This window comes from Hemiscyllium ocellatum, chromosome 21 (assembly GCF_020745735.1).
Source record: "Hemiscyllium ocellatum isolate sHemOce1 chromosome 21, sHemOce1.pat.X.cur, whole genome shotgun sequence".
Lineage (NCBI taxonomy): Eukaryota > Metazoa > Chordata > Chondrichthyes > Orectolobiformes > Hemiscylliidae > Hemiscyllium > Hemiscyllium ocellatum.
The window spans coordinates 37,639,322-38,216,037 of record NC_083421.1 but is presented as its reverse complement, the minus strand read 5'-3'; the positions used below and the strand labels follow the sequence as shown (position 1 = coordinate 38,216,037).

The window sequence follows — 576,716 nt, the reverse complement described above, 5'->3', positions numbered from 1 at the left end:
GATGCACACAGAAGTGGGGGAGGGGGCAGTATTGGACAGGGTTAGGGGCGGGCGGGTGAGAAGATGGTGGTTGGCGGTGTGTTGGATGGGGTTGGGGCAGGCAGTGTTGTACATGGTTGGGGGATGGGGGTGCGGTGTTGGTTGGGGCGGGGCGATAGTGTTGGGGGCGGTGTTGTACAGGGTTGGGGTGGGGGGGCAATGTTGGATTTTGTTGGGGCGGGCGGTGTTGTACAGGGGTTGGAGGGAGATGTTGGATGGGGTGAGGGGCGGTGTTGTACAGGGGTGGGGGACGGTGTTGTACAGGGTAGGGGGATGAGGGACAGTGTTGTACAGGGTTGGGGGGGGCGGTGTTGTACAGGCTAGGGAGGTGGGGGGGCGGTGTTGTACAGGGTTGTGGGCAGGCGGCAAGGCAGTTTTGGGGGGGCCGAGCAGTGTTGTACGGGTTTGGGGAGTGAGGGAGATGTTGGATGGTGTTGGGGGCGGGCAGGCGGATGGTGTTGGGAGGGAGCGGTGTTGTACAGGGGTGTGGATGCAATGTTGCACGGGGTTGGGGGGTGGAGGCGGTGTTGTACTGGGTTGGGGTGGGGAATGATGTTGGATGGGGTTGGGGGATGAGAACGGTGTTGTATGGTGTTGGGGGGAGCAGTGTTTTACAGGCTGGGGTGCAATGTTGTATGGGGTTGGGGGGTGTGGGTGGTGTTGTACAGGGTTGGGGCGGGGGGTAATGTTGGATGGGGTTGGGGGATGAGAACGATCTGGGATGGGGTTGGGGACAGTGTTGGATGGTGTGGGCAGAGCAGTGTTGTACAGGGCTGGGGTGCAATGTATGGGGTTGGGGGGTGTGGGCGGTGTTGTACAGGGTTGGGAGTTGGGGACGGTGTTGTACGGTGTTGGGGGGTGGGAGCGGTGTTGGATGGGGATGGAGTGGGCGGGGGGGATGGTGTTGGGGGTGGTGTTGGATGGTGTGGGGGGGAGCAGTGTTGTACAGGGCTGGTGTGCAATGTCGTATGGGGATGGGGGATGGGGGATGGGGCGGTGTTGTACGGGATTGGGGGGTGGGGGCGATGTTGGATGGGGTTGGGGCGGGTGGGGGGGATGGTGTTGGGGCGGTATTGGATGGGGTTGGGGCGGGCAGTGATGTTGGATGGGGTTGGGGACAGGCAGCGAGGCAGTTTTGAGGGCGAGCTGGGGGGGCGGTGTTGTACGGGTTTGGGGTATGGGTGATATTGGGTTGGGTTGGGGGTGGGCAGTGAGGCAGTGTTGAGGGCGAGTAGGGGGGCGGTGTTGTATGGGGATGGGGCGGGGAATGATGTTGGATGGGGGTGGGGTGGGGCAGGGGCTCTCGCGCATTGTGTGCTACTGCCTCATCTCCTGAACGGGGAGCAGACTTTAAAACTCCAGGCCCCAGAGGAAACGCATTTAATTGATTAACCGAATAATCAATTATCCGAACGAAATAGTGCCCACCCATCTTGTTCAGATAATTGAGATTTCCCTGAATATAATTTCTGTTACATTACACTGTAAACTTTTGCTATAAATTCTATGTCTTACCATCTTACTCCACAACCGCCTGATGAAGGAGCAGTGCTCTGAAAGCTAGTGCTTCCAAATAAACCTGTTGAACTATAACCTGGTGTTGTGTGGTTTTTAACTATCTACTTGGGAAGTGTGTGAGGGACTCCTGTGACAAAATACCATTAGGCGAGGATCGTCTTAAATCAGATCCAGTTTTTAATGCAATCTGAAGAATCTTCCTTAGGTGTGGTTCTACAGAGATTTACTAAACTCTGGTGTTTTTTCCACAATGGGTCAGTAATGCTCCTTTCAATTGAGACACTTAATTAGTCTTGGATTAACAAGAGGTATATCTTGTTATCTGTTCACAAAATACTTTTTTGGAGCTTACTGAAACCAAAAAGAGTTGAGGACATTGTAATCAATCATTGAATTTTCTGCCAGATATCAGTGGCTGTGTAAGATGAATCAGTGAATGAATTATTAACTACACGATGCATCTCTGAGATCGGAGTCACCTGCACTCTCACTGCACTTGAGATGATTGTGACAAAAAATGATTAAGGATTATGGCAAAAGCTGTTAACAGTGTTACATCCAGCCCAGACAACATGTTTTGAGTTTCTTTCCACTGTCTGTTAAACTAGGTTTTCTGCACTCAAGTGGATGTGATTCAGGAATGCTAAATGGACTATGAAGAAATCAGAAACATCTTTAATTCAGGTTGCACAACTTAAGAAGCAACAATGGATTTAAGGTAAAACCAACCTCTTTTATATGAAGTTGCTAGTTTGTGCTTTCCCTGCTGGCACTTTAAATCAGTATCATCACAACATCACTATCCTCAAATTTTGACATCAAGGGTGGGTTTATTTGATTAATCATCACGGCACGGTGGCTCAGTGGTAATCACTGCTGCCTCACAATGCACATTCCTGGGTTCAATTCCCACCTTGGGCAACTGTCTGTGTGGAATTTGCACATTCTCCCCGTGTCTGCGTGGGTTTCCTCCAGGTGCTCTGGTTTCCTCCCACAGTCCAAAGATGTGCAGGTTAGGTGAGTTGGCCATATTAAATTGCCTGTAGTGTTAGGTGGATTAGTCAGGGGTAAATGTAGGGGAATGGGTCTGGGTGGGTTGCTCTTCGGAGGGTCGGTGTGGACTTGTTGGACTGAAGGGCCTGTTTCCACACTGTAGGGAATCTAATCTAATCATTACTTTATTTGGTGACGTGATCAAGTGAATATGATAAGTTGGTAGGGATTTATTTGTAAAAAATATTCATAACATCTGTAAATGTATATTACATTTTCACCATTTACCATATTCCACACTGAGTTGCCTCAGTATGATTTCAACACTCTTGACGTTCATAACATTCGCAATGTATATTCCTTGTCAAGCATACAGACGGAGGAGGGAGTTCCACATAGTTTCCAGCCCTTCACTGTGCTCTGGCTTAAAGCGTTGATGTAGCATTCTATCCCTAGTGTGCCTCTGCAGGGCTGACCCAAGCTTTGTACTTCCATCAGCGCATAGTCCTGGGCCTTGGAATGTGCCAATGTGCAACAGAGGGTCAAAGGCCACTCTTTCCACTGGAAACTCGACGGTAGACCAAAGGACATCTTCCACCAAGTTGATGATCCTCCAGCCGCAGTTAATGTTGTCATTGAATCATATAATCAGTACATGAACCAGAATCCTTTCAGCCTGTGAGAGGTATATTGTCAATAATAGACTTTGCTGCGCTAGGCCCATAGCTATCAATGTTATGAAACTTCCAAGTACTACTTAAAGTTTGCAAAGTTACTCGCCTCCCAGACATTGCATCCCCCACCCCCCACCCCCAACCCTCTGGATGAAAATTATTTTCCTCAAATCCTGCTAAACATCCTGCCTTTTGCTTTAAAACTGGGTCCCATTGCTCTTGACCTTCAACTAAGGGGGACAGCTACTTTCTGTTCATCCCTCCATGCCCCTCATAATCTTCTACACCTCTACCGCGATCCCCCTCAATCATCTCCATTCCAAAGAAAGCATCCCGAGTTTACCCAGCCACTCTTCCCAGCCGAAATGCACCTACCTGGGAACATCCTGGTTAACCTCCTCTGCCTCCAGTGCAATCACATCCACTCTAGTGTGCTGAGCAGAATTGCACAGTCCTCCAGTTGTAGCCTAACCAAGGTCTATAAAGGTCCAACATGACCTCCCTCCTCTTACTATCTGGGCCTTGACTGACAAACGTAAGCATCCCGTATGCTGCCTTAACTAGCCTGTCAACCTGTCCAGCCACCCTGGCAAGCACTGCAAGATCCTTCTGTTTCTGATCTTCCTCATGTCCTGCCATTTATCCCAGGCTACCTCTGTGAATGCATAGAACACAAGAGTCCCTGTGACGTGGAACTGCTTGGGTTGCACTTGACAGAAGTCTTCTTTCTAGCCTGTCTTTGCAAAGACACATTCCAGACAGAGGTGAGCAGCAATCTCTTTCCTATCATGGTCACTTCAAGGACGTTATGAGGAGGGCATGAGGCTCCTGGGGTATAGGAAGTATCTGATTAGAGGGACTATTCTCACCTGTAGCCAAGCCGAAGTATTCTGTGATGTAAGTCATCTTAAGGGCAAAATGGTAAATAACAGGTTATGTTGGTGAGATTGATGTTCCCTCACTATCACTGGGTCAAACCAGCAATACCCACATCCTGTGAACAAAGAAGTAAAATTTGAGGCATATTGCTTCATATTCAATGCTATTAATTGGTGGAAGATTGCAGAACTTAGTCTAATTTCAAATCTGTGCAATAAAATTAATTTCTTATCTTAATACATTGTTAAATTTTGTGTACCCACAGTAAGTTGCTGTACTCAGCCTTATGCGGCTACACTCTGAGGGGTTAATGTCATTGTTCAATTGCACGGACATTATACGTCTCATTAAATGAATTAAAAATTGTTAGTAATTTTGACTCTTATCAATGTTGTAATATAGGCAGTATTAGATCAACGACTTGTTAAAACTCTCACACTATTTTTCATTGTATTGAAATCACCATGTCTTGTTGCCAGTATTTAATACTAAAATTGAATCTGTGTTCTGGAACATTCTAACCCCAAAGAGGTGCAGGGTGGTTCGATTATATGGTTTTCCTGAGATGGGAGAGACAAGGAGGAGGATGGCTGTGTAAGGCTGATTGGCTTGTGAGTACATTGTGATAGCCGCAAATCTATTTTTTGCACTCAACTCAAAAGCGAGTTGGGAACAGGAGAGCGTAAGCAATACAAACAAGAGTATACCTTTCAGCCCATCACATGTACTCTGCCATTGAATAAAGTCACGGTAGATCTGCTCAACTCCTTTCTTATGCCAGCTCCTCAAAGCCCTCATCCACTGATATTTCAAGAATCTACCCGAGCTCCATGTTGAACACTTCCCATGATCTCGTCTCCACAGGGGTAAAGAATACCAGATATTCAATACTGTCTGGGAGAAAGAAAATTCTTAGTATTTCAGTTTTAAATGAATGCCTCTCTATTCTGTAACAATGACCCCTGTTTCAAGATTTCTCCCATTAGTGGGAACACCTTCTGAATATTGATCTTGTCAAACCCCCTGAGAATGTTGTATGTTTTAATAAGGTCACCCCTCATTCTTCTAACCTCTTGAGTAAATGCCTAACCTGTTCAGCTCTTCTTGATGTGTCAGTCGCTTCATCGCAGGAATCAGCAAGTGAATCACACTCGCCGAGTCCTGAATGCCAGTATTTTCTCTTTTAACTTTAGGAATCAAAACTGAACCCAGTATTCCAGATGCAATCATACCAGCACCCTATATAGTTGCAGCGTGAATTCTGTATTTCTAAACCCCAACTCCCTAGCAATAAAAGCCAAATGAAGAGAGGCACAAGGTAAAACTGCAGTGAGCTGGGCTGGATGAATTCTCCAATGCAGTCCTGCCAGAAAGACACCTTACCAATGGAGGGACTAGATGTCGAGAGGCCTTTTATCAAGACTGTATTAGGGGTCATGTTGTATTGAGTCAACATTTTGCCTTGGACTTGAACGGCACATAGAACATCAGTCATAAGCTTAAACAATGTATATTTGTCACATGCAGCAATGTTCTGATTCCTGTTATAGTGAGGATCAAGGTTATTTCTGAATGTTTTTTATTCTGAAGTTTTTTTTTGGTAAAGTCTGATCATTTTCATGGAGTACAGGTAGGAACATGGTCCTGCAGCCCTTGGTTTAATGGACAGACAATCCCCAAACTTTATTCCGTGCTAAAAAGCATTTAAGAAGGAGGTCTTATGGCACAGCAGACAGTGGCATCCTGCTGCTGAGCTACAAAGCCCTCTGGGTTAAAGTCCTCCCCCAGGAATTGATGTCCAGGGCACTTACATTCATCGCATGACCATACAATTGGAGTATTACAAATGCATCCAGCACACATCCGTTGCAGATGGTCACTCAAGAGCTGAAAAGAAATTGGAGCTTTTATCAGTATTATCCTTGACTCAGAATCACAAATGCATATAAAAATACACAACGCTATAGCAATAGCTGATCCTTTTTGGGGGAGGCTAGATGGTTGGAGTGGATCAGATTGGGTCCACCAGTATTTGGTTTGATCCCTTCTCCATCTTGTCCTGCCCATAATGGGGATCACAGCACTGAGAGTCAGATCTATCTCTGGACAGAGAACAGAAGAAGCCCCAGCCCATTATATATTGTAACCCTGACAGGAGTTCATTTCCTGTCTTTTACAACTTTTGATGACCTGTCATTTTTGGGGAAATATATGCCCTCCTTGAATGTTGAGTTTAATAATGGCAGGAGAAGATTGATTTGATGTGCTTTGTTTAGTGACATGATAAACACCTGTTTTATAAATCAGTCAATATCTTTCTTGCAAATAGTACACAGAGGAATTCTTATCCCACTGTTTGTTTAAATAAAAACTTTCCCTCAACTGGTGGAGTGCCATAAATATAATGTACAATGATAATGTGATGTGGAGTTGTGGGCAGAATGGCTAAAGATACCGCAGGAGTAAGAGCCAACAACTGTTCCCCTTCAAAGTGTCTGTAATGATGGCCATCATACTAAAGTTTCCTGAAGAAGGGCTCATGCCCGAAACATCGATTCTTCTGCTCCTTGGATGCTGCCTGACCTGCTGCGCTTTTCCAGCAACACATTTTCAGCTATCATACTGAAGTAACAAATTGTTAATAGGCAGTAAGCCATATCTTACTAGCTCTTCTATTTAGAGTTAACAAGCAACTCTTCTATTTTGATCAGGAAGTGGTTTTCCTCTGCTTAAACAAAAAACAGAAATTGCTGGAAAAGCTCAGCAGGTCTGGCAGCATCTGTGAAGTGAAATCAGAGTTAACATTTCGGGTCCAGTGACTCTTCGCCAGTTCTGCGGAAAGGTCACTGGACCCAAAACGTTAACTCTGATTTCTCTGCACAGATGCTGCCAGACCTGCTGAGCTTTTCCACAATTTCCATTATTTTTGTTTCTGATTTGCAACGTCCTCAGTTCTTTTGGCTTTTATTGAGTTGTTTTCATCTACCAGGCAGGCCCTGCAGTTTCCTATGCCAAAACAGAATAATACCTGCAATCTCCATGAGCAGCAGCTCAGACAGCGTGGTGAGCTGGCATTTCCATACCACAGTAACAGACTGGCATCGTGCCACAGTAGGTTAACACTTGGTTTGAAGGCTGTGCTGTGATATCACAATTTGAGAGCTATACAAAGTTGTTCATCCAGTGATGATCTGTTTCATTTGTCGCGTACAATCGTTTGAAAATGACTCACTTCAATCTGACGGTCACTGACGATATCATGAGACTGGAACCACTGGAGTCTTTATAATGTTGTCAACATGTGACTGGGCAAACAGAGGGTTATAGTATCTATGGGACCTTATGGTACAGCTGGTTTTATACAGCTGTTAAAAACAGGACAGAGTCTTGTGCTTTTGTACAGTTCTTTGTCCCCTGGCTGCAGTGTAAACCGTTTCGGACTGTTTCCTATAACTAGTAGAGAAATAAAGCAGAATGGAGAAATTTCAAGCAATTAATCCATTCTCATTAGATACATAATATAATCTGATTTATTTCGTGAGATTTAGAATCGCGCAGAAGTAAACAGTTTACTAATGTAACTGTACATTCTTAAAAAACAAATTCATGTTATCTGTCATGTCCTTTAAATGGTTTTTACACAAATAGTAGTGTCATAAAGTCATAGAGATGTACAACACAGAAACAGACCCTCAGTCCAACTCGTCTATGTCAAATGGATACCCTAACCTAATCTAGGCCCATTTGCTGGCACCTGGCCCACATCCCTCTCAACCTTTCCAATTTATATACCTATCCAAATGCCTTTTAAATGTTGTAATTGTACTAGCCTCCACCACTTCCTCCGGCAGCTCTTTAAGTGCATGCACCACCTTCTGTGTGAAAAAGTTGCCCCTTATGTCCCCTCTCACCCTAAACCTATGCCCTCTAGTTCTGAACTCCCGCACACCAGGGAAAAGACTTTGTCTATTTATCCTATCCATGCCCCTCATGATTTTATAAGCCATTATAAGGTCACCCCTCAGCTTCCAACACTCCAGGGAAAACAGCCTCAGCCTATTAATCTCTCCCTATAGCTCAAACCCTCCAACCCTGGCAATATCCTTGTAACTCTTTTCTGAACCCTTTCAAGTTTCACAACATCCACCCGATAGAAAGGAGACGAGAATTACATGCAATATTCCAACAGTGCTCTGGTTTCCTCCCACAGTCCAAAGATGTGCGGGTCAGGTGAATTGGCCATGCTAAATTGCCCGTATTGTTAGGTACGGGGTAAAAGTAAGGGTATGGGTGGGTTGCGCTTCGGCGGGTCGGTGTGGACTTGTTGGGCCGAAGGGCCTGTTTCCACACTGTAAGTAATCTAATCAGTGGTCTAACCAATGTCCTGGAAAACAGCAACATGACCTCCCAACTTCTATACTCAGTGCTCTGCCCAGGAAAAGAAAACATAGCAAACTCTTTCATCACTATCCCATCTACCTGTAACTCTACCTTCAAGGGACTATGAACCTGCACTCCAAGGTCTCTTTGTTCTGCAACGCTCCTCATGGCCTTAGCATTATGATTAGATTCCCTACAGTGTAGAAACATGCCCTTTGGCCCACCAAGTCCATACCAACCCTCCGAAGAGTAACCCACCCAGACCCATTTCTCTCCCCTATACTAATGCACCTAACACTATGGGCAGTTTAGCATGGCCAATTCACCTGACCAGCACATCTTTGGCATGTGGGAGGAAACTGGAGCACCCAGAGGAAACCCACGTAGACACTGCAAAAATGTGCAAACTCCACACAGACAGTCAACTGAGGCTGGAATCAAACCCGGGCCCTGACACTGTGAGGCAGCAGTGCTAACTACTGAGCCCCGTGCCACCATTAAATGTATAAGTCCTGCTCTGATTTGCTTTTCCAAAATGCAACACCTCACACTTTTCTAAATTCAACTCCATCTGCCACTCCTCAGCTCATTTGCCCACCTGATCAAGATCTAGTTATACTCGGAGGTAACCTTCTTTGCTCTCCACTACTCCTCCAATTTTCGTGTCATCTGCAAACGTACAAACTATACCTCCTATATTCACATCCAAATCCTTTATCTAAATGACAAAAAGTAGTGAACCCAGCACCGATCATTGTGGCACTCCACTGGTCACAGGCCTCCAGTCTGAAAAGCAACCTTCCACCAACACCAGCCACTTTCTTCTGCTTCGAGCCAGTTCTGTATCCAAATGGCTGGTTCTCCCTATATTCCATGAGATCTAACCTTGCTAACCAGTTTCCCATGAGGAATCTTGTCAAACGGCTTACTGAGGTCCATATAGATCATGCCTACCTCTCTGCCCTCATTATTTCTTCAAAAAAACTCAATCAAGTTCATGAGTCATGATTTCCCACATATGTTAACTATTCCAGCAATCACTTCCCTAGCTTCCCACAGAGTTTGAGGGTACACCTGATCAGGTCCTGGGGATTTATCCACTTTAATGCTTTTCAAGACATTGAGCACTTCTTCCTCTGTAATATGGACATTTTCAAGATGCCACCATCTATTTCCCCACATTTTATATCTATCATGTCCTTCTCCACAGGAAATGCTGATGCAAAATATTTGTTTAGAATCTTCCCCCATCTCCTGCAGCTCCACACAAAGGCTGCCTTGTTGATCTTTGAGGGGCCCTAATTCTATCCCTAGTTACCCTTTTGTCCTTAATGTATTTATAAAAACTCTTTGGATTCTCCTTAAACCTATTTGCCAAAGCTGTCTTATGTCCCCCTTTTTACCCTTCTGATTTCCCTCATAAGTATTCTCCTACTACCTTTATACTCTTATGAGGATTCACTGACCTGACATATACTTCCTTCTTTTTCTTAACCAAGCCCTCAATTTCTTTAGTCATCCAGCATTCCCTACACCTCCCAGCCTTTCCTTTCACCCTAACAGGAATATTCCTTCTCTGGATTCTCGTTATCTCATTTCTGAAGCCTTCCCATTTTCCAGCCTTTATCTGCAATCATCTGCCTCCAATCAGCTTTTGAAAGTTCCTGCCTAACACCGTCAATATTAGTATTCCTCCAATTTAGAACATCAACTTTTAGATCTGGTCTATCCTTTTCCATCACTATTTTAAAACTAATAGAATTATGTTTGCTGGCCCCAAAGTGGTCCCCCACTGACACCTCAGTCATCTGCCCTGCCTTATTTCCCAAGAGTAGGTCAAGTTTTGCACCTTCTCTAGTAGGTACATCCACATACTGAATCAGAAAATTTTTTTTGTACACACTTAACAAATTCTTCTCCATCTAAACACTTAACACTATGACAGTCCCAGTCTATATTTGGAAAGTTAAAAATCCCCTACCATAACCACTCTATTATTCTTACAGATAACTGAGATCTCCTTATAAATTTGTTTCTCAGTTTCCTGCTGACTATTAGTGAATGAAAGGGAAATAAATTGCGCTGCTTCAGTTTCATGTTGATCTGGGCCTGATAAGTGCCAACCCTACATGGCTTTTAAGGTTTTGAGAACGTGGATGGTTTTGCCCCAGGTACCTGGAGAGGACCTCTGTCTGTAACTACAGAACTGTGCTTGAAATCCCTTCAAACAGCAAACATATGATTCCCAGCCAAGCAGTGAAACTGCCCTTGCCATTTCCAAGTCAAGCAGTCCAGCTCAGAGATTGTTAACATTGGACAGTGGACACAGATGGATCAGAAGGTTATAGTTCATCCAAAGGGCAATTTGAACTCTTAATCTGGACAAACAGTTCAGTGTAATGTTCAGAAAATTGAAGCATTCTTTGAGGTGAATGAGGCAGATGGCCAAGACCCCAAGCTTCAGACTGAAATATTCAGCCCGAAATAATTTCAGATTGTTGGACAGTTATGCAAAGTAATTTTCAGTCCAGCTGAATCCAGTGTAAACCTCTTCTGCTTCACGTCCCTTGACAGACTGGAATCTTTATAAAGCTGAGCAACAAGATTGCAGATGGATCGATTTTCCCTTGTTCTGACAATAAGCTGTTATAAATTGAAGGCACTGAGCCTTGCATTCTGATCCGACAAGTAGAGGAGGAATCCTGATATATCTGATTTAGTCAATCTGTTATTCTGATAAAAACCTGCTTCTATAAAATGCCCCTTTGGGAAGCCCTGAGTAAATACTGTTAAGGTCCCGGATTGAACACTGTGTCAAGACCTGCACAGTTGTAGGTTGGTCCAATTACACTGAGTGAGAAACAGCTTTCAGCAATACTGTGCATTCAAGAAGAGACATGATAAGAGAAAGTGGTGCAATACCTCCTGCAGGCGACTTTGTGCTAGTTTCCCACCCACCGGATCCACACTCGGGCTCTATACTTATCTTCAGTGATCACATGGCGATATTTCTTTTGGCCTGCTGAGCATTCCTCATGACCGGTTGCAGCAATTTGCCTGGAAGCGATCTAGAATGTTGAGGATGAACATTTCCAGTCTGGCAAATCTCAGTGCTCCAACTTTTCCACATTTCACTTAATGTATGTCATTAATCATGCTCAATGTGCACTTTTTAGTTCAGTATTTTGCAGAAAACATATTTAGAGTGAGTACCCTGTAAAGGGTGACTTCAGAAGTCCCCACAGGATCTATTGTACTTATTGCACCACTCGGTTCAATCATGGCTGATCTTCACTTCCACTCTGCCTTCCTTCCCACTCCCCAAGTCCCTGATTTTCTGAGGGATCAAAGACAATTTATCCAAAATATATTCAATAATGGAGAATTACAGAACCCGGACAGGTGGCATATACCAACATTTCACAGCTATTTCAGTGAAGAAGTTACTCCTTGTGTGAATGATTGTCCCTTATCCTGAGGCTGCAAACCAGTCCCCCTCCTCCTCCAACACCACCACCATCTCCCCCCCTATCCTGGAACATGGAAACAGGTTCTCGTTGTTTATTCTATCAAGCCACTTCAGATCCCCGCAGGTTTCAGTAAGGTCTTCTCTCAATCTGCTAAACTGATGAGAATATAGGCCGGATCTACTCAACTCTCCCACCCCAGGGACTAATCTAGCACACCTTCGCAGCACTACGTTTAATACAAGCATTCAGCACTTTGTGTCATGAAGTGTCTCACCACAGTATGCAAGTTCCTCAATCTATGAACATGTAGAGAGATCTTCAGAATTGCAGAATCACAGAGTGGATTAGTGCAGAGCAGGCCATTTGGCCCATTCTGCTATTACCTGCTCTCCAAATGAGCATTATCATTTAGTGCCATTCTCCTAGCTTTTCTGGTATGTTCCACATTGTTTCTGTTCAAATAATCATCTCACTGTCTTTGAATGCCTTAATTGAACCTGTCCACCACACTTCGAGGCATTCCAGATCCAAGTCACTTGTGTGAAGGAAGTTTTTTTCACATCGCATTTGCTCTCTTTGCAAATCACAGCACACCTGCACTGCCTCATTCTCGATCCTTTAATGAGTGGGAGCAGTTTCTTCCTATCTATTGTTATGGTTCTGTTCACTGAGCTGGGAATTTGTGTTGCAGACGTTTCGTCCCCTGTCTAGGTGACATCCTCAGTGCTTGGGAGCCTCCTGTGAAGTGCTTCTGTGATTCCTCCGGCATTTGTAGTGGTTTGAATCTGCCGCTTCCAGTTGTCAGTTCCAGCTGTCCGTTGCAGTGGTCGGTATATTGGGTCCAGGTCAATATGCTTATTGATTGAATCTGTGGATGAGTGCCATGCCTCTAGGAATTCCCTGGCTGTTCTCTGTTTGGCTTGTTCTATAATAGTAGTGTTGTCCCAGTCGAATTCATGTTGCTTGTCATCTGCGTGTGTGGCTACTAAGGATAGCTGGTCGTGTCGTTTCGTGGCCAGTTGGTGTTCATGAATGCGGATCATTAGCTGTCTTCCTGTTTGTCCTATGTAGTGTTTTGTGCAGTCCTTGCATGGGATTTAGTACACACTACGTTGGTTTTGCTCATGTTTGGTATTGGGCCCTTTGTCCTGGTGAGTTGTTGTCTGAGAGTGGCTGTTGGTTTGTGTACTGTTATGAGTCCTAGTGGTCGCAGTAGTCTGGCTGTCAGTTCGGAAATGCTCTTGATGTGGCTAGTCCTTTGGGTTGCGGCATGTCCTCATTCCATGGAATCCAGAGTTGTGCATTTTCCTTTGTGTTCAGAAATGTTATAAATAACTATTGAGAACTCGCATCAAGCTCCCCCTCTCTCTCTCTCTGGAATGCTCTGCTTGTTATAATAACTCCCCCATGTTAGGCCCAATGCCCATCTTGAAATGCATTCTGTTGCATTAGTTTTGTTTTTAAATAGTACACATTTTAACTCCGCTCCACATCTCCTGTCATCGATTAAAGCTTTGAAATACAAACAGAGGAAACGGAAACTCTGTTTCTGTCAGCTTGACAACCCATAAGCAGTATGAGTCATTTTCCTGCCTAGTAATTTAGTTCCCTGAAGCATCGTCTGTCTGTATGTTTGGTGAGCCTTGTGGCTTAGTTTCAGTTTTCCCATCTGGTCATATTTATGACCAAGTCCCTTTTCAAGTTTGTGCAACTTTGATCTCCCTGCCCTGTCAGAACACTCTGCTTATTGCATCCTGTTCTGTGAGGAGGTGCAGGCAGGCGCGTTGACATTTCTCTGTGCCTTCTCTCCATCCCTTTGACAGTGGGGAACAGTCAAAACGTCTTTGTTTCAAACTCTGGGTTGGGGAGTGGCGGGGGAAGACTCTATTCCCTGCGCTTCCCTGCTGTGCAGTGATGGGCTTGCCTCCTTTGTGGCATTTCATGCTGGAATTATGCCAGAGAGGGTGTGTGTATGTGTGTGCATTAGACTGGAGCCATCCCATCCTCTCCCTGTTACACTGCACACCTTCAGGGCCGAGAAAGCACCCACAAGGTGAATGTTCCTAATGTGAAGACAGCAAGTACTGACCACACTGAAGTGCAAACCAAGCTGACAACTGCATCCTGTGTACAATCGATTTTAGAGGCAAGTGTACTAAATGCCATTTTAGTTTCTTTAGGATCAGGATGAAACTCTGCTTTTTAGCTGTGATTTGTTTTTCAGGACCGTTTCCATGATATTGTGTCTGTGGGGTTTTCCCACTGTTTGTAGAGTTGCATTTAGTTTAACACTGTGAGATTGAGCGTGGTTACAGTAAAGCTGATTACTGATGCGATAGAGACTGGGGAAGCAGCACAGATTGATCCAGCTCTTTGCCAACAAGCTCAGGTCCACTGAAACTAACCCAGATGAATACTCTGATTAACACTGTCGTTCTGGGTTAAGTGAATGTACATGTGGCCTTAAAAACTTGACAATTCTGCCTGCTGGAGGAAACCCTGTGCTGCTTGGTGACGGCTTTGTATTTTCTGTGGTTACTAAGCTACCTCCCACTTCAAGTTATACAATAAAGCCTGCTGGATATTCTGAGGCCCTAAAATTAACCCTGCTTGTTCTGGCTGCAGTATTCTGCAGAAAGGATGAGATTCTCATTCAATTAGCTTTACCTCATTCAGTTTTACAATAATATATGTTAAATGTCAGTTAAGAATAAATTTACCTCTTTGGGGTTCATGCTATCTGAAAATAATTTTGTCTCCTGATTATTGGCAATAACTTCAAGCTTTAGAACAAAGAATCAGTGATTTCCTTTCTCCTCTTTTCTTTACCTCAGGAAAAAGTTATTCACTTGTAAAACTGCCTTTGTACATATGATTTAATTCCTCTCACTCTTATGAGCACATACGTATTCCTGATTATTTGGTTTATACAGTGCTACTATTTAAACGGGATATTTTACTGATTAATTCTATTGAGGTACAAAGCACATTCGGACTGCACGTGACCAATTCTGCTTCAATTCCCTTTCAGTTATTAGGCATTGGTTACATAGAAAAGGCTTACCTTTTACTATTTTATTTTACACGGAATTGGTAAATAGTCTATTATATTTTAAAAGTAGACTTTCCTTTCTTTTTGAAGCAAAGTCTTTTTTTTGTTGCAGGGAATGGGTTCATAAGTACCACATAGTGGTCTCACTCAGTGTGCGTTCGGTTGTTAATAAATCAGGACTATTGTTGATGAACTCAATCACATCCCCGCCCAAAAGTCAGACAAGTTTATGTCCAGCTGGCTGCCACCAGCCAATGAAAAGGCACAACAATGATGATTAAAGCTCCTCCCCCATCATCAGTTCAACATCTTCAACGTCACTGAAACAAGTTGTACTGCCTCTCCCATTGCCATGGCAGGGAACAACAAAGTCAGCGTGGGCTAGGACTTAAATTCTTAGTGCGTAGAATTCATCAGCTCAGCAGGTAAACTGAAGTTTCTTTCTCAATATGTCCATTTTCTGAGGATTTATGTTTTTGTCCCAAGGAAGAGAACCAAATTTACTGATAGAAATACTGAAACAGCAGACTCTCTGACACTGATGGAGGGCAGCCATAAAGGCTACTGCATGACTGGAGGAGCCCAACTCAGCCTCTTCCAGGCAATAGTTTAACCCTGTAAATAACAGCCTAGGAACTCTTGTGCCTCAAGACAGATACCTCCAGGTTCAAGTACCTCAGAAGTAGCCTTCATGATGTGGTTCATGAAAACTCCATACAGGCTGGTATCCCATCACCAAATCACCCTTTATTTACTCGTGGGAAGTCCTTGGCACTAATCAAGCTTCCTCAGAGCCAGCTCTCAGGGTGAACAGAGCCTCTGACACTCCTGTTTATATCTGTCAGCCAGGGCTCCTGATTGGACCAGATGAGCAGCCCCAATCAGGGAACTCATATTCTGTGAGGTCCGCTTGGCTGACTTCGTTACAATCTCTACATCCCTTACTGTCTGAGTTCAAGGACATAGACTGGTTCTTTATTTTGTAGCTCCTCCGGGGATGTTTTAGCATTACGTCAGGTTTCATCAGCTCTGCCTCACTCTGACACTGATAGCATATAACACACAGTAGCTCGCCTCTTACACACGGAACGCGTGTTTTGTTACAGGCTTGTTCTGCGACCACAGAAACGGTCACACCATATTGACCTCTATGGGATCTGGGTGACCATTTAACCACGTGTTTCTTTTAATTGGTTCTGATTTAGATGTTGCAAAGCAATATAATTTGACATTGTACAGGACATTGGTGAGGCCTCTTCTGGAGTACTGTATGCACTTCTGGTCACCCTGCTACAAGACTGATATTATTAAATTGGAGAGGGTGCAGAAAAAAATTAGCAGGAGGTTGCAGGGGAGTGGAGGGTCTGAGTTATAAAATAGACTGGGACTTTTTTTCATCAGTGTAGGATGTTGAGGGCTGACTTTATAGAGGTTTATAAAATCATGAGGAGCATAAATAGGTGAATAGCAAGGGTCTTTTCCTTAGGGTGGGGGAGTTCAAAACTCTGGCTTATATTGTCAAGGTGAGAGAAGATTTCAAAAAGGACATGAGGTACGATGTTTTTCCTCAGGGAATGTTCGTGTGTGGAATGTACTGCCAGAGGAAATGATAATGCTGGTAAAATTACAACATTTAAAAGACATTTGGATAAGGTCATGAATAGGAAAGGTTTGGAGGAATAAGGGCCAAATACAGGCAGGTGGGACTAGTTTAGTTTGGAAACACGGTTGGCGTGGACTGGTTGGAGCAAAGGGTCTGTTTCCGTGTCTATGACTCTATAACTGTTCCAAAGCAGGTGTGATGTGCTTTCTAGGATGTGTACTCGCCTGACTACCAGCCTATAAGTTCTCTTACTCAATTTTAATCGAATGGGACTCTTACGCTGTATCAAATCCGCACCCAGCAGCAACTACAATAGCTTGCCGGCACAAATCCTGAAGAAAATTTTAACAATCTGGTTGAGGCTTGGCTTTGCTTTAGGGTTTTTCTGTGGGCTGACCAAGAGTCCCTCTGTTCAGTATATGTCCTGAATGAGGTTATGCAATTGTCTTCACTCAAGTGGTGTTTCTCAAGCACAATCGTCCTGGTGACGGTGTTCTCTTTCATCAGAACAGCCTGCAACCCATATGCTCTGCTTGCCACATTTTCCATTGAGAAAGCTAATTGTAGTGCCTGTTTGAAATGTTTGGCTTCAGCTAGTAGGCGCTTTTGCATGATCACATCATTAATCCCATGTATCAAATGGTCTTTCAGCATCTCATTAAGGGTTAAACCAAAATCACATGCTTCTGTCAGTCAGCTTAATCTCGTCAAAAGTCCCGATATGAATTCCCTTAGTTCTTGATTTGCCAAATATTAATGATAGTGACTCAGTACTAGAGGAGGATTGGAGTTCGTAATATTCCTGAACAAAATAAGTCAACTCTTGAAACTTTTGAGTATCTGGTGCCTTGGGGGAAGTTAGGCTCCTAATAACCAAAAAAGCTGCGGGTCCACAAGCTGTCAGGAGAATTACTCATTGCTTTTCGACTGCTCCGATGTCATTTGTCTGGAGGGAATAAGGAATTTGTCCACTTACTGGGCCCAGTCTTTAACAGGAGGATCAAATAACAACTTAAAGACAATTGAGGAAGTGAGGACTACAGATGCTGGAGATCAGAGCTGAAAAATGTGTTGCTGGAAAAGCGCAGCAGGTCAGGCAGCAGCCAAGGAGCAGGAGAATCATCCTTCGTCATTTCCGCCACGTCCAAACAGAACCCACCATCAGGGATATATTTCCCTCCCCTCCCCCATCAGCATTCCGGAAAGACCACTCCCTCCGCGACTCCCTCATCAGGTCCACACACCCCACCAACCCAACCTCCACTGCCAGCACCTTCCCCTGCAACAGCAAGAAATGCAAAACTTGCGCCGACACCTCCTCCCTTACTTCCCTCCAAGGCCCCAAGGGATCCTTCCATATCCACCGCAAATTCACCTGCACCTCCACACACATCATTTACTGCATCTGCTGCACCCGATGTGACCTCCTCTATATTGGGGAGACAGGCCGTCTACTTGCGGAACATTTCAGAGAACACCTTTGGGACACCCGCACCAACCAACCCAACCACCCTGTGACTGAACACTTTAACTCCCCCTCCCACTCCACCAAGGACATGCAGGTCCTTGGCCTCCTCCATTGCCAGACCATGGCAACATGACGCCTGGAGGAAGAACGCCTCATCTTCTGCCTAGGAACCCTCCAACCACAAGGGATGAATGCAGATTTCTCCAGCTTCCTCATTTCCCCTTCCTCCACCTTATCTCAGTCCCAACCCTTGGACTCAGCACCACCTTCTTGACCTGCAATTTTCTTCCCGACCTCTCCACTTCCTCCCCCCACCCCCACCCTCTCTCCGGCCTATCACCCTCACCTTAACCTCCTTCCACCTATCGCATTCCCAACGCCCCTTCCCCAAGTCCCTCTTCGCTACCTTTTATCTTAGCCTGCTTGGCACACCCTCCTCATTCCTGAAGAAGAGTTTATGCCCGAAACGTCGATTCTCCTGCTGTTTGGATGCTGCCTGACCTGCTGCGCTTTTCCAGCAGCACATTTTTCAGTTAAAGACAATTGATGTAAGCAAACTAGGGAGAGAATAGGGCCCCTCAAAAATCAGCAAGGCGGCCTTTGTGTGGAGCCACAGAAAATGGGGGAGATACTAAATGAATATTTTGCATCAGTATTTACTGTGGAAAAGGATGTGGAAGATATAAACTGTAGGGAAATAGATGGTGACAGCTTGCAAAATGTCCAGATTACAGAGGAGGAAGTGCTGGATGTCTTGAAACGGTTAAAGGTAGATAAATCCCCAGGACCTGATCAGGTATACCCGAGAATTCTGTGGGAAGTCAGAGAAGTAATTGCTGGGCCTCTTGCTGAGGTATTTGCATCATCGATAGTCACAGGTAAGGTGCCGGAAGACTGGAGGTTGGCAAATGTGGTGCTACTGTTTAAGAGGGCTGGTGAAGACAAGCCAGGGAAGTATAGACCAGTGAGCCTGACCTCGGTAGTGAGCAAGTTGTTGGAGTGAATCCTGAGGGACAGGATGTACATGTATTTGGAAAGGCAAGGACTGATTCGGGATAGTCAACATGGCTTTGTGCGTGAGAAATCATGTCTCACAAACTTGATTGAGTTTTTTGAAGAAGTAACAAAGAAGATTGATGAGGGCAGAGCAGTAGATGTGATCTATCTGGCCTTCAGTAAGGTGTTCGACAAGGTTCCCCATGGGAGACAGATTAACAAGGTTAGATCTCATGGAATACAGGGAGAACTAGCCATTTGGATACAGAACTGGCTCAAAGGTAGAAGACGAGGGTGGTGGTAGAGGGTTGTTTTTCTGACTGGAGGTCTGTGACCAGTGGAGTGCCACAAGGATCAGGGCTGGGCCCTCAACTTTTTGTCATTTACATAAATGATTTGGATGCGAGCATAAGAGGTACAGTTAGTAAGTTTGCAGGTGACGCCAAAATTGGAGGTGTAGTGGACAGCGAAGAGGGTTACCTCAGATTACAACAGGATCTGGACCAGGTGGGCCAATGGGCTGAGAAGTGGCAGATGGAGTTTAATTCAGATAAATGCGAGGTACTGCATTTTGGGATAGCAAATCTTAGGAGGACGTATACACTTAATGGTAAGGTGCTAGGGAGTGTTGCTGTACAAACAGACCTTGGAGTGCAGGTTCATAGTTCCTTGAAAGTGGTGTCGCAGGTAGATAGGATAGTGAAGAAGGCATTTGGTATGCTTTCCTTTATTGGTCAGAATATTGAGTACAGGAGTTGGGAGGTCATGTTGCGGCTGTACAGGACATTGGGTAGGCCACTTGGAATATTGTGTGCAATTCTGGTCTCCTTCCTATCGGAAAGATGTTGTGAAACTTGAAAGGGTTCAGAAAAGATTTACAAGGATGTTGCCAGGGTTGGAGGATCTGAGCTACAGGGAGAGGCGAACAGGCTAGGGCTGTTTTCCCTGGAGTGTCGGAGGCTGAGGGGTGACCTTATAGAAGTTTACAAAATTATGAGGGGCACGGATATGATAAATTGACAAAGTCTTTTCCCTGGAGTTGGGGAGTCCAGAACTAGAGGGCATAGGTTTGAGGTGAGAGGAGAAATATATAAAAGAGACCTAAGGGGCAACCTTTTCACACAGAGGGTGGTACGTATATGGAATGAGCTGCCAGAGGATGTGGTGGAGGCTGGTACAATTGCAACATTTAAGAGGCATTTGGATGGGCATATGAATAGGAAGGGTTTGGAGGGATATGGGCTGGGTGCTGGCAGGTGGGACTAGATTGGGTTGGAATATCTGTTCGGCATGGACGGGTAGAATTGAAGGGTCTGTTTCCATGCTGTACATCTCTGTGACTCTAAATTTCTTCAGGAGCATGTCTTTACCTTGTCACCACTGAAATAACTCCACAGAGGCCAGTATCCCATCACCAAGTCATCCTTTATTTACACATGGAGATGCCTTGACTTTGGTCCCGCTTCCTCAGAGCCAGCTCTGAGTGAACAGAACCCTTGCCACTCCTGTTCTTCCCAGATTAACAGCCCCAATTAGAGAACTCACATTTTGTGAGGTCACTAAGTTGACCTCATTACAATCACTACAGTTCAGTGCGCTGGTAATCAATCAGGGAATCCTACCATCAGTTACCCAGTATGCCTGGTCTTCCTACAAGCTATCGTGTTCTCTGAACTCCTCCTCCATATTACTTCAATTTATTTTGCTGCACCATTGGTATCTATGTTTTCAGAGCTAGGTCCTCTCTTAGATATGTTCCCTGTCTGTCTTCATGCAAACTCATCTGTTTGCCAAAACTTTGGATCATTTGTTTTAACACTTATTTATGTGGTTTGATGTCAATGTGTATGTGCGAACATTTCTATGAAATGTTTTACTCCTGCTCGTTTACCAATGCAGTTGTTGTTGCAGCCTGCTGTGCTGTGGAGTTGACTGACTCTGTATGTGTATCGTTGTACCCATAATGTTGAAGGTTTGTGTGGTTCAGCAATAAATAAGTTAATTGCTGTGCAGGATCCCTGTGGGGAAGGAAGGCAAATTCATCGAACATGGTAAGGATATTGAGATTGTGATGTCTTTGCAAGTGCCTGAAAAGCTTCATCACAGATTGGCCCTGTGCCATTTTGGGTCTGCCTCTGAAAGGGTAATTAAACTGCCTGTTTGTATCATTGGAGAATGTAAACTGAAGAATCAGAGATTTAGATGACTTGATGTTTATATAGAGCAGGTTCTGTGGAAGGCAGATGAAAGAGTTGCATGCAGATGAGCACAGCTAATCCAGTGCTGTCTTCCATTTTACAGGTAGCTTTGTACTCCCATTTCCTTTGGGGAAGACTTTGTCACAACAATTACCTTCTCATTTCATCTTCTTTTTGAATTGAAGTATAGATACTATGCACATTAACTAGGAAAAACTTCTTAGAGTAATAGATTCATACAGCATGGAAACAGGCCCTTCGGCCCAATTCATCCATGTCGACCGAGTTTCCTAAACTGAACTAGTCCCCTTTCCCTGTGTTTGGCCCATATCCCTCTAAACATCTCCAGCCCATGTACCCGTCCAAATGTGTTTTAAATGTTATAATTGTACCCACCTCTGCCACTTTCTCTGGCAGCTCATTCTATGTACTCACCACCCTCTGTGCGAAAACGTTGCCCATTTGGTCCCTTTTAACTCTTTCCCCTCTCACCTTCAACCCATATGTCCTCTAGTGTTGGACTCCCCTACCTGGAAGAGAGCCAAAACTCTAAGTGAAGGTATGTTTTAACTCCTGTTGCTCTGCTGTTCAATGTAAATGAACAAATAATGTTTTAGTTTTGTCAACTGTAAACCATACAGTTGGTTAGGTAGCAGCAGAGCCAGAGACTCCTGGTTACAGGCACAGGAGGCCCTGAGCAGGGTCTCCTGGTTATCACCAAGGCATCGGCTGCAGCTCCTGATGGATGTTGGCTAAAAGCTTGAACTCCTGATTAATAGTAAGGTGGCAGTTGGGTTGGGAATCCTGGTTATCGATGAGGTGAGGTGGCAGTGGGGCTGTGAGTCCTGGTTATCGGTGACGTGGAGTGGCAGTGGGGCTGGGAGTCCTGGTTATCGGTGAGGTGGCAGTGGGGCTCGGAGTCCTGGTTATTGGTGAGGTGAGGTGGCAGTGGGGCTGTGAGTCCTGGTTATCGGTGACGTGGAGTGGCAGTGGGGCTGGGAGTCCTGGTTATCGGTGAGGTGGCAGTGGGGCTCGGAGTCCTGGTTATCGGTGAGGTGGGGTGACAATGGGGCTGGGACTCCTGATTGGAGTCACAGAAGGTCTAGAGGGAGCAATCCTGGTTATCAACATGGCGGCAACTGCAGGTTGTGGTAGTCCTAGAGCTGGGGATTCCTGGTTATCAGCAAGGATGGCAGTGGAGCTGGGGCCTCCTGATTGTGGGGCAAGTGTGGGTTCAGCACAGGGCTCAGCATCAGCTTTGGTGAGATGGTGCCTGCTCTGAGGAGATGGTGCCTAAAGAGGGGTGTCCAAGGCAGGCAACTGTGGAGGTAAAGGTGTCGTGTTACTTGGTGAGCTGACAGGACTCATGGTGGAGGAAGCAGAATTAAGATAGACTATCATTTTGCGATTTTTAAAAAAAATCCTTAAACTATTCAAAATGATGCCAGATTGTGGCAACAGTTGAAGCTTTTCACTGCGAAATACAAGTGACAATAAATCATTCAATTTAATTCATATTTAGTATTCTCCCCCGATCTACCTTGTCAGGATCTTATAAATAGCTTATTACATTCTTTTCCTGTACCCAGTGGTAAACAATGGAGCCAAGCGTTTGTAAATGAGATGTCTGGTAAACCCCAAGGTACTGAGAACGTGTCTAGATTTCAATCTGTTGCTTGGTTAGCTATTCTGCCGTGCGCAATCTTTGACATTCAATCATCTCTCGGTGTACCTTGCATTTTAACGTGGTAACTAACTGCCAGTTTGGAGAATTATTCCAATCACGGCACACTGGAGGTAGGTGGAACACCAGCTCGTTGATTTTGTTCTGATGTTGCTATAGTCACCTCAGAAGATTTCACTTGGAATGTTTGGCAAGCCTGCAGTGTTAAAACTGTATGGTGCTCAGTCTGGTTTCTGTATGTTTGAGGGATGGGTTTTAAGTAATGAAAACCAGTCACTGTGAAGCAGGTCAGCTGAGTCTGGAACATTACAAATAAATAGTTCTGGAGATGCAGTGAGAAACTGGGGATTTGAGATAAATTATAGTGAAGAGAAATTTGTTTTAGTATAATGGAATGTGTCAGTGATTAAACACAAGTGCCCAAGTTTTATTTAGTTCGTGTTGTAGGCTTTTTGTAGACTCTGATCCTTGATCTTTGGTGGGCGGCATGGTGGCACAGTGGTTAGCACTGCTGCCTCACAGCACCAGAGACCCAGGTTCAATTCCTGCCTTGGGTGACTGTCTGTGTGGAGTTTGCATATTCTCCCCGTGTCTGCGTGGGTTTCCTCCGTGTGCTCCGGTTTCCTCCCACAGTCCAAAGATGTGCGGGTCAGGTGAATTGGCCATGCTAAATTGCCCGTAGTGTTAGGTAAGGGATAAATGTAGGGGTATGGGTGGGTTGCGCTTCAGCGGGTCGGTGTGGACTTGTTGGGCCGAAGGGCCTGTTTCCACACTGTAAGTAATCTAATTTATAAACGTAAATTGCTTTGCACTTTTCTTCCTCTCGTGATATAATTTAATTTCTGTGCGTTTCCAACACCCAAATAAATGAAGCTACACACCTGACAAACCCGGGTAGAGAAGAACTGATGTCCTTTTAGGTGTGCAATACTTGGTCACAGGAGGCAATATTGTTTCTCACATTTTAAAGGGGCCGCTATTGACTTTATAAGAAGCTTTTTCTGAAGTCGTACGGACTGTAGCGAAGAATTATGTGGTGATGTCATTAGGGCAATGAATGTTGCTGCGAAGTACACCTTAGTTTTTGAAAGAGAAGTTTAAAAACTGTTTCACGTATGTTGTAAAGGTTTGTAAAAATTACAGCAGATCCAGTCCTCAATGCAACATTTTTGGCTGGGTCACCAGGGCGGTTTACAGAGCAGGCTAATTCTGGCTCTTTCAGGAACTCAGCTTAACCACAGATTGCTTAATCCAGCAGTCTTCAGGAGGGTGGTGTACCATAAGTAAGGAATATTATTTGGCAGCCTTCACTTCCAAAAAGTAAAGCAATCAGCAAACCTTGGCTTTATGCCTGGCATGATGAGTTGAGTTTGCTATTCTGGCTAAGACTGCATTGTAGCCATGACTAGTGCTGGTGGTTAGATGAGGGGGGTGGCTCAATTTAACAACAATATTAAATAAACGCAGGATGTTAATGTATAAAAGTTGCACTCTTTCACTCCAACTGTAAAGTCTACCTCCCCTAAGACCCAGTTCTCCTCTTTCTTCCTTCCACTGACTCCCATTTCCCAATTTCCCTTTCCACAGATCCCAATCCCAATTCCAATTTGTATTTCCATCTCTCCCCAACCTTGCACCTTTCAAAGCCAGTCTTACATTCTTCCATAAGTCTCATTCCCCAATCTTCTCACTCCCAGTGGTCTCCGACCTTTCACTCCCCCAACTCCGTCTCCTTGGTACTCTGAGCCATAACCCTGCACCCACCCCATCCTCCACTGCCTCTCTTGAATCCCTCAGCCTGCCACTTTCCCCTCAATTTCTAAATTTTTAATTCCTATCCATGTCCTGACTTCCTCTGGCCCTCAGCACATTAGTGAGTTCCAGTTCTCTGTGGCCGCAAGTGATATTACTGGGGGAGAGTTAGCAGTTAGTGATACTCCAAGGTGGGGGAAGGGACAACAGGGCACTGGAGTAATAGTTCCTGGGAGACCTCTACCTAATTGGATGATTCATGTGCACACAGCAACCTTACAGTGCCTTTTGCATTGGTTTTGGCATGTTATAATCCACCTTCACCACATCCTTTTGCCCCATTTATGTGCCTATCCTCCCCAATGTGACAGGAGATCTACATATTTTCAATGTGCTTGTTGAAATAGCTCTACAGAGGCCAATGTCACATCACCACGTCATCCTTTATTTACACATGGAGAATCCTTGACGCTGGTCTGGCTCCCTCAAGAGCCAGCTCTCAGAGTGAACAGGATGTCTGACATGCCAGTTCTTTTTTTTTCTTTATTTTTCTTATTTTTTACAGAAGAAACAAAAAACTTCAGAATAAACTCCTCCTTAATGCAAGAGAAGTGCCTGTTCATTTTTTTTCTTTTTTTCTCCTTTTTTTTGTTTCTTTCGTTCTTTCTTTATTTTTTCCCCAGCACCCATGTTGTGTGTGTGCAGGTGTGAGACACCGTGAAAGACACAAGGTGCACAAATCTTTATTCAAATTTCCACCACCAGGAAGAAAGGAAACACCCGAGTGGCCAGTGGCAAGCAGTTCCCTTCACCTCAAAGGGCAATGCTGTGTGATCAAACAGTGAAGGGGAGGGCAGGGACTAAATCAAAATAGAGTTGGAGGGGGAAATAATGCACTCCACTCCCTGCGGCGCCCACCTCTCCCTGAACAACTCCAAGATGTTGGTGGACACCGCGTGCTCCTTTTCCAGAGACACACGGGCTCTAATGTAACCACGGAAGATTGGCAGGCAATTGGCCATAATGACCCCCTCCACGGCCCGCTGTCTGGACCTGTTTATGACCAGCAGACCCACGAGGAGGTCTTCAGACCTGCCCTCCCTCCTCCGTACCGGGTGCCCGAAGATCAGGAGCGTGGGACTGAAGTGCAACCAAAAGCAGAGGAGGAGGTTTTTAAGAAAATCAAAAAGGGAGTGCAAAAGCCCACACCCAATATACACATGGTCCACAGACTCCACAGCACCACAGAACAAGCAGTTGGGCTGGGAGTCCATGGGCCACCGCAGTCTGCGGTTACAGGGGACCTCTACGTGCTGCACCCTCCACCTCAGATCCCCGAAAGAAAGGAGGACTCCCACATAGAGAGCCCTCCACTGGGGATCTCCACCGCCTGGTGGCAAATGGGCACGCCAAGGCATGTCCGGACGGTGGACGAGGGAGAAGAGGTGGGCGGTGGATGAGGGAGAAGAGGTGGGTGGTGGATGAGGGAGAAGAGGTGGACGGTGTGCACAGCAGTCGATACAGGGCCTGCCTTTTTACATCCAGAAAAGGGACAAAATTAAAATTCCGGAGGCGGCTCAGGTTGTGGGGCACAGGTTCCCAGGGGAAAAGTGCCTGTTCATTTTTTGTTTCCCCAGCACCCATGGTGTGTGTGTGTGCAGGTGTGAGACACAGTGAAAACACAAAGTGTACAAATCTTAAAGTGCCTATTCATATCTGTCAGCCACACCTCCATGATTGAACCAGGTTAACAGCCCAAGTCAGGGAACTCATATTCTATGCTGTCCACCTGGCTGACCATGTTACAATCACTACAGTTGTGTTCACTCCCATTGAGTTAACTGTGTTGGGTGTAAAATGGGAGCATGTGTTCACTGCAACATTTTATTTTAATTGCTCTCTGAGAGCTTGTGACCATTTGCTCCCTACTAAATGCACCCCTCCACCTCATCCCATGGCATTCCTGCTTGCAGATATTCACACATTGAAGTCCAAACTCCATCCTTTCTCTCAGAATCTTCCTCGATTTCATTTCCTGAGTTTTTAAGAATGTGTTCTTTCCTGAGATGAAGGTGTTGCTCGCTTGACCAGCACATTTATCCCCCATCCCTAACTGCCCTTGAGAAATTGGTGGTGAGCTGCTTTTTAAAATTGCTGCAGTGAATGGAGTGTAGTGATGCCCACAGTGCTCCTCGGGAGGGATTTCCAGGATTTGACTTAGCCCAAAGTGAAGGAGTGGTGATATAGTCTAGATGATGTGTGATGTGGAGAAGCAAGTGATACTGTGTTCTGAGTCTGCTGCCTTTACCCTTGTGGAGGTACAATTCATGGGTTAGAACGTGTTATTGAAGAGGGTAAAAACAATGACTGCAGATGCTGGAAACCAGATTCTGGATTAGTGGTGCTGGAAGAGCACAGCAGTTCAGGCAGCATCCGAGGAGCAGTAAAATCGACATTTCGGGCAAAAGCCCTTCATCAGGAATAAAGGCAGAGAACCTGAAGGGTGGAGAGATAAGCTAGAAGAGGGTGGGGGTGGGGGTGGGGAGAAGGTAGCATAGAGTTCAATAGGGGAGTGGGGGAGGGGATGAAGGTGACAGGTCAGGGAGGAGGGTGGAATGGATAGGTGGAAAAGAAGATAGACAGGTAGGACAAGTCATGGGGACAGTGCTGAGCTGGAAGTTTGGAACTAGGGTGAGGTGGGGGAAGGGGAAATGAGGAAACTGTTAAAGTCCACATTGATGCCCTGGGGTTGAAGTGTTCCAAGGCGGAAGATGAGGCGTTCTTCCTCCAGGCGTCTGGTGGCGAGGGAGCGGCGGTGAAGGAGGCCCAGGACCTCCATGTCCTCGGCTGAGTGGGAGAGGGAGTTGAAATGTTGGGCCATGGGGCGGTTTGGTTGATTGGTGCGGGTGTCCCGGAGATGATCCCAAAAGCGCTCTGCTAGGTGGCGTCCAGTCTCCCCAGTGTAGAGGAGCCTTATCGAGAGCACCGGATATAATAAATGATATTAGTGGATGTGTAGGTAAAACTTTGATGGATGTGGAAGGCTCCTTTAGGGCATTGGATGGAGGTGTGGGTGCAGGTTTTGCAGTTCCTGCGGTGGCAGGGGAAGGTGCCAGGATGGGAGGGTGGGTTGTAGGGGGACGTGGACCTGACCAGGTAGAGACGAAGGGAATGGTCTTTACGGAAGGCGGAGAGGGGTGGGGAGGGAAATATATCCTTGGTGGTGGCGTCTTTTTGGAGGTGGCGGGAAATGTCGGCGGATGATTTGGTTTATGCGAAGGTTGGTAGGGTGGAAGGTGAGCACCAGAGGCGTTCTGTCCTTGTTATGGTTGGAGTCTGAGGGCGGAGGTGCGGGATGTGGACGAGATGCATTGGAGGGCATCTTTAACCATGTGGGAAGGGAAATTGCGGTCTCTAAAGAAGGAGGCCATCATGTGTGTTCTCTGGTGGAACTGGTCCTCCTGGGGGCAGATACGGCGGAGGCAGAGGAATTGGGAATACAGGATGGCATTTTTGCAAGAGGTAGGGTGAGAAGAGGTGTAATCCAGGTAGCTGTGTCAGGGTCAAGTCGGTCGTCATTAATGGAGATGGAGAGGTCCAGGAAGGGGAGGGAGGTGTCAGAGATGGTCCAGGTAAATTTAAGGTCAGGGTGGAATGTGTTGGTATTATTGAAGAAGCTATTGCAATGTATCCAATATATTCTGCCACTATGATAAGTAATAATAATTCCAAAGGAATCTTTTTGAACCACAAATCACCCCAATTCCTTGCAAGAATTGACCTACTGCTCCTCACTTGAGAGCCTCAGGATCAACCTCCTGTTATATTCAATACTTTATCATGTCATTCCTGCCAACACCTCCAACTGTTGAATGGATCAGATCAACAACTTCATCCTGTAGTTGCACTCTGGCTTCTTCATTACGTCTGCATGTCACACAAGAAATATGTTGTAACTAATCTACAAAAATATGCTGGGTACTTAGACTTCAGCTCTTTCCTCCTTCAGCTCAATGGTGGTTCTTCAACGTTTTTTTTAAAAGAATTATTGCAGTTCTGCAAATGAATGCATTAATATTTAAATACACTGTGTAAGCATACTGTGTCCATTTTGTAAAATAGAACAAGTTTCCACTTTATTTTGTGAGCTGATTTACTGACTGCATCAGAGATTGAGAAGTATGCGTCTAATGAACTGTGTCACTTGCAATACTTGTCAGATATTATCCCAGTCAGGCAATAGTGAATCAATTTACCAGCGATATAGAATTACACATTCTTTCAACTTTTAGAAACTAGACATAATACTGGTAGTTATAAAAATGCTAGGAATCTGTTAGTATCTTTAGCTTGTGCTTCTCTCAGTAGAGATGTAACTTTTCTTCCTATAAGTATTTGCAATCTATCTTTTCACTATGAAATGTCAACAGTTTAGCTTTGTGTATCTTCACATAGCCTTTCCTATTTCTAGCTGCATGGAATTTTTCCACCTGTTGTTTTTACTTCTGTTGGTGAATAGATAATGTTTAACTTCTGAATAATTAAATTTGGTGCCTGATAAATAGTAAATAGCACAGATTGCTAGAAACTTTGGTCATTTCATGTCTGTGGACCTAGGCTGTGGTTCTGTTCGCCGAACTGGGAATTTGTGTTGCAGACGTTTCGTCCCGTCTAGGTGAGATCTTCAGTGCTTGGGAGCCTCCTGTGAAGTGCTTCTGTGATCTTTCCTCCGGCATTTGTAGTGGTTTCAATCTGCCGCTTCCGGTTGTCAGTTCCAGCTGTCTGTTGCAGTGGCCGGTATATTGGGTCCAGGTCGATGTGCTTATTGATTGAATCTGTGGATGAGTGCCATACCTCTAGGAATTCCCTGGCTGTTCTCTGTTTGGCTTGTCCTATAATAGTAGTGTTGTCCCAGTCGAATTCATGTTGCTTGTCATCTGCGTGTGTAGCTACTAAGGGTAGCTGGTCATGTCATTTCATGGCTAGTTGGTGTTCATGGATGCAGATCGTTAGCTATCTTCCTGTTTGTCCTATGTAATGTTTTGTGCCGTCCTTGCATGGGATTTTGTACACTACATTGGTTTTGCTCATGCTGGGTATCAGGTCATTCATTCTGGTGAGTTGTTATCTGAGAGTGGCTGTTGGTTTGTGTGCTGTTATGAGTCCTAGTAATCTGGCTGTCAGTTCAGAAATGCTCCTGATGTATGGTAGTGTGGCTAGTCCTTTGGGTTGCGGCATGTCCTCGTTCCATTGTCTTTCCCTTAGGCATCTGTTGATGAAATTGCGCGGGTATCCTTTTTTGGCGAATACATTGTATAGGTGTTCTTCTTCCTCTTTTTGCAGTTCTGGTGTACTGCAGTGTGTTGTGATCCTTTTGAATAGTGTCTTAATGCAACTTCTTTTGTGTGTGTTGGGGTGGTTGCTTTTGTAGTTCAGGACTTGGTCTGTGTGTGTGGCTTTCCTGTATACCTTTGTGGTGAATTCTCCATTCGGTGTTCTCTGTACCATCACGTCTAGGAATGGGAGTTGATTGTCCTTTTCTTCCTCTCTAGTGAATCAGATTCCTGTGAGTGTGGCGTTGATGATCCAGTGTGTGTTCTGTGGATCTTTGAATGCTATTTGAGGTTTTGCTAATTTTTGCATGTTCGTCAGATTCTGAAATACAGCCTATGGAATAGTTCAGTGAATGAGCTGGTCACTCTGTGTGACTGACGCCCCCCCCCCCCCCCCCCCCCCCCCAGGTGATTGTAAAATCAATTAGATTTAATCAATTCAGGGGAAAATTGGATGGATTTCTTCCAGAAAATAATATTTTACAGTACCTGAATCATTTGAGACAGGAAAAGTGATAAGGGCAGCATGTTTGGCAAGAAAATGGTCTGTTGTAGGATTTACAGAACTTCATTGCAATGATTATCATTGCATTGTACCACTAACAGAACACAAACTAGAAGAACCTTAGCCTTTTCTTACATTCCTTTAACATATTGGAATTTATGTAGTTGATAGGGTGTGAGACGTGTTTTGGAACTGCATACAATTTACTTTTGGAAAAATGTATTATTTGATGCATTGACATTAGTTGTCCTGCTTTCAAGCAGGATAACAGAATATTAGTGAGGTGCTTAAAGATGGTCAGACCTCCATTCTAAGCTTTGAAGCCAAAAAATGAAGACACCAAAAACGTGACTTGAACACATAGCGTGAATTTATGAGTTAATGAACCTGGCAGTGGTTGGTTAATTTACAAAAGTCTCTTTGTCACTGCAATCCATGTTATTGGTGAGATTATAATCTGTAGGTGCAGCACTTTCTATCACTTTCTATTGAAGTGGAATCCCTGCAGTGTGGAAACAGGCCCTTCTGCCCAACAAGTCCACACCAACTCTCCGAAGAGTATCGCATCCAAACCCATTCCCCATTACTCTACACTTACTCCTGACTAATGCACCTAATCTATGCATCCCTGAACACATTCACCCAACGTGCACTTCTTTGGATTATGAGAGGAAACCGGAGCACACAGAGGAAATCCAAGCAGACACTGGGAGAATATGCAAACTCCATGCAGACAGTCGCCTGAGGCTGGAATCAAACCCGGGTCCCTGGCGCTGTGAGGCAGCAGTGCTGACCACTGAGCCACCGTGCCACCTCTACACACCCTACAATAGAACCAGAAATGAAAAGAGGAAAATCAGAGGTCATCATTTTCCTGCCAAACATGTTGCCCTTATCATTTGTCCTGTCTCAAATTATTCAGATACTGTGATAGAAGTTCAGCAGCACAGTTGTTTAGAAGGTTAACAGATTGCAATATCTGTCTTTTACCGTAGAAATGATCAAACTGTTAACAACAAGTGAATGACTGAGCATTCAAGTCCCACTCCAGAAACTTCAGTACAAAGTTTAGGCTGATGTTTCCGTGCAGCAACGAGGGAGAATTTAACTTTTGAATGTGATGTCCAAACCAAGGCTTGGTCTGCTCTCTCAGGTGGACCTTAAAGACCTTTATGGCACTATTCCAAAGAAAAGCAGGAAAGTATTCTTCCCTGTCTTACCCAATAATTATCCTTCGTCCAAAATCACTGCAACAAGTTACCTGCTCATTTAATCTCCCTGATGTTTGGAGATTGGTTACTGTACTTCCCATGTTACAGTAGTAACTCCACTTGAAGTCTTTCAGCAGCTAGAAAACATCTTATGACATTATGAAAGACACTATACAAATACAAATTCTTTCTATTTTAAGGGAGACTAGACCCTTGTTGCCAATATGTGACATTATGACTTCCTATTTAATAGCAACCAGTGCCAGATTTTTAATCAAAAGTGATTATCTATAGTATGTCATGATAAAGCATTCAATGATATCTGAAGCAAAATACATGTAATGCAGTCCTGCACAATAAAATAGCATAGTCAATCCTAGATAAGTCTAACACGGTTACATTGCAGTTAATCAATTATCTAAATATTTATTTGACCTCTATCACCTATTTAAAAACAATTTGTTCAAAGTATCTTTTACTAAAATTTCAATCGATTTGAGGAAAGACCATCTCATTGTAAACTTTAATTATCTGTATGGAGTCAGACAGCAGTGAATCAACTTGGGACAGGAGCATATTTTTAGGCCATATTTCTGATTACAGGCAAGATTGGAATGAACCTTTTAAGATAATGAAAGAGCATAAAAGTAATCTGCCTGAGATAGTCTGAGAAATGCTTTTGTACAATTGTAGTTCCATTCACTGAACACTGTTTTGAGTTTCCCAGAGTCACATTTACACATGATGAAGACATCTTCAAGAAAGGTGGTGTCTGTTTCTCAAATTAATGCTGTTTGACTTTGAAAATTGGAAACGAACCAGATAATTCAATTATTAAGACAATAGCAATTTTGTCTGGATTGCTAATTATTCTGTTACATAATGACATCTTTTCAAACTTCGAACACTTGAATCCTTATTGTGTGTTTTATTTTACAGTTTGCTTCTGTGAAAACCAGCCCTTCATGTTCAATTGTTGACAAATAGTAGATAGTTGTTGGCATGTATCCAAACATTAGCAATAATGAAACTTGCTTTGTTTCATGTTCTTTGATGTCTTTGAGCAGTGAAAAGAATTATAGATCTTAACTGAGAAACAATCACTTGGACCAGTCTCCTTTACTGTGGTGAGAATTTCGAGATTTTCACCACCGGACTCTGAGAAAAACGTAATTAATTTTGTTTGGAGAGAAAGCTAATGAAAACCTCTAAACACTCGCCACTGTGTAGGCGACTGGGTCAACTGATTGTTTCTCAGGTTTCATTCCTAAAGTGGCCTGGCTGCAACCTTAGTATAGTCCTACCTTTTAATTTATTTTCCTTTCCCAGAAAACAATGCTTCTCTCTTATCTAACCAATTGAATTTTTATGATTTTAAAATCCTGAACTGGATTGTCCCTCAACCATCCAAACCTAGCTGCATACAAAGTTTACACAATTTGTCTTTACAATTTAATTCTCTTAAGATTGTGCATCATTTTAGCAATTTTATGCAGTCCCCCTCCCAATTTATGCCAACACAGTTTGGCTGAGGTGCAGATGATCACTCCTCTCCCTGTTTCTAAGGAAGGAGGGAGCTTTGTATTACTGAGGGACGTTCCGATCAGAGCTGCTTCAGAATTGCAGAGCCATACTTCCATCCTGATGGTTCTTTCACAGTGTAGAACTGACAGCCAAAGGTAAACAATGCCCACTTTTCACAGCAGTTAGCTGCCGCAGTCTGAAATTTAAAGGGCTGGACAGCCACTTTGACAGCTCCTGTCAAACAATAACCAGATATGCCAAGTGTGATGCTGGAAGCGCAAGGTGCCAGTTGAATAAGGTTGGATAGGGTGCTGGGTAAGTGGGGTGTCAGAGTGCCATGTAAGAAGGTTGCCATCTGGGAGGTGTGTAAGTTGCCAGGTAAGTATGGTACCAGCTGTGTAGGGTATCAGGTAGGTAGGGTTTTAGGGAGCCAGCTGTGTAATGCCAAGTGGTTTGGGACAGTTTGCAGATGGGCGGAATACCAAGTGGAATGAGTGCCACGGTAATAGTTGCCAAGGAGACCTGGTAAGTGCTGCCATGTTGATGGTGGGTCAGGCTGGGTGGGAGAAATTTGGTCAGATGTGGAGCTGGGAGGGTGGGTATTGGAGTAGGGGGCAGGGACCAGCTGCAGTGTGAAGGGGGTACTGTCAGGGGCCGGGACAGGAGTGCTGGAGGTGGCAGCTGCATATGGACAGCACCAGGAAGGATGGGGTCAGGGGTCACATCCAGCGGCAGCATGGGATGTTTTGGGTCTGCTGCAGGGGGTCCAACTGCGAAGTGAGGAAAGGGAGAAATGGGTCCGGCAGTGGGAGCATGATCATCGGATGCAGGGCAGGGTGAGGTGTAAAGGGGCATGGGGGAGGTGTAGTTATCTAGATGTGGGTTAAGTATGGGGTCATTTGAATAGTTACTGAGGGGATAAGACAATATATTAAATCATCTACCTGTTCCTGAGCTTCCTCAATTTCATTGGAACACACCAAGCTCTCCTCTTTAAGTGGAAAAAGGATTCCACTCATGGAGGGATTATCCAGCAGAAATTTCAACGTCCCAGGCAATTCCTTTGGAGTCTGCTGGGTTGGAGATCCCACATTCCTTCATGTGCAGTTCCCATCTACACTGGAATAATGACTGTGTGTCTGGCCACTGGACATCTTGAGTTTTGTATTCCAGTGTATTTTGTTTCTCCTCATTTGCTGCATGATTTGGTAATTGGGAGAATAAGATCGATGTACAGTCAGCGAGACCCAAGACACCCAGGTCCTTTTACATGACTGGCTGGGATTCTGCATTGAGTGACACATGAAGGTCTGAGTCTTCTGTGCATTGTTGTGTTGGTGAGTCACCATTCCATATGTACCTCACTTTTGATCTTGCCTTAAAATGCACTTTTGCTCATTTCAGTTTTCGGAACTGCATATCTGCCTAAAATTTATTGGCAACGTATTTCAATCTGAAGTATATCTAAATTTCCTTTTACTTAACAAAAGTGAAATGTGCAATGGTGCTGCAACAAAATATTCTCCTGTTTTGATTAGGTATTGATTCTCACAAACTTTGAGGTCTTGATACAATTAGTCCTGGCATCTGTGCCCTTGCTTTATGGTGCTTGTCGTCTATATTAAATATGGTAAAGTGTGGAAACGGGGAAAGCTAACACAATAGAAACCTCTTAAATCTGTTAACAATTCACAACTCCACATACAGATTAGTTTGCTGTTGGGAATTTATGTTCATAAGCACAGCCACCAGTGGAATTGCTATACTCTGCTTTTCACATTTGGAGAATGTAAATATGCTTTTAACAGTGTGATAGTATAGAACAAGGGCAGCATTGTCAACCCCCTCCCCACAGCCCTTTGGAATGGAATAAGGGTCTTTTTTCTAAGTTATAATTGCTACCAGCAAATGTTATTACAGCAGACTGAACCATTTATTTGCTCAAGATGTTTTGCTTGATGAAGAGAAATGTTACCCTCCAAGGTCTTTTTTGATGAAGTCTTGGCATCAAATGAAGATGAAATGATAGAGACAAATCTTTCATTAAACTTGGGCCTATTTCCTAGTGACTGTGTTCAGCTGTGGCAGCTTGTAAGTATAAATGCAACTACCTCAATGTGAAACATTTTGGGATTACCTGAGGCACAAAAGGGCAACAATATTCCCGTGAAATTGATAAAATATTTTATACAGTGCTGAATCAACTTGACCAGTGGAGTTCTGCGTTAAAAATCACACAACACCAGGTTATAGCCCAACAGGTTTAATTGGAAGCACTAGCTTTCGGAGTGACGCTCCTTCATCAGGTGGTTGTGGAGTACACAGTTGTAAGACACAGAATGTTCAAACAGATGAGATTTGGTATTCTTGCCTTGACTGGTCAGTGCATTGATTATAGGAGTTGGGTGGTCGTGTCGTGGCTGTACAGGACATTGGTTAGGTGACTTTTGGAATACTGTGTGCAATTCTAGTCTCCAGCTATATTGTTTAACTTGAAAGGGTTCAGAAAAAAATTACTAAAATGTTGTCAGGAGTGGAGAGTTGGAACTATAGAGAGAGGCTGAATAGGCCGGGGCTGTTTTCCCTGAACTGTCGGAGGTTGACGGGTGACCTTATAGAGGTTTATAAAACCAAGAGGCATGTGGATAGGGTGAATAGCCAAGGTCTGTTCCCTAGGCTATAGGAGTCCAAAACTAGACGATACAATTTGAGGTGAGAGGGGAAAGATATAAAAGAGATTTAAGGAACAACATTTTTACGCAGCAGGTGGTGCATGTATGGAATGGGCTGCCAGAGAAAGTGGTGAAGGCTGGTACAATTACAGCATTTAAGAGGCATCTGGGATAGGTATATGAATAAGAAGGATTGAGAGGGATATGGTCCAAATGCTGGCAAATGGGACTGGATTAATTTAAGATATTTGGTCGGCATGGATAAGTTGGACCCAAGGGTTTGTTTCCATGTTCTACACCCCTATGACTGTATGACTCTAGCTTTTAAGATCGAGCCCAACTTCTGCAAACCACTTCACGGGGCCAGCTTTCACCAGATGGTGTTGGTAACTTAGACTGATACAAATAAGAAATACTGGTGCAGTAAATCTAGCCAAGGCACCTCATATACAGGGCTGGCTCAACTATGCTGAGTACGAAAATAATTCCCTTCGACGTCTTTACTGTCAGACTAATGCTGCATCTCATGAAATATTTTATTAATAATAATACATAAATGTACTGTAATAATTGACACTTTAGGAAAATTATACGTGCAATATTGTTGTGAATAAGTTAACAAGGTGGGTTTACATTAACAGTTACTGCTAACGGCATACAGAGTTCCCAAGCTAGTCGGAGACCTCTGGGCACCTTTACGTTGCTAGGCAGGAGCTACAGGTGCCAAACTGATGCTTGGTTACTGCTCGCCAGATCTGGAAGAAATGGAAGAAACCCAAATATAGTTTTAAGTAGACAACTGTTAAGCACTAGATGTTTTTTCCACTTGCATTAATGAGGGAGGACCCGAGACTGTATATTTCTTGTCTTCACTTAATAATTTCTATCTTATCTCCATTGAATGATTTCTATCCATCTGACATTATAATAGGTCAATTAATAGATTATTATACTTCAGTAACTACTATAAGCAAGACCACTTTACAATAGTAGAATTAAACTTATGTAACCATTAGAGTTGTTGAAATATAATTGTCATATTTCATTGGCACCTCATTTAGATTTTTTTTCATCCTCAGTGGGTTTTATTTTCTCCCATACATAAACGTTTTTATAGCACAAAGCCATCTGTGACTTGACAGAAGGCAAAGAGCTGCTCCCAGAGATGTGAAAAATGCACTGTTATTAAACGGCAGGAATCGTGCGGCACGCTGACATTTGGGTTATGTTTCCGATAATCCCTGAGGGGATGTTCCTGGGGAAACCAAAGCTTTGAGTCTGTACCTCAGAGTCACATCAAAACATGACAACATAGCGACCTGTTGAACTGCAAAGCCACTTTAGAATTAATTCTGTTGACTACAAAAAGTAAAGTGAACCATTCGCGACACAATGACCAATGAGTTAAGAACAAATTTTAACTTTTAAATTTGGTGATTACTGTACAACTTAAAGGCAATGAACCATAATTGTGACTTACTAACATGATAACAAGTGATATCAGAATGAAAGACAGGTAATGATAGCAACCTTGGAAATTATGATTACTGGAGAGTCAACATCACATAGATCATATTTAAAACCCTTTAAAAAGCGAAAATGGCATACTTTTCCTAAGTCTTCCTTGTGTTCTTCAATTTGATTCAAAGGCCTTCCTAATCTGGAAGGTTTAATTCAATACGCTATCCTATTGTCTGCATGATGTGTATGTGGTCTGGGCTTCAGGTGTCTCCTGAGCAGGACATATCTTTACAGGTGTGAGATTTCGGAAACCTGGCATCACCACTTGGACCAAGGAGAAGAATTCCATCTGCAGCACCTGAGATCTGTTTGCAATGTCAGATGCCAGGACAAAATTCCCAAAATAGAGTCAAAATTCCCAAAACTGATGATGTTGCAAAGAGCTTTCTCCCTGACCATGAGAGCATGCTGATCAGCATTCAGCTTTGCTGGGTCGGTCACATTGTTGACATGGACAATTGCTAAATTTTACAGCCAGCTGAGCATGGGAACCTGCACCACAGGGCCTCCCAGACTCCAAAGGAAAGACATTGAGGAGGTGATGGCCAAATGGTATGATGGCCAGATAATCCAGAGACCCAGTAATATTCTGGAGACCTGAGTTCACATCCTTGCCAGGGCAGATGATGGAATTTGAATTCTATATGTAGAAAAGGGTCTGCAGTTGAGAGGCTTAACAATGACCATGAAGTAGTTGTCACTTGTTGGAAAATCCCATCTGATTCACTAATCCCCTTTAGGGAAGGAAATCTGTCATCTTTACCTGACCCCATTCTATAATGAGGGGTATAGAAAGGGTTAATGGTAGTTGTCTTTTCCCTAGGATGGGGGAACTCAAGACTAGAGGACACAGTTTTAAGGTGAGAGGAGAGAGATTGGAGAAAAAAAAATGAGATAAATGTTTTACACAGAGGGTGGTTTGTGTATGGAATGAACTTCTTGAGAAAGTGGTGAATGTGAGTACAGTAACAACATTTAAAATACATTTGGATAAATATATGAATGGGAAAAGTTTGAAGGATATAGGTCAGGAGCAGGCAGGTGGGATTAGTTTATTTTGGGATTAAGTTTGGATGGACTGGTTGGACAGAAGGATCTGTTTCATTGCACTATGACTATGACTCCATGACTTTTAATTGCTCTTCAGGAGTGGGCACTAAATGATAAATAAATAATGTGGGCAACAGTGTCCACATTTTATAAATGAATAAGAATAAATCTGGAAACCAAATTCAGAGCTTGCAAGTTGAACCAGAGTATAGAGGGAAAAGCAACTCTGGGCAAACCCCAATAGAGAAGTATCTGTGATCAAAAGATTTTGATATGTGAGGAGAGAACTGAGTCAAGTGCCTTCTGAGCAAGTGATCATGGTACAAAGCCAATGCCTTTATCCACCCCTCTAACTCTGACTTTGCAATTGGGATTTAGTATAAGGACATGAGACAATATTAACCTAGACTGTAAAACAGTTTTTACCTTCTTTTGCTCAACACTACGGGAGTGACAGGAGAATCAATCTTCATCAATACCATTCACCCAGTTTTATTTTCACCTCTAATAGTCCAGAACTGAAAGATCAGCTATTGTGAAAATACTTGGGCTGAAATTTAAACTTGCAAAATAGATACGTCCAATTTCATGGCCGGCTGTTTGTCTCCCCTCTAAATATCTTTCTTCATCATGGTCACGAAGGAATAGGACCATTCACATTCAGTTACTGTCAACAAATCTATCACCTTCTTCAGTGTAATCCTGAAGCGATGCTGCAGTGTTATGGTAACTATTCCAGACATGGGATTTGTTTGAAAATTTGATTTTGTTTTCTCAAGGACAAACAGCTAACGTTTCGTTATTTCATATGAGCCACATTTCCAAGTCCTGTATTGATAATGTTGCACTGTCAGTCCTCATCCCTTCTGACTGCTTCACGGAATTTGACATGCTTGACCACATCATCCAACTGTCCACTGTTGTCTGAATAACTAGGTTCTGGGTTCAAGTCCTGATCCAGAGTTTGGACACAAAAGTCAAGGCTGACACTTCAGTGCTGTAAGAATGTTGCAAATGTAGAGGTCCCATCTTTTGTAAATTAACATTACATAAGCCTGTAAAAGTTCCCATTGCATATATTATCCCCAAACAACATCACAAAAAAAATTAACCAGCCATTAGCACATAATTTGCAGGACTGCTGAAAATCCTACATTACAGCAGTGACTATACTTAAGTGTTTCTTCATTGGCTGTAAAGAGCTTTTAGATGTCTGGTGGTCATAAACCACTTAATATAAATTATTATGATCTCAGCTGACGGTAAACCAATCAAATTAAATCCCACATCAGCTCTAATGAAGAATCATCTAGACTCAAAACATTAGCCTGCTCTCTCTCCATGGATGCTGCCTGACCCACTGTGTTCTCCAGCATTTGTTGTTTTCAATACAGATTTCAGCATCTGCTCCTAGTAGTTTGTTCACAGAACGAAACCTAGCTTGATAGACCGATACGTTTTACATTTCCAGTTGGTTTCTATGATCGTCAGTCATTGAACATTTTCACGAGAGGCTGCCAATGTACTTTTAACTGAAGAGCACGAAAATTTATTGTGCACCTAAGGGGGAAAACACTCCCTTTTATTATTTCTCAGAATGTTAGGAGAGCATTCAGGATTAGGTTTGGCTCATATAATATATTGACATTGCAAACAATCTACAATTTTGGACTAAATAAAAACCGAAAGCACTGCAGATGTTGTAAATCAGAATCCAAAACAGAAATTGCTGGAAAAGCTCAGCTGGTGTAGCAGCATCTGTGGAGAGAAATCAAAGTTAACGTTTCGAGTCGAGTGACTCTTCCTCACAGCATTGGGCTGTTGGCTTGTAACAAGGTGTTCAATGGCACAGGGAGACAGAGACAGAAACATGTTCTTTCAGAAAGACAGAATCATCCAGAAGCTCAATAAGCGTGCAGGTTTCTGTCAGAGACCTGGTCTCTATGGCAACAAAGGTGCTGCTAGCTTAGCAGTCTCCAAATCAGTTTGGGTGGAAAAGAAGTCTTGAGTAACTTAGCGCCAGCAAAAGAAAGCTCCAGAAATAAAAGGCTGTGGCAGAGGAGTTTAAGAAATGCATGTTAAGAATTAAGTGAGCTGTATTAGCTTTTTCTTTAAGGGTGTCAGGAAAAGACATTAACTGAAGAAGGAGCATTAGGTGAATGTGGTCATTGCTGGAAAGAAACCTAAACATGTGTCAACAAAGAAGGAATTTTAAAATGGAAATAGGGTGACTCATCAAAAAGTTTAAAATATCTATTAGGTTGTTGTTGAGGGTAAAAGGGTTGATTTTTTTAAAGATTTGCAATATGATAGTTTCAACTAGTTCTTAGAAATTATGAAAAGGAGTGTTCTTCCCCTTAGGTGCACAAAAAAGTTTTGTGCTCTTCTGTTAAAAATAATTTGGCAGCCTCAATGACTGACCATCATAGAAACCAACTGGAAACGTAAAATATATAGGTCTATCAAGCTAGGTTTCGTTCTGTGAACAAACTACTAGGAGCAGATGCTGAAATCTGTACTGAAAATAACAAATGCTGCAGAGCACAGTGGGTCAGCTGAAAATGTGTTGCTGGTTAAAGCACAGCAGGTCAGGCAGCATCCTAGGAACAGGAAATTCGATGTTTCGGGCATAAGCCCTTCATCAGGAACACAGTGGGTCAGGCAGCCTCCATGGAGAGAGAGCAGGCTAATGTTTTGAGTCTAGATAATTCTTCCTTAGAGCTGATGTGGGATTTAATTTGATTGGTATTACCATCAGCTGAGATCATAATAATTTATATTACATATTTTATGACCACCAGACATCTAAAAGCTCTTTACAGCCAAGGAAGAAACATTGAAGTATAGTCAGTGCAGTAATGTCGGATTTTCAGCAGTCAATTTGCATACTTCAAACCCCTGCAAATTATGTGTAAAAGGCCATTTAATTTTTTTTGTGTGATGTTGTTTGGGGGTAATTTATACCATGGGAACTTTTACAGGCTGATATAATGTTAATTTACAAAAGATAGGACCTCTATATGTGCAACATTCTTATAGTACTGAAGTGTCAGCCTTGACTTTTGTGTCCAAACTCTGGATCAGGAATTGAACTCAGAACCTAGTGATTCAGACAACAGCAGACAGTTGGATGATGTGGTCAAGCATGTCAAATTCCGTGAAGCAGTCAAGAAGGATGAGGACTGACAGTGTACCATTATCAATACTGCCATCTCTGTGATATTACCTTTTTACCCCTGCTCAGATTATGCATTGCTCAACTGTGTTTTTTTTTCCCTTCTAGACTTTACTACCACAATACTATACTAATCATTTTCCCATTTTCCTATCATCTAAAAAATCCATTCTGACACGCACCAAGCTTCTCTCAACTATGTTAAGAACCTGGACTTTTGTATACAATAAATATAATACAGGACGGTTGGCGACTAATGTCATGGAAAATCAATTACAAAGTTGGTTAAAAGAAGCACAGGCCATCTCACAGAATAAGTGCTTGGCTACTCCGTACTGGAAACTGTCAGGGATAACGGAAGTTGTTTTACCTTGAATGATAATAAAGACATTTCCTATACCGTGGGCTATGTAGGTCACCAAAGAAGAAAAATTATGTTCTTTTTTCCATTGAAGTATCAATTATTTACAGTTTGCATCTATCGGGGTCCTCCTTCAATTTCTGCTTCTTTTCAGTGTAACAGTTTCCAGCATGTGAGGTGTGGTGAAAGAGTTGGAATTGGAATTTAGTTAGGGATGGGGAGCAAATGTTGACACAGCCAGTGACACCCACATTCCATAACCCCGCAGACCCACATGTCCTTTGTAAACAGTTCATACTTAAAATATGAACAAAAAAAAAATTTCTTCTTGAGGAATTTAGACCACAATTCCAGCAACCTTGAACTGGAGTTGGGGCCCATGACTTATGGATCGACAAGTATTATGCTGCGTCCATCTGGGAGTCATAGGCCTCACAACATTGGGAATCTCTGAATCAATCTTATTTTTCCTCCTCCTCCCATATCATGCCACCTTTACAGATGAGAACTGGAAACTCTCAGGAGATATGGGCCGTTTCTCAATCCATGAATTCCCCTTCCTGCATCTGGGACAATCAAATTTCTTCTGTTTCCAGTTCTCATCTGTAAAGGTTACATCTTATCTGCACCAATGGGGCATGGATTTTCATTCTCAGAATGCATTTATGGAGATTTGTAAACCCAGTGTATAAAGCTAGAATTATTTTAAGACGTTTACATTCATTTCCTAAGAGCTATTGCTTATTCGTACAATCCCATAATATACCATTTGCATTTGTGAAGCTCAACCCAAAGAAAACAAACAAAAGATCAGATTGGCTCAGTTTTTATATTGATTTTTGCCCCACTTGGGAAATCTTAGATTTCAAGTTCAAGGATTATTTCAAATGAAGCAAAATAATTGTCGCTGTCAGAATATGTAGTTATTTGAGGTTTGGCACCATCTTCATGGCTCTGATTAAACAGCTTTCCCAATATTAATCTAGTCCAATAGCAGTTGGCTGCCTGGTCTTCAGGGATCTGCCTTAGACCCTTTACTCAGCTAATTACTCAGCATATGGTTCAGGGGATTATACATGGGCAGGTGAACACATAAATGAGTATGCTGAGAGCTTTCACAACCCTAGAGCACCTTTTTTGCTTATTGTTTATTCTGATTGATGTGTTTTTGATGAGGAGTTCTCTTTGTGGGTTTCTGCATGGCTACATAAAATATAATTATATAATTTTGCAATGTTGCTCCCAAGCCTCTGCAGCCTCTGCTGTGCCCCACTCCATTTCTTAGTCCAACCATTGCCACAGCCCCAATCCCCACCTTGCTACCATCCTCACTTTAAGTGTCACTCTTACATTTAAAAATCAGTGTCATGTTTTACTACTCCATCACAATCAGAGTCCATGATCTCACAATTAGGCTAGCAATGATGCAAGAGCAGCAGTCCTGCCCACTCACTCCACTCCCAAACAACAACACTCAGCAACAGCTCACTTGCATAAGGTAAGGATTTCTTATTAGGGAAGGTGGGCTCAGAAAATTTACACTGGTTTTCTTTATTGATGATGTTGCCAGGTAATGAGTTGCAGATTTGGAAGTATATGCACACTTGTCTTGTTGTTAAACCCAATCCCACCTCCTCCCAGCACATCTTTATAGGCTTCAGTTTGGAGTACTATTGACCAAGATTATCAGGTAACAAGCACTTGAAAAGAATGCCCATTGATTACCTGTAGCAAAAAGAATTACTGGTTACAAAAAAAAGTCAAATGATTATTATTGACCATTGAACTTGTTAGAGAGCGACGCCATGATCACATGATTACTATTGATCAACAAGCTGGCTAAAAGTAAGATTTGCTTGTTTTTTTACTGTTGATAAGAGATTCCCATCTCCGATGGCCGGGCACACTAAAACTCAGGTGATCTCCAGCACCACCACTTCTGTAGCTCCCATAATGGAAACAAAAGCGGAAATTACTGGAAACGTTTAGCAGGTCTGGCAGTATCAGTGGAAAGGTCACCCTGATTTCTCTTCACAGATGCTACCAGACCTGCTGAGCTTTTCCAGCAATTTCTGTTTTTGCTTCTGATTTGCAGCATCAGCAGTTCTTTTGGTTTTTGTTGCACACTTCTCCTGCAACAATGGTGAGAAAGGAACAATGAGCTAGAGTAATAGAATGTATTGTGTAGATGAACAGATGAATAGTCATTATGAAGGGTCCATATGTGAGGGATGGGTAAGATATTGCATGAAATGTGAGGCTAAGTGTCAGGGAAGTGTAGTGAGATGTCTAGCCAGAGAGAGATGGGGATAGACTCAAAAGGTGTTAATTTTGGGGAATAATGTGTAACAGTAGGCAGAAAGGCAGGATCGAGTTAGAGAATGGACCATGCCACTCACTGAATTGATTAAATATCTTTGGATCATGCATCCAACAACACGTATCCTGCTGTTAACTGCCATTGATATTTTCAGCTTTGCTTCATGCCCCCTGCATCAGTCCTGTCCATGCTGTTACCAGGGGAATGAACCTTCCAGTGGGCCCTGACATCTCCAGGAAGAGAAGCACAATGCTGTCCTACAGAGTTGCAATTTGTTTGCTGTTATTTCTTGCTCTGCAAAAACACTTGAACAATCCTAAACCTAGAAACTTCGCTTTTTGACTACCACTTCTCAAAATGGTACATGCAGATTGGTTTGATGGGAAAACCAGCTGTCAGATGGTAATTTGCCGGCTGGTTTTGTTTGTAGGTCTGAAAAGATTAATACAAAAGAGTGCAATTTAGTACCATCCACTAAGTATGTACTCGAGTAATAGTCAAATTTTTGACTAATTTTTTAAGGTTAAATTTATGGGGTCAACTATTACATGGATACTACTTTTGAAATTCATGGCCGCCAAAATTCCTACTGTATCCTTAGCAGAAGCCCAATTGATCTCTAAACAAATAAAGAAAGAAAACGATGATTTATGGTAATTCTGAAAACCTGGAGCAGAGCACGACAGCTGGTGGACTGGAAACCTGGAGCGGAGTGCGACGACTGACATGCTGACTCATAAATGTTCATCTGTTAGCTGTGAAGAACTAGGGTTGACTTTGATATGAGATGTATGGAAAATTCCAGATTTTTTGGCCAAAAATAGGAGGTCAACTTTTACATGAGATCGACTATTACTCTAGTTTGCATGGTGTGTGCTTGTGAGATGTAAGACATATCATCCAGGCCCTTCTTTTGTAGTCTCTGTGACAATGTCTATCATATCAATGTAATCTTTTTGTCTCCATACAAGAGAGCCTCTTTGAGCTAGACCAGTCAGTTGTTTTCCTTTATCATACGAGACAAAACCGACTCTGTAGATCCATATACTGGTTAAATAGCATATACAATATGGTGGCAGCAGTGAAGGTCTGAATTTTTTTTTAGCATATCCAAGTTCGGGTGCACCTTAGTTACTTATGAGTGTCAACAGCAGGAAAGGACTAAACAGATAAGTATTTTACAGAAGAAACATCATAGCAAGGTTCAGCAAGAGAGAATGTACAGTCAATGTTAAAATTTCAGACTCACTAAGTGACACACTGGAGCAGGAGGAAAGCTAGGAATTGCCTAAAGAAGACTTATTTACTTTGAAGGAGATACAGACTGCATCATACGGTGATGGTCTACAGGAGCAGTCCTGAGACAGGTATTCAGCTGGAAAACAAGTGGATATTACAGACTCCATGAGTAAAGTGAAAATCCCTGAAAACTTTTTTAAAAATGGTGCCATATTACAAACTGGTAAAACAAAAAACACTTGCAGTTTAAACCGAGTGTCTCTGCCAGAGTAAAAAGGCAGAATGAAACATAGCTACAACAAGGGAATTCAAGGGGCACAAAAGCACCTTAAAGTGTATTGGCCGGGCCAGTATTTAAGCCGGTATTTGTAAGATCTGAAGCAGACTGGAATGATGGAAGAATAACTTAGGAGACTTTCTTAAGGTCACAGAAAAGATGGGGGAGTCCTTCGTTAAAACCACATTGAATACAGGAAGCATTTATTTAAAGGCTGCATTTGAGGTCAGTGCTTCCACTAGATGGAGAATTGTTTGCAAATATGCAGAGCTAAAATTTCATGAGAATGCAAGATTAGAACTACCAACCAAGGAAGCTTCTCTCAGTGAATTGACTGTGTTCCGGTTCCAGTCTGGTATTTACGATGCTTATCAATCCACAAATGGACAGATTTGTCAAATTTACAAATTTAATTGTCCCATGATCACTCCATTGTGAAGTTGGGCATTGAGCACTTTTGGATGTAAGTTTGCTCGCTGAGCTGGAAGGTTCATTTTCAGACATTTGGTCACCATACTCGGTAACATCATCAGTGAGCCTCCGATGAAGCACTGGTGTTATGACCTACTTTCTATTTGTGTGTTTAGGTTTCCTTGAGTTGGTGATGTCATTTCCTGTGGTGATGTCATTTCCTGTTCTTTTCTCAGAGGGTGGTAAATGGGTTCCAAATCGATGTGTTTATTGATGGAGTTTCAGTTGGAATGTCATGCTTCTAGGAATTCTCATGCGTGTCTCTGTTTGGTTTGTCCTAGGATGGATGTGTTGTCCCAGTCGTAGTGGTGTCCTTTCACGTCCGTATGTAAGGATACCAGTGAGAGCGGGACATGTCGTTTTGCGGCTAGTTGATGTTCATGTATCCTGGTGGCGAGTTTCTCCCTGCTTGTCCAATGTACTATTTGTTACAGTTCTTGCAAGGTAGTTTGTAAATGACATTCGTTTTGGTTGTTGTCTGTATGGGGTCTTTTAAGTTCACTAGCTGCTGTATTACTGTATTGGTGGGTCTGTGGGCTACAATGATGCCAACAAGTCTGAGTAGTCTGGCAGTCATTTCTGAGATGTCTTTGATGTAGGAGAGACTAGCTAAGGTTTCTGGGTGCATTTTGTCTGCTTGTTTGGGTTTGTTGCTGAGAAATTGGCGGACTGTGTTCATTGGGTACCCTTTTTTTAATGTGCTGTACAGGTGATTTTCCTCAGCTCTTTGTTGTAGTCTCTCTATGCTGCAGTATGTGTTGGCTCATTGAAATAATGTTCTAATGCAGTTCATTTGTGGGTGTTGGGATGATTGCTTCCATAGTTCAGTATTTGGTCCTTTTGTGTAGTTTTCCTGTAGACACTTGTTTGAAGTTCCCTATTGGCCAGACTACTGGGGGGGGGGGGGGGGGGAATTTGGAAACTCATCCCAAGCCCAGCCCTCCATCTCCACCTCACCCCCTTAACCTGACCCTACTTGTCCATCTTCCTTCCGACGTACCAGCTCTACCCTTCCCACTGATCAATGCACCTTCTACCTGCATCCTCCTATTGCCATCCCACCTTCCTTTCCCCCAGCCCGACACCCCCATTTCTCAGCTCCCTTCCCCTCCCCCAGTCCTGATGAAAGGTTCTGACCTAAAACGTCGACTTCCCTCCTCCTCTGATGCTGCCTGACCTGCTGTGCTTTTTCCAGCTCCACTCACTCTCCAGCATCTGCAGTTCCAAGTAGGATGAAAGGATTATTTGTGAGGAAAGGTTGAGCAGATTGAGTCTATACTCTACGGGATTTAGGAGAGTGAGAGATGATCTAGTTGAAGCATATAACTCTGAGAGGGCTTGACGGTGAAAATGTTGACAGGACTAGGGATGCAAGCTGAGTATAAGAGGTCTTTCATTTAACAGTGAAATCAGGAAAAATGTTTTCTCCCAAAGATTTGTTAGTATTTGGAATTGTCTTCCACAGAGAATAATAGAGGTTGGGCCATTGAATATATTCACCTGTCAATTAGATAGTTTTCTGATCGACCAAGGAATCAAGGAACATGGGTATCTTGGATGGAGCGAGCAGACAGGAAAGTGGAGTTACGGCCACTTTCAGATTGGCCGTGATCCTGTTGAACAGTGGAGCAGGCTTGGTGAACCAAAATGGCCCACTCCTACACCAATTTCTTATGCTGAAACAGACATTGCTGGGTGATATTTCTCTGCTTCTTAAAGGGGCTGCACAGAAATGGAAGAAAAATGATAGCTACTTATTCCAGGTCATTTTAATGATCAGAATTTCCATTTTTGCGTGGGTTTCCTCTGGATGCTCCGGTTTCCTCCCACATTCTCAAGATGTGCAGGTTAGGTGAATTGGCAATTCTAAACTGCCCATAGTTTTCAGGGATGTGCAGGTTAGGCGCATTAGTTAGTGGTAAATGAAGAGTAATACGGTTGGGGAATGGGCCTGGTAAGGTTGCTCTTTGGAGGGTCAGTGTGGACTTGCTGGACCAAATGGCCTTTGTCTACACTGTAGGGATTCTATAACTCAACAATGTGACATTTAGATTGGTCACTTGAACACTATTGGCACTGTTTGGTGTCTAGAATGGTATCTATGGGCTATGTAGACACTTTTGGGGTTGAGTAATAGTGAACACCATATTAGTGAGGGGTTAATATGCTAAATGTACAGAGAATAGGCAGATCATTGCATCAGTCGGTATGTAATACTGATATGCTGCCAAGTTTGTCATTTTGGAGCTCAACAGTCCAGGAGAAGCCCTCCCTTAAGCTCACAGAGATGAGCACACCTTCAGCAGTGAGAAGGAGCACTCCCTGTCCTATCAATGCACTATTTAAAGGAATGGTCAATTGGGTAGGTTACAGGTTTTTTTTCTTCTGGCTGTATTCAAGGACTTTTAGAATTAACCTAACTTCCATGGTTGTCTCAAATGGCAAAAGTCTTCAGGGAGTGATGTGGCAGGTGCTCAGGGAGCTTTCGCTGACTTTAAAGGCTTCCGCAGAAACCAGTTGGTCGAGGTACACCAGTAGACATTCTCCATAGCCGTGCACTCAATACAGGCTGTTGAAACCTACATAGCATTCCCTGCACCCTGGAGCTATCAGTCTCAGCCTCCAGGTATTTTCCTACCCCCTCTTTCTTTTTGGTCTTAACATGTAAATGCTTTAATTTGTAATATTATAAATTTCCAGTCATTAGAGACTGACAAGCCATGATCCCATCCTCCATCCTGACTGAATACTATTTCCAGCCACTTACTGGCATTAGCAGCATTTTTAGCGTGCGCGTGTGTGCTTAGTGCTATTTGCATTCCAGGGATTCATCATTGTGCAAAAGTAACATCTTTATTAGGCTAATTTGAGGGTTTTCAGCTTGGCAATGACCAGTAAATGCACCATTATATTCATATATTTTGTTGCACTGAAAGATTAAATTATGTTTTTGGCACATTCACTGTGACTGCCTTATCACTGCAAGCAACATTTCTGCACACTGAATCTTTTGTTCTTGAAGACAAATCTTGTTCCCTTTTAAATTATGTTAAATACAGTCTTCGTGAAATCTTAACAAAGGCAGAAATTTCACAAGGATATGGTATTATATGTTTCCATGGTGAAACTTTTTTTAAAAATGTGCTTTACTCTTCAATTACTGTCGGAATTGAATACTGATGACATTTACATTTCAGTATATACGTCTGTAAGGGGGTACATATAAACATTTTCACAGTAGGAGACTGCCTACAACTTCCAATTATCTCATTTTAGACAGCAAGTCGAGTGTGTATGTTAGCTCAAAATAACATCATGTATGATTGAATTTGAACAAACAAAATAGATCAGGCTTTTCTCGACAAGCCTGCCCTTGGAGAAACTATACAAGGAGCACAAAGAATTTGATATAATCACTCCAAAGTTTGTGAGAAGATTTGTAGCTCGGGTGCTCATTGTTGTGGTTCTGTTCGCCCGAGCTGGGAATTTGTGTTGCAGACGTTTCGTCCCCTGTCTAGGTGACATCCTCAGTGCTTGGGGGCCTCCTGTGAAGCGCTTCTGTGATGTTTCCTCCGGAATTTACAATCACTCCAATGTAGCTTAAATATTAGTGGAGCTGAAATTGAACACGGATGGGTCTGAAAAGCTGCTGGAACCCCTATTTGGTGACCATTATATGCATGTCTTATATTCAGTTCTGTTGAAATCAGTGGGTTAGAGTAAAGGGTGGCCTAAATAACAGGTGCCCAAATTTGCATCTCCACCCATACTTCATTTCATTTATGTTCTTTCTGGGACAGTTGTATCCACAAGAAAGGGAGAAGGGTGGGTACTGCTTCATATGCATCAATTCACTTTTACATGAGTTGGGAATAAAAAGTAACTGTGTGGCAGTTGGAAAACTGTTAGCAGGGAATGCCCACATAGTTTCCTGTTAACACGTGCTCACTTGGTTAAATTAACCAGAAGCGACAAACTGACAAAATAGATCAGTCTTCATTGGTTTGCATACTTTTGCTCGTAAGGCTTGAAATGTTCTATTATTTTTCCATTTTTGCAGACAAGCGTGCTGAGTTACTGAGAGGCAGCAAAACAAGTGAAGAGTGAAGCCCTTGGTAATCCTAATTGGAGACACAATGAGACCGCGCATTCACTCTGCCCTGAGCTCTCGCAGTTCCTCTGCTGTCATTGTGTAGCATGTTCAGCCAAAGAAGAATTATGGCAGTTGTCGAAACACAGGCGGTCAATTCAGACCTGGATCCTGATGAGGATTTGGAAGAACAGGATGAAGATATTTTCAATCAGATGGATGAGAATGGCATCATTGGATTGGATGAAATCAATGAGTATTACCAGCAGTACCATCCACGACTGGAGGATGGCTTGGAAACTGTGGAGGAGGATGGAGAGATGACTGATCACAATAAATTGAGTAGCCTGGTCTGCCCCCAAGATTCTTTGGATGATGAAAGTTTTAATATCAGTGAATACCAGGATTCAGACCCTGTTCCCTTGTCCATGTCTGCAGAAGAGGATGAAAGTCTAAGTCATTTAATTTGTAAGTAATTCACTGATATCTACATTGCTGAAATAATTTACACTGCAGCTGTTCACCTACACTTAAAGTTCATTATTGTGAATGGTCCCATCTAATCACAGGGGCATGACCACAGAGGCACTGATTAAATTTAGTGTTCATTCTCAAGAGGCTGCAGCTGGAGAATAACATGTTTTCCTTTTTGGGGGGCTTCAAATCAAATACAGAATGCAGAATCTGAAAAATAAATCAACATTTCTGTTAAAATAGTAATTAAAGGAACTTCCTAGCGTTCCTTCAAGTGTTGATGTATTAATCGCTATATGTAGTTATGAGGCAATGCACTCTTTTTAAACAAAAACTGCCCTTGTAGTGAAGGGTTGCATATGCTCAGTGATTAAAATTAAGAAGATGAAAGAAATGGACATCTGATGACCTCCAGGTGGTTGACCTCAAACCTTTGCACAGTTAGTTGAAATAATGTCACAAACTGAAGACAAGGTGAGCAGGACATACATGGCCAGAAAAGAAATGCAAATTCAAACAGTTGGGAAAGGCTGCTGTTACTGTCCTCCTGGACGTAAAGGTTCCGAAGCTTTAACTGTGTTTAATTTACTGTACTTTTGAGAAATATTTCAAAATGTACTAATCACTGGCATGTGTTTGGGGATGGAATAATCTATTGATACCGAAAGATCCAAGAAATAAATTGCATTCAAATTTTTTTGACTGTGATGTGGAGGTGCCAGTGTTGGACTGGAGTGGACAAAGTCAGAAGTCACATGGCACCAGGTTGTAGTCCAACAGGTTCAGTTTAAATCGCACCCTTTTGGAGTGCTGCCCCTTCGCTGGGTGAATTCATTTCACCTGACAAAGGGGCGGGGTGGGGGCAGTGCTCCAAAAGTTTGTGATTTCAAATAAATCTGTTGGACTATTACCTGGTGTCATGTAATTGCAAACTTTTTAACTGACTGAAAGAAGGAGTAGCTGAACCTTTATTCCTGATGAAGGGCTTTTGCCCGAAACATTGATTTTGCTGCTCGTTGGATGCTGCCTGAATTGCTGTGCTCTTCCAGCACCACTGATCCAGTAGCTGAACCTCAAGCTCTGTTGAATAATAAGAGTGACTTGGCAATTATATACCACTTTGCATGACTTGAGGACATTCCAAAACATTTTCCAAACAAGGAAGAATGTTTCAAAGCGCAGTTATTCTGATTCAACAAAAGTGATAGCCAATTTGTGCACAACAAGCATCCAGCCACAGCAACATCACAATGAGCAGATATTATGGTTTTTAATGATGTTGACAGGGAGGCTATGTAATGGCCAGGACAACAGAGAGGGACCCTTTCTGCTGTTCTTCACAATATTGCTACAAGATCTTTCCCTTTCATGGACGTTGATGGACACACAATCTATTGTCTCATCTGAAAATGACATCTCTGCCATTGCAGCAGTCAGTGTCATCGAGATGAATGGCATGGAAGCAGATTTTTGGTCCAACCTGTCCATGTCAACCAGATATCCTAAATTAATCTAGTTCCATCTGCCAGCATTTGGCCCACTTCCCTCTAAACCCTTCCTATTTATATACCCATCCAGATGTCTTTTAAATGTTGTAACTGTACCAGTCCTGACCACTTCCTCTGTCAGCTCATTCCAAGCGCACATGACCCTCTGTGTGAAAAAGTTACCCTTTTGATCCTGTGTTAATCTTTCCCCTCTCATCTTAAACCTAACCTGTGCCCTGTAGTTCTGGATTCCCTTAGCCTGGGAAAAAGACCTTGTTTACTTACCCTATTCAAGCCCTTCATGATTTTAAAAACTAACATAAGTTTGCCCTTCAGCCTGTTATCCTCCAGAGAAAACAGCCCCTGTCTATTCAGAGTCTTTGAGGAGAAAGTGAGGTCTGCAGATGCTGGAGATCAGAGCTGAAAATGTGTTGCTGGAAAAGCGCAGCAGGTCAGGCAGCATCCAAGGAACAGGAAATTCGACGTTTCGGGCATAAGCCCTTCCTGAGGGCTTATGCCTGAAATGTCGAATCTCCTGTTCCTTGGATGCTGCCTGACCTGCTGCGCTTTTCCAGCAACACATTTTCTATTCAGAGTCTTTGTCTAGCTCAAACCCACCAACTCTGGCAACCTCCTTGTAAATCTTTTTTGAACCCTTTCAAGTTAAACAACACCTTTTCTACAGCAGGGAGACCAGAATTGAACTGCCTCAGTACTGGAATGGAGTGCAGCCTGGAGTTTTGAACTCTGGATTCTAGGGTTAAAAGTTGTTAGTTGACTAGAAAAGGTTAGAGTTTACAAGTTTCCAAAACTGATCAGCAAGCGTAATCCTCAGATTAGTTTGTTTCCTCGGGTTGCTGGTTAGCCCAACTGGCTCAACATCAATTGTGTGTTCAGAATATTGTTAGCAGCCCTGAGTTCACTCCCTACTTCTTTTTTTTCTTGTATTCATTCATAGGATGTGAGTGTTGTCGGCTAGGCCAATATATATTATTGCCCATCGCGAATTGGCCTGTAGAAAATGGTGGTGTGCTGTTTTCTGGAACCACTGAATTCCTTGGGGTGTACCCACATTGCTAATTGGAAGGGATTGCCAGGACTTTGACTCAGCAATAGTAAAAGATTGGCAGCATAGTTCCAAGATGGTCCAACTGAGGACACAATCCTGAGGAAACTAATTGACCTCCAAATTATATAATTGACCACCAAATTAGCACATTGTCTTTCTTTCTGCTAGTTATGGCTTTAATCAGCGGAGAACTCTCCTCCCATAATCCACTCCCCTCCCATAATCCACTCCCTTCCCATAAAGAGATCAGCAGCCAGATGATCTCAAAGCCAAACTGAGCATCAATGAGCAGGTTATTTCTGTGCAAGTGCAACGTGGAAGCACTTTTGACAAAACCTTCCATCACTTTGTTAATCAAGAATAGATTGATTGGCTGGTAATTAGCCAGTTTGGGTTTGTCCTGCTTTTTGTGGACAGGACGTACCTGGGTCATTGTTGTGTAGGTGCTGAGTTGTAGCTGAGATAGACTTTGTATCTGCCTTCTCACCCTCTCCATAGTAACATCCCAGCACAAGCTGTGATTCAGTGATTCTTGACCAATTTAAAGGTGCTGTGATGTGGAGAAGTGAATCCAGAAGCTGAATTTGTCCGGATCCATTCTGCCTTAACTCTCACCATTTTAAATTGGTGTAAAAAAGGAGCAATATGATGTTTGCATTGAACTATTAACAATTCAAATCATTTACTTAATGCGAATGAATGCATTCGTATTAAATACTCTGAATAAAGAAACAGATATGTTCCAAGTTTTATAGCTTATATAATCATTTAATCATGAAAAATTAGTGTTTAATATCATACAGCAGGATGGCTGCCAGCCATTCAATCATTATTGAACAAATAAAAGTCACATCTATGTCTGATAGCAGCCCTCCATCTTTTACTAACTTATTTTGTGGTATAGAATGGAAGGACAGCTTAACTCTTTTCCCCTCCTCCCACCCACTGCCACCATCCTCCTGGCTAATACTGAATGGAAATTCATCATCTGCATACTTCAGAGCTGGCCAAGAGCTGGCTCTGATGTACTAAGTAGTTGCATCAACAAGCTGCCAGTCTCTAAGACACCTTTCCCAGACTGACTGCATGCAGATGTAACTTCTGACTAATGTGGAGAACACGTCAGTACCAAAAACTTAAAACTCTTATCTGGTATAATCTCGTTTCACCTGAAATTATTATTTTTCTGGATTAGTGGTGCTGGAAGAGCACAGCAGTTCAGGCAGCATCCGAGGAGCAGTAAAATCGACGTTTCGGGCAAAAGCCCTTCATCAGGAATAAAGGCAGTGAGCCTGAAGGGTGGAGAGATAAATGAGAGGAGGGTGGGGATGGGGAGAAAGTAGCATAGAGTACAATAGGTGAGTGGGAAGGGGATGAAGGTGATAGGTCAGGGAGGAGGGTGGAGTGGATAGGTGGAAAGGAAGATAGGCAGGTAGGACAAGTTATGGGAACAGTGCTGAGCTGGAAGTTTGGAACTGAGGTGAGGTGGGGGAAGGGGTAATGAGGAAACTGTTGAAGTCCACATTGATACCCTGGGTTTGAAGTGTTCTGAGGTGGAAGATGAGGCGTTCTTCCTCCAGGCGTCGGGTGATGAGGGAGCGGTGGTGAAGGAGGCCCAGGAACTCCATGTCCTCGGCTGAGTGGGAGGGGAAGTTGAAATGTTGGGCCACAGGGCGGTGTGATTGATTGGTGCGGGTGTCCCAGAGATGTTCCCTAAAGCGCTCTGCTAGGAGGCACCCAGTCTCCCCAATTTAGAGGAGACCGCATCGGGAGCAACGGATGCAATAAATGATATTGGTGGATGTGCAAGTAAAACTTTGGATATGGAAGGCTCCTTTAGGGCCTTGGATGGAGGTGAGGGAGGAGGTGTGGGCACAGGTTTTGCAATTCCTGCAATTACACTGGCACCACTCCCCACCTCTTCCTCCGCTACATTGATGACTGCATTGGCACTACCTCATGCTCCCACGAGGAGGTTAAGCAATTCATCAACTTCACCAATGCATTCCACCCGACCTTAAATTTACCTGGACCATCTCTGACGCCTCCCTCCCCTTCCTGGACCTCTCCATCTCCATTAATGACGACCGACTTGACACCAACATTTTTTTACAAACCCACCGACTCCCACAGCTACCTGGATTACACCTCTTCCCACCCTACCTCCTGCAAAAATGCCATCCCGTATTCCCAATTCCTCCGCCTCCGCCGTATCTGCTCCCAGGCGGACCAGTTCCACCATAGAACAAACATGATGGCCTCCTTCTTTAGAGGCTGCAATTTCCCTTCCCACGTGGTTAAAGATGCCCTCCAAAGCATCTCGTCCACATCCCGCACCTCCGCCCTCAGACCCCATCCCTCCAACCGTAACTAGGACAGAACGCCCCTGGTGCTCACCTTCGACCCTACCAACCTTCGCATAAACCAAATCATCCGCCGGCATTTCTGCCACCTCCAAACGGACCCCATCACCAGAGAATATTTCCCTCCCCACCCCTTTCTGCCTTCTGCAAAGACCGTTCCCCCTACAACCCACCCTCCTATCCTGGCACTTTCCCCTGCCACCGCAGGAATTGCAAAACCTGTGCCCACACCTCCTCCCTTACCTCCATCCAAGGCCCTAAAGGAGACTTCCACATCCATCAAAGCTTTACCTGCACATCCACCAATATCATTTATCGTATCCGATGCTCCCGTTGTGGTCTACTCTACATTGGGGAGACTGGATGCCTCCTAGCAGAGCGCTTTAGGGAACATCTCTGGGACACCCGCACCAATCAACCACACCGCCCTGTGGCCCAACATTTCAACTCCCCCTCCCACTCTGCTGAGGACATGGAGGTACTGGGCCTCCTTCACCACCAGACGCCTGGAGGAAGAGCGCCTCATCTTCCGCCTCGGAACACTTCAACCCCAGGGCATCAATGTGGACTTCAACAGTTTCCTCATTTCCCCTTCCCCCACCTCACTCCAGTTCCAAACTTCCAGCTCCACACTGTCCCCATGACTTGTCCTAAAAGCCTATCTTCCTTTCCACCTATCCACTCCACCCTCCTCCCTGACCTATCACCTTCATCCCCTCCCCCACTCACCTATTGTCCTCTATGCTACTTTCTCCCCACCCCCACCCTCCTCTCATTTATCTCTCCACCCTTCATGCACTCTGCCTGTATTCCTGATGAAGGGCTTTTGCCCGAAATGTCGATTTTACTGCTTCTCGGATGCTGCCTGAACTGTGTGCTTTTCCAGCAGCACTAATCCAGAATCTGGTTTCCAGCATCTGCAGTCATTGTTTTTACCTGAAATTATTATCTGACTAGCTCTCGACCAATTTATAGTAAGATACTGTAAGTGCAAACCTGACCAACGGTTGATATTTTTAAAACCTGAAACAGAATATAAGGTACAGTGAAGGTACAGAATTTCGGTCTTACGCTGTTGGAAATTGGTTCTCGTTTTGAGATAAATGCAGAATTGTCAAAATATTCTGCATTTGTACTATAGGGAAGCTTTTGCAGTAGAAAATACTTAATTAAGTAGAGTACCTGTGTATTAGACTGTTTAAATCTGATTTGTGGATAACATATGTATGATCAGATTCTATCAAGGTAGCCTGATGTCTCAGGGTGAATAAGCAAGATTTGCAGGGAGGCTGGACCTTCTTTTGAAGTCCATTGCTTGTCTGTATTTCTGGCTGCATTTAGGTTGCTTAGTTTTTGCATCAAACCAATAAAACACCACCAGAAATTCAAAATGGAACAGAAAAAAGTAATATTCTGCTGAACAACTGACATGAAAAACAAAAAAAAGGGCTTATGCTCGAAACGTCGAATTCTCTATTCCTGAGATGCTGCCTGGCCTGCTGTGCTTTGACCAGCAACACATTTGCAGCTGTGATCTCCAGCATCTGCAGACCTCATTTTTTACTAAAAAAAATTGGAAATCAAGCCAAACACTATCTTTGGGAAGAGATCTGTCAGAAACTGGACATAAATGTGAATCAAGACCTCTTGGAAATACAAGGTAACTGCCTGGGAACTTAAAATGCCAATGATCAACTACCTCTCATTGCGATCGTTTTAAGAAAGTCCCGACCAATAGTTAGAGACCAAGTCTTTGGAAGATTCTGAATAACTTACCTTTATAGTTAATTAGGAAATTACTGGGTTTTTTTTAAATTATTGAATCATGAGATGAGGGCATCACTGGCTAGGCCATAATTTATTGCCCATCCTTAATTGCCCAGAGGGCAGTTAAGAGTCAATCACATTGCTATGGGTCTGGAGTCACATATTGGCCAGAACAGGTAAGGATGGCATTTCCTTCCCTAAAGGGAATTGGTGAACCAGATGTGTTTTTCCTGACAATAGGCAATTGTTTCATGGTCATCATTAAATTCTTAATTCTCCATTTTTATTGAATTCAAATTCCACCATCTGCTGTGGCCGGATTTGAATCCATGCTCCAAGAATGTTACCTGGATTTCTAGTCTAGCAGTAACACCACTAGGTCATCACCTTTCCCCAGCTCTAACATTCAACTTATTCAAGCTGACCCTACCTCAAATACACAACTCAATGCCTATGCCCATATCCGAACATCAAACATGACATCACCCTTCCCCTAAGTAGACAGCTGCCAAAGCCAAGCCTTCAAAAGTGGCGGGCAACCCTTCTCCCACTCTGGTACATGACCTGACCAACGCCCCCACTCCACCTCACAATGAACACCTAACCTTTGGCGAATCCTCCCCCAGAGCACCCAACCCAGAAGCATCGACATGCCCACCCATACCCTAATGGAATATGACCATCCCCCTCTGCCCGCCAAATGACCCAGCTCACCCTCCAATGTCCTTACCCATCTTTACCACCTCACCCTCCTGCCACACTACTCCTTCACCCAACTCGTCGCTGTTCTTCTGAGGTGGTTTCTTAAGCGAGGATGAGTGTCTCCCACTCTGGGGAGGATGAGTACAGATAGGCTGATTAAGGATGCCCGCTGCAGCGGGGGACTTGAATTGTGGGTGGAATGCTCGAATGTGTGCGAGAAGCCTCTGCAGGGACCTTCTTCTGATTCTTCTCCAGTTCGGACAAGAGTTTCCAACAAGTCGGTGGGTGTGTTGCATTAATTCAGGGAGGCTTTGATGTTATCCCTGAACCTTTCTTGCCCCTGCTGGGAACCATTTGCTGTGATGGTGCTGAAGCTCATTCTGAGGTGGGCAGATGTTACAGCCTGCCCAATACAGCTGCTTGGCATTCCCTGTGCCTCAATGCTGCGCATGTTGTCCTGAGAAAGGACAAAACTATAAGAGCACCTCACTTACTATTGTATTTGCAGAATTTTGTGAAGTTTTGCTGGTGCTATTTCTCTGGGAATGTCAGATATCATCTGCCGTATGTCATGGCTCTGACACATACAGATGGACAGGTAACACAATTACCCTTTGGACAATTAGTTGGCACTGACCAGCCTCCCCACCTACTCACCTACCTGACACCCATCCCCTTAGTTACCTTACACACTTACTTTGCCAGCTATAGACTGACAATATTAATGGGCTCTGTAAATATATATTCCCACTTTTCTGAGTTTTTCCAATGAAATATACTCAAAGTACACTACGAAAGAAACCTGCAAAAATCACACCCATACAAATGCTTACAGTCCCAAGTGAACCCTGCCTTAAGGATCAAACCAAACCAGGTGATCAGCCTGCTCTGTCCCAGCCTCTGAATACTGATCAGGTAACTCCTTTTGAACGAACCATCATGCTCGGAAGCAAACATTCTTTATACGGATAAATTGTGGGGGTAAAAAGTGAGGTCTGCAGATGCTGGAGATCAGAGCTGAAAATGTGTTGCTGGTTAAAGCACAGCAGGTTAGGCAGCGTCCAAGGAACAGGAAATTCGACGTTTCGGGCCAGAGCCCTTCATCAGGAAGGGCTCTGGCCCGAAACGTCGAATTTCCTGTTCCTTGGATGCTGCCTAACCTGCTGTGCTTTAACCAGCAACGGATAAATTGTGGTCAATTTTATACGTCCAGTCTCCTGCAAATGGTCTGTTTGACCACTGGTAAACCACTGTCAGCTACCCTAGCTAGTTTGACTAATTGCTGTTTAAGGTTTGTTTGTGTCTCCCTGGAAAGAAGTTTATCTTTTACATTTAATGAACTTTGACCTCAGGCCAGTTTGTTCAGGCTGCTCACCATCTTTATGTTGCCCAATAAATGATACGATATTCACGCACTACAGTCCGATGACAGTCAGTTTAGGTGATAGTCGACATTACCATATCTAATTCAGTGTGTCTGTTTTAATCAGAACTTCAGTCTTTCAGAGTGATAATTCAGTTAGTTACTCTGAGTAATAGCATTTAATATTGACACACGTACATTCTATTAGCAAAAACAGAAACACATTAAAACCAGTGATCTTTCTAGTCATTCAGGGTCATTGTTAACCCAGCAAATGTTCAGTTAATATTGACAACCCTTTTGAACACTTTTACTTAGAATTAAAAGTCTGCTATTGCTGTAAAAAGGAAGTGTGATTTCTACAAGATATATTCTGGTACTGCGTGGTGATTTGCTTTGGTTATGAGGGATCTTGCGTTGGGTATCTGGCTGGAAAAGCCCTCGAAAGGTAAGTGGGCATTTGTTTTTGTTTGATCTAGGGTAAGAATTAGGAATTTCAGCCCAGATCTGAATGTGGGTCATAACAGGCAGAATGTTCCCTGTACCAGAATGATGTGGACATTGGCGACTCCATTGGATACATAGGATGAGATCAGGCTCAGAAATTAGGCTCTTGACAGCAACAAGAAAATGTCTGATGATCCAACCAAATGTTGAACAGTGAGACAGGAATCTCGCTAGTGCATGGCAAGGGGGTTATTTGCATAGTATTATTGCTGAGTTTGCTCTAAGCTGCAGGTGTTTGGCATGCTTGCCTTTATTGGTCAATGCATTGAATGTAGAAGTTAGGATGTCATGTTGCGGCTGTACAGAACATTGATTTGGTGACTTTTGGAATATTGCATGCAATCTGGTCTCCCTCCTGTTGGAAGCATGTTCTAAAACTTGAAGGGTTCAGAAAGGATTTACAAGAATGTTGCAAGGGTTGGAGGGTTTGAGCTATAGGGAGAGGTTGAATAGGCCAGGGCTATTTCCTCTGGGGCATCGGAGGCTGAGGGATGATGTTGTGGAGGTTTATAACATCATCAGGGGCATGGATAGGGTAAATAGGCAAGGTCTTTCCCCCGGGTTGGTTGTCCAAATTGAAGGGCATAGGTTTAAGATCTAAGGGGAAAGATATAAAAGGGACCTGAGGGGCAACCTTTTCACGCAGAGGGTGGCGTGTGTATGGAATGAGCTGCCAGAGGAAGTGGTGGAGACTGGTACAATTGCAACATTTAAAAGACATCTGGATGGGTACATGAACAGAAAGGGTTTGGAGGGACATGCGCCAAGTGCTGGCAATTGGGACTAGAATTATTTAGGATATCTGGAATGGAATATTCTTTAGAATAGAATAACTTTTATTGTTATGTGTACTTCAGTACAGTAGTACAGTGAAAAGTTTTGACAATAGCTGCTTCGAATGGCACCAGCTGAAATACAAGGACCTAGACACAAATCTTAGAAGTTAAAGAGGAATAAAAGGAAAAGTAGGAGCATTACTTAGTGTCTTAACAAATAACCTAGAAGTAAGATAGTTAAAACATAATTAAAGGATTGACATTGCATTCTGGTAAAGAATTTCAGATCAACATTATACTGCAGCAGCTTAGTGAACACGTGATCTGACCACCCAAACCAGCACCCAGCCCAACAACAGTCCCACTGTGCTCCAAACCTCCAGTCTGCCCACCAGAGACTCAGCTGTACCAAGCTAAGTTGCCCTACTCAGGGATTCCTTTTTCCTCTCACAGATCTCCAGGACACTCCTCCCCCTCGTACTGCTCTGGAACTCATTTCCACTCGTGCTACCCCAGGGCTCATTCCCCTCATGCTGCTCTGGGGCATGCTTGCCCTCTCGCTCCTCTGGGGACCACTTGCCCAAATGCTGCTGCAGAGCACACTTGCCCTCACACTGCTCTGGGGACTACTTGCGACTGCTGCTCAAGGACACACTTATCCAAACGCTGCTCCGGGGACTACTTACCCAAATGCTGCTCTGGGGACTACTTGCCCGAATACTGCTCAAGGATACGCTTACCTGAACGCTGCTCCGGGACACCTTGCCTGAACGTTGCTTCAGGATTGCTCTGGTCAGCATGTATGGATTGGACCGAATGGTCAGTTTCTGTGCTGTATATCTTTATGACTCTGTATAGCCACTGCAAGGTCAATGCCATCCACACCTTTGACTTCTAGTTGTGGAAGTCATTGCTGCTCATGGACGTCAGAACTCCACACATTTGAAATAAAATTATGAGGAACACTGATGATTATCTAATCCCACTTCATTGAACTACAGATTCCCATTCTCCCACTCGCTGGATAGAAATGAGATGGTGACAATGCCTGAAAGTCAGAGCAGACACTTGGTGACCCCAGCTCACCACTTGTTCCTCCAGGCCTCCAGCTTGGACAGCTGTCCCCATCATTCTGGGGTTTCTATATTATGGAACAGAGATTTTTAGGGTACATGATTCTTTGAAATGTGCACCATAGGTAAACAGGGTGATTGGATTAGATTACTAGATTAGTATGGAAACAGGCCGTTTGGCCCAATAAGTCCACACCGACCCGCTGAAGCGCAACTCATTCTGCGCTTCACCAGACCCATTCCCCTACATTTACCCCTTCACGTAACGCGTAGGGGAATTTGGCATGGCCAATTCATCTAATCTGCATATTTTTGGACAATGGGAGGAAACCGGAGCACCCGGAGGAAACCCACGCAAACACAGGGAGAATATGCAAACTCCACACAGTCACCTGAGACAGGAATTGAACCCAGGTCTCTGGCGCTGTGAGGCAGCCGTGCTAACCGCTGTGCCACCCAATTTTAGCACACGTATCTTCACTGCTCAGACCTTTGAATATAGAAGTTGGGATGTCATGTTGAGGTTATACAAGATGTTAGTGTGACCTCTTCTTGAATAGTCTATGCAGTTCTGGTCACTCTGCTATAGGAAGGATATTATTAAACTGGAGAGGATTCAAAAAAACAATTACCAGGATGTTACCAGGAATGGAGGGATTCAGTTTATAAAAATAGTCTGGAAAGGCTAAGACTACTTTTATTGGAGGTTGAGGGGTGACCTTATGGAGGCGGCACGGTGGCACAGTGGTTAGCACTGCTGCCTCACAGCGCCTGAGACCCGGGTTCAATTCCCAACTCGGGCGACTGACTGTGTGGAGTTTACACATTCTCCCCGTGTCTGCGTGGGTTTCCTCCGGGTACTCCGGTTTCCTCCCACAGTCCAAAGATGTGCAGGTCAGGTGAATTGGCCATGCTAAATTGCCCGTAGTGTTAGGTAAGGGGTAAATGTAGGGTTATGGGTGGGTTGCGCTTCGGCGGGTCGGTGTGGACTTGTAGGGCCGAAGGGCCTGTTTCCACACTGTAAGTAATCTAATCTAATAACATTATGTGGGCATAGATAAGGTGAATAACAAGTGTCTTTTCCCTAGAACTAGGGAGTTCAAAACTAGAGAGATATTTTTAAGGTGAGGGGAGAAAAATTTAAAAAGGACATGAGGGGCAACTTCTTTACACAGAGTGGTTCTTGTGTAGAATGAACAGCCAGAGAAAGTAATGGATGCAGGTATAATTACAATGCTTAAGAGCTATTTGAATAAGTTCATGAATAGGAAAGGTTTGGAGGGATATTGGCTGCGAGCAGGCAGATGGGGTAAGTTAAATTTGGAACATTGCCTGCGTGGACTGGTTTGACCAAAGGGTCTGTTTCTGTGCTGTGTGACTTTATTACAATTTGTAGTTCAGTGGAACTTTGAATTATAGCAGATTTGTTTCTTCTGCTATTGTTTGGCTGAGATCAAAATCAAAGAATGGTGAGATGTGATCATTTGAATTTCTGAACTAGACCAAATTACAGAGATAATCAAATATTCCACTTCACCTACCTGATCAATTAGATCAATGTTTTTTGGACTGGCAAAAATAATGCTAATTATCCTCCAGCATCTATTGCTCATTGCTTAAGATCATAATTCACTTTCACTTCATGACTTCACTTGGCGGCAAACACAAAAGTTACCCTTCATCTTTTTGTTTCAAAACCGTTTCCTAGCACCCTAATGCCGGCTAACTCATTAAATCAGTGGGAGAGCTTTGCTCGCACCTTTTTAATCAGATGACTAACAGCAATGTGGCTTTCTTAAGAAAAGTTTCCCAGGGAAGCCTTCATTTTAATCCTGCAAACTACAAGAGTTTAAAGTGATTTACTGATGTGCATCTGTGTCACTGCATAGTTTGTGCATATATTTATGATATTAAAATAAACAAGGCTTTAGCCCAAACATTTCGATATTTTCATTTATTTAATGTCTATACAGCATAGGTGGTTTTGTTTTAAACAATCCATATAGCCATGCAAGTAGTTTTTTTCTTCTATTCCTGGTCTAATTTGCTTTTGAGTTCTGGATGGAGTAGCAGAGAAGCCCTTGAGGTATTCTCCGTCAACAGTTAATCAGTTAAAACAGATGTCAGAAATAGTTGTGGCAAGACAGAACTGATTTGATTCTAAAGTGGCACAATTGGATCAGCATTGGCTGTTTCTGGCCAACAGGGATTACATTCTGGAGTAATTCTGCTTGACTTAACACCTTGTAGTAACAGGCCAGGCATTTTGTTTGGGAGGAGCTCGAGATTGTAAGTCTGGATGAAGAATTGGACCTTACAAAAGCTGCTAGCCTGTTTTCCAAATTTGAACAAAGTTAAAGTGAAGGATATGCCATGAAAGGGCCAGTCATTACTCGGCTTAAATTAGACCCTAGTGACAGATGATTTAAAAAAAGCAACAGAAAACATTTTGTCCAAAACTTTGTCAAAAATAAGTAACTCAAATAACCATTTGGCTCCAAAAGCATGATTAAAATTCTTACTATAATTTTAACTGGGGCAATCAACAACAAATAACTCAAAATGCATTAGATATCTTTGTTTTCAAAGTCCTCCATTTTTCTATATCTTCATAATCTCTTCCCAATCTACACATCTCTGAGATACATGCACTCCTCAGACCTTTTTAGCTTAATTGCTCTATCATTGGTAACCATGTCCCAGAATTCCCTTGGATAATCGTCTGCATTGCTCAGTCACTTTTTCGTCCTTTAAGGCATTCCTTAAAATTTTTGTCTCTAACCAAGCTTTTGACATTTGGCTATATTAACTCAGTGTCAACTTATGTTAGAAACCACTCCTGTGAAGCTGCTTCGAGTGTTTTACTACATTAAAGGTGCTATTTAAGTGCAATTTTGTTTTATTCCATTTATCAATTTAACACACCTCAATTAAACATTTGCTTGACTGACAAGAAATGAAGCTATTTTATTTGATCAGTATCAAACTGAAGTATATGAGCTTGAAATTTAATTTATGGTGTGAATACGCCGAGAAAACCCTATCTCCATATCCCTGAATATCATATGTATAATCTTATGATTTTTGTCTTGAATGTGCTCAATGATTACCTTCCTCACCTCTCTGAAGTAAAATTTTCCCAAGATTCACACCCCTCTGTTTGAAGAAATATCTTTTCACCTCAGTCTTCTATAGTCTGGCTTTTATTCTGAGACTACGTTCACTTGTTCTAGACTGACTAACCATGGGAAGCCTTCTATCTACATACAGCCTGTCATGCGCTGTGCTAAGTTTTAATAATTTTTGCTAAGATCATCTATGAGTCTTTGAAACTCTTGAGACTGCAGGTCCATTTGCCTCAAACTCTCCTCATAAAACAATTCTGTCATCTTGGAGGTTATCCTGATGAACCTCTATTGCACTGTCTCTATGAGCAGTATTTTCTTCCTTAAATTATGAAACTAAAACTGTGTATAATACTACAGATAGTCTCAACAAGGTACAGTAAGACCTTTTCTCCCCTATACTCAAATCTTGCGACGAAGGCCATCATTATTATTTGCCTTCTCAATTGCTTGCTGTGCCTATGTGCTAATGTTGTGACTCATGATTAAAGACACACAGGTCCCTTTAGTCATCAAAACTTCCTAATCTGTCTGACTATCTTGTTTTTTTTTACCTGTCTCATTATGTTCATGTTGTTGCCCATTCACATGGCCTGTCCAAATCCCATCGAGCCTGTTTGCGTGCTCCTGATAACTTACATTCCTACTTAGATTTGTGTCATGAGCAAACTTGGAAATGTTAAGCATGGCCAATCCACCTAACATGCACATCTTTGGACTATGGGAGGAAACCGGAGAACCTGGAGCAAACCCATGCAGACATGGGGAGAATGTGCAAACGCCACACAGTCACCTGAGGGTGGATTAAAACCCAGGTCCCTGACGCTGTGAAGCAGTGGTGCTGACCACTGAGCCATCGTGCCACCTTACACTGCATCTGCTGATTCTCCTTTATTAATGATATAAGTAACTTCAACCAATTTCCAGTGTCTAGTTATTACATTCTCTATTATAGATTCTAACAATTTCCCAGCTATTGGTCTGTAGTTTTCCAATTCCATAGTACCATCCTTCTTAAAGTAGGACTACATTTTGCAGTCCTACTTTACAGTCTGTGAGACCTATTCAGAATCAATCATTACTATTTAATAAGCAATTGTTAAACCAAACTAGGGATAAAATGTGCTCTCAGAAACTTTTAAATCTTTGAGTGAGTACAATAACAACAGAAATCTCTTGCAATTAATGGGAGAACAAATATGTTTCATTTGCCTCAAATTCTTAGAACCTAACTTTTGCTCGGCGAACTGAGTCCTGGTTGCTTTGAATTAAGATTCTACTACTCAGATTTTCTCATATTGCAATTGCAAAATGTTTCTCTATAAAGAGGGCAAATTGTTCTTGATCATTTGATTTATCAAGTATAGGGAGCAGTTAGTTCCTCAGCATTACCAATGCCATGAATATCACGAGAACAAGCTATTTTCAGTTGAGAATACATTCACATACCATCGTCATCATCATAAAATCCCTACAGTGTGGAAACAAGCCATTTGGTCCAAGTCCACACCGACCTTCCGAAAACCCATTCCCCTCCCCTTTTACTCTACATTTACCCCTGACTAATGCACCTAACCCACGCATCCATGAACACTGTGGGCAATTTAGCATGGCCGATATCCTTCAGTATTATGTACAGCACTCTTTGTTATGTTATTTGACAATGTTTCCTTTCTAAGTAATTAACCTGTGTAACAGTATAAGAAAAAAAATCAAAAAAGAGCTGATTAGTATCTGATCAACATTGAAACTATGGGCACAAGGTCAAAAAGACAATACAATGCTAGTTAATGTCTTCAGTCCTTCAGGAATTAAACTTATAGAACTGTCAAGAATGAACAATCAACCTGCCAAGCTTAAACTACCAAGATGTAAATAAGTACAGGCAATCTTTGTCAGGTCAGAGAAAATATTGCAGCAATTATGTAAAAACAAACAAATAAATGAGATGGAACCCATGATGGAATTATTTATGTTTGACTGGTGGAAGAAACAAGCTTGAAGGCCTGGAGCAACCTTTTGGATTCCCATTTTCTTAATGTCCTTAATGGTCCTGTTCACTACCCGTTCTTTAACAAAAACTTATAATAACTACAAACCAGTCTATTATTTACAATTGAAGAATGCCATTGGACTTGTATTAATTTTTAAAGGGCTCAGTTGTGTTCGGCAGTATTGCAGTGCGTAAAAATTAAAGAACAGTGCAACTTAGCAGCTGCACCAAAACGGAATTGCAAAATGTCGTCAGATGAGACAGGTGAAATAACTTGCTTGACCCCTTTCAAAAGGATGAACAAGGTGTAGATGCAGTATGAGGAAGATGAGTGATTTAAATTCTTTCCTCCTGCCTGCTAAAATAGATTTTGTAATCGTAATAGCATGTGCAAATGGGTGTTGTAACATTGCAATAATCGATACATGAATTGCCGTGATTTCGGAGGTTGATTCACAGCTAAAGTATTTATGTAAATGTTGGCCTAGCCAGCCATGCCCTTATCCATTGCATGATTATATTTAAAAACAGATACAGGGAAACAGATAGAAAGTTCATTCGATCTGGCAAAGTCAACTGCACAAGCGGTGCTATGAACTCAAACTAAAACAGAAATTGCAGACTCTTAGGTCTGAGCCAGTTGGAGCTGATCTCTCTCCTCTCAGTTTAGCAACAAACTGCTATTTACAACCAATCCAACCCTTGTTGCTTGAAAATAACTTTGTCATACAAAGATACCTGCTACTAATGCATCCCACAGGTATCAAAACCAGCTTTTACAAAAAAGTATGCTTGTGTGTTAACCCAACGTGTAACTACATTGTATCACTTTCCTTCAAGTTTATTTTAAATCTGGATCATACTTTGCATCAGAATGGTCCAACCTACCATTTTTCCTGGTTTATATTTCGAAATAAAATAACTGTAGTCCTTCAACTCATTAAGGAGCTCATTGGGAGGCCTGTTGGTTCAAGACTCAAATGTTTCCATGTTATTGCAGTCCAATGTACATATTGGGGGTGTGTACGTGTGAGGCTTGCCACAGCTAATGTTCAATTACTTTGTATTTGTTTTTAACTTTAATCTTTCAGTCCAACAAATGTCGACATGGACATTGCCCCATTCTTCTTGCCCAGGGCTAACTCTCCTCCATGTGTGCCACCTTGTGAAGCTGCCTGTTTTAATCAACAAAACAGTGGCAGTCCACAACATGGCTGCCGCCTACCTTTGTCAATGACATAGGCAGGCAGATCCCACTTACTTGAAACTTGAGCTTGACGTCTTAAATTGAAACTTATCCCTGAGCCGACTCAGCCATTTTCAGTTAAAATTGGCACCCAATAGCAACATAGCTCAGGCTTAGGGTTGGCACACAGAATTCATCCAGGTGCAGCCTATTTGAAAATTTAACCCCCTGAAGTGCCATTTTCCATGAATTCCATTGGGAGAGGGGGCTCTTGCACTTTTTATCAACTTGAGATTAGAAGTCCAGGTAGTTGCAAATGCATTTCTAACCTCAAATGTGCTGTATTGCTGAAGCAAGTTTCACAATATTTGCAACTAAATTCTCTGGGCTCAATGTTGTGGTAAAGGAGGCAGTTTGGGATGTGTAGTCCACTACCCCCACTCTGTTCCCATGTGATTTCAGCATCGAGCTGCCCAGCTGGCATGCTAAAGATCAGCCTGTGCGCCCATTGGGCATCTCTGGTGGGATGTTGAGTAAGAGAAGAGTTAGGCCATGAATTGGAAGTCACTTCTAGCCATCAATAAGAAGATGGCCTTCAGTCTCCCTGTTGCTTTGAATTATTATATCAACCAATTTAAAAACTGAACCATTAACATCTACCAGTAGCCAAACACTGCCACTTTTAGCAACAAATGCTGAAGCTACATGCAACCAAACTCCTGTTTGCAGATCTTTTAATCTGTCCTTTTGCTGTTCTTTGCTAGCGTAACTCAGCATCAACGTTCTTCTGTAGAAAAGAATGGATTGAATAATTGGAGCTACTTGGCTTTTTAAGATGCTCAATAGTTTATTGTTTCCTTGTGAAGGAAGATCAGGCTTTTGATTTCAGTCACTTACCTTCCAATGGGATGAGGTTTGGCTGCCATCTTGGTGTCTACTCGTCATATTTTACCCCAGTCCAGGTCAGAGGGAGGGTGTGGCCTTCCCAATTTGCAACTGTAAAATCCAGCCCTACGTTTTTAAAACATAATCCAGCACTTAAACGTTGTTTCATTTGACACAGTGCACAATACTTCTGAATAATTTAGAAAAATACCGATGAAAATCTTTGCTGGCAATCACAAAGATAACTCATTTTTTGCTCAGTTGATGCTGTAAAAAGGCACGATGTCAGTTCACTATTAGCCAAACACCTCTCCGGATATTTGCTTCCACTGAGGAATTTAACAGGTGATGGAGCTGATCAAATGGGCAATTTGTATTCAATGAAAATCTGGAATTAAGAGTCTAAGAAACCATTATTCCACTGTAGATTGTTGGGAAAACCCATCTGGTTCACTAATGTCCTTTAGGGAAGGAAGCTTCCATCCTTACCTGGTCTGACCTACACATAGCTCCAGATCCACAGCAATGTGGTTGACTCATAACTGTCATCTGGGCAGTTAGGGATGGGCAATAAATGCTGCCTTGCCAGTAACGCACTCATCCCATGAATGAATTCTAAAAAAAATTAAAATAGTGCATGTTCTTGCACAGAGTTGAAATGAGCCACAAATCAATGTTTTGGTTTACTTTGACTAACTATTTGCTTTTTCACGTGCTAGATGAATCTGAGCCACAGGACGAGGATGGGATTCTCAATCGTCAGGTTTCAACATCTCACTGGCATCCTGTAGGGGACAATCAGCTTGACATGACTGAAGATGAAAAGGAGCAGGCTAGCTTTCGACTTCCAAAAGATGTAGGTACCAGCAAGGAGGAGGACAGTTTTGAGGAGTACTCTGACTTGCCATATGACGAGCAAATTGAGGAAACTAATCCCCGCCCGATGAGAGACCCATGGCGCAGATATGAAGTCTATAACAAAGCACAAAGTATATTGGATCGTGGGGATGATTTTTCTGTGCCAAGTATACGGGACCATGCAGATAAACTTTCGGATCAGTCTGATGAAAACATCAACAACTCAAAAACTCAGGGTAAAGACTCCAGTGTATCAGCACAGGATTTTTATTCCGAGGACTTTGAAGTAACCTATTCCAATAGTGTAGATGTTTTGGATTTGTCACATGATAGCAAAACAGTAGGATCTGATGATGAGGTTAGAAAGGAGAGGCAAGACAACTCATCATTTAATTACTCAATATTGCATTTTAATCAGGAGTTGTTGGGACACCTATCAGTTGAAGATCTAGCAAGCAGCCCAGGTCTTGAGGCAGAGACCATTCCGGAATCTTCATGTGCAGACAGTGTTGAAGAGCCAATGGGTAGGTTTTCAAACAAAGGAAAGGGTCTGGGTAAAGCCAGTCAAGATCCTGGTTCTGGTAAGGAAAAGCAAAAAGATAAAAGCAGCAAATCTGAGCTCAACAAAGCTGCATCTCATAAACAAGTCAAAGTAGCTAAACAAGAAAACCATCCTCATCCCCTCAGTAAACCATTTATTTTAAAGGATAACACTGGTCTGAACTCTAAAGCAAACAGACAAGTAAAAACACTGACTCCACACAGGACAGCCATTAATCTAAGATCTTCAAGAAATAATTCATCCAAGCCGTTATCGAGAAAGATCACTTCAGAAACTTCAATGTACGGCCGAGGTCAACTTAATTACCCACTACCCGATTTCTCAAAAGTGGAGCCACGAGTGAAATTTCCGAAGGACATGCAAGTTTATCAGAAGCCCAGGAGTAAGAATGTCAACATGCAGTGTAAGAGAAGTGACCCTCAGTTTCTCCTCCACTCTCCAGCAGAGATAGTCCGCCAAGTGCTGCAAAGTAGCAATGAATGTTCACTGATCACTCCGACCCCATCAGGGGTAAAGGTTTTGGGAGAATTCAAGTCATCGCAGCAAGCGACAGAAATGGTTTATCAACTACAGGTAAGGAGACCGGACATATAACACCCAATCTGGAGCTATGTAGAGTGAGTCAGGTTAATGGTAGGAGAATTCATGGAAGGACATTAGTTAAACTGGTTCTGATTAATTGATGAGTTGGATCAGAGTGAAGTGGTTAAGTGGCTGGATTCCTGAGGCTTAATTTTCACTCTGTCAGGGAAAGATAAAAGAAAGACCTGCATTTATATAGCGCCTTTGCCAACCTCAGGATGAACCAAGTTGCTTTACGAATATTGAAAGATTTACGAAATATTGCCCTGTTGGATTAGATTCCCTACAGTGTCGGCCCAACAAATCCACACCGATCTTCCTAAGAGTAACCCACCCACACCCATCTCTCTCTGACTAATGCACCTAACACTACAGTAATTTAGCATGACCAATCCACCTGATCTGCACATCTTTGGACCGTGGGAGGAAACCGAAGCACGCGGAAGAAATCCACACAGACACAGGGAGAATGTGAAAATGCAGACAGACAGTCACCCGAGGCTGGAATCAAACCCAGGTCCCTGGTGCTGTGAGGCTGCAGTGGTAACACTGAGCCATTGTGTCGCCCAGACTGCAGTTAGACTGTAAGATAATGTTATAACAATATAATAACCAGATAATTTGTTGTTAGTCACTGGTTGAGGAATAAATATTAGCCAAAATATTTGAGAAAAATGCCCCACTCTTCTTCACGACAAAACTATAAGATTTTTGCATCCCGCTGAGAAGCCAGATGGGGTCTTGATTCATTGCAGCATTCCCTCAGTGTAGCACTATCTCCCTGCTGACCCTCAACAGTGCAGCACTCCCTCCTTACTAACGCTCAACAGTGCAGCTTTCCCTCCTTACTAACGCTCAACAGTGCAGCAGTCCCTCCTTATTGACCCTTGACAGTGCAGCATTCCCTCCTTACTGACCCTCAACAGTATAGCATTCCCTCCTCACTGACCCTCGACAGTGCAGCAGTCCCTCCTTATTGACCCTCGACAGTGCAGCATTCCCTCCCTATTGACCCTCGACAGTGCAACACTCCCTTAGTACTGACCATCGACAATGCAGCAGTCCCTCCTTATTGACCCTCGACAGTACAGCATTCCCTCCTTACTTACCCTCGACAGTGCAACACTCCCTCAGTACTGACACTCGACAGTATGGCATTCCCTCCTCACTGACTCTGGACAGTGCAGCACTCCGTCCTTACTGACCCTCGATAGTGCAGCATTCCCTCCTCACTGACCCTGGACAGTGCACCACTCCCTCCCTATTGACCTTCGACAATGCAACACTCCCTCAGTACTGACCCTCGACAGTAGAGCATTCCCTCCTCACCGACCCTCGACAGTGCAACACTCCCTCAGTACTGACCGTCGACAGTGCAGCATTCCCTCCTCACTGACCCTCAACAGTGCAGCATTCCCTCCTTACAGACCCTCGACAGTATAGCATTCCCTCCTCACTGACCCTCAACAGTGCAGCACTTCCTCCCTATTGACCCTCGACAGTGCAACACTCCCTCAGTACTGATGCTCGACAGTATAGCATTCCCTCCCTACTGACCCGCGACATTGCAGCATTCCGTCCCTACTGACCCTCGACAGTGCAGCACTCCCTCAGTACTGACCCTGATAGTGCAGCACTGACCCTATGATAGTGCAGCCCTCCCTCCCTGATGACCCTAGACCATGCAGCGCTCCCTCCCAGCTGACTCTCTACAATGCAGCACTCACTAAGGACAGCACTGCAATAGATAAATAATTCCTGGAAATATTCCAAATAGATTCATAGAGATGTGCAATTCAGAAAGAAACCCTTCGCTCCAATTCATCCATTCTCACCAGGTATCCTAAACTAATCTAGCATCATTTGCCAGCACTTGGCCCATATCCCTCTAAACCCTTACGCATATACCCATCCAGATGCCTTTTAAACGCTGCAATTGTCCCAGCCTCCACCACTTCCTCTGGCAGCTCATTCCATACACTCATGACCCTCTGCATGAAAAAGTTGCCCTTTAGGTCCCTTTTAACTTTTTCTCTCTCACCCTAAACCTTTGCCCTCTAGCTCTGGACTCCTCCATCCCAGGGACAAGACCTCTCCCTGTCGCTCAAATCCTCCAACCCTGGGAACATCCTTGTAAATCTTTTCTGAACTCTTTCAAGTTCCATTAATTCACCATTTTCCAGTTGAAAAACTTGAAGAGCAATTTAGGAGTAATAATTTTGTACTGTGAAACCATCAATGAATATTTGTTATGTTAGGAATCAAATACTTTACCTGTTCAGAAAGTATAAATGTTTTTGCAGTTTTAGCAGGAGAGCTACATATTTAGTAACAGATGCTAAATTGATAGGCGGCAGAATGAGTCAAGGACAGTTTGTGTACTTTTCCATTCATTTCAATAATAAGCCCCTCATTGACAAATTGTTGTATACTCATGTTATTCCTTAATGATGCCCTTGCTGAAGTTATTAGCCATGTCTTATCAGTGCTGCCCGTTTTATTTTGTTTGCCAGAAATCAGCTCAAAAAGCATCAACATGAGTTTTTCTGAAATATTGACAGAAATTTAAGGCCTGTAGTCTCCAATGACCTGTACGTACCTCTGCACTTGATGAGAAAGGCAATCACAGAGCATCAGTGAGCCCCAATCACTTGAACTTTTCTTATTAACAGGAGGATTATCGCCGGCTCCTAACCAAGTATGCTGAAGCAGAAAATACAATTGATCGATTGCGGATTGGGGCTAAGGTAGGGAGATACTCATACCGAATGAAACAAAGCAAGATTCGGATGTTTGTGATGGTTTACGTGACCACCAAGGTGCTTTTCAGTTCTTGAATACATTTTGAAGTGTAGTTGCTGTTGTGATTTTGGGAATGCAGCAACCAATTTGTATGCAGCGAACAGTGATAATAATGATCAAACATTATGTTCTTTTCTGGCGTTGATTGAAGTATGAACATTGACCAGAGCACCAGGAATAACTGCCTGGCTTTTCTTTGAAATACTTCCATGGGTTATTTCACATTGCCAAGCAGACAGATCGAACATCTGCTTAGTATCTCCTGTAAAAGGATCGTGTGACACTCCCCCATAACTGTATTGGTGAGCCCGCCTTGATTTTAGTGCCTAAGTCTTGGAATGAAACGTAATTTCAGATTGTGATTCAGATGTAAAAGCACTTCCAAATGATCCACAATAAATGTGCTAATGTGTGAAGAAAATACTTTAATTTAGAAATTATGGCTTGCAAGTCAGAAATTTTGACCAGCTTTGCTAATGATGTCTGGTTGCCAAAATGGCCAGTGTAGTGGCCGCTGGTGTGTGCACAGGCAAGGAATGGTGATATTAGTTGGCTGTGGATGGGAACACTCTGCATTTCCTGTTCAGTGTGTCACAATATTATGGCTTTAAGAGGTCATTTTGTCCTTATTTTTGAAAGAGAGGTTTTAAAGCTGAGATAGTGGGCAGTCGAAAAGCTTGTGAGGCCTTGGGTTCTTCTAAAAAGATGGAACAATGGAAGCAGCCTGAATGGGTGGGGTCAAGCTCCTACAAAACCAGAATTTTTAGTTTCAGTTTTCAATAGTTGCTGTTGGGGTCTTGGAAAAAGTGGTAGTTATTTTTTCTCTCGGTTACACTCAAAAGCCGGCGGTTTCTTCCTGGTGCTGGAGTCACATGTGAGACGATCTGTTTTCTGAATTTGCCTTTTTTGCCAAGGCATGTGTTGATGGGATGTTACTATATTGGAACAGTTAATTAGTAATAGTTGTTGTATCTATTACTCTGTTAAGCTTTCCAGTAGAGTTAGATTATTCCAATTCCTTCTTTCTTTTGTTGTATTTTAACTGTAGTGGGTGAACAGAGTATGTTTTGCTTTAAATCATGGACATTGATTCTCTTATTCATCAATGATAGTTTGACCAATCAAATTGCATCTGTTACGCAACACCTTACAACTACCTTTTAAAGTTGTAATGTTACAGTCTGGACTGTCTTCGGAATATTTTGAGTGGGTTTGGTTTGGTGGTACCAGTGCATTCACACACTGCTTCTCCTATGTTTCACAGTCATTTGTTTTCAGAGCAACTGCAAAAGTTGAATCAGTAAATGATCAAATCACTTGATTGTCTCAGATTCCCTTTATTGCTCTAATATGATGAGTGTTACCACATTACTGGAGGAAATCATTCTTACAGGCTGCAGTGAAATTACACACTCTTTGATTTTCCTGCATGAGGAAGAAAATGTTGCCCCTGCAGGTGACTAAAATAAACAGCAGCAGCTCGTGTACAGTGTTAAATCTGATCCATTCTCAGCAGCTTTTGGCAATGTGATGTCTTCTGTAGTCAGCAGATGAAGGTCTACAGAGTTGAAAGCTAGCCTCAAGACAACTATATAGCAACTGCAAATTGTTTTGAAACTCCTCTGGTGCTTTGATGTCCTTTAAGAAATGAAATGTGCCATCATTACCAGCTCTGGCCTACATGGGACTCCAGACCAATTGCAATGTGGATAACTCCTATTGGCCCTCTGAGACAGACTAGCAATCCATTCAGTTCTTGGGTAATTAGGGATGGATGAAAATTGCTGGCCTTGCACATCCTATCAATGAGTTGGTTCTGCTGGGACTTGTTGCAGTAACTTGACTGAAGCAGGACTTTTCATGTCCATCTCTTCCATCGTCTCTTGGTCCCAGAACTTGTTCTCGCATCCAGTTTGTTTGCTGCTGGAGTTGAGCATTCCAGATAGCAGCTTTGAAATTATCCCTTTCCTTTTTGTTTGCTCAATTCCTGCTAGACAAAACGTGTTGCAAACTGTGCCGCTGTGTTGCTGGATGGTGATATCACATTGCAGGACCATGCTGCTCGATGTGCACACTCCTCACTCCACTTGGTGGCAGCACTTGCAAGAAGCACAACTTTTTGTTTTGACGACTGTGTATTATAACCGAAAGCCAAACGGATGAACAAATCCAATAGAGAATTCAAGAGAAGCTTCCTAACCAAATATACAATAAGAATTCAGAACCTGCTGACAGAAGGAGTGGTTGTATCAAACAGCACAAAGAAATTTAAATGAAAATCAAATAAATAGGATAAAATGAATAGCAGAATATACTGAGAAACTTACATGGAGAGGAATGGGAAAAGGATGTTGCCTGGTCTGGAGGGAAGGTTTTATGAGGAACGGATGAGAGACTTGGATCTGTTTTCATTGGAAAGAACAAGGCTGAGAGGGGATTTGATGGAGACATACAAGATGGTCAGAGGATTAGATCGGGTAGACAATGAAAGTCTTTTTCCTAGGATGATGATGTCAGCTTGTACGAAGGGGCATGACTACAAATTGAGGTGTGATAGATTTAAGACAGATGTCAGAGGCAGGTTCTTTTACTCAGGGAGTGGTAAGGGCGTGGAATGCCCTACCTGCCAATGTAGTTAACTTAGCCACATCAGAGAGATTTAAACAATAAGCACATGGATGATGATAGGATAGTGTAGCGGGACGAGCTGAGAATAGTTCACAGGTCGGCGCAACATTGAGGGCTGAAGGGCCTGTTCTGCGCTGTATTGTTCTGTGTTCTATGTTTGTTTGACCATAATTGCTGACATACCCCAGGCCAAATACTGAGTTGAGCTATATGTTCCATGTAACATGAAATAAATATATTTGACTCCCCTGTATATAGAGTTTGGTGGCATTCTGTATAATAATTTGAAATGAATTTCCAAGCTGAAATGCAGTGAAACGTTCACCTACTCTCCGGAGTAGTTTGGGATACATTTCTGTCACAGGAATAGACAGTAATTCTGCTGGATTTGGTCAATAAGGTCTTTATTTCACAGCAGCCTCTTGATGAGGAAGATTTTCGACACATGGACACCTGTGTTCCACCTGGGAACTGGGACGTCTTGCAAGTAAATATTGAGCTACAGATTTGAGGCAAATACAAGGTGGTTAAGACCACGCTCCATTGTTTCACTTGGGAATATTGTGTAGCAAAGAGAGACCTCTTCTCAGGGCTAGTTTCATTATTTGGGTCAGGACTGGATAGTGATCAAATTCCACAAGGGATTATTTGTCAAAGCTTTGGGAATGTTAACTGATGGATAGCAAGAAATCTTTCGAGAGGAACTTATCATGTTTTGCATTTTTTTGGCGGGGAGGAATCTCTCCACTCCTGCCAGGATGGACAAAAGTCGTAAATTATTGTTTCCAAAGAGGTGATTATTCATGATTGTTCAAGGGGACATGAGCAACACAATTTATCTGCTTTGTTTATTGCACTGAGTGTTTCAGTGTTAGCATGATTGGCAATGACTTTATCTTGTTACACTGTTCCATAATCTGAGTTATACCTGGTTGGCATGTTAGCCAATTGAAATGATAGAGTGCAGGAGGGGATCATTCAGCCCATATTATCCATGCTGATCCAAAGACATTGAGATGCCCTTTCTAATCCCATCTTGCTGCACAGGGCCCATAGCGCTATAATTTACAACACTCAAAGTGCAGAACCAGGTTTTGTTTTAAGCGTGTATGGCCTCTGCCTCAACCACTGGTTCAAGCAGCAAATTCCAGGCACCCACCTCCCTCAGTGTTAAAACAAATTTTCTTCATGTCCCCTCTAATCCTTTTCCCAATTAGCTTGAATCGATGACCTCTGTTCTTTGAACTCACTGCCAAGTGAGACATGTTGTTCCTGTCTCCTCTATCCCTCCCCCTCACAATTTTGTTTACCTTAGCCATGTCACCCCCTCAGCCTTCCCTGTTTGAAGGAAAACAACCCTAATCTCTCGGGTGTTGTTTGCCATTCTCACCACAGTCAGAAAGAGATTTTGCCTAGGCCCTTTCTCATGTTATATTTAATCATCAACATTGATGCCTTCTCAACTGTATTCTCAGTCCTGTTTAAAGAATTACAAGCCTTTGTCTCCTTTTGTTCCCAACCTAATGGAAGAATTGCTTGGAAGCCCCATTCTCTGACATTGACCTCCAACACCTTCGACAGTCAGGGCAGCAACTCCTGCATATACTATTGCATGTGTTTTTGAATCCTTTTTGTCTCCTGTGACACAATCAGTGTAAATTCTTACCTGCTGCTCGAATAGCCCCCATTATCTGGTGGATGGTGGTGGTTTATAGCCAGCTGGAAGGGGGTGAATGTATTAAGTTGTCGTTTCAACCTGCAGCAGGGCGCTAACAGACTGTGGCAAGGTGGTGTCGGAGCTGTTGGAACTGCTTAGGAGCTCCATAAATGATCATGTCACCATAAAAGCTGTGAGAATCTATCCCAGTCAGTGTTCAGTTATCTGCATTTGGCAGCTTATTTGGGCTGATTCCTGTCAAAAATATGATTGAGCCAAGACTGAGAGAAAGGTGATTGCTCTAGGTGCTCAATGGTATTTCCTCATCGCTGCTTGAACTGATATGTAGATTATTTTCCTCCATTGGCCCTTCGTTTATTAGATACCTCGTTATAACATCTGCTGCCGTTGGATGGAAAGTTTGTAACTAATGCTGGGTATATCATAAATTTTATTGAGTCAGTTTTATATTTGCATTGGCGCAAGTGAGCAGCTCCTGGGGATTATGAGGAATTGTTTTAGCATCTTAGCAGAGCCAACAGCACACCTTATTGTTCTCCTTTTGGGAATGTTCTGTTATGGAGCAATGTATGTTTGTCAGATAAGGTATAATATAGCTTGTGACTACAAGTCTATTGTGGGTGGGTGGGTGTGTGTTTAAGACTGCCTAAGTATCTTAATTATTGAAACAGTTCTTTTATCAGGCGCACCTAGTGTAAACATTCACTGAGGTAAAATCCAGGCAGGTTATTAACCTGAATCACACATGCTACAGGATTGTAATTGAAGTGACTCAAAGTAACACTGCACAAATGTTACCCATTGCTCCAGGAAATCCAACAGTTTTTACCTGAGAACTGCCTTCATCAATATCAAGGAAAAGTAGCTGTATCAGTTTGTTACAATGTTTTTTTGCATTGTAGTGATGTGTTTTGGCACAGGATTTGTTTGTGTGTGGATATAATACATGTGCGCGTGTGTTTGTGTTTAGGAAATAAATGCCAAAAATCTCAAATATAACTTTCATAAAGACATTGTAAAGGCCTTGTAGGAGCAAATGACTCGATGCTGGAATCTGAACTGAAATGCTAGAGATCGCAGCAGGTCAGGCAGCATTGTAAAGGCCTTGTAACTTTGCTAAGGAGTAATTTTTTTTTACATTGTAGCAACTTCAGTCACATTGTATTATGGTGCAGCAGTCTCTGACATCATACACCAAGGCTGATTTTTGCAACAGGGCAATGCTTATATAATATGATGAATAATCATTTGAAAAAGCCTGTCAGTAATGTTGTGTAGGTGATGGCACTTATTTAGGCTATTCAAATTTCCATTCTTTCTAAATGATGATGGTACTTTTCAAAACTCCATCCTCTGGCAGACTGTGGGACTAACATAATGCAGCAGAAACACAGAGAATGGTTTAGGCACAGAACCATTTCATTGGGAATTTGAACTAATGATGTCCCCAGTGCAAATCATTCTTGATTGATCTGATTGAGCTCAGATTTTCTGAAGCAGTAACAAGAGAATTGGTGAAAAGGATAATAATATATAATCCAACTTAACTCGATTTGATTTGATTTCTTGTCATGTATTATAAAATACAGTGAAAAATGTTGCTACTCCTCAGTGACATCTTAAAGCACAGAAAAATAAACCAAAATGTAGAATATTAAGGCAGAAAAATAAAATAATAAGTTCAACCTTACAGCCCTTCTTGTTAGGTGCTCTGTCATGGGCCATGGGCATGTGAACAATGAATTGTATTTTCTAATATCAAAATATAGATTTCCTTGCCAGAATTATTCCAAGTGTGCTGAAATGTAGCCAATTCTTTCTCTGTATTGTGGAATGTAACCCATAGTTACTCAGCAATCACAAACGTGCATGAACGACTGGAAGTGACATCTCAGAACAGCTTAATCAAAATTATTTCATAATTGGCTCTTCAGTCTCCACTTTTCATCGAAATATTTGAATTCTATGGCTCAGGTGAATTTTATGCTTCTGCAGGTGCACATCCAGAATGTGCTCAGAGCACTGTAAGAAATACAACACCATTCAATACTGTGGGGATATTGTACTCAATCAGAGTGGAGATGAGGAAGTTATTCAGATCCTATGGAGTCTGAAATAAAGTCGATGTTATAAGGTGTGAAGGAGCATGCAGAAAGGGTACATATTACATTTGTTATGGGGATGTGGAGGAAAACATTGAAGTCAGATGCGCAGGAGAATGACAACATCTCAGACATGATGAAATTGTATAATTAATTATGTTTTGTAATGATTGGGAGGTTCCTGAGAAAAAAAGGTGTGGGATCTTATAATGTGGCTGTAATGTTTGCAGTGAGTTCCTCTGTCACCGCTGTGAACTCCCCACCAACAAGCTGTGGAAGCTATTTGGCAAATAGTTGGGAATGGTGGCATGTCTGAACTTGAATGGATGCATATGGTGTTAAACTATTGCTAATACTGATGGTTTGTTTATTTCACATTAGCTCAGGGTTTCATAGCAACTAAGTAACCTTATGAAGAATTGTAAAAATCCTGTTACAGGTGAGATTATGCTGAGACTAAGATTTTGCTTTTTCCTCATTGTCAGGAAAATTGCGAGTCAGATTTTCTTCTACAATTCACAAATAGAATTAGAAACAATTGGCAAAAGGTTATGCTCTTATTTGGAGAAACAGAGGATTGGTGGTGGATGAAAAGCGTCCTTGAAAATTAGTTGTTGTTTGTTTTACAGTGTAGGAAAAATTTATGGTGTGTTTAACTCATGCTGTTCCTAACTTGTGGCACTCCCATGTTGGAATGAGAAAGTATTTCATTCTTTTATTATCCTCCAGACAAATCAACATTAGCCCCAAGCGATGAGGGGGAAATATCCCCGGGTTTCTCTTGTTTAAAAACATGAACCAAGATAGTTCTTCCCGACCTTGGTGGTGTGTGGAGGGTCATTCCCTGCTTATAAAATACAGAATCTTCAGTATGTTGCAACCAATCACAGTTTAGGACCATTTCCAAGCCATAACTCTGTCTTGCTGACAATGTTCCAATTATTAACTAACTGTTTTGCTATCCAATAGCAGGTTTGGGGGCTATAGATCCAGTCAAGAATGTAAAGATTTACAAGGATGTTGCCAGGGTTGGAAGGTTTGAACAATAGGGAGAGGCTGAATAGGCTGGAGCTATTTTCCCTGGAGTGTTAGAAGCTGAAGAGTGACCTTATAGAGATTTATAAAATCGTGAAGGGCATGGATAAGCTAAGTAGACAAAGTGTTTTCCCTGGGGTGGGGGAGTACAGAACTAGATGGCATAGGTTTAGGGTGAGAAGGTAAAAATTTAAAAGGGTACTAAGAGGCAACTTTTTCACGGAGAGGGTGGTGCATGTATGGAATGAGCTGCCAGAGGATGTGATAGAGGCTGGTGTGATTACAACGTTCAAGGGCATCTGAATGGGTACATGAATAGAAAGGGTTTCATGGGATATAGACCAAGTACTGGCAAACGGGATTAGATTAATTTAGGATATCTGTTCGGCACGGACAAGTTCACCAAAGGGTTTGTTTCCAAGCTGTACATCTCTATGACCCAATATAATCACTGGCAAGCCACCTCCAGATCTCAATTGGACGTAACCATGCTAAGGGACTACGATTCCGATACTGGAGAGGTAAACATTCCCATTCCACCTTGCCACTGACCAGACTCAGCAGGACTCATTAGCTGTGACCTGGCACTTACCAAACCTCCTTCCGGCTACTTTTGTGGTCAAAGGCACCTCAAAAGAAGACTCTATCCACAATGGCAATTTGGTCAAGGTGCAGGACAGGAGCTTCTCCTATATTGTTATTTTCTGAATAAATCCCAGTGCTAAACCTGAAATTTAACTGAGAAAACCAACTGGAAGAAAATCGAACATTCTGGCTAAAGAATGGTAGTATTTGGATTGTAATTTTGATCCAAGTGGCTTATCTGTGGAACAGCGAAAAGCATTATCTTTTTTAAATTCAGCCTGAATCATTTTTCTCATTTAGAGTCATAGAGATGTACAGTATGGAAACAGACCCTTTGGTCCAACTCGTCCATGCCAACCAGATATCCTAACTATCCCATCTACCTGTGACTGCACTTTCAAGGAGCTATGAACGTGCACTCCAAGATCTCTTTGTTCAGCAACACTCCCTAGGACCTTAGCGTAAAGTGTATAAGTCCTGCTAAGATTTGCTTTCCCAAAATGCAACACCTCACATTTATCTAAATTAAACTCCATCTGCCACTTCTCAGCCCATTGGCCTATCTGATCAAGATCTCATTGTAATCTGAGGTAACTTCCTTCGCTGTCCACTACACCTCCAATTTTGGTGTCATCAGCAAACTTACTAACTATACCTCTTATGCTCACATCCAAATCATTTATATGAATAATGAAAAGCAGTGGACCCAGCCCTGATCCTTGTGGCATTCCACTGATCACACATCTCCAGTCTGGATAACAACCCTCCACTGCCACCCTGTATCTTCTACCTTTGAGACAATTCTGTAAGCAAATGGCTAGTTCTCCCTGTATTCCATGAGATTTAAGCTTGTTCACCAGTCTTCTATGGGGAACCTTGTCGAACACCTTACTGAAGTATATATAGATCACATCTACCACTCTGCCCTCATCAATCCTTTGTTACTTCTTCAAAAAATCTCCATCAAGTTTGTGAGACATGATTTCCCATGCATAAAGCCATGTTGACTATTCCTAATCAACTTTTGCCTTTCCAAATACATGTACATCCTATCCCTCAGGATTCCCTCCAACAACTTGCCCATCATTGATGTCCGGCTCACTGGTCTATAGTTCCCTGGTTTGTCCATACCACCTTTATAACAATGGCACCACGTTAGCCAACCTTCAGTCTTCTGGCACCTCACCTGTGACTATCAATAATACAAATAACTCAGCAAGAGGCCCAGCAATCATTTGCCTAGCTTCCCACAGATTTCTAGGGTACACCTGATCAGGTCCTGGGGGTTTATCTACTTATATGTGTTTCAAGATACCCAGCACATCCTCCTCTGTAATATGGACATTTTTCAAGGTGTCACTATCTATTTCCCTACATTCTTCGCGAAAGAGAAGTTGAAATGAAAAATAAATTGGCCACTGCACATTTCTCAGCATTTGATATTTAATCAGTGGGTGGACTAACATGCAACTCTTGAAGTTAGCACCAGCCCTATCTCCTAAGTTGGTTTTTCTGCTTTCCTGGGAAAATCCTCAGTGATCCTTTTTGATCCCATCACTATACAATCTGCTCTGGAAGTCTGGCTGTTTCCAAAGCTTTTCTTCTTTGTGTTTGATATTTTACTTGAGGCTGAAGATGGAGCTTGAATTATTCCCCATGGAATTTAAGCACTGGAAAACTGGAGAAAGTGAAATCTTGGCAGGGGCCTCCAATCGGAAGGGCTCCTACTGTGAAAACTGAGCAATGTGCCTACTGAGTACAGAGACGTGTCAACATTAACAACATCCCTACAGCTAATGCTTGAGTAGCAGTTCTGTAAATTAAGCTACTTACAGTAAAAAAAAGTGTTTTGTAAAGTTGTGTTATGGACCAAACTAAATTCCCTCCAAATATATTAAGAAGATAGCCTAGACCTAGGGCTTTTGTTTTTACTTTAAAGGTGAGTGTAAGGTGTGGCGTTCCAGATGCAATTCAGTTGGTCAAACTTTTTGATTTTAAGCAAACACACTTTATTTTTACATGACAGTTAAAATACAGAGTCTAGATTAGAGAGGTGCTGGAAAAGCACAGCAGTTCAGGCAGCATCCAAGGAGCAGTAAAATCGACTTTTCAGGCAAAAGCCCTTCATCAGGAATACAGGCAGAGAGGTCTCCTCTACATTGGGGAGACTGGACGCTTCCTAGCAGAGCACTTTAGGGAACATCTCTGGGACACCCGCATCAATTAACCACACAGCCCTGTGGCCCAACATTTCAACTCCCCCTCCCACTCTGCCGAGGACATGGAAGTCCTGGGCCTCCTTCACCATCGCTCCCTCACCACCCGACGCCTGAAGGAAGAACGCCTCATCTTCCGCCTCGGAACATTTCAACCCCAGGGCATCAATGTGGACTTCAACAGTTTCCTCATTTCCCCTTCCCCCACCTCACCTCAGCTCCAAACTTCCAGCTCAGCACTATCCCCATGACTTGTCCTTCCTTCCTATCTTCCTTTCCACGTATCCACTCCACCCTCCTCTCTGACTTATCACCTTCATCCCCTCCCCCACTCACCTATTGTACTCTATGCTACTTTCTCCCCACCTCCACCCTCCTCTCATTTATTATCTCTCCATCCTTCAGGCTCTCTGCCTTTATTCCTGATGAAGGGCTTTTGCCCGAAACGTCGATTTTACTGCTCCTCGGATGCTGCCTGAGCTGCTGTGCTTTTCCAGCACCACTAATCCAGAATCTGGTTTCCAGCATCTGCAGTCCTTGTCTCCCCACCTAACAGAAACAACAGACACTTGACAAATTTGTTCCTATTGCAGAAAATCCTCACAAGTATGATAACAAGTTTGTCTCTCCCTTGCTTTTTTTTCCAGACATTTCTCTGCTGAGCACCATGTGCGTGTAAATGAGTACAGACTCATTTGAATTGAGGCTTTGCACCTTTTTTGTGTACAGTGCCATCACTCAGAAAATATTACCCGAGAAATGTGACATTCAATTAAGCTGATATGTTTATCACATTATCGACCCATTTATTATTAGTAACTGTAAAATCAAGTCAATTTATTTATTATCTGCTAGCACGTTACTTCTAACTCCTTAGTCTCCGAATATATTTTTGTATTACATCACCAATACAGGCTCCAAAATACTGAGCATTTTTAACACAGCTGCACCAACTCATATCCTTTCCGTTCATTGTGAGGGATGAAATGGATTGTAAATACTGGCAAAAATGCAGAGACAGAACAGAGACCTTTTCACATTTTAGGGAAACACTTGTTCCATTCATTCGTATTATCTTTGATAGCTTGGTCTGCTCTGCATTAATCAAACACAAAATATAAATAGCACTGAAAAATATTCCAGAAGATTCTATGGTTTACACAGTGGTCCCACAGTCAGCCCTAGTCCATGGAATAAGATCTGTCCTTTCCGGTCTGGTCCAGTTTTCCTGGTTCTGTCTTTTTCTTGAATCAGCGTACTAAATTTCATCTTTCGATGCATCCAATAAGCTAGAATTAGCTGTCTCCATGCTTCAAGTAGATGCACAAAACTCTAAGCTGCTCTGCACAGATTATCATAATTCCTTCAAAGTATCACTCCCTGTAAAATTGATAACCATTATCATTTTGGACCTGGCTGACTATTATTTGCAATAATTCATTTATGTAAATCATTTTTATGGCACATCTTAAGCTTCTCATTAATTGCGTCATTGTTGTTGCATGTTAATCTTTGTATCATGGAGACTGTGTGTGTGTTTTATCACACTGTCATCAGTGTGTTTTGTATGTGAGATATGATTCTTTCTACCCTTTGAACGATTAATTGAATTTAAATCATCCCAGCAGCAAGATTTTTGAGTTTTTGAAATAAAGAAAGTTATTTTTTGATATATGCAAGTTCCAGAGAATGCAAGCTGACATATATTCACAGTCACACTAAAGATTACTACAGATGAGAAAAACAATGCAATTACAATGTGTGGTTGCCTTAATCTGTTTCATGGAATGTTTTTAGTTTCTTAGATGAGTGGGTGCTTGAGTAGAAGTAACAGTCTTATAAAATAGAGAATTCTGAGCAAAATGTGAGGCTCCTTGTAGTCAGGTTTCTAGGAGGTTCATTCTCAAGTGAAAGTCAGATTGGAACAGATTAAAGAGAGTCCTTCTCCCAATATCAAGGTATTGCTGTTTGTTTCAATGGCTGCTTAGTTGCCTTGATAGTTTGATGGCCTTCTAATGGAGCTCTGTCATCCCTAGTTGTTCTTGAGAAGGTGACTCTGAGCTGCCTTCTTGACCCGCTGTAATTCATCTGTTGTAGGTTGATCCACATCACCCTTCGGGAGGGAATTCCAGAATTTTGACCCAGCAAAGCTGAAAGCACAGTTATACATTTCCAAATCAGCATGGTAAATGGCTTAGAGGATGTTCCAATGTATCAGCGCCACCTTCTTCTAGAGAGGAGCAGTTGTGGATTTGAAAGTTGTATCAGGAACCTTGGTGAATTTCTGTAGCCCTATTAGCATTGGTAGTGGAGGCACTGAATATTTGGGAAAGTGATGCCAATAAAGTGGGCTGCTTCGTCTTGATGTCAAGTTTCTTTAGTGTTGTTGGAGCTGTAGTCATTCATCACATTCCTGACTTTTACTTTGTAGATGATGGATGGCTTTTGGGAGTCAGGAAGTGAGTTACTTGCTGTATGCTTCCCAGCTTCTGCGCTGCTCTTGTAGTCACAGTACTTAATGGCTAGTCTAATTCAGTTTTTCTCGATGATAAGCTGATGAGTGAAAGATTCAGTGATGGTAGGTGTCATTGAATGTGAAAGAATGATGGTTAGTTTCTGTCTTGGTCGAGATGGTCATTAGCCCATCATTTGTGTGGTGTGAACAATGCTTGCCACTTGTCAGCCCACTCTTGGATATTATCCAGGTCTTGCTGCATTTGGACACACACTGCCTTAATATCTGAGGGGTCGCAAATGGCACAATCATCTGCGAAAATCACACCTTCTGAACTTAAGATGGAGGGAAAGTCATTGATGAAGCAGCTGAAGATGGTCGGGCCTAAGACTCAGCCCTGAGGAACTCCTGTAGAAATGTCCTGGAGCTGAGATGATTGAACACCGACCAACCACAACCATCTTCCTATATGCCAGATATGACTCCAACCAGCTAAGAGTTTGCTCCTGAGATCCATTGTTTTCATTTTTTCTAGAGCTTCTTGATGCCGCTCTCAGTCAAATGTGGCCTTGATGTCAAGGGCTGTCACTCTCGCCTCACCTCTGGAATTTAGCTCCTTTGTCCATGTTTGACCCAAGGCTGTAATGAGGTCAGGAGCTGAGTGACTCTGGTGAAACTAAAACTGGGCATCACTGAGCAGGTTAGTGCTGAGCAGGTGCTGCTTGATAGCACTGTTGATGACACCTTCCATCACTTTACTGATGAGTGAGAGTAGACTGATGGGGTAGTAATTGGCTGGGTTGGACTTGTCCTGATTTTTGTGTACAGAACATAGCTGGGCAGTTTTCCACATTGTCGGGTAGATGCCAGTGTTAGAGCTTGGCTAGGGTAGCAGATAGTTCTGGAGCACAAGCCTTCAGTAAAATTGCCGAGTGGTTGTCGAGACCTATAGCCTTTGCAGTGCATTCAACAATTTCTTGATATCACATGGCGTGAATGAAATTGGCTGAAGACTGCTATCTGTAATGCTGGGGACCACTGGAAGAGGCTGCGATGGATCATCCGCTGAGCACTTCTGGCTGAAAATTGTTGCGAACACTTCAGCCTTGTCTTTTGTCCTGATGTTTTGGGCTCTTCCGTCATGGAGAGTAGGAATATTTGAAATCCTCCACTTCCCTGGGGCCCAGGTCACTCGACAATCTTGGGAATTTGGTATATGTTCTTTCAGTGATAGCCACAGCCTCCCAGTGGTGCTACTAAGCACAGGCTCTGAGTGACCAGCAGCTCTCAGTAGGTGAGACACCTGGCCGCAGGGTCTTGATTCCAGGGGAAGGCCCACCAGTGACCTCAGCACTGCCTGATTACTTCTTGTTCAGCGGATCATCCCGTATAGAGGCAGTGTTGGTGTTTTGCTGATTCTCCAGGATCCCAATATCTAAACAAGACTCTACATCAAGTCATTACCTAAAGAATCCAAGGGAAATTACTTTTATACAAAACAATTTAGTTCCACTGTGATTCCACCGTTCTGGAGGTTGAAAGTAGTGAGGTCAGAAATATGGTTTCAAGGTCGCAAGAGTTCACCAGCAAGTAGGAAGGTGGTTTGAAGTGTGCCTACTTCAATGCTAGGAGCATCTGGAATAAAGTGGGTCAACTTGCAGCACTGGTTGATACCTGGGACTTCGATGTTGTGGCTGTTTCAGAGACATGGATAGAGCAGGGACAGAAATGGTTGTTGCAGGTTCCGGGATGTAGATGCTTCAGTTAGAACAGAAAAGATGGTAAAAGAGGGGGAGGTGTGGCATTGTTAGTCAAGAACAGTATTACGGTGACAGAAAGGACATTTGAGGACTCGTCTACTGAGATAGGGCTGAGATTAGAACCAGGAAAGGAGAGATCACCCTGTTGGGAGTTTTCCATAGGCCTCCGAATAGTTCCAGAGATGTAGAGGAAAGGATAGAAAAGATCATTTTGAATAGGAGCGAGAGTAATAGAGTAGTTTGTTATGGGGGACTTCAACTTTTCAAAATTGACTGGAAATACAATAATTTGAGTACGTTAAATGGGTCAGTTTTTGTCCATTGTGTGCAGAATGGTTTCCTAACACAGTATGTAAACAAGCCAACAAGGGACGAGGCCACATTGGCTTTGGTACTACGTAATGAACCAGGCCAGGTGTCATACTTAGAGGTAGGTGAACACTTTGGTGATAGCAACCACAATTCGGTCATGTTTACTTTATCAATAGAAAGGGATAGGTATATAACACAGGGTGAGAGTTATTGTTGGGGAAAGGCAATTATGATGCGATTAGGCAAGATTTAGGATGTATAGGATTGGGAAGGAAACTGCAGGGGATGGGCACAATTGAAATGTGGAGCTTATTAAAGGAACAGCTACTGTATGACCTTGATAGGTATGTACCGGTCAGGCAGAGAGGAAGTAGTCGAGTGAGGGAGCTGTGGTTTATTAAAGAAATTGAATCTCTTGTCAAGAAGAATACTTATGTTAGGATGAGACATAATGGGTCAGTTATAGCGCTTGAGAGTTACAAGTTAGCCAGGAAAGACCTAAAGAGAGAGCTAAGAAGAGCCAGGAGGGGACATGAAAAGTTGTTGGCAGGTAGAATCAAGGAAAACCCTGAAGCTTTCTATAGGTATGTCAGGAATAAAAGAATGACTAGAGAAAGATTAGTGGCAATCAAAGACAGTAGTGGGAAGTTGTGTGTGGAGTCCAAGGAGATAGGACAAGTGCTAAATGAATGTTTTTCATCAGTGTTCACGTTGTCTTTCTCCAATGTTGTCAAGGAGAATACTGAGATACAGGCTACTAGACTAGACAGGATTGAGGTTCAAAAGGAGGAGGTGTTAGCAATTCTGGAAGATGTGAAAATGCTTGAGTCTCCTAGGATCCCCTGAGAGGACAAGGAGGAGATTGCAGAGTCTTTGGCTTTGATCTTTATGTCTTCATTGTTTAGAAGAAGAATAGTGTTAAAAGACTGGAGCATAGCAAATGTTGTCCCCTTGTTCAAGAAGGGGAGTAGAGACAACCCTGGTAATTATAGACCAGTGAGCCTTACTTCAGTTGTGGGTAAATTGTTGGAAAAGGTTATAAAAGATAGGATTTGTCATCATCTAGAGAGGAATAAAAGTTGATTAGGGATATTCAACATAGTTTTGTGAAAGGAAGGTCATGCCTCTCAAACCTTATTGAGTTCTTTGAGATGATGACTAAACACGTGGATGAGAGTACAGCGGTTGATGAGGTGTATGGATTTCAGTAAGACATTTCAAAAGATTCTGCACGGTAGGCTACTTCACATAATACAGGGGCATGGGATTGAGGGTGATTTTAGCAGTTTGGGTCAGAAATTGGCAAGCTGAAAGAAGACAGGGGGTGGTGGTTGATGAGAAATGTTCATCCTGGAGTTCAGTTACTAGTGGTGTACCACAAGAATGTGTTTTGAGGCCACTGCTGTTGGTCATTTTTATAAACGACCAAGGTGATGGCATAGAAGGATGGCTTAGTAAATATGTGGATGACATTTAAGGTCGGTGGAGCTGTGGATAGTGCTGAAGGGTGTTGCAGGTTACAGAGAGACATAAATAAACTGCAGAGCTCGGCTGAGAGGTGGCAAATTGAGTTTAATATGGAAAAGTATGACGTGATTCACTTTTGGAGGAACAACAGGAATAAAGAGTACTGGACTAATGGTAGGATTCTTGGTCATGAAGATGAGCAGAAAGATCCCTGTGTCCATATACGTAGATCTCTGAAAGTTGCCACCCAGTTTGATAGGGTTGTTAAGAAGGCATACAGTGTGTTAGCTTTTATTGGTAGAGGGATTGAGTTTCGGATCCATGAGGTCATGCTGCAGCTGTACAAAACTCTAGTGCGGCCGCACTTGGAGTATTGCGTAGTTATGGTCACCGCATTATCGGAAGGATGTGGAAGCATTGGAAAGGGTGCAGAGGAGATTTACTAGAATGTTGCCTGGTATGGAAGGAAGGTCTTATGAGGAATGGCTGAGGAACTTGAGGCTGTTTTCGTTAGAAGAAGGTTGAGAGGTGACTTAATTGAGACATATAAGATAATCAGAGGGTTAGATAGGGTGGACAGTGAGAGCTTGTTTCCTCGGATGGTGATGGCTAGCACGAGGGGACATAGCTTTAAATTGAGGGGTGGTAGATATAGGGCAGATGTCAGAGATAGTTACTTTACTCAGAGGTTAGTAGGGGCATGGAGTGCATTGCCTGCAACAGTAATAGACTTGCCAACTTTAAGGGCATTTAAATGGTCATTGGATAAACATATGGATGGAAATGGAATAGTTCAGGATAGATGGGCTTCCGTTTGGTTCCACAGGTCAATGCAACATCGAGGGCCGAAGGGCCTGTACAGCACTGTAATTTTCTATGTTCTAAACAGGATTTAGTAGTTAGGATTTGGAATGCACTGCCTGGTGAAGTGATAGAAACAGATTCAGTGTGAATCCCACTACTTCTCTGCCGTAAATTTCCTTGAGCAAACCTTTGCAAATTTGAACACTAAATTCTCCATTTATTTAAATGGAAGCATGTAAGAATAAGAATGGTGTTTTTATGTTTAGTGGGTTTTCTTCCCTCAGGGAAATATTACCCTTGTCCTGCTAAGGTTCAGAAGTGAAATCCCAACTCTTCCTTAGAGTCACTTGTATACAGCTGCCTCAGTAACATTACATGCTTTGACTAAAGGATTAATGTATTTTCTTTTGCATGTAATGTTGAGACCAGACAATGGGCATAATTGATCAGTTGTAGCGTTTTTCAAGAATTAAGACTCTAATAATAACCATGAATCCATTGTCGATTGTCAGAAAAAAATCATCTGGTTCACTAACGTCCTTTAGGGAAGGAAATCTGTCATCCTTACCTGGTCTGGCCTACATGTGAGTCCAGATCCACAGCAATGTGGTTGACTCTTAACTGCCTTCTGGACAATTAGGGATGCGCAATAAATGCTGCTTGGCCAGTGACACCCTCATCCCATGAATGAAAAAAGAAAAATATGTTACCAGCTGGGGAAATAAAGGATGAAGAGTGGAGTAATTCAGCAGTTGGAACAAAAGGAATCAACTACTGGGCAATAATTCAGTTCCTTTACTCGGTGGCAGGTGGACTTTGTGATTATGGTGCAGTGCTACCTTGCCTTTGGTAAACATAAGGTGTTCAGATGGGTGTTTAACTCCTCGCTCACCACATTACTGCCTGTGATGAAGGTGCAATCTGTGAATTTTTGAAAGGTTATTTCTGGGCTTACACAATAGTCCCACACTGACCCCTAGAGATGATCTGCGTCATAATACACTATTGGCATTAGAAGGTGGAAGGAATTTTGATCAATCAGTTTTTATTTGGTAAATGTCAAGGAAGAATAAAGAATATGCAGTACAGGTACTGTGGAAAATAACATCTTATTAGCCATTGTTTGCATTGTCTTTGATAAACGCAATAGTTTTGTACAATGCAGTGCCAAGACTTTGGGAATGGGTCACTTCAAAGCCCATTTGTTCATGCCTGAGATATATATATTTGAGGGAATTGTTTCCAACATGGAAAATACCTCAGATACTATTGAATCCCAACTGTTTTAGTGATGTTTTATGGCAGTAGCACATATCGTGTTATGTGGCCATAGGCTATTTGAAAGATGTTTGCATCCACAGAAACTCATCTGTTAATAGAAATGTAACTTGACTATTTTATAAATTTGTCTGTACAATTCAAACGAAAAGTTTTTCAAATCTGAGAAATGTTCGTTTCCTGACCCTAACCAATCATTCCTGGGTTGTAGTGAGTTGAGGGCCTCCTCCATTTTTAGTAATATCCTGGCACCGATTCTTTCACTAACCTTTGGAGTCAACCATTCTTGTGCTTTTTAAGTGAACCTCCACTGCAAACGGATCCAGTTTTTCTCATTACTTCAACAAAGAGTAGAATATTATAATAATGTGCTGTTGGATTACTTTCCACTCTTGGTATTGATAATCACACTGTGTTATTTTGTGTTAACACAATCAATTAAATTCAGCACTCCCTACATGTAGTAACACTAATATAAATCCCTGTTCTGGCAATGAATATGCAAAATTGATTTTTAAATGCTGAAGTAATAGCATCTGGGTGGAAGAATCCTTCCATCCTTATTGATGTATTTAAAGTTTAGACCAATATCGCACACATTTTTCAGAGCCAGCCTGTGAGCTATAGGCACTTAGAGATGATGTGTATCTGTTTTACAACTGCAAGGCATGCTCGAAAGTAAAATATACTGTGCAACACTATCATCTGAAGCTAAAAGTCTATAGATGGAAAGATTATTCTGGCTGGAAATTGTTGAGGTCCTCAGGAAGTTTTCTTTTCGGTTTTTGGTTTTAGCCACTTGCTTTCCAACAAAAGAATTACTCTGCTGAGAATGAGTGAAATAAGGCATTGTATTCTTAGATCATAAGAACAAAACAAATATGAGTAGGCCGTGTGTTCACTGAAGCCAACTTAAATCATAAATCATTTTAACTGTAATGTTAATATCCCATCTGATCCCCATGTCCAAAAGTCTGAAAATATATTAATCTCAGCCTTGAATATATTCATCAACTGAGCATCAATTGAGCATCAATAGGTCTGTAGGATACAGCAATCCAAAGATGATGTTGCATGGTTGTATTACTGCTAAGTTTGTAATCCAGACATCAAGGCTAAAGGTTATGAAGACTGTGGTTCAAATCCCACCACAAATACCTGGAATTAAAAAGTTAGTCTTAGCATTGGTGAATGTGAAATTGCTATTGGTCATGGGGTCCAAAGAACTTGCTGATATCAATCCTATTAATTTTTCTGGATTTTCTTTATTAATGTTAGTTACTTTTAAGTTAATCATTTGAGACAGATCCATGTTTTAATGCTGTTTTTGATATGTTTCTATTTGCTTCCACCATGGAGATGCATAGAAAAAGCATTAAAACACAATTATTCTTTATATTTTCTTACTCCCCATTTTCATTTCTCTGGTTGTCAGCTTTTAAGGACCAATATTTACTTTTGTTATTCTTTTCCTTATTACTACTCAAGAAGCTTTTACAGTTTTTGTATCTCTTGTAGGAAGTGATGACAATTACCATAGAATTCCTACAGTGTGGAAGCAGGCCATTCGGCCCATCAAGTTTACACTGACCCTCCAAATAGCTTCCCATTCAGACCCACCCTTAGCCCTGTAATTCTGCATTTCCTACGGCCAATCCACCTAGCGTTGGATCATGGGAGGAAACGCACACAGACACAGGGAGAATGTGCAAACTCCACACAGAGAGTCATCCAAGGCTGGAATTGAATCCAGGTCCCTGGCGCTGTGAGGCAGCAGTGCTAACCACTGAGCCACCGTGCCGCAATGTCACACAATATCATATTTAACTTTGCAGCAACACAAAATTAACAAGGCCAGAACTGGGTAGATATTGAAAATAAAATTCATACATAATATATTAAGCATTTAGTTTCATAGTCATCATCTCCCCTGGTGAGAATTGTATTAATTGTTGTTGGACATACACAGTTGAGGGAGATTGAAACAAAAGGGAAGAGACCCAAAGGGAGCAATTTTCATACGAATGTCTATTTTTTGCAATATTCATTCTCATTATTAATTGCTGTGAAAGAAGTTATTGAAAAGATTTGCAGATTCTAGATAATTTCCTCATTTTGAACCAAGTGGGACTAAAACACTACTTGCACAGCATGAATAAAAGGAAGAGAGAAGCAATCATTATATATTTTACATGTATGCATTCATGTATATGTGCATATAAAGAGAAACATGTGGTAAAAAGAGACAGAGACATAATTATGAGAAAGTGAGGACTGCAGATGCTGGAGATCAGAGCTTAAAAATATGTTGCTGGAAAAGCGCAGCAGGTCAGGCAGCATCAAAGGAACAGGAGAATCGACGTTTCGGGCATAAGCCCTTCTTCAGGAATGATCCTGAAGAAGGGCTTATGCCCGAAACGTCGATTCTCCTGTTCCTTTGTTGCTGCCTGACCTTCTGCGCTTTTCCAGAGACATAATTATACCTATTCGTATATATCATAAATGAGACTATTTGGCAAGTGTATGAGGCAGATTTTCTTTGATAACACCTCCCAATACAGAACACATGGGTGGAATGCGTGTTTTAAAAAAAATCATATGGGGATGACAGCATGGTCATAAATTGAATGTTCTGACACATAGACAACTTATCATAATTTTTATCAAAGAAATCAAGAAGATGCAGCAAGATGACTGCTTCAACAAGATTTACCTGCCTCACAGAGGCATAATATCCTATGAAATGTACCTACATGTCAAAGTAAGTTTAAGCACGATGCAGAAGATTTGTTCCATTTTCTCAGAGTTCGATAAACTGAAGCAAGGTTTTTATTTCTCATTGTTTCAAGAGTCTGGGCATTCTCATCCAAAACAGAATTCCAAATATTTCCACCAGAAGTAGAGATCCATTCATATTGTTTTCCATCCGTGTATCATCCTGGAACTTCCACTCTCTGTCTAACTGTAACACCACACTACAGTGGCTACATAAGTACATGGCTTTCTCAAGAATAGTTTCTCCAGTGAATAATTCTATTTCAAAGCTTACGATGGATATGCTCAGAGATTTCATTTTCACTGTAAGCTGCAAAAGATGTTCTATGCCTCAAGATTAATCCCTTACACTGCTCTGAATGTGCCAGTTGATTTGGAATTTGCACATTCAATTGCACAGAATTTTTATTTGTTTTAATTCAAGGCAAATAATTATTTTCAGTTCTGGGCACAGTGCACCTCTTGAAGAATATATTTGCCTTGGAGGTAGTACAATATGGACTCATATTGATCCATTGTCCAATATTATACTGAATATAGAAGAGTAACTGCTGGTCTAATTGAGTTAGTTAAAATAATTGAAGTATTTGATTAGTCGAGAGAGAGTGAAATGATCTGCTCTGGCAAGGGTATCAAAAATATGGGCAAAATCTTAAGACCGGACTCTGTAGTTCCTGGGTAACATCAGGAAGCACTTCCTCGAATAAAGGTTAGGAAAGATATGTAACTTTATCATCTAAAAACACTGCTGAGGAAAATTTAGAAAGTCAAAATTGGAATTTTTTTTTCAAATAACATGATGGATGTGGAATTAAGGTGAGTAAATGGAGTGAAGCTGCAATTAGCCATTAAAATTTAGAAGAATGAGGAGAGTTTTTATCGAAACATGTAAAATTATGAAGAACATAGAATAGGTGGAAGCAGGGAGTTTGTTTCCAATGGTGAATGAAATGAGAACTCTGGGCACAGCCTCAAAATAAGGAGAAGCAGATTTAGGATTGAGTTGAGGAGGAAATTCTTCATCCAAACGGTTGTGAATCTGTGGAATTCCCTGCCCAATGAAGCAGTTGAGGCTACCTTGTTGAATGTTTTTAAGACAAAGATAGATATATTTTTGAACATTAAAGGAATGAAGGTTATGGTGGGCAAGCAGGTAAATGGAACTGAGAGCACAAAAAGATCAGCCATGAGTAGGCTTGAGGGGCCAGATGGCCTACTCCTGCTCCTATTTGTTATGTTCTTATGAACAGAGAAGCGCAGCAGGTCAGGCAGCATCCAAAGAGCAGGAGAATCGACGTTTTGGGCATGAGCCCTTCTTTAGGAAACGTCGATTCTCTTGCTCTTTGGATGCTGACTGACCTGCTGCGCTTTTCCAGCAATACATTTTCAGCTCTGATCTCCAACATCTGCAGTCCTCACTTTCTCCTTATGAAAAGAGAAGTAAATCTCAAGGAACTAACCTATTCCTGTTTCTAGGTCCCCTACAAAATGTTGAAAAATGTGGTGCTGGAAAAACACAGCAGGCCAGGCAGCATCCGAAGAGCAGGAGAATCGACATTTTGGGCATAAGTCCTTCCTCATTCCTGAAGAAGGGTTTATGCCCGAAACGTCAATTCTCCTGCTCCTCGGACACTGCCTGGCCTGCTGTGTTTTTCCAGCACCACATTTTTCAACTCTGGTACTCCAGCATCTGCAGTCCTCACTTTCTCCTACAAAATGTGACACTGTTGTTTTGTGTGTTGGCATCAGGGGTCATAGGTTGGCTTTCACTGCGTTGACCATTCTTCCATCAACTGTGCATGATTTGAAATATGCCTGCAAGAAAATTGTTGTTTGATTTCTCCAGTTTCTGAATTCCATTTTTCTTCCTGTACGATAGCTAAGCTTTCTTTCGTAAGTATCATCCCTTCTTCTGGAGGTTATTGAGCTTCATTTCCTTAATCTGCTGCATGCATTCTCTCAGAGATTGCTGTGGCTGTCCCCTTCTGAGGCTGCATTTTCCCACATTCATACTCACCTCACACTTTCAAATGATTGACTGAAAAATGATAAATATTCTACACTGTTGCTTGATCAACTTAAAAATGACTCCACACATTGTAGGTCCCACTTGAGAATTCTACGTTAAGGAAGGGGGAAATGGGAGAGAAATGGAAACCAGCAAACATTATGAACAGGAAACGTTGGAAATTTTTAAAATACTTGCCATGGAGGTAAAGTCTTGATAGCAATGTGATACAGAGGAAGGCAGACTCTACAATCCTCACGTCTGCCATATTCAATGAGATGATCCTTAAAAGATTCATTTTCATCTTAATAAATGATCAGATATGGAAACTAAGTTTTGGTGACCTTTGTCTTATTATAGATGTGTATAGTTTATATCTGCCATCTGATCTGATTTTAGTACCTGCTAAATTAGATTAGATTAGACTTACAGTGTGGAAACAGGCCCTTCGGCCCAACAAGTCCACACCGACCCGCCGAAGCGAAACCCACCCATACCCCTACACCTAACACTACGGGCAATTTAGCATGGCCAATTCACCTGACCCGCACATCTTTGGACTGTGGGAGGAAACCGGAGCACCCGGAGGAAACCCACGCAGACACGGGGAGAACGTGCAAACTCCACACAGTCAGTCGCCTGAGTCGGGAAATGAACCCGGGTCTCAGGCGCTGTGAGGCAGCAGTGCTAACCACTGTGCCACCGTGCCGCCCACAAATGGAGAATGATCAGAGAATTCTTGGCCTCAGCTATGGTGTATGCATCAAAAATGGGTTTATCTTCCTCAATATCTCCTAACAAAATAGTTTTCTTGGTATTACTAATTCTGCACACCAGAATCCAAAGAGTGGTCTGTATAACCAAGGAAGCTGAAAGTGGAGTTGTAGGTAGACAGGGCGGTGAAGAAGGCGTTTGGCAAGCTCACCTTTATTGGTCATAACATTGAATATGGGAGTTGGGATGTCATATTATGGCTGTACAGACATTGATGAGGCCACTTTTGAAATACTGTGTACAGTGCTGGTCACCCTTCTGTGGAAGGATTAAACTTGAGAAGGTGCAAAAAAGATTTACAAGGATGTTGCCGGGACTGGAGGGTTTGAGCTATAGGGAGAGGCAGAATAGGCTGGGGCTATTTTCCCTGGAGAGTCGGAGGCTGAGGGGGTGACCTTATCAAGGTTTATAAAATCACGAGGGCATGGATAGGTTAAGTAGACAAGATCTTTTTCATGGGTGGGGGAGTCCAAAACTAGAAGGCATAGGATGAGAGTGAGAGGGGAAAGATATAAAAAGGATCTGAAGGGTAACTTTTTCAAGGAAAGTGTGGTGCATGTATAGAACGAGCTGCTAGAGAAAGTGGCGGAGGCATTTACAATTACAACACTTTAAGCTATCTAGATGGGTTTATGAATAGGAAGGATTCTGGCAAATGCTGGCAAGGTCAGATTGGGATGTTTGATTGGCGTGGATGAATTAGATCGAAGGGTCTGTTTCCGTGCTGTTTGACTCCATTGCTCTAGCAGGTCTATTATATCATTCAGGAAAAATGCATCCTGCTCCTGAGCACACAATAATGCTTGATCATTTCCAGACTGTTATAGTCTGTGTTTTAATCTTCTGTGCTGCTTTGCAGCTCTAGAATGGTCATCTTCTGGCATTCAAGACCCTCTTTCGGATTGGACAGGCTGGGATCCTTAGTGGTGCTAACCACGTTTTGCTTCTTCTTCCTGCACTTTCCACTGACAGATATTCCAAGTGTACCATGTTTCCCACCTCGTTAAAAGCCTTTGATTTACAACAATCTGGTTCTCACTTGGGGACAACTGGTTGTTCAGCAGCTTTTAGGGCACTTTGCCAGCATTGTGTAGGCTTTGTAGTATTTCCCGATGCACAGACTGGGGCTCAGGTTAGCCTTGAAGTCCTTCACTTCCAGCACTGTGTTGTTGCTGGCTTTCACCTAAGGTGCTCCTAGTTTCATGTAAAAAGTGAGCTCTGCAGATGCTGGAGATCAGAGCTGAAAATGTGTTGCTGGTTAAAGCGCAGTAGGTCAGGCAGCATCCAAGGAACAGGAAATTCGACGTTTCGGGCTAAAGCCCTTCATCAGGAATGATGAAGGGCTTTAGCCCGAAACGTCGAATTTCCTGTTCCTTGGATGCTGCCTGACCTGCTGCGCTTTAACCAGCAACACATTTTCAGCTCCTAGTTTCACGCCTCAGTTTCTTTGAGTTTTGTCACCATGTATTGTCATGTCAGAAGTTCTGGTCTACACTTCAATATCTGAACTTATGACAGGCTGTATTAAGCATAACCATATAGAAATGTTGGTAAGAGAGGACAACTCTGGAACCCTAGGATCCAATGTAGAGTGCCACAACACATTGTCAGTGTAGAGAAGCATGAACACATGCAGCAGCAGGTTCAAGAGCAGCTTCTTCCCTGCCATAATTAGGCTGATGAATGGACTGTCTAACTTTACATAATGCTGATCTTGTTAATGTTGATCTTGCCTAGCACACGCCCTGTTTTTCACTCTATGATCTTTAAGTCCTTGCTAACTATAATCTGCCTGTACTGCTCGCAGACAAAGGTTTTCACTGTAATTAGGTACACATGACAATAAATCAAATCAAATCAAGTGAAATCCTAAGTGAATTTCCAGAAGAAATGTTGATCATTTTGGTAAAATCTCAACATAGTGTTGCAACTTAGGGTAAACCCCTTTGCTAATTTAAACCCAATACACAGAGAAGCTTACCTCATGCCGTAATCGGTTAAATTTTGAGAGGCAAAGAACTATTCAAGAGGTCACTATTTAATGTAAAAAATAATGATTTTCTTAACAACTATATACAACTCCTTTCTCTTAAACCTATCCTTTACCTCCCCACTCTACAATACAAGTCTGATTAAAAACCCCAATTAAATTTTTAAAAAATTCAGATTTCCAAGCCAACCAGCTGTCTAACCTTCTCTTTGTACCTTCCTCTGTAGATTTTCCTCTGTTGTTTTTTCTTCAGTATTCTGCTTCACGGATCTGTTATTTGAACAAGTACCTTTCAGAGAGCTATTTGGCTCGCAGTCTATATTTATTGGTTTTCTTGGCAGTTCTCCCTCCAACTGTTCAAAATGTCTGATGTTATATTCCGAAATATCAGATCATTTCATTGGTTTGATGTTATCAAAATACTAAATTCAAATTTGATTGGATTTTGGATCTGGAGCGTAATTTAAACTGATTTGCTGAATTTGAATTTATATTTGTATCATGGCTACACAGCTCCAGCTATTTGTTTCATTCACTGTTACATTTTAAAATCTTTCAAAACACTTTGTGCCAATCAGAAATTTCAGCTCCCTTAAAGGTGCAGTACATGTCTACAACTTCATAACAATAGTTCCCCAGAAAGTCCCCTGTAGTGTTTCAGAGTTCAAATCTAAACCTCCAGCAACACATGAGCAGTGAAAGATAATGTATCTTTAGGTAGCACTAGAAACCTTCAACAATGGTTTGCTTTCCCCCAGTCAACTGGTTGTTGACAGGAGAGACCATTAAGATAAGTATTAAATACTGACATGTCATGCAGTCTCATTAATGAAAATAAATGTGTTTCATTAATGAATATTGGCGAGCAATTTAATTGGTATTCAGTTATTTAATAATGCTTTGGTTAGGCGTTTCTGGTGCACTGTTCAACTACTTTACCAAGATGGCAGCTTGCCCTAAATGTGGATTAAATCAGCATTTAAAATACCCCATTTTGGCCGTCTCATTGGGTGGCACGGTGGCTCAGTGGTTAGCACTGCTGCCTCGCAGTGGTTAGCACTGCTGCCTCGCAGTGCCAGGGACCTGAGTTCGATTCTAGCCTCTGGCGACTGTCAATGTGGAGTTTGCACATTCTCCCCGTGTCTGCATGGGTTTCCTCCGGGTGCTCTGGTTTCCTCCCACAGTCTGAAAATGTGCAGTTCAGGTGAATTAGCCATGCTAAATTGCCCATAGTGATAGGTGCATTAGTAGGGGAATGGATCTGGGTGGGTTACTCTTCAGAGCATCGGTGTAGACTTGTTGAGCTGAAGGGAATGTTTCCGCACTGTAGGGAATCTAATCTAATCTCTATCTCGCAGATCCCACAGACATGAAGGTACCTTTTGAAAATCAGTCTGACATTGTCTTATAAATTTTGTTTGGGAGAAAAATATAGGTGTGAAATTGGAGAAAACTTCTCTTCCCAAAATAGTCCCCTGGAATCTCCTCCATCCACCTGAAATGGAGGAGCAGACTCAGTTTAACATCTTATTTGCAACATTCATATCTCCAACTGTACAGCGGTCCTTCAGTACTGCACTGAAGTATAGAGGCCAGGGTATGCGCCACATACTTACTGTAATATTTGTGGTTTTGCTCATGAATGGAACAGGTAAAAAGAAATGTCAATTGCAGCAAGTTGATTTTAGTTATTCTGTTTTTATCTTTCGTTGTATTAGTTGAAGCGAAAAAAAATCACAAAGGTCTATTCTCATTCACACTTCATTTGTTTTTTTGCAGGTGAACCTCTATGCTGACCCTCCAAAACCAAGTCAGAGTGTCCAAATGGCATCACTTAGCCAGGGTTCAAAGGTTATGACATTTACCATCCCCCATGCACAAAGAGCTGAAATTGGCCCACCTTTGAACTCTAGTGAACAAGCAGGTAACTAATAAAACATTTAAAACCATCGGAGGAAAATAATCTGGATAATATCAAAACACAAAGGAAGGTGGAGATTTTTAACTTCTAGTGCACTCTGAATTGTCCGATGTTGTTTGTTGCTATGATCTTGTGTTTCTGTCGTTGTTCACGAAAGCTCCTTGTTGACACTGAGTTCCTTTTGAATACTGAAGCAAAAACAGGAATTGTGGGGAAAACTCAGCAGGTCTGGCAGCATCTGTGGAGAGAAGTAGACCAGCAGAAGGCTGGAAGAACATGGCAGGAGGTGGCAAAGTCAGCGTTTCAGGAAGGAAGCAGAATTAAACAGGGAACCATTCTGAAGAAGGGTATCTACTTTCTATCCACAAATGCTGCCAGACCTCCTGCATTTTCTCTGCAATTTCAGTGTTTGTTTCTCATTTCCAGCATCAAAAATTGGATTTTTTTTTGTTTAGAATACTGAAAGTCTGGTTTGGGAGGTTTTGACATTCATTGTGTAGAAAATTGTATAGAATCTTTTTGGCAAGTGGGTGGGGCAGTAGGCTGAGCACTGCCTTTAAATCTTTGGGATTTCGGTTGAAATTGGTGTTTAAGGTTACAGTTTTGAAGCGGTCAATGTTCATGTTACGTTGCTTTACCCATTCGACAGATGTCTCACACAGCCTGCTGGTGGTGACAAAGTAATCTACTCTAGTTTTTGGAGGACGCAGATATATCTTTATCAGTTCCCTAATAATTAATTACACCCATCCAAGTAGTTGTACTTACTATTATCATGCAACAAGCATTCTTGTTATGTTAAAACAGTGCCTCTTCTGTAATCGTGCCTTCACGACCACCATTAGCTAAATAGACTCAAGACAAAGGAGGATACAGGCAAACTACTTCAAATAGCACTTACCCAATACAACATACTGTTGGAACTTGCAAATGCTACAAGGTACAAGGTGTAGAAATCTGGGCAAATGTCGCAAAAAAAATCAGGATCACGGTTAAAAGGATCACCTTTGTTATGTCTGAAAAGGACTTAATGAATCTTAGTTCACAACAAGACAAAAGCATTCCAAACTGGTACCTTGAACGAATTGGCGATATCACCTTGACAGGATGAGAGTACGGGCAAAGGAAGGTATTGCCACATTGGTATATTGTAAGGGATATTCTTCTGCGATTATGGCAGAGTGAAGGAAGCACGACTTTACATCTGATTGTGTGGCTTGTTGTTGACATTGGACATCTGAAATGGGAAATATTCTGTTCTCTGTCCAGCACTACCATCCTTCAGATGCATGCAAAAAGTTAAATCTTTTGATCTAGAAGTTTCATTTTGTTCCCTTTCGTTTTCAGTTCAATATTTCTGCATCTATGGCACTGTTTTAATGTGGAGATTATATTGCCGTTTCTAAGGGATGGTTAACCCGTGCCAGCAGAAATATGTTATGAACAAGTAGAGATAATGGACAGGAATACTTTGGCTTATCCCATGAAATTGTGAGTTACAGGCAGTCCTTCCCCACCCTCCACAACTTTTCACAACTCCATTCCAAGAAAGCTTTTTAAAAAAAACAAATAAAGCTCAGGATAGTTTGAGCAAAAAATCTGGAAAATTTGATTTTAACCCATTTCACTGATTAAACTAGTCTAGGAGACACTGTCAAAGGATGTCTATCCCTTGCAAGAGGAGATCTTCACCCTAGCCAGAATGCAGTCACTTCCTATGCAATATGGGGAGCTCTTCGATAAAACAATGATAGCGTTCCTGTGCGACCCCCCCCCCCCACCCCCCCATTATAGAAGAATCACGCTTTAGAAACAGCGCTTAAAGTGTTGGTGATGTAATCACGTTACAGCCAACACATGTTTTAAAAGTTCACACTTTAGAAACAGTGTCCCCAATTTGACAATTGCGTTACAATGATTTGCATTAACAAAACGCGCATAACAGCAGTTCACCTGTACCGCAAATCTGAAGTCACAGCATGAACATGTGACCAGCTTTATAGCTCCATGTCTCTCTGGGAAAGGAAAACTGTCTGCCATCCTGTCTATAATTTTGCCCCTAACCACATAGAGAGTGTGAGGGTGCCCGATGGGCCCCCATAAACACGTCTAAGCTCAGCAGTTTTTAAATAAAAATCTTATTGCTCCTCTTCTTCAGTTTCCTAAAGTATACAGATCCAGTTAAATCAAGTTGCTTTAAACTCAGGATTACTCTTGAGATGCTCTGATGCACCTTTTCCAAAGCCTAAGCTATCTTCCCAATGTGAGGAGACCAAAACAATTCTGGAGCAAAGTCTCCTACAATGAGGAGAGAGTTCTCTGTGCACTGCATGGGGTGAAACAATGAGAGCAGCTCTGTTCCACAAGACCCAAACATTATAATGATGAAGACAAGGTCATCATCTCCAGGTGCATAGAAGATTGCAGAAAAAGCAGATCATCAACCAGATTGACAGCTGGGAAATAGCTATCCCCTACCTGCCACCTCGTTAAAAAAGACCTAGCCTGGCTTATATGTGTTTCCAGACCTACAGTAATGGGATAGATTTTTTCAGGGCTATTAATGATAAATAAGTGCTGGCCTAGCCAATGACGATCACATTCTATGAATGAACAAAAAAATGCATCCCTTTGGAAATTCCATCAGAAGTTACACCCTGTTCAATTGAACGTAACTGGGTTTTTAATCAGTGATTAGTGTATTGACTATTACTGACCTTAATCCTGGAAAAACATAGATTTATAGTTCTTGAATGCTTTTAGACTAATTTTCTTGGCATTTTTTCACCATTTCTGCTCTACCACCATCCATGTGTGTACGAAAAACTTTGTTTGCTTCGTGTTGAATGTTTTAAAAAATCAAATTGATTTTAATGCCACTCTGTCACTGGCTGTGAGAATTCTTTGATGTGATTAGCTGAGTGTGGACAACATAGATGGTATCATCTACAGCTCCAAGCTGAAAGTCCCCATTAAAGATCACTGCAATCAATTACATATTGAGAGCGATAAAGTTTTCACAATAGAGCTTGCTGGATCTCTCGGCAAGGGGTCCTTCAAGATCAGCAGCAAGTGTCCTTGCCTACATTCTTCATTCGAGGTACTCTGCTTATCTTTAATGAGTGGAGGCGTGACTGGGGCTAAAAAGGCAGTCCTAAGGTGCTTGAAGTGCTAAAGTTGATTGGAAATCTGTTTCATTTTGCTGCTTTGCTCTCCATAGAAATTTACAGCATTTAACTTCTCGCTAAGAGGTGTAGAAAATCTGATTGGCAACATCATTGTGATATGTTGCCTGAGGAAAAGAAAAAAATCATAGAAGCCCAACAGTGTGGAAACAGGCCTTTTGGCCCAACACTTCAAAGGGTAATCCACGTAGACCCATTCCCCTACTACTACTCCATTTAACCGAAACTAATGCACCTAACCTACACATCCCTGAACACTGTGGGCAATTTAGTATGACCAATTCACCTAACCTACACATCCCTGAACACTGTGGGCAATTTAGTATGACCAATTCACCTAACCTACACATCCCTGAACACTATGGGCAATTTAGCATGACCAATTCACCTAACATGCACATCTTTGGATTGTGGGAAGAAACCAAAGCACCAGGAGGAAACCCACACAGGAGAATTGCAAACTCCACACAGACAGTCACCCGAAGCTGAACTTGAACCTGGGTCCATGGCGCTGTGAGGCAGCAGTGCAAGGCACTATGCCACCCCAAATGATTATACAGTTTGGCACTGATGTTTGTTTTAGAAGTGCAAACATTGCCTTTACACAAAGAGTAATTTCGTTACGAAGAATAAGAACCTGTTACACTGCTTTGTGTAAATTTGTTTTCCACTCAATACACAACTCTTAGCTACAGACCTTGATGTTCCCCTCTGTTAAGACAGTGAACATTTGAGACTGATGGATACTGAGGTCCTGTTTCAATGATGATTGGTGTCAGGGACAGGAGCAGAACTCATGGATTCTGTGCTGCTCTTGGCCTGGTTCCCTGGTCTCCACGCCAACCAGAGCAGCCCACTCATAGCCCTGGGTCCCAATTATTGGGCTCCGAGTCATAGACTCATAAAGATGTGCAGCACAGAAGCAGACCCTTTGGTCCAACTCGCCCATGCCGAACAGATATGCTGTATAAATCTAGTCCTTTTTGCCAGCACTAGGTCTATATCCCTCTCGCACCTTCCTATTCATATCCCCATCCAGATGCCTTTTAATTGTTGTAATTGTACCAGCCTCCACCACTTCCTCTGGCAGCTCATCCATACACGCACCACCCTCTGTGTGGAAAAGTTGCCCCTTCGGTCCCTTTTAAATCTTTCCGCTCTCACCCTAAACCTATGCCATCCAGTTTTGGAGTCCCCCACACCCCCTGGCCGTTAACCATGCTGAAGTCATGGTTTAACCCACACCACATCTGAAACTAAGCCCACATTGTTGCATAGACATGTTTTGTACCATTCCTGTAATCTGATCAATTTGAAAAGGACCCATAGCAAATGGAAGCCCTGGAGAAAGCTTTACAGTACCGTTTCGATATACAGCATTTAACTTTTAATGTGTACCTCAGCAACGTGTCACCTCACATCAAGCTCTAGCTTTGTGATTGCCCTTATTACGTTCAAATCTTACCAACCATGATAGGACGTGACCTTACAGCATTAGTTCAGAAACATTACCATTATGCCATTGTCTTTCTCCAGCTGTCAATTGCTGAACCTACACCATTTCCTGGAAAGAGTCTCCTAAACCAGTGTGGCTAGAACACCATTTTTCTTTATGTTAAAGATCACACAACACCAGGTTATAGTCCAACCAGTTTATTTGGAAACACTAGCTATCAGAGCACTGCTCTTTTGTCAGCTACCTGAATGGTAGTACTTCCAATTAAACCTGTTAGACTATAACCTCGTGTTGTGTCATTTTATTTGATGTAACTGTTGCTGTTAAAGGAATTAATATAGGGGTATTAAGTTACAGTAGTTCTTTGTCTGAATTCTGTTTTCAGAATGTTCCTCAGTAATAGAAAAGGGTGAAGTAATAGAAGTTGCCAGTACATCAGGTACCACTTTGACCCAAAGTCCCTCCATTGTGGAGCCCACAGCAGGGGAGTGTCTGACATGGGCCTTAGCCCAGCAGGCAGAGGCACTGCAAAAGCAGGTGAGTGCAAAAGATCTCATGAAGATTGTTGTTACTTTTCCAAAGGTGTCATGACAATAATCTTTTCACTTACATTAAACATTAAACTTGCCAACGTTCTACCATTAATTAACATATTTGAACCCATGATGCCTGTGCTGTATCTGTTCCTTTTTGACTTTGAGTGACCCTTTCATTAAAAGAATTCCCATTGAAAGCAGACTACTGATTTTATTTTTAAATAACCATCTTACAGTAGATGAACATATTTGAAGTAACTTTTAGAAAGCACAGGTGTTTCAAGAAGCAGAAATAAGGGAAGAAGAAACACCTGCATTTACATCCTGCTTTTTATGATTTCTGGTTATCTCAAAAATACAGAAAATAGGAGCAGAAAGAGGCCATTCACCCCTTAGTGTCTGCTCTATCTTTCCAACTGATCATGGCTGATCATCCAACTCATTACCCTGTTTCTAATTTCATCCGAACCCTTCGATTCCTTCAGCCCTAAGAAGTATATCTAACGCCTTCTTGAAAATACTTAATTTTTTGGCCTAAACGTATTTGTGTGACAGATATTTCCACACACTCAACCTGGTCTTGGTGAAGAAATTTAGCCTCATCTCAGTCCTAAATGGACTACGCAGTACACTTAAACTGTGATCCCTGGTTCTGGACTCCCTGGTCATTGGAAACATCTCTCCTGCCTTTACCCTGTCAAGTCCCATTAGCATTTTATAGGTTTCTATGAGACACCCAAGATTCTTCTAAACTCCTGTGACTGTAGTCCTAACTGCTGAATCTCTCTTCATAACCTGTTCTGCCAACCCTGGAATCAGTCTGGTAAACCTTTATTGGATTCCTTCCCGGAGAGTAAAGCTGCACGGCGTATTCCAGGTGAAGCAAGGCACTGTACAATTACAGCAAAACAGCCCTGCTCCTGTTTTCGAATCCTTTCACCATGAAGGCCAACATGCTGTTTGTTACCTTCACTACCTGCTTCAGCTGCAGGCTTGCATTCAACAACTGCGGTCAAAAGACGTCCCAAGTCTCATTGCACCTCCCCCTTTCTCAATTTATTCGGCATTCAAATGAAAATGTGCCTTCTTGTTTTTGCTGCCAAAGTGGATAGTCATTATGCTTCAAACTCAAATCCAAATTACACTGAAACATCTCTGCATCCTCCTCACAAATTGAGCTCCCACCCAGCATTGGGTCATCTGCAGTTATTACCTTTACCTAAATCATTAATATTTAGGTCCCACTACGTGCCACTGAATCTTGAAAAAGGGTCACTGGACTCAAAATGTTAACTGTCTTTTCTCTCCACAGATGCTGCCACGTTTGCTGAGTTTCTCCAGCAATACATGTTCTTGTGTATTTCATATGTTCAGCATCCACAATTCTTCGTTATATTCCATTCCTTATTTTCTGTCTTTTAAACCTTTCTCTATGTCAGTACATCACCCCCAATCCCAAGTGCTTTAATTTTACATGCTAACTTCTTATGTGGGAGTTTATGGAAAGTAAAAAATGAGGTCTGCAGATGCTGGAGATCACAGCTGCAAATGTGTTGCTGGTCAAAGCACAGCAGGTTAGGCAGCATCTCAGGAATAGAGAATTCGACGTTTCGAGCATAAGCCCTTCATCAGGAATAAGAGAGAGAGCCAAGCAGGCTGAGATAAAAGGTAGGGAGGAGGGACTAGGGGGAGGGGCGATGGAGGTGGGATAGGTGGAAGGAGGTCAAGGTGAGGGTGATAGGCCGGAGTGGGGTGGGGGCGGAGAGGTCAGGAAGAGGATTGCAGGTTAGGAGGGCGGTGCTGAGTTGAGGGAACCGACTGAGACAAGGTGGGGGGAGGGGAAATGAGGAAACTGGAGAAATCTGAATTCATACCTTGTGGTTGGAGGGTTCCCAGGCGGAAGATGAGGCGCTCCTCCTCCAGCCGTCGTGTAGTTGTGTTCTGCCGGTGGAGGAGTCCAAGGACCTGCATGTCCTCGGTGGAGTGGGAGGGGGAGTTAAAGTGTTGAGCCACGGGGTGATTGGGTTGGTTGGTTCGGGCGGCCCAGAGGTGTTCTCTGAAGCGTTCCGCAAGTAAGCGGCCTGTCTCACCAATATAGAGGAGGCCACATCGGGTGCAGCGGATGCAATAGATGATGTGTGTGGAGGTACAGGTGAACTTGTGGCGGATATGGAAGGATCCCTTGGGGCCTTGGAGGGAAGTGAGTGTGGAGGTGTGGGCGCAAGTTTTACATTTCCTGCGGTTGCAGGGGAAGGTGCCGGGGGTGGAGGTTGGGTTGGTGGGGGGTGTGGATCTGACGAGGGAGTCACGAAGGGAGTGGTCCTTGCGGAACGCTGATAGGGGAGGGGAGGGAAATATATCCTTGGTGGTGGGGTCCGTTTGGAGGTGGCGGAAATGGCGGCGGATAATACGTTGTATGCGCAGGTTGGTGGGGTGGTAGGTGAGAACCAGTGGGGTTCTGTCTTGGTGGCGGTTGGAGGAGCGGGGCTCAAGGGCGGAGGAGCGGGAAGTAGAGGAGATGCGGTGGAGTTTATGGAAAGCCTACTGAAAGTCCAAATAAACCACATGCACTGACTTCCCCTTATCAACTCCACTAGTTACATCCTCATAAAATTCCAGTAGATTTGTCAAGCATGATTTTCCTTCCATAAAACTGTGCTGACTATCCCCAATCCTGCTACTGTTTGTTGAGTGCTCTGCTATTAATGCATTCATAATGGACTCGAGTGTTTTGCTTTCTACTGAGTCAGACTAACCTATTCTCAAAGTCATGTACAGCAAATGAAGTACTTATGAAATGAAGTCACATTGTGGACATTGAACTAGAGCTCCATCACTTTTAGAACATAGTGGGTAACCAGCGAATCATGTGCTCATTTACAGAACCTTTCCTATTTTCAATTTTATTTGGAAGTGGAGGTGAAACTAGACAGGTTCTGCCTCTTCTGGCTTCACCAGTTCCTTGTCCAGCTGGTGAAACTGAATACGAAGCCCAAGGACAGTATTTCAGGGAATATCTGCAACTTGAAAGCTTCCCTTCACTGCTCACATTCAGGGTCCCAGGAGAAAGAAATCTGACCATCAGCAAAGTCTTTGACAAACCACTCAGTTCAAGAGTAATTGGGAATGGATGACAGATAGCGAAAGAGTTTAAAAAATGCAACCATCCAGAGTTGGATACTGAAGAGGAAGAGGGTATCTTTTGTTAGATCGTGCCCTGTTAAAATTGATGACCATCTTATGACAACCACCTTGTCTTTATTTATCTTGTATATTTCAATTAATCTGTCCAAATGACCTGTGGATTTGTGATTTCTTTCCTCCCATCAGATGGATGGATTCGAAGGGTTGCTTAAAGCAAGGAAGATAGCACCAGGTGCCCAACAAAAGGTAAGTGGCCGAGGAGCCTGAACTAAGTGTTGTACAATTTCACAGGAACTACATTCAGTACTTCCAACAATCAGGTGAGTTTTGAAACAGAAACAGAATTGACAGCTACACTCTGTTGTTGAGTGTAAATACCTGCAGAATGGGGGGGTTACTGAATGGCAATATTAAAGTGATGTGAACAGCAAAGACAGTTGTTAATGGGTGAAATATAATGGGTGGATAAATAGGTTATAGACAAATTTTCATTACAAAGCAAACGGTTTTGTGATATTGAACATGTTTGGATGTAAAAATGTTTATACAACATAGATACTGTGTACTAGAGACACCACACATTCGTTGTCAATGAGCAATATTATTTTGAATTCCTAAAGGTTAGATCTCTCCAGACTAAAAGAAGTGAAGATTTGCATCCGCACAGCACTTTTATGACCACAAGGAGTCTCAAAACAAATCGCAGTCAGTGAAGCACTGTTAGAGCAACTGTTGTAATGCAGGAAACACAGCAAACTCCCTCAATTTGCATGTGAACATGATGATATTTTGGTGTGTTGTTGATTAAGGTATAAATATTGGCCAGGACGTCAAGTATAGTTCCCCTGTAGTTATTCCAAACAGTGACGTAGATTCTTTTACAGTCACCTGAGGGGGGAGATATGGTCTGGGATAAATATCTCTTCTGTAAGATTACACCTCCTTCAATTCGATAGTTTTGAGTGTCAGACTTGATTTTTATGCTTAACTCTTGAAATGGAACTTGGACCCTGGACCCTTCTGACTCAGCAGTGAGTGTACTTCCAACTGAACCTGGTTGATTATTGGCTGAGTCAAGAAAGATTATTGCCTTTGACAGCTCATAAGTGAAAATATGCTTCAGAATTTTAGTTTAAGGAGCAATATTAATAAATTGAGGCCATGAAGTAAATGTCAACACTTTCCAAATCAAGAAGCAATCTATTGTAACTTTCTATCCTGTTTGTTGGCCATGACAATATAATCAATAGTTTAAATTTAGCCAATCGATAGTTTAATTTTAGAGACTAATGGCTCTAAAACTAAAAAGAATCTGAAGAGTCTCATATTGCATTCGCCTGAGCTCTATTGATTGTAGATAATGTCACAGAGAGGTTTGACTTGATGAAAGACCGAAGAGAGTCAAGGATGGAACCTTGGAGCATATCCAGAAGTGACTGTGCATATGGAAGGAGAAATCATTACAGGGACTGGCTGCATTGGAGCAAAACAAACAGAGCAAATGAAAGACCAGGGTGGACCCATGAGGAGAGCAGATTGTCATGTGTCACCTGCAAAGATACACAAAGTTGAAGAGAAGCCTATACAATCTGTTGGTCACTTGGCCTGTGGTGATCTTGGTGCTGTGGATGGAATAGAAACCCCTTAATCAGATGAGGAAGGATGAATTTCAGGGATTAATTCCTGCAATGGAAATTTTGGTTCTTTTTAGCACAAGTCTGTTACCTCTTTCCATTTGATATGTTGCTAACTAATTTCTGCTGCAGGATAAAGAAGCCAACCACCATGTTTTATGAAACACAGATACAAAGATAAAAAGGGAAGGGTGTCCCATTTCAAAGGCAGATACAGTTTAGAGTCTGAAGTATCTTTTGAGGTGTATGGTTTTAACCTGCGACCACAGTTGTTTTATTGATGTCTTAGACCATTACCAGTTATAAATATTTCAGCCATTGTTTGAGTTCTGTGTTCTGACGCTTCTTTTTATTCTGTGTTTCTGCATAATTGAGAGGCTCCAGCTGGTTTTGATACTACACTCAAAAATCCATCTTCCTCTCTCTACCAGAAGCAGCTATTTGAAATACAAGCTTCTTTGTTTATTTCTATATCTGAGTCATTGTCTCCACGCTTCATTACCACAGGTCATGTTTTCATCACCAACCTAGGAACAGTCTCAAAGGTGAAAATAAACTTCGAAGATGAGGGACTTTACCGTCCTTTTGGGGGGTTGGGCTGGATGGTCCTCGCTGTCTGCTCTATTGCCTTTGGATAAAATGTTCATTTTCTCTCAACTCATGTTGTCTAATCCCCATATTGACATGTGGTCAGATAATGCATGTGACCAATTGAAGTCAATGTTTTGTTTCCTTTTTTAAAACCATGCTTGTCTCAGGTATTACATCACATGACGGAATCCAAAACTAAGTAGTCCATGTTGTATATCAGTGTGACAAAGCAGATGTGAGGGCTTAGAGCAGATAGTGATATAAGAGGTAAGCAGGGAATGGAGTGGTGCCAGAATCTCGGAACTAAGGGACGTTGAAGATCTGCGATAGTTGGAGAGAGTGAAAGAGTTGAAGGTGTAAGCAGTGATGTGATGGAAGTGGCTCTGAAAAGTCGGACCTGTAACTGAGGAGAGAGTGCAGCTGATAGTGTTGATAAGTATTACGCAGAGAAGGGGAACTGAATGTTTAGAACATAGAACAGTACAGCACAGTACAGGTCCTGCAGCCCATGATGTTGTGCCGAACATTTATCTTAATCTAAGATCAGCCTAACCTACACACCCCTCAATTTACAGCCATCCATGTGCTTGTGCAGCAGTTGCTTAAATGCCCCCAACATCTCTGCCTCTACTACCATCGCTGGCAGTGTGTTCCATGCACCCACCACTCTCTGCATAAAGAACCTACCTCTGACATCTCCCCCTCACCTTCCTGCACTCACCTTAAAATTTCTGCCCTGGGGGGAAATGTCTCTGGCTATCCACTCTATTTATGCCTCTCATTACCTTGTACCCCTCTATCAAGTCACCTCTCTTCCTTCCTCTCTCCAGTGTGAAAAGCCCTAACTCACTCAACCTCTCTTCATTAGACAAGCCCTCCAATCCAGGCAGCATCATGGTAAATCTCCTCTGCACCCTCTTTAAAGCATCTACATCCTTCTATAATGAGGCAACCAGAACTGGACACAATATTCCAAGTCTGGTCTAACCAGGGTTTTATAGAGCTGCAGCAAAACCTCACAGCTCTTAAACTCAGTGCCCCTGTTAATGAAGGCCAAAACACCATACAACTTCTTAGCTACCCTATCAACTTCGGTGGCGACTTTGAGGGATCTATGTACATGGACCCCAAGATCCCGCTGTTCCTCCACACTGCCAAGAATCCTGTCTTTAAACCTGTATTCAGCATTCAAATTTGACCTTCCAAAATAAATCACTTCTCATTTATCCAGGTTGAACTCCATCTGCCAGTTTTCAGCCCAGCTCTGCATCCTGTCAATGTCCTGTTGTAGCCTGCAACAGCCTTCGACATTATCTACAACACCACCGACCTTTGTGTCATCGGCAAACTTACTAATCCACCTTCTCCTTCTTCATCCAGGTCATTTATAAAAACTACAAAGAGCAGAGGCCCCAGAACAGAACCCTGTGGGACACCACTGCTGACCAACCTCCTGGTGGAATACTTTCCTTCCACTCCCACTCACTGCCTTCTATTGGCCAACCAATTCTGTATCCACACAGTCAAATTTCCCTGTGTCCCATTCCTCCAAACTCTGATTGAGCCTACCATAAGGAATCTTAACAAATGCCTTACTGAAATCCATATACACCACATTCACTGCTCGACCTTCGTCAACTTGTCTCATCTCATCCTCAAAGAATCAATAAGGATTGTGAGGCAAGACCTGCCCCTCATAAAGCCAAGCTGGCTATCTTTAATCAAACTGTGTTTTCCCAAATAGTCATAAATCCTATCTCTCAGAATCCTTTCCAGTACCTTGCTTACCACAGACATAAGACTGGCTGTTCTGTAATTCCCAGAAATTTCCCTTTTCCTTTTCTTGAACAGAGGAACAGCATTCTCTTCCCTCCAATCATGCGGTACTACTCCTGTGGAAAGTGAGTATGCAAAGATCTCACCAGAGGCACAGCAATCTCATTCCTTACTCCCCATAGTAACCTTGGATATATCTGGTCCAGCCCTGGGGACCTATCTATCTTGATGCTTCCCAGAATTTCCACTTTCTCAATATCAAAAGCTGAAGATGTTTCCTGGAGACTGCTGGCAGTTTTACAAACACTGGCAACAATGTGATTTTAAGCATCAAAACAGTTCAGATCTGACCTCTGAGGTTAAAGAGAGCTTTCTTATTTGAGGTAACGATTGTGTGATTTTTTAAAAAAATGATTCAGGTGAGGTTTGCTGTTGAGTTGTGAAGACTACTTTTCTTTTCAGAAGTTGCTTATGAGGAGTTGCAGGGGGTGGCATTCATGGTAACTAACTGAGGTTGAATATTTTCAAATATACCTCCTGTGGTAAATTACCTGAACAAATGAGTAACAATAAGATTACATATAATGCATATACAAGCTCCCTCCCTAGGTTAATTGACTACTTACTGCACATGAACTGCAGCAGTTCAAAAAGAAAGCTCATCACCACCTTGTCAAGGGCACCCAGGGACCAGCAATAAATGCTGGGCCATGCAGTGATGCAAGAGAATTATAAAATAAATTACAATTTTAAAATGTATTTCAGAGTCCAGTCTCTTGGGATTAACACATTGTGTTTAACTAAACTGGACTAATCTCAGTATTTTTATTTACTTATTTAACTACAATTCACTCAAAATGCAGATAATCATGAGAATGGCATTTATGACAATTGTTAGATTCAAATCTATCAGATGTCTGAAGATATTGCATAGGAGGGGGTTGGTAGTAAGCAATTAATCTTCTCTTTTCCACTTCTGTTCCTTATTTCAGACACTACAGAGGTTGAAGGATGGCCAGGATGCACTGGAAAGGGGATATTTACAGGCCCGAGAAGAGCATCGTGGGCTCCAACTCAAGGATGCCAGTAACAACTCTTATATTGTTGGGGAGTTTGATCCTAACAGGTAAATGTGCCAATTTCAGTTCAAAACCATTAAGGTAAATATCATCTTAATACAGGATTTTATTTCTCAGCCCATAATATGTCTTCCTCATTCCTGATGAAGGGCTTATGCCCGAAACATCGATTCTCCTGTTCTTTGGATGCTGCCTGACCTCATGTGCTCTTCCAGCATCATCTCGACTCTGATCTACGGCATCTGCAGTTTTCACTTTCTCATAATATGTCAGAGGTTTAGAATATCCTTCAGTATTCTGAGCAGGAGCACAGATCTGTTATATCAGCTCATTTTCCTGATTTTGGGAGTCAGACCTGTAGCACCATTTAATGATACCATGCCCAAACTAGCCTGTGGCTCTTGAGAGATACAAATCAAACTCTATGTTGCAATGGGATTTTGATCAGTGTGAATTTAATGCACAGAATGGTGACCAGCCTTTTGTTTTCATTTTTATGGCTGTATTTGTCATTAGGGAAGTGGGATCTTGCAAGGAAACAGTAATTGCAAACACTTTTCCAGTGCGTATCGTTGCAGATACTGCATCCAGATTAATCTCCTGTCTGACTACCCTCCGTGTCATTGTACATCCATGTAGCAACAATAGAAATTCCAGGTTTTGATCATAATCCCCTTATCTGGTTGCAATATTGCATTTAATAATAAGGTTTAGATGGCTGACAAAAATCATCTTTATTTGGTCCAAAGAAGAATGTTTCTTTATCTGAAGTAGAAACTTTGGGGTAAAAGCTAATATTATACAGAAGGACTGTGTGATTACAGGACTGTAATTCCCTGTATTTACACTTTAGATACAGTGTAACTCTAAATGTAGCCCCAGAGCAACTAATAAGTCCATAATCTATGTGGAACATTAACTTTCAAAATGGCGCAAAAGCAGCTATGATTGTGGCATTGGTGAATTTCTTGATAATATTGAGTTGGTTCTATTCCTAAAAGCCATGAATAGAGTTCCAGTCACTGAAGAACATGATTGTGCAAACTGTTAGGCAAAGTTCTGCACTCAATTTTAGTTACGAGGTGAAGAGTTTAATATGGATGAAGGTAATTGCAAGATATAATTTCAAACTAATTGTCGATCAGTCTTGAAATAATGATGTGAGATGATAGAAGACAAAGTAAATAAATAGGATATTTACAAATAAATAAATACAAATTATGATAAGAATATGATATTAAGATATTTGTTTCCTTTGAAAAGAAGCCTAAGTAAGGTGTTCAATGCTATTTAAATGGAGTTTTGGCTGATATTCAACTTTGTAAAATGAGAACTCTTACTAAAAAAAGGCAGCCTATTAGGAATTTTCATTGGATTAGTGAATGCATATTTTCAAATTGAACAATATTTCTATGATTATGTAACTACCCATATGTTTTCAATCTAACTAGCGCTTTTAGAGCATTTCAAGGCTTTGCAAAAGAGTTTGGGAATATATTCTTTGACAGGGCCATCAAGGCAAGCCTAATGAATCGATTCTTGTTGAGTTCCAGGCAGCATATTGTTCATTCTGACCTTTCAATCTTGTGCTGTCTAGTCCTCTACCTCTCTAGCATTAATAACTGTACAAAGAAAATAACCTTTAAAGGATTAGAACTGCAGTTTGGCAGAAAATCTTTCCAATCCATCAAATGTTCCCCAAACACAAGAATAGGATTTGTGAGATGGTTGTAAATGTGCTTTCACTTAGAGACTGGAGATTTGCACATACTATGGTAAAATTTTAAAAATATATCAATACTTCATCAAGAGCTATTAGATTCTATTTTTAAAATCTCAGGAATCTTCAATGGATGCCTTTTGTTTCAACTGCAGCACATTCCAATTTGTTCAGCATGGATAGTATGTAAATTGAGCACTAAGTGCAGCATAATTTTTGACTGGCTAAGTATTGAGGCTATATCAGAACTTCTGTTGCAAAAATGGTTCTCAAATTAATGCTGAAGGCAAGCATTTCAAAGTGTAATATTCAATCAATTGTTGGACATATACATTGCTTCCTAGGGAAGTGGAAGGGAACATTTTTCGGCTTGGAATGCACTTGGAGGATCTGAATGAACAAATTGGCCAGCATCCAGAGAACCACTCCTTGAACAACCATCGATCTGATATGTCCCTAACATCCAGCTCATGGGTAATACCCGTCCCTGCACTCCAGACTCCAATACCAACCCCGTTATCGATGGCTCAGACTCCAACACCAACCCAGCACAGGGCCGCAGACATGGTCCAGAATCCCAAACCTGAGGTAAGATTCATATCGTTACCCTAATGAGGTGAGGTGTTTGGCTTGTATTTCCATATTAAGTTGAAAGACTTTTATTCAATCCTTTCCACATAATGAACATTGAAGACTCTTGGCACAGCTCAAATTGCAATTAGTTATGCTCCCCTTGTCTGAATCTCAAGTTGGAAGCATGTTCCTCAATGCAGTGTATTTCCACCCCTCTGCCCCTAGCTATCAATGACATTACTTTGAATTGTATAGCACCTTCAACATAGAAAAGCAACCCAACACACAGGATAAGGAAAAGAAAATGAACACAGGGCCAAAGAAAGATACCAAGAAAGGTACCCAATGAAACAGAGGGAGTTCAGAGAGGGCCTTGAAGGAAGAGAGAAAGCTGAACAAGAGGAGATATTTTGGGAAGAAATTATGAAGTGTAGGGAATCTAAGTTCCCAGTGATCAGAGGAATGGAGGGGAGAATGTGCAGCAAACCAAAGTTTGATAAATGTAGAATAAGTGGGCAGTTTCCTGTTGGGTAATGTTATTGGGAAAGAGAGACTCCAGCAGCATTGAAATGCAAGGATATGGGGTTTAATTCTGAGAGTTAGTGAGACCAGAAGCAAATTACAGCTAACTAACAGTAGGCCGATGGTCACATGGTTCTTTTGGAGCAGACTAGGAGTTAAGTATCATTTTTCCATGAACTGAAGTGAAAAGATGCCGGAGGATCTCCAGCTATCCAGGGTTATTTGGCTGTGCTTTTTTAATCTATATTGTTGTTGATGATGTGAATACTCCTGAAGAAAGGTGAAATATCCAATATTTTAGAGCTAAAATATTATTTGAAAATGTTTAGCCCACTCTATTTCATTCATTGTTAACTGTGCTGCCCGTTCCAGAACAAAATTAGACAGTAGTGGATAGCGAAGAAGGTTACCTCCGAGTACAATGGGATCTTGATCAGATGGGCCAATGGGCTGAGGAGTGGCAGATGGAGTTTAATTCAGATAAATGCAAGCTGCTGCATTTTGAAAAAGCAAATCTTAGCAGGACTTATACACTTAATGGTAAGGTCCTACGGAGTGTTGTTGAACAGAGAGGCCTTGGAGTGCAGGTTCATAGTTCCTTGAAAGTAAAGTCCCGGGTAGATAGGATAGTGAAGGAAGTGCTTGGTATGCTTTCCTTTATTGGTCAGAGTATTGAGTATAGGAGTTGGGAGGTCATGCTGCAGCTGTACAGGACATTGGTTAGGCCACTTCTGAAATATTGCTTGCAATCCTGATCTCCTTCCTATTGGCAGGATGTTGGGAAACTTGAAAGGGTTCAGAAAAGATTTTCAAGGATGTTGCCAGAGTTGGAGGATTTGAGCTACAGGGAGAGGCTGAATAGGCTGGGGCTGTTTTCCCTGGAACATTAGAGGCTGAGGGGTGACTTTATAAAGGTTTATAAAATCATGAGGGGCATGGATAGGATAAATAGACAAGATCTTTTCCCTGGGGTGAGTGAACTAGAGGACATAGGTTTAGGGTGAGAGAGGAAAGATATAAAAGGGACCTAAGGGCAAACTTTTCACACAGAGGGTGGTACGTGTATGGAATGAGCTGCCAGAGGTTGGTACAATTACAGCATTTAAAAGACTTTCTGGATGTGCATATGACTAGGAAGGGTTTCGAGGGATATGAGCCAAATGGTGGCACATGGGACTAGATTAATTTGGGAAATCTGGCTAGTATGGACGAGTTGGATAGAAGAGTCAGTTTCCGTGCTGTACGTCTCTATGACTCTAATATAGCTTCCTCTAAGGAGATCTGTTCCAAAGGATTTGATATGTTAGTCTGCTGAACATTAAACAAAGATCTCATTTGCATTCTCAGCTACATTCCAAGCACTAATTAAACAAAAACAGAGACTTTCTCATTGACCTGGCCATCATTTATTCCTAAATCTATGGCTCATTTGCTCATTCATCTTACTGTTTGTGTGACATTGTTCTGCACAAACTAGTTGCAGTTTTGCCAACACTACATTTCCAGAAGTACTTCATGTTGTGATGCCTTGGGAAGTGTTCTTCAAGTATGATAAATGCTCTGTAATAGTCTTTCCTATGGATTTTCTTAGCTGTTTTAAGATCCGTCATATCACTGTCCAAAATCATCTAAACAACATGCTGTGTTGAATTGAGGAGTTTCAAGACTATTCTTTTTCTGGGTTCTGCAGAGCATAGTTCCAAGTGCAGCACTCCAACATGGAACGGTGGATGTGGAGGTGAGCTCCGTGAGTGGAGAAAGTGAGGTTGGAGATGCCATTCCCGAAAGCCTGAAGCACAAGACAATGCAACTGAAGGATAATTTTGATCAACTGTTGGAGCAGTGAGTGCAGTTAAGATTTTCTCGTTTCATTGCTTGATTAGTCTCTCCTTCCAGATCATGTCAGTGTTCCAAATCGTGGAACATCACACTGTCAACCCTCAGGAAATTCCAGCTAAGAATTCATGTCTCAACTGCATCCCTTTCTTCATAATGTAGTGATCAATCCTGGTGCAAACTCATATGCTTCAAACGATTTATCCTTCTCATGTCAGTCAACCAACTGGCACAGCTCTGCTCCGGGTTTAAAGGAAGTTCTACTCCCAATGTCTGAGGGCTCTTGTGGAGCAATGCCTGAGCAAAGGAAGCAGACATTTCCTGATCATAACACATTCGAATATCGAATCGTTCTAGTTGATTCAAGTCCCACATGTGTACCTACATCTCTGAGTAGCTCAATTAGAAAATATCTTCCCAGTTACCAGAGAAAGTGACCAACAAGAGCATTCATACAACCTTAGATTGTCAACAACAGTTTTTTTGATATTATGTTTTTCTGCTCAATAAATACCCAGAGATAATTCTCATCAAGCAGTTTCACAGTTCTCTTATGCTGGATTTCAAAGTATGTGAAGGAGAGCTTATCAAAGAAATGAATACTAAAACCATGCTGATTTCTCATGACTTATTTCTTATTGTTTTGCTTGTATTTCTTTTTCAATAATTGTCAGTCTTTCAGATCAGAAGACTCCTAATCTGCATATTAGCAGAAAATACAGATTCACAGAATCTTAATTTGTGGAGTTACCAGCTACCAGATGTCGGCTAAGTGTCATGTTGTCATGTTTCATGGACGGTTCCTCTCTGCAAGGTCTAGCAAGTTTTCCTGGGCTGTAGTCTGCATTAACTCGGGACCACACACATCTATGGCATCCGGCTGGTTCTGTGCTAGCCCAGTTTCTCCCACGCACCAGAAACAGAAGTATTTACTGCTGCTGGGATATCCCAGAATTCCTAGCAGTCACACCATATTAAAAAGCCCTTTGTGCACATGGTCAAGTGGTTGGTAGCCCAGAGCTCGATACATTGGCTCCAAACAGGGCAGACAAAGAGAGACTGGCACCATGTTTTGTGGACAAAGACTTGAAGGTCTGGGGGGGGATGTGGTGGTACAGTGGAAGGCTGTCCTCTTTCACCTGGGACTGACAGAGAAGGCCACAGCATCAGACCTTGCCAGCTTGATCTGAGGTGCCACTCAGGTCAGCGCAATGTCAACCATGCAGCAGTGCTGCACGGAGGTCATTGAACCACCCTGTCTCCGCCAGGATAAGTGCCACCATCTCCTCTCTGCTACCTCACACTCACACTGACTGCACCCACCTCCCACCAAGACTCTACCACCCTCGCTATTGCACACCGCTTCCTCCCTCACTCACTGTCATCCATCCCAACGTCTCATCCATCTGCCTGCACATGCACTGCCTACTTACTCACTCGGGATGCTTCACCCACTTTTCCCAGTCTGCACCTTCACTAACAGTGGTTTCATCCACTCCCATCTCACTCTGTTTCCTCCTTCCCTCTCATTCCAGGAGAGGACGTCCTATCAGAGGGCCGAAAGTGTCAGGATGAGGTAGGTGGGGGCGCACCTTCCTGTCCCCCTATGAAGAGAGGATCTTGACCATCGCTGGTCGGAACTAGGAAGGCTCCCATGGAGACACAGAAACATCAATGTCTTGGCAACCGAGTAAGAAGCCTTGTCCACTTCTGTGCCACTCTCCCATCACACCACTGGGCGTGAATTCCTAATGGGCCACTTGTTCATGACACATTCTCTCCTGCTGGTATGAGTGGCATTTCCACAGTCTCCAGTGGAGAGGGTGGCACTGCTAGACATGGTTTCCTCCATGCCTGAGGAAGGGAGTATAGATATCTCTGGGAGCCAAGACTGCCTCCTGCATTCACCCCTCAACCCACCACCCCCACCCCAGCAGCCTAGAAGGGGACACCTCGAGGTATAAGGTACTGAGATTAGAGTCAGGCACATGCTGGTGTCTGCAGCTAGCAGAGAGGACTGGCATTGACCAGCAACCTGCTCCAGCCCAGACAGGAGAGGACTGCTGTGGTGTCAGCCATTAGTGATTATGTATGAATTCCCCACACGTTGACCCAGGTGCAGCAGGCACCTTCGTGGGGGGAGCATTGACCACCTGGCACAACGGCTGCAACGGGGCAGTTGGGACCCTGTTGCCTCAGCCCTGCATTCAGTGTCTGCCGTGGAGAGCCAGCTCCACCCAGTCTCAGGGACTGCCGGAATACAGACGGACCTGTGTTCCATTGCTCTAGCACCAGCAGCAAGGGAACAACGCAATGGTGGACCTTGAGCTCATTCCAGCTGGCCCTTCCTCATTAGGAGACAGGGCATCGAGCCAGAAGGGGAACCACATTCAGGACTGCCTGTGGTCAAAGGTACATGGGGGCCAGGACCTGGGCTGCACCCAGGAGGTTAATGCCAAGGGTTCATTTGGTACATAGTGCTGGTAGGTGTCACCATTTCGACAGTGTTATATTGCCTCAAGTTGAAGCCCCTTCCCTCTCAGAACAAAATACTTCCCTGCCCACTCAGTTGTGCTCATAGCCATTATCATCTCCATTACACACGTGTTATTTCCAACATGATGGGATGACAGCACTCTTTTCGGTGAATCTCAGGCTCAGCCTTTTGCTCTTGGTAACACCTTAAATGTACATATTTCCCGCTTGGCTGCCCTCCCCATTAACCCCTTAGGCTCTGAACTCGCCCAAATCCCCACCCAACCCACCGATCTAAACCTTCATCTTCCCACTTTAACTCCCTTCCCAGGCCCAGGCGTATTGAATGTAGATGTGCCCCCATAAACTGCTAATCAGTCCAGGAACCTTACTACCTCTTCTGCTGTATTACCCAAAGGGGAAGAATTTAAGTGAGAATATATTTTAAGAAAAGAATTAGAATTTTTCAGTTGTGTCTAAAATTTTCAAAACGAACACTTTATATTGATTGGATAATTTTAAAAATATTATGTTAGAGATTGGTATTCTTGAAGTATCTTTACCATTCTAAGCCACTAAAAGTAGTGACCTGACGAGTCGCTGTAGTATGTTGTGGAGATTGTAGATACAGATGCTGGTTGTAATGTTCTATGTATAACACAGATGGACATGTTCTGTTAAGTCAGATATTTTGAAGGTGACTTGTACCACTATTTACAAGACTGTAACATCACAGACTTCAGCCCATTGCCTGTCTGGATTCTGGGAGAACTATTATTACTGCATTCTTACCAACACTATACTGACTCCATTACACAGAGTTTGACTGAAGGCGGGTACTCATAAATTGTGATGTTGTGTCTTGTCTGGACTGGAATCTTTGCCGTAGCACAACAGATACCAAGTTACATAAAGAAACGGTGGTGGTCAACCCCTGGTGCTCAGATAAAATTCACTCACTTGTGGTTTCCTGCTGTTCAATGTTCTGAGTCTCTAAATTTAACTTGAGGCTTTGCAATTTTGTCCTCCCCATAAACAAAGTGTTTGCTTCCTGCTTTCCAGATATAAAAATGTCAAGGATTTACCTCTGTCGCTCGGTCTTGAGAGGTCAAGGGAAATCCCTGAGACTCCTCAGTCACCCCCAACTGCACATGCTCAGGAGATTAGAATGATGGACCTAATCCAAAATGGAGGGATAAAGACTCCTAAAGACCATCTGGACAAATGCAGCAGTAAAACATCAGAACCGTGAGTAGGAGCCATTTTGAATAGGTTAATACCCACACTTTTTTATTCAGAAATACTCTTACACACACCTGAATCACCCATAGTATTTCTTATCACTCATTAACCACCCCAGCTAATCACCCATGATTTGAATTGAGTAATTTATGTTTAAAACCCGTTCCAGTCAATGAAAACCATCATAGGTGAGGGAGAAGGATAGGGGGGTAAATCAAAATGGAGTTGGTGGGGGGAGATAAAGCACTACAACCACCCACCACCACCCCACCCCGTGGTATCCATCACCCTCTAAAGGCAGCGAAAGCAATTAGCCACTTCTTCACAACAACCATTTTCTTGGAATTTGATGCAATAACTGTCCTGTTTAATACAGCGTCGTTAATATTGAGTGTTTTATATCTCATTGTTGTTGATTTTTCCTAAGCTTCAATCGGATAGTGATGTTTTCTTCATTTACAAAAGGAACAAAGCAATAAAATGGGAAACCACGCTCGGTGATGCTTTTAAGGATGGCTATGGGCCAGTACTGGAACCAGATGAGTTGTTACCCACAGAAACCAAAACCGGACTACGCAGCAGGTCTCCCACCTCGAATGGAATGCCCCTTTCGGAAAAGAAGGACCTTTTGTCTCGAAAAGGTCTAAGTTATGTGGACGGAATTGCTTCTCCTGAGAACACCTCTCGCAAAGCTCTGCACCAAACCACGTTAATCCCTCTGGAGGTAAGTGCAACCACTTACAATGTGATGCACCTCAAAGGTTTGGTTATTTGGGGAAGGGAATATGGATTTGATACCAAATCTTCAGCCATTAGATATTTGTAAGCATATGGAAAATAAAACAGGTAACCATGGCCAGTCGAGAGTTAAAACATAAGAAACACGAGTCATCCACCAAAACGTGAAAACACACAGCAGGGTTCTGAATAGAAAACAAAAGGCTTCCACTTCAGGTATAGGTGTTATCCAAATGCCATTTCCATATACACCTGCATTTCACATTTTCTATCAATGACTGTTTCTGGCAACTGGGAAAGTCAGAGTTACTTGCCCAGCCTCAAAGCTGAGATTTAATGTTTGTTGCTACAAGGTAAAATAGCACAGTGCATGGGTCTACAGAAGTTCCTCAATGTCCAGACAATAAGTACCACGCATAGATGTGCAAGTCATTAGTGATTGCACACGTAAAACCGTTTTGAAAACCTCAGAGTGTATTTCAATAAACACTTTCCTTTTATTTATTGACTGAGTTCCAAGCCAGCATCTTGTTTCTGGGTAATATTGGTTGCTCTCGGTTTCACAAAGGGATACAGTTTACAGTGCTGATGGTTTTAGATTTTGCCTCCGTTTACATGGTGCCCTCCAGTGGCCATTTTGCATGAACCCATCAGCAGCCGCAATTGAAAATCAACCCAAACACTCAGGGGACGTTCTGCTCCACGTCCAACATTGCCATGTGCAGAAATTGTGATACACACTAAAGGAACAGTGTTACTGTCCATATCCTAGTATTGAGCTGGGAGCTGTTTGAAATTTCTATCACAGAGTAACTGCAAGGCAAACTCTGAAGTCTGCCACGTATCCACTGTCTTCCATACTTCATGGGGAAACACAACATGAGAAAGGATCAAACTCTCTTTGAATTCTGCTTTGAATTAGATACTGAAAGTTGGAGAGCGGTGAATGGTTTTTGGCTGTGCATTTATTTTCTAATCAACCCATTCAGAGTCATAGAGGTCCATGGCAAAGAGAAAGGCCCTTTGACCCATCAAGCCTATGCCAGTCAAAACCAAGGACCTAATTATTCTCATCACATATTCCATCACATGGTCATAGCTCTGTTCTGAGGCATTATGAAACACCTCTGGTACAAGTAGGACTCGAACATTGGTTTCCTGGCTCAGAGATAGGGACACTACCACTGCAGTATAAGATCCCTACTATACATGATCTATATATTATCTTGGCACACCATCAGTGGGTGGTTTAAGTCAGATAGTAATTTTAATCAGGTTGCGGAGTGTGTGAGTGCCCAATATTTAGTTTTGATTTGGAAGAAATCTCAAATTCATCTGCACTCCCAATCTTGCACCCTTTTCCTCCACCAGCTTTTACTATGGGTCAGGAACGTCTAGCATAATGCTCCTGCTGAGATCAAGTTAGTCATTTTGAAGTGAGGGCTGAAAGCCATTTTGGTGTGGAGCTGCGGGCTTTTGGAAGTCTCTGAAAAGTACATGAGGTTTGATGATCACTTCAGGGCCTACTCCCACGTGGGCCACAATTGTTTTAGGTCCAGCTGCATCAAGAAAGAGTTGATTCACACACTGGATCACTGGTGGGAGCAGGCTGAGAGGACAAGGTGAATCTATCGATCTGTGCACAACCAAGAGACTGGGAGTAAGGCAGAGAGGTGGCTCCTGAGAACCAACCCACAACGCTTGCTTTCAACCCCCTTGGTCTGCCTCCCCTCACCCCTTTACCTTAGGGAGATGGTGCCACAATGGTACTGTCACTGCACTATGCATCCAGAGACTGTCTAATGCCCTGGCACGTACGTTCAAATCTCACCATGGTGGCTGGTGGAATTTAAAGTAAATTAACTAATACATCGGGATTATGAAGCTAATGGCATTACTGGTGGTTGTGAGGAATATCATAAATTGTTGTAAAAAAGCACTTCGCTGTTGTCCTTTCCAGAAAGAAATCTGTTCCCCTTATCTAGTGTGGCCTATATGTGACCACAGACCTGTAGCAACGTTGTTAACAGTTGACTACTCTCTTAAAAAGCTAACAGTCAAGGGCAATTAGGAATGAGCAGCAAATGCCAGCCTTGCCAGTGAGACCCACATTGCATGACATAAATAAAAATCCTTACTTCCCCTTCCCCTAAACAGCAGCTACCTTTTCCATGGGTGATCCTCTATCCTAGGAGTGGAGGAGCTGTTGTATCAGCAGCAAATATGGCCGCCACCTTAGCAATGCCAAGTTCTGGAGCTGCTAGTCATTGATTGGCCAACACAGCAGCCCCAGCTTCATCATTCCATCATTAATAAGAGTCAAAATCCGACCGGCAACTCATCCACTGCCTGATTGCTAGGAAATCCAGTCAGCTTTCACATCCTGAACGAAGGTTTGCATGTTCATATTCATTTAGGGGAGGTTGGTTTTGCTGACTGGGCCCAAATTTATTACCAATCTCTACTTGCCCTGGAGACAGCAGTAGAGAGCTGCCTTCCTGAATCACTGGGGTTTGTTTGGTGAAGCTGCATGCACCAAGATGTTAGAGAAGTTGGCAAAGATGCTAAGGAGACAAGAAGGAAGGGCAAATAAAGCTGAGCATTGAGTATGTTTTGAAAAGGGATTGATGTCAAAAAGACAAAGTAAAGGATAGCCTACCTGAATGCATGAGCATTCACAACAAGGTGGACAATATAAAGGCACTACTAGAGATGTATAGGTATGATCTAATTGCCATTACATAAGTATGCCTGCATGGTGATCAGGACTTGCAATGTCTCAAGGATATTTGTTGGTAAAGAAGGACAGGCAAAGAGAAAAAGGACGTGGGGTTGCACTGTTAAGCGACGGGTTCGGTCTATTAGTAAGAGAGGATCTCCGATCAGAAGAAGAATGTGTGGATACTAAACAAAAAACCCAAAGAACTGTGGGTGCTGGAAATCGGAAACACCAACACAGAAATTACTGGAAAAACTCAGCAGGTCTGGCAGCATCTATGGGGAGAAAGTAGAGTTAATGTTTCAGGTCCAGTGACCTTTCTTCAAACTGGACCTGAAACGTTAACTCTAGCAAAACTAATGAAATATTTTGAAGACGTTACTGAAAACTTTAGTAAAATTGATAAAGGAGAGCTGATGGATATGGTCTACTTAGATTTTCCTACAAGAGGCTAGTTAAAAAGATTAAAGCAGAAAGGATAGGAAGTAATGTACTGGCATTTAAGATTGCCAAAACAGACAAAAACAGGTGGAATAAATGGGTTAATCTCATATTGGTTGGCTGTAACTTGTGAGGAACCATATGGATCAGTGCTTGGGCCCCAGATGTCTACAATATATATTGACAGGATCCTGACCTCTCCGCCCCCACCCCACTCCAGCCTATCACCCTCACCTTGACCTCCTTCCCCCTATCGCATCTCCATCGGCCCTTCTCCAAGTCCCTCCTCCCTACCTTTTATCTTAGCCTGCTGGACACACTTTCCTCATTCCTGAAGAAGGGCTTATGCCCAAAACATCGAATCTCCTGTTCCTTGGATGCTGCCTGACCTGCTGCGCTTTTCCAGCAACACATTTTCAGCAATATATATTGACAATTTGGATCAAATGGAATATTTCCACATTTGCAGGTGTGACATGGCTAAATGGGAATGTGTGTTTTGAGATTGATGTGAAGCAGCTTCAGGAAGGTTTGGACAGAAAGAATGTGCAAGAACAAGGCAAGTGGAACAAAATGTGGAAGAATGTGAGGTTATCCAGTTTGGTCAGAGATACAGATGTGCAGTGCATTTCTTAAATGGTAAGAGGTTGGAGAGTGCAAAGATGTACAAAGGGTCATAGGTGTCCTTATTAATAAGTCAATGAAGGCAGACATGCATATACAGCAAGTTGTGTGGATGGGTAAGGGAATGTTAGCCTTTAATACAAGAGGATTTGAGTACAGAAATAATGACTATGTGCAGAATTAACATACAATTCCAGCACCGTGGAAATTGTGATGGCCATGCACACAGAGGTCTACAAAATGGAACTCCTACCACCCTTCAATGTTACATGCATTAAACAAGATAGCTCCATTGGAGAAGATGCCCTGACATCTTTAACAGAACTAGTTAATCAAGATGAACCAAAAGAGACAGAACTTGTCTACAACAATAGACATTCTATTTGACTTTGTGCTTGATAGAGGTCTGGTTATCATGGCTGAAGAACCAGATAATACAGCCTAAAATGATTAACCTATGTGGTAAAGATGGAATAACACACAGAAGCATAAGGAGTGCTATTGGTTACACTATAGCACAACACACAGAAGAGAGTTGAAAATGTATACATTGTCCACAATGATCCAACTTCCCTTTTGAGTTTGCATGCACTTCTCAAACCAACTTCATCAGAAGAGTTGGAGGAGATTGACTATGTCCAAGAGTACAATTGATCTAGAGATGAATGGCTGTCCAAACACTGGTCCAGGAACTAGTCATTATTCACCAACCAATCAAGGGCTAACCAGGAGATAACTTCATTGGACCTCTCAGGCTCCTGGCAGAACCCAATAGGAGAAACAACCAAGTGAGGTCACTTGTATTAACATAAAAGAGCTGTTTAACACTATCAACATAGAGGACACCTCAGATCTAACAGGAAAGGTGAAAATGTCAATGCTTTGTCTTCTAAAACAGCACGGTCAATGCCAGTGACAGAGAGGGCCATGTGAGTAGCAATCCTTCATTGGCATGACTGAGAGTACATTAGCTACCATAATGGGCAACTGAAGTAACAGAGCAGCTTTCTTGCATGATGGACGTTCACAAGATTCAAGTTTCCCAGCTAATGTTGTCAGGCAACTACCTGAGTCAGATAAGATAATGGACCAAAATTGTCCTGTTGAAGTAATGCACCAAAAGCAATATCTACAAAGAACAACATCCTCTGCAATGGATATCCCAGGAGTAAAAAATCCTTCAGCCTAGAAGTGATCCACAGATCAGAATCAGGGTTAACAGTCCTCAAGCAAGAGATTGACCAAGCGACCATGTCTGAAGAGAGTGTATTCTGAGGGAGGTGTAACATGCCCGAGCCACCTGCATTTATGAAGTCAGAGACGTGGGATGGAGTTGAGGTGTTAATGGTAAACATAATATAGTTGTAAACGTTGTTGGATAAGGGTTAACCATGGGGGATGGGGGGACAGCTTTCAGGGAGATGGTGTATAAGGGATTCATGCAATAAGCATTCTTGTTATCTCACAAATATCTCTTGTGTAGATATTCTACAGTGGTCTATCTTCCACTACTAATCACTCCAAAGCAAACAAATAGGAGAGTTGGTGACTGTGAGAATCTCAAAGAACTTGTTTCGGTAGGTTAGAATACAATAGACGACAGATTCCACAAGGTACCAGAACTGGTCATCAGGAAAAATATCACATGGAGCACTTGAATGATGACACACTCCAGCCTCTTTAGTATGTGCACCTCTATTATTCAGTCCCATAGCACATTATATTTTAGCTTGTTGTTGACACGAGAATAAATGTTACGTTGAGTGTCTTCACAATAAGCCTGATCAAAATGCTGCACTAACAATAACAATAATTTGATATGCATTTGTACCTCAGTGACTCATTAGCATTACAGATTATATCTGCTTTAAAAATCACTAACTGGCTATTAACTGAACCATCTTTAGTTCAGCCTTGTCCTGATTGATTGAGTGATGAAGTGTTTTATATACAGTCCCAATATTTAGTAAACCAGGTACAAGAGAGCTGAAAATATGAACATGCCTTAAATCCTCTTAGAAATTCTTATGATAGCCTTCTACTGAATCTACCAATGAATCAACATTATGATTCAAAAATAAGACAATTTAAATACTGCAGTGGATTAGTTCCAAGAGGATTTCTGTCAGCAGATTTATGTATCGAGAGTAATTGCTGCCTGGGATTTACTGAAAGGAGTGTGAGTAAAACAGAGCGGTGAACTCCAATTTCAAAGTGTTTAATTGGTCAGTTCTTTTCATTTAACATTTTAAAAATTAATTGTTTCAGTGATTCCCAGTTGTCAGCAGCTTCCCATCTGCTGTGAGCTCCTGTAACTTCAGAAAGCTACACCAGATGGCAGCAGAGATGCTGCAGGCCCACTGCCTCAACCCTCTGATCCCATTGTACGTCATCAGCATTTATTCATGCTGACAATTTATCGCCTGTTGCAACAATACACCTGACTAAAGGTGTGAAGATGAAGGAAGAACAGCCTCTCTCTGTCTCCAGTGGAATTATTTTAAGCTGGTTCATTGCAATTTGTGTGATTTGTATGGGATAGCAAAAACATTTATAGGTGAGACAGTTGAATTTTCACGATAAGTTGTGACTAGCATGAATATGGGTTAGAAAGTGACATGAGAGTTAACTTTAGACACCAGTCACAGATTTCAAAATTTGGAAGTTTCCAAAGATGACGCTTTTCACATCAAGCCCATTGATCTACACAGAGACAAGAAATGAGTAAAGAGCAATTTAGGGGAACCAATAGCTGCTAATGGGGACCATTAGAGGTTGACGCTAATGGGGCATTTGTACTAGGAGCCCATGTGATGACAAGGCCTGATGAGTGGGTCTTGGGATAAGGACCTGGACGAAGGTGCTCAGGTTCTAAAGTTACTAAACTTGATATTGAGTCCTGAAGGCTGTAGGGTCCCCGAGTGCGGAAATAAGGTGTTGCTCTTCCAGCTTTGTGCTGAGCCTTGCAGGAGCACTGCAACAAGCCTGAGACAGAGATGTTGGCCAGGGAACAGGGTGGGGTTTTGGAGTAGCAAGCAACAGGAAGCTTGATCATATTTGCAGACACAACATGGGGTGATCTGCAGGAGAGCGTCCAGTTTGCGTTTTGTCTCCCCGGTGTAAAGGATGAGAGAGGGAAGTATAATCGATTATATCACCGATTTACTGGAGAAGGAGTTGTGGGTAGGGACTGGAATAGGACTGGAACAAGGAATATTCCACACACCCCATGAAGAGACTGGAATAGCTAGTGCCTGTTTGGGTACTCAGGGCCATCCCTCTGACCTGAAGAAAGTGAGAGGAGATAAAGAGAAGTTGTTCAGGGTGAGGACAAGCTTGGCCAGGAGGTGGAGGGTGGTGATCGATGGGGATGGTTCAGGCATTTATTTCCAGGAAGAAGCGAAGAGCCCTGAGACCATCCTGGGGTGCGGAAGGGGGGTGGGAATGGTCATGTAAAGGGATTGCAGATCCATGGTAAAGAGGTGGCGGCTGGAGCCTGTGAACCAGAAAGTCTGAAACTGATGTAAAGCATCAGAGGAATCATAGATGCAAGTGGGAAGGGACTGGACAAAGAGAAAAAGATTGATTTGAGACGGGAAGAGATGAGTTTTGTAGAGCAGGAGCAGGCCAGAAACAAATGGGTCTGCCTATGCAGTCCTGTTTGTGGATTTTGGGAAGGAGATAGAAGTGTGCTGTGTGGGGTTGGGAGACTGAGAGTTTGAAGGCAATGGGTAGGAAATGACCAGATGAAATGAGATTAGTGACAGTCGTGGCTATCTTTGTTTTCATTTCTGCATCCACTATAAACCCACCAACTCCCATAGTTACCATAACTATATACATCCTGCCTCCTGTAAAGACTGTATTCCATTCTCCCAGTTCCTCTATCTCCGTCACATCTATTCTGATTATCCCAACTTCAACAAAGAGGCCTCTGAAATGTCCACTTTCTTCCTCAGCTGAGGATTCCTAACTACCATGGCTGACAGGGCCCTCGGCCCAGCCCGATCCAGCTCCCGCACTTTGGCCCTCACCCCCTCTCTTCCCTCCCACAATACTGGTAGGGTCACCTATCATCCCACCTGCATCCACATCCAGTCAGTCATTAACGACCATTTCCAGTGGGATCCACTGCCAGACCCATATTCCCCTCCCCTCCCCTCTCAGCCTTGTGCAGGGACCATTCACTCCAGAACACCCTGGTTCACTTTTCCCCCACTTCCAACTCCTCCCCCCACAACCCTATGGCACCTTCCCCTGCAACCGCAGAAGCTGTACCACCTACCCATTTACTCCCTCTTCAGTATCCAAAGGCCCAAACACACGTTCCAGGTGAAGCACTACTTTACCTGCACTACGCTCAGTCTAGTCTATTGCATTCACTGCTCACAACGTGTCACCTCTGCACCGGGGACTCAAAGTGAAAACTGGGCAACCACTTTGCTACGTTCCACCCACAACAATAACCCTGAGCTTCTTGATGCCTGCCTTTTGAGTACACCCATGTTTCTTGACCACCGTCTCTGTACCCGGCTTGCTGCAAGTGCTCCAGCAAAGCTCAGTGCAAGCTGGAAGAACAGCACCTCATTTTCCACTTGGGGACCCTGTAGCCTTCAGGACTCCTTATCAAGTTCAATAATTTTATGGCCTGAACATCTCCTTCCATGTCTGTCCCCAGGGCCCAGACAGCAGACCTTGTCATCATATGGACTACTGGCACAGACATCCCATTGTCAGCCTCTAATGGTCCCCATTAGCAGCTACAGATTCCCTCAGGCTGACCTTTACCCATTCCTTTGCCCAACTGCTGTTCTCTTTCCCGCCATCATTGATGACATTCCCCCCCCCCGATTCCTGATGAAGGGCTTATGCCCGAAACGTCGAATTTCCTGTTCCTTGGATGCTGCCTAACCTGCTGTGCTTTAACCAGCAACACATTTTCAGCTGTGATCTCCAGCATCTGCAGACCTCATTTTTATCCCCCCCCACCCCATTTTCAGCATCACCCTTTCCCAAGGTACAATCAGTTCTGAAGAAGAGTCGGCCCAAAACATTAACTCTGCTTTCTTTCCACAGATGCTACCAGACCTGCTGAGTCTCTCTGGCAATTTCTGTTTTTTGTGAGAAACAAGAGTTATTGTTCGATGAGGGACAGAGCTGATCTAAAAGTGTGATTGGTTTTGTGAAAGTGATACTGGATAACAAACATTTATTTACCTTGAACACCTTTTACTGCAAGAAAACCTCTGACAGTGTTTACAGAAACATAATCAGAATAAAGTGGTTGTCAAATAAGGAAGGTAATAATAGGGGGTGCGACGTAACTTAAAGTGCACTCAAAGAAATGAGATATGCAGTAAGGAAGGTTTTAAAGAGCTGATGGAATATGATTGTCTATACTGATAGAGTTCATCTATCGCCAAAATTTGTCTCAGATAACACGTGTGTAAGTTTGATTTTGTAGCAATTAAGATGTTCCAATATTATATGAAGAATGGAACTGTGTAAGTTTAGAATTTTTCAATGTAAAAATAATTGATTTCTGGGAAATGTCAATTTTTTTTCTCAATCACCTCTGTTTTATTTGAAAAATATACTTTATTCATAAAAATATCTAGTCGCTGAGGCAGCTCGGTTCTGTACAGTAACATATGAAGGAACAAAACAAACATTAGAGTTTGAATCTATCCAGCAAACAAACCAAAGGCATTTCTTACTCATACAAGACTATATTTACATACATTTGAGGACCAGGAGGGTCCGATAACCCTGTTGAACTTTGGCAGAAAGACCTTAGATGTTGGTCTCTCTCCACTGCCCCATGGTAACAGATGCCTCAAGTTTTAGTGCGTCTGATACTGAAGCAAGGAATGCTGAGCGAGCTGGAAGGAACAGCTCCTGCCCTTAGATTCCACAGTCACGGGGAGACACGTGCTCTGCCAGAGTGCAGTCGACTGCAGTGAGGATTCTCTTTCTCCCACTCCGAAGAAATGTCTGGGCAGCTTCTGTTGTTCTGAAAATGAACTCGACCTTGTAGGTAAATAAAGAGCCTTTTGCTGAGCGTGCAATATTGAAGGGGCTGTTCTGCTTTTCCAGGAACGCATTGTTTCTCCAGAGACTGACAGTGGGTTTGTGGGCTCTGACAGCAGCAGACTCACACCAGCCATTCAGACTCCAGAGCATCAACCCACTCAGAGCAGGTACAATACTGATTCCTCACTCCGTGCAATGGTAATGTTGTATATTAATAAAGTGGACTTACTGTCATGTTCTATGTAGATGTCAGTCTGTTCTGAGCCTTTCATCTTTAACCCATATTTATGTAGTGATACATTTTACAATATTTACATTTAGTATCAATACTAAATGTTCGAAAGTGTTTAGCACTGCTGCCTCACATCACCAGGAGCCCGGGTTTGGTTCCACCCTCGGGTGACTGTCTGTGTGGAGTTTGTACATTCTCCCCGTGTCTGTATGGGTTTCCTCCGGTAGCTCTGGTCCAGAGATGTGCAGATTAGGTGGATTAGCCATGCTGAATTGCCCATAGTGTCCAGAGATGTGCAGATTAGGTGGATTAGCCATGCTGAATTGCCCATAGTGTCCAGAGATGTGCAGATTAGGTGGATTAGCTATGCTGAATTGCCCATAGTGTCCAGGGATGTGCAGGTTAGGTGGATTAGCCATGCTGAATTGCCCATAGTGTCCAGAGATGTGCAGGTTAGGTGGATTAGCTATGCTGAATTGCCCATAGTGTCCAGAGATGTGCAGATTAGGTGGATTGGCCATGCTGAATTGCCCATAGTGTCCAGGGATGTGCAGATTAGGTGGATTAGCCATGCTGAATTGCCCATAGTGTCCAGAGATGTGCAGATTAGGTGGATTGGCCATGCTGAATTGCCCATAGTGTTCAGGGATGTGCAGGTTAGGTGGATTGGCCATGCTGAATTGCCCATAGTGTTCAGGGATGTGCAGGTTAGGTGGATTAGCCATGGGAAATGAAGGGTTATGGGATAGGAATGGGAGGGTCAGTATGGACCCGGTGGGCCAAATGGCCTGCCTCTGCCCTGCAGGGATTCTACACTATGTTGCACTGTTCTTTGACTCAATTAGTGTAATATCAGGCTATGAGGAGGGCTCCTAACAGCCTGTGAAAGAGCTGGTGTTGGTGCTGTTAATCTAGCAACAGCAGCGTGTAAATGTTGTTCATTATTGTGTGATTCCCCTAATTGGCTTGCAACTCCTGAGCCTTGTCCAAGAAGAATAACGAGAGGCCACTGTCCTTGATTTGTTGCGATTCCCTATGTTCACACATACAAGCTGAGTGCAACAGTCCCTTCTGAAAAGTAGTTAACTTTCGGTCTTTACTTTCCTCTGATCACAGACTTCAAAACCAAAGGGCAACTTCACTGAAATCGCTGTGTCAGGATGAAAAAGCTGCTCTGCGAAGGCAACAGTCTCAGGAAACCCAGCATCAAGGTGCTGCTGAACGTGAGCGCTCTCCAACAGCACGACTGAATGATGTCATGAGGAAGGACAGCGTTCTACAAGCAGATGCTTCCCGTACTACCTCACCTCAGCAGTGGACAGGCAGCGTAATGAGTGAGTTTGAACAGGAGACCTTTGTTAGTAAGTAGAACTGTTTTAGCATTGTACCAAGGGCAGTTGACAAGGTTCCAGCTGCTGGTTGGGCTTGGAACCTTCACCAATTAGAAGGATGCAGCTTCTGACTTTTGTACTTTGACTCTTAGTGTGACTTTGATTGCACATTGGCTTCCAAAATTGAGATGCTTGGTGACAGGAACAAAACAATGAGGGTCAGCAGCCCGACTCTACTTTGCATTAAAGACATCTGAAGTCTAGAATTAAAAGTACCTGTCAGCTCTCTTTTGAGGAAATAGTGCACAGTTTAGGGAATGGAAAGGTTATAGGGAGGCACATTGAAATAGCTGGGATCTGCAGTGAAACAGTAATGACTCACTGTCCTGGCAAACTATGTGCTCACTAGTTCTAACAATCCCAAAAATCTCAACAACCAATTTAGCCTTTGACCACAGACACCTGGGGTCAAATCCAATCTAAATCCATGAAAATCTCTCATTTCCATATCTCTAACTGTCTCATATCTCAGTCTTTTTTTAATGCTATCACAGGGTAGGGGCATGACTGGCAAGGCCTGTATTTGTTACCCATTCCTGATTGCCCTTGAACTGAGTCGTTTGCTCAGCCACATCAGAGGGCACTTAAAGAGTTAACCAGATTGCTGTGGGTCTGGCATCACATGTAGGCCAGATCAAGCAAGGATAGCAGAATTCCTTTCCTGAAGGACATTACTGAACCAGATGGGCTTTTAACGACAATTCACAATGGTTTTTGGTTGCCATTACTGAAACTAGCTGTTATTCCAGTTTAGTTTCCAATAATTGAAGCCAAATTCGACCAAGGTGGGATTCGAACTCATGGACCCAGTACTTTAGCCCGACCCTCTGGACAAAGAGGCCAGTGACTTTACCACTACACTGTACTTCCTCCTGTCTCTCCTAACTGTCTTTCTGTCTCTTCCATAATTGCCCTAATTGAAATAGCCTTAAGTTGGTCTCAGTCAAATTCAGTGCAATGGGGTGTATACAGCGGAAAATGGCCGAAATTCATGGAAGTCAATGATCTTGTCCAGACAAGGCCTAACGATGACTGCCAGAGGAAGAAAATGCTCCAATCTGGTGCAAAAAAGGATATTGTCACAATGAATCTGTTAAACTGCATGGCTAGTGCAATAAGAATACGTTTGAAGCTGCAATTTCTCACATTTTTAGTCAATATTGCACTAGTCTTTTTTAATTGTCATTCCTTTGGAGAAATAAAGTGAGCCTGCAAAACTGTGTCCTTACTTTGTTTAAGGTCGCACAGAGTCTGAACCCGATGTTCAAAGTGGCCTCAGTGCCTATGCCAAGCAGAAACGTCATCGCTCATCTCTGAACTCATCACCATTAACTTTCCATCCGAAAGTCCATTACAGTTCCAGTCCTTTGAGTGTTCACTCAGCGAGAGAGTGAGTATTGATCAGAATCTATAAAATATATAAGTAGGACTTCTGTGGAATTAAATGTAAGTCAATTAATAATCTAAAGTGCCCGTAGACACCCCTACACAGGCATAAACTCCAGCTTAAATAACTAACATTCAGTTTGGCATTTGGAATAGGTTTGCAGTTTAACTAGTTGCTGCTTGGGTAACCTGTTGGTCCAGGAGAAAGTGAGGACTGCAAATGCTGGAGATCAGAGCTGAAAATGTGTTGCTGGAAATGTCCATCAGGTCAGGCAGCATCCAAGGAGCAGGAGAATCGATGTTTCGGGCATAAGCCCTTCTTCAGGAAGAAGGGCTTATGCCCGAAACGTCGATTCTCCTGTTCGTTGGATGCTGCCTGACCTGCTGCGCATTTCCAGCAACACATTAACCTGTTGGTCCAGAAAATTACCTAAATGGTATCAGTCCGCTGAAGTTAATTTTTGTATTGCAAAACCTTTGTGAATGAGTTATTAGAGTAATAGAGATCTACAGCACGGAAACAGATCTTCAGTCCATGCCGATCAGATATCCGCAACTAATCTAGTCCCACCTGCCTGCACCCGGACCGTATCCCCCCAAACCCTTCCTGTTTATATACCCATCCAGATGTATTTTAAATATAATTGTACCAGCCTCCAACACCTCCTCTGGCAGCTCATTCCATGCCATGCACCACCTTCTGTGTGAAAAAGTTGTCCCTTAGGTCCCTTTTACAGCTTTCCCCTCTCACCTTCAACCTATGCCCTCAAGTTCTGGACTGCCCTAGACCCAGTCTTTTACCCTATTCATGCCGCTCTTGATTTTATAAACCTCTATAAGGTCATCCCTCAGTCTCCGACGCTCCAGGGGGAGCAGCCCTAGCCTGTTCAGCCTCTCCCTATGGATCAAATCTTCTAACCCTGGTAACATCATTGTAAATCTTTCCTGAACCCCTTCAAGTTTCACAACATTCTTCCGATAGGAAGGAGACCAGAATTGTATGCCATATTCTAAACGTTGCCTAACCAATGTCCTGTACAGCCGCAACATGATCTCCCAACTTCAGTACTCAATACTCTGACCAATAAAGGAAAGTATACCAAACGCCTTCTTCACTATCCTATCTACCTGCAACTTTACTTTCAAGGAACTATGGACCTGCACTTCAAGGTCTCTTTATTCAGCAACACTCCCTAGGATCTTACCATTAAGTGTAACGGTGGCACAGTGGTTAGCACTGCTGTCTCACAGCGCCTGAGACCCAGGTTCAATTCCCGACTCAGGCGACTGACTGTATGGAGTTTGCACGTTCTCCCCGTGCCTGCGTGGGTTTCCTCCGGGTGCTCCGGTTTCTTCCCACAGTCCAAAGATGTGCGGGTCAGTTGAATTGGCCATGCTAAATTGCCCATAGTATTAGATAAGGGGTAAATGTAGGGGTATGGGTGGGTTGCGCTTCGGCGGGTCGGTGTGGACTTGTTGGGCCGAAAGGCCTGTTTCCACACTGTAAGTAATTTAATCTAATCTAAAAGTCCTGGTCTGATTGGCCCATCTGATCAAGATCCCTTTGCAATCCAAGGCAACCTTCTTTGCAGTCCACTACACCTCCAATTTTGATGTCATCTACAAACTTACTAACTATACCTCTTATGCTCACATCCAATTCACTTAAGAAATGACAAAAAGTAGTGGACCCAGTACTGATCTTTGTGGTACTCCACCTGTCGCAGGTCTCCAGTCTGAAAAGCAATCGACTACCCTCTGTCTTCTACCTTTTGAGCCAGTTCTGTATCCAAATGGCTAGTTCTCCATGTATTCCATGAGATCGAACCTTGCTAAGCAGTCTTCCATGGGGAACCTTGTCGAATGCCTTACTGTTGTCCATATAGATCACATCTTCTGCTCTGTCCTCATCAATCTTCTTTGTTATTTCTTCAAAAAGCTCAATCAAGTTCGTGTGACATGATTTTCCCATGCACAAAGCCATGCTGACTATTGCGAATCAGTCCTTGCCTTTCCAAATACATGTCCATCCTTTCCCTCAGGATTCCCTCCAACAACTTGCCCATCGCTGACGTCAGGCTCACAAGTGTATAGTTCCCTGGCTTTTCCTTCCCACTCTGCTTAAACAGTGGCACTTACATTAGCCAACCTCCAGTCATCTGGCACTTCACCTGTGACAAATATCTCAGCAAGAGGCCCAGCAATCACTTCCCTAGCTTCGAGTGTACACCTGATCAGGCCCTGGGGATTTATCCACTTTTATGCATTTCAAGACATCCAGCACTTCCTCCTCTGTAATATAGACATTTTTCAAGACGTCACAATCTATTTCCCTACATTTTATATCTTCCATTTCCTTTTCCACAGTAAACATTGATGAAAAATACTTGTTTAGTATCTCCCCCATCTCCACACAAAGGCCTCCTTGCTGATCTTTGAGGGGCCCTATTCTCTCCATAGTTACCCTTTTGTTCTTGATGTATTTGTAAAATCAAAATCCCCTTGGATTCTCCTTAATTCTATTTGCCAAAGCTATCTCATGTCCCCTTTTTGCCCTCCTGATTTCCCTCTTAGCTATACTTCTACTGCCTCTTCTAAGGATTCACTCGATCTATCTATACCTGACATATGCTTCCTTCTTTTTCTCAACCAAATCCCCAATTTCTTTAGTCATCCCACATTCCCTGTACCTGCTAGCCTTTCCTTTCACCCTGACAGGAATATACTGTCTCTGGACTCTTGTTATCTCATTTCTGAAGGCTTCCCATTTTCCAGCCGTCTCTTCACCTGTGAACATCTGCCCCCAATCAGCTTTTGAAAGTTCTTGCCTAAAACCATCAAAATTGGCCTTTCTCCAAATTAGAACTTTGACTTTTAGATCTGGTCTATTCTTTTTCCATTACTATTTTAAAATTAATTGAATTATGGCCACTGGCCCCCACTGACACCTCAGTCACCTGCCCTACCTTATTTCCCAAAAATAAGTAAAGTTTTGCACCTTCTCTAGTAGGTACATCCACATAGTCAAACAGAAAATTTTCTTGGACAGGCCTAACAAATTCCTGTCCATCTGAACCCTTAACACTATGGCAGTCCCAGGTCTATGTTTGGAAAGTCATAATCCCGTACCATAACCACCCTATTATTCTTACAGATAGCTGAGATCTCCTGACAAATTTGTTTCTCAATTTCCCTCTGACTATTAGGAGGTCTATAATACTATCTCAATAAGGTGATCATCCCTTTCTTATTTCTCAGTTCAACCCAAATAACTTCCCTGGATGTATTTCCAGGAATACCCTCCCTCAGTGCAGCTGTAATGCTATCCCTTATCAAAAATGCCATTCCCCCTCCTCTCTTGCCTTCCTTTCTGTCCTGCCTGTAGCATTTGGATCCTAGAACATTAAGCTGCCAGTCCTGCCCATCCCTGAGCCATGTTTCCGTAATTGCTATGATATCCCAGTCCCATGTTCCTAAACATGCCCTGAGTTCATCTCCCTTCCCTGTTAGGCCCCTTGCATTGAAGTAAATGTAGGAGAAAGTGAGGACTGTAGATGCTGGAGATCAGAGCTGAAAAATGTGTTGCTGGAAAAGCGCAGCAGGTCAGGCAGCATCCAAGGAGCAGGAGAATCGACGTTTCGGGCATAAGCCCTTCTTCAGGAAATAAATGTAGTTTAATTTGAGTCCTGCCTTGCTGTCTGCTTTGTCCCTGCCTGCCCTGACTGTTTGACTTGCTTCTGCTCTCAACTGTACCAGTCTCAGATTGATCTCTTTCCTCACTGTCTCCCTGGGTCCCACCCCCTCCACCTTACTAGTTTAAATCCTCCCAAGCAGTTCTAGCAAATTTCCCTGCCAGTATATTAGTCCCCTTCCAATTCAAGTGCAATCCGTCCTTCTTGTACAGGTCACTTCTACCCCAGAAGAGATTCCAATGGTCCAAAAATGTGAATCCCTCTCCCATACGTCAGCTCCTCAGCCATGCATTCATCTGCTCTATCCTCCTATTTCTACCCTCACTAGCTCATGGCACTGGTAGAAATCCATATATTACTATTCTCAAAGACCTTTTTAAATTCCTGCTTAACTTTCTATATTCTCCCTTCAGAATTTCATTCTTATCCCTTCCTATGTCATTGGTTCCAATGTGGACAATGACCTCCTGCTGGCCCCTCTCCCCCTTGAGAACATTCTGCACCCTATTTGACACATCCTTGATCCTGGTACCAGGGAGGCAACACAACATTCTGATTTTTCGCTGCTGGCCACAGAAACGCCTGTCTGTGCTTCAGACTAGTCAATCTCCTGACACAATCGATCTCTTGGAACCCAACATACCCCTCATTGCATTAGGGCCAGTCTCAATATCAGAAACTTGGCTGTTCGTGCTACGTTCCCCTGAGAATCCATCATCCCTTGTATTTTCCAAAACAGCATACTTGTTTGAAATGGGGATAGCCACAGAAGAGTCCTGCACTACTTGCCTACCTCTCTTACCTTTCCTAGAGTTAACCCATCTATGTGACTGTATCAGCGACTTTTCCCTCTTCCTATAACTGCCATCATCACACCCCCTTACTCTTGTAAATTCCTCATTGCCTCTAACTGTTGCTCCATTCAATCTGATAGAATTCTTAACCAATGGCACTTATTGCAGATATAATCCTCAGTAACACATTAACTCTCTCTAAACTCCCTCATCTGACAAGAAGAGCATATCACTCTACTAAAGACCATTTTTGCTTCCTCAATCTGCAGACCCAGATAATAGCACCATCTTATTGCTCTACAAAACACTGCTCCAGGTTAACTTAATGCTTGTGGCTTATACTTTTAAGTTTAATCAAGAGTTATATCTCAATAAAACATATAATCAAGAAAGCACCCACTCTACTCATGACTGTAAACTTATACCTAGGCTACAATTCAAAATATTTACTTATCTTTTTCAGTGCTGTGACCTCTCCCAAACAGGTTCCTCCAAGGTCAGTTGTGAATTATGTTAATTTTCAATTTGATGTTTTCTTTACATCTTTAACCTTTTGTATTTGATGTTATATTTTCAGTGAGGTGATTCAGGCTTTGCAAATGGAGGTCTCCCAACTCAGACAGCGTTTGGAGGAGACACTGCATAAGCCCCGAGGAGATTCTGAAAGGAATCCATCAACCAGACCTCAAGGCCGTATGGATAAGCAGCATTCCCCAAGGAAAGCGGCAAGGTACATTGTCTGTAATAGTGCTACAACAATCGAGATATTCTGTTTGTCATCAATATCCATTGCACCCTTTTTAAGAAAGGTGACAGAAATTGAGAAAAAAAACTCCAATGAGATGCTAAACCTAGGAACCATCTACTCTCTAAGGTGAACATCAAAGAATCTGTGGGATTGTTTAAAAAAAAGCAGTCATTTTACCCCATTATCCTGGATGCAAATTATTTCTCACCTAATTCCACTAAAACATTCATAAACTCATTGCTGTTTCAAGCGACTGTGCTGTGAGCAATTTGACAGTCACATTTCACTTCAGAACTTCATTGGTTGCAGAGCACTTTGGTATGCCTGGAAGTTGTTTCCCTCCTCCCCCCCCCCCCCCCCCCCCCCCCGCCCACTACATTTACTGAATTTTACCAGTCAAAGTGAGTCAGTTTTATTCAAATGTGTTTGCTTCAGAAAACTTGCTTCCAAACTCTGTATTGCCATTAGTTTCTTCAATATTTTTGTGAAAGCAAGCCACATGGAGCAATGTTGGATGAGATGACAAAAAAAGACTGCAAAATGAGGAATGTTTCAAGGAGTGTCTTAAAAGAGAAAAGTCAGGTTGAGTCACAGGATTGTTTGAGCATAGGAGGTTGCTGTTGAGCCTATAAAATTTTCCCTGTCTCTCTGGACGAACAATTCATTGAGTACCATCCTATGCCTCATCCCCATAGCCCTGCGTATTCATATGCAGATAATGATCCAATTCCCCCTTGAATGCCTCAATTGGACTTGCCTCCACCAAACTCTCAGGTGGTACATTCCAGATTTGAACTATTTGCTTTGCAATAAATACCTTTCCTCACGTTGTCACAAATTACTTTTCAATTTATGCTTTCTGGTTCTTGTACCTTCCACTAATGAGATCAGTTTGTCCACATCTACCTTCATGGTTCGGAATACCTCCGCCAAATCTCCTCTCAGCCTTCTCTGAGGAAAAGAGCTTCAATTTCCCAACTATCCCCATGAGTGTCCCCTGAAAACATTCTCTTAGATCTTTTCAGCACTCTCCCTTTAATGTCCTCACATCCTTCCTGTCGTGTAGAATCTGGAATGCATACAATTTGAATAGCGTGCATGTTAGATCTCAACTTGCAAAGTGGTCTTTATTTTCAAGTACCATTCTCATTTTTTGTTGGAAGGAAACACACACAGGAGCATCAGGAAAAGATGGAGGGCCAGGCTTGGAACAAATCCTCAGCAAGTCATAGCAATTCCAAATTGTTCCCACAACACAAGTCGGACCTAGAAATAAGTAAGTGTGCACAAAAGGTTTTTACAAGACAATTGAATTGGCCAGTTCGTTGTGATTACTGATTCCTGATTGTAATGTTTTCATGTTACAACTCTCACCTTTACACCAGCCACAGTCTATACATGTTAGTCACCTGTATTGGGCAAATATAAGTGAACACTTACCTGCACCATCGGTGACAAAATGCAACTTAATACTATGTTGCGCATTAATAAGCTTTATCCACTTTATTATCATACCTGTATTTAAATTGCTCTGTGGATCACTATGTGATTTTTGTCTGTTTTATATTCTGAATCTCAATGAGTTTAATTAAATGAAGTTTGGTAGTTGCTCTGATTATAAAGTTAACACATCAACCATTGGATACACCTGATTGCAGCCAAACAGAGTGTTACTTAGGCTGGGGGGATGTCTCGCTTTCTGTAAAGGGAGACCCCTCTTGTGGCAAAACTCTGTTCACCTCATTGGCTCATGTTGGCATGCTTATATTATTACATGTGAAGTCACTGCTGGCCGCAAGAGTCAGTATGTGTGTCCCATAGCAGGGAAAATAGATGTTACACTGGTGCCAGAGACTGAGATTGAAGAATATGAACAGTGCATTTCTTGAAATCTTAGACTGAGGCACTGGTGTAAGTGTGCTGATTATCCGCTCAAATAAAAGTGAGGATATTTCTGAACAATCGACTTGTGCCGCTTTTCATTGTAAAATCAAATTTACTCACTCCTTTATATCGATGTAGTGAAACATCTGGAATGCAATGTGGGAAAGTGTGAGGTCATGCACTTTGATAGGAAGAATAGAGGCATGAGCTATTTTCTAAATGGGGAGAACATTCAGAATTCAAAAGTGCAGAGGGTTGGGAGTTCTAGTCCACGATTCTCTCAAGGTACACTTGCAGGTTGAGTCAGTCGTTTGGAAGGCAAACACAATGATGGCACTTATTTTTGAGGAATTGAATATGAAAGAGGGACATACTTTTGAGGCTCTATAAGGCTCTGGTCAGACCATATTTAGAGTATTATGTGCTGGTTTGGGCCCCATACCTTAGGAAGGATGTACTGACCCTAAAGCATGTTCAGAGGAGGTTCACGAGAATGGTCCCAGGAATGAAAAGCTTAACATTTGAGGAACGTTTGAGGACTCTGGGTTTATACTCAATGGAGTTTAGAGGGATAAGGGGGGAATCTAATTGAAACTTATAAAACTGTGGATTACCTGGACAGAGTAGGTATTGGGAAGATTGGTAGGAGAGACTAGGACCCCAGGGCAGTTATCAACGTACAAATTAGATAGATAGGAAAGTAAAATTTCTCTTGATTTTAATTAAGTGATGGTCTTGGAGAATAGATGGGATTTAGCTTTGCCTGGCCTTTGAAAACATTTAAACTATGTAGATAAGTCATTTGTTTTATTTTATGTTTTAAACTTTTGTGTAAGAATCTTCTGTGTTATTGTCAACTTAAACTGCAACTGGACATACTTATGTCTCAGTGAAAGATCACAATTTTTAAATTCCCAAAATGGCATCTGATCCAGTGCCTGTTTGGAGGCAGATGGGGAAACTCATGTGGGGATATCAGGTTCCCAATGTTGATCAGCTAAGACACAATTAATTCAGTCTTTAGTCCAGGTTCCTGGCTATAAAAGCCAGTATGTGGAACTGTGTGAATCTCATCAGGGGCAACTCAATGACAGCACAGTGGGAATTCACTGCTGGGTGGTATTTGAAGGTTGAGAAACCTTGAAAGAGTGAAACTGCCTAACTACATCCTGAGCTATGGGTGAGGCTTGTCTTCACAACTCTTGTTATGAGTATGCTTTCACTGCTGTACAGGTGGTTTCCAAACTTATGAGTTATTTCAGTTATCTTGGTCTTGGATCGACATTCCATTCTGCCAGTCTTCATTTTAGCATGGAAGCAGCTTATAGTGTTTTACCCTGAAGCTCCAGCACAGGAACAACATTAATATCAACATCACTTTCCTTTAAAGCTGCATGCCATTCCAGAAGACACAGGAGCAAGATAGGTTTCTCCTGCTCAAAAGGAAGCAATATGTTCAGTAATGGGACCAAATGCTAAGGAAAAGCTTCTCAACATGATGAAACATCGGCATGTGAGGAGAGCTGAAGATTTTGTATCAGGTCAACTGGACCAAGATTCCTTTCTGAAGGGGTCAAGTCCGCAGGTTTTGCCAGTCGCTATTAATAACAGGACATTCTTAAACGTCTTCACCTCCAGTTCCTTCCAGGGATCTGCTTGATGACACGTGCAGAACTCCCCAACCTTTTACCTTCAGTGTATCTCCTGGGTGACCAAAGCCACGTTTCCATGAGGAGCTTCTCATGCCTGTTGATGCGCTGTATTTTGTACATCGTATCTTGGAAGCTGCCAGGATGTCTTCATTCTCCACCAGTCACATCGTCCATGCAGAGGTGAGTGAGTGAGTGAGTGATTCTCTGGAGGCAAAGACTGTTGTTTGAAGACTGGCTGATGATACTTGTAAAAAGTCCTAATGATGCAGAGTAGAGGTGCAAGAAGAACCCCATAAGAACATGGGACAAACCACTGGGTTTTCTGAAGAAGAAGTTCAGCTCTTCAATACATCCCTGCAATAATGTTTCGAATAATACACATCGCTGTGTTTTTGCACCTTCATACTGCAGACAGTACTGGAGCGGAAGAAAGGTGCTTTACATTGAGAGAGGAAGAACAGGCAGAATGAGGAGGAACCCAATGTGATCCCTCATCTGAATGCAAGAGAAGCTCATGATGGGAAACCCCCGAAGCCTTAAGGTAAAACATCCATTGTTGCCAACTCCCTCCAACACAAGATCAGAAATCCTAGCCCCTGCTCACCTTTCCCCCTCAGCATGGAACCACACTTTGTGGAGTATCACTGTAGGGGTTGGGTGTGAAATGATACATGAGGGTGAATGTTGACTCTTTAGATGGAGTCCTTCGGAGGTGCATGGAGAGAGGAATGAGTGACCCTGCAAGATGTCTGGCGCTGAGAATCATTGTCGGGAAAGTCTGTCTGGCACCTGCCAACTTAAAGGGCGGTAGAATCCACATTCCTGACCTCAGTGAACCTCAGGGTGCCCAACTGTAGCTGCTGACATACCTGGCCACACCCGGCTGGCAGCCTGGTTGGTTGATAAGGCTGGCTTCCTCCTTTGGTCTGTGGTGAACAGTATTTCCCTGTGGGCTATCGCAGTCTACAGCAGGGTGTCCCTGGGGCAGCCTTGCCCATTGCACTCTCGCAGCCTCCTCCTTTCTGAAGTCTCTGCCTGTGATGGAGAATACAGTCAATCTGACCTCCGCTGGGGTCAGCTTCAGCAGAAATCCTTTTGGTTGACAGGTATGGACTGTTGTCATCTCCAGACTTGATTGATTTAAAAGGCTTGAATGCAGAATGCTGACTCTGCAGCTGATTTAAACCAGTCGTCTCTGCTCAATGGGTTCCCAGTTCGCCCCCGGCATACCTGCCACCAGGTTAATTAGAACAGCCTCATCCCATCATTCTCTCCGGGCAACAGTACTGGATACCCCTGATAGTCTTTTGAGCATTTCACATTCAGGAGACTCCTGTCTTTCAATTTTTCCAAAAGTAAACAGAAGTGCTGTGGCCACAATCGATTTGGACTTAATTGGGCTGCTTAAATGGTACATGCATTTACAGAATAACAAATGCAAGCAAGTTTCCCCTTACCCACTGTGTCTTCAATTGTCTTTCAGTTCCTAGATGTTGGAAGTATCCACACTTTACGCCTGGAAAGTTCAGAATGCTAATTCCACTTTACCATTTTGCCCGAGTTCATAAGCCTATGTCGCGTTACACAACAGCTGACTCTCCACTGAAGCTGTGAATGTTGCCCACTGCGACACAATTGGTTCCTGGTTAATTAGTTCACAACGCTTTACAGACAAAACAGCAACAGCAAAATACTGACTCAACGTACTGCAGAAGATTCTAAAACATTCCTCACTATTGCTAGTAATGAGCTTGGAAAAGTTACTCGCAGGCTGCTGAAACCTGTGGCTATGATATTTGAGGCAGTATTTGTGAAAAACAGAGGCCAGAAAATTGAAAGTTAAGCACCAACCAGTCTTCAGGAGTTTAAGCTATTATTTTAGAGAGAATTGTTGGGCAGTTGGATTACCTGGTAAGAAGCTGAAATCACAGACATTCCTTGTTTAGATATTTGTCTCAGTGTTGATGGATCTCAGCATGTGGGTTTATTGGACACAAGAAATCGTCTTAGCTGGTCTGTTTTGGGGAAATCAGAGTTCTCACTGATCAGGAACAAAGACAGCGTCTGTGCAGAGAGACCCAGAGTTAATGTTTCTAGCCCAGTGCCCCTTCAGAGCCTTCTGTCTGACCTGAATCAGCTTTGGCACTTCTTAAAGTTGAATAAGGTGCCAACATTGCCAATTGAACTCATACCTATGGAATAAATGTGGAGAAGCAACTTGTGTACAGCTAAAGTCTGTGGGACTGCATTCCAGAGAGGCTTCGCTGCCCGTAGGACATGGGGAAACAATTGACCAGGACAAGGATTATTTTTGCAAAAAGAAGCTGCTCCTGAATCATCTGAAAATAGCGAAAACACACGATTTATAAAGTTAAAAATCACACGGCACCAGATTATAGTCCAACAGGTTTATTTAGACATACAAGGTTTCGGAGCGCTGCTCCTTTGTCAGGTTGCTGGGGGGGGGGGCAGGATCATAGGACACAGAATTTAAAGTAAAAGATCAAAGTGTCATACAACTGATGCAATGTATTGAGCAAACCTAGATTGCTGTTAAGTCTTCAAAGGGGATGGGGATGCAGGTTTTGATTGATTGATATGTAAACCCCAGAACTTCTTTCAAGTCACAGCCTCAGGATAACTTGAGGTTTATATAAATGGGTGACATCTCCGCTCAGGCAGTGCATTAAAAGTGTGAGGTTAGAATTTTTCTGTATCCCTATCTGGAGTCAGACTGGCTCTATTTTCAAAGTAGAAATTTATAAAATGTCACATTGACTGACTGCCTACAGATTGTATGCTTTTTGAACAAAATAGAAAATATCTGCAAATGCAAATTCACTCCATAGACGTGTGTGTGTGTGTGTGTGTGTGTGTGTGTGTGGTGGCGGGGGGGGGATGGAAAGATAGAGCAAGAGAGTGTCTGAGTATGTGTGTTTGTGTGTGTGCGCTGATAAGAGTGTATGCCCAAGTGTGATAGAGTATATGCCTGTGAGAGGGTGTGCGCGTGAGTGTGAGAGTAACTGCGTGTTTGTGTATGACAGACGGTCTGTGTGAGTGTGATTATGTTTGAGAGCGTGTGTGAGAGAGTGCGTAGTGTAGTGGGGTCACCTGTAGTGTGACATAGACCCAAGACCCTGGTTGAGGCCATCCCCACAGGTATCGAACTTGGCTAACAGCATCTGCTCAACAACTCTGCGTTGTTGCATATCCCAAAGTCCACCTTTGACGACAGTCACCCGAAGATCCGAGGCCAAATAACCTTAACTGCTGAAGTGTACCCCCGCTGAGAGGGAACATTCCTGCCTGGTGATTGTTGTGCAGTTTCCATTCATTTGTTGTATGTTGGCGAAACCAATCAAATGCTCTGGCAACAAATGCTTGCACCATATCCACCCTGTCTTTCCCCAGAAATAACCCCTCATCCCTCCCCCCACCAGCCACCATGGGCAGCCTTTTGCTTTTCAGGTTTCCGTCAAACTGGGTCCCAGCTCAACACGAGGTGACAAACAGCAGCAGCAGAATGGACTCTTATACGAGCGTTTATTGGATGTGAGCAGGACAGAGGCTGGGAGGTAGAGGGTTTCCTACCTGTCAACATGGCTCAGTAATTAGCACTGTTGTCTCACAGCACCAGGGTCCCAGGTTCGATTCTAGCCTTGGGTGACCTTGTGTGTGGAGTTTGCACATTATCTCCGTGTCTGTGTGGATTGCCTCCCACATTCCAAAGCTGTGCAGATCAGGTGAATTGATCATGCTAAATTGTCCATAGTTGTTAGGCGTGGGTTACTCTTCAGAACATTGGTGTGGACTTGTTGGGCCAAAGGGCCTGTTTCTACACTGTAGGGAGTCTAATCTAATCTTAACAAAAAGTGCTGAATTATACCTTGCCCTCCCCATGACCAAACTCGCCCTGGGGACGGCAGGAATGCCTACTCTATGGAACTTGCTTATATTGAACATAATGACCCAGCATTATATTGGCTTGCAAGTATTAAGTGGTATCTCATTTGTCTTGTGATACTGTTTACTGTTGTGTGTAATCTCTGCAATGGAACGAACACGTTTTCTTTGGTTGTACTGAGCCAACAGCACAAACGTTTGCTTTCAGTGTTGCCAGTAATCTAGGAACCTTTGAGGCAGGGAAGTTCATTTGTTGGTTATATGCATTTTGAACGAATGTTCAACAGTTGAGTTTTAATTAACTAAACCCTGGCTTAGTAGAATAGGAACTCTGTTAAAAACGAGCATCGCAGTGACTAGCGTAAGGCTTTGAAAGGTCAAAATGTCGCACACCTTTTAATGTCAAATATTTTGTTACTAACACAGAAAGGCCCTCTTCACATCATCTTCATCATCATCCTATTCAACGCCTCAGTCAGAAAACAGAGCAAGAGATCAAAACAAAGTTAGCCCCAGAAAGGAGAATGCAAGACAGCATGAAATGCATGACATTCAAAAATGAAGAAGCACACTGTGGTTCAGCACCAAGGCAGGAAGATGCGGTGGGGGGAGGGAACCGAAAACCTCACTATTCAGAAAGCTCCTTATATTCAGACAAAAGTAGTCTTAATCTTCGTTGGGAGATCGTGGAGGAACAAAGGAGAAACAATAAGTTATTGGAAGAACTCATTGAAGTACACAGTGATATTAAAACATACTTCCAGAAAATCAGCAACTCATTAGGGGTCATTGCACCAAGCTTTTTGCTGAACAGGAATCACAAGTCTGAATATTCTTACATTTGATGTTAATCGACTGATTTAATCGTGCGGTAACTCAAAATTGCCCACCTATGAGCTCAAGTCAATAATCAGTACAACCCTCCCCCAAACTACCACCCATCCCCACCCACAGGCACGTGTAATCACACAAACACGCACACAGACTCTAATCCACAAATCTGCAATCATTAGCATTGCTTCCAGGATATATTCTGTGAAAAATTGGATCCTGCTTTTTCTCAGCCATCAGCTGCATTCTTGTCAGTCAGTGTATTCTGCCAACTGGTACCAAATGCAGTTAAACCAGTAACAATGCACCATTGAGTCAATAAACTGCTCCTGCTACAAGCTGCATCGTCAGTAGATCTATAGCCATGATTACTTTCATTGTCTGCTTCAAAATGCTCCTCTTCTGTACAATCAGCCTTTGTAAAGATGAATCATAATTGCAGTGCTGGGTGTTGTCAGTTGGAATGAACACCCATAATCACACTCCACCAAAACAATGATAGTGACACTGAGGAACTCCCTGCAAAAGCACTGCCAATGTTTTGATGACCCTGATGGTGAGCACTAACTATAGAATGTGCTTGTAGATGGTCCACTGTCAGAACAGACAGCTTCTTTCCCACTGTGCTAAAGGGTACAGAATTTTGTCTTTACATTTAGCGGTTCGTCATGATAATAAAGTTCATGTAACACCCTGCATTAATGTGTTATGTTTCATTGTTAGGAAAACTCATCAATAAATTGAGTTTTCAACTTGCCAAATAACATTTCCTCAACCCTACTTGTTAGCTGACAATAGTTCATGATTCACCTTGCTGTCTGAATATGCCATCAAGTTTTAATTTTGTTTGAATTGAAATGCCTGCTCAGTCATAATAGAAGGGCTGTTATTGGAACAAAATTGCAGCCAACATGAGGCATTAGTAATGAAGGCATGTGAGCATTTTAAGAGGAATACTTATTTAAAGGAACTTCATGTCTGAAGAAATGGCATTTTCTAAATACTTTTCAAGTTTACATAATTGGATGAATGTTGACCTGCAGTCCCTACTTCTGTGTAATGTGCAGAATGTGAAAGGCAAGTTTGGAACTGTGGGGATTGTTCAGGGGCACCTGACGACCAAAGGCTGGTGGAGGAAGGTAAATAAGAAAAGCTCTTGTAGAGACTCAAGGATAAAGCAAAAATATAGGCAGACAACAGGCAAATCAATCTACCATCGGGACTTGCCATTAGTGAGAATCAATTTTGAAAATGTCTACAAACATACAACTTCTCATGGTCAACATTGAGTTCACAAACCAGTCCACAATAAGCTATGTTGAGAAATAATGGGCAATAATTAATTTAATGAAGAATAGCTATTATCCACCTTGTTTCTGTACTTTCCAGCAAATAGAAGGAAATATGTAAAAATAAAGGTAAATTTTATGCTACAGTGTTCCCTGTGTGGAATCACTCAAGACAGTTTATTAGATTAATGCCAATGAGCCTGATTCAGAATAGACAATTTATTGGTATTAAAACTAGGTGACAAAAATATTTGGACTGTTTACATTGTCTTTTAGTGAATGACAACTATCAAAAAAGTAGAAAAGGCATAAGGAACTGCATCAGGCCATTCAGGCTCTTGAGTTTATTCTGTCATTCAATTGGATCATGAATGATCTAGATCTCTGATCCATTTACCTGGCATTCACCCACTCAGACCTGTAACTATGAAAAACTGGAAATAGAGAATTTATTTCTGCTCTTCCCTGATCCCTTACAGTAGTCAGCAAAGTTACAAACATTCTGACTGCCTCCATAGTCAATGTTCCCATCTCCTCAATCTCATCAGCTCCTATGGTGTCCCATTAAATATTTATCTTCCTCGATAAACCTCAATCCTATTCAAGCCAACATGGTCCCATCCCTATCCAACTCCTTTTTAACAAAGTTTATACCTTTCTTTTAATCACCAGTACTTTTCCCTTCCCCGTTTCTTCCTGTTGGTCAGTTCTATCTTAGTCAAGTGACCTCCTCAATATTAATTGTTTCAGGGTAATTGATAGTGAGGGTCAGTGGCTTTTTATTCATTGGGAGAAAATAGTCCATGCCCCTATCTCAATTCTAATATGCCAGATTTAAAAAGCTGAAATGCAAGTCAGTATTATTAGCTTTCTTCAGTCAGGAAATTAAGTCAAGCTATTTCACCCTTACCAGTACTCTCTCTGACACCCACTAGTGCAGAAGAACTTGCCCATTATAACAAATGGCACAACAACATTTGAACAGTGGTTAGCACTGCTGTCTCACAGCACCTGAGACCCGGGTTCAATTCCCGACTCAGGCGACTGACTGTGTGGAGTTTGCACGTTCTCCCCGTGTCTGCCTGGGTTTCCTCCGGGTGCTCCGGTTTCCTCCCACAGTCCAAAGATGTGCGGATCAGGTGAATTGGCCATGTTAAATTGCCCGTAGTGTTAGGTAAGGGGTAAATGTAGGGGTATGGGTGGGTTGTGCTTCGGCGGATCGGTGTGGACTTGTTGGGCCGAAGGGCCTGTTTCCACACTGTAAGTAATCTAACAATTTCCACACATCCACTCTTCTGTGAGGAATATCAAATCTTTTTAGTGTCACACTTGGCTGTAAGAGGTTATTTTGTCCTGTTTTGTTGAAAGGCAGAGGCTCTGAGCTGTCTACCAAAGCCACTAAGAGTAAAACGCTTGTGAGGCCTTGGGGTTTTTTAAAAGGTTGGAACAATAGAAGCAGCTTGGCTGGGTGTGGCCAGTTCTCAAAGACCATGATTTCTTTTTCTTTATATATAATTTTTAGGTTTAACTTTAAGCAGTTGCTGCTGTGGTTTCTTTTTTACCCCTCTCTCAATTACAACCAAAAGCTGGGGGGTTCTCTTCCTCAGCTGCCAGATTGCATGAGACAAAGTCTGTTTTTCTGAATTTGCCTTTTTACCAAAGGTGTGTTTATCGGATGTTACTACATTAGGATAGTTAATTAGTAATAGTTACTGTATCTAATATTCTGTTAAGTTTTCCAATAGGGTTATTTTAAATTCCTCTTTCTTTGCTTGTATTTAACTATAGTGGTTAAATCAATAGTGTTTTTCTTAACCTCGAGTGGTTTGACCAGTCACATTTCATCTGGAACATAGCCTTGACCCCAAATATAAAGTGCCATCTTACAATATTTTTCAACCTGTAACTTCCACTTACAAATAGTCAATCCAATCAGGTTACTTAACATCTGTATCATTGTATACCTTCTTGTGTTTTAAAGCCCAGGACAACAAGACCTGTCAACCTGTTCTCTCTATTGAAAGCAAACACAAGTTACTTCTAACCTTAAACCTCTAAAATTCCATGAAGGCTAATCAGCTCCAAACTTATTATGAAGGCATTTGATAAGGTAGAGATTAAGATATTTCCACTTGTGACAGAGTGGAATCTCAGAATCATAAATTTATGAAAATCTGGTATAAAATTCAGGAGAATTAATCAAAGAGTACTTTAAATAATGAATGTTGGCATCACAGGGAGTACAGAGGAACCTCAATTATCCGAAGGACATAGGCGGGCAGTATTTTCTTCGGTTAATCGAATTCTGGATATTCGAATGTCAGATCACATATTTTAGCCAAACATCTGAGCTGTGCCGGATAATCCGATATTTGGATAATCGAATGCTGGATAATCGAGGTTTTTTTGTATTTGAGGGAAATAGTTCAAATGTGATTAAAGAGGGCTCAGTACCACATGAAGGAAGACGAATAGAAAGGATATGTTGTTAGGATTAGAAATATAATGAATGGAGGCTAGTGCTGTATAAATCTCAGCATGAATCAATTGTGTTATATGTTTGTGTACTGTGTCTGTTACTGTATATTTTATATGATTCTGTGTAATCCAAGGTGGGGCCATTCTACAAAGCCTTTCGGTTATCAATTTGAATGAACTGCTGAATACAGTTAAACACATAAAAACACCATCTGTTGCAAACTTATCCAAACATTGTCAGTCAATGTACTCCAGCAATCCAATTGATAAACGGAAGTTTACTTCAGCTGGCTGTGCAGTATAAACTGCTGAACACCAGAACCTCAAATAAATATTTTTTTCTTGTACCTGACATTCTAACTTGTTGGCAGAATTACTTTATTAGAGGAGAGGTGCTTATTACTGTATTATTGCATGTTGCCTGGCCTTAACTATTTTGCAGACATAGAACAATACAGTGCAGAACAGGTCCTTCGGTCCTCGATGATGCGCCGACCTGTGAACTAATCTAAGCCCATCCCCCAACACTATCCCATAATCATCCATGTGCTTATCCAAGGATTGTTTAAATGCCCCTAATGTGGCTGAGTTAACTACATTGGTAGGTAGCGCATTCCATGCCCTTACCACTCTCTGAGTAAAGAACTTGCCTCTGACATCTGTCTTAAATCTATCACCCCTCTATTTGCAGCTATTCCCCCTCACACAAGCTGACATCATCATCCTAGGAAAAAACTGTCTACCCTGTCTAATCCTCTGATCATCTTGTATGTCTGTATCAAATCCCCTCTCAGCTGCCTTCTCTCCAATGACAACAGACCAAAATCTCTCAGCCTTACCTCATAAGACCTTCCCTCTAGATTGGGAACATCCCTGTAAGTTTCCTCTGCACCCTTTCCAATGCTTCCACATCCTCCCTGTAATGGGACGACCAGAACTGTGCACAGTACTCAAAGTGCAACCACACTAGCGTTTTGTATAGTTGCAGCGAATAAAACCTAACCGTATGCCTTCTTAACAGCACTATCAACCTGGATAGCAACTTTCAGGGATCTATGTACATGGACTCCAAGATCCCTCTGCACATCCACCTTACCAAGAATCTTTCCATTGACCCAGTATTCTGCCTTCCTGTTATTCGTCCCAAAATGAATCACCTCACATTTAGCTGCATTGAGCTCCATTTGCCACCTCTCAACCCAATTCTGCAGTTTACCCAGGTCCCCCTGCAACCTGCAGCATTCATTTGCACTGTCCACCACTCTACCGACTTTAGTGTCATCTGCAAACTTACTAACCCACCCACCTATGCCTGCATACAAATCATTTACAAAAGTGACAAACAGCATTGCTCTCAAAACAGATCCTTGTGGCACACCACAACACAGTGACCAATTCCAGACTCAATATTTTCCATTAACCACCACTCGCTGCCTTCTTACAGAAAGCCAGTTTCTAATCCAAATTGCTGAATCACCCTAAATCCTATGCTTTTAGACACTTTCAGTAATTCTCATTAACAACAGAGGGTCGTGGGTAGAAGACAAGCTAAAAATATTTAGAATTGAAAAGTGTGGCACTGGAAAAGCATAGCAGGTCAGGTAGCATCCGAGAAGCAGGAGACTTGATTCTCTTGCTCCTCAGATGTTGCCTGACCTACTGTGCTTTTCAAATGCCACACTTTTTTTGACTCTAACTCCCCAGCATCTGCAGTCCTCACTTTCTCCTAAAATATTGAGAAGTACATGGAAATACGAAGTGTCACAAGAGATCTGCTTGTGTAGATGATGCATTTATAGTGTGTCACAATCTATTATCAGTAAAGTATCCCATACAGTCTGCACCAAGGTGTTATCTGAATAAGTTACAGTCATGTGTCAACAATCTTTACCATTAACTATTGCACCCTCATTGTCTGCCATTTCCCCACTGGGCGACTTATCTAATTTGCTGCATTCTTCTCCAAGAATGAGGCAATGAGGAGAGATCAATAGGTTTATGCGTTGGGTACTCTGTGATGTATTGTTGTTTCAGCACTGCAGAAATAATTGTCACAAGTAAGTCCCATATCATGAAGGATTTTTTTTTTTAAAAACTTGAACAGGATAAGATTAACTGAGAGGAGAGAGGTAAAAAGGATATGGAAATTGTTGAATAATTTTTTTTGTCCTCATTAATGTTGTGTTAATTGCGATTCTTCCAGGTACTGAGTCAGATGCATCTTCATGTATCATTCAACCTGTTTCGGTTAATCAGACAAGCAAGAGATGGTCTTCTCATGAGGGACAAAAGCACAAGCCTGTTAAAGTCAAAGGACCATACACAGGTACAAGGGAATTGTATTCCAAACTAAAAAATGATTTTACAAAGAAACTTAATTTTGTAAAGAATTACAATTGATTGAGTTTGGTAATGCTTCTCTGAAGTTCAAGCTATCACACAATGGTATAATGTTTCCCTGAGGCCAGATGCCTTCCTATCTCCTCCTCACCTCTGACTAGATTGTTAAAGGATAAGCATGTTCTCACCCTAACGCAGCTCCCACTGGAATATCATGGAGCGCAGCCTCCTGATCCATTTAGACAGTGAATAATTGGACAGATGCCATTCCATCAAATTGCCAGGGATAAAAACCTGTGCGAGGTAAAAACAATGACTGCAGACGCTGGAAACCAGATTCTGGATCAGCGGTACTGGAAGAGCACAGCAGTTCAGGCAGCATCCAATGAGCAGCAAAATCACGTTTCAGGCAAAAGCCCTTCCTGATGAAGGACTTTTGCCCGAAACGTCGATTTCGCTGCTCGTTGGATGCTGCCTGAACTGCTGTGCTCTTCCAGCACCACTGCTCCATAAAAACCTATGCTTCTAGGCACGTACATTTTGCTGATCTCAGACTAAGTGACTGCATATTCTGTAGTGGCAACTTTAATTTGTCTCTCAATGAGAAGGAGACAGGAGACCTGTTCAAACTTAATATCCTGCTCCACTTCTGCTGACCTACTTTAACTGGTCTTGTCAGGGTTTAGAGACTCGAGTAGAAGTATCAATCCAGAACCTAATAATTTCTGTTGCATTTCAACTGAGATCAAACCAGGCTGAACCAAGCCTACAATCTGTGGGACAGATGCCAATGGCTTCAACAGTGAGCGTAAAACTTCCTTAGTGGAGCTAGGAGGAGGGAATGTGTTAGTCTGGGTCCCCATGAAGAACGTCAAGGCTTGCTAAGCCCTGGATTCCACCTTCAATGTCTTCTGAGATCTGTACAGAGATTCCAACCTCCTTTGTATTAAATCCACCCCTTGCTTTCCTTTTCCTTCATATGATCATTTGATCACCAGTTGATCTATTGGTGATTGAAGGTTTTTACAAAGCATGGCCCCATCCCCAATGCTTTTCTTAAAGATGGAATCAAAGTGCCATCACGTGCACATTATCTTGTTTTTCCCTAAGAGATGGTTACTGGTAATAATTGTTTTCTAGGCACTGATTACAGTTTATTTGTGCCACCGAGCTCTGTGGAGGGACTTGCAGCCGGAGGAACATCCTGCCCTTACTGCAGCCAAACCCGAGCACAGACGACTGGTGAGTGCAATGTTCAAGCCTGTTTTAAACTTGCTGTGATAAGGCTTCCCCAGATTAAATTGCAAGCAATGAATGAATGAGAGTGAAGTCAAGGGAACCCCGAGTAACAGAAAGCTTAATGATCCTATTTTGTCAGCATCTGTTTTTCTTTTAAAGAAAATGAAAATGTATTAATTGACAGAAAAGAAGAATTACAGTCAATTTAAGTAGTTACCTCACTTTCTGCTCCTCTGGTATTTTTCAAAACTGGGACAAGAATCAGCAGGATAATTTACACTCTAATACACTGTTCTGCTGCAAAGCAAAACTCTAACGTAGTTCAGCTTTAATTCGGGTCATTCTGCTCCAGCTATTCTCACACAGTATTGCTATTTCTTTGCATTAAAAGTGAAGACTTGACATCTTCTTCAGGTAATATAGCTTCATGTGAGGGGGTTTCATTTATTATTTGGCATTTCAGTAGTACTCACATTCTAATGGATGGTGAGACTGTCTTTTATTTCTTTAGCAAATGCCCCATCAAGGAGTAGCCTCAAAAGGAATTCCTGCCCTGTATGTAAAGGATCTGGAACACGCATAGACCAAACATCGGAAGGGAAAGCAGAGCATGGTAAGTAGATTTCAGCGAGAGACAAAAAGATTATGATGTCTATGTCAGTGTTCAGATTTGGTTTGTGTGATTATGGATAATGTTATACGGATCAAATACTTTCACATTCAGAACTTTCTATTGCCATCTCAACTGGGAATTTTGTTTAGTTTCCTTTAATAGTATCTACACCTGATAAACACTTCTCTTGATTTGCCTTCGTCCATTTGAATGGCTGATACAGAGTTGAGAGTGTGTTGCTAGAAAAGCACAGCAGGTCAGGCAACATCCGAGGAGCAGGAAAATCGACGTTTTGGGCCGGATCCCTTCATGAGGACATTCCTGATGAAGGTCTCAGCCTGAAATGTCGATTCTCCTGCTCCTCGGATATTGCCTGACCTGCTGTGCTTTTCCAGCACCACACTCTCAACTCTGATCTCCAGCACCTGCAGACCTCACTGGCTCCTCCTGATACACAGAGCAATTCTGTTTCAGTGACACTAACAGGAGGCCCGATGCTATTTAAGTGCTGTCTAGCACATAGCTGGCCAGTGTAAGACTTTCCAAGATATTGAATCTCCCTGAGGTTGGAATACCTGCTCTTGGGAGCTGCTGGTCCATTGGAGATCACCAGCTCTTTATTGCCAGTGGCTGCTGCCGTTAATGCTGAGAGGTCTTCACCGGGGATTGATGCTGGATCAATGGAGACAATGACTGAGGACCTAAAAGGGTTAGTAGGCAAGGAGTAGGTCACCGTTATGATGGGGGTGGTGAGTGTCTGATGTAAGAACAGATAAGTGGGTTTTTAATGCAAAAAGTGATCTCAGTCCCTTATATCAGGAACGAAGTACCTGAAAATGGATGACCCTCTCCTCTTCCACATTGGTGGAGACAAACAGATAACGCAGAGTAAACCAGTGTCAGTGCATTGAATCCTTGATCCACCATTAAATCCTGGTAGGCTGGGAGGGTGATAATTGCTTTTAACTTGCTTGTCAATGAATCTAATTGACATCAAGTGTGGAGGGCTAGGTCTGCGTTGTCTAGCAAAGTATGATTTCAGGATTACAATTGGGTCCATTTAAATCATGAAAGGTTTAGACTTGGTCCGTGTGACTACACTGTTTGATCAGATAGCTACGGGGGAATGAGGTGACATGCGTATAAGTTATGTGAAAATAAAAGAACATTAGATATTGAGAGACATACCTCAGTTCACACAGTGCATTACGGACTGCAGAACAAGTTGCCAGCTTGTGCAGTGAGTTCACATTCAGTGCAGATGTTCAGAAGGAAGTATGATGAATTGTGTAATACAAAAGGCAGGTAAGGCACTGGGCAATGTGTCTCCTGATCACTGTGGTCTCCCAAGGTCAGGGAGGGATTTCCCAGATTCTTTACCACCTTAAATTAGCATTCTGTTTCCTCTGGATGGTGATGGGTGTAGTCTCATGAGGGGCAGGATTGTATGGTTTTGTATTCATTCATGGGATGTGGGTGTTGCTGGCTAAGCCATCCATAAGTGCCCAGACAGCATTGCTGTGGATCTGGAGCCACACAGGCCAGGCCACCTAAGGATGGCAATTTCTGTTCCTAAAGGACACTCGTGAACCAGAACAATGGAATATATGTTATTAGGCCAGCTCTCTGTTCCATCATTTATTGAATTCAAACTTGACCGTCCACCATGATGAGGACATCGTCTTGTTCTGGATTTACTGGTCCAGTGATATTGGGACAATGCCACTGCCCATGCCCCGCATCCCCAACCACAAAGTTGCATCATGACAGGATAGATTTAATGGACCAACTGATCACTTCTGTTTCCAAAAATGCCCAGGCACTCAAGAACCCCACACAGAAGATTTGTTTTTGGCGCTGGTATGACACCTTCAGTGTGCCCATTACAATCCTTTGGAAGCAAGACCGACACATACTTTTGACTTCATGGATATGTCAGTTTAGGAATTCCTAAATTGAGCTCAGTCAATTTATTTTGGAAAATATATTTAGAAAATGGGACCCAGACAGAGGAGAGCATTTGTGGATTGAATATGCAGCAGTATCTCAATTTCCTGTGAGAGATTAATCCTATATTTAATTTTTGCAAAGAGATGTATCAGCCCTAAAAGTATAGCCACATTCCTTAATCTCTTCATTGCTCTCTCTACTCATAACAAAGCTTAGCTAAAGATTTGCAATGTGCTGAACAGCCCAGCTATCACAGAGCAAGACCAGAACTGGAGTACATGGAAGGAATTTACATTTTCTGTGCCATCAATTGTGTTGGAAGCCTTCTTTAAATTATTACAGAAAGTCAGGGCCAATCCTCGCAAATTAGTTGCTATATTGCTTAGTAAAAATAGTTTTTATAGATGATACTCACAATGTAAAATTCTCACGTATAGAGAATAACAGAATTGTTAAATGTCAACTTTATAAATATAAAATTCAATAATAGTCAATGCGTAGTACCAATGAATACAACTGCACTGTAGGTTTCAAGCTCTTTGAGTTTGAGTCAGGTAAAGTTACACATTTGCTTTGATACCAAAGGCAGTGTGCTTAATCTGCCATTATTGTTGGAGTCACAGTAAGTTCCATTCTTCACTGGCCTCATTAGGTTGCAAATCATTTCCAATTTTCTTCAGTCAGAATCATTTAACAAGATGGATTTTAATCTCCTGGAACATTACATTGATGACAGAAGATTGCAGAGTACTTGAAAGGAAACAGTAAGATAGTTAGCCCGAAGCATTCAGATTCAGAACTGTACATGCTGTTAAAACCAGGGATTCCTTTGTTACCTTCTAGATTGTGATTGCTGGGGTATGCATAGCCTTAAACGAACATGGTGCACAATGCAATTATCAGTACGCTACAGAGAGGTGCATCTTTATAGAAATCAAATTTCCAACGATTGTTTAAAAAAAAGCTCTTGGAGAAATGATTCCAGTGTTCTGTTCTCTCAAGCATTGTGTTTTTTGTAACATTGCTGTTGTGGGAGGAGGATAAAGATTAAAAGGTATTCAAATTGAAATCTTCACCATCAACAGTAAAAACCAACTAGTCCCCCAGTGACAGGGCAGTACACGCTTGGCAGCAGATGCAGTCTAACCACAAATCCCACTGTGCCCACCCCCCCACCCCCAGGTATTCGAGAGGTGGTGCCATAGCCATCCTCCCTCATCAATGGAAGCAACTGGTAACACTGCTGATGGAGTGTCTGCTAGACACCTTCCAGTGGAAAAGAATGAACACAGTAAGTTGGGAATAAGACCATTGACCAGCATGACTCAGCTCATGATTAGATTTCAAATGTTGACTTAAAGTGGAATGTGCCATAACTAGAGGTTTACTCAGTGTATAAGCTGCGTTTGGTTTAAATAGCCTTGAACGTGGGGTTGTCCATCTGCTATCAAATATTGTCTCAGGTCTCTCCCTTTTGTATTGGCAGCTGCTAAAGAGGAACTCCCCAAAAGCTCAGGACGGAGCCATAAGACCAGGAAGCAGCATGGTGTCCATATCGTTGAGCCTCCCCGTGTGTTCAGCTACATTCCATTGGCTCACTCTGTGCCTTATTCTTCACAAGCGTAGTGAGTATTACAAAACCATACTTCACTTCGGTGGATCTGAGGGCCAGAACTTTCAGGCTGCCATGTTGTGGGATGCTCCAAAAGAGGATCTTGGGAATATCATAATCATTTTTGTTTATTTTGATTTTTTCTGCGAATCATGTCAAAATCTGTTAGATTGATCTGTAACAATTTCCAAGCTGCTCAGCTCATTTCAATTTCCTTAGAACTGGATGTTTTTCTATTGCCGCCGACCAGACCTGCAAAAGGTTTTACTTGGTCAATCCTAGAGATGAAATCACTACCTCAGGAAGGGGCGGCACGGTGGCTCAGTGTTTAGCACTGCTGCCTCACAGCGCCAGGGACCCAGGTTCAATTCCCACCTTGGAGGACTGTCTGCGTGGAGTTTGCACATTCTCCCCGTGTCCCACAGTCCAAAGATGTGTAGGTCAGGTGAATTGGCCATGTTAAATTGCCCTTAGTGTTAGATGCATTAGTCGGGGGGAATGTGTCTGGCTGGGTGTTGACTGGTTGGGCCATAGGGCCTGTTTCCACACTGTAAATAATCTAATCTTAAGGAAAAAAAGCACCGGGGCTGGTGGAGTCTAGGAATCGGCTTTGTTTTCCCTCTTGGCAACATTTTCAGAAACCACTTAACAGAAATCTGCCCTCAAATTTGCCCACAGATGCTTGGGGTTCTTTCTGCTGCCTTTAATTTTTTGTTTTCTCTATTTGTCATATTACTAGCAATATTCCTGATTCAGCAGCCTTGTAGTAATGGGCTTCCTCTTCCTGAAGTAACTCCTGTTTGTAGGCCCATGGTTCATTGTGAATAGTCTCAATCCAGGAACACAGGCCAAGGTACCAAAACATTCTTATGTCGATTTTCCCTCCATCCTTATCCAAACCAGTCAAACTTGCCCCAGAGAAATACCCATGGTAGTTCTAACAGAATGCAAAAAGAATAACAAGCTGGTTGTGTTGCTCATTATTTCAGTACATTTGCTCAGTCTCTGATATGTTACCTTGAATTATTTGAATAGTTATTCTACACCAGCCTACACGTACGCATCACCCATACAGTCACGTTTCTACTGTTCTCCCGGATACAAAGTGAGAGAGTCAACCCCAGCATCTGCACGAAAGAGATCAAAAAGCTTCCATCAGCGATCCTCCACAACAGATGACATTTCCAATGTTAATGGTGAAGCATTTGCGGTAAGAGGAATGTTTACATTCTCTGGTTCTCTCTTTTTGGAGCACCAATCAAGGTGAATCATTAATGTTGGAAATTTGTGCTGCCCGAGTGTATAGCATTCCTCTGGCTTCCTAAACCTGTGAAATAACTCTTCAGAGGCCAACATCCAATCACCAACACCATCCCCCTTTATTTACAAATGCAGAGCCTTTGTCTCTCACTGAGTCAGACATTCACAGGGCTAATTATTTCTCACATTCACCCTTTTATGTCAGCCAGGACCAGATGAACTGCCTCAATCAGGGAACTCATATTCTATGAGGTCCAGTGGGCTGGCCTCATCACAATCATTACATCCTGTGCGTTTTATAAGTACAACTGAAATCAGCAGTGACATTTCAGAAGGTGGTGGTAAAATGTACTGCAAGAGGCTAAACTCAATCAATGATCAACAATCTTAATTAGTCAGACATTTTCTGGCATACGATTACTAACTATTGGTCACATGACATTCTGACCATGTGATGCCAGATCACATAACTATTACACCAAGGGAAAGTCACCAAAGTCTTACCACACCCACAGGGCTGCTCTCGTACTGGAGAAAGAGAAAGAGCTGGCAGTGGTTTAAGACCATAAGAAATAGCAGTAGAAGCAAGGCCATTCGGCCCATCGAGTCTACTCCGTCATTTAATCATGGCTGATGGGTGTTTCAATTCCACTTCCTTGCACTCTTCCCGTAGTCCTTAATTCCTTGCGAGATCAAGAATTTATCAATCTCTGCTTTGAAGACACCCAATGTCCCGGCCTCCACTGTGCTCCATGGCAATGAATTCCACAGGCCCACTACTCTCTGACTGGGTGGCACGGTGGCACAGTGGTTAGCACTGCTGCGTCACAGCGCCAGATACCTGGGTTCAATTCCCGCCTCAGGCAACTGACTGTGTGGAGTTTGCACGTTCTCCCTGTGTCTGCGTGGGTTTCCTCCGGGTGCTCCAGTTCCTCCTACAGTCCAAAGATGTGCGGGTCAGGTGAATTGGCCATGCTAAATTGCCCGTAGTGTTAGGTAAGAGGCAAATGTAGGGGTATGGGTGGGTTGCGCTTCGGCAGGTTGGTGTGGACTTGTTGGGCCGAAGGGCCTGTTTCCACACTGTAAGTAATCTAATCTAAATGTCTCTTCATTTCCACTCTAAATTGACCCCCTCTAATTTTAAGGCTATGCCCATGGGTCCAAGTATCCCTGCCTAACAGAAACAACTTCTCAGCGTCCACCCTTTCTAAGCCATGCATTATCTTGTAAGTTTCTGTTGGATCTCCCCTCAACCTTCTAAACTCTAATGAATACAAGTTCAGGATCTTCAACTGATCATAATATGTTAGGCCTACCATTTCAGGGATCATCTGTGTGAATCTCTGCTGGACACGCTCCAATGCCGGTATGTCCTTCCTGAGATGTGGGGCCCAAAATTAGACACAGTATTCTAAATGGGGCCTAACCAGAGCTTCATAAAGTCTCAGAAGCACATTGCTGCTTTTATATTCCAACCCTCTTGAGATAAATGACAACATTACATTTGCTTTCTAAATCACAGACTCAATCTGCAAATCAACCTTTAGAGACTCCTGGACTAGCATTCCCAGATCCCTTTGTACTTTGGCTTCATGAATTTTTTCACCATTTCAAAAATAGTCCATGTCTGTATTCTTTTTACCAAAGTGCAAGACCTCGCACTTGCTCACATTGAATTTCATCAGCCATTTCCTGGACCACTCTCCTAAACTGTCTAAATCTTTCTGCAGCCTCCCCACCTCCTCAGTGCTACCTGCCTGTCCACATAACTTTGTATCATTGGCGCACTTTGCCAGAATGCTCCCAGTCTCCTCATCCAGATCATTAATATATAAAGTGAACAGTTGTAGCTCCAACACTGAACTCACTTGTCACCAACTGCCATTCCAAAAAAGAACCTTTTATCTCAACACTTGGCCTTCTGTCAGACAGCCAATCCTCAATCCATGCCATGGGCCCTCACCTTACTCAGCAGCCTCCCGTGAGGCACCTTATTAAAGGCCTTTTGGAAGTCTAGATAGATGATATCCACTGGTTTCCCTGGTCTAACCTACTTGTTTCCTCTTAAAAGAATTCTAACAGGTTTGTCAGGCACGACCTCTCTTTACTAAATCCATGCTGACATGTTCTAATCTGATCCTGCACTTCCAAGAATTTAAAAATCTTATCTTTAACGATGGATTCTAGAATTTTACCTACAACTGAGATTAGGCTAATCGGCCTATAATTTTCCATCTTTTGTCTTGATCCTTTCTTGAACAAGGGAGTTACAACAGCAATTTTCCAATCAGCTGGGACCTTCCCTGATGTCAGTGATTTTTCAAAGATCACAGTCAGCCCCTCCGCTATTTCCTCAGCCACCTCTCTCAGAACTCCCTAATTGTCCTTAATTGTTGGGATATTATTCATGTCTCCCACTGTGAAGACTGACACAAAGTACTTATTAAGTTCTTCAGCTATTTCCTTAGCTCCTAGCAGTAGCCTTCCAGCATCAATTTGGAGCAGCCCAATTTCTACATTTGCCACTCGTTTGTTTCTTATGTATTGAAAGAAACTTTTACTATCATTTCTAATATTACTGGCTAGCTTATCTTCATATTTGATCCTCTGCTTCCTTATTTCTTTCTTTGTTATCCTGTTTGTTTTTGTAGTCTTCCCAATATTCTGATTTCCCAGTGCTCTTGGCCATTTTATAGGCTTTCTCTTTCTCTTTGATACATTTCCTGACTTTCTTTGTCAGCTATGGGTGTCTATCCCCTCCCCGGATAATCTTTCTTTTGTTTGGGATGAACCTCTGTGCTGTGTCTTCAATTACACCCAGAAACTCCTGCCATTGTTGCTCTACTGTCTTCCCCGCTAGACTCTGCTTCCAGTCGATTTACGTCAGTTCCTCTCTCATGCCCCTGTAATTACTTTTGTTTAATTGTAACACCATTACATCCAATTTTGCCTTCTCTTTTAAACTGCAGACTGAACTCTACCATATTATGATCACTACCTCCTAAGTGTTCCCTTACTTTAAGATCTTTTATAAAGTCTGGCTCATTACACTGCACTAAGTCCAGGATAAGCTGCTCCCTTGTGGGATCCATCACAAGCTGATCCAAAAAGCCATTCTGTAAGCATTCCATGATTTCCCTTTCATTGCAGTCCACCTGCATATGACATCTCCCATGATCACCGCGAGCTTGCCTTTCTGACATGCCCTATCTATCTCCTGAAACATTTTGCATCTCTGTTCCTGACCACTGTTGAGAAGTACATAATTCCCATTACGTTTTTCTTTTACCTTTGTGGTACAGTCTCCACATCATCTGACCCTGTGTCATTCAGTGCCATAGATTTAATTTCATTCTTAACTAACAAGGCAAACTCCCCCCTCTGCCCACCTCCCTGCCTTTTCGATAACTTGTAAATCCTTGAATGTTTAACTGCCAGTCTTGAACCCCCTGCAACCACGTCTCTGTGATTTCTACCACATCATAATCATTCACGATGAGTTGCGCCGTTAATTCATCTGCTTTATTACGAAAACTACAAGCATTTAGATAAAGTGCCTTAATGCTAAATTTTCTTATCTTAATGATTTCCAACATCTCTAGTAATATGTCCTAAGTTATCATTCCTTTTTGCTTTGTTCTTAGTCTGTCTTAAACTTAAACCCTGCACACACGTTAACCTGCTGCTCACCTTTCTACTTGACTCCATGCTCCCTATTGCTTTTGCTTTCCCCGACGCCTGAGGTAAGTTTTTTAAATGGTCTTACTCACCTTCCTAGCAGTCCTCTGCTCCTCCCTCTCACCTCTCGACAAATGGGTTTAAACTGAAAGTCAACATGACTCAGGTGAGGGGAGAGATAGAGCAGGAAAGTCCATCATGGGGACCTCAGATTGCTCAGCAATTGAACCCACACTGTTGGCATCATTCTGCACCACAAACCAGCTGTCCCACCAACCCCACATAATCTGTATTTACCTTCTAAAGATCAGGTGGGAGCCACAGGTCATTCCATGTACAGGAAAAAGACAGAAATGGTGATGGAGAAGGAGGTGAAATATAAGACCCCATCTTAAGCTTCAGTTCCTCATTTACCATCCTCCATTCTGAGATCAGAATCCAATTGTTGACTCTCAAGCCCCCTCCCAGCTGCAGTCCATCTGATCACAGCTATCTGGGGAAACAGTCAGATAATATCATCAAGCTGAAGAAACAAACCAAAGACCCGAAGATGCTGGAAATCAGAAACAAAAACAAAAAATTGCTGGAGGAATTCAGCAGCTCCAGCAGCATATGTGGAGAGAAAGCAGAGTCAGCGTTTTGAGCCCAGTAAGCCTTTCTTCAGAACTAGTTTTAGCTTGGAAAAAATTGGTGTATATGCTAGAGAAGGGGTGGGAATGAACAATCATTAGAGATGGAGCCCAGAGAGAGAAAGAGAGCAGCATTTAGGCAGAAATGGAATGGGTAGAGGTCAGCCTGGGAGAATCAATGACTGCTAATGGCGACTGTTTGTGGCTGACAGTGGGTTGGCTGGGGGAGCAGCCTATGTGATGAGAAGGTCTAGGGTTGGGATAAGGACATGGGAGAAGTTGTTCTGTCCACACAAGTAACCCTGAGCGTCTGGTTGCCTGCTACTTCAGCACACCACAATGTTCTCTAGCCAACATCTCTGTCTCAGGCTTCCTGCAGTGCTCCAGCAAAGTTCGACACAAGCTGGAAGAACAGCACCTCATTTTCCATTGGAGACCCTGCAGGCTTCTGGACTAAATATCGAGTTCGGGAACTTTAGAGACTCAGCACCTTCTCCCCTGTCCTTAAAGCCCTCCCTCGAAGCCTTGTCATGACATAGACTGCTATCATAAACAACCCACCGTCAGCCCCTAGCAGGCCCCATTAACAGGCTGACCTTTACCCAGGCCTTTGTCTGCCCAACCGCTTTTCCCTCTCTCTTGGCTCCATCGCGAATTACGGTTTACTCCTCCCACCCCCACCCTTCCCTACCATCCACCAATCTTTTCTGAGCTAAAGTCAGTTCTGAAGGGTCACTGTACCTGAAATGGTGACTCTGCTTTCTCTGTGCAGCTGCTGCCAAACCTGCTGCCTTTCTCCAGCAATTTCTGCTTTTGTCACCAAATTAACACAGCAGCCAGTGATATCCCAGCAGGATATTTAAATCATAGATCACCCAAATCATCTGAGGTCATGATCGGGGGAAGTATACTTGAGTACCAGGAAAGTGTTGGTCCTTCTGAAAGGTTTTCTTTTTGTTTTTTAATGGGACGAGAGCCTCATTTCAAAAGCTAGAGATTGTTTCTCATCCCTAATTTCCCAATACCTGGTCCTGTAATGTACTCAAACAACTTATTTTGCTACTTGGGGAAGAATACTCAATTTGAAAGGAATAATCTATAGGGACTTACCTGTTACCAGAGAAAAAAAATGCAAGTAGATTTCATCGAGTGATTGAGGAACCTAAAGTACATGTCTTTTTTTTGTGTGTGTTTTCTTTTCCGAAGCTGTCGGATCTCAATTGCTCCCTAGACCAGGCCATCAATGCAGCCAGGACTATCAAAAGGACCACAAAGAAAATGGTGAGGTCACTCTCATCAGACCTCTACAAGGCCAAAGCCATCCAAGAATGTCACCAGTTATTAAGCCACTGACATCAAAGTATTGTGTTCTGTTTGTGAGATATTCCAGTATAATTTAAATACTCTTGTAATTATCTTAAGGGCATCGCATACATGCATTTGTTGATGCAGTACTTTGTGTTTGATAAGCCAGCGTGTGAATTATTTTTGTACACAGTTCCTTTCTGCTTGCCACTTTATGGTACGTGTTGAAAGCTGACCTCAAGCAGCCGGCTCACAAACAAATGATTCATGGTTCCTGGGAAATGACGTACGTACATTGCAGATGGCACAGAAAGTAGCGAACGTAATGTTCACTGTGCATCACTCACATTGCAAACTCACTGATTACTTTTAAACTATATGAAGGAAGCTTAGCCTTAAGAGTCACCAACCAAATATTGCTAAATAGTACTCTGAATTCAGTTGTTTAGATTCGCATTACATTAGACAGATACAGAATTGCCAATAGGAAATGAGGGCAATTCACAGGTTATTTCTTGAAGATTTAACTCATGAGTCTTGGCATTGTGGGTTATTTTCCAAATCAGTATGTTTATTTTGTTGTCATTTGTTTGCATAATAATTCAGTATCTCCTTCGTAGCTGTAAAATGTAGCAGGTTGTTAATTCTCCGTTCATCATGACTTGCAAACATGTGGCAAGATTTGCAATACTTCAAATTGAGTTCAGTTGTAAGGAACCCATTGCATGTGGGGATATAATGCAAGAGTTCACTCAGAAAGTACCTGCCCTCTGTGTTGTTACAGACTGGTGAAAATGAGTTACTTCTGTCTGAAATAAGGTGTGAATGTGTCGATAGGTGACACTTGAAGGATGGGTTTGGGTTGTTACAACAGACAAAATCCATTAACAGCAAGGGAGAAATTTCTAAGCTCCCATTGAGAAACGGGTGATCCTAATATGCCACATGGTACCCAAGTGGGCCAACAGAGATGTTATTATCTTGTACACATTTTAGGGTTGTTTGAAAAGTTGTTGTTTTAAATCATGATCCAAAAAGTTTTTTTTACCTCAAGTGCCATGTAAATATTCTGAAGAAACTCTGGTACTAACCTACTATGGTTTTTAGTGACCTTAGAAATAAACATGCACTGACACAATAGCTTGTATCATACCATTTTTACTTTTCCTGTTAACAAGGTCTTATACTCTATTAGCTGGTTGGACACATTACATAACTCTGCAATGTTCTGTTAGTTATTAATCTCAGGATAACGTGCTACATCCAAAATAACAACCTTAATTCCATGCCAGCTTCATCTATTTTCAATGATTAGTCTACTTTTGTTTCATTTAATAATTAAAATTGACAGGATTGGAGGTTACTAGATGAAATGTAACCCGTAAAGTCCTCTGTGTGTGATATACGTCAAAAGAGATTGCTAATCAAATGATTTCTTGCCAATGATTTGAATTCTCTAATTAACTGGATGAAGTATGTTTAAGGATTGATAGTCCAGCAATGGGGTATTAAACTTCTACAATCAAAAATCAATATTGTATCAACAGAGTCGAACTGTACTGAATCAAACTTGGTTTGGGCATTATTTATTACTAGTTAATTGAGTTTAGGTTAACTCTATGTTGTAAATCTGTCTCATGCATGGACCCACTAATGGAAATTAAATTTAGTTCTGATGGAGATGAGCTTCACAATCTGAGTTGAATCAAAGTCAACATTTGACTGTCATAAAAATCCAAACCACCCTGTGGAGATTGGAAAATCCAGACAGATTTAAGCAAGTTTCCAAACAAAGCAATACAAGCTTAATTTTTGACTCTAGTTTTTACAACATTAGAAATGGTTATCCGAGGTAAAATTTTACGCATTTTCATATTTCATGTTTCCCTGTAAGGATTCTGAATTTTTTTCATTCAGTCTCTATGTCTCTTTAATGCACTTTCAAAGATTTAAAATCATTACTTCTCAGGCAAATGCCTTTCTCAACTTTGCTTAAGAATATGTCGGTTTATATGTCAGAGAATGGTTTGAATGTCAGAGACCAGTTAACACCGTTAGCAGTGGTTGGTCATAAATTTGTGAAATATTAAGTGAGCTCTGTCATTATATCAGACCTTAAATGTTTGACTTTCATGTTATTGTTTGCTGCATACACTCCACTAAATGGTTATGAAAAGAATCTCTTTGTTGCTATTCACTGGGTCAAGGCATTGCTGAAAAGCCTGCACTTTTGTTCATTAACTCACCCCCAACAGCTTTGCTGTTTTGCACAACCAATTTATACAGGTTTACAGTACTTCTAGATAATGTTTGTGCAGAAATATCTGTGTTACCTTCAAGGGACCAACTTGTATGCAGCCAGTGCAGGAACTTTTGGTTTGTTGTGCACTTGGAAAGCAAAAAGGATATATTTTTACTATTCATAATTGCCCTGGGAAGATGCTGATTAGCTGCCATTGTGAAAGCTGTGGATGGCATTCTAAGTAATTTCAGAAGGCAGTTAAGAGTCAGTCAGATTGATGTATGTCTGACATATAGGAGCTGGTCAAATGATCAATTAATTCCTGGATCAGCGATTCAGATGGGTTTTTACAACAATATGGTAGTTACATAGCTTTTTAAACTCAGATTTATTTAATTAACAGGATCTATTCCTGTCATTGTGGGATTTGAAATTACATCTCTAGATTTCTCATCTCATAAAATAACCACTGTGCTCCCGTTTCTTATTACACCTCTGGAAGAGTTATATTCATATGACTATAGAATCCTGCAGTGTGGAAGCTGACTCTCCAAAAGGCATCTCACCCAGACCCACCCCTTGCCTCTTACCCCATAACCCTGCATTTCCCACGGCTATCCCACCTAACTTGCACATCATAGGGTTGTGGGAGGAAACCCACACAGACCTGGGGAGAGTGTGCAAACTCCACACGGACAGTCACTCAAGGGTGGAATTTGAATACAGGTCACTGGCACTGTGAGGCAGCAATGCTAACCATCGAATCACCGTACCACCCAGTGGCTCTATGGCAATAATTTAGCCAGACCCTTCATCTCGAGTTTAGGTGTGTTTGAGTTGTGTTATGGAGGTTCAGGTGCATGAATTGAATGAAAGTTGAAGCATCATGTAACTCCAGTGTTGTCTTTTAAAGCACTTGAATTGGTTCACAAAAAGAGCAAAATGGACTGAATGGCTGACAGATTGCCTGAGAAGCATTTGATGTTCTTTGACAACCTTTTTATTTTGAATAACTTACCAACCACTTCGGAAGAGGAACACCTCTGAACTTTGCACGGTTGAGAGAATTGTCATTTATAAAGATTTTTTTTCACAGTTGAATACATGTGTGTGATTTAAAAAGTCTTGAAGTTTATGTATGAATGTTCAGAGTCACAAATCAAAAGAGGCGTGTGTTTTAACTTAAGGATGTAACTAGTTGCATGTTTCCCATTACGACTTTGAATGCTTGGCAGTTTTGAGGAATCTTTTTTGGTTGTTGCAATTTTATTGTATTTTTAGGTGTACACAATATCATTGTTAACAACATGTTATATGAATTACTGGATTCATATGTCAACTTCCCATTAACTCACCTTTATATTCATCAAGTCTATGAAAGGAATGTAGTTCCAGCTTTCATGGGAGTTTAAGGATTAATATCCACTTGAAACCATAAAGTCAGATCAGGGGGTGTCAGAGACGAGGCTGTCCGATTTGAAATTATGCTTTTCAAAGCATTTCGGAAATTACTCCCACTGATTTTAAATTTTGTCAAGCGTGACTTGTAAAATTGCAGGAGATGCTGCAGCCATTGGATGGGGCCAGATAAACAGACGTTTTTCTAGACTCTATACAGTATGATTTAAATGCCGTTCATTTCAGTTTCTCACTGTTTAATATGGACCACACATCAGAGCACACGATGGTGGAACATTATGTTCATGAGAATGGAAGCTTGCCTTAGATATTATGAATGGAGCTTTATCCATTTTATGCATGCATTCCACTTCTGGCAAATTGAATGATTAATTGTTCATTTACAGAAGTGAATGATGCTTTAAATTCTATCATAGCTGACAGTGGTCGTAATGCAAAGTGAAGGAACCACTATCAAGTATGGTTTTATTTATAGATGCAGATGTGGTATTAATCCAAACATATCAAATTGACAGACAGTAGAAGACCATCTGGTCCATTGAGCTTTCGCCATAGATCAGAATACATAGAATGGGCCACTAATACATGGCAAACGATTTTTCTCCAACCCCCTCAGCTGATTTGAACTGGTCCAGGAGATCACATGGACCAAATGTTATCCATAAAGGCACTTGCCTTCTACTGGATGTGACCTCTGCCACAGTCAAGGAATGGTCCAATTCCTTTTTGAAGGCATTAAGAACTTTGCAACTAATATTGGAAGTATTCTTTCCATTCTTCCCTAAGTTCAAACACATTAGTGTTCTAAATTAAAGAACAATTAGATTCAGCCAGTTGTGGTTCAGGTCTACATTTCTACCATAGACTTTGTGGACATTTATTGTTTAAGAAAACATTTTTGCAGATGTTTCAAATTTTACAGATGTTGTTTCTTTTAGTTTGTATGCAGGATGCAGCATAGAAGCAGTGCATGGTATCTGTGTAAAGTTATGATTTGAAATCCAGCCTCTTCAGGCAAAGCTGCTACTCTGTCCTTTTAAAGATTGTCTTTCAAGTCCTGTTTTATCACAAGTTAATTTTTATCTCTGTATAGTAACTGTGGATCTACTTGTTTTGTAGAATCATCCTGAAATGTGAATGAGTTAGTTACAAAATTAAATAAGTATTTCTTTTTTAATAATGAACACAAGCAATAAAGAATGTTACCTGATCTTGGGAAAAAAGTATTTTTTTAAATATTTATTATAAATTTTGTAATAAATGTGTTTTTAATTAGTACTATTTGGCCACCCATGCTTTTTTACCATGTTTTTATCCTGTAAGAAATGATTTTTTTATCAGAATAAATTGATCTTTTGGTTATTGCAATTTTGTTGTATTTTTATTTTCTTTTTCTCTGTAAGTGATCACTGCAAGTGTTTAAAGAGAATGTGGATAGATGTTTAAAAACCCAGGAAATTGAAAGCTTTGAGGAGCAGCCATGAAAGAAGAGTTGTGGTCTGGGCTGTGGTGCTATCGATTGGTATGGTGGAGTTGAGGGGCTGAATAGCCTACACCCACTCCTGTTTCTTATGTTCTTAGAAGGCTGGTGCCTTTCCCTGGGCACAAAGTAGCCCAGCGGCAATCCTACAATGCAAGGTGTCAGTGAGCCCCAGTGTGCAGCTGAACTGTGAATCCCACATGTGCCCTGATGATGTGATAAGGGCTGGTGCTTTGCCAATGCAAACTTCCGTGAATGGAGGCTGCAGGCAGTTGCTGCCCATGGAGTGTGCCCACAGGTTTTGCAAATGCTAGCCAAGATGGATACCCAGAGCAGCAAGCTCTGATCAAACTGATACCATCAGGTATCCATTTAGATTTTCATGTCAGAAATGACCACCATCTAATTTCTTTCTGTTACCTGGGAAAACAGAAAACTGTGTATAAATCAAGTGAGATCAAATAATAATGAGATGTCGATACTAGCAAATCGACCTTTTGCCTCTCATTAGTGAGATTCTCGTCATTAAAACCTGTGAAAGATCAGCCATTTTCCTCTTTTTTTTATTCTCACTGTATTTCATCAACTGACTCATCAGTGCCTACATTGTTCAAGAGCTGGGAAGAATCTTATCCATTTTTGCTCAATTTTGTCAGACCTTCTGTACACTTTTAAAATTTTACTTTTCAGTTATCTATATAGTTTTTCTTAGAAGCCACTATTGAGTTCTTCTGTTACCACAGTGTCCAGTAGAATATCCATGTCTTACCACAATTGAGCAGAAAATGCATCTCACGATGTTGTCCTTCATTCTTGTGCCAGAGACCAGAGTTTAGCACAACTTATTGTGAAAACATTTCTCCGTTTTGTCTAAAGCTCTCACAATTGTGAACACCTCGATCATCTTTCTTATCTTCCCTGCTCTTATGAAGAAAGCCCCAGTTGACCAAGACTTTAATGATTGTAACTACAAAATTAAAGTTATAACAAGAACCCAACATTGCAACTTCTATATTAAATCTGTACATTGATAAAATAGCGATTGCTGTGAATGGAATGCTGATTTTGATTGCATGCACTATGAGTCTCACTGTACCTTCTGATCTTCAATCAGCATTATTATAGACTGCCTTTTAGTCTGTATGCGATCTTGCATTATCTGCTGTTAAGTAAATTATGTGTGGATATGAGGAGTTTTAGAACTGAAAGATAATTTTCCATAAGTCAAAATCCCCACAACATGAAAGCAGGCCATTTAGAGTCATGGAGATGTACAGATGGAAACGGACCCTTCGGTCCAACCCGTCCATGCCGACCAGATATCCCAACCCAATCTAGTCCCACCTGCCAGCATCCGGCCCATATCCCTCAAAACCCTTCCTATTCATATACCTATCCAAATGCCTCTTAAATGTCACAATTGTACCAGCCTCCACCACTTTCTCTGGCACCTCATTCCACACACGTACCACCCTCTGTGTGAAAAAGTTGCCCCTTAGGTCTTTTTTAAATCTTTTCCCCTCTCACCCTAAACCTATGCCCTCTAGTTCTGGACTCCCCAACCCCAGGGAAAAGACTTTGTCTATTTATCCTATCGATGCCCCCCATAATTTTGTAAACCTCTATAAGGTCACCCCTCAGCCTCCAATGCTTCAGGGAAAACAGCCCCAGCCTGTTCAGCCTCTCCCTATAGCTCAAATCCTCCAACCCTGGCAACATCCTTGTAAATTTTTTTCTGAACTCTTTCAAGTTTCACAACATCTTTCCGATAGGAAGATCAGAATTGCACGCAATATTCCAACAGTGGCCTAATCAATGTCCTGTATAGCCGCAACACGACCTCCTAAGTCCTGTACTCTGACCAATAAAGGAAAGCATACCAAACGCTGCTTTCATTATCCTATCTACCTACGACACCACTTTCAAGGAGCTATGAACCTGCACTCCAAGGTCTCTTTGTTCAGCAACACTCCCTAGGACCTTACCATGAAGTTATACGTCCTGCTAAGATTTGCTTTCCCAAAATGCAGCACCTCGCATTTATCTGAATTAAACTCCATCTCCCACTTCTCAGCCCATTGGCCCATCTGGTCAAGATCCTGTTGTAATCTGAGGTAACCTTCTTTGCTATCCACTACACCTCCAATTTTGGTGTCATCTACAAACTTAATAACTGTACCTCTTATGCTCACATCCAAATCATTTATGTAAATGACAAAAAGTAGAGGACCCAGCACCGAACCTTGTGGCACCCCACTGGTCACAGGTCTCCGGTCTGAAAAACAACCCTCCACCACCACCCTCTGTATTCTGCCTTTGAGCCAATTCTGTATCCATATGGCTAGTTCTCCCTGTATTCCGTGAGATCTAACCTTGCTAATCAGTATTCCATGGGAACTTTGTTAAACACCTTACTGAAGTCTATATAGATCACATCTACCGCTGTTTGTTATTTCTTCAAAAAACTCAATCAAGTTTGATCCAACAGGTCAACACCAACTCTCTGGAGATCATGCTATCCACTCCTACTCTCCTACCTGCATTTCCCATGGCTAACCGACCCAGCCTACGCATCCCAGGACATAATAGGCAATTTAACATGGTCAATCTTTGGACTGTGGGAGGAATCTGGAGCATCTAGAGGAAACACAGACAGACACAGAAAGAACGTGCAAACTCCACATAGACAGTTGCATGGGTGTGGAATCAAACTGGGACCCTGATGATGTGAGGCAGCAGTGCTAACTACTGAGCCAATGCACTGCCCCTTATTCTATTGCAGAGAATGAGGGCACAGGGAGAATTGAACTGCAGGGTAACCTCTCGATTATCTGAACAACACGGACGGGGAGTATTTTGTTCAGATAATCAAATGTTTGGATAAAGTTTACCCAAGCATTGGCAGTTTGAGATCTTGTTAGGATAATCTGAAATTTAGATAATTGGTGTTTGAATAACGAAAGTAATATTGTGTTTTTTTTATGTTAAACCCATTGTGACATTTAACATTCCAACTGTGGGATATTTTGTGTTTCACCCAAAAAAAAAAGTCAGATCCATGAGATTCTCATCAACTTGTTCAGAGACATTCACACAGGTGGGATTTGAACCTAGACCTCATGCCTCAGAAGTAGGGACACGGCCACTTCACCATAGAATCACCGAATCCCGACAGTGTGGAAGCAGGCCATTCTGCACCGACCCTCTGAAGAGCACCCCACCCAAAGTCACCCTCCTACCCTATCCCTGTTAACCCTACAAGAGACTATTTGAAGGGATACTTTTGTTACTCAAATGTAGATACATTAAATTAACATGTTCAGCTGTGTTGTGGCATGTCTCTGAAGCAGATAGGGACTTTAACATGGACCTCTTGAAGTACGTGCACCACAATGACCCTAACTAATTGGTTTAGCCTTTTCTTTTCCTCTTAGTTTGACCATAAATTGGGATCAGAATGTAGAGTCATTTGGACAATTACAGAGCAATTAGTCTGGATTTGTTAACTAATTTGGTTGCGTTTATCTGATCAGGTAGTGGAGGGGATCTAGCAGGGTTTCTGTTTGGAGAATGTAAGTGGCTGCTGTGCGTAAGTGACAGGGTCTGCTGTCAGTGTGGACCCAGGCAGCAGGGATGGCTGAGCACAGGACCCAGGCTTGGAGGCTGCTGGAGGGGGTAGAAGGAGGTGGCTGCATACAGAGGAGATAAAGGAGGCTCAGGCTTCAACTGCAACAGGAAGAGAAGAATGAGGCTGAAGAGGAAAGGCAGAAAGTGAGCCTACTATCCTGGAATACTCAACTACCTGGGAGTCAGGAAAACTTGAAGTCACTGAGATAATTAATTCTTTGAAAATGAATGTGCTTATCTCTAGCATGCATACAATTGTGAGCTACTATTGGCGAAGAAAATATGGTATTGCAAAAGCACAGTGAATTGTTTCATTAAAATCTGCCTTTGGGGTCTGAGATGCAGTAAATAGGGTAGTAACTGTCTACAAAGAATCCTGCATTGTGTGCATGCAGTAGGAGTTCATTGGTTGTGATCTCACCAGTTTTTGGCAGTGTGTTTAGGATGATGGATTTTAACTCTGTAGAAGTGTTGCTAACTTATGTCAATTGTCTTGTACCAATTTAAATATCATAGGGTCTAGGAATTTAATGCTTCTCTCATGTGTTATGACTTTATAATGTAACAGAGTATTGATAATTGAGACTATTAATGGATTTTTAAAATTCTGGTTCTGTGTGGGTTTATTATGTCAACTGAAATGTTGAAGATATTTCAATTACATGACCATATCACCTATAAAAGTGTTGGTATGAATGAAAAATGGGCCTGAAAATGAGATCATAGCTGCCAAAAATATAAATTATCCCTCAGTAACTTGGACCTTCCTGCCCAGAACGGGGTCTTTTGAAGATTTGCATAATGTACTGACAAGTTACTCCAGGGTGATTGATATTGTAGGAGCTGCTCATTGACACTGTGCTATTTGAGAAAACTAGAGAAACATTATATTGACCGATTCTACAAGCAATCTCATCAGATTCAATTTATTTGTCCGTTTCAGTACCATAAAGTACAGTTTGTGCTTGAACACTTTGAATGCAGAATCCGATTTATTTTAAAGAGACATGGGATCAAGACAGACTAAATTCTCAGATAAATAACTTCAATATAAATATGACTTGACACAGTGATCGTATACAACAGCAAAATAAGCTTTTTGCATCACAAAGCAGTCAGTGCATCACACAGCCTTTGCTCTGGTAACTGAACAAGCAGAGACTGGTAGATTATATGCTTTTCAACAAATGGAAGATGTAGCAATGCCCAGAAGGGAAAAAAAATCCTCAATAACCACAAACAAGCTTAACACAACAACACAGATACAGGGCATAGACGCTCATAAATTAAAGGAGGCTACTTCACATTTTCACCAGTGGACTACACAGTAACAAAATGGCATACACACTACACATTTCAGTGCATAATGTTCTCTGTTGATACTAACCAATGAAACGGCATTTTACTAAATACAATACTGAAATACCATTGGCCCTTTTTGCAAGCATGACTTTGACACTACACATTAAAGATGAGGAATACTTCAGTTTGAAAATTAGTGGAGGAATGTGTTCAAAAAATTTTGATTCAAATTCCATCTTTAACAGAAAGTTTTCTCAATGATCTCACACCACTTTGTCAAACATAATTTCGGTAAGCCTTGGTCCAAAGCAAACTGGGATGAACTCTGTTGTACCCCTGGGAGGTAGAAGTCTCCAAAAGGTAGCATTGCACTGAATATTAAACAATCAATCTCATGCTGTGTGGTTAAAGACTATTAAACAAAATATTTCTCATTCATAGTCTCACCAATTCTAACTCAGCTTGAACGGTTTATTAATTGAAAATCAACCTCATGCAACTTGTTCCTCCACTAATAAAAATGTACACTAAATAAACAAACATAACTCTACCATTTACACATGTCCTAGCAGTACTCAGAGCATCCTTATAAGATTTGGTAATTACAGTATTATGTAGCTTTTTTAATTGTTTCAAAACGTTGCATCCATTGTTAAACAGGTTTAGCTAAGTTCACTAGCTTTATTTTTAGCTCAATGCATACATGTTGAATTACAAAGGTTGCAACACCAAAACTTCACAGATAATAATATTCTCCTCACTGGGAAGGAAACATTTGTGAATAAGAATTTGTGAACGTCTTGATGTATAGCTTCAGTCTTAACTGCTAGCTTCTTCATCTGGCTTATTCATTTTCTTTAACGAGTTAAGTAACTTCTGGGGAGTGAGAATGTGTGTGGATCCTGCAGTTTTGAGACATAATGTAGTTTAGATTGGTGGAAAATGCAACTTATATTTATAAACCATATTAAGGTAACTTTTTAATTTCTTAAAAATGCAGTACCTCTTCTCCTGGAGTTTCACATTCAACAATCCATTTTACTTATGGAAACTGACTTGGTACTTGCGAAAGCTTTGAATATTTTTATATCATCTAAATAGTGTCTTGTCTAGATAAAACAGTCAGTGATACAGCAAGTACTTCTGATGATAGCATTAATATGAGGCAAAGGGATACTGCAGATTTAATAGCATTGCCATAAAATCACTAGAAATCGCAAATTTATTTTTTCCAAAAAAAACTTTGAAGCTGTTAAAATCTAAGGGCTACACTTTTAACAGGAAGAAAATGTTTCATAAGATTATTTTTATGAAAAGGAAGATTTTTTAAACAAGCAACTTGCATTAACCCTTTGCAGTAGCATTTCTCTGCAGAAATATGCATTTTAAAATTTATTTTGTGAGTTTGATTTTTTTAAATCAATAATAGTCCTATCAAAATTTTGTCCCTGCATGATGTCAGGAGCTGCATTTTGTATGCAAGAAAAATGCCTGAACCATCTTAAAAGCATTCAAAGGGTTAAGTAGAAAAGTTGTAACTGTAAAGAAGTTATATTTATCAATAACAATTTAAATCTTGTTCTTGTTTAAGCCCTTCTGCTTTAAAAGTTACAAGTTGTACAGACAGTTCATTACACAATTTTAAAAAAAAATAGAAAAATGCAGTTGTGAAAGAAAAGGTTTGGTAGAGTGAACAAAGAAAACCCTTCAAAAGAGAAGGGTTTCTTTTTTGATGTTTTACTTTTTATTTGCCTTTTTCACTCCTCTTTGGGAGCCTGATCCTCAAATGTAACCCTAGAAGACTCCCTGAAGTCCGGGTGTCTCAGATCCATGAGAAATTTTGTAGGAGTGATAATGTGGGTAGAACCTGTGAGAGAACAGAGGCCAGCTAACACCCTTACAACATGCCCATTTATACCCAAGTTAACTTTCCTGGGAAGAGAAGACAAGTGTGGGATAAGTATACATGCAAATTTACACAAGGTTTGCGTCTTTCTGTTCTCACTGGGTTTCCTCCCCACGCTGAAGTCACCGTGAGGAATTCGAATGAACTCTGCCTTGAAGCCCTGGAGTGGGCCACAACTGTGTTAAGCCAGGGCTTCCAGACAGATGACCCAGAAGCAAAGGAAGGACTCAAACAAGCTTGCACATAGCCACAGAACAACCGTTGCTAGTGAGAGCAGAAAACATTTGTGGTTAATGGACAACCGGTCTATTAAAGTATAGACATAGCAACAAAATAAGCATGTGAAATGATATTCAAAAGAAAAGCGAAGCTAAACACTACTAGTTAGACAGATAATATTTAGCATCTATTTTAGTTTTACAGCTAAAAGTTCAGTGTATTTCAGCAAATGAGAGGTTTTAATAATTAATTGGATTACATGAAATAATACTTGGTAAGAAAATGAACTTAGACTGACTTACCACAGTTAAATCAAGTGACGGTTGATGCTTTGCTATGCTTACCTATTAGCACCTCCCACTTTCCATTGGCCTGTGTGACCTCATAAGCACAGCGCATCTCAGAGCATGAGGTCCCTCCAATGATGAAGATGATGAGACGTGGCCCTGTTCTGTACTCTCCCGGTGTTTTATTTTTATGCCAGTGGCCATATCGGGCACTACATAAAAAGCAGTCACAATAATGTCATCAAGTGTAATATTCATTATAATCATCAGCCACATGCTCAAACATGTTCACCTCCATCATATTAATATTACAAACCTATTACAACACCATATTCTTAAACGTTGACCTATAGTTCCAGAATTCTTGGGTTCAGTGTTTTAATTTAGCCACATGTTCAGCTCAATATGCCATATTAGTCTTTGCAAGTTGTTTGAGTCATTATTTGAGTGCAGTGAACATTAAAAGATGTCTTATTGGCAAAACAGCAATATGAGTACCTAATTGAAACATAGTACAGAGACAATACCTGACTGCAGTGGCACTGAAAGAGGCAGTAGAACGGGCAGAAATGTATGGGTAATGTTTAGTGTCCAATTTGTCATCAATGGCATCCTGGAGAGGAAACATTCAGAATGAATATTAATCATTGCACATTACACGTCACACATTCTCTTTCTGCTTTGTTATATAATTACTCTGAAGAAACAGTACTATACATCATTGAGCTACTTTATTTAAAATCTCACCTAATTCCACAATTGCAGTTTGTCTTCCTTTCATATATTATGTGTATGTTCTTTTTTCACAGGTGAACCCCGATAATAAATCGCTGTTAACCTGTGTTATATCTTCTAGCTCATTAACAGAATCAAAAATCTTTATAAAAAGATCAGTATTGCCTACTAATTAAATCATTCTGTGATATCACCCGCCTCAACCCCCATCATTGCTTTATTTGTAAAGGCAGGGTGCAGTATAAGACCAGTGCAGAACATCTCAGATGTAGCTCCAATTTGGTGCTGAATTAATTGCTCTCAACATGATCAGGACTGGGGAGGAAATGGCCACCAAGTTTGGACACCTTTGCAACTGAGTGGCATAAAGATTGACAAATGGCCACTCAAAACTACCCTGATATTCATATAGAACCCCTACAGTAAAGAAACAGGTCATTCAGCCCAAAGAGTCCACACTAACCCACACCTCATACCTAGCTCTGTAACCCTGCATTTCTCGTAGCTAATTCACCTAACCTGCACATCCCTGTACACAGCCAATTGACTTAATCTGCACAGCTTTGGAGTGTGGAAGGAAACTGGAGCACCCAGAGGAAACCCATGCAGGTACAGGGAGAATGTGCAAATTCCACACAGGCAGTCACCCAAAGGTGGAATTGAATCCAGGTCCTTGGCACTGTGAGGCAGCATCAATAACCACTGGGCCACCTTGCTGGCCTATGAAGCACTGGATTTAAGATTTTAACCTGATCCTACTATAATCCTAATAAAAGGAAGGACCAAATAGAGACAAAATCTGTGGGAACAGGAGAAAAGCCTTATAAAAACAGCACTAAGTTAAATGCCTGTGCTACTAACTTAATTGGTCAAGGCTTTAGTGAGTGTGCAGAGTCTGGATGGCTATGAATGTAATGGGGATAATCTCACCCATTGCTTTACCCTGAGAGTTAAGTACCAGGTTGGCTACACAGTACGCAGTTGCAGCAGCTTGCAGTCCAATTGCACAACTGTCATTGCCTGGCTCTTCGAAAGCTGTACTTTAGTGGAATTGGACATAAATTATCAAGGCAAATTTCGTTAGGTAATTTTCTAGGGATATTCAAAACAATTCCATTAAATTCTCCAATATTCCGAATTATTACTGTTGTCTAAGGGCTTTAGGACCTTAAAGCAAGCATACGGTAATATTCTGGATCTGCTCAACACTGGAGCAGTAAAGCAATAGAAATAATCTCTCAACAAAAATATCCTGCAGAGGAACCACCAAACCAGTAATAAGGAAAACAAGCTCTCAAAGCAGTTCTTGCAAAAACAGCACATTAGCAAGCAAGAGGATAAATCCAATTCAGGCGTTCATGAAAAGACGTCAATGATTGTGAGAAAAGGAAAAACTTTTTCCGACCTGAAAAACTAATTAAAGGCTTCTAATGTTGATTTAGTTAAAAATCACACAACACCAGGTTATAGTCCGACAGGTTTAATTGGAAGCACACTAGCTTTTGGAACGACGCTCTTTCATCAGGTGATAGTGGAGGGCTCAATCCTAACACACAGAATTTATAGCAAAAATTTACAATGTTATGTAACTGAAATTATACATTGAAAAATTGATTGTCTGTTAAGCCTTTCATCTGTTAGAATACCATGATAGTTTCACTTCTTTCATATGTAAATCACAAAAGCTTTTTTTAAAACGTTGCATTCTCAGGTTAGCTGTTAACAATGGTGATAGCTAGACAATATGTTGAAGGTGTTGGCCCACTGTGTTCTCTGTCTATGCCATGATGTTTAGATTGATTCTAATCTAAAAAGTGAGATAACGGAATTTTACATGAATGCATGCAGTTTTTCAGCAAAGTACAATGTAACCCCGCAAGTACAAATTCACCCCACAAAATATATGTGTGCATGTGGGTCTTTGTCTGTCTGTGTGTGTGTCTGTCTGGGTTGGGGGATGTGAGTGTGAGAAAGTATGTGTGTGTGTGTGTGTGTGTGTAGTGAGTGCATGTGTGAGTGTGGGAGTGTGTGTGTCTGTAAGGGTGTGTGTGTGTGTGTGTGTGTGTGCGTGTGTGCGCGTGTGTGTGTGTAGTGCAATGGTGGTCACCTGTAATGTGACATGAACCCAAGGTCCCAGTTGAGGCCCTCCCTATGCGTACCGAACTTACTTACTTAACTCACTTTTTAGATTAGAATCAATCTAAACATCATGGCATAGACAGAGAACACAGTGGGCCAACACCTTCAACATACTGTCTAGCTATCACCATTGTTAACAGCTAACCTGAGTATGCAACTTTTTAAAAAAAGGTTTTGTGGTTTACACATGAAAGAAGTGAAACTATCATGGTATTCTAACAGATGAAAGGCTTAACAGACAATCAATTTTTCAATGTATAATTTCAGTTACATAACACTGTAAATTTTTGCTATAAATTCTGTGTTTTAGGATTGAGCCCTCCACTATCACCTGATGAAGGAGCAACTCTCCGAAAGCTAGTGTGCTTCCAATTAAACCTTTTGGACTATAACCTGGCGTTGTGTGATTTTTAACTTTGTACACCCCAGTCCGGCATCTCCAAATGTTGATTTAGCAATTTTAAAACTATTCACTTGACCAATAAAGTTAACAAATAAGTCAAGAAAATTCTTCAGAAACAAGCTTAGAGTCAATCAACGGGGGGGACAAAATTGGGAATAAAAATTGTGTATTGGAATTTGAAGTTTCAGAACCCTATCAGTGAAGTTAATTAAATCTTTATTATTTCAACAGTTTGAGAGAGAAGTATAAGTTTAATTCATTAACAAACAGGTTTTATCGATTTTAATCACAAAGAAAACAAATCAACGATGAAGAAGTGTGACGTTGAATTCAATGCAAAAATATGTCCAATGCAGAAAAAATCAGCATAAATAATTTCACAGCAGCCATATTTGATACAGACAAACTAGCATTATGTTATATTGATTGACGTCATTTTGAGAAAGTTGCCACTGACAAGCATTTTAGAAATCCTACATCAATCTTAGAAAAGGAATATTTCCATTCATCTCTATGTCACATTAGTAAAGCAAGATGAAACGTTACGTTTTAAAAAGCAATTAAAGTACCAGAAACTTTACCACATTCAATTACTGAGTCAACCAAAGGCCACCAACCTCCATGATGTCCTTGATGAGTGGTGTCCATCGAGACAGCTGATAGGTCTGTTCACTGATACGCTCTTTACGCTCTGGCTTGTTCCTGCGACGTAGGGTTGACTGAGCATCAAGAACAGAATGTGAATCCTCTTTTACTAACATTGGCAAAGTGTACACCTTTTTGACAATTTTGTAAATGCTTTAGTGCTGCTGATTTGAATGTTTCTGTATATATCTCAATCTGAGAAGCTTATCAACTTATCAACTAGGCCATTAGACTTCAACGCAATAATTCGAGTAAAGCTGAAGGCTTGATTTTAATACTAATGTCTAAATGTTCAAGTAGATCTCTAGATGTTGGGTCTGATAGATTAACTTTCAAAACATCTGTAGACAAAATAGCATTAGCTTATGAACCTATTCCTAGCTCACATTGAATTTTAGACCACAGGAACATGTTATTTAGCATGACTTGTGCGAAATGAAGCCCCTCTCACTTTAACTGCTCTAACTCTGTCAACATATCCTCCTACTTCTGTTCGAAATTGAGGTATTCATTTTCCTACTTTCCTTTTGCTGTTAATAAATTTAGCTGAAACAGCTTTAAGCCTTTCTCTATATGTCCAAAGATAAACAATCTGTAACAAACAAGGACAAAAGGGAAGTTCGCACTTTGAAAATTACCAAACTGCTGGCACTTGGTACCCTCAAGGAAAAACAGGAAGGACTGGACTTACAAAATGTAAGCTGACCTCAAGCTGGGAGGGGGTAAGGGGGAATGGTTTTTGTAACTTTGTGAGTAGTTGTTCATTGGATGGAAGGATTCAAATGGATGACAGACATTGGGTTTCTCAACAAGTCCTCATCAGGTGACAGGCTTGCTGGACAGCTGCCTCTTTCAGATGGAATAAAATCAGTTAAATGCTGGAAAAATTCAGAAGTTAGGATTGAAACAAAGTTGACATTTCCAGTCCAGTTTGACTCCTTTTCAAATGGAAGATGAACTGGGAAAGGGCAAGAAAAGCCAACGAGCCCTTCAGCTGAAGATATCTCCACCACTTCAATCTGTTCAGGGTCAAATTCTGTTTTTTGTCTAATTAATAATTGTATCATATCTAAATTGTTGTCTCTTAGCAAACTTATACCAATATCTGAATTTTTTTTAAAAATGGGCAACTGTCTTCATTGAGTAGACTCATACAGCATCAAAACAGACCCTTCGATCCAACATGTCCTTGCAGACCAAGTTTCCCAAAGTAAACTAGTCACATTTGAGTGTGTTTGGCCCATATCCCTCTAAACCTTTCCTATTCATGTACGTGTCCGAATGTCTTTTAAATGTTACAACTGTACCTGCATCTGACACTTCCTCTGGCTGGTCATTCCACATACAAACCACCCTCTGTGTGAAAATAATGCCCCTCGGGTCCGGTTTAAATCTTTTTCCTCTCACTGTAAAATGATGCACTGTAGGGAAAAGACCTTTGCTATTCACCTTGTATATGCCTCTCATGATTTTGTAATCTCTATAGGGTCACCCCTCAACCTCCTATGCTCCATTGAAAATGTTCTTCACCCTCTCCAATTTAATAATATTCTTCCTATAGCAGGATGACCAAAAGTGTACACAATACTCCAAAAGTGGCCTCATCGACATCCTGTGCAACCACAACATGATATCTCACCTCCATACTCAATGGTCTGAGCAATGAAGGCAAGTGTGCGGAGTACCTTCTTAGCCATCTGTTTACCTGAGACACAACTTTCAAAGAACTATGGACCTGAACCCCTAACTCTCTATTTGACAACATTCCCCAGGACCCTATCAGTAACTGTATGTCTTACCTTTGTTTACTTTAACAAAATGCAGACAGGCACTTCACATTCATCCAGATTAAACTCCATCTGTCAGTTCTCAGCCCATTGGCCCAATTAATCAAAATCCCTTTGTAATCTTAAGTAACCTTCTTCACTGTCCATGATACTACCAAATTTAGTGTCATCCACAAACTTACTAATCATATCCCCTCAATTCTCATCCAAATCATTTACATAATTGACAAACAAAAGTGGATCCAGCTCCCATCGCTGAAGAACATTACTGGTCACAGACCTTCAGTCTGAAAAAGCAACTCTCCCTCTGTCTCCCACCATCAAGCCAATTTTGTATCCAAATGGCAAGGTCTTCCTGAATCCCATGTAATCTAACTTTACTAACCTGTCTACCATGTGGGACCATGTCAAAGGTTTTACTAAAGTCCATGTAGATGTCGATCGTTCTGCCTACATTCATTTTGGTTATGCCCTCGAAAAAAGTCAACTTTGTGAGACATTATTTCACATGTTGAAAGCCACTCTGACTATCCCTAAACAGTCCCTGCCTCTCCATGCACGTAAATCCTATCTCTCAAAAACCCATCCAACAACTTACCCACCACCTATATCAGACTCACTGGTCTATGGTTCCCAGGCTTCTCTTTCAGCCTTTCTTCAATAAAGGCACAACATTAGCCAACTTCCAGCCCTCTGGTATATCACCCATGGCTGTAGATGATACAAATATCCCTGATGGTTTTTCCTCTGTAATTTCTTCCCTAACTTCCCACAACATCCTGGGATACACTTGATCAGATCCGAGAGATTTATCCATTTTTACTTTAAGACCTCCTTCTTCTGTGATGTGGACTGTTTTCAAGACATCAATACTTATTTCCCAGAGTTCCTAGTGTCCATTTCTTTTTCCACAGTAAAACCTAACACAAAATATTTGTTTATTATCTCTTCCATTTACTGTGGTTCCACACTTACATGACCTTGTTGATCTTTAATGTCCCTGTTCTCTCCCTGGTTGCTCTTTTGCTCTTAATGTATTTGTAAAATCTCTTTGGATTATCCTTAACCTTATTTGCTGAGACTATCGAATATTCCCTTTATGTCCTTCAGATCTCCGTCTTAAGTATGCCCCTACACCCTTATACTCTTTAAGAGATTCACTTGATCCCAGTTGTCTATACCTAATATATTTCTCCTTTTCATTCTTGACCAGAGCCTCAATATTCTTATTCATCCATTGTTCCCTACTCCCACCAGCTTTATCCCTCACTCTAATTACAAACATATTGCCTCTGAACTCTCGTTATCTCATTTTTGAAAGATTCCCACTTGTGAGTCATCCCTTTACCCACTCCCCCATTAACACTTCAGTCATTTACCCTGCCTTACTATCCAAGCCCTTAACACTCGAGCAGTCCCAGTCCAAGTTTGGAAAGTTGAGATCCCCTACTATTGCAATCCTATTACTTTTACACATATCTAAGCTCTCTCTACATAATTGCTCCTCAATTTCCTATTAGGGGGGCCTATTGTACAATCCCATCAAGGTGAGCATCCCCTTCTTATTTCTGAGTTCCAGCCATATAGCTTTACTGGCAATCCCTCAGAATATCCTCTCGAAGTACAGCAGTAATGTTTTCCTTTATCAAAAACACTAATGCCCCTTCTCACCTGCCTCCCTTTCTATCTTTCCGATAGCATATATACCTTGGAACATTAAGCTGACAGTCCTATCCATCCCTGAACCATGTTTCTGTAATAGTGATGATATCCCAGTCCCATGTTCCCATACCTGAGTTCATCTGCCTTACCTGTGGGACCTCTTGCATTGAAATAAATTCAATTTAATTCTTCAGAGTTACCTCATTTTCTGACATGCCCTTGTCAGCCTTTTCCATTAAAACTGATTTTTTAAAATTCAGACCATCCTCATCTGGCTTTCTATTCTCACTACAACTGAGGATCCCCCTACACCCCCTCCCTACTAGTTTAAATGCTCCTGAATAGAACTAGCTAATCTCCTTGCCAGGATATTGGTCCCGCTCCTGTTCAGGGGAAATCTGTCCCTTTTGAACAGACATTTTCTGTCCCAGATGAAATCCCAATGATCCAAAAATCTGAATCCTTACCCACTGCACCATCTCCTCAACCATCGAGTTATATGATTCCCAACCTCCAAACTCTAACAGGTGGTGTAAGAAGTGAGATCCACAGGACAAAAGGTTTATTTAGCTTTCGATTGAATTTAGATTAAATTTAAACACATATGAAATAGTCCTTAAGTGAAAACAGAAGCTACAATGGCATTGGCATATGTTCAGAAACAGCTGAGAGAGTTTGACTACAAAAACTGGGCAGTTGGATCAAGATGTACTTTGGGCGTCACATGACGGAGATTCTGACTCTAGCTTTGTTTAACTGTCTAAGGAGTTTCAGAAGGCTAAGATCAAGTTAATAATAGTCTGGAAGAGGCAGTCCAACAGCACCCATAAACTGCCTTATAGCTAAATGAAAAAAAAATAAAATTCAAGAAAACAAGTTTACGAGTGGAAAGTGACAGGATAGCCATTTGGATGGAATGGTGACTGAGGCACCTGTCAAGCCACACTATACAAAGACACAGAGGTCAAAAAGAATCTAACAACACAGTTGCGATCTGAGAATCCAGATTGAGGGGAGACCTAACAGATGCAAGGGTAGCTGTGAGAGTTCATTCGACCACAGAACTATAACAGATCACGGAATGTCATAACCCAAAATCAGGTAACTTCAGACAAATCTGACAACAATGATCAGTAACATCTCCCTTCATTTTTTTTCTATCTAACTGCTCATTAGGACCATATTGTTTTGTTTGTGCTCAAAACATCTATGTGCTGCATTGTATGATTGTGTGCAATGTTTTAATGACAACGGAGCTTATATTATTTAAGAAAGCTCAATTGCTTTTCTCACACGAGAAACCTTCACGATGCTACATCTTGTATCATAACACTACATTCTGATGGAGTCTTAATATTGGATCATCATAAACACTTTTTAATATTAAGCTTTTTGTAAAAAGATTGTGATACAGGTCTACTTCTGAATGAATTGTAATTTTGAGGGTAAAATGTCTCACAAAAGTTGAGACACTAGCAACAAAGAAGTGTTTCCAAGCTGTCTGTTCTACACACAATAAGTGCAAAGTTAATTAAACAGAGTAACATACGTCTGTAATGATGGGAATTCCCAAGTGAGCCATGTTGTTAATGATCTCACTGTCCTCGGGTGGGATCTGAGCATGTTGAATCAGTTTGTTCAGATTCTCCTCAGTGATTCCTAATTTAGAACGAGAAAGAAAGAGATGGTTTCACTTCAAATCATTATTCTTTTATCAGGCAAGTCCAGCATTACTGCAACGACTCCCCAGCAATCACACATGTTCCAGTTGCAATATATTCTTATTAATATGGGGAAGTATCAATTCCCAATTTCAGTTGTGCCACCAAAAAGATATTCTTAGCAGGAACCAGGTGCATCCATGAAAGAAAGCACAACTATTCCCAGGGCATACTCCCTCCCACTCCAGCATCAAAGGAAGTCTCCAAAATAATCTTCAGTCTGACAAAAGTAGGTAGTGGAGAATGGCTTTTGAAAAAGGAGCTACTAGTAAAAATAATTTAAGAATAGTGTTCTTGGTGCCCAGATCTGTACATGTTTGCACAGCAACTAGCCACAGTCGAGCAGAGCATATTAGAGGTGGAGTATCTTTTCTTTATGTTAGGTCCACCAGCCCTTTCAATTCCAATTCCATGTCTTTCTGCCACTTAAGTTAACACCAGCAACTAGGCTCATTTCACCCAAAAAGACCAAGTATGGGTTGCGATCAGAAAATATGAATATAATAAGGCTGCTTCTCTCAGTTCTTAGAGGATATATTGACAGTGGATGTAAATGTAATCTCCCTTGATTTTAATTTCCATTGCTTTGGTGTAAATGAAATCAGGAGAGGGGTATAATTGGCAGCTGATCCAGCGTCATTCATCTTACACTATTTCACAAAGTCAAAATTACTCCATGCTAAGTTGTACATGGAGTAATTGAAATAATTTTATCTATCAACCCATTTCTTCCACTCCTTTTGCCAGAAAAGGGACCAAACAAGTTCTGATATATCTTTCACCCAGTCATGCAATTTTCTCTTGCATTATCACTGACATCTTTCAGTGAACTATAGGACATCTCACTAAGCAGCCTGATAGAAAACAAGTGAAATGTATGTGTGACATTGGCAGTGTGGGTAGTACTTTATCCTGTGAGGATAGCAGTGCTTGCAGTAACCTCAAATGTTAAGGCTTCAGCCACACAGGCTGCATTTCTGATGTTAACCTTTCTTACTCACCATTTTTAAGGAAAATGTAGAGAAGGATGATGCGAATTTTATCATAAGTGGAGACATTATTGTCCAGCAGAATGGGAACAATGGCCCTCATTGGATCCTTGATCTTCTCTCCCTCAGCATCAGTCCCCATGGCCAGATCCTAAAAAAATAACATTTGCAGCATTTTTAGGATACTTCATTTTGCAAACTTTGCTTGTAATTGCTCAGAATTTGTAAATGACTAAAGTTTCTCCCAAATGGCAGTACCACTGGTCACTTGTCAGATGTTAAATCTGACTGAATGTCAAACATTGCGTAATAGATCTGCTGGACTTAAAAGTGTGTCATTGGATGTTGCTGGTCTGTATTGCAATACATTTTTCACTTTGGCTGCTCTATGTATGATGGGATGATGCTAGAATAATTGTAGGAATGGAATTAGAAACTTCACACTGTTTTTTTGAAACTTCAATTCTCGCCACAAATAAACTTTTTAAAAATTAAAAAAAAGTTTTGTGGAATTACATCAGGTCATTTCACTCCTGAACTCATTTGTCAGAAAGACTATCCATCATCATCATGTTAGTCCTGTAATATGGTGTTCGTATGGGAACAGGAAAAGGGTTTGTTTTAGTGCCTTCACTGGTTTGCTGACATTCGCACTGTCTCTATTCACATCTGAAGAATAATTCACAAAACAATAACTCTTTAAAATATTCTACCCTGGAGGGCAGCATTGACTCAGCGAGTATGTTCAAGACTGAAATTGATAGATATCTAGATACTGATGCCATCAAGATCGCGTAAGGCAGATGATAGTGAATTGGCAGCCTTTTTACTTCTTTCCCAACTTTTATTTATTAACAAATGAACTGATTTGCTATTACATGCATCACAATAATGCACAAAGTCATGAACCACCTCAGTTTATTTAGGAGATGGGGATATGAACATTGGTGGGCTGGAGGGCAAAGAATAGGATGTGTCCAGGAGTCCTCGATTTCATGAATGTTTGACTGACAAATGTGATCCCATAAAGGAGTGTAATTTTAAAGATCCAACATGCAAATATTTCCTGTACTTTTCTGTACTTACGAACAGTTACATTATATTGTCTTGCATGTGGTCCACATTGCATATCAATCGACTTGCAAACAGATGCAGGAATGGAACCTATTTGCAACCTGGGGATTGTCTGTACTTAGAGTTACTGGGGCACACTCGAGGGAGTCACTGAGCCTCATAATGAAGGACGCTGGAATTTTACATTTTCTAACTTAAAAATATCAGCTGTATTTAGCTTAGCAATGTTGATGTGACCTTAAAAACATTAATGCATCCTATATAAAGAGTTATAGTGATATTCTTGTTGAATATTTCATTATTATTAGGAATGTTAACATAGCAAAACTTCATTCCTTCCTGTTAAGAACATGAAGAGAAGCCTATCTTCATTATTCCTGAAATTGATCAAATGGATCCTACATATTCACGAATCTGCTCCAAAATATTTCTGTCCATGTACAGATTTATGTGGTTAATGTATTTCAGTAGGGTCTATCACAATAAGGTGTCAAACAACAGGCGGGGCAAAGACATTAACTCTTAGTCTTGCCTGATGGTTGCCAGATATCCCACAGGTGATCTGCTGTGTGTTTCTTTCTCTCTCTTTCTTTCTTCCTATGGCAACAGCACCCGACCTTTCCAAGTATGTCCTCATGAAAATGGTGAACTACAAGGATGTCACACCGTGCCTATGTAGGAATGTTTACCTTGAAAGCAAATTCCAGAAGGTGTAGACCTTGATTCTGTGCTTATGACGAGAGTGTCAAGTCCTACCAAATAGTTAATGCTGGCAGTGGGGGCAAACGTTCAGCTTGGACTAGCAGATGGGCACAAAATGGGTAGTCAAAGGGGCAAGACCACTTTAAGGTTCAAATCCCAGTAACACTGGGGGCAATGTTTAATTACCTTGGGTAGTGACAAAACTGGTAGCATCAGTTACAATGTTATTCTTGCTACCCTCCACATTTTATTCTCCATCAAAATCATGGACAGGAATATGGAGGGCAGCGTAAAACAGGGATTCGGTCAGATCCCATAGGTTTTCCACCTTTTGGAGTTGATCAAATGGGCTCTGTTTTTGTGGTGAGCTGTGGACATTCTATTTTCGGGTTTCATCAGATTGGAAGATAAGGCCAGTTATGCAGGGGTGAGGAGAAGGTGCCAGGGCCAATGAGAAATGGTCATCAGTGAGCCAAGTGGTTTTAGCAGGGCTCCAAGGTACATTCAACTCTCTGCTAAGGACTGGGAGATTGGCAGTTGAAGATCTTCCCATGTGTAAATAAAGCTGTTGGGAATCTCCGAATCGCCTCCTACTCAACATGAATTAACAATCCCCAGCGTGTTTAATCTCTCACCTGTTCAACTCGGCACAATTTATCCACAGTGCCTTGATAATGTTTCATACAATCCTCAGCAAGATGAAGGTGGGTGGAATACTGCAAAACAAATAAAGGAAATTAAGCATCACATGTAAAACTAACACACTAATACAATTTCAGTTTATATTTAGGGAGGTGACAGCCTAGCGGTATTACCAGGGGGGTGTTAATCCAGACACTGGGTAATGGTCTGGGGACCTGAGTTTGAATCCTGCCATGGTGGATGGTGAAATTTGAATTCAATAAATACTGTATTGAATGATGATCCTGAAATTAAATAATGATGACCATAAAATCATGATCAATTATCAGAGAAACCATCTGGTTCACTAATGTCCTTTAGGGAAGGAAACTGCTGTCCTTATCTGGTCTGGCCTTCATGTGACTCCAGACTCACAGCAATGTGGTTGACACTTAACTGCCCTCTGTGCAATTAGGGATTGGCAATAAATGTTGGCCTGTGAGTAAAGAAAAAATATTTCTTTGTACTATGCATATACTTCTATCATTAGCCTGTGTGCTCTAAGGTGAGGAAATCCAAACTACTTACCCTCTTGTCTATAGAAGTAATTTTTCAGAATTATAATACCTTGCTTAGTTCCTTCTGATATTGTGGCATCTTCTTCAGCATCTGAGACAAATCCCTCATGGTTGTCTGAATGAGGACAGCATGTAATTACTATTCTTACACTGGATGGTACAGATGTCACTGGTTCACAACTTAGCTGTTGACATAGTACACAGACATTCCATTCTACTCATTTCACACAAAGCACATAGTGAACAAAATACTTCCATGCATCCCTGTGCAATGACCATCAAAGCATTATTTCAGCTTGATACAAACAGCTTGCTTGATCGGAATATTTTTCTCAACAAAACTGAAACTTCTCAATCAACGTGTTCCAAAGTCCAACTTCACAGAAGTAGATATGAGAGCTACATACAAAAATACAATTTTTATTTGTTTAATGCTGAAGGTGTCTATAAACACCCATGTCTGTTATTCGTAAAGAAAGTGATTGTGCTAACTGGAGTTAAATTATCTCACACCCGCAGCTGCGATGTGAAATGACCGCATATTTTGTCACTCTGCCTTGATCCCATTGTTACATTTTGCACTGACTCCTGTTGAGTTGATGTCAACACTACCTGCTTTGCATTTGGTTTCTTTTCAGAGTTCTTGAATGAAACAAAGTAAAAGCTGCAGACACAGTAGTATATTAGACTGCTGCAATGGAGCACATAAAGTTTGTTTCCATTAGAACCACAAAAGCACTGGTCACCAAACCCTCTCAATTTTCCATATTGTGGTCATGCTTCTTCCTTCCTAATGTTCAAACTATCTTAAAATTTATAGGAAGTGATGTTATCTGCAGATGAGAGAGGTTGTGAGTGCAAACGCCATATAAATGCCTAGCCCATGAAATGAAAGAATTATCGGAAAATTTTAACAAGGTGTAATGTTTTTCAGAGCCACTGTCACATCAGAATCTGAAAAGCTCAGGGAATATTTGAGGAGCGAAAGTAACGGGTTGGTTTGTAAGAATCAGTGACTTCCTAACTGTTGATATTTTTCAAAATATTTCTGCTTCTGTCTTCCATGAATTTTCTATTGTGTTTTGTTATTAGTTTATGAACAGAAAATGATTCACACACAATAGAGAACAATTTTCAAAGGTACCATGACAATAGTTAAAACTTCAACATGCATTTCCAAAGGACTGGTTCAAACAAGAAAATATGAAGAATTCAATTCAAAGAAACGTTGGAAAGGTCTAAGTCAGTTTAAGAGACAATCGCTTGTATTCAGAGTCACAAAGTAGATCAGATAAATGCATTTCTTCAAGTAATCTACATTATCCTTATAAAATGTCAGTGATAGTCACAACCCAGTGAGCATTTTAATTTTGAAGTGAATCCAGCATACTGGCATGATCCAGGGAAATCACTTGTTGATTACTGTGTTCATATTTCTCCCAAATTTTTATGTCCACACTCCTTAACCTTTGTTACCTCGACTGCCCTGCCAAATCTGTAAATATTGCTTTAGGCTGAAGTTCCCAATTTCATTAGTTATCATGGTACCTCTATAACAGTCCCCCTGAAACAGCTAACTGAGAATCAAATACATCAGCACTGCTCAGGCACGACGTATTTACATCTTAACTGGACTTTAGTTCCCAAATCATCTGAGGAAGCTGTATGAGGTGTCACTAATCAATCTGTTTTAATTCATTTCAATCAAATGGAAGTGATATTTCCTTGCTAGCTTGATGGATATTTGAACTGTACAGCATTGAGCTAGACAGGCCAGTATTAGTTTTCAAACCTTATCAAACTGATCTCTGTAGGGCAGTAGGTTTGGATGTTATTATTCTTTGTGCCTTTGAGCTAATGCAGGAAATGAATAAGCTAGGGTGTTCATTCCTGATCGCTATCCATCAGGTATTACTGGAAAGTTTAGGGTGGATGTCATGTGAAGACAATGTTAGTTTTCCAAATGAATGATATCTGCTTTGACAAGGTGCCAGAGAGCTGTTGATTTTATTTCCCAACAAGGCTTTTCAGGATTAGGAAAGGAAGGAAACCAAGGATGTTATAAACTGAACAAATGGAATGTAGCAAAATAGTGTCTACAAACCTTCTCACCAGTCGCCATTCTCTTGCTCGAGGAGAAGTCTTTCAAGGACCGCGTAACCTCCCTGAAAAAAAAGGCATATTTACACAATCTGAGGGGGTTCATGTATTTGATTGAAAATTGAATCTTTCTTAACCTTCCATTGTCTACTTGGTTCAGAAAACTATTCGGTTTTGAATACACAAATACTATTGGAACATTTGCTATCTATCAACTGGATTCTGAGGCAAATTTAAGTCCAATTATTCAAACCTGAAAGCTAACTTTTACCTACTTGCAGCATCTCCAGCTGCTATCCTGAAAAAAATTCTGGGCATTTCTCCCCTATAGAGTCATATGAAGCAGAGACCATGGGTCCAAAGTAATAATGACATCTGTACAAGTGAGCTAAATAAACTCAACTGTCAGATCATTAGGATAAGTTCTGTAAGACTCCAGGTCAAGATGTATCGTGACATGTAGGCAGTCTATGAGCTGGAGTAGTAGACATCAGATGTACCATACTTCACTCCAAGTGAAAACTAGCCTTAACTTCAAATAAAGAATCCATGTTACCATTTATGCAATCCCCCTGCATGTATGTTTATGAAAATAAATGTGATACGCTGACAATTAGTGAAAACACCACTTTGAAGAATGAATGTCTGTATACTACAGATTTTCACAAACAATAGAAGAGCCCAGTGAAAATGAAAGAACTATCAATTCTCATTTTGTATACGGATTTTGCAGCTTCATAAGGATTCTATATATACTCTATCTTTTAATTCTGGGACCACACATTGCTCCGGGCAGCAGACATTGGATCCTGGTAAAATTGTTCAAGTGCTTAATTTGCCAAAGCCTAACTGCTGTAATGTTAAAGCAGAAACAGACGTTAAATAGCAGAGTCTGAAATGAGGCAGCAATTGAAATTGAACTCTGCAGAAAGGAAAATAAAACAAAGAATTGTGGATGCTGGAAATCTGAAACAACTAACAGAAATTGCTGGAAGAATAACAATGAGTCACTGGATCTGAAACATTAGCTCTGCTTTCTCTCCACAGATGCTGCCAGATCTGCTGAGTTTCTCTAGCAGTTTCTGTTTTACTTCCAGGAGATTTCATCACTGCTGGAGCATCGTCGACCACGTCGGAGGGGAAATTGCGGTCTTTGAAGAATGGTAGTGGAATTGGTCCTCCTGGGAGCAGATGCAGCGGAGGTGAAGGAATTGGGAATATGGGATGGCGTTTTACAGGGGGCAGAGTGGGAGGAGGTGTAATCTAGGTTGCTGTGGAAGTCGGTCAGTTTGTAGTAAATGTCTGTGTTGAGTCGGTCCCGAGATAGAAATGGAGAGGTCTAGGAAGGGGAGGGAGAAGTCTGAGACGGTCCAGGTCAATTTGAGGTTGGGGTGGAAGGTGTTAGTAAAGTGGATGAACTATTCAACCTCCTCGTGGGAGCACGAGGCAGCGTCAATACAATCATCGATGTTGGCTGAATAATCAGGTTTGTGACAGTATCTAACACAGTAGAAGCAATTCAAAGAACATCTTGGGCCCACACAAAGTTGCTCGTTGCTGAATCATAGGAGCATTATACAAACCAGACACAAGTAAGATGCCATTCTTATGAGAAGGCAGAGGTTATGGGTTATGTATCATTTATTCACCACTGGAAAGACAGCCGGTGCAGACAAACTTAGATATCAAGGTGGATGCTGCAGTCTCGTATATGGACCTAGAAATTGCCTGGCTTTCAATGTTACATGCAAAGCATACAGCACTAATGCAAGCATGAAAGGTCAAAACCAGTAGTCCAATGTCATGGGAAGCCACAAACAGAGGCCAGAAAGACACCGCAATCCAATCAACCAAGCCTGTGTGCCAAACATTGTAAAATCAAGATCCACCAAATCTCTCGCCAAGAGATTATGGTCAGATGATGAGGGACACCAGAACATCAATGTATAAAAGTGAGTAGAATTCAACACTACGAACATTAAGAAATGTCCCAATAAAACCCTTTGCCACTGTGCAGATTATAGGGTGGCAGATGCTAGGTCAGCATAAACTAGGGTGGCTCGGTCACTCAGTGGTTAGCACTGCGGCCTCTGTGTCAGGGACCTGGGTTCGCTTCCAATTTTGGGTGACTGTGCAAACTCCATTCTCCCAGTGTCTGTGTGGTGTGCTCTGGTTTCCTCTCACATCCCAAAGGTGTGCAGGTTAGATGGGTTGACCACGCTAAATTAGAGTCATAGAGGCATAGAGCTGTAGAGCATAGAAACAGACCTTTCAGTCCAACTCTTCCATGCTAACCAGATATCCTCACTTAATCTAGTCCTTTATGCCAGCATTTGGCCCATATCCCCCTAAGCCCGTCCTATTCATATACCCGTCGAGATGCCTTTTAAATTTGGTAATTGTATCAGCCTCCACCACTTCCGCTGGCAGCTCATTCCATACACGCACCACCCTCTACATGAAAAAGTTGCCCCTTAGCTCCCTTTTATTTCTTTCCCCCTCATCCTAAACCCAGCACTCTAGTTCTGGACTCACCCACCTCAGAGAAAAGACCTTATCTGTTTATCCTATCCTTGCCCCTCATGATTTTATAAACCTCTATAAGGTCACCTCTCAGCCTCCAATGCTCCAGGGAAAACAGTCCCAGCCTACTCAGCCTCTATCTCTAGCTCAAATCCTCCAACCTGGCAACATCCAATTAAATCTTTTTTTGAACCCTTTCAAGTTTCACAACATCCTTCCACGCAATATGCCAAAAGTGGCCTAACCGATGTCCTGTAGAGCTGCAACATGATCTCCCAATTCCTATACTCAATGCTCTGACCAATAAAGAAAAGCATACCAAAAGCCTTTTTCACTATCCTATCTACCTGTTACTCTACTTTCAAGGAACTATGAACCTGCACTCCAAGGTCTCTTTGTTCAACAACATGCCACCAGACCTTATCATTAAGTGTATAAGTCCTGCTCTGATTTGCTTTTCCAAAATGCAGCATTTCACATTTATCTAAATTAAACTTCATCTGCCGCTCCTCAGGCCATTGGCTCATCTGAGCATGATCCTGGTGTAATCTGAGGTAACCTTCTTCGCTGTCCACTACACCTCCAATTTTGGTGTCACCTGCAAACTTACCAACTATACCTCCTATGTTCACTTCCACATCATTTATATAAATGATGAAAAGTAGTGGACCCAGTACCAATCCTCGGGCACACCACTGGTCACAAGCCTCCAGTCTGAAAAACAACCCTCCACCATCACCTCGAGCCAGTTCTGTACCCAAAAGGCGAGCTCTCGCTGTATTCCATGAGATCTAACCTTGCTAACCAGCCTCCCATGAAGAACTTTATCGAACGCTTTATCGAAGTCTATTGAGATCAGGTCCACCACTCTGCCCTCATCAAACCTCTTTGTTACTTCTTCAAAAAAACTCAATCAAGTTCGTGAGACATGATTTCCCATGCACAAAGCCATGATGACGATCCCTAATCAGTCCCTATCCCTGGATTGTCCCATAATGTTCAGGGATGCATACATTAGGTAAATTAGCCGTTGCAAATGCAGGATTATGGGGGTAGGTTGGGGGACTGGATCTGGATTGGATGCTCTTCAGAGAGTCAGTGCAGATACAAAGGGCCAAATAGCCTCTTTCTACACTGTAGGGATTCTATGATTCTATAAACCAATGCAAAATTGGACATTGATCCAGGTGCAGTAGTGTTCCACTTTGTGCACTGAAATGTGTATACCCACATAAGTAACAAATGAGGATCTAACCAAGCAAACTTAAACAGCTTGGAGATTCCATCCTTGGGATTCACTACACTCCAGTAGAATCATAGAATCCCCACAATGTGGAAGCAGGCTATTCAGCCCATTGAGTTCACACTGACTCTTCGAACAGCATCCCAGCCAGATGAACCAACATACACTATTCCTGTAATCCTGTATTTCTTCTGACCAGCATACCTAGTCTGCACATCCAGGTCACTATGGGCAATTTACCGTGGCCAGCCCACCTAACCTGTGTCACTATAAAACTAACTCTCGGAGATCCAAGATGGCGGCGACTCAGCAAGTCTGAGTCTACAGAGCCCTTCCCAAAACCTGGGTAAAGTGGGTTTCCTGTCCCCACCACACTTGCCAAACCACCCAAAAAATTTCTTTAATCTTAATTAGCTGCTGAATATTATATTTAAATAGTCTAATACTGAGTGGATAATGAGTAAATCAAAGGGACCCCGCAGCTCTCAGAAAACAAAGACCCCTCCCCCACCCTCCTCTCCTCTGGCTGCAGCTGATGTAAAAACAGGCCTTATAGAGATGATTGCTAGACTGGAATCGACACTCGTCAATTTCATCGCAGAATCCCGACAGCGATGGAATGCATTCGAAGAAAAGCTGCAGAAACAGAATCAAATCATGGAAGAGCTGCAGGGCCGAGTGGAGGGGGTGGAACTAAAGGCCACGACCTCCGAGGCTGCAGCTCAAACAGCTGCAGAACAGGTGAGAGCTCTGGAGCAGAGAGTCAGGGCCTTTGAAATTTACATCGATGATATTGACAACAGAAATCGGAGAAAGAATATTCGGCTGCTGGGCCTTCAAGAGCAAGAAGGGAAAGAACAGTTAGTAGCATTTCTGGAGCGATGGCTGCCGCAGATTTTAAACTTGGGGGCTGAAACTGACCGGGTAAGGGTGGAGTGGGCCTACCGGGTCGCAGTACGCGGATCTGGCCCAAACCAGCGCCCACGCCCAGTCCTGTTCCGGCTGCAGAGCTATAGGGAGAGGCAGATACTCCTGGATGCCTCCAGAAAGCTTGGAAAGGATCCTAAAGCTATGATTCATGAAGGATCCAAGATTATGTTATTTCAGGACTTCTCCCCGGCTTTGGCACGAAGAAGGAAGGCGTTTGATGAGGTGAAGAAATGTTTAAGGGACTTAGATATTCAATACACCTTACGCTACCCAGCGACGTTATGCTTTACCCACGAAGGATCCGAGTATAATTTTAGATCATCGGAAGAGGCCAAGAAACTTTTAGACTCGGTTAAATAAATCGTAAGAGACAATTTATGTTGGCTTGCCTCTCCCACACTCCGTGGGGAGAAATGGTTACTTTATTCTACTTTACTTTTGCCTCTGGGAGCGGGGTTGTCTTCCTTGCTATGTTATTATACTTAACTGTAATCTGTTGGAGTTGTAATTTTATAGTTATGTGTGTTTGTACGTGGCATTGATGCTATTAGATATACTCAGGTATGGGTGGGGTGGGGTGGGGGTGCGGCGCTCACTGTTAACTCTAGCTCGGTATTATATCTAAATCCTATTAAGGAGCGCCCGGGTCGAGGGTGGGACACTGTTTGGGAGAGGATATGGTGGAATGTTGGAAAGGTAGTAAGGCCCCCTGAGAACAAGGGGGAAGATCTCCATTCAAACATGTTTAATTTTTTTTTTGTTTGTTCTTATTGTTTGGAAATAGCTTCCTTTTAATCATACTGTTATGAGTGTATTAGAGAACATTTTCTCTTATTTGAAGGATGTAAGCGACTCAACTATACACTCTGGATGATTGTGGATTAGTTGAATTTTGATGATTATATATTTAAGATCTATTTTTATATTAATGTTTGTGCTTGAAAATTCTGCTTATTTTTGTAAATTTGTCAAAATGTTAAATTCCCAATAAAAATATCTATAAAAAAAAACTAACTCTCATCACCTCCACATTGTGTACGTCACAGGTCTAGTGATCATATCCCTTGCAGCACGCTGTCACTGGTCACCATCAATGGTACTGTGACAACAACGATGAGAATCACAGCTCACAAGAAGCACCATTGAAATTAATGCCTGTGATTATACTGGCAGAAGATCACCTAACGCCACAATATGGATCATTAGTTGAAAGTGATGAAGTCTATATCCATTATGAAACTGTAAACTTCATAGTGTAGCAAATCGAATTTGCCAGTTGGCAAATGGGTGGATAAACCCTCCCAACTCCAGATATTGCTCATCGATACTCCCAAGTGTAGATGATGCACTAATCGAGAAACAGAGTAAAATGAAAAGGGGTGTCCAAGTACAGCCAATTACCCAACCTGAACACCAATCAGAAATGACAGCATGCAACTGATGACACCTGAAGCCAGGAATAGTCAACATATGTCCAGAAGCTAGAATGCATCAAATACAAATGGCACAACAATGACAAAAGCCTAATCTACAATGCAACACAAATTAACCTGAACCAGTATTCTGAAAATGTACATCGTCTCGAGCAGAGATCACTTCAACTAAACAAACTGCCAATATGTTTCAGAGGCTTAAATTTATTGCTCTGTTTTAAAGTACATTAAGCAACATGAACTAAAATAGAGCTCCTGAATTCTTAAAATGGAAGCTGTACCTCAATACTTGAAGATGTTGTTGAAAATTAAGTTGTAACAAGAAGAAAACTGAATCTATAATTCCAATTCCAGTATAAGTAAAGTGGCAGGGTAAAATTCTAATCTACGGGATCACCCACCCAGCTTGCAGTCCCCACAGGATGCTTGGGAATCAGAATATTTGCAGTCTGTGCTGTCACACATTATCAGCTGGAATACTGAGGTCTGCTGTAGTCAGTGACTGCACTATCTCAGTTTTCAAATGAGGTGATATAGACTTCTGTAGGTTCTGAGACTCTCAAAGTTATTAAATAGTTGCCCAACCACAAGTGGCATAATTTATCTATCTTGCTTTCATTTCAATGTTACCATGTAAAAACAAATGCTCTATTTGCAATAGTTTTTTTTTATTCTTGTAGCTGACACCATCTTTTAGAATGGCGACTGGGTTAATGAGAGGCTGCACAGACCTATGGTTCTGCCTCAGCTGCCGTACTGTGTACAGTTCTGCTCTCTGCATTACAGGAAGGCTGTGATTGCACTGGAGGGAATGTACAGAAGATTCTCCACAATTCGCCTGGGATGGAGCATTTCAGCTACCGAGAGAGGCTGGGTAAGCTCACATTGTTTTCTTCAGAGCAGAGAAGGTTGAGGGTGGAACTGAGAGCAGTGTGGAAGATTGAGGGGCATGGACAGGGTGAATAGAGAGTTGCTGTTCCACTTCATCAAAGGGTCAACAAGAAGGGGTCATCATTTTAAAGTGAAAGGAAGGAGGGTTAGAGGGGATTTAAGGAAAGTCTTTACTCTCCCAGACAGTGGATTCCAGACGTCCATTACCTTCTGGGTGAAGGTTGAGGTGGGAAATCTCACAAACTTTAAAAAGTAATTAGATGAACACTTGAATTGTGATGACATTCAAGATTGAGCCAAGTGCAGGAAGTTGGACTTACGTAAGTAGTAAGCAGTACAGACTTGATAAGCCAAAGGGTCTCTTTTGTACTGATTGTATGATTCTTGAGATATGTACCAATACATGTAGAGAATTACCATACGCAGGCAAATGTCCATTTCTCTGTACCTAGTTTATCTGACTAACCAGAAGCAATCTGACACTTCTCTTAAGTTTTGCAAATTGCAGCAACTGTGTGAAGATATGCAAGTCTTTCTATTTGAATATATGAAGTAACCTTTCCACATTCGTGGCAGTAGGAGACTTTAATGGAGTGACTTCTGCAGCATCCGTGAAAACTTATACATAAAATTATATCAGTTCAACCTCTCCAAATGTGATTTACAAATGCAAAAGATGTTAATATGTAGGGTTTTTTCCCTCCTAGTAACTAAATAATTTAAAATGCTACAGTGGTACAGAAATGCAGAATGAAGCCTGGGACATACTGGGACACCTCTGCGATGTGCTTGTGACGCAGGGTAATCCAGAGATCATCATCCTCATCCAGAAGGACCTCCTTGACCCGGTTTTCTCCAATACCACTCGTTTCATACCTGAGGGGGAGAGAGAGAATAAACAAATTAACATAAATAGAAAATCAGATCCGATTCAATGATTCCTCAGTAACAACATTTAGGAACTGAAGTTGATCTACTTATTATTTTGACATCACCAAACCTTCCCATGTCTTTCTGCACTACATGCTATGCCTAGTCAAAATGCTCAGGGAAATTCTCCACTTTCATGTCCTGGAAATACACAAGCAACCGAAAGATAAATCACTCTGTGATGCGCAATAATTCTTGGGGTTTCGATTCACGTTCCCCATTTTCCAACAAGGCGGCACTTTTGTGAGTGGGAACTCCATATGTAATGGATCATGATCCACACCCTATCACTCCTGGAGGACAGCATATTGCTCTTGGAAAGTACAAGACCACCAACACAATATTTGTTTGGTCACTTACATGGCGGCTTGTGAAAAAACATGAACCACAAAACAACATTGGTTAGATTACTTTTTTTGGAATATTGCATGCAATTCTGGTCTCCTTCCTATCAGAAGGATGTTGTGAAACCTGAAAGGGTTCACAAAAGATTTAAAAGGATGTTGCCAGGGTTGGAGAATATGAGCTACAGGGAGAGGCTGAATAGGATGGGGATGTTTTCCCTGGAGCTTTGGAGACTGAGGGTGACCTTATAGAGGTATATAAAATCATGAGGGGCATGGATAAGGTAAGTTATTTTCCCTGGGTGGGGAGCCCAGAGCTAGAGACCATAGGTTTAGGGTGAGAGGGAAAAAGGATCTAATGGGCAACATTTTCACACAGAAGTCGGAGCGTGTATAGAATGAGCTGCCAGTAAAAGTAGTAGAGGCTGGTACATTTACAGCATTTAAAAGGCTTCTGGATGGGTATATGAATAGGAAGGGTTTAGAGTAATATAGGCCAAGTGCTGGCAAATGGGACTAGATTATGTTAGGATATCTGATCGGCATGGACGAGCTGGGTCAAGGGTCTATTTCCATTCTGTACTTCTCAATGACTCTATGCTTCTATAACAGTGAAGTATTCTGCAGTTCACCAGCTTCCATGGCAGTTGTTCATGGTTATCAGCAGCCACTTTTTTACGCTGCAAACAATGGTGAGATAAAGAGCAGCTGGAACAGTTTCATAACCTGGACGGACTATTTACTTTACAAACCTTTGGATGCCTCTGGTACAAATGTGTGTTACATGGGCATTAGAATATAAAAAACATGGTGCAATGTTGTGTCAAATGTAAATTAATTGTGCATCAAAGGAGATCCAGTATGTTTGCTTAGAAAACATGAAAGTGTTTGTGAAGTTTTTATTGTGCTTTTACAGCTGAACCTAGCATGCTAAACAGGATATTGAAGTAAATGAATTCAGGAAACTGTATGGTGTATTACATTAGGGTTTTAAACCCAAGTTGGGATTGGAATGAAATTGCTTCTTCTTTTTGCCTGTTAAATTACTTACATAAGATGAGTTCGTGGGCTGTTGTGGCACAGTGGTAGTGTCCCTATCTCTGGGCCAGAGGGCCTGGGCCCATGCCCTACCTTGTGTCAGAATTCTGTAGGGGCTTGAATGACATGGCACACTGAGGGAAATGTGGCAGAATTGCAGAAAAAGTCCAGTGAGGCCTATCCTGGCATCGGGAGTAACTCACTCCATTTTTTTACATCATTCAGGCCCCTATACAGTTCCACTCACTTGAACAAAAGGTAGGACATGATCCCAGACCTTCTGGCCCAGAGAGAGGGACATTACCACTGCATCACAACAGCTCACAGACTCATTTTATCTCAGCACGATACGGTCACTGAGGCAAGATGCTTACTCAAGAGTACTGTGTTGTCTGTTATGGTGGGATATTGTTTGTTAATTACCTTGTCAATTGCACATCTCAACTCATCAATGTGCGACTTCCCATCCAACCACTCACCACAAGCAAACAAGAATTTTTGATGTGGGGAGTCAGGGTGAGTTGCTGGTGGCTTCATGTTGCTCACCATACAACAGATTTCCAGGTCTTAACTAAATGTCTAGTCTGAGCAATGGTAACATTTCCAGGTTATATGGAAAACTAGAAAACAAGGAGTCACTCACTTGTATACATCATTTTCAACAGGCAGCAAGTCATAGGTCATTGCCTGGAAGGTCAGTTCATGGAGAACAGGGGATACGGGGTCAAATCCACGGTCAATTATCAATAGCTGCGAGCGGGCTTTGTCTGGTCCCTGAAATCAGAAACATCAATTCTACCAAGGAGTCACAAACCAGTTCATTCCATCTCACACAAACAATGATACAAGCTACAACATAGGTCTCGGAGCTGGAGTGCTTCTATTCAATATTCTTTGACATTTTATCATTTCTCATCCAATAAAAATACAGAGGTTTAATTAATTCTTTTAATCCAGCTCTTGGTTCACTCAGTTCCTTTACAGTAATTTGTACCATTCTCCAATTAAAAGTGAAGGCAATCGGCCAGGTTTCAGTTATCCGCAATCCCAAATGTCAGGCGTTGGGAGTATTACTGGATGGCTTCTCCATCTGCTTTCCACAGAGATTGGAGCTGGCCTACCCACCTAAAAGAGGGAAGCCAGATTGGAATCAAGTGTGTAAACAAGTCTCCTGCTGTTCTATGTAGCATGACCCCAGTAAGTAGCCACTCACGTAAATAGCCACAGAACCTCAGACCTCGCTGTCCTGTTGCAGCTGCTAGGCAAGATGTCACACTCACTAGTTAATGCATGCATAGAAAAATCTGAAAGGTGTCATTTCAGCTGAGCCGTATTTACTGCTCATCTGTAATTATGCCATTAACAATCCCAATTATTAAATCCTACCAATTTTAAAAATAATTACTTGTGTAACAAATAGCTACAAGTTAATTTCTTAATAACTATTTAATGTCCTGTTTAATGGAGATGAAAATAAAAGATCTGTGCTCTATTGTATTACATACCATATCACTGCTTTAATGTTTTATGCACTAACTTCAGTTCATTCATAAGCTTTTGACATTTCTTTCAAAATTAAACTCAATTTCTCAACTCTAAAAAATTTTTTACTGTCAAAATTTGTTTATCCAGCAGCCTTCCTGAGCTAGCTCGCCCGGTAGATACACTTTGGATCAAAGTATAGGAAACACAGTCGCTAACCGGTTCTTCGTGACAAATCCCACCTGTCAAATGGCAACCTTTGAGCTTCCACAACGAGAGTTGTTCTTGCTAAGTAGGTTCAGGACAAGCAAGGCCCCTTTGTGGCCATCACCCATCATTAGGACCTCCCTACAAACCTTCTATGTACTTCGAGAGAATCACAAACAATGCTGCACTTTCCAGAGACATGTCTCTGCTCCAGACTAAATAACAGACTAATTACCTTAAACTCAGCAAATGAGAAGTTTATGACTTAGCTCCAGAGATTTGTATTATCTAAATGATTAAAATAACTTGTCTTTCAGTACAGCATACTGTTTACTGAATCAAAAAAAATCTAAATTAAAAATATTGGCAAGACACGCAATGCTTTGATACAGAAATTCCACAAATTTTTGAAAATAATTTATAGATTGAAAACTTTAAAATTATGTTGAGGCAATCAGTTTTGCTGAGATTTGCTTTTCTCTTTGAAAGGTTCTTCCACATCTGAAGTGCTGCTCTTCCACTGGGGAGCAAAGCTTGCTCTTTGCATCATTTGTAAATTATTACATTCATGTGGACTTTTGAGGGAGAGTGGAGATGAAGTTTGCAAGCTGGGATCAAACTTGCAGCAGCATTTATAATTCTTTAAAAGACTTCCTCTGGGACAGACAGTGACTATGTGGTTAGCACTGCTGCCTCACAGCGCCTGGAAGCCGGGTTCAATTCCACCCTCGGGCAAATGTGCAAACTCCACACAGACATCTTTCCCTATGGCTGCATGGGTTCCCTCCGGACCCTCTGGTTTCAACCCACAATCCAAGGATGTGTGGGTTAGGTGGACTGGCTATGCTCAGTTGCCCATACTGTCCAGGAATGTGTCAGTTATGTGGATTGACCATCAAAAATGCAGGGTTACAGGATACGGTAAGGGGGATCTCGGTGGGCTGTTCATGAGTGTGGACTTAATGGGCCAAATGGCCTGCTTCCACACTGCAAGGATTCTATGTTTGTGCCTTAGCAGAAAGCTCAGAGCAATCAGCACCACATTATTAATGCTCTGAACAAAAAAATAACAATACATTCAAAATGCAATTATGTAAATGTTTGAAGGGTAACAGGTACAGGGCAATGGGAAAGAGTAGGGAAATGAGATAATTGAATAGTTCCACCAGCTGAATGGTGTCCATCAATGCTGTGTCTATCTGTAATTCTGAGGCACTCCTCAATAGGGAAAAACAAACATCCAATGGAAAGAAGATGAATTCACATGAGAAAAAACATCAGTATGAAAACACTTTGTGTAATTTTATTAAGATGTTGTGTTGGGTTGCTAACTAAAGACCTAAAATAACACATCAATGCAGAAATGAGACATTTGTCCTCTGAAGAGAGGTTGAGCAGTTTAGGCCTATACTCTCTGGAGTTTAGCAGAATGAAGTATAGAAGGTGCTAAAGGGGATTGACACTGTAGACACTGTGAGGCAATCTAGAATGAGAAATCACAGTTTTAAGATAAAGGGTAGCAGATTAAAACATGTATCAGGAGAAATTATTTCTCTCAAAGGGTCAATAATCTCTGGAATTCACTTCCCCAGAATCCGATGAATGCTGGGGCAGTGAGTAAATTTAAAGAGTAATGGATTGAAGGGTTACAGAGAATGGGCAGAAAAGAGGAATTGAAGCTGAGATGAGATCAGCTATGACTGTATCAAACCTTAGCGCAGGCTCAAGGTGCTGGATTGTCTACTCCTGCTCTTAGTTCTTATCTTCTGAATTTTACAGACTGGGCCATGCCATCTGAAGATATGCAAATTGGAATTTGCATCTGATTTTCTTTAGTGGATTTCTACTGAAGTATAAGCAGTTTTATTAAAGAAAATTAAACCATTCTCAAGTAAGTTTATATTTAAATATATAACATTTGTTTTCTGGCTGACTAGATTGGTAATTAGCAATCAATAATGGATTTATTTTGATATTGTCAGAATAAGAACCAGGGGATTGTTAGGCCTCTTCTTTCCAATGGAAGATAAACATGATCACAATACATTGAACCCACTGAATGTGACAGCTCAACCAGTGAAACCGAACTAGCTCTACCCATCTTGGTCAGTGTGAAACACTTACTTCACCCATAGTTGGATCATCAGCTTTGTATGCATCAAGTTTATCTTGGACCAGCTGTGCGAGCATGGCATTTTCTTTATAATCCCTGGGAATGCAAGAGACAGCAAATTACTGGGAAAAGTACCAGCACAATTTTTAGGAACAGGTTTTTAATCACTGACTGACTTCTCCTGTACTAAGAATGACCCAACCATAGAACAACAATGCAGCAGAACTGCAGATGGAAATTTATGTAACAAACATTTCACTAAACATTCTTAGTGACTGTGCCTCTCTTTTCTTCAAACATTGACACAAATTGTATTAGATATTATAAATATGTGTGTGAGACTTATGGAACCTCATACTACCAGAAATGTAGTTGTGTCAGTCAATCCATATATAAGATTAATGGACAAAACATTGTGCTGGGTACACTGGGCATCTCTGACTTGCATTCCTCTCACCCAAATCTCTGTGCCAACTTGTACAGGCTCCCAGATGACTCACCAAAGGGTACATCCTGACTTTATACAATCATGTAAACTGTATGATCCTGAGCTGGCAGTCCATTTTTGGATCTCTCCACTGACACCAATGAGAAAACAAAATTGGGAAAGATGTGAAATGAGCTGCCATCACACAAGGCTGATAGCTACTTCACTGGGAGGTACCTCACTCACAGAATAAGATCCTGGCTGAATCTTTTTTATGCACTGTTAATGGAACTCAGACAAAGTTACTCTGTATTGTGACAAATGGCTCTGGTATCTGTGGAGAGGGAGGTACAACTGAAACAGGAAGTTAACGCTGCACAGAAATGTCTTAGCCAGATATAGGAACACAGGGATTTAAAAAAAACATGAACACAGGCTTTAGTCCAGACTGTTTTTATGCCTATCTGACAACATTATCATTTCACTAGTAGCAGGAAACTTAAATTATCTGCTTAATCTGAAGCTAGACATTTTTAGCTGGAACTCATCATTCTAATGCTAAGGTTATCATTAGTTTATGAAAATTTATTAAAATTACATTAATTCTTAAGAGCTATTGATGTCATTCCATTCCTTTTTACAGTTTTTTTCCCTTGAAAGGAAAAATAAAAAGCAATGTGGAATCCAAGATTTATGTCCAATGTTAGCACGTTGTATCGATCCAATGCTCTTCCTATTTTATTCTGTTATACATCATTTCTTAGCCCTCACAGTGACTGAAAACGAATTAGTTATCTGCACTCAGCAACTGGCCAATGTGAGTGAGTATGTACCTGAATGTCATGTACTTGTGTGTATCTCTGTGTAGGTCTGTGTATAAGTGGATTGCAGTGATCCTTTTCACTAAATCGTACGTCCATGATAGTGTTTGCCTCTTCTTAGATCTTCCGGCTGAGTGTGATATTGTTGCATGACATAAAATTATGATTTAATGTCAATACATCAGAGCAGATCACACAGACTTTCAAATGAAGTATCGTCATAATCTTCATATAACCAAGATATTTGGATCCATTCACAAGGATCTACACCTTTCATGTGATTCATGTCACAAGAATGAATTAATACACATGGACCAAGAGAATATCACATTGGCCATTCCTTCTGCACTATGTGTCCAGTCTGTCATTTCATGGGCTCTGCTGTATCGCAGATCCTGATGAAACTAACTGCATAAATACTCATTGATCGGAAAAGGTAATCAAGTACAGTTGCTCACCCATCTTTTTTTTATTCTAGCATGGCCAGCTATCCTTCAACAATATTCTGTCAACCCCTCCCTCCACTTCTAGTTCCATGAGAAATGTTACATCTGAGGAGAGTCCCGTTTCGGGTACAGTTTAGAGATCATTACATGACAGTGGTACTGCTGTCAATGTAGGAAGTGAAAACCTTCAAGGAGGAAGGAGAGACCGTGTCCTTAAATAAGGCGCTCTCACCCCCTGTATCTGACAGCAGGATACTCTTTCAGCGTGGCACACAGGGTTGCAATCTGCTCCGCTAATCGTTCCATGAGGGGATTTCGCAACTGTGTCTTGTGTGGGCTGTAAAAGCTCTGGAATGCATCTGGTACATCCAGCGAGTAAACCTGAAACGCAGAAAATAATTACTACAGTGCTCATTTATTCACGACGAGTGCTCTAGTCTGCTCGATTATTAACTTGCTTGTTCATGAATGGTATTGTACAAGAGGTCTACAGGCATTAAACAGCGACAGAATTCAGTGCCCCTGTCTGCTGTTGATCACCCAGCAACATGATAATCTGCAAAATGCCAGCTGAGTCAGAGCAAGTGCATTTAGATGGTTGTCTGAATGCATTATTCATTCTAAGCACACTGCAATCTATTCTAAATGCGAAATTACTTGACCTTAACAGATTTTTGTTTAAATCTGACCATTTTATTTCCTGTACTATCTGTGTTTAATTATCTGAAGAAATACAGAGCCAACCTATCAGAATGTAAGCCATTGTAGGAAGAATGAAAAAAGACTGCAGTACCAGCTGTCTGTGATCATGTGACCAGTCTCCCAGTCAAACTGAAAGCACCTTCTGTTTGACAGATGGGCCTCCCAATCCTCGGGACTGTGCCTCTCATTGGTCATCTGGCTATAATCACTGATATTTGTTGCAACTCACCATCCCTGAGTCACTCAGCAGAGTGAGACAGCCTTGCACTAAATTATACATGACGTGGATTGTGAAAACAACTCAGCAGGGTTAGGAGCATTAAGAGATTGAAGCAAATCCAGGAATTGCAGTGAAGCCAGTCCTCTAAGTTCACGTCCCGAACATTCCTGCCACATTGTGTCACATTGTTGTGGATATTGTTTAATAAGAAACACAATAAAAGTGGACATGAATGTAAAGGATCAGTAGACAGTGCACCGCAATGTCACTCATAGTTATTATTAATCCAAAGCTTGCATCCATCCAAATGCAAGATTGCAAATAAGCCTTTCCTCCTAAAACGTTACTTCATAAGAAATGTCCTGGAACTTTCAGCCTGGGCAATTCACAAAGTCATTTCTCCTTCTGACTCCTGGTTTTACTGATAGTTAATGGGCGGAAATGGGGTAAGTTCCAATCTGAAAGGAGTTTACATCCTGATGAACAAAGTGCTGACCCATTTCAGGTTCTCTTGATGTGGAAATGGAGGCTCAATGGTAAACAGGACCATGACTGCTGTCTGGTTTCAGGATATGTCAGTGCCTGCAGTGTTCACACTCCAACCAGTTTCACAGGCAATGATGCTAAAGAGGTGCTTCAGGTGCTGGAACCAAAATTCCTAAGAGGGTGAGAATAGCTACAAAGTGTAATGAAATGACTCATTAAAGCTTCATTTAAACATTTTTAAGTTATGCCCACATTTGGAACAGAACAGTTCCTAATTTGTACTTCATAATTCCATCTCAGCAAGGATGAACAAGTGGAGATATACTTTATTGCAAGGCAGTGCTTGAATTGTTTCGGTTAGGTGAGTATCTTGGCATAAATAAATGTCAGGCAGAAATGCCAGCTGAGTCAGAGCAAGTGCATTTAAACTGTTGTCTGATGTGATGTTATTCCAATTATACCCCAGCATGTGGCAAGTGAATGATTCTCTTCCTTCCCTCTCTCCCTCCTCTGTCACATGGGCTACTGTTGTTCTGACATTGAAATTCACGCTCTTAAAAATACAAAAGCAATTAACAATTACTCTTCCATTTTAAAAAAATCAAGAATTGCAACACTGGAAAATTCCTTTACACCAGCATCCCCCTAGCCCCAGCGGATGCTGGATATAATGTCTTACCTGTGACTCATATGGAAGAAAGGCAATGTTGATCTCAGTGAGGGTTTTGATGACTTTTGATGTACGAGACTTTACCAGCTCATTAAATAATGGATCCGCACAAGCTGTCAAACATCAAGGCAAAAATTTTTATTCCTCATTTCTAAACAGTTGCATCAATGACATAAAAAGGCACAGATACAAATTAGTGAGAAGTGTGACTGGGATATGTGCAGCCAACTTCTTTTTCCTGCTGTCTCCAAACTTAAACTTTCTCCGAAGTGTGGGATTTCAATAATAAACAAGTTAAAGCAACACGTTCACTCAGGTACGACTTATTCCATGAAATGATCGAAATTATCGGACTGCATTCATGTGGCATATTACTTAGCAATGATGGTTTGACTGGATTTTTTTTTTTAGAAATTTAAATTTATCACTAATGATTGGGTACTTGCTTCTTTACTGTGAAATAATTACTTTCTTCTACCTTTTGTGTTCATGACCATTATTCGGCAACAATATTGCAATAGCAACCTATCAATCAGTGACATTTTAAGCCAAGCATTAAGACTGAGTCAAACTCCCACAATGTTGCACCAGGGGAGTTAATCTCAATACTCAGTGTCAAATTAAGGTAATCAGCATTTCAAAACACAAAGCATCATATTGTCTGAGATGCTTCAGCTTTGTAACTAACATCAAAGTTGACATTATCTTTATCTTCATCAAAGCTCACAAGAAGAAGCACTTCACTTAAGTAGAACACATGTCTCTGTAAACATATGTATACTCACAGTCGGTGAAGAAGACATGAGCTGCCCTGTACTTTGAGGAGGGAGCATCTTTAAAATCATTGATCAGTGCACGGACAGACTGCAAAGATAGAATCCCAATTAAGGAATGACCGTTTCAACAGTATAAGTAACACTTTGACAAATATCCACTAACTTGGGAGGTCATGTTGTGGATCTACAGGACATTGGTTAGGGCACTTTTGGAATATTGGAATATTTGGAATATTCTGGTATTTCTGCTATACGAAGGATGTTGTGAAACTTGAAAGGGTTTAGAAAAGGTTTACAGAGAAGTCGCCAGCAGAGAGGGTTTGAGCATAAGGGAGAGGCTAAATAAACTGGGGCTGTTTTCACTGGAGCATCGGAGGTTGAGGAGTGACCTTATAGAGGCTTATAAAATCATGAAGGGTATGGATAGGGTAAATAGACAGAGTCTTTTCCCTGAGGTAGATGGTGGGGTGTCCAGAACTAGAGGGCACATGGTGAGAACGGAAAGATTTAAGAGGGACCTAAGGGGCACCTTTTTCATGCATATATGGCATGAGCTGCCAGGGGAAGTGGTGGAAGCTGGTACAATTACAACACCTAAACGGTATGGATGGGTATAGTATTGGAAGGGTTTATAGGGATATGGGCTAAGTGCTGGCAAATGGGACTGGATGAATTTAGGATATCTGGTTGGCATGGATGAGTTGGACTGTAAGATCTGTTTCCGTGCTGTACATCCCTATTACTCTTTGACTGTTGTTCCATTTTTGCTGTTCATTCTAACACCAGGTTATTTTTATATGTGTAGAGTTATGAAAATAAAGTTGTGTGAGAAATGCAAATATGTTGCTATTCCCTACTGGCTTTTGGTAAGCTGAGTTAAGTGGCTTTCAAACAATGCTGCATTTCACTCAACCCGCTAATAACAATAATTTCTGACTGATAGAAGTAAGGAAACCTGAAGGAGACAACAGCAGATGAATACAAAACAAAGGTGCAATCAGCTACATTTCTTCTAATGTTAGCATTGTATCATTAGAATTTCTGGTGTTTCATTTGAACTCGCAATGTTAGCAGAGATTTTCATCATTCTCATTCCATGTGACATTTATTAATATGTAGTATTTCCAAATCACTACCTTAGTGACAAAAGACTCTGCAATCTACTTTCTATGTAACAAGATACATCCTTATCTGACCTCAGTCCATATACCCCGGAAACCATTATCTGTTCTTTTATCATTTCCAAATATAATTACTCTAGTACCTTTGTACCCGACTCCCACTGTTCACTCTCCACTGCTCACATCTTATCACTTAACATTCCCTTAGCACATGTCATCAACTGAACTACGTTCACTCCCAGTAAACCAACCTCAAAATGATTATTTTTATTCTTCCACAGCCCCTCTCTTTCTTTGGAGTCTCCAGTATCATTACAGGAACAAGCAAGAAAGGACCCCAAGACAGTGCATCTGCAGCACGCAGAGGATTCGACAATAAAATGACTCAAGACAGGCAGTCAGAGACAGATTCCAACAGAACAAGCAGTGTTGGCTTGAAGGATCAAATGTTCTAAATCTATTCCTATTTCTTATGCTCAACAATACCACACCTAAATTTCCATTCCTTTTCTCCATACTTTTGTGCAGCTGCATTCTTTTATTTCACCACTGATGGCTGTTCCTTCAGATGTGACACAACCTGGTATCTCTTTCCTCGATCCCTTGTACTGCATCTCAAACTCGGCTCCTTAACCTCGTTCCATGAATCTTCCGAATTCAGTTTTTAACCTGAGTTTAAGAGGGGTTAATATGACCAGTGTGATATTAATATGGCCTAACATCAGTGCTCTGGCAGTGCAATGATATATGGAGGTCAGACGATCACATGATCCTATACTTTCAAAGAATTGCCTGTGTTTAATCATAAATAGTTTGTAATCACTCCGAAGCTAATACTGTCACTGCCTCCAAAACTTTTTATGTGACATTTCAGTAGTTGCAACAGCAAATCTCAGTATTTGGTGTAAGCATTGATATTGGTGGCAAGTGGCACCAAACCAAAATGTTTGTCCTTCTATGTGTCAGTGTTTGCATGTACTCATCTAGCTGTAAGATCGGTAAATGCAATAACTTACTTCTTCAGAGGGTGTGATCAGATAAACTGCTTCCAAACTGGGGAGCGGTTCTCTCCTTTTATTTATGTCTTCCACAACTTCACATAATTGCATTTGAAACAGAGCAAAAAGACATTCAAGTGAACAATGGTTACCTCAGACAGTAAAGACATTCAAAGTTTGTGAGAAGATTTGTAGCTCGGGTGCTCATTGTTGTGGTTCTGTTTGCCAAGCTGGGTATTTTTGTTTCGTCCCCTGTCTGGGTGACATCCTCAGTGCTTGGGAGCCTCCTGTGAAGCACTTCTGTGATCTTTCCTCCGGCATTTGTAGTGGTTTAATCTGCCTCTTCCGATTGTCAATTCCAGCTGTCCATTGCAGTGGCCGGTATATTGGTCCAGGTCGATGTGCTTATTGATTGATTGATTCTGTGGATGAATGCCATACCTCTAGGAATTCCCTGGCTGTTCTCTGTTTGGTTTGTCCTATAAAGTTGTGTTGTCCCAGTCAAATTCATGTTGCTTGTCATCTGAGTGTGTGGCTACTAAGGACAGCTGGTCATGTTGTTTCGTGGCTAGTTGGTGTTCATGGATGCTGATCGTTAGCTGTCTTCCTGTTTGTCCTATGTAGTGTTTTGTGCAGCCCTTGCATAGGATTTTGTACACTACACATGAGCAAAACCAATGTAGTGTACAAAATCCCATGCAAGGACTGCATAAAACACTACATAGGACAAACAGGAAGACAGCTAACGATCCGCATCCATGAACACCAACTAGCCACGAAACGACACGACCAGCTATCTTTAGTAGCCACACACGCAGATGACAAGCAACATGAATTCGATTGGGACAACACTACTATTATAGGACAAGCCAAACAGAGAACAGCCAGGGAATTCCTAGAGGCATGGCATTCATCCACAGATTCAATCAATAAGCACATCGACCTGGACCCAATATACCAGCCACTGCAGCGGACAGCTGGAACTGACAACCGGAAGCGGCAGATACAAATCACTATAAATGCCGGAGGCAAGATCACAGAAGTGCTTCACAAGAGGCTCCCAAGCACTGAGGATGTCACCCAGACAGGGGACGAAACGTCTGCAACACATATTCCCAGCTCGGCGAACAGAACCACAACAGTAAAGACATTTTGGCTAACATCTGAATCCACCCACTCATCCCACCACACGTACCACACCCACACCCCCTCACCAACCTTGTCCAGGTAAGAGAATTGTATGAGAGAAAGTTACTTTCAGATTTATTTTAATTTTCAGTTGAAATGTCCTACAACTGAAAGGTGTTCTTTTCATTCTCCTACACCAGATTGGATTCCAGGCCTACAAAATAAATTATGTCGTCAAATATAGAGTACTAATCTGGGCTCAATTGGAGTAAAGTCTCCAGTTCTGGGCAGCACAATTTAGGGCAAACAGATTCACAACAATTGCTCTAATATTGAGGGACTTCATTACATTGAGAGAGTAAAGAAGTTGGGACTGTTCCCATTGAAGATGAGAAGTTTGAGAGGAGATTGATAGAAATATTCAAAATCACAAGGAGACTGAATAGACATGTGTAAGCGAAGACTGTTACTCTTGGCAGAGGATTGAGAAACATGGGGACAGATGGAAAGAAATTGGTGACTAGAAGAATACCTTTTCAATACCGTCAATGGTTAGGATCTGGAATAATCCACCTGGGAGTGTGGGTGAAGGCAGATTTAATTGTGATGAATTTCCCCTTAAAATGTCATTATCTAAAAGAAGAAAAAAAATTAAGGGGCTACAGGGAAAAGGATACAGACTGGTATTAAGTAAATTGCCCTTGCAGGGAGTCAGCACAGAAATTATGGGCCAAATAACCTCCTTCTGAGCTTTAACTATTCAATGATTCTACGACTGCATCAGAAATGGAAAGCGTTGTAACTTTTGGAAGATTAATTTGATTTAAATAGGAGATGCCTATCCTTTATTACATTGAAATTTCAAATTATTTGCTTGCCAAAATTTGTATTCCAAATGTGTGTTGTTCCTTGGTCTTTTAAACAGTTTCCATCCAGCTCAGCTGTTTACTGCATATAAACCTTCTACTGAATCAGGCTGGCACTGTATGTTAGCTCACATGTTAGTCTGACAGCACAGTCGATTTCACTGACTAACCCAGTATAATACATTTATAACAGGTGAGATTATTATATTGCCATGTCAAGAATGTCCCAACAAACAGGGAGAAATGACTAATAGGTTACTGTGCTTCATTATGGTTGGTAAAGATCAGAATGGGCATAACTCTGAGCATCACCTTTCCGGCTATTTTGCTAAAACTGATGGAGGTGACATGACTTCAGAAAAGAGGGGTGAAAACTTAAACATGTGATCCAAAAGTCTCAAAAGAAGAAGCCGAATAAAGTTGCAATTTTTAACAATCCACCAAATAATTCATGGCCTTCAAATAGAACTGAGATAGAAACAGAAGGCATAGCTTTTTCTCATCACCTCTGTCAATGTCTTTCGAAAACACAAGATTTAGCCATCTCATAATGGCAGAGCTCCATGCACAATGTAAACATATCAACAAATGGCGATCTTCACTCTAGCATAGCCAGACAAATAGAAAACTCCTTTGTCCTTAAATGCTGGCTTTAGTGCAATCTTAAGTAATAAACCTGCACAACTTCATCATGTTGTGACGATACTATGATTTGGGAAATGCATTTTATCCTTTTTTGCAAAGAGAGGTTTTGAGACAGAGGTGCTGTATCTTTCAAACCAGCAAAGTAAACAGCTTGTGAGACACTGTTTTTTTTATAAAGTTAGAACAATAGAAGCAGCATGAATGGGTGGAGTCAGGCTCCCACAGAACCGGGGTTTGAGTTTAGTTTTTGAGCTGCTGGGGTTTTGACGCTTGCTGTGGAAGTTGTTACACATCTCCCTCAGCCACAGTAAAATGCTGGCGTTCTCTCTCGCTCTGCAAGTTTTCTCCTGAAATGGAGAAACACCGCATGTGAATTTGCCTTTGAAGCAATTGGAACAGTTGCAGTTTAGTGGTTAAATAATCCATTTTCCCGTTAAGTTTTCTAATAGAGTTAAAGTTATAGCAATCCTTCTTTCATTCATTTGAATTTTAACTATAGTATGCATTGCTCAAAGTTAATTAGTGTAACCAATCAAATTATATCTGGAACACAGTTGAAAGTTCGGGTCTAGGCTATCTCCTTGATATATTTGAAAGGGGTTTGGTTCCCCTTGCATAGTTGTGGGTCACGAAATATCAAAGCTGGATCCAAGTGTACTTGCAACACAACTCTTGGAAACGTAACCTTAGAGGAGAACACTAGTCCTTGACAAACTTTCACACATACTGATTCCTGTTCTGTTCAGTATGTGGAATTGGAAAATATTTCCTGTTACATTGCAATTTTTCACCAATACATTCTAACAAACAACCTGTACCACTTAACTCAACAAAGACTCACAATTCAACAGAATTAAATTTAGCATGGTGTATTAATGCAGCTTGTGTCTGTTTTCCAAGCCCTGGAAGAGATAATAAATTGTTTTCAAGCTTTACTTGCTTGATTTCAAAATGGACTATGGACTAAAATATGGCCATTGGTTGTATGATTCAATTGACTGCAGTATTTGGAAAGTTCCAATGAGCAATTACCAGGACACAGCTTAGACATCATGCTCCTAGATTCTCACACCTAGATTCTCTTACATTATGTGGACCTTGCAATCTACTAGCTCAAAAGAACAGTAGATGATGTGTCACCCCAGCAGGATCCAGGAAACTACGAGAGCAATCAAAACTCATCATGTCTACAAAGGCTTATTTAGATTATACAATGAACAATAGCTTGTCCAGGGACATTGAAGTTGAAACAGCCTGCTAATTAAGGTGATTTCACCAGAAACCTGTCACATGGCTAAAACTCCTCATGTGTCTGAAAATATTAATTGCAATTTCTGAACCCCTTTGCCTAAGTCTGGTAATAATCAATTTGCTAATCAATCTATAATTGGCTAATAACATCCATTCTGTTTAATTTCTTCCCATTCAAGTGAGTTGAGACTATAAGAGCATCTTCAGAAAAGCCAGACTCCAGGTTAACAGCTAAATTAACAGCTTTAGCTAGGGAAATAGAACTGGATTCCCACAAGAAAGCATATTTACTGAACACAAACTTTACAAGCTCAAAAATGCATTTGAATTAATTCTTTCATATTCTTAAATATTCTTTTAAAGTTGTTCTTTCTTGTAAATTCTTCTTCTCTTCTGCATTAGCTTGGTTGTATGTCCCACAATTTGATTACATGACTTTTTATTTAAACAAAAAAAAAATCTTTTGCGCGTCACTTTAAAATTGGCCTTTACAAACAGAAGGTTTGGGGGGAAAATGCTACGGCCTGCTTTCGGCAGAAGGAGGTGGGAATAAAGCAAGTTCAATTTAGCTCTCTGTCCTGTCTGTAACACTTACAACAGCATTCTCTGATTGCAGGATCAAGCAGAATGAACAAAATACCATTTTGGTAAAACAAGATTCACACTAGAAGAAAGAACCCACATATTGTGACAGCAAACTCTGAAGTCTGTACATGTAATTAGAAGTGAAAATCCAGAATTGTTGTCAGTGATTTTAAGCTTCATTATTTTATGTGTCTGGTACTGAAGTTGTTGCAGACTGCAATCAATCTGATTCCATGAAGGGTTTTGACAATTCATTTGTCACTAACAAGGGCAGTTGTGTTGAAGCAATGTCCAGTATTCATTTAGCAGAACAATACATGAATTCTAAGGGTTAAATTACAAGGTGGGATTGCATAGAGTTTCCCTGAATTAAGACAGATATGGGGTTGAGATTTCTCAGATGTTAACAGAAATAGATTGGAATGATTAAAAGAAACTATTCCCACCAATTAGGAAGTCCATGACTAGGGGGTGAATACTTAACAACTGAAACCATATCCTTCAAAAATTAAATTTGCAAAGATTTTTACAGTGCACATAATCAGGTGGTGTAAATTTGGAACTCCCACAAATGACAAATGATGCAAGGCCAACTGTTACCTTTAAATCTGAGATTAAGAGATTTTTCTTAACCAAATGTATTGAGGGATATCAGGCTGGTATATGGGGCTATGAAGATCAGCCATGATCTAATTGTTTGGTGAACAGATTTGAGCAACTAAATGGCATCTTTAAAAAAATTTGCATTTATATAGTACCTTTCACAACTTCAGGGTATCTCAATGTGATATATATATCCAGTGGGACCTCTTGAAGGGACTTGATTAAGAAATGTAACCTATTTATACACAGTAAGGTCTCACAATAGCCATGCGATAATCAACAGATACCTCTTTGTAAACGACATTGGTGGAGGGAAAAATATTGGTCAAAGATAATTTGTAGGAACATTCCAGCTTTTCTTCAATATAGTGTTGTGGAATCTATGAATGGTTTGGTGTCTGATACAGAAGCAAACACCTCTAACAATGTAGCAAATCTCCCTCCTCACCTAGCTTTTTCACAGAAGTATTAGTCTAGAGATTGTGTCCAAGCTGCTGGACTGGGGCTTGAGTGCCCAATCTTCTGAATTTAATGTAGTAGAACACACTACTGTTAAGTCACAGCTGACACCTGAAGACCCTGCTTGCCCTACAACTACTCAAAGCCTAACAATGAACTGTTACTTCCTCGTCTTTGCTTATTGCTCAGTTAGTGAAGCATTGAAATAGAAAAATGTACTCTATACTTCACAGGACAGTTGAAAACTTTCAATATAGACAGAATTCATCTGTTGCAAGGATTGTCAAAACTATTTCGTAGTAGACACAGTGCGGAAGGACAACTTTGCACAGAAGTCGTAAGCGAGTTTTGAGAAGATTTGTAGCTCTGGTTGAGGTTCTGGATGTAAGTTTGCTCACTGAGCTGGAAGGTTCATTTTCAGACTTTTCGTCACCCTACTAGGTAACATCTTCAGTGAACCTCCAGACGAAGGCTCCGTCCAGAGGCTCACTAAGATGTTATCTAGTATGGTGACGAAACATCTGAAAATGATCCTTCCAGCTTTGTGAACAAACCTACATCCAGAAGTTGTAACTTTCTCATTAAAGACCATAGTAAATCAGTCTGGTTCCAAAGCTAGGGATATTAACAGGAACTGAAATACTCACTTGTAACACCTTCTGTCATAATATCAGTCATCTTGCAACAGGACGACAGCATTCGCATGCTGAGCTGATCCACCACCAGCACCTAATAAATCACCAAATATAACCATGTCATGGCTAGCAATACTGTATTTAAGGGAAATATTCTGATGTCCTTATTAGTCACCATTCTGCTTTTCAGCTTACTAGCTTCTGTCATTTTCAGATAACAAACAATGAGGGATCAATGTGCTTTGTGAATGAAGACGTCAGTCTCACATGTGGCAAAGGGAAAGAGAATTCGGAATTTCTTATTACAACGTGGTACATGGTGCTTTAGTAAATCTCCTTTGACCGTGTAATGGGTAGCAATAATCAGGTAACTGACCTGTTCTCAATGACTTGCAGGAGATGGGCAAGGCTCTCAGAATAACGCTGAGTTCTGCCACCCAATTGCAAAACAAAGAGTTCAGCATCTTCATTAAACATTGTTTCAAACTGGTGTATTTTGCATATATTTTTGAGATCTACTGGAATTAGAGTAAATTCTTACGTTCCATGGAATTAAAGTTTTTTTGGGGGCAATGTCCCTTTTGCAACTTGTAGTCCAGCTCAGGGCCTGATGTTGAAGCCTCCTCTGTCTCACCACATTTTATACAGGAAGCCATTGGCAGGTCTGCTTGTATCCAGGTGGAAAATGTTAACTCTCCAAAATCATTCCTTTCCAAAATTATTTGTTGATTTCCCTACTAAATTAAATTATCAAACGAATAGCTTTTGCTCCCACTTAGAAATAAAGGAAGTTGTGTTCCCTTTCTGTTGAATTTCTCTAGGATTTTAAATTGAGTCAGAATTCAGTACAGGAATCGATCCAAAAACAAGGTAGATTTACTCTTGGCCAAGAAATTAAGAACCAAATAAAAACACAATCGGCTGGAGAAACTTAGGTCAGGGACAGCATCTGCACAGAGAGAAAGAGTCAACGTTTCCAGTTCAAAGACACTTCTTTGGAATTTCAGACTACATCAGTTCCAAGAAGAGTCTTTCAACTGGAAACGTTAACTCTGTTTCTCTCTCCATGGATGCCACCAGACCTGCTGAGTTTCTCCAATATTTTCAGTTTAATTTCAAGATTTTAGCAGCTGCGATATTTTATATTTATGAAGGAGTCAAACTCACTTCTAAATCCCACTTGTCTCACTCCTGTAATTTAGGTGGAATAAATTAACTGAATTTTATTCAGTAAGACCAAAAGGCAAAATCCCTGAGATCCTCCAATCTGTCTTCAGATATCAGACACCTGAGATTAGCCTTATTTGTCTTGGGCTTCTGTTACTAACTCTGGACATATTACTCCAGATGGGGTATTCTGATAGGGGGAGTAGAGTGGTGCTGGAAAAGCACAGCAGTTCAGGCAGCATCCGAGGAGCAGGAAAACAAGGATGCCTGGTTTTCTGGTATGTGATCTTACATGCAAATTTCAACAATGAAAGATCCTTCATCCATCCAAGCTAATTGCATGAGTCCTCCCTACGCACAGTGCCATGCAATCCCAAGGAGAATCGTAGGGTGCACCACAATGAGGCATTATCTCCCAGGTGTTGCAGAACCAGCAACAGCCATTGCTCTTGGTGATATTGCCGAGGCTTTGATAGCCATCTGATTGGGTTGGCAGCTCTTGATGATCCACTACCCTTAACTGGACAGTAACGGTCTCGTTACTTACGGTTGCTGACAATTTCTATCCCCACATCCTGCCTATGTCAATGGGGATCATCTCTTTGCTTTCAGTCTGAACAGGGAAACATCCAGACAAGTGGCAAAATTCACTTCCGTCTCCTGCAGAAGCTCCCTGATCTCTGCTGTCTGGATGATTATACAGAGCATTTCTTACGAGCACTTCTAGAATTGTACTTCATGCTGGTGAAACTATTCAGCCATGAGTTTCCTGGTTCCGCCTTCCCATTATTTATGAATATTAAAACTAGATGAGTATTCTTCCAATCCAAAGGAACTGTCCCTCCAGCAAACTGTTACAGAAATAAGCAATGACCATGCATGGAATATTGCCAATTCTTCAAAACTCCAGTTGTGTGAATGTTAGCTAGAGTTGGCAGCTTGATCTATTTTGAGATCACTTATTCTATCTACGTAGTTATCTTTATCGATACTATCATTTTCAATTGATGTTCAACGTAACTTATATTCTGCCTTGCAAAGCCTGCAACAGGATATTGAAAATTTAACAATTTTTTTTGTCTCTTTTGCTCATTAAACTCCTTGACTCAGAAATAAATCAACATAGAATATCATCCAGAAATGGACAGATTCCTACCTTCCATTCACCCTTCTTCTTCACCTTCTTGATGACATCATTCATAATCTCTGCAATCAAAAATAAATTTGCATTAACTTTCAAACCAGGAGGAGAAATATTCTGAATACCTAATTGAACGTAATCTTCCCATGTAGGCATAATGCAGACAATTTTGACTTTGTTTGAAAGCATAAAATGGAGAATCAGCAGGTATTTTTACATCTCTTCCAATTTTCCTGTCCACTGATCTAACCGCGTGCAAATTTTAGATTCCAATTCAATTACTAGCTCCCTTTGCAGGCTGTGTGTGGTAAATGTGTGGTAGAGTCTGTTATATTCTATCTTATAGTCAGTGTGTCAATATACCTTTAAGAGACACACTCATGCTATTATTTCTGAGGGCGTGACCTGAGGGTATGAAGTCTTCGATGTCTTTCTTCAAATCACTTGAAGTCTAACATACTCATGGAAGTATACTGATCTTTGTAACTATATAGCTAAATACATCTACCTATAGTATCCAACTGCAGTAAATGTCTGTCAGATATTTTAATATCGTGCAATTTACTCCTAGTTTCTTGTGTTACAAGAAACAATGTAAGTTTTGTGCTATTGGGTAAAATAACCCACATCAGGTTCGATACTTTTACATGGAGCAGCTGACTTTGCATGGGACTGCCAGGTACTCGTCTCCTTCATTCTTAAGAACATTCCAAAGGACTGAGCAATAATGGATTACCTTTGAAATGGACTCCCTGTTTATATGCGAGTACTTTAACCAATGCAGGCAGCACACTGCAAATGAGATGGAAGATGTGATCATATGTTTTCTGGAGGGAGGGATGTTAACCAAGACACAACATCCGATATGCAGCTCTCTGACTATGCAGCACTTCCTGTAAAACTGGACGGATGCACTATCAGTGACAGCTTTATCAGAGCTTAAAATCACATCTCCGAGTTCAGGATGACAATATCTGAGGCAAGCTAAAGATAAATAGAGGTGTATGAGTTTTAGATTAGATTCCCTACGGTATGGAAATAGGCCCTTCGGCCCAACAAGTCCACACCGACCCTCTGAAGAGCAACCACCCAGACCCATTCCCCTACACCTAACACTATGGGCAACTTAGCATGGCCAATTACCTGACCTACACATCTTTGGATTGTGGGGGGGAAACCGGAGCACCCGGAGGAAACCTGCACAGACACGGGGAGAATGTGCAAACTCCACACAGTTTCCCGAGGTGGGAATTGAATCTTGGACCCTGGCGCTGTGAGACAGCAGTGCTAACCGCTGAGCCACTGTGCTGCCCCTGGTGGTAACTGGTGTAAAATTACATTAAACTGAACTACATTTTGCATGTGAAAATTGGGACTGTTACTGTATTGCGTATGTATAAAATCTGACACCCACATACTGCTTTCCCATAATATGGTGGTCAGTAGGTGCTGAAATCAACAGCCCTCTCACCCTTTAAAAAAGCCAACTTGAACGGGCAACTGAGCTCATTCACAAGCCACTGTATCTGAGTATCACACTTCCCATGTGATTAGCAGGGAAAAGCAGGTGACAATGAACAAACCATTTTTTTTTCACCAGCCAAGATGTCCTTTGCACATTGGTATAGCTCACCCAAGATGGTGACATGTGTCTGCCATCTTGACCACCAAAGCCTGTGCCCTTCCACACTCTCCCTAGAATGCCCAATGCTACTCAGTTTAAAAATACGTGAGTCTGGGATCCATATTATCTTCTTAGTGGAACTGCTGGCCATCCCAGTAGCAGCCACTACTGGGTTCAGGCATCACTGGGGCTGCAAGAGCCACTGGGCAATCACAGTGACCAGTAGCTCTCAAGGCCAGGAATAGGGGCAGAGGTCCCATGCTGAAGTTGTTAAGGCTGCCAGCTGCATCATATCATTCAAGGGCAGTCTTCTTTAAAAACCAAAAGATCTGCAGAAGCTGTAAATCAGAAACTCAGACAGAAATTGCAGGGAAAACGCAGTGTCTGTGGAGAAAAATCCGAGTTAACGTTTCAGGTCAAGGTGACCCTTTTCAGAACTCACTCGACACGAAACGTTAACTCTGATTTCTCTCTACAGATGCTGCTAGACCTGTTGAGCTTTTCCAGCAATTCTGTTTTTGGTTCTGTCTTTTTTCAAAATGTGGCAACTTTTCCCAAACGGAAATGAGCAATATTCCCATTTCTGTTAAAATAAAGTCTACTGTTTTCCTTCACGTAAGAATAGTCTTCAAAACACTACAACACAAAGTTTTATGAGGAAGATCTGCCTGTTGTTTACATCACAATGATATGTGGAAGTGAAGTAAAGATAAATTTCATTGAGCTTCATTGACCATTAATGCACTTTGCAAGGCAAAACCGTTTGGTGTCCAATAACCCTTTCAGTCTCAGTGTGAGGAAAACCCCATTCTTTGTTATTTAAATGTATATTTAAGACAGATGTCACCAGAAATAAACAAAGACTTTCCCCATTATACCTCTTGCCAAGTTAATTCTATGTTTATTTTTATAATTTTTTTAAAAATCCAATTTAACCTCTACATCATTAATTCTGGTGAATCTAGTTTGAATCTGATGTCCTTAGAAATTAGTTTTCAAGAAACCCCTGGGGGCACAGGGAAGGTAAATGAATTTGCTACATCAGCTTTGGGAGATAATGTGAAGGAAAAAAGAATCAACAGACCAATTTTAAAAAGGTATTGAAAGGTGAAGCCTTTGAAATTGAAGGTCTCTTTGAATATGGATGAATAAGGCCAAATATGATGTTCCTTTTAAAGACCGAATGTCGTAATAAGTTTGGACACTAGGGGACTTGTGATGCCTGGTAAGCTCACACATGAAGAAAGAATACAGCTTTTTACAACCTCAAGATATCTCAAAGCACTTTACAGCCAAAGATTTACACGTGAAATGTGGTCGCTGCTGAGATGTGGGAAATGTAGTCTCTCTGTACACAGCAGTTTCTCACAGTGATATGATAATGATCAGATATTCTGTTTTAGAGACAGGTTGTAGCATAAAATATCACATAAAGCAAAAAAAAGGGTCAATCTCTAAGCCTTTCTTTGAAATGGTGCTGTGGCACCTTTGATGACCACACTGAGTGGATAGGCATCCAAACTGAAAGACAGAACTTCCAACAATGCAGCAATCCCTCAGTATTACACTGAGAAAACCTAGACTTGGCTCTCAAGTTTCAGGAAGTGAGTTGAACACTCAAAACTTGAGCCAATATTGGGAAATGCTGACAACTGAACCATGGCCAACACTCAACCATAAATGAGAACTTCAACAAGTCGCAGGACATCAACCATCAAGGACCTGTGGCTTTGGCTAGAACCCAACATTTGTAGGGAAGGAGCCATGGGGGTTTGGCAGGCTGGGGTTTAGTTGGGAGGCTGAAATGCTTAGTTCAGCAAGTACTGCAGACAACATCAAATTCAGGGCAACACCAAATTCTGTCACTTGGATCTAGCACTCAAGAATCAATATGTAAGGAGTCCTTACATATCAACCGAATCATGTATCAGCAGCAACCATGTGAGATCATGACAAACGTGTAAAAGTGTTTGTCTGGAGTGTGTTGTTTTTTGCTATTACTCAGGACTGTGAGAAATCTCCACTGTCCAATTCGTTTATATTGGACAGAAAACAAAGTAGTTTTTTTTTCTGGGATGGAGCAAAGGATTTTTATAGTGTGTACAACATCCAAGAACAACATTCAATGCAAGGACATATACCATGGTTGGTATGAACTGGCACTGACAACAGACAGGATGCTGGTCTCCCTTTTAAACTCAGAAGCCAGAATCTTTGCTTTTCCTTCAATTGGGAAGGATAATATTGTTAGTGTAAGTTGGAGGAAGTGGGAGGGTACATGGTAGCTGAACAGCTGCCAGTCACAATTGCAATGACGTCAAACAAAGGTGATTTTTGCAAACTCATGAATTGCTTGAGAACAAACCATGCGATTATATTGTTGTGTTTGGCAAACAAGAGGAAGAACAGATGCCTGTAAAACAGATTTACAGTCGTAGAAAAACCTAAACTGACCATTTCAACTTGGATCCCAGATATCAAAACTAAACCCAGCGAGTGAAAGGTAAAGGCTTCAGGTTCTCTGATCTAAAGTTAGAATGCTGTCTATCACAGTCTGAGAAATTCATCATAAACCGCCCATAGATTCAGACCTGCTTCATACTTGGCTAGGATTTGATGATTGTCATTCCCAAGTTCAAATCCTCCTAGATTTGTGAGCTAAATAATTCTCCAAAAATACAAAGAAGTCCTGCGCTCTACAGTAACACAGTTTGTTAAAATAGTACCAATAAAGCACCATTAACTCATAATGCAAAATTCATACAAAAATATTATAGGCAGAAATGGATACCTGAGATGTTGTCAGCATTAATGGTCCCAATTGCCTTATAAATGCAACCTCTTTCATTCTTCAATGAAAACTACTGTCTAAAGTTTTACATAATACTGAAATAATTAACGACATTTAACTCTTATTCAGAGCAAATGTAGATCTGTATTTCCTTAATGATTGAGTGAACAGAAATTAATCTTACAAATGTTTAGCCTTGGATCTGTCAGGTTAACATTACCAGCCCACAGGGATGGTTATAATGACCGAGGAATTTAACTTCCGCCAAATAGCGTGTTTAATTTTAATAAGCATTGGCTTCACCACAAATATGAGATTTTTCTCTTCAGAAGAGATAGTTTTCCTACATCAGAGAGTACATTGCAGTTGTAACAGAAACCTTAAAATGAAATAATGTATTCATTTTATGATATTATAGAGTCATAGAGATGTACAGAATGGAAACAGACCCTTCCGTCCAATCCGTCCATGCCGACCAGATATCCCAACCCAATCAGGTCCCGCCTGCCAGCACCTGGCCCATATCCCTCCAAACCCTTCCTATTCATATACCCATCCAAATGCCTCTTAAATGTTGCAATTGTACCAGCCTCCACCACTTTCTCTGGCAGCTCATTCCATACTCGTACCACACTCTGCATGAAAAAGTTGCCCCTTAGATCTCTTTTATATCTTTCCCCCTCACCCTAAACCTATGCTCTCTAGTTCTAGCCTCCCCAACTCCAGGGAAAAGGCTTTGTCTATTTACCCTATCCATTCTCCTTAAAATAACAAGCAATGCATTTTATATGAATAACTAAACTGCAATGTCACAAAAGCTGTCACAAGATATGACACCAAATCTAACAGAATCCAGCTTGAAGCTATTTATCACTATTCAATGGTTTCTTAGGTACCCTTAGCTATACCTAGATTAGACTATCTATCAACATTTAAAGTAAATTTTTACCTTCTCTAAATGAAGAAAAATATGCATTGACAAGGACAGATACTAGTACAGACAGCACAGTTTAATTGCTCTGTGTTCTTAATGTAAAAGAAGTCAAATGTAGATTAATGCATTGTCATATTTCAAATAACAGGTTTCAAAATAGTAACTGGAGAGTTTCATTCTTTCACTCCTTTTGAGGACACCAATTATACAAGTGTAGCATCATAAAATTATATAACATAGAAGGAGGGAATTTGAGTCATCAAGCCTCTGCCAAGAGCAATCCACTTAGCTTCATGACCATCACATCTTGTCCACATCCCTGTAAATTTTTTTCTCCTTCATGTATTTATCTATTTCCCATTTGAAGGCCACGACTGAATTGTTTCAAGTAATACACCTTAATCACTGACTGCATAAAGAAGCTTTTCCACTTGTCATCTCTGATTCTATTACCATTCACCTTAATTCTCTGAATATCCTTCTCGTTATTAACTCTTAAGCCATTAGAAACAATTAACATATATTAACTTCCTGTCTGATGTGTTAAGGCACTTGTTAACTTTCAACAATTTCAAATGTCAGAGCCAGGAATTCTCTCAAAAATATATTCAAGAGAGCAGAAAGAGTGAACATATGGGAACATTTATCCATGTAAAATGTCCACTGTCCCAGTGTCCGACATGGTAGAAAGCATTTGAAAAAATTCTTTTTTATATCAGTACTGAAGACACATAAATAGCTATGCACTGTAGAGCCTAAATATTATTTTATTTTTGAATTCTTTCTGATAAATAATTCTAACTGCCTCCTGTACTACTCTATGTATTAGTTGTATTTATTGCAGAAAAACATTGAATGAACATTGACCCAATGCAATACCAAGGCACACCCCAGAGCTATGGAGCTAAATGGCTATCATCACAGGACTGAGTCAATACTGCCTTGTGATACCAGGCTCACACTATGAAAATACTACTTTAATTTAATAAAATGTTACAACCTCTTTTCAATTTCACAGTGGAAAGTTAGATCATCATTATTTAATATAACAAGTAACCCTGCATCTCTGTACAGTGGCTCACTAAGATACACATTTTACATATCAGTATATTCAGCAGAAATTGTGCCTGCACTATGAATGTGCCTTTGTTTCTCACCACTCTAAGTAAAAGGGTGGCTTGTGTTTATATAGAATCAAAGCACTCATGCACAATACAACCAATAATGTACTTTAGACAAACGGCCCATGTAATGCAGGACATGCAGCTACCAATTTATGCAAACACACAAACAGGAGTGAGATCATAACCATGTTTTTTAATTAGTGATGTTAGCTGAGTAATAAATATTGGTCTGTCCTTCTTCAAAAGGAGGCCATGAATTTTTTTACATCCACTTGACAGAGCAGTCAGAGTCCTGAAGCAGCAACACTGGAAGTTCAGCATTGCATCAGCCTGAGTATTTCTAATTATGTTATCCTTTAGCAAATGAACTTGCACTCGTTGAATTGTCACACTGTCAACTGAGTGTCCTGAAGTCACATGCACCACAACCATACAAACCTCTTCCAGACTGTCCATCTGCAGTGCCACAAAATGCGAAGTTGAGGGTTTCATTCACAATCCCATGGCCAAAGTATCACAACTCTGTGACTTTGAGGTGTGACTTTGAGGCCTGAATATTTGTCCACAGATCAGAGAGAATACTATACAGGCACACACAGTTTGTGATGGCATTAAAATGCTTCTCAAACCCACTGTTGCTATCTTTTAAAGAATTACTGCATCAGGAAAAGTTTGTGACCTCTTCTCTTCATCAAGGTTGGAAGGGCAGGGAGCAGAAAATGAAAAATAAAATCCCCTTGAGAACATTAGGCACAAGTAGCAAATGCTGGTGACACTCAGGGGGTCATAAAAGAGGAAGGATCAGTTTATCTTATTGGTGTTTGAGAATGCTGTTTACCAAAAGGCAGCTTTGGAGTTTGCTGGAGCAGCTTTGATGATGATGAACTTTTCCTGAGAATTCCAGACTCTCATTAGAAATTGTTTTCTGACAAATGACACATCAAAAGTACAGCTTTGACTTTGTACTCATGAAGGGTGCTATATAAATGCAAGTCTTTTTCTCAATTAAGCATCCACAGGCATTCAGTCCAAGTTAATTTCTGCATGCTGACTTTGTGCTGAGATGTTCACTGATGTATGTTTCAGCCAAAAGTTATGCTCTGCAAGTTCCTGACTCAGTGTTTGTGATCACTTTTGTGAAGAGGAAATACAACAGCTACTGGGATAATTAATCAGCTATTCTTTTCCAAAAGTCCTGATGCTCCTGTCAGCAGCTCTTATACAATCTTTCCTTTCCAACTCAGAGCCTGCCTTATTAAAATTTGCTTTTCAATCTTGCCAATCAGGCTGTTAATTAAGCAGCTACAGGCCTTCTCTGTAATCAAGGGTTATGCAGGCGAAGGTGATTAACCACCATCACCCCCAACAAAACAACAAATACCTGTGATAGGGTTCGGCCTATCCAGCTTCCCACATGACAAGCCCCCACTCATGGCCGGGTGAATACCAGCAGTGGCAAAAAGAGCCCTTTGGTATATATTAACTGTGCACTAAAAGCCTTAATTGGCAGTGGGATGGGACCAGGTAATGACCAACTCAACAAGAGAAAATCTAACCACCACTCATTGGCATTCAACGGTGTTACAGTTAAAACGTGTGGTGCTGGAAAAACCCAGCAGGTCAGGCAGCATCTGAGGTGCAGGAGATTCGATGTCTTGGGCATAAGCCCTTCATCAGGAATGTGGAGGGGTAAGAGGGCTAAAAGATAAATAGGGAGGTGGGACTGGGGGGAAGGAAGCTAAGAAGGCGATAAGTGGATGCAGGTAGAGGAGTAATAGTGATAGGTCGGTGGGGAGGGTGGAGCAGATAGGTGGGAAGGAAGATGGACAGGTAGGGCTGGTCAAAAGGACAGTGCCAACTTGGAGGATTGCATCTGAGATGAGGTGGTGTTACCATCATTAAATTCCCTACTGTCAGCACAGAGTCATACAGCACGGAAACAGACCCTTCGGTACAACTTGTCCATGCCGACCAAGTTTCTCAAACTAAACTAGTCCCATTTGCTTGCATTTGGCACATATACCTTTCAAACTTTCAACTAACACTTCCTCTGGCAGTTCTGTGCGCAAACCAGCCTTTGTATGGAAAAGTTGCCACTCAGCTCCCTTTTAAATCTATCTCCTCTCACCTTGAAATTACACCCTTTAGTTTTTTTTAAACCCCCTTATCCTATGGAAAAGACCTTTGTTATTCACTTTATCTATTCTCCTCATGAATTTATAAACCTCTATATGGTCACCCCTCAACCTTCAACAATGAAAAAAGTCTCAACTTATCAAGCCTCTCCTTATAATTTAAACCTTCTAGTCCCAGTTACATCCTTGTAAATCTTTTCTGCACCCATCCAATTTAATTATACCATCCATTAGTAGGGCAATCTGAGCTGTACACAATACTCCAAAAGTGGCCTCACCAACACCCTGTACAACTGCAACATGGTATCCCAACTGCTATACTCAATGGTCTAAGCAATGACGGCAAGACCCTAGGGTTTTCATTGATTGCAAAGTGAACTGGATTAGTCATATAAATGCCCGAAACGTCGAATTTCCTGTTCCTTGGATGCTGCCTGACCTGCTGCGCTTTTCCACAACACATTTTCAGCTCTGATCTCCAGCATCTGCAGATCTCACTTTCTCCTCCAGTCATATAAATACAATGGCCACATGATCAGAGGCTAGGAATATTGTGGTGAGTAATTCACCTCCTGACTTCCCAAAGCCTGTCCACCATCTGCAAATCAGGAGTGTGATGGAATACTCCCCACTTGCTTGGATGGGAGTAGCTCCAACAACACTCAAAAAGCTGACACTAACAAGGACAAAGCAGCTGAATGATTGACAACACATCCACAAACATCCACTGCCTCCACCATTGAAAACCACCACCTGCAAGTTCCCCTCCAAGTCACTCATCATCCTAACCTAAAAATACATTACCATACCTTCACTGCCACTGGGTCAAAATCCTGGAATTCCCTCCCTGAGGGTGTTGTGGGTTTACCTACAGCACACGGACAACAACAGTTCAAGAAGGCAGCTCACCACTACCTTCTCAAGGGCAACTAGGGACAGGCAATAAATGCTGGCCAGCCAGAGACGCCCACAAGTTAATTTTAAAAAAGGAGGCATTCTGAGTATATCAGCTATAGGGGAATTTTCCTGCAGACCCTTTCATTTTCAATTCCTTTAGAACCTGTTCTTTTGGGAATTCCACAGGATCCCCAAATACAACTCCTATTTACACTGGAACAACAATTGGCCACTGGAAAATCCGGCCAATATTTACTCACAAAAATGGGGGCACCACATTTCTCCACAACATACCCAATTAAGAAAAGTACAGCAGGAGACCTAGCAGGCCAGAAGACCAAGTACACAACCAATCAAATCAATATAACAGTAGAGTAGAGAAGTCAAGTTATGAACTCACACGTGTGTGTATGTGTGTGAGAGAGAGAGAGACAGACAGAATGAATTTGGGGAGATGGAGAATGAGCTCAATGAGGAAGAAGGTCACAAAGCAGAGGGAGTGATGTGGAACAGGAAACAAAGAGCTGCTGTCATGTTGAGAACCACATATAATTGACATGAAGGAATGAACCAGAGCATTTAATCCAGAGACAACACTTCAGAGGATAAATTATAATAGGTAATAAACAGATTGAGACCCCTCCTGATTGCTTCATTAAACAAAAGAACTCGGTGAAATGCTAAAATCTGATCAAAACAGATAATGCAGCAAATACTGGTGCTACTTAGGGGCTGCTGTTTAAACTCAATTAGTCCACGCGAGTACTTGAAAGAAACCTGACTGTCGTTGCAGTCTTCATGTGAAAACTGTGCTGAAATGTTTGTAATGCAGCAGGAATAATACCTTCTGCACAAGTTTTCTGCCACAGTCAGGCCGACAGCTTTCATTTAAGGGCTTGGGATAAAAGCACAAGTGTGTCAAAAAAACTCCCCGCAAAGATGAGAACTCACCTGACATCTCCAATAATTATAGTTAACATATGTGAAAATCAGCAGGTTGCCCAAGATCAGGGAGAAGCTTTCCTCTGGTGGCCTTTCATACATTATTTGTTTTTTCTTATCATTGCTGCTTGAAAGCAAGCAAAATAGCTGTTGTGCTGTGTGACTGAACAACTTAAATCGAACTTTGGGGTAACAATAAAATATTACATTGAACTGGCAGCAGTGGGCCACTGTGAATTTTTGTCAACATTGCTGATCCTGAGATGATCCTCTTACTGGAGATGATCATTGCCTGGTATTTGTGTGGTGCGAATGTTACTTGCCACTTGTCAGCCCAAGTCTGGATAATTGTCCATTATTTCCCTACCTCACTTCTAATCAAGGCTTTTAGTGGACAGTTAATATGTACTAAAGGGTTCTACAGCTCTCTAACTCTGACTCTACCTGAATCTCAAACTCAACCACCAAGTCAGCGAAGGACTTCAGAAGTCTATGGAATTCTATAGGAATCTGAATGACTCCATACAGCGGTTGACAGGAGATAACTGGTACCAACAAGAATGCTTTGATTTCTGAATAAAAACGGACAGAAATTGACAAAGGTTTTACTACAGCCAAGTGTTGTGTCTGAGCAATTACAGATAAGTGATTCTATCCCTTCTGTCAACAGAGTCAAAGCAAAAATCACATTTTGGCTGCTTTGTGTTTATTCAGCTCATTGGGCAATTGAATGCGGTTTTGTCTGTCATGACTAAAATTAGACAAGTGGGACATGGTTAATGATTAGGGAGTTGCTGGCACAATAGAAAAATGTATAACAATTGCTGTCATCCGTTTTATCATTCAGTGATGGTTATTCCAGTACTATATGTGTATTCATATGCATTTCCCAGTTAGTTTCTGCTCCTCACTGACTCTAATCAGACCCTTGCTCTCTTCAACTGTAATCCACAACTCAGAGAGAAGAAAACAGGATTAAATCTAATTATAGAACTAAAGGCATGAGCCAGTTTCTTGATCCAAGTCCTGAAGCAATTCTTCCTTTCAACTGAGAAATCCCCTTAAAGCCCAACTCAAGCAGTTTGTTCATCAACAGGAAATGAGACCAACAAATCACAAGAGGACTTATCTTTAATTTTAATGGAAACAGGAAAACAACAGTGTTTAAAGTTTGTTGAGGAATATAATAAAACATTTAATACTTCAAGTCATTTTACTTAATATCTGTAAAATCCACACTTCAACGTTCTGTTCCTGTTAATCATCTTCATTTTTTTTAAATTCCAGCCTTTTTATCAATGTTTGATGTTTAATTTTGCTTCCAAATGTAACTCAATGAAGTTAGTTTTTCATAGGTGAATCTTTTACATTTAAAGAAAATTGAGTAAAATATGACAGCTTGATTGTGCATTTAAAATATTCAGTCCCATTAATCAAACATAAGAGCATAAGAACTAGAGGCAGGAGTAGGGAATTCAACCCCTCAAACCTGTTCAACCCGATCATGGCTGATCCCATCTCAGCCTCAACTCCACATTCCTGCCCACTCTCCATAACCTTTCAACCCATTACTAATTAAAAATCTGTCAACTCCTCTATAAATTAACTCAATGTCCCAGCATCCACCGCACTCTGGCGTACTGAATCCCACAGGTTCACCACCCTTAGAGAGGTAATTTCTCATCATCTCTGAGGAGAACAAGTGAAACTGCATTATTTTATTCAGTCACAGGAAGAGGGTGTGATTGGCTAGGCCAGCATTTATTGCCCATCCCAGAAGGCAGTTAAAAGTGAACCACATTGCTGTGGATCTGGAGTCACATGTAAGCCAGACCAGATAAAGATGGCAGTTTCCTTCCCTAATGGACAGTAGTGAAGCAGATGGGTTTTTCCAACAATTTACAATGGATTTGTGGGCATCATTAGACTCTTCATTCCAGATTTTTATTGAATTCAAATTCTACCATCTGCCATTAGGACATTACCCGGGTCTCTGGATTAATATTCCAACGATAATATCTCTAGAACATCACTTTGCGAATTTTGAGAAGATTTGTAGCTCAGGTTGAGGGTCATGTATCCTGTGGCTAGTTTTCTACAAACTAGCTAGTTTGAACACCAACTAGCTGCAAAAATACATGACCCTCTCTCACTAGTATCCTCACATATGGATGAGGAAGGACACCACTTCAACTAGGACAACACATCCATCTTAGGACAAGCCAAACAAAAATATGCATGAGATTTCCTAGAAGCATGGCATTCCAACCGGAATTCTATCAACAAACACATCGAGTTAGACTCCATCTACCACCCCCTGAGAAAAGGACCAAGAAGTGACTTCACCACAGGAAATGACATCACCAACCCAAAGAAACCCAAACATACAAATAGAAAGCAGAAATTTTCAGCATTGCTTCGCCTGAGGCCCAGAGAAGATGTTAACTAGTAGGGTAACGAAACATCTGGAAATGAACCTTTCTGCTCAGCGAGCAAACCTACATCCAAAATATCACAATATATATTATTCTAGTTAGTAGTTCCTTAAACAAACTGAACTATTCCAGGCTGCTTCATATGGGTGCTACAAAACAAAATTTTCCCCAAAGTCTTCATTAGGAGACATTAAAGCATACAGCTAATATCAATACATAATTTTCTCAAGAATACTTAGGACTAGACTAATTGCTTTTGTTGACATAAATCAAAATCTTGCAGATGTGGAAATTGAAAATTGAAGATTCTGGAAACATTCCAGTTGTCTGCTAGCATCTACGCAGGTCTAGGAGATCCCTGGACACAGGCCAGAAAGCTTTATACTTTCTCTGTCCACAGCAATAATGGGCGATGGTGCCACTTTTCCAATGTTATCCTCCAAACTAAACTAAGGATTTAAAATGGGCAGAAAGCAGCTGTAATTCCTTCATAAATAAAATTGTAAGATAGCTTTCACTAAAAATTAAATTCTGTCAGCTGTTTATCTCACGTGAAGGTGCAGCCTATTCCAATTCTGTGTAACCAGCCCAAGTGTTATACTCATTTCAACCAACTAGGGTGGCACAGTGTATCATAGATAGAATCCCTACAGTGTGGAAACAGATCATTTGGCCAAACTAGTTCACACCAACCCTCCAAAGAGTATCCCACCCAGAACCATTCTCCTACACTTCCCCTCAGTAATGAACCTAACTTACACATCCCTGAACATTAGGGGCAATTTAGCATGGCTAATTCACCAAATCTGCACATCTCTGGACTGTGGCAGGAAACCAACACAGTCATAGGAGAATGTGCAAACTCTACACAGACAGTTGCCCAAGGGTGGAATTGAACCTGGGCCCTTGGCACTGTGAGGCAGCAGTGCTAACCTCTAGGCCACTATGCCACCCTTCTAGCAGTGGTTAACACTGCTGCCTCACAGAGCCAAGGACCCAGGTCCTTGATCCTACCTCAGGTGGCTGGATGTGAGGAGTTTGCACATGCTCCCTGTGTCTTCGTGGGTTTACTCTGGGTGCTCCAGTTTCCTCCCACAGTCCAAAAATATGCAGTTTAGCTGAATCGACCATGCTATGTTGCCCACAGTATCCTGGGATAAGCAGGCTAGGTGAGTTGGCCATGGGAAATGCAGAGTTAAAGTCCACTTTACACTACAACACCAAATTCAAACATGCCAATTTATGTTTAGGAAATGGTATTAAAGTAAAGCTGTAAGCCACATGATAAATGTTCACTCTACAGTTATCGTGTCTGTAACAGCACAAACTTCTAGCATTCATTTCTGATATTCCTGGCTGGATCAAGAATTGATCATCCAAAATTCTTGAATATAGAGATAGTCTCGACATTAGAACTGTACCACAGCATGTTTCCAAATATTGGGATCACCAGACTCTGGTTAAATTTGCAGAAGCCACAGTTTAACACAGCAATCCAGAAACACACAAGGTAATGCTTCCATAAAAGACCCTGTAATAACATAGCGAGAGTCTTGATCCATTGCAACATAATTGGAACAAAACAAGATTCAGTTGAATTGCTGAAAACAAGATGAATACAAGCTGAAATTCTAGCCTCTCCACTACAGAAAATGAAAATGATTGCATCTCTAGCTTTGCATACAATCTCACAATGGGACATGCACCTATCTGCAATGTCCCATCTTGACACTGTTTCTGTGGACTAGAGATAGCTGGAGCAACTAATCTACAACCAAACAAATAAAAAAAAAGCTTTTAACAATACCAGCTTTCAAGAATAGTAAAGGAGAACTAGCAAACCATATTCTGTAGACTTGCTGATGCCCTTTGCATCTGTCCAGCAGAAATATTTTAATGTCTATACAGTGAACCAATATTGGCAGTGCGAGACTCATTAGTTCTTCCAACATTTTTCACTGATTTGCCCTTAGTTTTTAACAATTGCAAAACTGAAGGGTTCAGTATATTATAGAATATAAATATTATATATGTGCAGGGCTTGCTGTTGCAGAATACAAATTAGATGGACCATTATCAATACCATTCTCAGCCATTGCAAAGTTTAAATACGGGAATCTTTTCTGTTATTCAGATTAGGGATAGTTCACTGAAATAATTTCTAGTCGATGTTGTTCTTCGTTTTTCAGTAAAATTCACAAAAAGTGAAATCTTGTCACGTGATTATTTCAGACATTAAAGGGAAGTTTGAATTTCTTTCTAAACGTTATTGTTCAATCAAAAGCAGATTTATTGCAAATCAGAAAAAATGAGGCTGAATGACGTTTCCTGTAATTGGGCACATTTCAGTAGTGCGGTTTGTATGTGTGTTTTGAAATATAAATCAGTTCAATTTCTACAAAATGTGTTAGTTTTTATCACCGTGAGCCACCCAAAGCCATCAACCAGTGAGAAGACAAGGCAAAATGAAAATTACTCCCAGAGTGAATTTATGGCATATTGTGCAGTGATGAATTTTGGAAAAGTTCAGTAAAATTGGTGAAAAAGGCATTATCTTTCTTGTCACAAAAAATGATTTCATAGTGTTCCCTTCCTCGTGAAATATGGAGATCAAGCACAGAGCAAACCATTGTTCGTTAAATCTATGTTAGTACTGTTTAGATTTCTAAACATTTTTAAACATGTTGAGGTAGACTTTAATTTTCTGTAAGAAGATCAAACAGGTCACCGTGAATCAATGATCCTTTACATCTCCGCCGAGAGTGTGACGCGAGAAAGACACGGCAGATCAGGCAGCATCCGACGAGCAGAAGAATCGATGTTTCAGGCATAAGCTCTTCATCAGGATAGGGTTATGCCTGAAACGTTGATTCTCCTGCTCCTCGAATACTGCTTGACCTGCTGTGCCTTTCCAACACCACACTCTCAACTTTGATCTCCAACATCTGCAGTCCTCACTTTCTCCCTTTACGTCTCCCACAAACTGTATTTGCTGCCAACTCAATATCAAGTGTTTTGGAATTGCATGCAAAAGCAGAATGTAACCTCTTATCTTCATCAGTACAAAGAATACTAGAACTAGGAAGTATGACATCTTTGCATTCATATAGCTCCTAACCATTCGCAAGAATTGCTCAAAAAAAATTCATGTACAATTGAAAGTCTGCTTTTGTTGGAATAAAGATCAGGGGATGACTTAAATGAGATATTTCAGATCATGGGATCTAAACAGAATGGTTAATGGGTCTGGAATGAGTTAGCATAAATATTTAACATTAGAGATAGGAAATGAAGGAGAGAAAGCAGGATTAACATTTTCGTACAGTGCTGTGAAGCTGAGGAATACACTCTAAGAGCAAATTCCTACAGATGCTGGAATCTACAGAAAATAACAAATGCTGGAGATCACAGTGGATTAGGCACAACCATGTAGAGAGAGCAAGTGAATGTTTCGAATCTAGATGATACTTTATCAGAGCTCTGAATGAAGGCTAAAGCATATGGAGACTCATGAATTGGTTTGACAGGCAATTGAAGGAGAGGAAAATAAAAGGATTCAGTAACAGAACAGGCACAAAGGTTTAGAACCATTGACTATCAGCAGGCTGCATGAGCCAAGTACTCTGCTTCCATGTTGTTAGTTTGAAGTAAGTCTGCATTATTAGACATTCCTAATGAAGGGCTTATGCCTGAAACATCAATTCTCCTGTTCCTTGGGTGCTGTCTGATCTGCTATGCTTTTCCAGCACCACACTTTTTGACTCTGCATTATAAGTCTGACAATAAAATGCTTTTGTTTTGAAGGAAAACAGATTTTTTTCACATATTTATCCTATTATCAGCTCTTTAAAAAATCCAGATCAGATACCGTGTGTTGAGTCCAGAGAAAGCCTTACATTTGCGAAAATTGGAGGATAAGAGACACCCTACACCTTAATAACCTCAAGATATGTTATGGTAGATTCTAGATGGTCTTCAAGAAAACCATCTATGAAAAATGTTGTCACAAAGTCATAGAGACATAGAGTCATTCAGCACGGAAACAAATCCTTCAGTCCTACCAGTCCATGCCGAACATATCCCAAATTAAACTAGTCTCACCTGCCTGCTCCTGGCCCATATCCCTCCAAACCTTTCCTATTCATGTACTGATCCAAATTACTTTTAAACACTGTAAACGTGCCCATATCGACCACTTCCTCAGGAAGTTCATTCCACACATGAACAAGTCTCGATGTAAAGTATTTACCCCTCATTATTTTTAAATCTCCCTCCTCTCATCTTAAAAATGTGCCCTCTAGTCTTTTCAATGATAAATATTATATATATGTTTGTGTGTGTATTTATATATAATATATACTTAAAATCAACCCCAAAGTGTGCAGCCATTGTCTGATTAAATTAAAATGCACATTGTAGCATATGAGAAAACAACGCAATCATCCAGCTGCACTTTACAAATAATCAGATTATTCTAATAAATATTTTACCGATCCAGGGCACAATTTCCTCTCTTTTGTAGTGCCTGGAAAAAGAGGATTTGACCAAAAATGCAGGGCTAACTACAGACCCATTACAGTTAGGTCAAGATGAGAATCGAGGAGATTGCATTCAATTGAACTGAAACCTGAATACTTTCAGGTTTCTTTTCTTTTAGCTGAAGCAATGTCTTCAAAGTGTCTGTTCTCTAAGATATGTAAGGATGTTATTAATCCCTTTGTAATTTACTTTGATTCTGCCCAGACTGCAATGATTTTTCATGCTTCTTAGACAAAGTCAGTTTTACTGGCTGTGAAAAAGTTCACTGGATCAATGTTCACCTATTAAAAATGGAAAGCATATCACTTCACCAATGGCGTGCCCCAGATCATAATGTTGACTTCTACTGCTGTAAATAGCACTATCTTCTCTCTGATACTGCTCACCCATTCTATCTCAGCTACTGCACACATCTTCCAGCAAAGTTCATGCTGTACCATGCTTATTATTGCTTGCAACATCTTTCCCACTCACCAGCCATTGCAAACCCCAGGATTACTAAGTCTGCAATCCCTCCGCGCTACCTATTCATTTGCTAGGGACATCTGTGTCAGCAAATTTCTTCTCTTGTAATACCTGCCTCTCTTATCCCATGAGGAAAACATCCCACTACAGGGCAGAAAGAGACAAGCTGAGTGGTTGTCTTTCAGCTCCTCACTCCTTGTAATGAGAGGATCCTGACTCTGGCCACACTGAACAGGGCTGGGCTGGTACTGGAGGCTGCCCTTGACTTATGGTGCCAGGACCCCTTCAGCAAAATCTATCCCCCTTGACGTAATTGAGGACTGCTGATAACAATGACAAATGTTCTATGTCTAAACTAAACAGCAAGGCAAGACTGTAGTAATGTGAGCCTGGTATCTCTGGCTGAGGGGGTAAAATGCAAACAACATAAGGCAAGGCAATGCAAGGCAGCGGTGCTGAGAGCATTCAGTTAGACTCAGTGAGATTAAGTGCGTGCTATGGCAGTGAATGAAGAGCCTGAGGGTGTGGCCTGATCCAGTCCATGAACCGGGCACACGTCCCTGAGTGTGTAGTGTGCTTGCTGCAGCGTTACAATGAGAGTTGCTTTAAAGTTATGTGCCATGAGCGTTCTTAGAAGCTGGCATATGTCAGGTGCCAATGACCATGGGCATAAGTTGGTACCCATGCAGAGTGCCCTGAGATATTGATGCCTGGTTTCTAACATGGAGTTTGTTCAGGTCAAGTGGTGAGTTGAATCCATAGGGACTTTCTCTGGGTTCCTTGTGGAGATTTCCTGATGTTGAGCTCATTTGGTAACTGGAACCCTGAATATTAATAAGTCAGGTTGTGTCATTAAAAAGGCATTTAACTAGCCTTAAACCCCATCAATTGACACCATGCCATTGCCTAGTGAGAATCTCACCATGCCACTTACGAAAAGTATATAAGATGAGCCAAGGTACTCTCAATATGGAGACAGACCTCATCATATTTGCCTGCTGCTTCTGCCACACCATAACCCACATCGTGCTGACCTCTGTAAGATTCTGTCCCAAGTAAATGATTGTGTCCTACTCTCATATGTTTCACAGCAACAAAAGGCTTAACATGGGATATCCTTCTGTCTTGATGATTAACCAAAAACAAAAGCAACTTCTGAAGCAGGGAAGATGTGTTACACATGTTTACATCCATAACTTTTAGACTGAACACATTTGAAAAGATTACTGTGCCAAATTGATATAGAAACGTCTGTTCAAACAAAATGTGAAGCTTTCACTGCAGATTGAGAAACTGCTGAGTTTGTTGTCTTCTGCAGTTACACTTATTGACATGGGGTGAAACCAAAAGCATCCCAAAACTGAAACTCGATACAAACAACCACGCAGAGGTATCTAGCGAGTATTAGGTTACTGATTTAAACATACATTTTATTATTTTTGAAACATTATTAACGCACCATACTGCCTAAATATGTAGCTCTGATTTTAATTTTCTTTCAGCACGCAATGACTTTGTATGAATTGCAGGAGAACTGAACCTACAGAGAGTCAGACATAAATCATAACAAGCAATTCTACATCGTTCTTAAGACAAGGGGAAGCTGTGTCAACTGGAGTTTGACTGTGATATTGTGACAATTCTTAAATGTCCAGTCTCATTCAGACTCAACTGCTTCTCCACAGGACAGGAACACACGGTAGAACTTCACATTGTTCCCGGGGACGGTTTGTAAGAGGGGAATAGAATTAAGCATGATGCCATGCCAAACATATTGAAATAAGTTTAGTTCCAATCTACACATATATAGTGGAGACATGAACCATTTGGCTACACAAAGAGACGTAACTATGATAGTATATGTAAAAGTTAAAAATTACTCATGTTACAGAGAGATTATTGCTGTAAAAGGAACCTGTTTGCATCTTCAAGAGACGTTGTCAGAAGACATGTACATGGCAGAAGTTTGTTTAGCCTTACATTGGAAAGTAACCAGGGTCTGGTCCAGCTCTCTAATGTGACATTGACTTTTTAATTGTATTGTTTATAGTCACATAACAAATAGTAAACTGCAAATGTATAAGGATGTAAAGCAACCTTCGTTCTTTGAGTAGGATCTCTTGTGCTGAATCCCCATTTACATATAAAGTCTGTGCCTTGTTTGGACCCCTAACCCTCTCCATGTCAAGTGTAATTTGAAACACTGCAATAGGTTTTCCAAGATTAGGGTTTACCATCTAAGATGGACTGACGAGAGCTCACAGACTTGAAACATTCATTCTATTTTTTCTCTCTCCACAAATGTGGCCAGACCGGCTGAGTATCTCTAGCATTATCCATTTTTATCATTGAACTGCTCCCTTAAATAAAAACTGTTTCATTGATTTGTAACTGAATCTTACTCACTGGACAGCTTTCTATATTTGTTTTACTAAACAGACAGCGCCACGTTGCCAAGCACTTATAGAAAGGTAAATTTGTTAAAAGACCACTCGGCAACATTTTGCTGGTAGCAATAACTGATAATTGGTTGTTGCCTTCTTTGTGATTTGGAACAGAAGGATACATTTATGAATGTTTTCAAACATTGAAAAAGAAATTATTTGCTTGTTGTTCTCTTGCTTGGTGCAGTAATCTGACAGAATGCTGGCCTTCAGAAAAACTCATCTACAGCTAACAGGCTCAAGGCTATCTAATGGAACCTTTATGATGCTATAAAATAATTGTGAAGAAAATTAAGACGATTAATTCAAGATCACAATTAATTCAATTTGAGGGCAGCACGGTGGATCAATGGTTAGCACTGCTTCCTCACAGTGCCAGGGACCAGGTTTGATTCCCACCTGAGGCAACTGTCTGCGTTTGTACATTCTCCCCGTGTCTGTGTGGGTTTCCTATGTTTGAACCAGTTTCCTCCCCCAATCCCCATGGTGCAGGTAGGTGGATTGGCCATGCTAAATTGCCCATAGTGTTAGGTGCATTAGTCAGGGGTAAATATAGGGTAGAGGAATGGGTCTTGGTGGGTTAATCTTTGTACGCTCAATGCGGACTTGCTGGGCCAAAGGGCCTGTTTCCATACTGTAGGGAATCTTAGAAAATGACATATTAAAAAGTTTTCATGGGTATATCCTTGTCTGACACAACTAGGGGAACAGAATGATTATTTTTTTTCCATTTTGATTATTCTAGATCTGTAAATAAAATCATATTTTCATTGAAATGGTGCGGGAACCATTGTTTTGTCATATGAAGTACAATGGCTATGATGTTAAAGCACCTCGCTGCAGTTAACACAGACTAGAGATCCTTGAATACACATTTTAACCTTGACCATTGATCAGCTCACAAAGAACCATTCTAATAATAACTGCTTTTAGGCTCACAATCCAATTTCAGTGAGAAATTACAGAAAATTCTTTACTGAGGCCTCAGGCCAACTGAAGTGTTTTGGACATGGCTCAGTTGATGTACATTGGTAAAAAATGATTAAATATTTATGTTAAGAAGTTGTAAGGATGAGGTTTCTCGAGATTTTATCACCCCTTTTCTTGGAATTTAGTTCTCCCATCCACCATTTGTTGACTAAGATGGCTGCCTTTGAGCAAATCACTCCCATTCTATAAGCAATGACACTGTAAGAAGATGGGCGTGAAGTAGGGTGTCACATCTTGAACTGTTATTTTTGTTTTTATTTCCTTGTTGCCAATACAGAGGAACCTCAAGTATAAGAAGGACTCAGTGGGGGAGTATTTTGCTTGGTTAATCGAATTCCAGCTGCACTGACCCCTCTCCCACTTGACTATAGTTTGAAATACCCCCTCTGTTGCAAAACTCAATCCCACCAGAGTATCTTTTGTGAGCTATAGTTTAATCTTATCAATAAACACATGCCTGCTGTGCTGGCTGTTATAGACTGTCCTCCAGTCTGCAACCAAATGCTGAACATCTGATAGATTTATCATAGAATGTGGCCTGTGCCTCCATCATTAACAGATCCCAAGGACTCAGTCTGGGATAATGAAATAAATAACCACTAGAGTTCACTGACACATCCTGATCCACTGCGTTCTGTTTCACTTAGTTAAGGGTTGATATGCGTGGTGCTACTCAATCTCTCGGATATAGATTATTGTCTGAAACAAATGATGTAATTGAAAAGAGCTCAGCAAAGTGGCTGAAGTTCCAAATGCATCAAAATGATCTTCATTTCACCCCTGTTACAGGTGCTGTTACATCAGGTACCTGACCAAGCAAGAACTGTGCAAAGGTAGCCTGTGGCCTGGTGGAGCTGGCTGTTATATTTGCTCTGTTATAACACGATGACCATTTCAAATTTAATCCAGATTTACAGAAAAGATGAGAGCATTTTCAACTTGTAGCAAATATACTGGTTTCAACATAAATTTACCACATCAAGGTATCAGAACTTTGAGACCTTGGTCCTCAAACAATTGCCGTTGATGTCAGACATCATTCTCAATATTGGATTGTGGAGAAGCATAAAGCATGGAATTGTGGCTTTAACTACTTCGGCTCTAAGGTCTATCATTCTCTCCCTAAAACATTTCACTTTTCTACCTCTCTTTCCACTTTAAAACCTTAGTTTTAAAAACTTGCCACCAAAACACATGACCCACTATCACTAGTTTCTGTACAGACAAAGAAGGGCACCACTTTGACTGGGACAGCACACACACACCTTAGGACAGGTGAAACAAAGACATGCACGAGAATTCTTAGAGTCATGGCATTCTTACCAGAATTCCATCAATAAACACATCGATTTAGATCCTATCTACCTTACCTTGAAAACAAAAACGGAAATGACATCACCCACCTTAAGAAACAAGACCTATAAATAGAGAGGTGGGACATAACACCAGCACTTCACCAGAGACCCTCACTGATGATGTTACCTAGTATGTTGACGAAAACAAACCTTCAAGCTCAGCGAGCTAACTTACGTACTTATCATCAACCTGAACAACAAATCTTCTCAAAAATCGCTAACCTTAGTAACTTCTCTGAGAGAAAATACCCTGGACATTTTAGTAACTTATTTGGTGCAGGGACTTCCTTTTGGGAAAGACTTGAAATAATGTTGAAAATAAATGAAGACAACAATACATTTACTATTTTTCTGGCTCTTGATCATCAATTCCATTATTGCTTGTTGTTAATTATTTCTGCCTAGTTCATCTCCTTGAGATTTTAGATATATTTAAAATATAACATACCAGTAAGTTGTTATTAATGTTATGATTTTAGTCCTGCCCTCTTTATTCCTCTGAAATTCAAAAACACTGTCTTCTTGTACAGAGTTTAATCCCATCACCATTTTAAATACATTAATCCACTCTCCCCAAAGGCTGTGATTTACTATTATAAAAAAAGACTGAATGCCATGAGCTTATTGGGATAATGAAGAGTCAAAAAGTAAAATGCTCAGCTGTAGTTCTATTCATTCTCACATCTCTGTCTAAGTTGCATACCTGGTTCAAAAGTACTTATGTCTCACAGCATACACCATCTCTTGGAAATTCACTCTGTTCTACTCCATTCCACAGAAAGGAATTTTTCTCCTTGTCCACGTCGCATTCCCTCAATATCTTATTGCACTCAGATACATTCAGGATAACATTTTGCCATTGATTACAAGGGCAGTTTCTCTTTTTGACTGGTCCTTTCCTTAACAGTTTATTCACAAAGGGCAGGAAGCTCTGAAGACCCCTCAGGATCCGTACAGTGCAGATAGAGGCCATTCGGCCCATCAAGTCTGCACTGACCGTCCGAAGAGCATCACACCCAAATCCACCTCCATCCCCGTAACCCTGAATTTCCATTGCTAATTCACCTTGTCTGCACATCCCCAGACACTAGGGGAAATTTAGCATGGCCAATCAAAGTAACCTGCACATCTTTGGACTGTGGGAGGAAACCAGAGCACCCGGAGGAAACCCTTACAGGTTACTCCTACAAGGAAGAATGTGTAAACTCCATACAGGCAGTCGTCCGATGATGCAATCAAAACTGGGAACCTGGCCCTGTGAGGCAGCAGTGCTAACCACTGAGCCACCCTCACTTTGCCAATATCCAAATTACATATTATGGATACCAAAGAATCAATAAGATCTCTGTTTCTGTTAAAATTGTGACATTTATTAACTGGGAGCAGGAGGTGGTGTGGTTTGAAAGCATATTCCCCAGACTGGAAGATTGATCCTGTATGTTTTGGCACATTTATTGGCACTTTGAGAGCTTCTAATGTAAATCTCTCCAATTATTTGTAATTGAGGAAAATTCAACACCAGTCAAACCTCACTTTACATTTTATTTCCGAATCCTGACATTTCATGAGTGCAGGAGCAATCAAGACAGTCACAAAATGATTTATTCTCCTTATTTAGAACCAAAATGGTCACAATCGGTTTTGATGAAAATAAAGCTTCACGTCAGAAAAAAATTATCTGACAGGAAATAGCCTGGACATTTTAGTAACTTCTTTAATGTAGGGAATTCCTTCTGGAAAAGAAATTAAATAACATCAGTAATAAATGAAGCCAATCATGCTTTTATTTATTTTCTCAACTCACACATGACTTACAGGGAAAGGAAGGTGGGCCTAATTGCTGTCAACAGGCTCCATTTTGCTCTCCATTCAATCTCCTGTACTTCCCTTGAATTGACCCTGTGCTTCAGGTGATAATATGATACTAATGATTAAACCCGAACTGGGTGGGGTGTGTTGGGGTGCAGAGATCTATTACCTATTTCATGTGAACTGCAGACTATCAGCTTGAAATGCTGCATGTGTAATTATTGAAGAGCATCCAGCCTTGTAATGGTGAGCTGCTTCGGATATTCCTCCTTTGAAGAAGAATACAGATGCAGCAAATACAGCTAGACAACATACATTTTACAACATTACAACTTGTATATTAAAGTTTTCCCACACCCATTATTACTGCTGTATGATGGATGATGCCACAGTTTGTCAGGGGTGTACAGGGAGGATAGAATGCTTTCTTAAAGCGGACAATGTCCTGTCAAACTGGTGTTTTACTCTCTCCAATCTCCCACCATTTTTCAACGATAAGCTTACTTCAACTATCTGGAGAAGTCACTGGTTATGCAGATATTATACACAAAGGCCTTCACTGTAAATGTTGGCATCAGGCCTGTGGAGTTGGGCCTGTATCAAGTCTCAAGGATCTATTTCCGAAATTTGATATTGTTAGTGCCCTTTTCAAATTTTTTAAGAGCCCACGTGGGGCTGCACAGTTTCCAGGCCATTGATAGAACGGTGACAAGGGCAAGATATGAGCCTGCTATTTCTGTCCCGCTCACTACCCAGAGGTTTGCAGTCTGGGGAGAGGAGTCCAGCACAGTTATATGCTGTAAATGGGCCAGGCACTTTCAAGAATAAGATTATTTTTCCTCAGTGTATGGTCTTTTCTTTACAAGGTCAATTCTAGTGATTGGGTGGGGGTGATGCTCCATCGAGTCTAGCCACCATTTAAAGGAGAACGCTGCCTATGGTGTAATCCTCATCAAATGTTAATGTAGGGGAAGCATGCTTAAGGCTTCATTGCCCCAATCACCCAAAGAATAAAAACAAATTGCATCTCTATAAGGCCTTTAATATAGTTAAGTAGCCCAAGGCAACTAACACGATCACGGTACTCAGATCTTGCACCAATTTCAGGCACAGAGCCAAACATATTCTGAACATTACGGACAATCGTCAGTCTGTGATTTGATAATGCAGCAGAAACAATCGACACCCGGTGCCTTTAACTGTTAGAACAGTGGGTATTTGCCAGGCAGGGCAAGTGGGCTAAGAATAATGATCGGAAAAGCAACTGCAAGGACGTTGGGTTGCACAGAAATCGTGGACTTCTTATCATGTTTCCTACAAGCTGGTATTTTTAGCAACTAGTCTCACATTTGGGAGCACACTCAGACATCCGCATGATGAAACAGGCACAGAGTGAATTCTCTAAACCTGTGCTCAACTCACACGACGCACAGGGATTTAAGAGAAACTCAACAAACTCACAAAGACATTATTTCTAGTAGAACTGAGGAGTGCTGCATTTCATTACATTTAACAGAACAACCAGAGTAATATATCCAAAGGTTACACAACCGCACAGAGCAACAACCAGCAGAAATGGTGGAGCGATAGAATACAAGCACATGTTTATAATTCCCTGGATGAGTCCCCAAACTCAGTTGAGGAAGGCAGGAAAGGAGATTTCCCATCGGAAAATAAGACAATAGTTGCCCCAAAACACAAACACTGGATCTTCTTAAACATCTCCTATTTGTGGGTCAACAAACAGAACTGGCAGAACATGGTTGGTTCAGATTTGGTACCCAATGTTTGCCCACCTCTGCTGGTACTGAGCACTGGGAAGCATGGCCCATAATCAATCATCTGCTTTGCTTTCCCTTCAGACCCTTAAGTATTTAATTAAAAGCTACTTAAGAACTACGTAAGTGCCTCTTCCTGCTTTGGCTGCAGTTTTCCCAGTTTCAGGTGGATCTACCCAATACATCATCTATGGCTGGAATAAGACCATTAGGGATAGTATCGAAGTGAAAGGAATATGTTACAAGACTGCAAGGGTTGCTGGAAGGTCAGATTTTCAAAACAAGTAAAATTCCACACTGTAGGGATTTTATGAAGTAATAAAGAATGAATAAAATAAAAAGGAAGACTTTACACTATGCAATAAAGCTCACTAATCATATAAGAACAGATAGTAAAACTTTCCATAAGGAATTGATAATGGAAACAAGGAGGCATTGACCAGGTATTTTGTGTCTCTCTTCACTACAAATGATTTAGAAAACTTTCTAAAGATACTTAAAAAGAAAGAGATGACCCTGAGGGAGAAAATTAAAACAATCATTAACACCAGGAAAAGGGATCCAGAAAAAAGTCTGATCGAATTGAGGGCTGAGGGCTGACAAGTCCCTAATACCAGATAGCCTGCAACCTAGGGTTTTCAAGATAGTAGATGCATTGGTTGTAATTTTTCCAAGTTCCTTACATCCTGGAACTTCTAGCAGATTTGAAAACATCTAACCCAACAACTTTAGTCAAAAAAGAAGAGAGACAAAAGACGAGTTAGTTATCCCAACATCTTCCAAAGGGAATTGACTAAAATCCATTATAACAGACGCCACAGCAGGATACATAGAAAATTACATGTGATTAGGCCAAGTCAGGTTTTGTGAAAGGAAAATCACACGTAGCTAATTGATTAAGAATTATTCAAGCAAATAACAAATAAGGTGGATTAAAGAGAACCTGCACAAGTTGTGAATTTGGCTTTCTAAAAGTTATTTCATACGCTATCACCCATGCTTTGAGGGTGTAATATTAGCCGGGCCAAAAGATTGATTGAATTACAGGAAGCAAGGTGTTGGGATAAGTGACTTTTGGATTGGCAAGTTATAACTAATGGAGAATCACCAGGATTAGAACTGGAGCTTTAACTATTCACCATCTGTATCTGTGACATGGATGAAGGGACAGAACATATACTAGCTACATTTGTCAATGACATCAAGATAGGCAGATAATTAAGTTGTGAAGAGAAGGTAGAAAGTTTGCAAAGGCTTGCAGACAGATCGAGTGACCAAAACATATAGATGGAGTATGATGTGGATAAATGTGAGCTTGTTAATTTTAGCAGGTGGAGTAAAAAAACACAATAGTAAGTTAAATGGAGAGGGGTTTTAAGACCCAAGAGAGGACTGCAGATGCTGGAACCAGAGTTTACATCAGAGTGGTGCAGGAAAAGCATAGCAGGTCAGGCAGCATCCGGGGAGCAGGAAAATCAACGCTTCAGGCAAAAGCCCTTCATCAGGAATGAAGGGCTTTTGCCTTTTTAAGGACCAGTTGTACAGTGATCTGGATATCCTTGTACATGAATTATGGAAAATTAGTATGCAGGCATAGCACATGGAAGATTTGTGTTTATTGGAAAGTGAATAAAATATATAAATAATGAAGCTTTACTGCAGCTTTACAGGGCATTGATGAGACCACACTTGTAGCATTGTGTACTGCCTTGTTTGAAGAAAGATTATGTTGGAAGAAGTTCAGAGGAAATTCGCTTGTATCATTCCTGGGATAGAGGGTATATCTTACAAAAGAAATGTTGAACAGGTTTGAGCCTATATCCACTGGAGTTTAGAACGATGATTAATTTGAAAGGTATAAGATCCCAAGGAGACTTGGTACCATGGAAATTGGGAGGATATTTCTTGTTGCTGTTACCCAATTCTAAGGAATGCATTGTAAAAATAAGAGGTCTACTTTTCAAGATGGAGGTGAGGAGCTATGTTTTTCTTCCCTCAGAGGTTATGTCTTTCCCCAAAAGAGGTGGAGGCCATGTCACTGAATTACTTCAAGGCAAGATTAGACTAATTTTTATGATGGAGACAAGGGTTTGGAGAGTAGTTAGGAAAGTGAAGTTAAGACCACAACCAAATCAGCTATGATCTTGCTGATCATGATCATGTCACCTATCATCTTGTCATATCTTGCCTTGAATGAGAGAACAGGTTTCAAAGGCCAAATGGCCTCACTCTGCTCCTATATCCCCTGTTCCTATGAAATTACCTCAGAAGTTTAGAAGTACACCTGTCAATTTCCTGATGACAGCAAATCAAATTTGAAGATAGTGATCCTTCTATCTGAGGAGTAGTCAACATCAATTTGTTTCATACAATCAGAAGGCAATCTTTCAGCGGTACCATTGTGAAAATGAACCTTCAGAGGAGGTGGATGGTACCCAGTCAATTTGACAGAAAAGGAAATGATTAATTGAAATGTAGAGGTTATGGATAGAGCTTAGTTCAGATTCTTCTAATCATTATTTGGCAGGCTACTGGTAGCATGTTTCACTGGCACTAGCCATAATCACCATAGCAACTACCTTTCTCCCTTAAGAACTGGTGAATGTTCCACTAAAGTTCCTTGTATAAATGCACACTAATCGGGAAACGTCATAGTACCAGGTGCCCAAAAGCTGACCTGGATGCTTTCCCATGCAAACATGCTGAGGTGCTACATATTGAGCCACTTATGCAACACCAATTAGGCTTTCCCAGCGCTACATCAATCCAGCAAGTATGGTCTAGTAACTGAGCTATTTCTGCAAAACTGAAATGCAGTGATGCAATCCACATGGCTGATAATCAAAAGTAATTCATTTTGAAAATTGTTTGAGATTTTCACTAATTTTTGTTCAGACATACTCACATAGAAGGAAGTGTTTTTAAGAAATGTCTATGATACATTATATTCCACAGTCCATGTTTCACAAAATTATTTTTTTAGAAAGGAGTTTCCCTGTCAAAGATCCGTCCGTAGCAAGGGCGATATAATTTTATCCATGTGAGTGAGATTAGCCTCAACTTAGGCAAGGTCAGATAACCCACTGGCATTACATTCATTCCTTGAACATCGGTTAAAATCTTGCACCCAGGTGCTATTTTTTTTGGATGAGTTTCCCTGCATTCCAATTCAGCTAGCAATCAAATCATTTACGGAATATTCTACCACAAAAACATTTTTCAACTGTTGCATGGCTAATTTTCAAATATTCCATGTTGATGTGATCTCCTGAGATGAATAGAATTTTCAGGATACCACATTTACGGTCATAGATCATAGAATACCTACAGTGCAGAAAGTGTACATTCGGCCCATATAGACTCTTCCAACCTTCCAAAGAGCACCCCACACAGACCCTGCCCCAGCCCTGTAATGCCAGTCCACCTAGTCTGCAAGTCCCTGGATGCCATAGGCAACTTAGCATGGCCAAACCACCTAACCCGCACATCTTTGGATTGTAGGAGAGAACTGGAGCATCCAGAGGAAATCCACTAAGACATTCAGAGAATGTGCAAACTCCACCTAAACAGTCACCCACAGCCAGAATCAAACCTGTAATCAGCGTGAAGCATGTTTAATAAACTATTAGCCTGCCCTTGGGCAAAGTTGGTGACTTGGAGTCTAGAGGATTATGGATAACTTGAACCAAAGCATGGAGTTTATTTTCTGTGGTCTACATTTGCAGCAACATTACCAACAAAGGTAGACCAGTTTCCTCTAGCAGGGAGCAAGAAAGATTTAAAGGTGAAAGAAAATGGACTAGATGGATAGCTGTTTGCCCCAGTAGGCTCCTTCTTCTGCGTAAAACCCTTTGATTGCATTCCAAGCTCAATGCTTTTAGTCTATGTTTATTTTGGAAAAAAACAGAATTATTCTCATGGAGTAGGAGTGTTTTTTAAGTTAACCAGAAAACCTAATTAGAACTAACTTTCATTAAACAATATTCTCCATCTAGCTGGTGAGGAAATCCCACTATGAAAAGATTATTCCTGTATCCTTGATTATAAAGGCTCAGATACATATAAAGGGGTAGGTATGAAATGATGAACAGTATGTTTGGAATAGCCTCCTTCACATTAATGCACTAAAATGTACTAGAATCTATTATGGACAACACATGTTTTCTGTGCAGCTTCAAATCCACAATTACATGATATTTATAAACTGTGAAAATTTACAAATGTGTTAAGAATGTCAGTGATTAGTTGCTGCATTGCAGCACTGCACAAGGCCTCATGGTGTTACTATCTGGGTCACACAGAAGTTGGAATCCACAGAAATTAAGCAAAGGCATATCCTCTCATTCAACTTGTCCCAACAACGGGACCAGAGGTCGGAGGATGGAGAATCAAACTCCAATGCTGTGCAAGTCTAAATTCCAAAGACATTTTCTCAGTCTAATAAAAGGGGGAATAAAATTATTTCTCTACTTACATTTTTAGTGTAGCTTTTAGATTAGATTTCCTACAGTATGGATTACAGTGTAGCATTATATAAAAATTGGCCAATGTTAGTTTTTGTTACTACGCATGTTGATGTTGCGCCAAATGTTTAGTGAAGTTATTTTTGGAAAGGTTACTAACAACAAATTACATCATCCTAGATTATTTTAATTTGCAATAACTGATTTTATTCTTTGAATTTGTTTCTGATAATTTTACATTCGATGTTACATTTGATAATGTTGCTTCATAATTAAAAAACAAGTCTTCTTTTGAAACTGTGATCAGTCAATTTAACCATCTTGACTAATGACAAGATACTACAAAGTTTCAGGATTATATTAGATTTATACAATTTGTGTAAGATGGAATTCAGACAATCTGTGAGAGAGTGATAATTTTGGTTCTGGTACAATATGCATTCATAACACTGAAAAATGTGTGCACCTTATTGTATAGAAAGGTTTTGCTTGATAAGTTCAGTGATTGCTTACAATTCTACAGAGTTATAGAATTCTATCAGAAGACACTGTTGAGGTATGAGGAGATCACTGCTTTGTCTTACTGCTGAGATTCCCAAATTGATCATGGAGTCACATACTAACTCTTAAAAAGATTGCAGGAATCTAAATACTATAACCATCAAAAGATGTTGAAGGGTCATTTGAAAGAAACGTTAAGGTTGACAAGGTCTGGGAAGGTCGCATAGCTATCACAGCCAAACCTCTATGGTTGAACTCATGAATACTTATCATCATTTTCAACAACAAACTATCATTCAGGAACAATCACAACAACTGACAATGTTCAGCTAATACAGGAGAAAATTGTGGCTAAGTTGTAAAATCACCCCATATTGTCCAGGATTCTAACATTTTACTTGTGAATATTTCTCATCATATTTCACTTTATCCTTTTGTGCTTCAGCGTTACCTGCTGATTCTAACTTATCCAAAGGACTAAATGCCTCATGGTTAGCATACATTGATGGTCATAGGAGATTTAGGGACATTTACTTTATTGTGGAAGAAACAATGTTGTGTTTTTGTGTTCACTGTTTTGTGAATGTTCTTGTTAGTCTCCATAGTATCCTTGTTAGGTCGCACGTTGGCTCAGTGGTTAGCACCGCTGCCTCACGGTCCCAGGATCAATTCCTACCTCAGGTGACTGTCTGTGTGGAGTTTGTACATTCTCCCTGTGTCTGTGTGGGCCTCCTCTGGATGCTCCAGTTTCATCCCGCAGGCCAGGTGAATTGGCCATGCTAAATTGCCTGTAGGGTTGGCTACATTAGTCAGAGGGAAAATGGGTCTGGGTGGGTTAGTCTTTGGAGGGTCGGTGTGGACTGGTTGGGCCAAAGGGCCTGTTTCCACATTGTAGGCAATCTAATCTAATCTCACTTTTACACTCACCACTCTGTGGCACATGACTGAACTTGCATGCTCAGCTGGCCCTCTCCTCATTGTAAGAAACACTGTCAGAGATCACTCTCATTAAATAATTAAGGGATAATTAAAATATTGTTGATGAACTCAAAGCTCTGGAAGGATTCTACCAGCCTGAGATGGATACAAAATTGGACAGTACTGACATCGCGCTTTTGGCTCCTCATTTTCTTTCTTTGACAGATTGGCCCCATTACCTCACCAACCCAGGATGCCAGGCCCATCCAATTTCAGTTATTTTTCCCCCACAAAACTCCATCCTTTGTCTTTCCTGGATCCCTTTTCTATCCCTCCAGCACTTGATTCCACTGCGCAATGGTCCTCAGCACTGACTCACTCTTTCTGGTCCCAAGTTTCCATGTTTCTTTTGCACCCTAATAGCACTGAAAAGTGAAACAATGAAAACTGTTGATATTACACACAAATACACATGGCTAAATGGCATACGCCACTTTTAAATTATCATAAACAATGCGCCATAAGATTTTCTTCCTTCACTAACTTCATAAAAATTTCACTCGAAAATATTGCGTACTACATTGGTTTCACTTTATTCATGTTTATATCGAAGGCAGACTTTAGTAATAGCTGTTTTGTATTAATAAGTATTCATGCCAAGTAAAGTTATGGCAAGTACAAATGTGCCACAGGCGTGTACAATGCTCAACACTCTACGACGGTCTGATTTCATCTCAATTCATCGTTGAAAAATCAAAATTTTGCAACCCATCTTCTTAAATCACAAGGCCTACTACATTTCCTGACTCCATAAAATCTCATCCTGCACACCCACTCAAACCCCTAAGCTGGTGGTATGTGCCATCTCTAAATGTAATAATAATGATAATTTTATAACAATCAGACCTTAATAAACAGGAGTAGGAGTAGACCATTGGCTCCTCGAGCCAGCTTTGCCATTCAATAGGATCGTAGCTGATCCAACATTCCTCACATCCACTTTCCTGCCTTTTCCCCATGTAAAGTGATACAAAATGCATTTTGGAAAGGCAAATCAGGGCAGGACTTAAACACTTAATGGTAAGGTTCTGGAGAGTGTTGTTGAATAAAAAGACCTTGGAGTGCTGGTTCAGAGTTCCTTGGAAGTGGAGTCACAGGTTGACAGGATTTTCCTGCTCTTCGAATGCTGCCAGACCTGCTGTGCTTTTCCAGCAACACACTCTCAAATCTGTTCTCCAGCATCTGCAAACCTCACTGTCTCCCAGAATAGTGAAGGAGGCATTCAGTATGCTTTCTGTTTTTGGTCAGTGCATTGAGTAAAAGAGTTAGGAGGGCATGTTGCAGCTTTACAGGACATTAGTTAAGCCATTTTTAGAATACCAAATGCAATTAGACAATATACAATAGGTGCAGGAGTAGGCCATTCAGCCCTTCGAGCCTGCACCGCCATTCAATATGATCATGGCTGATCATTCCTAATTAGTATCCGCTTCCTGCCTTATCTCCATAACCCTTGATTCCACTATCTTTGAGAGCTCTATCCAACTCTTTCTTATATGAATCCAGAGACTGGGCCTCCACTGCCCTCTGGGGCAGAGCATTCCACACAGCCACCACTCTCTGGGTGAAGAAGGTTCTCCTCATCTCTGTCCTAAATGGTCTACCCTATATCTTCAAGCTGTGTCCTCTGGTTCGGCACTCACCCATCAGCGGAAACATGTTTCCTGCTGCCAGAGCGTCCAATCCATAATCTTATATGTCTCAATCAGATCCCCTCTCAGTCTTCTAAACTCAAGGGAATACAAGCCCGGTCGCTTCAGTCTTTTAGTGTAAGATAATCCCGCCATTCCAGGAATTGACCTCGTGAACCTACGCTGCACTCCCTCAATAGCCAGAATGTCTTTCCTCAAATTTGGAGACCAGAACTGCACACAGTACTCCAGGTGTGGTCTCACCAGGGCCCTGTACAGCTGCAGAAGCACCTCTTTGCCTCTATATTCAATTCCTCTTGTTATGAAGGCCAGCATGTTATTGGCCTTCTTCACTACCTGCTGTACCTGCATGCTTGCCTTCATTGACTGGTGTACAAGAACACCCAGATCTCTCTGTACTGCCCCTTTACCTAAATTAATTCCATTTAGGTAGTAATCTGCCTTCCTGTTCTTGCCACCAAAGTGGATAACCATACATTTATCCACATTAAACTGCATCTGCCAAGCATCTGCCCACTCACCTAACTTGTCCAGGTCACCCTGTAATCTCCTAACATCCTCATCACATTTCATCCTGCCACCCAGCTTTGTGTCATCAGCAAATTTGCTAATGTTATTGCTGATACCATCTTCTATATCATTGACATATAATTCTGGAATCCCAACAATAGGAAGAATGTTGTGAAACTTGAAAGGGTTCGGAAAAGATTTACAAGGATGTTGCCTTAAATTATAAGGAGACTGAATAGGCTGGGGCTATTTTCCATTGAGTGCCAGAGACTGAGGGGGTGACCTTATAGAGGTTTATAAAATCATGAGGAGCATGGATAAGATAAATAGCCAAGGTTTTTTCCCGAGGGTAGGGGAGTCCAGAACTAGAGGGCATAGGTTTAGGGTGAGGGGAAAAGATTTAAAATGGATATAAGGGGAAACCTTTTCACACAAGAGGGTGGTGTGTATATTGAATGAGCTTTCAGAGGAAGTGGTGGAGGCTGGTACAATTACAACATTTAAAAGGTATTCTGGATGGATATATGAATAGGAAGGGTTTAAAGGGTTATGGGCCAAATACTGGCAAGTGGGAGTAGATTAATTTAGGATACCTGGTCAGCATGGATGAGTCTGTTTCCATGCTGTACAGGTCTATGATCCCATGACTCTAATGTTCTCTAATGACTTTAAGTTTGTGACACCCATGTCAGACAAATATCTGCTGGTCCAAAATAACTTTCTGACACCAGTTGCTTTTCTATGTTTGCTGGTGCTTCCATGCTCAGTGTCCTCTTCTCACTTTTCATGTGCAACGCAGTTTCCTTCGGATGCCAGTGCTAAAGTTGACTGTGTCTGTATGCGTGTGTGTGTACACATGGTTAAGGCAGGGCGAGACAAAGAATGATGTTAATGATGTGGTTTGACCACGGGGTATGGAATTAGCAGGGTGCAGGGCTGCATATTGAAAATGTAATGACTGTAACGAGGTCAACCTCATGGACCTCATAGAATATGAGTTCCCTGATTGGAGCTGTTAATCTGGTCCAATCAGGAAGCCCTAGCTGACAGATATAAACAGGAGTATCAGACATCCTTGTTCAATCTGAGAGTTGGATCTGAGAGAGCCGGACCAGTGTCAAGGACTCTCGGTGTGTAGATAAAAAATGACTTGGTGAATGGATACCAGTCTCTGTGAACATTTCAGAAAACATTCAGTAACTTCCCCTATCTTTGAGTAACTAATTATGAGCTGAATGTCTTTTCTAAAGCCATTAAGTATATTGACACGAGAGTAGAGATTTCTTCTCTGTTTCAGTTTCAGCGCAAAAAAAACCGAGTTGGAATATAGTTCAATTTTCTCAGCTTTGAAAGTGAACTGTGTTGAATACAATCTACAGGGATGTCTGTGTTCTCTTGTGTTTTACTTAAAAAACAAACAGCAGTCACATCTGAACATGAAGATATTAAAGCTCACCAGCTTTAACTCAGAATGGTATCCTGTAGTGTGTGGAGAAAGGAAAACCGTTACTATCTGAAACAAGTAATTTTCCCAAAGCCAGATTTATAATTTTCATGTATTGTTTTTAATGTCAACACATTGACATTACGTTTATCTATTAAGCACCATTCGAATTATCAGTCCAATTGTGAATCAATACAGAAAGAAGTAGCTCTTTTGGGAATACTGCTGTATCAAGCTCCAATAAAGACAGACCCAATATTTTTCTTCATATCTTGCAATGCAGGGAGAAAGCTTCACACTTTGGGAGCTGCCATAGTCAGCATAGTTAACATACCCTGGGTGCTGAGCGACAACTTCCTGCATCATCAATCGCCCATTAAAAACTTCAGACTGAGGGTTTGCCTGAGAGCTGTGGTTCACATCAAGCCGTCATGTTGTCAGAAAGGTGAAAGAATTTGTAATTGTCTTCAGGGAGATCAGACTGATGCAAATAGTCAGTCTTCCGCCTTACAAATTAATCATAATCAAAAGACCGGGTACAAGATTCATTTCACAGAGCATTTCACAAAAGCTGGGAACCTAAGTTAAGTCTTTACAAAGCTTTGTTTGGGTGACAACTGAAGTATTGTGTTTACTCCTAGTGAAGGCCTTTAAGAGGATGCAGTAGAGATTTATCAAAACAATCCAATGAATGAAAGGATTTTAGTTACAAGGTTTAGCTGGAGAAGCTGGGCTTGTTCTTGTGGATGCAAACGAGATTGAGGGGAGATTTGATAGAGAGGTACAAGATTATGGCTGATTTCGATAACATAGACAGTGAAAAGCTGTTCCCTAAAATAAACAGCAAGAACATAGATGCAGGAAATCTGAAACAAAAAGGGTCACTAGATTCGAAATGTTGACTCTGTTTTTTTTTCTCTCAACAAATGCTGCCAAACCTGCTGAGTTTCTCCAGTACTCTGTTTCTGTTGGTGAAATATTGTTCCCCTTAGTTGACAGTACAAGGATTGGGAGTTCAGGTTTTAGGCAGGAGATGCAGTGGAATGGGAGGAAGAAATGTTTATGCAGAGAGTGATAATAACCTGGAGCTTGTTAACTATGAGGGCATTGAAAATGGTGACGATCAATTATTTGAAAATGAAATTAGCTTGTTACTTGAGAGAAATTTATCTGCAGGACTGGATGGAGATAGAGTGAGGGAACAAGTTTGAATGGTTGCTCTAAGGAATGCTAGCAGGAGCTCACTAGCTTAAATGACCTCTTTCTGTATAATAATGACTCAATGATTCATTTGAATACAAGTAAATGAAATATTTGTATACAATTACGAACGTTAATAAATTTAACCTCAAAACAAATATTTCTGCCAATGTACCATGCTGTTATTTCAGAGTCCTCGATACAGCTTTATATCATGGCAGTCCTCAAATCACCTTGGAGGCTTTACACTGCAACAAAATCAAACTGCTTACACAGAGAGAGAGAGAGAGAGAGAGAGAGAGAGAGACAGAGAGAGAGGTCACCTGGACACAGACACTGAGCCAGGAGCTGCTGGAACATCAGGAGGTGCAGAACTCAACAAACCTGGGTTGTGGCTGCCCAGATACTGTGGCCAGATGAGTTCCTCAAAAACACCAGCATTATCTTTCCGCCATTGTGCTCAGCTGGAAGGTTGTGGGGGTCTACGCAACGTGGGCTGGGGCAGGATGTGTGGCAGAATGAGGCCTCAAGTGCAGCCACCATGATGTCGGCAGCAACTCCTTTAGGTTTTCTGCCTTTTGGAAGCAGTGAGGTGAGGTTCCCTCTGGGCAGTGGAGAGCTGCCAATTGATAGGTTCATTGTTTTTAAATACCTTGTTAGTGACAGGACTAGCCTCATTCATACACAGCCTTCCAACTGATCAAATTGGCTTAACAAGTTCAACATTGGGAAAACATAGAACCCGGAGTGAGCAGCTGGTGGATTCAGCTTGCTGCTTGCTCCATGTTAGAAACCAGGCATCAACATCTCAGGTCACACTCCATGGGCACAGGCCCCAAACACATAGATCCCACGATCATAGTCACTGGTATCCAATATGTGCCAGCCTCTAAGACGCCTCATGGGTTCACCATCTCTGAAGTATTTAGAGGACAATGCTGTACTTGAAAGCTGCATGTCCGGCAACTGTCACTGTGATGCTGCAGTATAAATACTGTGCACTCGGGTCATGCACTCAGCTTATGAACTGGGCCAGGCTGCATCTCCAGGTTGTCCATTGTCTGTCACAGTGCTCAAATCTCTCTGAACCTGCCTGAATGCTCACAGCAACTGTACCTTGCCTTGCCTTTTTGCACTTTACCCCTCAGTGAGAGATACCACCTTGCTGTGCCATTTAGCACAGACACAAAGCCAGGAAGCTTGTCTTGATTGTCCACAGGCATCAGTTATGCCAAGGGAGATAGCCTTAGCTCAGGGGACCCTGGCACAGTAAGTCAAGGGCAACCTCCATTATCAGGCCAGAGTACTCTTGGGGTCGTCAGAGTCAGAGTCAGGGTCTTCTCCTCATAACGGGTGAGGAGCAAAATGATGGACAGCACATCACCCTTCTTGGCTCTTTCTATGCTACTGAATGCTATTTACTCCGTGGATTGAGAGAGACACAAGGATTACAGGAGATGGAAGTGGGTGGCACGTCTGCTACTATTGGTGCAGATGGGGAGGTGCCCAAGCGAGTGAGTAGGCAGCATAAAAGATATGCAGGGTTAGTGGTGTTAGACCTTGAGGTGGGTGAGAGTGACTGGGGAAGACGCTACAGGGAATAGTGAGAGTGGTAGAGCTCAAGCTTTGGTGGGAGATGGGAAGAGTAAGCAAAGATAGAGTGAGGGTGAGCTATCGCCAACAAGGTGGTCGCACTGAGCTGACAGCATGGAGAAGATCACTGGCCACCTTCCTACACCACTGGGCTTTCCTCCGGATGGCCAATGCTGCTTTAACCCAGTGGCAATCTCAGATCAGGCTGGCACAGTCTAGTGTTGTGGTCTCCTCTGCTGGTCCTGAAGGAGGAGGTGGTCCCATGTTGGCACTACTCCATCCAGCAGGACCTCCAGGCCCCTGCCCATAAAGTGGGGTGCCAATATCTCCCCCATCGGCTATATCTGGGGTAAATCTCAGAAACTGTGCAGAGCAGTTCTGGACTGGCAGTGTTTGTCCGGGAACAGTACAAGCTTTTCAAGATGGCACAGGTGCAAGCAATGCTGGTGAACTCTTGGATGTCCAGGGAACACGTTATTCTGGGAATGACACATAGTAAGATGGGGGCTAACATCAGGCATGATACAGGCTATAGGATGAGGGTAGGTCATCAGTGAATGGGGGGGGGGAGCTTGGTAAGATACAGCGAGAGAGCTTACCATGCCTCACAGTGACAATCCCTCCAAAGATTCTGGATTAGTGGTGCTGGAAGAGCACAGCAGTTCAGGCAGCATCCAAGGGGCAGCGAAATCGACGTTTCAGGCAAAAGCCCTTCATCAGGATTGTTTTTATCCATCCAAAGATCCTGATGCAACTTTTACTTAGCCAAAAATCTTAAGATTCAGCCTGTTGTGAATAATTAACAGTGTCACCTCAAAATGTATTCTGTCACTGCTATCACAAATGGCATGCTAACTTTGAAGTTGGCATTAGTAATTATTAACTTGGTCTATCAATTTCGGTCATAGAGATGTACAGCACAGAAACAAAACCTTTGGTCCAACTTGTCCATGCTGACCAAATATTCTAAATTCATTGTAATTATTGCAATTTAATCTTATGTTTCCCAATTCTTCCACGAACCCTATAATGATACCAGCCAGGTTAGGATGTCTAAGCACAAGTAACAAACTGCAACTGCTTTGCTTATAAGATTAGATCCCCTAAGGTATGGAAACAGGCCCTTCAGCCCAACAAGTCCACACCGACCCTCCACAGACTAACCCACCTAGACCAATTTTCCCTCTGACTAATGCATTGAACACTATGGGCAATTTAACATGGCCATTTCACCTGACCTGCACATCTTTGGACTGTGGGAGGAAACCAGAGCACCCGGAGGAAACCCACACAGACACGGGTGAATGTGCAAACTCCACACAGTCACCCGAGGGTGGAATTGAACCCAGGTCCCTGGTGCTGTGAGGCAACAGTACTAACCACTGAGCCACCATGCTGCCCCCCACAATAGCTTTGAAGTTATCGCAAAATGTCCTAAGTTGCATCTAAAGCTTCGTCAACGTGTAGATCTTCAAGAATATTTTTGAGGATCACAGAGGAGTAATATGTCAAGGAGATTTGAGGACGAACTTCCAGTGCTTAAGGTCAGGGCAGCTGAAGGCATTGTCACTTGTACTGAGAATAGAGTAAGGGATATGTAAGGGGCCAGAATTGGATAGGTGCAGAGATCTCAAAGAGTTGTTGCACTGAAAGATAGAGAGAAGTGAGGCCATGCAGGATTTCACCATAGGAATAAGAATTTTAAAATTGTCAGACCAAAAGCCAATGTGTCTTGCAGAATCTAGTCCAATCATTGGCATTGTTCCTTATCATTGCTACATTTTCAAGGAGAGAATGTTACTAACAGCAAATGTGAACATATCCCTATATCTTCCAACAGTCCAAATCCTCATTTAAATTTAAAATCCTTTCACTTAGTAATATTTAGGTGGTTGTGACTTCAGAAACATTCTCCCAGATTTTTTTCACAATGGTGTCTTTTTCTGACATCACTCCTTTTACTGGGCATTTGAGTGTTATGTGCAATATTGGCTTCAAGATGAAACCTTGCACACCAAAACTACAATGGCGTACCTCAATCAATTCACACTGTTACCAAAAAATTGAATACAGGCTTACATAGATCAGTCATTCTGTGAGAATAATTCAGAATGTCCCTGTAGAGATCTTTCAAGTCTTTGTGACTGCATTTATTTGTATACACTTTCACTGTATACTGGCACACCCTTGCTAGTTCCATAGCCAGCTCAACTCTCATCTGAAGGATGGTAGCTGGGTGAGGTGCCACAGGTATGACCAGCATGGTGGCACAGTGCTTAGCACCGCTACCTCACAGCACCAGGGGCCTGGATTTGATTCCAGCCTTGGGTGACTGTCTGTGTCCAGTTTGCACATTATCCCCAGGCCAGTATGGATTTCTGTTGGGGCTCCAGTTTCTTCCCACAGTAAAAAGATGTAAATGTTAGGTAGATTGGCCATGCCAAATTGCCCTGAAATGTGCAGGGATATGCATGCAAGGTAGATAAGCCATAGTAAATGTGGATTTATAAGAATAGGATGGAATGTTCATCACAGGATCTAGTGCAGACTCAATGGGCTAAATATCTGCACTGTAGGCATTCTATTATTCTGTATACATAGAACATTGTACATTTTTAACAAATGGATTGTAGAAACACAGAATGATTGGTAGCATATTGGAGATGGACCTTCAGATATACAAAGTGTATCTTTCCATAACGCTGCGTTTAGTTGAAAACTCGTTGCACAGCAGAAATTTCAGCTCCAATTTAACCATATGCTCAAGTGTTGTTTGAATTGTACATAAAGTGAACTATTTACAAAGTGTTTCCCCACAATATTTTGGTACCAGATAACATTAGAAAGACACCCAACAGCCAAGTGTACTCTCAAGATGAACAGAAATTAGTGATCACTGCATAATAGCTTGCAAACTATTTTCATTCAGAATGTAAGGTATTACAATTACACAAAGTATTACATACTAAAAGTAGAAATGAATCAGCAAAAGCATAGAGTCAGAGAATCATAGAGATGTACAGCATGGAAACAGACCCTTCGGTCCAACCCGTCCATGCCGACCAGATATCCCAACCCAATCTAGTCCCACCTGCCAGCATGCGGCCCATATCCCTCCAAACCCCTCCTATTCATATACCCATCCAAAAGCCTTTTAAATGTTGCAATTGTACCAGCCTCCACCACATCCTTTGGCAGCTCATTCCATACATGTACCACCCTCTGCATGAAAATGTTGCCCCTTAGGTCTCTTTTACATCTTTCCCCTCTCACCCTAAACCTATGTCCTCTAGTTCTGAACTCTCCGACCCCAGGGAAAATACTTTGTCTATTTATCCTATCCATGCCCCTCATGATTTTGTAAGCCTCTATAACGTCACCCCTCAGCCTCCGACGCTCCAGGAAAAACAGCCCCAACCTGATCAGCCTCTCCCTGTAGCTCAGATCCTCCAACCCTGGCAACATTCCTGCAAATCTCCTCCGAACCCTCCCAAGCTTCACAACATCTTTCCGATAGGAAGGAGACCAGAATTGCATGCAATTTTCCAACAGCGGTCTAACCAATGTCCTGTACAGCCGCAACATGACCTCCCACCTCCTGTACTCAAGGGAAACAACTTTCTGTAAAATAATATTGATGTTATCCACCATGTCCTATCCACCATGCTCTTGGCAAGCCTTCCACGTTACTAGATGTTGAGTTGAGAAGAGTAAATTAAACTGAACAAGTTAAAATAAAAACTATGGGTACCTCAAGCTAATCAGGGCCTGAGACTAATTTTCTATTCTCTGCAATGAGAATTAGGATTTCCACATAATTTCCTTGCAATTTCCGGTCAACTAACCTAATATCTTCTTATTTTGAGACAAGTTTTGTTTAATACTACTTGTAAAGTACCTTGGGAGATTTTATTGTGTTAAAAAACAGTGTAAACACAAATTACTGTAGAATCATCAGACATTAAATAAGTGGCCTAGCAAGCAAAACGGTTAATGGGTCATTCCTAAATTTAAACTGAGACACTGAAATCATACTTTTTCAATATTTATGTACAGGTGCTGCAGAATAAATAATACTCTAATGGATGCTTTCTCTGTGGGCTGTGGTGCTTGACTTCAAGAAACCTTGTAGAAATAAAGAATGCACCCCTGACTGAGATACCAAAGAATGCTTTTCTTGCACGGATATAATTGAAGTGCACCATGTGTTACATTAACTAATGTCGATCCCTCTTGTCGGCCTGTGACTGCAACTTTTGTCAATGAGGCTGCTGGCACTCTTGCTGCTGTCACTGAATATAATCTAAGGCAAAAGTGGGTACTACAGATGCTGGAGGTTAGAGTCAAGATTAGAGTGGTGCTGGAAAAGCACAGCAGGTCAGGCAGCATCCGAGGCATCAGATAATATTCCTGATGAAGGGCTTTTACCCGAAACGTCGATTTTCCTGTTCCTCGGATGCTGCCTGCCCTGCTGTGCTTTTCCAGCACCACTCTAATCTTGAATATAATCCAAGCAGAGCAAAAAAGTTGGAAACATATATGGTTTTTCAGAGGAGATTCCACAAATGATTTGTGGAAGATGTACTGAATAACTAATATTCATATGTTTGCATATCAAATGGTGCTGTCACTGCAGTCATGGAGTTCTAGAGATGTAAAGCACAGAAACAGGCCCTTGATCCAACTCATCCATGCTGACCAGATATCCTAACCGAACCTACTCCCATTTGCAAGCATTCAGCCCATATCCCTCTAAACGCTTCCTATTCATATATCCAGATGCCTTTAAAAATGTTGTAACTGTACCAGCCTCCACCACTTCCTTTGGCCCATCATTCCATACACACACCACCCTCTGAGAGAAAGAAATTGCCCCTTAGATCCCTACTAAGTTTTTCTCCTCTCACCCTAAACCTATGCCCTCTAGTTCTGGACTCTCCCAACCCAGGGAAAAGACCTTGTCTATTTACCCTATGCATGCCCCTCATGATTTTATAAACCTCTATAAGGTCACCTCTCAGCCTCCAATGCTCCAGGGAAAACAGCCCCAGCCCATTCAGGCTGGCCCTAAAGCTCAAACTCTCCAACCCTAGCAACATCCTTGTAAATCTCTTCTGAACTCTTTCAAGTTTCACAACATTCTTCCTATAGGAAGGAGACCAGAATTGCACACACTATTCTAAAAGTGGCCTAACCAATGTCCTGTACAGCCGCAACATGACCTCCCAACTCCTGTACTCAGTGCTTTGACCAATAAGGGAAAGCATACCTTTGCTGCCAAAATGTGAAATTGCATTATATTTTAAATGATGAACCAGAGTTGGAACTATATTAGGCAAAGTCAAAATTATGTGAGTATAAATATGATAATTTAATAGACTGAACTTCCACAGGTCTGATGCTTTCCACCCTACAGTTACTCACACGCCGAGACAGGCCACAGCTATAAGAAGAATCCTCCAAACAGAATCCAACAATAGAACCCAAAGCACAAGCTTTGGAAGTAGGGTCCATGGGGCACAATAAATTGGAAGAAAAGAACAGAAAAACTTATCATAGACATAACACACAGAAAGTCACTCAGATTGTCAGCACCCATTGACTAGTCGCTGCCTCTTGCATTGCCTTTTAAGAAATTTGCTGATCCACAGAGAGACCACTCTTGGAAGCTTTGCAGAAGACAATTCCATAAGAATTGAAAAGTATTAGGTTTGTGTACCAAAGGGCAGAAACTCCAGGTTTGCACGTTCCTTAGTCCAGTGAGATCATCTTTGAGGATCCGAGGATAGACGAGACTACCACATATTCTGAAACCGTTCTAAAAGCATTTGATGTTTACTTCAACCCAAAAAGGGTCTTCATAATTGAAAAAACACAGTTCAATTAGAAATCCTGAAGGCTATGATAGGCCAGTGAATCATTCCTTACCAACTTACATAAACTAGCCAAGTTTGGTGCAGGTGTGGTACATTGAAAGGTGGACTAATTCACAACTGATTTTCAAACTGTCTGATTTTCTACGGACAAAAGCCAAATTAACACTTGAGCAAGCAGCTTAATATGCAAGGCAGGCTGAACGAAAGACCTAAAACTAGGTCATAATCCATGGCAACACAAAGGCATGAGTTTGTTAGTTGGGTAGGCCCAAAAGTACTGACTACCCACTCAAAAGATTGCCAGAATGGGGCAAAGGGCAGGAAACTCTGCACCAGCCATTTTAAACTTTTCGCTTTGTGGAGTCAAAACCCAATAGCAAAAGGTGGGCTTCTCCAGCGAGATGGCACCTGCAGACAGGTCTAAAAATCTAAACCAGTAAGCAAAGGAAGTAAGAAGGAGAATTTGAAAATGAGACAGTTCAGGAGACTGATGAGAATACAACTCCCTAGCTGAAGAATTAAGAACAAATTTCTGGTCAGTTACCTTAGATGTTAAAGGATTCAAATAGCATTAAAACTTGACACTGGCCCCAGGTATTATGGAGTTGGACAACTGTTGGAAAGACTTAAAACATCAGGGAATAAACTGAAATGACCTGCTGGCACAGATCTTCAAATGAAAGGTCTGATGGTATACACACGGAGCCACAGGAGCTGAGACATCAATGAGATTTTCTACATCTTGCACTGCCAAAGAACACCTTCATTGAGTTGAAATGCTTATATACAACTGGTTCTTCTGCTAAAGTCTATGAAGTTCAGTGGCAGGATAAGAGGACAGCATTCCACCAAGTATTCCCATGGCTATTTCAGGTTGATAGGCTCAAATATGAATATACTGTTGCTTCACAATGTTGAACCTCAATGTCTACATGTTGCCAAGAGGTGGCCATACTCGTTGCGAGAGATGGTTAAATAAAAGCACAACAGATAGTTACATAGAGGAGTGATATCACAGAGTTAACAAAGTATTGTTTAGGGTTCATGATGGTTCTCAAGCTGACTGGCTCACTAAGGTTCTGTGTAGCTCTGACACAATTAAAACAAAAAGACCAGATGGAAATCTGTCCACACTGGAAGACAACTTGGCAAAATGTGCCAACAACATCTTCCTAAAGAAGACTGACTCTCATAATGTTTTTTTGACAATTACTATTCAACCAGGAACTCAAGCAGTTATTCATTACACCTTTCAGGCAATGTTACTTTAAATGCCTTCCCTTTGTGGTATCTCATCTGCTCGAAATATATTCCAGTGGACCCTGCCAGACATTCTGTAACTGAAAAAAACATGTAATTTGTCATATGGATGACATACTTACACGTGGCACAACAAACTGGGATGGTGAACATAAAGTCTACGAAGTTCTGAAAGCGTTACTGAACACATCTCACCCCAAGTGAACAATGTTAGTTTGTGAAACTATTAAATGTCTTGGGGTATAACATACAACAAGAAGATTTAATGGTTGATCCTCAAACAAAATCCGCCAGTGACTTTCTACATTCAAAATGTGTTAATGATGTCCAGGATTCATCTAAATTGTCAATCAGTTTGTAATATTCATTCCAAATTTACCTACAATCACTGGAGAGACCTTTCGCAAAAAGTTCAGCAGTTCCTTTAGGTTATTGAGTATTATGGCAGATAAAGGAGAGGCTCATCTCTTTAGATGTGCTGGCAAATTATAATCCCAGATTACACTCAATGCTAACCATCTTCAACAATCCTTGGGGCTCAATTTATCCAGGTCTAGAAAGATGATAGAAGAGAGATAGTCTGTTTTTGATTATTTCAGGCTAAGTTGGCATTGCTGGTAGATCAGCATTTATTGCCAATCATTAGTAGCCATGGAGAAGGTAGTAGTGAGCTGCCTCATTGTACCACTGCAGTCTATTTGGCCTAGGTACACCCACAATGCTGTTAGTGAGCAAGTTCCAGGATTTTGACCCAACAACACTGAAGAAATATGATAATTTCCAAGTCAAGAGATTGTGTGGCTTGGAGGGAAACTTGCAAGGATGTGTTTCTAAGGTTCAGCTTTCTTTGTTTTTCTAGAAGATAGAAATCACTGGTTCAGAAGGTATAGTTGAAGGAGTTACAGACAACTCACTGGTGTTGCATTGTAGTGGGTAGACAAAACACTCTGCAGTGCTACAGTGGTGGGAAGAGTGAAAATTAAAGGTGGTGGATGTAGTTCCGAGGAAGCAGGATGGTGTTGAGCTTCTAGCGTGAGTGTTGTTGGAGTTGCATTCATCCAGGCAAGTGGAAAGTACCCTATCGTACTCCAGACCTATGCCCTGTAGATGGCTAACAGGCTTTATGGGAGACAGGAGGTGTGTGGCCATTGCCAGGCACTTGTGTGACCTGAGTGTTACTTGTCATATATGAGTCAAAGCCTGCATGTTGCTCTGATCTTGCAACATTTGGACATTTCAGTATTCGTGGTGACAAATCGTGACAAACATTGTGCAATCACCAGCGAGCATCTCCACTTCAGCCTTGATGATGGAGCAAAGCTGAAGCCATTAAAGAAACAAAATCTGGAAAATCTCATCAGATCTGGCAGCATCTGGAGAGAGAAATCAAAGTTAACATCTTGGGTCCAATCATCCTTCTTCAGAACTGATGTTAGGTAGGAAAAGGTTGGTATTTATTACAGAAGATGGGGTGGAGGAGTGTACATGGTAAGTGGAGATAGAGCCCAAGAAGTGAGAAAAAAGTTGGACAGACAAAAGGATGGATAACAATCAGCCTGGGAGAATGAATAGCTGCTGATGGGGACTATTAGTGTCTGACAATGGGTTGTGTGTATGAGCAGCCCATGTGGTGACAAGGCCTGGAGTGTGGGAGTGGGGCAAAACATGAGAAAATTGTTGTACTTGATATTGAGTCCAGAAGGCCACAGGGTTCCCATGCAGAAAATGAGGTGCTGTTCTTCCAGTTTGTGCTGAGATCTGCTGGAGCACTGCAGCAAGCCTGAGACAGAGTTGTTGGCCTGATCTGAACTGAAATTTCTGGGTCTTTTTTTGAGGACAGAACATAAGTATTCTGTGAAGCAATCACCCAATCTACACTTCGTTTCCCCAGCGTAGAGGATACCATATTGTGAGCAGTGAATGTAGTAGACTAGATTGAGTGAAGTGCAGGTAAAGCATTGCTCCATCTGGAAGGTGTGTTTGGGCCCTTAGATACTAAGGAGGGAGGAAGTAAATGGGCAGGTGTTACATCTTCTGTGGTTGAGGGGGAAGGTGCCATGGGGCTGTGGGGCAGTGTTAGGAGTGAAGGGTGCTCCCAGAGGGAATGGTTCTTGTGGGGAGGAGAGCGGAATATGTGATAGTGATATCTCACTTGATGTGGCGGACCTGGATGCTAGTGGGATGGTAGGTAATGACAAGAGGGACCCTATCACTGTTGAGGGAGGAAAGAGAGGGGATGAGATCGCAGGACGGAGACGGGTCAGACCCAGCTGAGGGCCCTGTCAGTCATGGTCATGGGGAATCCACAGCTGAGAACGAAGGTGGATATTTTGAAGGTTGGCATTATCAGAGCAGATGTAACAGATACAGAAGAACTAGGAGAATGGAATGGAGTCTTTCCAGGAAGCAGGGTGTGAGAATGTATAGTCAAGGTAACTGTGGGAGTCGGTGGGTTTGTAGTGAATACTGGTGGTCAGCCTATCCCCAGAAATGGAAACAGAGATGCTGAAGAATAGAGGGGAGCAGTCAGAGATGGACCAAATGGAGGTGAGAGTGGGGTGGGAATCGGAAGCAAAATCAATAAACTTTTCCAGTTCCGGAGATGAGAGAGGGAAGCAGCACCAATGATATCATCAATGTACAAGAGAAAGAGTTGTGGTTGGGGGGCCAGAGTGGAACTGGAACAAGGAGTGTTCCACGTGCCCCACAGATAGACAGGTATGTGGGGCCCATGAGGTTACCATGGCCACCCTTTTGACCTGAAATAAAAACCATTGTTTTCTGAGCTCCCGCCAGTGCTGAGGAAGGGTCACTGGACCCAAAACGTTAACTCTGATTCCTCTCCACAGATGCTGCCAGACCTGCTGAGCTTTTCCAACAATTTCTGTTTTTGTTTCAGGGTTCCAGCAGTTCTTTCAGTTTTGGTCTGAAGCCACTGCAGACGTTGGGCTGAAGACATTACCCTGCAGAACTCTTGTAATGGACTGGGACAGAGATCACTGACCTCTTAGAGCAAAAACCACCTCTCTTTGTTTCAGGCATGACTCCAATCAGCAAAGAATTTATCCCAATTCCCAAAGGCTCCTGTTTTGTTAGGGCTCTTTGATGTTACACTTGGTCAAAGCTACTTGACAGAACTATGCGATAACAAGGAAAGAAGTACTGACACTAACAAGGACATATGAGAGATTCTCTGATTATTTGATGGATTTGCAGCTTCAAATGGTGACAGACCATTTCTCCTTGATCAATCTGGTGCATTTCAAAGAGTTTGTCAAATTGTACAATGTTTCAGAGTCAGACTGATTCATTATCTCCATAAAACAGTGTATATTTGAGGCAAAACTCAAATCACAGCAGTTCAATCATCAAGGTTTATGTTAGATCAAGTAAAAACCAAAGACTTTGTGCTAAACTCAATATGTAAGTAATGTCATCGGTCAAAACAAAACTTTTACCTGCTTCTAAGAAAGAGCTTCAATAAATTACGAAAGCATAAAAAAATGTGCAGTGTCCCAAATTAGGATATCCTGTCAAGAAGGCTAGTTAATATATATTCCAAATCATCAGCTCTTAACTAAGTACCATGAACAGAAGGAACATCAACTAATGCTGGACAATTTTCTAGTCTTTAACCACAGATTGATAATTTCCAAGGCAATAATGGAGAAAATTCTTCATGACAAAATATTTAGATCACAAACTGAAAATTTGAAGGCACAGTTACTGAACATTTACAATGCTATACTCTTGAACTCTCTTTGAAATATTCAGGAGAAACAGAATAGCTCACATCTTTAAAGACTACAAGGAGAACTGAGTTTTCATATCACAAACTCTGTGATTATGACACAAAGCCTACATTAGTTGTGTCTCACAGAATGGTGATCCAGTCAATGAAACAACTGAAGACTACCATCCTCAATCAGTCATGGTAAGTCCAAGATCAGAGAGAGCTGTCAAAGCATTGCAAAGACTTGCCTTGTGAGGTTCAGATTTTAAGAGAAATTGTGGAAATGCAAATACTTTAAAGAAATAGCTTAATAAAATGACTTAATAACATCATTAGAAAATTGAGATTATACTTGGTGAAAGATGGAGAAGTACTGAGATAGTCAGCTTTACAATGGTGTAACCGTGACATCAGCAACCATGTGCTGCAGCCCAAGAAGCGAGCAGCAACAATTTGTGCCAGAGTTATTTCCTACCTTATTGTACAGCCTTCATTATATTGAAAACAAAAGATATTGCAAAAATCTACCAGAGTCAAATAATAGTCACAAAGTAGAGACAGGTACAGTTATGAGAAGACACATCCAAATAGGATCCAAAAGTAGAACCAGACATAAAGCATAAAGGTATTGCACAACAGCTATGCTTTTATATTCTGTGCCCCCACTTTTAAGGCCAGGAATCCTTTATGCCTCTCTGACAGTTTTCTCAACTTGTCTTGACACTTCAAAGATTTGCGTACCTACAGTGTCTCCGCCCTAAAATTATACTGTTTATATTACCACCTCTCACTCCTGTGACCAAATGGATTCACCTCACTCTCCACTATCATGTATTTGTCCATTTTACCAGTCTGTCTAGATCCTCCTGGAGTCTGGTATTATGCTTAATTGACTAGATTTCTAATTTCATGTCATCACCAGAGTTTAAAACTGTACCTTATATGCCAAAGTCCAGACTGACAGAATACCTCTGTGTAATTCACTGCAGTTTGAAAAACAGTTCCCCACTATTTCTTGTTTTCTGCCTCATTTCCATTGTCCCTTTAATTTCATGTGCTTCAGTTGATCATGTGGCACTTTATCAAACCTTTTGAAGATTCAAATGAACAAAATCACCACCTAATACCCATTGTCCCTTAGTGTTACCTCATCAATGAACTTAATCAAGTTAATCAAACATAACTTGTTTCTAAGTAATTCATGTTGGCTTTCCTTTCTTAATCCATATTCTTCTGAGCACTAATTAGCCCAATCCCAGAATATTTTCTCCAAATATTTCCCATCACTGATAATAGACCAACTGGCCCATAGTAGTTGGGCTTATTCATCCCAACTAGCTCCCTTTTTAATTGGGGTGTAACATTTTCAATTGTATAGCCTCCAGCATTGCTCCCACTTTTGAAAAACATTGGATAAACCACCTCTCTTACATTTCCTCAACAAGTTCAGACTCAGTTAATTGTTGATTTTGAAGGACTTGCTGTTGACCTATTTTATCCAATCCAAATTCTTGACCACCTTCATTGTTGAAAAGTTGACATTATCTACTTCTTCAGTGAGCTGAGGCAAACAACTGAATGATCCATGTCCACTGTCATCGCAAGAAGATTTTATTTTGGTCACTAATTGGTTACAATCTATCTTTGCCTAGTCTTTAACTACTTATGGGCTCATAGAAGTCTTCTGGATTATTGTTATCTTCATTACTAACCTATTCTCATACCTTCTCTTTGCCTCTCATTTCTCTTTCCGTTCTCCTCTGTATCTTTTATATTCAGCTTAGTTCATTACTGAGTCTGACATTTATTATAAACTTCCTTTTTCTGTCCCTTTCAAACTCCAAACCTTTAATCATCTAGGGAATGCTAGTCTTGGACTGATCTTCCTTTCCCATATCCCCGGGGAAATATCTAGTCTGTTCCTGAACTTCTGCTTCTGAATGCAATTAATTTCACATTTACAATTTTACCTGCCCATGTTTGGTTCCAGATCCCACTTCAACTCATTTGCATTTGTTCTCCTTTAGTTGAATGCTTTTATTTTTGATTGTTCCTTTTTTGGTTCTCTAGCTACTCTAGATCTAATCATAGTCAAAAAGAGTCCATCAATAAAACATTCTGCAGAACCACCGCTGTCGTCCTTGCTAAGTTGGACGCACAATAATCACGAAGGTTCTGGTATATATGTTTCATGAACTCCTGCCCCTCTTTTCTCTTTAATCTGTTACTATCCCAGACTTTGTTCAGGTAAGTGAAAATCCCCATTATCACTACTCCATGTTTCTTGTATTTTTATGAAATATGACTGTAAAGTTATCTCCTTCCCACTGTTTGATAACCTGTCCTGTAGACCCAGCAGTGTAATAGTTATTTTGTTGTTTTTTTTTATCAAATATATTCTCTCCTTGAATCCTTTAAGTACATCAGTGCTATCCAGTGCTGTCTTGGTACCTTTGATCAATATTGTCATCCATGTCTTCCCTGTTTTTCTTGAACACCATGTAGCTAGGAATATTGAGTGTTCCTGTGCTTGCTCCTCCTTCTAACATGTCATCCTGGCCCCTCCTCCTCAACCAAATTAGCTTACCCTGGGTTAATGTCCCTCCCTCAGCTACACTACTGACCAACTAACACTGCATGTTTTGATTGGTCTTGCAGCCAGTACCAACAATGTCTGCTACTGAATTTCTCACCATTGTGTAATTCAACAACAAAATGATGTATTGGGAAAAGTATCTCTGCCTCTCACTGAGAATAAAAACCCTTCCTGCAAATCCCTGTGTTTGGCACATTTTTGTCCAATTATGCCCCATAAATGACTGGGGGAAATGATAATGAGTTATGGTACTGTGACATAATTTGTAGAAAATAATATTTATGGCAAGATACAGCAATGCCATGCTTTGAAAATTGACATTTCCTTACGTATCTTGTAATTTCCTATAGCAACTACTGCTATAATTTTACCAGGGTTTTGAAAACAGGGATATAGAAGAGCTGGTAAAATGGTGTCAGAAAGCACGAGAAGGGAAGTCTAAAGTCTACCTGCTAATTGTGGAACTTCCCATTTGCAGGAATCACAGTGTCTCAGCAGGTTACTGACCAGAGTCCAATGGCCAATTTAACCAACTAAGAGGTCAAATGATGACCATTCAATGACATCCTAACAGCTTCCCAGAAGGGACTTTCTTTCCTGGCTGCTCCATGGCTCACAGAGGAGACCTCCAACAGAAATGCTGTTCCTGGTCACTGGGTTCCACCTACCTAGCCATGCCAAAGAAATAAATGTTACCTCTAATCTGCAATGGCACTTGAAATGGAAGCACTCTCTCCTGCTCCCTGCAGTCTTAACCATAGTCACTTCTGTCCATGGTGCTGCAAAGATGAAAATTACCCACCCTCTAAATTGGGCTTGAAGAAAAATGCCACATTCCATAATTGGATGGTAAATCTGGCCACTGGCCTTTTAATTGGCCACCACTAGTAAAATCACCACACAGTTGACTTTCAGCTTGGGAAACCCCTTTAGTCCTGACATCAGGTCCAACGGAGTGCTGGTCAAGTTCTAAACTACATATTGAAAAGTACTTACTTGGCTGGAATGCACTTTTGAGATCCTCGAAAATGCTATATTAATGGAAGTCCTTCCTTGCTCATTAGCTGTTAAAAGATTTGTACCATTCCAACATTATCCTCACGAAATCAGAAGCTTGCCATCCACCTCCTCATGACTGTCAACAATTTGCTGGAATTGTGCCGTAAAAATGAATGAATCTCACAGAGCTGTTTAAGACTGGTATTTCCTCTCATCAGCAGCCTGTTAGTAATATTATTTATCATCCTCTTAAGCCACTCAACCTTGGAGGCCCAGAAAGGGAAGGGTTCAAACTGTAGTCTCTCACTCCTACAGGTTAGTACATTGTTAGTAGACATTTTGTAAATATTTCATTGATACACTTTTTTTTACTTATTCTGTTTGCCTCCTACCTCTGTAAAGCCAATATTTCATTCCCTCAACTTGTTCTATCTGATTTCATTCTAGTTTGCTGCATTTTCTTCACAATCATTTGCTCTCCTTTCTCTATGCTTGAATTTCATTGCTTAAGATTAGACTGTGGTATGTAACAATGAGGAGTTCCCAAATGCCACCAAATACCTCACAGTTAACAATTTGTATTTGCAGAAACTTGTAGAACTTGGATAACATAACTGGAAAACATTCAAGCACTCACTGCAAGATGCATGCTCCAAAGATTCCTAGTCCAATGTTTTCACTTTTGGTCAGACTCACAGATCTAGTGAGTGTCTGTACCATACATGCTTTACTACAACTATATTCATTGTGGATACTAGATGACTTCTAAGATTTACACTGTGCATGTCACTTATACATGACAGCACAATATATTTGTTTGAAACGCTCCCACTACAACAACTATTACTCCAAGTTTTTCCATTATTTTGGCTAAGACAGCAGAAAGGAAATTCAGATTAATTCATCATTAAACATTGTTAAACTGATACATCATGGCATAACTTCAAACACAGAGGATGAGTGGAGAATACCTTCATGTCAAATCAGCCATCACATCATTCTCTATATGTGCAAATTTATAGGAATAGAGGTTTGAATCAACGGGGATGAAACAGAGTTCCAATTCCAAGTGGAACAAGTAGTTTGATTGTTGTTCCTTTCAAAATGGCTCCAGTTGGATGTATCATGGGTTTATGCTGGCCTTTCTCATGTTAAACGTAAGTGGTGGCACCTGAGTGCACAGGTATTCAAAATCCTCTTGCAAGCTAGTACCATTAATGTGTGCATTAAATCTATGTTTTCCAGTTGTCATACAAGTGCATAAACAATTATTAACCATTGAGCTATTGCAGAAAAGGGTTTGATGGATATATTTATATCTTTTGTAGTAAATAAGTACCTGCAAATTAACAATATAGTTGAGAACCTACCAATCTAAGAAAGGTGAAGGCAAAACTAAGGTTGTGTTTATTAAATATTTGTTATTTATCTTCATTTTCTGGTAGTCTATTAGGATTTGTGGTTGTCATGCATAGTTTGTAAATCTCTGAACAAATTATTTCACTTATCCTATATTTATTTTGTGGTGATGTTACAATTACTAACACATCTACATCATATTATTATAGATGGGGAGGTTACACTAGGGCAAAAGTCAAATTCAAGTACGTCTAATTAGTAATTATTTCTCCAGTTAAATATAATTCAACTGTGTGGACATCATTGTTTGAGGATACAAATGATTGTTTGGCTGAAGTATAGAATAGATCCTGGGACAAAGAGAACATATGATCAGCAGAATCCAGTGAAAGAGAAAAAGACTTAGAGTTATGGAATCATAGCGATGTACAGCAGGGAACCAGACACTTCGGTCCAACTCGTCCATGCCGACCAGATAACCTAAACTATTCTAGTTCCATGTGCCAGCACTTGGCCCATATCCCTCTAAACCCTTCCTATTCATATACCATCCAGATGTGTTTTATATGTTGCAAGTGTACCAGCCTCCAACACATCCTCTGGCAGCTCATTCCATATTTACACCATCCTTTGTGTGAAAAAAAATGCCCCTTAAATCACTTTTAAATTTTTCTCCTCTCATCCTAAACCTCTGCCCTTTAGTTCTGAATTCCCCCACCCGAGGGAAAAGACCATGTCTATTTACCCTTGCAGTTATACACTGTTTTTCATGACCACTGACATCTCAAAGCACTTTAAAACCAATGAAATGAAAAATAGTCACCGCTGTAAAGTAGGAAACAATGAGACACCAATCAGATGTGGAGCGAATTGAATGAGTTAATACAAAGATGTGACCTTCAGCTGAAAGCTGCAAATTGACCATTGTATCTCAATTCAAAGGCAAGTATTTTATTTTTCTACCTTGGTACAACCAAGCTCCAACTTTAAATTTGTTTGTATTTATGTTCATGTTGTAAACTACCTTCAATGTCTCTTTAATGTATGACACTGTGCTTTGGCACAAATAGCATGTGAATTTAATTCTTAATTCCAACCAGCAAAGATTTTTATGACACTGTGCTTGTCTCTTGTGAGTTAGTTGACTTGACACATTGACGAGTGTTATGAATGACAACTTCAATGGAACATACTCTTGGAGGCTCTGAATCCAACTCTTGGTGCCCTGCCCAATAAAACAGCCTCTATTTCTTCAATAAAAACAAGTGTTTAGAGAAAATTTTAATAACAGTTTTTAATGTGCTTATGATTGTCTCCTAGTTGGAGTTTCAAGGAAATTAATGCCATGGAAACTCATGGGTGATCCTAAAAGATTGGCAAGACCAGTTACATCACTGTCTACATTTAATGTTTTGATACGGAATGTTGGAAAAAATTGGTACTGTTTTTAATTGTTGAACAATTTTATATTCAGTAAAAGAAACAGTGGCTATAACATTTCTCTTGCATTTTGACATAACTCTCTTCCCTCGCCCCGCAATGCCAGAGTGCTCTTTAAAACCAGAAGAAGATAGTGTTACATATTTAGCTGGGTCAAGTCCTTTAAGAATTGTACAATTTGTTAACATGCGCAGTGATTTCCACAATGGAAGATCAGTGAAAAGTGATGTTGATCATTGTCACTAGTTTATAATGAGAACTTAGTAAACAAAGTTTCTTGATGATAGAGTACTTGAATATTGCTTAATAAAGGGAAACTTAGTTAAAGCTTTTTCTCTTGTATTCAACAAATGCAAGAATGTCAAATCTCAAATGATAACCAATTATTCCACTGCAGAAAAGTTTCAGATTGTTGGCAAGTCAACACAGCTTGACTGAGGCATTGCCTTGAACAGAGCAACAGGGAAGTATAGGTAAAACTCCTGGATAGTTCAAAACAGGTGCAAGGCTTGAGCATGTTCCTTTTGTTTGCAGAGAATAGGCTCTGCATTTCAACATATGTCAATTCCAGCAAGCATGAGTGGGCCACATTAACCAATTTACATGAAATTGTTTGTTTGTGTTCCTTTTTGTGTACTTGGTAATCTGCGTTCAAAAGGGAATTGTTGAAGCTTCATACCATTTTGAACTGCCCACCAGCTTGGGGAGATGACAGCTTTGATTATTAAGAATGTGAAATTCCTACATTTGCCCTGTAGGGTGCAAGATGAAAAGCTGCAGCAACAATTCAATGGGCGTTGTAAGGCTTTGAATCAGGTTGCTATTTATGTTCCAATCTTCATTCCCCACCTCCCCCTTTCTTCACAAGATCATCATTCTTATTTTGTATTTTGATCAACCGATTTTAACTTTCCTCTAATGCTTTTTGTTCTACGTGTTCTATTTCGAACCCACGACCTTCCATACTCTCATCTTTATTTCCCAGTTTTCAATAATGAACCTGAACAAGCACTAAGTGCTCCTTCTGAACCAGGAAAGACCAATTCATATGCATTCTAGTGATTAATGGTATTAACCATCATTACCAACAGCCTGGGATTGGGATGTGGTTAAAGGTGATATTCAATAAGGAATAGGAGAAATGAAAATGCTGCAACTTTTCTAAAGGCAGGTATATTTTTTGTAAGATATTTCTAACTTGAATATCCTATTTGTACTTAGCTCCTCGCATTTCATGTTGCCTTCTTACATCCTTTATAATTTCCTGATTTCCTAATCATCCAAACATACAACCTGCTTCTTGCCTTCAGTAACCAAAAAAATGCCCATGCCCAATATTGATGCCCATTGGTTTTCTCTCCCTTGTAGTCAAGATATATCACCCTTAGCCACATAATTGTTTTTCCTCGTGGTGAGACAGATATAAATGTAACCAGGCTGAACGATGGGTATATAATACTGCCCAAACACCCAATTGTGTTGTGCAGCAGGATGCACACACATTGCACCCATAAATAATGTTTTGAAAATTCCCGTAGTCAGGAGTACACTCATTATCAATATCAAGTCTTGCGGATTATTTCTTTATAAATTTTGTTGTGGGAGAATAGTACAATCTTTACAGTGACACTGAATGAGTTAACAATGAGCCCAGGTTAGACCTCAAGGGAGGTAAATAAATAATGTAAAGTCACTAGATTGAAAATCCAGAATACTGAGCTCATGTTCTGTGGAAATGTAATGTTTGAAGTCAGTTAAAAAAAAACTTGAATTAAAAGCTAGCCAAGTGGCAACCATGTAACCATTGTCATAAAAACCATCTCGTTTTCTAGTGTCATTTAGGGAAAGAAATCTGCTGTTCTGACCTGATTTGGCTGACATTTGATTTCAGACACATATTAGTATGGTTGATTCTTAACTACCCTCTGAAATGGCTTAGAAAGCCACTCAGTCCAAGAACAATTAGGGATGAGTACCAAATGCTGACCTAGCTAACAATGTCTACATCTCATGAATGAGTTTTTAAAATTCCACTAGATGATGAGAATTTAATTAAAAACCACTGGTGTTTAAGACAGTGCATGTAAACCCTATGATATTTACAAAAGCTCCAATACTTGACATTACAGAATAGTATTAGTTAACAATAATAATTCAAAGTTAGTCTCAACATAAATCCACAAGTGACTCCACTGCTTTTAGTTTCCTTACAAATTGAAAATATGGCTACTATACATCCATATGGATTGCACTTATCATCAATTTATGCCCAATAAATATTCAGGATAACTGAAGGGCAAAAATTAGTTGATCCAATTCTGCTCTCTGTCCTTATGCAAACTTGTTCTAAGAAGCTTACTTTTGAGATCTGATTCACTGTAAACAAAAACAAGGAAAGATCAACACATTGTTGATTATTATAAAGGATAGGGAACAGAAATAGTCCATTCATCCCAAACAGCTCAGGCTGATATTAATCCTCCACTCAAGTGTCCTCCCATCTTTTCTCATCTAAATCTCCCCCCATAACCATTTACTCCTCCCTCCCTCAAATCATTACCCTGTTTCCCCCAAATGCATTAAACTACTTGCTTCAATCATTCCTGATGGCAGAAGTTTCACATTTTCACCACTCCCTCTGTAATTGTCTTTGATTCTCCTGCTTATTTAATAACACTGATGTCCTCTCGTTATTTTCCTCACTACAAGAGCCAACTATCTCTGCATCACCCCATCTCAACCATTCCTTGACTTAAAGATCTCCATGAGTTCTCCCTACAGCTTATTGAGTCAAGAGGGAAATAAAAACAGTCTTTCAATCCTTTCCTGATAATTCCTAAACACCCAGACATTTCTGGTTTCATCCTCGCACATCCTCCCCGCATTCTTCCTGGTCCTTCTAGAATCTTTTTAAAGTAATATAATGATTAGCACAAGGTTTCAAACAGATTTAGCACAACGACCCTTCTATCCCTCCAGAAAGAATGTCACTCGCGTTATGCTGTTGGCAGAGTTTCTATAGAATTCCCATATCAATGTGAAATTGTAATGAATCATCACTTGCATTTGTTCTGTCTCTCAGGCCCTAAGGTCAGGATTCTTTGACAGTATAAAGTTGCCGCAGAGCTCTATCTCCAGGTCTGTGCAATGGAGGCCCTATCTTGACTGGAGCCTTCCTGATGCTTTCCCACAAATGCACGCCTCTTTTGCAAATACCATGGTGCAGTCCAATGCAGTCAAATTGTTCATTGCAAGATCCCACCAACAGCAATCAGTGAATGTTAGCCAGTGCCCCCTTGGATAGTTCCTGGTGACTTTCAGCATGTACCTGAACAGCCGAGTGCATCGGTCAGTTCAGGGCGGACAATGCAGCAATCATTCAAGGAAGATCCTTTCAAACCCTTACAACGGGAGCAGAATCGCTGAGCTGGGATTGTGACAAGCAGAGTGGGGGAAATATGCTATATAAATGTAATCTGTCGCCTGTATTATTGCACCTGCAGAAAACAACCTGAAGAACTGGCAGACAAGCGGCAAAACGGACAGTAATTACATCTCAGTTCTTGAGCAGTCATTTTGCCCAAAGCCACGTGTTTAAATTCGAATTTTAAATCAAACTTTCTCTGTACGACCCGCTAGTTCCGAAACGAACCTGGCGAAATGCAAAATATGATGGCTCACTGTGCTGGCGATCCATCTACATTCACTGGGATTTCACAGGGAACAAAACCCTGAACAAACAAAAAAATACCAAAGCCACAAACTGCGGTCTTTTCTGGTCTAAAGCCTGACACTGAATTAGGAGCTGCATCCGAACAGTAAACTCCCTAATATAGGACTGAACCCAGCCTCCCTGTTAATCAGGCGGGGCGATATTTACCGAGATGTCAGTATTGAAAACCAAGCCACGGGCTGGACGGTAAATATACATTCACACACTCAGGTTCACTGCGGAATTGAAGCCTGTGTCACGCTGGCTGGGATGTAAAGGCAATATTTATCAACCCCGGATCGCGTCAGCCCAGTGTTTAATCTGATTGTAACAGTGGGAAGGGCCATATGTTCTAGTCCCTGTGTCGATACCGCATTGTGAAGAGAGCTCCTGGCTGCAAGTGAACCTTACGGTTCTCAATGAACCCAAGGGTAATCTAATTTACCAAATGGGTGGGATTATTTTCAGCACCAGCTCCAGGGCTTTGTACAACACTTCCCAACCTCAGTCTGTCAGACTCCCCTGTCAATGCAACCCACATCGCCCACAGCTCCTGAGAGGGCCAATGTAGAATAACCCTCATGGAGTGAGGTGGGGAGGTGATAGCTTTGAGACAGGGGGCTTGTGAACATACAGGCGCAGCGGTACCCGAGTGGGATCGATCCTCACACACGGCTGGGATAGAAAAGGCTCCCGCTCTGTACCCTCTGCAGTGCCCCTGCACCCCCTCGGACCGCCCCCCACCCCCGTCCAATCAATCTGGGGCGGAGTCGCCAAGAAAGAAGAGCTGGGATCTTGCTGTATAACTGTGACCTCCTGTTTTCGCCCCTGGCCACGGCTGGGTTGCAGGGACTTTCACTCTTGTTGCTTATGAGTCGACATCTTTCCTTCACCCCCACCACCTCCCCCTCCCCCGGGGGCGGGCCGCTGGATGTCACCGGGAAGTGAGAAGCGAGAGAAGCCAACAGCAGCAAACACAGAGCTCCCTCCCGCTATCTCTCTCTCTCACACACACACACACGGTCCCTGTCATTCTCACTGCACTGCAGAAAAAAAACAACACGCCGTTTTATTCACCCCCATCCACCGCTCCACACACGCGCACCTCCCCCCAGACACACATACACACCCTAGCACCATCACCCCACCCCCCCTACACATACCCTGACCCTCACCCCCCCACACACACGCCTACATCCTCTCTCACACACACCCTGATTCTACCGCCTTCACACACACACAGACACACACACACAGCTTCCCCTTCCCCACAAATACACACACATACCCTGACTCAAACACACATACAGACTGATTCCCCTTCCCACACATACACACACACAAACCTTGACTCAAACACACACACATACTGACCAGCCCTTTGCAGACACACACCCTGGCCCCCACACACACACACAGCCTGATCCCCACCCCACACCCACACACAGGTGCATACACACGCACACACCGCCTGAGCCCCCTCCCCACACACAAACACACACTGACTCCTTTTGCAAATGACAGCACAACACGATGCGCCTATTGTCAGAGACAGATGCTGCACCGCTCTACCAAAAAAAACAAAAACAAGCTGCATCTCCCTCCCTCCCCTCCCCTGCCTTTCCCTGTCAGGCAGCTCCTTTGCAAACGATCAGAATCCCCATCCATCCGTACATCCCCATCATCCCATCGATGCCCACATCTGCATTGGAGCCGAGCCGCGTCCTCCCGCGGGCAAGAGGCGCTGCCGCTGCGGACCGACACCCCCACGCTCTTCCCGTCCGTTTCCACCTTGCCTTTTCCCCCCAGCGCGAACCGCTCTTACTTTCTCCGACCACCGCTTTGAGCCCGATCGGTGCCATGATGTCTTCCACTCGCTCTCAGGCTTTTTTTTTGTCCCCTTTTTTTTATTTTCCAATCAGCTGACTGCAGGAGACGGCGAGGGGGAGGAAGCGCGTCACGGCCGAGAGCCAATTCCTCAGTGTATTCTCCAGCTGCCTCCCGCCTGCGCTCGGACGGTGCCTCCTCAGTCAATGTATACTGAGATAGCAGAGGGGAATAAACTGATCGAGAAACAGGCACATACAGGGTGGGGGGAGGGGGGGTGCTCTTGGAGGAATCGGGAAATTGCAAATGATGTAAATGTCATGCTTTGTTCATTTCAGCTCGAACGATGCACCGAGGAGGAGCGTCTGTCACAATGTTCAAATAAATATTGCACGGGGGTCAGGGAGATTTTAAACAATCCAAACCCAACGCTGGGTAACCAAATTGGAGCGGTCCCCGAGCACCTTTCAACATGGATAGCATGCAGCCATTCAGATATTACGTTTATATTTAATACCCGCAGCAACTCCCTTAGGAACTAGAGGACTTAAATTATCCTGAACCTTCGGGATGGTCACGCTCCCATTGATCCCAATGGGGCTCGCTGCATTGCAATCGGAAATGATTTTTTTTAATCATCTTGCCTCAAACTATTTCTATTTTTGATTCGACATATTCACCCCAAGTTTAATTGTGACCTATCCTTGCATTTCCAAACTCGGAATGTAAACCTCAAAACGAGGAAGGTGAAATAAAATAAACTTGTATCAGATTTTTTTAAGGACATTGAGGGAGGCATCAGCAACTCTGTCAAGTTCATTCACTTAATCATGGGTGCTCAGTTTGGCTACCAACTGGAACACCTGGCTCTGGTCTTCATTTCATTGGCCCCTACATGGGCACCAGAGCTGAATGTCAGAGGTGAGGTAAGTGTGGCTGGTCTTGAGGGTCAAGGCAACATTCAACCAAAAGACGTGCCAACATCCACAGTATAACCGAGGGTCTCTGGGGACCTGTGAGATGAAACACTCTTCACCTTGGCTCATCCACAGAGGAAGATGGCTGATGTTTAGGACAATCTTCTCAGGCCCAGGGCAGGAGGTTCTCAAGATAGTATTCAAGATCCAACCATCTTCAATTGCTTCAGCAAATACCTTCCCTCCATCATAAGGTCCAGTACACATGGCTGTACTGTCCATTCTCAATTCCTTACATAATAAAGCTGCTGCCCATGTAATCAGATGGCATGCCTTTTGTGATCTTGATCAAGTTCAGACTAAATGACTAACAGCATTGTGAGAGTCCTGTATGCTTTTATTGACAGGTTTAAAGAAACTAAAGTGTACATTTATTCCAAATGTCAGCCTTTCCACTCTGCTGCTGAAATAAGATATTTTGGTGTTTTATAACATGCTCCTCGCTTGCTTACTTAATCAACGATACCCATGTAACTTTAAAAGAACATGCTTTTAGCCACCAACTACTCCCAAGGTCCTATAAAATAGATCTACAATTCATCTCACTATATGCAGCAAGAGATGTTCATGCTTGGGGACAATTGTCAAACTTCCATTATTACTCTAAAGGTCACTATTGTTTAGGATCAGACATCAGAAGCAGCTCAGAAGCTGAATAGTTTGCACTGAATGGCTCACATCCTGACTTCCTAAAGCCAACTCCCTCCCATCAGTGACAGTGCATTGGAATAGTGCCGCTTGGCTGGATGGGTGAAGCTGCAACAATATTGATTGAACTTGATAACTTCCAAGACAAAGCAGTTCAGTTAGTTGCCTTCCCTGCCTAACCAGATTGCATCATAGATTATGTGTTTACTAGCAAAAAGAGTGCAATCTATTAAAATCTCTTCAGCAGGATCTTCCAAATTCACTACCTCCATCACTTAGAAGGATAAGGAGAGGCGACAACCTAGTGGTATTATCGCTAAACTGTCAATACAGAGACACAGGTCATGTTCTGGGGCCCTGAGTTCAAATAGTGCCATAGCAGATGAATTTGAATTCAAACTAGGCCCCCCTCTCTGCAACTGGATCCTCAGTTTCCCAACCCACAGGCCACAATAAGTGAAGACTGGGGACAATATTTCATCCTACTAACACTAAACACTGGAGCCCCCGAGGGATGCGTACTCAGCCCCCTATTGTACTCACAGTATACCCATGACTGTGTCGCCAAATACCAGACTAACGCCATTACAAGTTCGCTGATGATATCACCATAATCGGTCGAATCTCAGATGGCAATGAAACAGACTACAGGCAGAAGGTAGAACACCTGGATAAATGATGCGCTGAGAACAACCTAGCTCACAATGCTGGCAAAACCAAGGAACGCATTATTGACTTTCAGCGGGGAATCACTCATGTCCCCCTACACAATAACAGCACAAAGGTGGAATGAGTGGACAGTGTCAAGCTCCTGGGAGTGGTCATCAACAATAAGCTTTCTTGGACTCTTCATCTGGACGCACGGGTTACAAAGGTCCAACAACGTCTCTTCTCCCTCAGGTAACTGAGGAAATTGGCACGACGGAGAAATATTCTTGCCAACTTTTACAGGTGCGCCATCAAGAGCATTCTGTCTGGATGTATCACTACCTGGTATGGCAACTGTACCATTCAAGATCGGAGATGGCTACAGAGAGTGGTGAACTCAGCCCAGACAATCACAAAGGCCAACCTCCCATCTATAGAATCCATCTACCAGGCCCGCTGTCAAGGAAAGGCTGCCAGCATTCTCAAAGATCATTCCCACCCTGGCAATGTTTTTCTACAACCTCTACCATCAGGGAGAAGGTACAGAAGCATGAACACACGCACCAGCCGGTTTCAAAACAGGTTCTACACTACTGTTGTTAGAATACAGAATGGACTCACAAACTCTTAACATTCGCCTGTACCTGTGTTTTAGTTTTTGCTGCTGTTTACCTATTATTTACTCATCTATGCTACTTAACTATGTAATCTGTCTGTATTGCTCGCAAGACAAAGGTTTTCACTGTGTCTCAGTACGTGACAATAAATTCAATTCAATAAAATCTGGAATTAGGTTTCTAAGGATGACCATGAACCTATTGTCGATAGTTGGGAAAACCCTATCTGGTTCACTAATGTCCCTTGGGGGGAAGGAAACTGCCTTCCTTACCTAGTCTGGCCTACATGTGACTCCAGACCCATAGTATTGTGTTGGTTGTTTACTACCCTCTCAGCAAATAGGGATGGAAAGTAAAATGTTGCCCTCATCCATGAATACATATCAAAGATTTAGCAGATGCTTGAAAAAGACACCCATAAGTCCTGCTTCAGATCACACGCCACACTTTGCTGTTGGTTGACAATCATTAAGTGGCTGAATTGTGTTTTTCCATTTTGTGGTAAGATAAACCAGAACAATTTCTCCCATTGTCTGTTGGACATTAATATGATCTCTCAACTGGAACAGCTTGGCTCAGATACAGTTGGTGTGAGTACAAGTCTTCAGTACTCGAACCAAGCTATATCTGGTGTCTTCTGCCGATTCTTCATATCATAGGGAGTGGATCCAATTTCTGTAGTTATATCTCTGATGTTTGGGACTACAGAAAAAGACCCATCTAGACTATTCTAGCAGTAGCAGAGTGGACTGGTTCATCCTTGCACTAATGTGCTTGTCTTTGCCATCATGGAGATAAGGAAGTTTGATGAGTCTCCTATTACTGTTTGCTGTTTACCTTAAACATACCACTGAGAGGATACTGACATGAGCATATCATCTAAAGGATATTTTAAAAGAAGTTTAAAATAAGCAATATTTTATAGTGGCTTCAAGATAGAGTTTTCTGGCACAAACTGTTGTTGAAATTCTTTCGAAATAGACGCAGTTGTTTAAGAATGAACAATATTGAACAGTATGGGAGTGTGCAGGAGACTAAGAGATTAACTATATGGCTCATGTGGAGTACAAAAGCACTAACTTAGCTGAGAAGCCTGTGTTTAGATTGTAACATTCCATAACTCTATTTAAAGAGGCATCTAGGGACCGATAATATCTGAGGAAATTGTGCTGCACCATGGGCCATTTCGTTGAGGGATACAGGGAGTGGCAAAATGATCCAGTGCTTTGGATCACTCAATTCAAATGAAACATTAAACAATATGAAAGGAAAAGGATTTCATCAATCATGCTTCATGTAAATACAATAATAGCGATTAGATGAGATCTAAATTCAATAACATTGATTAATATATTCAGTTCAAGCTTGCGTCATTTATTAAGCAAAGGCTCTTTTTCTCATAATTATACCACAGAAGTATAAATGTGTTGATATGTTTTGATAGTAATGCAATAAAATACATCAAATATTTATCACTGTAATATAATTCAATCCCGACTTTACAAATATTATGGTTTTTAACCACTAAATGTATTCTGTACAATCCATAAGATGTAATGATAGCTAACACCAATTTTTACAGTTAACCTGAGAATGCAACTTCTAAAAAAAATTTTTGTGATTTACACATGAAAGAAGTGAAACTATCGTGGTATTCAAACAGATGAAAGACTCAACAGACAATCAAGATATTTTTCAATGTATAATTTCAGTTACATCACACTGTAAATTTTTGCTATAAAGTGTAAAATTGCTCCCTCCACAACCACCTGATGAAGGAGCGTCGCTCCGAAAGCTAGTGCTTCCAATTAAACCTGTTGGACTATAACCTGATTTTTAACTTCATAAGATGTAAAATCAAGTTCAAACCCAGAAACTGTGGTCTAGTAAAGATAGCATTTTGTCAGAAATCTTTTGAATGAAGATAGAGTGTATTATTGAATATTTTCCAAGATTTGCATACTAGGTAAGCTCTTCATGAATGTCCTGTGCATGAATAGGCTTAGAACTTTAAAGCATTCATGAAATGACTGTTAGAGACTTGTTAGTTTTTATCTATTTTTGTGTTGATATGCTAACTTTGGTTAGCTTGAGGAATACAAGAATGTGTGCCAGTCATTGGTGTTAACACAATTGCTTCTCAGAAAGAAGCTTTCATATTTAAATGTTAGAGTGTTAAATAATCTATTGCATTTATTATTAAAGTTCCACCATTCACTAATTAACATTTCTACAAAAAGTGTATGGTCAAAGCATAAAACTTGTACCAAAGATGTCACTGAGTGAATGAGTCTTTTCAATGATTCTGAATTGAGGTTTTCAAAGACAAGTGAGTCCATGTAAATGGTACTCAACCCCTAGAGACTGACACCCAAGGGTGGGGTAGGGTTGCCAAATCTAGTGGGGTGTAATCCTAAAAAATGTCATGGCATTACTTCCTATCACCAACCTCGCCACTCCAGGTTTCTGGCAATTGTCATCCAGGATAGAATATAAAATAGCACAGCACAGGAACAAGACCTTTGGCCCATCATGTCTGCACTGACCATGGTGCCATTCCAAAATAATCCCGTTTGCCTCCACATGATCCACATCCCTCTGTTCGCTGCCTGTTTATTTGTCTGTTAAAATGTCTCTTAAATGTTGCTATTGTACCTGCTTCGAACAGCTCCTCTGGTAGTACGTTCCAGGCACCCTACCCCCTCTGTAAGACATTTTGCCTCACATATTTCCTTTTAAACTTTCCCCTTCCTCCTTTAAACCAAAGTCCCATAATAGTGGACATGTCAGTCCTGGGAGAAAAATCTCCGACTATCCACTCTATTTATAACTCTTATATTTTTATATATTTTTAATGGATCACCAATCAGACACTCTTGCAAAAACAATACACTCCACTTCAGGCAATATCCTGGTAAACCGCTTTTGCACCATTTCCAAACCACCATCCTTCCTTTAGTCTGGGAGCCAAAACTGTGCAGAGCATTCCAAATGTGGCCTAATGGAAGCTCTATACAGCTGTAACATGACTTGTTAACTTTTGTATTGAATGCTTTGACTGATGAAGGCAAGTTTACGTTATATGCCTTCTTTATCATCTTAACTAAATGTCTATGCAGACAATATCCACGGCCTTACCCTCATTAATCATAGACTCATAGAAAGGTACAGCATGGAAATAGACCCTTCGGTCCAACTCATCCATGCTGACCAGCTATCTTAAATTAACCTAGTCCCATTTGCCAGCTTTTGGCCTATATTCCTCTAAACCCTTCCTATTCATGAACCCATCCAGATGCCTTTTAAATGCTGTAATTGTACCAGCCTCTGCCACTTCCTCTGGCAGCTCATTCCACACACTCACCACCCTTTGTGTGAGCAAGTTGTCCCTTATGTCCCTTTCATATCTTTCCCCTCTCACCCTCAACCTATGTCCTCTAGTTCTGGATTCCCCTAACCAGGGAAAATACCTTTCTATTCAATCTGTCCATGCCTCTCATGATTTTATAAATCACTGTAATCTTCATGACTTCCTCCAAAAACTCAAGACCCCAGCAATCTCTTTCCTTGCCTCTCTCAGTAAACTTTTAGTGTCTCCTGTCATCCAGGGTTTCCGAATCTTGCCATCCTTATCTTTCATCCTCACAGGAACATGCTGGTCCTGAACTCTGACTTTTTAAGACATCCGCATATCAGTTGTGGATTTACCCTCAAACAGCCCCCTTCAATATATTTTTTGCAGTTCCTGAAACTTACAGAATTATGATCACTGTTCCCAATATTCTCCCCCCACTGAAACTTTAATCACAGGCTTATTCCACAATACAAGATCTAGTAAGGCCCCTTGCATAATTGTACTGTCTACATATTGTTTCAAGAAACTCTCCTAGATACATGTACCAAAGTCTGCCCATCTAAGTCCCTGACATTAAGAGACCCCCATTCAATATTGAGGAAGTTAAAATCATTCACTACAACAAACTTCTTGTTTCTACATTTTTCCGTCATCTACTTATGTATGTGTTCCTCTGTCTCCTGCTGGCTATTGCGAGACCTATTGTAGAACCCCATCATAGTGATTGCACCCTTCCTATTCCTGAGTTTTACTCATGTGGCCTTGCTGGATGAGTCCTCTCTTAATGCAGCTGTGACATTTTCCTTAATCAGTAATGCAAATGCCCTACCCTTTTATATCCTTGTCTATCATGTCTGAAACATCTAAACTTTGGCATATTGAGCTGCCAGTCTTGCCCTTCTCTTGACCAAATTTCTGTAATGGCTACAACATGGCGTTCTACGTACTAATCCAGGCTCTAAAATCACCTGACTGAACTGTTATACACCTTGCATTAAAATAAGTACACTTCAGACCATCAGTTCTGTTATGGTCATAACCTCACTCTAAATGTTCTTTCTATTAGATTTATTTGAGTAAACCTTGACCTGTTCCTCAATCACTCCACATGTCGGCCTACTGCTCTATTTCACACCTTCTTGCAACATTAGTTTAAACCTTCTCAGTGGCACTAGCAAATGTCTCTGCAAGGATATTGGTGCCCTTCCAGTTTAGAAGCAACCCATCCTTCTTGCACTGACAGATCCTTCCTGCCCAGGAAGAGATTCAATGATCTGGATACCTGAAGCCATCCTTCCTACGCCAGCTCTTTAGCCACACATTCAACTGTATTATCTTCCTATTTCTGGCCTCACTAGCATGTGGCACAGGGAGAAATCCTGAGATTACAACCTAGAGGTCCTGCTTTTCAACCTTCTACCTAACTCACTTAATTACTTTTGCAACATATTCATTCTTGTTCTTGTAGTACACCTCATTTCCACTACAATTAGTAATCAGACATTCACTACCTCTTTGTCTGTAGTATCATGATAGAGATCTTTAGAATATCGCCTGTGATGCAGTGGTAATGTCTCTACCTTTCAGCTATCTATTGGGTGTCTCTTCTATTCTGGAGCTGTGTCATAACACATTCAAATAGATTGGTTAAAAATGTTCAAGATTCCTGCATTTCCCAATGTACGCTAACTAGGATTGACAACATGAAGTGAGAAACAGATGAAGTTTGAGATCTGCCAAGGAGCAGGAGGACTGTGAAGAGAAAGCACTTTATCATTGAGAGAATCAGAAAGGGAAGGGCTTAAAGTGGAAGTGAGAGGAATTTTACACTTGAATTGGGTGGACAGTAAGCATTTTAATAATCTCAAACCCAAAATACACTAGAAGCTGCCAGCATTTGGTCTGGGTAGCAGGGGAATGGGTTTTGGTGAGTAAGGAGGTGACCCAGGAATAGGTCATGTGTTCACTTAGATATTGAAAGCATTCTGAAAGTCTCAGATTTAACAAGCGCAGAAAATCTATAACGAGGCAAGGTATAAATGCTTTCCCAACACTGATGCTAGTGTTCTGAGAGGAGCAGAAATATTTTTACTAAACATCCCCATCCTCCTGTCCAGCCAAATTCCCAGCTTCCCACCTATGTTCAGATTTTACCCCTATGATCACTCAACTTTCACAAAATTAGAAAATGCCTCCTTATCACAACTCTCTGTTTCTTATTTGTCAGACAATTCTCTATCCATGCCTCTAATATGTGTTATCTTATCAAATGCCTTCTAAAATCCAAATTACTCCTTCTCTTTTGTCTATCCTGCTTGTTAACTCCTCAATGAATTCTAATAAATTTGTCGGGAATTATTTCCACTTTGTGAAACAATGCTGACTCCGTTTGATCATATTTGTACATCTAAATGCTCTGCTATTACATCCTTTAAAACAGACTGTAACATTTTCCCAATACCAGATTTTAAGCTAACTGGCCAAGAATTATCTGTGTTTTCTCTCCCTCCCTTTTTAAATAACAATTGTCAGTTTTCAAAAATAATGGGACCCTTCCAGAATCTCAGGATTCTTGGAAGATTATTACCAACGTGTCCATTTCCTCTGTAGCTACTTCTATGAGTATCCTCTGATGAATCCATCAGGTCCGGAAGATCTATCGGTCTTTAGCTCCATTCGTTTCCCTAACAGTTTTTCCTCTAGTAATCATTACTGTATTTATTTCCTCCCCTGGATCACATTGGTCAAGGCATGGCCATCATATCTGATTTCCTTTATAAATCAATTAGCTGATCTTTACAGTTTGTAAAATAAAAACAAACTCGCCAGTATCAATCTTGTACCCAAGCAGTTATTTTCTTTTAAAGAAAATAGAGAAAAGAATAAAAACACTGGAGAACGCAGCGCAAACTAAAGATCTTACTTTTACTAGATTGATTCTGAAGTTGAGGGGGTTGACCTATGAGGAGAGATTGAATAGACTGGGATTATATTCATTGGAATAAGAAGAATGAAGGGGGATCTTATAGAAACATATAAAGTTACGAAGGGAATAGATAAGATAGATCTAGAGAGTATGTTTCCTCTGGCAGCAGAAACTAGGACAAAAGGGCATAGCCTCAAAATTAGGGGGAGCGGATTTAGGACTGAATTGAGAAGGAACCTCTTCACCCAGAGGGTTGTGAATCTATGGAATTCCCTGCCCAATGAAGTAATTGATGCTACTTCAGAAAATGTTTTTGAAGCTAAGATAGATATTGATTTGAACAATGAAGGAACTAAGAGTTACAGGGAGAGGGCACAAAAAGATCAACCATGACCTTATTGAATGGTGGAACAGGCTCAGTGGGCCACACGGCCTACTCGTGCTACTAGTTCTTAAATTCTTCTGCTAAAGGCTGAAATATTTACCAACTCTATTCAAACATCAGCTTCTATCATTGCATTTGTGAGATCTGTCCGCCATAGATCTCAGGGAAGGTTAGCCTCTCGATCTACACCATTTCATGTTCATTTCACACTCTGGGAAGTTTACTTCTTGTAGAGAACTTCAGTTAATGTATCCTGCTGCACTGAATTGCACCTTGAGCCAAGTTCCCAACTCTGCCTTCATCTGACTCTGCTGAAGTCTTGTACACACTGACCATGCCCCTTAATAACCCTGTATTGTAGCTATACGAGTATGCTAATAACACTACTATTCACAAAAACATCATAATTTTATACAGGATATCCTCAGATGATAATCGATCCTTGATATTTATTATTAGCATACTACAAAGTAATCATCAATCCTCCATCCAAGTATTCTTTAACTCAAATGCAAATAACTCACAAAAAGGGTATGTTTTGAGTAAGCTGTAAGCAGTTTGTCTGATTATGCATGGACATGCAATGTAAAAGTCAGAGATCAAACAGATACATAGGTGAAGCAATTTGAACAAAAGAAAAATGGAAATACTTTTTGTAATTTTATAACTTGGTGCAACCCTTCAAAATTACCCCGTGGTGTCCTCATATATCAGCTAATGATGATAACATGAAGGGCAATATGATCAAATACTCTAGGGAGATAAGAAAAATCTTAGCTGCATAAATATAGGTTGCTCTGGCAAAGATACCCATGTCAAGTTTTCCCAATGCCCTGTTCCATCAGCAGATGTGCAAGAGACATGCTTTCCCAGCAGGCTTCCCTTGGTTTGACTGGAAATGTTAAATGCCCATGGCAACACAAGCAGAGGACAAAGAATGAAAAGCCAACAAAATGACTTTCTGAAAACTGTAAAGTAAAGCTTGTTCTCAATAACATCCGACATTCTCACATTCTAACTGCGCCAACAATTCAGTGAGTGGAGATTGCAACAAAATATTAATATGAAAGAGTCTACTTTCTCTTAGTGACAAAGGCGTATACCACATTAGACAAGTGAAAGCAGTAACTGTGGTGTCAGTAAAAATTATGAAATTGCATTTAATACCTCTGCATTTTGTGTTAGTAACAGAGTATGCCTTGAGATCAAAATCAAAGTGCAATGTCACAGGAGCGCAGTCAGCCAATTAGTGGGTATTTCTCTCTTGTCATTTGTGACTGGATATTGCAAAGTCTTTACTAGGCCATCTTAACCAGAAAGGAGGTCCCCTCTGAAGGGAGGAAGAAGCCTTCCCATTGAACCTGAGTGTCGAGACATAGGTTACACATAAGGTCAGCACCAGCAAGACACCAGGATAAGAAGCAAATGAATAATCTCTGCATCTTGCAAGGCGATGTTCCACTATCTTCTCAATACAATCACATACACATAGTTTAATCATGCCTCTGTGTTGCCATGATTCACAGGCCTGACCACCTCACCATCACTTGCATGATGTGCACTGAAGGTCTCAGCCCCAACATATGCTGACAATGTTCTAACTCCTCCCAGAGACTGCACTTCCCACTCTCTGTGGAGGGATCATTAACTGGCAGAGCCATGCACGATCATCAAGTTTCCAACTGTCTCTGTGCTCATGCATTCATTCCCATAACACAGGATCCTTCACTGTCTCTCATAAGAAGGAGAGAGTGAAGGCTAGAGGAAACCTTCCTGACCTCAAGATCCTCAATGTCTTCACAGAAGATGAAGTCCAATTGGTGGGTGAGAACTGTTATGGTTCCAGCTGATGCTATTACTGGCTAGGTTAGATCCCAGATGAAAATCTAACTTAATGGACTATATTTTGTTTTTTCTAAATTTATCAAGGTGGCTTTCACTAAAACACAAGCATGCTATGTTGCAGATTTGTTTTCAATAATAAAACAGAAATATATTATGTAAAAAAATTAAGATAGAACAGAATAGACTTAACTGGGCATCTTGGGGCACTCCAGAGGTACCCTACCTCTCCATTTCTTCTCTGCCAGTGACTTAATTGCAGATTAAGCTAAGGAAGGCACCTCTCAATCTGTGCAGGAGAATGGTGTCCAATGTCTTCACAGTCACCTCAGTGTATCAAGCAGCAAGCTACATCTACCCCAGCTGTGACAAGGTGATAGACAAAGAAAGAAGAAATCTCTTTAAGGGCACCTCAGTGGCTGTGTGTTGATTGATTTTAATAAATAAACCTAGAACTCAGATTGATAAGTAGGCCCTTACACTGTTCTAATACTTCCTGTAGTTTATTTTCTCCTCTACCTGCCTACATAGTTAGCTGAAATGAAATCAGCGCAGCATCTTCCCTCAGTTCAAGGAGACTTTTCCCTTCTTACATGACAACTTTGAATGTCTCACTGCATCATTAATGTGTGTGCCTGCTCTACCTGCTGTAGCTGAGTGAAACATGGACAATAGCATTTGGACAGTCCAATCGAAGCTGTGGAGGTAATGTTTCAGGACTGTGGTGTTGAGTTAAAAATGATATCTCCAAACAGGACCATTAAGTGGTAATGGTTAAGGTTAAGTGCTCATGACAATGAGCAATTGAAGCAAAATAAAAATAGGCCTGGTGTAATAAAACAGTCTGTTTTCACTGGGAGATAACTATGTAACCTTGTTTGTGAGAATTTTTTATGTAGTTAACATGAAGCCACCTGGAAATGTTTACAACTTGTTTTCTGCACAATGGAATGCCTAGAAAAGTGCTGAATGTACTAAAAATGTTAATACAGCACGTTACCAGAATAGCATTATTACCAGAGAATTTGTTCCACTCATTGGATTTTTCCAACAGACTGGGATCTGTGTAACTTGGGCCTTGGAATCTGTGGGAGAGAGCTCTCACAGCCATCCATAGTACCCAGCATGAAGACAAGACACTGAGACTCATTTGTTTGCATATATATCAAGTAGCTTAAGAGAATAGATTCCCTCATTAGTTTGTTACATATATTAAGTAGCTATATATTGAAGTGCATGTGTCTTCTTGTAGTCATTTTGATCAGACCTTAAAAAATCCAATAGGCACTTTCAGCCTACCATATAAGGATTCACACTGTGTCCCATCAGTTCATCAACAATAATTTGGGCCTGGGGCAGCTACAAAGGCAATTCAGGCATGTCATGCTGCCTGGTATCGAACCAAAGGTCTTATCCATGTCCAGAGTCTCTGGATATTCTCAACATGTGAATTATGCAAAATATACCTGAGAGGTGACTGTCACTGTTCCAAGATGGGGACGTATTGGGAAGTTGTTGGAATTTGTTTACATCTCTGTTAATGGAAGTTCAGTAACTGAGAAGGCATTGCCACTGCAATGGGACACCATTTTAGTGGACTGCAGGGGAGAGAGACAGGGCAAATTCAAATGCCATTGAATATTATCTGGGGAGCTTTCCTCAGGTTGAGCTCTCTGTTCCTCTGTTTAGTGGAGGGGTGTCCCGCATTATCACAGTCCTCTCTGGGTCTCTGGTCATGGGAGAACCCATTGTGTTACAGCTTTGGGGGATTGCAGTTAACACAGAGCCTAGAGGTTGTTTCGGCTCAGCTTTCTGCCCAAAGTTATCATATCACAAGCAAATAGATGGAAAAACTTCCCTTTTAGATTAGATTCCCTACAGTGTGGAAACAGGCCCTTCGACCCACACCGACCCTCCGAAGAGTAATCCACCCAGAACTATTTCCCTCCTAACACTAACACTAGTGGGCAATTTAGCATGGCCAATTCACCTAACCTGCACATCTTTGGATTGTGGGAGGAAACCGATGCAGACAAAGGGAGAATGTACAAACTCCACACAGACAGTCACCCGAGGCTGGAATCGAACCTGGGATCCTGGTGCTGTGAGGCAGCAGTGCTAACTACTGAGCCACCATGCTGCCCTTATTTCAAATAATCTTGCAAATGTGATCTAGTGAATAGAGAATGTAGTGACCACCCAGCCAGCTGGATCATAGAAACAGAACAGCAAAAGCAAGGTGTCCATGTCGCTCAGTCCTCCTGGAAGCAGGTGGTGAAGAGTTGTTCCAGCAGCTCTGTGGTTCATCAGATCATAGCCCTGATGACTTTGTGTCAGTGAGAGTCCTCCTGAACCATATCCGCATAATCAGTGTCAATTTTCCCCTCAGAGGACACATCTCTCACTTGTGCTGTCCCAAGACAGCACTACCATCCCAATCCTTTGTCGAATCACATTAGGGAGGGTACAACTTAGGATGCAAGACTCTGGCTGGAGTGTGCAGGATTGGATTGTCTGACTGCTCCAGAAATAGAATTACAGTGTCACACAGTGTGAAAACAGACCTTTCAGTCCAACCAGTCTATGCTGACCATAATTCCAAATTAAACTAGTCCTGTCTGATTGCGCTTGGCTCATATCCCTCCAAACATTTCTTGTTCACATACGTATCCAAATGTTTTTTAAACATTGTAACTGTACCTGCATCCATCACTTCCTTTGGAAGTTTATTCCCACAAACCACTCTCTGTGTAAAAACGTTAGCCCTTATGTCTTTTTAAACTCTCCCTACTCTTACCTTAAATATATGACCCCCGTCCCTCACGCTGGGGAAAAGACATCTGCCAATCACCTTACAGATATCTGAAACTCATCTTGAGGAATGCTCAGGTCTGCTCTCCAATAAACCTTGTAGAAGCATGGACAGAGTTAATCCTCTCATCAGAGTCAGCCTGTGGATTCTTGACAGGGGTCAGGAGCTACGCTTCAAAGGGTAGCCTCTGTTGTTGAGCAGCCATCCATGTGTGTGCCATGGATCCTGAAAGAGCGTAGGCATTATGACAGCTCCCAGGATAACACACGGAGACCAGAGTTATTTGGTTGGTGTGGTAACTGATGACCTGTCTATTCATCAGTGGAAGCCTTTGCTGCTGGTTGCATGAAGACTGATGGTTGCTGCTAGGCTGTTCTGATGGCTACGTGAGTACAATCAATTGCACCATGTATGTGTGGGCATCCTGCAAGTGGCAGCAGATTCAACCTGCCCTGACTGCTTAAATGGCAGCATTCAAAGGCAAATGAATAAGCAGATCAACCTTAGCAAATAGAACCTCTCTAAGAAGTGTAACAATCAGACTGAACCCGTTTTGCTCTATCTTATTGAGAACATCAGATTTGTGGCAGGAAGGACTCTTTTACATTTCCAACGCTGGGACTTGCAGTCACAGGGCACCAAGAGGCTAGGAGGTGTAATGCCCTTCACACTGTGTGGCTCACAATAAATGTACAGTGTAAATGAAGATTTTTGCAAATGTTTTGAGGCATCGCAGAGTGAAACATGTTGCATAGAGAACTTCATATCGATGGCACTTTATGTATTTGTAACATGAAAGGGGTTGCTGCATGCCTGATGTGGAATGCCTTTGCTAAGTATTAAAATGTTGTCTCGTATTTTACAATTATTTTTATGAATAAAGTATAATATTGGAAAGAAAATGCCAGAAAATGCACTGCTATTCCTGAAAGCTTTATTTTATTCTGTGATTCAAATGAAAGTTTTATTTTATGGAGGTCAACAGCATGGATGCTGTACTTTGAAACTTAATGGATCCTTATTAGTAAATAACACAATTATATTTTTCAGGATATCCATCTGGGGACAATATTTAATTAAATATTGTGGGGTCATGCAGCTCTAAAACATAGATGATATTACATTGATGAAGTTTAATTACAATAAATATTATTACACACACCTTTAGTGAAGGAGGAATGAACTAAACAAATTTCCCTTCTGTATTAGTCAACTGTAATCTGACATATAGCAGCACTTTAATATTTGTACAATGAAAAGTTCGAAGGAAAATGATTCATATTTCAGCAAAGCGAAGTTGAATTTTTTGAATTAACAGCAACAGTGAGCAATGAGTTGAGTTAGTAATTATTCATTTTTTGCTTCCTAGCATGTCTAATCTGGTAGTGCAGCCTGGAGAGATGATGTTCTGTTACAGAGGAGGATGAGAAAGTGGCAGTTGTGGATTGCCTCCAGTTAGACAGCCCACTTCATTTGCTTTAACTAAATCAGGATAAAGCTTAAATTATAAATGCATTCCATATTGCAAAGTTTGATGAAATGGAAAACTAGGATAATAATGCTAATTGTAATTATTTTACAAATATGGGTCCCACCAGTTGGTGCCTTGGGACTGATCCCTCAGAGAGATTTAGTTGCAACAACATCCTCCATTGCTATTGATTCCTTAATATAGATAAATGCTCCCTGACACATTACATAACCGTAAGAAACTGGTGGATAAGTTCATACTTTGTACTATTGAAGGTAACTGAGAAGAGAGATCATTTGAAAGGTCAGTACACACAGTGGGCATATCTGAAATTATCTGAGGTCATAATGAAGTAGAAGGCAAAACAAGAGCACTAGTCATTAAATTTCTGGGACAGGAGGACAAGAGGGAGTATATTCAGATTAAGACACAAAGGCAAAATTAGGAATATTAGGAAATTCTTCACACAAAATGGAATTAATTCCAGGATTTTGATAGCATGGCACTTGTGCTCTGATTGCAAATCATGATGGTGAGTGGCTTGGAAGTGAATGTGTAGTTGGTGATAGTGTTCTCTGCTTCTGCTGCCTTTGTCCTTCTAGAAGATGCAGGTTGGAGGAGCCTGAGAGTGTACTGCACTGCTTATTGTACATGGTACATATTGCTGCCAATGTGTGTCAGTGATGAATGCCTGTAGAAGGTGGTGGATGTGGTGCCAGTCAAGTGGGTTGCTTTGTCCAGCATGGTATTGTTGGAGCTGTTGAGATCTAGGCTATTGGAGAATATTTCATCGCACTCCTCACTTGTGCCTTATAGATGGTGAACAAGCATTGGACAGACAGGAGATGGGTTACTCACTGCAGGATCCCTAGCCTCTGATCTGCTCTTTAGCTGCAGTATTTATATGGCTGCTCCAGTTCAGCTTCTGGCCAGTGATAACCCCAGGATGCTGATAATGTGGGATTCAATGATGGTAATGCCATTGAAAGTCAAGGGGTGATGGTTAGATTCTCTCTTGAGGGAGATAGTCATTGCCCAATATTTTTAAAGCATAAAGGGTATTTTCTGCTAATCAGACCAGCTCTGGATGTTGTTAGCTCGGAGTTGGGAATTTTCCAGGGTGCTACTAGACATCAGGCTTTAGAAGTTTCAATTTCTTTGGCAGTTACCATGTGGTTGCACATTAGGACTTTCGTGTGGTCTTGGCATGTATCTTCCAGAGTTGAGCAGATAGTGTTATGACCCAAGCTGATATTTTAACAATCAAGTCCAATCCCAGACAAGAGTCAGGTTATATTTTTATTTGTTTTGGATCTATCAAAGGAGTTGCTCACTGAAACATAAGCAAGAGGATGCTTATTACAAAATGAATAAAATTAAAACTGAATAATCCAAATTTATAATGCAAATACAAAAAGTAATAATATTATCATATTAACCCCAAAACCTCTTAATAAATAATAAAAAGAAAACAGATTTTGTATAGGACCCAAAACGCACTACTGGTATGATACACAAAAACACAACTCATATAAAACTCACACCAGAGTCCCTCTATCGATTACCCCTAAATAACCTGTGACTTCAATTTTTAAATTGGAACTGCTGTTAGCTTTTTCCAGGGGCTATTCAGACATTTATGTTTCAATGAACGGAACTAAAAATAATGCTTTCTTAATTTTATCCCAACATCACTGGTCTGAAATTACCAATGATTCTTCACACTAAGATAACTTAATTCACTATTTATCCTTCCCTTCTCAGAAACATCTTTCGAAAAAGCTCAAGGACTTCACTGGACTGTTCTACTCAAAGTCAAAAGTTAACTTGAGATTCTTCCTCTTACAGCTACAAATGTTTCCCTTAAATTTAAAACAATAAATTCCAGAACTCTCTAACAAACCTCATAATGACATCTCATTATTTATCATGCAAACAGTCTAAAATAAATAAACATCCATTAGTACTGCATAACACCCATTCTCTCCAAAGCTAGGCCTCAAACAGTTTTAAAAATAAATCACCATGGCTACAGAAATACCAACAAGTTTATTAACTTTGAAAGCATAGAAAACCCAACAGTTCTTACTTCTAACACCAATACCCCAAACTGACAATAAATAATATTAAAAATCATACATATACATCCTATAGTTTAAATTACACTAATCAAAGACATAAAGATCTAGACTGTCATTTTTTCCTATAATTACATGGCATCTTCATTTGAAAAGTGCATCAAAGTGCTTAGAGATGGTCAATGAAAAGCATTTAGATTAGAGTGGCGCTGGAAAAGCACACCAGGTCAGGCAGCACCAGAGGAGCAGGAAAATCAATGTTTCAGGCAAAAGCCCTTCATCAGGAATTTTCCAGCATCTTCAGTCCTCACGTTTGCCTAATGAAAAGCATTGCTTATGTGCAATAAAAAGGAAAAATGCTGGAGAAACTCAGAAAGTCTGGTAATATCTTTGGAGAGTGACACAGGATTCACGTTTCTAGACTGATGTGTATATTTTTCAGAACTGGAACCATTTAGTTCTGAAACTATGCAATCAGACTGGAAATGTGAACTCTGTTTTTCCATCGATACCAACAGACTGTTGAATTTCTCCAGCAGCATCTAATTTTATTTCAAAGTTCCAACATCCACAGTATTTCACTTCTATTTGAACATGTCTTCCTTTGTTTTAATTAAGTGAAATAAATTTCCAGGTAGGGTAGTATGAACAAATACTTTACAATTATTTAGGTGGCTTTCGCTGTATTGATGAAAAGCTTTGTTTCTTCATTTGAGGTCATGGAAATCATCTCAGTAAATCTGTTGTTACAAGTTACTTAAGTTAATTACCTTAAAAGCATGATCTAGCCTTGTGCAATTGCTTCTTGTTGATCTTGCTGAGAATGGCATAACATTTGCATTCAGTGAATTACAACATCTGCACTTGTCTTTTGTTGGATCAGCTCTTCACAATCTAACACAGTATTTTTATAAGTGCAGCACATTCGGTTGCTTTCGAATATGTGCTGTCAGCCTAGATAATGAGTTAAGCTAATTAGTTCCATAAGTTGAATTCCCAGTTTGTCTTATACCAAACAAGAGTTGTTATTTCCCGGCATCCCTTTCAAAAGGAAATTATAGCAAAATAATATTGGAAATCTGAAGTAACACTGGAAAGAATCAGAAATATTCAACAGGTCTGGCAGCACCTGTGGAGAGCAAACCAGAGTTAACGTGTTGAGTTGAATAAGCCTTTTCTTCAGAACCTTGAAGAAAAATGTTTATGTTTTTCTTCCCATATGCATATTTTGTCATAGAATTTGATAAAAATACATTTTTAAAAGCATTTTGCTTTAAATATCATAAAATTTGCAAAAAATACAACTTATTTCCACATAACTACTTCAATCTTAAATATCTCAACACAATTGTAATAGTCTTAATATTTCTAATATGCATTTCAAATTAGAATTAGAATCAGCTTTATTGTCACAAGTGCTCAAATGAGTAAAGTGAAAAGTTTACCTACAGTGCCATCGTGCAACAGAATTGAACTTTTCTCTATACACCAAGTTCAATTCTGAAGTATCTCAATGTGAATACTTTTGATATTCACGGATACATCCCTGTTACACACTTTGAATGACTATGCAGATGTTGGTTTTCACAGGTTCACACTGAGATGAGATATCCATAGGACTGTATCCCAAAATATTATAAACGGAGAAAATGGTGGAAATATTTAACAAAATTCCTCTGGCTTTGTTAGGGCTAGTGGTCATAAAAAAAAATTATTCTAAATAGACAGCAGGTTGTTTGAAGCATTATATACCTCATGCATAATCAGTAATTAAATTAGTTGCATTCCACCAGCTGTTCGATTGCTCCACTCTATAATGTCCTGAAATAAGTGACAGTCTAATTAATGTGATGAATTACATGATACAAGATGTATGCCAGTGTGCAAATCATGGAGATCTAGTCAAGCTGTAAGTGATTTACCTCATGTTATTTTCCCCCAAGCAGAATGAATATGATCTGACCACTCTTTATGTTGTGTGAATGATATGGTATGGAAACTGGGGGTAAAAGACAAAATCTTATTATCACCCACACCAATACTTTACAGCATCCATAAAGCTCTAATGGAATATTATTGGATATTAATTAATAATAACGAGTAATGAGGGAACAAAACCTGAAAACACTCAAGTTGCTCTGCAAATCAGGCATCATCTGCAGCAGGATGAGAAACAGAATGTCATGTCATTGCCCATTCATTAGAAATGCAAACAAAGAAATAAAGTCTGCATATTAGTATTGTTCTTCAGCCTCCAGGGAATTAATTACAACATATATTGTTCAGAAAGCAAACAAATAAAAATAATCTTTCACCCTTTCCATTCCAGCCTCACCCAATGGTTCAATCAACGCTCCTTCAACTACATGTCCTTCGCCAAATAATATTGGGGCAAGTTCTTCAAGTTATATCACTAGACAGAAAATAAAGTTAACTAATTCCACTAACTGAAGCAGTTGGCATTGCAGAGGCAGTGGGTCATTTTTTGTGGCTATACACGGACTTCTACCAGAGTTCCTGATAGTACCACATTCATTGGAGGTGCCAGAGATTCTTTGATGCTATCTGAAATCGGAGCAAAATAATTCAATACTCTTTTCAGGACGCATGTCCCTAATTATCACTGAATTGTTCTCTCATGTTAGTCCAAAGAGGCAATTAATTACTTTAAATGACTGCTGCCGCATGAAGCCATTTCTAATTCTCAGCCACTGCAATGTCAGTCTCATTCATAGCAGTTGGATTCCGATAATAATCTAGTGGTGCAGAATTCCAGCTGACATTGTCAACTAATGTACATATTTAACTAGATGTTTCATTCAAATCTCAGCACCACTGGTTCAGTACTGCAAAAATGTGTTTGCCTAGTTTTATAGGGTCAGGTTTTGAACGTATCATGCAGCTGATTTCAAGGTTAAGTTGCTACTACCAAACCAAACCTGGCACTCAAGTCACGGCCTGTGCCATAATGGAAATAATTTCTTCTTCAGTGGGTCAGGGTTGGCTGGAATTTGTCAAATTGAGGGTAATTGCAGGTCCTATGCAAGAATTCTGCACTCCTGAGCAAATCAAGCTTCCGACAGCATCAGTAATGAAGGAGATCACAAATACATTGGGGATTTTCTTGTTTGCGTGAATTGGTGACAGGAAATTCTCTGAGTGCACAGTTTTAAATTCCTCAAAGTGGAATCCAGTTTTCTTTTAAAGTGTATAGTTTACATAGCAGGAAATCTGCATGAACTTGGGTGCAGAGAATAAATTGGTTTTGTTCAATCACAAGAAACCTCATTGCTTATGATCTATATCTAAAATAGCCTGAGACTAAAACTTTGCCTTTGGAATGTGCTTGCATGCACATCATTGAAATGCAACTGAAATACAAATTCAGTTAATGGGACATGCATGTCATTACTTGGATTAGTATTTAGTCAATCCCAATTGTTGTGAGTCCGAAAATCTCATGTAGATCAGAGCAGGTTAGAATGGCAGGTTTCTTTCTCCAAAGAACATTAATGAACCAAATGGGCTTTCATGGCAATTGATGGTGATTATATGGTTGACATTAGAACATTTTATTCCAGATCCAAATTTCACCAACTCCAGTGGTGAGATTTACAACACAGGGTGATAGCTGGTAAAATGCTAATTTAAGTTGACTGAGGAATCATTTTTAAAAGTACATTTTTACAGATTTTTGCAGCAATGGTAGAGAAACGTGGTCCCCGAGAGACAAGCTGTTGAAATATTTGTAAGACTTGTGGCACATAAACAATCCACATTCATAACTTATAACAAATTTAAGTCAAAATCAAAGTAAAGAGATGAATTCAAGGAAAAAAATAATTCATATTTATCTCATATTTTCCCTACACCCCAATATTACCAGAACACAGAACACTCAGAGACGGACTTTCCTGGAGTCTGAAAGTATTGCACAGTTGCTCAAACATGATTTTTAATTTGCATAATAATGTGAATGATTATAATCTGAATTCTTTGCAATTCCATTATCATGATGAGCAGGAAAGCCAGCACTTCTGGTTTTTCTACAAGCATCTCTAAACCTTCCTCCGTGTCTAAATCTCAAACCTCTACCTCTGAGAACACTTTACATCTTGAAAGTTTGTGAGAAGATTTGTGGCTCGGGTGCTTGTTGTTATGGTTCTGTTCGCCGAGCTGGGGGTTTTTGTTGCAAACGTTTCGTCCCCTTTCTAGGTGACATCTTCAGTGCTTGGGAGTCTCCTGTGAAGCTCTTCTGTGCTGATTCCTCCAGTATTTATAGTGGTTTGAATCTGCCACTTCCGGTTGTCAGTTGCTGTCCGCTGCAGTGGCCGGTATATAGGGTCTAGGTTGATATGTCTGTTGATAGAATTTGTGGATGAGTGCCATGCCTCTAGGAATTCCCTGGCTGTTCTCTGTTTGGCCTGCCCTATAGTAATGGTATTGTCCCAATCGAATTCATGTTGTTTGTCATCTGAGTGTATGACTACTAGGGATAGCTGGTCGTGTCGTTTCATGGCTAGTTGGTGTTCATGGATACGGGTTGTTAGCTGTCTTCCTGTTTGTCCTATGTAGTGTTTTGTGCAGTCCTTGCATAGGATTTTGTACACTACGTTGGTTTTGCTCATGCTGGGTATCGGGTCCTTTGTCCTGGTGAGTTGTTGTCTGAGAGTAGCTGTTGGTTTATGTGCTGTTATGAGTCCTAGTGGTCGCAGCAGTCTGGCTGTCAGTACAGAAATGCTCCTGATGTATGGGAGTGTGGCCAGTCCTTTGGGTTGTGGCATGTCCTCATTCCATTGTCTTTCCTTAGGCATCTGTTGATGAAATTGCGCAGGTATCCGTTTTTGGTGAATACCTTGTATAGGTGTTCTTCTTCCTCTTTTTGTAGTTCTGGTGTGCTGCAGTGTGTTGTGGCCCTTTTGAATAATGTCCTGATGCAACTTAGTTTGTGTGTGTTGGGATGGTTGCTTTCATAGTTCAGGACGTGGTCTCTGTGTGTGGCTTTTCTGTATACCTTTGTGGTGAGTTCTCTGTTCGGTGTTCTTGACCTGTTTCCCATACAAACTGACCGTGCTGAAACTATAACTTGTGTTCGTTTTAGAAAGGATGTAACCTATGTCCATATAGCCACTTAAATTTTCCTGTTGATCATTAGGTTCAGCTTCACGGATCAGGGGTAGAAAATCACTTTACACTTGGTTTCTCTAAAGACACTAAACAACAACTTTTTGTCTGAAAGTGTCTCATATAGCTGGACCTTACCAGATACTGGCTTAGTGTCAATTTTGGTGAGTTTCATGAAAGGTTTGGCTCTGTGAACCCAAGTGAGATTTCTTGTGCTGTTCTCCATAACTTGCCTCCTTAGCTATGCACTATGTTTCCATGACACTCTGCTAGCTTCCTTTTAAGTGGAGGTAGAAGTATTCACCACTATTGGAACCTCCTTGGGTTCCTGGCATCAGCACCAATTTTAATGCCCAGCCATGCACCAGCTCAAGCCCTGGCAGCCAGGGGTTACACGTAATGGGAGGAGAATAAAAAACAAGTACATTGGCAATACAGCTGACCTTTAATTACAAATACAAGTGTACATTTGTAAATATATGTCCAATAAACAACCTGGCAACAAAGGTTACCCAGTCTTAGCACCATCCCATTTTAGAATCCCGTTGAGAGAATGCTACTCTTTCTCCAATGACTCAAATCATTGCCAAACAATCACCTGACATTTTCTCAGTGTTCAATGCACACCAGAATGCTTTCAAACAGTTGAAAACATTTGCTTTAATTCAGCAAAGAGAAGAATAAAACAAAATCTGTATTTACCTTTAAGAAGAAACAGAGACTGCTTGCTTTTCAAGCAGCTACAAATCTACAGTTGAAAAGTGTGGCACTGGACAATCACAGCAGGTAAGGCAGTAACCCCACCAACCCATGCTTCACTCCCAGCACCTTCCCTTGCTGCCACAAGAGATGCAAAACCTGTACCCACACCTCCCCCCTTACCTCATCCAAGGCCCCAAAGCATCCTTCCGCATTCGCCAGAGGTTTTCCTGCACATTCACACATCTCAGCTACTCTTGTCATTTGCTCTCGATGTGGTCTCCTCCACAAAAGGGGAGACAGGACGCCCACTTACGGAATGTTTCAGGGAACATCTCTGACATACACGCATGAAACAAACCCATCGCCCTGTGGCCGACCACTTCAACTCCCTCTCCCACACTGTCAAGGACATGTAAGGCCTGGGCCTTCTCCATTGCCAAATCCAAGGCACCAGACACCTGGAGGAAGAACGCCTCATCTTCCGTATTGGGACCCTCCAACCACAGGGCATCAATGTCACATTCACCAGTTTCCTCATCTCCCCTCCCCCCCCACCTCATCCCAGATCCAACCCTCCAACTCGGCACTGCTCTCTTGAACTGTCCCACCTGTCGATCTTCCTTCTAACCTATCCGCTCCACCCTCCCCCTGACCTATCACCATCACCCCCACCTCTATCTACCTATCACCTTCCCAGCCACCTTATCCCCACCCCTGTTTATCTTTCAGTCCCTCCCCCCACCTCCACATTCCTGATGAAGGGCTTATGCCTGAAACGTCGATTCTTCTGCTCCTCGGATGCTGACTGCTGTTCATTCCAGCGCCACACTTTTCAACTCTGATCACCAGTATCTGCAGTCCTCACTTTCTCTGAGCTAAAAATCTAGTCAATGAGTAATCATTGCACTTACTTAACATCTATTAGAATCGAGCATCTAACAAGTCCTGTCTAGATTGTTGCACTGCATACCACATCACTTTATGACGGGAATGTTTTCCCTGCTCCTTCTTGCGAAGATTGCTATTGCTGTCCCAGTTCTTTAGGGTCCATCACATTCTCTCTTCTCTCTGCCTGTTCTAGTCATGCAGAGCACTGCATGCTGGGATAATGTAATATCCTCTATAGATTACTGCAACCCCTTCCAGGCTGATTCAAGCATCAGAACCTCCTCTTCAGGAGTCCCATCGTTTACTCCATGATGGCCCTGGTTGAAGAATGTGCTGCTTTGCATCTACACTTGATCTAAGTTAGGGGAGTTTGCGTAACAGTGCCATCAGCCATAGTTGCAGATGGTAGCCTTTGCCTCGCAGTGAGCATCCTTGTAAGGCACCCAGTCCTTGAATCAAAGCAGGAATGTGAGAGTTTTCCCAGATATAGGCATTGTGGCTATTTTCCGGGTACCTGGTGCGGATATTCCAGATGTGATATTGATGATCACAGATGACTATTGACAAGTCAGCTGAATTATGATAAGACTCTCTCAATGCAAGGTGTGTACAGTCTACAGTGTCCTCCAACTGGAGGAAGCCAACTACATTGTCAATGCCTACTAACCAGACTGCAACACTCATCCCACCACTAGGGAAGGAGACAAAGTGATGTGATCTGGCTCAAATGGAAGCCTTAATATATTTGTGAGTGGAGGGTTGTGAGATCTTACACAGATCCCCAGTGGATCCTTTGGAGCAGCCAGATGCACAGAAGTTGAGCACAGTGGTTGGTACTCAGGTAACTGAACAGCTTGGGACTGGGAACAAGATACAGAAAAGTGAACAGATCTCCATCAGGTCGAGAGTTGTCCATCAGTTCTCTGCAGTCAAAATCCACTTTTGACCTGAATAAAACCAGTCTATCTTTTCTTCAGCAGTTGCTGTAAATTGTGACTCATAATTGATAAGAGAACCAACCATTCTGTGTCTCTTGCAAATAGGTGGAAGCATTCAGGAAATAACGCATTTAATCAGCATGAACCAATTAAACACATCATGTGAACAAAGACAACTGAACTACATTCCCAGTTTCATTCCATCTGTGCTTTTTGCCTGTATACGTTGTATGCGTGTGGATGTGTCTATGTGCACGTGTTCGTGTGTGTGTGAAGTGGATTTTCTAAAGGGTTTAGTTTTAATTAGTATTGTTAGAATAGTTTACCTTTAGCTAGAGTCTAACTATAAATAAATAAATAGCAATTCCTATTAAGTACCTCTCTAAACTTTCTATCAACCTGACTCTGAAAAATCATTAAAGTGTGACATTTTGTGTACTTTTTAAAATCTTTAACTTTGGTGATAACTATGGGAATACCAGGACTTGATTTTCAGCATGTTACCCCAATGAGCCACGACACCATGTCATTCAAGGGCTTGGAAGATTCTGCCCATAGTTTCGAATCTTTGCCTTTACACAACCTTTATCTGCTGCTAATGTCATCCCAGGTCCAAGCTAGTCAGTGAAACAGAAACAGTTTATTGAAAGCTCAGTCTTACAGCTCCTCACATCCCCAGTGTTGCATGTGCTCCTTATGTGCTTCAACAATTAATAGCTATCATATATTTATTCTATTTCAACAAAAACATCACAAAAATAAATAATGTGATTAACCAGACATTAAACCTGAAAGCACACCCATTATTGTTGGTAGTTAATAGATTAAAACAATGTTCAGTTGTGCATAAGAGCACTTCTGGATATAAAAAGAAAAAAAACACAGCCATAACTCTATTGAATGGCAAAGCAGGAATGGCCTAATCCTGTTCTTATTTCTTCTGGTGTTATGGCCTAATTGATTCAAGGGGACACTTTAATGAAACATGGTAGTTTATGTAGAGTTTAAAATGTTGTAGTTCCACAAGAAAGTTCTTACATAAGATGGATTTTTCAGTTAGTAGTGAATCAGTGACACTCACCACTAACCAATGTACAAACACAGATTACGAGCAGGAGTACTCCTTCTGAGGGCTGCTTGACCATTCAAGGAGAGAACTGATTGTAAACTCAAACCTGCATTCCTGCCTACTCTTGATAATCTTTCATCCTTTGCCTATCAAGAATCTATCTAACTTTACCATAAAAACAATCAAGAACTTTCACTGGAAAAAGTGTTTAAAAACTCAAGATACACTTGAGAGGAGAAATTTCACCTAAACTCTGTTTTAAATAGTTGATCCTAATTCTAGAGTCTAGATATTGACATAATAGGAAACATTCTCTTCACATTTACCTTGGAATTATTTATGTTTCAATTTGGTCAATTAAGAAGCATCTGGGTGAGTACTTTAAACACCAGAGCATAGTAGACTATGGACAAAGTTCCGGTAAATGGGATTAATGTAGTTTGGTGTTTGTTAGTCGGCATAGATACGGAGGGTCAAAGGGCTTGTTTCTGTGCTGTATGATTCTATAACTATGATTAGGCCAATAGTCTCCCAGGTAAAACCTTGAAATGATTGTATCGCTGCCGTAACAAGGGTAGGTACAGCAAATTCAAACTAGTGAAATGCCACCAGGCCAGGAAAATGTATGAGAGGAATGTTGCAGGGATAGGTGTTATGACCATGACTGGGATTCTGTGTTAAATATTAATTTGATGAGTAATTGTCATCATAGAATCCTTACAGCATGGAAGAAGGCCTTTTGGCCAATCAATTGCACAGCAATCCTTCAAAGACCATCACACCCAACTCCTACCCTATCTTTGTAACTTCAATTTCCCATCTGTTAATCCACCTAGCCTGCACATCCCTGTACACTATAGGTAATTTAGCATGGGCAATCCAACTTAACCTGCACAGCATTGGACTGTGGGAGGAAGCCAGACAAGGGGAGAATGTGAAAACTCCACATACAGTTCACCTGAGGATGGAATCAAATCCAGGTCCCTGAGGCACGGTGGCTCAGTGGTTAGCACTGCTGCCTCACAGCACCAGGCTCCCAGGTTCAATTCCAGCCTTGGGCGACTGTCTGTGTGGAGTTTGCACATTCTCCCTGTGTGTAGGTTTCCTCCGGGTGCTCCGGTTTCCTCCCACAGTCTAAAGATGTGCAGGTTAGGTGGATCGGCCATGTTAAATTGCCCATAGTGCTAGGTGCATTAGTCAGAGGGAAATGGGTCTGGGTGGGTTACTCTTCAGAGGGTCGGTGTGGACTGGTTGGGCCAGAGGGCCTGTTTCCACACTGTAGGAAATCTAATCTAAATAGAAAGACCACTGCAGCTGTAGTGGCTGAAGGCTGTAAAACTACAAGCAGCCACAAGATGTCAGAAATGATGACAGGTTCATGCAGTGTGGAGCAATATTTCTGGAGAAGATGAACAGTCACAAAAGATTGCTTATTGCATTTTCAAAAAAAAATCGAAAGCAATTTGTTTGCAATGGATTACCTCTCCCCATTGTTACCCTGGATATACTGAGTGACTAATTTCTGAACATTAAGATCCCACAGACAGAGGTGTTGGTAAATGAATATCATCTCTGTTTCTCAGTCTTGCTGCCTTTTCCCTTACCAGGTGATCGGATGTTAAAATCTTGTCAGAAGCTCTGCTGCACCTCAGCCATTATAGTACCTTCGCAGTAGTGTGCTGGAAGTTTAGTCTTAATCTGTTGATCAAATCTTGCGTTCAGATATTGAACCAATAACCTTCAGATAGAAGCAGAGAAATGCTAACATCAAATATGAAATTAACATCCACTTTTGTAAAAAAATCCTCAAAGAGATACAGACTGTTCACAAAGATGATGCAGACAATGAGGTCTTTTGGCTTGACCAAGTTTAAACTGTGGAGAATGTATGGCTCCTTGCTCCACGACATCAGATTGAATTTTAAATGAGCAAGGTTTTATGTTCTCAAGTGCCTGTTACTGATTGTTTGCAGGAGTTCATTCCGATATTAGCCCTGCATTTTTTTTACTAGGACAGTCATTTTGATATTGTGGCTCAGGCTGTCCCGTGGCCTCCAAAAATGGCTTCACAATTGAATGAAAAGTGCTTTTGCATAGGGCAGACGAGTTGGTTCCTAAGTTGCTTTTTAAGCAGTTTTCTCTGGAGCATCAGAAGCTGAAGGGTGACCTTTCAGAGGTTTGTAAAATCATGCAGGGCATGGATAGGGGGAACAACCAACATCTTTTCTCCAGGTAGGGGAGCCCAAAACTAGAGGGCATAGGTTTAAGGTGAGAGGGGAAACATTTAAAAGGGACCCTAGGGGCAACCTTTTCATGCAGAAGGTGGTACGTGTATGGATCTAGCTGCCAGAGGAAATGGTAGAGGCTGGTACAATAACGAAATTTAAAAGACATTTGGATGGGTATATGAATAGGAAGGGTTGAGAGGGATATGGGCCAAGTGCTGGCAAATGGGACGAGATTAATTTAGGATAACTGGTCGGCATGGAAGAGTTGGACTGAAGGGACTGTTTTCTTACTGTACATCTGAATGACTTCACAAATGTTTCTCACAAACCTGATCATAAATGATTGCTGTGAGAGAAGATTTTACATATTTGTGGAGTCTAAGCTGAAAATCCTGTCTGGTGCCCTGAACTTCATGTTATTAAATGCAGCCTCAGCCGCAGCAACTGGGGGGGTTGCAATTTAATGCCCCAGGAAGGCATAAAAACATGTGCCATCAAGGCAGCACGATGCCCAACACCTACTCACCATAGGACTAACAAAGATTAGATTAGATTACTTACAGTGTGGAAACAGGCCCTTCGGCCCAACAAGTCCACACCGACCCGCCGAAGCACAACCCACCCATTCCCCTACATTTACCCTTTACCTAAGGTAAAGCATCTGGTTGTACAGAGTTTGTGTCTTTGCTTCTGGACTAGAACATGCCAGCTCAGGATGTGGTAATAGAGGTGTAACCTATAACATTCAAACAGTTAAATGTGGGCGGCACAGTGGCACAGTGGTTAGCATTGCTGCCTCACAGAGCCTGAGACCCGGGTTCAATTCCTGACTCAGGTGACTGACTGTGTGGAGTTTGCACGTTCTCCCCGTGTCTGCGTGGGTTTCCTCCGGGTACTCCGGTTTCCTCCCACAGTCCAAAGATGTGCAAGTTAGGTGAATTGGCCATGCTAAATTGCCCGTAGTGTTAGGTAAGGAGCAAATGTAGGGGAATGGGTGGGTTGCGCTTCGGCGGGTCGGTGTGGACTTGTTGGGCCGAAGGGCCTGTTTCCACACTGTAAGTAATCTAATCTTAAAAAAGAAGAACCAAGAATCCAACCTGAGGCAAAAGGGATTTAACCACCACTGGGACCGTCTCAGAATTTGGGATTAGTTTTTAAACATCAGTGAGGAAAGTAGCAGCTGCCACTAATAAGAGTGACTATGAAGTAGTCGGATTGTTGTTCAAAAGCCATTTGGTTCAGAAGAAAACGTTTCTTCCTCTATATGACCACACCAATATGGTTGACTCTACAAAGGGGCTCACAAGCGACTCATCCAACTAAATAACATGGGCAGCTAGTTCTAGATAATAAACGCTCGTCTTGCCAGAAAAAGCCATATCCCAAAGTTTAATATAAAAGCAGATACCTTGAAGAGATATTTGTATCCAGCGCTCCAGATAAAACTCCAACAACTGAGAAAGCAATTTATGTTGAACTCCTCCCTTTCTCCAGCTTGACATTAGCAAGACTAAAGCCATCATATTTGGCTCACAAAAGATTTTGCCTTCATCCCATTACAGAAGATTGAAACTGTGCACAACCAACGAGATATGAGCTTCCAAATCATTAGCTGTTTCTCAGTCAGAGCATGTACACCCACCTCTACAATAATCCCCATTGATAGTCAAATTCTCATCACTCCAAGTTTATCTTCCTCACCTCTGGATGGTGACCACTTACAAAGTCACTCTCATCCAGAACACCAAGACCCATACTCATCTATGAACCCTGTCCTTGCTGTCCCCACTAGCTCTCTTCAACATTCCAAGCCCCACATTTTCCCCCAACCCTCCACCATCACAAACCTATTCATTTTGGAATCACCATATTTAAATGCATTACTGACTTCCCCTGTGCAATCTCTTCTATAACTCATATCTCACTTTTACTCTTCCTAATCTGACTGTGTTCCCATTCCCCCGTTTCCACAAATGGCAGGAAGATCTTAAATGTTGTACTTCTACGCTTTGAAATTCACTTGATAAACCTCATAACCTTGGTACTTCTTTCTTTATTGTGAGTCAAATTGTATCTATTGGATTGCAGCAGTTCAAGAAGGTTGCTGACCATTACCTTCTCAAAGGAAAGTAGGGAAGGTCAGTAAATGCTGACCCAGCCAGTGATGTCTATAGCCTATGAATGAATACAAAGAAAATCTCAGAAACAACAGAGAAAATGGTTGTTTTTGCAGACTGGAGAGTGGTCAACAGCTGTGTTCCCCAAAGGTCATGGTTAGTACGACTGTTTTTGTTTATACATATATAAGTGAGTTTGAAATTGTAATACAGAATAAAATTTCAAAATTTTCTGATTATATTAAACTTGAAGGTGTAGTAAACACTTTGGATGATAATGCTTAGATTACTTACAGTGTGGAAACAGGCCCTTCGGCCCAACAAGTCCACACTGACCCGCAACCCACCCATACCCCTACATTTACCCCTTACCTAACACTACAGGCAATTTAGCATGGCCAATTCACCTGAATTGCACATCTTTGGACTGCGGGAGGAAACCGGAGCACCCAGAGGAAACCCACGCAGACACGGGGAGAACGTGCAAACTTCACACAGTCAGTCGCCTGAGGCGGGAATTGAACCCGGGTCTCTGGCACTGTGAGGCAGCAGTGCTAACCACAGTGCCACAGTGCCGCCCACCTTCTTACCCCCATGATCAACTGAAACAAAACATGGATAGACCACCAGCAGAGACAGACAAATTACAGTTAAAACTTAACACAAAGAAATCTGAGGGAATGCATTTTGCAGATAGGAAGAATATGTATAAATTTAATGGTATTTTTAAAGAGGGTGCAGAATCAGAGGAACCCAAGAGTTCACGTGCATCAATCTTTAAAAGTGGAAAAACATTTTGAAACTATAGTTAACAAAGCCTTCATGGGATCCCAACTTTCACAAATACAAGTATTGAATACAAAAGTAAAGGTATGCTGGATCTTAGAAAAGCTATGAATAGACCACAGCTGGTGTATTATATCCAGTCCTGGCCATCCCACTTCAGGTAGAGTATGAAGACCCTTCAAGTGGGTGGATAGGAGATTAGATTAGATTAGATTACTTAGATTACTTACAGTGTGGAAACAGGCCCTTCGGCCCAACAAGTCCACACCGACCCGCCGAAGCGTAACCCACCCATATCCCTACATTTACCCCTTTTACCTAACACTACGGGCAATTTAGCACGGTCAATTCACCTGACCCGCAGATTTACCAGACTGGTTCCACAGATGAGGGATTTCAGTTACAAGGTTAGGTTGGAGAGTTTAGTGTCTTATCCATGAAGCAAAAGTGCTAAAAGGATTTTTTGGTAGAATTGCATAATGGGTGCATATAGTTCCGATGAGATGATCAGGGGGACCCAGGCTTCAGGCCCAAGGGATGGGAGGACAAATGTTGTTACACATTCAGTGATACTGGCCTACAATTCACTGCTTACACAGCTATGGAAATGGAAATGATCAATGATTTCTAAAGGAAGTTGGATGGATGCTTTAAGTAAATAAATCAGGAAACATACCAATAGGGCTATGCATGGTTGCAATGGGCTAAATGGCCTTCATCCGCATTTCAATATTTTCTATGATCAAAAACGCTTCAAGAAAAGCATCGGTTGTATCTCCTAATTTCAGCCCAATTACTTTCTCAGGGGATAAATGTGAAATCTGAATTTCTGCCACAGGGCAGAACATTTCTGCTCAGACAGACTGCAGTTTTTGTTTGAAGTGTAAGTTATCAGAGCCAGCCACTGAATTCTAATATCTTTGTCAAGGCGTTGAGGCATTTTTATTCTTGTATTGTCACTGCACCCTGTTTCAGGAGAGTGATGTCTTATGTTTACACAGGGCCATCAGGGTTTCTTAACTCTATCTGAATGCTGGTTTGTGTGTATATGGTGACCTACACAGGGACAGCACACAATATTTGCTTCCCACTGTTCCATAAATGAATCCAACCTTCTTATCCCCATGTCAGAATTTTAGACCTATCCTGAGAGGAGTCAAGAATGCTGTCAGTTTCTGGAGCCAAGCTGGCTGTACAGTGAACTGGCAGAGACAAAACTGGATGTCTTCAGCTGAATGTACTTCTCCAGAGTCAAAACTATTTCATGTCCAATCGATGATATTCCCATATGCCCTTCAGCTTATGAAGGTTTTAAAATGCCAATTAGAATCAGCATTGAGTTCTTGGATTTGCAGTGCATTTAGCTACAACATTAAAATTGAACCTACCCCTCCATGCAAAAGGTAGCTGAGTCATCTAAGTCAGTGAAGACTAAGATTCACTTGACCTTTGGCTGGTGCTACATTAGTCAATCCTAGGCCAGATAAATTGGGAGTACGCTTGATCCTTCACTCTGGGACCCTGATTAAAATATCTAAGGGTAATTTCAACAGTTGAAATTTGGGACGGTGAGGAGGGGCCTGTAGTTTCATCAGGTGGATGAAGTAATCTGGGTGTTCTTGTTCATCTGTACTTATCATGTGATCCTGTGTAAAAGATTAACCTTATTACTGCATTATTCGAGTTTGTGATCTAACAGCATTGGTAATTGTATAGGAACTTGCTGCAGTCTTGTAAACTCCTGGTGTGCCACACAGAGGCAGTAGCATCCCAGAAGTACTCATTGTGATTTTCACCAATTTACTTCCAAACGTTGCCACAAAAAAAATCTGCTTGTGAAAGGAAGTATTCCAGAAAAATGTTTTCTGTTTTGATCTAAACATCAACTAAAGCCAAGGATAAACATAACAAAGTCATTTCCTATTACAATGTACACATGAATCAGTTACAGTATTAAAAAACCCAATTGGTTTTAGAACTTGAATCTCTTTGATACTTTCTTCTACCATGTGAAGTAGTGATGTAGCAGTAACGTCACTGGGTTAGTATTCCAGAATGTTTTGGGGACGTGGGTTTGAATGCCGATGGTGAAATTTGAACACAGTACACATCTAGAATAAACATTAAACTCGATGGTGATCACTGAGGATTGTTGGAAGAAAAGTATCTAAATGCCCCCTAGGGAAGGAAGTCTCCCATCCTTACCCAGTCTGGCCTACATGTGACTCCAGGCCTGCAGTAATGTTGACTCTTAACTGCCCTGAGGGCAATTGGGGATGGGCAATAATGCTAGCCAGTGATATCCGCATCCCCTGAACAATTATTCTTTAAAATTAACACTCAGTTGATCAACGCTGTGGGTTTACAGGGGAGTGCACTGATTAGTTTCACTGGCCCTTAATAGGCTCAAAATCACTCAACTGAGAAGTAACTTGTGTTTATCCAGTTGCTATCATAAGAAGACAGCCTTAGCCACCAGCTATTTGGTGAGCAGCCAAGGAACATAAATAAGACAAGGCGATACTTTCAGGTCAATACTTGCCTGAATGAGTGACAGCTTCAACAAAACTCCAGAAGATCACTGCCACCCAGGACAAAGCAGCCCAGTCAATGGTCACCACCAGCAACATTCACTCTCTTCACCATCAATGTGCAGTGGCAGTAGGATGAACCATGTACTAAATGCATTGAAACAACTCACCCAGGCTCCCTCCATAGTATGCACCATCCTCCATCACCTTGTAGGACAAGGGCAGCAGGTGCAGGAGAAAGTGACCACCTGCAAGTCAGACACCACCCTGACCTGGAAGTAAAAAGACATCCCTTCACTGTCACTAGGACAACATCCTGGAATTCCCTTCCATCAGAGGTACTGCACCTCTGAAGTCTGCTCTGCCATTGGTTAGGTTCATGCTAATCTGATTGTGACCTCACTGCACTTTTCAGTCTAGAATTCTATAACTGTCAACTCCCTTGCTGACCAAATCTCTGTCACACTCAGCCTTGAATATATTCAATCACCCAGCCTCCCCTGCTTTCTCGGGAAGACAATTCCAGAGAGGAATGTTTCTCTGAGAGGAAAGGTTTCTCCTCATCTCCCTACACCAGCTGGCGTGCAGCGATTGATGATGGTGGCTCCATATTACCTTCCCGAAGGGCAATCAGGGATGAGCAAGAACTGCTGGCTTCGCCACCTGTACCCACAGCCCACGAAAGAATTAAATACGAATACTGTGTGCAAGATGTAAGATATGACTATTAGGCTTGCAGCAGAGTTACATGTGTGAGGGAGAGGGGAAGGACATGAATGTTCGGTGTAAGATCTGCTCAGTTGAGACAGTTGGTACTGTTGTCAAGAGTGTGGTGCTGAAAAGCACAGCAGGTCAGGAAGCATCCAAGGAGCACGAGAATCTACATTTGGGGCAAAAGCCCTTTATCAGGAATGGACCTGTGAGCCTCGGGGTGGAGAGATAAATGGGACGGAGATGGAGTTGGGGGTAAGGTAGCTGAGAGTGCAACAGGTAGAAAGAGGTGGGGCTATTGGTGATAGGTCAGAGGGTAGGGTGAAGCAGATAGGTGGGAAGGAAGATGGACAGGTGGGACAGGTCATTGGGGCGGTGCTGAGCTGGAAGGTTGGAACTGGGATAAGGTGGGGGGAGGGGAAATGAGGAAACATGACCAGGGCCTCCAAGCCCTTCGTTTCTTCCTCTCCCGATGTCCCCACCAATACCCTTCCACTGACACTCTAATTCGTTTGGCTGAACAGGTCCTCAAATTCCCTCAATAATTTCTCCTTTGAATCCTCCCATTTCCTCCAGACGAAAGGGGTAGCCACGGGCACCCGTATGGGCCCCAGCTATGCCTGCCTCTTTGTCGGCTAGGTAGAACAGTCCATCTTCTGCAGTTACACCGGCACCACTCCCCACCTCTTCCTCTGCTATATTGATGACTGCATTGGCGCCACCTCATGCTCCCACAAGGAGTTGAACAGTTCATTAACTTCACCAACACATTTCACCCCGACCTTAAATTCACCTGGACCATCTCTGACACCTCCCTCCCCTTCCTGGACCTCTCCATCTCCGTCAATGGTGACCGACTCAACACTGACATCTTCTCCAAATCCACCGACTCCCACAGCTATCTGGATTTTAGCTACCTGCCCCGTCTCCTATAAAAATGCTATCTCTTATTCCCAATTCCTCTGCCTCTGTCACATCTGCTCCCAGAACGATCAGTTCCACCACAGAACACACCAGATGGCCTCCTTCTTTAAAGACCACAATTTCCTCTCCAACGTGGTTGATGATGCCCTCCAGTATATCTCATCCATTTCCCACACCTCCACCCTCAAACCCCACTCCTCCAACCACAATAAGGACAGGTCTAACCCCCTGGTCCTCACCTTCAACACCACCAATCTCTGTATACATCGCATCATCTTCCGTCATTTCTGCCACCTCAAACGGACCCCACCACCAGAGATATACTTCCCTCCTCACTTCTATCCACTTTCCGTAAAAACTATTCCCTATGCGACTACCTGGTCAGGTCCACGCTCCCCAACAACCCACCCTCCCATCCTGGCACCTTCCCCTGCCACCGCAGGAATTGCAAAACCTGCGCCACACCTCCTTCCTCACCTTCATCCAAGGCCCAAAAGGAGCCTTCCACATCCATCAAAGTTTCACCTGCACTTCCACACATCATTGACTGTCTCCATTGGCCCCGACGCGGTCTCCTCTATGTTGGGGAGACAGGACGCCTACTCCCAGAGCACTTCAGAGAACATCTCTGGGACACCTGCACCAACCAACCCCACCACCCCGTAGCTGAACACTTCAACTCCCTCTTCCACGTCACCGAGGACATGCAGGTCCTGGGCCTCCTCCATTGCCACTCCCTTACCACCCAATGCCTGGAGGAAGAACACCTCATCTTCCACCTCGGGACCCTTCAACCCCATGGCACCAATGTGGTTTCCTCATTTCACCTCACTCCCACCTTATCCAGTTCCAAAATTCCAGCTCAGCACCACCCCCTGATCTGTCCATCTTCCTTTCCACCTATCAGCATCACCCTCATATTTGACCTATCACCATTACCCCCACCTCCATTCACCTATTGCACTCTCAGCTACCTTCGCCCCAACTCCACCCCCCTCCCATTGATCTGTCCACCCCCGAGGCACCCAGCCTCATTCCTGATGAAGGGTTTTTGCCTGATACTTTGATTATCCTGCTCCTTGGATGCTGACTGACCTGCTGTGCTTTTCCAGCACCACACTCTTGACTCTAATCTCCAGCATCTACAGTACTCACTTTTGCACGGTTGGTACTGTAGGTGAGTGTTCTGATGAACTGAGAAATGTCTGAGACTAGTGGGACAGTCATTGACATAGAGTATTTGAAGATGAATTCAGTGGCCATGATCACTTGTGTAACATTATTCAATTGGGGCATGTGCAACATCCAATCTCATGGTTTGACTTCTTTCATAGCTCATGGCTATCTGCTTGCCCTGCCACCTGAGTGTATATCTGAGTGTGAAGAGGGTAGTTTTTGGCCCCCTGCAGATACGTTCACTCTCTTCTCCTTTCCATTTCCTTCCAGGGCAGTGTGCACAAAGCTTGGAGTCCACTCTCTCCAATGTTAAGCCATCGTTCAATAATTCCCAGCTTAATCATTCTGTGCAGGACTTCACACTGGATCCTGAGACACTCTGCCTCCCTTTAAAGGTTAGTGAGTTAGCTTTAAGTGAAGCTATAAAATAGGAACTCACAATCCATCATCTCACTCAAGTGCCCAGTTAGTCAACAATGTTGCAATATATTGGCTAGATGCTGAAATAATTTAAAACAGCAACAAGCATGAAGTGGGCTATTAGTGGGCATGGATGAATTGAACATTGTGATCTCCATGGTTATCTGGTTGGGGAGGGGGAGTTTATCAAAATTAGCTTGCAGCATACTTTGTATTGTGGATCTGATCAGGATCATGTTTAACAAATATCCATAGCAGGGCAGTCAATGTTTAGAGGAAAGGCAAGGTCATGTAACCTTTTAGCAGAGATCGTGCTACTGCAAAGTCTTCAAACAAAAAGAAGGGAGTATAGATAAATAAAGAACAATTTACAGTATTTTCATAGTTTAGGCTCAATTAGCATGAAATGACGGACAATTTCATTAAGAAATTTTACTCTTAATATGGCGATAAGCCTAGCGTTTCTTGCAAGGCAAAAAAAAGGCCCCTCAAGCTATCACATCCATCAGGGAAAGTGCTGGTACTTTGACTCACGATCATTAAAGGGTCAACACAATCTTCAGAAAGTTTTATTTTGATTTGTATAAATCGCAGGATTGTGAAGATAGAGCCAGGAGGATGGAGTCCTTTTTTAAAAGCCTGGCCTTTCCACACGTAGCCCCGGAACAGGTGTCGATTCTGAATGCTCCCCTAACAACCCAGGAAGTACTTGACGCAATCAGGCAGCTTCAAAGCGGTAAAGCCCCTGGCCTAGATGGATTCCAGGTTGAATTCTACAAAGAGTTTACAGGAGTACTAGCTGGTCCACTTATGGACATATACAATTGCTCACATAGTCAGGGCTGCCTCCCGCCTTCGTTGAGAAAGGGAATATCTCTCTCATTCTCAAAAAAGGAAAGGTCCCAGAAGATTGCACATCATACAGACCAATATCTTTGCAAAATGTAGATTTTAAAATTCTTTCTAAAACATTAACATTGAGGCTGAAGAGGGTATTGCCATATATCATAAAAGAGGACCAGACGGAATTATCAAGGACCGTAGATCATCTAATAATATTAGAAGGGTTTGAATGTGATTGAAGTCTGTCATCAGGAAAGAATACCGGGAATAGTAGTCTCGTTGGAGGCGGGTTGAATGGTCATACCTGTTTTACACACTGGAAAGGTTTGGCGTTGGAAAGGTATTTGCTAAATGGGTCTCAACATTGTATAATGACCCCAAAGCAGCCATGATCACCAATGGTTTAGTCTCGGATAGCTTCAGTGTGGGTAGGGGCTGCCGTCAGGGATGTCCTCTCTCACCGTTACTATTCATGCTAATAATTGAGCCACTAGCGGAAGCTGTATGGGCTGATTCTAATATAATGGTCCCAAGGGTTGGTACGGGTAAACATGAAATTACCCTTTATGTAGATGATGTTCGCCTTTTTCTTAGTAATCCTTTGATGTCCGTGCCCCGTCTGATCCAAGGTATTAATTTATTTAGTGCACTCTCAGGTTACAAAATTAATTTCTCAAAATCGGAGACCATGCCGATGGGTGGTCTCGCTAGGATGTCCCACTTATTGGACGGTTCTCATTTTCCCTTTTGGTGGTCTCTGGATGGTTTTTTATATTTAGGTATTTTTATCACCCCAGTATTTGGCCAGCTGTACAAGGTCAATTTTGTGCATCTGCTGGAAAGGATAAGGCTGGACCTTCAATGATGGGGGAGATCTTCCAATTTCTTGGCTAAGTAGAATAGCTCTAATTAAAATGAATGTCTTGCTCCGGCTCTTATACCCTATGAGAATGCTCCCAGTGATGCTGCCCAGGCTGGCATTGCACAAATTATATGGTTGGCTGGGTTCTTTCATATGGAATCATAGATGGCCCCTCATTAAGTTAAAGAGGCTACAGCTTCCACAAGCAAGAGGAGGGCTGGTTTTTCCAGACTTTAGGAGGTATCAACCGAGTTCTCTATTGAGCTACATAGGTTATTGGGTCTCGTCTGACCCGCAATCAATCTGGCTGGACATTGAGACTTCTCAAGCAAAGTGTCCACTTATTAACGTCTTATTTTTAGATAAGATGAAAGTCATTATGGACCATTGTAAAAACCCTATCGTGTTAAACACAATTAAAGCCTAGAAGATAATGCGGCAAAACGAGGGTAATTCACATAAAACCTCCCCTTATACTCCTATAGTGGGGGCATGGGGTTTTCAACCGGGGCTCACAGACATGACATTCAAATTCTGGAGGTCCAGGGGTATCTCCAGTTTAGGGGATCTGTTTGATGAGGGGGTCATGATGTCGTTTGAACAGCTGCACCAGAAATTTGGACTACCTAACAGAGACCTCTTTCGATAGTTCCAAATTCGAGATTACATACAGAAGAAGACTACGTAATTAGATAGCCTTTATAAATCAAATATGGAACGAAGAGTGTTGTGGCCAATGGGTTTACCCTCGGTCAGCACTCTCTATCACTTATTACATAATGAAGTTTCGGAAGATAGGGAACGATTGCTTAGAACATGGGATCAGGAATTTGGGTTGGAAATATCCACAAAAATGTGGGACAACATCTGGGAAAATGCCAGAAAAATCTCCATCGGTAATAGAACCCAAACTATTCAGTTAAAGATACTCCATAGGATTCATATAGCACCGAAACAATTGGCAGAATTTAGGGCAGGAGCATCTCAAAGGTGTCCTAAATGTAAAATAGAGGTGGGCACTCTCACACACAGCTTATGGACATGTCATAAGATTCACAAATACTGGGTCAGAGTAGCAAATACTTTGACAGAAATCTTGGGAGCGGAAATTAGAGTGGAAATCTCTTCTCCTGGGCTTTTTGAGCTATCCTTCCCTGGATGTGCATGGGAGGAAATAATTTTCCATTCTCTCCTTTTGTGCAAGGAAAAATATCTTAGTAAGCTGGGTGGCTGAGGGCCCTCCAGGATTCTCGAATTGGTATAGGCTGGTCATGGAATGTATTCCCCTTGACCTCCTTACAAATACAGTGCACCAAAAAACTGAATTATTCTATAAAATACGGCAGCCCTTCCTGAATTATATGGATACAGATATTTCGGCCATTTTGTCAAGGGCTTTCATCTAGTTGTGATAGCGGCTCTGGCTGGCCTGGGGGCCCTTGCGGGGAGGAATCCCGCACGAATACGGGTTTTATCATGACTTGATGTTAATTCGTTCCGAGCATGTACTTTATGATTTAATTACTATGTTATCCTTTTTTTTCTCTTGAGTAATGTAAGATATTTTATTCTACACTCTGGTTAGTTATAGGATAGATTAGTAGTTAGTTGAGTTATGTTTTCTCCTTTTTTTATCTCTTTTTGTCTGTTAGGTTTTGGTTATTATTTATTTAATATTTAATTGTATATTAATGTTTGTATTTGTGTGTATTATTTTGTAAGTTTGTAAAAACATGTTAAATTTTCAATAAAAATATCTATTAAAACAAAGAAGTTTTGCTCTTAGAACTAACTCAGTCAGACTAATCTACCCATTAACAAACAAATCAATTTGAATTAGAATCCCTGGGTTTTGGACCTAGGGTTAGTCTCAGGACAGTGAGGAAATTACTTCATGCAACAAGCTCAAATAATCATAATGAGATAAATACAGGATAGCAACCAGGGAGTAGGCTACATAAAAGAAGCTTTTTAACATACGTAGTGAAAATAGCTTGGACCTGACTGCACAAATCCTCTGCTGCCACCAGAAATTCTCTGCTGACACACTGACAACCCGAAGGAACTTAATGCTGCACCAGTTGTTATTTCAGATGTTATACCTGCCACAGAGCAGCCCATTGAAATTCAGTCTGTGTTTTGTGTAAGGTTTGACATTCACTTCCATAAAAGTTTGCAGTGGGTACAGTAATGTGATTACATTGCCAGATACATTCTTGTTCACATCCTTGGTTACACATGTGGTGGAACGCCCTAGGGATCATTAATCAAAATAAGGTTTGCTGGTCATTAAACAAGGGGCTTCACATAAAATTCTTGTACAATCAGAACTTTAAACTGTTTTCCCTTCTTGCACTAGGTCAGAATCCTTGAGGTACTTAACACAAGATCACTATATGATCACTATCATCAGAAAGAGTACAGAAAGTAAAGATAGGCAGTAAATGAAACTTCATTAGCATCAGCCACACCTTGAAAACAAATGCAAAAGAAATCAAGAACTGCTGCAATCCTGCTGATCATACTTATGCAATGCAATTGTCTCAATTAATATTTTTGCATAAATTTATTGTTAACTCCCAAATCTGCCATAAGACCATAAAGACAGAGGATCTAGGAACAGGAATAAATCTGTCAGCCCCTTGAGCCTGCTTCACCATGATCTATCAATAGGATCATGGCTGATTTAACATTCCTCAAATTCACTTTCTTGCCCTTTTTTCGTAACCCTTGATTCCCCTACTGATCATGAAACTATCTATCCCTGCCTTAAATTTACACAATGACTCTGCCCCCACAGCTCTCTGCAACAAGTAGTTCCAAAGACTACTTTTCTACTATTCCCATTTTTCAGCCTCTCCAATCAGCTTTCCATCCTCCATCCAAGGTAAACTCCACTGCCTCCAAACTACAGCTGCTTTAAACAAATTCTGCATTCTTGTTGCCTTCTATTTGATTACTTAAATTGGCTCACAGTCTCTCCATGGCTCCAAATAAAATTATTATTGTTATTATCCCAGCTGATATTAACCCTGGACAGGTCAGATCACATTTGGAAGCTTGGTTTGACAGATCACAAGTTTTATTTTTGCAGTTTTGTTCCCATGGTGTTCAGTCACTGGATGCACTGAACATGAGATTGCCAATGTTCTTTTAAGAAAAGAACACAAGTTTATTACACAAAAAAAATCACAATTTAGAAAAATTGTCACATACATGTCAAAATGAAAGATAAAAATTTATTCCCAGCAACACCCTTTACAGTCACTCAATCCTAGTATGAGCCATCTTAACCTTTTGATTTCATGCAAAAATAACTCTTTCCAAGTCTTCTCCTTGGACTACTGTACCGGTTCAAGAGTTTGTTTAAGCATCGATAGCCTAAATACCTCTTTCTATCATGAATGGCCTGGATACTTATTTCCCAATTCTGATGACCTAAAGGTTCTACCAACTCCCACGGCCTGCAGACTTAGAATCGTACAGTCATAGAGTTGCACAACACAGAAACAGACCCTTTGGTCCAACTCATCCTTGCCGACCAGATATCCTAAACTGATCTAGTCCCATTTGCTAGCATTTGGCCTATATCCCTTGAGACCCTTCCAATTCATGTACCCATCTAGATGACTTTTACATGTTGTAAGTGAACCCGCCTCCACCACCGCCTTTAGCAGCTCGATCCATACATGCACCAGCTTCTGCACTTCTATCAATTTAAAATTTTGCCCTGCTGCTTGGATAACTTCTTTCATGAACTCAATCTACGTGTGGTCCGTGACATCTGTTTTGCCACAAAAGCATGAAACCTATCTTTATTTCATGGCTGAAGATTACTTTCAGACCTTTGTCTGTAAAAAAATTGCCTTCACGGAATTAAAAACTATAATCTATTTTCCTTTACTTGTTAATTCAAATTCCCAACTAATAACACTATACTACACACCTACATCAAATAACTTTCATGAAGATAGCAGGGCAAATGGATAAGGTGGTTAAAAATGTATGTGGGATACTTACCTTTATTAGCCAAACCATAGAATAAAAGAGCAGGCAATTTATGCTGGGTATGTAAAATCACTTGCTAGATAAGGATTAGAGTACCATGGACAGTTTCTTCTAGAAAGAATGTGACTGCATTAGAGCCAGTGCAGAGGAGTTTTCCCAGAATGCTACCTGGTCTAAAAGGTCAGAGCTATAAGGAACAAATTGGATAGATTGGGGTTGTTTTCCTTGGAGCAGTTAAGGTTGAAAGAGACCTGATAGAAGTATATGAGATTATGGTGGACATGGACAGGGTGTATAGAAATGAATGTTTCCATTAGTCAAGTGGTCAAGAACCAGGGGAATTGAATTAAGGTAAGAGGCAGAAATCTAAGCGGAGATGTGGAGAGAATTTATTTCAGAGAGTAAAGAGAGTAGGAAACTTGCTGATGAAGGGTAGTTGAGTGACTTGCTTTGACATAACCTCCACACCAAGGACAAAGTGATGGAATATGGGGTTAGTATGGTTAGGTCTTTGTTGACTGGTGCAAGCATGATGGGCTGAATGGGCTCCTTCTATGCTGTAAATGTTTATAATCAGTCTGTTTAAATTGCTTTATAGAATTACATTCCCTATCACTATGTCATTACCCAGCATTATAAAGCTCTTTACGTTTACACAGTGTTTTACCCCTTTAATGCTCTCCTTAAATGAATTTATATGGCCAAGCTTCTAGTTGTTCTTACACATCTTCTATGGCTTGCCATTCATTTTTGTCTGAATATCACTTGGCTGGCTATATTGTATCAAAGTGTTAGCCAAAATAATAATGATCTGCAAATTAATTAATGTTGCAATTCTGATTTTAAATTATATGTGCATAAACACTGGCCTTCCCTTTATGAGAGTTTTTGCCCACCTGACTGAATTACGTTCTTGTGACTCATTGCCTCTTGTCTATTGTTCTAGATATAAAAATTACAGTGATTCACTATCCATACCACACCCATCCCAGATTTCACTGTGATTATACTGTTGGCATGGTAATGAAATTGTGCTGAAAAGTGAAACAATTTACATGACTTCTAATTTTACCTAATGCTATCAATTTAGACACAGACAGTGAAAAGCACATGGCAGGAATGTCATCTTCCAATTCAGCCATTGGGTTAATTCCCTTCTGTGATCTCTGTGTTCAATTACAATGACGGCTCACCTAATAGAGGAGCAGATGTTGTTAAGCAAACAGGGGAACAGGTTAAGCATCCTTTTGCTTCACACAAAAACAAGAACAGACTGTGCTATGAATAATAGTCACATATGCTCTGTTAGAGCATTCATAGCATATATAGTCTCTCTCCCTCAACAGATATGAGTGTCACCGTTAAAGGTTAACAATTATTGTCCATCCCCAATTTCCCTTAAACTGACTGGCTTGTTAGGCTATCTTTATAAATTCACTCATGGAATGTGAATGCTGCTGCATGGACCAGAATTTATTGTCCATGAGAAGATGGTGGTGAAATGCCTTTTTGAACTGCTGTATCCCATTTGCAGTAGTGACACCCACAATGTAGTTAAAGATGGAATTCTGGGGTTCTGTCATCCAGTGACAGTGAAGGAATGATAATATATTTCCAAGTCAGGATCGTGAGTGGCTTGGAGGGGAATTTGCAGGTGGTACTGTTCCCATGTAATTGCTGCTTTTGTTCTTCTAAGTGTTTATGGGTTTGGAAGGTGCTGTCTAAGGAATCTTGATGAACCTCTGCAGTGTACTGCTACTGCTGAGCATTGGCGATGAAGGGAGTGCGGGCTCGTGGAGGTGTTGTTAATCAAGCTGCTGCTTTGGCCTGGATGATGCCAAGATTGTTGAGTGTTGTTGAAGCTGCATTCATCCAGGCAAGTGGACAGTATTCCATCACACTCCTGCCTTGTGCCGTGTAGATCCTAGATAGGATTTGGAGAGTAATGAGATGAATTACTTGATGCAAAACTCTTAGACACTGGCCTGCTTGTGTAACTGCAGCACTTACAGGGCTAGTCCCATTTCTGAGTAAAAAGTGAGGTCTGCAGATGTTGGAGATCAGAGCTGAAAATGTGTTGCTGGTTAAAGCACAGCAGGTCAGGCAGCATCCAAGGAACAGGAAATTCAACGTTTCGGGCCAGAGCCCTTCATCAGGAATGAGGAGAGTGTGCCAGGCAGGCTAAGATAAAAGGTAGGGAGGAGGGACTTGGGGGAGGGGCGATGGAGATGTGATAGGTGGAAGGAGGTCAAGGTGAGGGTGATAGGCTGGAGTGGGGTGGGGGCGGAGAGGTTAGGAAGAAGATTGCAGGTTAGGAGGGCAGTGCCGAGTCCGAGGGAATCGACTGAGACAAGGTGGGGGGGAGGGGAAATGAGGAAACTGGAGAAATCTGAGTTCATCCCTTGTGGTTGGAGGGTTCCCAGCCGGAAGATGAGGCGCTCCTCCTCCAACCCTTGTGCTGTTATGTTCTGCCGATGGAGGAGTCAAAGGACCTGCATGTCCTCGGTGGAGTGGGAGGGAGAGTTAAAGTGTTGAGCCACGGGGTGGTTGGGTTGGTTGGTCCGGGCGTCCCAGAGGTGTTCCCTGAAGCGTTCTGCAAGTAGGCGGCCCGTCTCCCCAATAAAGAGGAGCCACATCGGGTGCAGCAGATGCAATAGATGATGTGTGTGGAGGTGCAGGTGAATTTGTGGCAGATATGGAAGGATCCCTTGGGGCCTTGGAGAGAAGTAAGGGAGGAGGTGTGGGCGCAAGTTTTACATTTCCTGCGGTTGCAGGGGAAGGTGTCGGGAGTGGAGGTTGGGTTGGTGGGGGGTGTGGACCTGACGAGGGAGTCACGAAGGGAGTGGTCTTTGTGGAACGCTGATAGGGGAGGGGAGGGAAATATATCCCTGGTGGTGGGGTCCGTTTGGAGGTGGCGGAAATACGGAGGTTGGTGGGGTGGTAGGTGAGAACCAGTGGGGTTTTGTCTTGGTGGCGGTTGGAGGGGCGGGGCTCAAGGGCGGAGGAGCAGGAAGTGGAGGAGATGCGGTGGAGGGCATCGTCGATCACGTCTGGGGGGAATCTGCGGTCCTTGAAGAAGGAGGCCATCTGGGCTGTACAGTATTGGAACTGGTCCTCCTGGGAGCAGATGTGGTGGAGACGAAGGAATTGGAAATATGGGATGGCGTTTTTACAGGGGGCAGGGTGGGAGGAGGTGTAGTCCAGGTAGCTGTGGGAGACAGTCGGTTTATAGTAGATGTCTATGTTGAGTCGGTCGCCCGAGATAGAAATGGAAAGGTCTAGGAAGGGGAGGGAGGAGTCTGAGACAGTCCAGGTAAATTTAAGGTCGGGATGGAAGGTGTTGGTAAAGTTGATGAACTGTTCAACCTCCTCGTGGGAGCACAAGGCAGCGCCGATACAGTCATCGATGTAGCGGAGGAAAAGGTGGGGGGTGGTGCCAGTGTAGTTGCAGAAGATGGACTGTTCCACATATCCTACGAAGAGACAGGCATAGCTGAGGCCCATGCGGGTGCCCATGACAACCCCTTTAGTTTGGAGGAAGTGGGTTCTGGTCAATGTTCACCCCAGGACAGTGATAGTAAGAGATTCAGTGATGGTAATGCCATTGAATGTCAAAGGGAGGGGGTCACTGCCTCGCACAAATGTCACTTGTCTCTTGTTGGCCGAAACCTGGATAGTGTCCTGCTGCATTTGGACATGGGCTGTTTTTAGAGAAGAATTAAGAGTCAATTAGATGGTTGTGTGTTTGGGGACAGATAACATAAGGCGAAAACGAGGACTGCAGATGCTGGAGATCAAAGTCATGATTAGCGTGGTGCTGGAAAATCCTGAAACATTGATTTTTCCTGCTCCTCAGATACCGCCTGACCTGCTGTGCTTTTCCAGCACCACCCTAACCTTGACAGATAACAGAACCATAGCTTCAACTAGTTTATTGCTAAATTTCTACCTCAACACCATTTCCCCATAACATTTCCACATCCCTTTCTATTTTTCACACCTGGAAATCTATCAATCTCAGTCGAGAATATACTAAATACTGAGTTCCCCAGCAGGGGGCTTCAGACAATTGGACCTGCTCTTTGGTTTAAGCTCTTCATTCGTTTTGCTTTTGCGGCAAAAGGACATATATTACAACTCAGACCCGAGCTTCTGAGTTGTGCCCGAAAACTGTGTGTGTGTAGGAGCTGCAGCTTTAGAAAGTTTAAGGTAATAGCTCATGTGTCATTTTTAAACCCCACCCCGAGCGGAGGGAGGGGAATGTAAGGATTCAGCCGTGAGATTAAAACTTGTTTAACAAGGAATAAGGGAGGGGTGTGTCGAGCGGGGAGGGAAGTGTGTGGAGAAGCTTTTCCTTGCGCTTGTGCAAAGAGTTCCCAAGTCTCGCCTCTCTGGGAAGCTTTTGTATCTGTGTTGGGTGGCCAGTCTCAACATTTGCAGGGGGAGGTCAGTGCTGTGCGGAGAGTGGGACGCAATGGGAGATGTAATCTCAACTCACCTTGATGAGAACCGGCGTCAGTTTATCACAGGTATGGGGAACGAGTCTGATGTGAGCTCAGAGGTTTGTCTGCCTCGCGTTGGGCAACTTCCAGATTGGTAAACTTCACGTGAAGATCTAAATGAGCCGAATGCTGTGAAACTTTCGTTTGTCGAGAATTATTTTGTCCTTAAATCCCCGGTGTGAGTTTCTTGATGGGTATTGATGGGGAACAGGCAGCATTCTGAAGCGCTCAATGCCGTTCTCTGGGGAGGCTACTGGCCGAGAAGCTGACTGGCTCTGGTCTCTCTCTCTCTCTATCTCTACCTTCACCTCATCAGATAATTTTTATGTTTCCACATGGACCACACAGGCGAGAAAGACAAGTAACCACAACCCGGGACTAGGTTCTCTCTTCTCGGGGAAGTCGTCTTCTGGGCAGGGAGAGGTTTCCTTTAACTGGTTGTATGCAATGAAACAGTTTAGGGATGTGCGGTATTACTGTGTGTTAATTACAGGAAACAGATAATTGAGATTGTTTGTGGAGTTTCAGAGTTCATGTCTGAAAGATGAGAAATATTCCGTCAATTTTACAACCCTTATCTTAACTCCAGCTATTACAGTTACTAAACTGCACATGTAAGAAATCCGATAGTGTGTTTCCAATTAAATAACAACACAATCTGCATCTCCTCTAGCTCCTAGAGGCAGCTAGGTACACTGGGCTCCAATAAGTGTTAGCTTGTTTATTTAGGACCTCAGGAAGTCCTGAGACAGCAGTGCAGTCTGGTCAGTTGAGCCAAAGGTGGTATTGGCTTTAAACAAGTTTAAGTTCCAGTATAAGAAGAGGATTCCAAGCACCTAGGTTAAAAAGTTGAAGGTTTGTGCCATTGCTGGGAGAGTGGAAGGAGGGTATTATGGATGCCAGCATTGGTCCCTCCATGGACAAAGACCTCAGGAGGTAATAGAGGTCAGCTTTTGTACAAGGCAGGGATAAAGCTTTTGCGCAGAGGAATGGGGAGTCCATGAGAATGATGAGTAGAAGTAGAGTCATAGAGATGTACATCACAGAAACAAGCCCTTCAATCCAACTCTTTCATGCTGAACTGATATCCTAACCTAATCTTGTCCCATGTACCAGCATTTGGCACATATCCTTCCAAACCTTTCTATTGATGTACCCATTCAAATGTATTTTAAATGTTGTAATTGTGCCAGCCTCCACCACTTCCTCTTGCAGCTCATTCCATATATACACTGCCCTCTTCATGAAAAAGTTACCCCTTAGGTCCCTTGTAAATATTTCCCGTCTCACCCTAAAAGTATGCCCTCTAGTTCTGGACTCTCCCACCCCAGGGAAAAGATCATGCCCCTCCTGATTTTATAAGCATCTATAAGGTCACCCCTCAGTCTCTTACACTCCAGGGAAAGTAGCCCCAGCCTATTTGGCCTCTCCCTAAAGCTCAAATCCTCCAACCCTGGCAACGTCCTTGTAAATCTTTTCCGAACCCTTTCAAGTTTCACAACATCCTTCCAACAGGAGGGAGACCAGAATTGCATCCAATATTCCAAAAATGTAGTAAAGAAATAGAACTTTTTGGCCACACCCTGTCTTGCTTCAAGTTCTGTGTGCAAAACATTTAATGCAGGGGTGGAGTACAGGAGCACTGTTGGAAACTGAAATTTGCAGTACCAAAGGCTTGAATGAGGGTGTTGTGGTTTTAATGTTTCTGTTAGTATTTCACTAAAGTGAGCACCTCTTCATGTTTGAAGCCTGAATGAGAGCTGCGTGAATACAGCAGGCAGAAGTCCAATTTTTCATTCTGTTCACTCTTGGTTTTCTTACCATGAGAAATCAGTGAGAAATGGTGGAGTAGCTAAATTTTCCATTTATTGTTACTTTCCTAGCCTGAGTCACTGCCATATTTGAGTGACTAACTTGGTTCAAACTAGAACAGCCCTGGTCTGTGTCACTTGGGGTTAATGTTTCCCCACAATTTTACATTGGATTCTGTTTTTGTGCCTCTTCAGCCTGATTCAGCCATTTAAACAGCAGCATCAGACTTGGTCAAGAACAGTCTTGGCCTGTGTGTAATGGGTGAGAGCTCGACTTGGCCACAAACAAAACAAATGACACCTTGTCTGTTTGCTGTTGACTGTGTTTTCTCTTCAGTCACGCAGAAAGATGCTGCCAGCTTGTTAATGTTGCACTGTGGCTTTGAGTGTGTGAACTACAAGTGAAGAGCTATCATTCATTGTCTGCAGGTTTTCTCAAAACTGACAGTAACTGTTTTGGTTTAGAGAAGATGAAAGCTCACCACTTTGTGATACACCTGGCGCTAAGAATATTCTGAGACACTTCTTCAGGCACTAAGGCGATGAGGAAATGATTAAACACTATCAATTGAGGAAGAAATAGTGATACTAAAGATCTCATGTGTAATCTAAGATTTGGACTTTGGAACCTACACTTCTCCAACAGACAATTGACTATTTGTAAGTAACTTGAAAAGTTTAAGATTTAGCAGGTTAGGTATGATGTATTATCTATCTTTTTAAAAAAATTACTTCCCTTGATGGTTGAAGGTGGCTCACTTATATGGCCGGTGGGGGGGGAGAGGGCATACCAACATTGTCATAATGTGTTGATCTCAGTAGCTTGTAAAAACATCCTGCTGCTCTTTAGCCAATATTTTAGGGAATTCTTCTTTCATCTTTCCTATTCTGCCTTCATGTAGAAGAAGAGCACTTGCTGACAAACACCACAGTGCGGCATGGTGGCTCAGTGGTTAGCATTGCTGCCTCACAGCACCAGGGACCCAGCTTCAAATACCGTCTCGGGCAACTGTCTATGTGGAGTTTACACGTTCCCCCCGTGTCTGTGTGGGTTTCCTCCCACAGTCCAAAGATGTGCAGGTTAGGTGAATTGGCCATACTAAATTGCCTGTAATGTTAGGTGGATTAGTCAGGGGTAAGTGTAGGTGAGTGGGTCTGGGTTGGTTGCTCTTTGGAGGGTTGGTGTGGATTTGTTTGGCCGAAGGGCCCGTTTCCACACTGTAGGGAATCTAAATCTTAAAAAAAAAACACCACCTGAAGCAGCTCGAGCCCCTTAACAAGGGAATATTTCTAGATTTAATTCTGAGGGCTGGTAGTTTCCATCATGTTGATCGTTTGTATGAACCTTTTCTAACTGATGAGCACAAGACAGATCCCACGCTGTAGCAATGGTCACCTCCTCTGATCATCTCCTTGTTGAGATCAACTTTTGATTCATTCCAAACATTTTCATAGTAAAAAAAGTGTACACAAGGTGCCAGACGATTCCTTGATTTCAGTGGGGGAATGTAGTGCCTCAAAGTATATTCAAAATATAACCTTTGTGACTATTACCTTTATAGTATTGTTGTGCTTTTTGCAGAGAGGGGGGAAAGCATCAATCTGGTATTAGCTAGGTTTATGAGAAAGTCATACTGGGTGGAAGATGCTAGTTTATTGAAGGCTGTAATTTCTCACAGTGCTCTCTTTGTTGGGTGCTTATTAATGCTAATGATGTGAAGTAATGTATTGCTTTCAGCACAAGTGGTGGCTGAGTGAAAACTGGGTGTTCTGACATATAGCAAGTATTTCAGAATTACCCTTTAGTTTTTCAACAGGATTGGAAGTTACCTCATTGCTTTGGTTTGAGATGGTCTACCCACATAGCTATGGGGTGAATAAATGCTGCCAGTGGTTATGAATAACATGACCAAGTTTAAAGTAAACAGTTTGGGGACAATACAGATCATTGTTTTGGAGGCTAAAATGTGAACTTTGGTCCAAATGAACTGAAATCTACAGTCTGCTAAAATGAAGTAAAAAGTAAGCTTGAACACTTAGTTATTAACAAGCAGGAGGCTGGAAGAACACAGCAAGTCAGGCAGTATCAGGAGGTGGAGAAATCAACGCTTCAGCCTCCTGCTTGTGTACCTTTTTGGATTCTAGCATCTGCAACTTTTTTTGTCTCTCACTTAGTTAATAACAGCAATTTTTATTTTAATTTGACAACATCAGTGCCCCCATACAGATGGCAGTGATTCAATGTGGCATCACATTATGACATCCAATTCAGTTAATAAATATCCTTATCAGCAATGCTGTGATGGTCCATGAATTAAGAATGAATGAATGACTTTCACTAGTTATTCAATCTTCTGTGCTGATGAAGCGTAAGTCATAACTGATTTGAAAAAATGTGACTGTTCTTGGCACCCACATTAATGAGCATGGGGAAACTGGACTTAGTGATAGCATACACACAATTATAATGTTGTGTCTACTGAATATTTGAAGCTGATAATTTACCCTGATTTAGTGAACGATTGCATTGGCTAAAAATAATTATTTTAGATAAATGAACCTGGCTTGAACTGCAATAATATTTGTGTGAATTTGCATATCTTGCATCTCTGGAATTTTTGATTGTTCTTTTTAATGGCAAGGTTTTGCAGGTACAATATACTTGCAATGTATTTATGAAAACTGTATTATAGGGTGGAGTAGTGGGAAACAGGAATTGGGTTATTTTGCTTCAGTCTCTTGTTATTTTACAACATAATTGTGAAATTTGTATTTAGTTTTATTCCATAGAATATATAACCATTCTGTGAAATTCACTTTGTTACCTTTCACCTAATGCCTCTGACTGTATTTGCAGCCTATATAATATATTTTAAAAGGTAACAGGACTTGTCTTTTAATGTTCTTCTATTTCCTGCACAGTGGTGATCTGTTACAAAGTTTGGTGGCTAAAGACCAAAAGTTTATGAAGAACTCTTATAGATGAAAGAAGAGTGAATGGCCAACACCCTGTGCTGTAAAGCCAGGGATACTTACTGAATGAAGTATTGTCTGGACTTGTACATTCCATTATGGATTTTTTGATGTCAAAATTCCATTGTGTTGTGACAAGAAACTGGTTCAATTTGAACAAGTTAGACCATGTATGCATCACACATTGCAGTATGTCACCTCTTGACCTCTTCAGGAAGCACAGCCACTGTATTTCAGTGGCTCTGGTTTTGATTTCTATGTGGGATTTTATCCCAGCTACCATGCTGCTGTGCTTACTGCCGCTCGAAGTGACACGTTGTGCATTGCAGATTATACAAAAAAAAAAGCCTGTTGAAATAGTTGGTACTTGAGCTGCCATCAAGGAAGAATGATTTACTTTTAGAACAGAAATGTTCTCAGGCTGGTAATACTCCTGTGTGCAGAATCTGTGTTTTCTTTTAAAAAAATAGCATTCCACAGCTCTGACTGTGGGTTGTTTTCTTTGGACCCTTCCTCTGTGGTTTAATGAGTTCTCGGTCAGAAATTTAGGCCCATCTGGCACTGCAGCGAGTCATCGTTTTAAATGTCTGATTCAAGACTGGGTTTTGTGCGTACTAACCAAGTTCTTTCAGTAAAATGTTGGATGAGAAGTATGTGCCTTTTACTCAGGTGTCTGGGACTTTCAAAGGACTGCAGTCTGTTTGAGCTGCTTTTCACTTGAGTATAGAGATGCAAGATGAGACTGTGTTTTTAAATAATCAAACTGCTGATAAGTTGCTGAATAATTTCTTTGCTTCCAAAAGATATTAACTGCAAACTGTGCTGTTGAGCCCTGATTAACTAGTATATCAGTCAGTGCAAATATGTGAGATGTCGTCCTGAAACTGAATCAGGCTCTGAATTGGTAGTTTTTCCTCTCTTGAAGTAGTGAAACTATCCACCCAGTAATCTATTGTGGTTTCTCAAAACATCTTAACTGGAAGCTGCATAATATGGCTTTCTAAGTGGTAAGCTATGGTTAAAAATGTTTCCATAGATTGTGGTCCTTTTAAAGTTCAAATGAAAAGCTGGAAGTCATGAAGATTTGCATGTTGGATGATTGAAGATTTGGAATCAGTGTGGGGAATAGAAGAGAGCAAACCTATTTGATTTTAGCTGTGATTATGCTCGAAACGTCGAATTCTCTATTCCTGAGATGCTGCCTAACCTGCTGTGCTTTGACCAGCAACACATTTGCAGCTGTGATCTCCAGCATCTGCAGACCTCATTTTTTACTGCACTGAATATGAGCCCTGGAACCCTGGAGCGCATAATTGCTCATGCCTAGTGAAAATTGGTTATGTAAAAGTACCTAATTTCCTCAGGCATAAGAGGCTGATAATTGTTGCTAACCTGAGTTTCATAGAGGGATTTGGGAGGAAAGAGGCACCATGGGTTGCTTTGGGAAAATAAGTGAGTAGAAATGTGCATATTTCTAAAACAGATGCATAAATCATAATATCAGATTAGATTACTTAATGTGGAAACAGGCTCTTCGGCCCAACAAGTCCACAACGACCCTCTGAAGAGCAACCCACCCAGATCCATTCCCCTACACCTAACACTACGGACAATTTAGCATAGCCAATTCACCTAACCTGTGCATTTTTTTTGGACTGAGAGGAAACCCATGCAGACATGGGAGAGAATGTGCAAAACTCCACACAGACAGTTGCCTGAGGCAGGAATTGAACCAAGGGCCTCTGGCGCTGTGAGGCAGCAGTGCTAACCACTGTCCCACAATGCCACCCACAAACATTTTAATTAGTATTGCACGAGTCAACCTTCCACAGCACCTCGCATGTAGTTCAGACTAAGTCTGCCTTCGGACAAAATGGAGGATAATTGTACCCAGTGTGTTTGCATAATTTGATGTAAAGGAAAATTATGATGTTAGGACCTCTTCTAACGTTTTAGATTTTGATAATGTGGAATTGATTGAAGCACTGTAGTTTTGCCTGTGCAAGTTAGGAAACTGAGGTGCTAAACTGAAATGTGAAGTGGTCACAATTGATGAGAGGATGTAACATAGTTTGACATGTTTGTCAGGATATTTGTATTCTCTAATTGTGGATAATTTTAGTGTTAACAATAGCATGTATAGAACATGATAACAAGTGGCTCGCTAAACTTGTACTTCCAGCAAGCGACTTTTGTCCTCTAAGATCATAATTGAAAATTCAGATATGCACTGACCTTTACTCTTGTGGCACTGCATAAATTCCTGATAGGAATGATGGTCTGTAGTCAGTAGTCCTCACTGTTTGATGCATTGTAACAAGGATGTGTTTGAAACTGTTTTCTTAAAAAAAAGGCCTGCAGTTGACTTGAGGCTTTACTGATGGAAAATGGGTTGATGTTCATTCATTACAAAGTGTAATGCTCGATCTAATATGCAATTATTAAAGCAAAGCTCTTTTTAAGTTGGCATCCCTCTTTAAATCAGAAGCCAGTTGTTTGTTACAATTGTGTTGTTTTTTTTGGCCAGGCAACTTGGCAGATTTGGAGTGTGCATGTTTGTTCATGCTGCAACTCAAATACCCAATGCTTATGATTGATTTGTATCTGTAGCGCAGTATGATGTTTGTATGTAATAGTTATACTCTATAATGTTACCTGTGGCTCTATTGGTAGCACTCTGCCTAAGAGATTTGAGTGTTGAAGTCCCACTGAACGTCTTTGGTATAAATCAGGCTGACTGTCCATTCCAACGTTGAAGGGAAGCAACATCCTGCTAAATCTTTTTCCTGATGAAGGGCTTATGCTCGAAACGTTGAATTCTCTATTCCTGAGATGCTGCCTAACCTGCTGTGCTTTGACCAGCAACACATTTGCAGCTGTGATCTCCAGCATCTGCAGACCTCATTTTTTACTCGCAAATCTTTTTATGAACCCACTCCAATTTAATAATATTCTTCCTATGACATGGCAACTAAAACTGCACTCCATACTCCAAAACAGCCTCACCAAAATCCTGTATGATCACATGATGTCCCAACTCCTATACCCCATGCTCTGAACTAAGAAGGCAAGCATACTAAACGCCGCCTTTATCACCCTGTCTACTGACCCTGTCTAGGTCTGTGACAACACTCCCCAAAGCCCTACCATTAAACTGTGTAAGTCATTTCCTTGTTCGTCTTATCGAAGTGCAAAGCCCTGTATTTATCCACATTAAATACCATCTGCCTGGCCTTGGCTTATTGACTTAATTGATCAAGATCTCTTTGGAATCCTAGATAACTTTCTTCAGAAACTGCCTTTTAGAAAGGGAATTGTCCACTTTTTGGTTCAACGTGGCATTACAGTGTACCACAACTCTGTGCTGTGTAGAGATGTACTACAATCTCATTGAAGAAGAATGTGATAACTAGTGGGTTGACCTTTTGAGTCATTTTGGACAGAAACCAGGTCTGTTCATACTGCCTTAGATTAAGGGATTGACCAGACTATTGGTCTCCTGCAATTCTGTTTTGATTCCAATTGCTTTGAATATATCCTGTGGCCTCACTAGTCAATTGAACAGATGGATGTCTTGCCAGCTGTGCCAAACTTGACTGTCCTTGAAATGTTTTGTTTAGCAGACCAACAGCTGGAGTCCCTTATTTCATTGACTTCACCGTACTTGATCTCGAAGGCTTTGTTATATTAACTGCCTAAGCATGCATTAGTGCTTGTAGCGATTCCTAAATCTGTATTGGTTAAAAATGAAGAGGGTGTTTGGAATTGTCACACTGCTCCATTTAGCACTAGCCTATTTGCTTATTAGATGGATTCTTACTACAAGCAGTAGAAGTAACAAGCCAGTAGTGAAGAAAATGTTAAAGGTTTGTAAGTTAGCATTGTTGATACCAAGGAAAAATCATGCCTGTTTAACTTTCTCATGAGTTTGAGTGAAATTTGTCATCATCTGTGTGCCTTGGTCTGATGGCTTTCACTTCGCTTAAACAGTTCAGCACTCAATTTAGACTTGGCTCCAAGAAACCCTATCCTTTTGCTGGGGTATCTTGACCAGTAATCTGTAGAAAGCAACCAGGAATAAGTTAGCAGTGGGTTTTGACATTCCCTCCACTATCTGTACTCTGATAGGAGAAAAGGGCAATTTTGTTGGGGAGGGTAGGGGAGGATGTGTAGTGTGAGGACCAGCACTGATATTAGAACATCACATTTATTTGATCAATACTTTATTTTTTCACTGACTTACTTTAATAGCATGGCCTCAATGTGATTGTGATATATGGGTGTTTTTAAAATGTTTATCTGAAATCTACCTCCGTAGAGAAGAGGATACTGTTTTAAGTAGGCAAAACTTTGCTGAAATAACAGGGGAATTTTGACCAATACAAAACTATCATGAACATAGCCCCCTTTGTCAAGTGAAATGCTGCGATGCACAGTATAACTGGCAATGTTGCGGAGGTGGTGACACGTTGGCACAACTGGCCTAGTCATACACAACCCCAGGCAAATGTTAATGGATCTCTTGTAGAGCAGAGGTAGTGTCCCTACCTCTGGACCAAGAAGCCTAGTTTCAAGTCCCACCTGCTTCAGATGTGTCATTACATTTCTGATCAGGGTGAAATATCTATAAGGAAGTATTTACTGGGTTTTGTTAACCTCCAGAATCTCAGATGAAATTTAGGCCTGTTGTTAGTTCTTCCAAACTTTCTGCTTTCTAATGCAACTAGAAGTTTCATTTTAACTTGATTTGAATTGTTCCTGCTATGCCTTTCTTACACAAGTATCTCTGGTGTTTTGTCATGCTGTAACTAAGTAACTGCACCAGCTGAATTATTCCAGTTTTAAAATTTTAAGAATATGGTAGCTTGCTTCACCTCTTTTGTGAGGGCCATCTTTTAACAATGTGAACTAGTTTGATTTTATAGTATTTAAAATGCATAAAGTTCCATGTACAATGGAACCCAGCATTTTCATTGTGAAGTTTTCATTTTCATGTAGCTGTTCATTTGCAGGTCTCAGTTGCAGGCAACAGTTCATATGTAGAGAAAAGGCAAGAGAAGAAAATATTAATGTGTGGAAATGATGGTCTGAGAATACCAGGAAGAGACCGATGAAAAGATCTTGGAATACAGCAACAATCAGAACTAGGTGTTACAAAAATAACAAGGACAAAGAAAAATATATCTGTACTTTGAAATTACTTTGTGATGAATGCTTTGATGTAAATAATTACAATCTAATAGCTATTAGTGTTATTTGGGTTCTGAATATTGAGGGATATTTATCATTCACAACAATAGAGGAAGACAGGTGAAGGGGGTAGTACTGTTAATGCAGATATAACTTTTTTGTGATTGTGAGAGATGAACTTGATTCGGGAAATCAAAATGTAGGATGGGTTTGGGTGGAGATGAGGAATAGTAGTGGAAAAAGAGGAAGTGGCATAGATCCCTGTAACAGTGTGCAATGTGAGAAATATTATGTGCTTGTTTGTGAAAGACAGCAATACCATTGTGACTTTGATTTATTTTCCATTTTATACCTAGACTGGATTGGCTTGAGCAGCCTGGATTATGAATTTATGCAATGCTTTTGAGCATTCCTTGCAGCAGCAGATTTTTTTGGAACGCAGGCAGGTTATTTTACACTTGGTTTTGTGGTGGGAATGATATAAAGACACCTCTTTGCATGCAATAATTTAACGTCTAGTTTATGAAGGAAAAGATTGGTTCCAAGATTAATATTTTAAATTGAAGTAAGGGCAACTATGGCTGTGAAAATTGAGCGAATTGAAGTGAGTTGCCATACTGGACAAGTGGAGATACAGTGGCAGGTATTTCAAGTGAATATTTCAGAATATGCAGGTTACTGTATTTCACCTGTGAAGAAAAGTTCTAAAGGGAGGAGATACTAGGTATGATTAACCAAAGAAGTTAGGAAAAGCATCAAACTGAGGTTAAAAACATACTACTGCACAAAGATGGTGGCAGGTCAGATAATGGGTCAAATATAAAGAGTGACAGCGCATGACCAAAAAAAATCAAGAGGAAGAAACTTAGAGTGTGTGAGAAGTCCAGAGAGGAATTTCAAGAAAATTTCTACATGTATGCAAAAAACAGTTGGTCCTTTTTAAAGTGAGAAGGGGAATTAAAAGTTGATAATAATTAAATGACAGATGAAAGGAATAATTTGCTTTATACCATAAGGACATAAAAGAAGTTCCACTAATGTGTGTAAATTAGGAAATGGAAGGGAGAGATAAAAATTTTGTGCAAGGTATTCATGAGAGAAATAATACATTGCATATTGATTGGACTGTGGATTGACAGGTCTTTGAGTCTGGACTCTGTTCTCAGTACATAGAAAGTGACGAATCATATAGAAGCCTACCAACAGCTGTCAATAGGTTGAGTGAATGAGCAAAAGGTGGAAACTGTGAGCTAATCCACTTTGGCAAGAAGGATGATTAAAAACAGTATTACTTAGAGATTGCTGCTCTGGATTCCAGACACAGAGACATTTAGGCATTCTAATGCATGAGATGTACAAAGTTGGTATGCAGGTAGGACAACTCGGCAGAAACGGTATCATGGACATTGTCGTGTGTTTGGTAGAATCTACTTGCCTTGACAAGTGTGGCTCCAACAAACTCCTGAAGCTTGATACCATTCAGGACAAAGTAGTTGCTTGATTGTAAATGTGCCATTTGGTCCCTCCATTATTGATGCTCAGTAGCATAAGAGTGTGCCATCTATAAGATGCATTGCAGAATATTATTAAGCTTCTTTTAGAAAGTATCTTGGAGAACCTTAACCACTACCCACTAGAATGACATGGGCAGCAATATGTGGGAATGCTACAATTAAGTTCCCCACCAAACTACACCAAATCCTGGTTTGGAAGTATATCATCATTCCTTCAGTGTCACTGGGTCAAAATCCAGAAATCCTTCCCTAATGGTATGGTCAGTGTAACTAAACTAGTATATTGTGACAGTTCAATATGGCAGTTCATTATGACCTTCTTGAGGCAATTTGGAATCTGCAATAAATACTGGCCCGTGAATGAATAGCAAGTGATCAAGAATGTTGATTGGATGTTATCCTTTCATTGAAAATCAAAATGAGGATGCTATGCTTCAGTTATATGAGGCATTGGTGACATCTCCATCTTGAATACAGTATAATGATTTGGCCTCAGAGGAGGATATTAGATTTGATAATGGGTTAAATTGGCTGTATTATAAGGATACATTTGACAGACTCTGCTTGTTTGCACTGCAGTTTAGATGTGATTGGTGACTTGATTAAAATGTACAAGATGTATAATTGATCTTGACAAGGTGAATGTGAACAGGCCATTTTCACTTTTAGGTCAATCCAAAACTAGGGGGCATCATATTAAAATGGAAGAATAGGAAAAGTTTGGAGGGATATGGGCTAGGTACTGGTAGATGGGACTAGATTGCATTGGGATATCTGGTCGGCATGGGCAGGTTGGACCAAAGGGTCTGTTTCCGTGCTGTACATCTGACTATCGCTCCAATTGCCCCCTTCAGGGATCTTGAGAAACTTGGTGTGCAGCTTTAGATTCTCCTTCTGAAGGTGGGACCATTTGAATGTTATTAAGGTGGAGGTAGATGGGAATGTAGAATTTAAAATACTGGTCAACCATGAACTTATTAAATGTAGCTTGATGGGCTAAAGAGTCTACTTCTGTTTTTGTATGTGCATTTGATTTTGTTGTCAATTCTTAATTGTAGTGCAATTTGAAGACATTCTGAGACATTACAGGGAAGGAAGGGACTGGAAAGAAATCACTGAAATGTAATTGTGAAAAGCTAAAGGTTGAGTTATTTTTGCTTCCTGGAATTGTTTGTCCCCCTACAATTGGTCAACCAAAAATGTACATGCCAAATGCAATGGCTGGAATATTGTCACAGTGAAGTAAAATCACATGTTGTATTTAAAATGACAAAGTCAAGCTGCTTAAGCTGCTCATTTGGTTTTGTTGCCTAAAAGTCCATTTACTTTTGCAGTGAAATATTCAACCTTGAACATGCTGACCAGCTTTATCATAGGGAGGTTAGAATAGAAACACAAACCTTTTTAAATTGAACAATAATAAATATTAAACTACAATAGAACAATTTCTTTACAGTGAGAGAAGAAGTTGACTTGGATTAAATGGCAAGAACAGAAATACTTTATCTCCCTAATACCGGTAGCTATTTGCCATCTCTCAGTAAACTGACTCTAAATTAGTTGCTTTTAATGTGATCTGTTTTTCCTTCCCTCTTATTTTGAAGGTTAAATATACATTATTAAAAAAATCCGCTGACAATGTGAACAGTGTGTAAATAAACACTGAACCCTAGGAATGCAACATTTTCCTATTAAAAAGGAGTTTGTTCAAATGGCTACGCCAAGCTTTCGGACATGTGACAGTTTGCTAGTGTTGTGCTTTTTATGTCAAAGGTCTCAAGTCATTCTAACTTCTTGTTTTGCTTTGTGGTAATACAACTTAGATGTTGCCATTTGAACGCCTCATAGGTTGTAGCAGAGTTAATATAGGCAGTTTAATGTGTGATACAAAAGGCACATCAACATAGGTTTTGTTATGCATTATCTCATCAGAAAGGCATGTTTCAACATGTATTTCTCCCAGTCCTTCCCATTGATGGACAGGCCACCTCCTCAATTTTGGTTTGTGGGGCAGACGCTGAGGCAATCTCAAATAATTGGATGTTTCAGGTGCAGAATGTTGACTTTTAGTGATGTGTTACTGATAACTTCACTCACAGAACTCTTTTTTTTTGTAACATTGCATTCAAACGCAACCACCGCCTGTGTCAGAATCGAATCAATTTGTTTTTGTGAGAAGCTGACAAAACAGACCTTTCCCAAAGGCAAGTAAGAAACTTGTGTCCTAAAGGCTTAGATCCTGACTGGGCAGAAACTTTAAAGCTGAGGAGTCCAATGGCTGTTATTCCATTGCAAAAGCTGAACACTTTCAATTGGTTATAACCCCTCTCCTTTTTAAAGGCACTTCAACAATAACTGTTTACTTTTCTCAGCTTGTACGCAGGAGAGGAGTTCAACCTTGTGATACTTGAACATCAGGCTTCTACACTGAAGTGAATTGAGGTGCAAGCAAACAATCCATAAGATAATTGAAACAGGCCACACACTAAGGATGATAGACCCTGCAATTTGACCCTGATGGAAGGGTTTCTATTTCTCTTAATTTAGGCTATTGTCATTTTTAAGTAGATTTAACACTTGAACAGGCTGTCAAGCTTGAGTGTTACTGTCCTGGAAGTAAACACTAGCAACTAAAGAGAATTAAATCAATGGAAAGCTGTTTGGTACTTGATGAAAAATACCAAATGTACTTAAAATAGAAGTTTTCCAAGCAGTTAACCTTCAACGCTTAGGCCAGAAAACAACTTAAATTTAGATAGTCGAAACTCTTGGGAACAATTTAGAACATTTATAGGGGACGAAGCAATGCTCGGAGTTAAGATTAGGTTAGATTATCCACAGTGTGGAAACAGGCCATTCAACCTAACAAGTCCACATTGACCCTCCGAAGAGTAACACACCCAGACCCATTTCCCTCTGACTAATGCACTAACACCATGGGCAACTTAGCATGGCCAATTCACCTAACCTGCACATCTTTGGACTGTCAGGGAGGGAGGGATCTGGAGCACTCGGAGGAAACCCAAGCAGACACTGGGAGAATGTGCAAATTGAGCCCGGGTCCCCCATGTTATGAGGCAGCAGTGCTAACCACTGAAAAAAAAACAAGATACTTACCTCCCTGATTCATGCCAGCAGACTGAGAATGGCATCAATACAATGATTTGTCAGGCTGAAGAGTGGCTTCATAGAGGTCTTCATAATTATGGAAAATATATATAAATATATTCTGGCTGTAAACATGAGTTTCATCCCTTTTTTGGGCGGGGTGACTAACAGCAAAAATATATATGCAGTCATAAATTTGGGAGAAATGTCTTTACGCAGTTAAAGCAATGAGGAGGAATTCATTAGTAAAGTGATTGAGTTAATAGCGATCTAATGAGCAGATGGATGAACATGAGTTAGAAATGACAATGCACCAAGTCCATGTGCAATTGCTGACTATTCCAAGTTCTTCATCGTTGGGTGAAAACCCTTGAGTACTCCTTTTTTAATATCACTGTGAATGTACCTTCAGCACAGACTGCAGCAGTGCAAGAAGGCAGTTCACCAAGCAAGATAATAAATGCTGACCTTAACAGTGATATCAGCTTCCCATGAATGATTAAGCAGCCTTGTGCACAAAGCAAAATGCCTCCAACAGCAGCAAGTTGAATTGCAAGTAATAGACTTCAGATGTTGTTGGAAGGTTTGGCTTCTCCTAGCCTATTTTAAATAAATCTGTATATATCACTTCAAAAGGCAGATGTAATATTTCTCTTCATGAGTGTTGTTCTGCTTTAAACCCTCCTGTCTTAGACTGACAGTATATCCATACCATTCTGACACCCAAGGTGAGATTTTCAGCAATTCAGCCAAGCTGTGTGTTTATGTTCAATTGTTCATTATATCAAATTTGCTGTTTTAAATTTTATTCATGTACCATCTGGGGCTGAGTGTGTTATGTTTAATTTTGCATTTTCTAAGTAAAACACTTTTTTCTTCCCTCATGGAGAGCTCAAGTTGGTAGTGAAACTGTCTGTTTATAAACAGACAATGTTCCTTTCAAAAGGAGCTGTAGAACTCAGGCAAGATTTAACCATGGGATATTGATGACGCAGTTCCAAGTTCAATTTCCAGTCTCCACTGAAACTCATGTGAAGGATTCAAATCTTTTTAAAAGACTTCCAGTTAACTGTATCACATCAAAATATCAGTGATTCTTTACATAAACAAAGCTATTACTCACTCGTTACGTTTATTAGGAAAATTTGAGATTTAATTAACTGAGCATTGGCTCAATGGTAGCATTTGATTCTGAGTGACAGTTCAAACTGGAAATTTGAATTGTAATTAAAGTTGACGCTTCAGTGGACTGTTGTGGGATTGTTGTACTATTATAGGTGCTGTCTTTTAGGTTAAACATATTCTGCTTGTAAATAAGGGTTTCCTCATGTACTTGGATGTGAATGACTTTCTGGTTGTGCTTATTGAAGAACAAAGACATTTTGCTAGTGTCTTGAACAACATTTTATCCCTTAGCCCATACCTTTTCATACGAACATAAATATGGATGTTTTTATTTCATTTGTGAAGCCTTACTATGTTAATTTGCCATGTTTGCAACATTACAACGACTTTGCAGAAGCCCTTCGTGATTTGTGAAGTCTTTTTTTTAAAAAGAGGACATAAAGGTCTGATGTAACTGCAGATTTTATTGATATCAAAGCTTCCCCGTACTATATATATTTCCACCCCCTCCCACGTTATCCCAATCCCAAGCCTCCAAGTCGGCACCCCTACTACCCCACCTATCACCCTCTCTCACCTTCATCCACCTACCACCTTCCAGTTACCCGCCGCTCCATTTCTACTCTCCCCCCCCCCCCCCCCCCCCCCCCCCCCCCACCACCACCACCACCAATCCCGCCCTGACTCACCAGCCTCATTCCTGATGAAGCGCTTATTGCCTGAAATGTCGATTCTCCTGCTCTTTGGGTGCTGCCTGACCTGTGTTTTTCCAGCACTGTACTCTCGACTCTGATCTCCAGCATATGCTGCACTCACTTTCTCCTATATACAATTCTTAAACACCTTCTAATTAAACATGATGTGTCTATAAAGCCGAGTGACTTCCTTCTGCTTTATCTTTGATGTAACGAAGATGGGTTTTCCCCAGGGGTAGATGGTCTAGTACCATGGGACGGAGTCTCAGAATAAGGGAGAATGTAATTTTTCACTGAAATGACAAACTTCTTCTTGGAGAAAGTGGTGAATCTCAACACCCAGAGATCTTGGGATAGAGAATTTCAATCATTGAGTATGTTCAAGATGGAGTGTTGTAGATACTAATGATATTCCGAGATGAGAGTTGTGTGGGAAAATGGCTGGTATTGAGTTAGATTACCAACCGTGGTTTAAGAGTGGGAGAAAAGACTCTGGACTGAATTGTTTATTCCTGCTCACTTACTTGTTTCCAAGCTGCTAAAATTACAGGATTTTTAAAAAATTATTTCCTGTGCGCTATTTAATATATTATTATCAACAATGCATGACTTTTATAAGCATTATATAAATTCTGAATATCTGAATTTTAGATCTCTTTCTACAGAGTCCCTTGAAAATGCAACCTAAATAGACATGCTTTTTTTAGTGCCTGGAGGAAATCTGGTTTTAAATCTCCCCATTGCAGTTCCTTCAGATGCTGGCTGAAAATAAACATCCTGGCTAAAACGGTTGAAATAATTTGAAAGTAAATTTTGAGAGGAGCTAGGTTTCAGCACTTGTGGTTTTGCCAATCATGTTGTCTATCTTTGTGGAGGAGAGCATTACCATCGAACACTCTTTATTGTAGATTGAAACATTGTACAGTAACTAGCTGTTTTCACATTTTACTTTCAGAAACTTTTCAGAGATTTAATGCAAAGTTTAAAAGGATATTACTGCACAAAATCAAAGAGTCCATGCTGTTGTTTTTTTTCTTCTGGAAATGAGTCACCTACTGTGTTCACTCCATGTATTTGATAAAGAGCGATGCTAAATCATAGTTTTTTAATCTCATTTGAAAATAAACGTGGACCTTATTTCAACATTCTTTTGTGTAAGACAATTCCACATAATGCTTCCAGAGCGTGGAAAGGTTTCTTTGGATCTAGCTTCTTTGTTGATAAATTTGTAAATTATCTCCATTGGAAACTGCAAAAGAGCACTGTTCACCTGTACAACATGTTTTTAAAAAAATCGCTGATCAAACTTTTCACCTCATTGGCTCCAGAATGAAAGCTTCCAAGGTCTCTCTTCATATCTAGATTCCTCATCCCTTAATCATCATACTTTTTAAGACAAGGCTTACTTAAACAAATGGTGAGGCAGTAGACAACAATGGTTTAAAATACTGTGAAGTGATGTTGAGCAGTAATTTCCTGGTTTGATCCCCTCTCTCATGCTGAATTTATTAATCTTGGCCAAATTAGAATTCTTGAAGCAATTACATTTGCTTCTTGTACACAGTCTCAAGGAACCAAGACCAATCAGTTGTTCCCTGCTCAGTAGTTCTGATAAGACCAAAGAACTAATACTACTTTTTCAGTGATAGGGGATATCATGAGAGAAAGTGAGAATAATTCTCCAACTTCACCAGATTATCTAATGAAGATGTACGTGCCTTGTGCGAGTGAATTTATGTAGAAATAAAAATTTATATTTGATTGCGGTTTGTCAGCTATAATTAAAGGAATACTTCCTAGTGAATTGTAATCCTATATTTTTTTTAACTCAACATAGAAATGACCATTGTGTATACTATGGCTACTTCTATAACCCCATGCTTGTTGTCCATGTAGTTGGATTTAATTTCCCAGTAATGTCAGATTGCTGGATAATATGGAGACTTGCCAGTTCCTGAATTATTATGTTCAACAGCAGTTGAGAAACAGTTGCCAGCTGTTAGCCTCAGGAAGCTCATGGGAACAATGTTTAATTTTCATGCCTGCAGTTAACCATATTGGATTGGTTTTGCCATAATCAACTTCAATATGCTTGCCACCTCAGTTTGAAGTTAACATTCCTGGAAGATTAGGTTTTGGTTTTCTTCTGCTTCAAAGTAACTTGCATGTTTTCCCCTCCTCCACATAATCCTGCCAAATCACTTCAGAGAAGACATTAAACGTCCTGAACTGTCTCCTGGAAAAGCAGTTATAGATGAAGCTTTGTTGTTCTTAATGGTTGAACAAGCCCTCAGTGGAGACTGGAATTTAAGAATGTTTCTGCAAACATTCCAGTACTGCAGGATCAGATTTCCTGTCAGTGGAACTTTGCACAAATGGTCTATTTGTGTTACAGTGCTTGTAAAAGGACAATATACCATGATTTAACTCATGACTGCACTTTCACAATGTAACATGAATTTTCATCAGTTTGTCTGTGAATCTAATGGCTTGGAAATTCTTACGCATTTGGATTTAAAATTACAGCTTTCAATTCACAAGGACGAGCTCCAAATATATGTATTAGTTCCCATGACCCTCATAAATATAACCGTGGGTTCAAGTAGTACCCGATGTGGGTGTCAATATGAGCCTGGTAATTGCAGGCTACTTAAGTTAACTTCAGTATTTGAGGAACGTGTACAAACAATAACTTAAGACAAAATGAATAGACGCATGGACAAATTAAGTACAGAAAGCCAACATGGATTTCTTCAGGGAAAATTGTTACCTCACATTAGTTGAGGAGGGTAATGCTGTTAATGTGGTGTATACCAACTTCCAGAAGACATCTGTAATGCTGCACAGCAGAACTGTAGGTTTGTGTTTGTGGAGGGGGATTTGCATGTGTGGGAGGACGGGAGCAAGATGAATACAAAATTGGCTGAATGACTCCCAAAAAAGGTTGTGGTTAGTGGATGTTGGACTGGAGAAAGGCTTGTGGTACAGTTCCCAGGGCTCAATCTTGGATCCCTTTTGTTTTCCTTCATGTGTATTAATGACCTTGACTTCAGTTCACAGTGCACAATTTCAAAATTTGTGCATAATAAACTTTAGAACTAAGAGGAGAGTCTTGTAGAATTAATTCAGTCAGGCTTCTTGGTGAGCAGGTGACGGATAAAACACAGCAGTTTTTGTTGTTTCTCTGCATTCTTCCAATAAACTTTTAAAGTAGTTGCAGGAACAAAGGGATCTGGGTATTTGTTTGCATATGTCATTAAAGCTGGTAGGATAGTTTTGAGACTGAGGATAATAAAATATGCAAGTATCTGAAGTTGCTTTATTAAAGGCATGAAGTACATGAGCAAGGAAGTTATGTTGTTCAGCTTCACCTGGAGTACTTTGTTCCATTCTGGGCATCACACTTTTAGGAAGGATGTAACTTCATTGAAGAGAGTGCAGAAGAGGTTTACAGGATTGATTCCACAGCTGAGAAAATCCATTTTATGAGGATGAATCTGAAAAGTTGGTATTGTTTTCTTTTAGTAGAACAGAGATTGAAGTGAGATTTGTTGACGTGTATTCAAAGCCATGAGCAGCCTGGGTAGAGTAGATGGGGACAAATGGTTGCTGCTCATGACAGATCTGAGAACAGTGACATGTGTTTAAATTAATTGGAAAAAGAAGCAAAGCAATGAGGAAACAGAGAACATAACATAGCAAAAAAATATGGCCTGAAATGCATTGTGTGAATGTGGTGTGGACACTTTATTTGGAGCGTTTAATGTTATCTGAAAAGGAAGAACGTGCATAGTTATAGAGTGACACTAAAAAAACTGAGGACTACAGATGCTGGAGAGTCAGAGTCCGTGTGGTGCTGCAAAAGCACAACAGGTCAGGCCACATCTGAGGAGCAGGAGAGTCAACATTTTAGGCATAAGCCCTTCAGGATGCCACCTGACCACCTGTTCTTTTCTGACACCACACTTTTTTGGACACTAAGTTTATTGTTCATTCAGAGATCCAGCGTGGAAATGATGAATTGAGTGACCTCTCCAAACAATTAGTGTTATTTGTAAACTCAGTACATGGTATTGCATTCTATATGAAATTCTTGATGCATATTTCCTTTCATTCACAATGGTTAAGTCTTACACTATGAACCTAGCAGATGTTATTACTGGACAGGTCAGACCCCACACTGAAATCTGAATTAATAGATGTATTTCATTTAACCAGATGGTCTTTCACCAAGGGAAGTGAGTGCTGCAGATTTGGTTTGAACCAGAAAATAAGGTTATTATGAAACAAATTAATAAATTCAAAAATACATATTAATTTGATTTCAAACCACAACAGAACAAAATCCCATATCTCCCTTATTGTACTGAAATACCAGACGATAGTAACTTCTCCACTGTTTATTTTAATTCCCAGTCTTGAGAGTTTGATTGCCTTTTTCTTGATTTGTCACACAATTGAGATTAGATATTCTTAGCTTCAAATAACCTCAACAGGGTTATATGTACGCTCTCCCAAACCAGAGTCAACTAAAACCCCTGCACTGAGGTAATCTTCTTCTTTCCAGCATTTCTGAACTAACCTCTTCCTCTGGGGAAAAACTGCATTCTTGCATCTAAATCCAGCCAGGACTTGTGGACCAAACCAGAAAGCTTTCCAAGCTGTGTTTTTCCCCATAGCATGCACTCAATCAATTCCTGATTTTTCTAAACCAGAAGCAAGCTAACATTGGTTCAACATCCAGATTCTTGAATCACTGTGATATCCATTTATTTTAAGAAGTGCATGTAGCAACACCCAGTTTTTACATTTGTTTGGCACTTTTGGGACTGTTTAGGAATTGGAGTAATATATATCTAGTAGCATCAGTATGATAAAGGAGAATTGTCATTACGTAGGAGACAATGAGGACTGCAGATGCTGGAGATCAGAGTCGAGTGTGTAGTACTGGAAAAGCACAGCAGGTCAGGCAGCATCTGAGGAGTAGGAGAATCGATATTTCGGGCATAAGCCCTTCATCAGCCCTTCTCCTGCTCCTGTGATGCTACCAGACTTGCTGTGCATTTCCAGCACTACACTTCTGAATTGTAATTACACGTGTAATTCACTTTTTGTCTGTACGGACTTGCTAATCATATAGTTGAAAGGGGCAATGTTTTCTTTGTCCAAGTGAGCTTGCACTAGTGCTTGAGAAAATGAAGTATTTAGCCTAACCTACCATTCAGAGAGAAAAAAAAATCCTACAGTCCAGTACGAACCACTTAACAACTGGCTTGATGCCTAGAATTTGTGGTGGTATATTGTGCTGAAAAGCTGTGAAATAGTTTAGGGGATCAGAAATTGGAAAGCTGAAACAAAAGAACTGAAGTTATTCATTCTGTAGACATATGTGAATCCTAAAATTGTTGTAGGGTCTAACCTGTTCCTGAGCTTGAACTGTTTCATTCCCTTTCATGTTTACATTTAAATTTTCATTGTTCACAATTCTTACCCAAATAGTGCACTATGACTTGGTTAAGAAGTAGCTTGCAGTATAGTTTATTGAAACAGATTTATTGCATGTTACAGGCCCAAGCTAATGCTTAACCTCTGCATAAACTTCTTCTCACCATTGTTTATCAAGCCCCCATCAATATATCATTATACGGTATTCCTTTCTGACTGGTACTTGCCTAGATTAGTATTAAAGACATCTATACCAATTACCTCAATTATTTATGTTAGCAAGTTTCACATTCTTTGAATTTCTGATTCGGTTTATTACTGACTGTAATATATGATAGCGCTAACTTTCGTGTTGGCCACAATTTGGAATGTGTTTCCAACTCCTTTACTGAACTCTTTCTGAAGAACTTCTATCATTAGATTAAGCCTTGAGAAAACAAGAGCAAGCTACTGCCTTGTTGTGGGTTTTGCCTCCAGCAGGGTATTCATGTCTGGTGCAGAAATACTTATGTTATCTCCTATAATAACATAAGCAGGCATTGGTAACATGATGCTGAAAGAATTCAACAGACATTTTTATTACAGTTCCTGACATGTATGTTTTACAGTCACAAGCATTTCAGCGTAAGGGGTAATATTAAGCTATTGAGTTACAAACAGTAGTATGCTTTCACCAGTGTCATCCTTCAAGACGCCCCAACAAAGATGGAGTCTGAGACCTATGTTCTCATGTTGGATTAGTGACCATGACGTGGAGTGTGAGTCTTAAAGCCATCCAGCAGAGGAAATGTGAAACACTATATAGTGACCCTGAACTGTCCACTCCTATATCTTATCCTGAACTCAAACAAAAAAACTGAGACGGTGCCTCACAATTTAAAAAAATATGTGGGACCATGGAACTGCAGCACGCTGTGCCATCATGTAGTCCAGATTTTAAATTGTTTCACTGATTCCTTTAGTTTCCCTTTAGTATTGATAGTAAATCAATATCTGGTATAAACTATAAATAAAGAATTGATTGGCAAGTGGAAAGGATAGGTAACTCCAGTTTGAGTTTGGGTTTCCTTGAGAATGTCATTTTCTGTTGGTGTTGCTACTGGCTGTACTATGGTCTGTAGCCTAAGCAAAGGTTGACTTCAAGTCATGGGAAGAGAGGATGGGAAATAAGGTTTGTTTATCAAAGTTTGAGTCCCTGGCTCTTCACCCAGCTTCTTGTCGCTCATACTGACTCTGACCTCTTCTCTATTGATTTTTTTTTTTTGCGGTGTACTGTGGAACGGTTTTACTTTGTGAAACAGCTCTTTACTCAGCATCACTTCCATGGAGGCCCCTCATGGATGGTGAAAAGACGTTTGAATGAGATTCTTTAACACCACCTTCCTGTTAATGGGGATGATTGTAATTAGATGCAGATTTTGGCAATACAACGCCATCCCTCCATTTATAGTGTGGTGTTTTAATTGGACTGTTGGTTCCCAGTGGGGAAAGCTCATCAATTTGACCATTGTGGCAGCTGTATGCTGTTTGTGTGTTCCCTCTGTTCTTGATCAAGCTGTCAGATTGAATGAAAATGAATAAGTCTTTTTGGAGAAGAGGAGGGAAATAATGGCATCAACTAATTCTTTGCACTTCCTATGATTGAATTGCAATAGCAAAATGTTCTAAACACCTGTTGAGAGAAGTCCAGCTGAGGCCTGGCAATCTTTTCCTCTTTGGTAATTGGCTTTCCTTCTCAATCCTTCCCCTTTTTCTGATTTTTAAAAACTTAACATAACAATTTTTTAAAGTCACTTAGATCCACTTTTGTTACCTCATTAGACAAATGTCACTCGACATTTGAACTTTCAACGTACTTTGCAAATGGCTTTCAAATATTCTCCCTGTTCGTGAAGTGAAGCTCCTGCTTAGTTGATGCCAGAATTATGGTCTGAAAAGTGGAAACTACAATTCTGCTACAAGGGTAAGGATATGAGGTTTGGGACTAAACGCACACCAACGCAAATGACTTTAATTGAAAGTAACGCAGTGAAGATTGCTTTATTCTCTTCCTTCAGTCAGAGATACTGAACCTAGATTGTGGCTCTTTCTCCACCCAAACTAGACAATGATTGACTCTGGAATTTCCCAGGACTGTCTTCCTGAAGCTTTTTGATGGAGGTCAAGGTAGTTGATAGGATAACTGACTGACAGATCTTTCGATGTATAATACTTACATTCTAATTTGGTTAGATTTTATGAACTCCTGAAGTAAAATATTTTTCATTTTGTCAAACAAGTATTTCAAGCTGTTGGCCAGTTATCTCTAGAATGTTTTTGCCTGTCTGAACAGGAAAGGGTTAAAGGGCAGATAAAACAATTTTGAAAGGTCTTTCAGTTTCCCATTCCATCTGGGAAATGTGTTTGTGCCATGATCTTTTTGTTTCTGATGGTTGTAAAGCATAATTAGTTTTAAAACATTTTGCCAATACCTAAATGCAAATTTTGCATCTGTAGTTAGTATAATTACATTGATGTGTTAGAATTACCATTTACAGATGTTTTTACATTATTTAGGATTATGTGTGAAGGTACTCAAGTACCTACTTCTGTATTACATAATCCTGTCTCAATGTTTTTAGAATCATAGAATCTTAACACAGAAGGTGGCCATTCAACCTGTTGCATCTGTACTGGCTTCCAGACACTCTGTAGCCCCCTCAATTCATCGTTTTCAAATATATGTACCCAGCTCTCATTTGAAATCTTTTCATTGAATCTACCACTTTTCTGAGGCAGCGCATTCCAAATGCTAACAACGGAGTAAAAATGTTTTTCCTCATCCCCCTCTGAGCCCTCTCAGTGACAGTCTTGAAATTGTGACCCCAACTTACAGACATACCAACAATCGGAAACAGAATACCTTTCTTTACCCTGTCAACGTTGCTCATAATTTTAAATACCTCAATAAGGTCACCTCTTATTCTTCTCTGTTCCAAGAGAAATAAGCCTAATTTTTCTCATTTTTCCATTTAATTGTAAATTCCTCATTCATGGTATCATTCTTGTAAATATCCTTTTCAATCTCTCCAGGGCTTTAACATCCTTCCTTAAATAAGGCACCCAGAACTGAACACAATACTCCAAATGTAGTCTGACCAATGACTTGTCAAGGTGTAGCATCACTCTCCTTGCTGTTATACTTGAAGTCTTTCTATTTGTAAATCCAAGGATCCTATAGGCCTTAACTTGCCGAACCACCTTCAGAGAATCATTTACATCAACCCAAGGACCCTCTGCTTCTGTACTCCCCTTGTACTTGCATTGCTGAACCTGAATTGTCTGTTTTTCCGCTACTAAAAATGCATTCCCTCACATTTCTCTGTACTGAAATTCATTCTTGTCTGCTATAATTGAGATGCACTTTTCTGAATGTGTACTTCCATATACCTGAAAATGTGTTATAACTACTGGGAACCTTGGGTGCATTTTGTTTTCATTCTTCCCTTGGGAAAGCTTGGAGTTCAGTTATGTTCTCTCCATTCTTTCCCTCCCATCTCCATTGTTACCCCTTTTTAGATGAGTGAGCAGACAAGTCCACCTGAAACCCAGATGCTCTTGCATCGTGGTCTTGGACGTGCATTCCATTCACCCTGTTCATACCAGGACCTTCACTCTGAAAGGTTTGACCTTCACAGGCAGCCTGCTGAGACTAAAACTTTACAGCCTTTTTAATTATTAATTGCAGTCATTCACTGAGTGGCATGTTTAAAGCAATATAAAGTTCATTTTAAAATGAAAATGTCTGCACTGTTTCACTCAAGCGTGGAAGCAATGTAAATTGGTATTGTTTAGTCACAGAAAACCCATTAGTCATCTCCATTTTAGAAGCAGGATGTTATGGACTCCCTGGGATTTCCTTTCTTTTGCTATAACTGATGACTGAGGATATTCAGTGGGAACATTAACCATGAAGTCTTTATATAGCACAGTAGAAATATTTGAGACAGTATTAAAGCAGGTAAATATTTAATGGCAGCCCCCTTTCAGTGCTCAGAAAGGAGAATAGTGATCATTTATTGGGATTCAGTATAGGATAGTATATCCTTCTCCCTCACACTCTCTTTTTTTTGTTCCAGTGATACCTCAAGCATACTCTGTCGAGAAGAACTTTCCCAGCTGACATTGAATACATTGCAGAATTCTTCTCATTTGGAATAAACTCTCAAGATCTAATGTTCTTTTGGCCCAGATGTTGACCTTGAACCCTCTTGTGGAACTGTGAAAATGCACTAAGTTTTACACCAGTGAATATTGAAGTGGTACATGGTATTTGTGAAATACAAATTTATTTTATGGAGGTGGCAATTCCGCTTGAGTAAGATATCAACTGAGTGCATTGTTATCCAGTAGTTGGCACTGTTTGTTTATACTGTGGGTTCTGGGGCAGTTGGTTCTGTGGCTAGAGCTGAATCCATGCTTGAGCCTCTGAAAATTGACTTTGTATCCAGTTTGTCTAAAGGGGCTTCCAGTTTCTCCGCCTGCTTTACCCTCTCCATGTAACATTCACCCATGGAATGTGATTGAGATGATTTAATCTTGTGTGCACTGTTGAGAAAACAAGGTGGTGATTTGGACCTGATGATCCACCCATTAGGAATCTGTCAGGGATCTGAGTGGATCCCAGCTCACTTTTATTTACTTGTTTAATTGAAGTCAAGAGTTTAACATATGAAATGGATGGATAGTGAAATGCTAACAGCTTCCTGTCAAATGGTTAGAATCCATCCCACTCCCTGAACCAAGTTTGTTACCATGTTCTTTTACAGCTTCCCTAAATTATTTAGTGGGTTTATCCAGTGAGTAATGAGTGATGGATTGACTGGAAGGAACAGAATGTAGTTTGAAGACATGGGTGTATTTTAAGTGTAAGGCAAGAGATGGCAAGTGTGAGTGGTTCTTGTGTAATCCTGGGATGTATCAACATGATGGAGCAGAAGTGAAGAAAGGACAAGTTGTCTAGTAGAATAACAGTGGGACATATGCAAGCTTAAGTGGCTGAATGTCAGGTTGTCCAAATAGTTTGTCGTAAGACAGTGGTGGGGTTAGGAGAGCCAAGTGAACTTGAGATCACCTCATTTGAGTAGTAGAAAGTAAGGAATTCCTGATGAAGGGCTAATGCCCAAAACATTGATCTCCTGCTGCTCGGATGCTGCCTGACCTGCTGTGCTTTTCCAGCATCGCACTGTTGACCATAGCCTCGTATTACGGCAGGAGGAGTTAGGAGTTAGTAATGCCTGCTGTGGACACTAGAATTTCCAGAATTGGTTCTGCTTTTCACCAGACTCTCCCTCATTCCAATGGCATTTTAATCACTTATAATTCTGTGCTTTATCATTTTGTTACAACATGCTTTAATTTTGTTCTCACTGTCCTCTCGCTGCATGGATCCCACATGGCTAAATATTGTTGTACATTCTAGCGAACTCTTCATGATTTTAAACCTTTAATTTGCTGTGATGTCTGGCTCCTGCTTGTCAGCACAACTGGAAGAACAAATGCTAAAGCAGTAATTTTGCTTGTGGTTCTGGGATTTAACAGGAGACCTGAAGTACTGACTGTGTTTGTTTTTGTTTGATTGGAAACTTCTGAAAGATATATCACCACACTTAAATTGTAACTAACACTGTGACAAATTGTCAAAATGTCAGCTGTTAAAATTTTAACTAGATTTAAAAATGAAATTTACAACAACATCTCTAATATCTAGGAAGAGAAAAAAATCCCATTGTGTTGAGCTTCTATTTATGGTACCAAGATCCCAAAACAATGCTTTCTTTGTGATACTGCTTATTTCCAATATTTTTTGCCCTGAGCTCGTGTTCACACTTTGAACTCCTTTTGCTCTTCATTCCACCTTTTTTAAGTTGCTCCTTAAAACTGTCCTTTGACTTTTTTGTGTGTGACTCAATGTGTATTTTTTTTTCTCTCTGTGATACGTCTGCCTCCATGTTTTTTCTATGTTACAGATACAATTATGATTAGATTAGATTCCCTACAGTGTGGAAACAGGCCCTTTGGCCTAACAAGTCCACACAGACCCTCTGAAGAGTGAGTAACCCAGACCAATTTTCCTCTGACTAATGCACCTAACAACACTACAGGCAATTTAGTATGGCCAATTCACCTGACCTACACATCTTTGTGACTGTGGGAGGAAACCGGTGCACCTGGAGGAAACCCATGCAGACATGGGGAGAATGTGCAAACTCCACACAGGCAGTTTGCCCGAGGCTGGAATCGAACCTGGGACCCTGGTGCTGTGAGGCAAGCAGTGCTAACCACTGAGCCACCCGAGGTGTATGTCGAGGAAAGCCACTCTACGTTGGTGTCGATGTTACAATACCTCCGTGGGTACCTGCTAATAGTATTGGAGTACCTTGGTGCTTTCTGTGCAGTTCCTTTGATTTTGTTTGTTGAGCCCCACACCTGTGGTAAAACAATGTAACCAATCTGTGTGGGACCTTTGAATTGCTGAATAGCCAAAGCAACTGTTGCTTATCTCAAATTTTACATAAAAAGGTTTTAGATTTGCATTGAACTGAAGTGTTAGACAATGAGAATTAACAAGTGGAGCCCAGTCTGGCTTTTTTTCCTGAAATGTCGGAGTAGTTGAAGAAGAACTACACTTCTTCTTTTCTCCACACTGGTAATTGTGGATAAACTGCTTTTGACTGTTCAGAATCTAGGATCAAAGGACATATGTTGTGGTTCTGTTCACCGAGCTGGGAATTTGTGTTTGCAGATGTTTCGTCCCCTGTCTAGGTGACATCCTCAGTGCTTGGGAGCCTCCTGTGAAGCACTTCTGTGATGTTTCCTCTGGCATTTATAGTGAAACATCACAGAAGCGCTTCACAGGAGGCTCCCAAGCACTGAGGATGTCACCTAGACAGGGGACGAAACGTCTGCAACACAAATTCCTAGCTCGGCGAACAGAACCACAACAACAAGCACCCGAGCTACAAATCTTCTCCCAAACTTCAAAGGACGTATTTCAACAATGCAATTGCCTGTTTAAATGTGAGTAGTTAAATTGATAAAGTGGATAAAAAAAACATTAGTGGCATTGTTTTACTTTTTACAGTCAATCATGCTGAACTTGATAAATCACTGTACCTCAGCCAGAGTATTGTAGACACCTCTGGTCACTCTTGAGTGAAGAAGATTGGCCTTCGGAAAGTTACAGAGGATGTTTGCCCGGAATAAGAGACTTGAACTTTTTCAACCACTTGAGAATCGTTCCTAACCAATTCCTCTTGGTACTGAGGGGTTAATTTCTCTGAAAGAGGTTTTCATGATGGGTTTACAAAGTGTCTAGAAGGAAAGGTTGTCTCCTCAGTTGGGCAGGTCAGTCACCCAAAATGATAATTAACAATTTTGAAGCTAAAGTTTTGGGGAGATGAGAAATATTTGTCGTCGTTGGAAACCACTTGGCCAGACTCCAACTTCCTTTTTTAAAAAAAAGAAATGCACTATTTATGGATAATTACGAGAGGTCAGACAAAATGAGAGGACGTGAGACTAAATTGAAACACGAGGTGCTGAAAGGATTTTGTTAGGACAGGCGTGGAGAGAATGTTTCCTCATTTGGAAAAAACTAGAATCCGGAGTTACTGCTTGTTCGTCAGGGTCAACCATTTACAAGAGGAAAAACTGTAATTTTATCTCTGAGGATTGAGAATCTTTGAAGCTCCCTTTCGGAAAAGGCAGTCAAAATAGAATCTTTGAATATTTTGGAGGCAGAGGCAGATTCCAGATAAGCAAGGGCATGAACATTTATCAGGTAGGTGGGAATGTGGATTTGAGGTTACGGTCGAACAGGCTACGATCTTATTGAATGGCTGAACGGGCCAGAGGGGCTGAATGGCCTTGCCCACGTAGGCATAAAAGCTGAATGTTAGCCTACTGGAGCACAGAAGGCAATGTGGTGTTATCTCACCGTCCTTCAAAAAGTTTAAATTACTCTGCAACAGATGATGTTGAAAACTAGTTGTTAGACTCATTGAGATGTACAGCATGGAAACAGACCCTTCGGTCCAACCCGTCCATGCTGACAAGATATCCCAACCCAGTCTAGTCCCACCTGTCAGCACCTGGCCCATATCCCTCCAAACCCTTTGTAGTCATTTACCCATCCAAATGCCTCTTAAATGTTGCAATTGTACCAGGCTCCACCACATCCTCTGGCAGTTCATTCCATAAACGTACCACCTTCTGTGTGAAAAAGTGGCCCCTTAGGTGTCTCTTATATCTTCCCCTCTCACCCTAAGCATATGTCCTCTAGTTCTGGACTCCCTAACCCCAGGGAAAAGACTTTGCCTATTTATCCTATCTATGCCCCTCATAATTTTGTAAACCTCTATAAGATTGCCCCTCAGCCTCTGACACTCCAGGGAAAACAGCCCCAGCCTGTTCAGCCTCTCCATGTAGCTCAAATCCTCCAACCCTGTCAACATCCTTGTCAATCTTTTCTGAACCCTTTCAAGTTTCACATTTCCGATAGGAAGGAGACCAGAATTGCACGCGATATTCCAACAGTGGCCTAACCAGTGTCCTGTACAGCCGCAACATGACCTCCCAACTCCTGTACTCAATACTCTGACCAATAAAGGAAAGCATACCAAACGCTGCCTTACCTATCCTATCTACCTGCGACTCAAGGAGCTATGAATCTGCACCCCAAGATCTCTTTGTTCAGCAACACTCCCTAGGACCTTACCTCTAAGTGTATAAGTCTTACCGCCTTTGGATTTAATTTTCCTGTTACCTGTAGGGTATTGTAAATTCAGATTATTAACTAGTGAATGGCTTTCACATTGCTCATTGGGAACTGCTGTCCCCGTGAGTTGAGTGCATGAAAGCAACGTCTTGAATAAAGCTGCAGATTGAGTGTTCAGGAAATTGACCAATTTGAAGTTTTTTTTCCTCAAAGAAGGAACAGTTGGGAAGGATGTTTGTTTCTGTTGCACAACTGCTGAGGAATTTAGATCAGAGTGGTGCTAGAAAAGCACAGCACGTCAGGCAGCATCCGAGGAGCAGGAAAATCAACGTTTCAGGCAAAAGCCCTTCTTCAGAAATTTGTTGACTGAGGATCACTCATTTGGAACTATTTTCAGTTTTGGCTAATTAGCTGCAGTGAGTTTGTACCTTTGACGAGAAAGTTGAAAGGTTTTTGTGTTCATGGGATAATCCCTCGTCCTTGAATAATTTTGGGAGATACAAAAATGCTGTGAATAAAACCAACTTAACTCCTCTGGTAAAGTCTACTGTGTGCACATGTGAGAGGAAGGATACACTGTCATGAAGTGAAATCTGTGACCCCTGAAGCCTCTGCTTGATGTGTGTGGGGTAACATCAGTACAAATCTGCAATTGAAAGTTTGTTTTAAGTTGTTCAATAGATTTCTTGTTAAGGTTTGATGCAGCAATTATGAAAGGTTTGAGTTTGGGGCCTTTTTTTGTTATGAGTGTTTAAAACAGATTTAATTCATTTTTCATTTAGATATATAATTTCAAAGTGTTTTTATAACGGCGGAAGTCTTGCAAATCAGACTTCAGGGCAAATTTTGCTTTTATGTTTTTTCCTACAATTACTGCTCACCCCCTGCATCTGAGATTGAAAGGCAAAACTGTGGAGCAGTATCAAACGTGCACATTTCCAGAACTGTTTGTGTACAGTGAGACCACATGCGTAGTCACAAAGTGCACTGATACTGGGATGTTTTGCCTTGCAAGTTAGAACTAATGTGTTCAGAAGTTCATAAAAATCGCAAGTAGTGGCAAGGCTTCCTGATTGTCAATGTTTCTTATGTACAGGATTTTCCACAAAACAAAAATGAGCCATTTCACTTTCAATCTCAAGTCTTTAATCTTTTGATTACCTATTTGGAATCCGTATTCGACTTTTGACAGTGTTTCAAAAACACAAATAATCTGTCTGAACAATAGTACATCATGAATTCCTGCAAGATCACGTGTTGGGGCCCTCTGTTTAATCTGCTGTTGACTTGGCATGAGATACTCAGTACCACCTTGTGTAAGGTCTGAATTAATAATTGCTGAAATGCCAAAAAACCTATTGCTGGTTATCATCAGAGAACATGTCTGGAATAATGAACTGTGAATAATTGTGCTGTTTTTCTTGGATGGTACACCCTACCGTTTTCTAACTACCTCTGCTTGAGCGCTATTGCTATGAGTGAGATTGACCCTGATCACATACAGCTAAGATGGGATGGTCATCGAAGTGAGATCGTGTTTTGGTGAGGTGTATCCTTGCCAGCAACTTAGTGCTGGGAAAATATCAAATCTATATCCAACCAGTACTCTGCTCAGTGTGTGAGTGTTAAAGGCCTCAATTTGAGTTAAGAGAAAGAAATGTTTCATTTGGGTGGTTACTGTTGAGGGGGCATTCTTGTTATGTTTCTGAATCCTGGAATAACTGGTTTCTGTATCTCCTGCAGCTTTTAAACTGTATATTTTAAACTTCAATGTTTTTTTCCTTTGTCAGCATTCCAAATTGGGTAGCTCACTCTTCTTAATCACAAGGTTCTGGGTTCAAGCTCTGCTCCACAGTATACCATAGGAGTGCTGCACTCTCAGGTCCACTCTTTCCACTGAAACACCCTCCCTCATGTGGCCACTTGGGTGGCTCCACAGGTTTCCATGGTATTATTTAAAAGGGGAGGAGGGATTTTTATCCTTGCTCTACAGGCCAATATTTACTCCATCAAAAGCAGATCATTATCACTTTTTTTTCTTTGATCATGCCATGTGTGAACTTGTTGCAGCATTATACCTGTGTGACTGCAGTCCAAACTACTTAAATGGCGATTGGCACTTTTGAGACAGTCAGCACTAGTGATAAGTGTTACATAAATTTCACCCTCCCCTCCTCAAAAAGGGTGTTTCCGACCACAGGCAATGTATTGGATGCCAAGGTCAGGAGAGTTTGACCTGTGATCTCAGGGAGAAGGGAAGTGGGGCAAGATGGGTATGAGTGAGGTCCTGATTGGAGTGGCCTCACCTGGTGATGGTGGATGGGATATCTGTGGATGATGACTGTGGTTTTTTTTTAGATAGTTTTTGGGATCTGGAGAAAAATACACCTCCAGAGCTCCTCCAGCGTTGTGACAAGGCTACTCTTCTGGTTTTAATTTTTTTAAGCCCTTTCAACTCCAACCAGCTCTTAGTATTAAAAATGAGACAGGTAGCCTCAATGACACCTTTCAAAGACCAAAATACATCCTGTCAACTAAATGTTCACCTGCCCCTTGTTATGTCTCATGGTTGATACGTCAGTAATAAGAGACATTCTCATGATATCACTGCTGTATCGTAGCATGTGACTCGAAGGTATAAAGATCTGACTCCATCTTCCTTGGGACACTTGAAGCATGACATGCTACTAGAAGCCATGTTGCTGTACTGCATTCTAATAGTTTAATGCTAGCCCAGCCAGGTCTGTGCCAGTGACAGCAATGTTTGCAATGTTGACTGTAACAAATGGCTAAAGGATTCCAAGTGCCATGATTACCATGTCCAGTTTTTCACATTATGGGTGCATCAGGTAAAACACTCTGTAACGTGAGCTCACCATCTACCCCTCATGTTGCCTCCCTTCTAACAGGTGCAAGTGGGCTCAAGGTAAGCTCTGGGTCTGACTCCACTTCTTCTAAATTAGTTGGGGCGAATTTTAACCTAAAGTTCTTGCTTGTTGCACAAGTAGAAATGTTAATGCTCAGTAAGCAATGACTCATTGTGTAACCAGTATCTCCAGTTCGATCATGTTTGTCATTACGTAGGGGTTTCCTTCTGCACTCTGCAAACGGTATAGCTTCAACTTCAGATGAGTTAAGGTTTGTTTATGTAACAACAGTGACAGTATTCCACAAGTAACTCTTTCACTTTTTATTTTCTTGTGTGTGAGAAGCTTGTGTTAATGTCAAAACCAGTAAGGAGCTGGAGTGACTGGGTCCAATTTCAATTCCTGTTGGACTCTAGCATGTGGATATAGAGTGGAGTGAGTTTTCGTCCTTTGTGGCTGAATTCTAAGCTCATGTCCTAAACAGCAATAGATTACTGTACAAACCCCCTCTGTATGGAAAGACATTAATCTCTTGATGGAAAAGGATTTCTTTCCAGAGTCGGTTTGTAGCCAAGTAGTTAGTATCAAATCTCTGGTATATGGAGAAATGTCTTAGATTGATATAGAACCAAGTTGATTGTTGTATTGGCTTTCTTCCTCGTTGTAGAGTATGAACTAGAGCTGTTTCTGTCTTCAAAATTCAAGTAATGGTAGATTTGTTACATTTCTAAGGACTGGTTAAAAGTGTCTATCTGTCTTGTTTTTGTTTTCCAGTCAACCCAACTCATTTGGAAGTTATAACTTTCAATTTATCAGATGGCAGGGTAGGCTCGACAGCTAAATGAACTAATCTGTTTTTAATTTTGTACATTCATACATATATACACCTTCATGTTCAACCATTTTAAGTCCAGTATACTGTACATATTTGGTAACATTAGGACATGCTTGGAGGCGATTTATCTAATACATAGGAGACTCTCAGTTCCTGTATACACTATGTGGGTAACACCTTTGTCATCACGAAACGCAATAAATTAGAAGAAACCCACAAAAACACAAACAACATCCTACCGGTATAAAATCCACCAAGGAGGAGGAGAACAACCACAGACTCCCCTTCCTAGGCGTCACAGCAGAACAAAAAGCCAATGGAGAGCTACAGACCAGCGTTCACAGGAAATCCACACACACTGATCGCATACTCTACTACAGGAGCAATCATCCCAACACCCACAAATGGAACTATATCAGGACATTATTTAAACGAGCTACAGCACCCAGGAACTATGAGAAGCTGAGAAAAAACACCTATACAGTGTATTTAGGAACAATGGGTATTCGATAAGCGCAGTCTGCCGTTTCCTCCACAACAGACCTAAACAAGAAGACATAACATGCTCAGGGACTCTACCCATCCTGTCATACATTAGACACACCTCTGAGATGATGGCCAGACTACTCTGGCCCCTAGGCATCATGGTGCTCCACAAACCTACCACCACACTGAAACACCTGCTGATAAATTTAAAGAACCCCATACCAACAACCAGCAGGACAAATGTCATATACAAAATGCACTGCAGGGTCTGTGATGAATGTTACCTTGGATAGACTGGCAGGATACTAGCCACCAGGATACATGAGCACGAACTAGCCACGAAAAGATATGACCAACTATCACTAGTATCCATACACACCGACAACGAGAGACACCAGTTTGGCTAGGACAATGCATCTAGCCTGGACAGGCTAAAGAAGAACCTGCATGGGAATTCCTGAAGGCCTGGCATTCAAACTGGAATTCCATTAACAAACACATTGATTTTGGACCCCATTTACCAACCTCTCAGAAAAAGAACTGGAAGTGATATCATCCACCACAACAGACCAAGACACTCAAATAGCAAGTGGGACAGAACACCAGCGCTTCATTGGAGGCTCACTGATGATGTTACCTAGCATGGTGACAATATGTCGGAGAACAAATCTACCAGCTCAGCAAGTCAACTTCCAACCTGATCTCAGGTTGCGTGCCCACAGCCTTTGAAGGTGGCGGAGAAAGTTAAGGCTGTTAAGGTAAATCAGATCCTTGACGTTTGAAATAAAGGTGATTACAAAAAGAATGCAAGTTACATATGACATTAAGACATTGGTGGAATACTAGCTGGAGTGTGACCAATTCTTTGCACTTTAGCAACAGCCTCAAGGTTTTGGGCAGGATGCAGAGAGTTTACCAAGCTACTAAAGGATGAGTGCCATCAATGGGCATGGGATACTGTGCTTGGAGCGTGGGAGGTTAGTTAAGCACGCTTAACGGGGATGTTCAAGGTCCTGAAGTTTTGATAAATGAGTACAAATTTATTTCCTGTGTCAGAATGCACCATAAACAGGAGCCAGGGAATGTAATTGAGTTTAAAAACAATTTGGAAGTGTTGGGGCAGAAACCAATTTTGCTGATCGTTATTACTTGGAGTGCACTGCTTGCAAGAAAGAATCTTTTAAGAGTAACTCCCAAAAGAGGTATGACCAATGTAGAAATAAGATTTATTTGGGTTAGGGGAAGGAACAAGAGAGTATAGGTAATGGTTTCTTTCAGAAAGCTGACTGAGTTGCTCAGGGCAAACTGCTTCCATTTTTAAGGCTGCAGAACAAAACCAGTCTAGAACAACCTCAACAACTTGGAAATAATACCCAATGCTCTCATTTGGTTTTGATGGAATCCTACCTACAACATCAACACAGGTGATTATATTAGAAACATATGTTATGAGGTCAAAGATATAATTTGGCACACCCCTCTGCTTTCTTTCACTTGCTTATTACTAGCGCCACCTTAGACTCAGCAATTGTGTCGAGTTCAAACTGCACTCCCATAATTTAATCATCCCTAAGCTGTGCCTTCGCTAGAGCATGGGAACCCTCTGCATTGTCAGAGATGCTTTCCTTCAGATTTGGCTTCAATTCATGCACTGGGGGGTTTGCAAATATTAGAACTAATGTCATTATTTGAAGCCTTGTGGTATTAACACTAGACTATATTAATACAGAGATCCAGATAATGTCCTCAGGACCCAGGTTTGAACCCTGCTGTGACAGATGAAATTTAAATTCGGTAAACACCTAGAATTAAGAGTCTAATGACCATGAAGTCATTGTCAATTGTTGGAAAAACCCATCTGGTTATTAATGTTCTATAGGGAAAAAACTGCCCTCATTACACAGTCTGGCCTACATGTGATTCCAAGCCAACAGCAATGTAATTGACCCTTAACTGCACTCTGGGCCTTTATAGATTGAGTGACAGTAAGTAATAGCAATAGTGGTTAGCAATACCTACATCCCATGAATGAATTTTTAAAAAGCTTGATCTTCTGTGTTTCAACCAATATTTCCCTTCAATATGATCACTAAAAGCAGATCATTTTCGATACTTGGTTACTGTGCTACAGGGAACTTGTGCTTTATCTTGCAGGGTGCGATTGGTATCATTGGTATGTATGAGGTGTTTTCTTAAATGGAGTGACCTGAGTTAAATCATTCCTGACATTTCTGAAATGGAAGGTATTGCAAGTTAAAGATGTGTATGATAAAGTGAACAATTCTCTGGAAGTATTGAATTTACAAATGGTTCTCTGGTGAACTCTAACTTGAAGGAAGACTGAAAGTATTCATTGCATACATGCACTGGAGAATGATAAATATGTGTTGCTATCTGTAGGTGTTGTGTGAATGTTTTCTGCCATGTTCGCCGACGTTCTAACCATGAGTTCACTTCAAAAGCTATTATTTGATTTAAGTTTCGGAACTACTAAGATCATGATTAGGCACTTGATTAAATTAATCAGATTTGACACATTTAGTTCTTTAATATTTAATGTTTTGAAAGGTTATAGTTTGAAGCCCCCATTAGCAAATCGGAATTTTCTTGAATTATTATGTCACAAGTGAGAATGACAGGGTGATCACTTAAAATGGCTTTTTGAATGATCAGAGAATATCTTGACTGTTCCCAGAGAGGAAGGTTTAGGTGCAACTTTATTACAGTGCATTGCTGAGTGAAGGATCCCACGTGGCATTATCGTTGAACATATGCAACAGTCTTCTGATGTGTTGCTCTGATGATGATCCAGTTCAGGTACTCCATCTTCTATACAAAATTTGGAAATACTTCACAATGTTTTTCATGGAGTGTGGAGTGTCCTTTTGGTATAAAACAGGTGACCCAACTCCACACCCACTCGAACCACGTTACTCAGATGTGACATGGTGGCGTGGCCCAGCACTGGCAGGCATCAATTGTCTCCGTGCCCGTACTAGTCACACGTGTGTCTGCTGTTAGATATCTTTTATTTCACTGTGAAAATGTCATTTATTCCAAACTCTGAAAAACAACTAGTCCCAAGGATTTTGGATAAAGGATTGTGTGTGCCTGTACTTATTTTAGCTGGAGTACGCTTTTGAGAGAACGTATGGGTGACCAAAGCCCTAAAACTTAATTGGTTCCTTTTATACAGCTTTAGTAGTTAGAACATGAAACATCTCAACAATGTTAGAACTTCTTTTCGGGGCAGCATGGTGGCTCAGTGGTTAGCACTGCTGCCTCAGGGCACCAAGAACCTGGGTTGAATTCTAGCCTCGGGTGACTGTCTATGTGGAGTTTATACATTTTCCCTGTATCTGTAAGGGTTTCCTTTGGGTTCTCTGGTTTCCTCCTACAGTCCAAAGATGTGCAAATGGGGAAATACTAAATGAGTGTTTTGCATCAGTATTTGCTATGGAAAAGGACATGAATGATATGGACTGTGGGGAAATAGATGTCCATATTATAGAGGAGGAAGTGCTAAATGTTTTGAAACTGGTAAAGGTGGATAAATCCCCAGGATCTGATCAGGTGTACCCTAGAACACTGAAGGTAGAGAAGTGATTGCTGGGCCTCTTGCTGAGATATTTATATCATTGATAGTCACAGGTGAGGAGCCGGAAGACTGGAGGTTGGCTAACATGGTGCTACTGTTTAAGAAGGGTGGTAAGGACAAGCCAGGGAATTATAGACCGGTGAGTCTGACGTCGGTGATGGGCAAGTTGTTAGAGGGAATCCTGAGGGACAGGATGTACATGTATTTGGAAAGGCAAGGACTGATTAGGGATAGTCAAAATGGTTTTGTGCGTGGGAAATCATGTCTCTCAAGCTCGATTTGGGTTTTTTGAAGAAGTAACAAAGAGGATTGATGAGGGCAGAGCAGTAGATGTGATCTATATGGACTTTAGTAAAGCGTTCAACAAGGTTCCCCATGGGAGACTGATTAGCAAGGTTAGATCTCACGGAATACAGGAAGAACTAGCCATTTGGATATAAAACTGACTTAAAGGTAGAAGACAGAGGGTGGTGGTGGAAAGTTGTTTTTCAGACTGGAGGCCTGTGACTAGTGGAGTGCCACAAGGATCAGGGCTGGATCCTCTACTTTTTGTCATTTACATAAATAATTTGGATGCGAGCATAAGAGGTACAGTTAGTAAGTTTGCAGATGACGCCAAAATTGGAGGTGTAGTGGACAGCAAAGAGGGTTACCCCAGATTACAACAGGATCTTGACCACATGGACCAATGGGCTGAGGAGTGGCAGATGGAGTTTAATTCAGATAAATGCGAGGTGCTGCATTTTGGGAAAGCAAATCTTAGCAGGACCTATACACTTCATGGTAAGGTCCTCGGGAGTGTTGCTGAACAAAGAGACCTTGGAGTACAGGTTCATAGGTCCTTGAAAGTGGAGTCACAGGTAGATAGGATAGTGAAGAAGGCATTTGGAATGCTTTCCTTTATTGGTCAGAGTATTGAGTACAGGAGTTGGGAGGTCATGTTGCGGCTGTACAGGACATTGGTTAGGCCACTGTTGGAATATTGCATGCAGTTCTGGTCTCCTTCCTATTGGAAAGATGTTGTGAAACTTGAAAGGGTTCAGAAAGAATTTACAAGGATGTTGCCAGGGTTGGAGGATTTGAGCTATAGGGAGAGGCTGAACAGGCTAGGGCTATTTCCCCTGGAGCGTCAGAGGCTGAGGGATGACCTTATCGAGGTTTACAAAATTGAGGGGCATGGATAGGGTAAATAGGCAAAGTCTTTTCCCTGGGGTCAGGGAGTCCAGAAGAGAGGGCATAAGTTTAGGGTGAGAGGGGAAAGATATTTAAAAGAGACCGAAGGGGCAGCTTTTTCATACACAGGGTGGTACATGTATGAAATGACCTGCCAGAGGAAGTGGTGGAGGCTGGTACAATTGTAGCCTTTTGAAAGGCATTTGGATGGGTATATGAATAGGAAGGGTTTGGAGGGATATGGGCCGGGTGCTGGCAGGTGGGACTAGATTGGGTTGGGATATCTGGTCGGCATGGACGGGTTGGACCGAAGGGTCTGTTTCCATGCTGTACATCTCTATGACTCTATGTGCAGGTTAAGTAGAATGGGCAATTTAGCATGGCCATAGTGTCCAGAGATGTGCGGGTAAGGGGGCTTAGTCATGGAAAATATAGGTTACAGGGATAGGGTAGTGGGATGGGTCTGGGTGTGATGCACTTTGGATGGTCATGTGGACTCGATGGGCCGAATGGTCTGCTTCCACCCTGCAGGGATTCTGTAACTTGTGGCATTGAAAGTCTAATATCTGAGCATCACATACTTGGTTCATTTAAACTGGAGAGGATAAAATAAGAAATTTTATGTTGTCATGTTTTGAGGGTTTTTGTATTAACATTTTAACAACATAAAATGAGTTTTTAACTTCTTAATGCTCCATGACAGAAGAGCTATTCATCATGTCGGTATGACTATAAATAGTTTTGATTTGATTTATTGTAATTTTGTAGGTGGTACAAGATACTCATGAAGAATGTGACTTTAATATTTATAATGCAGTAAATTTAATAGTCTGTAATCCTGACATGTTAATGATACTAAGTGTTTCGTCTTTTAAAATGTTAATTTTTTTTCCCATTTTAACTGCTTATAAAATCTATATTCCTTGTTGTGACCACAAAGTGCAGCAATCTGGTGTTTGCATTCTAACCTATTGCAAGTTTTAAAGTATAGGCTCTGGACAGGCAATCGCCACAAATTCACGGCAATCAGCACAGTTGGAACAATCTGCTTTAGGCTTATTCACTGCTGGCATCTGCTTGCTTTTGAGCTTATTTTCCCAAACTATCCATTTATATTGTGTGACAAACAGAGGACATCCTGTAACAAGATATTGTTAAACCAACTGTGGCAAAGGCTAAGTGTCAATAAGGATGAGGTCTGCTGATGAGCGTGGGTTGTTCAGACAATAGTAAACACGGGGACCGATTTGCCCTGGGATGGGGATGTCCTGCTCACTCGCTAGTGTTAGTTTATGAAGCTGGCTGCGTAGACTGGACTCGTATTCCAGACAGAGTTGAAGATTAAGGAGTGGTCAAGTAGAAGTGTTTACAATGATTGCATCTTTCAGCATAACAATTGAAGTGAGGCTTTGCCAAATTGATATTATGAAGGAATGCTTCACAGAAAAGGGAGTGAATCTGGAACACACCACCCTCTCAAATCTGGGTGCACAGACAGAACAAAATGTCAAACATCAGTCAGACACCAAGAGTTATGTAACAAATGCAGATAATAGAATCTCTACAGTGTTGAAACAGGCCATTCAGCCCACCAAATCCAACTGACCCTCCAAAGAGCATCCCACCCAAACCCATCCCACTGTGTCACTGGGACCCTGCATTTCTCGTGGCTAATCTACCATACCATATCCTTTAACACTATAGATAATTTAGTAAGGCCAATCCTCCTAACTTGCATGTCCCTGGGCACTAAAGGCAATTTAGCAAGGCTAATTCTTCTAACCTAATGGATGGATGGAATCAAGGCACAGTTCAGAAGTGAATTTTTTTAAGCTGTTCATGCCAAGTGTAATATTTCCTGTTTTATTCCTCAGGATCCTGAATCAGGTCGCAAGCATTTAGAATACAGGCAATCCAAGAAAACAGCTGAACAAAATCCATGAGTTGGGTTGGAGGGAGGGATGAGGAGGAGAGTCTAAGCACAGAAGATAAAAGTTCATGCCCATTCTTCCAAAACATTTGTTAAACATTTACCGCTTCACTACGCTTATGTGTTGCTTTGAGCACTTGAAACAATTTCAATTTTTTTTACTAACACTTGTATTTTCGACCTGAAAGCATTGTTCACAGCTGATCGATTTTGCTATTGAAACTCAAATAGAACAGAGTTCAGTTAATTTGTCAAGTTCAATGGGGGACAGCCTTTGCCGTTCAATTGATAGTCACTTCGTGCATAAGCAATTGAAATGTTTGTTTTTCATCTGTTTCCCATGTTCTCGCCTCCCTTTCCCACTCTTACTTTTTTGTCTATTGATTTAGCGATATTTATCCCTTCCACTTTAAATGCATTCACCATTGTATCCAGGTGAATTGGACACCATTGGGTCCATTGGCACCACGGTGGCTCAGTGGCTAGTACTGCTGCCTCACAGAGCCAGTGACCTGGGTTCAATTCCAGCCTTGGGCGACTCTGTGTGGAGTGTGCACATTCTCCCCGTGTCTATGTGGGTTTCCTCCAGGTGCTCTAGTTTCCTTCCACAATCCAAAGATGTGCAGATCAGGTGAATTGGCCATGCTAAATTGTCCATAGTGTTAGATGTATTAGTCAGGGGTAAATATAGGGTAGGTGAATAGATCTGGGTGGTTTACTCTTCAGATCATTGGTGTGGACATGTTAGGCTGAAGGGCCTGTTTTCCATACTGTAGGGAATTTAATCTAATCTAAACTAATCTGGAACATTCTACTTGAATTGTGCCTTTGGGGGTCTCCCCCTGAACGGAAATACCAGGGCAAATGTTGTTTGTGGAAGTCACACCTGCTGTTTTCTAAGTCCACCTCAAAAATAGAATAAGATTGATCTTAGAGGTTAGAAACCCTATAGCTCTATGTTTCACAAAAGACGATGAAATACACCAGTTATCTGCAGACTAATCATGACAGACTATTACTGTACCAGTTCCTATCGAGTAATGGCATCATTGAACATTCAGACCACTGTCTCGACAGACGATCAGACAGACTAATACGGGACATGTGACTGTAACCAGCTGGTGAGGGCTAGTTTTAATTTGGAGACCTGGCAGTCTGCAGAAGATGGCAGAGCAGATATTCTGCTGCAGACACTAGGCAGTATCATCATTGCCTTTACAGTATTTGAAATCTTAGCCTTCCAAAAAAAAACCCCAATCTGATTGCAGAGCTGGAATCCATCTGTAAAGGAATTTGACCTCCTCATTTGGAAGCCACAAGTATCTAGCTTCATGACCTTCTGAGCATTCATCCCTTTGAGAGCATTCTGCAACAACTTGGATATCTGACTGACTGACTACAGCTTTTGGATGTCACAACTAAGTTCTAAAGTGGAGGCATATGTCATGTGATCTGTGATAGTATGCTGAGCATAGAAACCATTAACTATATTCTTTTAGCTTTAACATTTGTATGAGTGCAATACTTTTAAAAGTTTGTAACCTTCTTTTGAATGTGTTAGAAAGGAAGTGTTTTCAACAATGTTGAGGTCAATGTATGAATAAATCATTCTAATTTGTAAACCCAAGAGTCTGCTGCTGCTTTTCTTTCAATTGACTACATGCTAAAGAGAGCTTGCAAACGCACTATTCTAAAGCCACCCCACTGACCTGGAAGAGAACCAAATTAGGAGTTTATTTCTCTCTTTCCTTCCTCCTCCTGACGCCCCCACTCCCCACCATCCCTAAAAATATAAATTTGTAACATTCCTGTGAACATTAAGAGGTGTTGAAGTATGATCTCTGTGTGTTGCATTCAAGCGTCTGGATTGAAATCTGAAGATCACTGTGTTCTCATTCTGAGCCATGCAGACTACCATGAACCAGTGCTGAGTGATTCCTCTGTGCAAGCAGCATATCAGCCAACGTCGAGTCAAAGGGCAGCCCTTTGCCTCCTTTAGAGTGAGTCACTTTTTTGGGAGCAGTCAGGGTCCAATGTGAGAAGGTAACATATCCAAATAGGGTGAGAATGGGGCAGTTGACTAATACTTTGGTTACAGTTGAGCAACTAGCTCAATGTTGGGGGGACAGTGTAGCTGAGCAAGAGTTTATATCCTTTTGGGCACAAAGAATTTTGGTTGTCATTTAGAATTAAAATTTGTATTTATTGTCGTGTGTACTCTCGTTACAAAATGGGAGTACATTGTACACCTTTCAATGTTGCCACCACGGTACCACCTTAGGCAAAAAATGCCTAGATGCAAATCTTAGGTACAAAACATAGAGAAAATAAAGAAGTTCCATGACAATACAAATCTACAGATGAAAATAGGAAATAAAACTAAAAGAATACATTCTTGCTGTAAACACATCCATGTGATCTGACTGGGCTGTACCAGTTCCCAAGTAGCCATCTTCGCTGCAGTCCTTGACTGAGGCTCGTGTTCCTGATTGCTGTATTGCATTTAACCTCATCTAGGGTGATCAGCAAGGAAATGATTCAATGAATTGAAACTGCATGAGCTACTTGCTATATTTTTGGTCTTTAAAATCTTCATAATTTTAAATCCTTGAGTGTTTGCTCCTCACAAAATGCAGCAAGGAAATTTGTCTTTGAGTAATTTGGAAGGCCATTGGTGTCTCAGCTTTCAGTTATGGTGAAATGTTAGGTATGTGCAATACCTCCCTTGTTGACATCAAGCATTTCAGACTAAGAAATTTTCAATGAGCTCCTGATGCATTTGAAACTTGATTTAAGGTATATATGTGGCTCTGGATTCAATGTTTAGAGAAGGTGCTTTATTTTTGTTTTGGAACATATTTTTCCTCCACTCGGCGTCTGTGTTCGCTGCTGGTGCCTATGGCAGAATGGAGATAGTGATGCCTCTCTTCAACAATACTATACCAACCTCCAGAGGGTGCTTCATTGCAGGATTGTACTGTGCATATTTTTGGAATCAAACAGTAATACTCCACCCAGTTTTAAATCTTGTGTTTGCACACCTGCAGGTAAATTGTTATGGTAATGGAGCGTTCATTGATGTGACTGCCCTAGTGTTCAAAAATATTGCATGATTAAAGCTGATAAGTATGTGGAATGAATTTTCAAAAGGTGAGTTTTAATTGTCCTGTTAGTTTTTTTTTAAAACAAATTTTCATTTGCTTCATCTGCAGGAAAATTCTTCCTTTTTGAAATGGAAGATTACACAAAGCTGATCTTTAGCACATCCCTTGCTTCACGGTGTCATAACTGCACACAGGCAACCCACTCATTATTTTTGTCTGCCCAATATGCTAGTTTGCAAATGTAGGTTAGCCCAGCACCATATTAACAGTCATTATTGTCTGACAATGTGGTAACGTGCTTGGACTTGTATCCAAAGGAAAGGCCTGAATGTAAAGGGAATGTATTGTGGAGATGTGGGTGTGGCCGACAGTATTGTGGCCTACATCCAGGATAAATATGTCATTGTTGGCAGAAGCTGAAGTGAAGTGTTTTCTTTGCTCTGCTTTTGAGAGAATACGTGCTGCATTTTGGTTTTGAGGCGAATGTAATCTTTAATTCTGTATTCACTAACCAGTTTAGCAGTTTGCAAATAACAATCACCTCCTTTTGCTCCAAGGCTTTGGATCGTTTGAAACAATGCAGACCAGTGAACTTGATGGCAACCATATTAGATTAATCTGTCTATTAAAGTGTCTTTAGTTTGTAACTGGGTCAAAAGAGCTGTTGCATCAATATATTAACAATAAGCATCAGTCAAATGCATTGTTTAATTGTACGACAGAGATCATTTGAGGCTGTGAAAAGCATATATAAATACAACTTTTTAGCATGAGCTTGACAGAAATGCTGCCAGAATCAGAAACATTGCTTGAGCAGTGTCTGCCTACAACAGTAAAAGCTACTTTTATTAAAAAGAAAAGGCAATATCTATAAAGAAAAGTTAACGTTTCAGATCAAAGTTTAGTGTATGTCCACAGCTGCTGCCCGACCAGCTGAATTTGTCCAGCATTTTGTTTTCATTTCAGATTTCCAGCATCAGCAGTATTTTGTCTTTGTAATAACTTGACATTTTCTCCAGTTTCCCTCCTGCCCAATGCTTTGAAGGAATATTTGCAGGTTGAGCTTGAAATCACAGCTCAGAAATATCAGGGCAAGCAGCTACAAGTTTGTACAGAGGTGGTTTGTGAGTGTGTTGGTGGTAGAGGCACAGCAAAGTTTATGAATGGTATTCTGAATCTTGTGGTGTACACAATTGAGGCATGGCTAGTAATGGAAATAAGATGTGAGAATGATGGGAACTGGAGGGTGCAACATCGCTGGTTTGAGATTATAGCTACTAGAGAAGCAAAGATTTGTAGTGCTGTTTGTTTGCATTTTATTGACACATGGTTTGGGTCCATTATCTTGACCTCCGTTCATTATAGTCAGCACTTTTTTTGTTTTGTCAGCACTGATAGTATTCATACCTTCCTTGACATGGTCTAACCATAAATCCTATTTTATACTGAAACTACAGGTACATGATGTTAAAATCCTTCTATAATGGAAACTCGATCAATAACCGTAGGAACTGGCATCTTGACAAAGTCTTTAAAGTTGTCATGATTTGGAGATGCTGGTGTTGGGGTGGGCAAAGTTAAAAAATCACAACACCAGGTTATAGTCCAACAGGTTTAATTGGAAGCACTAGCTTTAAGAGCATCGCTCCTTCAGCAGGTTATTGTGCCGCAATCACTTGATGAAGGAGCAACGCTCTGAAAGCTAGTGTGCTTCCAATTAAACCTGTTGGACTATAACCTGGTGTTGTGATTTTTAACTCTTTAAAGTTGGATGGTGACCTGCCATCACTTGGCTCATTATGTGAAGTTGATTATTTTTGTCAGCTAGGAGTCAAAACAGACCTAATGTGGTTTGAGTGCACACAATTATGTGTGTCTGATAGTTATTTTTGTTGAACTTGTGGGATATTTGTTGCTGCATACAGAAGCAACTAATTCTGCCATAATGATAGACATTTTTGTTTAACCACCAGATATATGGGTTTGAATGTTTGTTGCAAATAAGAAAAGCCACTGTTTTGTTGACCAACCTTGATCAGTAGTTTGAGTTTTTTTTTGTTGATCTTGCAAGATAAAAGATTTGCTTTCAGGATCTCGACACATTCCAAAGTTCTTTCCAGTTCTTTGAGTATTTTGCAGTGTCAGCCTGGAGACTCCATGGAGGGTTGAAATCAGCAACCAGGACCTGATTCCAGGATTCCTAATCAACACTTCTCATTTTCCAGTTTTCAGGGTTGCCTGCCTTAAACATACAAGCTCCTTTTGGTCACATTGAATGCCAAGTTTGTTTGAGCTGTTTGTTTTTCCCCCATGTTGGCTGGCTTGACAGCAGCCTGTACTTACAATTAACAATCCCACTTTGGCTGGAGGGCCAAGCCAGGACTTGTCCTGATGACACCTGGTACCTGCCTCCAAAATGGAAATCCAGGCACAGAGCAGTGACTCATGTAGAAAAATCTGGCAATCTGTTTATACACAGAGCTCCCTCAATGTGTTAGTGATGGTTCAAGGGTAAAATTGATCAGGACACTGGTGAAAAGTAGTCTTTTATTTGGAATTTGTTTGGCTTTTTGAAGAGGGGGCAACAATCAGAGCTTTGTTTTAGTGACTTGTTTATACCTCCAACAAAGTAGCAATCCCTGAGTACTGCGTTATGGCATCAGAATAGATTTTGATTTGGAGATGCCGGTGTTGGACTGGAGTGCACAAAGTTAAAATCGCATGTTACCAGGTTATAGTCCAACTGGCTTGTTTGGAAGTGCTAGCTTTCGGAGCGCTGCTCCTTCATCAACCATCTGAAGGAGGAGCAGCGCTCCAAAAGCTAGTGCTTCCAAATCAACCTGATGGACTATAACCTGGTGTAGTGATTTTTAGCAAAGATTTTGTGCTTGTATTTCTGAACTGGGATTTTGCCACACGATCTTTGACTCTAGTAAATTGCACTTAGCCACAGATAACACCTGTATGTTTGCAAACAAACACCTGCACATTCAAGCACATTGGATCAAGCCTACAGATTTGGATCATAACCTGATGAAAGGCCACTTCATAATAGCTGAACGAGCTAATGACTTTTAACAAATTGGAATTGTTGACCTCCATTGACGTAATCGGTGGTTTGAGAAAGTAGCTGTCTTGTTATCCCGGAAGCACAAGTCAGAAAACTTGAAGTACAGGCGGTGACACATCTATTGCACCACTTTGTTCCTACTGAGTGCACGTTGCCATGTTTTAGGAATTTTGAATTGACCTGTTCAGAGGGACCTGTCCCTCTGGAGGGACTTGAACCTGAGCCTCTTGGCTCAGAAGTAGGAACATGACCACTACACCACAATAACCAGGTTTCACCATTAACTTGGTGGAGCTTACAGAGCAACATTTAGCTAATGCAATCTTTGCCACCGCACGCCAAAAATCCCAGTCAACATCTAATCATATCAATTCCATTTATGTTCTGATTCAGTGATTAGATTACTTACAGTGTGGAAATAGGCCCTTCGGCCCAACAAGTCCACACTGACCCGGCGAAGCGCAACCCAGCCATACCCCTACATTTACCCCTTACCTAACACTACGGGCAATTTAGCATGGCCAATTCTCCTGATCTGCACATCTTTAGGACTGTGGGAGGAAACCGGAGCACCCGGAGGAAACCCATGCAGACACGGGGAGAACGTGCAAAGTCCACACAGTCAGTCGCCTGAGTCGGGAATTGAACCCGGGTCTCAGGCGCTGTGAGGCAGCAGTGCTAACTGCTGTGCCACCGTGCTGCCTTTTGCTTTTCTCCTAATTTTTTTAAACCCTTTTTTTAAAATTTGCTTTCTCCCAAGCAAATGAAACAATGCCTCGTTCTCCAGTTTCAGTACTCTAACCAGTAAAACCTGTTGTTCTGTAGTATCTAATATACTGACATTAAAGTTTAAAATGGGACACAACTCCACTGAGTTTCACCTGGATTAGCAGCTTTCCACTTCACTGGTTCAAATTTAGCATTCTGTATGAGAAAGTTTCCATTATGTTTGTCACTTATATTGAGTCTTATTTCCAATTATATAATAAATATTCACAATTTCTTCCTCACTGTTACTCCTAGCTTACAGTCAATATCTTTGCAAAACTCAGTCAACCTCTCACCTTCCTGGTCTGACTGTTCAGTGCTCCCTAACTTGGTGCTTTCATTCAGAGTTAGCCTGAGGGACCCAAGTACCTTTTTTTTTGTTTGATGTTTGCTCTGAATTATTAGTCGCATTTACCTCTGTGATGAGTGTTCTCAGCAGTCTGAGAAAAAGCTATTTTTATAGAACATTAGTTCCAAGAATAGTTGGGTAACAACTTTCAATTTGGCATCTGGTGATGGTGGAGCTTAAAGTTTCAATATGAGCTGTGAGGTGTATGTTTGGTTAGATAGTAACTTATTTTAGTGTTCAAATTTTGAACTAGTTAAACCTATCAATGTGATAGAAGAGAGTTCTCTGTGATATTTAATGTAAAGTGCTGGTATCAATATAGATACAATTGTTTTTCAGAATCATTCAAATTGTTATATGTAAATAACTTGGTTTATTCTGTATCTTAATTTTGTTTTGCATAATAAAATTGAGTATGCAGCATTGAGTGCTTGCATTTTCAGTGAAAGATCACCTTGTTAAATAAAACAAAATCTATCAAACTGGATTTAGTCTGAGATCTGACTTGTCCACTAATGACATCAGTCAGGATGGTGACAAAATGGTAACTTGGGCAGTTCAATTGTCACTGAACGATAGTTCAAGGGAAGGATTAGTTGGACAGAAATAGCTGTATCACAAGAACACCATCTCTAAGCAATTATTATTTGGAGATGCCGGTGTTTGACTGGGGTGTACAAAGCTTAAAAAAAATCACAACACCAGGTTATAGTCCAACAGGTTTGTTTGGAAGCACTAGCTTTTGGGGTGCTGCTCCTAATCACCTGATGAAGGAGCAGCGTTCTGAAAGCTAGTGGTTCCATATAAAATGGTTGGACTATAAACTGGTGTTGTGATTTTTAACTCCAAGCAATTAGTGTGCAGAAACTCACTCTGCCACTTCTATGGCACTGTTCAGTGACAGACTCAACTGCCTCCTAACCAGAAGGACAATCCATTTAGTTGGTCTTTAGATGTTCAGTGAAGCAGTGGCAGCTGAGTGCCAGGTGTGGGGCAAAGGCTTACAGTCAGTTCTCCCTTAAGAGTACATTTCGCTCAGAGCTGTGATCCATCTGTTGCTTCCTTGCACATTCCCTCGCACTCCCATCGTGAAGATTGCAATGCTTGAATAGCCAATACTACTTTAACAGTCTGTGCTCCCACTCCCAGATTCTGTCTTGGGCAGAGCTGTGTATGTGGAAATCTGGCTCCATTAGGGCCATCCAGACGCTATCATCATTACACTTTTGAATGCAATGCTGTCAGCCACTGAAGTGCAAAGGTATTCTGGTTTAAAGTTGCGTGAGGCCAGTAACTTTTATTACCGTGCCCATTTACACATGTGCAACTGGCTTTTTTGATGACCATCTTTATGCCCAGGTCAATTCCTCCAGATAGAAATAGGCAGTCTCCATGCTTGGGTTGCTGGTTTTTTAAAAAATTGTCCTGCAGGTAAGTGTTGACAAGTTCCCTAGCTTTTTGTATTCCGGGCTCACATCTTGAGAAATAGGAATGTGGGAGGATCACTAGTTCACTGAGAGGGGCTTGGAAGAAGCCTTGTGAGCATTAATCCTCCAGTGTCGCTGAGGGTGTAAAGTTTCATATCCAATATTTGCTTCATACAACTGAACAAGGTTGGAAGTCAGGGAAGGGACATAGTTTCTCAGTCTGAGAAAAGTTGGTGAATTAGTACTGGAGTGTAGTTTTTGAATTTAAGGGCAGTATGAACAAAAGGAAAGGAAAGACATCGATCAGAATGGAAGCAGTTGTTTCACAGTCTATGACAGAACAACTCTTGGGAAGGATCTTTAAGGCCAGAGCAGGAAAAGTGGAAAAACTGTAATGGGATGTGAAGGTCCATGAGATTGACTGACCTGCTGTATCATTAATGTCCTGTGGCTAGATGAGAAATCTGAGATCTGTCTTGATATCTCTTTACTATTTGTGTTTATGGGATGTTGATCACTGTATATGTTATCTATGTTTATGGCTTGTCAATTTTGGGCACTACTAAAACATTATATACTTGATTGTAGGTTGTATTACATTCTAACATATAAAGTATTTAGTTCAAAACTCTGGAATCTTACGGCTTCATTCTCTTAGTAAGCCACCTAGAACTTGCCCATTGTCACCTTAAAAATAAATGTTAACTCGTCACTAACCAGAAGGCAAAATCCGGGGTAATAAGTTATGAACCCAGACCAAAACATAACTTTCCATCATGGAATCTGAACAGTAAAAAGAATAGCCTCAATTATTGCATTTAACTTTGTAAATTATAACCAGTCCCAGTGAAGACTTTACACTTTGGTGCTGCTTTTAATACCGATGCAAAATTAATTCTTAATGTATCAGGTCACTTTGACTCTAATGGAATGCAAATGAATTTAAGAGCTAGCTGAGCTATTGTTGTTTTTCTTGATGTTCTTGAATTACTATCAAATTTAATTTTTGCAGTAAAAATGTCTATCATTTGTGTTTAGACTAGCAGGAGGCTGGAAGAACACAAATGCAGGCCGCATCAGAAGGTGAAGTCAGTGTTTCAGGTGTGACTCCTCTTCAGGAACGGGGGTGGGTGTGAGGGGAGCTGCATATAAAGGGGATGGGGGGGGGACCAGGGTGTTGAGGTGGGGATAGGTGAAGACTGGTAGAGGGTATGACCTGATTGGGAGGAATGAATCTGGTTGGTGGCTAAAAGCAAGGTTTGATGAGAGGAATGGAGGGGAGGGGAGAGGTTGGGAAGGGAGTATGGGGATGGGAATGGGAATGGGAATGAAGGTTATTTGAAATTGGAGAAGATTTGTGGTTGGCTGTTCAACAAAGGTTTTTCATGAAATTTCTTGGGCTGTTGTCAGGGGCTGCTACTTTATCCTTGGTGTGAAAAATGCTGTAAAAGATGTAAGTGGTCAATCTAGGAGATTATGTACATTATATCAAAATGTGCTGTTTGACAGGTCGGTATCTTTTTAATTTTTGAAAAATGATAAAAGCTGAGTGTGTGGTGGTGAATTACTTTTTCACAAAATACTGTGGCCCAGGAAAATGTCATTTTTGGTACAGCAGTTGGCAAGGTGGTTTGACCACACCACCTCTACTTTCCATATTTTAGTGACAGATAATAAGGACACATAATTTGTACTTGCAACAGAGCTGAACCTCCCAGTATAAACTCGTTACTCCCTTGTTCTGTTGTGTAAATGTCCCTGGCATGGAGAAAGTTTAACAAAACCTGGTCAACTGCAAAACTAACTTGTATCTATGAGCTGTAAACATTTTCTCAATGTTATTTTCTGACCTTAAAACTGGACATATGTTTTGTAATACTGTCCTTAAAATGTCAGAAAACTTAGCACTTGAGTCATTGTGGTATTAAAGTCTATCCTTGGAGCGCACATGGCAACGTTTTTGTAGATGAGTCACTCTGTGAGAAACCACTATGCTGTACGGAATATGAAATGGAATAATGCTGCTGTTCTAAATTCTGAACATTGTGCAAGAGAACAGGACTTCATTGTGCTGCAGTGAGGGAAGGGTTCAGGATAAGATTAATATTGCTGCCTCTTGAAGGTCAGCGATTACAATCTGAAGGATGGGTACGTGTTGCAATGTGGAAACTATTCGCTTGATAATTTTTGGGTTCAGGTCACTGAATCCAGTACATTCTGTACTTTTTTTTATATATTGGCTCAAATCATTCCATTGCAAATGTCCTCAATGGAACAGTTCCTAAAAGGATGAAAAATATGTTAAAAATCTAGTGATGGATTTGATTATGCATTATTCTGCAGCCAACAGAATTGGTAAAATTTAGTTTTTTTGAGGGTGGTTTGAGTGTTCTTTCTAAAGTTGTCTATCTTTCCCAATGCTTTCTGAGTTCTTCTCTTGTCATGCTTCTGTGTCCTATCCAACAATCTTTGTGCAGGCATGATTAATATTTTCTGGAGACTTTAACTGTTATTTTTAGTGATCTTGTGGCAAATCACTTCATTTGCCTGTCCCTGTACCAGATCTCACTTCCCTATGATGCCTACAGTCAATCTATCTTTCACAGTCAAAACTCATCTTTCACAGCAGAGCTGAAGATTGAAACCTAGAGGGGATTTTGTAACCAATGCAATCTGATTTGTCTGTTCAGAAGTGACTATTTGTTTGAGTTGTGTGATACTTATACAATTGGGGCTGTCAAGGCAGAGATTAAACCATAAACTGCAGTTGGAAATAGTTTTTCATAATCAGTTCTGGGAGTGCTTGAGACTGATGGTTTGAAAAATTAGTTTGTTCCCGTGCCAGAATTCTTTCTCATTTTGCCAGCTTATCAACAAGAGGTAATATCTTTCTGCTATCATCTAAACCAACTGTGACAGACTTAAAAACAAACTGCTTCCCATGGGGCACCTTCTCACGTTGAGTTCAAACCCACCCTCTGCCAAAATGACTAATCAGATGACTAGGTTTATATTAAAGAGCGAAACTAGCATCAACCCCTTTAGACTTGTCTTCCTTACTTCACCCATTCTTCAAAGAGGATAAGAAACTTGTTCATTACCTTCCTCTGCAAGGCAGAGAACATGGGCCACTCCCATCTCCACCCTTTTTCTCTCTCTCTCCTGAAGAAGGGCTCATGCCCGAAATTTGGATTCTCCTGCTCTTTGGATGCTGCCTGACCTGCTGTGCTTTTCCAGCAACACATTTTTCAGCTCGGCTATAATTTGGCATGGAAAAAGTGAGGACTGCACATGCTGAAGATCAGAGTCAGGCCTCAAAAGCACAGCTGGTCAGGTAGCATCCGAGGAACAGGAGAAGAGCTTATGCTTAAAGTGTCGGCATTCCTGATGAAGAGCTTCCACTTGCAAAGTCAACTGTCCTGCTCCTCTGATGTTGCCTGACTGGCTGTGCTTTTCCAGCCCCACATATTTTGACTATAAGTTGGCATGGTTTGTCAAGCTGTTACATAAGAATAAGGAAGCAGGAGTAGGGTATTCAGTCCCTCCAGCCCTCCAAAGATTATGGCCCAGGCCTCAACTCCTCTTTTTGTGGCTGCTCCTCTTCATCCTCCATTTTTTTTTTAAAAAAAAATTCACCTTTCACTGGGAGAAGAAATTCCTTAATGTCTCTGTTTAAATGCATGTCTGCCGCCACAAGTGGAAACATCATCTCAACATCTACCAGGCCAAGTCCTCTCAATCATGCATGATCGTGAGGTCATCCCTTTATTCTTCTAAACTCTGATTAAAAAAAAAAGGCTTAACCTGTTCTTGATACTTCAACCACTTCATCCCAGGAATCAACCTCCTGAATCTCCTTTTGAACTGCCTCCAATGCCAGTATATTCTTTCCTATATACAGAGACCAAACCTCTGGGCAATACTCCCAGGTGTAACAACGTGGGTGGGCGGCACGGTGGCACAGTGGTTAGCACTGCAGCCTCACAGCGCCAGAGACCCGGGTTCAATTCCCGCCTCAGGCAACTGACTGTGTGGGGTTTGCACATTCTCCCCGTGTCTGTGTGGGTTTCCTCTGGCTGCTCTGGTTTCCTCCCACAGTCCAAAGATGTGCAGGTCAGGTGAATTGGCCATGCTAAATTGCCTGTAGTGTTAGGTAAGGGGTAAATGTAGGGGTATGGGTGGGTTGCGCTTCGGCGGGTCGGTATGGACTTGTTGGGCCGAAGGGCCTGTTTCCACACTGTAAGTAATCTAATCTAATCTAATCTAATGTACTTGCTCATTTTTTTAAATTCCAACCCCTGAGCAATAAGGGCCTGAAGTTCCATTCTGAAGTTCCATAACTACTTTGTATTTCATGCACGAGAACACCCTTTTGCTGTATTGTTGTGGAGTCTCTCTCCATTTAACTAATGGTCAGTCTTTTTTTACTCTTCCTGTCAGAATGCATAATCTCATACTTTCCTATGTTAAACTTGAGCTGGCAAGTTTTTGCCTACTTGCTCACACTATTTACATTCAGATTCCTCTATCCATGCAAACAGGTGATAGGGTATCATCAATTTTGGATGCATTACTTTTTCTCTTCCCATCCCCCAAGTAATTTAATATTGATGTTAAATCATTAAAGTCCCTTAAAGATCCTTCTGGTACTCCACCAATTATATCTTTCCAATCTGAAAATAATCTGTTAATCTGGACTCTGTGTTAGTCAATCATTAATGCATGCTCTTCCATAACCATTAGCATCATCTCCTGTTTTGTGCAATAACCTTTCAATGTGACACCTTATCAAATGCCTTCTGAAAATCCAAATGCACTACATATACCAGTCCCCCTTTATCAATCATTATACCCTCAAAGCACTCGAGCAAATTTGTCAAACATGATTTCACATTCTCCACTGCTGTTTTTTCATTTCTTGAAGGATGCCTTGCCATGTTCCATTGGTATCTGGGCTAGTTCTAACAATGGTGTCATTTTCATTCTCACAGATACATACCAGGCCTGATTGCCTACCCCTCTCATTGATATGATGTTTTTGTATTATGTTGGCATTTCTTTTGTTAAATTGCTTTTTTTATATAGATTGCTGTTGGCCTAATCCTTCATACCCTCCATTGACCAGAGGTGAGGCGAACCCTGGTTGTTTATCTCTCGTTCATTTAACTCCCAAAATTTGCTTCTGAATGTCTGTCTGAACTTGCTTCTTCCCAAACATAACCTTTTACATTTGGGAAAAGTGGGTAACTACTTCTATCATTGTGGCGTTAGCAGCTGTGCTCCTATCTCATTAGTATCTGCTGCTGGATCAATCTTTTATGCCTCTATATCTGGCAACTTCTGTAAGTTCAACTCATTGAAAACTCAGCTTATATTCTCCATGTATCATGTTTCTCTTCAGCCATCATGGCTGTCTCACTTTGCACGGCTTGCACTGGCAAAATTAGTAGTCAAATTAGTCATAGAGATGTACAGCATGGAAACAGACCCTTCGGTCCACTTACCTTCTGCATGAAAACGTTGCCCCTTAGTACATACTCAAGTTTCCTGAAATGCAAAAATGTGGTGAATGATGAATTGTCAAGTTCTCTGTTGTAGTAGTTGAAGAAACATTGCTCAGCATAGCATATGGAGCACTATAAGCCAATGTCAGTCTCTTTTATGTAGACAGAAGATTTAATTGTCTTGGGAAAGGAACAAAATAGGGAGATTTATCATATATGCTTGAGTAATAGTGAAATTGTTTTGACTACTTTTTAAGGTTAAATTTATAGAGTCGACTATTATGTGGATACTACTTTTGAGTGGCTGAAATTCATGCCTGTCGAAATTCGTACCGTATCATCAGCTGCAGCCCAATTGATCTCTAAATAAATAAAACAAAAAAAAAATCGAATTATGGTAATTCTGAAAACCCGGAGGAGAGCACAACAGCCAGTGAACAGGAAGACTGGGAGCAGAGTGGAACACCTGGCAGAGTGGAACAATGGAGCAGGACATGACAGCAGGCACACTGACTCAAACATTGATCTGTTATCTGTGAATAACTAGGGTTGACTGAGATATATGTAAAATTTCAGGTTATTTGGGCAGAAATAGGGAGTTGATATTTACATTGACTATTAGATTAGATTAGACTTACAGTGTGGAAACAGGCCCTTCGGCCCAACAAGTCCACACCGACCCGCCGAAGCGAAACCCACCCATACCCCTACATTACCCCTTACCTAACACTACGGGCAATTTAGCATGGCCAATTCACCTCACCCGCACATCTTTGGACTGTGGGAGGAAACCGGAGCACCCGGAGGAAACCCACGCAGACACGGGGAGAACGTGCAAACTCCACACAGTCAGTCGCCTGAGTCGGGAATTGAACCCGGGTCTTCAGGCGCTGTGAGGCAGCAGTGATTACCACTGTGCCACCGTGCCGCCCAGTATGTACGTCGAGTATGTACGATTTAAAAATAAACTTGAGGAAGAAAGTAATGAATAATAAGGAAAATGTAACTAGAAATATACACAGTAGCACCTTTTTTAATGTGGTGAAATGTCTTCCAACTTGGTATGTAATTTATCAATAATCTAATAATGCAAATAATTTAGAGGTCCCAGCAAATTCCTTATTGGAACTCTACTGGTTGACCATGGCAACTGGTGGAATTGGCATTGTATTAGTTGTAACTCTGATTTTGAAAAGCTGTAATGGCACATGAAATCATCATGGATTGATGTTTATAAACCTAACCAGTTCACTTTGAGGGAATGGATTCTGACACCTTTACCTGATCTTGCCTACCCGTGACTCCCAACTCTCAGCAGTGAGGTTGACTCTTAATTACCTTTTTTCTGAAATGGCTGTGTAAGCCACTTTGTACCAAGCCATGACAGGCAAGTGCTGCGGGAGTGCCCTCGCATAATCCGTTGCAGGCCAATTGGGAACAGGCAGCAAATGTTTGCCAGTCACGCCACCATCACCGGAAGGAATCAAAACATTTGGTACCAAACCATGTTTAATTCTAGGGCAGGGTGAAACATATTTGTGTGACACTGTTAGAAACTGAAAATGTTACCTGTTAAGGTGCTGGAGTCAGTTTCATTCATAGCTTTCAAAAATATGCCTCATTCTGGGGAAAAAAGTAGGACTAATTGAATCACTTGCTGAAAGAGTGAGCACAGATTGATTGGCTGAATAGCTCGCTCCCATGCTGTATCATTGTAGGATTGGGAAAAGTTACCAAAACATTGGGCAAATAGGTTTCCAGAAGTTGAGATAATCCAATGGAGGAAATTCCAGAACATGGGCTCTAGGCAGCTGAAGGCACAGATGCCTGTGGTAGGACAAAGGAAATTAATGATGGGCAGGAGGTTATTATTGGAAGTATGAAGTGGTTTTGCCATGTTTGAGATTGTTATAGAAAAGGAAGAATGAAGCTAGGGAGGGATTTGGAAACCAGGATGAGAATTTTAATGAATACTTTGGTTCTGGAATTGATGTACGTACTGAGTACTGGACTTAGTAGGGAATGGGGCTACTTGCAAATTAGGGCCCAAGCAACAGGTTTTGGATGAGCTGAATTATGAGGACACTGAAGCATTTGGGTATGTCAGGGGTAAGCAAATTGTGCAGAGGGCTGGCCCACTTGTCTTGTAAAAAGTAAAATTATGGTGTTTGGAGTATTTATTGAGTTTTCAGTAAAATTCATAACTTAATAGGGTGGGGAATGCCTGATTTGGGGGATCACTTTTTAAAAATATGTGGATCAAATTGTAGCTGAATGTTACTAATGATCAAAGTTACTAATGGTCTCTAAACATTCACCCCAGTATCCTGAAGGAATTGACTTCATTGGCAGATGCAATTCAACTCAGGGATATGTAAGATTTGATTGAGGGAAGTTTGTCTTTTAACACTCAATTAATATCAATTTGCTTGAGATATGGAGCAGGAGAGAAGTATTGTTGAACAGATTTGAAGCTAGGGTCTTATGCTTGCCTGTGAGATGGTGTAAATCTCAAAGATGGAAAAATGCCTTTTGATTGACCAGTGGATGTTGCTAAATAAAATAATCCTGTTCACATTAATGTATCCAAACTGAGCAAAGTGGGTTACTCACAAAACTCCTAAACTGTTCAACTGGTTAAAGGTTTCACATTTCACATCTTTGTGATCAATTAAGTTAACAAAACTAGTTTGTTCAGCTCTCAGGTTACTGGGAATACACACTCTTAAAAGAAAAGCAGATTCTATGGCTATTCTGGTGATCTGTCTTAAAACTAAATTTATCAGAATCTCTTGCTCTTGCTGTGCTCATAAAAAAGGCCATTTACCACCTTTTCTGGCAAGAATAGCCAGAAGCACCCTAATGTTTCACAAGGAGAAAATTTCACTCTGGCAACTTGCATGGAAGACTGGGCAGCATTAAAAGGCCATTAATCTTACCTCATGCTGCAGTGCTGATTGCATGAGTAGCAAAATAAATAGATTAGTTTTCCAATACCAATGGTTCCTGCAGCATGTGCCAATCTGTAATTGCTGGTCTGGTGCATTTACTATCAAATTTCAATCTGTTATCCAAAGTAACTAACTGTACATGACAAGTTCACCCTTGGTTTTGTCAGAGTTGATGTCCTAGATTGCTGTTGGTTACGGTGTGGAGCAGCCTCAGTGTTTTAATCTGATTTCGAGAAGCATTTGGGCCCCATCACTGATTTATGTTAAACCAGCAAGCACTTAAAGGGGTTTGGAACACTGAAGTAGGAATGGTATCAAAGTTTTGGAATTTCTTAATTGGTACAATTTTAAATGAAAACTGGTATCATACTGCATCCTCCTGCTTTACTTTGGGAACACTGTCAGTGAACACCATGTTGCTATCTGTGTATTTTCTATGTTAGGTTAGTGGTGAGTATGTTGGGCCTGCATTGTAACAGATTGCAGCTGTTATACATGTATTCTTTAAAACTTGGTCTATTTGTTTCCTTCCTCCCCCACCATTCTTAAACAATTTGAAATATTATACAACCTAGGATCATCTTTTTCAATCTCATTACAAAGAGAAATAGAACAAACCACGCAATGTTTTATTCTTTCAGGCCCTTTTATGTGCCTCCTTGAAAGACATGCCACAACATCTCTTTCGAATTCAGAATCTGATTTGCCCTAATGACTGCAGCACGGCAATTGAAGTTAACTTGAAAGAAAGTATTTTTATCTCACAAGTAGCAAAGTCATCTGTCAGTAATTCCTGTCACAATGGTTGGTGTGTGATTTGAACCAAGTCTGTCATTATGAATGGTCAAGGACTCGCACCAATAAGTCTGCAGTCCTCCAGGGTGTTTGTTAATGAGTCGGCCTGCTGCTTTGGGATATGGTGGAGTACACCAGTCATTGGAGTTAGAGACTATGTTAACATGTTACCCGATAATCCTGAATTCCAAGCAAGCTGTAGTGGTCCAAGGGGGAAGAAGAATAGATAATCGGAAATAATCTGTTTAATTTGATTCACCAAACTTCACTTCCCCCAAATTCTATTTTGCTCATGTCAATCTACCTTTATTTTTCATGGGTTTTGTTTTTATGGACTGCACGTCATAACATGAGTGGGAAGTTGGTTAATGAAATAGAAGGTGGACAAACAAACTGTTAAAGAGTTCTCATTTGATTAGTTTGGGGCTTTTTAAAGTTTAGATCAGTTTCTATGAATGTCCTACATCTGAAGGTGAGGGGACCTGCAAACTACTTCATTTCTTTTGCTGCTTTTATTATGTTATTGAAATTGTCAGGGAGTCAGTTGTACTTGTAATGCTTTAATTTTGAAAAGTTACTCGCTGAGAGTAATATTGCAGGAAGGAGTTGAGCATTTATATGACATCACTTTTAGGACACTTTATTTTTGAAACCTAATCACTGATCTACAACATATGTGACTTCGATTGTAAACTAGATTGCACATATTACCTTGCAGAGACCAGATAATCTTGTTTAATGTTATTAAATAAGGAATAAAAATTGGTGAAGACGAGAGGAAAACATGCCTGAGTCCTCTTTTGAAAATGACCAGGAAAAATTTGTTTTTGGGTCCACTTTAGATGAGAGCTGAGACCTTTGGTTAAGATCTCAATACAGAGTCACCTTCTGACACTGCACCATGGTCTATGCACAGCACTGCACTGCAGTGTCAGCTGAGATTTTTAAAAATGTGGGCAAATCCCTGGAATGGGATTTAACCCCTCAACTTTATAACTTGGGGTCAGAAATCTTCTACCTTGTAGCTATAAGTGGTGAATAATGTTGGGGATTTGCAGACCTTTACAGCAGTCTAGGGGTTAGACCTTTGAGTAGCAGAATGAATTTCCGTTTGGCTGATGGTTAAGCCAGTTTCCCTGAGGGGTGCCAAGAATCGAACTTATTGCCGAAAGCTTAATAAAGCAAGGCTTTTGAAATATTGAAGGGAGTGGCTTTCAAAGGGAAGTGTGTACTTGATTTTCATTGCATTAGAGAAAGTTTCTTCTGCATAAGTAGTTTGAAATTGATAAGATCAATGCAGTAAAAAAAATGATTTTGTGCACATTAATTTGAGTAATTTGGGATATGCCCAAAAGACGTTTAAAGTACAAAATGTGTGTGTGTTATTTTAAATTCTAAACACTAACTGCTACTGAGTTTTTAATAACCTGACACAACTATAGAATATGATTAGATTAGATTCCCTAGATTAGATTTCCTACGGCCCAACCAGTCCACACCGACCCTCCGAAGAGTAACCCACCCAGACCCGGTTCCCTCTGACTAATTGACCTAACACTAGGTTAGCAATTAGCATAGCCAATTCACCTGACCTGCACATCTTTGGATTGTGGGAGGAAACCGGAGCACCCGGAGGAAACCCACACAGACACTGGGGAGAATGTGCAAACAGACAGTCACCCGAGGCTGGAATCGAACCTGGGACCCTGGCGCTGCGAGGCAGCAGTGCTAACCACTGAGCCACCATGTCACCCATGTATTCCAAATGATCTTTTCTAAGGGTAGCACTGGAGCCAGCTCCATACTCCATGTTGCATTTATTCACAGAGGAATAATATCAACACACACACTGCCCGAGTTTAAATATGTGTCAAAATAAAGACCTGCAAATGCTGGAAATCCGAAATGAAAACTGAAATTGCTGGAAAAACTTAGCAGGTCCGGCAGCATCTGTGGAGAGAAATCAGATTTAATGTTTCAAGTCCAGTCAAGATTAAAGTGGTGCTGGAAATGCACAGCAGGTCAGGCAGCAGCTGAGGAGCAGGAAAATCGATGTTTTGGGCAGGCACCCTTCATCAGAACTGGAAGTAGGGTCACTTCACCTAAAACGTTAACTCTGATTTCTCTCCACAGATGATGCCTGTCCTGTTGAAATTTTCCTGAAATTTCTGTTTTTGTTTTTAAATAAATGTGCCTCTTTTTTGCTCTTTTGAAAATAACCAATTAAATGAAGCTAACCACGTTTGACTGAATTAAACCTAATTATGAGTGGAATATCTCTTAAAAGAGCACTGTAATACATCCAGTGTTCACAGCAATTAGGTTAAATTGTTATTGTGCTTGGAAAGATTGTACTCCAACCCTTGTGGCACCCAATGGTCATAAGGCCTTGAGTGTGCCAGCAGACACTGCAAAGATCACAGTGTGGCTGTAATCACAAAAGGGACAGGCAAACCATTCCAACAGTTCCCACTGTCTCAACACTTTCTACCAAATACAATGGGGGTCTGTTCAGTTATCAGACCCCCCCCTCGGTGCCTCCAATGCATCTAAGTATTGTCCTGTATAACTAAGACTGCAACTGCAGGGAATGCCATAATCAAATGTTTGTTTTTCACGTGCAAAGACGATACAGAGCTGCTTCAGTAACTGTGCAGGTACATAAGATTTTTTTTTAACAAATGCGGTATATATTTGTAGTGAAAACAGACCCCTCCAAGGTCCACTGCTTTGAGCTGTCAAAAGCCATCTTAGAGTCATTGATGTACAGCAGGAAAACAGACCCTTCAGTCCAACCCGTCCATGCAAGCCAGATATCCCAACCCAATCTAGTCCCACCAGCCAGCACCCAGCCCATATCCCTCCAAACCCTTCCTATTCATATACCCATCCAAATGACTTATAAATATTGCAATTGTACCAGCCTCCACCACTGTGTCTGGCAGCTCATTCTACACTCGTACCACCCACTGCATGGAAAAATTGCCCCTTAGGTCTCTTTTATATCTTTCCCCTCTCGCCCTAAACCTTTGCCCTCCAGTTCTGGACTGCCCACAGCCTAGAGAAAAGACTCTGTCTATCCATGCCCCTCATGGTTTTATAAACCTCTATAAGATCACCCCTCAGCCTCTGACGCTCCAGGGAAAACAGCCCCAGCCTGTTCAGCCTCTCCCTATAGCTCAAATCCTCCAACTCTGGCAAAATCCTTGTGAATCTTTTCTGAACCCTTTCAAGTTTCACAACATCTTTCCAATAGGAAGGCGACCAGAATTGCACACACTATTCCAAAAGTGGCCGAAACAATGTCTTGTCCAATCTTGACCAGGCCTGGGAGCAAGCTAACTGGGGAGGTGCTTGATATGCCCATGCCCCCCTGCACCGGATTAGTATACATTTGGAGTACTGACACATCAAGGCCACAGCAAACATGGGCAGCCTTGGAGTCCATGAGCCACCTTCCCCTCCTGTTGCAGTGTATTGCTATGGGCAGCATCACACTAAAACAACAATGGTCACTGGGAGCACTTCTTTATAGAAAGCTTTCCCTTGAGGATGCCATCATGTCCGGTAGCAAGATGGGGCACATGGTGGTATTGGAGGGTGTGCAGCGATGGTCCGTCTTTCCCGCACAGGGGAATGGCCCAGAGGGTTTCTCCGTGAGACTGGCCAAATTATGGGGTGCAGGTTCCCAGAGATTGTGATGTCTGGGCCACTGTGAAATTCCATCAAAAGAGGGTCCAGTTAGGGTGGGAGTCCATTGCACTCTTGAGCTGCCTCAACTCTGCCAATGCAATCAGTGAAGAGCCACAATCACTTTGAAAGTGTAGATAATATTGTCCATGAGCTAGTCACCAGACATCTTGATCTGTGGATTTTCATGGCATCAACCAAACCTGGTCACCCCATCAGCCTGAGCCCTCTGTGCCCCATTTACTCAAAATAAAAAGTTAATCGGCCTATTTGGGTGCACCGTGGTGGTAGATAAGACTTGAACCCAGATCTTCTGCACTAAAGGTAGGGGCACTACCAATGTACCATATGATTTGTGTGTCCTTTTTATAAGTGTTCAAGTGAGACCTCTATAATGCCCTCCATCTGTGCATCATTAGATTGATAAATTAACTTTTGGGCATCTACTAATTGACAGTGGTTTGGTTGCAGTGGGTGTGAGACCACATATTTAATTCAGTGCTTGGTTAGCTGTGACCTTCACTGGAAACTGAAATTCCAGCACATTGTGCAATTTACACAACATGCAATCCTCGCATACACCAAATTCTTAACCTTGGTCAAGCTGTAGGGTTTTGTTTTGCCGCTATCAGGGCGGGTGAATTGGTTGCTGAGATCCTGCGATTTCAGCATCTTGCTGGCTGTCCATCTGTGGTTGTTTATCTTCAATTGATTAATTGATATACGCTGGCGTTTATTACCCAATCTTAATTGTCCTTGAGGTGTTGATAAGCTGCTTCACTGAGTCACTGTGCTTTTCGAGATATAAGTGCATCCATAATCCTGTTTGGGAGGGAGTCGCAGGACTTTGACTCAAAACAGTGAAGGAAAAGCAATATAAATTCAAGCCAGGATGGTGTGGTTTGTGACCGAGAGTGCAATTGCAGCTGGTGGTGTGCCTGTGTCTGTTGCCCTCTGCCTTCCAAGTGGTCGAGGTCACAAGTTTCAAAGATTCTGTCAGAGAAGCCTTGGTGAGTTGTACCTTTCGTACCTTGTAGATGGTACACCTGTTACTACAAGGTGCAAGAGTTAGATAGTCTCTTGTTAGAGATGGTCATTTCCTGGTATTAGTTGGGTATGAAAGTTACTTGAGATTTATCAACCTAAGCCTGGATCTGGACGCTGTCTATTTGACTATCTGAGGAGTTGTGAATAGTGCTGAACATCTCTACCTTCGACCTTATAATAGCAGGAAGGTCATTGAAGCAGTTGAAGACAGTTAAGCCTGAAGATTTCTCTAAGGAACTCATGACAATTCTTGTGGTGCAGTAGTTGTGACCCTACCTCTGAGCCAGAAGGCCTGGGTTCAAGTCTGCCTGCTTCGGAGGTGTGTGATAATCTCTGAAAAAGTTTGTTACAAAATATCCTCACTGAGAAGCTCCCACGAAGATTATTAACCTCTAACAACCGCCACTATCTTTCATTTGTACTAGCTAAGACTCCAACCACTGTAGTTTTCCCCCGATTTCAAGATATGCTGTAGAAAAACAAATGTTGGCTGAAAATGTGTTGCTGGAAAAGCGCAGCAGGTCAGGCAGCATCCAAGGAACAGGAGATTCGACGTTTTGGGCATGAGCCCTTCATCAGGAGGCCCTTCTTTCCTGATGAAGGGCTCATGCCCGAAAGGTCGAATGTCCTGCTCCTTGGATGCTGCCTGACCTGCTGCGCTTTTCCAGCAACACATTTTCAGCTCTGATCTCCAGCATCTGCAGTCCTCACTTTCTCCTCGAAAAACAAATGTTGCCTTGATGAAAAGAGCACTCTCTGTCACTCTTACATCTGGAGTTGATCTCTTTTGTCTGCGTTTTGACTGGGGATGTAATGAGGGCAAAAGCAGTGTGACCATCGGCAATACCCATGGGGTGCCTATGTAACAACACAGTTGATCCCTTTGTTTGAGAGTAGACTAACAAGACAGTAATTGGCCTAGATGAATGCAACCTTTTTGTGGACAGGAAATACTTGGGCCATTTTTCACATTGCTGGGTACATGTCAATGTTTTGCTGCACTGGATTGACTAGGGGTTGGCTAGTTCTGGAGCACAGCTTCTCTGCATGATTCCTAAATGTCAGGGTCCAGTGCTGGTTTTGATCCAAGTTAGGATCCAGGTTCAAGTTTTGATCCAAGCCTCCTATCTGAGGAATGTTTCACTTGCTAATTAAGGATTCCAGGCTGCAGAGGAGTAGAACTGGATATATCAAGGTGATATATTATCCATTGAAAGGAATTACTTCAGTAGTTTTCTCGCCAACCTATTCAATGATGATATAACACCCACACACTACAGCAAGTGGGACTTGAGCCTGGGCCTCCCAGACCCGAGGTAGGGACAGTACCATGCATCACAAGAGGACATCATGAGGAATCTCGTAATTGAGAACAAATATGTACGTTGAGTACCAAGATCTGCTATTTTAGTAGAATCTTTGTAGCTGACAATTTTTTTTTTGTTTCCTTTCTGTCTTAGACCATTGCAGTGATTTTTGTTTTAGCTTTATATTGGTGTAAGAGGTTGCCCTTTTTTTAAAAAAAAGGATGTATCAACCATTTCATGAGCTTCATGGACTAACAGTGTACAAGATTTTAATTGACTTAATGTTTGGTCTTTCTAGCTAAGAGTCAGCCAAGGGTTGAAGAGAGTCTTAGAGTTGGCTGGAATTTGATAATTTACTCAAAAAAAAGTTTGTTTCTGATGCTAGAATTACTCCAATTTATTTTAACTGAGTGAATTAGAGAGTTTTAATTCATTGGCTACATTAAGATTGTAGATGATCGATTAGTGTGTACATGTGCGTATGTTATGGACCAGATTAAACCCCCTCAAAATCTATTTGGAAAGTGTAGACTTTTAATTTGTTTCTTACGTTAAAGGTAAGTGGTTTGGGCATTGCATTCCAGATGGGTCAAACTAGTCGATGTTGAGCAAAGCCAACTTTATTCACACACTACAGGTAAAATTCAACAACAGAAAGAAGAAATTGAAATAACTTAACTCTATTGGAATGTTCAGTGAAAGAATAATAGATTAAGGATTTTGGGTGTCATGGTGGCTCAGCAGTTAGCACTGTTGCCTCACAACACCAGGGTTGGGTTTGATCCCTGCCTCGGGTGACTGTGTCTGTGTGAAGTTTGCACACAATCCTCATGTCTCCAGTTACCTCCCACAATCCAAAGATGTGCAGGTCAGGTGAATTGGCCAAACTAAATTGCCCAAAATGTTCACTGCATTAGTCAGAGGGAAGTGGGTTGAAGTGGGTTACTCTTCAGAGGGTTAGTGTGGACTTGTTGGGCCAAATGGCCTGTTTCCATACTGTAGATAAAATCTAACCTAATTATTTAAGTACTGAACAGTAGCTGTTCCAACGTAGCAATATCCCTTAAGGATGAGTAAAAAGACCCTGTGTCAAGACCCAGCAGTAACATATACTACTAGAAACTAAAAATCCTGGTTCTGTGAGCTTGACCCCACCCACTCAGGCTGCTTCTATTGTTTCAACTTCTGAGGGAAAAATACCCTAATGCCCCTCAAACTGTTTAGTCCAGTGGCTGAGTACATAGCTTGGCACATGTCTTAAAACCCCTCTTCGAAAAGAGCCAGGACATAGTGTACCTCTTAAAGCCAAAGCATCATCGCAGTGTATTGTTGATGCACTGTTTAGATTCCATTAACAGCATCTGTATTGCCCAGGTATTGGGTTCACATTTCAATTGGAATTGCTTAAACCTTTTTATTTTTATGGTGGAATTTGATTAGTTTCTGCTGAGATACTTTGTTTTTCTTCTTAATTTTTGGTGAACTGACGTAAGAAACTATAAAATCTGGCGCTGTGGTCTTCTACCATTTAGGCACTGAAATATTGTTGTTCCCATGGCAAAGATTAAGTAAATAGTGCAAGATGTACCATGCCTTTACTCCTTTTCTGTGCAACATAATACTTAGTTTAACAGCTTATTGATAGGCACCCAGCCAAATAACTTGATACTTTTATGATTTGGGCAGTCTCTCAGGCGCTCAATGTATGATCAAAGTTTATTTTCTCATTGTACTATTTTCTGCAGATGTATACAATTTTACGGTTATGAGCCATTTAAAAACTTTTATCAGAGCTAAACAGTTCTTCCAGTGGTCCCCAACGTCAGGAACGCTAGTCTTCGGCCAATTCGATTCAATCCTCGTGATATCAAGAAATGGTTGGAAACATTGGTACTGCAAAATCTCTGGCTTCAAACAAAGTCCTGGCATTCGTGCCAAAGACCTGTGCTCCAGATCCTGCTGCTTCCTTAGCCAAGCTCTACCAGCACAGTTACAACACTGGCATCTACCCAACAATGTTGAAAATTGCCCATTACACAAAGCAGGACAAATCCAACCCAGCCAATTACTGCTGCATCAGTTTTCCCTCGATCATTAGTAATGTGATGGAAGGTGTCATCAACAATGCTACCTGTTCATCAGTAACCTACTCATTAACACCCAGTTTAGGTTCTGCCAGGGTCACTCAGCTCTTGACCTCATTGCAGCTTTGGTTCAAACATGGGCAAAAGGGCTGAATTCCAGAGGAGAGGTGAGAGTGTCAGCCTTTGGCATGGTGGCTCAGTGGTTAGCACTGTTGCCTCACAGCACCAGGGTCCCAGGTTCGATTCCAACCTTGGGTGACTGTCTATGTGGAGTTTGCACATTCTCTCCATGTCTACGTGGGTTTCCTCCTGGTACTCCAGTTTCTTCTTTGATTAGTTTCTGCACCATTTGCAACTCCTCGGATACTGAAGCAGTGTGTGTTCAAATCCAATGAAAAATGGGTTGACAAGGGACAAGTAACATTTGTGCCACATAAATGCCTGGCTACAACCATCACTGGTTAGAGACAATCTAACCACAGTCCATTGACAGCCAATGTTATCATCACTGAATCACCACTAAATCATCGCTGCCAACATCTTGGAGGTTATCACTGACCAGAAGCTCAACTGGGCTCGCTACATGAAAAGTGTCTACAAGATCAGGTCAACATCCTAGAATTCTTTCCCTAAGGGCATTGTGGGTCCACATATGGCACATGGACTGCAGTGGTTCAAGAAGACCGCTCACCACCACCACCTCAAGAGCAACCAGGGACAATTAATAAATGCTGGCCCAGCCAGTGACACCCATGTCCCACAACTCTTTGTTTTTAAAAAAAATAGATTTGAAATCCCAAAAAACCAATCTGTGAATTAGTTTTATTTAAAATCCTTCAGTAGAATGAATCAAGTGACTTTTATAACAAAGTGGAACACGTTAATTGTCTGCATCCTACATGAAATGAGATCTTAAGGTCAGTTGGAGTGAGCAGGAGGAGTGATCAATGGGAATTGTAGAACACAAGAAAGAAAAGTAATTGAGAAACACATTGAGGGCTTTGAGGAGGCATTTGAAGGGGAGGTATGAGAGGCCTGAGGGTAGGAATATAATTGCGTAATTCGGTGATGCTGTGAAGATTGAGGAATACATTGAGTGGAAGACTATTTTGGACTTGAATGGCAAGAAAGCAAGGAAGATTCAAATGAGGGGGTGAGACTTCCAGGGGCCATTTGGTGCAGTACAAAATAGTGATCATATGCACACAGTAGATGCAGACCTAAGCTATAAGAATTTTGATAAACAGTAAATTTTGGAAAGGGGTGGGGTGGGGTCAGATAGCATTTTGAGAGTCCACTTTTTTAGATATTATCACATGGTTTAGACTATGGATATTGGGGAAGGGAAAAAATGGGTGTTTTGTAAAACTGAATGGAAGTACGTCAGTGGAATGCTAAGGAAAGATGTGCATTTCAATAACACTTTATGATCAATAGCCATTGAAGTCCCCCTTGAAAGCCTTGATTGGAATGTCCTCCAGCACACTTCTAATAAAGTGACCATAATAGTAGAGGTTCATCAGGGTGCTCTCTCTCATTAGAGCTGACTGATGGTGGTTTAACCTGAGGGGCACCACGCCTCCAATGAAGAGCAAGTATGAGAAGGTGGGACCTTCAAACTGACCTCATGATTGGAGAATTAAACCCATGTTGTTGTTGTCAGTTTGCATTGCAAAGTAGCCATCCAGCCAGCTGAGCTAACTAACTTCCAATATAACATAGGGCAAACAGCATCAACATTTTTACACTGCTGTTTAAACGAGTACACAATGTATTAGCAGAAAATTTTTTTTTTTAGATGCTGATTTTAGGGGCAAATTTTGGCCTGGACAGTGGAAATAATTTCATAGTCGCACAGCACAGAAACAGACCCTTTTGGTCCAACCAATCCATGCCGAGCACAACCCAAGCTAGACTAATCCCACCTGCCTGTCCCTTTCCAATTAATGTTCTGATCCCAATATCTTTTAAACGTTGTAATTGTACCTGCATCCACCACTTTGTCAAGAGATTTGCCTTGCTGCTGTTTTGAAATCATGGCATGGGATTTCTGTCTATGTGAGCAGAAGGTGTTTCATTCAGGTTGCATTACCAGTAGCATGACACTCCTTTTTGGTACTGCTTTGGAGTACTAGCCTCTAGTTTTGTTCTCTAGAAAAGAGTGTGAATTTTGTCATGCTGATTTCCAAGGCCAGTGTGCTACCAATTAAGCTAACAACTGCTTTGACGAGACAGAGAGTGACTTTAGCCTGGGTTCAAGCCGTGGTTCTGCTCCTCCAGATTGTGTGAGATTGCAGTTAGAAGGGTTAACAGGTGCAACCAGAAATTGAAGAAGATGGACTGTGGTTTACTTGAACTGAAATGTCCTTCACCTTGCATTCAGATGGTGGGAGACTGATGCAGAGGAGATGGACATATACAGCTCCATGATTATAGCAAGTGAACTTTGTGTTTCTGGATGCAATCCAAGTTCACAAGCCCCTAATGCACCATCCATTTAATTCCCATTTATGGAACAGACTGCTTCTGTTCATAACTATCAACGGGAGACTTTTGAGCATGCTTCATGTCTGCTGTGTAAATGAGCCCAAGCATGAAAATGATACAGCTCTGCAGCTTGGAGTCTTTCTGATAGAGATGTTTGCTGCTTTTCGATGTTTGCCCCAAAAGATATTATTCTTGTTAAAGTTGAAACCTAGAATCCTGAGAAAAATCATTTTAGTTGGGCACTTTTTCTCATTTGGTGGCGGTTTGCTGTGGGGGCTTCCACCTTAACTAGAAAACTAGTAACTACATTTTTATTATTTTAAAAATATAATGAGTCCCTGTGGATAAGAGGTGATGCATGAAATCATCTTCCAGAACTAGCCAGGGAAGAAGAGATGGTTTTGTCACCACTGGATGCATTGCTTTGCCAGCTCTTCAACAAACGATGAAATGTTTTAATTTCACTTTTTAATTGGAGCAGGTTTTGCCAATGGTGCTTGCTGTCTGATTGGCTGGTGCTGTCTGGGTGAAGACTTTGGGGAGAGTCAAAGATGCACTGCTCCAGCTGAAACTAAAGGAAAATTAGCATGCGCTCACTTCAGCGAGTCAAGAACCTAAATTGACCCATAAAAGTTTATACAGTAATTGGTTATAGTGATGAGGTTTGAAGCAATCAAGGTTCTGAAGTTGATGCTAATGATTTGTATATTCTGGTGCTGGAAGCAATCACATTTTATTCATTCATTGCTGTTAGCAGTGCCTGTTGTTTCTGATGAAATAATAAGCTAATTCTATCCCTTTGCTATTTTTTGATTCTGTTACAAAGGATTGTCAGTTTTAAATTGAAGTAGCAGATATCTTCCTTGCTAGCAATTAGCTCTTCTAATAATGTCAAAATTCCAAGTTTACTTCAATGTTGTGCTTTCTTTAAAAAAAAGTGTTTTCTCAGGTCCAGCCATTACAGGGGCTTTACTGTTAGTGAAAGCAGATGACTGTAATCAATTCCAGTTAATGGTATCCTGGGAACCCTTGTAAATGTTTTTATTTCTAGAAATGTGAGCTTGTAATTACCTTTTTAACATGAACTGCATGTAGAGGGATACTTGAAGAGGCTGTTTTTTTCAAGTAGTGCTACTTGTAAAATCCAATCGTGGAATTTTTCTAAGAGTTATATTTCTTTTGTAAATTGTTGGTGACACAAATTGGCCATTTCGTGTTTAAGCATTCTGATTCCAGACATTGTTTGAACATTTGGAACCCCAAGCTTTGATAGTTGATAAATCCGTGCATACATGAGCTGTTCCTTCCTTCACTGAATTTTACTCTTGGGATCTATTTGTATGAGAGCTACAAAATGATGTGTAAATCAATCCTGTGCAAGTTTGTGTCTTACTCTTGTAAAAACAGCATCTTGAAAAGAAATTATTTTTAATCTACTGAGAATCTTCTCCCTATTGACAGTGAGGGCCAGTTAATTTATTAGAACTGTCAGCAGGTCAGTTAAGCTGTAACTGATCTGTGCAGTTTTATGGCAATTAAAACTGGAGGATACTTTTCTTAAAACTTGTCCCCTTTTCAACAGAATATTTGATACATATTTTTGCCCTTAGCCTCTGATCTTTCTCTTGAGGGATCTTTTTGTACCTTCAATAACTTTATCTTTTTGAAATTCAGTGAATTTTCTAAGGCAACCAGAAAATGCTGTAATAATCCATAAGTCTACCCTTTTCTTTTGAATGTTCACTTTGGTTCAATGCCCAAATGCTTGAGTTGAAATGTTGAGTTCATGCCACAGTCCAGAATCCTGTTTGACAATTGACAGCAGTACTGAGGAAGTGCCACCTTTTCAGCTATGAGGTTAACCTGGGATCATCTGCCTTCTGCTATGTAGACTAACAGTTATGCACAAATGATCAAATATTTTGAAAAGTAATGAAGTAACTCCATGATGGCCCATATCCCATCAGCAAGTCACCCTTTATTTACATGTGCATAGTAATGACACTGACCCAGCTCACTCAGAGCTGGTTCTTCGAGTGAGCAGTACCCCTGGCACTCATGATTATATCTGTCAGCCAGAGCTCCCTGATTGGGGCTGTTAACATGATCAAATCAGGAAACTCTTTGTTAAATCCACCTGACTGATCTCATTCCAATCATTACAAATTGCTTTGTTAGTCAGTTTGTGGACCTTGCTGTGTTTGATGTTAAGTACTCCCCAGAATGGATTGACAGGAAGTACAAGTTCCTTTTTCCTTGGTGCAAAATTTGGAGGTGGGGGAGAATTGAGTATGTTGGGGATCTGAAGGACTGGTAATTTGCTGCTTTAACTCATATTTCCCTCTGAAGTGACAAACAGTAGATTAAGGTGATCTCTAATATTATGCGTTCGTATGGAGTCATAATCAGAGAGCCAGAGAGATATACAGCATGGAAACAGACCCTTTGATCCAATTCATCCATGCCAAACAGAGATCCTAAATTAATCTGGTTCAATTTACCAGCAGTTGACCCATATCTCTCTCAACCCTTCCTATTCATATACCCATCCAGATGTCTTTTAAATGTCATTGTACCAACCTCCACCACTTCCTCTGGCAGCTCATTCTGTGCATGCACCACCTGCTGCATGAAACAGTTACGCATTAGGTCCCTTTTAAAATTTACCCCCCTCACCCTAAACCTATGTCCTCAGTTCTGGGCTCCCACCCTGGGGAAAAGACCTTGTCTATTTATCCTATTCTTGCCCCTTGTGATTTTATAAATCTCTATAAGGTCACCCCTCAGTTTCTGATGCTCCATTTGAAAATAGCCCCAGTCTATTTAGCATCTCCCATAGTTCAAAGCCTCCAACCCTGGCATCCTTGTAAATCTTTTCTGAACCCTTTCACAACATGCTTACTGTCAGAAGGAGACAGGAATTGCATGCAATATTCCAAATGCGGCTGAACCAATGTCCTGTACAGCCGCAACGTGACCTCCCAACTGCTGTAGTCAATGCACTGACCAATAAAGGCAAGCATACCAAATGCCGCCTTCACTATCTATCTCCCTACGACTCCACTTGCAAGGAGCTATGAACCTACCTTTATCTCTGCTGCAGCTTTTAAATTCTGTGGAGGACTGTACTGCCTAGTTCTGTGCACAAAGAGGAAATTGGAGATGGGAGTCTGGATATATGGCTGCATAATCAATTAAGCAAAACCTGAATTGAGTTGTTTCACGTTTAGAATTTTCAGACAGCACTGCATTCCAGTTTTCAATTTGAGAAGTAGCCACCTCAAAATAGAAGAAGGGATTGTTTTACACAAATATAGCCAGCTTGGGTTTTAATTAAGTGCATTAAATTGTGGAGTGCTTTTGACATTTTGGGTTGAAACTGTTGTTGCTGCAAATAGTCCAGTGATACACGCTGATATACTTTAGTTCGTGGAGTTGGCCAGTATTTTCTGAATGATCTTCAATGCTGCCCATGAGAAATCTACCTTCAGAATTCAAATAACACTGCAGCTTTGAGGCAGTTCACAAAGGCTAAGTACTCTTTTTCAATGGCTTTGTTTTCCAAACCTTTCAAGTTAGGATTCTTTGGAATAATGGACAGAATCGTACTGGTTACAGTCTAGCTCTAATTCTAGAGTTGGCTGCATGTATGTAGTGACTGGCTCTGAAAAACCGCAAATGAACCAGTTGTTTCCAGCTCCTGTATTCCCAATGCTGCAATTCTACTTGTACAGCCTGGTGTTTGAGAAACCAAGACATTAACTTGAATGGTCAGCTTCTTCACATGAACAAAGACATCAAGTTAGCTGGCTGTCAGAGCAATTCAGCTGAAATCTGCCAGATCTGAGAGAGAATGGATTTTATAGATTTAAGTTTGCTTTTATTTGATCACTGGACATGATGGCAAGGTCAACATTTATCATGTATCACTTATTGCCATTCAGAATCAAGTTGCCTCCTTGAACCACTACTGGCCATGTACTCTAGAAGGAGGTGTACCAGGATTTTATTCAGTAATGTTGAAATAGCGGAGGAGCTTTCAGTTAGTGTCCTGTGTGCCTGCTGACCTTGTCCTTCAAGGAGATAAAGTTATTTTATGTTTGAAAAGTGCATTTAAGGGACATAGCTCCTGTGATTGTCAATCTTGGTTTTAAAAAAAATGTATGTGAAGCCAAGCCATGAAGTAATAATGTTTGAGTTTTTGTCAATTGGGCTTGATTGAGGAGGTTCTTCAAATCAGTGGTGTGTTATAGGTGCACAGGTCATTGTCCTTTTTAAATTGAAAGTTAAATATATAGTTTACTTGGAAATGAATTAATGTTTACTGATGAAATTAACAAAGGGCTTTCACTATAGTTTTCTGTGATTTTAGCATCTGGGACCCACAGGTAAAGAAGTACTTTATTAAAATGATTTTTAGAAGTCACTTTCCAGTTATAGACCGTAGCAAGTTGCCATTCTTAAATAAGCTAATTAATATTGCATTGAAAAATATATATTATAACCTGCATACTTGCTGTTTCATAGAATATTTCATATTTGTAACTACACAAATGGATTTAGAAAGCATTCTATGGGTGCATCATGGCTTGGAATGGCAACTGCTCTGTCCAAGACCATAACAGAAGGTTGTGATTACAACCCAGACCATCTCACAAGCCAACCTCCCTTGGAGTCTACTACAATTCTTGTTGCTGCGGAAACATATCCAAAGTTCCCTCCCACCCCAGTTATAATCTCTTCCATCAGGCAGAAGATACAGAAGCTTAAACACGTACCAACAGGTTCAAGAACAGCTTCTTCCCTGCTATTACTAAACTGCTGAATGGACCTCTGATTTCAAATCTAATACTGATCTTGCTTTGTGTACCTTCTGTGTCACCATAACCTTGTATGCTTCGCTCTTTGTGAGTGTTACATGATCTGTTTGTCCTTGTTTGCTATGATCTGCCTGTACTGCTCGCAAAACAAAACATTTCACCGTACTTAGGAATATTGTGACCACTGCAAAACAAATCCTATATCTGGAGGAACTGGATTTCCTGTGGTGCAGAGGAAGTACCCTTACATCTGAGCCAGGAGTCCTTGGTTCAAGTTCCACCTGCTCCAGAGGTGTGTAATAACATCTCTGAGCAGATTGATTATAGAAAAAAGCCACAACTGTGGTTTGTGATTGGCAGCTTGGAGTTATGGTGCTGGCAATGGCAGGAAAACAGCCAGTTTTATTTCCTGCAGTGGTCACAGCTATTTTTCAGGCTGGTAACTTTCTTAAAGGAGCCTGGTATCAGTTACATAGCATGGTGCAAAAAGTGGGCATGTGAATCATGAGCAAAAGGGCTGAAAATGTATCTGTCCATATAAACTACTTTTAAATGCACTTCTTTACTACTGTGTTCAGAAACCTTTCATTGTAGAATGACTGATTTGAGAAGTTATGTCAAGAATTATGGGGTGTAAATCTACATCGTGCTGCAATGGAGGGCATCAGAGATTCAGGATAAATCCTGAATTCATCAGCCTTAGCATTAAAAAAATGTTTTTTTTAAACCTGTTAGTATTCAAAGGAGTGATTTTTCTTTCAGCTTCCTTTCCAGGCTATATGTTACAACCTGGTTATGGTGTAATACTGTTATTTTTTTATCTTACTTTGTACAGGCAATTGGTTAAAACGCAATGTGGCTAAAGGCTTTCTCTCCAGTGAGACACTGCACTGGGCGTGGCACAGTTTCTTCTGGCAGAGCTCGAGTGTAATAATAGGATTTCCAATGAAGATATTGGTCTCTCCTCCTTCAAAGGGCACTTTCTTTCAAGTTAATGTCACCACTCGCCATGTTAACATAATGCATTCCTATTCTAGCTCCTGCAACATCAGTTTCGGAGTATAGGGGGCTTGGTTCTTAATCGGGTTTTACTGAAATCATGAGGACAGATTAAATCACCACTTGCAAGGTAACTGCACACGCTGGTGTGAGAAAGAGGAACTGAGTCACTGTTTACAGATGAGGTCACTAATATATTTTTAGCAATGAAAAATTCTTGGGATATGCTCCATTCATGCACATTTCACTGCCCATGAGTAAATGGATTAAAACCTAACATCAGGCATTGGTAGAAAATTGGAAATAAACTTTTCAAATCCGACCATGTAAACAAGAAATGTCACTTTGAAGAATGTTCCTTTGTTTAAGTAAAAACTATTTTTGTGCAGTATTATACCATCGATGGTTGCTTTCATATAATGTTGCCGAATGAATAATCTTTGTCCATTTAAGCATCGAGGAACATGTGTGGATCACTCAGCCTGTTCTGCCACTCAGTAGGATCATGATCTGATTGTGATCTTTTTGGGTTCTTGCTTGTCCCCCATAATCCTTAACTCCTTTTGTCAATTAAAAGTCTGTCCAGCTCCACACTGAATAAATTCAGTAATTTCAGCCCACGTTTCAGTGCAGAAGAGAATTCTGAAGACTGAAGATCCTCCTGAAGGAAGACTTATCTGCTCATTTCCAAAGTAAATGGGAGACTTCTTATTTGTAAATCCTGGCCCCTACTTTTATTATTACCTACAAGGTTGGGCATTTACTCTGCAAAGCTCCCTCAGAATCTTGAGTCAATAGAATTACCTCGCATTCTACAAACTTTCCTATTCCTGACTGTCAGAATGGAGCACAATGCAAGTTAAGTACTATGATGCTAGAAATCTGAAGTAAGACGTAGCAGAAATGCACAGCAAGTCATGCAGCTTGTGTGGCGAGAGAAACCAGTATTAATGTTTCAGGTCTGTCACCTTCAAAGGTGTATTGCTGGCAAAACACTAACTCTCATTTCTCTATGTTGCTTAGGAGCTGACTTCAGTATATCTAATGGTCCCCTCTTCTTTCAGTGTGTGTAAATCTTACTGACCCTCCATGTAGCCTCCCCTCCCTATGCAGTGGCTTTTGCTAGCCTATGCTGGGACGTAGGAAGGCCTAAGTTAGATTGGTAATGAATAAGGGATTGAGTACTCTTTTTAAACATAATCACCAGTTAAAATGTACAGAAATAGCTTGTGTGAAATTATCCGATTGGCCTAATATTTGCTGTTGTGCACTAGATTGCAAACAACTTGATTTGGTTTTCAGTTAATATGTAAAAACTGAAGTGGGGGAAAAAAAAGGGTGATTTGATCTAGCCTGCCTAGACCATATTGGTTACAAATGGCTGCATACAGCTTTCATTCCCTTCTCTACTGCCATGTTGCCAACTGGGTAATCTCCAAAACTTGAAGTTTAGAAGATTCCTCTCCTACCTTTTTTGAGGTGCTCAAAGATGGTTCAGATTTTTGTTTTAAAGATGTTATTTGAAATATAGTTTAAAATCGGAGTATCCAAAACTCCAATTCATGCTCTGCAGCAGTATTAGTCGAGTAGTGAGGCATAGTTTTCTGATCATATTTGGAAAACCGCATGAATTTTTTTCCCTATGCCCTGAAGACGCAAACAGTAAAAGCATTGATTCCAGTTAATGAGCTTGCTTTCAGAAAAATCAACCAACCAGACTGAGAAATGTTTGTTTGTAAATGTCCTTCTGTGTTTAAAATTCCATATCTCAGAAAAGGATAAATAGTTATACAGAACCCAAAATGAAATGTGAATTGTGACTGTATTCTTTGACATAATGCACTCCATGAAGAAGTCAGGAAGGAGGATTTACCAGTCCTCAAACTCAGAGTTTGGTTTTCTCTATTTAAGCCATATTTAATGATTAATTGCATTCAGAGAAATTCAAACCATTTGAAGCTGATGCAAATTTTGCTTATACTGGTTCAACATTTTTAATAAATGGTACAATGAAAGCTTTTGACAAGATTTCAGTTAGGTTCAACATACCGTGAATGAGAAGGAATAGATAGTTTGTGGGTCACTTTGAAATTGGAAGTGAGGCTGTCAGATGTGAACCATTGTAATGCCAGGTTTTGCATGTGCAAAGTATTGTGTTATTGCCTCCAGCTTTGGAGCAGCATTTGTGTATGACCAAGCTGTACTAAGAAAAGAGCTGTAGTAGTTGTTAGTAGCATACATACATGCAGATAGGTAAGTATGAAAACAAGTGCCATAGCGGTGGTTTGATATTCTCTACTAGTGGCCAAGTTGAATCTATACTTAATTCTTCAAGTACTTAACTGCCAGTTGCCATGAATAATTGGTGATGGTATCCCATCCTTATTGTGATGATGCTCCGATGATAAATCTCAAGGAAGCATTCTGTATCCCTTTTTATTGTTCCCCTTAATTTGACACTTCCAAACTTTCGTAACTAGCCTCCCACGTTGTATATCCCAGGAATGTTGGGGCATCCAAAAATCTGCCAGTGTCCTTAAGACACAAAGTCCTAACCACTCCGCATTCCTTACCGATATTGATCCTTGATTAGGCCAAGTGTCTGTTTTTAAAAGAAATGCTTATCCTCACTTTCAGATTTCTCCATGGTCTTTCTACTTCGTATTTCTTTAATCTCCTCTGGCACTAAACTCTCACATCTGCAATCCTCCAATTATCCTCCCTTCAGTATCCCCCTGTTTGTTTTTCTCTGGTCTGACTGTGTGCCTTCAGCTGACGAGTCCCTATGATCTGTCACTCCCTCCTTAGACATAGCTATCTCTCTATTAATCTTTGTTTCCTCCTCCTAAGGCACATTTAAAACTTCTCTCCAGTTTATTCCATCTGTTCTCAGGCTGAGAATTGGTTAAATAGTCAATGTGCTATATGCTGTCTTACACTGATGTTTTTCCCTTTACCTGTTTTGCTTTCTACATGCTCAAAAAAAACCCTTCCAGTTTGTCCAGCATCATTTCCCTTTCATAGACCAATATTGACTCTATCCAATCTTACCATTAAATTTTTATTTTCAGAATAGTAGGGAAAATGTTTGAAACTGATGTTAGGCTGAAAGGTCTGCAGTTCCCTGTTTTCTATCTTGCTCCTTTCTTAAATAGTAGGGTGACATTTGTTACCTTCCAATCTGTACAAACCATTCCAGAACTTCTACAGTTCTGGAAGTTGTTGCACCCACTATTCTATAGTTTATTGCTTCCAGGATCTAAATCATCAGGCTCAAAATGATTTATCAACATTCAGTCCTATTAATTTCTCCAGTACCACCTGTTAATAATTCTCCTCCATTCCCTACTTTTGGTAGTTCCTTTGGTATTTCTAGGCAATCTTTATATTGTCTGCAATGAAGGCAAAATGTTTGTTTAGTTTCTCTTCATTCCCTTGTTCCTCATTACAAATGGAGACACGAATATGTAATGAATCCATATTTAACTTCGCTGATTTCTATTTTGCATAAGCTCTGACAGCACGTTTTGTGTTTTCCCTACTTACGTCTTTTATTTTCTCCATGAGCTTATTAGTCCTTTTGAATTCTAAAATGCTCCCAATCCTCAATGTTATCTTTTTGGGGGTAAGTTTATTAACCTGTTTCTTTGATCTAATGCTACCTTTAATATCTAATGGCAGCGATAGTTGGACTGTTGTTCCTGCTGAGTGTTTGTGGCTCAAAGCAATGTAGTTTTGTGAGCCATTGCCTACCTACTGTCATTATTTTTAACTTGGTTTCCAGTCTAGAATAGCCAATTTGTCTCACATCTTTGTAGTTTCTTTTGTTTGGATTTAAGACTCTAGTTTTGGATTGACCTCAACCACTTTTTTTATTGCTGAGCCATAAGGGAAGGGAAAGGTTTAATCCTGATCTGTGCTGATTTATCTGATTTGTGACAGCATAGGCTGCAAAACCTAGAGTTGAGGAAGGGAGTGTCAGTCAAGGAATCCATTCCTAATAATTTTACAGTAATCTCTATTGGAAGTAAATTTGTAAATTAAATATTGGTAAAACAGGACTGAGCTACAATCTGCCAACCTTCAGATGAATAGCAGTAGATTGGACTATTCTCTGCAGAGGACAGGGCATTTTGATCTCAGAGTTGTGTGTTTTGATCTTGTCATTTGTATACCACCTTTACCACCTGAAGGGCAAGGTCTGCAGATGCATAGGAACACCATCACCTGCAAATTCTGCTCCAAGTTACACACCACCCTGACTAAGAACTATATCACCATTCCTTCACTTGTTCCCTAATAAGACTCTGGGTGTACTTGTTGCTTCCTCGTTAGCCCCTTTCAAAACATCCTGGAATACACCCTAACACCATTATATCTTCTTTGTTTTCTAGAATATGCAGGGAATTTAGACTTGGGAAAGGTCCTTGTCGCAAGCCAGAATACCCAGTTCTAGTTGCCATTGTAGTTTACTGCTGCCTGGTGCTTTGCAATTGCCTGTCACGAGTGCTCCAAAGTTGATCCTTTGCAGTTGTCACAGCAACAGAGGCCTGGCCAGAAGGATGCTTCTATAATTTGTTTAAAGGAGTGTGTCAGAATTCTCTGGGCTAATATTTTCTGAAATGAAATGAGTAAATACTTGGAGCACAGAAGTATTCCAGACTTTACTCATCTTGGCAGAGACTGTGAGAATTACTGCTTCACTAACTAGGATCAGAAACCTTTCGCAGCTATAACATTTTGGCAGGGCTTTCTAGGAAGAAAAAGCTTAATAAGCAAATAAATTATCAGGCTGCATTAAATAAATGAAGTCATCTTGATTCAGATTTTTAGAATTCGAGGGGAAGTCACTGCTACGGTGGAAAAAGATAATCTTTTCTCCTCTATTTGCCTTTCAATTCAATCAATGATTTGAAAACACCAATGCAAAATACAATAATACGGTTATGCACTAGTATTTGTAGTCCTTTGTGCACTTGTAATTAAAAGCACAATATCTCTTGTTTTGTACACTCACATGCTCACAAGAACAAAAGTACACACTTTACTCAGGACATAAAACAGAACTTTCAGAAGACCTTTTTTATTTTTCACCTCCATTTGAGATGTGGAATGCCTAAAGAAGCCAAGGAAATTAATTCCTTGCCATTTCTTCTGACTGCTGACACCCATGTTAGCGACTGCTGAGGCAAAGTTAGTCATGAAAATAAAGTCAAAAAAACTTACAAGAGGATATATTGATGGCGTGTTTTGAAAATGGGTGGTGACAGTCAACAAGGCTCCAATTCATATGTTTATTTTTAAATATAAACATGCATTTGTTAACCATTCCTCAGATTGCTTTGGAAGACTGCGCTGAAGTCAGTCCAGTGTATCTGGCTGAGGTTTTCTCCAACATTTTCTGTTTTTATTTAAATATATCCTTTTGCATTTGCCACCCTAATATCTTATGACTGTCTGTTACATGTCACTATAAAGTAAGATTGTTCATCCTGCATTTGTTGCAAATCATGCATTGATAAACTTCATATGTTTTGACTACATTGTAAGCTCTGAACTAAAGTTTGTGGGGGGTTTTTTTGCACAATGACTGAGATGCCGGAATGCCAAGTTCCAAGATAGCCAGAGAGGGCCGTTTCTTCTTTAGTTTGTGCATGTCATGGTCTAAAATATGCCACACAAAGGATGCTGCAAGGTCAGTGCACATCACCTGATTGATCTGCCAAACTGCTTAGCATGCAGCACAAAAATGCTTGTTGTGAAAGAACAAAATGAAACGACGAGCTGGTGAGATTGTCAGAACAGTGAATTGCAGCATTGTTCTCTTCGCATTTTCACTTCTCTGGCAATTGGTTATCTTCCTTTCCATTCTGGTCAAGTTTAACTTGTTAGTTCCCAGCATTTGCTTCCAAAAACAAATGCCGTCTTCAATATTAGTGCAACTGGAGGTATATTTCAGGTTTATCGTTCTAATGTACAGTCAACGTCATGATCCAGCTCATGTATATCAAATTTGAAGAAAAGTCCAGATGGTTATTTTGCTTTTCATGTAACTTAATGTTTCCTTTTAACAGAAGGAGCATTTGAAAGATTTTAATAGACTTTTAGCCATCTACGTCAATGTTCCATTCACCTTCAGTCACGTGATCTGGTTTGAATCAGGTTGCTGTATTGTCTCTGTCACACAGTCTCTGAGGTGACATCAATTTCCACTCTGTGTTCTCGACTAGTGAATAGAGAATAGATGAGCAGTTTTGTATAAAGCTGCCTCTATATAGCAGAGGAACCAAACCATCAGTTAATGAGTTCTGTTTTGGGGGAACTGAAAATCTAACTTTTTTTTACAACTATATTTCTTGCAACTCCTACATTGTCATTTTGAATGATTACTGTATACATTAATTCATCTTTTGTGCATAAAGACTTAAATTAAATTTTCAACATAATTTATTTGCTGTGCAGCCATGAATTCTCTGAAAAGTTGGCAATGAATAAGTTTTAGTCTGTCCTAATATCCCCACAGCTTTTTAGCCACAACCCCTGCCAAATGTATTATTGCAAACTGCAGAGAAGAGTTCAGAGGGGAACAGTCTCCAGACAATTTTGTAACAAAGTTATTAATAAAGCAACATTGATAAGGGAATTGTAAATATTTGGAAAATAATAAATTGCTGGGTTGTAGGACTGTTTGGATAGCCCTGTGTAATGGCCAGTATCGGTAAAATGGACTGAATGATCTTTTGTGTGTTATAAGTTGTATGAAAAATGGTGAAATGTTTATTGATCCACAACCAGAGAAGACAATTGCATTAATCTCAACCATAATGCAGTACATGGTATCTACTTTTCCTCTCCAGTGATTTTTATTTTATTTTCACTTGTCACCTGGTGTTCTGCTGTATCTCACCATTAAAAATAAAATCAAAAGCTTTCTGAAAATAGAGCTATTCTAGATTTCACATGGAGCAAGAAAAAAAGGGCTGTGATTAAGAGCAGTAACTGAATCTCTTGTTTCTCTCATTTTGGTTCAAGTTTCTCACTTCATTAGAAGATTTGAATTAAAAGATGGCTTGTAACTTAATCACCCAATATCCCATTATGCATATTGAATGGTAATCATCAGATCTTGTTACAATATTTGACATTGGTTTGTTATCCAACCTCTTAATTTCCTGGAGATGGCGTCCACATGCCTGTTAAGCGGATGGGAACTAGGAAGGTGTTCAAATTACATTGGTATAATATGACTGAACTTGTCAGATTGGTGTAACTGTAAACAGCATCATACATATGACCAAGTAGTAACAAAGGCTGCATTTGTGCTCCGTTACAGTTCTAGAACATTCCTGTACAGGACCCAGGAAAATGGGACTGTTGTTCAATCAACTTCATTAAAGGGCCAACACCTGGAATGCTGTGCCTGCATGAGAATGACTGTCTTGAATTCAACTTGCAGCCTTGTTTATACTGTCCTTGTGTTGATGAAACCCTATTGTAGGATAAAACTGAAGGAGTGTATTAGAAAATTACTAGCTGTTTATTCACCAATTTGATTGTTGATCTCATGGCATTGAAGTTTGCCAGTTAGACAAAGTGGAAGTGCTGTTCTGTACTAAAAATACACTGAAGGGGATTGTCTTGAGGATTTTTTCTTTAAAAAAAAGAAAATTGGCCATCTTTATTGACTGAGCCACTAAAAGGCTACAAATCATGTTCAGTTTTGTTTTCTTTGAAAGTATTTTTTTTAAAAAGAGATTTGACTGGTTTGCGTCCAAATCCAAACTTTCTTTCAACTGTTTATTTTTCTCGCGTTGCACAAAAATGCTGAGTCAACAGTTCATCAGTGCCATTTCTCCAGTTTGCTGGGTGTTACAAAGAGGTGGCTGTGGGATGTGCACTGATGTGTGCAATATCTAATTAGACAGTCAAGTCACCGTAGTCTTACCAGCCCATTGGGCTGCTGTCTCATTAGAGAGGCCACTGGTTATGATTTAATCTAAGGGCCACTATAGCTCAGGCGGATGGAGGAATTAAGAAGGAGAGTTCTTCATGGGAACCTCAGCTCATGATGGGAATTGAACCTATGCTGTTGGCATCGTTACTGCGTTGCAACCAACCATCCAGCCAACTGAGCTAAACTGACCCCCATTTGAAGATAGTGACACTAAGGATCAGACAGTTTTTCTTGAGCACTGTTAAACTGTAAAGGAACTGGGAACAATTTACTCTTGATCACAAGTATGGAAAAACTATCACCATTCCACTTAGAAAGTTTGCAAATTGTTTGCAGTTTCACAACTTCATTGTCTCTGACGTGATATTAGAACTATTTTTATCCTGTACCTGAGTTCCATGTGACTGTCATGCACACTTTAAGGATTGAGCCTGCTCAAAAGTGCACCCTGCATTCCTCCAAACCTGAATTCAGACCTGAATCAAAATAAAACCGCAAACTGCAGATACGGGAGAAAACTCCACTTTCTCTCTATAGTTGCTGCCAGACCTGCTGAGTTTCTCTACCAATGTTAATTCTTATTTTAGATTGAAGTAAGGTCTGTGTATTTTCACTAATTATAAATTTCACTCTACATCACGTATATAGTACTTCCAAGCTGTTTCTTAAAATTTACCCCCTCAATTGCACAATGTTTTGGGCTTGAATGTTTATTATCCAGGTCAATCATATTCTCAAAACCTATGAGTTTTTTTTGTCAACTTGTTCAGGTAGTTCTCCCTGTATTCCATGAGATCTAGCTTTGCTATCCAGTCTCCCATGAGGAATCTTGTTGAACGCCTTACTGAAGTCCACATAGATCACATCTACTGCTCTGCCCTCATTAATTTTCTGTTACTTCAAAAAAACCCAATCAAGTTTGAGACAGGATTTCCCACGCTCAAAGCCATGTTGACTATCCCTAATCGGCCCTTGCCATTCCAAATACGTGTATATCCTCTCCCTCAGGATTCCCTCCAACAACTTGCCCACGCATGGCCCATAATATTCAGGGTGGTGACAAAGGGAAATGAAGAGAATTTCAGTTTGAACAATGGCAGTGTGTAACATTTAAGAGCTCCACCATTTTTCTCTTCAACAGAAATTTCTATTTTGGTGTAAAATTATTTCTAATGAAAATGAGGTATTTTGAAATATTTCAAGTTCTCAACTGCCTTAAAGTTATAAATGAACAGATTTTTCATTTGCAGTCATTGTTGCGATATGTATATGTGGGAGAATTAAATTGTTTCCAACTGTACTCAGTTTTGTATCACTCTTCTTTTTCAGAAAGGACTGGCAAGATTCTGGATGAGTTTTTCCAGTTCTATGAGGAGCAGTATCCATTAGCTCTCTTCAATAAGATCCGGTATGAGGTTGAAGAAAATGGTGGACCGCAGCCTCAACTTCTTCAAAGAAAGGCAAGTAAAATGCAACATTGCTTTTTTTTTGACTTGAGCACCTGTAAATTTCAAATCTTCAGGAAGGAGGGTCGATGAGCTACTTGCACTAAAATAGAGGAGAGTTGGGCAGGGGTGAAGAACTAAAATTGAATTTGGGGTTGCAAGATAATATAATTTTGTGGCTGGGAGGAAGCTCTGTAACGTATTATTCTGATATTTGAAAGAGAAGTGACACATTTTATGTCCAGTACAATATTTTGAATGATGGTGTGTACCCTCTTAATGCCCAATGTTACACCTAATTGGGTGAAATATACAATCTGGATAAAATAATGCTAATGTTGTAACATGGCCCTTTTAAATATCCTATATTCTGACAGGAATCCACTAGTACAGAATTGACATCATTCCTCACATAATCTAGTCAGATATTCATGAGGTAAATGTAAACAAATAAGCAGGGAACAGCATCCATGAAATCTTGTTTAATGTCACGTGTCACCTGCCATCCTTTAATCCACAACTGTGTGTTTTGGTCTTTTTTGTGCTAATGATCGATTGTCTGAGGGGGCGGCGGGGGGGGGGGTGGGGGGGAGCTAATTTGAGTTGGCGTACCTGTGTAGAGTGTTGGGATGTATTTGATTAAAGCTGCATTCTCACAGGTACTCAAGTACATGAGTACAGTGAAAAGTGTACCATGTCACCATGTACAGCACCACCTTAGGTACAAGTCATTACACAGAGAAACAAAGTTAGAAATAAAGCATTACCGTTGTTCATGGTATAAGTAGAAAAATAAATAAATAAAGTTAAATGTTAGCATTACGGTCCTTTGTAATGTTAAGTGGAAAATAAAGGAAGTTATGTACTGTAGTTATCTAGTTTAATCAAAGGTGATGACAAATCTACACAAGAGTAAGCCATAAAGCCCACTGAATCTGCTTTACAATATTATGTTAGAGTAACCTGAACGTCATCAACCCCATTCTTCCATGTTATTCTTCTAGTTCTTAATGTCTGAAAATCAATATCCCAATGTTATTGGTGGAGGGATTAATATAACTTTATGGGGAAATCGTTCTCCTTTTATTTTCGGAAATTTAATATACATGTTTTCTTCAGGTGTTGTAATTAATTTGTGCTGGCAGGGTGTGAATGTTTAAGTATAAAAACATATTAGTTTTTTTTAAAGAATGTGGGATGTTAAACAGAACTCCATATTCCAAGTAAAGAATTGATATACTTATTAGAAACAATTAGGACCTTACCATTAAGTGTATAAGTCCTGCTAAGATTTGCTTTCCCAAAATGCATTTATCTGAATTAAACTCCAACTGCCACTTCTCAGCCCATTGGCCCATCTGATCCAGATCCTGTTGTAATTTGAGGTAACCCTCCACTACACCTCCAATTTTGGTGTCATCTGCAAACTTACTAACTGTACCTCTTATGCTGGCATCCAAATCATTTTATGTAAATGACAAAAAGTAGAGAACCCAGCACCGATCTTTGTGGCACTCCACTGGTCACAGGCCTCCAGTTTGAAAGACAGCCCTCCACCACCACCACCACCACCACCCTCTGTCTTCTACCTTTGAGCCACTTCTGTATCCAAATGGTGAGTTCTCCTTGTATTCCATGAGATCTAACCTTGCTCACCAGTCTCCCATGGGGATCCTTGTCGAACACCTTACTGAAGTCCATATCTACCACTTTGCCCTAATCAATCCTCTTTGTTACTTCAATCAAGTTAGCCAGAAGATTATTGTTTCAGATCCCATGTCTGATTCTGACCCAAAAGTCATGAATAGGTGCTGAATTCAGAAGTGCTATCCTTTTGCGAAATCAGTTTTGAGATCCTTGCCTCCCCTTCCTATTCAATCCATGGTTTTGAGCATCTCATGGTACTATGTTAAAAGACGGTTGTTTCTCTCAACTTTTGTCTGGTACTTGCCTTCCAACAACAACATCACTGCAACAGTTAAACATTGTAGCTTGTTCCTATCCCTCAGACATCCGTTCATGATATAATTGGTAGAGGACAGAAGCCCATGCTTCTCAATAACTTACAGATGTACAGCACCCTCCAAAACCAAGTAAATGTGGTTTCCGGAGTAAGACACAATGTTCATCCAACTAACTGCCTTGTCACCAGAATGGCATTTGTGTGGTAGCAGACTGGGAGTTTTCAAGAAGCACAGTACTGATGCTCTGAGTACTGCCTGAAAGAGCAGATTGTGAAGCAGTGATTTTTCATCAGAAAGTAGGTGAATAGCAAAGAGCAACAGCTTGTAGTAATCACACAACTTGACTAAACCTTTCTCCCTCTAATGTTTTGTACTGTATACCAAATGAGTACTCTTTGCCTTCCTGTCAGAGTATTCAGTTGTTTCGCACTGCACTGACTTCAATCTGACTGTGGTTGCAGAAAGACTTTCCTGGGTTCCAGGCCACGTCATTAGCAGGAGATGAATGAGCTGCATCTTTCTGAGATCATTGTGGGCAGGAGGCGTGGTGGAACAGGACTGAACTGGGTTGCAGATGACATTTTTTTTATTCTATTACTGCACTGGGGAATAGTCACCGTTTGCTGCAATTTTGACATTAGATTACTTACAGTTGGAAACAGGCCCTTCGGCCCAACAAGTCCACACCCACCCTCTGAAGAGCACCCCACCCAGACCCATTCCCTTGCATTTACCCCTTCACCTAACACCACTGGCAGTTTAGCATGGCCAATTCACTTAATCTGCACACCTTTGGACTGTGGGAGGAAACCGAGACACTGGGAGAATATGCAAACTCCACATAGACAGTTACCCGAGGTGGGAATTGAACTCGGTCCCTGGTGCTGTGAGGCAGCAGTGCTAACCACTGCGCCACCGTGCAGCCCCAGATGTTGTGCATGAAACCATTTTAAAGCATTGTGCTCGTGTTGAACTTCAAAAAGCGAGACTTGTGTTTTATATAGTGTCTTTGATGACCATAGGCCATCTCGAGGTATGGGAAGCTAAGGAATGAAAGATTTAGTATTTCAAACAATTCCTTGGCAAGTTTACCTTCGTTGACTGATGGGCATGCTTGGAAACTTAGGACAAATATTTTCCCATTCGAATAGGCACTAGAAATGCATTTTTTTTTTAAAAGAAAGTCCAGGCATTTGCCTTTGACTGTGTGGAATGTTTTGCTTGTCAGTATTTGACATCTGGAAATTGAATATAAGCTGCTAGTAAAGTTTTTTTTTGAAAAAATGTAATGGTGTGTAAACTGTCAGAAAAAAATTGGCACTTAAAAAATTAAAAGACCTTGAAGTAGCCACTGACTCCAAGGAGTGCACTGGACTCCGAGAAGCAGTAGCCACAGAAGAAAGGCCACCTGAGAAAACACATCTCGAGTCTGCTAATACTGAGATAACTGAAAGCATCTGCCTCCTTGGCTCTGAGGCAGTCTGGTTTTTTATTCAGTGGCCTTTCAACAACATTGTGAACAGTTATTGCACTCTGCCCAAGCACATCATCTGACCCTGGATTAATCCCCGACTCACCATCCCAAATGCTTGCTCCACAGTGTAAACCTGGCCCAATTAGTGTGAAAAGTAAGCTGAGGTTTTTCCAATTGGAGGTTATTAATTCAGCTTGTGTTGATTTTTTTTGGAAGCTCTAGTTCTGCAATTATTTATGGAGACTCCCTGGGAAGAGCCATTTGTCAATTGTTGAAAGCAAGTTTGGTCTGAATTGGCCTGTTACGTTTCTCAACAAAGATGGAAGGCTAATGCCATTTTCAAACAGTGAAAAGGAACTAAACTTCAATTTCAACAGAACTACGAGGGTGCAGAAGAAGGCCCTTCAGTCCCACGTGCTTGAAATAGTTCTACTATCTAATGCCAAACTCTTCTCTCTTCCGCATATCCCTACACATCATTTCTTCCATAAAACCATCCAACCTCCTCTTGAATGGCTCAATCCTCATTTCCAGGGCCATCACATTCTATACCCTCCCTACTGGCTGAATGAGAAAAAGCTTTTTCTCACATCTCTTCATCTCACAGGCATCACCATTTGCACATCATTTTAAATCCATGCTCCTTTGATTTTTCTCTCTCTCTCTCTCTCTCTCTCTTCTACAAATGGAAGCAGCTCCTTTCTATCTACTTTGTCCAGTCCGTGCACAGTTTTGAAAACTGTAGTCTGATCTCTGCTCATTTACTTCTCCCCCAGGAGAACAGTCTGGATTCTTCAGTCAATTCTCATAACTAGGGTTTCTCATTCCTGGAACCATTCTAGTTATTCATTTCTGTACTTTCTGCATGAAAATGTTCACATTCTTCCTTTTAATGTGGGACCTACAACCTGTTTAGCTATCTTCAATTTATTTGTTCAATTTGAAGGGATAGTGTGGTCCCATTGCTTTTTATTTGTACTCCTTCCTATTAAATGGACCACGTTTTAAAAGGAGAAGACTGATTTGGTTCCTTATTTCTCCTGGTCTGTTTCCTGTGTGGCCTCAGCCATTGTTGTCATCCATGGGTTGATGAAGCATAGGTCTGCCCTGGGTGCCAGGCCTTTGCTAACAAACGGGATGTTGGGATATTTTGTTCCTCCATGTCGGCCAAGTCAATTTGCACACTCAAAGCTTCCTAACGGATGAGAGGTTTTGGCACTGAGGTTTCTGATCAGATTGCAAAAATTGTAAAAATGCTATACGGCATATATTCAACAATTCTCCTGGACAGACTTGTTTTCCACACCTTTGTTGACCTGCACTTCTCTCTGCACTCTATCTTCAACGAAAGTGTACTCCCTGCACCCCCCCCCCCCCCCCCCCCCAAACAACACTCTCATGCACGCATCTCTCTCTCTCTCACACACTCTCACTCACTCACCTCTCGCACACACCTCTCTCTCACTCACACACACTCACTTCTCTCTCTCTCTCACACACACTCACTCACTCACTCACTCACTCACTCACCCCCCCCTTACTCACCCTCTCTCTCTCTCTCACTCACCCCCCCTCCCTCTCTCTCTCACTCACCCCACCTCTCTCTCACTCACCCCACCTCTCTCTCACCCCCTCTCTCTCACCCCAGCACACCCGCATAAACACCAACATCCCTCTAGTTACCGTCATATGAAAAAGGTACCTTTGACAGAGAGTGTGGTGAATAGCAGTCTTTGAATGGCACTTGGTGCTTTCTCTGGCTAACTGTCCAAAATAGCTGCTTTTTTAAATACCCCAAACATCAAATCATTGGTGAGATGTTGTCAAAACAGTAAAATTCAAATTCGCTGAAACAAGCAACATCTGGCAGTAACCTAGATACCTCCGTTATTTTTACAGCAGTTCAAATTTAACAAGTTTAAGTTATACCCATGATACTGTAACCCAATTGAATTTGAATTTTACTGTTTTGACAACATCTCAACAATGATCTGATGTTTGGGGTATTTAAAAAAGCAGCTATTTTGGACAGTTAGTCAGAGAAAGCACCAACTGCCATTCAAAGATTGCTATTCACCGCGCTCTCTGTCAAAGGTGCCTTTTTCATATGAAACATCTTTTGTAGCAGAAGACAGAAGATGACCCAGGGAAATCTACAAGACTGACACTGGAGATGAAAGTCACTGCCTGTTTTTGAAAATTAAGTTGCTGTAAATTTAATAGGGGCTTTTATTGGATCAGGATATTGTTATACAATGTAGGTAGATAACAACCCTTTAAGAGAAAGGAGACTTAGAGTTGTAAATAGTTGTTTAATGTTCACTTTTAGAGTTAAAATTGGTATTTCTTTAAATAATGGAATTTGGGTAGCTCTGTCACTCGTACTTTAACAGATTATGAAACAAGGTAATCTTGTGTGTGCTTGGTTTAATTAGTACAAGGGTTTACCAGCGTGTCGTAACAGTAGAGTATCATCCAGTTGGATTGAAACCATAGATTTAGTTCAAAAATAGCCAAGGTGCAGGGTGCAACAGGCATCATCTCTGACAAGAACAGAAATTGCTGGGGGAAACTCAGCAGGTCTGGTAGCATCTGTGGAGAGAAAGCAGAGTTTACATTTCAGGTCCAGTGACCCTTCTTCAGAACTGGAGTTCACTTTGAATGTTAACTCTGCTTTCTTTCCACAGACGATGCAAGACCTGCTGAGTTTCCCCAGCAATTTCAGTTTTTGTTTCCGATTTTCAGGAATCTGCAGTTCTTTGATTTTTTTTAAGATATTGACTGTGGAATCAAATTCCAAAAAATAAAATCGAAAGAACTGCGAAAGCTGGAAATCGGAAACAAAACAGAAATTGCTAGAAAAGCTTAGTTGGTCTGATAGCATCTATGGAGAGAAATCAGAGCTAACATTTCAGATACAGTGACCCTTCGTCAGAACTGAAGGTAACTAGAGGAATGTTGGTGTTTATGCGGATGTGTGTGTGCGCTTGCTAGCTTTCAACGCACACCTTCAACTTCGAATGTCATTAGATTACTTAGTGTGGAAACAGGCCCTTTGGCCCAACAAATCCACACCTACCCGCCGAAGCGTAACCCACCCAGACCCATTCCCCTACATTCTCTTTCAACTGCGGTAGTATTTTATCAAAAAGATTCAATGGTATTGGAATGCAAGACAGTTTTGAACTTTCCATTGTTTGATTCATGCCACAATATCTGACGATTGTCATGCAACAGCATTTGGCAGATGAGTTTTTTTTTCAGATTACTTACAGTTTGGAAACAGGCCCTTCGGCCCAACAAGCCCACACCAACCCATCGAAGCACAACCCACCCAAACCCATTCCCCTACATTTACCCCTTCACCCAACACTATGGGCAATTTAGCATGGCCAATTCACCTAACCTGCACATTTTTGGACTGTGGGAGGAAACCGGAGCACCCAGAGGAAAGCCACGCAGACATGGGGAGAATGTGCAAACTCCACACAGTCACCTGAGGCAGGAATTGAATCTGGGTCCCTGGCGCTGTGAGGCAGCAATGCTAGCCACTGTGCCACCCACTACCCGAGTTAGTCTGGTAGGTTGTGTTTTGTTCTCATACAATTAAGAGTTTGTTAACAAATATGCAGTTAGGTTGAAGTTGTGCATAACCTGTCCAGTATTATTTAACTTGACACAATTTTGTAAAAATAGAGAACTTGATGCCACTATTTTATTGATTCAGCCAGTGATTCTTACACACAGAACAGCAAATTGTATTCAAGCAAGTCAAGTCTTTAGCTTATTGTCTTTTTGTATTACTTCAGGCCGAGAAAGCAATGCCAGTTTCTAACAACCTCTTTATAATGTGTATATTTTCTTTCTTTACGATATGAACATTGCAGGGTAAGCTGCCAAATGCTACCATCTTTAATTGTCCTTAAAGAAACTGGCTTGCTCAGCCTTGTTAGTGTGTAATTCCGAATCACATTTTTGTGGGCTCTGGACTCTTGGCCAGGTCAAGTAAGGATTCCTTTCCCTAAATGACATTCTTACCCAGACTAAGACACCTTTCATAAACCAAATGGGTTTTTACAGCAACAGATGATGTTTGCCATTACTGAGACTCTGAAGTTAACTTTATGTTCCAGGATCATTAATGAAATTTAAATTTCATCAGCTACCTGCTGGGACCTGAACATATCTGCCAGAACGTTAGTTTCATCCAGTTACGTTACCCCATACTATCATTTCCCATATGAAAAGGAAGTAATGTCCGAATACTGTTGCTCTATGCCAATTTTCCTCATAACTTGGCAAGTGTTTTTGGTTGCCTCTGTTGGAATTTCACTGATATTTTACTGATTGCAGTTTCCTAAATATGGAATATAAATTTGTGCACAGTCATTCCTCATCGGAATAAACTCTGGATCAGGGCCTCAAATACACAATTTATGTTCTGAACTAGGAAGTTGTTGAAATCTTTAATGACTCCCCATTCCCATTCCCCTTCCTACTTTTGAAAACTGTTCTACAATTTGTCCCAACAGAATGTAGCAAGGCCTTCTCCATGCTTGGCTCGAAAACAAACTCAAATCCTCTTGAATTTATCCATTTTCAAGATGTCATTTTGGAGGACTTTGAGCGAATTATTGCTAGACTTCCTTTTGACTGACTGAGTTGATCAGCTCATGACCTTACTCTTCTAACTAGTCACTTGTAACAGATGGCAAAAGGTTCAACTTCAGAAGCGATTCAGTTCAAGATTGCATTTAAACAGTTTACCATTTTTTGTGCATCTCGATGTCCATAACTGATACAATTTCTGACTTTTCAGTTGCAGTGAATGTGACCAAAAATGGCAGCTGTTTATACATACTAAGATCTCATTGCTGGCAAGGTGACTCATCAGTTGTTGTCTTTGCAAAGGTGGATGTTGGATGTTTCTAGATTTGCAATGCTGCTGTTTGTTGAGTAGCTAGTGTGCTGGATTAACATCTCGCATCAAGTCAAGTCTCCTCCAATTTTTCAGTATGAGGGACCGTGCCAGTGGCTCAGTGGTTAGCACTGCTGCCTCCCAATGCCATGGACCTGGATTTGATTTCACCCTCTGGTGACTATCTATGCGGAGTTTGCACAGACATTCTCCCTGTGCCTTCGTGCGTTTCCTCCAGGTGCTCTGGTTTCCTCCCACAGTCCAAAGGTATGCAGGTTAGGTGGATTGGCCATGTTAAATTGCCCCATAGTGTCCAGGGATGTGCAGGCTAAACAGATTAGCCATGGAACATGCAGGTTACAGGGATAATGTAGTCGGATGAGTCTGGGTGGGATGCTCTTTTGGAGGGCTAGTGTGGACTTGATGGGCCGAATGGCCTCTTTCCACATGGTAAGGATTCCAAAAGCAGATTAGATTAAGATTTGTGTGGATTTTATGGTATTTTGATCAGCTGAGAGAGATAATACAAATTTTCTGCAAAACAAGTCCCTTATTGAAGTTATGTAAAACTGGCAGCTACTGCAGCAGAGATTGTTGCAGATTCAGTACATGTACCAAGCTGTTCCAGGAACTCTGAGCCCATCCTTTTACTAATGGGGATCGGATACCACTGTTTCCTTCATGAACTGCTGGTTATTATTTGCCTCTAAAACCTAATTTATCTGTTACTAGTGAATAAGCAAATAGCATTAACAGTCACAAAATCTGAACCTAGCAAACTGCATATTTAACTCCTTGTGAGCTGCACTTTATCTTGTGAACCCGTGGCTTTAGCTCTACATTTTGAGGCTGGAAAATAAGTGGATTCTTAATATTTGTGTTTGGAGTCGGAAAGTACCAAAGCGGGATGTTCTAAATAGCAGTTCTGAGTCCTTGACCAGTTCCTTAACACAGTATGATCGGACCCTTTCCCATCTCAAATTCTTTGCACAACTTTGAATTGCTGCTCAAAAAATGTCTATTATTTATCATTCTTCTATTACTCTGTAACTTGTGTTTTACACTTCTTATGCACTTTGTGCCATGTACGATTGTGTAGTTTGTGCTGTCCATGTAGCACCCTCAGTCTTGGAAGAACGCTGTCTCGTTTTTACTGTATCAGTTGAAGATGCTGCATTTTGGGAAAGCAAATCTTAGCAGGACTTATACACTAATGGTAAGGTCCTAGGAAGTGTTGCTGAACAAAGAGACCTTGGAGAGCAGGTTCATAGCTCCTTGAAAGTGGAATTGCAAGTAGATAGGATAGTGAAGGAGGCGTTTGATATGCTTTCCTTTATTGGTCAGAGCATTGAGTACAGGAGTTGGGACATCATGTGGCTGTACTGGACATTGGTTAGGCCACTGTTGGAATATTGTGTGCAATTCTGGTCTCCTTCCTGTCGAAAAAATTTTTTTTTAGATTAGATCGGATTACTTAGTGTGGAAACAGGCCCTTCAGCCCAACATGTCCACACCGACCCGCCGAAGAGCAGCCCACCCAGACCCATTCCCCCACATTCACCCCACTCTATGGGCAATTTAGCATGGCCAATTCACCTAACATCCACATTTTTGGACTGTGGGAGGAAACCGGAGCAACCGGAGGAAACCCACGCAGACACGGGGAAAATGTGCAAACTCCACACAGCCAGTCGCCTGAGGTGGGAATTATACCCGGGTCTCTGGCGCTGTGAGGCAGCAGTGCTAACCACTGTGCCACCGTACTGCCCACAAGTTGTGAAACGTGAAAGGGTTCAGTAAAGATTTACAAGGATGTTGCCGGGGTTCGAGGATTTGAGCCATAGGGAGAGGCTGAACAGGCTGGGGCTGTTTTCCCTGGAGCGTCGGAGGCTGAGGGGTGACCTTATAGAGGTTAACGAAATTGAGGGGCATGGATAGGGTAAATAGACAAAGTATTTTCCCTGGGGTGGGGAGTCCAGAACGAGAGGGCATAGGTTTAAGGTGAGAGGAGAAAGATATAAAAGAGTCCTAAGGGGAAACTTTTTCACGCACAGGGTGGTACAGGTATGGAATGAGCTGGCAGAGGAAGTGGTGGAAGTTGGTACAATTGCAACATTTAAGAGGCATTTGGATGGGTATATGAATAGGAAGGGTTTGGAGGGATATAGGCCAGTTGCTGGTAGGTGGGACTAGTTTGGGTTGGGATATCTGGTCGGCATGGCCGGGTTGGACCGAAGGGTCTGTTTCCGTGCTGTACGTCTCTGACTCTATGGTCAAAATAAAAGCTACTCTACTCTACTCTAAAACCAAAAGATTGGAAAATTGAACTAGGTGTCCCTCTCGTGTTGGAGTTTTGTTTTACTGGCTTATGTTTGTGAATTTATTTGACACATATTTTGTGGTAAAACTCCAAATCTTGATTGACTGGCATTCTACAGTAGTTGGTTTCTCTAGCAGGGTGACGCTTGAGTGTATTTAGTCCAACCTCAATGGTTTAAAGTTCCTTGCCTTTGGTTGAAGAGTATCCTGCATCATGAGGCACCTCACCTTCACTGCCTTGAGGGCAAATAGCAACAGGCAATCAAGGATGACCCAGCCTGTCACCCATATCCTGTGAAAATAAAGTGTTGTATTATGTAGTGTTCAGGTTGTTGTGTAAAGGGGTAAAGAGTTTACATCAACCTGTTCTGTGATTTTCTGGTGTCCCTAGGAAGCAGATGGGTCTTGAAGCCCAGACTGAGGAGTAGGAACGTGAGCACTGCACCACAAAAGCCCTTCTGTAAATGTGTATCCTGACTGGAGGTGCTGGTGTTGGACTGGGGTAGACAAAATTAAAAATCTCACACCAGGTTATAGTCCAAAGGGTTTATTTGGAAGTACAAGCTTTTAGAGCTACCTGTGGAAGAAGCAGCACTCTGAAACCTTGTACAGGTACTTCCAAATAAACCTGTTGGACTATAACCTGGTGTTGGGTTATTTTTAACTTAATCCTGACTGACTCATTTTTCTCAGTTCAATAGCATTAACCAGTCTTGAAGCTGATAATCTGATAATGGTAGAAGGAGTTTGTGAAGAACAGTTGATGTTTTACAGGAAGTATTTGATTGCTCTCACTTTGTTCTTCATCTTGCCATGAAACGAAAAATAACAGGAATTGACATGGGCTTGAATTGTGGTTCCATATCATGTGTTTCCTTCCTGCATGGGCACAGGAGCATAGCTTTAAGTTTTAACAGTACTCAGCAAAATTGTGTCCTTCATGGTTAAGGTGATATGAGAAACCCATTACTTGGACAAAATGGTACAATCGTTTTTTGTATGGCATAGCAAATAACTTTGGATACATATTGCTGACTCTCCCCCCTCTCTTTTCCCCCCCCCCCCTTCCCACCATCACCACCACACACCCCCCCCCCCCCCCACCCTCAGATTTGGTGGTGGTAACCTGCAGGAAGTGGGCAGAATTGCATTCAAAAGGATCATCCTTTGCTGAGACTGATGGGGTGGAGAGTGAGGGTAAGGAAGGGGTGAAGGTAAAAGTGTGGGAGGTGAATTGGACTGGTCTCCATCTGACCTGCCACTTTAACAACCCTGCCTTCTGGGTGAGATGTTAACCAAGTTCAGTGCCTCAGTGATAAAGAGCCTGTGCATTATTTTTGGAAATTCCTCTGTCTTGATCAATACTGTTTTGTGACCAGCATTTTGAGACAAATGGTGCCATTCATTTTCTTGCCATATGTGGTGACCTGCAGTTAGCAGATTGGCTGCTGTCTTTCCTGCACTTCAACTGTTGGAGGGTCTGAGGTCAAAAGGATGTAATGATGTCAATGAATTCTTTCAGCTCCTGAACCCCTTTCTCTCTTTTCCCCCCCCCCCCCCCCCCCACTCCTGATTGCAGTTATTTCTCCACCCTTCATTTTTATTTATTCTAGTTTGAGATTGTGTTGAATGTTTCAGTGTTTACACAGATGACCAGCATGTTGTGTTTTTACTACAAGTTTTGAATGAAGGACTGTTAACTTGAGCATTAGCTTTACAAAATGGGAAACATTTACATCTGTTTAGTGTCAGTTACCATTCTGCCCACTTGTACCTGATGGATACTGCAGCATCAATCCTGCAAATGGTGTATGGAGCGCTCATTTTGTTTTCCAATCCACACCTCTTTCCCCGACCCTTCATGTGGCTTCATTCATTTCAGTGTTAAAGTACCAAAAATAATATTCAGTTAAGATGAGTTTAAGTTCTGTTAGTCTCTAAACTTTAACTTGCATGCTGGCATTGAGCTTGCATTTCACTACTTGGTCATAGAGATGTACAGCACAGAAACAGACCCTTTGGTCCAACTCGTCCATGTCGACCAGATATTCAAACACAATCTAGTCCCATCTGCCAGCTCCCAACCCATATCCCTCCAAACCCTTCCTATGCATACAACCATCCAGATGTCTTTTAAATGTTGCAATTGTACTAGCCTCCACCACTTCCTCTGGCAGCTCATTCCACCATCTGCAAGAAAATGTTGCCTTTTACGTCTCTTTTATATCTTTTCCCCTCTCACCCTAAACCTATGCCTTCTAGTTCTGGACTCCCCCACCCCAGGGAAAAGACGTCTATTTGTCCTATCCATGCTTATTGGAATATTACATCTAATGTCTAATTTATCACAAGGTGATATTTATGAATCTTTTGAATCAAGAAAGAAACATGGTTTGAATTGTCAAACTGAATCCTGTTTCTCTTCTCAGTTGTTCCAAATTACCAGTCTCCACACTCTTCCATCTTGGTTCTTACAGTCTGACGTAATTCTAAAAGGATACTGGATATACAGAATGCAACAATCTAATGTTTAATGTTATTACAATCTAAGTTTCTGTCATCTGCAGTGTATGAAGCACATATTGGTTTTCCAAATGTTTCAATGTATTTGATTTTCAGATTGACTGGCTCTTTATGGCAACTTTAATTTCTCACATTCCGTGAGTTTTGTTCAATGCAATGCACGTGATTTTATGACCAAGTGCACTCTTGTCAATAGTTTTTACAATCTCTTGATATTTGGTTTGGAGGTGTTTGTATATCTCTTAAGGTGGTTAACTATAGACACAACTTATTGTGACTTCTTGCTGTTTGTGATTTATTAATTGAACATCAAATTCTTGGTGAAATAAATTTCAGTTATTTGATAAAAATGTTAGCTGAAATCAAGTTAGTTGCAGTGTAGCCATTTTCAAGGTTCCTATCAGTTTAGTTTCATATTCAATATTTCATGCTATATTTAAAGTTGCCTGTTCCATCAATACTGGTTTTCCCAAGAGTAAATGACAAATATGTAGAAATGACACTCTGTTGAGTAAAGGAATTGATCAAGAGTTTACCACATGATCTAAGTTACTTTTGTAAATTACCTCTTTGCAATCCTGATATTCAATACTGTCATTGACGATTGATTCCTAATGGATGGACTGAAGTGATTCACTTGGCAAGGCTTGAGTTTAATTGCACTGAAGCTGTAAGTCTGAGGTTCAGCTGGAGATTTACCAAGTGAAAATCTATTCACCTTACTTGGCACCAGCCAGGCTGAGAGTTAAAGTCTCCCTCTTTGCGCATGTCTGCATGGGTGCATGTGCGAAAAGGTATTCCAGAAGCTGCGAAATGAATTTTGAGAGAAGGGACTAGAGACTCCCTACACTCTGGGCTGATTAACTGGGGGAAGGGTTCTGCAGAGGCTGAGGGTTCCAGGAGGTCCCTTAACAACCAGGTAGAGCAGTTAGATACTGGGCTGGATCTTGTACTGCTGCAGATACCCAGTTTTGTCCCCTGTGACATGTCTTGCTCTACTTCATGTCAGACCGCATGTAGTTTTATAACTGCATTCCTCACCATATTATTCAATCTTAAATACATTTTAAGATGCATGCATTCCTCATCTTGTTTGGAAAATAGCTTTCTTAAAAAAAAGTCTTGTATGACAACAGAAGAACTCAGAATTACCATCAACTTTGTTCGGCTTTAACCTGTGGAAGTTTCTATTTAAAGCAGTTAAAGTCTTAATAATGGTGTATCGATTTATGTGGTGTGTATTTCGGACACCTGCCTTTCAATGCCTTTTTAAATCTGGGCTGCTCATGAAGGCATTTTGGAACAGATGAAGGATTAAATGACCAAATGGGAAAATGTTGTGTGAAACTTTTTTTAAAAAACCCTAGGTATTTGGGAATGAAATTTTGCTTCAGTTATTTTCACATAGTAATTTCCCATGGTGGGGCGGGGGGGTGTGGGGGGAGTGGAGTACAAAGTAGTTTCATCTCATTTGGGTTCCCAACAAAATCTGGTAAGTACAGTTGCTAGGGTTGCAATCTAATTGAATATCAAATTCTTGTATTCCTGGAAATGTCATGAGTTCATTTAATTGTCTGGTCCCTAAATATCTGTCATTGACCACACAATACTGCCAATTATGGTCCCTGCCTTTCCACAGCCAATTGGATAACAGATTCTTTTCCTCCATTTTTTTTGTTTGTTTTTCTCTCATTCGATATCCGTTTAGCTAAACAAACTAAAGCGTTGAAGGATTTTGGTAAACAATGTGCCTCTTATGTTTGTGTTCCTGGTAGCACTGACCTGGAAATTCTAGGGTAGGGCTACAGGTTTACCAACGATAGTGTCTTGGGACGCAAGTTTGTTTCTGGAAACATTGCAATTGTTATTTCGGTCCTGTATGTAAGCAAATAAAGATAGTAGGGTATAGTCGTTGGAGTGTGGTACCTGTTGGAGTGTGGTACCTGTTGGAGTGTGGTACCTGTTGGAGTGTGGTACCTGTTGGAGTGTGGTACCTGTTGGAGTGTGGTACCTGTTGGAGTGTGGTACCTGTTGGAGTGTGGTACCTGTTGGAGTGTGGTACCTGTTGGAGTGTGGTACCTGTTGGAGTGTGGTACCTGTTGGAGTGTGGTACCTGTTGGAGTGTGGTACCTGTTGGAGTGTGGTACCTGTTGGAGTGTGGTACCTGTTGGAGTGTGGTACCTGTTGGAGTGTGGTACCTGTTGGAGTGTGGTACCTGTTGGAGTGTGGTACCTGTTGGAGTGTGGTACCTGTTGGAGTGTGGTACCTGTTGGAGTGTGGTACCTGTTGGAGTGTGGTACCTGTTGGAGTGTGGTACCTGTATTTTTTGAGATTAAACTGGTGATCCATTAGTTAGGTCCTTTAGATAGAATTAAAGGTCATTGAGAAACATTGTAAATGATCTGAAAATGGGAAGCTCTCGTGATGTGAATTTCTTTTGAAATTGAACAGTTAAGGAATCCTAATCCTGAAATAGTCCATTGTATTCTGGGTTAATTCTCTTGAGTAAAACTCTGCAACTTTATAAATCTCTAATGCACTGGAATCCATACAGTGGAAAATTTTAAAGTAGAAACTGGCCTAATGTTGCACAGCTTCCAAATATGGTGCTGTTTGAAGCCTTGCCTTGCCTTGGGGATGTCAAGATGCCGTGCTGAGGTCTGGGTTAGGGTTAGTAACTTGAATGGTGAATCTTTTCCTCAAATGTCAGTCTACTTAAAATGAGCAGCGTGGTTTGTTCGTCCTTACCATGACCATCACTCCAAAAAATGATTGAGAATAAATACTTGGAATTAGTTTGAAGATTAAACTTGTTTTAAGCCTTTTGTTCCGCCTTTTCGCTGCTAGTTGAACTTTGAACTACCATATTAAACAGCAGCAGCTGTTTAACCACCACCTTGAAGCTAAAGAATGATTCTAGATCTCTGGTAAATCAGATAGGAGCTGAGGGAGAAAGATATTTGTTTCCCTATTGTTCATTCTTGAACATTCAATCCTGGTCTCCCTTCTATAGAAAGGACATTGTGAAACTTGAAAGTGTTCAGAACAGATTTTAGGAGGATTGTACTAGAGTTGGAGGGAGAGCTTGAATAGGCTAGGGCTGTTTTCCTTGGAGTGTCTGAGGTTGAAGGGTGACCTTTATAGAGGTTTATAAAATCATGAGGAACATTGATAGGATACATAGACGAAGTCTCTTCTCTGGGATGAGGGAGTCCAGAACTAGAGGGCATAGGTTTACGGTGAGAGGGGAAAGGTTTAAGATGAATCTGAAGGGTAACTTCCTCAGACAGAGAGGGTAGTGCATGTGTGGAATGCCAGAGGAAGTGGTGGAGGCTGGTACAAATACAGCATTTAAAAGGCATCACCTTTAATATACCCACCTTTGGATGGGTATATGAATAGGAGAAAGTGAGGACTGCAGATGCTGGAGATCAGAGCTGAAAATGTGTTGCTGGAAAAGTGCAGCAGGTCAGGCAGCATCCAAGGAGCAGAAGAATCGACGTTTTGAGCACGAGCCCTCCTTCAGGAATGAGGAGAGTGTGCCAAGCGGGCTAAGATAAAAGGTAGGGAGGAGGGACTTGGGGGAGGGGCATTGGAAATGTGATAGGTGGAAGGCGGTGGTGATAGGCTGGAATGGGGGTGGGGACAGAGAGGTCAGGAAGAAGATTGCAGGTTAGGAAGGTGGTGCTGAGTTCGAGGGTTGGGACTGAGACAAGGTGGAAGGAGGGGAAATGAGGAAACTGGAGAAATCTGAGTTCATTGCTTGTGGTTGGAGGGTTCCTAGGTGGAAGATGAGGCGCTCTTCCTCCAGCCGTTGTGTTGCTATGGTCTGGTGATGGAGGCATGTCCTTGGTGGAGTGCGAGGAGGAGTTGAAGTGTTGAGCCACGGGGTGGGTATGTGAATAGGAAGGGCTGAGAGGGGCATGGGCCAGTTTTTTGGCACAGTGGCTCAGTTTTTAGCACTGTTGCCTCAGGTGGATTAGTATGGCATTTACTAGCACATTTTTTTGTGAATGACATCCTAACTTAATGTTCTAGACCAGCTAATAATGAAGGAATAAGTGTAAGTGGACTGTGTGTGAGATTTGAGGTTTTGGGCCTGCACTGCTATTTGTAGACCATATTATAGTCAAGTCACCATTGTCTTGTTGGACCATAGGGCTGCTGTTTTATTAAAGACAACTGGTGATGGTTTGACCTGAGGGTCACCTTGCCTCAGGCAGGGAGAGGCTGAGAAGGAGAGTCCTTCATGGTAACCCCTGCCGGTGCAGGAACTGAGCCCACATTGTTGGCATCACTCACATTACAAATCAGCTGTCCAGCCAGCTGAACTGACCCCATTTGGCATTATAACCTTAGCATCTTTTGAAATACTCCAGTTTATATTACGTTCTCAAAGAAGTCTGTATTTCTGCTCTGATTTCTGTATGGGTAATATGAGAGACTTTGCTTCAATTGGAAATCTGACTGAGCTGTGAACATTTTGACTCATTACCGCCATGTCACAGGAAACTTGTCTCGAGTAGGAATATGACTAATATTGGCTCATCCACATTTGCAGCTTTGTACACTAGCAAGAGCACAGCTGTGCATTTGGGAAATGTGGAGCCATCAGAGCAGTCCGATGACTTATTGGCATGACCTGTGAAATAAATTGACATCCAACAAGAAGGAAGTATTTGTTTAACATGGGCGTTTGCCTTCCTTCCTGTCATGAGCTAATTTAATTGCTTGAGCTTTGGGTGGGGTTAATTCAGTGGAAGATGGTTCATTTATTCTTTTCTGTGGATGGATGGGGGAAGAGAGAACGACTCAGTCAGCATTAGTTTGCTTGAATGAAGTGATTTTAAAGTAGGGTTGCAGGGAACAGTGTGGCATAAACCAACCCAGTTCAAGGAATGATTTAGAGATGCCAGTGTTGGACTGGGTGTGCAGTTCAAGGAATTTTGTGGTGCTGAAAAATATAACTCTTAATAAAATAATGCGGGGAAGTTGGGAGAAGGGATTGAGAACAAGGAAGTAATTATTGATGGAAATTAGCAAACATTTTATCAAAAGATTTTTATTGCATTTATGCCAATTCTGAATGTTATCCAAAGGCAGATAAAAATGTAATTGAACTAACAGCTCTTAAGTAGGCTTGAACAAAGATCCATCCCTTTGTGGTGGTAGATCAGTTGAGTTTTTTTATGGTACATGTCTGTAGGATATATTTGTGATTAAATCTCATGATTCCAATCCCTGTTCTTTTTCTCTTCTGAAACCGAAATCTCGAGGCTTTTGTCCTATGACTTGGACATCAGTGGTTATGTAGGAGAACAACAGCACTAACTGTAAATTCAGCTACAGATGTCCCAGAATATCTTCCATTTCATTCTGAAAGGGACAACAGCATGACTTGTACTTATTGCACTTTTTAAAAAGCGCAGTATAAGTTCTGATGTGCTTCCCAGGAGCATTGTAAATAGCATTGTTGAGCCACATAGGCAGATCTTAGGCCATACAACTCAAATGTTATCCAGAGAGATTTTAAAATATGCCTTAAAGGAGGAAAGTGAGATAATCAAGTTCACACAACTTAAACTTTTGTGCAAAAGTGGGTCCAGAATTTTGTGAAAGTGGGATGAGAGTATTGAAGTTTCAAAGTTTATTTCCAGTGGTGGTGGGTTAGCTGTAATGTTTTACTTTTTGACATGTTTCATTTTTCAGAGTTTTGAGGTTACTGTAATCCTGACTTCTGGAGCTCATTCTGAAAGGGATTCCTTTGAACTCTGAAAATAAAAGTGCATATGCAGAATCAAATTTGATTGAACTTTTCTATAACCAAAAGATCCCACACTGCAAGTTGAAATCAGCAAGCAAGCCTACAATTGCCACCAACAGAGAGAAGGAACTTTTACCTTACTGTGATGAAATGGGATGAAGTTGTGCTTGTACACTGAGCAAATTGAGTTTCTGATTTGTCGCTTACCTTAAGAATCCAATAATCTTAGTGACTTGCCATTCTTTGTATGCAGTGGTCGACACCTTTCACTGCCAAGATGATTTAAGTAAGTTCAGTGCTGCCTTAAAGAAACTTCTTTTTCGAATGATAATATCAGAACGTTTACTTTTAATAGCTTGCAACAGTTGGATATTTTCAGACAAAATCACGTCGTGCGTCTTCAAATAATAATTTCCCTCCACTGTATAATGTTACATCTCCTTAACTGTCTGCCACCAAATAGCACTGAGCATGCGATCCACACCTAGCCAAACTGGTGATTTGTAACATTACTGAGCTATATAATGTACCGCTGAAACTGATATATTTGCAGAATACATGCATATGTTTTGCTGCAAATCTTGTGCATGTGCACAGCTCTGAAATCCACAAGCCCAATGAAATTCTGTGATCTTTTTAGATGTCTTTCAGAGCAATTGCCCAGTGTGACTTTAGGAAGCTAACTGCTGGTTGGTATGACTGCTATTGGTCTTTACATTAGCTTGTCATAGCCACAGGACCAAGAGTTTTTTTTTAGTTTTGCTTCGGTACAGATTCTTCTATGTTGTAAATGACCTTCCATTGTTCTTAATTTGCTTTCCACCAGCACCTCTGCAGAGCTGGAAGTAAAGTTTTCCAGTTCTAAATTTACTACAAATTAGTAGGAATATAAACTGTCAATTAGTAACTCTGGTTTTCAGCAATGATATTCAAAATCTCCAATTCTAAGATGCTCAAAGTTTTCAATCTGAAACATTGCTTTTTATCATAAGGCTGTATTTGAATTGTGTGCATACAATCCTGTCATAAAGGTAGTCAATATTATGTTAAATAAAAACCCTATTATTATAATGTGGAATGTAATTAAATGTCTGCCATATCTAATCTTGGTACATTCTATAAACTTATTGATAAGTTCTGTTTAAAGCCATTTCATTGAGTGGTTAAGCAATGAAGATAAAAGTAGTTTGTAGATGAATAAAGAATATGACTAATTCATCTCTTTTATTTATAATTTCCTGCAGGCCCCATTAAAGGATAGAGTTATCTTCTCTGGCAACCTTTACCAGTATATGGAAGTAAACAGGAAGTGGAAGAACAGATACTTCGTTGTACGTGATGACTATGATGTGGCATTTTACGATGGCAAAATGGTATGTTTTTACTGTGTGTATGACCACCTGAGAATCAGTGTATCACAAATAATAAAAAGATGATTAATTAATTTACTGCTCTTCAAAAAGCATTGTTCTGGATCCAGTGAACCTCCCAAATACTATGCCAAATTTGACAACTACAGAACAGCCTTGATTATCTGAACATCAATTATCCAAATTTCAGATTATCCAAACAAGATTTCAAGGTCCCATAAAACACTATCCATTATCTGAACAATCTGTTATCCGAACTCTCTTACCAAACAAAATACTCCCTGCTCGTCTCGTTTGAATAATCAAGGTTGTTCTGTGTACACTTTCAAACTGTGTAGCTATGGTTGGGTTAAAGGGTGAAAATTGATTACACTTTCATACCATATGCTGGATGTCTTTCATATTCTAACCAACCTGCTATATGTTGAACACAAGCATCTAAGACTCCAATTATTTGTGGGATAGTAAGTAATGGACAGACCATTTTAATTTGTGTTGCAGACGTTTCGTCCCCTGTCCAGGTGACCTCCTCAGTGCTTGGGAGCCTCCTGTGAAGTGCTTCTGTGATCTTTCCTCCGGCGTTTATAGTGATTTGTATCTTCCGCTTCCGGTTGTCAGTTCCAGCTGTCTGCTGCAGTGGCCGGTATATTGGGTCCAGGTCGATGTGCTTATTGATTGAATCTGTGGATGAATGCCATACCTCTCTTCTCTGTTTGGCTTGTCCTATAATAGTAGTGTTGTCCCTGTCGAACTCATGTTGCTTGTCATCTGAGTGTGTGGCTACTAAGGATAGCTGGTCATGTCGTTTCGTGGCTAGTTGGTGTTCATGGATGCGGATCGTTAGCTGTCTTCCTGTTTGTCCTATGTAATGTTTTGTGCAGTCCTTGCATGGGATTTTGTACACTACATTGGTTTTACTCATGCTGGGTATCGGGTCCTTCGTCCTGGTGAGTTGTTGTCTGAGAGTGGTTCCTGCACGAATGCCGAAAGAATCGAATCTTTCCACCATGTCAGATACAGACCACCAGTTGTCAACCCACATGCCAGGGACACGTCCAGACAGAACGGATTCAGGATGATCCAGGTAATGATTACAGACGCACACAACAAACTTCACAAATACAGACAAGAAATTGCGCACCAAAAATCGTTAATTTCGAAAACCACCAATCGGGAATGGACCCGGACCATACAACAGGCCATCACTATAGTACAGAACAGGACCACACACTGCAAAAAAAGGCACTAAAAGAAAAAATGGCCAAACTAACACACAACAGAGAGGACGCGACAGCACACTTCTGGGTTATAAACCTCTCCCACAGACAGCTCGCAAGCACTGAAAGAACAATACTGGCCAAGGGACTCAACTACAACCACAGGGACACCAAGACAGCAGACTTCCTAGCAGCACTAGAATGCACACTCAGAATGGACTGACAGAAGAGATACAACAAACAGTGAGACAAAGTATCGTATCTCTGATAACAAGGAAAAGACAAACACCTAACCTCAACACCAAGGAGAGGGAAGCAGTAAAATCACTAAAAAATGATAAGAACATAATCATACTGCCAGCAGACAAAGGCAGAATGACGGTCATCCTGACTACATCGAAAAAGCGCAACAACTACTTGCAGATACCAGCATCTACCGAAAGAGGGAGTTTGACCCTACCCCATAGCTCACCAACAGCATAAACGATACAGAGGAACCTACAAAAAACGGACAGATAACCAGGTTTGACCTACAAAGAATGAAACCTGAAAGCAACACCACTCCCAGATTCTATGGACTACCTAACGTGCACAAATCAGACATCCCACTCAGACCCATAGTATCACTACCAGGGACACCATCACACAAACTGGCTAAAGAACTACAGCAGGAACTGAAACACCTGATCAGCGGATCCAGACACACTACACAGTCAACACAGGAATTGTTGAACATCATCAGAAATATACACATAGACAAGGAAGAAACTATGGTCTAATTCGATGTAACGGCACTGTTCACCTCTATCGACAAAACCCTAGCCAGAGAAACAATAGCTAACCTGCTGGACATACAGAACAGACAATAAGACGGGGAACCTATCAACAAAGACTGCATACTCAAACTACTGGACCTGTGCCTGACAACACACTTCACATTCAACAACCAAATATATGAACAAATCAACGGTACACCCATAGGCTCACCCATCTCTGGACTCATAGCAGAAGCAGTAATGCAAAGGTTAGAACAAACAGTCTTACCGCAAATTCAACCCACACTCTGGGTCAGATATGTAGATGACACCTTTGTAATCATTAAAAACACAGAAATAGAGAACACACACCGGATCATCAAAGCAACACTCACAGGAATCCGATTCACTAGAGAGGAAGAAAAGGACAACCAGCTCCCATTCCTAGATGTGAAGGTACAAAGAACACCAAACGGAGAATTCACCACAAAGGTATACAGGAAAGCCACGCGCACAAACCAAGTCCTAAACTACGAAAGCAACCACCCCAACACACACACAAGAAGTTGCATCAAGACACTATTCAAAAGGGCCACAACACACTGCAGTACACCAGAACTGCAAAAAGAGGAAGAAGAACACCTATACAATGTATTCGCCAAAAACAGATACCCGCGCAATTTCATCAGCAGATGCCTAAGGGAAAGACAACAGAATGAGAACATGGCACAACCCAAAGGACTAGCCACGTTACCATACATCAAAAACATTTCTGAACTGACAGCCAGACTACTGCGACCACTAGGACTCATAACAGCACACAAACCAACAGCCACTCTCAGACAACAATTCACCAGGACAAAGGACCCGATACCCAACATGAGCAAAGCCAATGTAGTGTACAAAATCTCATGCAAGGACTGCATAAAACACTACATAGGACAAACAGGAAGACAGCTAATGATCCGCATCCATGAACACCAACTAGCCACGAAACGACACGACCAGCTATCCTTAGTAGCCACACACTCAGATGACAAGCAACATGAGTTCGACTGGGACAACACTATTATTATAGGACAAGCCAAACAGAGAACAGCCAAGGAATTCCTAGAAGCCTGGCACTCATCCACAGATTCAATCAATAAGCACATCGACCTGGACCCAATGTACCGGCCACTGCAGCGGACAGCTGGAACTGACAACCGGAAGCGGCAGATACCAATCACTATAAATGCCGGAGAAAACATCACAGGAGCACTTCACAGGAGGCTCCCAAGCACTGAGGATGTCAGCTAGATGGGACGAAACAATACAAATTCCCAGCTCAGTGAACAGAACCACAACAATGAGCACCCGAGCTACAAATCTTCTCCCAAACTTTGAAGATCAGTTTTAAAGTGAAATTGATCAGTTCCTTGATCAGGGAACTGGATTTCAACACTGGCAACTGAGGGGACACTTATTTTGGACCATAATTGATGGATTCAAGTATTTTCGGCTTGCGAAAAGTTTCTGGGGAACGCTCCACTTTCGGATAGTCAGGGCTACCTGTCGACAGTAATGTCCCACTTCTCTCATTGTTGTGCCCGACGCAATGCTCTCACCCATATATAGAAATGTACGGTAACTGAAAATATCCCTCTATGAAAATATTATCCCTCTATTAATAACAATGCATTTGGAAATATAAATAACTGTGCTTTGTAAATTCTGGCACTCAAAGGATCCATTATAAATCTACAGCAAGGAACCACAATGTATTTTAATGATAGCCATCTCAAATGGTGTTCCCAGGAAAGTGGCCAAAAAATAGCTGAATTTAAACATGTAATGGTGGTAACTAATAACCAACACTGGAATCATTTGCAAATTGTCATTAATCTGTACATATGTATAAGCCACTTGATTGGCTCATTAGCCAATGTATTTCAGGAGGTTTTGTTGTACATTCTTACCTCTGGGTTAGAAGGGCTAGGTTCAGGTCCCACCTGTCAGTGAGTTGTCACAACCTGTTGAACGTATAAACCACTTAATGAGTCGCTTTCACTAGTATTAGTAACTGAACTCCATGATAAGAGTTTGGTCTTTCTAATTGTTCCTTATTATCAATATTTCTCAATAGGTTGTGCTCTCCTGCTTCATTTTATGCAGCAGATCTAGCACAGGGTCACCTGTGTCAGAGTCATTGTGATGTCCGGCAGTCCAACTCATCCATGCAAACCAAATTAATCTAGTCCCATTTGCCCCCATTTGATTCATATCCCTCTAAAGCCCTCCCTATTCATACACACATCCAAATAGTCTTTTAATTTGTTTTTGTACCAGCCTCCACCACATCCTATGGTAGCTCATTCCTACACGCTCCCGAGGTGTCTTTTAAATCTTTTCCCTCCTCATCTTAAATGTATGCCCTCTGGTTTTGGACTTTTTCTTATTCCCCTCCCCATACTCTGGGGAAAAGACCTTGTCCATTTACCCTATTCATGTCCCTCATGATCGTATAAGCCTCTATAAGATCACCCCTCAGCCTCCGACTCTGCAGGGAAAACAGCTCCAGCCTACTAGCCCCTCTCTGTAGCTCAAATGTTCTTGTAAATTTTTTCAGAACCCTTTCAAGTTTCACAACATCCTTCCTATAGGAGGGAGACAAGAATTGCATGCAGTATTTCAATAATGGCCTAACCTATGTCCTGTACAACTGCAACATGACCTCCCAACTCCAATACTCAATGCACTAACCAGTGAAGGCAAACATACCAAATATCATCTTCAATATTCTGTCTACCTGGGACTCCAGTTTCAAGGAACTATGAACCTGCACTCCTTCAAGGTCTCCTTGTTCAGTAACACTCCCAGAACCTTGTCCTGCCCTGATTTGCCTTTCCAAAATGCAGCATCTCACATTTGTCTTCTATGGGAGTTGCATTACACCTACAACAGATGAAGCGATAAAGTGCAGCATTTTTTTTTATAAAAAGATAACACCAACAAACTATGAAAATAAAGCTGAAAGGTTTGACAGGCTCTGTTGCCAATTTATTAATTTGAATTTGTTGCCATTTGCCAAATTCTAGTTCTATTTAGTTTTTAATCAACCTGTTCAGAGATGTTATTACATACCTCTGGAGCAGGTGGAGCTTGAATGCAGTTCTCCTGGCTCAAAGGATCACTACCACCACAAAAGCCCTTCCAGAGGTATGTAATAACATCCATTACTCCATTATTCACCTGTTCATTTGTTCTCATTGTTGAAATGTGGTGACATTTTGGGCCACTTTGTAGATCCTTGAAGAGAGAGCTTAAGAAAAACATTGATATTGTAGCTAGCACACATAGGTTGGGGTTAACAAGTAATTTCTTTATTAAAAATGGACAGATGTTATTGCCTATTCTTTGTGACATTGATTTTTAACTTTAATTATGCTGCACAAGTCAAATATGTTTCAGTCTGAGGAATAAGGCACAAAGATACTTTGTAACCTTTTGGGAGTGTCTATACTTGTGAAAAGTACTAAGTAAATCCAATAATTTCAGATGACTAAATGTCTTGGATAAACAGCTAAACTCCACCCATGGCAAATGGGGTTTTTTTTTAAGCTTCAAGTACTGATAAATACACATGATATGAGAGATCCAGAACCAAAGTTAAAAAGGTTCCTTAAATATGGGGCGAACAGGTGGCCTGAGAAGTGATAGGTCATCATTCAAATCTCACATCAAGTCTTCCCAATGCACAAAATGTGCAGGTGACCAATAGACCTCAGCTGAAAATGTGTTGCTGGAAAAGCACAGCAGATCAGGCAGCATCCAAGGAGCAGGAGAGTCGACATTTCGGGCATGAGCCCTTCTTCAGGAGGGCTATTTTAGCAATAGACCTCAGCCTATTGAACTGATGTACACTCCATTCTGCAGCTTCTACTGTCGTCAATGAGTCCTTCAACTTCGCAAAATTGACTTGTGGGACTGTATGGTTTATTTCAGTTTCTGTCCCTTCAAGATAAACCCAAGCAAAAAGTTAAATGTTAATTTTTTTGGATTATCAAATGATTTAACAGCAACCACAGGTCACAAGTGGCATTTTGATTGTTTTAATAACTGCTTCAACATTGCATTACTCCAATCAAGAATTTCATTTCTGTGCACATAATCTCCTCTTCAGTGTACTTGAACCTGCTGTGGTGGGATTTGAACTTGGGTGTAAGGTTATTAATCCAGCCTTCTGGGTTACTAGACCAGGCACATGACCGCAAGGCTCATTTTCCCCCAAAACCATTTCATAAATCAGGTATTGAAAATTGTGAAATTTCCTCTGTTCTCCTACTCCTTGCAGTAACCAGAACAGTACTTTGATGCATTATTCTCATCTCTTTTGTCGGGATTTGCTCTGCAGTAGGAGTGGTGGAATTTTTTTTCCTCTCAGTTCAACAATATATTTTAATCGATTCGCTTTTAACACACTGGATAGAATTTTCCATGATTGCTCAGAGCTTTCAGAAGGGTGGGCAGGGGAAATTTTCATTGTGTAGGAAACACAAATTCAGTTTGGTATTGCTGCTTTCCTGGCTTTTCATAATCATGTTTTATATTCATAAGCATATCATGAATATTTACTAGTACCCCAGCCCATTGGTGTAGTATTCTTCGCCATAAACAGGCAACTTTGTGTTCATGAACCCATGTACATAAACCAAAGTAGACTTCTTCTTCCAACTGCTCCGATTACTTGGCTTCCTCATAACCAAGCACTTGGTGTTAGGGCTGAAATCTTTCCACATTGATCACCTCATCAGAAGCTAGTCATATGCAGCCTGGTTTGTTCTTGAGCACTTGCACTTGTAGGATTGAAGCCTAATTGGGCTAATGAGTCTACCCAAGCAAGGCTAGCACCAGCAAAACTGACTAGGGCAAGGAAGCAAGGCTGTACTCACAAGGGATCTCTACTCAAAAGGCCGTTTTGTGATACATTCTCAGCTTTTCACCAAAGGTTTTCATGGGATATCAGATCTGTACATTCTCTTAGTTGACCTGAAAGGCTACTGATCTGGTGATGCATGAGTTGCTGAGTGTTATAGCTCCTTTTTATGTTTAGTGTGAAAACTGGCAGATGAGAGTGATAGTACTGTTTTAGTGCTTGCTCCATTGGTCACTGTAACAACGTGTAGATATTGGTTGTAGACATGAGGCATCCAATGGAGACACCCCCTAGTGCCTAACCTCCAGCGACATCTCTCTGCATTCATAATCTTACAATGCAAACTCATTTGTATTAAAGCGTGAAGCATTAGTGGACAGCATGCAGACCATTTGTCACCTTGAGGTACCCTTAAGTAATATCCTGGCAGCCACCTCTGTCCAGGCTGCCTTTTGCCAATCAGAATGGCCTCTTATGGCTATCCATGGGGAAAAGAGCTTCTTTTCTTGCTGGGACAGCCTACGTGAAGGATTGTTAAAGGATGTGGCACAACTCTTTTGTGGTCCCCTCCATCTCCAGAGATGAGTGGAGAGACTGAACTAAGGTTGAGTGCTCCTAGATTGTATGAAATGAAGTCCTATCCAGATGCCTTTGTAAATATGGCACCCAGATGTCTGGAACCTTCAGGTTTCAGAGGGCTGCATAACTTTCTGCTTGTCTATAATATTTGGCGTTCTACACAGGCACACAAGGTCTTTTGCCCGAAACAACATTGATTTTCCAGCTCCTCGGATGCTGCCTGACCTGCTGTGCTTTTCCATACCTCGCACTCAACAGATATGTACTGAGCTGCAGAGAATATAATCGCATAGGAAAACACAACCCACTACCTAAAAATTCCTGCTTTTCCATCCACTGTCACACTCAGTCTCCGAAATAAATTCTACCCACTTTGTTCCAGCTCCTGAACCTTTCTTTCACTGTTGTTTCTTTAACTGTTTTTTTTTAAAGCTGTTTCCGTATCGATTTAGATTTTGTGCCCCTTAATTGCCTTACCCTAAGGGTATCCATCCAGGCAATTCTTGGTTTGTTTGATGTGCAGTCTGCAGTATGTTGAAACCATTTACCACCTCTGTTATGAGAGTTGATGGTCTTTCCCCCTTCCCTCCCATACTTTGTCTCTTTCTGTCACTGTACTTTTTTGAAGTCGATACCTAATCAGCTTGCTGAAGAGGCTCCAAGCCAGGCAGTGTATCCCACACATATTAATATTTGAAAATCATCCAAATGCATGTAGATTTTACATTCGAACTACCTTTTTAACCATTCTTGTCATTCTTTCACTCGCCGCTGATGGGTGTTTATTAATGATACTAGACAAACGTTTGAATTTTGTACCTTTTGCTGACCAAGGAGATGAGAACCCAACACACAACTCTATCTGCCAATTGGTCAATTCTATCCTTGGATTAAAAAATGACTATGATAGACCTCTCATTCTTGCTGGGAGTCTTGCAATATCCACTCTGGTTTGATGGATGTATTTACATAAATGTGAAGTGGAACTTCAATCATTTGATTAAATAACATTTGAAATTAAAAACTATTTGATGGAGTCCTGATTCATGGCCTTTGACATCTGTGGCATGTTCAACTTTTTAACAAGAGAAATATTTTATGTTCAGTGGTTTTCTTGCGAAATTCAATATGGACATTTCTATAATTTGTTTAATTGTTGAAAAATAACTATATAGAACGGATCCGTCTGAAAAGTAAGAAAAACTATTTCATGCAATGTAATCTATTTTGTTTATGAGCATTCCTCCCTTTGTTTTGGTGGAGGTGTTAGAATAGAAATATGGTTTACGCATGTTAGACATCCTGGCTTTCCCCTCGTCTATGATATGGATTAATGGGCAATCAATTTTATCATGCTTTTGAGATGAATTCCAAATACACTGCTTCTGCTTGTGTTTCGAGATTAATATGTCAGTATATTGTTGACATGCTCATGACATCATTGTCTCATGGCATTTGACCAGAGTTATAATGGACACATAGTCCATCATGTCTGGGATCACTTGAAGCATGGCATGATGTTAGAAGAAACACTGCTCAGTTGTAATCCAGTGCTTTAGACCTGATATAACATCTACAGAGACTTTTTTGATAACAGTATGGTTATGTTGTACCCTCTGCACTAATCACTAGATTGGCAAAGACAAGGGATGACTGGTAGCAGTGAACTACCTAGACTTTTGTCCTGTGCCACATACTGATAGAGGTGGCAAATACCACAAATTACCAGGAATGACTATTTGGGAAAACAGTACACTTACCAAGGTGACAAAGTTCCAATTGGAGGAACTAGTGAATGAGGAACAAATATGAAGAGAACAGAGTTGCTTGGACTTTAATGGGTGGGTAGGTAGGGCAACATTTTCAAAGAAGTGGGATGTTAGAGAGATGAAGCGTTGCATTTAATTTGTCCTTTGGTTGGGCTACCCTGATTTTAAGACATAATGATTAAATTGGCTAAAGCCTTCTACTTCTGTTCAGATTTTATTTGTTGCTGGTGGGAGTTCACAGCAGAGCTCTTTGTGGTTTCATGACAACTTAACAGAGCTCTGTGGAAAAGCTAAATGAGAAAGCAATGGTTTCTTATCTATTCTTTCAAGGTCAACCTTGTTTTGTAAATCACCTACTGAGTTTAATTGTTGGTTTTAAAGAATTAAGACTACTCTGTACTTAAAATAAATGGCATAGTTGGTTATTAACATTGTCAATCTCCTCTCTGTGCAGGCCTATGACAGAGGAGCAAGTCCGAAGGGAGTAATTAATTGCGCAGGCTACAAGGTGCTGAAGTCGATGGATCGGTATCTGGAATTGATTAACAACAGTATGCCAGGTAAATCCCACAAAGATGTAAATACTAGGTAGGGAAAGAGGAGCACACAAATGAAGGTGAAAGAGGAAATTGGCCCAGGTTTGGTAATTAGCTGCACATTCTGAGATAGGTGTTGGCCAAAGTTGATCTTTCCTGCTTGATGGGTGGGCTGGGTTGGCAGCATCCAAGAAGTGCTGAATTATGCTGGTCCAACTACTGCAGCGTGATTATTACGATACTTAGTGTGAAATACTGAAATGAAATAGTGAGGAGGATAATAGACTTGATAAACCAGCTAGCCTTTTCCTGACCATCAATTTTGGATAAATGACTACTATTTTATTTGAATGAAAATTGACAATCAATGATACGTTTGTCAACATTTTTGACTGTCGAATTTTGTTAAAGTCTTTTGACACCTCTTTCAAATAGATAGAAATATAAAGCAAAGAGAATTATTAAAATTTGGCATTATAATTGAACACTTTGCTTTTTGCACATTGTTGCTGTTAGTATCCTGTAGAAACTGATAACTTTTGCAAAGAGTGATTATCTTAAAGGAATTGCATGACATGGTTTTCAAGTCTCAAAACTTCTACTGTAACAAATGAACTAAGAGCAACGCTGACCAAATGCTATTAGCAGACAACTTTTGAAATTAAAGGAAAGCTATTCCCTAGGTGACTTTTTTAATACAATCAAAAACCTCCCATTACAGACCATTCACTGCTCACTATTCATAGAATTGTGGTTTTTACTGGAACCAATTCAACGCTTCCACTGGTTGCAATGTTACTCCTCTCTTCAATTTACCACATTGCAGTTATGGTCACTGTAACAAACAAGTCCAAGACTGACAAAAGCTTTTCCCTGAAACGTTGATTTTTCAGCTTCTCGGATGCTGCCTGACCTGCTGTGTTTTTCCAGCACCACTCTAATCTTGACTCTGATTTCCAGCATCTGTAGTCCTCACTTTTACCTAAAAGACAATAAGGCTTAATCAAGTCATTACTTGACTTCCTTCACCTCCATTTTGTTGATGTCCCTGTCTGTGTTCCTCATACATAAAGGAGGAAGTTGGACAGGTGACAACTTGATGTGCCAAAGTAAGAATGAATCTTCAGCATTGTGTTCTCATTTTTCAGGCCTTTTCCTTTTGATATTGATTTTACTTTCACCACCCCCACTTCATCTGTTTCTCTCCTTCCTCCCTGCCACGCCAACATGATATTTTTGGTCAAATAATTCATCCAGTCACATCCCCCAATATTATTTGAGGTGCCTTCATATCCTCCCCTTTTTTCAGCCAGACTCCATTTTTCTGTTTTAAAGTAAGCAGTTTTTGTACGCAATTATTCACCTGTTCTTCAACATTTCTGATCTCTTAACAATTGTGATCTTCACACTTTAGCCCGATTAGATTTGACCCAAATTGTAAGCAATAACCTGTTCTTCAGGCAGATGCAAGCAAACTTAATGCTGTGTGCTCCATGCTGACACTTCTGTTTGCAGTGCCAAGCTTTATAAATTATAAATAATTTAGGTAACCGTTGACCTGGTGCCAATCTGAAAGATTGCCAAGCCAATTGCTCCTTTATGTTCATGTATGCTGACATCCGACAGAATGTGTTTTGTTGCAGGTTTAATTCTGCGCAGTAGCCACATTTTAAAATTGCATTAATGTTAATGGAGTAGTTTCAGAAATTGAAAAGGATTAAAGGAGATGCACTGTAATTAATGTCTAAGTAACATGTTGCTCGTTCTTCTATTTGAAAACTGAAGACTGGCAATAAACAATATTTTCTGCTTTCAGTTGTAGTCTGTTTCCTGATCAAACGAGATTTATACATTAATGCCTCATTTAACTGCACTTCTGTGGAAACTGGAACTCCTCAGTCCAGGCTGAACTAAAAGGGAAGGCTAAATCCTGAAATTCTCCTCTTTCGGATTGTTACTTTTGAGGTCTTTTTCCCCATTTGCTGTCAAAATAAGGCCACAATTTGACTGATTTCTGCCCCAATCCAGGAAATGGCTCAATTTTTCAAGCATTATACTCTTGGCCTTCAGATTGCTTCATTGGCCCTTTTTTTGTGGGATTGAAGGAAGACAAACAACAGCTACATTCAAAGGCTTCGTGATCCTTTGATATCAGGATAACTGCTGTGTTTTGGAGGATGTTGTGTCTATTAGGGACAAAAGAAAACTATTGGGGCTAAAGACCAATAAGTCCGCTGGATTCGATAGGATGTTGGAAAACATAGCTATTGAGAGAGTAGCTGCTCTAATGCAAGTCTTCCAAGCATCCTTAGAGGACATCTCGGAGGATAGAAAAACTGCCAGTGTCCTTTTTTATATTTTTAAAACAAAAGGAAAAGAGATGAGAAAAGTGGTAACTATAACCAATTAGCTTGACGTCTGTGATTGGAAAAATATTAATGTCATTCATAAAGGGTGTACTAACAGAGTGTTTAGAAATGCATAATATGATCAAGCAGAGGAGACCTGGTTTCACAAAGGGGAAATCATGCTTGACAAATTTATTAGAATACTTTTGAGATACCAAGTAGGGTAGATAAAGGGGAAGCAATGAATCTAATATGTTTGGATTTTCAGAAGGCATTTAGAGTCAGAGTCAGAGTCATAGAGATATGCAGCACAGAAACAAACCCTTCGCTCCAATCCATCCATGCCGACCAGATATCCTGATCTAATTGAGTCCTGTTTGTCAGCATTTGGCTCATATCCTTCTAAATCCTTCCTATTCCTATACCCATCCAGAAGCCTTTTAAACGCTGTAATTATATCAGCCTCCACCATCATCTCTGACAGCTCATTCCATGTATGCACCACCCTCTGTTGAAAACATTGCCCCCTGGGTCCTCTTTAAATCTTTCCCCTCTCTCTCTCGCTAAACGTATGCCCTCTAGTTTTGTACTTCCTCACCCTGGCGAAAAGAACTTGGCTATTTACCCTGTCTGTGCTCCTCATGATTTTATAAACTTTTATAAGGTCAGCCCTCAGCCTCTGACGCTCCAGGTAAAATTGCCCTAGCCTATTCAACCTCTCCCTATAGCTCAAAACCCCCAATCCTGGCAACATCCATGTAAATCTTTTCTGAAACCTTTCAAGTTTGGCAGCATCCTTCCTATACCAGGGAGACCAGAACTGAATGCAATATTCCAAAAGTGGCCTAACCAATGTTCTGTACAGCTGTAACGTGACCTCCCACTGACCAATAAAGCCAAGTATACTAAATGCCTTATTCAGTATTCTGGCTACTTGTGACTTCACTTTGAAGGAACCATGAACCTGCACTCCAAGGTCTCCCCAGAGCCTTACCACTAAGTGTATAAATCCTGTTCTGATTTGCCTTTCCAAAATGCAGCACCTTGCATTTATCTAAATTAAACTCCATCTGCCATTCTTTGGCCCATTCGCCCACCTGATCAAGGTCCCTTTGTACTCTGAGGTAACCATCTTCACTGTCCAACCTCTCCAACCTTACTAACTATACCTCCAATCTTCACATCCAAATCATTTATATAAATGACGACAAAAAACAGTGGACCCAGCACTGATCTTTGGACACATCACTGGTCACAGGCTCCAATCTGAAAAGCATCCCTCCTCCATTACCCTCTGCTTCCTATCTTCAGGGTAGTTCTATTTCCAAATAGCTAGTTCTCCTTGTATGTCATCTAACCTTGTTGACTAGTCTACCATGCGGAGCCTTCTATAGATATAGACCACGTCCAACGTTCTGTTATCATCAATCCTCTTTGTTACTTCAAGAAACTCAATTAGTGAGACATGATTTCCCACACTCAAAGCCATGATGACTATCCCTAATCAGTCCTTGCCTTTCCAAATACATGTAAATTTTTCACGTGTAACTATGGCTACAGTGCATTTGCTTCTTTCCTCCGTGTCATTATAAAGATTGATATAATCTACAGAGGGATATACACAAATTTAAGAAGTGGTCAAAAACTTGTCAGAATATAGTGTGCATGTTAGCAGGAAGAATAGAGGAGCTGAATATGAATAAACCTACACTCTACTCTCTCCAAGGCCAACATATCTTCCCTAAGGTGTAGTGCCCACATCTGCGCTCAGTACCCAAGTAGGGTCTGACCAGAGTTTTATCAGCTGCAGCGTAACTTGAGTATTCTTGTATTCCAGTTCTCTAGATATAAAGGTCAGCATTGCATTCGCTTTTTTGATCATATTCTGCACTTTGTGACATTTTAATGACTTATGCACCTGAACTCTAAGTATCTTTGAACATCCACTGTATTTAACTTCATATCATCTAGAAGGTACCCTGATCCATCCTTTCGTTCGCTTTTTTTTTTGGCACATCTTTCAAAGAAACTGTTTTTCTAACTTTTTAAAAAATAAGAAGTGTATGTTGTAGAACTTCAAAGTTGGAGGGAGTAGAAGCTGGTTTAAAAGCTTGGAGATTGTCAAGGGAAGCGATTGAAGAAACAACCAGAAATTGCTAGTGGAACTCAGCAGGTCTGCCCACATCTGTGGAGAAAGAAAGTTAATTTTTCGAGTCCAATATGACTTTTTTTCAGAACCCTTGAATTTGCAATATTTAGCTTGATAAAGATTGAAGGAAATTGGGAGACTGTGTTTTTATTCTTTTTGAAGTTCTCAGTACCGTGTTTTGGCTCTTCCTCCATGTTAGAGGAGAAAGAATGAGAAATCACCTGTGGGATTGTCAAGGAAAGTGAGGCTAATGAAGAAATGGGATGAGGAGTGAAGTAACCTTGGAGAGGAAATTGAAAAATCCTATTCTATGACTATCAAACCTTCAAAAGCCACCTCAGTATAATAAATTTGTGTAAAGGATTTTTGAACATTGGATTATTTCCAACTAAGTGACTGTGTCTGTTCTTTTGGATTGCAGCTCATCCTCTTAAATAAACTGTGTCCCTCCCACCTCTTCTCTTAAACCTGAAATACTTGGTTTGTTTGTCACTGGGGGCTATTGTCTTATTGCACACATTTAAGCTCATGTTGACGCCTTTGTCAATGAACCCAGGTGAACTGCTAGCAAGGCTGCTTGCTTTGCAAAGCCATTTGTAAGGATGGAAAGCCATAAAGATACAGGGCCCTGCAGTTAAAATAGGCAGCTCAACATTTTCCTCTCTTTTTTGTTACTGAGATTTCAGGATTGCCGCAGTTTTTAATTGTCAATGTAAAATTATCAATTGAGGTTATTCAACAGTATTTTTCAGCCTGTCAAATGTAATTTTTGACCTCCAATTGTTCATACTTGTTGCTCATTGGAGCTGAGGCTTTGAAGCAGATGTGTTCTTTTCTGATCTCTTGCAACAGCACTTAAGACAAATATCCTCAGTGTCTAATATAAGAATGAAACTGGAAAAGATCATTTGACTAATTTGCTCTGGTTTTGGTGAGCATTTTTCTATCTTGAGGTAGCTAAATGTTACAGTTCCTCAAGTCAGATGTCTGCTTTCTGGAGTGATGCGGGTCAGACAAATGATTTTGGTGAAGTTTTGGACTACAGAATAGAACCACAGCATGCAGTGTATTGTAGTGGCAGCTGCATTATGTTTGTATTCAACTTTCATTCAGCTGCAAAGTTGAATGAAGCTCAGCTTTGAATTTGTCAATAATATTGGAAAGTGAAGATTTGTACTTGTCATCCTTGCACATATAGTTTACAACTCTGTCCTTGCCATTTGGGAAGTTCACTTGAAGCAAAGATGCTTTTTTTTAAACAAAATGAAAGGAAATGACAATAAGTTAATTCCTTAGTTTCCCTCTGCATCCTGTAGTCATTTTAGAGCTAGGTTGCTTAACTATCTTTACGCTGAATATAGTGTGACAACCCAAGAGGAGGGATATGAAGGTAATGCCGTGAAGAGAAAGGATCTCATGCCAAATAAATAGTGCAATGTTTCCTTTTTCTCTAGGAATCAAAGGAAAAGCCAGCAACTCTCCATTTCTGAAGTGGCCAACTGAGTATCGCACCATCTTATGGCACCCATATGAGCAGCATTACTACTTCTGTGTTATTTCAGAGAAAGAACAGCAGAAGTGGCATGCTGTGTTTCAGGACTGTGTTCGCCACCTTAACAATGGTATGTTGTCTCTCCACTTCATTTCTGTTTGCAATCGCTGTTTTCTCTGGTCTCTTAATGGTAAGGTGTTGATGACATGTGACTTTTTATTAAGTGCAACTTGTTCAAAGATCAAGCTTTTTCAAGTGAAGCTCATGAGATATTTGACAAATCATGCAAATCTGGTCTGATTATTTCCAGTGCAGGAACGTGTGTACTGGCCCAGTATACTATTGGGAGTGGTTGTCCATGCAAACACCTAGTGATAGTCATAAGAGCGTACGAAATGAGCAGGTGTAGGTGATCTGGCCTCTGCTATCCCATTCAGTAAGATCATGGCTGATCTTTTCTGAGTGAACTCAGCTCCACTTACCCACACTGTTGCCGTAACCCGTAATTCCTTTACTGTTCAAAAATCTAGCTTAAAAACATTCAATGAGGTAGCCTCAACTGCTTCACAGGGCAGGGAATTCCACAGACTCACAACCCTTTGGGTGAAGAAATTCCTCCTCAACTCAATCCTAAATCTGCTTCCCCCTTATTTTGAGGCTTTGCCTCCTAGTTCTCGTCTTACTCGCCAGTGGAAATAACCTCCCTGTTTATAACTTACCTATTCCGTTCATAATTTTATATGTTTCTATAAGATCCCCTCCCATTCTTCTAAATGCTAATCAATATAGTACCAATCTACTCAATGTCTCCTCATAAGTCAACCTTCTCAACCCTGGAATCAACATAGTGAACCTCCTCTGCAGGCCCTCCAGTGTCGGTACACCTTTTTTGAAGTAAGGAGACCAAACCTGGGCATAGTATTACAGGTGTGTCCTCACAAGCACCCTTTTTACAGCTGCAACATAACCTCCCTGTTTCTAAACTCCATCCAGCTAGCAATGAAGGACAGTATTCCATTTACCTTAACTATCTGCTGCACCTGCAAACCAACTTTTTGTGATTCATGGACAGGTCCTTCTGCACAGCAGCATGCTGCAATTTTTCACCATTTAAATCATGGTCCATTTTGCTGTTATTCCAAACAACGTGAATGACCTCACATTTGCCAACACAGTACTCCATCTGCCAGACCCTTGTCCATGCCTTTGGACTTTAATGATCTCTCTAGTTTGATATTGTGCCATGTCATGGGTGTGTTATCTGTGTAATCAGGAGATTCAAATTAGTTTGCCTATCACATTAACCCTTGTTTGTGTTTCAAATGTTTTGCCTGTTTATAGTTTAATCATAAAATTTGGGAATGTAAGTGAACTGGATAGATTTCTGCTGCCCATGCAGAGGATTGACAGCAATGTGTCAATGTGATCTTGACTTCAAGCTGTAAATTTGAAACATTGTGTTGAAGTTAGTTTATGCACTTTTCTGTAATGATCACAAGACAAGTGAATGAGGTGGTAAAGAAGGCATATGGAATGCTTGTCACCATCGGGCAAGGCATTGAGTATAAAAGGTGGCAAGTCATGTTGAAGCTGTGTAAAACTTTAGTTAGGCCACATTTGGAGTATTATGTGCGGTTCTGGTCATGACACTATTGGAAGGATGAAGATACTTTGAAGAGAGTGCAAAAGAGGTTTACCTAGCTGTTGCCTGGATTAGAATGTATTAGCTGTAAGGAGAGGTTAGATAAGGTTGGATTGTTTTTGAGAGCATCAGAGGCTGAGGGGTGTCCTGAAAGAAGTGTATAAAATGGAGAGGGTGGATAGACAGTGTCTTTTTGGGGTGTAAATGTCGAATATTAGGGGGCATAGATTTAAGGTGAGAGGGGAGAAATTTAGAAGGAGATGTGCAAGGCAAATTTTATTTTTGAAGGTGGTAGGTACCTGGGACATGCTACCGGGGAGGTGATAGAACCAGATGTGGTAGCAAGGTTTAAGAGGCATTTAGAGAAATACATGAACAGGCAGAGAATAGAGGGATGTAAACAATGTGCAGGCAGAAAGGATTAGTTTAGACTGACATTGTAGTCAGTACAGACATGGTGGGCTGAATGATCTGTTCCTGTGCTGTACTGTTGTATGTTTATGTTCTATCTGCAGATGCATCTGTTTGAATTTGTAAAATGAGTTTTTAGCTGAGCTTTAAACTGTAGCTGAATTGTTACTGTCTTCAATCAAAATATAATCAGTCTGTCTCTTTAATGTTGAACCTTGTCAACGTGGAATGATCAGACACTTTTTTTTAAACAATGGTTCTTTGAAATTTTTCGCTGATGTTTCTTTTATTTTTCAACACAAATGAGTGTCCTTAATCAAAATAAAAGAACAAGAATAATAGTTTTGTTCTTGCAATATATACTCATTGGAGCCTGGTCTGTATAGCATGCAGCATTTTATTTATAGTCGATATCTATCACTGGGGTAGGAGGAAATTATATTCTCTAGTTGTAGCAGATGCAGGTCATGAAATGGAAAAAAAACATGTTTAAAGTGCACTAAACCATTGAAGTGCTGCAGTGCTTGTACTGTAGCATATAACAGTTAGGAGCCCCATGCTGCTGGAGGAACTTTTTTCTGGAAGCCAAGGTGAAGACAGGGTGTTTTGTATCTAAAGCAATTGTATTATACTGGTTGTTAGAAGTATCTTTGAATTAAATGACAAAAAGACAGGAATCATTGATACACTCCCTTTCATTGCTCAAAACTCAACACTATCTGACAGTCTCTAATCTTATGGGCAGCACAGTGACTCAGCCTGCCTCACCGTGCCAGAGACCCGGGTTCAATTCCACCTTCGCATGACTATCTGTGTGGAGTGTGCATGTTCCCCCCCCAATTCTTCATGGATTTCCACTAGGTGCTCTGGTTTCCTCCTACAGTCCAAAGATGTGCAGGTTAGTTGAATTGGTCACATTTTTAAAAAAAAATGCCCCTTGTCCATGGGTGTACAAGTTAGGTGGGGTAGCTATGGTTTTTAAAAAAAAACCCACTGCGGGGTCGGGGAACAGGATGCAGAGGTTGGTCTGGATGGGATGTTCGTTGGAGGGTCTGTGTGGACTTGGGTTGACCACTCTCTGTAATTCACTGATCTTGGCTCATGTAGAAAAGAGGCCTTCTTCATTCCTGAAGAAAGGCACATGCCCGAAATGTTGACTCTCCTGCTCCTTGGATGCTGTCTGACCTGCTGTGCTTTTCCAGCAACACATTTTCAGCTCATGTAGAAAAGATACTGGTTTTTGGGGAACGGGAGAGTTTTGACCGTTTGACTTCTGGTGTCACCATCAAGCACATGGCATGTATAGAATAAAATTCGTGTGGCAAATTAATTTCTGCTCCCCTTATGCATTCTGTATACCTACTTGAGCAAGCATTGCACCATTAAGCTTTGAATACCACAAAATGGGCATCACGACTGATCTTATTCTCGTATGACATTGTCAAGTTACTGCTGATCATGACTTTTTTTAAAATTTGTTTGCTGTGGCTCTGGTAAAATTACTCTACATAATTTTAAAGGTCATTATGACAAGGCAAACTTGGCTCCCGTGAATTTAGACAGCACTTAAACCCGAGCTAAAAGTATAATTGCTAGCTTGCCACACCCATGAGACATTTGTGATTAAACGATGGCCAAGTATTATGATCAGGAGCAAAGTGATGGCACTGACTTCTGAAGAAAGCTGGCAAAAGAGTCTGTTAGGCTCATTGGTGAGGATTTCACCTTTCTGGGTTGTTTCGTTCTGGCTCTAGCCACAACTATCCAGGCTTAGGAACCGATCATACTGTTGCTAAATAGTTTTATGGCTTTTTATTTTGAAAGGATTGTATTCACTGTTTATAACGTTACAGAAAGATTGGGATATACACGAGATTAAGGGAGAATTTTAATGTTTTTGAGAAAATTATTTTCAAATTCTTTGGCATTCTTAAATCGAAATAGCGCAATTCCTTTTTCATGGTCGCTGAGGCCTGCTGGAGATGCGTCAAGCTATTAAAATACCACTTAATTAACAAGCAATAAATTTATCAAGGACTTTCTGCTTATACATCGGTCCTGAAAGCGGTCATTACCTCTCGACTTGTTTGGTGTATACTTGGCATTTGGTTGGCAAGCTCAATTCCACTGGCCCGCTTACTTAGAAGTAGGATAACTGGATATCACATGCAGAAAGCAGTGCATTGAACATATCTTCAGTTTGCACTTTTTGTTCAAATTGACCAGTTGCTCTGTGATGGGCTACTTTGATCAGATGCAAGGTCATTTGCAGACAGACTAAACAAAACGCCCCCAGTGTATGGGTTTTACCTCATCCGTATGTGAACAAACTAAAATCCATGACTGTCTTTATTTATAGTTTGATTTTAAGTTAACAGAATTTTAGAAGGCAGAGAATTAGGAAGCAATTTTATGCAAAGATATGGGAATTGAAAGAGTGCGCCAACATTTTCCTTCTGCTTCTGTGAAGTAAATTTACACTTTTTTTTGGAGTTGCATTGTATATTCTGAAACTGTAATGGAAACCAGTAAGAGAATATGACTAGTTCGAGAGAATAAACACATCCCGCCCATCTCTGGGAAGGTTTGCTCAGCACCACACTCTTCTGTTGGAGTGGATTTGTTTTGTGAAATTCCTGCACCACCCCCATCCCTGGGAGTGAGGTCTTTCAGCAGGTCTCCTTTTCTGCATTGTTCTCCTCACTAAACACATTTCCTGAGATTTTGTTTTGTTTCTCACTCAAAATTCCTTGCACTAATCCAGCATGACCCAGACAACTTTAGACTCAAATGACTCCTGTTAAGAATTTGAATGCTAATTGTGGTTGACTTGCCTTGTCTGCAGCTGGTAGCTCTGTTGCACCCATGGAAATTTTCCTGCTAGTGCAAAATATTATACTGGTAAGAATGCTCTGTGTCTACATATTAGTTTAGGAACAGAAGATAAACCTTTTATCTCCCGAAGTCTCTTCTGTCAGTCAGTGACTGACTTCAACTGAACTCCCTGTATACTTGCCCGTGCCCTATGTCTCTTAATATCTTATGATTAGCAAGAGTCTATTAATCTTAGAGTCATCGAGATGTACAGTATTAAAACAGACCCTTCTGTCCAACTCGTCCATGCTGACCAGACATCCTGAATTAATCTAGTCCCATTTGCCAGCATTTGACCTATATCCCTCTAAATTCTTCCTATTCATGCACCCATCCGGATGCCTTTTAAAATTTGGTAATTCTACCAAACATCATCACTTCCACTGGCAGCTCTTTCCATATACTCACCATCCGGTGGCACAGTGGTTAGCACTGCTGCCTCACAGCGCCAGAGACCCGGGTTCAATTCCAGCCTCGGGCGACTGTCTGTATGGAGTTTGCACATTCTCCCCATGCCTGCGTGGGTTTCCTCCGGGTGTTCAGGTTTCCTCCCACAGTCCAAAGATGTGTGGGTCAGGTGAATTGGCCATGCTAAATTGCCCGTAGTGTTAGGCAAGGGGTAAATGTAAGGGTATGAGTGGGTTGCGCTTCAGCAGGTCGGTGTGGACTTGTTGGGCCGAAGGGCCTGTTTCCACACTGTAAGTAATCTAATCTAATCTAATCCTTTGCGTGAAAAAGTTGCCCCTTAGGTCCCTTTTTTAAGTCATTCCCCTCTCACCTTCAACCTATACTCTCTAATTTTGAAGTCCCCCACTCAAAGGAGAAGACCGTGGCTATTCACCTCCATGCCCTTCATGACTTTATAAACCTCTATAAGGTTATCTTACCTCTGACACTCCAGGGAAAATAGCCCCAGTCTATTCAGCCTCTTCCTTTAGCCCAAACCCTCCAACACTGGCAATATCATGAAGTTTTTTTCTGAACCCTTTCACAGCATTCCCTCCTATGGCAAGGAGACCAGAATTACATGCAGTATTCCAAAGTGGCCTAACCTATGTCCTGTACAGTTGCAACATGACCTCCAAACTCAATGCTCTGACCAGTAAAGGCAAGCATATCAAATGCCACCTTCACTGTCTTGGATGTAATATTAACAATGGGCCTGACATCAATTGCTGTTCGTGGAACAGCATTCTGAATTTCTACCTGTTTTTGTGTGTATAAATGTTCTCTAATATTCCTCCTGGAAGGTTTGATTCTAATTTTTGTCATTATGCTCCTTAGCCTTGGAAATCTTAGACGAAGCATTCTCCAATATTTGTGTTCATTCAATTGTGACATCTTAAACTTGAGTTGATTGGCACCAAATCTTTTATGTTGCAAAGTATGCCAGCCTGGTTTGTGTAATCCCTCATTTTAACCTTAGTCAGGGTATCATTCCGTAAACTGTGCTGTACTTGCCGTGAAACTTTCCTGAGGTGCAGTGCCCAGAACTGAACACAGTAAAACAACTGTGGTCCGACTGGATTTTCGGTCTCTGTAGTATCATTTCCATTGCTTTATGTTCTCGCTCTCCAGATGTAAACAGCCTTTACTGTGTTTGTGATATTTGATTTTCATGTCCATGGACCCCTAAGTCTCTCTCGGACCTCCATTGTTTCTAGCTATTTGTCATTCAGAAAAACATCTCTGGCCCAATCAATTACAGCTCAAAGTGGATGACCCCTTAACTGTTGACACTGAAATCCCATTTATAGAATCAATTATAGAGATATACATTACGGAAACAAACCTTTCGGTCCAACTCCTCCATACTAATGAGATATCCTAAACTAATCTCGTCCCATTTGCCAGCCTTTGGCTCATTACCACCTCAGATTTTCCTATTCGTGTACCCATCCAAATGTCTTTTAAATGTTGCAATTATACCAATCTCCACTATTCCAGCTCATTCCATTGACTTGCCACCCTCTGCATGAAAAGTTTTGCCCCTTAGGTCCCTTTTAAATCTTTCCCCCCTCACCTTCGTCCTATGCCATCTAGTTTTGGATTTCCCCCATTCAGGGGAAAAGACCTTCGCTATTCACCCTATCCATGGCCCTCCTGATTGTATAACCTTGAAGTGTCCTTCTCCCCTGAGCGGATGCAGTATACCTCTCCCTTGGGGCTGAGCTTTCTCTCCAATAACATTGAGCCTGCTGCCTTTGAGCCTCTCCATCACTTGACTCTGGCTTTCTATCCTATTCTAGGCTATTAATAAACATGAAGAAGAGTTGATTCCCTTAGGCATCTGAGGCCTCCTCTTACATCTGTTAATATAGCGTACTTCTACATCACAATACTTTTATAAAATACATCTTTAGTGCATTTCACTGCAAGTCCAGTATTTCCATCAGCCATTTGAAGTCAATGTTAAAAGATATATAATCCCAAAGCTGGCTGGCCTTGTAATTGAATGTCATCTCTTCGCTGTTAAAATTTCCTAATGATTTCCTGCATTCCAGTAGTTCATTGTGTGTATGCCAAAGAAAGCAAAGGAAAAGGTCTAGTAAAGCCAGCCTTAACCACCCTACCCGATGTAGGAGTAGTTTAATTAAGTTGTTAAAGGGACCATTCCAAAGGTGAACCATCAGCTTTTTGTATAATGAATTATATACAGTTAATAAAGACTAATTATTTCCATGATGGTAGTGGCAGTACTTCAAAGGATCATGACAAATGCTGCATTTATATAGCAAGGCATGCACTATGACTAAACAACAGTACTAGCAAAGTGATGTCATTGCTTAGGCATTCAAATGGGACTGTTGAGTTTTTAATGTTTATCCCATCTGCTACTCGTAATTCAAGTGTGTTATCTCTGAGAGAAAGGAGCTGTACTGAAGAAATTCTGGGCATGCTGATGAAAACAGGCCCAGCCTTTTGTAACAGCTTCAAGAGTCAGATATAAAGATTGCATTGGAAAGCTAGGGGGAGCTAGGTCTATTGAGGAAGATGTAACTATTTTACTTTTTATAAATTTTGGTCATCACCCACCAGACTTGTCATGATGCATATGAGTCATTTGTTTTGTCATGTAGAAGCAATACCCTAAATGGAATCAATGACTTTGTACAGTCTTTCCAATTTCTTTTAAATGTGAGGTGAGAGAGTCAGGTTTCCAATAAATTAAATGTGACAGGTAGCACCTGTCATACAGTCATAGAGATGTACAGCATGGAAACAGACCCTTCAGTCCAACTTGTCCATGCCGACCAGATATCCCAACCTAATCTAGTTCCACTGGCCAGCACCTGGCCCATATCCCTCCAAACCCTTCTATTCATATACCTATCCAGATGCTTTTTAAATGTTGCAATTGTACCAGCCTCCACCACTTCCTCTGGCAGCTCATTTCATGCAGAAGGTGGTGCGTGCATGGAAACGTTGCCCTTAGGTCTCTCTTATGTCTTTCCCTTCTCACTCTAAATGTATGCCACTTAGTTCTGGACTCCTCCCCCCCCCCCCCCCCCCCCCCCCCCCCCCCCCCCCCCCCAGGGAAAAAACTTTGTCTATTTATCTTATCCATGCCTTTCGTAATTTTATAAACCTCTATCATGTCACCACTCCACCTCCGATGCTCCAGGGAAAACAACCCCAGCCTATTCAGCTCCTCCCTATAGATCAAATTGTCCAATCCTGACAACATTCTTGTAAATCTTTTCGGAACCCTTTCAAGTTTCACAACATCCTTCCTATAGCAAGGAGACCAGACTTGCATGCAATATTCCAAAATTGGCCTCACCAATGTCCAGTGTATCCGCAACATGACCTCCCAACTTCTGTATTCAATACTCTGACCAATAATAAAAAGCATGCTAAATGCCTTCTTCACTATCCTATCTACCTATGACTCTACTTTCAAGGAACTATGAACCTGCTCTCCAAGGTCTCTTTGTTCAGCAACACTCCCTAGGACCTTACCATAAACTATATAAGTCCTGCTAAGATTTGCTTTCCCAAAATGCAGCACCTCGCATTTATCTAAAGTAAACTCAATCTGCCACTTCTCAGCCCATTGGCCCATCTGATCAAGATCCCATTGTAATCTGTCTGCTACACCTCCAATTTTGGTGTCATCTGCAAACTTGCTAATTATACCTCTTGTGTTCACATCCAAATAATTTAATTAAATAATAAAATGTAGTGGACCCAGCACTGATTCTTGTGGCACTCCACTGATCACAGGCCTCCAGTCTGAAAAACAACCCTCCTCCACCACGCTCTGCCTCCCACCTTCGAGCCAGTTCTGTATCCAAATGGCTAGTTCTCCCTGTATTCCATGAGATCTAAACTTGCTAACCAGTCTCCCATGGGGAAACCTTGTCAAATGCCTGACTAAAGTCCAGATAGATCATTTCGAACACACTGCGCTCTTCAATCCTCTTCGTCACTTCTTCAAAAAACTCAATCAAGTTTGTGAGACATGATTTCCCACGCACAAAGCCATGTTGCCTATCCCTAATTAGTCCTTGCCTTTCCAAATACATGTATATCCTGTCCCTCAGGATTCCATCCCACAACTTGCCCACCACTGACGTCAGGCTCACCAGTCTATAGTGGCTTTTCCCCACCACTTCTTAAAAAGTGATACCACATTAGCCAACCTCCAGTTTTCTGGCACCTCACCTGTGACTATCGATGATACAAATATCTCAGCAAGGGGCCCAGCATTCACTTCCTTAGCTTCCCACAGAGTTCTAGGATACACCTGATCAGATCCTGGGGATTGATCACTTTTGTGTGTTTTGAGACATCCAGCGCCACCACCTCTGTGTAATATGGACATTTTTCAAGAAGGCACCATCTATTTCCCCACATTCTGTATCTTCCATGTCCTTCTCCACAGTAAACGCTGATGCAAAATACACGTTTAGTATCTCCTCGATCTCCTGAAGCTCCACACAAAGGCCCCCTTTCTCATCTTTGAGGGACCCTATTCTCTCCCTAGTTACCCTTTTATTCTTAATGTATTTGTAAAAACCCTTTGGATTCTCCTTAACTGTATTTGCTAAAGCTATCTCATGTCCCCTTTTTGCCCTCCTGATTTCCCTCCAGTATACTCCTATGGCCTTTGTATTCTAAGGATTCACTCGATCTATCCTGTCTATACCTGACATATACTTCCTTCTTTTTGTTGTGGTTCTGTTCGCCGAGCTGGAAGTTTTTGTTGCAAATGTTTCGTCCTCTGGCTAGGCGACATCATCAGTGCTCTGGAGCCTCCTGCGAAGCGCTTCTTTGATGTTTCTTCCGATATTTATAGTGGTCTGTCCTTGCCGCTTCCGGGTGTCAGTTTCAGCTGTCCGCTGTAGTGGTTGGTATATTGGGTCCAGGTCGATGTGTTTGTTGATGAAGTTTGTGGATGAAACAACACGACCAGCTATCCCTAGTAGCCACACACGCAGACAACAAGCAACATGAATTCGACTGGGAAAACACTACTATCATAGGGCAAGCCAGACAGAGAACAGCCAGGGAATTCCTAGAGGCATGACATTCATCCACAAACTTCATCAACTCCCTACCAGCCTTTCCTTTGGCCCGAACTGGAAGATGCTGCCTCGATTAAAACAATGGTTCTCAAAGTGTGAGCCTACATTTAAGCTTTACCCAATCTGATGATGCCGTATGGATTTGAGTGAGTGAAAAGGCGGAACATATTAGATTAGATTAGATTACTTAGTGTGGAAACAGGCCCTTCGGCCCAACAAGTCCACACCGACCCGCTGAAGCGCAACCCACCCATACCCCTACATATACCCCTTACCTAACACTATGGGCAATTTAACATGGCCAATTCACCTGACCCACACATCTTTGGACTGTGGGAGGAAACTGGAGCACCCGGAGGAAACCCACGCAAACACGGGGAGAACGTGCAAACTCCACACAGTCAGTCGCCTGAGGCGGGAATTGAACCCAGGTCCCTGGCGCTGTGAGGCAGCAGTGCTAACCACTGTGCCACCGTGCTGCCCTAAGGTCTTGTAGGGTGAAGACTTCCATCCACAGGTCTCCCAATTGTCTTCCAGGTCTCAAGTGCTGGCAAATGGGACTCGATTAATTTAGATATCTGGTGGGCATGGATGTGTTGGACCGAAGGGTCTATTTCCATGCTGTATAACTCAATGGCAATGTCTAATTTGCTTATGAAACTTGTACCTGAATGCAATCATGCAAAAAAAAAGTTTAGGGTGAGTTTTTCTTTTCTCATTAACACTCTGTATTGGTTTTCCTCTACCGTTGTTAACTAAGTGGGTCCTTAGACCCAGTGAAGGAAAGAAGGATGGTGCCAGCATTTACTTAGAAAACGTTTGTTATTTTTTGGTCCGTTTTCTTTCCCAAGTTACCACTTGGGAGGTAGTACAATATAAATAGCTTGGAAATGTTAAACTGCTATCCTACTAAAGCCGTTATTATCTGAGGTAATTTAAGTTTATTCCATGTTCCAGGTTTGGATCTCTGTTCCACAGCTAATGTTTCTGCTGCTTTTGGCTGGGGTCTCTATTTGCAATACTGTTTCACATTCGATTCTTCTCTAATTTTGCCACGGGCACTTCAACCTCTTTCTGGCATTTTTCTGGCAAACACTGTGGAGTCTGCAGAAGAAAAGAGACCCCAGTCTGTCCACTGCAATGAAATATGCTGCAAAGTGCATCCTGCAGAGTGAAGGCAATGTAAACTAGGCGAAGCCACGTATAGTGTTGATATCTTGGCAGAAGTCTAGCTCTGAAATTGGAACCGGCTACAATGCTGGGCAACAGACACTTGGAACAGGACAGATGTTAACAGAGAGACCCTGTAGTTTAAGTGAGATTAGGATCTTTGCATAGAGAAGAATGAGTAGTGCAGCATGAAATACAGGGCAGCACATTTTGAGAAGATTATCACTGCTCTGGTTCTTATGACTTGGAGGTGCTGGTGTTGAAATGGGATGGACAAAGTTAAAAATCACAACACCAGGTTATAGTCCAACAGGTTTATTTGGAAGCTCTAGATTTCTGAGCACTGCTTTTTCATGTGGTTGTAATTTTTAGCTCTGGTTCTTGCCATAATTGTCTACAATTAGATAACAAAACAAGGCTGTATGTCTTCTGCCAGAGTCAATAAAAAAAAAGCATGGTTTATATACCTCAACTATTTATATGCTGCAGAGAGACTAAATTACAGGACAAGAGCTGGATATTGGAAGATAGTTAAATTGAAGAATTTCTAAACAAAGGTTTTATGTAGTTCATGCAGGGCCAAAAGCATTTGTAACTAAGTCAGGCTCAAAATGCTTCAGACAAGCTCGCATCAACAGCCAGCTGGACCTCAGAACAATTAGGTTAAATTCCCTACAGTGTGGAAACAGGCCCTTCGGCCCAACCAGTCCACACTGACCCTCCAAAGAGTAACCCACCCAGGCCCATTTCCCTCTGACTAATTCACCGAACAGTATGGGCAATTTAGCATGGACAATCCACCTGACCTGCATATCTTTGGAATGTGGGAGGAAATCAGAGCACCCAGAGGAAACCCACGCAGGCACAGGGAGGATGTGCAAACTCCACGCAGACAGTCACCTGAGGCTGGAATTGAACTTGGGACCAGGATGCTGTGAGGCAGCAGTGCTAACCACTGAGCCAACATGCTGCCCATCTGGTTCAATCGGGGAGCTTCTGAGGATAAAAAGGGGAGCGTCTGAGATATTGACACTGTAGCTGGGTCTGAAGAGGCAGTACTAAAGTCAAGGTCTAGTCATGTGTAAATAAACAGTGACTTGATGGGATACCAGCCTCAGTGCAGCTATTTCTCTCACTTCATATAATTCAGGTGTGTGTAAGATGCACTTGAGATTTGTTATATATGAGAAATAACTGGTCATCTTACAGGCAAAGTTACAATAAAACTTGAACCTTGAGTGTACAAGGAGACTTGAGCTTAAAGGAAGCATCCTGCCAACAAATTGCAAGCAATGTTTTCAATCACATGTATGTAACTTATTTTGGGGAATAAAATGGGTTTAGGAAGACCATTCCAGTGCTGAAGGTCCATCAGCTGAAGTCGTAGTCACCAATGGGCCAATAATAGTCAGGATGCTGGAGAGGCCAGAATTTGAGGATTGCAGACATTGAGGGCAGGACCAGTTGAGGTTTTGAAAACAGATGAGAATTTTTAAGTCAGTGTTGCTCAGCCAAGAGTCAGTATAGATCAACAAATGCAGGTGTGATGGGTAAAGGCACCCAGTGCAGTTTGGGATGTAGGCTGCAGAGTTTTGAATGAGCTAAAGTTGAGGTTGAACATGGGGAGACCATCAGGAGTGTGTTGGAGGAGTATCTGAAGGGTGGAAAAGGCATATTTGATGGTATCACCCGACTACCTCAGCTTAGCTGCTGAAACCAAGATGAAAATGATTGATGATGTAGTTATGTAATTGAAAGCTCTTGCAAATGTTTGCACAGAGCTCTTTTTGCTTTAAATAAAAAGGCGTGCACACGAACATTCCTCTTGGATGAGCAATTCTTCTGAAACTGGAGCTACAACCTGTTGTTCAGGGACATTTTTCTTCAGTCACTTGTCCTGGATGGTGTTGACTTTGTTTTGTTGGAGTTGCATTCATCCAAGCTTGTGGGGAGTATTGCATCACGCTATCTAATAGTTTTTTGTCAGTGCTGGACAGGCTTGGGGAGTCAGAGAGGGAGTATGGGGATGGGGAGATGTAGGATGTCAGTGCCTCTCCATAGGAATCTTAGCTTCTGACTTTGTCACCACAGTGTTTAGATGAAGGGCTAATGCCTGCTCCTTGGATGCTACCTGACCTGCTATGCTTTATTATCACTCTCGTCAGTGTATGGATTTTCCAGTTCAGTTTCTGCGCAGTGGTAGCCCCCATATTGTTAGTGCACAATCCGTTGGTTGTAATGCCATTGAATGTCAAGTGGAGGTGGTTAGATCCCCATATTGGGGATGATTACCCAGCACTGAGCATGAATGTTACTTGGCACTTACTAGCCCATGCCGATTGCCTGGGTCTTGTGTATGTACATCTCTGTAACTGGGATCCTTTATATAGCATTGTGAGCAATTCTTGTCTCCGTATTATAAAAAAGGATATTAAGTGATTAAAGATGGGGGAAGAGTTACTGGAGTGTAACTTTCAGGAAGGATTGAAGAGGTCTGGTTCAAAAGTCATAAAGAGAAAACAGAGCAATAACTGATAAAAGGGCTTTAAGATTATATAATGTCTCTGTCTCTGATTGGAGAAGATGAGGAAAGTGACTGGGGGCTGGTGAGAAAATTCACACCCCTGCCCAATGTCCCAGGTCACCAGCTGTATTCCACCCTGGAACAATTTTTCTGGAAATGTATAAGGAGGGATGTAGAGCTGCAGAGCTTCATGCCTGGAAATGGCAAGTAGCCATAAACTAATGATCCATCGTTAGGTGACTGGAATTTTTCCCATCAGCCTCCAGGTTGCCATGGATGGTTGGGGAGACCGTGGAAGAGATGAGGACAGTGCCAATCAGTAGATCTCTAGCAGCAGACAAAAACCATCAACACCCAGAACAGGCTGAGAAATGGGGTCTGGTTTCAGCCGCAGCTGCATACTTCCCAGTTTGATGGGTAGCCCTGCAGTAAAGGTGGATCCACTGCAAAGACCTTTGTGCATTATAGGCTTCCAAAATGTTGAGCGAGGTTGTCTCAGTCTTGGGGCACCCTCTCGTTCAATTTCCTGAGAGAACATCCTGCTGCTGTGTTTGAGTTGGCAAGTCTTCTATTGGCTCCCCAATGCCTACTGTTTTTGAAATGTACTAATCAAACATAATTAGGACATCAAGCACCTAAGGGTCACTGTATCAAAAATCAAAATTGCATGGAATCTACACATTTACCTGTTTATTAATCTACCCACTGTCATGAATTGACCAGTCTGAGGATAATCACCATAATCACCAGTAAATGACTGCTTCCCCTGCATTCCCAACCAGTGCAAGTTTTTGAGTCTCATTTTGATCTCCAGTGAAAACTCTGCTCATCGTTTCCACTTCGAAACCTGAAACCAGAGCTAGTATATTTGTGACAGTCATTCATATATCCAGTGTGGAATTGAGAAGATGTGTCTGTCCCCAAACAGAGGTTGATAAAGTGTGGAGCTGGACAAAGCACAGCATGTAAAGTAGCATTAGAAGAGCAGGAGACTTGACGTTTCAAGCAGGACTTTTTATCCTAATGAAGGGTCTTGCTCCTTTGATGCTGCTTGACCTGCTGTTCTTTTTTCAGCTCCACAATTAATCATCTCTAACTTTTCAGCATCTGCAGTCCTTACTATCCCCAAAGTGTGGTTAGAATTTGGAAATAGCTATCACTGCTAATAGTTGATACTAATGTTACTGACACATTCAAGGGAGGCTATCCAGCCTTGAGAGAGCGAGAGAGGATGAGGATGCATTCATGGGGTTAGATGTTGGAGGCATATACTCAGCACAAAGCCAACCTGAGAGCTGAGTGGCCTGTTTTTGCGTTGTAAACGCTATAGAACATAATTAAAGCGAATGAGGGTCTCAACAGCCATGTGTAATTATGGGAGTAGAGCAAAGATCCTCTGACACTGTTGAATCATGGCAATGGAAGACATCGGCCTCCTGGTTTTATTGGTGGTGCTTGATGTTTAAGCAGATTTTTTAAATTTCAAACACTGACAATCAGCTGCACAGAAAGTTTCACTGCAAGCTTCAGTTGGTTTGGTTAATGCAGACAGTCTGGCATAATTTCTGCAAGTGATTCAGGAAATTGACTGCTATGATATTGATCTGGAAACATTCTAAATAGTGAAGTGGAGCAAAGCTCACATTAAATGATTCAGATTGAAATATTTTTCAAACCACATGGAATGTTGAACATGCTTTCGCCAATGTCAAAATAGCTTTGACTGTTACCTATCTGTGTCGGGCATAGTTTGAGGCTCCCTCACGGAGTGGGAGTTCATGAAGAAAGTAGGCTGCTTCAATCTTAAAATCCAGTTTGAGGGGCATTGAAATACAGATTTACAGCACAGAAGATGGCTTTTCATCCCACCGTCTCTGTGCTGGGTGAAAAGAACTTTCTGGTTTAATTCTGCCTTCTCACAATTGGTTTCTTGTCAACTAGATTGTGAGACTTATGTGTATCTGAGTTATGAGACTTTCTTCCTATTTAGGCAGAGTGTTCCAAACCCCCTATCACCACCTGGGTGAAAATGTCTATCTCAAACCCCTCAAATCTTTTTGCCAGTTATTTTGTGCCTGCCCCTGGTTACTGACGTCCCTTTGTTAATTGAAGTAAAGTCCCACATGTTCCCACTGTCTAGGCTCATCATTTTTGAACAATTCAATGATAATCTCCATTTGGCTGCCCCTGTTCCAAATTCATTAACACTGCCTGTCCAGTCTCTCCACATAGCTAAGATTCTCCATCCTGGCAATATCCCAACCAACCTCTTCTGTGCTCCCTCTAGTGTGCTAGCTTGCACCCTGCAATATCCAGAGATGTGCAGAGACTTGATTTTCTTTAAATGTGAAGACAGTTTCTTTCAAGGAAGTAATCCTGCTCCAGATGAAAGTTGTGATCAGCTGTATTTGCATATCTTGTACTTCTTCCAGCTCTAACACACTTTAATAATACTGCCTAAATTTAAGAGACTTCAGTCCCTAGACTGGGAGAATATTTGCATTCAATCCAAAATGTATGTGAGCCTCATGAGGTAAGGTTTAATCCAATAGCTGCTTGTGATTGGTATAATTGTTTGTCTCACTGGTTGATGCATTTCGCAGGGACTGAAGCAAGTTTAATTTTGTTCAGAATGGCCTCTGTGGCTGTCAGCTAACGGTGCCAAAGAACCCAGATCTGTACAACCGCCTCCACAGGCTTCAATGGCCAGTAGAGGAAGATGCTTGATTCTTCTTGGAATGCTGCCTATCCTGACCTCAAAGACCAAACTGCACTTCCTACAGGTCAAAGAGATGTGGAAGGAAAGTGCAATTTTAGATTTTTTAGCAGCAATGTAAACTTATAATCAACTGTACATCTTCTCACAAGCAAGTAATCATTGGACATGGCATTCCATTCCCTGGGGCTCAACTCACTAACTGTTTTATTTTGGGTGTGATATGGCTCCAATATTTGGTTTTGCCCTGATCTGGTCAAGCACTAAGGGAAGAAAACTGGAATGGCTGATCTCAACGATTGCCCTTTCTCAGCCTTGGTTTCTAGCTGAGTTTTTTTTTAGGCAATTTTTCTGAGAAATGTCAAGTGATTCATATTTCTAGGATTCTTCACTTTTCAACTGTTAGACTATGTCAAAGGATGCAATGCACAAGTTTGTTGTGTCAGGCATTCTGTAAAATATAATTTTTTTAAAAAAATCATTCCCTATTAGATTAAGTAATTTTTGGTACAAATGTTCTTGTACTTGAGTGCAGATTTAATTTGGAAGGGAAAGTTTTTCATAAGGTCACTGCTCTGAAAGGAGCTAGTGTGTACAGTACGCATGGTAATGGAATTTTAACTTGGTCTTTCTGAGTATTACAAACTACTCAAATGGATCATTTTGTTTGTATTTCATGGGAAGAGAATGTGGAGCCAAGTGGGGAATGGGTGTTGGTGCTAATCAGCTAATTATGTCTCTTGGCACTAGTTTGTTGACCTGAGTTGATTCTGATCTTAATTTCTTGCTTTTATTTCCCTACGCTAATGTATTCTTTTTCTAGTACTTCACCAATTCCCTTCTCATTTATGTTACGATTTTTGTGTAGTTCCAAGTTCAAAAGCAAATTGTCATGAAATTTTCTTTGTTTCAATCACAGTACAGGGAATTGTCCTCCAACTTCTCCCTTGTAATGATAATTCTTACAGGTTGCTCTCTTTGCCAGGTTGACAATCAACATCTGCATATCACCTTATCGCTGTTCATAACCTTTTACAGTGACTGTTAGAATTCTAGTTTCTCCATTTCTGCTGGAAGAGGTTACAAGTTTGGAAGTACAGCATGTCTGGAACATGAGATCCTTGGCCTCGTGGACTCTGTCACTCAGCTCCACAAAATCTTTTACATTGCTTTCAGTATAGGCATGCTGTGCTAAATCTCTTTCTCCATTGTTTCATTTTGCATTTCGTCATTACTTCGTTTTCCTGACCGGTCGCCCACATTCTGCACTACGTCAATTTGAGGTCATCCAATATGCTTCTGCTGTCTTAATTCATAGCCATGCCTTGACTTGAAAGTTCTCCTTGTTTCTTCCCATCTCTCCAAGTCCTTGTGCTTGCCTATATCTGCTCTTCCAGTCCCACAGTCCTCCAAGATATCCATGGTCCACTGATCTGATTCCTTTTGCATTCCCAGTTGTAATTGCTCCACTGTTGGCGATATGCTTTCAGCTTGTGGATCCCAACATCTGGAATTCCATCCCTATCTGTATCTATGTTGCTTTCCTCCTTTTTAAGAAACTTGTTACAAACTTACTACTTTGATTAAGCTTTTGGTCAACTGACCTAATATCTCCTCCTGTGGTTTATAACGTCCTCTGCAGTGCTTTGCCAGGACATTTCGTGATGTTAAAGGTGCTAAACAATTGCAGGTTAGTGGTTTGATTTTGGGGAATTTTTGCTGTATGCTTTCTGCCTTCCAGCCTGAAGCCTATTTGTGTATGTGTGCAGTATACAGCATAAGATGATCTACTCTGCTATCAAGCCAAAATGGCATTCTACGTAACTCCTAAGTCAATCTTGTGATATATGCATTTCAATGTGGGTATGATATTGGATAGATATGCTGGATGCCCCAAAGACTGAGGATTGACCTGATAGAGATTTATAAAATCATGAAGGGCATGGATGGGGTAGGGGAGTCCAAAACTTAAAGGCATAGGTTTAAGGTGAGAGGATAAAGATTTAAAAGGGACTGGGAGGCAACTTTTTCACACAGAGGGTGGTGTATGTCTGGAATAGGCTGCCATAGGAGATAGTAGAGGCTGGTACAATTACAACATTTTGAAAGGTATATGATATTAGGGAGGGTTTAGAGGGATATGGCAGATGGGACTAGATCAGTTTAGGATATCTGGCCTTGTGAATGAGTTGGACCAAAGGGTCTGTTTCTGTGCTAAAACTCTGACTCTATGACTGGAGGTTGTATCAAATGGCATAACCCTTGTGTTAATTCAAAGCAAATTGAATTAATTTGGCTTTGTGACAGGCAAGATGCTGACTACACCCAATGAACACGTGCTTACAAAACTCCAAATGATGTATGATTTTGTTTAACATTTGCTAAATCACATTTGTACGAGAATTATGCTGATGACCAATTTAAGATTGTCAGTCTGACATGCAGTATGATGCATTGTGCTTAAAGGAAGCCAAATAAGTGAATACATGGGACCCTGTTATGTTCAGACCGATAGAACACGCACACACTGTACTGCTCCTGTTTCAACTGATCAAAATTGGTGATAGCCATTCTATGGTCAAGCCATTATCCTGAAGAATAAACTGATCAGACAACTTGCTTGGTTGAAATCTAACCAAAGCTATGCAGTGAACTGTCAATCATGGTCTGACTGGTGCATTCTCTGTGGTAATTCCTCTACCAATCACTTGCCAACCAGTCAACTTGTAGTATAAAAATGTTGTTTTACTTGACTTTAATATTCTTGTGAATGATCAGTATAAGGTGAAAAGATTCAACAATTTTTTTCGGAAATAATCAAATGTCAATTGCCAGCAGTATTGTGTATTCCTTGATTCATTGACACAAGCCAGAGAAATAATTACATTGTGTCTTATCAAATTTCAGAGTTGCTTTGAACATGGAACTCCAAAGGGGAGAGGATAGTCTTTTGAGGCATTATCTATATTTGCATACAGTAAAGTTGCAGTAGTATTTCCTTGGCATCTGCTGTCCTTTAGAAAAATCTGACCATACAGGACATGAGTCATACCAGATGCTGTCTATCTGCCTTCCCATGCAAGTATTTCCGAAGAATGACCATGCATGAGTTATAGTTTAATCTGCACTTACATTGATATGTAACTACTTCCATGTGTTTCATTTTTTTATGATTTGTTGCTTGTGGGTAATGGTTCATAACTTCTGACTTAATTAAATTGCCCTATTTCCCTTTGTAATCCTTTTGCATGATTTATTCTTTCCAACTTGTATGCTGTCTTTTTTTCTCTTCACATGATAAGCCTTCCTGTCGGCTATTCATAGGTGGGGTGGGGCTCCAGCACATGCCTTTCAGAGGAACTTCTGAACATCTTGCGTCTCTGGGTAAGTTGGAAGGAGAGAAAAGCAGAAGGAGAGATGATGTGGGGGAAGTCTGGCTTCTGATGGACAGAACTTAATGACATCCTAGCTATTGGCTGTAATATGCCTCACTTTCCTTATTTGAGGTCTACAAAAGGAGATGTCCACGAGATTGTTTAAACATCCATCGTTTCATCCTTCCTATACCTTGGGCTGAAAATTCAGTCATATGATGGGCTGAAGGGCCTATTTCTGTCTAATTCAACCAACACACATCAAACTACACTGATCCCATTTACCTGTACTTAGTCCATAGCCTACAATGCCCTGGCCCATCTAGATGCTTCCTAGCTGTTGCAAGAGTACCTGCCTCCACTCCCCTTTTCAGTCTGCACGTTGCATATTTCTACTCCCATCTAGGTGAAAAATACTTCCACTGACCTACATTAAGCCACTTGCTCCTCAACTAACTTATGCCCTTTGGTTTTAGACACATCTGCAAGGAGAAAAGATTCTCACAATCTATCCTGTCCGTGCCTCAATTTTGTAACCCACCGCCCCCCCCCCCCCCCCCCCCCACATTCTTTTGCTCCAAGGAAAACAAACCCAACCTATCCAGTCGTCTTGCCAAATTTTAAAAATGTCAGTATACTAGATTTAAACATGTATGTGTAATCTTCATATAAGAATGTGTGGAATCTTGTGCAGATCAGATAAGAAAAGGAGGGTTGGATGTGGTTTGGACTGAGTGTCTTCATTATAGCTCAGTCAATTTAATTCTAAAAATTAGGGAGTACAGAAAGATGTACCTGGTACAGAACCTTTTTTCTCTCTTAGCAGAAGAGGCCAAATGGCGACTCAATATAAATTTGGAAATTGTAAAGTGAGAAGGAAATCAGTTCTTTCATGCACACAGTAGCTCGCACTGAAATTACATTCGCTCCCAAAAGCATGGGTAACATCACAAAGTTGTGGTACTTACTGTCCAAACAGTGTAGAAAATGTGAGAACTTTGAACACAAGGAAGTTTTTGAATGGTGTGCTAAGACTTGATTACAGGGAATTAAACTCTACGTTCTTGAACATTTCATGTTATAAATGCGGAGCCTCGTTCATTTAAAACGGCACAAAACTTGGTTACTTTTAATTTTTGTCCTCATCATCTCTTCCCCATGAATCCCATCTTTCTTTTCCTAACTGTTTTCCTTTCTGGACATCATTTTACCTTGAATTAAATACTCATATTTATACGTTGAGGTTTAGACCCTGCTTCGTAATACTTTTTCAATCTGACAGACAACCTGTCGATTTGTACGTACGAATGATTAATTCTGATCTCTAAAGAAATGGGATGTATAAGGAATACATGTAACTAGCACAACATGTTGGCTCTATTTTGGGGGAAAAAAGTAAACATACTAGCCAAATCACAACAATAGTCAAGAGATTTTGTTTTGCAATTCAATGAACAGTTGCTATTTTGGAGGATCCTGACTTTAGGAAGCTTTCCAAAGCTGTGCTTTTAAAGCAGATGTTTCTGACTTCTGTAAAGATTTCTGACATCATCTTTACTATAATCAAGAACCAAAGTGGTTTAAAATTTGCTGTATAGTTCTTTTCTTATCAAAACACACAGTTGCTGATCAAGTTTGAAAGTTCTGATGGAACAGTTTGAGTAATGTCATTGCAGCAACAAATAACTGATTGCCAATAGAAACAATTTAGCATTAAATTCCCCTGATGGTTTATACTTGTGGATGGATTGGAATTTGGAAGCTGTCATGAGGAGCACAAGCTTATTGCCCTTGTTTTTAATTGAGCAGCTTTCAAAATTCCTCCCATCTTTGCAAATGTGTACTTACTATGCAGTCCCAAGCCAGTGTCACTGGCACAGGATAATTATTTCCCCCTCTACATCTTGTCAGTACGAGAAAGGCAGGCTTGCATTTATATAGCACCTTTCATGACCCTTGGCTGTAACATTCTTTGAGTTACAATGAGGTTTATTTAAAATCAAGTGTAGAACATGGCAGTCAACCTCCATGCAGCAAGGTTTCTCAAACAGCAACACAATGACTAGCAATCCTTTGATTCTTGATTGAGGACCAGATGTTGACAAGGGCACACAGCAGAATGCCCCTGCTCCTCTTTCTTTATATTAAAAAGAAAGTACCATCGGATCTTTTATGCCCATCTGACAGGGGAGTGGACCTTCGTTTCGTGATTCATCTGATATATGTGATCTTGGCCTGTATAGTGTGCTCAGTAATTCAGAAATGTTTATGAAAATTGTACCCAAGTCCCTGGAATGAAATTTTAAGTCCGAACCTGCTGGCTGAGTCAGAAGTGCCACTATGGAGCTGAGGTTCATACATTGCAGACTTAATTTGGCTTTGACTAAAGCGAATTGATTGTCCAAATTCAGAAACAGTTTCAGCATCTCTGTGTAAATAGTCTTTCTGCTATCATCAATTGTTTTCCTTGATTTGTAAATAACTTTGTTTCTCTTAGTCTGCATTGAATGGGCATTGCTTGATGGGTTAGACAAAGCAGTTGAACAGAGAGAGTTCGGAGGATTGTGTAAAATGTGTTCAACCCCACTAGCTGATCTCTCTTTGCATTTTTATGGTGCCTTGGAGGATAAGCTGTTTTCTTTTCTTTTTAAAAAAAAGGGTATTATTGACAAAGTGTGACACAGTGCACAATAAACAGAAGGCTCTCTAAAGGCTTGATAATTTAGAGTACTGAAGTTCTTGTTTGATATCTTATGCCTTAAGCATAAGATCATGAGTACATTTGCTTTCAGGCAAAATGTTTCAAAGCTGAACATCATTAATTTCTCCCTTTTTTTTAATTAATTGGGTTTGGTCACAAAATTGTAAATGCTAACTGTTTCTTTTATGTGTACCAGTTGTTCTGCCTATGTGAAAATCCTCTTTGTGTAAAGTTTTTTGAGAGTCCAAAAACTTGAGATGTTTGATGTCAGCATGGTAAATACAGTAAACCCTTATTCCAATCTCATCCCCTTTCCTGTCATTGGTGCATCCTTTTATAACTCCCTCCACAGTTATAAATACTGTGTTTAATGTGGTTTATGCTGATCCCATGACTTTGAGAAACCTTGTGATTTTGTTTTCTTTGGGAGAATAAGACTGTGTGTGAGTGTCATTCAACGGGGGTGAAGAGCACTGTTGAAAAAGTTAACTATTTTACCACAATGCTGACCTTTTTTGCAATTGACCTGAAGCTTCATTCTACTCTGCACCAACAATGTGTTCTAAGCCAAACCTCCTGAAGATCAGCATCTATTACACCCTTTTACCTTGTGTTTCCTTTCCTAGGAAGGTTGTTTGGAATTAATTGAACTGTTATGTTGTAAACCTACGTCATTGCGACCGAGGTTAGGATAGCTTGAGATCCTGCAACCAGCAGAAGGAACAAACTTTTATACCCATTGACTGCTCAAAAAAAGTTGGCCTAACCACTTCCAGTACAGTTACAGTGCCAATGTGGAAAATTGCCTGGGTATGACGTCTCCACAAACAAGACCAATCCAACCCAGTCAATTACCACCCCAGAGGACTACACCTCAATCATTAGTAAAATAATGGAAGGTGTCATCAAAAGTGCAGTCAAGTAGCCTGTGCTCAGCAGTAACCTGCTCACTAAAGTTCAGTTTGGGTTACGCTCAGGCTATTCGGCCCAACTATCTTCAGTTGCTTTATCAATGCCCTTCCCTCCATCATAAGGTCAAAAGTGGGGATGGTTGCTGATTGGTGCTGAACATTGCACTTTCACAACTCCTAGGGTACTGAAGTAGTCAATGTTTGAATGCAACAAGATCTGGAAAATATCCAGGCTTGGGCTGAAAACTGGCAAGTGATATTCACAACATGCAAAGGCTTGGCTATCACCATCTCCAATAAGAGACCATCTAACCACTGCCCTTGAGGTTCGATGGTGTTGCAATCACTGAATCCCCCTCTATCAACAAGCTTGGGGGTTGACTCAGAAACTCAATTGGACTCACCATATGAACAGGGTGGCTACAAGAGTAGGTCAGAGGCTAGGAATCCTGTGAATAACTCGCCTTCTAACTGCCCAAAGCTTGTCCGTTTAAAGGCCCAAGTCAGGATTGTGATGGAATACTTCCTTCTTGCCTGGATGAGTACTGCCCCAGCAACACTCGAGCAGTGTGACACCATCAAGGATAAAGCAGTCACTTGATTGATACTGCATCCACACTCTCCACCACCACCACCCCCACCACTACTCAATATACACTGCTGCTGCTATCTACAAGATGTCCAACAGAAATTCACTAAAGATGCTTAGGTATTATCTTCTAAACCCATGACCACTTTCATCTAGTAGGTCTAGGGTAGCAGCATCACTTGCAAGTTCCTTTCCAAGCCACTCACCATCCTGAGACGCAAGTGTATAGTTGTCCTTCACTCTTGTTGCATCAAATTCCTGAAATTCCCTCCGAAGGACATTGTAGGTCTACATGCAACACGTGAACAGTTTAAGAAGGCAGCTCAACACCACCATCTCAAAAGCAACTCAGGAGAGCAAATGCTGGATCGGCCAGCAATGCCGGAAAAGAAAACCTCTACTCTTGATCAAATATCCTTTTCCTCTGAACCCCCTAACTCCAGGCAAACAAAAATCTCAGCACACTACCTGCTGTTGGAAATGGAAGACAACAAGGAAGACCAAAACATGCTTCAGAAAGACATTTAATAGAATGATAATCAGGTTTTTTTATTTGGTTCGCATTAAAATTGTTTGCAAAGTTTTGGGAGGATGAAGGGCGTGTGGTAGGTATTCTATGATTCTAAACTAGGATCAGACACTTGATGGCGGAAAGATGCTGATGAACAGGATTAGTTAAACGCTGTCAGTATATATCCTTGCATGTAGAAGTGCAGCAACATTGTGGATTTTATGGAAAAGGCCTTTTTCTTTGAGTCAATACAAGTATTTCACTGGAAGTTGTCAGTGAGAGTAAAGGTTATGCACAATCTAATTGACAATTGTTGGTATATGCAATGCTAATCATTACTGAGTGAGGCATAGGCATTCCATTGTTTAAGGGAAAATGAAATAAACACTTGACGCTGAGAAAGATGTGGAGAATGTGAAGGGAGGGCAAACCAGTGGGAATAGGTTTGGAAAGTGCAAGTAAAAGGTAAGTAAAAGGTGAGTAATACATGACTGACAGCCTCCTTTTGTAAACCTCTTCTCTTCATCCCCCAATGACTCAATCAATTGGTCAACCATGCATAAATCATGCAGCAATATAAATCATTTAAAATTGTGTGAAGCATGAGAGTTGTTCAATGTAATATTTCATATGTAAGCATTTTGTTGTATTACAGGATTGCCTGAGGATTGCAAAGTAGAGACTCCAGCCTTCACAGATGCTGTCCGATTGTACCGTCAGTCAAAAGATCAGTATGGCACATGGGACATGCTGTGTGGTAATCAAGCACAGGTAAGCTATCTCACTTATAATGGGGAGAAGGTGGGGACTGCAGATGCTGGAGGTCAGAGTTGAGTGTGTAGTGCTGGAAAAGTACAGCAGGTCAGGTAGCATTTTTGATGGCTTGGTGATGGGAAGTGAGGTCATAGTCAAGGGGGCAGTAGGAGGCCTCATGCCTGAAACGTTGATTCTCCTGCTCCTCGGATGCTGCCTGACTTGCTGTGCTTTTCCAGCAGCACACTCGACTCTACCTCACTTATAATGTTATGCCACATCTTAATTTTGCTTGCATTCTGTAATACATTAAACGCTACCTCCCTTCTGCCAGATGTTTTATTCAGGCTTCAACTTCTTTTCTACGTTGCCACTGTGAAAATCAAGTGGCCGTAGCCCCATCAAAGTGCCAGTCGCATCTGTGTGTAAAACATATTCCACTTGTTCTCTTCCAAACTTCATTCCCACTGATTCATTCAGGACATGAAGTGGTTTACATAATTTGGTAGAGTGTCACATCTTAATGGGGCTGCTAATCGACAGCAGCCAATACAAATCCAAATATACAGCTGTCTCCATTTCTAGCCTGGAAGCTACTTTAGAAAATGACTCCAAACTAATGTTGTTCCCTCCATTTTTTTCACGGATATGAAGTAAAGGCCTGTAGTTGATACCAGCTATCTCAGTTTCACCAATGCTGAGACTATGTTTATGATGATCAAATTATTAAATCCCAAGCATTTGAAGGACGTGGGGTGTGTTTGACAAGTGCAAGTGAGATTGGCTGTCTGTGTCAGCAGGTCAGTTGAGATAATGACTGAAGGTAGTCCGTTATAGTGACCTGACTAATTGGAAGTACTTCTGAATCTTAGAGTAGATCCTCTTCTCTGTCTCTAAGATTATAATTGCAAGAATTTAGGAATTGAAGGATGTGGTGTCATGGTCTTTGGAATGGTGTAGTGTCATTACAGGTGAAAGCACTTGTGTTGTAATGTATTAAAACCAAACGACAATATAACAGAATCAAACATGACCACTGTCAATGGCCTTAAACCCACCAAAGCAAGGTGACTTCATAGTTTGTAGAAGGTATTGATCTTTATAGTGGTCTTTGGAACAATATGGGGAGAATACTTTCAATTACTGTTTGCAGTCATTTTACAAGACTAGACTGTTCTTGTGTACATGCGGCACCTCTTCTTTCACCCCTCATGTGAGCCCCTAATCCCGAAAGGATGTGGATGCAGTTATTTCCTTTCGCTTCTCTGCATGTTAGATTTATACCAGCAGCTGTAAATTCATCAGCACGAGTAAATTCAGACTAATGGTTGTGGTTGAACAGGCTTATTGCACTGTGGAGCGTGATGATTACTGCTGTTCTACTTGAGCCAGCACCATTTCACTCTGGTACAGAATTAGCACTTTGCTAACTCTGTGGAGCCCACAGCTAGTTAGTGTTATTTTGTTATTCCATGCTTTTTTTTTAAGTGTTTGACCATGTGGCACTGTGTGTCGTGACAGAATGGATGTATTGGTCATATGAAATGAAATTAGTGATCCACAGGTTTAGATGGCTCATGTCTGCTCCAGGACCATACCTGAAACAAAGGGGTACTTTGTCACCTTTTCGAAACAGGAAATGACAAAACTGAAGGGATCATCTGGCTCATTGAAGACTTATTTCCCTATAAAGTTTTTGTGTGAAAATATTGTTTGCGGGTGCATTATTTCATCCTCTGGTCTGCATTAGTAGTCATTGTATTAGAACTGTTCAGCTTGTGTGTTGTGACAATGATACTATCTTTATTGCAGTTGGGTTACCCTTTTTGTAATAGGCTTATATCACAGGAATAATAAAATATTGATTTGATTCATCCTATTTCTAGAAGAGCTTTGTATTCTTTAAACTATTCCCAGGATGAGCAAAATCGAATTCAAATAGGGGAAAATGAGGACTGCAGATGTTGGAGATTAGAACCTGCTATTACATGCCTGTAAAGTTGATTAATTTCTGATGAAGAGTCTTCTGACTCAGAGTCAGAGATGTACATCATGGAAACAGACCCTTCGGTCCAACCCGTCCATGCCGACCAGATATCCCAACCAATCTAGTCCTACCTGCCAGCACCTGGCCCATATCCCTCCAAATCCTTCCTATTCATATACCCATCCAAATTTATTTTAAATGTTGCAATTGTACCAGCCTCCACCACTTCCTCTGGCAGCTCATTCCATACATGTACCACTCTCTGTGTGGAAAAAGTTGCCCCTTAGGTCTCTTTTATATCTTTCCCCTCTCACCCTAAAACTGTGCCCTCTAGTTCTGGACTCCCCCATTCCAAGGAAAAGACTTTGTCTATTTATCCTATCCATGCCCCTCATGATTCTGTAAACCTCTATAAGGTCACCCCTCAGCCTCCGATGCTCCAGGGAAAACAGCCCCAGCCTGGTCACCCTCTCCCTATAGCTCAAATCCTCCAACCCCGGTAGCATCCTTGTAAATCTTTTCTGAACCCTTTCAAGTTTCACAACATCTTTCCGATAGGAAGGAGAGCAGAATTGCATGCAATATTCCAAAAGTGGTCTCACCAATGTCCTGTACAGCCACAATATGACCTCCCAACTCCTGTACTCAATACTCTGACCGATAAAGGAAAGCATACCAAATGCCTCCTTCGCTATTCTATCTATCTGCAACTCCACTTTCCACTCAAAATGTTAACTCTGATTTTTGCCCCAAAGATGCTGCCAGACGTGTGGGATTTTGCCAGCAAGTTCTGTTTTAGTTCCTGTAAGAACTTTGTTAGGGAAGCAGGAGTTTTAAAAGGACTGAGGCCAGTCGAGTAGTAGTCTTGAAGGGAATAATGGCAGTGTTTAATTACAGTCACACAGTCAGGGGTGGACAAGGCAAAATATTTAAGGCGGAATCATAGATAACAGAAACCCACATATTTAGTGTGCGTTTAGTGACACAATCGTTGAATTATAGCTGTTCAAACCATGTATGCAGTTCTATTGTACAGATCAAGCAATAACTAATCCTGAGAACTGAAGTGGAAAAACTTTGCTTGCCAATAGCGATGGCAGGGGTCAGTGCTTCGCAGAAGTACCCCATCTAGTCTTTCTGTGGATAATTGCAAAGATACCAAAAACACCTGCTAAACTCCAAGACCACCCCAAAGTTTAAAAAAAAACTTGAGGATGGACATATTCCAACTTATCATGAAGAGAGTGAACAGTTGGTTGGAAGATGCCATAATAAAGCAAATGAATGTGATTTTGTTTTCTGAAGAGGAGCTGTCTGACAGGCTGGTTAAATTAGTAATTGCCTCGCATCAGTTAATGCATTTAGGATGGATCTTTTGGGCTTGAAAAAGATGTTCCTAATAGCTTACTTCTGCACCTTTTGTTGAATGGTTGTTGGCTTTGAGAAAATTAAGGTTCATGTTAGTTCAAGAAGGCAGCTCACCACCAACTCCAAGGTAACTAGGAGTCGGCAGTCCCAGTCAATGATGCCCATCTCCCAGGGGTGAATAAATTTAAAACAAAACAAATGCAAACATATCGGTGTAGTTCAGAGTGGACAAGCAAAAGACAAATTTCAGAAGCTGGCCAAGCTTTCCATATTGTTAATCTCATATAAAATGTCAATGATGTATGGTGATCAGAAGCTTTTCCAACTACTAATATCCTGTGTCCTGAAAAGACAGTGACCACTCAATCCTAAAATCAACAGAGGACATAAGGTTATCACTATGCATCTTAAAGACATGTACCTCAGCAAGTAGTACTAGCTAGGAGAACATGGCATGCAATGGATCAATGTTTTTGTGTGTTGGCAGAATCACACTGCGGTGCCAATATAGAAGCTCACCTAAGCTTCTATCCCTTACAGATGCCAACAATCCAGAACCAACCAATGTGCACAAGTCTCGTCATAGTCACAATTCATGAAAATCATATCTCTCACACAGCATCACCCTGGCCTTTTCTCTTAGTGGTCTGAGATCTTTGGCAACAATTTGCCCTAAAGTTGTGCAGAAGATTGCAGACTTTAGAGTATGAATTATACACTGCACAAACAGAGTTTGATCATTTTTGTCCAAAGCTCTCGGAGGGAGAAGGTGGAATTTTGCCACATAACCAAATTCTATTACTCTAAAGGCTTTCTACCCAAGTTGCCATTGTGCATAGTCTTCTCTGTAGACCTTCTTCTCAAAGTCGGCTAGGTGATACAAGACAACAAAAAAAAATCCCTGTGTATTGTGAAAAAGTTCAAAGGCCAACGATGCCAAACCTCTCAGGAGTGATGAATACTTACAAAGATTAATTTGTGCAGCAAAAAAAGTTCTTGTCAAAACAAATATGCTTTCAGGAAATGAAATTAATCCATGTTAAAATCTGAACAAGAGACCTTTCTTCATGCTAATCTCTGAAGTGGAGAAAGTCACAGTTAAAGCTCAGTGCACCCACTCCATTTGTAACAAGCTTTTGTGCTGAGCATGATGTGATAATGTATGAAGGGGTGAATGGTTCCCCCTTTTTGGTACAAAGCATCAAGGCACTGACATGGGCCTCCCCCCACCCCCTCCACCTCCCTAGATTGGCTGTGATGGGCTGGATACATCGTCAGTATGATCGACATGAGACTCCCCAAGCAGGTTCTCTACTCCCAGCCCCGAAAAGGCAGGTGAGCCCCAGCTGCATAGAGGACACCCTCAAGATCTCACATGTGAAGTGTGACATTCCCATAGACACCTGGGAATCATTGGCCCAAGACCGTCCAAAATGGAGGAGCAGCATCTGGGAAGGCGTGGAGCACCTCGAGACTTACCGTTGGGGGGGAAAAAGCAGAAACCAAGTGAAAGGAGCATGCTGCCACACCAACATCCCACCCTGTTCCCATGGCCATGTTTTGCCCCAAGTGTAACAGAGCTTGAAGTAGCTGCTTTGGTCAGTACAGCCATCTGCAGCCTCACCCTGAGAGTGGAAGAGAGTCATCCTGATCTGCAAGGGATCACCAATGATGACAAGATGTTATTCTGTTGAGGTACAAGAGGTGTGGCACATGCAGGTGATGTGATGTGTCAGGTGTGTTTATGCCAGCCTTTTCACCCAACCAAGGAGCTAGACTTCTGTGTCATCTTTGCAAGATACCAAATGGATGGCTAGTGGTATCTCACTGGGAGTGGAGGATGGCAGTCATTTAGGCTGGGTAGTCAGCTAGAACAATTGCTGCTTGAACAAATTTAGAAAATTAACTAACAGGGTCCTTAGAATGCATTTGTAAAGAAGCAAAGACTGCTTTGACTTTTCCTCTTCTAGTGAAGAGTTTCTGGATCCTGACAGACACTGTGCTCATTGTGAATGTGGGTATTGACTGCTGATTGGGATCATTATTAGTAATCATTTGGCATTGCTTTATAGGGTATAGATGTAGTTGTACCTTCAAGAGCCACAGTACAAATTTGTGTCCTTTGACTTTATGGGAAGTTAACTATAAAGCGCTCTGCAGAAATTTTAACGTAGTTAGTTAGCTGTTAGTTGCCACAGCTCCTAAACATTGAACCTATGACCATGTTATTTCAATGGAATAAAACCAAAGCTTCTGTTGTTTCCATGAAGATTTTAAGAATATTGTAATTGGATCTAGACAGGCAGCATCAGAAGAGCAAGAGAATTGACGTTTTGGACATAAGCCTTTCATCTCCAGCATCTGCAGGCCCCACTTTTTCCTCATATTTGGCTACTGGTGACTTTTTCTGAGCAGTGAAGCCAGGTGACTGTTTCCATTGCAAGGTTTGTGGTTTCAGATATTTGATGAGTGTAGTCAGAGGTCATGCGAAATGATGTGTTTTTTTTTGTTCCACTGCCTGAGGTGCTTTAACCTCAACAGCTAAAGAAATCCTGTGAATTTCCATTTCCATGCAGTGAAGTTGTTCAATTTATGGTATATACTTTGCCACTGTGAAGCAAGGCTGTCAGATGTCTTTCCTTCCTTTCCCTGCAGAAGTGTTGTCATATGACATGTTAGTTTGAGATGCTGTGAAGTATCAAGTCCTCAGCAGTAATGTAAATGGAAAGCTAAAAATCCGTCTCTTTTATGGAGCAGTGGATTATGTCCATATGTTTCTGAATATGCCCAGGTATAATGGAGTGTCCATTAAATGTATTCACTTACTTTTCCCAGTAACATTATATCCTCACAATGCATACTTGGTGTAATTCAGAATACTGAGAAGGTGATGGATCACATTCTGTACTTTTTAAACTTTGTCAGCTTTTGGTATCAAGCCAACTATGATCTTTTTGTTGCATTCAAATTGAATTAAGGTTGGATATTTTTCACATCCTCCTCCTTCCTGTCCCAAAGTTTCTGTTCATGATTGCCTGCCATGTTTTCTACAAAGAACTAAGCCACAGCTGAAATTTCGGCAAAAGCTTTATAAAGAAAGAGAAATTATACCATCGATCCCCTAGTGTTTCTTGACCTTCTGATAACATGGCCCCTTTCCGGACCTCCCTGCCATTCTCCTGAAGCTAACAACAGTAAAGTAATAATAAAAACAAATTGCTGGAGGTCTGACAGCATCTGTCAAGGGAAAGAATGGAGTTAATGTTTCGAGTGCAGTGACCTCCCTTCAGAACTGATTGTAACTAGGAAAATGTTGGTATATGCTGAAGATGGGGTGGGGGAGAAATAAATAGGTGGAAATGGAGCCCAGAAAGTGAGAACCGCGGTTGCGTAGACAAAAGAATGGGTAAGGGTGAGCCTGGGAGAAAGAACCATTGCTAATAGGAGACCATGAGTGGGTGAAAATGACTTGACTGTAATGAAAGCAGCCCATATGCTGACAAGGCCTGGTGTGTGGGAGAAGATGCTCAGGCCCTCAAATTATTGAACTTCAAATTGAATCCTGAAGACCACGGGGTCCCCAAGCGGAAGATGAGATACTGTTCTTCCAACTTGCACTGAGCGCTGCTGGAGCGCTGCAGCAAGCCTGAGACAGAAGTGTTGGTCAGAGAATGTGCTGTGTTGAAGTGGCAGGCAACGAGAAGCTCAGGATAGTTTTTGCAGACAGAATGTTGGTGTTCCACAAAGTGGGGAAACAAAGTAAAACCCCTAATTTCTGGTCTCAAAAACGACCCTAAGTTTCTGATGCTGTGCTCAGTGCAACTTGAAGAACATTATCTCATTTTCTACTTGGATTCTGAAGACTGTAGTGTGCCCAATAGTTAGTGAATAATTTGAGGACCTGAGTACTCTCTCAATCACCAGGCCTTATTACATGGGCTATTGTCATCACATGGGCTACTGTCATTACAGCCAGCTCATTTTTATCTGCTAATGGACCCCATCAGCAGCATTCCTTTTTCCCAGGCTCACCTTTATCCATTTTTCGTCTGTCAGTCTCACTTGTGCCCTGCTGGTATGCCCTCTTTCCTCGCTACAATCAGTTCTGCACTTGGAAAGTTCCATCTGCTTTCTCTCCACAGATATCGTCAGTCCTGCTTAGTTTCTCCAGCATTTTTTGTTTTTGTTTGAGGTTTTCAGCATCCACAATTGTTTGTTTCCTTTTAATGCAGTAATGATAATTAGCCGTTAACTTCAGTTTGTCCCCAATTGTACTTTCAACTTTAGTGCTGAGTGGTCTTTTCAACAAGTTTCAGTTTATTGGCTGAACAATGAAATTGAGCACCAAGTTACGAATTCATCAAGAACCATGATAGGGGCAATGAGTATTTAAACTTATTTTAGATTTTGTTTATCCATCATAAGCCACCTGTTTTTATTACAGCTGCCCTGATTTCTATGAATAAATCTCTTACCTTTTACTAGGAGTCTTCCATTATCAGGTCTCATGTTGAATCATTAAGAACTAGCTTCCTTCTGCTGTGGGAGCAGAAAAAAAAATCTATCTTCCTCAACCTAGTCGAAAGTGTTTGTGTGCAGTCGGAATTGGTCTTTAACAGGTGCTAGAGTGCGTGGGGTTTCATGAAGGATTGCTCTTTGGGGAGAAAGACCGTCCCAGGTTGGCAAAGCTTTGCAGTGGCATAAACCAATGCCTTCAGGAAAGGGAAGAGAATTTGGAAAACAAGTATGCACTTTTTAAAAAATATTTTACTTGGGGGTATTCTGGCAATTTTGTGTACCATGACTAACCAATGAAAAGCGAACCTCTTATTGGCTGGTGCTCTACGAAATAATGGCAAACATTTACCATAGCGCCAGTCCCAGTTGTATGTTGGCAAGAGCTAAAGTTAACCCAATGGACAAAATATAGTTATTTGTAACCCACAGCCTGCTGTGATTAATAGATTTTACTATTTTATCATTGTCTATGCTGTAATATTTTCCTCAGAAACCAGTCGACAAAATGCCTAGGATTTGAGTGAAACATTTCCCATCCTCCCCTGTTGAATGCCCCTTATTTCTGACATTTTTAAACTGTTGTGCCTCATTTCAACTCTCTCTCAAAATCAAATTGTTCAGTGCCAGTTTTCTTTATAATCTGAAACTTGCTCAATCACTGATATCCTTTTCCCCAAGCAAACAAACATGTAAGTACAATTATTTCCATCCTTCCTCAAAGTAAATTCCTGCAATTATATTTTCTTATGTATGTACCATTTTTGTAAATAATGGGTTGGAATTTCCTCCAGTATTCCAAATAGGAAATGCAGCCACAGGAAAAACTGCATATGCTGGGAATCTGTTTTCTTTTTCTTCCAATCTTTGCAAATGTTGATCAGTTTTTGGGACCTTCAGTATTATTTTTTTTCCCCCCTCAAGTGTTCTCCCAAAAGAACCAGTGCCTTTATACAGAAACACAATGGCCTCATTTGGTTTTGTTCTCAAACCTTCTGTTCCAAAAGCTCACCAAGTTTAATTTTTAATCAAAATCTGGTAATGTTCTTGTAAATTAAAATTTACCAAAAAGTTCTGTTTTGTTCATGAGGCCTTTGGTGGAATTTGTGGAAGTACTATGTAAAAGAGTGCAATTTCTTCATTAATTTGAAATGTTTTATTCAGCAAACATCTGATGACTTAATAAAAAAAAAGTGTTCATTGCTGAACTATTCGAGTGTGAATGGGTGATATGGAAAGTGATCATTTTTAGCAGATGGCTTGTGTAGATTTACTTTTACAACCAAGTTATTTTGGTTATTACGTTGGCTCAAGTATTCTAATGTGCAAAAGATGTCTTTTCTCTGTTTATAGCACATGCTGTGTGCCTTTCTTAAACCACTTATTGCAAGAGTCACATTTGTAATGTAGGCCAAGATCACCTCATAAACCCAGCATTTTAGTGCAGTTATTTTCAAAATAAATTTTGATCAGTGTTACTACGTGAGGTATACTGAAAGTGTCCCTGTTTGGTCAAAGCATCTTTCAGATCTCCACTTTCAGGCATTTGCGCTTTACACTCGCTTGCTTGCCCCTTTGCTCCAAGCTCTCTGGGGAGTATTAATGGCATAGAGGGAAACCTGGGACAAAGGAATCAAGAAAATTAGATGATTACGTTACTTTTTATTTGTTTTAATCTAGGTTTCATTCTGCATTGGAAAGTTTGTTGTGCAGTTGAAGTTTTGTAATGTCTTTAATTTGATTCATCACAAGAAGAAAACTAAAGAAGTTCCATCAATGATGAATGATTTTTCAGGCTGGGTTGGTGATGGAAGCGAAGATAATGAATCCAGTTTCTTCTGGAAATGTTGGTTGGCCATCTGAGCTTTGGTGATGTAAAACTGATGAATCAAATATCTCACTGCCACTTGAAGCACTTGTAGTGGTGCAAAGTTATTGGCAAAGATCATTATCAAGTCTTTTTTTTTTCTTTCTTTCTCTTTCTCTCTCTCCTCAAGATCATAAGTAATCTGGTAATGGAGGAGCTTTTACCAGAACTGGGAACTGCAATCCAACCAAAGTTAAAGGGCAAGTTTCATGACCGACAGAGGGCCTGGATTCTGGTGAGTATTTATTCATTGAATGTACGTATCCAAACAAATTGAATGATTATCGGTTCTTGTATTAGTACAAGCACAGGCACATGCACTTACATTCTCCTGAGAACTGAGAAATTATAGAGAGATTTGTGCATTGCTATCTTTGGAGACGTTCACTTTCTCTCCGCAGCTGCTGCCAGACCTGCTGAGTTTCCCTGGCAATTTCTGTTTGTGTGGCTGTCTAAAGTTTGGAGGAACATGCAGAGCAAGGTGAATGTGCAGGGAGTTATCGAGTCATACAGCACAGAAACAGACCCTTTGGTCAGCATGGAGTAGTTGGACCATAATCTAAACTAATCTAAGCAACCATAAACTAAACTAGTTATCCCTGCCTGCGTTTGGCCCATATCCCTTCAAACATTTCTTGTTCACATACGTATCCAAATGTCTCTTAAACGTTGTAACTGTACCCGCATTCACCACCCCCTCGGAAAGTTTATTCCACATACAAACCCCTGTTTTTTTAAAAAAAAAGTTGCCCCAATGTCTTTTTAAAATATTTCTCCTCTTACCTTAAAAATAGGTCCCTAGTCTTGAAATCCCCCACCCTCGAGAAAAGACACCTGCTATTCACCTTATCTATACCTCTCATTATTCGAGAAAACTCTATAAGGTCACTCCTCAACCATCTACAGTGCATGAAACGAGTCCCAACCTTTCTAGCCTCTGCTATGAGGAAAATGCATCTTGTGGGATTACTTAGAACATCTTTTCCAAAGTGCAAGTGCAGGTATGATGGATTAAATGTCCTCCAATGCTATATAATTTTCAGTCAGACCTGTTCAGATATGTTATGGTACCGACCTGTGACAGGTGAGACTTGAGCCATGTGTTCTAGCCCAGAGTTTGGGACTGTGCCATAAGACCTTCATGGAATCAGAGCTGAATTCCCAGCGGTAATTACTGTTTGTCATCCAGTTTCTAGAAATCAGAAATGCCTGGCAAATCCTTTTCTAGCCTGGAGTTTAATGAAGTCAAAGTTTGGAGCAGAATGATCAGCTACCAATTACTATCGCTTGGTTTCTAATTTCTGTCACTGGTTCTGATTGGGGCTCTGACAAGTGGTAATAGGACCAAGGAAAATCCTTAGTGTGCTTGACATAAAGACTTTATTCAGAATAAAATAGTTCATTTTTGAAACTACCCTATCCAAACCAGTGCAAGCATTTCTAAGTATGCTGAAGATCTGTACCAACAGACGGTCAACAACTGAGTTCACAGCTACTATTCCAGTCAGAATAGAAACTGACCTGTCAGAACTCTGATCTTTTAGAATCTATTAAATTGTAACATGCTGAGAGTGCAATGTAATTATGTTCCGTGATTATTGGCTGGGTGTGTGTCATGCAATAGTAATGGAGAGACATGACAACAGTGAAGCTGTGTTCTCATGTGAGCTATAGTTGAATACAATACACAACTCCTTTACATTGCTTGATGACAAATGGAAGGTGGGTTAGTAGGTGCTTTAACTTACTGGGCGGGGGCTATCACCTGAGTAAGCGAACAGTGTTGCCAATCCTATTTTGAGGAATGAAGTTGATTGTAATGTGGGACTGTTATCAAAGTGAGACATAACTGAAGTTTTATGTATTGATGTGTTTTGAATTGAATGTTAAACTTGATTTCAAGGTGCTTTTACAGGTTTTGGTGTGTCTGGAAGGCTTCCATACAAATTAATGAAACACAAACTGTGACACTGTACAGTACGACAGCAGTTGAGATATGTCACCAATTATAAGTGCCAGACAGAATGCTGATAATGTAGTACAGAAGTCTTCATTGTAGCATTGTCATTCTTCATGTTTAAATAACAACATAATTGGAAACAACTGACAATTACATATGGTATCAAAAACTTGTTTGTTCTAGTAATTTGTTCTAATGAAATATCCATGTGGTTATGTTGGGCACCAATCTGAATTGCATGCATTATAAAGAGTAGGCATAGAGTTTAGATTGAGGGATCTGTGCCTCGGTCAGAGATTAATGAAGATTGCGGCCGAGAAATGAAAAGGAGGTAAGTATCTTCATTGTCATTGGTCCGCCCTATTCACTGAACTTCTCCCTTCTTTGTAGCTGTTTCCAAAATAATTAAACCTCAGACAAATTTGTGAAGCTTGTGGTGAGGGTACTGTTGGGAATACAACATTACAATATCATCATGGTGATTAATTTCTTGATTGGAAGGTATTTAACTCCTAATTGGAAGGCGGAAATGTCCCAGTTGGACATGATGCCACCAAATTAGTTGCACCATTCACTTCTAAGAAATGATAATGCGCACTAAGTTTTGGCCTGCTCAGTTTTAAATTATGATTACCTAGTTTAAAAAAAAAGTCCAAGTAAATGTTCAGACACTATTTGTAGCATATATTTCTCCTGAATTGAATATTTATTACAACCAAATTTTATAAACACAAATTGTGGCTAGCTTAGTTGAAATTGCTTAATGGTTTGTGATACATTAAGACCAGAAGAAACAGGAACAGGTGAATGCTGCTTGGCCCCTCAAGCCTGCTCCACAATTCGAGAGGATCGTGGCTGATCCAACATTCTTCTTGTCTATTTTCCTGCACTTTGCCTGTAACCCTTGATTGCCCTACTGGTCAATGATCTATTTATCTCAGCCCTAAATTTACACAAGTCCTCTTGTCCTCACACCTCTCTGCAGTAAGGAGTTCCAAAGACACTCAACTCTCTGAGAAAAGAAATTCCTCCTCATCTCAATCTTATATTGGCATCCCTTCATTTTGACTCTGACCCACCTTACTCCCATGAGGGGAATCATCCCGTCAGCATTTACCATGTCAGGCCCTTTAAGAATCCTATATATTTCAATGATATCACCTCTCATTCTTCTGAACTCTAGTGAGTAGAGTTCTAACTTGTCTAATCTTTGCCCATAACACAATCCCTCTGTACCAGGGATTATCCAAGTGAACCTTCTCTGAGTTGCCTCCAATGAAATCATCTTTCTTTAAATAATATTTCATATGTGGTCGCACCCACCAGCACCTTGCACTGTCACAGTAAGGCTTCCGACTCTTATATTCTGAACGCCTTGAAATAAAGGCCAACATTCCATTAGCCTCCCTGATTACCTTTTGTTCGCCCTTCCAAAATGAACGACTTCATGTTTTCCCACATGTTAATTCTTTTGCTCACTTCAGTAACCTCTCAACACATCTCTATAAATTATTTGTATCTGTTTTGCAACTTGCCTTTCCACTTATCTTTGTCACCTGTAAATTTGGCTATGGTATAAGACCATAAGACTTGGGAGCAGAAATTATGCCATTCAGCCCATCAAGTCTGCTCCTCCATTCAATCATGGCTGACAGGTTTCTCAACCCCATTCTACCGCTTTCTCCCCGTAACCCTTTATCCCCTTGATACACCAGAAATGAATCACCCTCTGCCTTAAAGAATTGTCCCTTAGGTCATAGAGTCATAGAGATATACAGCACAGAAACAGACTCTTTGGTCCAACTCGTCCATGCTGATCAGATATCCCAACCTAATCTAGCCCCACCTGCCAGCACCTGGCCCATATCCCTCCAAACCCTTCCTATTCATATATCCATCCAAGTGCCTTTTAAATGTTGCAATTATATTAACCTCCACCACTTCCTCTGGCAGCTTATTCCATACATGTACCACCCTCTGTGTGAAAAGGTTGCACCCTAGCTCTCTTTTATATATTTCCCCTCTCACCCTAAACCTATGTCCTCTAGTTCTGGATCCCCCCCACCCCAGAGGAAAAGGCTTTGTCCATTCATTCTATCCAATCCCCTCATGATTTTATAAACTTCTCTAAGGTTACTCCTCAGCCTCCGACACTCCAGGGAAAATAGCCCTAGCCTATTGAACCTATTCCTATAGCTTAAATCCTCCAACCCTGGAAACATCCTTGTAAATCTTTTCTGAACCCTTTCAAGTTTCATAACATCCTTCCAATAGGAAGGAGACCAGAGTTGCCAGCAATATTCCAACAGTGGTCTCACCAATGTCCTATACAGCTGCAACATGACCTCCCAACTTAGTACTCTGACCAATAAAGGAAAGCATACCAAATACCGCCATCACTATTCTATCCACCTGCAACTCCACTTTCAAGGAGCTATGAACCTGCATTCTTTTGTTCAGCCGCACTCCCTAGGGCCTTAGCAGGACTTATACACTTAATGGTAAGATTTGCTTTCCCAAAATGCAGCACCTCACATTTATCCGAATTAAACTCCATCTGCCACTTCTCAGCCCATTGGCCCATCTGACCAAGATCCCGTTGTAATCTGAGGTAACTCTCTTCGTTGTCCTCTACACCTCCAATTTTGGTGTCACCTACAAACTTACTAACTGTACCTCTTATGCTCACATCCAAATCATTTATACAGGTCCTTAAATCTTTCTCCTCCACTTTAAACCTATGCCCCCTCCTTTTGAATTCATTCTAAGGAAATGGCCTTTGCTGTTCACCTTATCTATGTCCTTCATGATTTTATAGACTGTGATCAGATCATCCCTTAACCTCTGTGAATAAACATCCCAGCCTCCCTTCCCTTACATCTTCTCTTCCTCCAAATCATTAAAGTTGAAGTCCCAGCACTGATCCTGTGTAACACTACTGATTACAGGTGGCCAAACTGAAAAAAAACTTTTATTCCCAGTCTTTTTCCTGCCCATGAGTTGATTTTCTATGCATGCCAATAAACTACCTCCTACATAATGGGCTCTTAGCCTTATGAATTAACCTTTTGCGATGTATCTTGTCAAACGAATCCGGAAGTCCAAATGCAGTATCTACTAGTTTCCCTGCATCCCATTAGAAGTACATACACATGCTTGATAGGAGAGATTCAACAGCAAAATATATTGATACTGTTATGTGTTTATTTTGAGCAGTGATTTCTTTACCAGATCATTTCGCAGTCTTACTAAAATAATCTGGATAAAGCATGATTGACAGCTTTGTGCCCCCTTGCAGGGAGAAAAATAGCTGAGATCAAGTCTGCCCCTCGTTGCCAAAGCAGTGGATCAGAACCCTGACTAACTTATGGCCATATTGAACTTTTAGACAAGATTTAATTTTTTAAAAACAAAGATTGCAAGCCAAGCTTTGATGATAATGTAACTTGTAAAAATGGAATCCACAGACTGTGAATCCATGGAATGTTGCACCTCGCAGGGACCAAGGAAGCTTCAAAGAGAGACTTCAAAAGGCACAGCTGCAAAGCAATCTAATTACTTGCTCTACAGGAACTTATCTCCTGTCATTATATTCCTGGCTCTGGGCATAAGTTGAAAGGCATGTTTTACCCTTGTAGGAATATGCAGAAATGGTGTATAAAAACCAACTGACCCCGCCCCCCCCGCCCGATTTGTGTGTTAGTGGGTTGATGAATTTGTGTGGACTAGGTGTGCTCTAATGGTTACAGGTTGACCATAGCCACTGGACAGCCCTGTGCTGCAGGTTTAAAAAAAAGACACTTTTTTTTTATATACTAATGAAAAAAATCAGTGAAATGTTTCAGATGTTTTGTAGTTTGAGTCCCGTAGCAGTACAGCTGCACTTCTGTACTTGCAGTCAACTAACATCGACATTGTGAAAGGAAAATTTGAAATTTGAGCCCGATCTATAAAGTTCAGGTTGACATTTTTGTCATATTAAACTTTGGAGGTATCAATGGTTTTAAATACTGGCGATGTTTCGTGGACTAAAATGACTTTTGGATGGAGAAAATGCTGACCTAAAATAGTTCCACAAATCGCCCAAACATAGATTGAGGGGACACTAGGAAACTAAGGTGGAATAAGTGAAACCATCAGAACTGAAAATATAATTTTGTCTACAGACACCGAAACAAGCCAACTGAGGTCAAGAAACTGGCATCTTCTGTTTGTTTCCATGTGCCTGATATTGGACATGAAGGGTTGCCTTTGTGTTATCCAGTTTGCAAGAAAATAATAAGCTAGTTAAGGAATACAAAGGGAACTGTATTTCAGCAGCTGCTTTTGAGCAAAAGTGACAGAAAGGTAGATAGCTAAGTAATAGTCAGGATTCTATTGCCTCCTGTTCCCTCCTTATCCCAAACAGTCGTTGGAGAAATAATCATTTATGAAGATATAGCTACAGATTTCACTACTGTTGAAGAATCCAAATCACCTGTTAAATAACTGTGATCTCCTGTTAAAATCTAACAGCTCCAGCACACTAAAGCTTGTGCAGTTAGAAGATTTTATTTTGCATTGTCTATGTCAGAAATGTTTTAAAATAGTTATGCCTGTTTCATTTTGCCTCTTTTTCTCTCATTTTCTCTCATTTTGGGATAAAATTTATATCTTTCACTCAAAAATCTGCAATCAGCTCCTTCATGTTAGCTCATACAATTTTTCAATTGAATGTGATAGCTGTATGTAAATAGAAATCAAAGTATTTATTGTGGATGACCAAGTGGAAAGTCTGAAGTGGCATAGAGTTACCTCCCCCAAAAGGTGATCATAACAAATTGAGTCAGCATCGAAACCCTGGCCACTTGGGCATTGTGTAAAAAATGAGGTCTGCAGATGCTGGAGATCTCAGCTGAAAATGTGTTGCTGGTTAAAGCACAGCAGGCCCGGCAGCTTCCAAGGAACAGGAAATTCGACGTTACGGGCATAAGCCCTTCATCAGGAATGAGGAGAGTGTGCCAAGCAGGCTAAGATAAAAGCTAGGGAGGAGGGACTTGGGGGAGGGGCGATGGAGATGTGATAGGTGGAAAGAGGTCAAGGTGAGGGTGATAGACTGTAGTGGGGTGGGGGCGGAGAGGTCAGGAAGAAGATTGCAGGTTAGGAGGGCGGTGCTGAGTTGAGGGAACCGACTGAGACAAGGTGGGGGGAGGGGAAATGAGGAAACTGGAGAAATCTGAGTTCATTCCTTGTGGTTGGAGGGTTCCCAGGCGGAAGATGAGGCGCTCCTCCTCCAGCCGTCGTGTTGTTATGTTCTGCCGGTGGAGGAGTCCAAGGACCTGCATGTCCTCGGTGGAGTGGGAGGGAGAGTTAAAGTGTTAACTCCACCGAGGACATGCAGGTCCTTGGACTCCTCCACCGGCAGAACATAACAACACGACGGCTGGAGGAGGAGCGCCTCATCTTCCGCCTGGGAACCCTCCAACCACAAGGAATGAACTCAGATTTCTCCAGTTTCCTCATTTCCCCTCCCCCCACCTTGTCTCAGTCGGTTCCCTCAACTCAGCACCGCCCTCCTAACCTGCAATCTTCTTCCTGACCTCTCCGCCCTCACCCCACTGCGGTCTATCACCCTCACCTTGACCTCTTTCCACCTATCACATCTCCATCGCCCCTCCCCCAAGTCACTCCTCCCTAGCTTTTATCTTAGCCTGCCTTGCACATTCTTCTCATTCCTGATGAAGGGCTTATGCCCGAAACGTCGAATTTCCTGTTCCTTGGATGCTGCCTGGCCTGCTGTGCTTTAACCAGCAACACATTTTCACTTGGGCATTGTTACCAGTTTCCTCAAGTGTGCAGCTGACTAAATAGATGGTGAAAAGACTAATTTTTTTCTCCTTTTGCCATTCAAGTGATTTATATGCATCTTTAATTTTTAAACTTGCAACTTGGGATATTTATTAATGTGCTGACAATGGCCAATCCTTTCTTGCTATGAATTGAAATGTGTAAGATATTATTTTGTTGGCTCCTTCAATGGGTTACTGCACATAAGGATTAAATCTGGCATTGTGCCTTTTCACAATGATTGAGCCATTGTGTAGCCCAGACTCTGTTTACCTGAACTTGCTGCGTTATATTCACAGCATTTATTGATTTTGGAGGTGGGTAAATGGGTGGGGAGCTATAAGATTAAAAACACATGTTCCATTGAACAAGGAAAAGATCATCAGCAAGATCCATAACACAGTGATGTTTTGGTCTGTCAACTTGTTAAATGAAATTGTTTCCTTCTGACTTCTAGTTAGTAATACAATATCAGAGTATAATTCTGTACTCCTGAAATAAGCATATCACACAGAGCTACATCACACAAAAAATCTTCATTCAGTCCACACCAAGGTTTCTTCATATTTGTCAAGATATAGACATGCCTGAAGTAAATCAGAGCATTCACTTTTGCAGCAGTCTTTCCTATGTCAATCTAACGGAGTCTTAGCATCAAGCAACAGCTAAGAAGTCGGGATAAAAACAAAGACGACTCTAGTTTCTGCTCAGATAGACTACATAGTTTGCCTCCCCTTTTTGTTCAAAGAGATTTGAATTTAAATCTGCATTACTTGCATTCAAGGTGGACCACTTGCGTTCATTTTCATCTTCATGTTCATCTGCTGCTTGCTTTCTCAATTCTGAAGCAATGCAGCAATAAATAATAAAGCATCGAGAGTTTAACTGGACAGCCAGTGATTCAAGCTGGAAAAAAGTCAAGTCTGCATTGTTTAGTCTGCAATTATCTTGTTTAAATTTAATTTATGCCTCCACCAATAACTAATGTTTTGAGGAGTCAAAGGGTTAGTTTGGTTTTAATGAAATGGAAATCTCTTCAGGTTTCATGTGCCTCCTTTGTTATTTGAAGATTTCTGTTTGCCTAGAAGTTGAAGTTGTAAACTTAATTATGGACTAAGATGAATAGGATGTAGCTTTTATCTACCATTTTAGTACAATACAAATAATGCATCATATCACTGGCCTGTGTAAAACCCTAATATGAGAGACGATCCTTATTCTCAATTTGTCTGATGCCATTGCGAATGGGATGGAACTTGTAGCTGTGCATGTCTGCCCCTTGAAACATGTCTGAGTTATGTGAGTATGAAAATCTTTAGATTTGTGCCAACAATTGTTGGATGAGCCAGTCTTTGGAAATTGATTTCAGCCAACCATCTGTCAATTTTGTTGATGTAGCCCACCAAATGGACACTTGCATTCTGAAAGCAGATGCCTCCAGGCAGCAGCTGCAAACAACGTCTGTTATAAGTTGTATTGGGACAAAGTTATTACCATTTAAATAAGCAAAAGCCAAGAAAACTGCTTTTATTTCTGGCTTTTGATGTTTTGTTTAGCAGCATTTCAGTAAATATTCTCACATGAAGAATGCTTTCTGCATCAGAATTTGAGGTGATAATCTTTCTCAATAAGCAGAAAAGATTGAGTGCTTATTTTTCTTAGAATCTATAATTTAAGCATCTACTCTTACAGCAGGTTGAAGATTAAACTTGCTTAGAACAACACTTTCCATATAGAGAGGAAGTTGAAAAATTGCTTTGTGAGGTTTCTCATGAAGATATTACAATTTTTGAAGGTTAACACAAGAGAATGACGAGAAAACTTGCTTTCCTCAAAATAAACTTGGAACCCCAACAAACGTCTGGAAAAATTAGATGCAGCTAAAGATTAGTTCTCATCTAATTTTCTGGATGAGTTACTGTCTTGAAGCTTTGTTTCTGTTATTAACATTCCCATCATTTCTTTACCCTGACAGTTCCTCCTGAGACACCATGTTTTCTGGTGTGTACACAGCCAGCCCAGTTTAAAAAGTAACCAGTTTCTAAAGCTGGCTGTGAAAAAGAATTGTTTTGTTTTAACTTCCCCCCCCCCCCCCCCCACCCCCGATAGGTTTGCTTATATGTTCTGCAATACCAGTTGTTGCCATACAACTGGATGAATTGATAAACTCAGGAAACAAGTCAAACAATTGTTTATTCTCATGCATACACAAGGAGAGCCAGTTTTATCACTGTGAAGTGTAAAAACAACTCTGGATGTAAACAGCATCTGCTTTTTATAAAGTGTTACGACACGTTCACATTTCTATTGTTTGTCCACAGTTTATAGAGACATGACCTGTACTTCACACAAGGCTGGCGCTGTCTTGCTGATAGTGTGGTTCTTCCACTCTGAGCCTGCCTTCATATATTTGTGGCTTCCCCCTTTTTGTTTTCAGTATTTTAAATTTAACCCTTAACTAGCAAATTGATTCAACCCTTTCACCTGTGCACTGTGACTCTGTTGCATTGACTCTCTCTCTTTTCTGAGTTTCTCTGATGCTTCATGTTTTGCTTTGTCCTTTGTGAAATGCTCTGATTCAGAAGCTCCCTTCCTGTCAGCACTTTAAATGTACTTACACTGAGTGGACTGTGGCAGTTCAAGAAGGTAGCTTGCCACTGCTGCCCTGTGGGCAGTTAGGGATGGGCCATAAATGCTGGCCTAGTCAGCAAAGCCCAGACATGGTAAGTGAATAAAAAAAAATTGAAATACAATGACCAACATCAAGTAAATCTGTGGTTATAATGGAGTTCAGAGCATCTGACAAGTAACTAATCACCAAATGAGAGTCAGTTTTGCTGCTCGTTAATTTGTACTAAATTGTTAAAATAAAGTTATGGTCAAGCATTCATGTCACCTTGAGATTCCAAGTGCCTGATGATATCCAAGAGTCATGTAACACGGTTACATTTGTAAATGTAACCATTTCGTTTGGTAGTTGTAAAACATTTGGTGTTTAACATGGTTAACAGTCTAGTATGATTCTGCTCACAAGTTGACTGGAAGCAAGATAAAATAACTTGTAACGTCAAAAAGCTGTTTACATTTGAATTTTGCTGCCTTCGTTTTCATTAGATCACTGAGGCTGTGCATAAAATGGTTCTGGCGCAGACAAAAGCCCGATATGAAGCTGTCTTACGAAAGTGTGAGGAAGCCCGTCCTGGACTGGAAAGCAGGATTCGCCCAGATATGGACCAAATTATCAGTTCAAAGGAGCATGTGGGAAACAAAATCCGAGGTCAGGCCACATCTCCGACCAATGGGATTGGAGATATTTGAGAGTTAATAGTCAGACTGACTTCACGTTGTATTTTTTTTCCCAGAGAATCGATGATACCGAGCTCATAAGCAGCTTTTGGTGAATAATGCAACTTGCAAGTTGTCACTGTATACGTGAATTATGTTTCACAAGTCATTTTCTTGTGTAAAAGCTTTAGAACAAGTTGAAGGGGTAAACTGACTTGTTTGCTTGTCCCATTCCTCCACTGGTCCTATCAAAGCTTGAATTTAAAAGTGGTGGTTGATAGATTCACTAACATAACTATCAGCCTGTGTGCGTTTAGTTCAGTTATGGAAATATGTTCACTGGTTTCTCTAGGAAACAAAATAAATTCATTAAAGTTAATCCAAATTTAATCAAGCAAAGATGAAATGATTATTGACAAATGGTTTCATCCCGATAAGGGCTTTTAATTTTGTTTCTTCAGTTTTCTGGTTAGTATTTGTCTAGTCTTTCTATTTACAGGCTCATCCATCATTACCCTTTATCTCACTACTTATTTCATTGCTGTTTTAGTTGCCTTCCTTCAATGAATAGGACTCTTTTTATTCAAATGTGTATCATTTTGGTTTTGTCAATGTTCACTTTCATTCTGAAGGTCATGTCTGTTCTACTAACCCAAATGCAAGTTCTGACATCAAGCACAAAAGAAAGATTGCATGTTTTTTCATCTGAAAATTTAATTGATATTTACTTCTGCCATCAAACCATAACACCAGATTCAGAATTTACAAACACCCCTATCTTAAGAAGGGGTATGATCAGACATTGAAGAGGATTCATGCAACACAACATGCTTGATGAATTTGCCTTCCAGCTTCGTAGGGTTTTGACTCCATGTTGACCATTCTGTCTTGCTATTAGTTCCCTGTACAGATTCCTTGAACCTCCATTTCTCTGATTCCCCACATGCCTTGTATTACTTTCAAGACCATTGTCCAGTCACCACAATTGACAGTTTTTCAGAAGCTACAAAATAAATATATAATTTAAAGTCTGGTTGAAGATTTGTAGCTCCGGGTGTCTGTTGTTGTGGTTCTGTTCGCCGAGCTGGAAGTTTTTGCTGCAAACGTTTCGTTCCCTGGCTAGGGAACATCATCAGTGCTATTGGAGCCTCCTGTGAAGCGCTGCTTTGATGTTTCTTCCGATATTTAAACACTTACGGGCGAGAAACGCTGAGACAAGCCAGGAGATGGGAATCCTGCGTTAACCGCCTAAGCGCAACACATGAACAACTCCGGTTCCTCCACGAATGCAGAAAAATAAATACCGGAAGAAACATCAAAGCAGCGCTTCACAGGAGGCTCCAATAGCACTGATGATGTTCCCTAGCCAGGGAACGAAACGTTTGCAGCAAAAACTTCCAGCTCGGCGAACAGAACCACAACAAATATATAATTCCTATCCAAATAGTAAACTGCATTAACTTAGTAGTTTTTATGCTGGATGTTACTCTGCCTTCCTGGAATCCGAGAGGTTGTTTCTGATCTGTAGGGATGATTCATGCAAATTTGTTCTTTTGCTTCTTACATTGCTGTATTTTAGCACCTCTTGATCCAAGTTCATATTAACTTGCTTTCTTCTCCTGGTTTAGTTTACGTAATGCCTAAAGCTGAAGCTTGTGTTCGAAATCAAGTGCAGCCTTACATCTCGTCCATCCTTGATGCGTTGATGGGCCCAACCAGCAGGGGATTTGCTGAAGTCAGAGACCTGTTCTTCAAGGAGATTGTGGAAATGAATAAGAATGTTCTCAACGAAGGAGGCCAGCACAAGCTGGGAGAGGTGAGAAATTCCAACACAGCACTGTGTGCTGAAGTAGGATTAGCTGGTTTATTGCAAGTTAAGACTTGAGGAAAGGGGATGGAAAAGAAATGAGGTCATAACACTGACCTCTTGGCTGCTGTTAGGGTGTAGAAGATGCCAATTCTTTCAATCATTTTGTTTGAGTAAAGCAGTTAATTTTGGATTTTGAATATCACAATGACAAGTTTCAATACTTAACTCTTGTCCTCTTAGATGTGAGCACCTTCCCTTTGATTAGATTTAAGAAAGGAGGAGGAGAAACTAATTGATGGAGGTAACTAACTTTGCTGAAATCTGGTTTGCCTAATGGGACTGGATCTTAGATGTAACCATGTAGTCCATATTGAGGAAACTGACAAAACTGTCCATTGTTTGCTCTGTCTGGCACATACCTCTAAATTCCACATCAATTTTTTTTGTCTTAGACCTGCTATATTTAAATGGCTTTTTTGAAAATATATGCAAACCATATCCACTGAATTTTTTGCTGTCTTCTATTGGGGTATGAGAGAATTTGATCAGATTTAAAGTATGACTTGTAGTAATTAGCTTGTTCCTTCAAGCACCAAGTGAGCTTGTGTTGTCCAGCCTTGTGAAAAAATGGAACTTAGTTGCTGATGAGCTCTAAATACACTTTGTAACACATTCCATTTGTATGACTTAGGAGGAAAGTCAGATCCCTGCTACCTGGCACTAGCATTGTTGGGACTTTCTGTTTCCAAATTTGGAAGGCGAGAGTCCAGGATATATTGAACCCTGTGTAACTTGGCAACGGCTGAAAAAAGCTTACTGGCTGAAATTCCTAGATTTATTCTTGTCTTTTGAAGGGAAGCATCACTGAACCCCCAGTTAGTATAATTAGTAAGTTTGCAGATGACACCAAAATTTGAAGATGTAGTGGACAGTGAAGAAGGTTATCTGAGATTACGACAGGATCTTGATCAGATGGGCTAATGGGCTGTGGAGTGGCAGATGGAGTTTAATTTAGATAAATGTGAGGTGCTGCATTTTGGACAGTTACATTCACAGATTCCATTTTCTTTCCTCTTCTGCTTTCCACATGGGGTTGCTTGAACCATTGGGTGCCCGGTGATTTTTGCTTCTCTTTCTACAATAGAGCAACTACTTTGACCAAATTTCTCTGTTGCAAGCTGATAATGGTCTTAGTAGTTCTACAAACCCAGTGTTCACGACCTTGATAAAAGCCAAGTGTGGTTGCTCCCCCTTCACTGATTACTATAAAACCAGCTACCTACCCATTGGAAAAACCCACCCTATTCCTTGGTGAAAAGCAAAATACTTCAGATCTTGGAACTCTGAAATAAAACAAGATGGTATCTTGAATTGGCATGCCATCAGAAGGTTAGGGTAATATTTGCACTCTGAGTGGATCTGTACTGCAAAGCCATCATGCAGTCTTCATTTGGTCTCCACAATGTAGTGGAGACTGCATTATTAGCAGCAAATACCAGATTGAAAAGAAAATTCAAATAAATCCCTGCCACACTTGGAGTATGTGTTTGGGACCATGGACATTTTGAGGAGGTTAAAGAAAACCAGTCTTAGACTTCCTGTAATTCGATAAGAAAAAACCATGAGAGGTTGGTGAGGTGTTGGAGGTAATCGAAGAGTGAGCTAAGATATCCCAGAGGCATAGTCCCTATGAAATGCTGATAGCAGAGGAGATAGTGCATTTGGTGATGGTTTCATAACTGGAGATGTCAGAGGACAATCCTTTGAATGTGGAGGCTAGTAGTATAGAAAGGAAAGACAAGGGGAGCAATATCATGGTTACGGGAGAGAGGAGGAGAAAGAAATATTGATTTTTATTTTCCTCAGTTCCAAGTAAGAGCTGGGAGCAGCATCAGTTCAGGCATAATATACCAGAAGGAGATGTGGGAGCGGCCCCAAGTGGGATTGGAGCAAGGAATTTCTCTCGCCCACCAGCAAAAAGAGCCATATCTAGGGCCCATTTGGGAACCTATAACCAAGCTTATATTTCGTGGACACAAGACCAGTTCAAGGGAGAAACTAATCACTGAGAATAAGCTCAGCCAAATGGAGGAAGGTATTAGATGGAGACTGTTTGTTTGGGATTTTGTTGAAGGAAGAAGTGGAGGCCCTGAGACCATCATGGTGAACACAGAGATGTAGAAGAATTGGATGTCCATGTTGAAGAGGAGATAGTTGGGACTAGGAAACTGAAATTTGTTATAATGATCAAGAGTGCCCTGTGTAGGTGGGAAGAGTCTAGACCATGAGAAAAATAAGTCGAGATACTTAGCAATTGAGACAGAGAGCCTGTATTTACATTATACATTTCACAGCCTTAGGAGGCCTCAAAGTTCATTACGTTCAAATGACTGCTTTTTGAATTGTATACAAATATCACGCTGAAACATCAGATAATGACCAGTTAAGTCAATTTGGGCAATTTTGTGTGACAGTTTAATTTTTCATTTGAAAGACAGTACCTTTTCATACTAATCTATTCTCTTTTGTTTTGCTAACTTTTCGTTCTGTTTTCTCTTCATTGTTAGAATTTTCCATTTTACTGCTTCCCTATGTGCTAATTTATCCTGGTTCCATGTGTATTTTTAAATCTGCCATGCAGGCAAAAATCGCTCTTTTCCATTTCAAATGTAGTTTTCTCCAGAAATCCAGCCTTTAACACAATTCTGGTATTCCTCACTGGCTTGTACTGAATGTGTTTTTATTGTAATTGCTATTGCGAATGTGTGCTTGTAGCTGCAAATTCCTTATTCCATTTTCTTCTGGGATCAGGTTTTAGCTTTTTGTTTTTTTTCCCAGTTGTATAACCTGAAGCCAGTACTTTACTTAATTTCCCATACTGAGAGAATTTATATCCAGGTCTCGGTTTTCCCAAAGTTCCCTTGCTGCATGCTGTCTACTTACTCTGGTTTTTACACTGAATCCAGTGAGGTAATTTCCCTTCCCTGTGGGGTCAGTAATACACTGACTGAGAAAACAGTGCTGAACACAACTTTCAAAACTGTCTCATTCCCATCATCCCCGTCCATTTCCTCCACATTTTCCCTAATCTGATGGTTGCTTAAATTTTAATTTAATCGGATTGCAATGAAAAGGTCCATAAACTTTATAATTGATTTTCTTTCCAATATTCAGTTTGTTGTGTACTCTTAGTCGTAAGATTGTGTCTTCACAATTTAAATTCTTGTTTTATTCTCGTTTGTGCTTCCCTGTAAGTTGGTGAAATAGAAGGTCAAAATGGTTTCCTTAGCAATTTGTCAAAGTGTACTGTTTTAATTCATTTGGTTTGGTTAAGCGATAGAAGTTCTTTTCAGAAGAGAAATGTCATAGTTCAAGGCCAAATTCAGACATTGCTCTCGTAGTCTACACCCTCACAATTGAGAGGATATGATCTTGTGGGTCGTGCTGCCTTTCAGATAAAGAATTAAACTATCAACCAAAACTGGTTAACTGATGATTTAACAGATTTTTGAGAGTTGTGTTTGTATACAATTCAAAAAGCAGTTGGTTGATTGTAATGTGTTTTGAGTCCTCAGGCTGTGAAAGGTATATTGTAAATTCAAGTTGTCCCTCTGTCTCTTTCTCCCTCAACATGCTGATGCCATATTAATTGCATTTTATTCTACATTGGTGCAGGGAACTAACTGAACATTCGATTAGGTTCCCTGTAGTAGAGCTCTTGTGGTACAGTGGTAGTGTCTTACCTATTCCAGAGGTGTGTAATGACATCTCTGAACAGACTAACTTTTTTAAAAAACAAAGTCCGTTTCCTATGCGGAGATGAGACTAAAAGTGTGGTTTGTTATTAGTAACATATTTAGTAATATTTAGTAATAATATTAGTAACATATTTAGTAATATTTAGTAATAATATTAGTAACATATTTAGAAACAAAATAACAAAATCAAATTATATGTTCGTTCTATAGTTACTTTGCAAAGAACTACAATAACTGCTTTTGAAAGTTGACATCATTTCAGACAGTGGTGTAATGGTATTATCATAGGATTAGTAAACGAGATCCCAAGCTAACGTTCTGAGGACATGAGTTCAAATTTCATTATGACAGATGGTGAAATTTTAATTCAATAAAAATCTGGAATTAAAGAAAGCTAGTCTTATGACTACTGTTTATTGTAAAGGGTCATACAGTGCATTAATGTCCTTAAGGGAAGAAAACTTGCTCACAACCTCTGAACCAGTAACAGATCTGTCTGATATAAAGCTACAAAATATAAGACCACTGCAAATTCCACAGAATTGATATTTAGGTTTGCAAAGACATAATTTCAAATAAAAAGATAAGACTCTGTAATAGACTAAGTTTAATAATGGGTAAAAGGATCCATTTTCTGATGAGCAGCAGACATTAAGGCTGAAGTCATAGAACAGGAAGAGTACTTGACTGCTGTTATGTTGTGATCTCCAGTACATGGAAAAGCTGAGCGTGCTGCCTTATCACCCAGTGAAGATGCAAAGCTGCTATGAGCACCTAGAGCAGCTGCAGCCACAGCTTGAGGGCCTTCAGCAACGCTTTGATCTCTCCAGTCCAGCGGTGTTTGTCCAGCGCGGTCAGATTCTGATGAGAGAGGTAAGCTTTGGCAATCTGCTCAGTCAATTGTTAATGACTGTTAGTGAAGAGGTTCAAACCATTTGTTTCCAGATGGTACTGCTTGGTGTGGATTACAAGTCAAAGTATTATAGTGGACCAAAATCCTCAGGATTAATGTAGAATGATGGACAAATGAAAATTATCCTTCACACTTGACCCACAGAAAGTATCTAGTGCTGTTGTTATATATGTAGCCTGGCCCCCTGTTGTTCATTTGAATTTGGATTTGCCAAGTCTCCAGGATATAATCCTGAGCAAAGCTGGAGGAAAATTATAGGAACATTGAAAATAATTATTTTCTTTCTTCTATTGCTTTTCTATTGTGCTATATGAAAATATTCAAAAATACGAGAGATTGGAGAAAGACTTACATGGCTGTTAAATGTCATTCAGTCAAGTAATGTTTCATCTTTCGGCTGTCCAACAGATGTGGAAGGGTGAATACATTGACAGTAAAAAGTGAGGTCTGCAGATGCTGGAGATCAGAGCTGAAAATGTGTTGCTGGTTAAAGCGCAGCAGGTCAGGCAGCATCCAAGGAACAGGAAATTTGACGTTTCGGGCAAAAGCCCTTCTTCAGGAATTCTTGATGAAGAGCTTTTGTCCGAAACGTCGAATTTCCTGTTCCTTGGATGCTGCCTGACCTGCTGCGCTTTAACCAGCAACACATTTTCAGCGCTGAATACGTTGACAAACCTGTTGGAGGAGCATCTGGACGGTTTGTGTTTTGAAATCTCCTACAGAATTGGAAAGCCTATTTGGGTTGGGAGACCGTACTAAATCTACATAAAAATATTACCTCCCAAACTTTGTAGCAGTAGTAAAGCTCTGTTGTGATATACATCCTTTCAATGTTGCCAAATCATTAGCTATGTCTGTGAATTTTCATGTTGAATGACTAATACCCCGGTACATCAATCAAACTGCACTGGCCTAAATGGCAGCAATTTTATGGCATCCTTGGCTAAACTGAAGCCAGGAATCTCCTCAGAAGACTGAAGCTATAACTTTGTTCGGAAAAAGTCATATTTGGCTTTTGCATGAGATGAAGATTCAACGAAAGATTGTGTGATTCAAGCTTGAGCATTGAACAAGGACTGGGGGGTTTGAGCTATAGGAAGAGGCTGAATGGGCTGGGGCTTTTTTCCCTGGAGTGTGGAAGGCTGACAGCTGACATTGTAGAAGTTTCTAAAATCATGAGGGACATAGATAGGATAAATAGACAAAGTCTTTTCCCTGGGGTTGAGGAGTCCAAAACTAGAGGGCATTTTTTTAACGTGAGGGTGGAAAGGTTTAAAAGGGGCAACTTTTTCATGCAGAGGGTGGTAAGTGTATGGAATAAGCTGCCTGAAGACATGGAGGTACAATTACAACACTTAAAAGGCATCTGGATGGGTATCTGAATAGGAAGAGGTTAAAGGGATTTGGGCCAAATGTTGACAAATGGGACTAGATCAGATTGGGATGTCTAGTCAGCATGGACAAGTTGGACTGAAGCATCTGTTCCGTGCTGTGTGAAAATAAGATTAGATTAGATTACTTAGTGTGGAAACAGGCCCTTCGACCCAACAAGTCCACACCGACCCGCCAAAGCGAAACCCACCCATACCCCTACATTTGCCCTTTACCTAACACTATGGGCAATTTAGCATGGCCAATTCACCTGACCTGCACATCTTTGTGACTGTGGGAGGAAACCGAAGCACTCGAAGGAAACCCATGCAGACATGGGGAGAATGTGCAAACTCCACACACTCAGTCGCCTGAGGCAGGAGTTGAACCCGGGTCTGGCGCTGTGAGAAAGCAGTGCTAACCATTGTGCCACCCACACACCTAACCGTGCAAACAGATTAAACGTGCTCCAGCCAAATTTCTTGGTGTTGGCACAAATAAAAGGCAGCAAAACAGAGTTTACTTCCCTTTAAGAGTGAAAATGCAGTACTGCCTTTTCAGAAAGTACAAATGGAGTTACATTTTGAATAGTTATTGGCCTCCAGGAAGCTTAGCTATATATCCTTTCTCAGCAAGAAAATCAAATTGGGATTGTAAAATGTGTCTGTGTTTTTGTGAGAAAGGTCTGTTCTGTTTGCCGAGCCTGATTTGAATTAAGAGCTTGATTTGTTGTTACTTGTCTTTGTTTTTACAAAATGGGTAGGGATGTCATCTCCATTAACACTACACGTAAAAAGGTGGTTTTCTCTGGTTTTCAGAAAATGAATAGGTTTTTCAGTTGATTTTTAAAACTGAACATGCTCCGAGGAAATTCTCCAATCTCGAATAGTTGCTAATAAAATCTATTTTAGATCAAAGCTATTAAGTCACAATCTAATTTATATTCTGGATTCCTGTCATCCTTTCAAAAGAAATGCTCATATCCTTCAGATTCTTTTTAAATTAATGTTTCTAAGTTAGGCCACCTGTTTTGTTTCTTTTTTATCCCCCAATAACATGCCGTTGGCAAATCAGTTCTTCAATGTAGGCAGGAAGTATCTTTCACTCCCTCTAGTGTTGAGGCAGAGATGATGAAAATATCTCACATCTTTTTGGCTCTAGGTAACTGAGCATTGATTTATGATGAACATTAAATTATTATTAAAACCAGATGAAAAGGAAAATTGATTTTCTGCACAACTACCTCTTGGGTCAGCCCTCAATACAGCATTTGACTAAAATCTCCCTGCTAAACAATTCGGAAGAGTTTGAGCTATAGGGAGAGACTGAAGAGGCTGTGTTTTTTTTCTGTCTAGAGCATTGGAGGCTGAAGGGTGACCTGATAGAGGGGCATGGAGAGGATGGATAACAAAGGTCTTTTTTCCTAAGTTAAGGGAGTCCAAAACTAGAGGGTATAGCTTAAAGGTGAGAGGGGAAAGATTGAAAAGGAACCTGAGGGATAACTTTTTCATGTAGAGGCTGATGCTTGTACAGCTGCCAGAGGAAGTGGTAGTAGTGTCTATTACAACTACAACATTTTAAAAGACATTTGGATGGGTATATGAACAGGAAGGGTTTAGAGGGATATCAGACCAAACATTCCAATCTGACCAAGTCCAATTTGCCAGGTTTTGGCTATGTGGATGAGTTAGATCAAAGGGTCTGTTTCCACACTGTATGACTCTGACCCCATAATTGCACTATCCAAATCTGAAACTTGGAGAATACAGTGTCTGTACTTCAATGGCTATCTTTATCAAAGGAGATGTATTCTACAAGGTTTGTCTGATTAATTTCTGATTCCTCTCCAACTTTTTGGTGGGCTTACCTCTAATAGTTAATGAGGATAAAGTTACCCAGACTTGAACACCAAACCCAAATGGTTATAGAAAATTCCTGAGTGAAAAAATGATGTTTAGAAGGCTTAGTTGAAAAGACATTAATAAGTGAATTCACAAGTTAATAGATAGAAAGCAAAGTGTGCTGCCATTGGCTGAAATTGCCATTGGATTGTTGAATGTGTGCTCATCACACTTTTCATTTAATCTGTTCAGCTACTTCATTGGCTGATTAGTCTTTTACCAGCTGGACTAGTGTCTCTATTTGCATGTTTTATATTTTTAGGACTCTTTCAGTGCATCCTGCTTTCTTTTTGTGTTTACAACAACAACTTCTACTGGCACCTTGTCAATGTAAGAAATTATCCTGAGATGATTCAGGAAAGCATTATAAAATAAAATGTCGTGGCAAGTCATGTACCTGCATGGTGAGCCAGCCAAAAGATTGGTCACTGTGGAAGATTTTTAGATAGTGTCTGAAACAGGGAAGTGAGGCAGAGGGGCTGAAAGTTTCAGCAGAGTGTTCCAGAGCTTGGGGACTGGGTTGAGGATGTCAGATGAAGTGATTAAAGTCCAGGATACACAGAGACCAAACAGATATGAGTTTGATCTGAGAAGGTTAGAGGTTGAAAAGGGGAAGGCTATGGAGTAATTGGAGAAGGAAGAAAGTTGTGGGGACTGGGGTAGGTCAGCAAGCAAAGAAGTGATGTGGGAAGAGAATTTGTGTGTTAGCCACAATTTGGATTACTTATGGTTCATGGAGCATGGGATGTAGGAGTGTGACAGTTTAACCAAAGCTGAAAGAGGGCTTTAAAAGCAGAAGAATTGCAACAATATTGAAGACTAATAATGTTACAGAATTTGGAATAGGCAGTCTTAGTCATGGTGTCGTGATGTGACTGAAAACTCCATCTTGGGGTCAAATATGACCGGGATTGCCAACGTTCTGGCCTGTACAGGGAGGGAAGTGGAATTAATGACAAGGGAGCAGAGACAAAAAATGATGGCTTCAGACTTCCAAATATTTAACTTACTGAAATTTATGCTCAATCTCAGTCCTCCGTGTTGGATGAGCAGTCTGACAATTCAAACAGTGGAGGGGTTTGCAGGAGATGGTGATGAGATAATACTGAGGACAGTCAGAGTACTTCTGGAAATTCATGTGTTTTTGGATGGTAGCATGGGGAGCAGTGTGTGGATTATGAATGGGTTTGGGGCATGGAAAATTATTATAGATACTATATTCTATTTTCAGCTTTTGGATAATGCCGTGTATACATTTGAGCAACTTCTCCACCAAGATCTTGGCCATTCCCCAGACAAGGAACAGCTGTGCAAGACAATCCAGCGCATCCAGGACAGAGTTCTGAAGGTGAGGCCGAAAGCAAATTGGGTTATTGGGTAGATGGAAGTCTCTGATTATCACTGCATCAACATAATGTATAACCTCACACCTGGGGTAACTGAGCACAATGGCTCTGAAATCCTCATGATGGAAATGATAAAAATATAAGGTTTCCGTTGTAGCTCCAGGAGTTTGTGACGAGATGCAGTTTCACTGAGGTTTGAGCCTGTTTGTCCTGACTCCTAAGTTCTAGTGAGTGTGGGAAATAGACAGAATTTGCACCCACCTCACCTTCCTATCAATGGACAGTTTCCCTTATATACTATCCTCTCCCTGACCTCAGAGCCCCATTTTAGTACCCCCAGTTGTTTTACTTGACCAAGGCATTCAGCCAGAAGAGCTTGCATTTTAATGCTCCTTTTAAAGCAATAAGATAACTCTGAAGTTTCAGTTTCTTCATCTGCAAGAGCAGAGTTTCTGGAAGCCTGAGATTTTCTTAGTCTTTAGCTGTGATAGTGATTTCTGAGATGGAGTGGTGTTGAGACACCATGCCCACTCCGAGCTTGTTGGGCTAAATGTCAGCGCCCTGTGCCCACCTTAGTCATTGTAATTGATTCCGACCCCAAGTTTCAGGAAGAGGTTCTGACCTCAGGCATTCTGCTCAACTCTATTCTGTATCGAAACTGCACCACAGGAATTTGAGGGGAATCCTCTTCACGATGGCTTCTGCTTTTGCAGTCTGCGTTCCCTCAATAAATTGCAAAATTATCTTTTTTAAATCCAATAGCTAAAGATTCCATTGTAATAACAACTTTCCATTAAGAGCAGCATATCTCTGAACGGTTGCTGAATTTGTGCCACTGTTCCATTTCGTTACACATTGATTTAGGTAAATGTAATACAATTGGGTTACCAGTTTTTACTATAGAACACTTTTTAAGATCCTGATGGTGATTAAATAGGAGTATGATTTTTTTTAAGTTAAAAATGAGGTACAGTCGCATCAGAGTGTGGGGTGTTGGTTTCATTTATGGCAAAAGGTACATATATTCTTTGGATATTCAAACTTGAATTTGGTAAATGAGTGGTGAGTCAAACTATTGCAGTTTCAATAATGCTGACTTGGCTTTCTGGGACTTTTGAGGTAAAAACAATGACTGTAGATGCTGGAAACCAGATTCTGGATTAGTGGTGCTGGAAGAACACAGCAGTTCAGGCAGCATCCAAAGTGCAGCGAAATCGACGTCTCGGGCAAAAGCCCTTCATCAGGAAGTTTCTGGGACTTTTTCAGTTTGTATTCAATTGAGCCAATAATGCTAATTTGAAACTAGTTAATGTATCTCTTAAAATTCTCCTGCAACTTTAATTATGTAAATTATGCAGTCAGACCATTTTCTTTTTGTGTCTTGCAATTTTTAGTTTCTGCCTATTGGGAATATAACTTTTAAAACCGATCACGGGAGCTGAAAGGTAAATTCCTTTTTGGGCAACTTCACGTTGAGCATTGCTGTAGCTGTGTGGGAATCTTACTGTAAATCAATGGGATTTGATAAGGGAGACCCTTTTTCAAACTGTAGAAATTAAAGCTACCCAATGTAATTATTTCAATAACAAAGTAAACTTTTCATGAGTTACCAGCTTGGAGAGTGACTCCTGGTGTCTGGTGTACAATCCTTGATTCCTCCAATCACCACACCTGTTACTAATTAGCTGTAATCATACTTAAGAAAAAATGGCTGCATGAAAATAACTAATTTATAACTTGTCCAGACGTGAACATTACTTTATAGAATTAACCATTGTACACCGAATGAAATAAAGAGTGTACTGGAAATACTCAACAGGTCTGGCAGCAGCGTCTGTGGAGAGAGAAGTTCTGGTAACAACTTACATTCAATTTGAAATGTTAACTTTTTTTTTCTCCACCGATGCTGTGAAACCTACAGTGTATTTAATTTCAGATTTCCAGTAACTCGAGTATTTTGGTGTTATTTTTGTATACACTGAGTGAATCTTATTTTTGTCTCAGCAGCAAGATATCTTTGAAAATTTTGTTTGTAACAGATACTTTTTAGCCTGCTTTCTCTTCATTGTTCACTGATCAGATTGGCTTACACTTGAGTCAAGTTTCATAATTCACAAGTGTGGACAAGTTGTAGGGCAACCAATAATCTCCTCCTGAAGGATACATTAGTGGCTCATAACACAGCAAAATAATTTAGTTACATTACATTTAGTTCCTGAATATTCCAGTGTTAATTTTCTGATCATTGCTTTGAGATTTCCCCACAAACATTAAAATTGGAGTCATGTTGGAGTGAACAGACTGGATTAATGTTTCGATACTTTGCCGTCTTCTAATCATTGGAAATCTCAAGAAGAAATAAGTTGGCAGATTTGATAAACAAAACTGGCATTTCAGCGCAGCATTATAGAAGTCTAAATAAGTGTTAAGACTTCATGACAGCTACTCCTGTAGCTGTTTTGCAATCCTTTTACAGGAGAGACCGTCTTGCTCTTTGGATGTTGCCTGGGCCAGCTGTGCCTTTTCCAGCACCACACTTTTATTAACTCAGATTTCTCCTGTATCTTCAGTCTCCATTTTACTGGCCTCAATAAAATAATTATTTATTTTTATCCAGAAATACGATTACGACAGCAGCACCGTCAGGAAGAAGTTTTTCAGAGAAGCACTGCTCCAGATTACTATTCCATACATGTTAAAGAAGCTCTCATCATCTGTCAACACGGTGAGCTTTCGAGTTTTCTTCATAAAACTACAATGTCACCCATTGTATTGAAGTGATACATCTGTCACCAACAAAAGGGTAATATGTGAATCTGTTGAAACAATAATGAGGGCCTCTTGCTCCCTTCAAGTTTTTGGCAAATTCACATTTTTCCATTTGTTTGCAGCAATATCCTTGCATTAACACTTGATGCCCTATTATCTGATGCGCCAGCGTATTGTAATGAAAGTTTATTTACTTCAAGATCAACTCTAAGCAAAATACATCCAAAAAGAAGTGAAGTGCACAATGCTCATTGTGATCTATCCTTGTTTTTAAAACATTCCAAGTTCTGGGCAGGCGGTGCTCAGTGGTTAGCACTGCTGCCTCTCAGTACCAGGGACCTGGGTTCATTTCCACCCTCCAGTGAATGACTATGCGGAGTTTCCACATTCTCCCCATGTCGATGTGGGTTTCCTCCCAGGTGCTCTGGTTTCCTCCCATAGTTCAAAGATGGGCAGGTTAGGTGGATTGGCTATGCTAAATTACCTATAGTGTCCAGGAATGTGTAGGCTGGGTGGTTTAGCCATGGGAAATGCAGGGCTACACGGATATTCTGGAGGGGATGCTCTTCAGAGGGTCGGTGTGGACTCAATGTTCCAAATGACCTGCTTCCACATTGTAGGGGTACTGTGATTCACAAAGCTAAATAAATTATCCAAGGAGAACTTGGAATGTTCAAATCCAGGAAGACTTTGAATTCATTTGCATTCTAACCTCAATTATTTTCAGAAGAATTTGTATTTTTAACGATAATTGTGCATTTAACTCTAAAGCAGACTGATGACACTGTGATGGTCTTGCTACAAGTCACACTGAAAGTTCTTCCACCCATGTCCTTAGTGAGTGACTAATTTTCATCCCTTTCCACAGGCTCTACCTAAATTTCAAGAGTACATCTTTGAGGACTTTTCCAAGTTTATCCTGGTAGATAATATTTTTGAAGAGGTGGTTCTCCAATCTGTCTCAAAAGACATAATGTTAGGTAAGATTATTTTTGTAAGGTGAAAAAGAGAATATGTTTCGGCAGGAGTTTATTAGTTTGCATAAGATGAGGCACCTGAAAAATTGAGAATTTAATAAACTAGAACCTTAAAGTGATGTACATTAATGTGAATTTACTACAGAAATGAAGGTGTGGTTTTCTCATTAATTATGATAACAGGCAATATGGGGAAATGGTTACCAACTATGGGAGAAGTTACATCTTTGGTAGATTGGACTCATAGCATCCCCCTCTGGCTTTGCTGCAGGTCAGAATATAAGATGTCAGATATATTCGGCTCATCCCTTACATTTTTCCAATAGCACAAACCTCTGCTGCTTCCTCTCAAGCAGATATATGTACTTAAAAACAAAACAATGTCACCAACTGTATGTGTACCAAAGGCTTCTAAACAAAGGGAATTGGCTATAATGAATTGTAGGGTAATTCATGAAAAACATTTATGTTGTAACTGTGAAGCATCTAACAGTGAAAAAAATTAGGATCCTTGCCCAACACCATTTTCTACCTAGCTCTTAAAATTTAACACTGCTCCCTTACATAATATGGAAATGAGGATTCCCAGCTCGACAACCCAGTGGTAGATATGGATCTGAAGTAGGGTTTGCAAAATAATTTACAGTAGTTTGAAAGGTAGTACACTTGAGCGGTACAATGAGGAGTGGACTAGTTCAGCCAGATTATTTTGTCATACTTAATCAGAATACTTGATCCTAATTAACACAGTTTAGTTTGTGTTAGTCTTTCAGATTGTGCTAGCTATTTGTGGGATGGGATGATTATGTGCAAGACAAGTCAAATAATGTCATATTCCTGAGAATTTCATTTGAGAAGACCCTGGATGGTGGTATTTGTAGTTCGCCTATCACCGTGCAATAAGCCCCTTTGTACGCAGGCTGTCTCCATGTTGGATTTTTGATTGCATTTGGAATGGTCTTTTTGCCCGCTAATGAGACAATGTAGTTGGCCTCTGTTTCCTTTGTCTGTTTACAAGACAAAGCAAGATCAGATCTAGAAATCCAATAACTAGTTCTTGGTACAGAATAATCCAGTGCCAACACCAATCCCTCCCACCTTCTCACTAACATGATTAATTGAGAGACCTTTGTCGAGAAAGGTGCTTGGCACTTTACATCACTTAGATTATTTCCAGGTTATAGTCCAACAGGTTTAATTGGAAGCGCACTAGCTTTTGGAGCGTCGCTCCTGATGAAGGAGCGACGCTCCGAAAGCTAGTGCTTCCAATTAAACCTGTTGGACTATAACCTGGTGTTGTGTGATTTTTAATTTTGTACATCCCAGTCCAACACCGGCATCTCCAAATATAGATTATTTCCCTTCGCCAGTTTATTGCTGATCCGAACTTCCGAATTTAAGTTGCACATATCTCGTCATGTAAGTTCAGTTTTACTGTGAAGAGAGTTTATCAGACCAAGCTTCAATTACTGTTAGATTTTTTTCCTTTTTGAATTATGGGTGTGATCGGTGTGCCAACTTGGTTATGTCACTTAATTTGGAAAAAACTGTTCAATTGCTTTGGAATTGACCAATTCAAAAAAAGCACTGCAGTGGTATTGACTAGTTGTCAGGATTGTTTGTGTACAAAAAGCTTCTGATTTTATGATAGTTTCCACAGCATCCAATGTTATAAAGTTCTTCACAACCAATGGGGTTTATTTTGAAGTTCAGTGAGCATTGTGATGGAGTGAAGCCAGCAAACAATTTGTGCACAGCAAGGTCTCCCAAACAACTATGGGATAAATGGCTCAGAATTAACCACTTGTGGTTTTACACTGGAATTCCTGTTCCAACATGGATGTGAAACCATTCAGTGAAGTATTCTCAATCCTGCCCCATTGCTGCTGTATAATCGTAGATGTAATTACATAAAACACTGGTTATTTGGTATGTACTGAGCTGTAAACAAAACTCTTTTTTTTGCCTAAGTAGATCTGTATCACAGTTTGGTATAGAGCATCTACCTGGTAAGAAGTAGATAGTGAGCATTTGCACTGAAGCAGCCTGTTTTGCTAGCCAGCATAGAACATCTTAAAAATCACTGACATCATGAGTGAATTGCAAAAATCCTGTGTGAAAGTCCTATATGTTTACTCTGTTATAGCCACTTGTATTTGTTGTCTTGCAACCAATAATCCTAACAGGTTACAAAACAGAATTTATTTTTGCATGCTTCACTTTCTGCAGCAAATTGTACATTGCTTAATAAATTGATCAGCCTAAGAAGGGTTGCTTTGATACTAGTAACTGTTACAATGTTTTCTTTTCGCTTTAGCTGTGAAAGAAGCAGCTGTTCAAAGAAAGCATAACCTCTTCAGAGACAGCATAGTGTTGTCCAACAGTGATCCCAACCTCCTGCTTCTCGAAGAGCAACCTATCAACTGGAACAATGAGTTTGGCAGCCAAGAAAGTGGCAGCCCTGCTGATGCAAGTGATAAACGGAAAAGGATGAAGCAGGTTGTGTCAATGATTCAAGATGATGGTGTTTCCCATCCCGAGGAAGTTGAAGTTATGGATGACCTCAAGGAAGTATCTGACGAGGAACAAGTCACAAATGATGACTCCGAGTCTTGCAGCCCAGTCAAATCTCCTGATAGTGTGAAAGAGATTCGCGACCTGCTGACAATAGCTAAAATTGAAACGACCCAAGTGCCTGCACCAACAGAGAGTTCATTGAGCAATGGAGTGGTTTGTAAGAACGCAAATGTAGCTGAGAGAAACCCTTCTGAAGAAATCAGTCCCAAGTTGCTCCAAGAACAGCAGCAGGCGACAGTACAGTCCTCCGGTGGTGAGAGTGGCCTCCAATCTTCTCCTGAGAAAACAGAAGCTGGCTGCAGTTCTACAGTCGGCTGTCCAGAAAAGGCCTTGCATGAAGAAAAGGAGTCACTCCCAGGGAAAGTGACTCTTTGCCAAGAAGATTCTAATGATAAAGAAACAGGAGAGGAGATTTCTTCAAAGATCACTGAAGCAGCAGAAGATTCTCACGAGGCACATAAAGTACAAGAAACAGAATCCGAATCTTAATAGTAGGAGAATACACTCGTCTGCCATCAGTACTGGAGCTCCAAAAGGACTTGTGTGGCTTGTCACCTTGAATGCAGTCTCCCTACTCATGCAGTGGTGATAGAATGGCCCTGAAATTCAATCCGAATTGTACTGGTCCCTTACCATAACTATGACAGGAGATTGGCAGAAGGCCTACAGAATTTCAGGGTCACTCTAAATGGGTTTTCTTCTGTTCATTCTCACATTTTACAATTACTTCAGTGAAATATCTAATTGGCCATACAGTGCATTGTGGATTGTTGCCTTGTTCTGTATTGCATGTCACGACAATATGTCTCGCTTATTGTCTACCCTTTCTCTTATCCATTGTAGGTTCCTTTTCTGGTGCTTGAAGCATTTTCAGTAGATCTACTTGGTTTGAGCTGATGTATTTTCTTGTTTGATTCCTGATTGGTTTATTATACATAAACCAGCATTTTTGCACCAATGTGGTTTGTAATTTTCTTGTGGTTAGCTTTCCACTCAAATGTGCAACAGGATCAGACCCCTCCCCCCCCCCCCCCCCCCCCCCTTTTTTTAAAATGCTCAGCTGCTGTTGTGGCTTGTTCACTTCATGATAACATCCTGAGAAAATGATTCCTTTTAGTTAAATTGAGAATGTTACTTCACATCAGGATCACACTGCTATTGTCAGTTAGTATGCCAAACTAAAGTATTACACTTTTCTACAATGCATGAAACACAAAAGATGTTCTTATCTGAATATTTCTGAGAATTACTACTTTTGTTTATTTTATGTAAAGTGACATCATTACCATCACAAAAGAATAAATAACAAACATTATGATTTGCTAGCTATTTAAGGGAAATACTGTAAGCCAACATGCACCTTTCTGGAATGTGATTCTGAAACCCTACCTACAATCTAGAATTGGGTGTGATTCATAGTGTATTATCAGTTTGTGAATTTTGTGCCATAGATTGTTCAGCAATAACCTGTACAGAAATAATGGCTGCCATGTTGACAGTCAGTAGTTCTGTCATACAACATTGACTAATGATTGAATAAGCCTTATCCATTGTTTTGTTGACATATCTGCCTAAAGGGCCCCAATGATTAATTGTAATAAAGGCTGTGATATTGTAGAGCAATTAAATGATTCACGGAAAAGTGAATTTAGCATAAATGATGGCAAAAAAACACTTAGATGCATTTTTTTACACGCAGAATCTCTCTCCAGTTGTCCCTCCAGAGCAGGTTGGCAGGTCTGTTCCAGCATTCTCAAACAACCTAGACACAATAAATTTTGCTGGTTACAGGATTGTTTAATTTAAGGCAAGATGCTGAATAAGGTGCAAGTTCCTATTATTATGTGGTTGAAGGGCAAATTGTGACAAACCTACCAGATCTTGTCTATTGCTGGGAAAAAGTGGCACACTGCTGATGGTCGTCCTTTCTGCACAGAACAAGACTGAGGCAAGATTGCTGAATTTCGAGGGGGAGCAGTTTATTTCTCATGAAATATAAATTGTTTTCCTTTTGAAATTTGGTATTCTTCCATCTGTTCTGAAGGGTGCAAGATGAAAAGCTTTGACGTTGTGTCACTGTCAGAAATATTTAGGTTAACTTGGAGTAGAGAGAACAATTATGGAGCATAGTTTCTGTTGGTGAAAGGGGTCCAAATTTGTTTTTTTTTTAAAACATCATTCTGCCAACTCTTTGCCATGATTTTAGGCCAAATATTCCATGACCTGCTCATTAAGAAAGAACTTGCTTTTATTTAAGAGATTTTATTTCATATTATTAGCGTGAATGCTTATTTAACTACTAAGTATTGCTGGAATATCCTTGGGATGAGCAGTTGATGCTTCATGGCATGACCTTTAGTTTGACACTAAATGGGCTTTTCCATTGTATCATAGATTATGATTAAGTGCTTTTGCTGACTGAACAGAAAAGGAAAAAGATATGAATTTAAGCAATAAATGATCTTTTAATTTTATTAAAAGGCATACTATGTACAGACTTGGGCACATTAGCACTGTTCTGTATAATCCCAGTTACAGGCAGTTCGCTATGTGGCACACTTTATTTTGTTTGGTCTCTCTATTGCTGCTTAAAATTTGATGGTTTTATAATGCTATCAGTGATCATGTTACCTTTTTCCCCTGAGATGTGGGTTCCTATAAATGCTCAAAGTATTTTATTAAGCTGCCTTTTTGCAAAATATACATTTAATAAAGTTTTTGTCAGGATCAAACTACCTTTTCGTGTGTATGTTTGGTTAAACAGAGGATTTTCTTTTCAGTCTCTGTGCTGTAAGCAGAGGGAAAAAGTTCGAAGATTACTAGGACTTTGACTATGATTCATTTGGAGAATAAGGAAAAACACAATGATATTCACCTCAGGACCTGGAATCCATGAAGGTCATACCCTTTTTTAAAAAAAAAAGAAAAATGGGCTTACATTATCATTTTCATAAACATTGAACAATCCAAGCTATCATAGAATCCCTACAGTGTGGAAGCAGGCCATTCAGCCCATCAAATGCATACCACCCTTCCGCAGAGCATCCACCAAACCCAACCCACTCTATTATCCTTGTAACCCTGTATTTCCCATGGCCGGCCAGCCCACCTAGCCTGCGCAACTATGGGCAATTTAGCATGGCAAATTCACTTAACCTGCACATCTTTGGACTGTGGGAGGAAACCGGAGTACCTGGACAAAACCCACGCAGACACGGGGAGAATGTGCAAACTCCACACAGTCATCCGACGGTGGAAACAAACCCGAGTCCCTAGTGCTGTGAGGCTGTAGTAATAAGCATTGAACGATTGTGCAGCCCTTGTATTGGAAATACTTTTAGTGTGTTCCCTAATGTAGAAAAGTTTGCAGCTACTTTGCAAACAGCAAGTTTCCACAAGTGGCAATTTGACCATTGCTCAGTTATATTTGTTTCATGATTGAAGGATAGGTATTGGCCAGGATATCAGGGGTACACCCCAAAGTAGTGCCATGAAATATTTTCACATCTACCTGAGCAGACAGATGGAGCCTCCATTTAACACCTCGTCTGAAATGTAGCGCCTCCAACAGTACTGAACTGAAATCTCAGCTTCTGTATTTGTGTGCACCTCTTGTAGTGAACTTGAATCCAAAGATGAATTGACAGCACAAACTGAAATTCATGAATATGACTTGATAGCCATGACAGATGTGTTTGAGGGGGAGAACAATTGAGAACTCACTGTTCATGAATATTTGATGGTCCAGAAGAAGAGGCAGAAGGAAAAGGAGGTGTAATAGCGTTGTTAATAAAGGAAGGTATCAGTGCCGTGGTGAGTAGCGATATAGGTGCAATAGATTGAGATGTGGAATCAGTTTGGGTAGAAATAAGAAATTACATGAGGAAAGAAGTCATGGGTGGCCATTGTCTATAGTCCGGAAAGTGTTGTCTCACTGTATGGCAAAGAATAAATCAGGAAATATTGGAAGCATATAAGAAGGGCATTGCAATTTGAATGGGTGACTTCAAAATGTACACTAACTAGTCAAGTCATATGATGAGGGTAACATGAAAGAGTGCATCAGGGATTATTTGAGCAGTAATTACACAAATTACCCAGAAATGAACAATTATAGAGTTCATGTGTTGGGAGGTGGGATTAATAAGAGACTTTCTAGTTAAGGACTCTCTAAGGGGCAGTGACACAACATGGTGGAAGTTCAAATTCAGTTTCAGAGAGCAATTTGGATCTCACTCCAGTGTCCTCAGCTTAAGCATAATTGCAGAGGTATGAAGAAGGATTTATCTAAAATGTGCTAAAAGAGGAAACTGAGGGAAAGGTCAGTAGATGAACTGTGGCAGATATTTCATAATGCTCAGCAAACATTGCAGTTTAAAAGGTCAGTCAGAATATCCAGTCAAAAACTAAGGCATGCAAAGTGGTGAAAACTAATAGAATGCTAGAGGGTTGGGAAGTTTTGGCAGCAGATCATTAACAAGCTAATGAAAATGGAGAAAATTTGTTATGAAAGTAAAGTAGCAAGGAACATAAAATCAAACTGCAAGAGCTTCTACACCTTTTTTTTTTAAAAAGGTGAGCGGTTAAAGTGAGTCAGGAACATTTGGAGGATGTGACTGGAGTTGATAATAGGGAAATGGCATATAACTTAAACTAAATCTTTGCAAGACTCTTTCTGGGAGAGAACACGAAACATTCCAAAAATACCTGGTAAGCAAAGTGGTTATTCAGTGATGGCAATACCAGTAAATGTCAAGGGTTTTGGTCATTTCTCAGCATTTGTGAGCTGTGAATGTTACTTGAAGATGGTTGGAACTGGGGCATCATCCTGCAAAAATATTGTGGAATTGAGATGATTGACCCTGGATAGCAATCATTAAGTTCTGTGGATGTGATTCAAACAGTGGAGAGTTTTCCCAATTCTCATTGACTGCAGTTTTACTGACTTGGTCATGTGCTACATTGATGTCAAGAGTAATTACTTTGACCTCACCTGCAGAGGTCAGCTGTTTTGTCCATGTTTGTCTAAGGCTGACATCGGCTCAGGAGCTGAATGGCCTTGGTAAATCCGAACCGAGTGTCTATTAAGACTGTTAAGATGAGTAAAAAAAAAAATGGGAGGTATGGGGAAAATCTAATTTTTTTTCTAAGCAAACAAATGTAAACTTAACTAAATTAAACTATATATTTGTTTGGATCTCAACCAGAACTTGTGGAAAATGAGACACAGAAGCCATATTCTGCTATATTATGCAGTATATTGCAGAGCTAGATCCTAGTTATATTTACAGGACAGTAAACACTCCCAAATGGATGGAAGCAAATATCTCATCGGTCTCTGTTTTGAAATGATCAGCTGATCTTTCTGCCCACCATTACTGGTAATTTTGGTTCACCTGGTAAAATTGCTTGTGCTTTTTCTCTTTGTTGCAGGCATGGTTTAACTGACTTTGCTTCTGCCATTTTGCTGGAAATGAATTTGCTGTCAAGACAATTCTGTTCAGTTAAGGATTTCTCACTTCTCCCTAATTCTTCACAGGAATCATATCACCCCTTGAGTCTGTTCCTCGTTCAACTAGATCAGGGCTAACTTCTTGCCTCATCTTCACTGTTTTTTAATATGATGTCTTAATGCCACCATAGTGAATAAATTCTAGTATTGTGGTAAATTACCACAAGTTACCTTTAATTTAGCTACTTATTTTTGTAAAAATCACATTTAAGTGCTGAAACAGTGACTTATATCTTTTTGCATGTAGCAACCGAACTAAGACAGGCCCCTCAAGTAAGCAAGTTAAATTTCACAACCCAACCTGACTACTACACAACTAATAGTGGAATCTAGCCAGGATTTCAACCAACTGTGTTTGTTTCTGGATGTGTCCAAGGTTCAATCCTTGTGCAATTGCGTGTTGTGCTGGAAAAGCATAGCAGGTCAGGCAGCAGCTGAGGAACAGGAGAATTGATGTTCTGGGCAGAAGCCCTTCATCAGGAAAATGAAGCCCCATTCATAATGAAAGGTTTATGCCCAAAACATCTATTCTCCCGCTCCTCTGATGCTGCCTGACCTGCTGTGCTTTTCCAGCACCACACTCTCGACTCTGTTCTCCAGCATCTGCAGTCCTCACTTCCTGCTACTCAATCGTTGTGCAGTGTTCTTCAAAGTTCTGCCATTGAATTGTTCTGGTGTTAGATTCTTATATAATTTTCTCTTTCAAATTTGTAATGTGACATTATTGATTCAATAGATTCTTTCATTCCCAACACTGATTACTCTTTTTGAGACCTGAAGTCTGTAGCTCACTACCTTCTCAGAAGTAGCTTCCCTGTTCCTTGTTATATGTGAGGTTAGCTGTCTGTTAAGAACACCTCTCCTGCAGTTTACCCCTTTACCTCAGTATATTCCTTCTGCGGGCTTAATTATAGATTTATCACAAGGGAGCAGATAATCAACAGTGTTACCTGCAGTCTCCCTGGAACAGTTTGTTTACATTGTTTTAACTCCTCCCTTCCCATGGAGGCTTAATTCACATGTCGTTTTTAATTCCTATATAACAGTTTCTCCTTGTCACCTTCATTTCAAGAAACAACTTATTCTACAGAGTTATTGCTAATTCTTTCAATTCATGAAATTATTGAGGTTTTGACGCTTATCATATCACATTTGATTCTGAGAAAGTTCAGAAAAGTAGCCTTATCTCTACCCTATTACTTCCTTTTGATTTAACTTGGGATATTCATTCAATATGTCTGTTATTGTGTTTTCTTTTCCATTTAGAAATCAGTAGTTTTCTGTCATCATGAATAAGGCCTCAGACTCGATACCTCATTGAAAATTCCTGTGTGTTGACCCCATGTTGTTTCTCTACTTCCTCACTCCCCCCAATCAATTTCTCCACAAGCATTATAGCCAACAAACAGCTTAGACTTTCAGTTTAAAATAAACTCTCATAAATTGTGTGAACTGTTGATAAACTGACCGTAAAGATGTTTTGTCCACATATTTACTGTTTTTTATCACACTGATTTGATAAACAAGTAGGATCTAGTTGTGGCTTATGTGGTCCAGGTGATCCTTCAGGACCTATTCCTTCAGGACTGCATCCATCAGAGTTGAGGGAGTGAAGGTGAGGGCCATGTTTGGGCTGGAGAAAGGAGGGTGCAGGGTGATTAACTGGGGTCAGAGAGAGAGCTTAGGGTTTAGGGCATGACTAGTAGTGGAGCGGTCATGGTTGAATATATCAATAGCTGCAGAAATATTGTGACAAACAGATGAGCAAAGAGCAGATTTTGAGCAATTTAACAACACTGGCTCTGATCCTGAATGATCACAATCCAGATAAATATTTCATTGTGCACTGAAATTTGCAATATCAAATGTAGGTTTGTTTTAGCCAGCCAGTTTATCAGCTGAACAAATATTACTTAAACAGTAATAGTCTGACAGATATTCGAAGTAAGGTATTTCTGACCCAAATGGAATGTTGGTCTTTTGGGTTAATGGAGTTTATCGTATTGACTCATTTAGACCATAAGACATAGGAGTGGAAGTAAGGCCATTCGGCCCATCGAGTCCACTTCGCCATTCAATCATGGCTGATGGGCATTTCAACTCCACTTACCCGCATTCTCCCCGTAGCCCTTAATTCCTCGATACAACAAGAATCTATGCCTTGAAGACATCTAGCATCCCGGCCTCCACTGCGGGGTTTTATTTTAAACCCTGCCTTGCCCATCTTCAATTTAAATTTCCCGCTACTCTGTTGCTGATTTACCATTTCCTTTACAGATTATCAACATAACCTAGTTGTCCTTTTGATTCTTAGAAAATGGTTGAATTCCAATTAAATTTGAAATTTTCTCAAAATCATAGATCAGGAGAAGTTCACTCAGCCGATCAAGGGTGATTGGCCATTCGATGACTGTGGCCAACCTGATTGTGGCCTTAATTCCATTTTTTCCTGCTTGCTACCCATAAGCTGTTACTCCTTTTACTAACTTAGCTCCTGTCTAAGTTAATCTTGAATATAATCAATAACCCAGTTTCCACTGCTGTTTGTGGAAGAGAATTCCAAAGACCAATCGCTGAGAGAAGTGGGTCCTCTTCATCTTTCATTTAAATTTAAAACCCCTTATTTTTAAAACTATTGCTCTAGTTCTAGATTCCTCCACAACGGAAACAACAAGCCCCCTCAAAATACTGTGGACACTGGAGAAACCTGTCAAGTCTCACTGTATGTGTGGAGAGAAAAAAAGTTGATGCTTCAAGTTCAGTATGACTTTGAAACTGAAGTGGCTGGACATTGATGGTATTTATATCTTTGACAAAGATAGAAGAGGAGCAAGTGGAACAAATGGTATGGGTTCCAATACAAAGGCAGAGTGGTTAATGACAGTAGAGAAAGAATAGAGGAGAAGATTAAGTATTAGTGGTCATTGTGGAGAGTACAAAATGGATTAGTTATACTGAGCTTTCTTCAATTTTACCTGTTCCATGAAATAATATCAAATTCTTCTTATCTCTAATGTAAGTGGAGTCACAGGTCGACAGAGTGGTGAAGAAGGAATTTGGCACACTTGCCTTCATTGGTCAGAACATGGTTATAGGAGTTGGGATGTCATGTTGCGGCTGTACAGGACATTGGTTAGACCACTTTTAAAAGACTACATACAATTCTGGTCATCCTTCCGTTGGAAGAATGTTGTTAAACTTGAGGGTGCAGAAAAGATTTACAAGGACATTGCCAGGACTGGAGGGTTTGGGTTATAGGGAAAGACTGAATAGACTGAGGCTTTTTTCCCTGCACCATCAGAGGCTGAGGAGTAATCTTAGAGGCTTTTAAAATCAATGCAAAGAGGTGCATTGATAGGGTAAACAGCCAGTTCTTTTTCTAAGGGTGTGGGAGTCTAAAACTAGACGGCATGGGTTTAAGTTCAGAGTAGAAAGATTTAAGAAGGGCCTGAGGGGTAACTTTTTCACATGTATGGTGATGCAAACATGGAATGAGCTGCCATAGGAAGTGATGGATGTGAGGACTGTTACAGCTTTTAAAGGTATCTGGATGGGTATATGAAAAGTTTTTAGAGGGGTATGGGCTAAAGACTAGAAATAGGTTAGTAACCCAGAACCTGGGGCACCACCCAAGTCAGCGCCGGCTATACAATCAGGAGGATTCGCCAGCAGTGCTGAAAGAATGTTGGTTACTTTTGGGGCTGTGCCAGGGTAAATGCTGCACTCCTCTCTATTGTCTCATACACACTCTACTGCATCCAACTAGGCATGTGATCTGCCCCTCTCATTATTGCCTGCATCTTCCCTCACTCGCTCACTCCTGCATCTCCCACACTGCTAACCCTGCATGGCCTTTCCTCCATCTGCATTAGTACCAAAAGCCATGCCAGCCAATTTCACCTCTCTCAGTCCCTCCCTTTCATTACAGGAGTGAACCGCCTATAATGGGACAGAGAGAGCCCATATGGGTGGAGAGGTGCTGGACTTTAGGAGAGAATCCAGGCCCTCACATGAAAAGATGAGGATTGCTCCTAATGGAGATGCTGAGACATCCAGATCTCACCAACAGTAAGTCCCACTCCTTATTCCACTGTAACACTCTCAGTAACCCTGCTGTCAATGTTTTCCATTGCACACTAGTTCTAATCGCTGACTATGATGCCTAATCCTCCTCTTGTCTTGCAGCTATCACCAGTATCTCCACCAGACCATGGTGAAATGATCAATTTCTCCAGAAGTCACCTCTTTGGTCTCTGAGGACATCTCAAGAAGTATTAACAAAGCTGCAAGCCCCTCTCCCCCCAACTAGCTTGAATACTGACAGCTTATTGGGAATATTAGGAATGTCAGGGTTAGACAGTATGGAGAGCACCCCATGCCATCAGTTTAAACTGTTGGTTTAGGGCAAGACATCCCAGGCCACTGGTACTCAGGATTGCCAGATCCCAGGCCTCTGCTCAGCCCCAGGTAGGCAGGGCCTCTGTGCTGTTGGAGAGTGGTGTCTGCAGGGGGAGCAGGCAGCTATGTGGGACACAATTTTCTTTACTGTCCAGTGCTGCAGTGTATCATAGAATCATCAGGCTGCCTCCATGGGCAGGTTGGTGGCTGCCATCTTGGAATGTCTTTCTCACTGGATATAATCATACAGCACAGAAACCGATTCTTTGGTTCAACCAGTCCATGCCAAACATAATCCCAAACTAAACTATTTCCACCTGCATTCTCCTAGCCCGTAATCCTCCAAACCCTTCCTAAACATGAACTTATACAAATGTCTTTTAAACATCACAGCTGTGCCCATATCCACCACTTGCTCAGAAAGATCATTCTACACACCAACCATCATTTCTGTAAATAATTTGCTCCTCTTGTCTTTTTTTGAAAAACTTTTCCTCTTCTCACCTTTAAAAAAATGTGCCCCCTACTCTTGAAATCCCCCATTCTAGGGAAAAAAATTGTCTATACCCCCTAATTATTTTATAAACTTGAACACACTTGCCTCTCAACTTCCCGCTCTAGTGAAAGAAGTCCCACCCTATCCAGCCGTTCTTTATACCTCAAATCTTCCATACCCAGCAACATCCTGGTAAATCTCTTCTGAGCCCTCTCTAGCTTAATAATATCCTTCCCATAACTGTCAAGTAAAAAGTGAGGTTTGCAGATGCTGGAGATCAGAGCTGAAAATGTGTTGCTGGTTAAAGCACAGCAGGTCAGGCAGCATCCAAGGAACAGGAAATTCGACGTTTTGGGCCAGAGCCCTTCCCATAACTGGACACAGTATCCCAGAAAAGGCTTCACTAATGTCCTGGACAACCTCCATTTGACTTCCCAACTCCTATATTCAATGGATTGAGCAAAGAAGGCAAACTTGTCAAATGCCTTTTTAGCCATCTTGTCTCAATGTGAAGCAAACTTCAAAGATTTATGTACCTGCACCCCCTACGTCCCTCTGTTCTACAATACTACCCATGGCCCTACCATTAATTGTATAAGGAGAAAGTGATGACAGCAGTTGCTGAAGATCAGAGTCAAGAATGTGGTGCTGGAAAAGCACAACAGGTCAGGCAGCACACTAGGAGCAGGAGAATCTATGTTTCGGGCCAAAGCCCTTCATCAGGAATGAGGCTTGTCAGCCAAAGGGGTAGAGAGATAAATGGGAGGGGGTGTGGGGGTGGAGGGAAGGTAGATAAGAGCACGATGGGTAGATGAAGGTGGGGTAATGGTGATAGATCAGAGAGGAGGGTGGAGCGGATAGATGGGAAGGAATTGTATAAGCCCTACCCTTGTTTACTGTACCAAAATGCAATACCTCACTTTTATCCAGATTGAACTCCACCTGCTATTTTTCAGCCCATTGACCCATTTGATCAAGATCCCTTTGTAATCTTAAACTTTCTTCACTGTCTACTACAGCACCAATTTTGGTGTCATCTGCAAACTTAGTAACCATGCTTTCTACATTCTCATTCAAATCATTTTCGCAAATGACAAACAAAAGAGGACCCTGGCCTCCAGTCTGAAAAGCAACTCTCCTCCATGCTCTGTCTCTTGCCAACTATGTATCCAATTGGCAAGCTCACCCTGAATCCTATGTGACCTACCTTTGGTCACACTGATCACAACTACCTGACCTAAAATTGGACATGGTGGAGAATTTTAATCATTCCTTCATTTGAACAAAGCAGGCTTATCACTGAATTGGATCAGGATCTGTACCAGACTGCCGAAACACATTTCTCTTTTTTTTTTAAACAAAGGTCCAACCTGTAAATAGTGTTGAATTCATTCTGCACCATCTATGTACTTCTATGTGAGCTCAAAAAATACTTCGCCGACGTTAAATAACTAAGGAACTTTCCTCTCTGCCCCACTGCAAGCAAGTAAAATCACGTGCTATTATTTAATTTAAACAAAAATTGGCAGTCTTCCAAATTATACGAGTGAATTTCCTCTCAGTCCTTGTGGTGCCTTGATAAAATGCTCTGGATAGACTGGTTGGAACCCTGAACAGTATGGTAGGAGTCCATTCCATAACTTAAAGACAACTTCTTTAGATTTTTGACCAGATTTGAGACGCAACCTTATCTGGTACCTCTCGTTGGGTATCAATATTAGATGGAACCCTTTTCTATCTTTTGATTACATGTCCATGAACAGAGTTCTAATCTCAGCAAGTTAAACATTACTCAGACTTTAAACATATTGTTTGGCAATAGAATCCCATAACTTTACTATATTTCTCTGTGGAAAAACTCACAAGGTGCACATGGTGGTATCGAAGCAACTGCTGGAGCTTAACTGGTTCACTGCTGTCTGATTTCAGTGTGGAATACATGTTCTTATTAACCTCCACATGAACTCTATGGATATGACCCTGTCTTTCGTCAATATGTCATCATGCTGAATAAGATGGTCTCCAATCTCGATGTGCACTTCACCCCTGTGCTCTGTACCATGTCTATCACAAACACCATGTGCTTTCATCTCTGCAACCTCACCCACTTCAGTTCATCAGTCATTAAAAGCTGTCAACATTTATTCGAGCTGAAAATGTGTTGCTGGAAAAGCGCAGCAGGTCAGGCAGCATCCAAGGAACAGGAAATTCGACGTTTCGGGCATAAGCCCTTCATCAGGAATGAAGAAAGTGTGTCCAGCAGGCTAAGATAAAAGGTAGGGAGGAGGGACTTGGGGGAGGGGCCAACCACCCCATAGCTCAACACTTTAACTCCCCCGCCCACTCCACCAAGGACATGCAGGTCCTTGGACTCCTCCATCGCCAGACCATAACAACACGACGGTTGGAGGAAGAGCGCCTCATCTTCCGCCTGGGAACCCTCCAACCACAAGGGATGAACTCAGATTTCTCCAGTTTCCTCATTTCCCCTCCCCCCACCTTGTCTCAGTCTAATCCCACGAACTCAGCACCTCCTTCCTAACCTGCAATCTTGTTCCTGATCTCTCCGCCCACCCCATTCCAGCCTATCACCCTCACCTTGACCTCCTTCCACCTATCACATCTCCATCGCCCCTCCCCCAAGTCTCTCCTCCCTACCTTTTATCTTAGCCTGCTGGACACACTTTCCTCGTTCCTGATGAAGGGCTTATGCCCGAAACATCGAATTTCCTGTTCCTTGGATGCTGCCTGACCTCCTGCGCTTTTCCAGCAACACATTTTCAGCTCTGATACTCCAGCATCTGCAGACCTCACTTTCTCCTGTCAATATGTATTGACTACAATGGTATCCTCACGATCTTCTCATCCTTTATCCTTTGTAATTCAACTCGTTCAAATTCCATTGCATTGTTTTCACTTCACCAGAAAACACAAGTTCCTATCACATCCATCTTCACTATTTTGCATTGTGTCCCAATCCCCTAATTCTTCAAAATCAAACTTGACATTCCTGTCTGAAGTTCCGTTATTGTCTTGTCCATTCTTATCTCTCTAATCTCCCTGCTGCCACCACACCCCAAATCTCCTTGAATTGTGAGACTTAAACATCTTCCCACCTTGAGGCCTTTATTTAATCAGAGGCTAATCTTTCACTTTCCCAACTTAGCATCTCATTCTTTCAACACCAGAAAATGCATCTCTTTGATGTCAGTCACCATCTTGATCTTTCCTTCCACAGGCTGTCCTATTTCCAACCTTGGCATGTTTTCCCATCAAACAAGTACCACAAAAGTGAAAACTATTGTTCTACTCCAACACGTGGCTTCCTTATGGACAGATCACAAGAACAATGGATGAGAGTCTTAACTGTGATATTGCACATGTTATAATACCCACAAAATATTCCAGAAATAATGAAACATGATTGTGTAAAACATTGACTTAAAACTGGCACATGAAAAAAGTCTTTTGTGTTCTTTTGAAGTAATGCTTTTATTTAACTTTATGCAATAATCTTGGCTTTGTGTGATTGCGCACAGCAACCAATTACAAATCAGTAACCTATTAAGATCTGCATTTATTAAAGGCAATACGTATTTTGTGTTGGTTTTCACAGTGGAGGACTCATATAGCATGCCAGATACTGACAAGGAGATGAAGGTAGGTGAGGACCCGAGAGCAATCATTATCATGAAAGAGGTTGTGTTGGGCAAGTTAATGGAGCTAAAGGTAGACAAGTCTGCTGGTTCAGATGGAATGTATCCCAGGATACTAAAAGACATGGCGGTGGAAATAGCAAATGCACTTGCGGAAATTTTCCAAATTTCTCTGGACTCTGGAGCAGTTTCAGCAGCTTGGTAAACAGCAAATATGATGCCACTGTTTGAAAAAAGGAAGGAGACCAAAGATGGGGAATTATAGGCCAATTAACTTAACTTCTATAGTGAGGAAAATGCTTGAATCTATTATCAAGGAATACATAGCAAGACATCTCAATATAAATCGTCCCATTGGGTAGAAGCAGCATAGGTTCATGAACTAATCTACTGGACTTCTCTGAAGACATAACAAGCACTGTGGTCAAATGGGAACACAGTAGATGTAATGCACCTAGATTTCCAAAAGGCATTCAACCAAGTGCTGCACAAAAGCTGCTGCGTAAGACAAAAATGCGGTTAAGGTATTAGCATGGATAGAGAATTGGTTAACTAACAGGAAGCAAAGAGTGGGAATACATAAGTGCTTTTCAGGTTGGCAATCAGTGACTATTGGAATGCTTCGAATCAGTGTTGGGAACCGCAATTATTCACAATTTACATAGATGGGGACCATGTGTAATATGTCCAAGTTTTCAGCGGACACAAAGATGAGTGGTAGGGCAAAGTGTGCAGAAGATTATGAAACTTTGCAGAGGGACATAGATAATTTAAGTGAATGGGCAAAGGTCTGGCAGATTGAGTACAATATTGATAAATGTGAAGTCATCCATTTTGGTAGGAATAACAGTAATAAGGATTATTATTTGGTTAAAAAAAGTACAGCATGCTACTGTGCAGAGGGACCTGGGTGTCCTTGTGCATGAATCATAGGAGATTGGTCTGCAGAGGCAACAGCTAATTAAAAAGGCAAATGGAATTTTGTCCTTCATTTGCTAAAAGGATTGAATTTAAAAACAACGAGGTTGTGTCACAACTGTATAGGGTGCTGGTGAAGCCATACCTGGAGTACTACATGCAGCTTTGGTCTCCTTGCTTGAGAAACGATGTACTGGCACTAGAGGGGGTGCAGAGGAGGTTCACTAGGTTGATTCTGGAGTTGAGAGGGTTGGCATATGAGGGGAGACTGACTGGATTGGGATTATATTCACTGGAATTTAGCAGATTGAAGAAACATAAAATTATGGAGGAAATCGATAGATAGAGAGCATGTTCCACTGGTGGGTGAAACAAAGACAAGAGGGCATAGCCTCAAGGTTAGGGGGAGCAGATTTAGGACTAAATTGAGAAGGAGCTTCTTTACCCAGAGGGTTGTAAATCTGTGGAGTTCCCTGCCCAGTGAAGTAGTTCAGGTTTCCTCAATAAATGTTTTTAAAGCAAGATCAATACTGTTTTCAACAGTAAAGAAATTCAGGGTTATAGGGAGAGAGTGGGTGAGTGAAGCTAAGGCCACGAAAACATCAGTCATGATCTTATTGAATGGCGGAGTGGGCTCAAAGGACCAGATGGCCTACTCCTGCTCCTAGTTCTTATGTTCTAATAGAAATAAAAATTTGCAGAGATTGTGAACTGGCTATCAATTTGTCATTTACCTGTTTTACATTATTGCAAATATCACAAATACACTCCTCTTCTGGTTTCCCTTTGACTTTATTTGCTGCTGTTTTTCTAAGTTTGTATACTCTGACCCTCCAGTCTCACTCACTACTATCCAAATAGTTGTCCTGCAATGTATCCAAATCCTTTGGTAAACTTGCATTTCCCTCTTCCAAACCCCCCTCATCTTCTAATTAAGCCCCTAGTTCTGGATTTGCCAGGATAGTTGTCACAGAATGATTCTAATAATGCCCATCCCACCAAAACATCTCCTTTCTATCTCGTACCAGTGTTCCATGAACCAAAATCTGTTCCACCAACATCAATTTTTGAGCTGTGCATTTCATTGCTTGACTTTATTAAACTTGAGCTTATGGTTCAAGTAGTGATCCTGAGATTCTAACCTTAGGCTTTCCATTTTTCAATTTACCTTCTAATTATTCAAATTCTTTTGGTATCAACAACATTGATAGGATTAATGTGGCTGTTAACAACTGGCTCCCTCTCCTCTCTCTCAGAGTTCCTCTCCAGCCTCGGGAGATTTCTTTTTGTTCATTTTGTAGGATGTGAGCATCATTGACAGGCCAGCATTTATTGCCCGAGCATGGTTTTCCTTGAGAAAGTGGTGGTGAGCTGCCTCCTTGAACCACTGCAGTCCATTCTCTGTGGGTTGATCCACAATGCCACTAGGGAGGGAATTGCTGGATTTTGACCCATCGACAGTGAAGGAACGGAGGTATATTTCTACGTCAGGATGGTGAATGGCTTGAAAGGGAATTTGAGGATGTCCTTAACCCTGGCACCAAGCAAGGAACACAGTATTTGGGATTTGCATTCATGAGTGCAGAGAACAATATCTATTCCCCTATTTCAGCTACTCCTGCTTCTGCTACTGTTGCTTTTATTTGTGTTCCTATCACTTCTGGCCCTACCTTTCCTCCCCATCTTGAATGGCTTTCTGTATATTAATGCTGCGATCTGTTTTTCCGTCACTCCCCAGTCCCCTTTCTCATCCACATAGTTTACAAAGTACCTTGTATCTGTTGAACAGTTGCAGAGATCTAGGGTCTTCAAACCCGGTCCACTGAGTCATCATACCTGCCTCAGCTGTAGTCATACCCTCCTGTCTCTGATCATAGAACATGTTTGAATTTGCATTATTTAGCCTGTGGGACGTGAAGCAATGTGACAGGCTATCTTCCCTTTCCCCAAAGTGACACAATGTCTGCAGTTTAGATTTCAGCTCAACTCAGAATATTTTGGTATCTGTACAGTTGGTGATGCCAATCATATGTATACATTGCATGTCTTTACATACAGAGGTCAGACTGAGTCACTTGTATATACAAGTCTGTATGTTAACCATCCAGGTGTTTAGCTGAGGCATCAGCAGAGTCCGATTACTGTGTGGGCCCCCCATTCTTCCTCGGCAGGCAGACGTTACACGGTGGTCTTTCCCCACCGTGCCTTGGAGGCAGCTGCCCCAAGCTTCAGCATGTCCCTCAACAGGTAGTCCTGGACCTTGGAATGTGTCAGTCTGCAACACTCAGTCGGGGTCAACTCCTTCAGCTGGAAGATCAACAGGTTTCAGACTGCCCAAAGAGCGTCTTTCACTGAGTTGATGATCCTCCAGGGACAGTTGATGTTTGTCTCGGTGTGCGTCCCGGGGAACAGACCGTAGACCACGGAGTCCTGCGCCACGGCGCTGCTCGGGATGGACCTTGACAACCACCACTGCATTCTTCTCAAGACTTCTTCTGCATAGGCACATTCCAGAAGGAGGTGTGTGATAGTCTCGTTGCCCCCCCCCCACCCCGTGCAGCTGCTTCGAGGGCAGCGTGCGGTGCGGCTGAGAGTCCAGGCATGCATAAAGGATCTCACAGGCAAAGCCCTTCTCACCACCAGTCAAGCCATGTATTGGTGCTCGTTGGAAAGTTCTGGCAATGAGGCATTCTGCCAAAAGGCTTTGACAGTCTGCTCAGGGAACCGCTCGATAGGATCCGCCCTCTCCTTTTCCCAAAGGGTCGCAAGGACACTACATGCTGACCACTTCCTGATGGACTTGTGGTTAAAGGTGTTTTTCTTCATAAACTTCTCCACGAAGGATAGGTGATACAGAATGGTCCAACTACTTGGAGGCCCATCCTTCGCAACACCGGGGACAAGTAGAACCTCAGTGCAAAGTGACACTTGGTGTTTGCGTACCGGGGATCCACGCACAGCATGACGCAGCCACGCACAAAAGTGGCCATCAGGGTGAGGGTGGCATTGGGTGTATTTTTTCCCCCGTTGCCCAGATCTTTATACATCAAGTCCCTTCGGACCCGGTCCATCTTTGATCTCCATATAAACTGGAAGATGGCCCGGATGACTGCAGCGGCACAGGTTCTGGGAATAGGCCAGACCTGTGCCACGTATAACAGCAATGACAGTGCCTCACACCTGATGACCAGGTTTTTTCCCGCGATGGAGAGCGACTGTAGCTTCCATCTGCTCAGTTTCGGCCTCGCATTGCTAATACACTCCTCCCAAGACTTTGCACACACCCCAGCCCTGAATCAAACACCCAGTACCTTCAGGTGGTCAGTCCTGACAGTGAAGGGGATCAAGGATTGGTCCGCCCAGTTCCCGAAAAGCATGGCCTTGCTCTTGCCTCAGTTGACCTTGGCCCCTGAGGCCTGTTCAAACTGGTCACATATACACAAGAGTCTGTGCACAGACAGCATGCATCCCAGGGAAAAGAGCTTAGAGCACTGCAAACATGTTTGCTCTGGATCACCTTGGAATCCAGTGCCTTCCACCCATCCACCCTGCCATCACTATCATTGTGATTTAATGTATTGATTAATTCCTTGCTCTTTATACATTGGTGCTTTTGTATTTAAACAATTAATGTCAGTCTTATTCTTAAACTATTGTGAAAAAACTAGAGATCAATCAACAAACTGAAGATCTTTAACAAAAAAGAAAGACTAGAAATATTCACCAATCAACAGCTTTGCTTGCACATGCATCATATTATGGTAGGTTTCTCAATTGTGCCTTTTTATCCTCTCCCATTCACCTCTCGCTCTGGAGAATTTATTCCTTGCAGTAAACCTTAGTTAAAGAACTTCTGACCTCCTTTCACTGAGTTCCTACTTTGAACCAAATTCCCAGTTTCACTCAGTCATCCTTCATCTCTCTTAGAGGAAGTCTCTGTTCATGTTGAAAGTGCTCCTTACTCCATCTATGCCCCACGCTCTGCCAACCTGTCAGCACCTGTCAACCTGATATATGTCCATTTCCCTGTCTACCTCAGACTGGCAACCCTCTCCCTATCACACTTACACACTTCACAAGTCTAACGCCCTCTGGAGCAGGTAACACCTTCCATCTGTCATACTCCTCCATTATATCCTCACCCATAACTGGACACTCAACCCTTGACGTACCCTAAGCACTTGTTCACCTGCTTGGCATTCTACCCAACTGGTGGGTTACCTTCCCAACGACTTCGCAACTGCCCAACCCCCAGCCCACCCCCAAATTACATTACAAATTTGTTCCTTTGCATGAGCTATTGAAGTGGTTGGTTATACAACTGGATATGTAAATCTCAGAACATGGCACTCTCCAGCATCGTGGAGCTTGGGTTCTACAAAGAGTTTTTCATTCCTGGATTTGTGGATTCCTGAACTAGTTCATATGTGGAATCCCCATCCAAGAATTTACATTGTGGAAGACTTCTGTTGTAAGTGACATGAAGGTGGCACCCTGGGACACAACTACTGATTACTAGCTCTTTATGAATAAACGATAATATTCATAAAGGTCTAGAGCACAGAAAAAGGCCCTTTGAACTACTGAATCCACAAAACAAACACCTAACTATTCTAATTCCATTATCTAGCACTTTGCCCATAACCTTCAATAATATCAACAAAAACACAGGATTTTATGTTCTTTTACCACATGTGCCTTTTACAGTTGATGAAAAGTTGCTGTCATTACTCAAGATACACATTAATGAAACAATCCTTTAATTAGGTTATTGCACACTTGAGGCGTGAAGAAAATAAGAGGTCATTACAGAATAATCAGATCTCGGCTTACATTGGAATTCTGGCTTGGCTGTGTTACTATGGGTTAGACTAGGTCAGAAGTCACATGACACCTGATTATAGTCCAACCGGTTTATTTGAAATGACAAGCTTTCAGAGCGCTACCCCGCTTCAAGTGACTTCATTTAATGAGGTGGCAATGCTCCAAAATCTTGTGATTTCAAAGAAACCCATTAGACCATCACCTGGTGTCACCAGACTTCTGAACTTGGGCACCCCAGTCCAATACTGGCATCTCCATTTCATGGATTAGACTAGATCAGATGGTCCTTCAGTCAATTGACTGCTTCCCTTTTCCATTTCTTTTATCTCATTTTGCAGCATTGGAGATGGAGGTTTGAGAGTCATTCCTCAACTGCAGCCATGTTATGATGCTGGAGATGCTTGAAAGATTAAGCATAATCATGAAAACATGCAAAATATTATAATTTTAAATGCAAAGTCCTTTTTCTTCTGCTGCACGGTGGCTCAGAGGTTAGCACTGCTGCCTTACAGCACCGGGGTCCAGGTTCGATTCCAGCCTCGGGCAACTGTGGTTTGCACATTCTCCCCGTGTCTGCTTGGGTTTCCTCCCACAGTCCAAAGATGTGGAGGTCAGGTGAATTGACCATGCTAAATTGCCCACAGTGCTAGGTGCATTAGTCAGAGGGAAATGGGTCAGTGTGGACTGGTTGGGCCAAAGGGCCTGTTTCCACACTGTAGGGAATCTAATCTAAAAAAAACCTCCTGTTCCAAAATGTAATTGAATCATTTACCTCAGAAGGGTTGGGCACTTATTTGGCGCTAATAACTTTAATGGTCTTTAATAGTCCAATGTTTTACCAGTGCCTCTGATTTAATATCACACCATCAAAAAAGAATGCTTTATTTCAGAAAGGAAATACACCCAATAAGTTCATAAACAAAATTGTAAGATTGGCTTTGATTATGTTTATTTTTGTGCTTTCTGAACCAAAGTACTTTCCTGTTTGGAAAAAAGTAAGCACAGGCATGTACTGTAAGTCTAATCTTGACAGGAATAGTTTCAGATGCTCAGAATTTCCTCTTCCCACTGCCCAGCAGCCAGAGCAAAGACAGTTTTAAATGACTTGCATGATACCACAAGACCCAACATGAATGTAGATTCTTTCAATACAATAACTGCATGTGACAAACTATTATTTTCTGTATTTTTATTGAATCTGAAATGCATTCAGAAAACTTTGAAATCATTTTTGTGACAAGGTAAGAATATGAAGGTAAAATCTAAATATTCGGCGTGCATTGAGAAAGGCTGAACAGTTTTCAGATTTCATCACATTTAGGTTTCGGTAACTAGAAAATACAAATCGTATAAAGAGAATGGAAGTCACTTTGGAACTTTACTGTCATGATACTAATCGGAAACACTACCTCTAGTTGGCGGGAGCAGAAGAACCACCTTAACAGTGCTATGTCACTGTGTCACAGAGCTGTCTTCAATGCAGACGAATGGCCCATTCAGCAAAGTGATGGCAATTACTGCTATATTGGGAGGGAAAACCTCCGTGCTATGAACACTAGCTCCAGTTGTTAATACAGCCTGCAACTGCAACCCCTCTCTTATCCACTGTGGGGAGCTGTTCAGTTGCACTGCCCAAAGGCCAGCACTACAGATCATTCTGCTATAATGCAATACAGTGTCGTTGCATTCTTCTGCAATCCCCGCACTATAGAAAATCACATATGGAAAACAGTTAAAGAAACTTGCGCTGTACAAGATCGCTATAAAAAAATCACTATACCCATTCAGTAGAAATGATTTGGAGATGACTGAGTTGGACTGGGGGGGCGGGGCTACAAAAGTTAAAAATCACACAACACCAGGTTATAGTCCAACAGGTTTATTTAGAAGCACTAGCTTTTCAGAGCGCAACTCCCTCATCAGGTTGTGGAGTATAAGATGGTAAGACACAGAATTTACAGCAAAAGTTTACATTGTGATGGAACTGAAATTATATATTGAAAAAGACCTGGATTGTTTGTTAAGTCTCTCATCTTTTCAAATGAACATGTTGGTCTCAGTTCTTTCACATGAAAATCACAGAACTTTTTTAAAGTTGCATTCTCAAGTGAACTTTAACAATTGGTGTCATGTCGGCCCAGATAATGCATTTAAGGTCTGAGCTGCACGTGTGAGACTGTCTGTGCTACAATGTTCAGACTGATTCTAATCTAAGGAATGGATTTACAGAATCTTGCATGGATTCATGCAGTTTTTCAGCAAAATAAAATGTAATTCTGCAAGTACAAGTTCACCTCACAAAATTGTGCGCGCGTGCTCATGTGGTTTAGAGTGTCTGGGTGAGTGTGTGAGTGTAAAGGGGTATGAGTCTGTGAGAGGGGTGCGTGAGTGTGTTGGGAGTGTGTGTGTGAGAGCGTATGAGAGAGAGTTTCTGTAGGAGCGTGTGTGTGTGTGTGTGAAGTGTGTCCCGGGATCTTGGGTTCATGTCACACTACAGGTGACCCTACTACACACACACTCCTACACAAATTCTCTCTCATACGCTCTCACACACACACTCCCAACACACTCACGCACCCTCTCTCAGACTCATACCCTTTACACTCAAACTCGCCCGCATACACAACACTCTCACAGGCACTCATAACCCAAACCCCCATACACACACCCACAGGCATGCACATACAAGTTTGTGGGGTGAATTTGTACTTGCAGAATTATATTTTTTATTGCTCAAAAACTGCATGTATCCATGTAAGATTCTGTAAATCCGTTTTTCAGATTAGAATCAGTCTGACCATTGTGGCACAGACGGTCTCACACAGGTACCTCAGAGCTTAAATGCATTATCTGGGCCGACATGACACCAATTGTTAAAGTTCACTTGAGAATGTAACTTTAAAAGTGTTCTGCGATTTTCATATAAAAGAACTGAGACCAACATGTTCATTTGAAAAGATGAGAGACTTAACAAACAATCCAGGTCTTTTTCAATACATAATTTCAGTTACATCACATTGTAAGCTCACGCTATAAAGTCTGTGCCCTACGATCTGATGCTCCACAACCACCTGATGAGGGAGTAGCGCTCAGAGCTAATGCTTCGAAATAAACCTGTTGGACTATAACCTGGTGTTGTGTGATTTTTAACTTCATTCAGTAGAAAGTTCATGGTATCTGTTGGAAAGATGTTGTGAAACTTGAAGGGGTTCAGAAAAGATTTACAAGGATGCTGCCAGGGTTGTGGGATTTGAGCTATTAGGAGAAGCTGAACAGGCTGGGGCTATTTTCCCTGGAGCATTGAAGGTTGAGGGGTGACCTTATAGAGGTTCACAAAATTATGAAGGGCATGGATAGGTTAAATTGACAAAAGGTTTTCCCTGGGGTGGGGGCAGTCCAGAACTAGAGGGCATAGGTTTAGGGTGAGATGGGAAAGATGTAAAAGAGACCTAAGGGGCAACTTAGGGTGGTTCATTATGAAATGAGCTGCCAAAGGAAGTGGTGGACGCTGGTACAATTGCAACATTTCAAAAGGCATTTGGACAGGTATATGAATAGGAAGGGTTTGGAAGGATATGGGCCGGGTGCTGGCAGGTGGGACTAGATTGGGTTGGGATATCTGGTCGGCGTGGATGGGTTGGACCAAGGGTCTGTTTCCATGCTGTACATCTCTATGACTCTAATTCATCAATAGTGTTGTAGCCAATTCGAATTAATGAAACGCGTATTATACCAGAAGACCTGTACAATATTTTGCCCTGTTTCTGGCCTGTTAGCATGTGTAGGTAGCCACCATAACAGTCATCTTTGCACTTGGGCCAATTATTCCATATATAACCATTTGAGTACTCGACTGGCTGTAGTTCTGAACCTTTATTCTTCATAAAAAAGATAGCTGCATGACGGTTCTTTGGTAAAATAGTTGTATTTGTTTAAGATAGCAATATTCCACTTAATTTGACATTCATGATTTCATGGCACAGTGGATAAAATACATACAATTGCGCAAACTGCGACCCAAGTAGTTCTGCCCAACGTTTTGTCCTTGATCTAGGTACACTGGTTAAATAAAGATTAATCACGAGCAAAACATTTGCAGAATGGAGCCAAATTTTAATTACTAGCTTCAGAAAAAGCACTAAGGCACTGGGTTTCTTTTTTTAAAAAATAGACTCTGGTGTCTTTACTGATTATTTATATTAAGATTGATGCATTTAAACTTGACCTTGAAAAGCCAAATACATTTATATGTAGTTTTTCTGTTAATGGCTATGGCAGTTGAAGTCCTACTTGATCAAGCCTAGTTTCCACCACACTTGCATGGGAACAAATGGTTCATTGTTACATCTTTCAAAATATATTCTTTTTTGGCAAGACTGTTAGCAAAAGGATTTGTGCTGCTTCCACCTACCTTTTTAAACATTGAATTTATGCATTTTTAAATCATACCACTTCCTTTCTTCTAATGCAACATTTCTTTTCAATACAATGTCACAAAACAATTAAAAGTACACTATCCATGAAAAAATGTTGGTCTTTTTCCATTGCTATTTACAAATGCAAGCACGACTGAGTTTCATTTAGTGTAAATTATCTCACCACAATGAAAACAATGCTGCATTTTCCTAAATTTTCTCTTTCAAATGAAAACACGCATTATACTGAAAATATTCCTGCTTGACACATGTGCTATGACACATCTCTAAAGCAGGTGGGACCTGAAGCCATGTCTTCTAGCCCAGAAGCAGGGATACTACCATTGCCCCAGAAGAGCCCTTTGGTTGTGCAGTCTAGGGTTAGAGAACACAGCCTAAAAATTAGAAATGACCTTTTTGAAGTGAAGTTGGTAAATACCTCCACACATGTACACAATGTTAGAAACATGAAAGTCTTGTCCACAGATGTAATGTTAAATTTCATTAATTTTGCTCTGTGATTTTTTTTGTTTTAGTTGCTCATTAACTAAAAGTATTTAAGGCATATGAGACAAAGGAATCTTACCAAGTTTGTCAAATGTTCAACCATGTTCTCACTGACGGAAAAATTACAAAATGAGCTAATCCTGTTATGTCTAGAAACCTTAGGAATTCTAATGCTTAAAAGTGTTAAAATTATGCATATATTTGGGCAACTTTATCATTCTAAGTGCAACAAGAGTTTGAAGTCATAGCTTAATGTATTGTAAACTTTGCGTAAAATCAAAATTTACAATTGAGAATTGTTTGTATCTTTTAAGATGTGGCGAAAGCAATATGTGTCATATGCTTCTCACAATTTGGTACTATCCTAACTCTAGTTAAGAATGTTCTTAGATAACAGCAAATGGAAGATTAAGCAGACTGCAATAATTGAGTAGATTAAACTATTAGAGAAGATTAATTCTGCAGAAACACTCGAAGTATTTTGTTAGAATTACCCACTGACTTAAATCTCTAGCTCGTTTGGAATTCACTCTGATTTGCCCTGGCAACACGGTTATCCCATTAAGAGATTAATAAGTGAAATTAGAGGGAGAGGAAAGAATGGCTGAGTTAATATATTTTCAAGAACAGGTTCTTCATGTTCAGCTGATTTTTCAGATGCAGAATTTAAAAGAACTACATTCATTTTTGATTCTGAATGTAATATTTCTAACAATGTGGACATCACTGGTGTTTAGGTTTTAATCTTTGCTCATCTGTTTGCTAAATTACAATGCTTGTAACTACAAGATCATTTAATATCATTTATGTTTGAGAACTCAAATGATTACTCAACACATTCAGGAATTTTTGATTTGGTTTAGCTATAGTTAAATTCCAGCATGAGCTTTATTTTATTATGAATCTTAATAAAATAACACTTGTATTTAAAAGTACAATATGTGCAATTCCAATTCTGTGAATTCTTGTTGCTTACCTGTCTGTCTTGATATATTGGTCTTAGGGATGTGTCACCAGGTACAATGAATTTAGGAGAAGAAGAGTTTGAAATGGAAAGATGTATTTTGTCCCTATCTACACACAGGCAAACAAATAAACCACTTCACGGGAGAGGCAATAGCATAATGCCATTATCACTGTGCTGTTGATCCAGAGAGCCAGGTAATATTCTGAGGACCTATGTTTTAATCATCCATGGTGAAATCATTGAATACTTAAGAGTGTAGAAGCAGTCCATTCAGTCCATACTGACCTTCCAAACAGCATCCCACCCAGAACCAGTTCCCTATCCTATCCCTGTAAACCCTGCATTTCCCAAGGCTAATCCACCTAAACTGAACAGCTTTGGACTGTGGGAGGAAAACCAGAGGAAACCCACAGGGGAACATGCAAACTCCATACAGACCAAAGGGTGGAATTGAACCCAGGTCCCTGGCACGATGAGGCAGCAATGCTAATCACTGAGCTACCACGCTGCACCATGCATAGAATGTGACTTCAATATTTTTTTTAAAACTCTGGAATTAAGAGTCTCCTTCTACCCTTAAATCTATTGTCAACTATCAGAAAAACTCATCTGGACACATTCACATGTGTCTTTTATGGAAGGATAACCTGGTGTGGCCCAGACAGTGACACCCTCACTCCACGAATGAATTTTAAAAAAACTGCAGCTGCAATGATCTAACACCATGAACAAATGTGTGGAACTGTACTGAAGCTCAAATATTTCCACATACATGTTACACAATTCAAAATTAATAATCTTCAGGCAAGAAACTTTGCGTTCAATCTGTTTCAAGTAGCTTTGATCAAATTGATGGTGCTTCACTGACTTTTTCAGTCATTATTATTTTATAATACAAATGTCATTTCAGGTCATTTGGTCGAAATATTCACAGTTTTCTACCACTTTTGACCAAATTTATAATTAGCAGCACATTTTAACGGCGAGTTATAAAAAGTCAATATTTTTGATTGGTGCAATTTTTGAGTAATTTTTTTTATGTTTGGTTTAATAAAGTGTATTTGTATTCAGTATAGCATCTGTATTAACACCTTTTTGGACAGTCACCCAATGCATTAAATAAAAAACAGTATTAAAAATTGCAGAAAGACGTAAGTATGCAGAACAATCATCCCTGGAAGGCTTTTGTATGGCTTCTGTGTAAAATTGTGGTATGAAGAAGACGAGTTTTTTTCTGAAGGCCATCAAAGATGAAGATCCAGTCCATCTGTTTCTCACAGATCTTCTCCGCAATGTGGCAGTTTCTGTTCTGAAACAAGAGTTGCAGGAGTACACCATTGCTAATTACCAAGTCTTGATCAGTGGGTATGCCACAAAATACCCAATTCCAGCTCCAGCGACTACACTTAGGAAGACCCATACATTGTAGGACATGGCACAAAGCATCAAAAAGTAGCTGAGGACAACCTGGATAATGTGTAAAACAGACTGGAGTACATGAACCCATATCCACCTGCAATATTCAATAACAATTAAGGTAGAGTTATGTTAATATTTTTGCATTTTTTAAAAGGTACTACGAGTAATATACTCTTTCCACTTCTCATGCTGTATTGCATTTAAATACTAGTTGGCACCAATTTTCTAGGCTACATCGGTTCATTGATTTGAATCTGTTGCTTCCTAATTGCATTTAACATGAAAGTGGCAAGAGTTCAGTCTGATGTGGCTAGGATTGTGCATCTGACTTAAATAGCCTTCTGATTCAAATATTGATGATCAAAAGGTGAAATCAATTTTTTTTCAGGCAATTATTCACAATAGTCATGAAAAGTCTATGCATTAGAAATAGCCAATTGATTTCGCCAGGGTTTTGTGATGGTAAAATGATACAGTACCATGGATTGAGGAGAATTACCTGCGACAGTTGGATAGGAAACAAAACAACTGTGTTGCCATTCCCACTTAATCAGCATGGCCTCACGACAGAGATTCAAGTCACAATCCATCAGAATCACCAATTGACAACATTCAGGGTTTGAAACATACATTTTGACAACAGATACTATCAGAGACACAATGATGCCAATCAGACCTACCTGAATATTGAATAACAAGCAGTTCAGAATTGTATAGAGGAGTTCTTCTACTAAAGAAATTCTAAAATCATGATTACATTCACCATTTCACTTTCTACAATATGGGGACCTTTTGTTTGTGTAGCATATCTACTGGCTGTTTTAGCGCAGAGGGCAATGTTTCAGGGACTGGCCCCATTCTTGTTAAATGTTGATTCATCACACGCTGTACCAAGGCACACGTCAGTGGGGATGCTGAAAGGATGTTTCTCCTAGTGAAAGAGACTAGAACACAGTTTATAAATAGGTCTCTCATTTAAGCAGGAAATGAAAAGCAATGTTTTCTCTGATTGTTGAGAGATTTTTGAACTCCAATAGTGGTGGAGTTTAGGTGATTCAATATTATTAAGCTACAGGTAAATAGATTTGACTAATATTGGTATTAGTGACTAGATTAGATTGATGCTGGAAAAGCATAGCCAGTCAGGCAGCATCCGAGGAGCAGGAAAATTGACGTTTTGAGCAAAAGCCCTTCAGTCCTGATGAAGGGCTTTGGCCTGAAACATAGATTTTCCTGTTCCTCGGATGCTGCCTGACCGGCTGTGTTTTTCCAGCACTACTCTAATCGAGACTCTGATTTCCAGCAGCTGCAGTCCTCACTTTTGCCATTGGTATTAGTGAGTATCAGGAGGAAGCCTGACGATGAAAGTGAGGTCACAATTAGATTAGCCATGATCATCTTGAATGGAAGAGCAGGCTCAAGGGAGGGAAAGGCTAGATTTGTAAGTTTCTATCCAGTGGGGATCATGCCAAGTTCCTTGTTTTCCTGTCAGGGTTCATTCCTCTGATCTCTGTCTAGTGATAGCTGCTGGTCATGCATCTGTGTGGACAATTATTGAATGCACATTAAGCTCAGTTATGATGTGCACCTTGTTAAATAACCAACGGATCCTTGCCATCTGAAATATAGGGACATTGACAACCATAAGGGAAGTGAGGAATGAAGTAAAAACAATTTCAGCCCATGAGAGCTCATTTTTCGAGCATTGTTACTCTTGTATCTTATGATGCATGAAAAGTAGTATCTTGATTGAGGTACCGAAGAATGCCAAACATTGACAGAATCTCATTACAGTGAGGACCAATGTTTGAGGAGGTGAGCAACAGAAAATCATGATGTGGGTGAAAAACTGTTGCATCAACATAACCTGAATGAACATACTGAAACCTAAAGTTAAGGGTCTTATTATACAAGCTGTGGAAAGCCACATTACTCAACAGCAAAATGCCCAAACTTGTTATGCAGTTAGGGCTTTCTTTAATTGTTTGATGTCATTTTTGGGCAGACCCAGAGACTTACTTCCAAAGTTTTTTCTATTTGCTTATTTTCATAATTGAATCACGTCTCCATTTAATTACTAAGTATGTTTCTCCTCTATTCTAAACCCCACATGCTGAGTTTAAACTGGTATGTGTGTTTTTATTTCTACTGAGCCAGGAAATAAACTGTTCCCTTTGTCTCTGATAAAGTTGAATTGTTCTTATGGTTGTTTTAACCTTTAATGATATGACTATATATTGGTAAGTTGTGCTAGCTGCCTGACAAAGAAGCTCAGATAAAATAGTGACAGATTTTTGTGAAATTTTATTGAAAATCACACTCTTTATATTGCAAAATATTGACAATACAGTAACTCCTGAGTTAGATCAGAAACATGCTATGTTTTGAATCCAACCATAGCTTCTGATACTTTTAAATTTGAAAACCCAATGGAAAAGTCACTGTGCAGGACACTGACAATATTGAAAGAAAGAAAGGAGTTCAATCAAGTTGTGGAACTTGTGCAATGATGCAGGGTAGGCATAGGTAGAATCATAGAATTCCTCCAGTGCAAAGCAGGCCATTTGACCCAGCAAGTCTCCACCAACCCTGTGAACAGCATTCAACCCAGACCCAGACCCTTGCCCTATATCTTTGTTAACCCTGCATTTCCCATGGCTAATGCACCTACCTTACACATCCCTGTACACCATGCAATTTAGCCTTGCCAATCCACCTACTCTGTAAATCCTTGGACTGTGGAAACCAGTGCATCTAGCAGAAACCCATACAGACCTTGGGAGAATGTGGAAGCTGGTGATGTGAGACAACAGTGCTAATCACTGAGCCACTGTGCCACCCACAAGAGGTGAAAGAATATTTGCTTGTTTTCTTTTATATATTGGTGATCTTGGGTTATCAAGATATTGTCATCATTCAAGGATAGGTTTATTTTTCTCTCTTGCCCAACCAACCACATCTCTATAGATGTAACCCCATCAAAAAACATTTTTTAACACCTAGCTCACACTAAGTTCCAGTAACCCCCCAACCCATACCCCAGCCCTTTCACTATGTTCACTGACAGTCACTGGCTCCTGGTCCAACAACACCGCTACTTGATTTTTTTTGTCTTTTCTCCTTCCCTTGCTCTTTCCCACTCACTCAAGCATTTCGCTCTTCTAAATCATGCCTCTTACATGCTCAATTTTTATCCCTCTACTGATAATATCCATGTTGAGTTATCTCCAGTGTCCTCATTAATATTTATCCCTCAATCACTATATGAGATGATTTGGTGAATTCTATAATGCAGTTTGTGAGGAATTTGCTATGCATAAATTGTTGCATGTCCTGTATTAAAATATCAACCATATTGCAAAAGGCAACATGTTTTTGCACATTCTGAAGTTATCAAATCCACTAATAATGCAAGTCTTCCTTTCTCATCCTAAACCCATCTGGTTGTCATTTGCTGTCTCACAACAACAACTTGTATATATACAACACCTTTAAATGCAATGGAAATTTACTCAAGCACTACTACATGAAGTTTTATAGTTATTAGAAAGGATGACCATAAGTATAAATAAGTAGCTGGGGGTTGTTGTGAGGATTTTTTTTAATAAAAGAAAAACCATGGTCGACAGAAGTGAAAAAAAAGGTTAAGGAGGGACTGCCAGAGCTTTGGAACTCAACACTTTGGCTGCCAATGGGGGAATATGTTTAAGGGGCCACAATCAAAGATATCATGTCATTTGACAGAGATGACAGAAGTTACTGCAATAGGAAGGATTTAGCTCAGAGCAAATTATAAACCAGGCAAGAGTTATAAAATCACTGCATTGCCTAACCAGGAGTCGATGTAGTCAGAAAGGATAGAACAATGAAGGAACCTTGTCACAGTTAGGATGTGCAGTGCAGAGTTTTGGACAATTAACTGCATGGCAATAGTTGATTCCAGAGGCAAAACTGCCTTTTTAATGTGCTTTCTTAAAAAAAACAAATTTGAGAATAATTTCTAATAGTCCTGTGAGACACCTTAGCATGTTGACTATTGACAGGTGCAACATAAATACAATTGTAAGATGGAAATATAGGTTCTTAATTAACCTGCCCTGACATGATTTGCCACGGCTCCAGGGCAGATGGAGCTCAAAACATTTCTACAATGCCACATGATCCTCTATAACAGCAGATTCGTAGTCCCTATTTAAACTGTGTGCTGGCCACTGTATCATTAAGCTAATTGGGGTAGACCTGGCAAGTCTTTTGAAACCAATGCTCCTCTGTTACATACCCAGCACATGTTTTACTCAACTGACTTTCACAAGTCTAGTGTAAGAAGAGGGAGTGGTGTGAAATTGTTGAATGTGATATTGAAGACGTTTATAAAGCAGCCTTTTCAGAAACCCATTGACTTGTCCAGAAAACACAAGCAAAGTGAATGATGATATAACAGGTGAGGATATTATATAGACATTGTGTCAAGGAGTGAAGTGCATTTGATATATTCTAGATGGATTTTAGTAAGGCCTTTAACAAAGTCCCATAATGCAAACCAATCAGAAAACTTCATGGTATCTCTCAAAAAAGCCACCAGCTGGAACCAAAGTTGATTCAGTAGCAGGAAGGAAAAAGTAATGGTCAATGAGTCTTTTGTAGTTAGAAGGCTATTTCCAATTGAGTTCCACAGGGCCCTTCACTAAGATGCTTGATTCTATGATCTGTGTCAATGATGTAGATTTAAATGGGGGTGGGGATCCAAATAAGTTTGCAGATGACATAAAAATTGTTTGTGTAGGGTGAGAAATATGAGTTCAGGAAGAAATCAAATGAATGGTGTCGTGGGGAAATGGGTGGCAAATGGAATTCAATCTACAAACAGATGTAATGCATTTAGGGAAGGGTAGGTCTATCTAGGACTATGCAATGATGCACTGACAAGTGCTGAGTAACAGACGCCTTGAAGTGCGTAACCACAGTTTCCTGAAGGTATCAGGGCAGATAGTTAAAGTGGTTAAGACGACCTATTGGATGCTTTCCTTTACTATCTAACCCATAGAATATAAGGGCATACAGCTTACCCTCGAACAGAGCTAAACACTTGCTTTGCCACAGCAAGATGATTGTTCCTTTCAGGTAACTACATTACAAGAATCATCTCTTCACTGGAGCGGGTACAAAGATTTTCAAGAATGTTGCTCGAAATGGAAAATCTTGAAGGCAAGATTGGATAGTCTAGGGCTCATTTATTTGTAACAGAATAAACTGAAGGAAGATTTAACTGACATTTTTAAAATGGAGCTGCTTGATTCCAGTGTATCAAAAGGAACAATTTCAGTTAGCAAACAGCTCAATGATAAGGGGAAGAGATTTAGAATAGTTGGCAGATGGATTAAACGGGATTAGAAAGGATAATTTTTCAGATCAAGGGTAGGGAGAGTTTTTAATAGAACTAGAAGCTCTCATCATGTATTAAAACTACTTCGGTTTTAGTACTTTCAATGCTCACCCAAGAGCTGAACAGCCTAAAAACTGAAAAGTGCGATTAGTGTGGAGAACTCTTTCAGCCAACTTGAGTACGATGGGCCAAATGGCCTCCTGGGGCGATAATTTTCTACAATTCTATACAGAAGTATTGAACTTGTTGGGTGTTATATTGTTCCGAGCATTTCTGAGTTTAATTTTGTTCATGTATTTACCATGTGAAGAATGATTTCGCAACAAAGAGTCTGTCATTACAATTAAACCGAGAAAAGAACATGAATCACGTCACAAGATGAAAGGTAGAAGTTACCATGGGTGTCAGCTTGCATCTAAAATGCCAACAGAACTAATAATAATGAAGAAATAGATCAAAGAATAACCAATCACCTTTTATAGGAGGTTTTCTGAGAGTTTGGATTTATAGGTAACGTCTCTGCTGTTTCATCTTGAGGGTTAGGTGGTGCTGCCATCAGATCCAATATTTTCTTGTCCAGTTTCACTGTTTCCACTTTTAGCATTTCATATAAGACTGTCATAAGCAGAACAATCACCACTGTCAGCACCATTCCTTCAAGTAAAAGGAAAGGTTTAGTCAATGACACAATGAATTTTCAGTGCCAAGTTCAAAACAAGACACAAAGGAATTACTGAGCTAAAAGCAAAATTGTGATTACTGTATACAATTGGGTCTAATTAAGAGAAACACTCCAATTGAGATATAAAAATAAATTTTCATAGTACAAGCTGACTTGGGAATATCCAACTGACAAACAAGATCCCATACAGGTGTGAATTAATATTTATTTAAGATCTGACCTGCAAATAGTCGCTTGTGCTTAAGAATAGCTATTTTGTATTGCGCTATATTGTGTTCTGAACTGCATATGAATCAAGTTACAAATGTACTCCAGAATGGAATCCATTAGTAACCCAGTAGATAGGCTAGTGATTGATATGCAGCCAAAAACCTTTAGAGGTCCCTATTCCATCAACGTTGACTTGTTCTACATCAGCTAATTGCTCTACCATTGACTGTTTGCTTTCAGCTACCAAAGCCCTAGACTGCATTTTTTTCTCTCTAACCATCATCCTCCTTTAAGTCAAAGTTATTTGAAATAAAAACCTGTTGGACTTAAACCAGGTATCATATGATTTTTGATTTTGTTCACCCCAGTCCAACACCAGCACCTCCACATCATACCCTCCTTTGAGGCACTCCTTCAAACCCAAATCTTTGACAAGTTTTTAGTCTTTAGTTTTATCTCTGCCATATGATGCTCAATGTTAAATGTTGTTTGACCTTTTCAAGAAGCATTTTGGAGTATCTTCTACATTGAAGATGCTATGTAAATGCAAGTGCATTGACTTGAAACATTCTCTTAGTTTTATGGCTATCCCAATTGGATAAGTTTGCAGCTGGGGTGTGGTGAGCCACCTTATTGAATTAACACAGAATTTGTTTGAATTACTAACATGCTATGAAATTAATTTTATATATTCTACCAATTCAGTACTGCATGATAAAGCAAACATACTTGATAATAATTAATTACCTGCATGTCATTAAATAAAGTTGTTATTTCCATTAAGTCAGCTGCAAGTTATGAAATTACACTTTTTGTCTATCTTTTCCACAATAAGTGAATTTAATGTCACCATATTGTCTTCGTTTCTTCTCTTCAATTCTATTACATTTCTGGCTTTCTCAGGAAAATAGTGCAAATAGTGTAACCATTTACAAATATAACCAGACCACAAAAGTCAAAGCAGGAGTCACACTGGAAATGACTGTACAGAAATGAGTATGGTTTTCTGATGTTGCATAGAAAATTTTAAGCATCTAGCATATCCGATGGTAAAATTTCAATTACTAAAATTAGTTTGCTTAATGCCTTTTCGCTCTGTGCACAAATTGCAATGCCTATACCATGCATAAATAACTTGGTGCTTTGAGGTGAAATCAGACACTTTCTCGTCCGCCAATTGTTTAACTTTATTTAGCCATTGAAAATACAAGTCTTTTTCCCTCCAATGGTTTATGGGCCGGACAATTAGTATCAGGGAGGAATTGATGTTGAATGGAATATCCCACAATATTATAAGATAATATTGCAACTACAGAACAATATTTGCAAATGGTGAAGTGCTACTGACTTCTCAGAAGAGAAAATAAAGGAGTGGGATGTGCCAGGTGTTAACCATGGCTCAATAGTACACTCCCTTCTGAGTCAGAATGTTGTTGGCTCAAGTCCCAGGACAGAGAACAAAATATGCTTTCCAGGAAGAGGGAGTAACACACTATTGGGGACGAAACCCTTAAAATAAGGTCCTGTCTCCCTCTCATTCAGACATAAATCATTCCATGACACTATTTTTGAAAGATCATCTGGTCATTATCAGATTACTATTTCTGGAGTTTAGCTATGTGTAGATTGGCTATCAGTGCTTACATTTGAAAAGGATTTCATTGACTCTGAAGCACTTTGGGACACACAAGTCATGAAAGCTGCTATAATATGCACTATGTTTCTTTAATGAAGCATATAATACCAATGCAAATCCATAAAATGTACAATAAAAAATTTACAGAACATGGAGGTAAAACAAATAGTATATGTTCAAATACTGCCTTTTTGCAATGAGTAAATTCAGTACCTGCTACAGAGTGAATATTCCAGAAGTCAAATAATAGTACCACCTGATCAGATGCGAAGAAATACATCTGCAATGTATAAGAAAAGGTGAAACTCAATTTGTAAAACTAAAAGTAAATTTTATGTGATGTGTATATTTTCACAGACATCACATCAGAGGGCCCAAATTTGCACTAACTAAAATGTGAAAGACAGTTCTGAATGAGGTCTGTGCAGAACTAATTCCATGCTATGCACCAGGCTTCCAAACTACTAATGTCAGAGATGGAGAGACATGGCTGTTTGTGCAAAATTTGTTTCCCTGATATACTCCTACACCTGACCAATTCTCTTGAAATGGTATTCAACATGACTGGTGCTCACCTTCCCAGCATACCATTGGGCTTTTTTTGTGCTGTGGGAATGGCTGTACCTCTGTGCCAGAAGGCCTGGGTTTCAAGTCCCACATGCACTGGAGGCATGTAATAACATTACTGAACAAGTTAATTAGAAACTGTCTACCGTAGAGCTGAAGGAACATATGTGTTATTTGTCCTTCAAATAGCTAGGTACCTATTCAATGCTTGTAAGCATATGCATCTGTGTGACAATTTCCTCAAATGGGATTTGTATATTATGGAAAGAGCAAACTAATTCAAGGCAAAAATAGCTAAAACAAAAAAAAAATTAGCCAGAAAGCAAAATATACTTGGTAAGATGGCAACTAAATTTAAAGGCATTGACCAAATTTCATTTCTTTCAAAGTCTTAGGCATAGTTCCTTTGATTGTTTAAGTCCACACTCCTTTCCATACGCTGGGCAAAGCCAAATGACCAATGACTGTGTCAAGTCAGTTGCAAAATTACCATGCTTTTGCATGGTTAGCTTGAATTAGCCATCCCAAAACTTTCTCTAACATCTTCAAGCTCTGGTGAAAGATCATGGATCGAAAATATTAATACTATTTCTTTCTCTGATCTATCTAGTTTGCTGAATATTTACAGCAGTTACTTTAGGCTTCCAACACCAACAATATTTTTTTCTGGAAATAAGTTGGTATTTGGCAACCTTCAAGATTAAAATTTTAACAATGAAATTAAACTTTAATTTATTTAATAACATCACAAAAAAAAATGTTTCTAAAACAATTGCAGCTTGTTGCACCTTTAATACAATAAAATGTCCCATGGCACTTCATGGCAACATTACACGTCAATAATGACAGCGCTGGAAGGAGGTACTGACACAGATGAGCAAAACATAAGCCAAAGTAGCATCTTACTGGGAGGAAAGTGAGCAAGAAAAGTATAGAAATTTATGTAAGGAATTCCAGACTTTAGGCTTGGATATACAAAAGTGAGGACTGCAGATGCTGGAGATTAGAGTTGAGAGTGTGGTGCTGGAAAAGCACGGCAGGTCCGGCAGCATCCGAGGAGCAGGATAGTCGACATTTCCGGCAAAAGCCCTTCAGGAATGAGGATGATAAAATAGTTACAGAGTAAGTGATTGTGTTGGGGTATTGGCACCGGGTGATTAATCCAGAGATCTAACTTTCACGATAGCGGATGGTGAAATTTGAATTTAAAGTCTAATGAACCATTGTCAATTACCATATCATCTTCCAGGAAAGGAAATCTGCCTCCTTTCTTGGACAGGCCTATGTGTGACTCCTAGCCCACAGCAGTGTGTTTGACTCTTAACTGTCCTCTGAAATGGCCTAGAAAGTCACTCAGTCTCAAAAATAGGAAGGAAACCTGACACCAACCCCAATGCTGAAAACAATTGTTTCCTAACATCTGCCAAAATTACTAGTTCTCTCTGAGGAGTCAAGAAACACCCTGATATTGTATGCAGTATGACTGCATCCCAGACAACACTACTGCCATCACTGGGTATGTCCTGACCACTGCAGCAGAGGTGGTGGGCATAGTAGTCTATAGGAGGGAATTTCCCCAGAACTGCTCAACATTGACTCAGTACCATGATGAAGTGACCAGATATCACATCAAATATGATAAAGGAAACTTGCTGTTTACCACATGCCACTATCCCATACTTGCATCCTACCGCTACCACCAAGCAGATCAGTACTGCTCTATTTTGTACAATAGTTGAAGAAAGAACTGTAGCTATCAAAGGTGTACAGTGTACTCTTGATGGGAATGTCCATATCCATCATCAAGAGTGGCACAGCAGCACCAATATTGCCTGAACTGGTCAAGTCTAACAAAAAAAAGCTGCAGGTGCTGAAGGAACCGACCAAAGGGAAAAGCATCTTGACCTCATCCTAACTGATTAGCTTACTACAGGTGTCGACAGTGTCAGTAATCACCACCTTGTGGAGATGGAGTCTCACTTTCACATTTGACAATATCCTCCATTATACTCTGTGTCATAATCGCCATACTAAATCTAATTAATTTCATAAGATCTAGCAGTCCAAGACTAAGCATCCATAAGGTGCTGTGGGTGTCAACTGGAGCAGAATTGCACTCTAGTACAATCTGCAATTTCATAGCCTGGTTCATTCCCTTCTCTACCAAGACCACCAAGCTAAGGAATCATCCCTGGCCCAGAATATGGGGGAGGGCATGCCAGGCATACAGTCAGGTATACATAATGAGGTGTCAACCTCCTAAAGCTATAAAACACCACTACAGGCACATCAAATAACAAAAGCAGCAGGTTAGATTGTGATAGATGGGGCCCAGCAATACTACAACTACGGGATCTAATCTAAGCTCTGCAGCACTGCCATGTCAAGTTTCTTTTTATCTCCCCAGCACCCATGCCATGTGTATTTAGGCGTAGGTCACAGTGAAGAAACAGAGTGCAGAAACTTTATTTATACTCCACCATCAGGAAGAGAAAACACCCGAGTGGCCAGTGATAAGCAGTAACCTTTTCTTCAAGGGCAATGCCTCCGTGAAGGAAAAAGTGAAAGGGAGGGCAGGGGTTAAATCAAAATAGAGTTGGCCAAGTCAAGTTATAAATGATGGTGGATAATTAAACAGTTTACTGGAGAAAATGACTCCACAAATATCCCCATCCCCATCCCCATCCCCATCCCCAATGACGGCAGCGCCCAGCACATTCGTGTAAAAGGGAAGGCTAAAGCATTCGCAGTGACCTTCAGCCAGAATGGCGAAGTGGATGAGTCATCTCCACCTCCTCCAGTGCTCCCCAGCATCACTGATGCCAATCTTCCGCCAATTTCATTCACCCCACATGATATCAAAAAAGTGGCTGAAAAATAATCAATAAAGGATAGCAGACCTGAGACGATCCCAGAAATATAAAGTAAAGATTTGGGCTCCAGAATTTGCTTTGTACCGAGTAAGGCTTTGCCTATGTGTTTACAATACTGGTTTCTACCCAACAATGAGGAAAATTGCTCAAGCATGTCCTGTGTACACAAAGCTAGACAAATCCTGTTTATCCAACTACCACATCAGTCTGCTCTTAATCCTCACTAAAGTGATGAAAGGACTCAATAACAATGTCATCAAGCAGCACTTGCTTGATATTAACCTACACCCTGACACTCAGTTGGGGCTCTGCCACGGCCAGTCAGCTCTTGACCTCATAACTTTGCATCAAATATGAGCAAAGAGACGTACTCCAAAGGGTAGGTGAGAGTAACTACCCTAAACATCAGTCCCACATTTATGGAGTATGGCTTCAAGGAGTCCGGGCACATGAGATCCAATGGTAATGAGTGGGAAATGCTCCACTGTTTGGGTTATCCCTAGAACAAAGGGACATAGTTATGGTCGTTAAGAGGTGCCTTATGATGATAATATAGTGGAGATGTGGTTTAAAGTAGCTTGCAGGGCATCGACCAGCAGTGACTGTTTTCCCAATAGTGTCTATTTATATAGGGTATGTTCATTTTACTTGTAAATAATTGCATCAATGAAGCAAAATTACTGTTTACTTGTCAAGATGTTTCTTATTAAACCTGACTTAATGGTTATCCTCATCAACACTAGATCATTTCATACTTCAACTAACCCAAACACAAAGGCTAGACCAGCAATGAAGATGATTGAAATCAGATGCTCAAGAAGCCAGAGGATTAGGGGAGTGGAGATATCTTAGAGGTTTTTGGGGGGCTAGAGCAGATTGGAAGTGGAAAAGGTCAAGACCATATTTGAAATAAATAATGAAAATATACAAGCCGAGTAACTGATTAACCAGGACTCAGGAGTGGAGTTAGATTATGTTATGGCAATAGTGGTGTTAAGTGTTCCTGTGGATATTGGATGGGAAAGTCCTCTGTGTCACCAAGGTTATGAACTGCTTGGTTCAAACTCAGGTGCCAGGAAGCAAGATGAATCAATGACTAAGGAGTAGAGTTTCTATACTGAAACCAACACAACAGATTCAATCTTCTCAATACCTTGTTGCAGGAAATTTCAACTCAAGTGCTAGGTTTCAGAAAAGCAGCCTACTAAGTCATACATAGTGAAGGGTTAAAAGTGATTGCAGTGAGCTAGAACTGAATGGCATCACCATTCATGAGGAAACTGTGGTTTTTGAATTTTCCCACAGGGGACACGTCCTTTCCACATGCACCATCAAGAGCGTAGGATCTTGTATGTTTCTAAACAAGTCACCCCTTACTACGCTAATCTCCAGTGAACACGAGTTTAGACTAGCCAAACTTTCCTTAAAGGTCTATTTCAAGCATTAGCCCAACAAATGTTTCTGAACTGCTTTCCATCCACGTACATCTGTCTTAAAGTGTCCTTAAATTTGCAATGTAACAAATATGGAAATGAAAGGGAGGTTGGTGATTTGGCGGCTGTGTGCAATGTAGTGGATCAATGTTTTTGTGAGGGCGATGTATTGGTAGTAGCTTTGAAGGAGAGGAGGATCCATGCAGAAAGAGATTTATTAAGATTATCAGTTAGCATGAGAGTGACAGAAGTATGTATGGCCATTTATCATAATGACGTAAAGACAGCCATAGCTCAGTACAGTGGAACTGACTTTGATAAAATGTGACCATTTAATACTTAATATTGTAACTTATAATAGAGGAACAAAGTAGCTTCCCCACAGATTCCTCTTGAGTTTGCTTTATTCATGTAACGTAGAAGTAAAAACAAATTGTTAGTCATAAGGACATTGTCACCTTCCCAGAGAGAAAAAAAATCATAATTAGGAAGTATTAACCAAACATGGAAAATTAAACGTAACCAAAATGTAATAAAGTAACAGGAATAATTCTCCACTGTGAACTCATTATATTTAGATGTTGGATTGATTAGTCTATATATTTTAATTTTAGAGAGGTATTGCATATTTGCTCAATTAAATGAGATGCTTTCCGTGCAGAAAGAATATTGTATTATACCGAATTACTATATGTCAATTGGCAGCCTGGCACAGTGATAATGCCACAGAAACAACCATTCCAACAGTTCATTTCATAATCTCATTTCGTAAGGCTAGACATTTGAAAGAAAGATTCCAAGAATAGTGAAAAACAACTTGAAGAATCTTTTTCCTGCCAATAAGGAGGTACGGAGTTGATCTTTGGCTGTCATCATTGGTTGTCCTTCGATCATTGGATGATGTCTCCTTAAGTAACAGGTTTCTGCCCCTGGTCTTTGTGTGACAATTGTCAACTCTCAGCTCTTTGATTCTGTAAGATAACACTACCACAAATCAAACAAGGCTTCCAAGTGTTTTTGTAGTAACTACATATATATGAAAAAAAAATTGGGAACAGGAATGGTCCACTTGGCTTCTCAATTCTGCTCTGCCATTCAAAAAGGTTATGAGATCAACATAACTACACATTCTTGCATAACTGATAACTTTTCAACCACTTGCTTAACAAGAATCTATCCACCATTGCCTTGAAGGCATTCAAACACACTGCTCACACCACATTGTTGAGAAAGAGAATTCTGAAGACTCATGACCCTGAGAGCTGGAGAAATGCAAGTTGTCTTAAATTGGTCAATCTTATTTTTAAACGGTAAACATTAGAGGAAGAGATTCCTCTAAAGAGGAAATATATTTTACACATCTCCCTTATTAAAGATCCCTTTGGATCTTATATATCAGTCAAGTCACCCTAAATTCCAATGCACAAAAGCCTAACCTGTCCAAACCTTTCTTATAAAACAACCTATCCATTCTAAGGTTTAGTCTAATAAACATTCCCGATCTGCTTCCAACACACTTACATACTTGGTCCTTTGAATAAGGAGACCAATACTATGACATACTATTCAAGATGTGATCCTCATTATGCCCTTTATAACTGAATCGTAACCTTGGTTCTTCAGTATTTAATATCCATTGTTAGTTTTCCTAAATACCTGCTGTACCTTTTCACTAATCTTTTGCAGTTCATGCATTAGTGCACCCAAATCCCTCTGTATCTCAGCATTGTGCACTCTTTCACCATTTACATAATGTGCTCTTCTTAATAGTATTCCTACCAAATTGGACAATTTCACATTCTCCCACAATAATCCAATTGCCAAACCTTTGCACATTCACTTATTCAATTGATATCTCCTTGTAGCCTCTTTATATCCCATTCAAAGTGTAATTTTCTCTATTTGTTGCATCTTCATGTCCTCCTCTGGAACTCTGGCAAGTTGAGAGTTAATAAATGGAACCTGGCAGGGGAAATACTTTGCTAAATTTCAGACAGTGTTCAGCATTGCAGCTGATATTCAAATAGTTGGCCTCGAGAAGGAACTACCATTTGGCCAAAGGTTATTCCATTGAACCTGAGGAATAAACAGGATATATGCAGCAAGACACACCTACTCTCTCTCATTCCTTGCAGAAACAATAATGGGAGCCAGGAAGCAGGTCCTCTGTTCCTCATCTCAGTCATGGATAGTACATCGTAAAGAAAGTGATAACAGTAAAATGGCATGATGTATGACTAACTTTTAACATTCTATTAAACTTTATCATGTAGAATACCAATTTGTACTGAATTTGTATCAAACATGAGAGCCATGAAATCTGTTAAAGCATTGGTTCCCATATTGGCAGGAACTGTGAGTATGCTGAAAGTTCTTCAGTTTTTGGCTTTCTGCCCGACCTGTGCAGTTGAAATCCAATGGCCCATTGCCATTAATGCATGTTAGTTCACTGATCATGCAATACCACTTTAGTTGCAATTCTGCTATAAATATTTCTAAATGTGGAAATCCACAACTTTCCAAATTATTTACAAGTTTTGATCAAAGCTATTGTCTTCACAGGCTACTGGCACCCTTGCTTATTACTAACATCCTGAAGCAGCATTTCAGATATCTTAGGATGTTGTGAGTAACATTTGACCTATATTCTATAATTTATTTACGGATTCCAAGTTGTAGGAAACCAAAGAACCAAGTGGCCCTTTATGTGACTAAGACACACCCCCTGCATCTCCTTGGAATTCTCTCTGTGAGATCCTCTGTCCCTGCACTGTTCTCTGACCCTTTAAGATGATCTTTCATGAAATTCAGATCTACAGCCAAAGATGGGTCAAACTTGTGGTGATACTGTTTTGGAAAAATGATCATTCAGATAAATGAAGATTGATAGACAGAGGAGTTTTAAGGCACAGGAAGGGCAAGGCCACTAGAATTGGCCAAATAGTTTTGGTTTTTGTAGTGATTGGAATGAGGTGGATCTTATTGTCTATGATTAGTGTTGTTCATCTGGGCTAATCAGGAAGCCCTGACTGACAGATATAAACAGGGGATTCAGAGAGTCTCTTAGCTTCAGGACTGACTCTAAACCAGCTGGTCACAGCTGTGCACATGTAAATAGAGACTGACTTGTGTGACAACATACTAGCATCTGTGCCACTATTTCAGTTTTTCTCTGTTTGCAGTAGTGGCTGCAATCATAACCATTCCACTGGGAGTTATATGTACTAGTGTTGACCAGACCAAGACATTAATGTTTATAATGATTGACCACATGTCACTTTCCAATCAACCCTCTCCAGTGATAAGAATTAGACAACAGGCCTTCAGAAATTGAGGCTGAAGTTCTTTTAAACAAATTGGTATCAAGATCAAACTACCTCTCCTTCTTCCCCTACTATCTGCAGAACAAATACCTGTTCTACTTTATCAGTAAATCATTATTACCTAACCTTTTCTGGACAGAAGCTGAAAATGGAACTTGGGATATCACTAGTGGTGTCTGTCAGGACGTAACCCATTGTTAATCAGTCCCCTTGGAGCCAGTTCTTCAGGCTAGGAGCTTGCACTGAGTGTTGTAAACATGACAATCTCCAACAAAGCTGAAAGCCAACATTAGTGACAACCAGACACCGTTCAATGGTTAATCACAAATGTTGTTCAAGTTTATTTTAAGGTTTTAAAAGCATGGTTGAAATGTCATGTGGACGAATAGAATTTAACTTTGTTTTTCAAGGCTTTGTTTATAGAAAGAATAAAACTGGTTCTGAATACTTTAAACAACCAACACCAGTCCCACACCCCTATCCCATGGAATCATAGAATGGCTACGGCTTGGAAGGTAACCATTCAGCCCGTTTCATCCATGCCAGCTCTCTGCTAAAGTAACTGAGTCACGCCTACATTGCTCACCCCAGCCATCTGTCTCCCCTCCACTTTCTTCCAGATGAATGTTTTGTGGCCTGTGGTTCGAATCTCACTGACAGCTAGTGGAATTTAAGGTCAATTAAAAAGTTCAGGCTTTTTTTGTAAAATGAAGCTATTCTCCGTAATGGTGACGTTAACAGCTGTCAGTAATAGTGAGTTTGATATTACACCCTTACAATAACATAATAGCTCTAGATTTCAAAACAAGTCATTGTGAAATCTAGTTGTTACAAGTATCAAACTTTTAAAGGGAGAAACTGTGAATTGTATTTCAAACCCAGTCTAAAAACAAAATGTTCTGGAGGATTGTTTCACATATTGAACCCTCGAGAACGAAATTGTAGACTGTGTCGAAGTGAATTCTGTTCATAGAACATAGAACATAGAACATAGAACATAGAAGGATACAGCGCAGTACAGGCCCTTCGGCCCTCGATGTTGCACCGACCGAATCCTACCTAGCCTATACTAGCCCAATAACTTCCAAATGCCTATCCAATGCCCGCTTAAATGACCATAAAGAAGGAGAGTTCACCACTGATACGGGCAGGGCATTCCATGAACTCACAACCCGCTGTGTGAAGAATCTACCCCTAACATCTGTCCTATACCTACCACCCCTTAATTTAAAGCTATGTCCCCTAGTAACACCTGACCCCATTAGCGGTAAAAGGTTCTTAGTATCTACCCTATCTAAACCCCTAATCATCTTATACACTTCTATCAGATCTCCCCTAAACCTTCTCTTCTCCAATGAGAACAGCCCCAAGTGCCTCAGCCTTTCCTCATAAGATTTTCCTACCATTCCAGGCAACATCCTGGTAAACCTCCTCTGCACTCGTTCTAAAGCTTCCACATCCTTCCTATAGTATGGTGACCAAAACTGCACACAATACTCCAGATGAGGCCGCACCAGAGTCTTATACAACTGCAACATGACCTCAGGACTCCGGAACTCAATTCCTCTGCCAATAAAGCCCAGTACACCATATGCCTTCCTCACAGCACTATTTACCTGGGTGGCAACTTTCAGAGATCTGTGTACATGGACACCAAGATCCCTCTGCTCATCCACACTACCAAGTAGCCTACCATTAGCCCAGTAATCCATCATCTTGTTATTCCTACCAAAGTGAACGACTTCGCACTTAGCTACATTGAATTCCATTTGCCACATTTCCGCCCAGCTCTGCAACTTATCTATATCCCGCTGTAACTTACCACTTCCTTCCTCACTATCCACAACTCCACCGACTTTTGTGTCATCCGCAAACTTGCTTACCCAGCTTTCAAGTCCTTCCTCTAGATCATTTATAAAGATAACAAAAAGCAATGGTCCCAAAACAGATCCTTGTGGTACACCGCTAGTAACTGCGCTCCAAGATGAACATAATCCATCAACTACTACCCTCTGTCTCCTACTCCCTTGGTGTAGTACTACTGGAGAAAATGTGCATGATCATTACAGTGTCAACCACGAAAGGCAATAATTCTGATCAACTTGTCCGATAAATTCGCAACATTGTATCCCCAACAAAACATAGTCCCAAAAATCTTGATTGCGTCTATTCTGTCGAATTACCAAAAGTAGCTCTATAATCGCCAAGTCACACCGCTCCAAATAACAGAATTACTGCAGTCCCGTGTCAGTCACATTGGGTGCTTCTCATTTTTTTGTACTGTTGTTTGGCAAATTGGGAAAACATTTTAATTCTACATCCACCGACTTTAAGAAACCTGTCATTTTCACACCTTCTAATTTGACTCTGATACTTACAGGCATCATGCTTGTTTTGGTGTCTTTTCAATGATTTTGCAGAAGAGGGTACTTTCTTGAAGCGTGCGGCAAATGAAGAACAAGCGGTGTTTTGCATACATGTCAGTTCCGAGTTGCACATTAAAACTTGCTGGTCCAGTCACCCCTTTCTGCTTATTGGGCTGGGACTCGCGATCTGTCACATGAAACTGACTAACCATGTGAGGCTCCCCCTCTGGATCAGCTCGGAACTGCAGGCTGGGAGTTGTAGTTCATCAAATCCAGAGGCGCACATTGTACGATTACGTTGCATCAGACCACCAAAGCAAATTCCAATGTCTTTCCTTTACCGAAGCACAGTTTCAAAGAAAAGTTAGTGTAGCCGCATTAGCGAACAATTCACTACCCTGACAGAAATCGAATTCAAAGTTTCTAATAGCACCAACCCGTTTTGCAAAATGCAAAAGTTTGAGGAAGTTCAGAGGAAGGGTCACTCGACCCGAAATGTTAACTCTTGCTTTCTCTCCACAGATACTGCCAGACCTGCTGAGCTTTTCCAGCAATCGCTATTTTTGTTTCTGCAAAGTTTGCGATTAGGGGATGGTGAAATGTGGCTACCTATCAGCATCCTAGACAAGGTGAGGTGAAGAGTTAGTACACATAAAGACGGGTTGTGTTAGCCACTGTCATTTGCCAGTTTGATTAAGCCTCAACCCAATGATTAAGCCATTGTAAAATTGTTTCAGAAAGATTGTCAAAAGTCAAAACAATGACAAGTCATGGGAAGGCATGGCTCTGTGATGATTGACATTTTGATCCATGGAAGATAGGTGTGGTGGGGGTGGGGGGGCAATGAGGTGACATCTACCCAAACATGTCCAACCAGAGTTGGTAATTATGTCCTGGGGATTGTTTAACCATTGTCATTGGCAGGACTGGCAACTTCTTTAGAAGTTGGATGGAGGGGCACTGGTCTGCTGTACCCAACTTACTGCCATGTGATTAATGTTTGGACTAAAATGGAGGACATTTTATGGATTTTCTTCCTTTCCCCAACTTCCAAAGGAAAAGGTGGAACATCCAGTTTCATTGTCTCCCCGGCCCATTATGATCCTTTCTCTTCCCTCAAGAAAGGGTGCTTTGTGGGCCGCTTTGTGGGCGACACGGTGGCACAGTGGTTAGCACTGCTGTCTCACAGCGCCTAAGACCCGGGTTCAATTCCCGACTCAGGCGACTGACTGTGTGGAGTTTGCACGTTCTCCCCGTGTCTGCGTGGGTTTCCTCCGGGTGCTCCGGTTTCCTCCCACAGTCCAAAGATGTGCGGGTCAGGTGAATTGGCCATGCTAAATTGCCCATAGTGTTAGGTAAGGGGTAAATATAGGGGTATGGGTGCGTTGCGCTTCGGCGGGTCGGTGTGGACTTGTTGGGCCGAAGGGCCTGTTTCCACACTGTAAGTAATCTAATCTAATCTAAGTAATCTAAAAAAAAGGCTTAGACCTCAGATTCCCTGTTATTTATGTCATTTTTATTTAATACGGGACTTATGCAGATGCCAAGGTCAGCCATGTCATGTAAAATGATCTATCAACCATATACCAGTCAATTCGTTTGCATTGGATTGTACTGCCTGAGGGTGTAGTGGAGAGAGGTTGAATGGAGGTATTCAAAAGGTATGTAATTATATGTAAAGGAGAAATGTGCAGGGTTACCAGGAGAAGGCAGCGGGATGGCAGTAAGTGAGACATTTGTTGGTGAGACAGACCAGGCACAGTGGATTAAGTGTTCTGTGATTCTGCAAACTGGTTCAGCCCTGCCATTCTCTCGAGATGTGTTATTTAATCAATTGAGCTGTGTACATGAATAACCCATTTAAAAGTGCTTTAATAACTCATTTTTAATTAGGTTGAGTGAATAGTTATGAATGGCTTTGAGTCATAAATTGATTTATCTCTGTTTATTCCTCAATAATTATATTGATTCAACATGTGCTTGATCATATTTGCCGTCCTTGGAAGACAAGGGTCTAATTTAAGAGAGAAGTTATAGCATTGCTCAGTGAATCCAACTATCTAGTTTTGATTTTGACCAAACTATAAATTAGTGCCAGATGTAAATATAATATGATGAATGTTGAGCAGACGTTACTTTAGAACAGCATTCCTCATCTCAAATATGAAAAGTCCCAAATGATGAAACTGAATGTACCTTGTAATCCCAAGGAAATACACAAGATTCTGGTTCTGACAGCACAAGATGGCATATGTCATCAGTTCAAGGCAACACAGGTGAACATCTTCAACAGATCATATGACCATTTGATCATATATTACTACAGTGAAGTATTCTTTAATCCTGTATTATTATTATATCCTTGATGATTCATTCTAAGACCAAAGTCGAGAGATAGCAGCCAATTATAGAAGAGGTTTAAGGCTGTTTAATTACTAGATTAACAGCTATGTTAAATTACTGAACATCAATGTGCTTGGCTTGTATTGTTGTAGATTTTTTCAGAAAGGTTTCCAGTGACAGTTTTACAGTTTATATTTTGTAAGGGTATAGTGTCCTGGGTCCAAACAACTTCTGCTGCTTCATCAATGACATTCCTTTTATCATAAGGTCAGAAGTGCAAATATTCACGAACAATTGCACCATGTTCAGCAACATCCAGGACTGCTTAGATGCTGAGGCAGTCTCTGCCCAAATGTAGCAATATCTGGACAATATCCAGACTTGGACTTACAAGTGAGAATTATCTTTCATACCACATAAGTATCAGGCAATGATCATCTCTAAAAAGAGAGAATCTAATCATCATCTCTTGACATTTAATTACATAACCATCATTGAATTCCTACTATTAACATCCTGGGGGTTGCCATTGACCAGAAAATGAACTGGACTAGCCACATAAACACAGTGGCTACAAGAGCAGGTCAGAGATGAGGAATCCTGAGGTGATGAAGTCATCCCTGATTCCCCAAAGTCTTTTTGCCATCTACAAGGGACATATCAGGAGTGTGATGAACTACTTCTCACTTGTTTGGATGAGTGCAGCTCCAACACCACTCATGAAGCTTGACATCGTCCATAAGCATCCATTCTGTCTATCACTGATGTTTAATAGTAGCAGTGTGTTCTATTTAGTCAACACACTGCAGAGATGCACCAAGTCTCCTGAGACCGCAACTTCCAAATGCAAGACCACTATCATCTAGACGAATATGGGCAGCAGTTACACCATAATCTGCAAGTTCTTCTCAAAGCCATTCACAGTCCTGACCTTGAAATATATCACTGTTCATTCAATGTCACTATGTTAAAATGCTGGAACATTCTCCCTAACAGCATTATGGGTGTCCTTAAACCATATGGAATTCAACAGTTCAAGAAGGCAGCTTACCACCATCTTCTCAAGCACAACTAAAGAATGCTGACCCAGCCAGTGAAGCCCACATTCCCTGAAAGAATACTTATTTTAAATCAGAAGAAATTTCATAACAATTAGCAAAGTTAGTAAACAATTGTTCTGAAGGAGAGTCTTATCAGACTCAACATTAGCCCTGTTTCTCTCTAGCATTTTCTGCTTTTATTTCAGATTTCTAGCATTCAGAAAAGATTTACAAGGATGTTGCCAGGGTTGGAGGATTTGAGCTGCAGGGAGAGGTTGAACAGGCTGGGGCTGTTTTCCCTGGAGCGTTGGAAGCTTATAGAGGTTTACAAAATTATGAGGGGTGCGCATAGGATAAATAGACAAAGTCTTTTCCCTGGGGTCGGGAGTCCAGAACTAGAGGACATAGGTCTAGGGTGAGAGGGGAAAGGTATAAAAGAGATCTACGGGACAACCTTTTCACACAGATGGTGATACGTGTATGGAATGAGCTGCCAGAGGATGTGGTGGAGGCTGGTACAATTGCAACATTTAAGAGACATTTGGATGGGTCTATGAAGAAGGAAGGGTTTGGAGGGATATGGGCCGGCTGCTGGCAGGTGGGATTAGATTGGGTTGGGATATCTGGTCGGCATGGACAGATTTGACCAAAAGGTGTGTTTCCGTGCTGTACATCTCTATGACTCTATCTGCAGATTTTTTAGTGAAATTAATGAATTTGAAGAAAAGAAAATGAGTGTTCTATATATTTGTAATGTATACTGATGTGAATTGGATGTAGCTTAGAATTTTAATACTTAATTTTCTTCAATATAAATCTGGAGTTCTTTTGCACATGCTCTTTTCCTGCACATTATCATGGCTACACCATTGTTCCATGAATTACAAGTTCTACTGCTCATTAAATTTAACTTTCCAAATTTTTTTTCAAATGATAGAGTTTGGCCATCAGGGTTTATCTAAAGAACTAGGTGTTAACTTTATTAAAAAATGCAAGTTCTCCATAACAGAGTATTCATCCTCTGACTTCAAAACAGTTATCAAATTGACAATCAAATTTTGCAAAGGTGATTGGTCTGGAAATTCGTGACAAGTTTATCAAACTCGGCACTTTATTTGAAATCTCAACTAATGTTTCCACAATGTATAGAAAAACAGCCTGAAATTTTGATAGCTTTTATTAAGCAGATCTTGGGGGAAGAAAAGGAACTGTAAAATGCATGACTGAACCTGCAATGCTACAAAAGCAAAATGGAGGCACCTGGAAAACGTTAACTAATGTCCATCTCACATCAAATTGTCAAAAGTATTTTTCAAAAACAGATTGGTTTCTACTAACTTGAAGTTAGATATTTATAAACTTCTTGGGAAATGAACATTTCCCACATCAACAGCGGTGAAGATAATTGTGTGAAATAAAAACATGAAATGATGGGTGTACTGAGCAAGTTTTAGATTAGATTAGTTTTGCAGCACCTATGGAGAGAAACCGAGTTAAAGTCTCAGTTTTGTTTTATTTATTTGTGGGATGTGGACATCACTGGTTAGGGCAGCATTTATTGGCCATCTTTTGTTCTCATTGAGTTGGTAATGGTTAGCCCCTTTTAAACCACTGCAATCCTTAGGGTGTAGCTACATCTACGGACCTATTAGCAAGGGAGTTCCAGAATGTTAACCCAGCAACAGTGAAAGAACATTGGTATAATTCTAAGTCAGCATGGTGTGTGACTTGGAGGGAAACTTGTAGTTGGTGGTGGATGTTCCATTGTGTCTGCTGCCCAATATTCCCAGTAGGGTTGTGATATATTTTTAAACCCCATGTTGACTCCAGAATGCTGTGATGTGTCTAATTGAAAGATGAGGTACTGATCCCTGAGCTCAAGCTGAGCTTCATTGCAATAGTAAGACTTTAAAGCCAGAGAGGACAGAGCTGGCATAGAGGGGAAAATTAAAATGACTGACCAGAACCTTGGGATCAGGTTTATTTAATGGATGGTGCTGTTCTGTAAAGTTGTCATCTGCTATACTTATGGCTCCCCATTGCACACAAGACTACAAATAGTCAGAAAAAAATGCACTTTTCTAAATTAACAGAAATGCATTGAAATATACTGTTGCACCTGAAAGGAGCAGTTTGAATAATGGAACACAGGAAATGGGATAAAACAGCAGATGTTGCATCACCTCTACTGGATTGGAAGTGTAATGATTGGAACGAGATCAGCAAGGTGTATCTCATAGAATATGAGTTCCCTGATTGGGGCAGTTAACCTGGTTAAATCAGGGAGCCTTGTCTGACAGATATAAGCAGGAGTGTCAGGGGTTCTGTTCAGTCTAGGTGCTGGCTCTGTGCTAGCTGGGTCAGTGTCATGTACTAAGCATTTGTAAATAAAGGGTAACTTCATGACAGGATACCGGCCTTCATGGAGTTATTTCAGTGGCACTGAGAGAAAAAACGCCCCAGAAGAGATTCGCTCATGACAGTCGTCTTTGAGTCGGGCTAAGCATTTCTGACATCATGCCATTATTTGGGAAGCTTGACTCATTCAATCCTGCCAACAAAGACTGGGCCCTGTATGTGGAAAGAATGCATTATTTTTTCTGGGCAAATGACATTGGGGCAAATAAAAAGCAACAAATAATTCTTCTGACAGTGTGTGGACATGCAGCTTTTGTGGGTTATTAAGAGCCCAATTTTCCCAGAGGTACTAGATATCAAAAGCTTTCAAGAGTTTACAGATTTAGTGAAGACATATTACAACTAGATGTCTCCTCAAATTCTGAAATGCTATTAGTTTTGAGAACCAGGAGAATCTGTATTGGGATTTTTGACGAAGTTAAGATGTTCGGTAGAGGCATGTAATTTTGGTTTTATCCAGTGAGATGATGAGAGACCGTTTCGTATGTGGGATTAACAATGTTCCAATACAAAAGTGTTTACTAGCTGAAGCCTAGTTGGACTTCAAACAGGCAGTACAACTGCTTTGTCATTAGAAAATGCAACAAGTGGAACTTATGAGTAATAGGGTATGCCAATGGAAGTGGACAACTCTGCCAGTCCAATTGAGCTTGGGGGAAATCACCTGAATGAAAGTAATTGCATAACCTCACTCAGGACATATCCTGAACAGAGAGATTCTAAATCAGCCCATAGCAAAGCCCCAAAACCAAGCCGAACCACAGACAAATGGTTAACGTATTCTCAAGGATCCATGAGAGCAGGCCTTCGTACTTTCCAGTATGCAGGATTCGAGACAGAAAAAGTGTCCCATTGGGCCTGAACTGAGTAAGAGAACTCAGAGGCCAGTATCCAGAAGGGTGCACACTCTGAGAAGTCCATGTACAGCTGGTTTGGAACAATTAAATTTCTTAGCAGAATCATAACCAATCAAAATAAATACCTGGTTAAATGGTCATTCTGTTCTAATGGAGATCGCTGATACTGTGGCTGTATCAATGATTGCAGAACCAGTCTATAACAAAATCTACTCTGAACTGCAAACCTTACATTTATGTAAGACCTCAGCCAGGCTGAGAGGCTATACCGGGGAATCCCTACAGATTAAGGCTACATCTTTGTTCTGGTTCTGTTATGTGAAGCAGCTGATTCAGTTACCTCTGATTGTAGTGAAAGGATGAAATTGGTTGAGAAAGATTTAACTTGATTGGCTCAACATTTTTCCATTAGTGAAGTCCTAATTAAATACCCAGACATTTTTCATGGAGGTCTGGGGACTATCAAAATGGGTAAGGCCACTTTACACGTTGACCAAGAAGCAATCCCACAATTCTGCAAGGCCTGCCCTGTGGCATTTGTCCTTTGTACAAACATAGAGGCAGAAATAGAGGTTGGAAAGCAAAGGAATAATCAAACCATTAAGTTTTCAGAGTGGTTGTTCCGATTGTATAGCCCAAGAGGTCAGTTTGCCTTTGTGCGATTTCAAACAAACCGTGAACTGCTTCTCGCAGCTCAATAAATACCCCATCCCTCAGAGGACTTACACATAAACATTGCGGGGGGAGTCTGTCCTTCGCGAAGTTGGACATGAGACATGTAGCTGAAAATGTGTTGCTGGAAAAGCGCAGCAGGTCAGGCAGCATCCAAGGAACAGGAAATTCGACGTTTTGGGCACAAGCCCTTCATCAGGAATGATTCCTAATGAAGGGCTTGTGCCCGAAACGTCGAATTTCCTGTTCCTTGGATGCTGCCTGACCTGCTGCGCTTTTCCAGCAACACATTTTCAGCTCTGATCTCCAGCATCTGCAGACCTCACTTTCTCCATGAGACATGTATATCCGCATTTGCAACTAGATGAGGATTTACAGAAGTATGCTCCAATTAATACCCATTAGGATTTGTACCAATATATGAGTCTGCCTTTTGGGATATCATCAGCTTGTTTCATTTTCCAGTGGATGATAGAGAACATTGTACAAGGTCTATACCAGGTTGCCATTGATCTGGATATTGTACTAATAACCAGGAAGACCAATAAAGAGCATTTAGAGAACTTGGACATATTGATAAAACATTTCTCCAAGTTGGGGGTTATGCTTTGGGAGGGAAAAATGTGTATTCCAGGCACCCTAAGTGACCTACTTGGACTACAGAGTTATCAAGACGGGGTTACACCATTGGAAGATAAAGTCAGAGTGATCAAAGGTGCCCCGGTTCACACACCTATACTGGAGCTTAGATCTTTCCTTGGGTTGCTGAATTATTACAGAAAATTCATACGTAACTTGAAGTCCATCCTGGCCCCGTTACAGTTGTAGGGTCAGCCTTGGAAATGGTCTCTCAGACAAGATTTAGCCTTCAGGGAAGTGAAGAAGCAGCTATCGTCATATAAGGTGATCCCAAATGAGATGTGGTGCTGACATGTGACACCTCCCTGTATGATACCAGGGTAGTGTTGGCTCACAAGTGGCCCAGCAAAGAGGAATGTCCAGTAGTGAACTTTGCCTGATGCCAAATGCAAATACACCCGGATAGAGAAGGAGAGTTTGGGGGTCACCTTTTATGTGAGAAAGTTCCACCAAAGGGGGCGGCACAGTGGTACAGTGATTAGCACTGCTGCCTCACAGCGCCAGAGACCCGGGTTCAATTCCCACCTCAGGCGACTCTCTGTGTGGGGTTTGCACGTTCTCCCCATGTCTGCGTGGGTTTCCTCCGGGTGCTCTGGTTTCCTCCCACAATCCAAAAATGTGCAGGTTAGGTGAATTGGCTATGCTAAGTTGCCCATGGTGTTAGGTGAAGGGGTAAATATAGGGGAATGGGTCTGGGTGGGTGGCGGATCGGTGTGGACTTGTTGGGCCGAAGGGCCTGTTTCCACACTGTAAGTAATCTAATACCTTTGCGGATCTAAATTTATTATAGTATCAAACTCCTGCTAGGGCTACGTAAAGAGGACAGAGCCATGCCAGCCATAGTTTCAGGTTGAATTCAGCGGTGGACCCTTATTTTGAGTGCATAACTGCATAAATTGAAACACCATCTGGGGCATCAAATGTGGATATCTTGAGCTGCCTCCCACTGGCGGATAGAACCACAAGTTTTAAATTTTCTGGACGTCCTTATGGTCACCGCTGACAATATCCAACTGTGGACACAAAACAATCCATCCTGTCTGGTGGTGCTGAGGGAAACAAAGAGGCCATCACAACCAGAACTGAAACCTTTCTGGATGTGGCAAGACCAGATCAAAGTTGAAGATAGCATATTATTATGGGGAGCAAGGGTGATTTTCCTGAGGAAAGGTTGCCACCAGATACTGACTAAACTCCACCAGGGCCATCCAGGGCTTTCCAAAATGAAAATATTCGTGAGAAGGTATATCTGGTGGCCAGGACTGGATTCTGGTTTCCAGCATCTGCAGTCATTGCTTTTACCTTCGACATAGCCACATTGGTGAGGAAGTGCCAACAATGACAAAAATTACTGCCAGCAACTCTACCAAATTTAGGGGGATGGCCGGGTAAACCCTGGACTCAGTTACAAATTGACTATGCCAATTCTTTCATGGACTGAATGATTTTAGTCATAATGGATGCCCATTCAAAGTGATAGGAGGTGCATACAGTTTTTTTGTTAAACATGAGGATGACAATTGAAAAGCTGCAAGCAACCTTTACAGTACATAGATTCCTAGAGATGTAAGTCACAGACAACAGACCATCATTTGCCAGCTGGGAATTTGAGTATTTCCTAAAGTTGAACAGCTTTTGACGTATTCGATACTCCATCATCCATTGTCTGGCAGAAAGAGCCATCTTTGTAGGCATGCTTCAAGAAACAGCCTACAGCTTTACTCAATACCAAACTATCCTGGTTCCTGTTTGATTGTAGCCCTCATGCATCTAAAGGAACAGCTCCAGCAGTGTTGCTATTGGGAGAAGACTCTGCAACAAGTTAAACCTGATCTTCCCAGGCCTGGGGAGGAGGTGAAACAGCATCAAGAATCCCAATTTTGGACACAAAACTCCTCAAAGAGAGAGAGGGAGTTTACTTTAAGGGACAAGTTTGGTCTTGAAACTATGGGAATGGTCCTGTATGAGGAAGAGGCATGGTCAATGCAAGGTCGGGTCCCGTGATGTACAAAGTTCAGGTAGGAGAGGCAATCCTGGAAAAGCACTTGGACCACATGAGAGCTGCGATCTCACAAACAGGGCAGGAGCAAAACACACCCGGCCCCTCAGAAAGTCCGGCAAGGCTGTCAGAACCCGTTCTCACCCTCCACCCAGCCTGAGGATGAGATGGACATGACTGTTCGGCTGAGTTTCGGCTGAGATGCTCTGGTCGCAAGAGGTAGGCTACAGTCTGGTACATACCACCAGCATTCAAATCAGGGTGGGGGGAACCGGACCTAGTGTGAAAATGCTCCAGGAGAAGCTACAGGAAAAGGAATGGGCCCATGTCCCAGGACTTATGCGGGAAGAATGTTGTGATTAAAATGAGGTCAGCCATACAGACCACATTGAATATGAGTTCCTGACTGGAGCTGTTAACTTGGTCCAATTAGGGAGCTCTGATTGACAGATATAACTAGGAGTGTTTGGAGTGCATTATTTCCCCCTCCAACTCTATTTTGATTTAGTCCCTGCCCTCCCCTTCACTGTTTGATCACACAGCATTGCCCTTTGTGAGGGGCACTGCTTGTCACTGACCACTCGGGTGTTTCCTTTCTTCCTAGTGGTGGAAATTAAATAAAAGATTCATGCACTTTGTGTCTCTCACTGTCTCACACCTACACACACACAAGAGAAAAAAGAAAAAAACAGAAAAAAAATAAACATGAGTGGGCGCCGCAGGGGGTGGAGTGCATTATAGGGAAAAAAAACTAGGAGTGTTTGATTTAATCCCTGCCCTCCCATTCACTGTTTTGATCACACAGCATTGCCCTTTGATGTGAAGGGCACTGCTTGTCACAGGCCACTCGGGTGTTTTCCTACTTTTCCTGGTGGTGGAAATTGAATAAAGATTTGTACACCTTGTCTCTCACTGTGTCTCACACCTGCGCACACACACCATGGGTGCTGGGGTTAAAAATAATAAGCACTACCGCAGTTAGGCGGTAGTGTGGGGGTTAATAAAAAAAAAAATTAAAAAAATGAAAAAAAAAGAAGAAAAAAAAATATATAACTAGGAGTGTTTGGAGTGCATTATTTCCCCCTCCAACTCTATTTTGATTTAGTCCCTGCCCTCCCCTTCACTGTTTGATCACACAGCATTGCCCTTTGTGAGGGGCACTGCTTGTCACTGACCACTCGGGTGTTTCCTTTCTTCCTAGTGGTGGAAATTAAATAAAAGATTCATGCACTTTGTGTCTCTCACTGTCTCACACCTACACACACACAAGAGAAAAAAGAAAAAAACAGAAAAAAAATAAACATGAGTGGGCGCCGCAGGGGGTGGAGTGCATTATAGGGAAAAAAAACTAGGAGTGTTTGATTTAATCCCTGCCCTCCCATTCACTGTTTTGATCACACAGCATTGCCCTTTGATGTGAAGGGCACTGCTTGTCACAGGCCACTCGGGTGTTTTCCTATTTTTCTGGTGGTGGAAATTAAATAAAGATTTGTGCACTTTGTGTCTCTCACTGTGTCTCATACCTGCACACACACTATGGGTGCTGGGGAAAAAAATAAGCACTACCGCAGTTAGGTGCTAGTGTGGGGGTTAATTTATAAAAAAATCAGAAGATTGTTTGATCACACAGCATTGCCCAAGAAAAAAAGAAAAGAAAAAAAAGTTAATTTAAAAAAAATAAACAGGAAATTCACACTTGCAAAAAAAAGAGGAAAAAATATTTTAAAAAATAGGAGTGTTTGATTTAATCCCTGCCCTCCCCTTCACTGTTTGATCACACAGCATTGCCTTTTGATATGAAGGGCATTGCTTGTCACTGGCCACCCAGGTGTTTTCCTATCTTCCTGGTGTGGAAATTGAATAAAG

At 41.1% G+C, this 576,716-nt stretch overlaps 4 protein-coding genes and 1 long non-coding RNA gene across 8 annotated transcripts; 3 read left to right on the top strand and 2 right to left on the bottom strand.

Annotated features, from left to right (window-relative positions):
* Nucleotides 1-50,583: 50,583 nt before the first annotated feature.
* On the top strand, nt 50,584-169,102 carry akna (AT-hook transcription factor). The gene is made up of 22 exons (XM_060841025.1): nt 50,584-50,923; nt 69,945-71,218; nt 73,900-73,974; nt 101,676-101,820; nt 106,844-106,995; nt 110,325-110,384; nt 115,132-115,265; nt 117,283-117,526; nt 119,724-119,875; nt 123,407-123,592; nt 124,052-124,310; nt 134,205-134,308; nt 135,490-135,734; nt 137,004-137,154; nt 142,214-142,366; nt 143,548-143,660; nt 156,625-156,747; nt 157,902-158,003; nt 158,512-158,613; nt 162,050-162,188; nt 163,211-163,385; nt 168,949-169,102. The coding sequence occupies exons 1-22, from the start codon at nt 50,584-50,586 to the stop codon at nt 169,093-169,095; spliced, it is 4,575 nt and encodes a 1,524-aa protein (XP_060697008.1). The 3' UTR covers nt 169,096-169,102.
* LOC132825658 (uncharacterized) lies at nt 124,233-135,575 on the top strand. The gene is made up of 3 exons (XR_009645805.1): nt 124,233-124,310; nt 134,205-134,308; nt 135,490-135,575. It is a non-coding gene; the product is annotated as an uncharacterized LOC132825658 (long non-coding RNA).
* Nucleotides 169,103-178,752: 9,650 nt separating the features above from the next.
* On the bottom strand, nt 178,753-334,382 carry LOC132825827 (syntaxin-binding protein 1). 4 transcript variants are annotated; one of them, XM_060841347.1, is made up of 20 exons: nt 333,956-334,382; nt 224,982-225,031; nt 222,671-222,752; nt 216,505-216,581; nt 214,377-214,455; nt 213,601-213,704; nt 211,746-211,894; nt 209,831-209,915; nt 206,661-206,791; nt 204,474-204,581; nt 196,690-196,750; nt 194,635-194,700; nt 194,022-194,102; nt 191,623-191,761; nt 190,450-190,559; nt 185,424-185,525; nt 182,057-182,142; nt 181,587-181,741; nt 180,859-180,984; nt 179,945-180,019 (listed from the first exon to the last, which is right to left on the bottom strand). In XM_060841347.1, exons 2-19 carry the CDS (start codon nt 225,024-225,026, stop codon nt 180,875-180,877), a joined length of 1,770 nt encoding a protein of 589 aa, XP_060697330.1. In that variant the 5' UTR covers nt 225,027-225,031; nt 333,956-334,382; the 3' UTR covers nt 179,945-180,019; nt 180,859-180,874. The 4 variants fall into 4 exon arrangements, with proteins under 4 accessions (XP_060697329.1, XP_060697330.1, XP_060697328.1 ...); XM_060841345.1 differs by lacking the exon at nt 333,956-334,382 and adding an exon at nt 320,684-320,723; XM_060841344.1 differs by lacking the exon at nt 333,956-334,382 and adding an exon at nt 286,370-286,496.
* On the top strand, nt 333,767-522,029 carry LOC132825826 (protein Niban 2-like). The gene is made up of 14 exons (XM_060841342.1): nt 333,767-333,986; nt 419,153-419,283; nt 439,475-439,603; nt 449,290-449,395; nt 455,323-455,490; nt 480,970-481,085; nt 490,935-491,039; nt 501,705-501,867; nt 503,504-503,691; nt 508,155-508,316; nt 512,860-512,976; nt 515,592-515,699; nt 516,612-516,723; nt 519,038-522,029. Exons 1-14 carry the CDS (start codon nt 333,932-333,934, stop codon nt 519,784-519,786), a joined length of 2,409 nt encoding a protein of 802 aa, XP_060697325.1. The 5' UTR covers nt 333,767-333,931; the 3' UTR covers nt 519,787-522,029.
* A 24,032-nt stretch (nt 522,030-546,061) lies between these two features.
* slc31a2 (solute carrier family 31 member 2) lies at nt 546,062-565,057 on the bottom strand. Its single transcript, XM_060841028.1, has 4 exons — nt 564,895-565,057; nt 554,534-554,600; nt 552,266-552,446; nt 546,062-546,503 (listed from the first exon to the last, which is right to left on the bottom strand). The coding sequence occupies exons 1-4, from the start codon at nt 564,901-564,903 to the stop codon at nt 546,335-546,337; spliced, it is 426 nt and encodes a 141-aa protein (XP_060697011.1). The 5' UTR covers nt 564,904-565,057; the 3' UTR covers nt 546,062-546,334.
* Nucleotides 565,058-576,716: the final 11,659 nt, after the last annotated feature.

Coding starts and splice junctions, on each gene's coding strand:
- akna (XM_060841025.1), top strand. CDS start 50,584: ATGGCAGTTGTCGAAACACAGGCGGTCAATTCAGACCTGGATCCTGAT. Junction 73,975..101,675: donor GATTGCGGATTGGGGCTAAG/GTAGGGAGATAC, acceptor GTTTTTTTGCAG/GTGAACCTCTATGCTGACCC. Junction 119,876..123,406: donor TTTGATCAACTGTTGGAGCA/GTGAGTGCAGTT, acceptor CCTGCTTTCCAG/ATATAAAAATGTCAAGGATT.
- LOC132825827 (XM_060841344.1), bottom strand. CDS start 286,406: ATGGCACCGATCGGGCTCAAAGCGGTGGTCGGAGAAA. Junction 225,032..286,369: donor CAAAGCGGTGGTCGGAGAAA/GTAAGAGCGGTT, acceptor TTTTGATTGCAG/AGATTATGAATGATGTCATC. Junction 181,742..182,056: donor TTCAGTGCCACTGCAGTCAG/GTATTGTCTCTG, acceptor CTTTTTATGTAG/TGCCCGATATGGCCACTGGC.
- slc31a2 (XM_060841028.1), bottom strand. Junction 552,447..554,533: donor GAATATTCACTCTGTAGCAG/GTACTGAATTTA, acceptor TTTTACTTGAAG/GAATGGTGCTGACAGTGGTG. Junction 546,504..552,265: donor CAGAAAACCTCCTATAAAAG/GTGATTGGTTAT, acceptor TGAATATTGCAG/GTGGATATGGGTTCATGTAC.
- LOC132825826 (XM_060841342.1), top strand. CDS start 333,932: ATGGGAGATGTAATCTCAACTCACCTTGATGAGAACCGGCGTCAGTTT. Junction 512,977..515,591: donor TCCAGGACAGAGTTCTGAAG/GTGAGGCCGAAA, acceptor ATTTTTATCCAG/AAATACGATTACGACAGCAG. Junction 515,700..516,611: donor TCTCATCATCTGTCAACACG/GTGAGCTTTCGA, acceptor CCCTTTCCACAG/GCTCTACCTAAATTTCAAGA.